This window comes from Alligator mississippiensis, chromosome 2, assembly GCF_030867095.1.
Source record: "Alligator mississippiensis isolate rAllMis1 chromosome 2, rAllMis1, whole genome shotgun sequence".
In the NCBI taxonomy this organism is placed as follows: Eukaryota; Metazoa; Chordata; order Crocodylia; family Alligatoridae; genus Alligator; species Alligator mississippiensis.
The window spans coordinates 6,130,443-6,659,571 of record NC_081825.1 but is presented as its reverse complement, the minus strand read 5'-3'; the positions used below and the strand labels follow the sequence as shown (position 1 = coordinate 6,659,571).

The following is a 529,129-nucleotide window of genomic DNA, read 5'->3' as shown; positions in this document are numbered from 1 at the left end:
GCCAGGCAGTGTTTGCCACCAACCCCTGTGGGCAGACAGCAGCAGCCAACACTGCCCGGCGCAGCACGCGGGGAACCAAAGACATTGGGACATTGGTCCCAAGATGGTGACCAGGGGGTGGGTCACCTGTCAAGGGGCAGGGCTACCCATGCGGCCCTCAACAGCTTGCCAAAACTGGGTAAGCAGCCCTCCGCTCAAAATAATTGCCCACCCCTGGTCTAAGGCCATAAGCAGGCATTGGTCTTTGGGTGAACCTGATATCTTTTATTAAAACCAACTTAATTAATTGAAAAAAACCCCAAAAGCTTGCCAAAAATTTTTTTCCAACGATATAAGTTGGTCTAATAAAAGATATAATGGTTCTCTGGCAGACAAGGTTCTTTGGGTAAATCTGATATCTTTTATTAGGTTGACTCAACTAGTTGGAAAAATTCTTCTTTGCAAGCTTTTGGGTATAAATACCCTTCGTCAGGCTAAGGAAGCACCTGCAGTTGGTGTGTAGCAGTTCTCTGATTCTTGGCAGGGGTCTTCAGGTGCTTTTGGCTCTTGAAGTAGTAAGCCACGTTGATACTACTCACACAAGCTAAACCTGCCAAAGAAATTCCAGTCCCAGACTCCTGCCTTTTCCCTAGCCAGTGACATGAGGATTCATTACGGAGGAGGATCTGAAATGAGAGCAGCAGGCGATGCTAATGGCTCTCTGGGCTCTACAAGTGTCCTCAGACCCACCGGTGAAGCATTGCCTGCATCTCATAGGAGAAGGAGAAGGTGAGACCCTAAGACCCAGGAGAGTGGAGACCCTAAGACCCAGGAGAGAGGAGATCCTAGGACCTTGGAGAGTGGAGACCCTAAGACCCACAACAGAGGAGACCCTAAGACACAGGAGAGGGGAGACCCTAAGATCCATGAGAAGGACGCCTCTAGCCTTCTGAGAGAAGCCAACAGCCCAAAAGGGCATTCACTGATGCTTAGGATCTCCTTCTGCCTTATTTCAATCAGGTTCATTTTCTTGTTTTGACTCTGTTCCACTTTGTCTAACTAAATATTCACTAGGGCAGAGAAAGACTGACCTTATAGGCTAGGGTGCCTGAATTTAACCTTGCCACTGGCTTATAGAAACATAGAAAAGCAGAGCTGGGAGGCAACTCCAAAGGTCACATCTAGTCCAACCCCTGCCTGAGGCAGGACCAGCCCTCTCCAAACCATCCTAGACAAATCCATTGTCCAACCTATTAGTAGAACTACAGTCAAACCCTACACAACAACAAGCCATAACACCCTAATTTTCCACAGGTAAAGTAGGGGGACCACGGCAGCTAAGGTCCTGCTGCTACGGTCCTGCCAATTCCTAATCAACCTTGGCCAGATTCCTATAACGGATGGGCTAAGTCCATTTCTTTCTTCCTTGCGCCCTCCAAAGTAGGGTGCATGGATGGAAAACTGTCCCCCCGTCCCACCCGCACACATGCAGCCCAGTTCTGCTCCAATCTGCTGGTGATGGGAACTACTGCCAGATACGTTTTTGATCATTGTCCCTCTTCTCTACCCTCCATCCGACAAGAAAGCACATCATCACTACGCTGGCAGGTAAGGTTCTTTGGGTAGATGTGATATCTTTTATTCAACGTGATAACACTGCACTGGTTAGGTAGATGTGATATCAGTGCACTGGCATTAACATCTGTCACAACAGAAAGCCACCAAAACGGCTGAGCTCCTGCTGTTTTACATTTACGGTTACCACTCACCTTAGCCTTTGCCTTATTTCCTCTTGCTGATATTCAGTGGTATTTATTTTAACGGTGTTCATATCAGCCACGTGCTACATAAAATTCTAGCATTGGTTAGAAATAAACACGAAAGGTGTTTGGAGGCATTGGGGTTGCTACAGACCAACTTCTTTTTCCCTTGTAAAGCAGCACATGACATTTTGGACAATTGGCTTAGACCCAAACACAGACCACAAGCAAGCAGTTAATGCAAAATGTGCGTGGGTCCTCACTCTCACTGTTTTCTGTGCCTCAGTCTTAAGGGTCAGATGACAGCGTGTCGCAAAAATAGAAGGGTTTTTAAACCTGAAAGCTTGGTAAAAATTTTTCCAACTATTTAAGTTGGTCTAATAAGAGATATCAAATTCACCCAAATAACTTTGTCGCAAAAGTGGGTGCATTCATGGGGTTTCATGGATATGAACAGGGGGAAATAGAATTGCATTTAGGTGTCTATGTCTGATAAAATGTCTAATGGGTGAAATATAATTTGACCCTTGGTATTGTTTCCAAAGAATCATTTTGCTAACCCTTTCCAGACCATCTTGCCTCGCTTGTCGTCCTGTCTCTCCTCTTCCCTCCCCCTTTTAGGAAGGCACAAACATCAATTGCTGTAAGAAAATGAGGGAAGTGTATCCCAGGCCCACTTAAAATACTAAAGAAGAGAAGAGATGGAGAAGAGAGAGGTTCAGTCCCGCTGCCGCCTTTTGAGACTAAGTCACCTCAACACGAAGAGCAAAAGCCACCTCCAAATTCGAGACATAAAGAGGAACCGAGGCGTGTACTTCCTTCCGCTCAAAGACCCCGACGCCTACACAAGTCTCATATGCTCGCTCTCAAGAAAATCCACGCATGCTTCACCGCTGCATGGTCCTCTTGAGACCTCCTCAAGGGAGCCAGCAAACCCAACCGAGGGAGGAGACCACTTCTGCTTTAACAGAAAGAGTAAGACTAGGGCAAGGAAGTCACCCCCTGCAGTTCCCCTGCAGCAGCTGTGTAGAGCCGGTGCTTTTTTCCAAGCCGTGACGTCAGGAGGATTTGTTTCAGGGACGGGAGTTGCTGTTTTTGAGACTTGGCGCGATCCGTGTCTTGCACAAAAACGTTGTTTCGTTGCATCTCAGCCTTGCCAAATCCCACCAATAGCAGAAGAGATGCCTACCCTACAGAAATGGGAGGGATACAGGACCTGACTCCCAACTATCCCACCGAAGACAAGAACTGCCAACCTGATATTTTTGCCCCTTCTTTTCCTTGGGTGTGTTGGCAATCTTGCCCTTCTGCAGGCTATGGCCCCTGAATTCACTTTATAACACCCTGGCCATTAAATAAGAAAGGAGGTTTACAAGCTGGGAAAGGAAAGAATTTGCTGCACATGCTACTCAGCAGGTTTTCCTGACCTAGATCTTATCCAATGTTAATCTACAAAATCTAGGCTAAGTATAAAATCTCTGTGCAGCTGACCTAACAGGGCATGCCGTTTGTTGTGCGGTTGCCTCAGCCCAGTCTTGCTTAGATTTTCCTTTTGCAAAAAGCTGGTTTTGCTGCAATTGGTTTTGTGAAAAAAAAAAAATCCCCATGGCACCTGCAGAACATTTTTTCATCTCAAATATTTGTTTCTGGAAACACAGGTGGGCTAAAATAAGAGAAGGCTCCTTTCCCCAGAGTCTTGAGTAGATCCATATTTTCTTCCCACTTGGGGAAAACCTAAACTTTTCACCCCAGGCCGGCAGCTTGCCAAGGAGCTTTATTAAAAATAGATGCACACATCCCACAATATTGAATGTATCAGAAGGAAACATGGGAACCCGAGAACTGTTATGATCAATGAACACTTAGGTATGCCGTGAGCAAAAGTCAGGACTTATCATTGCATGCTTGACTCTGAAGTGGTGCATTGATCTCTTAGGAAACCTATGCATCTTAGCACCTTTCCTGCAGTATTCAGTACAAAGCTCTTCAATAGCACTAGCTGTGCAAATGTGCCTGAGTGTTTCAAAGGCATTAAAATGTACTTTTGCCTGTGAGGAAGAGAACCCAGGACCCCCAACAGCCAGTCCTACGCTGTAACAAGATGATCTATGTGCCACTGAAATGCAGCTGACTCTAGATCAGACTGCACAAGGGTAACACACAAAAATCATGTCTATTTGAACCAGGAAAAGGTTATTGTTAAGCATTTCTGATGATAAATTTACCCAGTATGGACTCAGCTCAGAAAGGATGATGGTAGTAGTTCACCAAGATACAAGGCTTTGGAGGGTGAATTGCCTGGAGGGGTGGGTTGCTAATCTCCAGAGACCACAAGGGAGTTTGAGTGTAAAGGTGACAGGTAAGTGCTAGCAGAGGAGTGAAAGAAAGGAAATGCCAGCTTTCCATTAGTCCTGTCAAGGTGAATTAATTCATCTTATCTGCACACCAGTTCACCGTTCCTAAATTGTCCTAGGGTCACATTTATTCTTTCATTTTTTGCATAGATTCAAAGGATATAATATAATGTTATCACTAAAGTTAAAATGGCTGTCATTGCTTCTATTTTAGACTTCCAGTACTAGTATTATTCAACCAAGTCTAAGTGCCACGTTTCAGTTCTCCAGGAGCCCAGAGTGGGAGGGATTTTTTTTTTAGAAATTATTTTTAAAAATTCCATTCTGTTTATGTTTCTGGAGCACAACCAGCCATTTTCACATTATCAGAGCGTTGCTGAACTCCTGTGAAGTCAACTCATTTTAAAATGAAATCACACATGCTTATTAGCCTTGGTGTGGAGCGCACCATTTTATTTCTTTTTTTGTTTGTTTGTTAAAAAGGAAACATCAAAGCTAACCAGCATACAAACAGGGTTTGTCCCTGCAGCTTCAGATTTATGAGAGTCTTGTACGCCCATAACATTTCTAAAGCTTTTCTATGTTCCACGTGGTGTCTCGGGAGAATCAGCTGTGTTCGTTTCAAATGGAAAGCCTTTTGCACATCGAGAGGTTGAGGAAAGCTGAATGTGGCGTTATAAATAATACAAAAGGGGAAAAAAGCAAGAATCTAACAAATATTTCCATTTTTCACTTCCGGAGAGAAAATTAAACAATGAATTATGATGGCAACAAATGGATTCCTGTTTTAGTTGTTTAAGTTCTTAGAACTAAAGGGCCTTAATCGTTATGATAATTAGTGTGTTTTGAGAACAATGCTATTAGATGGCTTCTCGCCCTCCTTAAATTATTATACCCACTATAAAAAGTAGGCACAAAGGGAGGGAAAGTAACAAAGCAAATTCTTTCTTAGACCTAATACAGAAGTAACTGGGTAAATAGTGTGGCCGCACATCTACTGGTGCAAACTCATTTCTGCACTGTCAAACAAGCTGTCCTTGGATGTCGAAGAAATACGGGGTTAGGAGATGAGAGATTATCTTTAGATAATGTCAAACAAGCTGTCCTTGGATGTCAAAGAAATACGGGGTTAGGAGATGAGAGATGATCTTTAGATAATGTCAAACAAGCTGTCCTTGGATGTCAAAGAAATACGGGGTTAGGAGATGAGAGATTATCTATAGATAATGTCAAACAAGCTGTCCTTGGATGTCAAAGAAATACAGGGTTAGGAGATGAGAGATTATCTTTAGATAATGTCAAACAAGCTGTCCTTGGATGTCAAAGAAATACGGGGTTAGGAGATGAGAGATTATCTATAGATAATGTCAAACAAGCTGTCCTTGGATGTCAAAGAAATACAGGGTTAGGAGATGAGAGATTATCTTTAGATAATGTCAAACAAGCTGTCCTTGGATGTCAAAGAAATACGGGGTTAGGAGATGAGAGATTATCTATAGATAATGTCAAACAAGCTGTCCTTGGATGTCAAAGAAATACGGGGTTAGGAGATGAGAGATTATCTTTAGATAATGTCAAACAAGCTGTCCTTGGATGTTGAAGAAATACGGGGTTAGGAGATGAGAGATTATCTTTAGATAATGTCAAACAAGCTGTCCTTGGATGTCAAAGAAATACGGGGTTAGGAGATGAGAGAGTATCTATAGATAATGTCAAACAAGCTGTCCTTGGATGTCGAAGAAATACGGGGTTAGGAGATGAGAGATTATCTATAGATTATCTATAGATAATTATCAATGGATAATCTCTCATCTCCTAACCCTGTATTTCTTTGACGTCCAAGGACAGCTTGCTTGACATTGCAGAACTGAACGCACTGCAGTCGAAGCACAAACAGTTTGTGTGTGCAGGAAACCCATCTCAAAAATGACTTCGTTGCCCAAAATAATGACTTGATTTCCAGACCCACTCTTGATCCAAATCCAAAGTTTTGGGTAAAACGAATATAAAGTCCCATGTAAATAAGTCTTTTTTGAAACTGTTGTATGAGATCATAATTATAACCATTCCACAAGTTAAGAGTGTTATCGCTGTCGCCACCTTGAGCCTTTTCTAGTATGATCAGAGCTCTCAACTCTGTGGGCTTTGCTGAACAGTTGGGGCTAACTCAGCACCCTAATGTGGACGAGCCCCCCTTCCTCACTCAGAATTTATGAAGTGGTTGCTTTTAATCTTGGGTCTGGAGACAATCCAGTGAGTCTGTGTCAAGCAATGCGCAGAAGTGGCTATTCCAGGGGCCGGCTCCAGGCACAGCCAGAACTTAGCCGTCCACCTTGGATGCCTTGCCAATGACTTTCCAACGCTCCAGCAGAAACGTCCTGCTGAGACTTGACCTCCATTTTTGAAAATAGAAACCAGGATGCAACAGTATCTTCCAAAGGCTTGCATAGATGTTTCCAAAGCAATTCTAGGATTTATTCTCTTGTCCCATAATTTCTCTGATTCCTCAGAGGACAATTTCAATGTTACTGCTTTCAAGAACTGTGTGGCAAGGACCAAGGAGGGCAGCTTAGCTGTAGGGTAAAAGTCGTGCAAAACATCATTAGTCGTACTGCAACATTAGTATTAGCTTTAGGATGATCCAAGCAGCTCAAGGAGCAACGGTTCTGTTGGCTCCTGCAAACTTTCAGCATTTAGAGTAGAATTAAAGTATGCTCCATGTTGCTATAGTTTGGGCAGGGTTTTTTCTTCCTTCTATACAAAAATGTGTGAAATCAGGAGATCTCTCAAAACCTCAGCCTTCTCACAAACAGCACTGGTGACGCACTTTCCAACAGAGAGACACGTTGTCAGAGAATTCCCAATCAGTTCTAGTCTCGTGGTATTATTTCATCTCATTCCTTGGCATGAAATCCATCCTGCAGTTTCATTTGCTTACTGACTGCATGACCCGAAAGGTGAAAAGTTACTGCTTTTTAAGTCAGACACAGTTCTTTGGGTAAATCTGTTACCTTTTATTAGACCAACTCAAATAGTTGGAAAAATTCTTCTTTGCAAGTTTTCGGGTATAAATACCCTCTGTCAGGCTGAGGAACTCAGCATACCAAATGTGAGATTTGCCAGCATGGGGCTGTGCCCGATGAAGGACGTGGCATGACGTGGTTGCTGCATTGTCTCCTCTGGCATCACAAGGGGCTGGTGTAAAAGGAGTTCAGGTTTGAAACCTCTCCTTGCCCCACTGTGCTTCACCCAGAGATGACTCCTGCTCTGCTGCTTGCTGCCATTTGACCTCGAACAACTCTGGGATCGCTTCTGAGCCAGGCTGTGACACATTGAACGTTCATATGGTGCCACCAAAAACCTTTCCTAGATGCTCAGTACTGCATTGTGCATCTCAAGGTGCTCGAGGACCTGCTTTGACCTCCCACCTGAAATCTCTGGATGCATCTCAGACTATGGCATCCCACCTCAATGAGCTTCTTTGTGGTGGCTTGAGTGTAGATCCTTCTCTTTTTAGTATTGCTGCTCACCTTCATCCCTGTGTGCTCTAAGCAAGCCAGGAACCAGGGTCCTGTTTTGGGGCCTATGCATACTTCATCAATCCTAGAGAAAGCATTTCTTCTTTTCTAGTCCTCTCCTTCTCTGTAACTCAAGAGTCCCATCCAGCTGCTCTTCCCTACACTGGTTTCCTGTGTGGGACATCTGTCACAGGCCAGCTGGGCACTGTGAGGGTATTAGCCACTGGGCTCGTTCAAAACAACAGATAGATAGACATGGGTTTGCAACTTATCGATAGTCCCTCGATGCCAGGTATGTGTCAAGTGATTCCAGCGAAGTCAGGCATCCCCGATCGATGCTATCAGAGGGATTACCAGGGAAGATCCCTTGATCAGGATCCGATCCTCACTCACACTGGGAGTCCGGGGTCCGGGCATGAAACAGCAGTGACCGTTCTGTTCCCTCCTTCCCGCTGACCACCTGATGTACACACTTTTTATACCTAGTTTTATGCTAATATGTTGGCTTTAGAGCCACTCACAATGTTACCCTATAGCTGTTACCCTATGGGATTGAAAGGTGTTAAAAATGATCATAAAATCTTACTACCCGAACTCGGGTTTATCCAATAAGCAAATTATGATGCAGCACCTTTAGGTTTGAAATTGACATTGCTCCACCTAGGCCCCAGCCCCTTTTAGGTTTAGAATATGCTTTCTTGGGACATTTTCTCCTGGAATGTGTTGGGTGTGCCAAACAGTTGGATCCAGTTTTATCATCAAGGCTGAACCCTGAGCAAAAAACCATTAGGTCTCCTAATCTCACAACTACAGCTTTGCCTATGGGGCCCAGTCTGTTCCAAGAACAGTTCATTTATCATTTTGGTTAAACTTATGACAAACAAGTTACATTTGCAGTTTACAAACTTACAAGCTGGATCTGGTATTGGCAATGGGGGATGACATGGTAGGAGACCTACAGATCGGTAGCCATCTAGGGGACAGTGATCACCTAATAATAGAATTCTTTATAAAACGTCGAGGGGGTAAGGTAACTAGTAGGGTGAAAGTGCTAGACTTTAGGAAAGCTGATTTCAGTGAACTCAGACGATTAGTCAAGGACGCACTGCAGAGTAGGAGTTTTGAAGTGATGGAGCCCAAGAAGGGTGGCTGTGCCTTAAGGAAATGATCCTTCAGGCACAAAGCAAGACAATCCCGATGCGAGGAAAAAGAGGGAAAGGGGCCAGGAGGCTTCCTTGGCTGACCAGAGAAATCCAGGGTAGCCTAAAGTCCAAAAGGGAAGCACATAAAAAGTGGAAACAGGGAGAAATCACCAAAGACGAATATACCTCCTCTGCTCGTGCTTGTAGGGAGGCAGTTAGATGGGCCAAAGCTACTATGGAGCTGAGGATGGCATCCCAAGTAAAAGACAACAAGAAATTGTTTTTTAGATATATAGGGAGTAAAAGGAAGGCCCAGGGTGGAATAGGACCCCTGCTAAATGGGTAGAAACAATTGGTGACGGACAGGGGGGACAAGGCTGAACTCCTCAACGAGTTCTTTGCCTCAGTGTCCCTAAGCGAGGGGCACGACAAGTCTCTCACTGGGGTTGTAGAGAGGCAGCAGCAAGGCGCCAGACTGCCATGCGTAGACCCTGAGATGGTGCAGAGTCACTTGGAAGAACTGGATGCCTTTAAGTCGGCAGGCCCGGATGGGCTCCATCCCAGGGTGCTGAAGGCACTGGCCAACGTCATTGCAGAGCCACTGGTGGGAATATTTGAATGCTCGTGGCGCACGGGCCAAGTCCCGGAGGACTGGAAAAGGGCCAATGTGGTCCCCATTTTCAAGAAGAGGAGGAAGGAGGACCCGGGCAACTATAGGCCAGTCAGTCTCACCTCCATCCTTGGCAAAGTCTTTGAAAAAATTATCAAGGCTCACATATGCGAGAGCCCGGCAGGGCAAATTATGCTGAGGGGAAACCAGCACGGGTTCGTGGCAGGCAGATCGTGCCTGACCAATCTAGTCTCTTTTTATGACCAGGTTACGAAACACCTGGACGCAGGAGGAAGGGTGGATGTCGTATACTTAGACTTCAGGAAGGCCTTCGATACGGTATCCCACCCCATACTGGTGAACAAGTTAAGAGGCTGTGATGTGGATGACTGCACAGTCCAGTGGGTGGCGAATTGGCTAGAGGGTCGCACCCAGAGAGTTGTGGTGGATGGGTCGGTTTCAGCCTGGAAGAGTGTGGGCAGTGGGGTCCCGCAGGGCTCGGTCCTTGGACCGATACTCTTTAATGTCTTCATCAATGACTTGGACGAGGGAGTGAATTGTACTCTGTCCAAGTTTGCAGATGACACAAAGCTATGGGGAGAAGTGGACACGCCGGAGGGCAGGGAACAGCTGCAAGCAGACCTGGACAGGTTGGACAAGTGGGCAGAAAACAACAGGATGCAGTTCAACAAGGAGAAATGCAAAGTGCTGCACCTAGGGAGGAAAAATGTCCAGCACACCTACAGGCTAGGGAATGACCTGCTGGGTGGCACAGAGGTGGAAAGGGATCGTGGAGTCCTAGTGGACTCCAAGATGAACATGAGCCGGCAGTGTGACGAAGCCATCAGAAAAGCCAATGGCACTTTATCGTGCATCAGCAGATGCATGACGAATAGGTCCAAGGAGGTGATACTTCCCCTCTATCGGGCGCTGGTCAGACCGGAGTTGGAGTAGTGAGTGCAATTCTGGGCGCCGCACTTCAAGGGGGATGCAGATAACCTGGAGAGGGTCCAGAGAAGGGCCACTCGTATGGTCAAGGGCCTGCAGACCAAGCCCTACGAGGAGAGACTAGAGAAACTGGACCTTTTCAGCCTCCGCAAGAGAAGGTTGAGAGGCGACCTTGTGGCTGCCTTTAAGTTCATCACGGGGGCACAGAAGGGAATTGGTGAGTATTTATTCACCAAGGCGCCCGCGGGGGTTACAAGAAATAATGGCCACAAGCTAGCAGAGAGCAGATTTAGACTGGACATTAGGAAGAACTTCTTCACAGTTCGAGTGGCCAGGGTCTGGAACGGGCTCCCAAGGGAGGTGGTGCTCTCCCCTACCCGGGGTCGGACTCGATGATCTACTGAGGTCCCTTCTAACCCTAACATCTATGAATCTATGAATAAGCTTATATTAACTAATATTACCTGTTTAGGTAATATACCAAATGCCTCCAAGAAGCACATATTTATTGCTTATTAATCCCTCTGGTTCTGGCTGTTCCAGACATTCGTTTCTGTGAGATGTCTGTTGTTAGCTTAGCTATGACTTGAACAGATGGCAACAAACACTTTCTCTTAGTCTTTCTGTCGGTCTGTCTTAATCACCAGGGACTAAAACTTCCTACTGCTCGATTTCTTCAAAGGCTGAATGTGTAGATTAAGACCTCTTTGTTTGACCTTCCAAGCTCTTCCATTGCATCCCTTCCCTTACGGCATTAACACCAGCTTTAATTGCAGTCCAGAGAGTAGATTCTTGTTCATCTTTCAGCCCAGATTGCTGCTGCTCTTTCTGTATCTCCCTTGACTCTGATCATTTCCCTATCTCCCTTGCAGATCCCCATTTCTGGAAGACTACTGGAACATATCTGTACCTGGAGTTTTTCAGTCCCAATGTCTACAGTTTCACAAATCTTCCACCTCAATTTGCAGCCGTTTCTGAGATCCTGAGGCCTTGGCTATGGAGTTGTCTGGACTATAGAAAAAGATTTGCACAGAAGTTTTGCATTTTTTTCATCTACATTTTAATTAAGTTGAATTTTCCAACCATTTCTTTTCCTTCATAGTGAGGAAAGACTATATTGGGAAACAATAATCTATAATACCTCCGACTCTTCCAACGTCAACGGTTTCTTCTCCTCCTCCCTGCCCAGTTCAATGCTGCCCTTCTGTTTCCTCTTATACACTTTCTCCCCGCACGTTCCCACCTCCAACCTAGCTTCTATTGGCTTTCCTACCTGTCTAAAGTACTTTCAGTTTAACCGCCCTTTCCAGCGCCTCCTTCATGACTGTCCCCCATTCAGGGGGAAGAATTATTGTGAGTGATATCTTTTAATGGACCAACTGCATGGTTGGGATAGACATAGGCAAGCTTTCCTCAAGCCTCTGGGAGAGAAGCAGACACAGCAGAGCAAAGTAACAGATGACTTTGATTTCCTGGACCATCATGGCAATAGGAGCACTTCAGCACTACCAAAAAATGGAAGATAACCAGATTCACCTTTACGTCTGTCACACATTCAGCTTCCTCTTCTCTGACTCCAAGCTGCCCCCCTAAACCATGTTACTCCCCCCTTTAAATCTTTTTAAACTTATTTTTTATATACAGGGCACGATGCCATTCCCCCCGTAACAGATTGTGTTGGTGCAATACAAAGGCTATAATACAAAAAATAAAGAGCCAAATTCTCATGTGCATTAAGGACCCTTTATATGACTGTAAAGGGTCCTTACTGCACAGTATGGCAAGAGCTCCTCTCCCTGCTGAGTTCAGGGCTGCACTGGCCCTCTGCGTCAGGGGCCCAGGTTTAAATACCCTGGGCTCCTCCCCTTCCTGTCAGGTGATCCCCTGAGCAGCCATGGGTGTCCCCCCTCAGCCTCCAGGGCAGCTTAATGCTGCCAGTCTGGCTACTGTAGCAATGCCCTTGCTGCCTAACCAGGGCTCTTCCCTACCGTCCTATTGCTGAGCAGCTAACCCTGCAGTAGGCACTTGCAGCCTAGGGTCCCTAGTTGCCTACTCCCTTGTAGCTAGCCCATAATACACCATCTTCCCCATCTGGGGACATCACTGCTGCGGCTTCTTCCTTAAAGTACTGGGAGACTCTGGTTCTCTGTTACTGGGGGGGTGCATACTTTAGCAGGGGGGTGGCAAGGGCGTTCATACCACATGCAACCCAGTCCCACGATGACTATGTACGTTGCCCCAAACATCAAGATGCAAATGTGTCCCAGCTTAACCAGGGGGACAAGGGCTCTTTCAAGGTCCTGCCAGTGAAAGGACAGGAAGTGGCTGTTAAAATGCACTTGAGAGATCCACGGAAGAGACCACGGCTACAGAGGAAGGCAAAGTCCCTACAGTCTGGGCTGATCTGGGGTCAGATTACTTCCTGACCTCAAATGTGGCACTCGGTCTAATCCTGAGTGCAGGGAAAAGACCCTGTGACCAGGAACTTGCAGGTTTCTTAGTCCCAGTTGGGCTAATGGGTGCTAGCTGGTATCATCTGGTGCCCTGTGGAGTGTGAGGATCCATGCAGAGCATCACATCAAGAACAGGGGACAGATTTATTTAAAGCCATTAGTCAATGAACAAAAGTAGGTGGGCCAAAGCTAAGCAGTCCCTGGGGAAGGCCCAGACTACAGAAGCCAGAGGACAGGGTGGGGAGCTCCCCAATACCATACCTAGGCACTTGTACTGGAAAGCTTAGATAGGGAGGATCCTGCAAGGGGGGTTGGAGGTTGGACTAGGTGAGGTCCTTTCCAGCCCTACTTTTCTATGAATCTAATTCATTGTGACACCTCAGTGAGCATTCATTAAGGAGTCATCAGCTTCTGTTTTATTTTGGGATCAATAAAAATGAGAAGCATACAGTTTATTTTACAGTTTGCTTAGTGTGTTTTTCAGCCACTAGGAAATATCCTTCATGAATTAAATATATGATTAAAGGGATCAGCGGGGGGAAGGGGGGAAATGTCATATGGTATAAATGTCTGCCCTTTTAAAGGCTGTTTTCAATACTTGAAATCAAGACAAACAAAACCATTCATTTAAAAAACCAACAATAAACCCCTAAAACCCAGCCTTGGGAAATAAAACTACTAAAAGCTTCCTCATTTCCAATTATCTCTGTGAAATACACCAGCTTGGGAAAACACACAGGCTTAACTGACCATAAATCTTGGTGTGCTAATAAAACCTTTTCTCCCGACTCATAGCAGAGCTAAGCCTGGAGAGTGAAACCTTATCGCATGTTGCTTAATTGTAGTGGAAAATCTACACCAAAGTGTAAAGAGCTCAGGCAAACTGTATAAAGAAACTGTCGATTGCCACCCCACCAACCAATTATTATTAATCATTATAAGGGACAATCAGGAAATCATGGGACCCTGCTGTAAAGAGCTTAAAATCCAAGACACTGATCCTCCAAACAATGAAGGATATACATAACTTCCCATGTAAGTCTCACTATTCACTTCCTCATGTGTTGTCTAGGGAACCCAGGGAAAACAACTGCCTAATGATATGGCTAATCAGCAGTGGGGTTTACCTTTTGGGGTCCCAGGCAAAGATTCAGGCTCCGATTCTCTACTGGAGACCCGCTCTAAAGCATGACCATAATACAATGAGGGTCACGACTTACTCACGGCCCTGTGCAATTCTTCTGGCCTATCTCCGCCCCTGGGGTTAACATGGAGAGATTTATGGTGGCATCCGTTTGGTCATGTTGCATGTTGAAATAAGGATAGATGGTAGCAAATATGTAAGCCCAGAATGTAGGCTATGTCGCCAGACTCCAGAGACTCTTCATTATATTAGAAATGTGTGTAATACCTTGGCAATGGAGGAGCATAGAGGCCAGCATAACAAAGCTGGCACTACTGTGCACAGGGCACTCTGCAAGAGGTATGGACTACAAGTGAGGGAAAGTTATTTCTACCATAGGACAGACCCTGCTGTAGAGAATAAAAGTATAAAAACAAGGTATTTTTCAGTCATTCTTGTTGGTGAAGCGAATGGTAGAACAATGGTTTTCAACCTGTGGTCCGCAGACCCCTGGGACTCTACAGACTAGATCTAAAAGGTCCACAAAAGATGACTCTGGTCAACCAAAAGTGTATGAATATCCACACTTACAATTCAAAGGGGTCTGCACCTCCATTCAAAGTTTTTTAGGCATCTGCAAGTGAAAAAAAGGAGCTTCATCAGGCTAGAAGACCAGATATGGTGGTTAGAAAAAGGAGGAGGAAAAGCACTTCATTGCTGACTTTTCTTCTCCATTTGATGATGAGAATGCCCAAGTGAAAATGCAAGAGAAATGTTGCTGAACACAATCAACGAAGAAGATCTGCGGTATGATAAGTACAAACATAACCAATTGTTTGTGGTGCACTGGGTTTCATGACAAGAGTATCCAATAGTCACCTGGAAAGTGACTCTATTAAAGACCATGGGTGCCTAGAAAGCAACATAGATGCCTACTTCGTATACCTGGAGGAAGGTCATAATGCTGTACATTCCCAATGTCTTAGTCTAAATTAGACTTGCATTACCAATTGTGTTCCCCAAAGTCAACAGTGATGGAGGGAAAGAAAAAAAAGGAAAAACATATATAATTGTAGAAAGATAGAAGTTCCTGATATATGAGAGAACAACATGGGCAGAAACAATGATAAGGCCAGAAACCAGACTACTGAACAGTACCACTAAGAACATAGTGCTACTTGAGCGCTTGAATTCTTCTTGGACTCAACTTCGGGACACTGGCCTTGTGTCCTTGTTGTTGTGAGAAGTCATGCATGGTTAATGGCTTCTGTGGTAAAAAGGGCCACGTGCCCTTTTAAGGATTACTCATCTTTCATAGTTTCATAGTAGCTAGGGTCAGGAGGGACTTGAACAGATCATCTAGCCCGACCCCCTGCCACAGGCAGGAATGAATGCTGGGTTCACATGATCCCAGACAGGTGATCATCCAACCTCCTCTTGAATTTGGCCAAGGTAGGGGCGAAAGTTGTATTAACATTTTGCTAAAGAGATGGCACCTAGTCCCCATGCTAGAGATACTGGGAGCACATCTACACACAAGATGCTTAATGTGCGCTTAATGACTAATTCTACTGCGCATTAATGCATCATGGCAAAATTAGCCTTGCTAATACTGCACGCAGAATTAGTCTACTGCACATTAAGCAGCGTGAAGAGACCGTGTGCCAGGGCTACTGTGCAGTGCTACATATTCGAGGTACTAAACAATGCACAGTAATAACAGCACAGTAATGCACATGTAAACGTGCCCCCTGGTTCAGGGGAGAGATTGCCTCTGAATGAAAGGGCACTGTGTCTTCCTGAAGTCTGGGATGCTTCTGTAAGACCCTCCATCTAAGTCAGGGGTGGGCAAAATGCGATCTGCGGGCTGGATGCAGCCCGCCAGGTCATTCTACCTGGCCTGCGGGGCCTGTAAAAAATGTAGAAAATTAATATTTATTTGCCCCTAGCTGCCTGTCATGCGGCCCTTGATGGCTTGCCAAAACTCAGTAAGTGGCCCTCCACCCGACATAATTGCCCACCCCTGATCTAAGTAATAACTGCCTGTTTAGCTGATGAGATCTAGTATGAACACCCCGGGTGACTGGTGCCTCCTGAATCTGGTGGGGCACCCTGTGGACCACCGGCCAGAACACAGGTAAAGCTGCCTCCACCCTGCAGTGGGAGGTGTTGGGCCCAAACCTCAACCGCGGCTGCTGCAGGCACTACAAGAGGAGCCACGGCCTCTTCACCTGGCTCTGCAGGGCTGCGGTTTGCCGTCCTGAGCGGTGCCGAGTCTGGGGCCGATCTCAGGGGGGGCGCATGCCCCCGCCCCGTATCCCCTCTACCAGTCACCTGTGGTGAACACAGAGTAAAATAAGTCACATTTGCTTTAAATGTGATTTCTTTCAGTTAGCTACAGCCTTTTCTAACCTTTTTAAGACTGCAGCACAACTCATGAACACGAATAACTCCCTCTGGTTCAGGAAGAGATGGGAGCAGCATGTCATTAAGCCAGGTGAATTTGCTAGGAAGACAGCTGCCGGCAATTCTTGTCTTTAGCACCAGATGGTAAACCCCGACCTTCCGACCTCCATCCTCCATGTCACGGAGGATGATAATAAAACCATGCTAGGCACAAATGCGCTATTTCTTTTCATTGCTGCATGGAAGATTGTTCTGGCAGCCCGGGTGCTAACATGGGTTTCTTTCAGTCCCTTCAGGCAACCCAGCACATGGTGAGCTGTGCAGTCTCTTTTCCGGAGAACATTTCCTAGTGAGTGGATTCATTTTAGGCAGCTTTTCCCCTGGAAACATGCTAGTCTGGCTTTCTGGAAGTCATACACAGTACCTAATATCACCATTTGTATAGTTTAACTCATCTGGAAATACTATACACAAAATACTCTTTGGTAAATAACTGCTAAACAGTGGCCCGGATAATTCAGACAAACCCAGGTGCCGAACAATTACAGAAGAGCAAGTCTACCTGTGTCTTTCGTATTCATCCTATGCAAGAAAACCTCTTTTAAAATCACAGTCTCTTCTGTGAGGCGACCTACAAGTGTCCTTTAAAGGAAGGCCTCAGTGATTTATTAATAGTTATTATCATATCTTTTTCCTTGCACGTTGCCTCCTATTAAATTGAAACACAAAATAGACACTGTCTGTTTTTACCCCCTATTTAAATGCTCTGGTTCAAGCATGTTGTGTGCCAAGGTAATAGAAACTCCTTAAATGGATGCACTGACAGCGTATCATCTATCTCGCCAAGCTTTGTCTATATATTCCTTCCCTTAATGTCTAAGTCCAGAAGAAGTAAAATAAGATCTGCATGGAACAAGTCTAGTATAGGATTCGACCGTACTGAACTCAGTGCAAAACTGGAGGAGCGGTTTCTTCCTGAGGCAATTTCTTCTTTGGGATATTTTTAAGTCCAGCTCAAGCTTACAGATGCGGTGATGGCGCCACTGGAGAGAGCACAGTTTTGCAACAGCCACACAGGCCAGAAAATGAAATAACGTTACACTCCAGTGAAAACAAAGGGAAATGTGTATGCCCCGGCATGCCCGGGTTAAAATCCCACAGAGGGCCAATGACCTCAAACAGTCAAGAGGTCTTCAATAGCACTGGTATCATGTTTTAGCACCCAGATCACAACCCCCCTCATGCTAGTTAGAGACAGCTGCTGCTAGTTGTCCATCTAACCGATAAGCAACAGGGGAATGTTTGCAAAAGTATTGATTTCTTTAGAGGGTTTCTAGAGTCTTAGACTGTTTAGAGATGATTGCTAATTAGTTCGAGCTGCACAGGAAAAGCAACTAAACAGGAAAATGTGATGTACAAGCCTCCATGCTCACGGTACAGCACTTTATACATGGAAACCATTGTTATTGTTATTTGTATGACAGTAGAAGGCAGAATCAAGAGCCAAAAGCTCGTTGTGTTAGGTCTGTGATTCTCTGGGGTGCTATGAGATCCTTTTAAGGGTGCTGCCATGGGGTACTATGAGATCCTTTTAAGGGTGCTGCCATAGATTTCATAGATTTCATAGACATTAGGGCTGGAAGGGACCTTGGAAGACCATCGAGTCCAGCCCCCTGCCCCAGGGGCAGGAAGTCAGCAGGGGTCATAGGATCCCAGCAAGATAAACATCCAAATCTCTCTAGAAGGCATTCAAGGTAGGTGCTTGAACCACCTCCGGTGACAGGCTATTCCAGGCCTTGGGCGCTCGGAATAGACTAAGAATAGCCATAGGGTGCTATGAGATCTTTTTAAGGGTGCTGTGGGGTGCTATGAGATCCTTTCAAGGGTACCATGGGATGCTATGAGATCCTTTTAAGGGTGCTGTGGGGTGCTATGAGATCCTTCTAAGGGTGCCATGGGATGGTATGATATCCTTTTAAGGGTGCTGTGGGATGCCATGCAACATTAGCACTACAGGTTCCCCTCGCTTTATGCGGGTCCTGTATGTGCAAATTCGCTCTTATGCGATGACGCTTTTTATACCAAAAATTCGTTATATGCAAGGCAAATTCACTCCTATGCAATCGGTGTGGTGGAAGCCCACAGTCAGGTGCTTTGTGCAGTGCATTGTGGGAGTGATGCACATCAAAATATAGTCTCCTGTGTGGATCTGTGTTCCTTGCTTCTTGTCTGCAACACATATTTCTGTAGTTGCCATCCCCATTACGGTACCATTCACCACCACCCCGTGCTTGTGTGTACTGTCTGCTGTTGATAAGCACCAAAATTGTCTTCAAAAAGTGGTAGAAATGGGCCTGGGGGTCAGTACAGTCAAGGTCCTGGAACGTATCCCTATGTGTTACATTGTGAAGTGGGTTCCCTTCATGCAAATTTGAGTTATGCGCCGTTTTCCAGAAACACATGTACAGCATAAAGAGGGAGAAACTTGTATGAGATGTGCAAACACCAGCACATGATTCACAAAATCAACCCAGAGACTGAAATAGGAATCCATCCTGCTGAAAAAATTCTGATCTGCTGTGGCCTTTTTGAGTTCTTGGCAATCAAAGAGTTGCTCTCGTAAAAGAAAATGACCGAAAGGCGCTTAAGAGGGGGCATGCTAGCAGTCTGCAAATACTTGAAGGGCTGCCATGGAGAAGAGGGAAAACATGCTTCTCTCTGGTTGCAGAGAGCAGGATGTGGACTAATGGCTTGAAGTTGTACTCTCCATCACTGGAGGTTGGGCAAGCACTGGTCAGGGATGATCTAGGTGTAGCGATGCCTATGTTTTACTATAGGGATTTCCCAGGCTTCTGGGCTTTGCTGGTTGCCACTTGGTACCAGGGGGCATGGACCTCCTCCTGGGATCTCTTGAATGTAACTTCAAAATCTAAACAGAAGCAGGACATTGGCTGCCGTGGTCCCCCTGCTTTACCTGCAGCAGGTTCAGGTGTGAGGTCTTGTGACTGTGTCAACAGTTTTGCTAAGGGGTTAGACAATGGATCTGTGTAGGATGGCTTGCACAGGGCTGACGCTGTCTTAGGCACAGGGTTGGGCTAGATGTGACCTCTGGAAGTCCCTTCCAGCCCAATTTCTCTATGGTTCGGTGAAAGTGAAGAGCTGGCATTTTTCAAGGAGAGCCTTGAGTCTAAAAAGGTTGAGAACCACTGCGTTAGGTGTTATACAAAAAACTAACTAAAGGAGACAATCCCATTGCAATCACCTTTCATCTCGGCAGCACTGTACCTAGACTCCTGGTGGCCCTGGGTGCACTTTTAGTGTCAGGCCCTGCTTTGCCAGAGATAATATAATAATAATCGGACAATGGAGAAAAAAAACGAAATATTTTCAGGGCCCCTTTCTGTCCAGACCCCGGGCAGCCTCCTGGCTTGCCCATGCTTGTGTCCAGCCCTGCATCTAAGTAAGGCACAGGGTGCAATATGTGAAAATCCCCCTAGACAAAGAGGGTAAATGAGGGGTGTGAGGACTAGCACAGTATTTAGCAGGATGATATACATTTTAGCTGATTGCTTCTTGACATAAGCTTTCTTTGAGTCTTGCCCCCACCCCCTCTCCCCTACAGCGGTGCTGTCTGCACACATAACCCACCCTACGGTGCAGACTGACTGAGTCACTGCTTGTTAGGAAGGGAAACGTTGACAAAGGAAACTGGAGAAATCGATGTGCCTGACTGCTTATCAAAAGGGCCGAAGAGATTTAGGTCAATAAACAGTCAGGGTGAAAAGTCGCATCTTTGGTTTGTTTTGTAACGAGCGCAATTTTTGTTTCCCAAGGGATCTGATGGCCCGTTTCACCGATGCAATTGAAGAAGAATAGAGCAGGTTTATTTGGCAGCTGGGATACGGCCTGCTATGTGAGGTGGGGGTTTATTCCTTCTGCCATATGCCAGAGGCTCTCGGGGCTCTGCTCCTAGCAGCCCTGAGACTGGGCGCAGGTACATATAACCCTTGAGATGATTTAAACCTGACATGGACAGGTGTAAAAGCCTATTAAACCAGGTTACAGCCACCAGGAGTAGTTCCAAAGTGTACAGGGAAATTCAAGTACTATTCTGAATTGGTTCTGCGATATGGGTCTAGTCATGGGCAAAATGAGGCCCACGGGCTGGATGCGGCCTTTTATCTGGCCCATGGGGCCACTAAAAAATGTAGAAAATTAATATTTATCTGCCCCAGGCTGCCTGTCATGCAGCCCTCGATGGCTTCCCAAAACTCAGTAAGCGAAATAATTGACCGCCCCATGGTCTAGTTGGTCCTCCAGGCATCCCAAGCTGCATTGCTCCTCCTGCCTTCCACCCATTGTGGCAACTGGCCACTCTGGTATACAGCCAAACCTCTACTGCCTGCTTTCCCCCCCCTTATGTTCTCTCTCCCATTGACTCCCCTTTTTTTTTCTCTCACCCATTGACTCCTCAATCTACACCTTCACTGACTGCCTATCTGGTATGCACACCAGCCCAGCCTCTGACTTCTTTACTTCTCAGTCCACCCAGAAAGAGCACACACCAACTCCAGATACTTCCTTAGCCTGACGAAAGGTTTTTGAACCCGAAAGCTTGCTTAAAAATTGTTTTCCAACTATTTAAGTTGGTCTAATAAAAGATATCGGATTCACCCAAAGAACCTTGTCTGCCTGTGTCCTTAGACCAACATGGCTACACCCCCTTTTTGTTAGCACTTTTTATCAATGAACTCCTTACTACTTGGTCAATCCAAGCTTTGTTTCAAAAAACCAGCTGTGTCCTCACTTGCTACTCAGCCACAGCCCTTCAGCTTCCTCCTGGGAACTAAAAAATGTGGGTGCAAGCACTCTCCCTCCTCCTCTAGGTCATTCAAGCAGGCGTAGACTTTGGTCATTTGCAGGCTGTTGAAGTGTATTGAGCAAGATCAACTCAGAGGCCGCATCCAGATGAGTGCGGCCCTGTGGTATGTGGTGGGGAAGACCCGTCTGTGCTGCCACGCACCGCCCATGCAGGCAGTCCCTGCACTGCTATCTTGCAGCATGGGGGTGGGGGTGACCCCTGGAGATCCAGGGGTCAAAAAAACCTGTGCAGAAACAAAGTGGGAAGCAGCACATGAAGCCAGCGTGAGCCACCCAAAACCGGAGCCTGGCCCGCCAGAGCCATGGTCCGACTGTCGGCCAGACTCCCAGCGGCAGGAGCGATGCAGCTGTGGCGACCCCAGGTAAGGCTGCTGGGGCCAGCATGGTTTCTGGCCCCAGCCTCCCCTACCCCACCTGGGGTAACCTGCAGCACACCAGAGGGCACGTGGCACCGGCGTTCCCCGGGGACAACCAGCAGTGGCACAAGGTGTCTTGCTGCTAGTTGACCCCGGGGAATCAAACCTCCACTGTTGTCTGGACGCAGCCACAGATTTCAAATAGCAATCATTCCCGCCCCCGGTATTGGAGCCACAGCACTTGCCATCTATTTCCAATGCTCCTATCGTTACGTGCCTGCACCCACTGACTAGCTCGGAGGTAGCCAAACTGCAGCCCACGTGCAGCAACCAACACAGGCAGCCTCTGCAGCATGTTGGGGAGCGGCAGCACAGCAGCAGATAGGGAAGGAAGCAGAAAGCAGAGCAGCAGATCAGATAAGGAGCACAGAAATACAGGGCATGTCTATGCTGCGGTCAACCAGGACATGAAGCATGAGCAGACATATTTGGAGCTGAGCTATTGTCATTTCTGCACGGCACATTGTTGCAGCAGCGCAGAGCCTGGCACGAACCGGCTGCCCAAATATTTATTGGTTTAAAGACAGCTCATGCACATCAGCAAGACATTTGACTGCTGTGCGGCCATACCCAGGGAAGAGATGTTGCTCTAAAGAGTGCACAACCACGGATTAAACAAAAGGGGAAGCAGTGATGAAACGCCTGACCGAAGTCACAGGGCAGCTCAGGGGCAGAGGCAGGATTAGAAGAGAGAACCGGACTGGAATTAAATCAGGCTGCTCTTGAGGATAAAAGTCACAAGACTGAGCTGATTGGATCTAGATGAAGCCATTTAGATGACAAACTATTGGCAGGGGTGGAAGGGGGAGCAAAAGCTTTGCAGAAGCTAATGCATCTCTTTGCAAGCCCAGTCTCATGTCAATCCTGAGTTCTCCACTTTGAGCCACAAGTAAGGCTGCCTGATCACCACAAAGCACATGGGAGGAGAAGATTATTCTCCAGAATGAATGAGGAGCCATTAGCTGAAAAAATAAATAACGGCGACACGTCTCGCCTCCATTGTTCATTTTTATAACTGGAACTAATTTTGCCATCTTTCTGATGGGTGAGGAGATGATTGCTGCAGCTGCACTATTCAGGATACTCCAAAGAAACCCTTTTTTTTTCATTAATTCAGACAATGATTAGACACTTGGGGCAAATTTCTCCTTGTGTAACCCCGCTGATGCCAGCGTCCCTGCGTTAGGGATGGATTTCACCCTCACTATTGAAGGGATGCGCTCCAAGGGCTTTGTTCCACGGGAGACAAGGGAGGGGGGAAGAAAGCTTTTCTTTAAAAAAATAAGTAAATACAGAGCATGGAAATCTCATGTTTTCCTGTGAAAAACAGGACGTTTCAAATGGAAGCGGAGACAAAGAGAGAGGATCTATTCTTGCCATAGAGTCAGGAAACTGGCTTAAGTTGCTATATTAAAAATACCCGGGTATTCATTTAATGGACAATACTGTAGCCAGAGGAAGAAATAAGGCATGGCTCGTCTATCACAACAGAGGGCGAGCCTGGATTCACGTGGAAGATTTAAGGACAATGATTAGAAACTATTTTCAGACCGGCAGGAAGAGCAGATGAATCAGGAAATGATTTATGCAGAGGAGGGAACTGCATAAAAATAAGATCAGAAATAAGGAGTAGGAATTAAATTGCCCATGATAATCGGGGTGGTAACAACCGGGGAAATGCTCACAAAGGCCTTCATGTTCCTAGGCTCTGGGCTTTCTTTGACATTCATGCACAACTAGATCCACGTTTAAATTTCGCTGAGAAAAATGAAGCAGAAATAATAAAGCCAAACCCAGAAAACATCTGAGGTCTCGTGGTACACCATTAGGTTTAACGGGAGTTCATCCCCCTAACTGAAAACTAGAAATAGTTCAACCGAATGAGTCTTCGGGCTCAGACTGCAGCACTGGAGCGAAAGTCATATTTCCCTTTCTCCCCCTTGCATTTCTCAGCTAATATGCAGACTCACTGAATTGGAAATATTCAGCAAATGCACGTGTTGGGGTTCATAGATTCATACTGAACATCCCTCCACCACCGGGCTTATTAAGAGGTCAGTCGAAATGACAGGAGGAAACAGGGGGGCAGTTCTGTGCCTTCAGGATAAAGAGGCACCAAACAAAATCATGACGGCATCAGCAATGAAGAGGTCTTCTTTGAACTCGAATCGGCCTGTATGTCTACCATGTCTCCGTTGAATCCCGAGCTGTTCCCCATGAACTTGGCCTTGATCTTAGAGCGGCAGGAACAATGCTGTCCGGTTAGACAATGATTTACAGCCGGCCCCGAGAGCAGAAACAAAAAGGGGGATGACATACAATAGCAGCCTGGCGGCATCTTGCTTGCAAGCACGGCTCTTCCAGGAAAGATCGTTCTCGCGCAGCCCGTTAAACAGAGGCCTGCGATTCCTCTGACTGATTTCATTAAAAGGCCACAGATGCGGGAGCTGAGCTTTTATGGCAGGAATTAAACTGTGGTAGGGCATGGTCATCCGACTCTGCGTCCCCGTTGCAGCCGTGCAAAAGGTGGGGGAGGTCACTGGTATCGCGTGGTGATAATGGGGGCGAGGGACAACCCTGGGGGATCTTCACGGTTGCATTTGCAGAATTGGGGGCACCGTGTAGGCACGCTCTATGTTCCCTCTGCTTTAAATGGGGTCGGGATTTGTGACACAACACCCCGAGCGGTGGCTTACTCCTCTCTTGTGGAGGTGGCGGTGGCGGCAACGGCACTGTTTTTATCGAACAGGTTAGTAATTAGGGTGCTTTGCCTGGATTCATGATCCTCCACACCTCAAGGACCTCGAAGCCCACCTCATCCACTCCCCTAACTCCCAGGCTGACAGCAAGGCCGGGATGAAGGCTTCTCTTCACCTTTCCTGTTGAAGAGCTGCAAACAGGGCAAGATACAAGGGGCCAGAAAGAGAGTAAGCAAGTGGGAGTATGACTCCGTACCCAGCGGTGAAAGCAGTCCCTTGAGGACAGGGAAGAGCTGGGTTTCTGCCCCTCCCTGAGACAGACGTCTAGTCCTTGAAATCAAAGCAAGGTCACTGGACACCCCAAAGCCCAGGTACAATTGACCACACCACGATTGATGTACATGGGCACTGAATCATCTCTGACCTGGGAAGCCTAACCAGGAATAACACCGAGCAGAGTAGCTAGCCGTGGCAGACTGCAGTCAAGCAGGAGGCAGGCTGCAGATGCAGAGATGCACCGTATCAATGAACAGAACTGGAGGTGCATCAGCTTGCGCGAGCAAAGTTAGCTGAAAAAGTGAGCTCCTGCTCACGCAAGCTGATGCACCTTGGATTCAGGTGGCCTGTAACGCGCTATCTCTACCCGGCCTTCTGCAGGAATAATATTGGCCCGGTGTTATACTTAGGGGAAACAAGGATTGAATCTTATATTATTGGAAAGCAAAAGCCTTTTTTGAATGAATTCCTTGTCAAGTCACCTCTAGACCTCTCACAGATTCTGGTTTTCACTCCAAAAAAAACACAAACCCAACAAAATAAAAGGGAAAAATTTAGAGAAGGCTTTTAGGTCTGGGACAGACATTGCATAAACCGGTTTGACCTAAACCAGTTAAGTTGTCTGATACTACATTCAACCAGGTTTGTCTCAAACCAGTTTCAGCCATTTTCAAACTGGTTTGTGCGCACTGAACATCTGTTCTGTTCCAGGTTTAAACCAGTTTCTGATGACTTAAACCGGCTTATGTGTAATGTCTGTGCCTAGCCTTAAGGGTTTTATTTGAAACGGGAGGTCGCAGAGGAATGAACTGAATCTCTCCTGGTTGCAAAGAGAGGATTATGTTACTCCAAGGGGTGTTTTACAGCTGGCTGTTGTAGGATGGTATGTAAGAACAACAGGGAACGAACCAGGGGGGTGTCCCTGGCACACCATGCTCATTAATATTATCCCAGGTGCTCCTGGCACCTACTCATTAATATTATCCCAGTTCATGACTCATCCAATTATGTCTTCAACCTCAGTGTCCCAGTAATTCATCACTACTTTCCAATGTGCTTGGATTGGGGCCAGCTATGAATAATCTGCAGCTGGCGTACCTGGAGGGCTGTACTCTCAGAGTGGCTGGAAAGGAGTGGCTGAAATCATTCCAAGACCTGGGTCAGGTTTGTGATGATGTTGATAATGATGATGATATGCTGTGCACATGATAAGCTCCACGATAAGCTGTGCACACAAAGCACTATGTCTCTACCATGGGGATGTTTCCTGATCATCTGAAGACCAAGTGAAAGGACCTAATCTGGATTCTGGGAACTGAACCATGCAACGTGGAGAACGCGTGACTATCAAAGACCAGCATTTTTCCTGATGCATAGAAAATATTTTGCTCTGTATCCCAGGGCATTGCCCAGAAGATCCTGAAGCATTCCCCAGTGCAGCTGGGAAAGAATATTTCCCTCTCTACATAATAAAACCCGGCATTTCCTTGCTCATTCTTTATTTGCTATTACATAAAGTCTCCCATGACACTAAATCTAGCTGCAGACAGTATGCAAACAAGCCTGAAAGCGTTATCATTCTTGGTTGCCGTGTCCAGAGAGGCAATGCTATTGAAAGTAAATCTATCATTAGCTTCCTGTTTGACTGTCAGGTGTGGCGTTTAAATCAGGTTTCAAGACTGTGCATCCTTCCAAGAGGAAGGGACAAACAAAAATGAAGGCACCCCACTGCCTTTGGAAACACATGTGACGGTGGGTCTCCCGCTATATCGCTGGGAGCAACACGCTGTTCTGAAAACAAGGAAAGCAAAGAGATTTCCATACGAGCCGCATGATTTGATTACCTCAAGCAAGCCATTAAAAATGTGGCCGCTTGGGATCTACATCTATGCATGTGTATAGTTATAAACCACTCCAAATTTCTAGGAAGGTTAGCAGATTAAAACATTCATTCATTTCTTAGCTTTGCCCTGCTACCAAATAGGAAGACGCTAACCATTCAGGGGCTGTCAGCACTCAAAGAAATGCAGATTTCTCTGCTCGTGTTAATATTTCTATTCCTCTCCGTCAAATAGGGGTCTCGCTACACCAGCTTTGTGGCTCCGCTCTCGCTGCTGGCTGCTATCCAGCCGCTAATCTGAGACATGCCTTTGTTCTCTGGTCTACCTCCGTCCCCGACGCAGTGGATTTGGGGAAGAAATGATGACACTGAAAAGCTTTTCTCCTTTCCTACTCTACCCCAACTGCAGCATTGGTCCCAAACAATATCACCCTAACAAATCTTTGTTCCTTTCTTACCTAATTGGGAAACGACTGTGTCGGCTTCACACTAGGACAAAGCTTTCTCTGTGTGACAACGGTCACGTCCTTGGCTGACGTAAATAGGTGCGGTGCCCTGGGTGGATGGAGCGCTCTCATTTATACTAGTTGAAGATCTGAACCAGGAAACCTGCCATGATAGTATCAGGATCGGATTTTGAACAAGCATCAAAGCGTTGTAATTTCACAGCGTCGGGGAGAGCTGATTTATCTCCGGGTAGAGACAGAGCAATCTTCCCGCTCCGGACAGTTTACAGGGGAAGACCCCGATCTCACGAGTAGCTATTTTTGGGTGGATAAAGGTACCGAGGTGAACGCTTGGGCTCAGGATGGGGACCTAATTTCAGCTCCGGCAGAAAGAGCAGGTGGAACGAAAGGATCAGGAGGGGCAAGGAGAAACCTAAGCAGCTATTCAGTGTCATCATAAGAGTAAAGAAATGGGATGAAAAATAAAGGGCATTGCTGACACTCTCCTGGGCTTTGGGGTAGGAGCAGGTCAGGCTTTAGGTGGGGTATGAGGGCAAAATGTTTGCTCAGGGGAGGCATCTTGTGTGTGAGAGCGAGCCCATCTCACGCCTCCTGCATTTGCTGAGGCTGAAACCGAGCTGTGAGAGAGGCAAGATGCTGAGACATCTTGTTATTCTGCAGGCACAAGGAGGCAGCAAATACACAGTAAAGGTGCAAAGTCATTGAGGAAACACCGCGTCGCTGCTGCTAGTAGCATGCCGGACACAGACGCCGGGCCGGCCAGCCACCCACGGAGGGGGCACGCCGCAAGATGATATCATTGTTTCCTGGCTTTTCGGCTCAGTCTCCTCCAGGCTCCCATCTGCACTGTCCTAGAGCTGACACGTGGGAGGCAGAAGTGAGAAGAGCCAGGAGCAAATGCAGTGTCCCCCACGCTGTCCTGGTGCCGAAGCCTCCGGCTGCATTCACTTCTCCCTCCTCACCCCCTTCACCGCACTCTTTCCCCTGATAAAGCCACATTCATAAGGGTTCCCTCTTTCCATGATCCAAAATTGAAAGACATTTGCTGCAGCTGGAACAAAATCAGTCCCTGTGCAAACCACTCTCATGAGGCCTGTGCACCAGGCAAGACCTACGAGAGCCTGGTTTGAGGATCCAGAGGTAGCGAAAATGTCCCCGCTGCCTTGTGATGCCTCTGCTCGGAGGTGGAGCTCACTCCTGGTGCATAGATGAGCAAAGGCTGTGTAGGGGTTTTGGTTATTCTAGGCCATAGGTATGCTAAGATGTAGTACACCACAAAGGACCTTGAGAGTTAAAGTTTCTGGTGACTTAAACTGGTTTATGTGTAACTTCTGTCCCTAGCCTAGGTGCCGGAGCTTGGAAAGGGGGAGCTGCAGTCGGCAAGGAACGAGCTGCAGGTGTCTGGCCGTGGCCAGGAGACAAGTAAAGAGGGACATCTTGACAGAGGGAGAGAAAAGAGCTGACACGGAGTGGGGACATCTAGGTTACAAATACAGGGGTTGTGAGACTCGCCCTTTGGTAGTGACTTAGGGCATCCAAACTCCTTCGGCCCTAAGTCCCATCCTCCCTGGTCCTTCTGCATCGGGACCAGGGTCAAACAACGATGTGTGATCGTCCCCACCCTGTTCACCATCTACCTGATAGTCATCATCCACCTCATTCGGCATCAGTATCCAGCATCGACTGGACGGGAAGCTTTTCAATCTTGGGCGTTTCCAGGCAAAATCAAAACTCACCATTAAGGACATCCAGAACCTTCAGTTTGCAGATGATTGCTGCGTGATGGCTCACTCTGCACAGGATGTGCAAACGACCCTAGATCTCTTCAATGCTTCATATGAGAAACCCGAACGTTGCCAAGATGAAGTGTCTCCACCAACCCCCTCCCAGGCCGGCTGAACATCCCTCGCACTACCTGCGTAGATGGGGAAGCTCTGGAGTACGTGCAGCACTTTCCGTATCTCAGCAGCCACCTCTCTCAACGGGCTGCCATCTATGAAGAAGTCCAGCACTGGGTCAACTGAACAAGTGCCACCGTCTTCAAGCTGCAACAACATGTCTTCGAAAACAGATCTTCAGAAGTCGACGAAGGTCCTGGTTTATAAGGCTGTCGTGCTGACCACCCTCCTCTACTGCAGTGAAACCTCGACCATCTACCAATGGCACATTAAGACCCTCGAGAGATTTCACCAGCGGTGCTTGTGTCAAATCCTGGGGATCAAATGGGAAGACCGCTGGACCAGTGCGAGCATCCTCCATGAAGCTGTGTCCACCAGCATCGAAGCCTTGCTCCTGAAAAATCAACTCCGATGGATGGGCCATTGCGTCTGGATATCTGAGAACCACCTCCCTCACCAGATTTTCTTCTCCCATTGGCCAACGCTCAAAGGGCGGCTCAGCTCTCCGTTGGCCAACGCTCAAAGGGCGGCCAAAGGAAACGGTACTAAGACACGCTCAAGGTCGCTCTCAAGCATGAAGGCATTGACACCAATGGCTGGGAGGAGCAACCTGCTGACCGTTTGGCATGGTGCCACCTGGTCCATCAAGGCACGCAGCACTTTGAGGCCCAATGACTGGATACCGAGGCAGAATGGTGGTGTTGGAGGAAGGAGAAAGAGACCAACCCGGGGCTGCGAATCCCACTCCCCCGCACAACAACATGCCCTCATTGCCGAAGGATGTGTGCATCCAGAATCGGGCTCCCCAGTCACCTGAGGACCCATCAAGCCTGACTGGCATCATCCTCGACTTTGAGAGACCATTGATGATAAGGGGGTGTCTGTGCATCTAATGGGTCTCTTACCATTGTTTGGGCAGTTCTGCTGAGCTTGTGTTATGCAGACCCAGTAGCTACTGCCCTAAAAGACAATAAACCTCTCCGAGCTTTTGCAACCCAACACAAATTAGACTTATTCTTTCTGTGTCACTCCCGGGCTCCAGGAGGCTGGTTGCAGGCAGCTGCCTTTGAGAGTAGCCAACCCACGCAGCCTGAACACCAAGAGCGATAGCGGGCAGGGGCCTGGCTGGGAACCCTCCCAACCCCTGAGCACCCCAGAACAACAGGCTGCTGAGCAACTTGGTGCCTTTTAAAATACAAGCATGCTGCCATTTAATCCTGAAAAGATCCTGTCGGACACAGCAGGAAAAAAACCAACGGTCCAGAGCCCTTTAACAAAAGTACCTGTGAGACGTTACCAGAAGATCCAACCCAGAGACAGGAAAAGCTGGGAGAAAGCAACCTTTCCTTCTAAGGCGCATAGCCATAGTTTTCGATGCCCGATGTAGGAACCAACATTTGAAATAGTGCTAGTTAGACTGCAGAATTCACGATCCACTGGCAATTCTGATGTTTCATATTGGTTTTTATCCCAATGTGGAATAAAAAGCTGATGTTCTGAAATTTCCAGTGGAGCAAAAAAAACCAGGTCAAAAACACGGGTGATTCAGGACCGCTCAATGTTTTATTTCAAGTGTCAGAACATTTTGATAAGGCAAACTTTGTATACTATAATAAATGATGTATCGGCTACTGTATCTCTTTATTATTCACGTTCAAACGTTCATGTAACGCAACACAAACTGGAGCAAAATAAGAAATCAAAAAGAAATATTTTTCACGGTAAGAAAAACAAATAGATCAGCACTATGAAAAGGAGAAAACTGAAGAGATTTGCTCAGAATTTTTCCCCCATCAAATGCTTCGTTGAGATGGATATGTTCCTGCAAAAAGTTTCAGTGAACCTGTATTTTCCAATGGGAAAATGCACAGCTGCAAGCTGCCAGCTGCTCCCAGGTCTCGGCATCGGGGTGTGTCCAGAACGGTGCTGGAGCCAGGCCTGCTCTTCCCTCACCTTGCCTTTACACTGCAGGGAATGAAGGAAGTGGAGCAAAAGCGGCTAGCAGAGCCCTGAATGATCCGAGCCGAGTGATTCCCAAAGCTATTCTACAAAGCTACACTGAAGCAGGGGAGAGACTTTTCCAACACATAAATGCTGCAACTTGGATTTCCATTCCTCCTCTGGGACCAGCACAAACCCAGGATATCATGTCCGAACATCATCAGGTGAACAGCAAAACTTCCTCTCAAACGCGGTGCATAAATAGGGGAAGGACCTGACACTGATTTCTGTTCTAATCTCATCAAAATAGCATTAAAAAATGCTTTTAAGGTGTCTGATAACTGCTGGGAAATATGCTTTTTGCAGAAATACTCTTCTTAAATCATCCCTGACCAATGCTTATCCAGCTCCCTCTTAAAAAGTACCAATGACAGAGATCTACAGCATTTCCGGGCAGTCCATTTCAGAGAATAGTTTATTATATTTCTTCTTCTGGGTTCTGCTTTTTTACTTCCCGGGCTTTTTGACCATGTCATTTCAGCTTGGCTCCCTTAGCGGGGTAGCTCTAGGATGGCGGATCTCCATTTTGCCAATATAAAAAAACCAGGAGAGGTGAGTTGTGTTTTCAGTAAACGAATTCCCCCCCAAGGTTGGTTTAATGAGTAGCAGGAATGACTACATGAAGCTGGGGTAGGATAGTACCCTGTGATGGGTATTTTTCACCTACAGCTTGACCAGTCCTCATGTTGGAGTTGGAAGCATTTCATTCTTGGCCCCAACTTCAAAATAATGCTTGAACTATTCTTCTTGTGCTCCTCCAGGATGCCCTGTAGCATCATCAAGAGCCTGGCTGATTAGATCCTTACTTTCCCCCTTCATTTCTTCTTTATGCCCGTGTCACTCTATATCATTTCTCTGGCACACAGCAGCACAGGGTAGCCTGGAGTCTGGCAGCCAGCATTAGACAACTCAGAAATGTGCTAACTCTTTCAGAATCCCATCTATGTAATTTAACTTGTCAATGAAGGATAATATGAATTTCATTAACTATGGGCCCATCTACAAGTGCACTTTAATGCGCATTAGCTTATTTAATGCACCTTAAAGTGTCACTAAAAAAAGTGCTTTTCAGTTAATGCACATTAAAATAGGCTAATGCGCATTAAGCATCACTTAAAAAACATGGGCACTTTTACATGTAATCCAGAGGTGGGGGGCACTTTAATTAGTGCACTCTAATTAAAACACTGCTGCATCTCATGTAGCAGTGTCCCTGTGCTTAAAAATGGTGGCGGGGGCATTTGAACTAAAGCTCATTGAACAAGGTTTAGTTCAAGTGCCCTCACCAACATTTTTAAGCAAGTGTGGGGACACTGATACACGAGATGCAGGAGGCTGCCGGAGCGTGGTAATTGCCATGCTCCAGCAGACTCGATTCAACTCGAGCAGCCTCCACACTCATGTATCGGTGCCCCATGCTCTTTAGTATGCATTAAGACAGGCTAATGTGCATATTCCTAGTACCTCACAACGGAGGTGCTAGATTTAATGCGCATTAACTAAAGCACATAAGTGTACATGTAGACGTGCCCTTAATGAATGCTTTGGATCATCTGCAACCTAAACAGAAGCTGTGCTGAGAAAAAAATACCTCTAACTGGTTTGTTTTAATATATCAAATGGTATCTTTATTATGTCAGGGGAGAGGGAAAGCACTCGTGCCTACAGTAACATGTTCCTTTGAGAGGACGGCCCAGATGTTGGCCCGGTCCTTGACATCCAGAACAAAGTCATCCTTGTTTGGACTTGCCTTAGGTTTGATCCCTTGTATCCCTGTGCTTTGAACACAAGGAAACAGAAAGGCTAACTGGAGCCAAAAACTCAGCTATCAGTATACTAAGTGGTACAGCTAGTCAGAAATTTTCCTAAGAAGCAAAGTTTTGACTTGAAATGCCTGCTCTCTGAGCCTGAAATGTCCCTTTTTTGGAACATAGGTTCGATGAACCTTCACCCAAACCAGGGCAGGGTTCCAAGTGTCTGGATTCCTGGTGATTTTACCCCAAAAACCAGGGAGGCTGGAAGCTGAGGAATCCCTGGCCACAGGGAGATACCCAGAGCAGGTCTTCCAAAGAAGGGACCCAGCTGCTTAATGAGCCTGATAATCCTTATCCGTTTCACCGATGGTATTAGCAGTAAAACTGACATTTTCACGGAGCAGCAGCAGGGCACAGGGAGATTCTGCTTCATTACACATTTAAAAAAAGCTTTTTTGGGTCCAATTCAGGCTGAAACTGAAGTTCAAAAAATGCCTCAAATTCCTGTAAAACAAAGAAAAAACCCCTTTGGGTTGTTGCCAGCTCTAAGGAGCAGCGCTCTGCTGAGAGCCTGCTTTCACCAGGCTTTGGGGAGTTGGAGCAGTTGGGCTTCCAGCTGGACAGTGATTGAAAGGTTTGCAAACTTACCATTGCCAAGCAGATGCATCTGTCTCTATTGCAGGGACACGCAGCTTCAGCTGGGACACGAGGCGCCTAGGGCCATGTCACAGGTCCACCCAAGCCAAACAGCCCATTCTTTGGCATGGGTAAGGCACGCCAGCTCCTACAGCCAGCACCATGCAGCGAAGCAGTGTGTCACAACACACCCAGCCACCTTGGACTCTGCAGCCTGTATGAACAGGTGGCTGAAGTGAGGACATCCATCAGCAGGGCAGGGCTCGAACTCACACCTCTGCAGGCATAGCGAGCGGCCTTAACCTCTTTGCTAATAGAGAATACACTTTTGCTTAAAAGAGGGGCTGGGGAGGGCAGGGAATGTGCTTTTTAGAGCAAACAGAGTCATATTTGACCCCTGCAGCTACCGTGAGGTTTTGAGCCACAGGGATGCACAGCAGACTGACCTGGGAAGGTACCTAATGGGCTCTGGATTTGTTCCAGCGTTATCATTTCAGGGTCATCCAACTAGATATTTCCTTCCAAAAAAAAGCATGCCGTCTGTGCTCTGAGCTCTCTGGTGGCTGGGTACAGGATTTGTAAACCTGGCAGCAGCTTCTCCGGGCAGCTCCTAATGGGATGGGATGCAGCCATTGTTCCCCATAACCTGGGCAGATATCTAAGGTATCCCACTTGGGAACTCGTGGCCAGTTTAGGCTGAATATAGAGAGAGAGTCCAGTGGAGAGCAATGAAAATAGTTAGGGGGCTGGGGCCCATGACTTAATGAGGAGATGCTGAGGGAACTGGGCTGATTGAGTCTGCAGAAGAGAAGACCGAGGGGGATTGAATAGCAGCCTTCACCTCCCTCCAGGAGGGCTGCAAAGAGGATGGAGCTGGGCTGCTCTCAGTGGGGGCAGATGGCAGAACAAGGAGCAATGGGCTCAAGCTGCAGCAAGGGAAGTTGAGGTTGGATATCAGAAAAAACGTTCTCAGGAGGAAGGTCGTGAAGTACTGCACAAGGTTACCCAGAGAGGTGGTGGCATCTCCATCCTTGGAGGTTTTTAAGACCCAGCTCGACAAAGCCTTGGCTGGGATGATGTAGCTGGGGCTGGTCCTGCTTGGAGCAGGGGATGGACTAGATGTGACCTCCTGAGCTCCCTTCCACCCTCCTTGTCTGCGATTCTATAGGTTAAATAAAGCCTTCAGCATTTGGCCTTTCCTGAGTCTCTGGCCTCTTGACCTCACGTCTACCCTTCATTGCAAACAAGAAAAGAAGTCAGGTCTACGTAATTTAAGGTAAAACCCTCACGTTCTCTTCTTACTTCTGAAACAAAGAAACAGTGCTGTTTTAGCTGACTCAATCCTCTTCCCAAACGGACCCCACAGCCAAATGGAGGCACTTTGATTAATACACCGTGGGGTTGAATGCACCCGGAGGGAAGCCTTTACTTACATTACCATGTTCCTCTGTTATTCAGATCTCCACAGTAGCAGATATGCAGGTCTCACCATATTTGCCAGGTTCTCACCCTTTTCACAGATTCTTTCATTGACATATTTCCTGGGCCTACTGCACAGGTGGGGTAAAGAAAAGGGCATGCTTTGCATTCGTGCTCCAGAGTTTGCCTTAGGAGACTCGTTATTCCTTCCCATCATGGCACCTGAGGTTCATTTCCACTGTACGGCAGGCCCTTCACTTCTGCAAAGAGACGCCGACTCCCAGGTACGAGTGGGCGTTACAAAGAGGTACCAGCCTCTAGACACAGGCCTGAACCATGACACTCAGATCTGGATTTGGGACTAGAAAGTTTAGGAGAATTCATATCTGAAGTCTGAGCTGAGCTGCTGATTTCACACTGAAGGTTTGGGCTTCAAATCCTTCCAAAGCTTGGGATGGAGATGAAGTCCTGGGTCCATGACTGGTAACTATGAGAGTCTATGAGTATACTCATGGTGCCTGGGGCTCCTAGCTGAGAGGCTGCTGTATATGAAAGGAAATGGATCTGTCAATGCTCCCAAATCGACCTAATTATTTAGCTTCTGGTTCAGAGCTTAGGTGTGGAGACCAAACCAGGTGCAAATCTCACGGGCTGCTCCTGGATGATCAAAGCCCCCTCAGGTCGAAATCTCAACCCAGCACTCCAACCCAAAGTAGAAATATAGGGTCTGTTCTTCATTTTTCCTGTTGACTAGTAACATCTAAGGACTCCAGACAAGATTTGGGATCCCATTGTCCTAGGCGCTGTACAGAACAAAGCCTTTTTTGCTTTAGGGAGCTCATAAGCTAAGAGCTAGACATCACGTGGCAGGTGAAATAAATACGAGGGTGGTCAAGGCTCTGCTAGAGACAGATGGGAACACACACGCTGGCTGTGTCAGTAGCCTCATTATTTATGGTGAGTCTAATGAAAGCCAGGCATGATGATTTGAGACATCCTGGCAAGCCCTTCAGTCTGGGTTCTGAACGTAGCGGCAGGCTCGGGGCCAGGACCGGCATCCAAGTCTTGTTGCCCTCGTGAGTTTGGAAGAGCATCAGGTTTGAGGGTCTGGTTGTCCCGGTTCCTCTCTGGTTGACAAACACAGGCGAGCAACCTTGGGTGGTCTCTGTCTGGTGGGCCTCCCTTTATCCGACCACCAGCATGGACCGTGCATCATCAGTTGGTCTTTGAAGCTGGGCTGTGCATGTATCCACAAGTCTCAAGCAAACCGACAGCCTCTTTTGTACTTACCTGGGCATTAAATGAAAAAAACCCCCAGATATATTGATTGTCTGCTGGGCTTGTACAGGCACGGTGTAACCAGGGACCTGAAACCTGTTACTGAGACACAAGGGAGGAGGAAGGAGACTCCATCAGTGCACCTGGATCTGGGGCCAAAGCAGCCCACAGAAAGGGGAGGATCTCTGGCAGATGGCAGCCAGGAGAGGACTGTGAAGGACATTTGCAAAAGGAGCAGGGTTGAAGTGGCCGGTCCAGACAGAAGGAACCCGCACCAGGGAGCCGGGGGTCCTGGCATTTTACAAGGATGGAGCTGTAGCAATGCTACATGAAAGGATTAGAGACCCTGGGAGGGGAAAGACAGGTGATTGAGGGCAGGGTGGACTCCTGGGCATATAAGCACTGTCCTTGAGCCCAGATGGGCAGTCAGGCCCCTGTGGCTCCAGGGAAAGGAGCTCCCATGGGGAAGCTGACTGCAGGGAAGCAGCACCTAGGGAAACGAGGCTACCCAGAGACAGCTCTAGCCCTGGGAGTTTTAATACTGTGTGGGAAGCGAGCTTTGTGAATGCAGGATGCATGCATTTTAGTTGGGTTTATTCATGCTTGTTGCATGACCGGAGGACCGGATGTGGCTGCAAAGAGTGGTTTGGAGGGGTGCTGCAGGGGCACCCTGCATCCAGCCCTTCCAGGGTCGGGGACCAGTGGGCTGCGTGGGGCAGAAGCCCAAATGCCGTAGAAGGAGGAAGAGTTGGGAACCACCTTCCCTGGGGCCAAAGATGCCAGGGTGGGTTGCACTGAACCAAGAGCAGGGAAACCAGGGGGCTGAGACAGAGCACAAGACAGGACGGAGGGGTAGACGGGACAGACCAGATACCTGGAGTGGGCTGAGACTGAGAGAGCTGGGTCCAAATCTATGGGCCAAGGCTGGAAGCGTGCATCTAGCTTTAGCCCAGGGGGGCTGAGGCCTCTACAGGAGAACCAGATTGTGATGAGCAACACCTGCAAGGCACGGGCATGGCTGTCAGGGTGGAAGGAGGCCACAAATTTAGCCCTTAAAGCTCCTAGGTCCCGAGGAAATGAATCCTGGAAAAGAAGGAGGGAGGGCACCTAGGCTCACCCACCTCTGAAGGCAGCTTCCCCTCATTATTTTCATCACTAAGACATGGCAGGAAGGTAGCAGCAAGGTGAGACCCTGGGCAGCAGGAGCAAGACCCTGGCAGGATTGGGGCAGCCACTATGGGACACCACGGCAGCGCTCAGGCCCCAACCTGCCTAGAGCACCTTCCTCTTGCTGGCTCAGGTCGCCTCTGTAGCAGACCCCTGTAAGACCCCCATGTGTTTCCCTATTCCTGTCTTGCTAGCAATTAATGGACCATCCATCGCCCGGCTGTTGTGCTCACAAGTCCTGTGGCTGGAACCGTTTTCACCGATGAAAACAAGTCATTACGATTAAAAACAACCCATCGGTAACTCCTGATGCAATGAATCAGCCTTTAAAAACAGAGCTCTTTGTGCCCCCCACAGGCCAGCCCAGTAGGATTTAGTAGCCGGAGGTTTGAAATAATTGCTCGTTCACAATTGGATTTTAATGACATCCACACGCAGGCACTGTTTCATGTTTGACGAGGGTTTCCCTCCAAGGCATGAATCTGAGATGACTGCATTGCCCACGAAGGGCGATGCAAGGACCGGATTAGGCATTAGAATGGATTAGGTTCCTTCCTAGCTAGGAACAACCACAACCTTTTGTCCCATCATCGCACACTTTTAATGTATTTATATAAATGCACAGAGAGAGAGAGAGAAAGAGAGACTCTGGGAAAACACATTTAACAAGTTTCATACTCCTGCAGAATATTGTGGTTTTTCACAGCTTTGTTTTGTTTGTGTTTTATTTCAATTTTGTTCCATTTTAATCAAAGATACTTGACTCCTGGAAAAAACAGGGCTCGAAGGGACCTCAGGAGATCACGTCTAGTCCATCTTTCTGCTTGAGCCCTGTATAAATCCTCCCAGTCAAGTTTAAGTGTAAACTAGTCTTAAACACTTCCAAGGATGGAGAATTCACCACCTCTCCAGATAGCCTCCTCCAATGTTTAACCAGCCTTAAACCAGGAGTTTTGTTTGGGTCTGATGTTCCTATGTCCGTAGTTTTCCTACCCTTCTTTATGCAAAGTCAAGTCTATGTGACGATCTCAGGGGGGGCTTCAACTCAGGTTCAGCTCGTGAGGGTTTGGGTGGGATGTAGGCAGCTGGGCCCACGGTAGGCAGAAGGAGTGACCTGGGGGTCAGCAGGGAAGGGACACAGGTTACCAGAGCCAAGAGGGGAAGTCCAAGAGATGTAAGCCGAGGTCAGGAGCCAGCAAGCAGAGAACCAGCGCCGAGTCCCAAGGAAGATCTGAGGTCGGGGTCAAGGACGCCAAGCTGCGTGAAGATGCTGGGGAAACCAGAGAGCAGGGCCAGCGCCGAGAGCCAAGAGAGATCCAAGATCAGGGTCAGAGAAAGCCAAAGCTGAGACAGGAGCCAGGAAAACCAAAAAGCAGCAAACATGGAGCTTGCCAGAAGAGGCGAAGGCTGCAAATGTGCTTATAAGGGGTGAGTGGCATTTGCAGCAGCCCATCCAGCTGCAGAGATCTGGGGCAGTTGCATTAGCCAGAGATCAGCGGCAGGTGTGAGGATGCAGGTGCTTGGCCCTGACAGGGCTAGACTGTCCCAACTGAGGTCAATGTGCTGCTCTCAAAAGTTGGTCCTAGAGATTCAGACCAGTCAGCATGCACTTGTCCTTGCTCAGCAAATGCCCCTGTACCTCTTTCTATGGCTTCTGCTTGGGCTTTTTTTCTTTGGCTGGACTCCTGGGCTCCCCTTTGGGCTGCCCACATCCCTGTCCATTATGGTTGACCCCAGTTCATGGCTGGACTCTTGGTCTTAGCACTTAAGCCACCCCAGTGGGCCAGACCACTTACACACCAGCCCATCTAAAGTCACTTCCATCGGACAAATCCCATTGCAGAGGCAGAAGAACAGGAACAGGATGGCTTTTTTGAAAGTTAGAGGAATTGCAGCATGAGGACCCAGGTGCAGTGAGCTATGATGAAAAAATCGCTGGTATTACTGTAAAGCGGGGGGTCCCATGTATAATGCCTGCCTTTTAGCCATAGCAGGTTGTAAGATATTGAGCTTCAGTGTCCAAGCCTGAACAGAACAAACCCTGGTCTTCAGGGATAGTGATCTTCAGCTCTGAGTAGGTTTTACTATATATAGCTATAGATATAGATACATATACATATAAATATACATCTATCTATAGATAGATAGATAGATCTATATCAATCTATAGATAGATAGATAGATAGATAGATAGATAGATAGATAGATAGATAGATCTATATCAATCTATAGATAGATCGATAGATAGATAGATAGATAGATAGATAGATAGATAGATAGATAGATCTATATCAATCTATGGATAGATGGATAGATAGATATATCTATATCAATCGATAGATAGATAGATAGATAGATAGATAGATAGATAGATAGATAGATAGATAGATAGATAGATAGATATCAATCTATGGATGGATGGATAGATAGATATATCTATATCAATCTATGGATAGATGGATAGATAGATATATCTATATCAATCGATAGATAGATAGATAGATAGATAGATAGATAGATAGATAGATAGATAGATAGATAGATAGATCTCAATCTATGGATGGATGGATAGATAGATATATCTATATCAATCTATGGATGGATGGATGGATAGATGGATAGATGGATGGATGGATAGATGGATAGATATATTTATATCAATCTATGGATGGATAGATGGATAGATGGATACCTATTAGTGGTAGTGGTCTGAAACGTCTGTGTTGCGATACTAGAAGCACTCCTTGTGCAGATAGTCACTTAGTGCAGGCGAGGAGATGGACAGTGCACAATGAAAGCAATGTGTCCCCTGTCTCTGAGCTCCAGCGACTACTCAGTAATCAACAGCTTCCATACTATTGCCAACCCCATACGAATTTTGTCGTGCTTGATAAACAACAGGGAGGTTTAGCTTTCTAACATCCTTGCAGGAGAGAGATGTGTTGCAGGCTAGTCTAGAGGAAGCTGCTGGACCATGTATGCACCCATCTGGTGGCTGTGCATGGTGGCACCAACTGTTAAAGGGATGGAGGCAGTTGGCAGAGAGTCCTGGTGTGTCTACACCCACTTCTGTCAGCTGCTGGGTACCAGCCAAAGCCTTCTGTTGCTCATCAAGTTGGTGCTATTCTACTGGCAGAAAAAAAAGGAGCTCTCATCATCACCGTGTGGGATCCACGAGTCTAGACGCATCGGAAGAACCAGCAAAACTCTAGTGCAAAGCAGGTCTGGGTGGCACGTGATAAGGAGGGTGGTGGGTTTAGTGAAATAAAGGAAAGAGCAGTGACAAAGATACAAAGCTAAAAGCCTGGGGTCCTACAAAGAGAGGACTGGAAAGGCCCTCAGGAGGTTGATTCTGACCTCCGCTCCAGGCAGGATCACCCCGTCTGAACAACCACAGATAAACGTCTATGTAACCTCCACTTACAAACTACCAGTGATGGGAACTACCACCTCTCTAGTTAACCTGCCTATCACTGAACCATCCTCAGAGTGACCAAGTTCTTCCTAATAGCCAACCTACCTCTCCCTACTTGCAACCTACATCTCCCTACTTACATTACTACTTGTCCTGTCCTGTGTGAACACGGAGAGCAGTTGATCTCCATCCTCTTTATAATCAGCCCTTTTTATATGTGAGCGGCAGCGGAGTCTCCATCCCAGGAACAATTTTAGGAGCAAATGCTTGGATGAGATGGTTCGGACAGAGATGATCCTGCCTTGAGCAGGGGGCTGGACTAGATAACGTTCTGACGTTTCTTCCTGCCCTATTTTTTTCTATGATTTTTAAGTCTGCCCCAGGGTGCCTGTTTGGGACAGCTAATGATCCCAGGAGCTAATGTGAAAAGCACGTATTAAGGAGTTAGACAATTTATATGGCAGAGCACCTGACTCAGAAAGCCATTCCTTGATAGTGTTTTTGCTCTTGCAATGGGGTTGCTATTTCCCAGGGCAGACATCGGAGAAAGCCGGCATCCCGCATACATCTCACTCTGGGCCCTACAATTACACAAGACAATAAGACAACGTCATCATCATAAGCTTCACGCCTTCCATATGAATACAACAAGAAAAGTCCCTCTAGCTGTCTTACTAAAAAATGACCCCCGTGTCCTTTCAGCAGGAGGGATCCCAAGCACTTTCAAAATTAAATAACCCCAAAAGGCAGATTGCAGACACCAGTGTAGTGATCACTGGGTTCAATAAACACAGGCATACATGAATGAGAAGAACTAGAACAACACATTTTATTTGTGGAGCTGTAGGCAACCTCTGCAGGCCCTTTGTCTGGCTCTGGCAGGCTGGCTAGCCCAGCGATGCTCAACTAACATGTCGCAGCACCCTGGGGTGCCTTGAGATCCTTTCCAGGGTGCCAAACAATGTTAGCACTGTTAAGTGTATGACTCAGAAGAGATTTCAAATAGAAATCTGTAGTGTTAAAATATTCTGACCGGTAGTGGTCTTTCCGAGTTCTTTGCAATAAAATTGCTCCAGTATTTTTCTGGAGTCCCAAGATGAGTGAATACTAGGAGCTGGCATTTTCTGAGGGGTACCAAGAGCTGCCTTGAGTCTAAAAAGTTTGAGAACTGCTGGACCGGCTGCTTCCTAACCGAGGGACCATGTCCCAATTCCCATCTCCCTCAGTCTCCTGTTAGGGACCATCTCTGATTTACAACTTCTATCACTGCAACCAGTAGGTTAATATAGAGGCATTTTTAAAGTTGCACATAGCAACGTTATATAACATTTCTAAACAAAAATGAGAAATATGGTATCCAAATGTATCTATGACGGGAATTTTGATTAATATAAGCTACTTGGTTTTCCAATTCATCTATAAACATGCTACTAATACAGGGTGGCGAGGGATGGGTATATATTACACAGAGCAATCAGGACTCATAGTAGAGATTATATTTTTTATTAGGCCAACAAGGTTTTTGCAAAATAAATGTCTTTCATTGCAAGCTTTCAGGCACAAACACCCTTCATCGGGCATTGGAGAAAAGATTGTAAAAGTTCTCCTGGGTAGACATGAAAGTTCATATTTCCTAGGATTTCACAGAGGAGTCAATGGATGGAAAACTCCTCTGGGCAGGTGGTTTATAGCTGGTATTAAGCTGGTATTATACAGGGATTAATTTATAGAACATGAATAGGGTTTTTAATTATAGAGCTGCATTTATGAGGGAGAATGAGAGGGATTTCTCTTGTTGAAAGTCAGCTCTTGATTATACACAGAGCAAAGTCAAGTTGGTGGTTTTCAAAAGGTGAGTTAGAGCGAGGGAGAGCTACCTACCATGGGAATAGCCCTGAACGTTGCTGATGTACCTGTACAGTGCATGACGTGCAGAGCCATCTTACCCACGTCCTGGGTGACAAAGCATGCTAACGGCCCAATGACTGCATACTGCTCCCCGGCTCTTGGGGTCACTCAAACCCAGGACTGACTGTGAATATGGAGCATCCAGAGTGGATCAGTCACGTTGCCAGGTGCTCTTATCTTTCCTCCATGCATACAGACCTTTTCCTGGAAAAAAATGTCTGCTTTGGGTTTTTTTTAATGGTGAGAAGGTTCGGCTATTTAGCAATCCAAAAATACAAGATGACCGTACAAAGCCAGCAGATATGCATAGTAAATGCACATGATATATTGTATGCTCTGAGTGTGTTGTGCAAATTATTCAGGCTGTTAATACTATTGCAAGTCAAAGATAAGTGAAAGGAAAGGAGAGATCCTTTCATGTTTAAAAGTTCAGACACTGGTGATGGAGACCATGTTCACAAGAGTTACTTGGGATTTTGGTTCCTCAGGACATAGCTGCAGAACAATGGTAGCCTTAGGGTCATTGGGACCCTGGGCGAGAGAGTCATTTGGGGCCCCTTAGAGGCTTAATTTTGATGCCCTCTAAGCAAGTCAGATATTTTTTATTCCCATTGCACTTTGCCCTATCCATGAAGCTGCAATGAAAGTATCTTAATACAATATTGATAATGCAAATATTCAGTGTCATTAATATTTGTTTTCATAAACGTGGGGCTCCAAGCGGTTGTCCAGTTTGCCACTACTGTGCAGAATTAACTCCAGGTATAACTCAAGCTTTGCCCATAGCTTGAATCCCATCCTCATGCGATCACCCCTCAAGTGCAGTGGCACTTTTAAAATCTAGAAGTCCTGGAGACAGAAGCTACTCCCTATAGACAATAGCCCCAGAGGTGGATCTTCCCTAGATATGCAGGAACGAAAATAAAAAGTGATGCTGAGAGAATGTCAAATCAGTAATTCACAACTGAGGGGCTGGCAGGAGAACGAGGGCTTATCATGATAAGTCCTGAGCTGAGGGTCAATGAGCTACTGGAGAGTCATTAACAGGGGACCATTTGTCCTTCAATGTATTGCCATTCTTAGGTCAGAAAATAAAGTCTTGGACAATTTGTATTCCAGTAAGGACATGCTCCAGCTAAGCTACCCCCTGCCCGAAGCATCCATGATAAAACATGGAAGCCCTCTCTTTCCTCTATTCTCTTCATTCCCTGTACTACCTTGAAAGTTGCTTACTTTCCAAATGATTTATTGACCTTGTATCATACCAGGGAATCCCTGCATCTGCTATTGGAGCACCTCTCTTCCCCACATCTGCATCTGATAGCTATGGCATTCGCCGGGCTTTTTCAAAAGAAGCCACTCACCGGAGACCAGGCCGTGCCTGTACTATGAGCATGTAGGAACCTATTTCCCGCCTGACGATGCCTGAACAGGTGATCCTATTCAGCGTTCTGTTCGTGGTGACAAATTGCAGCTGAAGAAACTCCCTGAAATCACAGACATGTGTTTTTATTATTACACCCTGACGTGTTTCTTAGTGTAAAGCCAAAAATTAAATCCAAAGGTGGGTTTGCCCATCACAGACACCTAGAGGGAAAGTCTGGGGATCAAGCCAAGGTAATAGGATATCAGTGCTGCTATAAGAAATGGAACGCAGTGTTTAATGAGGATTTATCACCCGGCTGGATACTGGTCAGACTGAGCATAGCCCATCCCAGGCATCCCAGTGCTTCAGTAGAGCTATGGACAGCAGTTACACAGAAACCTGTATAAATGATCAGGAAACCAGTTCAAATCTGTACCACAACAGAAGTTGAGGGCACATAAACTGCTTTCAAAATGGCCCAAACCGATTTAAGATAAGCCTGGATGGAGGTAGTATCAGACTTAACTGATTCAGATTCAATCGGTTTATTGAACTTCTGTACCAGATCCGCTCCAGATTCAAGTTCACTCACAGTCCCCCAGCATCCCAGGATGCTTTACACCTCCCCCACAAACTCCCCCACCCACCACAGGCTGGGTGGGCTAGCCTTGGCCCAAGCTGTCTGCTCCAGCCCAGCAGGGAGGCATGCTCTAGCATCCCCTCAGCTTCTCGCCTGAGCCATTGCAGGCATGTGGCTACTTTCCTAGAATCAAAAGTGAACGTCTGTTCACTTGCTTATTGATTCAATCTATGCAGCGTTGACTAACCTGCAAAGATTAAATGAATTCAGCCTCAGGCTTTTTGACTGTCAGTACTTAGCCTAGATAGTAGGAAAGGACCCTTCCTATGAAGTGCTCCTCTTGGCCACCAGGAGGCGCAATCATGCTATCCAACAGAACTGAGAGCAGCAAACGAGGAAAACGAGGAATCAGCCTGACTACAGGAGCAGAGAGGAGAGGGCTGGGGGCAGGATACACACCTAGGGACCGAAGGGTCTGAAAACAGTTAGGACCACCAGACACAGTCCTTTCTAGCATGTGGCCTACACTGAAGACTCCTGAGCTTTAGGATTCCTCCGGTGGCTGTGAATCCCATTTGCAAATGGCATGGGTTTCATCCACCTCTATTACCTGGTGCCCCGAGAGGATAACAGTCTACTCGTGCTACCAGAGTCTCTACAATGGCAGAGATCAGTATCAAACTAACCTTCATACCTAAGTTAGTGCAGAATGGCCTAGATTTAGCTCAGTTTCGTTCCAAATGATAGATTTGTTTTTGTTTAAAAACACAGAATGTTACATATTTGATAAAGTGATAGAAAAGTAGGGCTGGAAGGGACCTCCAGAGGTCACAACCTGTCCAATCCCAGCCTGAGGCAGAATCGTCCCTATCCAGACCATCCCATACAATCCATAATCTAAACCCTACATAACATGACCATCAACCCTGACACAACACAGACCTAGCACCCGAACCTGCCAGAGATAAAGCAGGAGAATCACAGCAGCCAACTTTCTGCTTCTATAAAATATTGTCTATATATGCTCAAAGATCCCAGGTAGAGGGCCGTGCACCCAGCTGCCAAGGAGGGCAAAAATCCCTACAGTCCATAACAATCTGACCCCAAATGTGGTGGTCAGTCTGACCCTGAGTGGAGGGACAAGACCCTCTGGCCAGGAACTTCCAGCTTTGCTCGCAGCAGGAGTATTGGCACAGCCCAGTCAAAATCCCCAGCCTTAGCTGTAGCCAACACCTAATGCCTCTGGGAGGGCTTAAAAACACCCTGACACATAGAGCAGGGTGGCAGAAACAACTAGCTAAGCCCAGAAGAATGGGAAATTCCCATAGTAAAACATAAGCAGAGCTACACCTAGATCATCCCCAGCCAGTGGTTACCCAACCTTTGCTTGAACACTTCCAGTGATGGAGAGTCCACACCCTCCCTAGGCCTCTACTCCACTGCCTCCCTCTTCCAACAGTGAAGATGGTTTTAAAGAAATATAAGAGAAGGTCCAGGCGATACAGCCAATAGTTAGGGAATGCCAGGATTAAAGTTACCTGAATACACTGTGTATGATCCACCCCTTCAGAGCATCATTTGGAGTGGAAACTAAAGGGACTTTTCCTACGATTGCTCCTCCTGGGTCCTGCGCACAGAGGCTGTGTGAAGGTTGCCACAAGAGACTTGAAGTCTGGCTTGTCTTGACTTCTCGGTGCTTGGCTTTTCAACCTTAATGTTCTTCCAACTTATTTTTGTAGTCTGTTTTACCCCCGTACCTTTTATATTGACAAACCACATTCCTTTGAATATACGATGCCCTTGAATTTAAGATGCACCCAAATTTTCTGACCTCCCACTTGAAATAAATCAAGAAAAAAAGACCCACTTACAAAGATACAACTTCCATGGTGCATATACGAGCTTTTTACGTTTTTCACTCAAATTTAAGATGTTAGCCATTTTTAGAAGAAATTTTTTGTTTAAAAAAGTACATCCTATATTCAAAGGTCTATGGTATTTATGTGCACAGAGGTTGACAGTCACACAGCAGAGATTTTCTTTAAAGATGTTGGGTGCCCTTGGGAATATTAAGCTCTTTTAATTTTGGGTTGTGTACTTTTAACTGTGTAATCACAGGGCCCATAACAGTTCACTGGATGGACTGTTTATAAATCTGGAAATAAAAGAACAAGACAGACACCAGTGAGTAAATTATTACAGAGAAGGTGATTAACATGGTTTGGGCCTAAAACAAGAATGGAAGGACCCAAGATCATAAATTCAAGCATTGGATTAGGGAAAAAAAGAAAATGGAAGCCCAAGAACATTGTGGTGAGAAACCTTTAATGAAGACCTAAGTGAACAGGATTCAGCTGGGAAGAAGCAGAAGAATGAGCAAAGGACTACATTTTTTGAAGGCGTCAACTGCTTGCCTTATGCACCCCAAAGCCCAAAGAAGAAATGAGGTGAAAAGAAGGTTGCTCAGCAATGCTGCTAGCTCCCTACAGGAGGACATGGTCCAGGGAGTTGTTCTGGTGGTGTCACACCTCTGGGTTTGGTGTGTGTGAACTGTTATGGGCAGTCAGATTGTTTTGCTCCCATTGGGGAAGATATAACCTTTAAAGCTCATTCGAAATGCATGTGGTGGGTCCTTGCAAGTTCTATGCCACCTTGATAGAAGCAATGATCTCAAAGGCATGACTCTTGTCCCCCATTCAGCATGACAACAGGCTCATGTGGCTTCCCAAGGGAAAAGGAGTGAGCTCACACAAAGCTGGGAGGCAGTGGAAGGTAGCAGAGGCAGAGAGAAGGAAGTATGCAGTTGGTTCGATAAAAGGTATCACCAAACAAAAACCTTACTTCTTACATATTTCCCCGACCATCATGGCTACAGAAAACTCTAGCCCTGTGGCAGCATGGAGATAGCGAAGTTAATTCTCCATGAAATTTGAAGAGGAAACTAATTTAAAGTTAAAACAAGTTCTAAAGACAACTGAGGTTACTGAGTGATAATAAATCTGAGTGAAATCGCTATTACGACAGATCCAACTCTAGCTGTTTAAGATCATGGGGCTACTGTACACAGCACAGGTTTTAATCCTCATTAAATTAGATAGGTTTATAAAATTTAAACTTGTTTATTTTGGAGTGTCGCATCAGTGTTTGCGTGCACTCGATTTTTGAACAAATTAAGCCCAGTCTATGGCCATCACTGCAGGAGAGCGGGATGATCCAGCATTGCCCCCCTAGCCTAGGGCCCCCCACCCTGTACCCCATCCTTGTGCTTCAGGGAGCTGGAAACCTGCACAAGGAAAAAAAAGTGGAAACAGTTCAAAAGCAATTCGAGAAGGTGAACTACAAAAAAGTCACAGCCATCTGTAGACAAAGAGGCTCATTATACGTCTTTGAGTGCCTTTGTGTTTGCACACAATGAATCCATGGACATGATGCTTTAATTCCTGATGAGCGAAACTAAACTACATCCAAGGAGCTTTACTTTAATGCACAAGAAAGACTTCTAAAGCATCTGGAAATCCTGCATGTGCAAACCGACATGCAGTTGCAGTGGATGAAAGGGCAAAGGAACCCTTACCATCTATACGATGGTGGTGGTCCACTGGCTGGTACTGCATCTGAAAGGGACCTAGGGGTGACAATCGACCAGAAGTTGAATATGAGCCACCAGTGTGATGAAGTCGCCAACAGAACAAATAGGACTCTAGCATGCATCAGCAGATGTGTTGCCAACAGATCCAGAGAGGTGCTCCTCCCCTTCCATTTGGCATTGGTGGGGCCACAGCTGGAGTACTGCATCCATTTCTGGGCACTACACTTCAAGAAGGATGTGGACAAGCTCAAAAGGGTGCATAGAAGGACTACCTGTATGATCAAGGGCCTGGGGGACAGGCCCTGTGAGGAGAGACTTGGGATCTAGGACAGTTCAGCCTGAGCAAAAGAAGGCTGAGAGGTGACTTGATAGCCGTCTACAAGTGTGTCAAGGAAGAACACCAGGACCTAGGTGAACAGCTTTTCAGAAAAGCCCCTCCCCCTCTCCCCACCCCCCAGGAAGATGCAGACTAATGGACACAAGCTAGTTGAGGAAAAGTTTTGGCTGGATGTAAGGAAAAACTTCTTTTCTGTACAGGTAACTAGAATCTGGAACACGCTTCCAGCAGAGGTGTGCAGTCACCATCTCCAGCAGTCTTTAAGAGGAGGCTAGACAAATACCTCGTTGAGCTCGTTTGACTCCAATTACTTCAGATTTGATGATCTTTTAGGTCTCTTCCCGTCCTTCTTTCTATGATTCTATGAAAAAATATGGCATGTACAAGAACTGCTAAGCAAAAGAGCTGATATCTTTTATTGGGCCGACTAGATATTTGAAAACAATTTTTTTTTATTAATTAAAAAAATTTTTTTTTTTTTGGCAAATTTCTAGTTGATCTAATAAAAGTTATCACCTCTTCCACAAGTTTTGATTCCTTTTACCTCTAGACCAATACGGCTATAATCTGGATACCTGAGAACTGGATACCTGGCTCTCGGCTGCGGGGGCTGCCTGTCCCTTTTTCAGGCTCTGGGGCCTGGGAGCATGGCGACCTCCCCTTGCGGGGTCTGCTCCCTTTTGGGGTCTCTGGCGCGCCAGCTGGAGGAGCTCCAGGCCACAGTCCACAGACTGCGTGCCATCAGGGACTGCGAGCAGGAGATAGACTCCTACTGCCAGGCCCTTCTCCCCCGGGAGGCAGAGGGTAGACCACAGTCTCCCTCCACGCCAAAGGAGGACTCTGGGACCTCCTGCTGTGTCCAGCCAGGGGCATGGACCAAGGTGGTCAAGGGCCCTAAGGCCCGCCGCACCAAGGCCCCACCCCCGCCAGAACTGAGCAACAGGGACGCACCTCTTGCTGCCCCAGCAGAGCCTGCTGAGTTGCCGGCCCCCACAGGCAACATGGGCCCAACTGCAACTCCCGCCCCTGCTCTCCCCAAGACAAAACGTAAGGTGTTTGTTGTGGGAGACTCCCTCCTGAGGGGGATGGAGGGGCCAATCTGCCACCCTGACCCCTTAGCCCGGCAAGTCTGCTGCTTCCCAGGGGCCCGCATCCGGGACATTGCGGAGAGGATCCCCAAGCTCCTCAGACCCACAGACCGCTATCCCATGCTCCTTATTCATGTGGGCACCGAGGACACGGCTCGCAGCACTCCCAGCCGGGACATGAGGCGCTACAGGGATTTGGGAGCGGGGCTTAGGGGTCTGGGGGCACAGGTGGTGTTCTCGTCGATCCTCCCAGTCTCAGGCTATGGGCTGAGAAGGGACAGGAGGATCTATGTGGTCAACCAAAGACTGCGGCGCTGGTGTCGTCAGGAAGGCTTTGGCTTTCATGACCACAGCCCGCTCTCTGGCGAGAGGGGCAGCGAGCTGCTGGGAAGAGATGGTCTCCACCTCTCTCCCCTAGGGAGGAGGCTCTTCTCAGCCAGACTGGCTGACCTGCTCCACCGGGCTTTAAACTAAGTCCGCTGGGGGACGGGGGGACTACCGCCACTGCTGGCCCGCTGAACAATCCTTGCAAAGCCAGCGGATCACGGCACTCAAGGGAGCTCACCCCAGCCCCAGCCCTGGTAAAATCTGTGGGCAAGGAAGGAGCCCCCAGGGGGCGCTTGCCTGCCTGTACACAAATGCCAGGAGCTTGGGGAATAAGCAGGAGGAGCTCATCCTCCTGCTCAGTGCAAACAATTACGATGTCATAGGGATCACGGAGACCTGGTGGGACTCCACCCATGACTGGACCACGGGGATAGATGGCTATACCCTGTACAGGAGGGATCATATAGAGAAAAGGGGCGGGGTGTAGCTCTCTATGTTAAGGAAAGCTACACATCCCTGCAAGCCGATATTGGCGACCAGGGTGGACGGCTGGAGACCCTCTGGGTTAAAATCCGTGGGGAACACGGCACAGGGGACACAATGGTGGGAGTCTATTACAGACCTCCCACCCAAAGTCCTGAGCTAGACCAGGAGTTTGCCCGGGAACTGGCTGAGGCAGCTTGCTCCAGGACCATGGTTGTCATGGGTGACTCCAATTACCCAGACATCTCGTGGGAGGATCACTCAGCAAAATCTGAGCAGTCGCAGAGCTTCCTCTCGTGCGTGGATGACCTCTACCTGACTCAAGAAGTCTATGGGCCAACGAGAGGCAAAGCGCTGCTCGACCTGGTGCTGGCTACTGGGGAGGACCTAGTCGGCGACCTAGTGTTCGATGGGAAGCTGGGTGACAGCGACCACGAGCTGATCACCTTCACCATCCGCCGAAAAGCTGGCAAGTTGGTCAGCAACACGCAAGTCCTTGACTTCAGGAAAGCCGACTTTGACAAGCTCAGGAGGCTTGTCAGTGAGGCCCTAAGGGACTGTGACCGCAGGGAGAGGGGAGTTCAAGAAGAGTGGTTGCTCCTCAAGGGAGCGATCCTCAATGCCCAAACTAAGTCTATTCCATCTCGGAGGAAAGGCAGCAAGAGGGCACAGCAGCCCCCCTGGCTCTCCAGGGACCTAGCAGACCTCCTGAGGCTAAAAAGAAAGGCCTACAAAGGATGGAGGATGGGAGTCACCTCCAAGGAGGATTATTCTGCACTGGTCCGGTCCTGTAGGGAGCAGACCAGGAAAGCCAAGGCTGCAACTGAACTCCAGCTAGGTTTGAGCATCAAGGACAATAAAAAGTCCTTTTTCAGATATGTGGGGAGCCGGAGGAAAAGCAGGGGCAACGTTGGACCCCTGCTGAACCAGATGGGGCAACTGACAACTGACGCCCAGGAAAAAGCCAACCTATTAAATAGGTACTTTGCGTCGGTCTTTCATCAGCCCCATGGGACGCCCATGCCCGCTACAGGGCCGGGAAGTCCGGGTGAGGGTGATCCCCTGCCCTCCATTGATGCTGACTTCATGAAGGAACATCTTGAGAAGCTGGATACCTTCAAGTCAGCCGGCCCTGACAATCTTCACCCCAGGGTACTCGAGGAGCTGGCGAGCATCATAGCCCAGCCTCTAGCGCGGATCTTTGAAAACTCTTGGCGCTCTGGTGTAGTGCCCGAAGACTGGAAGAAGGCCAACGTGGTGCCTATCTTCAAGAAAGGGAGGAAAGTGGATCCGGCTAACTATAGGCCCATCAGCCTGGCCTCTATCCTGGGGAAGATCTTAGAAAAGTTTATTAAGGAGGCCATCCTTAATGGACTGGCCGACGCCAACATCTTAAGGGATAGCCAGCACGGGTTTGTTGCGGGTAGGTCTTGCTTGACCAATCTCATTTCCTTCTAGGACCAGGTGACCTATCACCTGGACAAGGGAGATGAGATTGATGTCATATATCTTGACTTCAAAAAAACCTTCGATCTGGTGTCCCATGATCGTCTCTTGGAGAAACTGGCCAATTGTCGCCTTGGGTCCCCCACGATCCACTGGCTGGAAAATTGGCTCCGGGGTCGGACCCAGAGGGTAGTAATTGATGGAAGTCACTCATCGTGGTGTCCCGTGACCAGTGGGGTCCCCCAGGGCTCTGTCCTTGGACCCATACTGTTCAACATCTTCATCAACGATGTGGACACTGGAGTCAGAAGCGGACTGGCCAAGTTCGCCGATGACACCAAACTTTGGGGCAAAGCATCCACGCCAGAAGACAGGCGGGTGATCCAGGCTGACCTGGACAGGCTCAACAAGTGGGCGGATGAAAATCTGATGGTGTTCAACCCCGATAAATGCAAGGTTCTCCACCTTGGGAAGAAAAACCCGCAGCATCCTTATAGGCTCGGCAGTGCTATGTTGGTTAGCACTATGGAAGAAAGAGACTTGGGGGTCATCATTGACCACAAGATGAACATGAGCCTGCAATGCGATGCTGCGGCTAGTAAAGCGACCAAAACGCTGGCTTGCATCCATAGATGCTTGTCAAGCAAATCCCGGGACGTCATTCTCCCCTTGTACTCGGCCTTAGTGAGGCCGCAGCTGGAGTACTGCGTCCAGTTTTGGGCTCCACAATTCAAAAAGGATGTGGAGAAGCTTGAGAGAGTCCAGAGAAGAGCCACGCGCATGATCAGAGGTCAGGGAAGCAGACCCTACGATGACAGGCTGAGAGCCCTGGGGCTCTTTAGCCTGGAAAAGCGCAGGCTCAGGGGTGATCTGATGGCCACCTACAAGTTTATCAGGGGTGACCACCAGTATCTGCGGGAACGTTTGTTCACCAGAGCGCCCCAAGGGATGACGAGGACGAATGGTCACAAACTACTACAAGATCGTTTCAGGCTGGACATAAGGAAGAATTTCTTTACTGTCCAAGCCCCCAAGGTCTGGAACAGCCTCCCGCCGAAGGTTGTTCAAGCGCCTTCATTGAACACCTTCAAGATGAAACTGGATGCTTATCTTGCTGGGATCCTATGACCCCAGCTGACGTCCTGCCCTTTGGGCGGGGGGCTGGACTCGATGATCTTCCGAGGTCCCTTCCAGCCCTAATGTCTATGAAATCTATGAAATCTATGAAACTACCAAAGGCATTTGGAGGCCTACAGGCAACATAGGATTTGAGCCAGTGTCTGAAGAACCCATGAGTGTGGATGTGATCTGCAAAACATTTTGACATTTCACACCCATGATTGATCATATTCATTAGGAGTAACGACTCAAGCAAGGTGCCCAGTGGAAGCTAGAGGTTGCTTGTGCATTGTAAAGTTAAACCTTATGCAGAACAGGAGCCTCATCAGCTACCCAGATTCTCAAAGTTTGCCCGAGTTAATAGGAGTTGCATCTATCTGAAACCTGTGTGATAATCCTGGGGAAGGGGGCAAGACAAATGATGCCTTAAAATCTGAACCAGTGCCCTCACTGGAGCCCAAAGCTAAAAGAAAGCCTGAATGAAGGGAAGGTTTTCAAGAAACAGAACCAAATGGGTTATGAGTGGCTCCTGGGCCAGGCTGCTAAGTGTTAGACTCTACCCTGGGGAAAACATTGGACAAGGTGTCATTCACTTGTAGAGGGACTGAACCTTAGCATTGCTAATGAAGTGAAACGAGGTGTATCTAGAAGTGACCACGATATCAGGAATGGACTTGCTGCCAGCTTTCTCCAGAGCAATCCAGAGATCCAGAGCATACAGCTGACAAGGATAAGGACAACCTGACCAGTGTAGGTGGGAACATGGGGTGAAAATGAAGAATAATAGCATGAGGCCATACGAGGCAGGCAGTGGCACTCTATGAATCATACGTTTTTGGGAATCGAAAGAGCAGGGATCCAGTCCTAGCTTCCCAATTCAGAAGCCAGTAGCTTTGCAGCTGGTTATGACGTGAGCTACAACTGGGAGTAGGTCTATCCAAGCCAGGGTATCACAACCTGCGATGGATAGACCCACATCACAACATTTGTCTTTGGAGCATCTTGTGTTACTCTGCACAATGCTATCTTTGATGGCCTCTCATTGCTGGCCCTGTGCTTGGACTCTCCACATTAACGTTATGATTCCTAAGCCAGTGCCCTACCTACTAAATCATCCCTCCTTCACATTTTCCATCATGCCACTATTATAGCTTTGTAGGATTGGCAGTGACCTTGAGGGTCCGGTGGGGGTTATGGGAAGAAACAGCACCTGACTTCCTACCCATCAGGTCCCTCCCCTCTTAATGTGGAGCATAAGTAGCACTCCTCTGCTGTGAACTGAATTTTGCCTTTAAAAAAATAAAAGGACATTCAAGCAGTATTCGGCCCAAGCAAAACCATCCTGCTCTGGAGGGATTTGCATCTCATGCTCCTATTGAGTGGGGAACAGATGTTTTGTGCAAGTGTCAAAGGCATATGGCTCTCGTCATCTGATCTAATAACAACCCCTACAGCAGCAAGTCATGCAATATAAATGGTGTGTTTCCTAGGAGTATGGGTAGGGGAAGGGGAATGAGACAGAAGGGACAAGAGCACACGGTTGTGAATCCATGCTCTTGTCTAGACTACCAAGCAATAGCTTTCCATTTTGCAAGTCAAAGTGTCTATGACGAAGGCCCCCGATTCAGCAGAGACAAGTGTGTAACAGCCTGCGTGTGCTGGGACTTCCCTGAAAGCAGCCAATAATGGCACATAAGCTGCATCTCCATCTTGCACACACAAATGGTCCCAAATGCAGTTGGTAGCAAAAACCGTGATTGAACTGAAGCCTCGGGAAAGTGCTTGGCTTGGAAATAAGCATAAAAAGGAATCATACCAGAATAAAGAAGTGCATAAACAGCCCCCTCAACCACCTGGGAACAACATGACAATCCTCAAAATGGGTAACGTGACTCATGAGAGTCCTACAATGATAAAAGCATCCTTTCCATGTCACTATAGAAGCTAGGATATAAGGGCTGTGCGGGTTGTTCAGTAGAAGGTCGCCCAAATATTTCTTCTGAGCAGCTGAATTACCCAAGAGAAGAGTAGGAAAGGGTTGCAGGGGTGTTCCTGTTCCCGGAAGCACTATGGCTCTTCCAAATGAATAGCTTCTAAAAGGGGAGAAGTCCCGTGCTACATTTGTAGGAAAGATACATCCAGGACGGCGATTTTGCAGCCACCCTTGGGATGGCATTGAAAACGCCTGGCACATAGCACATCTGGTTCTTTTACCTCCAGGTCAATTTGCCACCTCTTCAAAAAGTAAAGATGGTGAGACATCTCCTTTGCCTTGGTATTTTATTTTCTTTCCTCCTCCTTCCCAAGCACCCTGACTGAAATCAATAGGTGACTTCTTCATTGAAGTCCCTAGAAGTTGAAGAGAGACCTCAATGCTGGGACATTTCGAGTAGATACCAATAAGGCTTGTTGTCTCTGAGTCATACAAGAGAATGAGCGATCAGCTTTCTTTGTGAATACACAAAGATGGGATGTTGTATTGTATAATGAATCAGATCCTTGCCGATCTGCTCATTCCACAATAATCCCATTAATCCTCCAGAAAAATAAAACCATATGCGGTACAGTTCCCAATAACAGTTCTGTGGACATTACTAGGAAATCGCATCACTGGTGAAATCTACACTAATGTATCCCATTTTATGGACATTTATCATGACAGCCATCACCGTAACATCTGGAAGATTAAATTAGCGATTTAATACACTTCCACAAGTTTTTTAGATGACTAGATTGGTAGAATTATGAGTTGGGGAAATATCCCACAGACAAGTTGTAATGTTACATAAATGAAGACACTTAATTTTTCAATTTCCAGTTCTTTCTTTGTGTGTTTTCACTGGCTGGTATCTATAAAAAGACAATATTTTATTCTCCCACTAAGGAGAAAGTGGGAAACAGGAAGGGGAAAATAAAAAAAAAACCCAACCTAAGTCAAACAGCTTCCTGGTGCTAGTGAACTTGCACAAGAGTTGAATTTGGCCCAGTGGGCTTTAAATGAGCTCTTACTGTTTCTAAGGTACAAATTGCAGTTGGGTAGATAACGCTGATTGAAGAACAGCAGGAGCTGGCGACTTTGGGCTTCACAAAACCTCCCTTTTACATTTTAAAGTGGAAAAGGAATCATTTCACTTTGCTCTGGTAAAGCCACCCAGCAGCGGCCAGTTTGCTAATGAGAATCAAGCATGTCACTCTCTCATAACCCACAGCTGGTTTTTTTCCAAGATAGATGGACCCAGCAGCTCTGATGCCAGCAATAGCCAAAAACCCACATTATAAAAACACAGTTTAGAAGACTTCTCACCACGGTGTATCCCAGGACACATGTAGGGGCTCTATGTTAGAAGTGGCATTTTTAAAGGATTGCAAGAGGATCACACAAAGCTTCATTTGCAAAACAACCATAGATCAAATATCACCGGAGTGCTGAGAAATACCATCCCAGCCACTCACTTCTTGCAGTTCAGCTAATCTGTGCATATATATAAGCCAGAAGAGCTGCTTTGAAGCTGTTACAGTTTGTTGCATAGATGTATTTAGGCAATTAGAAAAGCTTTCGACATGCCTCTGTGACCCAATTCTTTTTGGTGAACCAAAATATCATTTACGAGTCAACCACCACTTGAAGCATTTCAAATCATTAAGCTTGGAGCAGAACGTGGAATAACCATTTGCATAAATCTATATTGAAAAGAAAGTTTTGAGCTTTTTAATATATATATATATATGCAGGGGGTCGGACTCGATGATCTATTGAGGTCCCTTCCGACCCTAACATCTATGAATCTATGACTCTATGACTAGAGAGAGAGAGAGAGATGGGTTAAACTAAGGGTTTTTCAGAACCAGGAAATGAAAGACCAGTTTTGTCTTTTATTTAGATGAGGGACAAAAACCATCTTTGGTTACGGCCGAGTACACAAGGATTCAGCACGGAGGAGCTTGCTGAAATGCAAGTGTGATTGTAACAGCATCGAGATATGGGGATAGAAATTATATCCATAACATTCAGACAACTCTAAGCATTGGGTTTGGCCAGTTCCCAAACTTAGGTAGAGGAGGAGGAAAATAGCCAGGGAGGCTTGCATTGTCATCATTAACCCAACCAAAAAACCCAGGAACCTGCTCCATCCAGCAGAGACCTGGGTGTTGGGCTAGTAGAAGACAGCAAACTGAGATGCAGGCCTTGGTAGATCCCGACATGCTACACATAGCCAGAAGGATCAGTCAGCCTGTCTGTATAGACTGAGCATGCAGACGTCCATCATGCTTCCATATCCCCAAACATCCCAACGTAACTGGAACACAGATGGCGGGGGACTGGCCCAGCTAGCCCTGCTGTGGACAGCTCTGAGATTCAAAAAACCTCCCTTGTTCAGAGAGCCAGGGCAAGGCTTATCCACTGCAATGCCTCCCAGGCTTCGACAAGAAAATATACAAATGCCACCACCGTGCCGACATATCTAGCTGTGACATACGGGGATTCAAATCTGCAGGCTTTTGTGATGAGACTAAAGGCCAGATTCTATTCCATCTAAGTAGACTTAGGCACCCACATATGATCTTATTTCATCCCTGTTCAAATCCCTGGAAAACATTTAACGATTCATACACAAGATGGGTGGGCCCCCCGCCTTGATGGTTTTTTGTGACTTAGTCTTATGGCTCAGAGACAGGCACCCTACACAAGTTGACACAGGGACTTGAGCAGGTTGGAAGAGAATCCCATGTGGATGTGTTCACATGTCACCTAGATGCCTATTACCTGGAATAGGTATGGGCCCCGAGCTCTTACAACGTTTTACTCAAGCCAGCCTGACAAAATCAGTACACCTAAAACCTAGCTTGGAAGTTGGCTAACTTAGCTACTGTGATTAGGGGGTTGGTTTTTCCTTTTTTTGCTGGCATTATGATGCCAACATAGAATCACAGAAAATGAGGGTTGGAAGGGACCTCAGGAGGTCACGTCTAGTCCAACCCACTGCTCCAAGTAGGACCAGATCCATAGTTTCATAGTAGGTAGGTTTGGAAGGGACCTGAGCAGATCATCAAGTCTGACCCTCTGCCACGATCCAACTACATCATTCCAGGCAAAGTTTTGTCTAGCCCAGTCTTAAAAACCTCCATGGATGGAGAGTCCACCACCTCTCTGGGTAACCTGTTCCAGTGCTTTACTGCCCTCCTAGTGAGACAATTCTTCCTACTATCCAACCTCAACTTCCCTTGCTGCAGCTTGAGCCCATTGCTCCTTGTCCTGTCATCTGCCCCCACTGAAGACAGTGCAGCTCCATCCTCTTTGCAGCCCCCCTGCAGGGAGGTGAAGGCTGCTATTCAATCCCCCTCGGTCTTCTCTTCTCCAGACTAAATCAGCCCAGTTCCCTCAGCCTCTCCTCACAAGCCATGTCCCCCAGCCCCCCAACCATTTTTGTTGCCCTGTGCTGGACTCTCTCCAATCTGTCCACATCCTTTCTGTAGTGAGACCCAAAATTAGACACAAGACTCCAGATGTGGCCTCACCAGTGCTGAATAGAGGAGAAAAATCACTTTCCTTGACCTGCTGGCAACGCTCCTATCAATGCAGCTCAGGATGCTGTGAGCCTTCTTGGCGCCAAGGGCACACTGTGGCCTCCTGTTCAGCTTATTGTTCCCTGTCACCCCCAGGTCCTTTTCTGCAGAGCTGCTGCCCAACCAGCCAGCCCCCAGCCTGTCCCAGTGTAGGGGATTGTTCCCTCCTAAGTGCAGGACTTTGCATTTGTCCTTATTGAACCTCATGAGATTTCTTTTGGCCTCATCTGCTAATTTGTCAAGGTCACTCTGAATCCTAGCCCAACCCTTCTGTCTATCTACTGCTTCTCCAGCTAGGTGTCATCTGCAAACTTGCTGAGGGTGCACTCCATCCCATCTTCCAGGTCACTAATGAAGACATTGAACAAAACTAGCCCCGGGACCAACCCCTGGGACATTCCACTTGATCCCAGCTGCCAACTAGATATTGAGCCATTTATTACAACTCTCTGAGCCCGATGCTTCAGCCAGTTTTCTATCCACCTTACAGTCCATTCATCCAGCCCGTAATTCCTTAGTTTGCTTGCGAGAATGTGGGAGACTGTATCAAAAGTCTTGCTAAAGTCAAGGTACATCATATCCACTTGTCTCCCCATATCCACAGATCCAGTCACCTCATCATAGAAGGCAATCAGGTTGGTCAGGCATGACTTGTCCTTGGTGAATCCATGCTGACTGTTCCTGATCACCTTCTTTTCTTCCAAGTGTTTACAAGTGGATTCACTGAGGATCTGCTTCATGATTTTTCCAGGGACTGAGGTGAGGCTATCTGGTCTGATCCTCCTTTTTTTTCTTTTTTAAATATGGACCCTATGTTTGCCCTTTTCCAAACACCCGGGACCTCTTGTGATCTCCCTGAGTTTTCAAGTGACTCTGCAATCACATCAGCCAACTCCCTCAGCACCCTCAGGTGCATCCCATCCTGCCCCATGGACTTTTTATGTCCCTAACCTGTTCTTTCACCACTGCTGGCTGCTCACCTCCTCCCCAAACTTTGCTGCCTGGTGCATAAAATGCAATAATAAAGCATGGTTCAGCTTATGGATGAAAAATGACTTTCTGGGAAAGAATTAACCTGGAAATCATGCCTCATCAACCTACTAGAGTTCTTTGAAAGTCTCAACAAGCAAGTAGATGAGGGTGATCCCATTGACAAGGGCTATCTGGACTTTCAAAAAGCCTTTGACAAGATCCCCCATCAGAGACTCTAAATGAATTTACATAGTCACAGGATTATGGGGAAGGTCCATTTGTGACTTAGAAAGTGACTTAAATATAGAAAACAAAATGTAAGTATAAATGGTCTGTTTTCAGAATGGAAAGAAGTAAACAGTGAGGTCCACCGGAGATCTGTGTTAAGGGCATGATAAGGGTTTACAAAATACTAACTGGTGAAGAGAAAGTCAATAGGGATTTATTACTGACAGTTTAGCCAGATTCAGAAAGGGATTGGACACATCTGTGGAGGAAAGGGGCATCAGTAGCTATTGAGTATGGGGGTGAGGGGCCCAGCCTGTGAATCAGAACTTCCTAGACCCTAAATGCTGGAGGCTGCAAGTGAGAGAGGAACAGGGGCTCGTGAGCTCTTTGCAATAGGGACGGTCAGCTTTGTTATGCATCCATACGGCCCCTCATCACAGTGCCCTGACCCCCAAGTGGGATTTCTTGTCTCTGCCATGATACCAACAGGAAAGATCCCAAGGTTGGTTTCAGCTTCTTGTGGCCTATTCATAGGGGACAGAGATGAATGCAGATTTGGGTGGGAAAAGTCCATGGTGTTGGGTGCACAGAAAGGGGTGTGGATCATTTGCCTTCTTCGTTGTCCAGATTACAGGAACCTTTTCTCTAGGCTCCCCAGTCAACCAGTCTGACCAGTCACGGTCATGTTATAGGCTTGGCCAGTTTCCCAGCAGCTGTTTGTCATCAGGTTCATGTGGGAACCAAGATACCTTCAGCACAGCCCCAGGGCCAGGAATCTGTCCCAGACTGTGCCAGGGACTAAGCCGCACCATTACAATAAGCTCCAGTTCTCTTGCTTACATGGCAAGGACATTTTATCGATAGCACAGAGGCACAGGAAGGGACGAGGGCTCCTGGGCCACTGAATCTATTCTCCTATGTTTGTAGGAAGTTGTTAAGCAAAGGAATCCCAGAAATCGCTGCTGTAAACCCTTACCCCCAGCTACAAGGTGCAGCATCCCAAAACACCCAATAACATGGCATAGGTAGGTCAGTTCACTTGCAGGCACCCATGATTGATCCATCTTATACTCAGCATAAGGATCTGGATATCATGCCAGGCCATGGGTGGCCAGATCTAGGGTTCATGCAGAGTCAAAAGAAGCAATGAAGATCCAAGGGGAGTTTGCAGAGTCTGAGTGTAGGGAAGCCAGCAGATCCATCTGGGAAACCAAGTCAGAAATCCAGAGGGTTGGGCAGAGCCCAGGGTCAGGTATTGGGGAGATCAAACCAGAGTCAACTCAGGGAGCCAAAGGGCTAGGTCAAACTCAGAGTCCATGGGCAAGCTGGGTCAGGTAACCAGAGAATCCATCAGAGAGCCAGCAAGGACACCAGCCAAGAGTGAGACAACCTAGATACAGGATTGAACCCTGTTACCCAGACATGTCATCTTCTGGGTCAGGGGTTTTATAGGAAGGGGTAAAGGGTCAGCTGACCCTGGCTGGCCACTCCAGTTGCAGGGAGTGGGTGGGTCGCTGAGCCCAGACATTGGGTTCTGACTACCTGTGTCCACCCAAATGCTCAACTGAGGAGGTGGCAGCTTGGACTAAGTGGCTGCACCAGGCAGACTGTGACCTTCAAAGCTATGGTGTGACGCTGGATGACCTTGGTGACAAAAGCAATGCAAGTATCTGGATGCTGTGCTTTAACATTCAAGTGGTATTATACTCTCATCCTACACTCCTTCCACCTTGTACAACCAACCAGCCCCATAGCTTGCCTTGTCCTTGCACATAATGGACTGCTCTATGCAGTTTAGGACAGAAGTTCCTTGGACTTTTTCCAAGATACAATAATGCCCCGGGAAAAGAACAAATAATCAGCTCTGCTTCATAATTTCCTTTGATGCCAACTCAACAGATTTGCTTGGCTCCAAGAGATCAATATCTGAATGTCAGGCAGCTTATTCCAGCCTATAGCTGGACGCCATGTCAGGCCTCATTCCTAAACAAATCATAACAATTGTTATTTATGTAGTGGCCAGCTGATAAATGCTATACAAGGGAAAGGGGTCTAGGTTGTAGCCGTGGTGGTCTAAGGACATAGGCAGACAAGGTTCTTTGGGTAAATCTGACATCTTTTATTAGACCAACTCAAATAGTTGGAAAAATTCTTCTTTGCAAACTTTCGGGTATAAATATCCTTCATCAGGCTGAACTGCAGGTGCTTCCTCAGCCTGACAAAGGGGATTTATACCCAAAAGCTTGCAAAGAAGAATTTTTCCAACTATTTGAGTTGATCTAATAAAAGATATCAGATTTATACAAGGCAAATTCACTTAGGGCAGCAAACCTTACTTGAATACTGGAGAGTTTAAATGACTACTACATGGAGCCTTCTACATGGATTTACTCCATTGCTTAGATTCAGGCTTTGATCCCAAATAAGACTCTGGTATGAAATCCTAGTTGCACTGAAGTAACCGAATTCAAGAGATTCAAGAGAGCTATCAGACAGCTTCTGGGACACCCAAATTCTCCCTTTCTGTCCTTCAAACTTGCTGCCTGGGTACTGGATAATGTTGGCTGATGTTGTTGTAGCAGTGGGTCTGACTCACAGCCCAGCAACCACAGCAACCAATGAGCAAGCATCATAAATATGGATGATAAATGGTACAAGCAAGAGAAAAACAACAGAGTTGGGAAGCCAAAGAGGCCAAGATGTAGAAGACAGGAAATTCTTGTCTCCACCATCGTAGGGTGAGGCTCAGAGCCCATGATCTTCATCGCTAGTCTTACGAAGGCAATAACTGCTCGCCCTGGGGGCCTGGGGCATGGATGAATGCCCAACTGGACTCCTCTAGCCGCTTAAAAAGATAATTTCACTTGAACTGAATGACATATATGTTGCAAGAGTGCATCTCAGGGCAAATTCTCAACAAATAAGGCAGATTTTTTCTGTGGAAATTTTTTCAGTGAATAGGAAATTTCCCCCTCCCCGCCCCCGGTCTGCTGCTAGAGATGGTATCATGTGATTCCTTGGGAGAAACAGAAGACATGCAGAGAAATACCAGAGGCACTTTGGGTATTTTCATTGCTTAATACGTCACCTGCACATATTATTAGGAGGTGATACTTAGCTCTTCAGTTGGAATGAGATTCACTCCTATACAAAGCCTAAACATTAGGTAAACCCTGCTTCAGTTAACCAGGGGGAATTTCAATTTAAAAGGGGAATTTGAGCATTTTAAACAACCTCAGCAGCTGAAATATAAATTAGACTAGAGGGACAGTGATGCCTTTTGTCCTGACAAGTCACAAGAAAAACTCACAGACACATATTTTCTACCAATTGCTAATAACTGTAGCTGGTCAGACTTTTTCCAGTAGAAAACCAATGTTGAAACTACTTTTGGCACAACCGTCGATACTGATATAAATCCATTCTTAAAAAAAAGAAAAGTTGAAACAAAGGGTTTTGATAATGTCCAAGCAGAATGTTTTAAAACATTTTTTTTTGGAACAGAAACATGGGCTTTTCATTTCAATATTGGGGGAAAAAAACCCAGAGTCAAAATCAAAATGAAATTTCAAAACTTTTTTTTTTAAATCATCTCATGGGAAATTTTGAAATTCTGATGAATTTTGGAATGAAAACAAATTTGAAAAATTGTGGAATTGCAACAAAATAAAAATCCCAATTCCTGGGGAGGCCTAGTTATTATATCTTGATTTATATAGTGGATTTCACCCCAAAAGCTCTTGGCATTTACCACGGAAATACAGTCCCTCCCCCTGCTAGGACAAAACACAGCAGCTTTTTAACAACTCGGGTAAAGTCCATGGTACCAAAAGGCAATTGGTCAAACATGAGCCCCAGTCCAGCCTGGTCCCTCCCATGAGCAGGGGCAGCGCTGGCCTCTTCCCCGTGGTGGGGCTGAGGTGGACAGAAAATTTGGGGGGCTGCACAGAGAAAGGCAGGACACAGGCCCCACGGCTGGGCCAGGAGCACCGCATCTCTGTGGGTCAAGGGCAGGAGTGAGGCAGGTTAGATGCATGGGATGGGCAGTGGTGGCCCAGGAAGGAGGTGTGGGGCTTGGACGGGGGCAGCGCTAGGAGGGGTGGCTATTGGGGGGGGGCGCTAAGGTGAATTTGGGGGTGGTTATAGCAGCCCTCCCCAATGCTGCTCCTGCCCATGAGGACACTGATGCAGAGTCAGGTGACCAGGAGGAACCTATGAGAACTGCTAGCCCCTGATACGGTGGGGACTATAAAATTCCTCCTACTTCCTACGGGACTAGTCCCAACTCCCGTGTGTGTGTCTGGATCTCTGCCTGCCCCTGCCTTGCTTGGACCTCATTGCTCTGATCTGCCATGATACCACCTCAACTCTCAGCCTGACCACTTGGACTGCAATGGATACCTGGTGTGACCCCAGCCTGCCTACAGGAACTCGTTAAATGACCACTCAGAACCCAGTCAGGGGGAAAAAATCCCAATTTGGGGGTTAAAAAAAGTAACCCAGAATCTACATTTTTCCATGATTAAACTGAAACGTCACTAATATATACATACATATACATACAGATAGATAGATAGATAGATAGATAGATAGATGTGTGTGTGTGTGTGTGTGTGTGTATACACACACATATCTATCTATCTATCTGTAGATATATATAGTGATGTTTCATTTTGATCACAGAAAAATGTGGACTTGGGGTTACTTTTTTTAAACCAAAAATTGGGGATTTTTTTGTTATCAGACACAACCGGGATCCCTGGTGATCACTTAAATATTAAGCATACTTTACCTGTGCTTGAATCGTTATTTGACGTTCTCCAGTGACTGCGACCTCTGTTTCACATCTTATCCAAAAAGACAGTTAACTCCCAGGAAGACAGTGCCCCTGGCGTCATGGCAGAGAGCAACTCAGCACCATGGATTGAATGACCTGAAGCACGTAGGTTTTCGCTGAAGGGCTCTGTTACAGCCATTTTGTGGGGGGCTGAAGCTGGCAACCCTTTTTGGCAACAACAGCTTGCAAAGAACATTTTTTCCAACCATTTAGTTGGTCTAATAAAAGATATCACGTTCACTCAAAGAACCTTGCTTAAAAGGCCGTCTCCTGGAATAGCAGGGAGGTGCATTTTCCCCATCCTCACGCAATGCCGTGCACCTGGTTAATGTGTAGACGTAGGATAGTGGGTGAAAGAAAAAGCCATTTCAGCACGCTCAATATTTACACACGTGCTGCAGAAGAGCAACCTGAACGTGTAAACAACCCCATGGCTACATGGATGTTTTTGAGGGGGAGAAACTGTGTAGAGAAACCCAAAAAAAGACATCGGACTCAAATTATCAAAAGTGTGTCTACGAGAAAGCGAGTCTCTGATCCATAAGCAGCAGAAAAGGTATCCATTTATCCTTCCCCCAAAACATTGTGATTGCAAGCACGAGCAAACAGTAACTATCAACGGCTCACAAAGTCCGTGCTTTCTGTGTGTTATTATTTGGGAATAAAAGATCCAAAGGGGAAGGCAGGGGATTGGGAGAACAGACCACTGTCATAGGCAGATCTGTGCTAACTACTGGTGCAAGGTGGCCCTTCATTTACAGCTCTGGCACTAAAGCCACCTCTCCAGGATGGAGATAGGAGAAGGTGCAGAAATCCAAATTCCTTCTCCCAGACTGAAGGACAGACAGGTTGGGACGCTCATCATTCACTCGACTGCTCTGTCCCCACCAGCTGTCGCACTAACAAGCAACATTTCATGTTGCATCCAAATTCTGAATAAAGAGCTCGCACCACCAGCCACTTTCCATGACTCGAGGGAGAGGGACCTACTCAAAATCCTTTCCACCTTGCCTCCCATGCTAATTCATTTTGGTCATAATCATCTAAAAGTCAGATTTCTCTTCTGTCATCAAGGGGTTTGCTTTTGCTCATTCATATTACCTGCAGGCGAGACAATGAAAGGACACAAGCTCTTGCCCGTTCTACTTGTTCCTAATCTACTTAGCCTGTTCGTCCTTGCAAATGGACCCAATGCTCTTGCAAATGGTTGGCTAATAGATCTAGCCTTCAGTGTGGTTTTTGAAGCCCAGCTTCTGGAAGCACATAATAATGTGAACTTCTCCCTTTTTTCTTTGCATGGAAGTTTCTAAGGGCCTAAAACATGTCTTGACAATTAATTTGCCATTGAGAGGCGGTACGTGAAGTCTCACTCTGAGACCAAGAGGTATGTTGACTGAAAAAGGTTCAGAACCGCTGGTCTAAGCTCTCCTGGGTGTAAAGCCTAAAACGGTGCCATCCACCTTTGCAGAGCAGCACAAATCATTAATGAAGAGATGAAACAGTGCGACCCGGTGATACTGCAATCCTGGCCAAAACAAGACCGCAGTCAGGGATGGACACGCTTACGCCGAAGCAGGATGCTCTAGAGAGCCCCAACCCACATAATATCTGTCCTGCTCGTGCCGGGCACACGAGGACTGGCTTCCACTCAAGTTGTAGCGCATCTTTGGTGACTACCTTCCTACCGGCTCGTGAGATCTCAAAGACAAAGATGTTGCCTCTTTCATTTTGCTTTGCATTCTGGTTTTCAAGCCGGTGCAATGCGCTCAGGTTAAAAACGGCAGCCACCTGCCTCATCTCCCCCACGTCAGGCATCAGGGGCGATATGAGAGAACAACGTGGCGCGTGCAGAGCCCCAGACTGACCAGATCAGCCCATAGCCTGATTGCAGTGTCTCTCTTTTCTTAGTAAAACAAAAGCAAATCCCAGACCTTCCCTGTGTGGACTAAGCAGCATCTCTTTTGCGCATACAAATGAAATTCCTTCATTCCCCTTCAACCCCCCTCTTTGTCCCCCCATCATTTTATTTTCTCTTGAGGAAGAAAGTGCAGTGAATACATTATTGAACTAGAAGTGTCTTATCACTGACTGCCTTAATGAAATGGGGGTTTTCTTTGGATATACTGCACGGTGCAGTTGGAGAGCCTATCACTTCACTAATCTCAGAGGCAGTCAAATTGGTCTGGGATACATGGAAAAAAAAAACGGAAGGAGGCTTTTGTCTTTTATTTCAAGGCAGGTCGATTCCCAGCTCATTCTGATTAATGGTTTCCAGCAATGCCAGCCTTATCTTTCCAAACTGTTTTGTACAGAGGATGTGAAAAGCAGGTAAAAAGTATTAAGACATAGCCTTGGTCTACAAATAGCATGTGTTTCACTTTAACAATTGAGGATAGGAATATGCTTTTATTTTTGAGCAGATGGAGCTATGTCAGTGTGGTCCTTGATGTGGAAGCTGGTAGATATACCAATATACAAGTGTCTTATGCCAAAACAGTGTAATTCCCTTTCCAAACAGTAACCAGCTGTATTGCTAATATAAAGCACATGTATGTGGGTAGGACAGGTTTCACTTGAGGTGGTTTTAGTGGTTTGACTATCCTAGTACGGCTAAAAGAGTACAAAGTGTGTGCAGAGGAGGCCTGTTAGGGGTCCAAATGAACAGACATTCAACACAAAGATCCTTGAGCACATCAGCCCCATAGAAACAAGGTTCAAGCAACATCTTATTGCATTTTGCATGCAGAAACTATATCCAAAGCAAGCAAACTCATGCAATGGGAAATGAGGAAAGCCCAAATGTATGGGCATGTGTGCAGGCATTATCTAATCCCTTCCTGCATTTGACCTGTGCCCTGAAGAAGGCAGGGATCTGGTGGAAAGTGTCATTAGGTTCAAACTGTTAGAGCAGGGAGGCAGTGGACTAGATGTCTAGGGACGTTGTGGAATCTCCATCACTGGAGGTGATTGAGAAGAGGTTGGACAGACACAGGTCAGGGATAGTCTCAGCATAGTGATGCCTATGTTCTCCTATTGGGATTTCCCAATCTTTTAGGCTTTGCTGGTTGCCCTCTTGCCCGCCTTGTGCGACATGGGTCAGGATGTTTTGAAGCCTTCTTTAGAAGCGTTGGGTGTTGGCTGCTGCCGAGGCTGGGGACTTTGACTGAGCTGCACCAGTGCTCCTGCTGGGTTGAAAACCTGGAGCTTCCTGGCTAGAGGGTCTTGCCTCTGCTCAAGATCAGACCAATCACCACATTTGGGGTCAGGAAGGAATTTAACCCCACGGCCAAACTGGTATGGAACATGGTGGGGGGGGGGGGGTTCCCTTCTTTTGTAGGGTGGGATATGACCTACTTCCTGGGATCTCTTGAGTGTATGTTAACAACCTTTCCAGCAGAAGGATCTACTGAGGTCCCTTCTGACCCTAAAAAATCTATGACATCTATGACAATGGTCACCATGGTCCCCCTGCTTTACTTCTGGCAGGTTTGGGTCTTATGTCTTGTGACCGTGTCAAGGTTGACGGGGGCAGATCCAGGGGGAGCGCAGTGCTGCATTCACACCCCCCTGTAATTCCTGCTGCTCCCAAAATTTGCAACCAATTGCCTGGCAGTGGTAGCAGCATTTCTAGTCAGGCAGTGCTGAGGGAGTCAACTGACTTCATGGTTCATTATTCATCCTTTCTAAAGACTTCATCCCACAGGTGTTAATGACCCTCTCCCCTTTTTTAATGGTCTTGAGATTCCACCAATCAAGCTATCCTCTGTCCTGCAATTCTGTTGCCTGTTAGCTGCTCCTGGTAACGAAGCTCCTATTTCACAACCCTGCAGACTGTTTTTAACTCCTTCCAATGAAGGTGTATTTGTTTTTGCTTCAATTCTACGGGTGATCATGTCATTCAGGTATGTCTCGACATGCACAGACACTGTAAAGCCAAGGTTGAACATTAGAAAAAGACTGAGCTCTGGTGCAAGCACTTCACTTTGCAACTTAAACACATTTCTCTTATGTAGTCACCTAGATTTTTTTCAAGTAGGTAAAAACATTAATCCTATTATGCTCCATTCAAACAACACCCATTTCCCAAGGGACCGGAGCACTGAGTCTTTGGTTATTGATGCCCAAAGGTCCATTGAGAAGAAATTGGCCAAGCCCGTCTTTGCCCTTTCCCGGGTAGTGGGGGGCACCGAGCTCATATGATGCGTGCTGAGGGAGCAATGGGACGTGTATTGGGTTTGTTGCAAAGGCCATCTCCCAAGCCATATCTCAGTGCTGCTGGCTCTGCTGTGGTGGCCGTATGGGTCCAGGTTTCATTCCTTTCCTGTGCTGGCCACATTTAATTGAGGAATATAAGTATCCGAAGAAAGACAGTGATTTCTAACTGCTTAGATGTCAACAAAATACAGACTGGGGAATGATTAACTAGCCTACGGTACTGCAGAAAAAGCCCTGGGCTTTATGGTGGATGGGAAGCCAAATATGAGCCAACAGTGTGCTTTTGTTGCAACAATAAAAAATAAATAAAGCCACCAGTGTAGTGGGCTGTATTAACAGGAGTGTCACTGGCTAATCAAGGGAAGTGATTCTTCCACTCTTTTATTCAGCACTGCTGAAACCTCACCTGGATTTCTGTTGCCAGTTTTTGGCCCCAGACTTCAAGAACGTGGGCAGGTTGGAAAGAATCCAGTGCAGGGCAACAAAAATGATCAGAGGCCTGGGAGATATGGCTTATGAGGAAAAGCTGAAAGAACTAGAAGAGCTACAGGGCTCCCAAAGCTGTGGCAATGAATGCTGCCACTGCTTCCCCACAGCCAAATTCCCAGATCCATGGGGAGCCACGCTGGCTGGATGACTGAGCTCTGCAGGCCAGATCCAGGCTGTGGGCTGTACTTTGAGCACCGCGGGCTAATGTGGTGAAGGCACATCAGTTCCTGGAGCCAACAGCACACAAGGAACAATGGGTTCAGTATCACATCCACCTGCCTTCGACTCGCTCACCTGAATGACCAGGTATTCTCACATAACTAGGTCAACTGGGGTCATCCTATAGCATGAGTCTCAAACAGGGCTCCCACCCATGCCCCTAGAGCCTTTGGAAGATGCCTTAGCTATGTTGCAACTACCTCCTCACTAGACAGGCAGTGATGATGAAAGAGGTCTATTGAAGAAGCCCTCTGAAGCCCTGCTTAGGATGTGAGACCCTGAAAGAAGGTTGCCTTGCCTGTGGGCTTCTTCAGGTGGGCTCTTGATCCCTGATGAGCTTCTCAGCCAGTCTGCACCAATGAAACAGTCTTTAAAGAAACTGAACAAGCAAACAAAACCCTCTTGTTCTGTCCCAGACACCAGGAGGGGGTCTCCTGGGGCTGCGGTCCTTGCTCAGCCAGCGGTTCAGCTCACCACCTGCCTCTGGCTCGCGACTACTCCCTCCATTTCCCCCCATCTGCTGCTCTCCTCTCTGGGTTTTTTAAGCTCCTAGTGAGCCACTCCCTGATCAAGAGCCTCCCCACATCTACACCTACTCAACAGGGCTGGCTGCCCCCTCTTAAGGAGACAGGCTGCCCTGTCTCCTCATTATGTCAGGTGTTGTACAAACAGAGTGTGGGTAAGAGCTATAGCCTAGGGAGACGAGTAGGAAGGAGAGGACTCACAGCTCATATTTTGCACAGGGGGGCACAGGGTGAATTCTAACTAAAATATCCATGGACTCCCCTGAATTTTTAAACAGCTCCCTGCTCCCTGTGGTGCTCCCTTTCAGCAGGTATCGTACCAAAGGAATGAGCTGCCTGGAACGTTTCCCAAAAATGTCAGCCAAACTTCTAGAGCAGGGGCGGGCAAACTTTGGCCCACAGGCCAGATCAAGCCCATGGGCCAGATCAGGCCCACGGTGGACTCCATTTCCCAGCAGCCCCTTCCCATGTCACTGTGGCTAGTTTCCATGGAGAACCCAGAGCAGTGGCACAGTGACAGTGCGGGACCAGGGTTTCCATGGAGACTGGCCCAACCGGTGTTGGCAGAACACGTGGGGCCCCACTGCTGCAACTCAATTACTTATTACAGAAAAGATTTTTTTTTCTTCATTCCAGGACATATTGTATGTGAGAAAATATGCTATTTTCCATTGGACGAAGAGCTCTTTGAACCCAAGGCAGCAATTATGAGGTCAAAGATGTCACAGGAAGAGGGAGAGGCAGCAAGTGTGTGAGTGTAATGGAGTCCAGCCTCAGGCACGGCTGTGATGCCCCTGGAGCCCCCTGAGCCCCCTGAGCCCTCATCCAACTTTGCTCTGTTTGAACAATCCCCACTTCCACTCGCCTGCCAGCCTTGATGTATTTATCTTTTAGAAAAAAGGGAAGCTGCCCCAGGCTTCCGCAAGCCTGGTCTCACACTCATGAACACAGGTGTCCATTAGGGCTGTGTGAAACAGCACCGTTCCATTTCGCCTTGAGTTTCAGTGGTTCAAGGGAACAGAGTTTCATCTTGAATTTCATTTTGAGTCGAAATAGCTGTTCCGTCCTGTTCTGTCGAAACAGAAAGGCTGTTTTGACACTGTTTTTGACACAGCTGGGCTGACTTCCCATCCCCAGTGCTAAATCAAGCCAGGGGCAGAGTCAGCCCAGCTGGGCTGATTTCCCGTGCCCCACACTACATCTGGGCTGCCTCCTACCCCCAGCTGGACTGACTTCCCATTCCCAGCCTCCGGTCAAAATGTTTTGACTTTCGAAACGTTTTGACCAGCCTCGTTTTTTTTCAAGGCTATTTCGACGACCTTTATTTCATTCTGATTTTGCTGTTTTCACCTCAAAATTGGTCGAAACAGTGTCGGAATGAAATGGCCGGCGAAATTTCGCGCAGCCCTAGTGTCCATGTTCATTGCCTTAAGGGTGAATGATGTGGGCTCCGTCCTCCACGTGCCCATGCCTCACAGATGTCACACATACTAATCAAATTGTAACCACCCCTCCAGGCTGCAGGGCCCTGGCTCTGTTCATCCTTACACCAGTCCCCCTCTGGGCACTCTGGCCCCCATGACCTCCAGCTGTGGCCCTCTTGGCCTTCGATCCTTCTCCTTAGACCCTGGCCCTGCTCCTGGGCCAGTTGAGACCCCTGGGCTCTCCAGCCCAACCAGTCTCCAGCTGTGTCCCTTCTTGGCCTCTGACCTTTCCTGGCCCTAAAGGCAACCTGACCCTACCTACTCCTCCGGCCCTCGGCTTTCTCTCTGAACCCTCTGGCCCCTCTCTCTCTGGGCCAGCCTGGACTTCCTTACCCCCACTTAGTCCCTTCCACAAACCACCAGACATTCCCCAGCCCTGAGGCTGCATGCTGGCTGCTCTGCCAGCTCTAAGGTTGCACTCCCAGTCCTAAGACATACTTGGGGAGAGCCAGAATCACTCTCACAGCAGCCTGCTCAGGCGCTCCTTCCCTGTCAGCTGCCTGGAAAAGACTGCCTCCCTACCTTGGCCCTGGGCTTATATACACCTCAAGCCCCACCCCCTTCTCTCCTCTTAAAGTGACATCCTGTCACAGTAAGCCATGAGGTTTTCTCATCTGTTTTTCCTTTGCTTCACTTAACTGTGTTCTCAGCCTGGTTGAGGCCATGGTTTGGATCTCCACCTGGAAAATGGGCATAACCGTGCTCCCTTTCAGCTGCCCTTTATTTTTAAGATCTTTGGGGCCTGATCTATCTTCTGCTATGTGTTTTATCCAACACCCAGCACACTGGGCCCCTAATCTATTAACAACTGGCCCCTAATATTAACAATAGACTCGTGCTTGTCCTGCCAGGAACATGGAAGCACTGAGAGGGATTATCATCATTCACCTGGCATGGAAAATCTTAGTGCAAACAGGCTTCGATTGATGATCTAATTGATGAGCTTTAAAAGCTGTCTTCTGCATTTGGCTGCCTACAGCTGCCTGGAATGGAAGCTCGAAGGCAGATGCCAGCCCAGCTCGAGCAGCACCAGCGTGCCTGCTTTGCAGCATGATTTTGCAGTCTGGGCGGATTGCTAATGATGGTATCTGTCACTGAAGCCTTGTTTATATTATTTAAAAGCCAAGTAGGCAGCTGTTCACAACGAGAGCCACCCCACGCATCACCAGCAAGATTGTTTCTCTTTAGATGCAGCTGTAACCAGAGCCAACCAGACCCACCCACTGCCTTTTCTCCAGTGCTACAGTATCTCTCCCTCCCAACTAGACAAATTATTGGGAAAAGCCCAGCTCTCTTCCACCCACCGCCCAGCAAAATGCGGCTTATTTCCATGCCAATGCTTTTTCTAATTTAGCAAAGGCGCTGGGGTTGGCCTCTCTGTTGGAACACCTCTCTGCGTCCCCTGATGAGTAATAACTTTGGCTGCAATTGTGCAAGCTTTTCCACCTCCTGGCCACCAAAACACTTTGTGATTCCCATTCATCTGTCCATCCCTGGTCAGCAAACACATGCTTCATTTCAGCAGGGAGCTTGATAGCACAATTGCTGGACTGAGGCCTAAGATCACAGCCCTAGCAATAAGCCAGGGCTCTGAAATGCTTTATGCCTCCATTGATTTCAGAAGTATTTGCTCTCCCGTTATATTGGTGGGAGAGAAAAATTTATCCTCAGGTGCCCCAAGCAAATTAATCTTACACAGTGTCCTGTGCAAATCACCAGGACACACATGATGGAGACCAGACATTAGCTCAGGAGAAGAAGGTTGAAAATGATGACTGTATTTAATAAAGGAAATGTCTGTGACTTGATAGGGAAATAGGGATGGATTGGACATGCAGAGTGGTGGAGAATTGGATGACTTCAATCCAAACACTAGGTTATGCCTTTTTCCTAGTAAGATGGTAGAGTTGCCTCAACTCACTCAGCTAGATCTCATATTCAGTCTTCATCAGGACAGCCCAAGAGAAGTGTAACAGGACACCTTTGTTTGACCCATCATTTCTATAATGCACAGGCCCTTTGGGAGACCAAAGTTCCTTTCTTCAGGGTTTAATTTAGACCATTATCAAGCATCTGAATGCAGGCGAGCAAAACATCCCCATGGTAACAAGCAGTGCCACGTATCATACATTAGTTAGTTTATCCCCCCTCACAAAGAGGACATTTACCACTAATATCCCCTGTTCATTTTGTTTGCACTGCCCAGACATGTAATATTTAAGGCCATGGTTTTTTCTTTGCTTGATGATTTGCTCTCACTGTGGGAGGAGGAGGTGTTGAAAGATACTGGCAGTAGAGAAGAAAACTGCCTGGGGAGGTCAAAGAGCTACCCCTGGAGAAGCCAAGAGGAATCAGCAGCAACAAGAGCTTTACTACATGTTATCTTGGAGGATACTAAACTGCTTCATGGCTGTATTCCAGCTCGGGAACACCAGGCTTGGTGTGATGGAGCAAAAGCAGTGATACTCAGAACGTATAGGACTGAATCCTCACCTTGGGCTACACTGGGGAAAGTCCACTGAAGTCAATGAACTACATTGTTTTATACTAGCTGAGGGTATGGCCTGTCCTCCTAGCCCTTCTACTTTCAGCAGTAAAAGATTTGCCCAAGAGGGAGAGCTGGCACTAAACTGTGTAGCAGAAAGCCCCCTTTTCCTCTTGCCTGAAGTTGCTCTCCCCTCCTTGGATATGTTTTTCCTCTTCTACCTTTTCTTCCTTCCTCTTTCTTTCACTTTAAGATAAGGAATTGTGTTTTAAAATTTGTATGTGTGCATTTTGTATCTCCCCTTGTATTTTGGTATTTTTATCTATTTGTGCGCCATGGCATTACTCTTGTAGCTTATATTTTATACTCCTCACCTTTCAACTTTCAACTATAAATGTGTTTAGTTTCAGAAGTAAACTATACATTGTAACAATGTTAACAAGGGCAGGAGTCAAACTGCCGCTTCCCTGTATCAGGCAGGCCTCTAAAAGAGCGAGTGAATCAGTGACTGAATGCGTAACACAGTAGCAGGCAGCAATTAACACCTAGGAAAACTGCAGATCAACAATGGAAGAAATCAATAGAAGACAATGTAGGCAACCAGGAAATCTCTAAACGTCACTGTTCAAGGGCTAGAAGTCCCAGTCTGAGTTAATCAACGCCGGGGACCAACTTTTGGGCTGAATATCTCCAGATCGGTTGCTCCCAGAGCCCTATTCAAAATTCATCAACGGACTCCCAAACCTGCACGTACATGCAGATGACCCCTGGGGCTGACAGATGCCATCTAGCAGCCACTGAGGAGGAAGTCCCACAAGGGTCAACGACCCCTGGATTGGGCAAACCTGAAAACTGGGGAGTCACGAAAGTCTGCCAAGGACAGATAAAAAAGCAGTGAAAAGTGACCCTCAGTGGCGCTTTCTTGATCTCCAACTTGACCAGCACCCGACCTGTCCAGCCAGAAGGACCAGCCAGTGACCCACTTCTGGAAAATAACACCACGCTGAAAGAAGCCTTGACGGCAGACTCCAGTGCCTGTGGGATAGGTATACCTGACTCTTGTAGCTAGCTACTCTGTGTGTGTGTGGGGGGGGGGGACCAGCCCCAAGGTTTATGATTTAACTTCATTACAGTGTTTCAATCTGCCTAATAAACCAGAATTTTAAGGATCCCGAGTTGGACATTTGTAGCCAACAACTGAGTGTAGGGGGATGCATTCCTCTTTCCTTCCGGTGGTTCATAAAGCTCTACTGCTGCATAAACCTAACCTCTTTGGCTAAGTACAGACAGTCAAAAAGCCCAAGGCTGAATCGACTCATTCTTTGCAGGTTAGTCTAAGCTGCAAAGATTAAACTGAGAAACAACTGGACACATATTTACCTTTGATTCAGGAAACGCAGCCTGCAGTGGCCCAGGCCAGAAGCTAGGAGGCACTAGAGCACAGCTTTCGACACTTCCTCTTCCTGCTGCCCCCAAGGTCTCTGGGATTTCCAGTCCAGCATCACAGCCACAGGACTCTGCAGGGGTGCTCATCACTTCCTCTTCTTGCTAGGAGGTGACTCTGGGCTTTGTAGTCCACAGTCGCAGCCAGCAGTAGCTTTTAGTAAGTTTAGCAGGGCAGGATAGCTCTGTACTCAGGGGGTTTAACTCAGGGAAAGGGGGTTTAACTCCCTCCCTGGCCCCTGACAGCATTTGCCTGGGGTCGGAGGGGGGACAGCCTCTGCTTCTTTCCCTCTACCCTCAACCCTTCTCTGCTGGACCAAACAGCACAGCTGGGCCCAAGGCTGGAAAGCATGCTGGGATGCTAGAGGGCTGTGATTTAACTTGAACCAGGAAAGGGTCTGGGACAGAAGTTTCATAAATGGTTCAACCCAAATCAGTTAAGTCTGATACTACATTCAGCCAAGTTTATCTTAAACCAGTTTCAGCCATTTTAAAACTGGTTTATATGCACTGAGCTTTTGTTCTGTTTCAGATTTAAACCAGTTTTTGATCACTTAAACTGGTTTATGTGCCACTTTTGTCCCTAGCCTTTAGGACTAATTCCTAAGGTGTTCTTGAATGGTTAATCCAGAATCACCAGTAATTTGGGACATGCAGCTTCTTGGAAAAAGCATGCAGTCACGGTACTGCAAGCCTCTGCTCATGTCCTCCTTCGTGAAAGTAGTCTCAGGGCCTGGACACATAGTACATGTATATCTGACTGTCCCAGCAGTGTGATCAAGAAGCAGACAGACAATATAAACCCCTACATCAGTGTGGTTCTGCCCAATCTGGTGCAGAATTATCCCTGAAAGGGGTTAATCTATGACCATGTAAATTATACCTGTGTAGAGGTTGTGTTGGCATCTTACTCCAGGGTAGCGTCAAGGCAAACAGGCTATTACTGTCTTCCCCTTCCACCCAACAGTGAAGCACAGGAACAGCAGCTTTTGGTCGGCTCCAGGTCCTTCTGTTATTTGCAGAGGTGCACCAAACTGGTGTAAATCACACCAGTGTGAATGTGGTGTGTGTCCAAACCTTCAGTGAGACGAACACGACTTCTTGTCAGCTTATGACAATAAGAGGGGTCCCAGAAAGAACTACTTTCTCTTCGGGCTAGACAAGGAGCTTAACTAGATTGAAGGAAATGGTAAAGGAGATGGAGCCCTGGCCCTTTGCTCCATCTCTGGACTCTGTGGACAGCTGAGGAGTGTGTGGGTCCTGCAGACCATGACTATCAAGCTGCTATTTGACACAGGCACAAGACCAAAGGGTTGCCATTCCCACAGAGTCTTGCTCAGGAAAGAAACCACCACACAACAAGACTAATTAGTGTGGCTGTTTTTCTCCTCAAATCGAACAAGTCCCTAAGTCTTTTAAGACGGAGAATGAACTTGGAAAACTGCATTTGTTGTCCTTGGGGTGGCAGCGAGCAATAAATGATGGCAAACTGATCACTGTTGCTACTGCACTGAGGGCTTTGGCTCATCGTAGCTGCTCATTGCATTTTTTTGTCCTTTCTTATGAAAGCCTTATCCTCTACTTCCCACCAAGAAGAATAGGATCAAGGGTGGGAGGGGAGAGGAAAGGAAAAAAATCAGTTATTTCCTATGTGTCCTGTCTGGCTTTTTCCATTATTCCTATCATTTCTGGCTTCTCTGAGCTGGAACTGTCTCCATCTCAAGTATTTATTGTTGCCTGTGTGTCATTTCCTTGGCTGATATACATGGGTGCAATGCTGTTGGCTTTGATGATGCATTTTAAGAGCAGATGGGACAACTGTGATCATCCAGTCTGACCTCCTACCGACCATGTGCCCTGCAACACCCCAGTGTCCATGCCTGCTCCATGGGCACATGTGCTAGGAAAACATCCCAAAATCTCTAGGGATGGAGCATCTACTCCCATTTCTGGTCAATTATTCTAGTACTGAATGAAACAAGGTTGGTTTACAAGAGGTGTGACTCTGGCCCTGTGTTCGAACTGGCTGTGGGTCAGTTGACGACCCTGGGCTGTTGTTGGGGTTTAAATTTATTGTCTTAAAAAGCTCTCCATGCTCCATGCATGCAGAACTCAAGGAAGGAATGAGTTAAGCCATGAATTATTCCCAGTTAACGAGGCAAGAGAAGACAAGGACTGAATAGGCCATTGACACTGAATTGGTCTCAACTTGGCCTATTCAGAAGATAGGTCTACTAACGTGTTGCAGGGGTGGGGGTAAAATGGGGTAGGACTCGACCACAGAGGAGCTGCTCCACAGTAACTGCCCATGCACACCCTCTTATGAATCCAAATGTTATAGGATGGATTAAACTTTGTCAAGACTGGCAGAGGTAACCACGACCCTTCAGTCAAAAATGATGCAAGAGCCAGTGAACCACATGTTTCTGCCAAAAATAAAGGCTGCTTAGGGATTTGAATACTCTGGCTGGAGGGGATTTGGCTGGGTCTTTTTTGGGCAGGGATCAGGTGGTGCCGAGGAAGGGACGTTTCGGTAGAACATCCGACTGAGATGAAATCTTGAACCAACCAAGGGAGAAGGGCAAGCTTAGTTTGGTGAGTAGGACAACTGTTTCGGGTTGCTCGAGTCCTCCATATCTTACAGCAGCGGGAATGTGCATCTCCTTGGAAATAAAAACTCATCAAAGAAAACAGACTCCACCACCAATTCCCCCTCCTAACTTGAATGACCTCCTAGGCCTTGCATTTTGACTCAGGTCAGACAGAGTGACTAAGAAAATAATGGTCTTTCTTAGCATGGAAATAGGTCAGTGCCTGCAGTGCAAGATGAATCTGCATTATTGCTGTTTCCACCACTCTGACAGCCCCGGGTCAGGGAAAGCTTTAACCGCATGTTTAAGCAGAGGCTTAAATGCCCTCCTGAACGAGGATGTTCTCAGAAATCAGGGCTGGAGCTAATTCATTCTTCGCTTTAAGGTTATTAATGTGGAATCTTTCATAAGCTCTAAATTCAATAAAAATACGTTGCCTTTCTTAATGGGAAACTTGTTACTCTTCTCAACAAGAGCTGACCCCACCTGAAGGATTTCACATCCTCCTTTGATCTGCACGCCTTGAGTAGGAATTTAACTGCCTTCCTCGTCCTTGAAGAGGAGCTATAGAAGAAGAGAGAATAGCTTCATACATCTGCCGGTAATAAAATATAAAGTCTTTATGAATATAACACATTATTAGTCCTGGTGCCTTCAGGCATTTTCTGTTCCTTTTGTGCTTTCAAAGCAATTAATCTAACAACTTCTCCTTGCTTTGAGAGCCAGTCTTACAACTTTTGAGGATGTGTGAAAATCATAGAAATTACAGATGGGGAAAAAAAAAACAACAACAGGGTGAGATCAGCCGGTCTCTCTGCCTGTGAGCATGGGGTCGTCCCCACGAGGGGATGTGTTTTCAGGGGATCCAGATAACAGGGCTTCATCTCCTTCCAAGGCAAACTGCACCGCTGCCCTGTGCATCTGGCAGGAAACATTTCATGCCCCTCAGACTAAGGTTTCACCAGCGTGTTTTTGTATCACCAGACTCCTAGCCTTACCCATCCCTCCCACGCGGGCCCTGCAATCTTTCTTCTCTTTAGCGCTTATATCTTGGATACAGTTTTCAGTTACCAAACCAAGGGAGAAAGCAAATCAGCTCCAATCAAACCAAATGTAAGATTTTGTTGGGTTTTTTCTCTCTCTCTCTCTCACCCGAACGAAAGACACAAGCATTCTGCTCAGTTCAACGCGGACGTTTCCATTCGACTGGCACCATATTTGGGGCACTTTTTCGAAAAGAGAAGGAAATAAAGAGCCAGATTGACGGTGGGGTCTGCCTTTTACACAACAGCGTAGTGTTTTGTGTGTGCCCACCTTGGGAAGCAGGACACTCGGTATCACTGTCCCAGGGGACTTTAAATCTACATCTCTCACTTCCCTGGAGAGCCCCCAACCTGCCAGGCTAGAAGCGGCTCTGGGATAGTTTGCTCTCAGCTGATATCAGTCCACTTTGCATGACCAATTAAATATTTGGTGTCTTAAGGGAGCAGTGTGGTGAGCAACTCGTGGTACGCCGCTTTTTTCGGAAAGCCGGCTTGTGTTTTGGGGTGCAACGATCTCTATTCTGTTCAAGATGATGCGCCCCATGGGTTTGTAGGTAGCGCAAAGCAATGAGCTGGGTCAGGAGCTCTTTGGCTCCTCGGGTGGTTTATTAGGTTTCAGAATAGCAATGATGTCAGCTTTTCTCCAAGTTTTTGGCAGCCTGTTACTTTCTAGACATTTATACCTGGATTCCTGAAGCCACGGTGGGTCTGAGTTGGGGCTGGCTTATCTGGTCCTCGCCAGTCTTACTCACTTTAATAGCTGTAATGAACTCATTGTCAGGGATGGGGGCGGTTAAATTAAGGTTGACATTGGGTGATTTAAGTTGATCTGAGTCAGGTGTTGAATCATGTCTGTGTGCTGCTTGCCTGGCGTACTGTGCTTGCTGTTATTGCACAGTATTTTCGTGGTGGAGTTTGCTGACACGGGGCAATGTCATTTTTTGGTGCCTTTGCCTGTGCCGCAGTTAATAATGCACCACCCGAAAGAACAAGCTGGCTTTTGGGGAAAAACTGATGTACCGCTGACCCGTTACATTATTTACATCTGACACAGGAAACAGATTTGAAATGAGGCAGAAAACAGGCGTGGTCTTGATCGATCTCACGGCCACCTCTGATATTGCATGGCACCAGGACCTCAAATAAAAACTGCGCCTTGTGAGGCCTGACCACAAGCTACATGCTTTCACCATGAACATGATCTCCAGCAGACCATTCAAACTCACTCGTAGCCAAGAAGAACAAAGTCGAGTATGAACCCCGAAGCATGGAGTCCCCCAAGGATCATCGATACTCTTCAACGTGCATACCTCAGACTTCCCACATAGCCCAAGGGACAGACGTGACAGAAGTGGAAAGGACACCGAGTGCTGACATGAAGCTCATTGCCGACCATCTCCACAAGTGGCACTTAAAATTGAGCATCAATAAATCAGCATCCTCACTCTTCCGCCTGGACAATCATCGAACCAAGAGCACGCTGAATATCAGAGTAGGCAATCGCATCCTTCCCCATAAGCATACCCCAACTTACCCAGGAGTCGCATTAGATCATTCCCTCACCTATAAACATCACATCCAGAAGGCCAGCAATAAATTTACTGCTTGCCAAAAAAAAAATTGAAAAATTCTCCCAGCTCTAATTAATTAAGAGAATTGGGCTGTGGAAGTAGCAGCCAGGTGCTGGATGACCCCAGACTCTGAATATTTTGAGGGCACAATTCAAGACCTTCCTCCCAGGCAGAGATTCTTCACCATAATGATGTGGGAGAGGGGTAAGAACAAGCAAGTACATCCCAAAGAGAGCTTTCTACAACTAGGAGATGGAGAAGGCTGAAAGGTTGCCTTGCAATCCACCATGCCCCACAGGTCCCTAGCCCTGGAAAGCACTTAAATGCTCTACTGATAGATACTGTTAAAAAACCTTGAATATTTGGGTGATGCATTTCTGTGCTGTGGGGAGAGAGAGAACAAATTCAGTTAATTTCTCGCATAACACACAAACTAAGACCAGCCACCATTGATAGACACTAGGAGGATGTGGAACAGCCCCGGTCAGAGGAACAACCACTCAATTATTTGGCAACGAGGCCTGAAAAACCTTCAAAAGCACATCTGAGAACATAAGAAGTGCCATTTACTGAGCCAGACCCTCGGTCCCTCTTGCCCAGTCTCCTGGTGCATAGAGCGGATGCTGAAAGGCAGGATTTCATCAGGGTTTTTTCCTCGGTTCCTCTCGCACTTGCAGCCTCCAGCATTTAAGGACCAGGAAGTTTTGATTCAAAGCCAGGCCCTCCACTCCTTTCCTCCAAACTTTTGTCTGGTCCCTTCTGGATTTGGCTAAACCATCACCTTCCACAACATTTATTCTTTACAAATAACATAAATAGTGACAATTACTCTCTTCCTTGTAGTGAAGGAAAAGACCAAAGCAGCAGGCAGCTGGTAAGGGAGAAAACACGATAGAGGAGATCTCACGTGTGAGTGGAATGACTCTTCAGAGCAAAAATCATCTCTGCTACCAGGACGCACCACATATTCACAGCGGAGCAACTCCGTGGGGCTATCATGCAACACAGGATGGGGAGAACAGAAAATGGTTGGTACCAGAGTCCACAGTGAATGGGGAATTTTTGATGGTGGCCTCAATAGTGGGGTGAGTACACTATTGATGGTAGAAAAAGGGTCTTCTGCATGTCTAGGCTGGATGCTTAATTGCAACCCCTTCACTAGCAGATCTTCTGCAGTGGTGGATGTGAATTCAGGGGTTTTCTCCGGGAGATGTCTACCCTAGAGTGGCGGCTGCTAAGTTGGCTGGGTTCTCCACCAGGTCCCGTCACAGCACTGCCTGCTCTCTCACCTCCAAAGACTAGTTTGCTTCCCCACTACAGGTTTCCTAGGCATCGCTGACAAGTAATTGAAGTGAAGTACCCAGATCGGGGCCATTCCACCAACTCTTCGTGTAAAGATAAAATCAGCAAAATTTGGCTGGCACCAGCCTATGTGATAAGGTGCAGCTGACACCAGTATCGGTGGCCTCAGCATACTTGGCTTATTAACCAACTGCCCCTAATCAGCTGCACAGGCCTGAATAAGACTTGAGCAAACATGAATCAGCATCTCCAGAGATAGCCAAGAAGAGCCCAGGGATGAGATAACAATTTGGTATTTGCAAAAGGATTAAGATAACGGTTTCTGACATCTGATTGGTTGAGTTTGGGGCACAGCTGAAGCGTGCGGAGCAAATGTGATCAAGGAAAGGGTATAAAAACCAAAGGATTGGGTGCCAACCTTGGATCTCTATGCAATACCTGCTGAACCAGCTGGAGGACCTCTGCTGACGGAGACTGCAAGCCTAGCCAGCTTTCTCTCGCAGCAGACAAGCCCGTCCCATAAGATTATGCTTTGCTACTAATTGTGTATTGTTAATGAATCAATACATCCCACACATTGGTTGGTATGACCTAAGAGTCCATTTGCAGCTTTTTCATCCGTTTAAAGTTTGCTAACATTAGTGTCGATCAGTGGGGGTTGGTTTTAGTTCCTGTGTTATGGTCCTTAGGGGAATGACCGTGTTGCCATATGCAAAGGACTTCCTTTTTTAAAAAGAAGCTCCAGTGGTGCAATGGGTTAGCACGTGGTACTTATAAGGCAGTACTGGCGAAGTGATGCCAAGGTTGTGAGTTCAAACCTCACCTGGAGCACTTGACCTTTTCCGACCCTAACATCTATGCCCCTGAGCTGGGCTCTGCCATTCGGGTGCGCTACAGCAAGGTTCCCCCAAAACTGCGTGGCTGCACGTGATTTAAAATTTTGCCGCGCACAAATGACCGCACTGGACGTAGCTGCCTTCAGCTGGTAAGTCTGTTGTGGTGGGTGGAGGGGGCAGGAAAGGGGTGCAGGGAGGAGGCAGATCAATTCCCCCACAGCCAGGGAGGGATTGGGGCTGGGACAAGCTGCCAGCGCCTTCTGCCCGGAGCAAGCCGCGCCTGCATCGCACCCCGCCTCCCCCGCCCCAGCTGGACAAGCAGCAGCAGGGCATAGGGCCCACTCCCAGTGCTGCAGTACCTGCATCCCGCATTCACCACCCCGCTCCCCCAGTCCCGCACCCTCCACTTTGCCCCAGCTGGGAAGCTTGTCCCAGCCCCAATCCCTCCCTCGCTGTGGGGGCGTTTATCCATGCCCCTTCCCTCCCCCCTCTGCCCACCACAACAGACTTACCAGCTGGAGGCAGCTGTGTTCAGCATCCTCAAGGATTGCTGCCTGTTTAATCTCCGAATTGGCGCTGTATCTTCAGATCCGATGCAGCCGAATCGAATCAGGACAGCGACTCGAATCACTGAATCGAATCACTGTCCCTCCAAATCGGCCGAATCTGAATCAAATACTTTGCTGCTTCACGCAAGGCCTTGTATCCAGGGCTTTCACTTGGGTCTCAACAGCCTCAGGGGAAGTAGCTCTAAAAAAAGAAATGGGGCCCTAGGTGACTGCTGCCACTTGTACAGACCTGGGTCCAAATCTCTGTGCTCTAGTTTCCTAGCCTATAAGACAACGACTTGCCTCACAAGGCTATTAACATTTGCTGACTGGTAGCACTTACCCACTTACAAAGAGCAAACTTCATTCAGGGATCACAGCCCCTCACCAAAGAGCAAACTTCATTCAGGGATCACGGCCCCTCACTACGGGTGCAAACCACACAGGATAATCTCATTATCAACAAACATCGGTTTCCACGGGGTCCAGCAGCCACCCTTGATCCCCATCCCTAGCACAGCAATGAGTAAGTTAGCTCCTGTTCAAAGCCCTGATGACATCCACCTCTGTGTTGAGTCGCTCAACAGCCTAGAAATCAAGCCTCTGCCCTTTCCGTTTCAATGGTTTCCAAAATTACACTTGTGTGGATTTAAATGATGTTTTGCAGACAGGCTGCACAGCATTGATTCATCTCTGCAAATAGCTTCCCTATTGATTGGTAGGTGCAGCTGTTTATTCAAATCCACATCAAACTCCCAAAGCATGAAGCGAGGAGGACAGGGGATGGGGGAGAAGAATAGCAGGACTTTGACTCGCTGACTCTACCGTGCTGCTTTAATACTTTTTGTTCATCTGCTCCAAGCTGCAAGCTGAAAAGGTTGGCTGTATCCATGCCTGGCTGCAGCAACCCCCCTGATCTATCACGGCAGGAGCAGCTGAAGCACCAACAGCCCAACACCAGCTGTACATCCCTGCATTAAAACAGAAGGAATGAGAAGAGAGGTGGGGGCAGACAGGGAAAGTCTGCAAGTCAGCAGTGAGTTTCAGGGGAACAAGCGCTAGCCGTGGGGAACGGCGATCCAGCTGCAGGAGAAGGGGGAACCCAAGTGGAGCGGGGAGCTGGAGAAAGGCAGGTAGCCTTGTGCATTGTATCTTGAGAAGGGAAGTGGAGGTGCTCCTGAAGACGGGCACTCCCAAAGCACAGGCGTGTATCCGGGGTAGGGAATTACTAAGCAGAACAACAATTTCCCTCAAGCGTAGGCAGCACACATAGCGAGAGCAGAATGCTAATGAGGTCAGGTCCTACGGGGGTTAAACTGCATCTGATTAAAGACAGCAAGTGATTAAAGACAGCATCGTCATGCATCCACACAAGGCGCGGAGGCAAAGCTGGAGTTCTCTGACTTTCGAGAACTTCGCTTGGCAGCTTTCGTGTCTCTGGAGTATAGACCCTTGCATGAAAATATCCTGAAAACAGTTCTGGGTGCTTCACTTTAAGGAAGGTGCGAGGAAATTGGAAAGAGGCCAGAGCAGAGCAACAAAAAATGGATCAGAAGCCTAGAAAATGGGACCGCTCAGGACAGTGTAGAAGAATGGAGATTTTTTTAGTCGAAGATGAGGAATCGGTTAATAGTCTCTAATACAAAGGAGGTGGCTGTAAAGAGGATGGTGAGTTGTTCTCAAGGGCAAGCAGCTATACTTGCAACAAGGGAGATTTAGACATGAAGAAAAACCTTTTAATGTAGAGAGAAGCTGCAGAAGGAGAGAGAAGAACGGTTCATCCAGCTCCAAGCCGCACGCACCTCGGACAGCTTGCGGCTCCTCACGGGGTTTTGGCCTTGATGGACATGAAACCTGGCTCTGAAATTCAACTATGACTTCAGAAAACACCTGTTTGTGACGGGTTAGTGTGCTAGGCTGGTGATTAGGCCCGGTTCCCGCAACTCTCAGACAGCTTCTTCCAGCCAAGAGGAAGCTCGGAGCTGGCCCTTTCGGTGCTCGAGCGCTGCTCATTACATTTATCATTTACTTTTCAAGCCCTGCTCTGTGCATATGAAGGATGCCCGGATATTTTACAGAGGAATTAGGTAACAAATCACCCTCTTGCCTCTGGAACAATTATCATACCCATGGGCAGGCTACTGTTTTACATGGTCTCTGAACAAGGGTCCCCTCCGCCAGCCCGTTGTGCGAGGGAATTGATTGCTGCTGACTCCGAGGGAAGAGTGCCTCCTAGCGCATCGTGCTCCCTTCAGCGACGACTGCACCAAACACATCCCACCCATTCAACTACAGCTCATAAGGACCTTTTCATATGGGTTCACAAAGCCCTTCTTGCTTTGCCTCCAGCCAGCATCCCCAGGGAGCCAAGGCATCAATGCAAACAATAATGAGCCTCTGTTCATAGCATGGCTGTGGTCACAAGTGTGACTGTGTGAAAAGGGTCCCTGCTTTCTCAGCGGATAGGCTCCTTGCATGTCTCCGAGTGACAGCTGGTGACTGAGGCATACAGGGATCTTTCTCCTGTCATCCTGGCCGTGACAATGGGGCTCTGGGGAAGCCAGCTCCGTTCAGCTGTCGTCAGTCAAGGCCTCGCTGCCAGATTTTGGATGGCCTGGGACGACGTATGGGCCAGGAAGAACAATTGGCACCATCCGGTCAGCGGTCTCCGGTATAAAATGTCATGTTAAAGTAGCCCTTTCTGATACCAACTCATACAACAAGCTACACGTACATCGTGCTGGGTCCCTTGCAGTATAGAAGGGTTGGTGTTGGGGGACTACAAGGGTGGGTCAGGGAGCCAGGGGTTTTATTGGGAACCCTGCAGTGAGACTGCCCAGGTGTGAAAGGTGCCTGGGAAGCTGCATGCGCTCGAATGAATCTCACTATTAAGGACCTAGTGGCTCTTTGCGCTCTCCGTGGGGGCAGATGACAGAAGGAGCAATGGGCTCAAGTTGCAACAAGGGAAGTCAAGGTTGGATATTAGGGAAAGAAATCTCACGAGGAGGGTGGTGAAGCAATGGAACAGGCTCCCCAGAGAGGCGGTGGACTCTCCATCCTTGGAGGTGTTGAAGACACAGCTCGACAAAGTCTTGGGTGGGATGATGTAGTTGGGGCTGGTCCTGCCTGGAGCAGGGGGGTTGGACTAGATGTGACCTCCTGAGGTCCCTTCCAACCCTCATTTTCTATGTTTCTATGACTTCCTCCAGTGATACCCATGAGAGTCTATTTCTACTGAGAACCGTCCCTGTGCCATCAAGACTCAGATCCAGCGCCGAGGTGGTACCTGCAGGGTGCTGAGTCTGTGGGCTTCTTGGGTAGCTAAAGACATGATGTTGCTAGTTACAGAGCGGGAGCATCATGGAGGCTAGGAGCTGAGAGAAAGTGGAAGGAGGTTATGAAGGTCTCAAACAGGAGGATTGCAGAAAGAAAGAGTGCAAGGAGTGGTCTCTCAGAGCGTGAAGCAGCATCCACCGTCTCTGGGCTTCTCTCTTCATCTAAAGCACTGGTGCTCAGAAATGACTTGATTAGTTTCCTAATTTTAGTATTATATGTTTGAATAGGATCATTTATGCCGTGAAATAGGCTCCCAAGGGAACCTCTGGCACAGGGTCATTAAAATGGGTTATAAAGAACTAGAGACAACATGAAAATATACCATAGGGAACAACCTCAGGTTGGCAGGGAATGATCTAATAACACCACAACAAAAGATCATTCACCAGGGAGCTCTTCTTTCAAGTCACAGAAAACTTTGAGAAATGCACCACTTCATAAACGCTGTAGGATACATCCAGTATTCTTTAGCAAGATCCCCACTCTCCCTTTGCTTTTATTTATAGTACAAGGACGATCTGAATGAAAGCCAACTTTATATTGCACAGTAGTTGTTCTGCTGCTGCAGAACATAGAGTTATTTTTCATTTACACCTTCATAAATGACCCAGAAGCTGGGCCAGAAGTCTGTGCTCCAAGCCAGGCCACTTTCTCGCCGTCACCCAAAGGTTCGGCCTGGCATTGAACTCCTCTTGCAATCATAAAGAGACAAAAAGAAACAAAGGGCAAAGAAAGAATGGTTTGTTCACAATTTGGTCTTCTCTGTGGGTCTCTGGTTTTCTTGAAACATTGTATAGTTGGAATATAAAATCTTTATTAGACATTAAGGTAATGCTATGGTGATGTTGTAGTTGTGATAGTCCAGGAAAGATACAAAAGGCAAAGGTTTTTGTGAGCGATCTCTTTATTGAGCTAATTGCATGGTTGGGAGGAACAAACATGAGCTTCTGGGTCCTGAGGAAGGGTACCATGGTACTCACAAGCTCATCTATGTCCTACTCAATCATAGGATCATAGAAAATGGGGGTGGAAGGCACCTCAGGAGGTCACATCTAGTCCAGCCCCCTGCTCCAAGCAGGACCAGCCCCAACTACATCATCCCAGCCAAGGCTTTGTCTACCTGGGTCTTAAAAACCTCCAAGGATGAAGATTGCCCCACCTCTCTGAGGATCCTGTTCCAGTGCTTTACTACTCTCCTAGTGAGAAAGTTTTTCCTAATAGCCAACCTCAACTTGCCTTGCTGCAGCTTGAGCCCATTGCTCCTTGTCCTGTCGTCTGTCCCCACTGAGACCAGCCCAGCTCCATCCTCTTTGCAGCCCCCCTGCAGGGAGGTGAAGGCTGCTATTCAATCCCCATCAGTTTTCTCTTCCCCAGACTAAATCAGACCAGTTCCCTCAGCCTCTCCTCACCAGTCCTGTCCCCCAGTCCCCTAACCATTTTCACTGCCCTTCGCTGGACTCTCTCCAATGTGTCCACATCCTTTCTGTACTGGGGGGCCCACAACTGGACACAGGGCTCCAGATGTGGCCTCCCCAGTACAAAATGGAGGGGTAGAATCTCTGCCCTTGATCTGCTGGCAACGCTCCTACTGATGCAGCCCAGGATGCCGTACGCCTTCTTGGCACCAAGGGCACACTGCTGGCTCATATCCTGTCTGCTGTCACCCCCAGGTGCTTTTCTGCAGAGCTGCTGCCTACCCAGCCAGCCCTGAGCCTGTCCCGGTGCATGGGATTGCTCCTTCCTAAGTGCAGGACTTTGCATTTAGTCTTACTGAATCTCATAAGAGGTCCTTGCAATTGGTCCAATACACAAGATCATCCACAACCATCCTTGCTTCTCATATTATAGATTTCATAGACATTAGGGCTGGAAGGGACCTCGGAAGATCATCGAGTCCAGCCCCCCGCCCAAAGGGCAGGAAGTCAGCTGGGGTCATAGGATCCCAGCAAGATAAGCATCCAGTTTCATCGTGAAGGTGTTCAATGAAGGCGCTTGAACCACCTCCGGCGGCAGGCTGTTCCAGACCTTGGGGGCTCGGACAGTAAAGAAATACTTCCTTATGTCCAGCCTGAAATGGCCTTGTAGTAGTTTATGACCATTCGACCTCGTCATCCTTTGGGGCGCTCTGGTGAACAAACGTTCCCCCAGATACTGGTGGTCACCCCTGATAAACTTGTAGGTGGCCATCAGATCACCCCTGAGCCTGCGCTTTTCCAGGCTAAAGAGCCCCAGGGCTCTCAGCCTGTCATCGTAGGGTCTGCTTCCCTGACCTCTGATCATGCGCGTGGCTCTTCTCTGCACTCTCTCAAGCTTCTCCACATCCTTTTTGAATTGTGGAGCCCAAAACTGGACGCAGTACTCCAGCTGCGGCCTCACTAAGGCCGAGTACAAGGGGAGAACGACGTCCTGGGATTTGCTTGAGAAGCATCTATGGATGCAAGCCAGCGTTTTGGTTGCTTTACTAGCCGCAGCATCGCATTGCAGGCTCATGTTCATCTTGTGGTCAATGATGACCCCCAAGTCTATTAAATATGAAATGTTGAACAGTTCAGAAAACACATAGAAAAGATATAATGTTCTGTTAGAGTACATAGGACATTCCTATCAAATGGTTTTCCCATCTGCTAGCTATACAGCCTTAAGTTCGTATCTGATGCTCAAGAGGAAAATACTGTGCAATTCAGTCACTCTTTGGGCAATGCTGGATTTGTGGGTGGGCAGGAAGTTGGGTTAATCTTGTCTGATCTCAATGGCTCAATTATGTGGAGCAAACTCTTGGCCTCGCTGAAGCTGAGTGCTTAGTGGAACTACTGCTTGTGCCTTGAGATAAATTTGCTAGCAGGGACGCTCATACATGAAAGGGACCATTTGGAAAAGGAAGCTTTGCAGCTGTCCATGCTCCAAGAGCCTCGACAGTGCTGCAGATGTGTTGCTCATTCAAATCATGTCAAATTACATGGGGGACTTGAAATCAGCACAAGTTTTTGTTCCTTGGTTGAGCTGATAAAAGCTTGCATACTTGGGGCATGACTCTGCAGGCAGGGAGGATGTCAGGCAGTAAAAATTCATAAGTGCATGTTTCTTCAAAGCACATCTGACTGCTGCTTCCAAATCCAGTGTGGTTTTCCCCGCTGGCCTGTCCCCTCTAGAGCCCTGTCATTTATTTATTAGCCTAACTGGCTGAGCACATGCTTTCCCTCCTCCTGAACAGTAAACAAAACCAGATGATTCACTGTGTGATAAGCAGTGCAGTGACACACTATGAAAAGTCCTGAGCTAGACCAGGAGTTTGCCCAGGAACTGGCTGAGGCAGCTTGCTCCAGGACCATGGTTGTCATGGGTGACTTCAATTACCCAGACATCTCGTGGGAGGATAGCTCAGCAAAATCTGAGCGGTCGCAGAGCTTCCTCTCGTGCATGGATGACCTCTACCTGACTCAAGAAGTCTATGGGCCAACGAGAGGCAAAGCGCTGCTCGACCTGGTGCTGGCTACTGGGGAGGACCTAGTCGGCGACCTAGTGATCGATGGGATGCTGGGTGACAGCGACCACGAGCTGATCACCTTCACCATCCGCCGAAAAGCTGGCAAGTCGGTCAGCAACACGCAAGTCCTTGACTTCAGGAAAGCCGAATTTGACAAGCTTAGGAGGCTTGTCAGCAAGGCCCTAAGGGACCGTGACCGCAGGGAGAGGGGAGTTCAAGAAGAGTGGTTGCTCCTCAAGGGAGCGATCCTCAATGCACAAACTAAGTCTATTCCATCTCGGAGGAAAGGCAGCAAGAGGGCACAGCAGCCCCCGTGGCTCTCCAGGGACCTAGCAGACCTCCTGAGGCTAAAAAGAAAGGCCTACAAAGGATGGAGGATGGGAGTCACCTCCAAAGAGGATTATTCTGCACTGGTCCGGTCCTGTAGGGAGCTGACCAGGAAAGCCAAGGCTGCAACTGAACTCCAGCTAGCTTTGAGCATCAAGGACAATAAAAAGTCCTTTTTCAGATATGTGGAGAGCCGGAGGAAAAGCAGGGGCAACGTTGGACCCCTGCTGAACCAGATGGGGCAACTGACAACTGACGCCCAGGAAAAAGCCAACCTATTAAACAGGTACTTTGCGTTGGTCTTTCATCAGCCCCACGGGACGCCCATGCCTGCTACTGGGCTGGGAAGTCCAGGTGAGGGTGATCCCCTGCCTTCCATTAATGCTGACTTTGTGAAGGAACATCTTGAGAAGCTGGATACCTTCAAGTCAGCCGGCCCTGACAATCTTCACCCCAGGGTACTCGAGGAGCTGGCGAGCATCATAGCCCAGCCTCTAGCGCGGATCTTTGAAAACTCTTGGCGCTCTGGTGTAATGCCCGAAGACTGGAAGAAGGCCAACGTGGTGCCTATCTTCAAGAAAGGGAGGAAAGTGGATCCGGCTAACTATAGGCCCATCAGCCTGACTTCTATCCCGGGGAAGATCTTAGAAAAGTTTATTAAGGAGGCCATCCTTAATGGACTGGCCGACGCCAACATCTTAAGGGATAGCCAGCACGGGTTTGTTGCGGGTAGGTCTTGCTTGACCAATCTCATTTCCTTCTACGACCAGGTGACCTATCACCTGGACAAGGGAGATGAGATTGATGTCATATAGCTTGACTTCAAAAAAGCCTTCGATCTGGTGTCCCATGATCGTCTCTTGGAGAAACTGGCCAATTGTCGCCTTGGGTCCCCCACGATCCACTGGCTGGAAAATTGGCTCCGGGGTCGGACCCAGAGGGTAGTAATTGATGGAAGTCACTCATCGTGGTGTCCTGTGACCAGTGGGGTCCCCCAGGGCTCTGTCCTTGGACCCATACTGTTCAACATCTTCATTAATGATGTGGACACTGGAGTCAGAAGCGGACTGGCCAAGTTCGCCGATGACACCAAACTTTGGGGCAAAGCATCCACACCAGAAGACAGGCGGGTGATCCAGGCTGACCTGGACAGGCTCAGCAAGTAGGTGGATGAGAATCTGATGGTGTTCAACGCTGATAAACGCAAGGTTCTCCACCTTGGGAAAAAAAACCCGCAGCATCCTTACAGGCTCGGCAGTGCTATGTTGGCTAGCACTATGGAAGAAAGAGACTTGGGGGTCATCATTGACCACAAGATGAACATGAGCCTGCAGTGCGATGCTGCGGCTAGTAAAGCGACCAAAACGCTGGCTTGCATCCATAGATGCTTCTCAAGCAAATCCCGGGACGTCATTCTCCCCTTGTACTCAGCCTCAGTGAGGCCGCAGCTGGAGTACTGTGTTCAGTTTTGGGCTCCACAATTCAAAAAGGATGTGGAGAAGCTTGAGAGAGTCCAGAGAAGAGCCACGCGCATGATCAGAGGTCAGGGAAGCAGACCCTACGATGACAGGCTGAGAGCCCTGGGGCTCTTTAGCCTGGAAAAGCGCAGGCTCAGGGTGATCTGATGGCCACCTACAAGTTTATCAGGGGTGACCACCAGTATCTGGGGGAACATTTGTTCACCAGAGCGCCCCAAGGGATGACGAGGTCGAATGGTCACAAACTACTACAAGATTGTTTCAGGCTGGACATAAGGAAGAATTTCTTTACTGTCCGAGCCCCCAAGGTCTGGAACAGCCTGCCGCCGGAGGTTGTTCAAGCGCCTTCATTGAACACCTTCAAGATGAAACTGGATGCTTATCTTGCTGGGATCCTATGACCCCAGCTGACGTCCTGCCCTTTGGGCGGGGGGCTGGACTCGATGATCTTCCGAGGTCCCTTCCAGCCCTAATGCCTATGAAACTATGAAACTATGAAAAACAGGATACCATGATGCTGCTGTTGCAAGAAGGCATAAAGAAAAGTCTTGTGCTAAAGATCAGGCCTGGGGATAAAGGACTTTCCTTCCATTCCCAAGCCCTTCATAAGCTTGACACATGAAGTTACTATAGAGCAGGGGTGTCAAAGATATGGCCCGCAGGCCCGTTGTAGCCCAAGGAGCTCCTGGAGAGCTGAGGCTTGCTGCCAAATTTCCAGCTATAGAGCTGCATTGTTGACACCAGATGAGAAGGGAGATGCGAGGTTAAGACCTGTATTAGCAGCTCCATTGCTGCTCAGGGACAGGGAGGATGCTGCTGGGTAAGTTTGACAGCTGTGCTATGGACCATTTATGCATGTTCTTTACTATAAAAACTAAGCAGCCTTTCACCTCTCGGTCACCATCTGGGGAAAGATAATCATGCATTTGTAGCAGTTTCCAAAGGCGCGCAGGCGAAATTGCTGCTACTCAGGATCTCGCAGCTAGGCTGTCAGTGTTACGTGTGCTAAAACTCGTCGTGATTGAAGCAAGTCAAATCCCTCCCGACCCTGGACAAAGTGGCTGCTTCCCCTTGTGACACAACTACCTTTGCCTACGCCCTCAGAACACACTGCAGATAGGTTGTGACCTGACCATGAGGCATTACTGTCCAATGGCTGTGGGCCACGTGTTATGGGTTCGGTGGTCTCAGTCCGCTTGCCTAAGGGACAAGTATCCGTGTGAGCAAAGCCGCATTAATTTCCTGGCTGCTTTGGCCAGGTCATCTAAAGACTGAAGGGGAAGGAGGAGATTGCATTCCCTTTCTACCCCGACAGCTCAGTGTAAACGCACACTGCAGGGGCAGTGTGTGGGGTCATGGGCAGATCCAGGATTTTGTAGAGGGGTGTGGGAGCAGTGACCAGTACTGCAGCAGTGGCTGCACTCCTGCTCCCAGGGGTGGGAAGGGCAGACCCTTTAAAGCCCCTGAATTAGGTAAGATCCTGAGTAGCACCCCACCCCAGCGCCCTCTCCCTTACCCTCAGTGTTTCTTTCCCTCCTATTCATGCCCTCCTCCACCGGCCACTGCCACTGTTCTTGCTCCATCCAGCTCCCCAAGGGCAGGGGAGCACCGGAGCTGCTCCTGCCTTGCTCCAGCTCAGTGGGTTTCTCCTCCCTTACCCTACTCCTGGGCTGGTGGGGAATGGGCACTGGGCAGGGAGGAGAGGATGTGAGCATGGAGGGGAAGGGATGAGGAAGAATCCTTGCCTGATTTAGGGACTTAAAACAAGTCCCTAGCTGCTGCTCCCATGACTTGGTTTTAAAGTTGGGTATGGCCACACCACAGCCTCCCTTCACTACATCTGTCCCTGTATGACGTAAACTACTTAAAGAAAGGGTCCTGGTCTGTGGATAAATGAAGCTATTCATCTGCCAGGCCTGTTACCTTTCAATGGAATAACCTCATTTCCATGCTGAATACCCCTTTGGAGCCCCGTTACTGCAGCTCTGAGCTGTTTTAAGAGGTGAGAGAAGAGAACGCTGAGTGAAGATTTAATAACAGCCTTCAACTCCCTGCAGGAGGGTGGCAAAGAGGATGGAGCTGGACTGTTGACAGTGGGGGCAGATGGCAGAACAAGGAGCAATGGGCTCAAGCTGCAGCAAGGGAGGTTGGATATTTGGACAAACTCTCTCATGAGGTGGGTAGTAAGACACTGGAACCCAGAGAGATTGTGGACTTTCCATCACTGGAGGTTTTTAAGACCTGGCTAGACAAAGCCTTGAGCATAAAGATATAGGTCGAGCTGGTCCTGCTTGGAGCAGGGGGTTGGACTAGATTTGACCTCCTGAGGTCCCTTCCTAGTTTCCTACGTTTCTATGAACCTACAAAATAGTCACTGCAATGAACGCCTCCTACATCTTTTGGCCCAGCATGGAGATGCTTTGTCCAGTCAGGACCAGGTTATTTCTGAGGGTAGGTGTCTACAGCCATTCTTTGAAAGAACTGTGCAAAGCTTGGTACTTCCAGCACAGGCCCAGTGGCCTAATGGATAAGGCATCAGCCTCCGGAGCTGGGGATTGTGGGTTCAAGTCCCACCTGGGTTGTTTATGATGTTCATTTTCAGAGAACAGGCCAGGGGCTGTAAGACTGGAAGCAGCAACACCGAGACCAAGAGAGGGAACTCATGTGAGAGAGAAGGAAGACTGCACAGCAGTACCAAGGGAGTAGCACGAAGCCAGCAGCACCTACTCAGGGTCTGGGTAGAGACTGCAGTGTTGTGAGTCATTCCTTTAGGATGTGTGCTTCTGGACAGTTTGAGTTAGTAATAACTCCCATCCTGCTGCAGTCCCAGTTTAGGCTGGTAGTTCTGCAGGCTACTGTAGAACAAGTTTGAGTGACTCTCACCCAAGTCAGATGGCCTACAGGAGAGAAATCCTTCCCCTTGCAGCAATAATTCCTCCTAACACTACAAAGCTCCCTGTCAGCAAGTGCGATGGGTCCTGTATCTTTCTGAAAGCTGCTGCCTACTTCTTTATACTCGCCTGCCATGCCTGGATGGAAACAAATGAAGCTAAGCTGAATGATGGAACCCAAAGGGAAATAGTGTTCTCTCAAGAGGGGATATGTCCCCTTCACACCCTTCGCAGGGCTCCTACACCTTGCCCTTACCACACCTGCCAGGTTGGACCTATGACCTTCTGAGTGTATTGGAGTCTCTTGACTTGTGACTCCCCCAATCATTCTACGCTTGGTTAGGCCTTTCCATGTCATGAATCCCTCAGGGCTCAATTACTATGAATTTACCATGCTTTAATTTCTATGTATGTCCTCGACCAAAACAAAAAGGGGTCCGTGTTTACGGCTGCCCGTCATGAGAGTCCAGCAACAACCACTTGGCTGCTGGGCATCCTTGAATGAGCAATTTTTTATCCATTGACTCAGTCCCCCTTTTAAGTATTATCAATTTAGTTTCAACCATCTTCAGCTGTATCAAATCTGTACCTTCCCTGGTGGCATGCTTTTGGCCGGCACCACCATTACCAGCCTGCCAGCTCAGTACTCGGTTTCCCAAAGAAACTTCACAGCCACGCTCCGCATGCAGATGCTTGCCCCTGTGTCCTCAGCCCAAAACCAATGGGCTGTATGGCCAACTCTTCTCTGCTGGTTACCCTTTACCGGCTTGCTTCAGTCATCCAATCTTCACCCTAGGTTGGGACTCAGGTTCAGTGTCCCCAGTCTTCTTTTGTGCCTCCACACAGACGTGCACTAATCTCCTCCAGGAGACTGTGTACTCCCTTCTTCGGGGTGTTATGGACCTCATCCCTCTTACTTTTAAATCCACCATGTCTCCTCAAGTCCTATATGCTCCAGCTCCCCAGTCACATGGTTGCTGGTAGCTGGGATCCCCCTTGTCTCTGGTGTTAGGGTTGGCTCCAAGCTGTACCCAGGTGAGCCTGCCAGCAATTGCAGAAGCCCAGAGTGACTCCCAGGTGAGTAAAGCAGAGATTCCGATTGTACACGGGGTCCTGCTCATAACAGGGGCCGGGAAGTGGCTCCCTGTTACACTGCCACTTGGGCAAAGAATTAGAGAAACACAAGAGGCCGGACCCTGACCTTGTGTCGTTCACCCAGAATACCTTATGCAGCTCCCCTTGGATATTAGGAAAAATGTACCACCATTTGTACTGGCAGAGTGCAAGGGACTGGGGCATAGGTGATCTGGCCTAATGGTTGGGGCACTGAGGGAAAACAGGGCCTGGGCTGGGTCAATGGGCAGAAACCGTGTACCAAAACCAAAAGGAAATCCAGAAGCAGAGTCCACAACACAGTCCAGGGTCAGGATCAGGGTAGGGGGATCAGATGCTGAGTACCAGCCAGAGGGGCAGTCCACAGGGCAAAGTCCAAAACCAGAGCCAAAACAGGGTGAGAAGCCAGGAAACAGATCCACAGGGAAATCCAAAGCTGAAGTCCAGAAAAAAGTGAAAAACCAGGCTTAGGACACAGGAGCTTTTCACAGCAGAACTGGCCCCAGTTGGTGCTAAATAGGTGGTGCTCCCAGAAGCCAGTCAGGATGCTTGAGGCTCCTAAACTGCAGCAGAGTTCATTAGCTGGGGCTTGTTGCAGGTGTGGCTACTGTTGTATCTGGCCCAGGCTGGTCTGCCTGCTCAATGTCCCCAACAAAGGGAATACACTGTCTCTGACCCCAAACCTGCCAGCCTTTGGTTTCTACTGCCAGGAATGCCAAGTCCCAAACATGAATCATGCCACCCTTTACACTGCCTGACACTCATCTACTGCCCCAAACACATATTTTCCAACACACAGGGTGATGCCTATTAACCCCTCATCTACTCCCTGGCTGAAAAGTCTGAGTTCCCAGGGCTGAGCCCCTGCCAGGCTGAAAGACTAGGTCAAAAATGGGGGAACACCTCATAGAGTTGGGCAATTCTTTGTCCTGGGAGGCTACTTAAAGAGGTTTGGCGAGCTGCTGCAGGCTGGAGTCACAGAGGTGGAGAGCTGACCGGCCTGGCCCAGCATGGTGGTGGGGTGGAGCAGGATGGGAATTGATCCTATCCAGCCCTGGGCCTGTCCACCCTGCACCCACTTCCAGGGGCACCAGACAGAGTGTGCGGGTGGGGTCTCAATAGAGACCATCCAAGACCTCTCGTGGGCGGGGTGTGCTTGCCCAGGAGGATGGGATGGGGCCACGGGCAGACAGGGAGTGGGATAGGTGGGTGGGACCAGGATTGGCCACCACCCCTGTAGTTTTCACCCTGCTGTGCCTTTACACACACAGGGTCATCTATGTCATGAGTTTTGCCTGTCAGCAGCTTGAGGAGCAGTTCCTCCCAAACCCCTGCACCTGTCTCCTTGAAACTTGGGAGGCTTTGTGGCCTCAGCAGGGGCTACCATCCCTGCAGTTTTGACCCCTCTGTGGCTTAACATAAACACGTGACATGAGCTTTGCTCTCCAGAGTTTGGGGCGCAGTAACCTGGGGAAGCAATAAGAATGCATCTTTTTTCATAATAATAATAACAAGAATCATAATGTGTCTTTATTAACCTGTTGTCAGCTTCAGCTACTTTCAAGGGACGTATGCTAAGTTGCAGAAAGTGTAGCTAAAGCAGACCACAAAGCCTGTTTCAGAGTGAACTTTTGCAGATGTTACAGCTGGCCTAGTCAGCAAAATAAAAGAAACAGCACGTGGTAAGGAGCATTCCCAGATGTTGAGGGAAAGAAATAAAAAGCTCTGTTCCAGAATTGTACTTTTCACAGGGACATGAACCCCAGCTAATGGGCATCTTCCAAGTCAACAGAAAAAAAACTAGTTCCATCCAGCTCCCAAAGTTTCAGTGTAACAAGGATATTTGAACAGTTCCTATCAGCATATTTATTTACATAAACCACATATCCATATTGGGTGTAAATAGGGGGAATTCTGGGGAAGGCTGAAAATAAATTCAAGACTTCAGACTAATAACAGGAACTTTTATCACACAGCCTGTAATTCACTGTGGAAATCGCTGCCGCCAGATGTGGGGGCAGCCGACAGTTTAGCCAGATTTGAGAAGGGATCGGAGGGGTGCAGTTCACAGCCATATTGGTCTCCAGGCAAAAGGAAGCAGAACGCATGGCGTATCTTTTATTAGGACAACTAGATATTTGCAAAAATATGCCTTTGTTTGCAAGGAATTGGACAGACTCTTGGAGGAAAGGAGCATCAGTAGCTATTGAGCAGGGAATTTAGGGACACGGCCTCTGAATCAGAGCTTCCTAGACCTTAATTCTGGAGGCTGCAAGGGGGAGAGGAAGAGTTTGGGGGGGAAAGCTCTGATCATTCCCAGTTCACTCTCCCTTCAGCATCCATCTCTGCCCCGTGTGACACAGGAGACTGGGCAACAGGGACCTAGGGTCTGACCCAGTAAATGGCACTTCTTATGCTCTTTGGATAACCTACTTCCAACCTGCATGCTACAGGTAGCTAGATAAGGCATAGAGACAAGCGCTTCTTCATATGCTTTATGTGTAATCAATAAGAAGGCTGGATTATAGATCTGTTTCTTGTCCTTTTTTCTGACTTGGGTGGTAGAAATAGATTAATTGCTAAGAGGGAATAGAGGATTATTGTGAAATATTATTGTATTTGGATTTAGTGTACAAAAAGGGCAGCCACTAAGACAACTGTCACTGAATCCTGTGCCTCAGTTGCAAAGAAGTCCTGCTTGTAGATGGGCTGTAGTGTTGTCTTTCAGAAGACCGAACGGTACCAGGGGTTTTGGTAATACCAAGGAGATTCACTGTCACAAGGAGGGGAGGGCCAAAAACCAAACCCACTGCAACTGCAGGGAGGGCAAACCACACCATTCCCCATCTGGACATCCACCACAGAGGCTCAGTAGCACCCTTTGGTGCTGGCAATACCTTGCAGCTTTCTTGGGTGTACTATGCTGGAACCACACGGACTACCTGGATGGAGAAGCTTTAATACCCCTTCATCAGTGCCAGGGGACCTAGAGTAACCTACAAAGGAATAAGATCCTGTACAGTTGAGTCAGTAGGATAATTCCTGCCTATTTAAAATAGGAATTGATCGACACCAGCAAATGCAACACAGTCTCTGTCCCGCTAGCAATCGCAGACAGAAAGCTCCACCACCACGGCATGATCAGATGGGGAAGTAGCCACTATCTCCAATAGGACCAAGGCACAGAAAGTGCATGAGATCCCACCAGTCCCCAGTGATCCATGTGAAAGATCCCACAACACTGTCCCAAGGGCAAGGCGAAGAGCCGGACCTGAGAGGGAACTAACCCCCCTCTCTTTTGATTGGTCCATTTTCAATCTGGGGCAGAGCCCCAGAACAGCCCGAAGCCTCCTTATCAGAAGGGAGCAGCAAAGCGGCCACGTCCCCCAGCCCCGCCGCAAGGGATTATGGCAAGTGGTGCATGGGTCAGTGCACGAAGGGTCCAAGAGGGACCAAGACCCTGGGAGATGCATGAGGAGGCTCGGGTCTCCAACCCCGGGCACAAGGCTAGACAGGCAGTGCACAGCTGGTGCACAGAGGGTCCAGGAGCAGACCAAGACCCTGGCACCACACAAAGCGGCTCAGGTCTCCAACCCCTGGCACAAGGCTGGACAGTGGCAAAGAAGGGCCATCGGTGCACAGGACGGTGCACAGGGCCTAGAGAGGGCCGTGGCCGGAGAGAGAGCCATGAGCAGCTGGGGACTTCCCCGCTGAGGGAGGAAATGCCTCGCCCAGGAGAACCAGCTCAGCTTCATCGGCCCGGAAAGTTGTGAGTTGCCCTGGGAAGGGGGATGCCCCCGCCAGCTGGGGCTAGCAGCCGGAGGGAAAGCCCCAAAGGGAAAGGGCTCCCGGGGGTCTTGAGGGCTATTCAAGCTGAGTAGTGGGGAGCCTGAAGGGCTTTGGGGATCTTTGCCCTCTCCTTATCTTTGGGGCATTGCCTATGCCCCAGGACAAGGAGGGCTCTTCTTTTATCCTTTTAGAGATCGAGCTTTTTCATCTGATGTGTCTGCCCCTTGTATTTTGTGAACCCCACGCCTCATATTTTATGAGCTCTGCACCCTGTGCTTTGTAAACTTTACACCTCATTAGAGTATACGGTTGAATGACTTTTTAATGAAACTCTTGCTTTGACCTCTTTTGATTTCTCACCTGTATATAGAAAGTTTGTATTGCCCTGGATATAAACTGTTTCACTCTTATGTGTCACTATGTTCACACTATCACTTTTAGATCTTATGAAATCTGTATATAACACGTGTCCTGGCCTCGCACTATAGGGGGAAGGGAGGGAAACAGCGTGCCACGGGCAGTTTCACCCCACAGCGCACCTGCCCTGCTAACAGTCCCTTCATTTGGAGGGGGGAGTACAACACCGGGTACCCCCCAGGTTACATTTACATGAGCAAGCCCCAAATCTGGAGAAGCAGTGAGTCGTTTTAGCTCTTATTGAGGTTAGCAAGCCTGATTTCGCGGTCGTGGAAGTCAGTGGCATAACCGGTGCTGACTCTTGACACAGAATCCGTCCCATGAGTTATAGGTAGGATTCAGGCTGGGGTAGGACACAACAGGACAGACGGGATTAAGATTAATCAAATATTAATGAGATTTCAAAGAGCTGGCAATTCTGCTCTGCCGAGGGAAGGAAAGGGCTGACAGAAAGCATTGTACCGCACGCACCCTTTGATCGCTCCAAGGAGCAGAAGAGTTTGCGTCTCCTTGAGGACCCCCTCCCCGTTTTGCCCATCCACAAAAGGGAAAGTCTCTGGTCGGTACAACCCATTCTTCCAGGCCAGCGAGGAGGGGCTATTTTCATGGCTGATTAGCTTTTAAAGCAGAGACCAATTCAGATGTTGTAATAAGGCAGATCTGTTGTGCAGCCTTGACATAACCGGCAGACAGAGAGCGAATTTCATAGCGCAGGAAGAGCCACGGTGCCAAGAATAGATCCAGCTGGCGAGGAGGGGAGCAAGATTTCAAAATCAGATTCAAGGCCTTGAAATGCCTGGCTCATTTCCTTGGGGCTGTTTAGATGTGACGCAGCGACGTTCAGGCCGCGAAGCCCAGGCTGGACTAGTTGCCGATGAGGGGTCGGCTTGGGAGGGTGAAAGCCAGGGCACAGACCATGTGAAGCAGCAGCAGTTGCCCAGCTGTGCGTACTATCTCTCTCCCCTGGGTGGTCCTGCCTCGACCTACTGACGGGAAAACAATACAGTGTAGGCTGGATCCCTACCCCACTTGCCTTGCGTAGCTGCAGGTAAAGCTGGACGGGGCTTCACTTCATGGGCAAAAAGTTTTCCCAGACACTGGGGAGGGGAGGGAGCGGGAGTGATTACCTTCTGCAGGGTGTTTCCGACTGCAAACCCATTGTTCCCAGTCATTCGTGCATTTGATTTATGAGTGCTACATGTAAATCCCCCTGCATCTAGCCGATGCAAAGTGGAACAGCTTGGACTTGCCTACAGCTGGCGTCAGTCTGGGGAAAGTTAGTTGCAGGATGAACTAGGATGGAGGCTGGGCTGCGGGCGGCACTGAGTTTGGCTGGCCAGGGATAGGAAATGCCTTGGTGTTCGGGCTGCGGTATATGCATGGTATGGTAATCCCCAACAGCAGTAACAGCCCAGAGGGCTAGTGACGGTCAGCCCAAGCTGGAGAAGATTTCAGGCCGCTCTTGCTTGCTTTAAGTGGCTAGGTTGAAAACAGACAACTCAGGATGAAGACGCAGGTGGTGTACGTGTGCGCGTGTGTACAGGTGAGAGAGTGCACGTGCATCCGCTGAGCATCACCTCTGCAGCTCCTCCCTGCTCACACCTCTATGGCGAAAACCAAATGTCTGATTTTGAAAAGGTATCATCCATCCGGTTTAGGGATCCTAGATATTTGATAAGGTTGTGGTGGTCTAAACAGTGTGGTCTTGCTGGACTGAAGACGTGCCTGATCCCAACTGAGTTTGCAAGCTTGGAGGGGAAACACATGAGAATCCGAGGAACTGCCGAGAAGAGAGACAAGGACTTGTGGTTGAAAAGTGGCAAAGAGAAGATCATAGGAAGGATTTCCCACTCATGTACTTTATTCCACCTCATTGTCCCATTCCTCCTTTGGGTGCTCACGGTACAGAAAGTGATGTGCTGGATCCATACCAGGTGAAGAGCTGTTAACGTGCACACAGCTATTTGATGGGGAGGACAAAGAGGGGGTGAGGATGGAGGAAGAGGATACTCATCCAGAGGGGCAGGGTGCTGCTTTGTGCCTAAGATGTGATAACAGAATTGGTGAGACCGTGTTCATAGTCTGAATACAGTGAAGAAGGGTGTGTGAGCCCAAAAGCTTGCAAAGAAGGATCCTTTTTTTTGCGATTTCTTAGTTGATCTAATAAAAGGCATCATCTCTGAACCAAGAGTTTTGCATTTCTTTTTGTTTCTGACCAACACGGCTTCCAAATACATCCCTGAAACAAGGAAGACGCTGAATTTTAGCCAATTTTGGAATGATAAACTTCATTGCTAAACAACAAAGAAAGATTTCTGCACCTCCCTGCCTTTCAGCTCGCTGACACCACCAGGGAAGAAATCCTGCCCTGTCTGCAACAAGCAAGTCTCACAGAGAAACTCATGAACCCAGAGGAACAGACATCCACCTGCAGCTTCCTCTGTGCAAAATGAAGTTTATTTTCTACCTAAGGGGGCTTTTACCATCTTTAATTTTCCCTCAGCCTGAAGAACGGTGTGTGTGCCCAAAAGCTTGCAAAGAAAGATCATTTTCTGCAATTTCGTCGTTGGTCTAATAAAAGGGATCATCTCTGAACCAAGAGTTTTAGAGTTTTGCATTTCTGTCTGAACAGACACATTTAACAAAAAAGAGGTCTGCCCAGGTATGAGTACCAAAGAGAATATGGTTCCACATAGACAAGCTCTTAATTGCTGTTAAGAAATGCAAAACTTTAGAGCTCTTGGTTCAGGATGATACCTTTTATTAGACCAACTAAGAAATGATACCTTTTATTAAACCAAGTTAGAAATTGCAAAAAAAAAAATAGTATCTTTTTCTGCAAGCTTTCCGACACACGCGCCCTTCTTCAGGCTCAGGGAAAATTAAAAGTAGTAAATGGCTGTTCAGTAACTTTGGCAAAGCTCACAGTTCTGGCAAGTCTGGCTCTAGTCTGCAAAACCAGTTCGGCGAGAAACAGCCAAGGACTCAAACCACAGAAGAAAAAAGGACCTTACCAGAGTCTAAATGAGGACAAACATCCTTACCTTTAGGCCTATAGGGAAACCATGGTTAGGAGAACTGGAGAGAGAAGACCTTACAACACAAGAGACCACGGCAGGGGGTGTTTGGAAAGGGAAGGCATCCCCCACCGGCAGATAGCAGGGCTCTAAGATAGACAGGTGCGCTCAGTTGTTATTTTAAAATCCTCTCTCCAATGAGTCATGCCTATTGCTAAAACAAAAGATCCTCATCTGGTTTGGCTTGTTCTGTCTCACCATCGTGTTCTGCTAATCAGGCTCCCAGAGGCCCAAACCTCAGACATCCAGGATAAGAGCAGCCGATACACAAGGTTGGGTAGTGCTAAGTGTCACCTAATGTTGTGAGGGTCACAGAAATGTCCCCCGCCCCACAAGTAAATTAGAAGCAAGAAGCCCATAGAGCAGGTGCCGGCAAAGAGAGACCCGCAAAGGGGACAGCGGTGCAACCCCGTAGCTGCCACAGAAGGATCGTGCTTGCACTTTCTGCTAGACACATAGCGGTGCCGTTTTCCAGTAGGAAGCACAGGTTTGGGGGCTTCCTTGTTGCTTTCAGGTGTGCTGACAGCAGCTGTGACCTTGTCTCCTCGGCTGCAGCTGGCAGGGATAAAGCAAAAACCTTGGTTTTCATCCAATTTGCTGGATTTCAATTTGCTTTCAGGCTAAAACCAATGTTTTCCAAGATTTCCAAAAAAACAGGGTCCCCCAAACCTTGCTGTTCCTTTCGGTGTCATGGCTAATAGCACAGAGACTTTGTCAGCCCTGGAATAGATGCAGCAGAGGCGTCTGCCCTGGTCTCGGGACCCCGCAGCATCCTTCTGCTATCCTTACCCTAGAGATGACTCACCCATTAGGCCGGACCACAGTGCGGGACCAGCAGCATCCCAGGCCCCCTAAAAGACCTACAAGGCACGGTTTTCTCGGGGCCTGACCTCGGATTCACTAACAAAATGTTTCAGGCTCAATGCACCAGCACTTTGTTTCATCGCAGAGTTTCCAACTCGGTCTACCGCTCACACGTTTGAAGGCTCTGCCTGCAGAGAGGGCAGTGAAGACAGGGGAGCTGTGGGCATCATCCGATGGAAACAAGCTGCAGGTGTTGAGGTGACCAGATACGCGTTTTGGCAATACAATGTGATTGGGCATTAGCTTAGTTTTCATGTTGGCAGGTGCATCCAGCAACTTCTTGGGGCAAACAAGTGGTTGTGACAGTCTTACCTCAAGCCAGGTGAATCCTCCAAAAGAGTCACTGGAGTATTTGATTGGTGTCTCAGGTAGGATACTCACCTGAGCACGGGCTACAGGATCATGGAAAATGAGGGTGGAAGGGAGCTCAGGAGGTCACATCTAGTCCAACCCCTGCTCCAAGCAGCACCAGCCCCAACTACAGCATCCCAGACAAGGCTTTGTCTACCCGGGTCTTAACAACCTCCAAGGATGGAGACTGCACCACCTCTCTGGGGAGCCTAGTCCAGTGCTTCACCACCCTCCTTGTGAAAAAGTTTTTCCTAATCTCCAACCTCAACTTCCCTTGCTGCAGCTTGAGCCCATTGCTCCTTGTCCTGCCATCTGCTCCCACTGAGACCAGTCCAGCTGCATCCTCTTTGCAGCCCCCCTGCAGGGAGGTGAAGGCTGCTATTCAACCCCCCTCGGTCTTCTCTTCTCCAGACTAAATCAGCCCAGTTCCCTCTGCCTCTCCTCACCAGTCAAATCTCCCATTTCTCCCTTAACCCCAATTCCTTGACACCTAGGAAACATTGGTTAGGTGGCTTTGGTTGCTTATTAGATGTAGCCTAAATTGTCCCAACCATTTTAGCTGTCGTAGTTTGCTGACAAACTATGCAATATGCAATGTTTTCCATACTCCTTGTGTGTGTGCTGAGGGAACAGGAAAACATACTTAGAAGGGGTGTGATGGCATATTACAATAGAAAAAAACATAGCCAGGAACAAATAAAACAGCCTCAGCAACAATTACAATTCATCAGAAAAGGAGACTATGGGCTACCCAAATTTTATAAGATAAAGCCTATGGGTGATCAAATAAAGCAACAGCCATACGATACAAAAACTTGACATATGCATATATATATATATCTATATATATATATAGATATATATATATATATAGATATATAAATGTCCTGCCCCTACTCTGACATTGTTCTAGGTATTCACATTAGGCAGCGTCATTTGCTGTTTAAGCAATAACAATTAAGCTCCAAGGCATTTCCTGGAGATAACCTTCTGGTGGGGAAGCCTTCTTGTTTCAACTGCTCATTAATCCCACAGTGAATATCCTGCTTTAAGGCCATTATTGAGGCTACTTTATGATCATTGCTGAGACTCTGAGATGATCATTTAATGGCAGGTTGTTATTTTTCACTACTTCATTGGCGCAGGGGGCTTGTTGGAAGCCACTGAAGTGAGGATGGCATAACGGTGCCTGCTCTTAACCCCTGTTGCCTCTCATTCATCACTCGCAAACTGTCGCCTTTGAAGCTTTTCATGAGCCACTTGGAGGAGGAATTTTTAGAAAACTGCACCACCAAACTTGCCCTATACCTGTGTTACAGAGATGATTTTTTCATCATCTGGACTGAACACCCAGACTCATTTGTTGACTTCTACCAGATGTTCAACAACTCCCACCTTTCCGTCAAATCCTCTCTGGGATATTTCTACGCTATATCAACTTTCTATGATCTACATCCAGGATGGCACCCTGTGAATCACTAGATACCGAACCCCATGGACCCTCACACTTGTATCCTCTAAGTTAATAATCTTCCCCAAAAAGCTGTCGTCTATAGTTAGGCCCTCAAATAGCATTGCATCTGCTCCACCTCACCAAGTTGAGAACCACCTTTATCCAGCAAGAATAGTCCAGGAGAAAAAATGATCTTATCTTTCAAAGAACCACCCAAATACCTGTAGTTATCTACTACAGTATAAGAAGAAAGCCCCCAGGGTGACCGCACACCCTTGGTTGTCACCATCCCACACTTCAACTGATAGGAAGGATCGTCAGACAATTACAGACTTATTTGCAAAGGACCAGACCTCGAGAGAAATATTCTCAGCTCTTTGTCTTCCCTGCTTGCTTCTGGTTTTCAGACAACCCCTTAACCTCGCTTCACTCATCAGAAGCAAACTAACTCCCTGCTGACCAACACCACCCTGCTGTAACGGTGAATGTAAAACCCGGCAGCTCATCTTGCCATCCACCACAATCAACATCCTCGTAATCAAAGCAGCAGAATCCATGGATCCTATACATCTAATACCAAATTCTGGGGATCTCAGCCACAGCGCTAAATTCCCTTGTGAAACAATGTGGGCGATGCTAGACAAAAGCCCTGCACCAAATTAAATACATAATTAAACAGAGACGTTAGAACGCAGGTAAGAGAATTTTTTTCTGTTAAAAAAAATGCTCCTTTTGTGTCCTCAATGTCCTCATGCTCAAGGAAAATTAAAAAACACCTTAAAATATGACCCCGGGAACAAAAATCCAGCCGCTTACTGGATGCAAAGAACCAGGCACTTGGCAGACATGAGTTCATTATAGTCCCGCTAGTCTCTCCGCCCTCCACGGGTGACAATAACCCTCTTGAATGATCTTGCTCTTCCATGTATCCCGTCCTACTGCGTTTCTCTTGCTTGTGAGCTACCCGATGATGTCTCTTACATCCCGTTTTTATTTAGGTGTGGAGTTTTACACCGGCCTTTGTTCTAGCTGCTACGTAGCTCAAGACGTGCCGGGTTTTTTCTCACGGGCCTGAGGAAGGATCCTAGGAGGGTGGGAAAGCAGGACTGGAACGGACCTCGAAAGGTCAAGACTGGCCCCCTGCTCAAGGCAGGATCATCCCTGACTAAACGGTCCTAGCCATGTGTCTGTCCAACCTGCTCTTGACAGGTGTTTCCAAGGATGGAGATCCCACAATTTCTCTAGGCAGCCTGGTGCAATGCTTGACCACCCTTTATAGGGAAATTGCTGCCTAACCTCCAGGCTGCAGCTGGAGGCCATTGCTCTTGGCTCCTACAACCACACAAAAAAGCCCATCTCCATCCTCCCTATACTCACTCTTCAGGTATTTGAAGACTGTTATCCAATCTCCCTTCATTTCTCTCTTCTCCAGGGTAGATAACCTTAGCTCTTTCAGTCCTTCCTCATAAGACTTGTCTCCCAGGTCCTGATCATTTTTATTGTAAAGCACCAGACGCCAAACTGTCCGCGTCCTTCTTGAAGGGTACAGTAGTTCCCAACACTTTGCCTATGTATAATTACATTTATACAGTTGGTGCAATAAAAAAAAGCATCACCCACAAAAATCCTTGCCTATCACGTATTTGCCGGACTATGTGGCTACATCATCATCCCGACGCGACCTTCCAAGCTAATTTAAAAGATTCTGTTTCTGCCCAAATGTGAATGATAACAGGTGTCAGGTATTTGCAGATGAAAAAGATGGGCCAAGAGCAGACAAATCGTTTGAAATCTGAGAATAAGTGCAGGAATTCAGAAACACCGTAAAGAACGGCTGTCTAAAGATACATGGCAGAAAATGGAAGAAAAATGGAAAAATCAAACCAATACCAAATCAAGCCAGAAAAGGCATACAGAAGCAATAACTTCAGGAGGACTAGATGGCAGAGAATAAAGAGCTTATAAAGCATGTCAGGAAAGACAAATGCGGTTTTATAGCCCAAATGGCAAGAGTTGCCCAGAATACAAACAACACAAAAGGCATACAACATCATTAAACAGGAAAAAACCCAAATACTAGTGGACCAATCCAGGATAATAAAGGCAACTTTAATAGCAAAGGCATTGGAACAATTACATTTGTGGAGAGAGAAGGCAAAAACCAGGGGAGAGTGACGGACAACCCAAAACGGAAGATGTTGAGCTATTAGGACAGAATAAATGGAAAGGCACTAGGTTCATACAGCATGCCAGTGGGAATCCCTGAGGCACGCTGGATGAGCACTGCAGATATTTCAGAGCACCTTCGGTAAAAGATTTGGGAAGAAGTAAAACTATGATCTCAATGGGGAAATGCTCATACAGCGAAGCTGCCAAAGGAGGCGGCAATCAGCGTAGAAGCTGTCCTTCTGCAATAAAACTCTTACGTGTATTGTTCATAGCAGGCTACAGACATCAGGAAGCAAAAAGAAGCAAGGGCAGGAAGGATTTGGACAGGTAAAATGATGTATCAATTAAATAGCAACCCCATCGTAGTGGAGTCAACTAAACTGCCACTCGACGCAAATTTCATGGGCTTCCAAAAAAGGCTTTGATGTGGAGTAAGAGTCCTTCGGCAGCTCTGCACCAATAAGGGATCTCTCAGAAATGTGCGTGGCTCCTTCAGAGCTCCTGCCCAAGTCGGATATGTTAAATACCGTATAAGAGCAAACTGACTAAACCAAGTCATGGAACCGCAGGCATTAAGCAAGGGTTTATCTGGAGGAATCCAGGTAATGTTAGGAAACTGGGATGTGGGCGGTCTCGCCTAAAGGTTAGACACCCAAAGCACAGGTGCAGCCCAGTTCAGTGCCCCAGGAAGCTGGGGAACAGAGATGTCTGGCACTGGAGCTGGATTTGGGGGCCATAGCTGAAGTCAAAATCAGACTGGGGTTAGAAGCCATAGCTAGAGACAGGGTAAATTGAGGATCAATCCGGATCAGGAGCCAAAGATGAAACCAGCATCAAGAGCCAAGAACTGGAACCGGGGAAAGCCAAGGGTCCTACCAGAATGGGAAGCTGGACTCAGAGCCAGCTCAGCAAGGAAGCGCATGGAAAGTCAAGAGCAAAAACTTTCACCTTGGTCCAGATAAGGATACTGTGGGCTGGCTTTTAAGAGTGGGAGTGGGTCGGGCCCATTGCCTGTGCCTTCAGGGGACCAGCTGCCTGGATTGCCTCGCTGCTAGGACCTGGGTACAGCTCTGCCCTGGTGCTTGTTCAGGGGATGACCTGCCCTGATCTCCTGACTGGTTCTGGACTCCACTGTTCTGGTCTGGCGTCATTACAGGTAATGGATTGGGATAATGAGAATTGCCACAGGACAATTCAGGGTGACGGAGTGGACACCCACATTAGAGGACCTTTTTTATTTGCAGGTGGCACCTGCCTCCTACCCCACATCCTCAAAGTCCTGCAGGCCAAAGCCAATTCCCTATGGACAGGTAGTGGCCTTGCCTCACTAGGGAGGTATCCTGGGCTCCAGACCTTGCTGCCAGGCTTATTTCTGCTTTTTTTTGCACCCATGTTTAACAGGGTCCCACTCCGGGGGTGGCCATGAAGCCTCATCCAACTTTGTTCTCTTTGGGCAATCTCCCCTACCCATGCGCCTGCCATGCCTTGATGTAATGCTCACTTAAAGAAAAGGGAGGCTGCCCCAGGGCTCCCCAAGCCTGGTCTCACACTTGTGGACACTGCCTTAAAGGCTAATTATCCTCCCCAGTACCCATGTCCCTGCCCCACAGGTGTCACACATACCAAACAGATCATAACCTAGGGGCTCCTGGCTCTGTCTCTCCTAACAACAGCTCCTCTCTGGGCTATGGGCACTCCACCCCCTCGGTCTCCAGCCGTAGCTCTCCTGGCCTTAGGTCCTTCTCCTTAGACCCTGGCCCTGCTCCTGGGCCAGTTGAGACCCCTGGTCTCTCCAGCCCCACCAGTTTCTGGCTGTGGCTCTTCTTGTCCTTCAGCCCTTCCTGAGCCCTGGCCTTGCTCCTAAGCCAGTGAGACCTATGGGCACCCTGGTCCTACCTGATCCCTGGACCCTCTAGCCCTCTGCTTTCTTCCCCTAGTCCCTTGCACAAACCGCCAGGGCTGCTTACCCCAGCTCAGATGTTAGCCAGGAGCCCTGCTGCCCAGGAGCTCCTCTCTCATGGCTCTCAGGACTAGACTGCCTGTTCAGTTCCAGCTCTGGGCTTCTGTCCTGATAACCCAGCCCTTTAGGTCCTGCAGCGGCAGGGGGCACAACTCCACACCTCTGCTACCCCTGTTGTTGCTGGGTGGGAAGGGGTGCCTTGCCATGGTGGCACAGCCAGCACAGGGCCTCCAGGAGCAGGGCAGCAGGGTGGGGAGTCCTGAGCCTGCATCTGCTCCCACCCCTGCACACAAATCTGGGGGGGGGGCATGTACCCCCCCCAGCCCCTGGATGAGCTGCCCACAGCTCTGTCCCACTCCCCACCCCAGCCCCAGGCAGCACCCTGGCTGGGCAGTGCTCTCAGCCCCTGCCGCACTCCCTCCCTCACCATGGGGGCCTTGATTTGCCCCCCTCCCATCCCCACAAATGCCCCATCCCTCCCATAGATATACCTGTAGGGAGCTCTCTCCATGGTGCCCAGTTGTATCCCCAGACACATGCACATGTGCAGGCGTGCATATGCATGTGGCACCCCCTGCGTCCCACTCCTGGAAGCCTCTTGCAGGCTGGAACACTTCCTGCCTGCAAGGGGAACCCCACCATTTCCCGATCCCCGCAGGATGCTGTGAATCTGAGACAAATGAGTCATGCAGCCCGGGACTGGGGCTTGTGGTTCCTATTGTGGGACTGCCTTGTCCAATTAGGGATGGGTGGTCACCCTACAGGGGCACCCAGCCTCCTGCTACACCATGACTTTCTAAAGGGACAGGCGTAAACAAGGATGGGGGCAGGGACCAAAAGCCAGGGCTCTCCTTTACCGGGGAGCACCATAATCAATAGGCTACAGAGTCAGGGTGCCTCTTGCTTGTTCTCCTTCTGGCCCCATAATGCTTGCCTTCTTGGCTGTCTACTAGCTCAGCTACAACAGAGCCAGTCCCCTCACCTACTCAATTCTGTAGGCCAGTGGTTAGGATACTCTACTGGGAAGAGTGGGTTCAAATCCTCTGAGGCTGAGTAGGACAGAAAATCCCTGTCTCCCACTTGCAGGCAACTGCCCTAACTGCAATAGCATTCAGCAAAAGACAGTTGGGACCCCCCCCCAGACACTGTCAATAACTTAACTCTGAAACAAGGACTTGAAGATACCCCAAGAAGTGGAACTCAGCATTGTGAACTGAGATACCTGCTGGGCAGCTTGAGAGGGGCAGGAGTCCAGGAACACCCTGGCACTTCGGTATTTCACATTGGTTACCTCTGTGCACATCTGGGCTTTCTGAGTTACCCTTTGAAGACCCTTTCAACTTCCTATTTGCTCTGCAAAGCACCTGGGCACCCAAACCTGAGTCATTCTTAGGTGTCTCTGAACATTAGCAGATTGAGGGTTCTGTAAAGGGGGATGCAGATAGCGTGCTGCATCCACATCATATATAACACTACATGCATTTTTCTCCAGGTACAGTAAAAAGATGCTATAAGCTTTAATAACATGCTAGAGCTCTAGGGATATACTATTCAGTTCAAGATCAAAGCAAAAATAAATATAACTTCATTGGAATGTGCATTCATTTGCTATATCATATATTGCGTATAAAGGCACACATTTTATCTGTTGCTGTCTGGCAGAAGCTACAACCATTGAGGCAGTGAACATCTGGACTCGGTCTCGGTTGGGCCTTTGGATTCTGTCTCAGTGGTCTAAAGCGGGGATTGTAGGTCTATGGCAGCCTCCACTCCTCCATATTTGTGCCTACGTGTATGTGTTGAAGGTCTTGGTGTGATGGTTGCAGGACCCTGTGGATTCATCAGGCACCTGACTAGACCTCTTCTGAGTATGCCATGATCCAGGGGATCAACACTTGCCTACTACTACAGGAAGCTGGGCAAAAAATAATCCAAAAATGTTGTTTCTTTAGTCTCATTGTTGTTAGAATTAAAGGTAAGGCTATTTCAGATACATAAAACAAAATCTGGGCTTCTTGAGCAGTTTAGTGCATCCAGCGCTTCAGGGAAGGTTTTTCCACACCTGAGCTGATGTTCCTCAAGACCGTCAAAAAAAGGAAGGAGGGTTGTTAACATCTTTGGAGTGAACAGTTTAGAAGGAATCGCGTAGATTATAATGAGCTGCGATGTCAAGTGGCTTCCTTACTACTGCCTGAATAGAAATGCTCCTGCTGCTGCCAGGCAGTTGATTTTAAACTTTGGGTGGGTCAGGAATCAAAGTGGGGTGCAACTGCACCACTGCAGCCCACCTTGGATCCACCCCTGTCTCTGAAGTCTCTCTGGTGACTGCCTACAGATCCCATGTGCTCAACAGGTCACTATGAATTGTCCTTGTTGAGCAAGCTCTCCAAAAGCAGGGCAGTGCTTCAGTTGGAGCACATACTAAGATACCCTGAGTTCTGGCCCAAGCATCTAGCATTTGTGATATTGGTGCCTGGTTTGATGTAGACACAGGAGAGGAAGGAGTTCGGGCGGTGGTCTTGCTTTTATAAAGGGATGTGGGTGAGATTCCAGTTCTGCAGAGAAATGAATTTTACCAGCACCAACTCCGAACAGCCTCTCGCTCCAGATAGTTGCATGCTGCTCAAAAAAAAATATGCTTGACGGATCTGCTGTCGTTGAATTTGAGCCATTTTCCTAATGCCGGTGGCGGGTCGCGATTCTCAGCACTCCATTGCCAGAGAGATCTAAAAATACCAGCCAGGAGCTTGCTCACGGACTCCAAGAAGGTGCCTCTACCTGATGTTGTTTATAAAGCACTCAGCGCTGTGCCATGAAGCCACCTCAAGGGAACGTGCCCTCGCTGGAGATCTCTGTTTTGCAACAGCAGAGCTGGGGTGGCAAAATTGCTCACGCTGTGGCCACAGAGGAGGTCTTTTTTGTAAACCATCTGGAACGGCTCAGCATCGATGGGTCCCTGCTGTCTTCAAAACAGCACGTTCTTCTGGAAAGACACTTCCCATGACTCACCAGCTCAACTGCTACTAAAATATTTACCATCGTATTTCACTCCCAAGCCCCACATTGTCACAGCTCACTCGCTGACATGCTCAAGTCCCTGTAGGACTCCCCTACCTCCTCTGCAAACATTACAAATGCACCCTTTGGAGCAGAGCCCACGCTTTTCCTTTGACTGCAACCCCGTTTGGATCCACCCCCCGTGGTTCATCTCACGCTGCTTTCAATCTAACCAGCCCCTCGTACAGAAACTCCGGCAAAGAGACGTTCAAAGCAAAGGAGTGAAACAGAAACCCTTTTTGTACTCCTTGAAAAAATGGTACAACAGATTATATACTTTAATATTGCAAAGTTCTTCTTTAGATGATAATGAGACAATATTTCCTCAGGGAGACCTAAGGGGTTTTGTAGCAGTATGCTTTTGGAGCCAAGTCCTATGCACAAAGCTCACGTTGCAGTGGAAAAGCCACCCGGAGCATACCAGAGAGCAGTGCTCTCACGGCAGCACTTCGGAGAGCAGGGGTTGCATCCGGATGAGCAGGGCTATGCGCTTGCAGCAGTGCAAATAGTAGCGGCACAAATTTGTGCCACTACTTTGCACCACTGTGCATGCCCCTGCACGTGCGCTTTGTTGAGGAACAAATCGTCCCACTTCAGGCAAATTGCCTGTGGCCAGCTCCTCCCAGGGCTTCATGTACTGCGGGAGGTGGGGAGCTGGCCAGGACAGAGCTGGCAGGCAGGCCCCGTGCTGAGGCACCCCATACCCCAGCCAGCTGGGGAGCGGTACATGGGAACAGGGGAAGGGGCAGCCCTGGGCTGGCTGCTCCCCCATCTCAGCGCGGGGACCTCGGTGCGGGGTGCGTCAGTGCGGGGGCTCCACAGCATGCAGAGACAGGGCTGCTTGCTCCCTTGTCTCTGCGTTTGTCCAGGCACACACTACCTTTGTGTGCTTTGCCCCACTTTTTTACTGGGGCTTTCTTTTTGCTAACGGTGCAAATTAGCAGCACGGCGCATGGTTTAATGTACAAGGTGTGCAGTTTGTGGCACTACAAACTTCACATGCCTGCACGGGAGGTGAAGGGCATGGTGGTGTTTGGTGGGTAGAGAACATGCCTACAGGCACTGTATGGGAGCAAATGTGAAACGTGATAGCTGGTGATATCAAGGAAGTCAGACTGGAAGATCGAATGGCTTTTAAACACCATCTACCTAGGCTCAGGAGGCCTCTATCCCACACAAAGGCAGAGCACTAGGGTCACAGCTGCTTCCATTTTCCCACCATGTACCTTGCAATCGCTGCTGAGACAATGCTGGGGTCAGGAACATCATTCCTCAAGCCTGTGTCTATCAGCTGATTGAATGGCCTGTCCCATTGGACTGCGAGCTGCTTTCCCAATTGGGGCCTGTCCTAGAGAAAGGACCAAAGCTGGGTATGAAACAAGGGACTTTCCAGCAGTAATTAGATCAATTCCATAAGCAATGGCTAATTTACATCTGGGGCAAGGAGCAGCGCAACACAGCACAGCCCTGGGAAGAAGACGCTCCTGACTGTTAACTCTGCCTCCACGGCACTGACGTTGTATAGGGCCTGATAACGAATGGGTGTGAGCTGGTAGACAGAAGTCAATGGAGTTATGCTGGCTTATCTGGTCTTTACTCCTGCTCCTGCACCCTGTAAAATGGAGATAATCTTTCACTACCTGGTCATTAAGGATCATAATGTCTCTGCATCTGACGCTATGCTGGAGCTCAATCGCAGTCAGCTATAAATACTGTGTTTTGGATCAGAAATGTTGCCTTGCCTTTTTCTGTTCAGATATCCCCCAGATAATGTTGTCAATAGCTATATGGCTGACCTGTTTGCAAAAGAAAGTATACGCTTTGTTTGCTCTCAGTGTAACAGCCGCTCGAGCATTTCATACTTTCCAGGGGAGTTCAGCCAAGCTCTAATAAAATAGCTATTACACTACTATAATTATCTTGGCTTTTATGATACATAATATTACGTTTTACAAAATGATTTCCTGTGTGCATTTTATTCGTGCTGACTGGGCTCGAGCTGTGTTTGCTGAACTAGCTTCCAATGTGGTTTTAAAGTCCAATTCTGCTAACTGGTTTTGCCAGTTGTACTGGGTGGGACCAAAACTGATGGACAGAGTTTAGAAAGGAGACACTCCCACATTTCACATTTCAACACCCGATGGTCCCCACCCCTGCCAAAGCTCCCATTTTGAAAAGTTATAAGCTTGGCTTTCAGCTCATTAAGCATTGAAGTCAACATGCTTACTCACTTGCAACAAGTACTTCTCTAGAATTTGTTCAGACCAACTTAGCCTGAAGTGTTTTAAAATCATCCTTTCAATCGGTTCTGCGTGCTGTAGACGGAGGATTTGGTTTAAATCAAATGAATAACAGAATTTAGTATAGGTCCATTATTAATTTGATTGAAAACAATACAGTTTCATCCAGGGGGGGAAAATCAACTGGTCCTGTTGCTATCCATCACTGACTGCCACAGTCCTCTTTATTGTACCAGTTTTGTTCAAAAAAGTAGTAGTGTTATTCTAGCTAATGGTGTTAGTCCACAGGGATCTGGGGCAGAAATTTCATCAACCCATTTGACTAAAATCAGTTAGGTCTGATCCTACATTCAACCAGGTTTAACTTAAACCAGTTTCTGCCATTTTGAACTGAACTTCTGTTCTGTTCATGGCGAAACCAGTCCCTGATTACTTAAACCTGCCTATTCTGTCCCTAGCCTGGAAAACTGGTGTGTGGTCCTCCCTAAAAATCATTTCAAAGAGCTGTGACCTAGTGCTCTCAAGTACATGAAGCCTTACCTGGTATTTATTATCAACAGGTGTTCAGAGAGAGGGACACCCAAGAAGCCATGACAGCGCACAGCTAGTGTTATTAATCCCAGGAAGGAAGTATACTACATATTCTCGTGTGTCTTTTACCAGCATCTTATCCATTAAGTCTCTACATAGATATGAATAGAGAGCACTTGTTTAACCATGTCAAACTCTTGCTTGCCTGTGCCTGAGAGACCAAAAGGGTGATGGGGGGCAGGGACTTAAGGTGCAGAACTATTAATACAATAATCAATTTTCATTCCAAAGAAACAATGTATGTAATTAAGGGGAATGATAAAGGGAACACGAATCCTTAATTGTTTCACTAGGTTACAGCTTGGCAAGACTGCCATTTGAATCATCACACAGCACTGTCTGTATAGAAACAGGGAGGTCAACCGGCAGGAAGCCAAGGGAGCGGGAGTTGTGAGACTACAGCCCATGGACAACACAAGGTGTTTCTTGTGGGTCAGGCTGGGTCCTCAGCAAGTCTCTCTCTTCTGCAAGGTTTTCACCAGCAAGCCTCCTCACCAGGAACAGTAGGAGAGAGGCTGAATGTGCAGGATGTATTTATAAACCGATTCGGCTTATAAATGAGCCGCCGCAAAACAGAGCCGAGGTCCGCTGGTGGGACAACATGGGTACGGTAACCACCTACAGGCCGTGTCCAGCACAACTGGCTTCATTCTCTATTAAGAGCCCGGAGGATGTTGTACAGACATATCCTTGGACGCTCAAGCCTGAGCCTGTGCTACCAACGGAGTGTCTCACCTTATTTTAACCCAAGCTACCTAGATGTAAAGTAGTTTTGGTTTGTCTCCATGTGAGGCAGTCACAGCTCCTATTTGCAGCATAAAACAGGATGCAATAAAACCACCGATGAACTTGGACTCTCCTGAAAGTCCCTCATCAAGTAACAGAGATGTGTTATGCCGATTCCTCTGCCAAGGCCTTAGGAAAGTCTTGCTAGCAAGATGCAATCTTGCTTTAAAAACAATTCCTGGAGGATTATCCTGATTCCTTTTCTTCTTTCAGGGAATGCCAAGCATAAACATAACAGTATTCCCTTTTACTAGACTGCAAATGAGACATAAACACCCAGATTGCAGTGGGTCCAGTCAATAGATCTGAATGGCTGTCATTATCCTTCTACCCATTTCTTTTGTGTAGGGGGGAGGTGGTGAAGGGCAGGGTGTTACTATACAACCTTAGATCGTAGGATCATAGAAAATGAGGGTTAGAAGGGACCTCAGGAGGTCTCAGCTAGTCCAACCCCCTGCTCCAAGCAGCACTATCTCCAATTACATCATCCCAACCAGGGCTTTGTCGAGCTGGGCCTTAAAACTAACCTTGGAATTAACATTATTTTTGGTTGATAATTAGGGATCCTGGTTTTCTCTGATCAACAAAAAAATCCCCAATTTTCAGGTTAAAAAAAGTAACCTGAAATCCACATTTTCCTGGGATTAAAATGAAACACCACTAATACATACATACATATCTATCTCTATATCTTTGTCTATATCTATGTCTATATGTATATCTACAGATCAAAATGAAATACCACTATCTATATCTATATCTATATCTATATCTATATCTCTATCTATATCTATGTCTATATCTAGATCTCTAGACATAGATATAGCTATACATATAGATATAGATATAGATAGTGGTATTTCATTTTGATCATGGAAAAATGTAGATGGGGGGGGTAAAAAAATCCCCAATTGTTGGGTTATCAGAGAAAACCAGGATCCCTGCTGATAACCTCCCACTCATTTACTGTAGTTGTGATTCTGGATTGTTTTTGTCAAAAATGATATGGTGTAGAAACTGTGGGCTTGCCAGAAAGATATACTAAAATTGACAACGAATATATAAGGAAGTGCTGCTCAGAGACAGTCTTTTTTAAAATTTTTTTGGAATACCAGCTTTATAAATGCTTCCTGTTCAGTCTGTGGTAATGCTCAGAAAACATTCATCAGGCTCAGCTCACAGAGATGTTGCTAAATACTGAGACGTGCAAGCTACTTCCTGCATGTGCTTTAACACCCATAAGACATTTAAACTCAGAAGCAAGGCTGGTTCAGCAGGTAGAAGTAGCAGGTAGTGGTTGGAGCACAGGACTGCCATGACTTCAGGCTTTCATTCACATCCCTGCCCCTGACCAACTGTGTCAAGTCTGGAATATAAATTGACATTTTTTTTAACCGTGTTTGATAATTTTGTTCTATTTCAGATTTTCTTAGGAACCCAACTTGTGCCTGTTAGGGCTGATCCTCAAAGGACTTCAGCTCCCTCCTGGAGTGAAATGGAGATGTCTAGGCTTCGCACCTCTGCAAATCTGGCTCTGGGTGGCTCAAGATGAGCGCCCACAGGCTGAGGCCTTCAGAGCTAGTGGATGCTTTGCAAAAGTTAGGTTTTGACATCAACCTCAATGTGGAAATCAAGCCAGCTGCATGCTGTCAGGGTTTGTGTTAATGAATTTCTCCAGACTTTGTATCCTGCCAAGTAAGTAGAGATAGGCTGGGTCTCTACTTAGATGGTAAGCCTATAAGAAAAATGTAGGTGATAGAGGAAGTCATGTGGGTGACTCAGTTCCTGGCATGCTGAGTTAGAAGAATTGATCCATCGGACCAGCGTGCTGCTTACAGCTGTTTCTGGGGAAAACACTTCTGAATAAGATATAAAAACAAGGTCCTACCAATTAATTATTTAAAAGCCTCTCATTTTTGATATAGGAATAGGTCTGTGTCATGAAAATCTAATTTGGGGTTATAATATTCTGTCTCCCTACAAACTCTGTGTTGCAGTTTTGAGCAAGTGTTGTATTCTTCACTTGCTGACTTCACTTGTGTGGTGCGGATAAGCTCTTGTTACCACTTTCATCCTGCCTGGCGGTGACATTTCAATGGTGAACCCAAGATGTTTGAACATCCTACTGAAGAGAAGATGCTTTATTATTTTTCAGTTGTTCACAGTGACTCTGTCTGCAAAGGTTGGTGTCATTGATTCCCCAGACCAGTCTTTTCCTTTTCATTACACATGCATTTCTCACAGAGAATAATATCTAAGATTTTTTGGCAATTGTGCTTGCAGCTAAGGGAAGGAAAAAGTTGACCAAGACTTGTAGCAACATCTTGGGTTATGAATATGTTTCCCATTAAAACAGGCCTGTGTGTTGTCAAACATCTTTATTCCAAGGGTAGATATATAGAAAACAGAGAGATTTTGAGCTTGCTTCTTTCTGGTTTACCCTCAAGCAATTCCATCGACTTCAGTGGCACATCCAACCCCTGACTTTTTCAAGTCAGCGGAAGGACTGATATTCAAGTGAACAGAATGAGTATCAGGATATTATATACTGAAACAGAGCCAGAAGTGGAGTAATATTGAGCACTTTGTAGGAAATATGAACTTCTCGGGGGAAAAATAAAGTCTTTTCAAAAGACTGAAAAAATTGTGTAGGGAGTTCACATGGTGCATAATAATTCAACTAAAGGTCTACATGAATTTGTGGTATGTGAATAATTCAAATAAATAGTCTTTTGGGATTAGGCTGGGCCTAAAACTGCAGAAGTCCCATTCAAATGCAAAATCCCCCAAAGTCTGTGGCAGTGGCTGGTGGGGGAGAGGTGACTGGGATCTTGGTTTTATTGATTTCCATAAAGGTCCATAAGGTCTCCATAAAGGCCCTGATTTTTTGTTTGTGAGAAGGGTGTGAGAATATTGTTAACACTGTCCTAGCACTGAAGAGGACCTGGCATCCATGAGGGCCAAGGAGACAGTGTCCCGCGCCCAATGTGCTTAAAGTTTAAGGGTGGGATTTTACTAACCCTGTGTGTGAAAGTGCCTCCTGATGTGAATATGAACCCAACATGACATGTGAAAGCAGTGATTCCCAAGGGATGTGCCATGCGAGTGCTGGAAGCGTGCCCCCAAAAATGGGCTGGATGGGGCTCTGGCTGCAACAGCCTCGCATGAAGGGATCCGACCCTGGCTGGGCCAACATTGTGCTCAGGATTGGGCACATGGACTGGATCCAGCTCTGGGACTGTTGAGTGAAGTGTGCCACCAATTTTAATCCAGAAAAAGTGTGCCCCAGGTACCAAAAGTTTGGGAAACGCTGAGTGAGAGTGAACAAGCGAGTCAGAATTAAGCCCTAAATTAAGCCCCTGACTATCCTCATTACTTGTCCCATCAAGATGGATCTAACAGAGACTGCTGTTTGGGCAGCAGTGTCTTGTTCCTGCCCTTTGCTCCAGACTAGAAAGGGTGGGTTGGACTAGTGACTTCTGCTGATGGGTCAGCAGGCTATCTTGCAAGAGGTTCAACAGTCCTTCAGCCATATGATAATACCTGGGCCACAAAACAGTCATCTAGACCTTGACAGGGAGGTGAAGGCAGGGAGGTTTCCTACAGCTGTGCCAAGGACATGGGAGCTGGAGGAACTAGTACAGCAGGATATCCTTTTCCTGGCCCCGACGATACGAAGGTCCCTTTAACAAAAAGGGTGGGACTCTGGCGCTGCAATGTGCCGAGGCATTTGGGAGTGAGAGCGAGGATAAAACTCCTTGAGGCTGAATGGAAAAGCAGGCTTCAAGGGTAGGTCAGAAGAGACAGAAAAGGCATGCCCAAACCCTCTCCCAGCAAGTACACCATGCTAGGTACAGTGAAAACCTTTATTGCTACAGTGGGTTCACTTGGGGAAGGATAGAGCAGTATCAAAGAATAACCTTAGAGCAAACAGTGTGGCTAGGTAGCCTTTGATCACACATCTTCTTTATATCCAGAAGTTTACTCACAAGTACTATCCAGAGGCTGATCGAGGTGTCCTCCAGGGGCTGGCAGGCCATGGTGTGTCCATGAGTTTCAAGAGAGATCCCCATCTCTCTGCCTGGTGAGTTACTGGCACGGTCCCCGATACGGCTCTCCCCCTTCCAGGAAGAAGGGGCTCTTAAAAACCTGTCATGACCTCATGGCTAAGTTCCCACCAGGAGCAGCCCCATTGGCTGCTGACCAGTGCTTTCAGATGACCTAAGACTGACCAGGTGAGAGAGCTAGTCTCTTGACCTGCAAGAGCAGGAAACTTGAGACAAAGGGAGCAGGTTCCCCCTTCCTCGGGACTGTCTCCGACTCAAGGCACAACTCAGGGTTACATGAAACACATGTGGGGAGGGCTGCCTGACCACCCACCGCAGGGACCACGGCAACCAATTGACAGACAGGTGATAAAACAATGGCAAGGAAAAACGGGAAGAGACTAAGATGGTGTTTTGCCACACGTTCATTAATGCGCAGTAGTTACTGCACATTTAGTTTAGTACTTGCTTAATGAAGTAATAATTAAGTGCATAGTAACTATAGTTACTGCACAGTAGCACCAGTGCATGGTTTTTTTGTGATGCTTACTGTGAAGTAGCTTAATACTCCTGTGCAGTAGAGTATTAGCACGGTTTTTACCCGGCACAGTGTTATTCGGCTACTGCGCATTAAGCATCTTGTGTAGATGCACCCACAGACCAGGAGCCAGCTTCACTAAGCATTTCCAGTGCCTGCTCTTCTCCTTGATATCCATCACGACTTTGCCATGAGAAGTGAAATCATAGCCCTATTAATACCAATGAGAGCTAAGTTAATGGGACAAGAATTTCATCCCAAAGTCTATTCCTTAATGACAATCTCTAGCTATCCTGACGTTGTGCATCTGAAGAGGACAGCTAATTTCCAGGCACCTTGAAAAAAAACAGGTAACATTTAATTGCATATCTAGGGACAGCATATTGGTTCAGGAGGGCTTTACAATAAGGGTGTGAAAGTGCGGTTCCTCATGACAATAGGTTTATCACTGGCAATACTTGCTCATTGCAGGGTCTCATTTTACTCCAGTGTTGGGGAAATGCCTTTTTCTTATGTAGTTACTGATTTAAAGGACTGTATAAAGATACCTGAGGATAACTATCGTACTGTTCTAATGCCGGTTGTGTGTCCTGATATCATGGGCTTCCTCCTTCCTAAATGTAATGCTCAATTGCGTGTGGTTTTTAAAAGCACCATTTTCCTACTGCATCTGCTGCTGAGAAAGTGAGTTTTAAACACTCAGACGTGTCTATTATTAAATCTTTCTCCTTTTCAGGATAAAAATAGATCAGTAAAAAGCCTCTAGTCTTTTGCTAATCCCTTCCACTCCGTGCTATCGATGGGTGTAGGTAAACTGTTTGCCGACACCTGTCTGAAATTACAGGCTTTCATTTTATTGGACATTCCTGCCATATGAAAATTAAATAGACCAATCTGTTAAATCAGCACAAATGGCCGTTAAAAAAAAATCCTCCCTGATGAGATTGTATATAAAAAACACTAGCAGCTCACATGCTCCGGTGCAGAGCTGGATCACCAACTGCAGCCAGGAAGGAATTGCTTCTTATGGTACCTTACTGTGCAGGTAGAGCGCTTTCATGGATGTGACAAACCTCTCTGAAACATCTGTGATAAGTCGCTGACCCACAAAGGTTACTGTCTTTGATGGATGGCTGGTTTGTCTTGCTGTGGCAACTCCTTTTTTCCTATTTCTGAATGGGAAGTGAAACTGTAGGGCAGAACTAATCCTTTTTACTCTTGCTGTTCAACTTAAGACTTTCAAAATTGTATTGATTAAAAAAAAACACAACAGCCTATTTTATTCTTGCAAGCGAAGATTTAACCATTCCTGTTACTTGTTTTTACACACTCCTTTCTCCTTTCATATAAGAATGATTTTCATTGTAAGCAAAACGCTGGGGTAATAAATTGAGCAGTGTTTTAGGAGGAGTGGGGGTGAAGACCTAGAGTCATAGAAAATGAGGGTTGGAAGGGAGCTCAGGAGGTCACATCTAGTCCAACCCCCTGCTCCAAGCAGGACCAGCCCCAACTCCATCATCCCAGCCAAGGCTTTGTTGAGCCAGGTCTTAAAAACCTCCAAAGATGGTGAGTCTACAAACTCTCTAGGTAACCTGTTCCAGTGTTTTACAAGCCTCCTCGTGAGAAAGTTTCCGTAATATCCAACCTCAACTTTCCTTGCTGCAACTTGAGCCCTTTGCTCCTTGTCCTGTCATCTGCCCCCACTAAGAAAAGATCAGCTCCATCCTCTTTGCAGCCCCCCTGCAGGGAGTTGAAGACTGCTATTCAATACCCCTCGGTCTTCCCTTCTGCAGACTCAATCAGCCCATTTCCCCCAGCCTCTCCTTACAAGTCACATGCCCCAGCTCTAATAATTTCCATTGCTCTCCGCTGGACTCTCTCCAATGTGTCCACATTGTTTCTGTAGCGGGGGCCCACAGCTGGACACAGGACTCCAGATGTGACCTCCCCAGTGCTGAATAGAGGGGAAGGATCACTGCCCTCCATCTGCTGGCAGCGCTCCTACCAATGCAGCCCAGGATGCTGTTAGACTTCTTGGCAACAAGTGCACACTGCTGGCTTATATTCAGCTTATTGTCCACTGTCCCCCCAGGTCCTTTTCTGCAGAGCTGCTGACCACCCAGTCAGTCCCCAGCATGTACCAGTCCATGGGATTGTTCCGTCTTAAGTGCAGGACTTTATTGAACTTCATGACATTTCTTTTGGCTCTTTTTGGACTTCACAACTATTTCCTTAGTTGTGACGGTTGTATTTTATTTCATTCTTCTATTGCATTTACTTTGTATTCTCTTTCACAACATCCATGCATTTTGGCAGGAGTGAGGGGGCAGGTGTGGCAGAAATAATAGTACTACTAACTAGAATGATTGGAGGCAAACCCAAACAGACTTGGAGAGCCAGAGCAGAGTATGAAAACAGGATCACTACAGCAGATGCTAACCCCAAGCCGGAGCTGGCAATATCTCTCTGAGATTTGCAGAACAGACGCTGCGCTGGAGAAATTCCTACTGGGAGGAATTTCTCCCAGCAGATCCTGGCAGCCTCTGGGTCAGTTATTCAGAGCAGAACCCAAGTAAAAACATCATGCATTGGCAGACTCTCCTGGGGACACACTGAGAAGTCTCTGAGTCAGAGCAGCTTTTGCTTGCAGCAACATGAATGCTGGAGGTAGGAAATGTAGAGAACCAAAACAGCCAGGCAGAGGGCTCATTGACAGTGGCCTGTGTGTCTAGGAATAGGAGCAATAGGCAGAGGTCAATCCAGAGTGGGGGAGCAGTGGCACATTTGCACCCCTCTTTCTGACCATGCTGCAGAAGCAGAAGCTTTGGACTTTTTAGTGCCCTCTGGTACATCCCCTCCACTGCTGTTGCTATCCCTACTGACCTCCCAGCCCAAAAGCCCCTCTCGCCCTACTCTAGCCAAGCTGTGTGGGGGCCAGGCTCAGTGGCAGCAGTGGTAGACAGGTTCCCTCTCCTTGCCTGGTCCTCCAGGGTGTTCCCCTTCAGATCAGGAAAAGTTTAGGGAAGAGGAACCTGAACACCACTAGTGTCTCTGGTGCCGCTGTCCCTGGCAGAGCCCAGCTCCCTGTGCAGCCTGGCTGGAGCAACGAAAGGGCAGTATGGGACTTGGGGAATGGGAATGGGAGGGGAGATGCCACTGAACAGAGAAAGGAAGGGAGAGGGTGCTAAGACAGATGGATGGGGATTCTTACCTGATTTGGGGACTTTAAAAATGCCTGGGTGCTGCTCTTGCAGCGGGGTTTGCCCACCCTGGTGGGCTGAGGTGGAAGCTGGGAGCAGTCCTCCCCTATACAAAACCCTGGATCTGCCCATGGGCACACAAACATCCTGCCATATCTCCACTCCTACGAAATGTAGAAAGGTTGGTGAAGAAGTTTTAACTGTGTGAGGTCTCTAATTGTTTTCCCTTTGGATACCAGGACATCTGAATACGGCACTTTTCAAGTTAGTCCCAAATTTCACTCTGCTGATAAGGTCTATAACTCTCTTCAGGTCTTAAACATGGAAAGCCAGTTAGTTAATAGCCATGATTTTGTAAGATGCATGTTTTGTAACCACTTAGTTACATATGTTTACACTGATTTTCTGGGCTGCTTTTTTCATAGAAATAGTTTTCATTATCTTCAGTACCTGATTGAGGAGCCACAAGAAGGGACCTGACTCAGCTTAAATGAGAAAGATGCTTTTGTTTTTTTCAGTTCTACATAAAAACAGTCTATTTGAATTAAATATTGCAATGGGTTGACTATTTTCTTTTTCTTATAGGTTGTGTAGCAGGGAACCAGAGGGCTCCTGTTGCTTTAAGGGGATGCTACAGCAGGCTAAACTGGCTGTGTGGTGGCTAGCAGCTAGGAAGCAGGCTAACTGCCAGAAGGCTAGCTGCCAAAAAAGTAGACAGGCCCAAAACAACAGGACAGGGGCTATGCCTGGGGGGGCAACTACCCCCGGAGCTAGCTGCAAGCACTTAGCTGCCCAGGGGGCAGTTATCTAGGCTGCCCGGGAGCAAAGAACTGCAAGCAGCTTGGCTAAGCCACCAAAGAGAAGAGCAGGCTAGCCATCAGGCCAAAATGCAAACCCTTGTAGGTGGCTGGAAAGCCACCTGGCAGAAAGGAGCAGGGCTTGGGAGTCATATAAGGCCAATGCCTAAGGACAGTCAGGCAATCTGGCCTTACAAGCAGCAGGGAGAGGAGCTGGGGAGCAGGACAACTGCAAAAAGGCTTGCAAAAAGACCTGCAAAAAGACCATCACCCAGGTGGGCCCTGAGATGCAGGTATAGAGCTCCGCGAGGCTTGTAGCCTGCAGGGAGGTTATTGTCTCAGCACAGGGAATTTTTGGTACCCAGTTTGTGGGCTTGTAATTATGGACTGATTCAATACTGGAGGACTAAATAGTGGCTGGAGGGGAGGACAGGAGGTCATGCAGGGGTGTTTGGAGATGCTCCACATTTTCAGCCCTAGCAGGGGCAGGTTGCAGCTGAGAGGACCAGGGCCTGAGCCCAACAGAGTGAGATGGGCCAAGGGCCAGACAAGCCTGAGACTCAGAAGCTGGGCCAGAGGAAGTGGGTCTAGCCTGGCAGTCTGCAGCAAAGAGTAACCAGTTGACTAAAGTCAAGGGGGAATGAAGCCTGTACAAGCTGGTGCATGATTTTTGAATAACATCTGCAAGACATGGGCATGCTGTAGGGGTGGAAGGAGGCCACAAATAGCCATTAAGGCAACAAGTGCCCTGGGGTGAGGAAGGAGGCCATAAATAGCTGCTAAGGCAGTGAGTGTCCTGGGGGGTGGATGGGGACAGGAGGACCCCACTTAGTGCTTGAGGGGCAGGACTGGGATCAGCTGGGTCTAGGAGGGACCTGCTGGCTGACAAACAGACCAGGGCTCACTTTGGGACCCTGGGGCTGCCTCCCTTTTTACAATAAAATAACTCCATCAAGGTTTGGCAGGAGAGAGAAAAGGGAGGGTACCCAAGGAGAGCATGAGCTGTGTGGCTACCAAGGGGCGTCACAGCTGCCCCTGGGACCTGGTCCTGTCACAGTTGTCATAGAAATCTATGCACCGCTGCACTTCACTCATTTTTCAAATCTTGCCAAAAGGCTTTTTATAAAGTGTAAAATAAAAAAAAAAAAACCCAACAGACAGACAGATAACAACATACTCATTTAATCCTCATCTTTGCAAAATGTAGCTTCCTATATTTTAAAATAATAAATTGATCCCGAGTGTAAAGTCGCTGCTCCCAGACACACAGACATAGATCCACTGGGAGCAAATCTGACCTAGTAACTTCAGTGAAGTTTAGCAATTTAAGTGCTTCACATGCTTTTCCAGACCCCAAAATTTAGGTTTTCCTAATTTCTAACACACACAAATGATTATTTCAGCTCTGTTCTCCCTGTTGCAGTAACAACCTGGTAGAAAAGGGTTAGTTGCCACTCTTGTTTAACTCAGATTGATCACAACTTGGGAGATACTAGTAAAAAGTGCTGCTCTGCTTGTTTCTTTCTTTGTCCTATGCTGTTCTGGCCATGAGCAGTGATGAAGCATCTCATTTGCAATGGGATTCACAAATACCAAATGCACCTCTTGGTTTGAGTCCTGCTTACATGGGCAGGCAGCATAATTCAAGTTCCCATCCCACGAACAGATTTTTTGGAAGTCTCCTGTGATCTTGCATGCTGTATTCACAGAGACAGAGCTCTGAAGTTTCACATTATAGTTTCCTAGTAGCTAGGGTCAGGAGGGACCTGAACAGGTCATCTAGTTTGACCCCCTGCCACAGGCAGGAATAAATGCTGGGTTCACAAGACCCCAGACAGGTGATCATCCAACCTCCTCTTGAATATGCCCAAGGTAGGGGCGATGACCACCACCCTGGGAAGCTGGTTCCAGATTTTGGCCACCCTAACATTGTCAGTGCTGATCTAACACTTTGCTTTGCCCCTTAGTCAAAAGAGGTGATGAGTTTAACTATTGGTACAAATGCACATTTCTTCTATCTTGCATTTCCTTCCACACCTGTTGACTCCTTATTTACCTGTCCCCGAATCAAGGCCAGACACAGGCACGGGCAAATCAAGTGGCCACCTGGGGCCTGGACAGAAAGGGAGCCCGAAAATGGTAATTTTTATTATTATTATCATTATTCATAGATGTTAGGGGCTGGAAGGGACTAGAAGATCATCGGGTCCAGTCCCCTGCACTAGGCAGGAAAAGACAACTGGGGTCAAGTGACCCCAGCGAGGTGACTGTCCAGTCTCCTTTTGGAGACTTCCAGGGTAGATGACTGCACCAGCACTGGAGGGAGCTTATTTTACAGTCTGGACACCCTGACTGTGAAGGAGTTTTTCCTCGAATTGAGCCTGAAGCGGCCTTCCCAGAGTTTGTATCCATTGGTCCCGGTCTTCCCCAGGGGTGCCCTGGTGCACAGCTGTTCACCAAGTTCTTGATGTATTCCCCTGACATAGCGGTAAGCCGCTATCAGGTCCTCTCGCAGCCTGCTCTTCTTTAGGCTAAAGAGGCCCAAGTCCCTGAGCCTTTCCTCGCAATCCCTGATCATACGGGTGGCTCTTCTTTGGACCCTCTCAAGTTTTTCCGCGCCCTTATTGAAGTGCAGCACCCAGAACTGGATGCACTACTCCAGCTGTGGTCTCACCAATGCTGAGTACAATGGGAGTATCACATCCTTAGTTTTACACGAGATGCATTGGTTGATGCACGCCAGCGTGGTGTCTGCCCTGCTGACCACCACCTCACACTGATGGCTTATGTCCATGTGATGGTCAACCATTACCCCTAGGTCCCTTTTGGCCGTGGTGCAGGTGAAATTGCCTGTAGGTATGTTGAGGGTTGTTTGCGCCCAGATGGAGCACCTTATACTAGGAAGTGTTGAACTTCATCTGGTTCTGGTCCACCCAACTGTCCAGCCTGTCCAGGTCTACCTCTATCTGCAACCCATCTTCTGGCATGACCACATTGTCTCATAACGTGGTATCATCCACGAACTTGGCCAGCGAGCTTTTCACTCCCACATCTAAATCATTGATAAAGATGTTAAAAAGCACCGATCCAAGCACGGACCCCTGAGGGACACCACTGGCCACTTTGTGCCAGGACGACACAGATGTGTTCATGAGGACTCCCTGGGTCCTACCATGCAGCCGGTTTCCCACCCACTGAACTGTTGAGCAGTGAAGCCCACAATCTTCCAGTTTTCCCACAAGAATATCATGGGATACTAGATCAAAGGCTTTTTGGAAGCCTAAGTATATAACGTCGACTTCGTCTCCCACGTCCAAGTGGTGAAAGACCTGTTTGTAGAAGATGAGATTGGTAAAACAAGACCTACCCACAACGACGTCACGCTGGCAGTCGCTCAGCATCTTACCCTCCACGAGCGTATCGCACATAGATTCTCTAGCGAGCTTTTCCAGGAGTTTCCCTGGGACGGAGGTTAGGCTGATATAGTTGCCCGGGTGCTCCCTCTTTTCCCTTTCTTGAAGATGGGCACAACATTGGCCCTCTTCCAGTCCTCAGGGATCCCCCCTGTGCGTCTCAATTTCTGAAACGGTTTTGCCAGGGGCTCCGCCATGACCTCGGCCAGCTCCTTCAGCACTCTTGGGTGAAGTCCATCCAGTCCCACTGACTTATAAATGTCTAGCTTTTCTAGGTGGTATTGCCCCTGCTCAGCATCCACCGTGGGAAGGCTATCATTCCCACCATGCCCCCCGTGATCCGGATCTCGCTTGACTTTCTCTGGCGTAGGGGGCCTGATACTAAAAGTTCGCCCGGGGCTGCTCCGAATTGTGGTCTGCGAGCTGGCAGGAATATCTCGGTTGTACGTCTACCGCGCTCGCTGCAGCGGGAGACTCTTCTTCCCGTGGGTCTAGGAAGGCAAGGCTCTTTGGGCAGATGCAATACTTTGTACTGGACAGAATCAAGGTGCGGGGCCCGTTGCAATACAAAAGGTTGGGGGACGTGACCGAGGACAGCGTGGAGCACAGCAGGCACCTGCCCGGCCTCGCTGCGCGGACACCCCCGCGCCAGCAGGGGCGGAGTCCTCCCACGCCTCCTCTCTATGCTCCTCCCGCGGCAGGACGGGCCGCGCTCCCTGCCCTTCTGCCCGCCCCGCCGCGCTCTATGGCGGGCGCGTGGCGTCACCTGCCGCGAGGCGCGTCCTCGCCGGCCGCCGTAGCGAGCGCGGCGCGTCTCTCCCGGCCACCGTCCGTCCGCGCCTCCTCCCGGCGCAGCGCACTCGGCTCCTCGGCGGGATGGCGCGGGGCGGCGCGGGCCGGCGGCGGCCGCCGCTGCTGCTTCTCCTCGTCCTCCTCCTCGTCCTGATGCTGCCGCTGCCCGGCGCCGCGGCGGCCGAGGCCAAGGAGTGCGACAAGCCGTGCGCCAATGGCGGGCGCTGCCAGCCGGCCAGCGGCCAGTGCGAGTGCCAGCCCGGCTGGGTCGGGGACCAGTGTCAGCACTGCGGGGGCCGCTTCAGGTCGGCGGGGCCCGGGGGGCGGGGCGAGGGGGAGGGGGCGGGGCTCTAGGGGTGGGGGCAGGGTCCTGTGGGGGGCTGTAGGGGTACACACACGGTACTCGGGGGGGGCTGTAGGGGTGGGGGCAGGGTACTGGGGGCGCTATAGGGCTGGAGGCAGGGTTGGGGGGGCTATAGGGGTTGGGGCAGGGTACTAGGGGGCTATAGGGGTGCAGATAAGGTGCTACAGTGGGCTATAGGGGTGTGGGCAGGGCTGTGGAGGGCTTATAGGGGTGGGGGCAGGGTACTAAGCGGGGTGCTGGGGCTGGGGGGCCAGCACTAGGACTTGGGGCTGGGGACTGTAAGGTTGGGGATAAGGCTGTGGGGAGAGCGGGGTGGGGACAGGGCCCCGGGGGGGCTCGAGTCCTAGGGGCAGTGCTTTGGGGGGGTGGGGCTGGGGGCACGGGGCTGTGGAGACCAGGCACTGGATGGTCTCCAGGGTGGTGGAGCAGGGCTGTGAGGGGCGTTGGCAGTGGGCTGGATGGGGGTGGGAGCTGGGGGCAGGATTGTGGGGCGAGTGGGGTTGGGGGCGGGGCTGCTGGGACAGGCCTCTGGTGGGATGATGGGGGTGTGGGGACAGGGCTCGGGGGTCAGGGTTGGGGGTGTGGGGCGGCGGAGGAATGCCCTGGGGCAGCGGGGGAGAGGGCTCTGGAAGTGCTGTAGGGCTGGGGAGCAGGTCTCTGCAGGGCTGTGAGGGCAGGGCCCTGTAGGACTGCGGGATCAGGGCTCTGGGGGGTGCAGGAGCTGGGGAACAGGTTTCTGGAGGCATCGTAGGGCTGTGGGGACTGTAGGGCTGGGCTGGGTGGGGTGTAGTGCTGGGGATCAGGGGTCTGGAGGGGCTGCAGGGCTGGGGGCATGGTGCTCATGGGGTGTAGCTCTGGAGGGTGCAGGGAGTGCCTTCGGTGGGCAGGACACTGGGGGCACGGGCAGTAGCTTGGAGAGGTGTGGGCTGGGGGACCAGGCCGAGCAGGGGCCTGTGGGTGTGTGTGTAAGGGGCTTTGGTCTAGGCAGGGCCAGCCCTGGGGGCCGTGGGGTACAGGACCTGGCCAAGGAAGGGAGAAGGGTGTGGGGGAGCGGGCATTTCTGATCCGGGGAGAAGGGGGCAGCTGGGGGTGCCTGAGTCAAGGGGCTGGGCAGAGAGGAGAGGTGGGGGCAGGGTTTGGGGGAGCTCGTCTCAGCTGTGGCTGCTCTGGAAGCAGGTATCTCTGGCAGAACGGCCAAAGGGTGGCGTGCGACGTGGCTCTGGTTCGTTGCCATCTGGAGCGCGGGGGCCAGCCTGGAAGGGTATAGGTCAGTCCAGGAATGGGTTCAGCTCTCCTCCTTGGGAAAGGGAGGTGTGAACACAGGGACTGATGTTTCCGAGATGATGCTTCCCCTGCTTGCGAGCCTGTCCTGCAAAGCGGCCCTCTGCCCTGGCTCTGGGGTGGAGAGAAAGTTGGAGACGTGGGTAGATGTAGGAGCAGTTCCCACTGCTCTGGTGGCCGGAGGAATCTGCCTCTTATCTAGGAAGCCCCCGATGCGTGGGAGCTCCCAGTGGTGGCCTGGCTGTGTGGGGTCCTCGCCAGGCACACGGCTCTGGGCCATCCCAGCTCTTGAATTCAGGAGCTCGCTTCTTGAACTTGTTATTCAGTCCGTATCGCAAGTTTGATGTTGTTTCGTATCCTCTAGATGATGAGAGTCCCGTCTCCTCCTGAAATAGTCCCTTGCCTGTGAGGTTGGTTGTTTGTATGCGCACCGCTTTAGCATATCGGGTTGTTTCAATTGAAAAGGAGTAGCTTTGAATGAAGGCAGAGGCTCCTTTGTGTTTCACGACTAATATAGATGAGTAACAAAAGAAATGGCATATACGTGCTTCTAACTGCCTTATCTGTTCTCTCCACTTGGGACTGTTTTGATAATGCTGCTTGTTTTTTTCCTCCACATATAATTCTACTGTTAAACTCACTTGAAAAATGTGATTGAAAGTATAATGCACAGATTCTGGCTTGGTAGCAAAACAGCATTATTTATTTATTTATTTTTTAACTGAAAGTTCTGGTAAATTCCACAAACTCAGCTCTAGGAGAAAAGTGCAAATGGCGTTTTTGGTGATTTCACGAAGCTTCGTCACGACTTGGGTACTGCTTAATTTAAGTCTGGCCTCCTGTCCTGAATGTTACCGGAGCTTTTCTCTTTCCTTGCCCAGAGCTCTGAGTGTTTTGGTGTAATATCATTAAGCTTCGTAGGCTAAGATGGGGAGGATGAAGGTAACTGAGAAGGAGATGCTTTTATAACCATGCAGTGTATTCTGCTTGTACCTGTGATTCTCTGAGGATGTTTTACTGTGTTAAATGCTCTTTTTTCTCTCTAGTTGCCATGAATAGTGTATATGCACTCTGGTGGGCTCTGGAGCACTGCTGAGGCTCACAGTTTGCTGGTATGCGTGCTTTGTGGACATCAGACCCTGGAAAGTAGGCAGCATAATTGCACTGGGGGCCCTGAACGCGTGCCTGAGGCAGGGAGTCCGTATAGCTCTGGGCATGCACTGGGCACCCAGTAGCCCAACTTGTCGGACTTGGTGTTAGTGGGCAGGGTGAGCTGCTTCTGAGCAGTACTCCCTGTCTCGGTGCAGATACGCTCTATGTAGCCACGACTCCTTTATGTTTGTGTGCATCACATGGCTTGCCACCTATTAAGTTCTGGTTCACTGACCTACTAAACTCTCTAATGGATCTTATTATGTTGTCCACTGTGTTTGTTACGTGCTGCTGTATTGAAGATTGGGATGTCTTGGCTTTACGTTATAAGTGTCTGAGATGATAATTCTATCCTGTTCAAGTCCTTAGTCTTCATCACTGTCACATCTGAGCACCCTTCTGTGGTGCTCGAAGCAATGTGGCTAACAACTCTTGTGTGATTTATTTTTCTTTTTTTCCTCCCCCCGTCTCTTTCTCTCTCTTCCTGTTTCAGAGAACATTGTGCCGAATAGTGCCTTATTATAGTATTTTGAAATGTATTTTCTGCTCCATTTTGGCTAGGCAGGGTGAGGCTGGAAAGGAGCATCTTGCATTTTGTTAGGTCTGAGGTGATTCCTAGGATATGTCTCTGCCAGTGGTTCTCAAGCTTGTTAGACTCCAGGCCTCCCTCGTTGCACTAAAGGCACCCCTTGGAAAATGCCAGCTCTTAGCTTTCGCTGTTTTTTTTTAATAGGGAAAAATCGTAGAACAGTTTTTCTGTTGCAAAGACCACAACAGGGCAGAACGTTTTTAACAATGTGAATTCCTTCTTGAAGTCTCTGGGTTTCTTGTGAATCACGTTTGTACACTTGACAGCGCTAATGCAGCACCCTTTAAAGGAACTCAAAGGACCTCGGTGTCTGTGGCACCCTGAATGAGAACCACTGGCATACGTAGTGCAAGGACGCACCGTGAAGAGAGAAACAAATAAGTGCTGTGCATGCTAGCTCCTGAAGGGATCGCAGCCTAGCTCAGGGATGGGCAAAATACAGTCCATGGGCCACATCTGGCCTGCTAAGGGATTTTGTGTGGCCTGTGGCAGGTCCCTTGGTCCTGCCTGGCCCAGGTGCAGGGGCCGGTCCTGCTGCCCCTGGGTACGTGGTGGGGCAGGGGTGGCACACGTTGGTTGGACTCAACTTCCTGGCAGCCCCCATGGAGGTGACGCACTTTGCTGCTGCCTGGTCACCCCAGCCCATCCACCTGCCCCACACCCATCACTGGGGGCATCGCCCAGAGTGGTCGAGCAGCTGGGATCTCCATGGATACTGGTCTGGGACCCTCACAGGCAGGGCGTGCTTGGCCAGACGGATGGGATGGTGCCGAGCGGCATCCAGGAGCGGGACGGGGGCAGCACCAGGGCTGGGGTTGCGGGACGGTGACAGCGCAGTGCCGAGGCTTGGGGCAGAGCTGTGGTCTGCTCTCTGCACATCCCTGCCTGCAGGTGCTGCTCCCCGCCCACCCTGCTGAGTGCACTTTGCCTGCAGAGTCCTAGGCAGGACTCCACGGAGACCCTGCCTACCTGCTCCCTCCGGTGGTGGGTGCAGGGCTGAAAAGCTGGGGCCGGATAGGATCAATTCCCACCCCCCACCAGCAACAGCTTACTAAAACTCCTTAAGTGGCCTTCCAGCCCCAAAAGCTGCTCACCCCAGCCTAGTTGTTTTCGAGACCCAATTAGACCAGATGGGCCTGTTGGTGCAGTGCTGCTTCTGGCCTGGCATGTGCAGCAAGAGCAGAGGCCAAGTTTGATGTGCTTGGGATCGTTCTATTGCTCAGGAAACTCCAACTAGCACAGAAAGCTATAGCCGGTTTCCTAAGGATTGGTGGCTTAGTGCCCAGCTATACTGCATTGTTGTAGTCCAGACTGGATGGGATGGGTCAGCATCTTCCCGGATGGGCCGGTGTCTTCTAGGTAACTAGAGAGAGCAATGTTTGTTTGGTAGTTGTTTTGCAGTGTGAATGTGTTTTGGATTCATAAAGTCTGGGCCTGACTTTTGAAACTTTAGTTAAATTCAAGTTAGATCTTTGTGTATGCATATGGATGTAGAACTATATTTTTTCATCTGCAATTAAACACTGAACATTTCTTGAAAACTGCATGGCATGTATAGGCATCGCTTCATCAGTCACTGAAATATATTTATTTCAGAGGTGGAAGGTTGAAACTTTTAACAGTGCTTGGCAGCACAATATGATCGTTGAAAGAAAATTTAAGATTACAGTGTATTTTTATTAACCTAATTGTAGTGGTTATGCACTACTAGCTGAATTTTATTAAGGAATATATAGAGTAATATAATATACTTAGCCAAGGAATTGTCTGCACAAAGCTAGGATCTATCTGCTTGGAGAATGTAAGTAAATCAATAGAGGAATGAGGTTTTAGCTAGCAACCTAGTATCATCATTTTCATTCTTAAAATAAATTGGAAATTTTGGAAAACCTGAAACAAGCAAATACTTTCAGTAACTAAAATATGTTGTTGGCATTAAAACCCCCCCAGAACTTTTGGCAACTTAAGGGGGTTCACTAGATTTCGAGTTAAAAACAGATTCAGCTTAATTTACGCATAATTTCCATGTAGTTTCTTGTTTGTATAATCAAATTTTATGCTCTAAAAAATCTTTTTCTCCTAGTTCTACAGGAAGGACTCAGCAGAACAATTAAACAAAGCATAGACAATGATCAGGAAATGCTGCAGCTAGGCATATATTAAATACTAGTGCAGTGAGACCTGACTGGGAGAGAATTGCATGAGGATGGGAAAAAGTTCTGGCTTTGACACATTTCCTTCTTAGACAGGTTTCACTGTAATTGCATGAAGTAAAATGAGTAAATGAAACATTTTCCTCTCTAATGGACATTAGACATTGCTTTCAACTAGAGACTGTGCTAGATTTTCCAAGGTTTTTTTTTTCCCCTCCTGCTTTCTATCCAAGAGAGAGGCAGACAAAGTCCTAGCTGCCACTTCTTCCTTAATTCATGCATCATCTTCACCCATGCTCTGGGAGACTGCCCTTACCATTCTGTGATTTTACTTGGATCACATATTTATATGCAGGGCTGATCAGTGACATTGTGGAATTCTTAAGTTTTCATAGAATCATAGAAATTGAGGGCTGGAAGGGAGCTCACATCTAGTCCAGCCCGTGGTCAAAGCAGGACCAGCCCTAAGTAGATCATCGCAGACGAGGCTTTGTCGAGCCAGGCCTTAAAAACCTCCAAGGATGGAGACTCCACAACCTCTCTGGGTAACCTGTTCCAGTGCTTCACCACCCTTGGAGGCCCAACGACTCGAGAAGGAGGCTAACCCAGGGGTGCGAATCCCACTCCCTCTGTGCAGCAACATGCCCCCACTGCCGAAGAACGTGCGCATCCAGAATCGGGCTCCTCAATCAGCTGGGGACCCATCAAGCCTGACGGACATCATCTTCAACTTCAAGTGACCGCTGCTGCTGAATACCCTCCTAGTAAAAAAAAAACAAAAAAAAAAAACAAACCAAAAAAAAAAAAGTTTTTCCTAATATCCAACCTCAACTTGCCTTGCTGCAGCTTGAGCCCATTGCTCCTTGTCCTGCCATCTGCCCCCACTGAGAACAGCCCAGCTCTATCCTCTTTGCAGCCCCCCTGCAGGGAGTTGAAGGCTCCTATTAAATCCCCCCTCGGTCTTCTCTCCTCCAGACAAAATAAGCTTAGTGTTCACTGTAACCTGTACGTCCTTTTCTGCGGAGCTGCTGCCCAGCTAGTCTGTCCCCCCCCCCCCCCGCCTGTCCCGGTGCATGGGATCTTTCCATCCTAAGCGCAGGACTTTACACTTGTCCTTGATGAACCTCATGAGAAACCCTTTGACTGAATCCTTCAGTTTGCCGTGGTCTCTGTGAATTGTAGTCCTACCCTCCCGTGTATCAACTACTCCCCCCAGCTCGGTGTCATGCAAACTTGCTGAGGGTGCGCTCTATGCCATCTTCCAGGTCGCTGATGAAGGTATTGAACTAAATCGGCTCCAGGATTGACCCCTGGGGCACTCCACTTGATACCGGCTGCCAACTAGACATCAAGCCATTGATTACTACTCTCTGAGCCCAGTGCTTCAGCCAGTTTTCTATCCACCTTACAGCCCATTCATCCAGCCTGTACTTCCTTAGCTTGCCTTCAAAAAAGTTGTGGGAGACCATTATAAAAGCCTTGCTAAAGGTGCAAGGTGCATCACATTCACTTGTTTCTTTGCATCCACAGAGCCAGTCATTTCGCCATAGAAGGCGGCAGTCAGGTTGGTCAGGCATGTCTTGCCCTTGGTGAATCCATGCTGACTGTTCCTAATCACCTTCTCCTCCTCCAAGTGCTTAAAAATGGATTCCTTAAGGACCTGCTCCATGATCTTTCCAGGGGCTGAGGTGAGGCTGACTGGTCTGCAGTTCCCTGGACCCTCCTTCTTTTTCGTAAAGATGGGCATTATATTTGCCCTTTTCCAATCATCTGGGACCTCTCCTGATTGCTATGAGTTTTCAAAGATGATGGCCAATGGATCTGCAATCGCATCCGCCAACTCCCTCAACACCCTCGGACGCATTGCATCTGGCCCCATAGACTTGTACACATCCAGCTTTTCTAAGTAGTCCCTAACCTGTTCTTTTGCTACCGTTAGCAGCTCACCTCCTCCTCAAACTAATGCAACTGGCAGCACAGTCTGGGAGCTGTCCTTGCCTGTGAAGACTGAGGCAAGGACAAAAAAAGGCATTGTGCACTTCAGACTTTTCTGCATTTATCTGTCTTTAAGTTGCCTCTGAGTTTACTCAGGCTGTTTCTAGGTTATGGCTTGCTTCCTCGCTAGCCTTCTAGCTTGTACTGAATGACCAGCACAGGTTATTTGTAGGGCTGACAAACTATTAAAAAAATGAATTACAATTAATTGCGAGATTGAAGAAAAATAGTCGCAATTTTTGCATGAATCACGCAAGTTAACTGCGATTAATTGACAGCCTTGGTTTATTTGGCTTGTTTTTTAAAGGTTGCATTAAACCTCCCTTTCCCCTCTGCTTAAACTGGCCATCTTATGACAAACAGACAATGGCTGAAAAGTGGAAAGACAGCGCAACTGAATATGGGTTTCTCTTCTGTCCAGTTTCTGAACTGCTCATTACCTGAGTTATCGAATGCTGGTTGACTCTGCCGAATACTGACTGCCCCCAACAGCTTTCTACTTGCTCGTTGTTTTCTTGGACAAACGGCACAAGTGGAAGATGGTTCCTGTGTTTCTGCCAAATTGGAGACGACGCTGCTGCCTACCAGGCTGTTCGGAAAAGTTTTTCTCATCTCTTGGGGGCTTGAAGTTGCTTCCATGTTTTCTGCCTTATGTACAAATGGCTACTTATAGCATGAAACAACCTCCTGAGTGAGTCTGGAGGTGCTGCTTGCCCTTACTCTGGATCTGTCCATACCCCAGTTGCCTCATTTTGAGAAGCTAAATGAGCCTCTGTCTATGTGGGAGTCCTTAACCATTTTGGGTAGCTTACTGTTGGCCTAAATGACCTCCACAGAAATATCCCCAAACTGCTGAAGTAAATGCTGCCTTCAGTTGAGTTCAAGAAGAACATGATCAGTAGTGCTGCTTCCCTGCTTCCTCCTGAAGTTAAATAACATGGGGAATGCACATGGGGGGAAAAAATCACCTTTGCTTGTCCTCCTAAGCTTTACAAATGATGAGTAGTGAAGGGAAAAACAATGAACTTACTGCACACAACACATTTGTCTATGGATAATTGCTCTGAAATATTGTATACTTGGACAATGACAGGTAAATCTCAGGCGAAGGCAGTGCTCTTTAATTTTCCTTTCTTATAATAGCCTGCACTTGTGAAACTTTATAGGTGTTTAGTCTGGGGATGGAGGAACAAATCATCGCAAGTTCAGTCCGAGAGGAAGGAATGAATTGACTTGAGCCATACTTTGTTCTCATATAGCAGGACAGGAGGATTTGATGATTTGCAGTCGCTGAAAGCTATACTGCTTCTCCAGACAGGAACTTTAAATTGAATTAAATTTATATTAGCTATTTGAGTGACTGCACGACTATCAGTGATGCTTTGTTTCCATTTCCTGCTCCTTTCTCCTTACCGTTTTTTCCAGGCTAACTTGCATTTAATTGTCTTACAGTATGTTAAAAAAGTCCACTGCTGTTTCCTCATCCACATGTCTCCCCATCTTTTTGCTTTAAAAAGTATGTTTCTTTCTACTTGTATACACCTGTCGTTGGCATCTGTCCCTTGGCGTCCACAAGGTGAGTTTGGGGTCCTTCCCCACGCACAAAACCCTCCAAGTTTGTTACTTCCTAGTGTGACTTTGCCAGCCTGTCCTTTTATTTCTAACAAATAAAAAAAATCACTTGCTGTTTAAGCTTCTTAGGGCAGCCTCTCTCTAAGCTTTGTATTTTTGTAGTGTGAAGCATACCGTTGGTTGCAAAGATATCGATACTTCAACACCTGGAAAATGTCTTTATTTTTTAATTCAATCAGTTTTTAGTTTGTACCTGTCCAATTAAAAATCTCTAACTTTTATAACTCTGTAGTTTCCAAGCTTATGCTCAATATAGAAATTTCCAGTGCTCCATTAACATTAATTTTGTTAAATTATGTTAGGCAGTTGGACTAGATGACCCTTGCAGTCCCTTCCAAGCTGATGGCTCTCTGATTGTAAGTACGTTGCTTGTAAAAGTGACACCCTAAATGTGGCACAATCACAATAAAGTTTTGTAATTATTGTCTCATTGATTTCCATAAGAAAAGTCTTGTATCTTCTAGGGATGTGGTAGTCCAGGGGTGTCAGACTCATTTGGCTCTGTGAGCTGGGTCCATACTATGGGGGTTTTTACAGGCTCTTTGACACCACCGTTAAGAACAAAGAAAAGTCCTGCATGATCTGGACTACAGAAGCCAATCAGGATTCTTTTTTTACCTATTTCATGTCATGAAAATGCTGTCACAGGTCTGGTTATGATGGGAGTTTGCACAGGTGTCTGCCTAGATGTCTGGAGGCGGGTTAGTTGTCTCTGCAGCTGAGGACAAAAATTGACTTGCAGAAAATGCTGGTGCTACTTGAGATGGAAAGTATCCAACTCTACAGTGGCTGTGGCTAATTGTGCAGGGCTGGTTGTAAAGTTAAAAGAAAACCTTGCAGTTTGAGCAGTCTCATTATGAAAATTGGATACAACACAGAATCTTGGAGCATTTGGTATTTTTAGAGCACAACCATGCTTAGAGAAAGCAGATGCAATGCGCAGGTCTAATTAAATTGAAGATGGCTTGTAGGATAGGTGACATGAAAAGTACAAACTGGTTGCCTTTTTTTTGCCTGCAAAACTCCTTGGCAGTGAGGTTGGCTTGAAATTTCTGCCTCACTTGAAGCCCTGGGGTAGGGTTTGTTCTGTAACTTGTGGGTCAGTGGTTCCCTAAATATCACCACATTTCCCAAATGATCTGTGATTATTCCATTTAGGGCTTTAAAGTCCATATGCCCTGTTGGGCTCATTTGAAAACGAGCATGCTAATTGAGGGACCTAAGTTAGTCTTCAATAAAAATAAAAGGACATTTTAATTAGCATCTCCATCCTTGAAGGCTTTGAAGCCCCAGCTAGAAGAAGCCTTGGCTGGGATGATGCAGCAGAGCTGGTCCTGCTTGGAGCAGGGGGTTGGACTAGATGTGACCTCCTGAGGTCCCTTCCTGCCCTCGTTTGCTATGGTTTCTAAGATATATACTCAGTTACCAAATTACCTGTTTGTTTTAAATGCTGTCTCAGTGAATGGCATATAGCAGCAGGGGTGAGCGAAGGGAGAGAAGCTAACAGTGAATTGAATTGTGCATGACAGATGCCTCCGAGACACACATGCTTGATACATCATTATTGTACAAACAGGATTTGAGATATGAGATGGTTGGTTCGGGGAAAACTGTGGCAGGGTTGGCAACAGGCACTGGGATTCTTACCCATCCCCATAGCTCTGTGTGAAGCTGTATGGAGGGAGGTATGTCTCTAAACTATATGTTTCCAGATTTATTAATTTTTTTTCCAGGGGTTTGTTTTGCTTGAGTCTATTTTCTGGTTGGTAGCAGCTTCTGTTTTTGGTAACTAACTTCCCCCATCCTGAAAGGGAGCAAGGTGATACTAAGACAGCCGAACAGCTGAAGGAAGTGTTTTGCTGGTGTCAGAACTTGAAACAGAGTTTAGTGCAGAGAGTCATTTATCCTTAAGTGCACTTAAGTGGGGGGAAGAAAATGAGTGGTATTTTTTTTTTTTTTGGTAAATTATTTTTTTTTAAAGCTTATACATCAAACGAGTTCTCCTTTGTCAAGGTTTTCCTATTGCTGTGCAATTATTTGCCCACAAGAATAAATTAAATTTCAGATCTCGCAATGAAACCATGCAGGTGGCTTGCTTCAGTAATCGTGCTTTCAAGACCATTTAAACATTCTAGTAGTTGCCTTACCTTTTCTGGCTTATAATCAGTTACTGTTATGAAAAATTGCTTGGTGGTTTTTGGTTATTAGTGCTGTCTAGTCTATAAATTAAGCTGACCATATCTGTTGAATGGTTCTTATTTTTTCAGTCTGTTTGCTTGCATGCTGCTTTACTTCCAGTGGCCTTTCATTGAGTGACTATTAGTATTTAAGCAGTTTTGTTCAGTGCTATGTCATGCATATTGCTGTATGGGGTGTTCTGAAACAAGTTTTATAATGGAAGTTTTTCATTGTATAAAAACTCTTTGTGAAGTCAGTGTTTATGGAGGTGAAGCCATAGCATGCTTGGGTAGAGCCATGCATGTGTGACTCATGGATGAAGCAAGCTTTCCACGATGGCTCCGGGTCAAAGCTCTGGTCCTGCTTATGCCGTGACTGCTTTGTATTCCCAATTATGTTGAGAATGTCACATTCATTTTATGGTTAACTCTCTACTAGATCGGTCTTCAAGGACTCAGCATATTAAATGTTTACCTTGACCTTGTGCACTATGATTTTGTGTGCACTATGAAATGCTTTTCACTCACTTGGGCCAGGGATCGGTTGGATCTGGCTCATGAACTTGGGCTTTAGCAGCGTATGGCTGCAGGTGCTCTCCTAGTGCCGCCTGCGGGCAGGTTGTGCCAGCTACCTGGCTACCTCTGACCTGGGGGGGGGGGGGGGGTCATTCTGCACCCAGAGCTGGAAAAGCTTTTCTGTCCTGGCACACGTTGCGTTCATGGTGCAATTGAACATGTCAGGTGCGCCATAAATAGCAATGTGCCACATGGTCATTAAGTTTATGGCACCTTAAAATGGCAACTCAACCACAAAGGTATTCCACAAAATACATGGGGCATCTTTGTGGCTCCCTTGTATGGCATCACAGCCGAAGGTGGGGCATTTCTTCTCATCCTGATACCAACAGGCAGTTGATTTGGCTTGTTTGGGATCTGGCTGGGGGTTGCCCTGGCCCTGATGCTGACAGCCACTGATTTTTCAGCATTGGGATATGTCTCGTTGGGACCTGGCAGGTTTGCTGCCTTGCCCTGTCACCCTCTTGATGGTGAACACTCCCTGCAAACCTCCTGGGCTTGCTGGGTCCTGGCAGGTTTACTGCTTGGTCCTACAGCCCCTTCAGGACAAAGCAACAAATCTGCCAGGTCCTAGCAAGGTGTAGGGGTTTGATGGGACCCAGCACGTCAAAATGCCTATAGTTGTCCCCAGGCATTGCTGGGTCTGGAACCACCCAGAGCTTGGCGGTGATCTGGTGCTGACAATGACCTGTCTGCTTGTGTCTTCCCCTACATCTGGACCTGAACCCAGACCTGTCCAGGGCCAGTGCTGATGATCAGCTGATTGTTGGCACTGTCAAGGGACAGGCCTGTGTCCCCGAGCTACCCCCATCCTGGTCCCTGGGATCAGAGAGGGGTAGATCTGTGCCCAGGATGGAGCCAGCCCCTGTTGGAGCCACAGGACTGGGGTGAGGGCAGCTCTTCAGTGGCATGAGTGGGATCGGAGGAGTTTATGCTCCATCCCAAATGTTACGCTTCTTGCCATGCGTGTCTGGCATGCCGGGAGATGCAGTGTCTGGAATAGGGCATAAAATTTGTCTGATCCCCAGTCACATCATTGTTTTAATACCTGTCCAGGGGCCTTTGTCCTAAGCAAGATGGAAATAGTTCAATATCGTCTGCATTGACTTTTTATATTAAAAATGCAAGAAAATATTAAGGTAAAGGTGCCTAGGCGCCTTGCCGTCAAAGACTTCTTTTTATTTTTACAGTGTAGTGAAAGTATGGACGGACATTAAAGTTATTTGGTCCAGTGGCTGGAAAGTCCTGAATTTTTAAATGGTAGGTGAAGAAAGAATTATTCTTAAAGCTACTGTAGGTTTAAAAACCCTGCAGGGGATCATGTTGGGACTAGGGACCAACATATTTTATAGTCAGCAATTTTTAAATTCTTAAAACACGAAAGGAAGTGTTTTATGGTATAGAAAATGTTTTGCAGTTTTTAACCATATTTATTTATAGCTGGTTTTTGCTTGCCTGATGGCCTTTGAGTGCATTTTTGTTAACTGGTTGATTCACTGCATTCAAATACATGTCTCACAGCAGAAGGAGATCTTTAAATTTGGAACAGTCATTGTTTGCTTCTCCAAAGTTCAGGCTGCAGCAATTTTTTAAGTCGCGATTCTTCATTTTGGGCACAGAAATAGTCTTTAAGTACTCCCTGATTTTTGTTGTTTTGATGCATATCATTTTGAGGAGGCATACACATTGTTCAAAGTAACCACATTTTTACAAAGCCAGTACTGTACAGGAGGGAATGAAAAAAATCTTCGATATCCGATTGGCAGTCCTTACTTCCATGGGATTTTTTGAAATGTTTTCATCGAGTTCACATTGTAAATTCATGTAAAACAGTTCCATAAAACTTCTGCGTTGTGGAAGAACAAATTACTAAAAATGAAGTCGCTCGTGGTATGTCATTAATCTTATTAAGCTAAACTTTAAAGAGCCTTTGAAAGACCAATAGTATGTTGGCTTAGGTTACACCCCAGCTATAACTCAGTTAAATGCATTTAAACTTCAAATTTGTATCTGTGCAGTTTCAGTTTATTAATAGTTATGGAATTAGGTTATGACAGAAGAGGGCACATCTTGTTATAGTCCCATGTTCTGTGTGTTTATAGTTGTAACTTTGCATGATGCTTTAAAGTATAAGAATAGATGCTTCTAAAATGTTTTTAGCCTTGAAACTGGAAGACACTAAGAAGGGGATCGAGGTTAATATGCTATGGAGAATAAAAAGTATATGCTTTTTTAAATTAAGTAGAAACCTGCAGTAGGTTGGCTCTTGTGCATGCTTTGCTGTTGTCCCAGAGTTGCACATCTGTTGATTGTTGGCACTGTCAAGGGACAGGCCTGGATCCCCGAGCTACCCCCATCCTGGTCCCTGGGATCGGATTAGGGCGGAGGGGGTAAGCTCTGTGTCCAGGACAGAGCCAGCCCCTGTTGCAGCCACAAGACTGGGTTGAGGGCAGCTCCATGGTGGCATGGCTGGGATTATGCTCCATCCCAAACACTATGCTTCCTGCCATGCGTCTGGCGTGACGGGAGATGTAACGTCTGTCTTGGTTGAGAAAATCATGGTTGTCAGGTAACTAGACTTAACCCTATTTTTTAAAATAAGGGCCCAAGTCTTGAACTTTCATTAGATGTTGGGAAGTGTGGGGATGGTATCCTTATAATGGTCTTTTTTGGGGAGTGGGGTGGAGGTGGCCACATTTGGCCAAATTTGGAGTTTTTTGCAGTGCTTTGAAATTCAGTCAGTGGCAATAATTTATTTGGGTGAAGAGAAATGTGTGGTTCATTCTTGCTTAATTCTAATTGGGGACAAGTAATAAAGTGGTGTATGCCGGAAGTGGAAGGTGGTATGCTTTGCCTTGGGTAATTTCTTACTATTAAAGCTCTAAACATTTTGTGCCCCTTTTAAATATGGGGGATTCCTCCTAACAGAAAGGAGAGATGATGTCCTAGTTAGTTCATTGACGCATTTTTCACTTCTCTTTAGTTTTGCTCACATTTATAAAGATTATAAATGATACGCAAGGTTATCTTGTCCTTTAGATTCATCGTGTGCTGTTTTGTGAGGTTGGCTACCCTAATAGACAAGCCTGAAAAAAGGAAACGCATGCATCTGATTGTAAAGATGAGAGAAAAACACTGTCTGGGCACGCTGTCGCGTTTCCATGATGTAGATTTCCACACTTGCAATAATTTGTAATACTGAAAAGCTCTGCTGTGATATTTGTGTAGCAGCTGGAAGGTTAAAAACCGCAAGGTGCCTATTTTGTATTGCAGCTGGTCCCCCAAAGTTAATGGCCGCTGCAGGAAAGTTACTATTTAATACAGTAAAAGCACAAGAAAATGAATAGATCCAGTTGCTACTTCGTGGGTACTGTGCAAGGTCTTTTTAACTAAGGGCGAATTCTAATTATTGGTGTGGTCTCTAATGTTGGTTTAAGCTGAATGCCCATTGATTTCTCCATCTGTTTGCTAGTATTTGTGGAGTGAGATTGTTACGTTTCTAAGGCAACATCTTGCTAACTAACCCACTCCTTTTTTTTTCATCCTTTAATAAATTTTAGGGGTTTTTTTTTTTTATTGCATTTTTGAACTTGAGGAAACTACCAAAATCGATTAGGAACATTTTCAATGTACATGAACCAAAATATCACCGGGAGAGGATTGTGGTGTCCAGAGCATATTACGCGGTAGCTTAAACCTCTTGCTTCAGTTCTGAAATCTCTTGATGTGGCAATGGCATGATACGCCTTTTTGGTGAATTTTTATTTTATTTTGAACAAGATCTTTTCTCCTTTGCATGAACTGGAGGTTAATAAGGAAATTAGTAGAAACCAATGTAGTATTCCAGTAGTTGACCACAAAAATACTCTCATTTACAGAACTTCTGTTTTGTCTTAGGTTTACAAAGCTGTCTATAAATTTAGTCATGAAGACCTTCAAGAGCCTGTGAAGTAGGCTGGTACTGTAACCGTGTAGCTGGGTCACAAATTGGGAGACTTCCAATTTGCTTTTCTCAGTAAAGGCTCAGTAAGTAGCCAAGTCCTGCTCTCAAAAATTGGTGACCACATTTGCAAATTTGGAAAGGGTCATGAAAACATGAAGCTCTGATTTTGGTATGGAAATATGTAACTTGAAGGTCTGTCTTACCTGTTAATGAAATGGTGGAAAAGTAGCCATTTTTGTAGGATACCTAGAAAGTATGGATGGACAGGGCTTTATCAAGTCATTTAGTCTATCCTCTGGTCCAAAGGCAGAATTGGTTATGCCTAACCTGACAGCTTTGTCTAACCTGCTCTCAAAACCTCCGATCACGGAGACTCCTGGAGACTCTTGTAGTCCTTATCCTTTCTAACAGGATTTTTTTCCCTTCAGATCTCACCTCCTTATTGTACTGTAGTACTTAAATTTCTTGTTCTATCCCCCGAGGACAAGGAGAACAGCTTAAAACCTTTCCCTTTGCAACGTAACTTTATTTTTTGTCTAACACATTTTGACACTTCTTGCATTTCCCTTTGGTCTTCTCTTTTTATAGACGAAATCCTAGTCCTTTCCAGCTTTTTTTAATAGGCGGTGTTTTGTAGATCTTCAGTTTTTCTTGTTCTGTGGTATCTCTCCAAATGATGCCTATCAAAGCATGGTGTCCAAAGCTGGCACAATGCTCCAGCTGGGGCCTTGGCATTGCTGACTTGTGTGGAGTGTTTACTTGGATCGTAAGGTATGGACAGATAAGCATTTGCCATGCCTCAAGCGCTTGGCACTTAAGAAATGAGGAGACAGACAGTACATAGTGATGAAGCATTACAAATCAGTTTAAACTATATAAAAAAAATAACCTTGGATGAAACAGGACCTGCTTTGAGCACTTAAAGTAGGTTCATCAGTGTGATAGGGCATTGCTTGGCTTGCTGGTACCCCATAGTCTTTGCCTTTTTCTTCGATGCCTCCTATCTCATCCAGCTGAGGAGGCCCCTCTGACTTGCTCCCAACTCAGCTGACTTGGGGTCTCAGGCCCTTCCTTATAGGCGTCTTTGCTGTTGTAAAGCTAGGTGTGGAGGCAGACAGCTATTTTCTGGACCATCACCCTAGGAACTTGGCTTTCGTGCAGCACACTTGAGCACCCACTCAAGCACCGTGCCATACCACTTGCCCTGGAAAAATGTCTGCATGTGTGGAGTCTTTTAACCAGCTGGAGATGATCAGAGGTCCTGGACTGTCTCTGCCTCTGCAGCAAGGAGAACCCCTAAGGATCCTTTTCCTATTTGGCACCTGTGAGCAGGGGACGTAGCAGCCATAGGACCCAGATGGCTCAAATTAGCATCAATCTTCCTGTCCTTCCAGCCAGCCATAGTCCCATATGCCACTCTGTTGTCATCCCATAAGGACAGCCTGCAGCCTACTCTCCTAACCACCCTGCCTTCGTCCTCTCTGCTCAGATATGGCCTGTGCCGGGTACCAGCTGCCTGGAGGGAATGCTTGCATGGCTAGAGGCTGACACTACGGACGAGTAATGGGGAACTTGAATGATGGCAGCTTTATTTGCATTGCACACTCAAAATGCCTAGAGTGACCCTGGGTTTGCTTTGGGCAAGACCCAGTGTATGACGGGACCCTCAAGTGTCTACTGGCAGATCCCTTGTATCAGTTAGGGATAAGTTTCATGAAAGGGGGGCCTGGCTCTTTCTTCTGGGACTGGGGAGACATAAGTAGGCTGCAAGGCATCCGGGCACTTTGGGTGTGAGGTGTGACCATCTTTGGGGACATAAACCCTATTGTGGTTTCCTGTAGCATGAGGGATGGGTCCTGGCTCTGCCATTCAGGTCAACTGGGTGCACCTTTTCCATCCAGCCTCTTCATGTGCACTGTCCAAGTTTGCAGATGACACAAAACTGGGGAGAAGTGGACACGCCGGAGGGCAGGGAACAGCTACAAGCAGACCTGGACAGGTTGGACAAGTGGGCAGAAAACAACAGGATGCAGTTCAACAAGGAGAAATGCAAAGTGCTGCACCTAGGGAGGAAAAATGTCCAGCACAGCTACAGCCTAGGGAATGACCTGCTGGGTGGCACAGAGGTGGAAAGGGATCTTGGAGTCCTAGTGGACTCCAAGATGAACATGAGTCGGCAGTGTGACGAAGCCATCAGAAAAGCCAATGGCACTTTATCGTGCATCAGCAGGTGCATGACGAATAGGTCCAAGGAGGTGATACTTCCCCTCTATCGGGCGCTGGTCAGACCGCAGTTGGAGTACTGCGTGCAATTCTGGGCGCCACACTTCAAGAGGGATGCGGATAACCTGGAGAGGGTCCAGAGAAGGGCCACTTGTATGGTTAAGGGCTTGCAGACCAAGCCCTACGAGGAGAGACTGGGGCACCTGGACCTTTTCAGCCTCCGCAAGAGAAGGTTGAGAGGCGACCTTGTGGCTGCCTATAAGTTCATCACGGGGGCACAGAAGGGAATTGGTGAGGATTTATTCACCAAGGCGCCCCCGGGGGTTACAAGAAACAATGGCCACAAGCTAGCAGAGAGCAGATTTAGATTGGACATTAGGAAGAACTTCTTCACAGTTCGAGTGGCCAAGGTCTGGAACGGGCTCCCGAGGGAGGTGGTGCTCTCCCCTACCCTGGGGGTCTTCAAGAGGAGATTGGATAGGCATCTAGCTGGGGTCATCTAGACCCAGCACTCTTTCCTGCTTATGCAGGGGGTCGGACTCGATGATCTATTGAGGTCCCTTCTGACCCTAACATCTATGAATCTATGGGGGGCTGAAAAGAGGGGAAGGTGTCTTTTTTTTGGTGGGGGGGAAGGTGAACCATGGAGAACACCCTGGAAACCATTAGGAGGCAGTTGTCTAGGGGCTGGTGATTGTCATTATGTTATGCTCCGTGCGAGGATCCATGCAAGCTGTCCCGCTCCCCTGTTGCTGGGCTGAGACGGCCACATGTCTGCAGTGCCTACAGAAGCTGGCACCAGCCCTGGCTGGGATTTTCCATTTCCATCTCGGGCAGTGCTGCTTGTCCCTTCCCCCACGGTGCCCAAGTCCCTGCCTGCCCTTCTCCAGCGTTCCCTTTGCCTCCTCCCCGACAGCCTGAGCATGGGGTAGAAAGGCCCTGCCCACACTTTGCTACTTGCCCCCTTTGGCCCTGCCCCAGGGCACCTGCCTGGCTCAGTCCATGGGAGCCCGTGTCCCTGATGCCATTCGCATACCTGAATGTGTTAACACAAGCAGCATGCTCCTTTCTCGACCTATGGAAGTGTGGCTGAGCCATCCCAGCCCTCTGCGCCTTTGGTCTCGTGGTTCCTGCCAAACAGCTCGTGTGTCTCACCTCTAGGAGATCCCCCCTCTCTCCGATTGTAGCTTGAGGACCCCTTTGTCTTCCCTCTGAAAAGCCGTGGGAGCATGGGGCACGGCATCCAGGGTGAAAACACGTGGGCCTTTGGGCAAAAGTATGTATTTACCAGTGCAGATAAGTGGAAGCAAAGCAGATCCTTTGAACGAGGGGAAAGTGCTCTCTGATAAGCTGGAGAACAAACTTGTGGATTTCCCCGCCTCCCGCCCTCTGGCATTATGCTTTCCTTGCTTTCCAGAAGCGTTACCTGTAGCATAAATCACAAGCAACCCAAGAGGAGGAGCAGCTCTCTCCCCTCCTGATCCCGATCTCTGACTGCCATAGCACTCAGGGTGCGGGGAGTGGAGCAGAGCACAGCTTTGTTTTATAGCACAGGCCTCAGGCCAGTGGTCAGTCCCTTCAGTCACCGAGCCCTTGCTGCTGCGCTTTCAGATGTTGCAAGGAAAGTGTGTAGGCTATATACTTTTTCACAGACGGCCTCTTTTCTACCTTGGAAAACTACTACAGTAGAATCTCCCTTACTTACCTTTGGCCTCGTTTCTCCCCTCCCTTCCCTTCTCTACCCTTTGGTTTTCCTACCTTCCACCTATTTACAATCTCACTGACATCCTGGCACACTGTTAGCATCTCATTCCCTGGACTGTCAAAACAGCAGAGTCTCCTTATGTCTGAAGAAGGGTGATTGCTCCCAGAAGCTTGCAAAGAACTCTTTCCCAACTACTCAGCTGGCCTAATAAAAGATATCACATCTACCCAAAGAGCCTTGCCTGCCTTTTTGCAGTAGATGCACCGAGGGTCTTTGAGAAGCCAAATCATACCTTTGCTCCGACCTTAAATCGCAATTTTATCTTTTTACCCTGGTGCCCCTGTCCTTCCAGGAGGTGAGGCAGCACTGTTTCCTGAAGCAGCAGGACAGAAAAGTAGGAGGATGTTCAGGAGACACTGCATATAACAGGTCCTACCTGGTACTTAGGAGACAGGTGAGGGTTACAGCTTTGGAGATGAAGTTGGCCTGTAAAATTAGGGAGACTGTTGAGAGCATCAGGGTGCAGTGGCTGACCGTGGACCCACCCATCTCTTGGGCCCACAACTTTTCCTTGGTCAGCTGTGTACATCAGGGTCATCCTCTATGCCTGGGGTGACAAACGGATTGGAGTTGCCAAATAGGAGCCCAAGAAGCTATTGTAGTTTAGCATCTTAAGAGCCTCCCCAAGTATGAATTGCAGAATCATAGGAAATGAGGGTTGGAAGGGAGCTCAGGAAGCTTAAAGCAGGACCAGCCCCAACTACATCATCCCAGCCAAGGCGTTGTCTAGCTGGGTCTTAAAAACCTCCAAAGATGGAGAGTTCACAGCCTCTCTGGGTAACCTGTTCCAGTGTTTCACTATCCTCCTGATGAGACAGCTTTTTCAAATACCTAACACAACCTTCCCTTGCTGCAGCTTGAGCCCATTGCTGCTTGTTCTGTCGTCTGCCACCACGGAGAACAGTCCAGCTCCATCCTCTTTGGAGCCACCTTTCAGAGAGGCTCCCAAGACAGAATGCAAAACCTTTTTGGGAAGTTCATCAGTTAACATCAAGTCGAGCAACTTTGACGGTGGCTCCATGTCTGTCTGGCAGTCCAGGGTCGGCATCAACAGACATGGCTGCTTTCACAGGTGCTGCTGTTGAGGGCTCAGGGATACAGGTCAAGATAGCAGCTCAAATCATATCAAGCCTGAGGAGGAAGAAGAACACAGAGGAAGAGGTCTTAGATCTAGTGGCCTCCTTAGAGAGGAGAGGAGTGGCACATGAGGACCTTCTTGAGGAGAGGGATCTCCCAGGCCAGGTGCTTAATTGTCTTTCAGGCACAGACCGGTGTTGAGGTCGCTGCACGGAGAGGCAAAATGGTCTCATGGATGTGGTACTGGAGAACCTTCATGTTGACAGACCATCTCAGGTGGTCCATGACACCCTATAGTATGATGGGAGTATGCCTTGCAGTTGATGTACTCTGAGCCATGGTGGGAATGTAGGTGCCATTGATGCCCCCAATTCTGGTTGAATACCCGATGCAAACAAATCCAGCGCTGTTGGGAAAGCGTAGTGCACCTCGTGGACACCTGGTCAACTGTGGACTTGCCCTACTTGGATGGCTGGGGACAGCCTAGAGGCTTTTGGGGGTCATTGGCTACCAGATGGCAATTGCCCCCTGCTTTTTCAGTCATGGGCACGTCCTTGTTGATGGCTTGCCTCTAAAGTGACAGGGCCAGCTTGATGCAGGTGGGCCTACTTCTGCTGCCACTGCTTGTCCTCCCATGTGCTTGGGACTATGCTGCCACCAGTTACTGCTAATGTCTCTGCCCCAGAAAGGATGGCTCCAGGGAAGACTGTCTTCTGCAGTGTCCCTTGGTTCTTTTATTTACCTCCTCCCGGATGTGCAGAGCACATGGCACAGCTCAAGGAGGTGTTTCAAGTACCAGGGTCATCATGCTTCCGGCTGCCTTGCTGCAGCGCACTAGCTAGAGAAGGAAGCAGGATGTGGCCAAGTAGGCAAGACTGCTGTGAACGGGAGAGCAGAGTCAGCACATTGCAGCACTGCTGTGTGTGCAGGGCAAGGAGACAGTCAGGGGCCCGTTTTGCTGCACTGGTGATGCATGTGAAACTAGCAGTGGCACGAAGCATCAAGTGGAAGTCGGAGATCCATCAGGCTGCGCTGTTAACACTTGACTTGGGGGTGACATGTTGGGGTGACCATGGCTGGGAGGCATGGTGGCAGGCCTGCTCGCCAGTCCCATAGCTGCGGCGTGCTGTAGCTTGTTATTAAGCAGTTTAGTTGGAGGAAGTTGTATGCTGGTAGAGCACTGAAGCTCTTTACATTAGCCTGGGGGTTGAAGCAGTTCCTGTGGGCACCCTCCCGTGACCTTATGTACAATACCTTTGTGTATACATCCCAATATGGGATGATGACTACGGGGGTTTTTTTGAGCGTCAGTATGAAATGACTGACTCATGGAGGGTTTGTGATAACCCCTGGGTTGTTTTTCTGCAGCGCGGTTGCCTCACCAGTTGTTCCCCAGTTGGTATTTGTACAGTTGATTTATTCCTCGACACAGTACTTTGCACTCACCCAGTTTTGTTCTGTTGTTTTCGGATCCTTTCTCCAATTTGTCAAGGTCGTTTAGCATTCGAACCCGTTCTCCAAAGCGCTTGCCATCTCTCCCAGCTTGGCACCGTCTGCAGGCTTAAAATTGCGCTCTCTGCAATCACCCCAGTGGTTAATGAAGATACTGAGTAGTGACCTGAGTCAGACCCTTGCTAAACCACGCTTGTGACCATTGCAAGCAGCTGGTGAGCCTGCTGTGTTGCAGGCTTTGCTCCCTAAAGAGCTCTTTGGGCAGTCCTTTACGTACAGAAACAATCTTTGTACCAAGCAAACAATACAGCAGCTCTTCTCCCAGTAGTAGTAGGGACCGTTGGTTCTGGCCCAGTATAATTGTTTGGTTTCTTCCTGGTAGCAAGCAAGAGTTTTAGGTTCCAGTATATCTCAGATTTCATAGACATTAGGGCTGGAAGGGACCTCATGAAATCATTGGGTCCAGTCCCCTGCCCAAAGGACAAGAAAGTCAGCTGGGGTCAGATGATTGCAGCAAGGTGAGCATTCAGGTGTTTCTTGAACGAATCCAGAGTAGGCGCTTGCACCATTTGTGGGGGGAGTCTCTTCCAGACTCTGGGTACTCAGATGGTAAAGTTTTTCTTTATGTCCAGTCCAAAAGGAAAATTTTTTATCTCAACTTCAATTTCCTGCCTGCCAACTGCTTCTTCTCCCAGTTTGCTGCCCTCTGCTTTCTCTGAGGTTTTAAGCTACTAGTGGGATACTCAGACCCACATTGCATCGATGTCCATAGCTGGGTTTCTTCAACAAGGCTTTCTGCTCCCTCTCAAAGGGCCAAACTACCCTATTCCAGCAGCCTTCCAAGTTTTGAGAGTGAGTCATTAATTAACTATTCTTTGAGTGCAGCCCTATGCATAAGGAGGGAGGGGTTACTAATGAATACGATGCATGTTAACCTAGTAAGGCTTTTGTAAAGGTCTCGCACAACACTTATATGCAAGTTAATGGTATATGTTCCAAATTCAACTAGAACAAGGTAGGTCAAAAGTACGATACTTAAGAGGAACAATCAACTTTGCAGCTGGCAAGGCAGCAGTTCTGCATAAAAGGATCACAGGGTTATAGTAGATCATAAAGTGAATCTGAGTCAACAGTTTTTACTGCTGTAAAAATGATAGTGGGAAGTCTGAACAGACGTATTGCACTGGAGTTGCAGGAAACGGTTCTTCCACTCGGCCTTCGCTGGAGTACCGTCCCCCAATTCGAACACCGGCCTTCACAAAAGATATGGACAAGCTAGAAAGTCCAGAGGAGGACAATAAAATGAGTAGAGGTCTAGAAGATGTGACACAAAAGGTTGGAGGAACTTGTATTTGATGCCTCTTACCAAATCATCCTTCATCCTCCTCTTCTGTAGGCTAAACAGGTTGTTACAAGAGAGGATGGCGATTAGCTCTGTCGGCCGGGGCCAAGATGAAAAGTAATGGGTTTAAGTTGCAGCAGATTCAGATTACACGTTAAGAAAAATTTCCTAATTCCAAGTGTGGTTAAGCAGCACTGGCACAGGGATTAGATAGTCTCTGTTATTGAAAGATTTTTATGTGGAAGTTGGACAAATGTATCTAGAAGGGCTCAGAGAGGGATGAAACTGCCTTGAGCAGGGGGTTGGACTAGTTGTGACTTCCCAAGGGCCCTGCCAGTCTAATTCTCTAAGATGCTATGTTTTGGAGAAAAACCTTCTCAGAACTGGTCCAGATTAGGTTCTACAAAGTTGTATGACACCCATGCTGGATTTCAAGAGAAACTGCAAATGCCAAACTAATGGAAGTATTGCTGTGCTGTTGAGGGACGGGCTGCCTCAAATCTGAAAATGAACCGTCACCTTGACAGCATAGGAATATATCTGCAGTACATAGTAAAAATTTTGCATGTGTAGGGTAACACTGCTAGGGTTGTGTGCTGTTAATATTTGGCATTGGTTGAGAAGAAAGGATTAAGCTGGTTTTATGTTGGTTTGCTTCCCCCGCCTTGGCAGGGAGCAAAATGTAATGGTGTTTTCCTTGCTTTGTAGGTTTATTTAACTTCATGTAGCGCTTGCCCCAGTAGGCATTAGTTACTGAAGCAAAAATTCAAGGTTATTTCGGTGACTTCCAAGACAAATGGAAACAGCACGATACAATACGTCTTTTGTTATACTTGCAAATATTGCTTCCACCCCTCTCCAGTCTCTCTCCCTCTTCTTTCTCCAGCTGCAGATGTTGTGATCTGCATCTCTGTCTCCATTCCCGTGGCCCCTTTGAGGTTCATGGAAGTGGGACTTCCTTCTTCAGAATTTTTCCTAATTCTCGACTATACAGATCAAGTGCTTTGTACTGAACTCCAAAAAAATAACATTTCTGGTCCTGAATAATCTCTCATCACTGTAATGTCTGTGGAAGAGGGCGGATTGAGTGTTGGTGAAGCAGCTGTGTAATGTTTGGGTCTTGGAAATGTCTGCTAATAATAAGTGTCTCTCCCTGAACTTCATTTAAAATAGTTGTAGCCCGAGTGACATTGCTTAAATAATGATCCTTTACAATAACAGTAACTTGCTGATAGAATTTATCATTGTTGTAATGTATTATTTCACCCATTTTAGGGCTGGGCCTTGATGGTTGCGAGGAGGGGAACAGATTAGGGACAGATGCTAAAGGTCCAGCTTCGGTTACTGGAAAGCTGAGACTAACTCATCTTGATGTCCAAGCAACCTTTCTTTAACTGTAAGACTGTACTTTGATAGGACTAAAACTAAAATTTGCACCAGAACTGGCTCAGTATGGGCCAGTATTTCAGTAACTAGTGAATTATGTGAATGCAGTTTTGGTTTAGTAGACCAGCAGGGGATTCGTTAAATAAAGGTAGTTCTAGTATCTAAGTAATTCAGCTGCTCAGTGCAGAATTCAATTTTCTGTTCTGTAGCAATATATAAAATCCTAAAAGTTCTTGCCTGACGTAGTAAAACCACTTCCACAGGTTTCTAGTTAACTGGTATTGCTGGTAAGTCAGAGAGCAGGGTAGATTTGCACCTTATAGACTAACTCAGCTATGAAGTGCAAATCTACTTTGCCTTCTGCCTGGTTTCAGAGTAACACTGCTAACTATCTCATTGCCTGTAAGTGCCCTGATTATTCCACATATTACGACAATGCACAGTATGCCTGCTGCTCTATATCAATATTAAACTGCACCCAGTAGAAAAAAGAGACTCTCTAAAAATGATCAAACCTCCATGTTTTATTTTATTTTTTTTTAATTATTTTGAATCTTGTTTGTCCAGCTGACAAGCAAAACCATGTGAATGTTACAGCCCATACTAAAGATAAGCCATGGATCTGAAAATCTTGTAGTCTACATTACCATTAAAAATCTCTCTTTTGGAGCTTAAAGTTTGTAGGTAAGGCCAGATAAAAGTGTATGCTGCAGGAGTTGAGCTCACCAGTAGTAATGGTAGCAGGCCTGCGCCAGTAAATTTAATGGATGATTGGGCATGGGTAAGACAGACACTTGGGGATCAGGCATTTGTTTCTTTGCTTACCTTTACTGAAGCATCTTAAAACAGTGGTGATCGGTCTTCCAGATCTGTGGGCCAGATGAATGGCACAGGGTTGGTTCTCAGGCCAGATTGGACCCCACACTGCTTCCAGTTCGCCTTGCACACCTGGATTGTGCCCCCCCTACATGCTGGGATTGGGCTTTGGGGTCCTGGGCTGCCTGATCTAGTGTGTAGGGCTACACTATCCAGCCTGCAGGACTCCCCACAGACCTGGAAATTCAGCAGTAGGGGAGCGGAGCCCTTCAGGCTGGATGACTTGGTGTCGGGAGCTGCATCTGGCCCAGGGGTGGGCAAAATCCAGCCTGTGGGCTGAGTCCAGCCTGCCAGGGGATTGTCTGGCCTGCAGCAGATCGCTTGGCCCCCACCTGGCCCAGGCCTGGGGGGCAGCTTGGGCTGTGGCATGTATCCTGCCCACCCCTGTGAGTGCAGTGGGGTAGAGGTGGCATGGTGGCTAGACTCTGTTTCCTGGCAGCCCCCACAGTGGTGGCTCCTTCCAGCTGCCACCACCAGATCCGGCCCCACTGCCCAGGCACCCTGGCCCATCTGCCCTGCGCCCACCACTGTGGGGACTGGATGGAGCAAGCAGGTAGGCAGGCACAGTCTCTATGGACAATGGCAGGGTGCACTCGACCAGGTGGATGGGATGGGGCTGTCAGTGAGCAGGGAGCATCCAGGAGCAGAGCAGGTGTGTGGTGCTGGGGCCCAGATTGCAGGGTGGGGACAGTGTGGGGCCAGAGCCTGGGGCTCAGCTGCGATCCGTTCCCCACCTGCCCCTGCTTACAAAATTGGTGCTTGTCGCAGGGATGTGCAGGGAGTGGATCATGTCTGCGCCCCAGGCCCAGCCCCGCACTATCACTGTCCTGTGATCCTGGCCCCACCTGCCCATCCCACTCCTGGATGCTGCTCCCTGCCCATCTGTAGCCCCATCCCATCCATCCAGCTGAGGATGCTCTGCCCAGGGGGGTCCCAGCTGGCCTGAGTGGAGACTCTGCCTGCTCAGTCCTGCAATCCCTGATAGTGGTTGCAGGGTGGATGGGCCTGGGCTAAATGAGATCACTTGCATCTCCTTCCCCCTGGCCCACAACAGCTCAAAATAATGCCTAAAGTGGCCCTCCATCCAAAAGAATTGCCCACCCCAATATAGCACATAGGTTAGGAGCTGAGCACTCCTGTCCTAAAAGAATAAGTCAGGTAGCGGGGAAGAACGCAGCACGATTCTTCTTCAAAATGATTTTAAATTCAAGAGCGAAGAGTTTTTCATGGCTAGTTTCTGAATTGGACTAATCTCTAATTGATCTAGTACAGCAGGTAGATATATTGCAGCCTCTCTGGATTGATGCTGGGGTGTTATGCGACTTAATTCTGCAGCTGATCGGTGGATCTCATATGCTACTTCTCAATCCGGCAGTAACAAACGCTGTTCCATTGCACGGGGTTTGCCTTGCTAAGCTGCTTGTTAGGCTGTTGACGCTGATCATAAAGACAGGAAAGGAGAACATATTTATAAGCTTGCCATTTCCTTGTATTGCAGCTTGTCAATAAAGTTCAAGAGTCCCTGTCATAAAATTTACAAGGATTGTTTTTACATGGACTGCCAACTTTGAGAAGCGCTAGATATTGAGCAAAAACGTGCATATTTTCCAGTCAAAGGGATCAGTACATGCTTGCCCTGCTTCATTATATTTTCTGCTACTTTAATCATGTTTTTACACGTCAGAACCTAGCTACAGTAGAAACACCCACCAGGCTTTTGTCATCTGGTGCAACCCCCTGCATGAATGTGGGAACCATACCCTGAAGTCCTCCCTGACCAGTATTTCCCAGCCTCCTTTTGGAAACCCCCAGTGAAGGATATTCCCCCACTTCTCTGAGCAGCTGTTTCCACTGTCTTGCTGTTACAACAGAAAGGCTTTTCCCAGTTTTACAGTGCTGCGTATTTAGCCAGCACTGACAAGTGTTGCATTAGCAGCCGCCCAACTGATTACCTCCTCTTATTTTCAAGGTTCCTAATAGCTAGCTTTGAGACTGCTATTAAAACCCTGAATAAGAGGGGGAGAGCCCAAGCCTGAAACTGTGACTAGCTCCTGTCACTTTCCAGGTTTCTAATAGCAGTCCTTTGACAGCTGCTTTCATTTCACTGTTTGTGGCCCAGAAAAGGGGAGTTCAGTTAATTTAATTGCAAAGTTGTTATGCAGTTAACCAAAGTACTGTTAAGTTACACAGTCGATAGCGGAGCTGCAAGACGCTATGTGCTTCGGCTATTTCTGCCTGTTGGTTAAATGCGTAGGACTGGAGGCTGTAAGCAATAAGGAACGAATTGGGATGGCAACATGCAAAACCAGTTATGCACTTAAGGGTATGCAGAGAAGTGGAGTATGCTGTGCTTTGCTTTCAATTTTCGGTAACGAAAATGAACAAGGGGGCAAAGGCGTGAAGGTATGGAAAGAGCCACATCTGTGCTGGAAACAAAAATCAAAGAGCTTCAATTGCTCAAGTTTGGGAAATTTCTGTCCCGGGATTCTTAAATAGTGGCTTTTGAAATCTTGTATCTGGGAGCGAGGATATTTTAATAAGTCTGTTACATTAGGGGTTTGTCTGAAGAACGGTGACTGCACCCAAAAGCTTGCCAAGAACTTCTTTCCAACATCTCAGTTGGTCTAATAAAAGAGATCGCATCTACTCAAAGATCCTTGCCTACCTATTTCCTTAGACCAACACGGCTACAACCAACAACCCAGCTTACATTAGGGGTGGTGATTATCCAGTATCGTATCCATTACAGAAGAATGTGTGGAGAGAAGATGATTAGACAGCGACTGCTCCCATTCATCTGACTTTAATAGTAAGCAAATAATATGAACAAAAATTAAACTAAAGGAGAATTAAAGGCATAGAAGTAAATGGGATTAAATGCCATGTGGATTTAATAATGCTGGATCTGGTCAGACTAACCTAATATCTTTCTCTCATCTAATGAGTGAGGTTTTTCTTGTATAGATAAGGAAAATGTATTTTATCTTCCTGGACTTCAGTAAAGCATTTATGGTGCTACAAAGGGAATTACTGGTGAAGCCGGAGGATTTGGGGATTAGTATAGGAACTTTGAAGTGGGTAAGGAACTTCTTTCTTACGATAACATAAAAAGCAAAGTTAACAGTTTATGTCCAAATCTTGTCATCCACTTTGGCGTGCGTTAACACATTAACATGGAATGAGTCCAGACAATTTTCTAGATAAGGATATTAGGACCGTAGTTAAACAGATGTTCTATGGTGAGGAATTAGCGATGGGAGATTGAGTTATGTTGAAACGGGAAGAAGCATTGACCTGGAGTGTAGATGTCAGCTAACGAATTTTGCCAGTGATACTTAAGTTGGGAATTGTCAGTCCAGAGAAAGATCAGAATATTGTGTGGTAAGGATCAGATGACCTAGAGCAGAGGTCAGCAACCTTTTAGGAGCAAAGGCCCAAATTTAGCACAGTTGGCTCCAGCGGCAGACTACTGCTTGGGACTTGGTGGTCACCACTGCACTTGCCAGCAGTATCCTGGCTTTGCGGACCAGGTGGAATTGTGTGGTGCACCAGATCCAGGCTGCTGATCCCTGACCTAAAGGACTATAATGGGAAGAAATTCAGGTGCCAAGTCTATGCCCGCAAGGGTCGATAACAAGGTGGTGCTCTCAGTGGAGGGTTCATCAGTTGGAAATGGCAGAGGAGGAAGACCTGGTTGGATTAGTTGCAGGATGACTGATCTTTGGAAACTTTCAAATGCAGGTTAGACAGACACTTGGCTGGGATGGTTTAGTTATGCCTTGAGCTGGGGGGGTTGAACTGGATAACCCTGAGAGGTTCTTTCCAGCCCTACTTTCCCATAATTCCTATGAAGGGACTTTATGGTATGGTTGCTTGGCCATAATAATTGAGCTGAAGCTCTTTGGTGCCCAGTTGATGGCCCAAGAGGTCCCTTTGACTCCTCTGTTTCTGCCTTGATTGGTTGTCTGTTATGAGTGACGTTTTCGCAGCCTGACAAAGGGTGTTTGGACCCAAAAGCTTGCAAAGAAGAATTTTTCCAACTATTTCAGCTGGTCTAATAGAAGATATTGGATTTACCCAAAGAACCTTGTCTGAGTAGATGCAATACATTTAACAAAGAAATCCAGCTATAGTTGACTTTCTGGTGGGAAGTTGACAGAGAGCATTTTCAGGTTCTTCCTCAGACTATCTTGAAGCTGGGTAATGGATCAGAGCATCGGAAGTTGTAGTTACGTGCCAAAACTAACTGGTAGCTTAATATTAAATGCTGAATTGAAGCTTTTGGGAAATTAGCCATTTGGATTTAAGGAATGAAATGTCTCTAGCTAGAGCAGCAGAACACTAATAACTTCACCAGCATTGAGTACACTTATGCTATTGCAGGAAAGGCCAGCCCAGATTCAGACTAGATAACTATAGATTTTATAATCCATAATTTCCTTCCAGGTAAAGAAAGGAGCAAAGTTAGAGGAAACCTGCTCCACTGTAAACTACTTTGCATTTGAAAGAAAAACTTGCTCTGTTGCAGGGGTGCTCGGCCTCTGGCCCACAGGCCAAATGTGACCAGTGGAGCCAACCCACAGGGCTCCCCATGGATTGGGAAATTTGGCAGCAGGGGAGCAGTTGCAATTAATACAGCCACCCTCCAAATTCCCGAACCCTAAGCCCCCTGTGGTAGGTGGAAGCCTGGCAATGCTCGTTCCCCTCTGTGAAGCTGGATCCGGGCTAGGCCCTGTCCTCTCCCCCCTCCTGCAGCTGGATCGGGGCTAGGCCCTGTCCTCTCCCCTCTCCTGCAGCTGGATCGGGGCTAGGCCCTGTCCTCTCCCCTCTCCTGCAGCTGGATCGGGGCTAGGCCCTGTCCTCTCCCCTCTCCTGCAGCTGGATCGGGGCTAGGCCCTGTCCTCTCCCCTCTCCTGCAGCTGGATCCGGGCTAGGCCCTGTCCTCTCCCCTCTCCTGCAGCTGGATCGGGGCTAGGCCCTGTCCTCTCCCCTCTCCTGCAGCTGGATCGGGGCTAGGCCCTGTCCTCTCCCCTCTCCTGCAGCTGGATCGGGGCTAGGCCCTGTCCTCTCCCCTCTCCTGCAGCTGGATCGGGGCTAGGCCCTGTCCTCTCCCCTCTCCTGCAGCTGGATCGGGGCTAGGCCGTATCCTCTCCCCTCTCCTGCAGCTGGATCAGGGCTAGGCCGTATCCTCTCCCCCCTCCTGCAGCTGGATCGGGGCTAGGCCCTGTCCTCTCCCCTCTCCTGCAGCTGGATCCGGGCTAGGCCCTGTCCTCTCCCCTCTCCTGCAGCTGGATCAGGGCTAGGCCCTGTCCTCTCCCCCCTCCTGCAGCTGGATCAGGGCTAGGCCGTATCCTCTCCCCCCTCCTGCAGCTGGATCGGGGCTAGGCCCTGTCCTCTTCCCTCTTCTGCAGCTGGATCAGGGCTAGGCCGTATCCTCTCCCCCCTCCTGCAGCTGGATCAGGGCTAGGCCCTGTCCTCTCCCCCCTCCTGCAGCTGGATCAGGGCTAGGCCCTGTCCTCTCCCCCCTCCTGCAGCTGGATCAGGGCTAGGCCCTGTCCTCTCCCCCCTCCTGCAGCTGGATCAGGGCTAGGCCGTATCCTCTCCCCCCTCCTGCAGCTGGATCGGGGCTAGGCCCTGTCCTTTCCCCTCTCCTGCAGCTGGATCCGGGCTAGGCCCTGTCCTTTCCCCTCTCCTGCAGCTGGATCTGGGCTAGGCCCTGTCCTCTCCCCTCTCCTGCAGCTGGATCTGATCTGGGCCACACATCCCTGCTGGGCTGGATTGAGGCTGGTCCCCCTCCCCTGTGCTTCCCACACAGCCAGAGGGATCCTGCCACAGTTGTCCAGGGTGCTAGATCAGGACCACTGGATGGATCCGGCTTGCACTGCTCATTTGGCCTGCTAGCCAAAAAAAGTTGAGCAGCACTAGTCTATTGGTATGGAAGCTTCTTTGTGTTTAACATTTGAGGTTTCTTGAATTGTCACAGATTCACAGATGTTTAGGGCTGCAAGGGACCTTGTGAGATCAGCGGGTCCAGCCGCCCTGCTCTGGGCAGGAAAGACTGCGGGGGTAAAATCACTTCAGCAAGGTGTGTCCCCAGGCTCCTTTTGAAGATCCCCAGGGTAGGTACGTGCACCACCCCTGCTGGGAATCTATTCCAGAGTCTGGCCACACGAACCATGAAGAATTTTTTCCTTATATCCAGTCGGAAACCTCATTCTAGGAGTTGGACTGTTGCTCCTGGTTATCTCCTGGGGTGCTTGGGTGAATACTTGTTCGCCTAGCCCCTGATGCTCTCCTCTGATACACTTGTAAGCTGCCACCAAATCCCCCCCCAAAGTCTTCTCTTTTTTTAGGCCGAACAGTCTCATATCTCTCAGCCTTTCCTTGTATGGCTTGCCCTTCAGGCCTCTAATCATACGAGTGGCTCTTCTCTGGACTCTTGCACATGAGAGCATCCTTCCTGAAGTGCAGCGCCCGGAACTGGGCGCAGTGCTCCAGCTGCAGCCTGACCAATGAGTAGAGCAGGAGAATAATATCCTTATTTTTGCTTGAGATGCATCAGTTGATGCATGCCAGTGTATTGTTTGCTCTGCTAACTAGCCAGTTTCTTCACTGAGTCACATCATTAGAAACATGTATAAGTTGTCTTGTTTAACTCTTAGGGGAGCAGCTTTCATACCTAATCGGAGCATAATTATACCATTTTTTTTTTTTTAGGGGCGTGTCTTTGCAGGACTTACTTAAAATCCAAGTCAGCTTGGGCTCTTTTTAATCCTTGTTACTTAATCGCTTATACACATCACATCAGAATAGAGACTAGATGTGCTGTAAAACATCTAAAGTAAAATTGGACCTGTAGTGAAATGATGTAAAATATCTTTTGGGGGAAACGCTTGTGTATGTGTGGTGCTCCCCATAAACAACCGATCTACACGGTATTTTGTAAAATATGGAGATAAGCTCTAAAGAATTGTTACTGAAATAAGGCCCCTGAGAAGATGTTCATTTAAAGGTGTGATGGGATCTGATCCCCAATCCCAGCAATTGGGCCTCGTGCCTTGCATGCGTGGCAGGAAGTGCTGTTGTGGCATCGGGAATTGTCCATCAGTGGGCTGGGACTGCCCTGGGGTGTCTGCCAGCCAACAATCAGCTGATCGGGACAGTCCCGGGGTTCAAGCTCCAGGGTTGCCCCCATCTGCTGTCAGCTGGTCGAGACCACTTTAGGGCTTGGGATGCCACGTGGTCAGTTACGGTGCCATGTTCATCCTTTGAATTTGAACGTGACCTCTACATCACCGTCTGGTCTGATTTCTGTGAGCACGTGAGCGACTGATCAGGCCAATTTGTGCTTTGAGCTGTCTGTGGCACACTGGGCAAGAGGCTTCGCTTTGGGTTGCTGGATCAGCAGCGGATGTGCTGCTGTTTGCACTCCTGCTGTGCCGCAGCAGCTCTCCTCCACTTGGAGACTGCAGCTCCAGTATGGACAAGGCTTCGCCAGGTGGAGCGATCGCGAGCGAGATCTTCCCAAGACTTCTGGTCAATGTTGAAACGTTTCAGGGATGACTTGAGGGAGTCCTTGAACGTTTCTTCTGGCCTCCCTGAGAGCGCTTTCCATCCTTTAGCTCACTGTAGAAGATCTTTGGAAGTTGCTCATCTGACATCCTGGTGACATGGCCTGCCCATCTCATCTGTGATTTCATCAACAGTGTGGATGCTTGGCATGCCTGCCTGTGTGAGCACCTCAGTGTCTGGGACCTTGTCCTGCCATCGTGTCCTCCTCCGTTTCCTCAGACAGCCCATGTGAAACTGGTTCAGCTCCATAGTATGGTGTCTGTACACCGTCTGATACAGCAGGATTGGCAGCACAATGGCTCTGTAGATCTTCAGTTTTGTTTGATGACTGATGCCTCTGTGCTCCCACACATTTGCACATAGTCTGCTGAAGGCCACGCTTGCTTTCGCAGTTCTGGCATTGGTTTCACCATCAGTGTGAACTGCATGTGACGGTGTACTGCTGAGACAGGTGAACTTGCCTACTGCCTGGAGGGTTTTGGCCATTCATTGTTGTGGTCGGCTGTATGTAGGGCTTGGCTGGTGCATCACTTCTGTTGTCTTAGTGTTTGTGAGACCAAAGCTGTCACAAGCTGAAAAGAAGTGGCCATACCAACCAGCCACAAAGATATTCCCCCTGTATTTATTTATTTTTTTTAGTAATATCTTTGTGATTTTTATGGGGCCATAAATTCTATGATGTAGCATGGGACGTTGAGGTTAGATATTAGGAAAAAACTTGCTCACTAGGAGTGTAGTAAAGCACTGGGAACAGGCTACTCAAAGATGTGTGGCATCTCCATCCTTGGAGGTGTTTAAGACCTAGGTAGACTTTGCCTGGGATGCTGTAGTTGGGGCTGGTGCTGCTTGGAGCAGGGGGTTGGACTAGATGTGACCTCCTGAGCTCCCTTCAACCCTCATTTTCTATGATTCTGTGAATGTGTGGCCAGTTGCTAGTTCTGCCGTGATTGACAACTTAATTGTGCCAGAAACATAATGTGCGCTGGGGACTTATTCATCTGTGGACTTATTAGCATAGTTATTGTGATTGATGCTATGTATGTTGATTAGCCATGTTTCATGTCAGTGGCTGTTTCTTATAGCCCCTTTCTCTCACTGATGTATTATTATTGTGCTGCATGAGTGCTAAATATTAACCAGTTTTCAGAATAATGAGGGTGTATTTTGTCAAGCCATGTAATTAATGATGGTCTTGTGATTTAAAGAATCGGAAGAGCTATTCATTTTGACACCCATGTAGCTCTGGGTTGTAATTTGGATGAGCCAGCGATGCAGTGCAACATCCAGTAAGTCACTTAACCACCTTGTGTTTCAATTAACTTGCATGTAAAAGTTACTGAAATCAGGACCTTATTACATACATTACGTAGTGAAATTGCAGTGTATGGGCCTTGTCTCATTTGATTTCTATTCCAGTCCTCCTTCAGGACGGATAAAAACCATGAATAAAAATGCATTATTTTTAACTGTAAATAGTGTAAAAAATACAGTTGTACCTAAACTAGACATTACTTGTTGCTGATTAGTAGAATTTCAGGTTTTGCTTAGTTTTTTCTTTTTTTCCTTATACTTTCAACAGCAATAAGCATTTTAACAGACACAGCTCCAGGGCTTGACTTTCATCCTTTGTGTTAGAAAACACAAACTTTGAACACAAAATGGATAAACAGTATGTGTGTTATTTGCAATTAACACTCATTTGATATGTTGAAGTTCATTAAGTTGCTTTGACTTGACTATACTCTTTCATCTATATTTGAAGCCAGTAGGCTTTTTAAGTCTAAGTCACCTGGGTGCATTAGAAAAGTCTCACCCTGCAGCTTGGCTTATGAGACTCCCTCTAGGCTCAGCGGCTTGTGTTTTCTGGTTGGGGTATAAAGCCAATGCACGTGCATTAGAAGGTTAGATTGTGGGCACTATGTAACTCCAGTCCTTTGAAGTCTTTACTGGCTCCCAGTAGCTAGCTGGGCTTAATTCGGGTTGTTAGTTTTGACATATAAAGCTCTGAACAGCCTGGGACCTACATACCTATGGGACTGCCTTCCCCGTTATGCCCCATCATGATCCCCATGGTCAGCTGAGAGAAACCTCCTGCAAGTACCATCCAATGCCAAACCTGCTTGGCAAAGATGCATCGGAGGTTGTTCTCAGTTGTCGTTCCTTAACTGTGAAACTCCCTGTCTCTTGAGGCCCACCGGAGCTGGAGCCTGGACATCTTTTGGAATCGCTGCAAGACCCTTTCTATTTGGGCAGGCATTCAGCAACCAGAGCTAGGTTAGGCTGAGTTGTTGTTTAATGAGCCTCTGCTTTCTTCTTTTTAATTCCAGTTCTGTTTCTCTTGCTGTAAGCTGCCCTGAGCCTTTGGGCAGGGCAGCACGCAAGTCAAATAAAAACTTCTTAGTGGAATATTTACTGGGTCTCCTGTCACCCAGAGGTTTAGTCTTTGAGGCTACAGATCTTTATGCACGCTTCCTTAACTTTAACACGTGGATAGTCACTGTCCACATGAGCAAAGTTTAGCTTACACAATTGAGGCCTTAATTTTAAATGTTGTTTTGCTTATAGCAGTTTTGCAAAACTGAAATATAGCACCCTCTCAGTAGGGACCTTTAAGGGAAGCACATGCACACGCACAATACATGAGCTTTAATAGTCTGGATCATTCACTTTAAATCATTTTGAGCTATTGTCATTTTAAAATAAACCACAACACCAGCAATCAAATGTTGGTGGGTTGTTTTTTTTTTTCAGTTGTACTCTTTTTCTTTGGTCCATTAGTAAAAATGAGTTTGGTAATTTTTAATGCATGTATGTGCAGTGTGAAATAACTACCGGTAGTATTTATGTAGTGCTTCAAGTCATCAAAATCATAAATCCATTTTTTCTTTTACAGAGGATTTGTTTGGTAAATATTCCTGCTTTTACAGGGGTGGAAGCTTGTAGCAGGACCATGCCGTAGGGGTGGCGGTGAAACCCCTTGGTGGGCATGTAGCTGCTGCCTCCTCATCCCAGCTTTTTGAAGGACTAGCCCTCTTCCTTTCCTGCCATGCCTTGATGGCCTGATTATGATGTTAAGGGAAGCTTCCCCTGGGTCCCAGAGTGAGCTCGTGTACTTTGTCTGGCTACTACCTCTTGTACCCTGCTGACTCCAGTCTTGCTTCTTGGGAATTGACGGCCCTTTGGCCCTATTGCTGCCTCTGGGTGCCAGTTGCCTTAGGAGGCCACAAATGAAGCGCCTGTCTCTGTAGCTGTGCCCATGCCTTGCACCTGTCTCCAGATTTTTTTCATTCTGGTTTGAATGGGCTTCAGCGCTCTCGGCCTTGGCCCACTAGTTACTCAAGCTGTGGACTCCTAAGCCTGGGCCCACTTGCACTGGCCTTGGTCCTCAGTCCCAGCTTCATCGTGAACTTGTGCACTCTGGGCGCTGCTCCTTCATCTTATGTGCTCTGGGTGCCAGGCCCAGGCTAGGCTGCTTGATGCTGAGTGCCCTACCAAGCATGCCTCTACACTCCCCTTTAGCCACAACCCTCTGGTATCAAGCTCAAAACGGGACTCAAACACAATCAAGCTGCTTCAAACCAAAAAGTCTCCTTCGCTCAGGGTTAACATTGCTTGCAGGCCATACTGTCCTTGGAACCCTTTCGTACCAGCTCCCCTTGGCTTGGGTGCCTGCCTGTCTTGTCTCCAGCATCCCTTCTCTCCTGGGAGCTCCTCTCCCTGCCATGAGCAGGGGCAGATTGCCTGCTTGGGCCTCAGGCACTGGGTTTATATACCCCAAAGCCCCATCTCTTCCTGTCCCGTGGCTCCCCCACCACACACAGGGGTATCCACCTGGGGCTGGTGGCCAGCGTGCAGTCCTCTGCTGCAGCAGCCAGCTGCTCTCCCCTTTTCAAGTGACGTGAGCCTTGGCCCCTAGGACAGAGCTGAACCAGGTGGATGAATGAGTTGCCCAGTGTTATCCAACTAATCAGAGTCAGGACCAGAATTAATGTGTCAAGGTTGTTCACAAGGTGACTCATGTCTGTATGCAAAACTGAATGCTGACATAACCTTGTGACATGGTGAAAATGTCCCGTCTTTACTTCACAAAGCAGGAATTCACGGAGGAAAGCACTCGGGTTCTGACATGGAGGACTGGAATATCGTAGCTCGCAGACCGCCCTCCAACTAACCCACAAAGCAGCAAATGAATTAACTATGGCATTTGTCAACCTCCATCTCTGTGAATCGCTTTAATGATTTTAATGCCAGCCAGCATTAACACATGGTGTAGTCTCTCTGATCTAGGTATTAAGGTTGTTAATCCAGACAGTAACTAGACTCCTTTGGGCTATGGCTTCAGAAGAAATAGGGAGCCGTGTTTCTCAAATTGGTGAGATCTTGATGTACGGGCGACTGGTCCGTTCCTCGCAGATGTGAAGAGGAAGAGTTTGTCCAGAGTAGTCGGAGCTCTTGGTAGAGGCGATATCTTTTATCAGACCAGCTAAATAATTGATTTTTTTTTTTTTTTTTAATTCGCTAGCTTATTTTTTATTTGCAAGCTCTGGTTTTGTCCAGAGATGCTTTGCCAAAACTTCTTGTCCCACCACTGCGCTGTAAAAGTGGCTTCCCTCCATCAAGCAGTGGATCCTGTTTCAGGGATCTCGCATGCGTGTGGTTCATAAAGTACTTTGGGCGTTTTATGGGAAGCATTCAATGCCATTAGAAGCAGGTGTCTAAAGAAAGGATATTTAATAAATGACCCAATTTTCAAGAGGGCTGAGTGCCTGCTCCCTTCCATTAACAGTCAGGTCTGGCGTTTCCTGTCTTTTGAATCGCCTGCTCTTTTTGCCCTTCATCTAGCAAAGCTTTTGTTGTGTAATTTGTTATGTAATGAGGCTGGTGATGACATTTGCTTTAAATTGCATAACGTTGCTTCTGGTCCTCGGGGCACTCATTGTGTTATCCATTAATGATCTTTTGAAACCGGTGGAACATTTGGATGTACTGTGTACCTGGTACAGCTAGTGGTTTATTTGTCGTCTTTGCAGGGCAGGCGGGGTGGGGTGGGCTTTTTCCAGCTGTAACATTCATAGATTCATAGATGTTAGGGTCGGAAGGGACCTCAATAGATCATTGAGTCCGACCCCCTGCATAAGCAGGAAAGAGTGCTGGGTCTAGATGACCCCAGCTAGATGCTCATCTAACCTCCACTTGAAGACCCCCAGGGTAGGGGAGAGCACCACCTCCCTTGGGAGCCCGTTCCAGACCTTGGCCACTCGAACTGTGAAGAAGTTCTTCCTAATGTCCAGTCTAAATCTGCTCTCTGCTAGCTTGTGGCCATTGTTTCTTGTAACCCCCGGGGGCGCCTTGGTGAATAAATACTCACCAATTCCCTTCTGTGCCCCCGTGATGAACTTATAGGCAGCCACAAGGTCGCCTCTCAGCCTTCTCTTGCGGAGGCTGAAAAGGTCCAGTTTCTCTAGTCTCTCCTCGTAGGGCTTGGTCTGCAGGCCCTTAACCATACGAGTGGCCCTTCTCTGGACCCTCTCCAGGTTATCCGCATCCCTCTTGAAGTGTGGCGCCCAGAATTGCACGCAGTACTCCAACTGCGGTCTGACCAGCACCCGATAGAGGGGAAGTATCACCTCCCTGGACCTATTCGTCATGCATCTGCTGATGCACGATAAAGTGCCATTAGCTTTTCTGATGGCTTCATCACACTGCCAGCTCATGTTCATCTTGGAGTCCACTAGGACTCCACGATCCCTTTCCACTTCCGTGCCCCCCAGCAGGTCATTCCCTAGGCTGTAGGTGTGCTGGACATTTTTCCTCCCTAGGTGCAGCACTTTGCATTTCTCCTTGTTGAACTGCATCCTGTTGTTTTCTGCCCACTTGTCCAACCTATCCAGGTCTGCCTGCAGCTGTTCAACTAGTTTAAGTTAGGTGGTTAACTTGGCTTGATTTCTTAGCTGGCATTTTGATGTTGTTGGTTCATGACGGATACCCCAAGTCTTCTAGTAATGGAAATGTACGTTCAGTCTGGTTTCTGAAGCCATATCTTTGATGCTAGGTATTCGGAGAACCTGGCGTGCAGCTTCGCGTTGCCCTCTGAAGTAGGAGTTGTAGTGGGAGAAAGTTTTGACTAGAAGCCAGTAGGCCGATGTTGCCAGCCTGGGGCCATTAAACAAAGCCCCAATGCTTGAGTCTAGTTCCATGCCCGTTTCTTGGAAGCAGATCTTATTCAATCAGCAAACACTCAAAATAATACAGGATGTTTAGCACAAGGATTTTCCTGTGTCCTAGAAGAGGTAGGAACACGTCTGACTTCCAGCTTCCCTCTGAGCTGTCTTTCCTACCTCTTATGGAGAGCCTTTGTTCAGATCTTTCCTTGACCCAGAGTTTGTTCATTTGCTGCCCCTCCAGAGAGGTTCCTGCCTCCTTTCTGGTTTTTCTCTCTATCACATGATTAACCCTAAGCTCTGCAGCTACAGCTCCCAAGTTTTAAAGGGCCTTAAACCCTAACAGTCACAGCGCATGTCCCAGTAACCTCCGGACATCAAGCTTTAGCAGAGTAATTAAGAAAATGAAAACGTTGGGTTTTTTTGCGAGGAAGGTTGGGGTGGGGGGGGGAGATGCAGAAAGCAGGGCTGGACCATACTTTCATTTTCACTTCTGCAAAATAGCGATATTATCTCCCTTGGGAAGTGGTCTAAAGGTCTTTGGTTTGAAGGCTCTTTAAAGCTCTCTTCTTGCAAGAGAGCAGGTCATGTAAGGCTTATAAAGTTGGGAGATGGAAAAACTAGCCCATTACTTATACAGTGTGATTCCAGGCGTCTTACACTGCGAGGCCGATCTGATTTATGTTGAAATTGGAAAAAGCACCAACTCAAACGGATGCTAATTTATTTCAGCAATATGTGGATACCTGCCAGTAGAAACCTATACAGGGTTGCTAACACCTTTAATTCTGATTTATGCAATACATGTGTCAAAGATGGAATTTGTTTTTATTGCCTTTGCTCTTTGGGCTTATAAAGCAACAGCAATCAATAAGGAGTTGTGGGCAGACGCTAGATGCCTCTGGCAGGTGATTTAAAATGCAATAAAGAAGTTGTCCTGATGGCACTGTGCTGTTCTAGCTGCTCAGCTTTGGTGCTTTGTAAGTGCTCAGACTTCTTTTCCTTCCTTGTAATAATCTATGGTTTTCTGTGTAAGATCATGAATAACTATGCTGCACACAAAATATGTCCTTTAAAAAAAAAATAAAAAACAACACCCTTAATATTACTTAAATGCCTTGTGCATTCCTTTGAAAGTCAGCAGATATAGCGATTAGGGCTTCAAAGTGACATTTTCAGAGGAACACTGCCTGGCTTCTTATATCCAAGCCTATGCTGATTGCCGTGGTGATGCTAAGGTTCCCAGCCTTTTTAGACTCAAGGCATCCCTTGGGAAATGCCAGAATTTAGTGTTCGCTCCTTTTTTTGGACTATAGAAAACTACTAGAACAATTTTTTCGGCTGCCAAAACCTCAGAGAGCATAACAGGGCTGAAATGCTTTCAGCACTGGATTCCTATTTGAAGTCTCTTGGGTTGATCTTGCAAATTGTGCTTGCACACCCGACAGTGCTAATGTTGTGTGGCACCCTTGAAGGGATCGCAAGGCACCCTGGCTGAGAATCGCAGATCCACACTGCAACAGGAGTATGTCATGACTGGCATGTTCCTGAGTACGGCCTGCCTGCTCGCTCTTGCTTGCAAACTCTGGCCCTGGACGTACGCCAGCAGAGGCTGCGCTGGGGTGTCCCTCCGTGACCACTCTTGAGACGGCTGCATCTATTGTGCTGTGGAGCAGCTGCTGGCGCGGATCCCAGAGCCATCCCGCTGACACGGTCTGGTGGGAATGATTGGGTGGAGTGTGCTGGGAAATGTACCCCACGGGGTCATGCCGCAACATGGCTGGCATGTCCCAGGTAATGAAGCAAGAAGATCCTCACCCATGTCGAGCTCTTCGGATCATCTTAAACTGCACTCAAACCCGTAGGCAGCGCAGACAATGGAGCACTGTCTGAATATACTTGTAGAGAGGCCCTGTGCTGATAAGGCCAGTTGCTGTTTTCTGCTCCTAGACACTTCACATAAGTTTCCCCAAGGATCTTCTGACAGAGAAATAAGATGAGGTTTTTTTTTTATTTTTTTAATTTAATTTTATATCATTTTAATTTTGAACAACTATAAAGCATTGGTAATGTGTTTGATTATTGAGCTCCCAGAGGCCCTCACTGTAGGATGTAGTGAGTTGCTAGCTTTATTTTACTTTATCATTACCCCACTTGATGATTTGAAATGCTGTGTTGCAGTGTCTGCAGTGATAATTGATTGAGCTGGAAGAAACAGATAAATTGAGAGGAATAGTATCAGGAGAGGTCTCTTGGATCCTCTCCTCCCACCTTTGAAAAAATACTTGAAGTGTATGAGGTGGTTGTATGGGGGGGGGGAGGAAATGGCACCTGAAGAGATCAGTGCCCCCACCCTGGTTCGGGCAGTCTGCCCTGCTCTTGCCTGCCATACCTTTGATGTAAACTAAATAGATGTGGAGTGAGAGGCTGGCCCATTTTGTGGCTCTTATGCCTTGGGCCTAAATGCATGTCTCCACACCCCCTATACCATATTCCAAGCCTTGCAGATGGTATCCAATTCCAGTACTTGCCCGACCCCTTACTGGGTCACATTTGGCCTATCGCACTTGCACACTGACCCCTCGCTGGGTTTGTCATACACACCCTTTGACCCCTGACTTAGCCACACACTTTCATTTTAGGTCATACTTGTGCATTAGGTCTCAGGCCCCATTCAGTGGACCGTGACCCTGGCCCCTCTCTGGTCCCACTCTCAGACCTCAGGCCTCACTCAATGGACCTTGGCTTCTCCCTGGGCCTCTCCTGCAGCCCAGTGCTTTTCTGTCGGGGTGTGCTCCCCTAGCTTTTCCCCTCCATGGGGTCACCCACAAGGCAGTGAGGGCTGAGGCTTTCTGGTGCCCCATCCTCACCTTTCACTGGGGAGGCACAGGTGTGATATTTTGTAGGGGCAGCCCCACCACCCCATCCAACCCCAGCAAGGTGCAGTTTCACATCTGACCCAGGGCCATGCAGACCCTCCTGTCCTGCCCTCCTCCCATGTTCTCCTTCAGAGTACCCCTCCTCTTATCTGGGGGTCCTTCCACCAACTCTGCCTCTTATTCTGCTGTGTACCTGGCTCCTTACATCTCCGCCTTCAGGTGGTCCTACTGACCCCCTTCATACGGGCTCAGGTGGCCTCGACTTCTACCTCTTGTCGGTGGACCCTCACCCAAGGGATGTTCGCCTGCCAAGGCCTGGCCCCACTGTATGGCCAGCTGGGGTGCCAGGGCCCTCCGCAGCCCTCGCCTGCCCCTCACTGTGGGCACCTTCACACTTCAACCACTCCTGGGTCCTGTCCCCAGCTTGTGCCAGTCAAGGTGGAGAAAACTTTCCTGGCCACGTGCCCGCCGACACGTCCAGCCAGGCCTTTCTCCCCGGCTGATCTCGATGGCAGGCACAACCGGTGCACTGCCACAGCGGTGGTCTTAATTCAGATTGTCAGTAAAATCTTTTTGTCTTCATGCCATCTGGATGAGCTGCTTGCCAGTCAGAATTTCATATGCTCTTGATACTTTAAAAGAAACAAAATAAGAGAGAAAGTCTTTGTGTTTTTTTCAGATGGGTCAAATTGAAAATGCCGGGCCCAGAAAGTCATACGCAACCTACCGTTGAAAGAGGTGGTTTGTCTTGCGGTGCTCTGACGTGTAGAAGTTCCTGAACGCTTTATTTCCCCTCTGTAAATTAATTAGGAATGTGCGGAACTTTTATTTTCTCAAAATTGTCAAGAAGAGCTGCTTTGAAGTCCTCTTGGAGGAGATGGGGAAAAGTCCTTGTGGCACATTGAGAACGGGGAGCAATAATATTGCAGCCAAGTCTCCCCTTGTTCTTCGCTATCTGAGCAAAGGCCGGTTCTGCAGAAGTCTGTGCGCCTCGCTGGCATGTCGCACTTCAAGGGACACTGTCAGTTGGATTTGTTTCACATGCCAGGCTCATTTTTACAAGTGCCTTTATTTATTTTTTTCGCGGAGGTCTCTTTGCTCTCTTGATGAAGGAAGGACATCAAACTTGTGTGCATGTACTTCTCCACCGCAGGCAGAACTGTAGACTAACTATGGGCCGTGACCTTCGCTGCACAGCTTGAGCTATTTCACAAACACTACGAGCTGCTTAAAAACTTAACCACCCCCCTCCGTTAATGCATTTTTGGATGCTGAGGGTGGTATGGTGGATGTGCATCCTTAAAGTTGCACTGACAGCAACTCCCTTTCTGCTTTATGTATGAATAAAGGGTGTTTCCCCCTCAGATTTGCAGGACTTGCTCCGAGGGTAGAATAAATTGCCTGAAGTTTTTGCATGTAAAATGTACAATTTGTTTGCATTACAGGCCGTTAAAAATTGCTCTCTTTCTGGACTCTTTCCAAGAGAGTCTGCCCCTTGCTTGGAATCCTCCTAGCAAAGTCCCGAGTTGTGTTCGATGAAAATGAAGTTGTCCTTGAATTTGCCAAAAGCAGATGCGTTATTTATATTTATTGTGCAGAAGAGTGTCTCTTTCCTTAAGCCATATTGCCGGTAGGGCGTTTCAGCTGAAGTCCCTTGCTGTAAGTGGAGCGTATATTCACAGGCAGCATATTCTCGGTGTTGGTCCTAGGACTTTGAAGTTTTCTGTCCCCTCTCTCTGATCACTCGGTTGAATTAACATACCCCAGAGTCCGTTGCTGTTTTTCCATCTTGAGAGCTTGGCAAGTCTTAGATTTATATTATCCTACGAAAAGCCTTGGAGAAATTTTGGATGGCAGGCTGTGGAAGCTGCACTATCGTTTAAACTTTCTGTGCCAGGCATGCAAAGTTTTTTCAAAGCGGGGAGGTAAGATTATCTGTCTGGCTCTATTTGGAGATTAACTTCTTGATCCTGAACTTGATTCTGCTCCTTGTTGCCTCTGGATTTAGGACCTAGATGCCTAGTTTGCAGCCTGCACATTTAAACGGATGGGAAGCAAAATCCCAAGAAACTTCCTCTGATACAAGATTGCTCAGTCTTGTAAGCCAACAAATGCATTTCCTTGTAACCACTAATAAGATTAAGCAATGCTGTCAGCAGTTGACAAAATGCATTTGGGAAGGCAACACTTATCCAGAGCTCAAGTTCTCCAGTTTGTCATTTTTTTTCAGAAGAATTTTGATGTTAAAAAAAAAAATTCCAGTAGTGAACAAAATCATGTGTTGAATGAAATGTTCACGTACACGTGATTTTGTGTTCGTATCATTAAATGCATTTAAGATGTAGGAGCCAACTTTGTGTTGCGGTGCATTTTTTTTCAGGTCTCTGGCATACGTGCACCAGGGTTTATAGTACTGAACTGAAAGCGTTAGTGTGAGGTAGATGTACTTGGTTTGAGTCCCATGCTGGTGGTAAGTTAATGTTTGAAGAAGCTTAGTGCATTGGGCCTGAATGCTACCTTAACTAATATCTGTGCATTTAGTGTTTTCAGTATTTTTGGAAAATAAGAGTAAGCCAACCAGAGCATAGTCCCACAGAGGTATCTAAATACGTAAACTCCTATAGTTTTAAATGGGAAAGCAATTGGAGGTTAGGTGTTTAAAGGTGTATTTGTGCATCTGGCCCTAAACTAACAGGGTTTTTTTTTAATACTGGCATATATAATATTGAATAATTAGTATGACAGATATAATTTAATGCATTATTAAAATTATTGATATATTGGTAGCACCAAAAAAAGTAAAAGACTAGTAAGATCTCTTAACCATAAGAATGCAAATGCTGAATGATATGTGAATGTAGTCATGTTTAAATTTGGATAATATCTTCTGTCTATTTAATGTGGGGCTTTGTTCTGTTTAACGAAGAAGGCATTCGGTTCCTCAGGGGTGCTTAATACATACATTTGGCCTGACCAGCAAGTCTTGCCAGATATGAAAGAGTATATAATATTTAACTCCCATTATTTCTGCTTAATTTGTCTGAAATAATATTTATGCTAAAGCTGGTTAGTTGAGGAAGATCCTGGTTTTTAATGGAAGGCCAGAAATCAGTCTCTGTTCTTGCCATCATAGTGTGGGTTATTAGGAATTTATCAGAGCAGGTGGTGGGGGAGGAAAAACAGCTGATTTTGAATTCAGAAATTTTGATTAAACCAAATCAAGGCCGAGATCCGCGATGCTTCACTTCGGTGAACGCAGTGCTGGGTAAAACGTAAGTGTGCAAATAAATGGACTTCTTACAGCCGAGTGCAATCTGAAATTCAAGTAGGTAAGTCTTTGTTCCCAGTTTCCTCTCCTTGTTTGGCCCCTTGCCAGTCCAGTTAAATGCAGGTCATGGAGATGTCACCTTATCTCCAGCAGCATCTCTAGGTGTTGGAAGATCCTGGATGACTAGAAAACCATCTGGAAACCGGGATAGGATTGACCGCAGTGTACTCCATATACATACTGTATTTTTTTGCACCTTGTTTTTGGAAAGGCAGAATAAAGATTCCCCCCTGGGCAAGTTATGGCCTCATGGAGCTGAGACAGAGCCTAATCTTCAGCTCATTCACCCTCCCTTTCTGGTTTGCCCAAAAGCAGCTAAATTGTCATCAGCCCTTGGCTGCTCAGCCAAAAGCTGAAATTATAGCTGCTGAGGACTGAACTTTGCGGATGAATCTAGGAGTTTAAAGAGCTATAAATAGTCTGCAGGGTTGTGAAAAAGGAGAAGACAGACTAGGATGTGCCAGAAGAGACAGCAAAATTGCTGAAGAAAGGACAGCTTGATTAGTGGAACTTCAAGACCATTAAAAAGGAGACAGGGTTGTTAACACCCGTGGAGTGAAGAGCAGTTGCTAGAAACTGGGTAGATTATAATGAGGCATTAAGTTAATGGACTCCCTCAGCATTCGCTGAATAGAAATGCTGCTGCTGTTGCTGCTGGGCAGTTGAATTTTAAACTTTGGATGAATTACATATTAACCTGAACTGTCCCTATCTGTTTTGCAACAAATTGTACTCTGTTCAACTGAGCTGGAAAATAGTAAAAGAAAGACCTGCAAAGGGCTGTATTAAGCTGCTGGCAGATGCTCATTTAGTTGCATGATTAGGATCTGATGAATTTTATCCTGGATCCCAGAAATCGTGTGACCTGCCATGCCGGACGTGTATGGGGGAACGTGATTTTTGGGCTGTGGGATAAAATTCCTTAAATCCCATCGCACATGCAAGAACCTTTCAGGTCGTGATATGCTGCACAGCGGGCTTGATCCTGCACCGTAGGGACCCTGGGCTCTACCTGTGCTGGCAAGTTGAAAGCCCTGCCATCACAACCCTCTGTAGGGCTTCATGCTGAGGTTTAAAACTTGTGGGAGCTCATTAATTCCCTGTGCCCCGGCAACTTAAATGCCTTGCCGTGCAGCTCAATGCCAGGCTGTACAGCAAGACTTAGCATGCCACGCTTTCAAATCAAAGCACCATACAAAACAGTCACAAAGAGATTCCACGTTAAATGATCCCGATCCCATTCTAATGAGTAGCACTGTATATGCTCAGTATTCATTTCATCTCTGCCTCCCGTTGTAGAGCCAAATAGTTCACATGCACCATTTGTTCTTTGCTTTACGACTCCTGAAGAATGAGAGGACATTGCTGCAAGCATGGTTGTATGAATTTAAAGCATAGTCGTAGAGCTTCTGGAGGAATATGGTTTTCTTAGTTGGCTTTTTCAAGTGCAAAGTCATACTGGTGAGGAGTAACCGTGCTGCCTCTCGTGGAGAAATTGCAGTCATTTTAGCGCTCCTAGCCTCTTGAGAGCTTAGCGTGAGTTGGGGTGCGAGTGCATCTGCCAAAGAAGATATTAACCAGCTAGTATTTTTGTCTGGATGCTGTTTTATAATTAAAAGTTATCTCAGAGTTTCTTCAGACCTTGTTTGCTGACGTTTAATTTTCAAAGGTTACACTGGTAATCTTGTGTTGGAGTGGGAAGGAAGCTTTGGGTAGCATCGCTCTACTTTCTGTGGATCAGAGAGCTTTTGCAAATACTCCTATGGGATTCAGCTGTTGCATCAAATCAATATAAAGAAAGAGGAGTGGGCCAACTTGCCTGAGGGTATGAACACACACACAAACGAAAGTGCTTCAGTTGCTTTTGAAGAGTTTCAAAAGGCCAGGTGGACACATGCAGAAGCCCCTAGAAATGTTGTAAAAGGACATGAAACACTCCAAAGTGGTACCTCTTGTATATGCAGTGCTGTTCCCATGCTCCTCCCTGCCCAGCCATGAGGTCTGAGTCCTGGGACAATGCTGGGCATTAACTCTCTTCCTTCCCAGGGGGTTTGGGAGCCCCCACTTCCTTCCCCAGCCCCACCTCTCCAACCTGGCCTCCATCCCCGTAAGGGCCGGGGGAGAGGAGGGAAGCTGGCATCGGAGAAGGCTGCAGCCGCCCGAAATGTAAACAGAAACTGGCAAAGTGGGAGGTGTGTCCCCTGTTGAAATGCTTTTTCCATGCTACATTTCCAAGGGTATTTTCCTTGGAAAGTTTTCAGTTGTTACTTTGGTTCACACCCCAAGATGTCCATTGAAATTGGTCTGGAGATAGTGACTCGATTTTTCAGGGACTCTCTGGTTTATCACCCTGGCATCGTAATCTGGTGGGGACTAACGCCTTTATCTTTGGTCCCATCTGAATGTGGAAAGCCCCATGTTAGCTTGTTACTTTTAATGCTCTGCACTCAAGGTGTAAAATTGGTCCTCTTCCAGATGAGGGGGAACCTTCACACCTACGGGCTTTTTATTCCTAAGCTATGGGACTCTTAGACTTGGGGATGGATTACAATGTAGGGGGGAAAGGGGAACACGACTGCCTTGGCAAGCCTTCACTCCATAGGTCGCCCGACCTGAATTAAAACCCGATGGATTTCTGGCCTGAACTTTTCCGCAGGTTTTACTTCCCAGCTATCAGTTGCTGTCCTCGATCGTGGGACTGGGAATCAGCTCCCAGCTTGAAACTAGAAGAAAATGGGGCTGGGAGAGGAGGGGGTTGCTGCTTCTGATTCAGGTTGGTTTTGCCTAAGCAAGAGGGTGTCAAACATGTCTTGTGGGTCACTGGATTGAGCTCATGTGCCAACCCTGGTGTTGCCCGTTGCATGTGACCTACATGCTGGGTTACGTGCCATGCACCTTGCATGCAGCACGGGGCTGGCATGGGGCATGCACTGCATGCAACGCCCTGCTGGACCAGCTATGTGCACTGGCTCTGGGGCCTGTCCAGATTGGGTCATGCCAGGGCGAAGGAGCCACATAGCACAGTGTGGCTAGGGTGCTGACTGCATGTGGCATCTGGACTAACCTCGGATCCAGCCCGCGCACCATGGGCAGCACTTGCTCCATGCTGGCTCCTCATGCGCACACAGCAAGCCCCAGGACCCTGGGTGTTTCACATGGGCTGGAATGGTCTCGTCCAGGGACCCTCATTCAGTGCTGGATGCGCTTGACACCCCTGACCTAAGCAATTACTTTCCAGGTGCCCGTATTGCAATGTTGAGATCCATTTCCATAGTCTTGGGAAGGAGGGGGATGACCAGGAGGAGCTTAACGTGCATTGGGGAGTTGGATGGCTGAGTGCCTTATTCATTCTTTGCTGCAAATTGTTGTCTTAGTTGAATGTATGCATGGCCGTGGAGCAGGTTCGGGTGCTTCTTTGCTCCCAGGGGCTGCTCATAAGCTTCCAAAGTACTTCTGGTTCTTCCCATCCTGCCAGGTTGAGTATATATTGGGAAATCGGACCCCCATCCATCACACAGTGCACATGTACAATTAGGTGACCAGACCAGTCATATTATCTGCATTTAAATTTAAAAAGAATAACTCAAGCAGTTTTGTTGAGCTGGGGGAGACTATTGATGCGACTATAAATTCTGAACATGTGTGGCTTTAAAAATTATAATTATGATGCCATATTTACAAGGTACACAGGTGCAGTATACTGTAATTTAAGCACTTTCACATGTATTTAAGATACATTTTTGGATAATGGTATGTTTCTAATTTTGGGAAACTGCTGAAATATCAGTAGGCAAACCTTGCTTGCTGTTTGCAACCGAGTCTGAATTACAATTAACTCTCAAGCAGAATGGAGGCAGAAATAATGAGCAAGAGGGAAGCGACTGCCAGACGCACTGATTGAAACTGGGAGATTCACGGGTGGCAAACATTATGTTGAAGCCATCGAAAGCAAGTCTTTAACATAATGTGTCTATCACCGCCTGATCTATTTGGGGCTTAAATCTTAGCAGATGCAGGGCTAGAGTCTGATCAAAATGAAGTGTCGCGCTGGTTTAAACATATGACTTCAAACTAGTTTAATAAAAATGAGTTTGGAAAATGCACAGCTAGAGGAAAATGGTTGGGAACGGGGGAATAGGAATGCAGGATGAAGGCCAAACAAAGCAATATCCTGTTTTGGGGTCCTTGCTGTTTCACTGGTAATGATGGAGCGTTTTCTTAAATATCTTGGTCGCGATGTCCCAGGGATCCACACTTGTCACAAAGGTCTGTGAAGCAAAGGCCTGCCAGCCTTTCTCTGAAGCAGTCTGCTAGGGCTTCCTAGTTCATACAACTTTTTAGGGACTCCTAAAGAGCCCGATCGGTTGGATATCTCATCCCATAATTGAAGCTAGACCTGCTGTCCTACCGTTTTTTGTTCATTAATATCCGGTTCCCTTCCCTTGTTTACCAGTTCTAGTCTTCATATAGTCTGTGTTGTACGAAGAAACCCTCTTGTTTGAACCAATTCAAATTTTGGCCGACTCACTTTATCTATGTTCACTTTTATAGGTGACTCCAGGTGCCAGTTAATGCGTGTGTAAGTGGAGGATCACTAGTGCAATTCCACAGGGGTTGGTTTTAGGCCTAACGTTATTTAATAGTTTCATCAATAATCTAGTAGAAAAACAAAATCGCTGCCAATAACACTTCTGGACGAGATACAAATTGATGGAATGGATAATCATGCTGAGTGCAGTCAAACGGTGCAATCTTGATTGCTTGATAGGTTGGACCTGTTCAAATAAAACCTTTTATTTTATACAGCCAAAAGCAACATCATGCATCTAGCAACAAGGAATGGTGCAGGCCTAGAGTAGGGGCCTGTATTTAGGGGAGAGTGACAGTGTCTTAGTGGAGCAACCCTTCATCATGAGCTTTGAATGCACTGTGGTGGCAAAAAAAGGCAAGTGTGGCATTTGGAAATGTAAAAAGTAGTGAGTATGAGCTCTGAGTTGCTTTTTACATTCAGATACTGCATTGGTGAAACCATGACTCGAACATGGTACACAGCTCTGGGAGGGGATTGCAGAGAGCTGCAGAAATTATCTAATCTGGTTGAAATGGCCAAATATGAGGCCTTTTTTTCCTCCCAGCACTGTTCTGAACTAATTCTAGAGCACAAAGATGGGATCCATCAAGGGCAGAAGGAAGGGAGGTTGCTGTCAGGAAGATGTGAGCTGGGTGATGGCTTTAGTTGAGTGGGCAGAAAGGAGAGCCTAGGCCTTCAAGATATAGTGCACTTTAGTTGTCACTTGGTGTTTTAAAGAAAGGGCTGAGTTGAAGCTGGGATTAGGAGCGACTAGGAGGATGCTGGTATGATCTAGCGAGAGTTTTAAGGCAGGGATGTCAAAGACGCATGTCATCTGGCCTTCGGGGCTCTTGAAGGGAGTGGGGCAAGCGGGAGTCCAGTATCATGGTGGGGATTTGTATAGGAGGCGGCAGGGTGAGCAACGGCTGTGTTAATCCCTGCAGGTCCCTGATTAATTGCAGTTAATGTTGCCACCTTTCGCCTCCCCAACAGGCAGATCTGGATCCGGCCCACGGGCTGAATCTGGCCCTGAGAACAAAATGAGTTTGGCACCCCTAGATGAAGAGTGCTTTAGTTGGCAAAAGCCAAGGGAGGAGAAGAAGAGCAGAGTAGCTTGCAAGTGTTGATAGGCCAAGGAGGATGTGGATTGAGGTACCTGCTCTCAGTTTTGGTCAGAAAGGAGAGGGTGACCTGGATGAACTGGTTTGGCGGAGGGTCGGTGTGATGGGTGGTTAAGGAGCAAGATCCTGGGACAGGACCGGTGGCCAGTTTGGAAGGAAGCTTTGTTTTAAAATGTTTGTTCATAAGCTCAGGCCAGAAGAGGCCATTAAATCATCTAGCCTGATCTTTGGTATAACACAGACCGTTTTGAGTTTTTTTGGGGGGGAAGAAGGGTTGAAGAAAGCTTGGAAATACTAAGGACATCTCTTGCTGCTGTGATTTAGATATGGGAGGCTGTAGTCATGCTTCTTTTCCTTACGTGCTTTCTCTAGCTGTCCGCTCGGTTTTGCTGGCATATCTTCCATCTCCGTCTTTGTCCACAAATCTTAGCTGGGAAGTTACTTTCCCTATTTTGTATATATTTCCTGCTTGAGGGCAGGGCTGCTCTTTGCTTTGAAGAAACCACATTTCTAGCATCAAATTAATTTTGTCAGTCACTTGATTTTTGTGAAACAGAATTGGTCTTTATTACTGCCAAAGTGCATCAAAGGGAAAAACAACATGAAAATGAGAATTGCTAAATCTAGAACAAAATACTCAACCTCACTTTGGCCCCTTTATCCTCATGACCTGGGTGGAGCAGGCTAAAGGGCCCAAATGGCTTTAGGAGACAACCACACACAAGTCTTTCAGTGACCTCTCCTGAACTTTAAATGAGGGAGGTTGGGAAGCATTAAGGCTGAGATGCTAGGTGCCGTTTGTGGCTGCGGTAACATAGACAATCCTGAGTTTTGCGGGAAGCTCTGGAAAGATTCAGGAGGTTGCTTTATAACCCAGAAAATGTTATTGTTACCCATGCAAATGTATGCAAAGACGTGGTTTCATGACTGCATGCTTACCTCTTTCTTCCTGTTTTATTTTTGGCAACAGCTTTTTGTCTGCGGTTTTAAATAAAGGACCTACTTAAATCCTACTCTAAATGTGCGTTGTCTTTAACTCCAACCATTGGTATGCTCTGTGGGGAAAATAAGCAAAGCTGTATGCCGGGGGTGTCAGAGATACGACCCATGCAACCTCATTATATGGCCCCATTCATCTGGCCCCTGGAGTGGTCCCGGGCCAGTCATCTGGCTTGCCTGGCTAGATGAGTTTGATACCCCTGTGATGCACTGTTAGGCTATGCCATTTGGACTGGTGGTGGGATACAAAATCTTTCAGGGTTAGGTCACCAGTTCAAATTCAGCTAAAATGATGGGTATTAAATGACTTCTATGGGATGGATGTGTGGTCTCATTTCAGGCCTGGTAGATAGGCATCCACATCAGAACCGGCCTCCCTGGTGACTGCATCTTAGGACCATAGAGATGGAAGTATATACCCTAGCTTTATCTAGGCTTTTATTCTGTAAAGCATCTACTGCTTTTCCGTTTTTGGAGACGGGCATATTTGCTACATGGTGACGGTGGGCCCAGGAACTGCACCCCTCATCACCCAGTGGTTAGAGTGGGGGCACTAAATATAAAACTAAATTCTTGGATCGAAGGGTGACGAAACAGGAAGAGAAGTACAGGTCAGAGGTTTAAAAACTTGAGTGTCAAGGGATGCTGGGGTAAATGGGCCATTCATCTGACCAGTGTGGTCCTTCTTATGTTCTTATGCTGCCTTTGGTGTAGGTCTGATGGTGAGTAAAAAGAAGGAAGGGTGGAGATTTGCATCATTTCTCCAGTGCCACTTCTGTAGGTAGAAGGCAAGTATTTTCTGTGGCTTGTCACTGATATCTAGTTCACTTGAAACGCTGCTGTGCTTCGGAAACAGATGATTCAAATTACGTGGTAATTCTATTGTCATAATGTCAGTTTAATCTGTTGGCTTTCTGCCTTGCATGCATTGTTAGTGAGAGCTACTCGAGACTTGAAATAATTGTGTTGAAATCTTTTCATGTAGTATTAGTCTGGCTGCTGTCTGTGTAACTCGAGGAATTCCATCAATACGTTAATCTGTGTTTCCGAAACATACCCTTCTCGTATTAATAATGTTGGATCCAAGATGTCATGGTTTTTGCTTTATGCTTTTCATTCAGTTTTGCCCAACTTATTTGATTGGTTAGTTTAGTGAGTTTTTTTTTTGTTAACCATTGCCCTTTGTTTGGGTTGCTGGAACCAGTTGGGACTATCTAAATATAGGAAAAAAAAATGTAAATGAAAACATTTCTTATTTTAAGTTTTTAGCATCATTTTTTTTCAGCAAAATCTGTTGGCCTGTTACCTCTTTGCAATATCTCGCCTTGCCTTTCAGTTGTCAAACATCGAAGTGCACAGCGTTTAGGGCTCGATTCCTTTTCAGATATAGATTTAATAGACATTAGAGGTTGGAAGGGACCTCATGAGATTGAGTCCAGCCCACCTGCCAGAAGCAGGAAGTCTGCAGGGAACAGATGATCCCAGTAAGATAAGCATCCAAACGCCTTTTCAACGAGTCCAGAATAGGTGCTTGCATCACCTCTGGGGCGAGTCTGTTCCAGACCTTGGACTCTTGGACGGTAAAGAAGTTTTTCCTTATGTTGAGTCTGAATCGGCCTTCTAGAAATTTGTGGGCAATAGACCTAGTTATCCTTTGGGGAGCCCGGGTGAACAGCTGTTCTCCCAGATCCTGATGCACCCCCCTTATATACTTATAGGCAGCCACCATGTTCCCCCCCGAGCCTTCTCTTCTCTAGGCTGAAGAGTCCCATGTCCCTCAGCCTCTTCTCATATGTCTTGCTCTCTTGGCCTTTGATCATGCGGGTGGCTCTCCTCTGGACTCTCTCGAGCTTATCCACATCCCTCCTGAAGTGGGGGGCCCAAAACTGGACACACTACTCCAGCTGCGGCCTCACTAAGGCTGAGTAGAGTGGGGAGGATGATGTCCCTGGTTCTGCTTGAGATCCATCCGTAGATGCATGCCAGAGTTTGATTTGCTTTGTTGGCCATGGTATCGCGTTGGGGACTCATGTTCATTCTGTGGTTGATCAAGACGCTCCCCCCCCCCAAGTCCTTTTAGGTCGTGGTGGTATCAAGCTTAGCACCACCGAGCCTATAAGTATGATGCTTGTTTTTTCTCCCAAGGTGGGGTACCCTGCATTTATCTATGTTGAATGCCATCACGTTTTGGTCTGCCCACTTTGCAAGTGTGTCCAGGTTGGCCTGTATCCCCAGCCTGTCCTCCAGTGTGACCGCCTTCCCCCATGGTTTAGTGTTGTCCACGAACTCTGCCAGTCTGCACCTGATGCCGAAATCCAGGTCATTAATGAAGATATTGAAGAGTATTGGCCCGAGTACTGAGCCCTGAGGGACTCCACTGGTAACTTTGTGCCACGTTGATTTGTTCCCATCAACTAGTACACTTTGGGTCCGACCCCGGAGCCAGTTCCCGAGCTATCGGACCTTGAGATGGTCGAGACCACAGTTCCCCAGCTTAGTCATGAGCACATCATGGGAGACCAAGTCAAAGGCCTTCTTGAAGTCCAGATAAATGACATCAACCTCATCTCGTGTATCTATACAACTATATCCAGCTTTTCAGATGTATATAAAAGAAGCAGTTCTGTTGTTTTAAAAATGCTTATCACCCACCTCACATTAAAAAAATATTAGATTCTTAAGTGTCAAAGTCCAGTTAAAAGTCTATCGCACTTAGGCTTCCCAGTCATTTAGCTGCTTTTGAAAATTTTGCACCAGTACTATTAAAATTTTGCCATCTGGTAGTGCTTGAACCAGTTGCTTAGATGTCTTAGGTGTTTGATTTTTAAAGCCGGAGGGAATGCTTGCAGAATTTTTCCATCCTGGACACTTTCCAAAACCATTTTGAAGCTCTGTAGGTGTTGAGCATCTCCTCTCACCTACATCGTGTGTACTCCTCTTCCCTTGGTTACCTGTGATCCTTACAGTTTGGAAGCTGGTTGCCTTGGTCAATATAGAAGCTAAACGCAACTTCCTCTGGTTAAAGCCTAAAAAAGCTAATAGTATTTGCTGTAGAGCTCTACTCATTTAGGATGAAATGATCAGACCTGAAACCATTCTAAATTGTGGACTATGCACAGTTAACTAGTAGGTAAGAAAATGGGGCTACACAAAATACCGATATCAGTGGGCGGGACAGTATGAGAGGTATTGACAGATGGTAACGTAGGATCCTGCTGAACTTTGCACCTCGTACCATGTCGGTGAAGAGATCTTGGGTGATAACGATTGAAGTGGCGTGTTGTCCGGTGCCTGTGTGCAGCCATCTGGATGCCACCGTATATCATACGACATCTTTCTCTACTCAAGTTTAAGTCCTGCTTGGCTAGCATGCTGCACAGTTCCTTACCAAACTTAGCATATGTTCACATTTTGATCCTGTTTAAATAGAACTGAATAAATCCTGGTTTAGAGCAGCCTTTCTCAACCCATGGGTCATGACCCAAAAGCGGGTCCCAAGAATATATGGAAGGGTTGTGAACAAACTTGAAAAATGGATCAACAAACTTTTAAAAAACGGGTCCTCCTTTAAAGAAGGAAAAGGTGGGAAACTGTTGGTTTTCCCTTTCAGGCCGGCAGAGTTGCAGCCTGCAAGGGGCTGCTTGGGGTCCCCCGTGCCCGACACACTTGGGGGTAGCGGGACGGGGGTGAGGGGTGGCACTGGGTTGGGACTGGCCATCGATGTTTGTGAGCGGGTCCTGGTACAAAAAGGGTTTGCAGCCACTGGTTTAGAGTATGACTTGACTCGAGTATTGTACTTAAACGTGTTAGATTTGTGTAGTGAAGACAGGACCCGTGTTGGAAGTGAGCGGGGATTTTGGAGTGTGTTTTGTTTTGGCTTTTTTTGCTCGTCTTAGGAGCCTTTTACAACCTGTTTTTTTTCCCATTGAATTTAAAGATAAAGCTTTAACGCAGCTGTAGCTTCCTGGTTGGACTGAACATTTCTCCTTGTTCCTAGAGTAAGTGTGCACGTACCGCATGTGCGGTGTTTTAATAGCAGGCTGCAATAAAAGCACCAATTTAGTTTCAGCTTTTTTGTTGTGTTTTGCTCTGAGAAGGGTTGAAAATACTCTTGGAAATGCTTGTTAATATGGGCGAGTACTTTGTGATTCATGACGTATGTTTTAAAGGTTAGGGAGGAATGCAGATCATTTACAGATGTGTGGACTAATTGCATTGCGTCAAGCTGTTCCTAGTCTTTTTAGGGGGAAAAAAAAATGCATTTTTGGTTTTATGCTGTTTGCAAATTCTGTCAGTGCTGAAGCATTTCGGATTTCCCTAGATCTGACATGGCTGGGGCTGGAGTACACATTGCCCGTGATACTGTTTTTGTGGCGAATGTTACGGTAATTATTTCCAGAGGAAGCTGTTGACAGTGAACCTTGGGTAAAGCGCTCAGATTGCATAAGGTTGTTTTTTAGTTCGTGAGGCTTATTTGAGCTTCCAAAGTCTGTTTACTATCAAATGCAGGCAAAAGGGTCGTCCGAGTTGAAACGCCAGAGCACTTTGTAGTTCAAAAGGTGCAAACGTTGGCCCTTTTTTCTAAGCCTTCCAACAGCAGTGCCTAAAATGAGACCCGAGTCCGTATTTCTTTAAAAAAGGAAATAACCGGTCTGATTTCACCACGGCCGAGGATTGAAAACCATTCTGTTGAAGATTCATAGATGTAAGATGTGGGCGTGCAGCATGCCTCTGAAAATAGGTCGTTATTTCGGTGGCCTAGATGTAGAACTGATGCCGGGTTTCAAGCAGCCCAGTTGAACAACCCTGCTTTAGGTGTATAAAGTTGGCAAGTATAAAGCACAGGCCCATGTGGAACATAGGCGTTTGTTTCATGATGGATTTGGAAATCTCTTGCTTTGTAGACTAAGGAGCAACCCCCCCAAAAGAACTTGTAAGCAATCAATAAAAGAGAGCCTCCTCTTGGCTTTTTCCTCTCTCTACTTTGTACAATACAAAAATAAGGTTTTGAAACGAGCCATTTTGAAACGAAGAACTAAAAGACTTTGTTCAGAAAAATGTTGACGTTGGGACTTCTAACGTTAATGAAACTTCCCTTTTTTTGGTCTCCAGAACAGTTTTTTGGGGGTTGAGATCAGCATAATTTTGTGAAATGCTTTTATTTAGCTGGAACTGTGTTCTCTGATGGCACGAGGCCCGTCCAAGTGTTTCCAGTGCACTCTAGTGAAATTCCCTCTCTGGAATTTAGACGCTCCTCGGAAATGGAGTATATACTCCAGTGGCATATCTTGTGGCTGTGCTGTTGCCAGAAAATGTTATTTGAACATTTTGAATAGCATTTAAAATGCTTTTGATGCCAGAAATCTCTTGTAAAAGTTTCCGTTGGCTTCTGGTTCAGGTCTGCTTCTTTTTAATGTGAGCCGGGAACATTAAAATGACTTGCTCTTGCTTTATGTGCATCAGTCATATTGTGCCACAGTTGTTTTGACTTGGAGGGTCTTAATCTCTCCTTCTTCCCTAAAATTTCATGGCACTCTTTGTTTTTTTTCAGGGTGTGTGCAACTCCACATTGAAAAGATGTTGCGCAGTGTAAATCAGCATTTAAAGAGAGAAAAAGGGGCAAAGAATTATAACTTGGTGTCGGTTCATTCTGCGCTAGTAAGCGTGGTAGATCTGCCAGCTCAAACCCAGCCTTTTCTTTCTTTAGTGGCCCAAGGCTGAGGACTTTTCATGTTATGCGAGTCCTAAGTGTCAATGGTGTTTCAGCCTATTTGGCCCCATGGAAAGTAATGGGAGAGAGAGATTATAGCTACAGTCTGCATCTTGGTACAAGTAGGAGATAACTAGCTGATGGTCTCTTTTAAAGCATACATATAAGATGAACTAACGTTGCTGTTGTCTGGATGACAGTTGACATTTGGTAGGGTGGGTGTCTTCTCAAGGAAAATGAGCTTTGCCTTGATGAGAGTAACAATTAACCCAAGTAGTAATCAATACGTCCACTTTTCTGGGAATGGGAAGGCATTCGTTTGTAGTTCTAGCACTGCTTAGTTTCTGCTAGTTACCAGGAGTCCAGACTTCCTGTGTGAGCCTGCCGTGCATCAGCGTGTCACGATGATGATAATTAGTTGCCTAGTCTAATATCTCAATAAGTAATTTGAGGAAATGATTTCATTTAGCTGTAACTGCATTTTCTGACAAGAGGTCATCAATTAAAATAACCGCGCTCAATTCAAATATCAGGCTCCTTTGAAGATGGTTTTAAAATGTAGTTTTGACTTACCTTATATTGTCTTGATTAATGTTAGTTCAAGCCATCATGTTCCTATTGCAGATTCACATGCAGTTTTCTTTTTAGTAAGCACTGGAACAAGCTACCCAAAGAGGTTGTGGACCTCCATCCTTGGAGGTTTTGAAGACCCAGATAGACAAAGCTTTGGCAAGGATGATGTAGTTGGGGTTGGTCCAGCTTTGAACAGGGGGTTGCACTAGATGTGACCTCCTGAGATCCCTTCCAGTAGGCCTATGTAAATAGGGAAGTATTTAGTTCAGGTTCGGCCAATTCGGATGCCAGTGATATGATTTGGTGATTTGCATAACTGTCCCCGTTCAATTTGGCTGACTCGGAATTGGAGATTCGGTGCCGATTTGGATCGGCTGTGCCTGCCTCTCCCTGGGTGGGGGGAGCCACGGGAGAAGTCCCCATGGCTGCCGTGCTGGGCCTCACCCCCTGCAATCACTGGCTCTGGCAGTGGTGATTGGGGGCTTGTGACAGAGCCCCTCCCCATGCAGTAGGGGGCAGTGGGGATGACCCCCATCACTTGGCACTCATGCGGCAGCTGTCGCATCGTGTCGGTACAGCATGGCCTGGCAGGACACCGTGCGCTATCTGGGAGCTGGGGCGACTCCAGCAGTCATCTGGAGCTTGGCACCGCTTAGCCCCAGTGGGCCCAGCTCCTAGACAGCGTGTGGCGCCCTGCTGAACCGCGCTGCCCTGCAGGTGCCAGGTTGCTTCCCCCACTGCCCTGTGCTGCATGGGGGATGCGGGCTCTACCATGAGCCTTGATTGCTGCTGCCAGAGCTGGTGAGTGCAGGGCTTTTTTTTTTGCTTTTTTTTTTTTAAGTGCTGGGTGGGAATGGGGCTGGGCAGGGCAGCCATAGGGGCTTCTCCTGCGGCTCCTCCTGCCCAGGGAGAGTCGGGCACAGCCAGAGTAGCTGCGGGAGAACCTGCAGCTGCCTGGCTGATCCGAATCTCCCCAATTTTTTTCTGAATCGATTTGGAGGCTTCAGATTAGATTCGGACCTTTTAATGGGTCTCCCAATTAGATTTGGAGATTCGGCTGCTGAATCGGGCCAAATCTCCGAATCGAGTTGGCGACCAAAGCTTCACAAAGCCTTCATTGTCTCTGACTCTGAACATCATCCTCACCTATCTGAAAATACCTAGCGCTTGTACATAGTACGAATGCCTGCAAAATGTTTTGCAAATATTCATGAATTTTTTTTTCCCTTTTTCTCTAGCGCGCCTCTTTCTTGTCTCTCAGTTCTGTATAATAATCAGCAGTTGCCTGAATATTGCACTTCAGTGTTTGTTGAATGTCTAGGGGGTGAATAGTGCCTACCACTAATTCAGCTGTTACCCTGTTGTTACCCGAGTGAACCTAGAGTCCTTTTTCTTCTCCTGCTACTGTCAGGCTGTTTTTCCCTTGGAGACAGTTGTGGTGGGAAGAGGTCGTTGGTATAGTTGAGTTACTCAGCTGCTCTTCCAGCAGCAGGACCCAGTATAGTCTCCTCTGGGTCCTGTAACATTCGCTTTGAATCTCGTAAGCTCCAGGGAATCCAGGTGCATAGAGAACACAATGGCGTAAATGCCGGAAGAGCTTGGCATGTAAGGGAAGGTGAACGAAGCTGGCTTGGTGTATGCTGGAAGGCATACCCGATCCTCCTTCCAGTCGAGTACACGCGGGAAGATTTGGTTGGAATTTTTTCACTTTTATTTCCTGCAGAAAGCTCCGATTTCCACAGTTCCTGAAATAACAGGACTCCTCATTACTTAAAGCAGGAGGCAGAGTATCACGTGTTGTTTCAAGATGAGTGAGGTAAAGGCAGGAGCTGGAAAGAGGCAAAGTCAGGGCACTCGAGATGTGCACCTTCTCTGTGTAAAGGCATTTCCGCCAGCCCGGAGGTATCCAACTCGGTCGGACTTGGCAAGCAGACTGCATGTGGCATGTGGGGCAGGTGCATGAGCTAGAACAGGCCTACGGATTGGCTCTGTGCTCATTATGCTTGCTCAGATGTGCATGAGTCTGGCATATGTGGCCGCTCCGAGACCAGGCAGCCCCACAGGCTGGATGATGGGGCTCTGTATGCTGGAGTCAGCCGATCTGACGCCCCTGCTTTAATCTGAGGACATCTAGCCTGCTTTTGCTAGATGTATTGCTTAATCTTTCTGGGGTTTTGGTTGTAGCCGTGTTGGTCTCCAGACATAGGCAGGCAAGGTTCTTTGGGTAGATGTGATCTCTTTTTATTAGACAAACTGAGTTGCAAAAAACCCAACTTTTTTCCAGCTACTCAGTTGCTTAGTCTTAACCTATGAGGTTATACTTGGGTACCTGCTTTTGCATTTGGATTTCTCTCCTGCCTTTCTTTAAGACTGGATTTTATGTCCTTAACATTTGCATTTGTGTTGCTCATAGTACACTATTATTGTGCCAGCTGCAAAAGCCCCACAGGCCTGGGTCTTAACTATTGGTTTGAATGTTGGTTTGGAGGTAGTTAACTTCTAGGAAGCAGGGGGGGGGCACATGGAGGAACTGTACAGTTGAATCAAGCTTATTATCTCAGCCCACAACAGTATACTGATTACTGACTGGAGCATCTTCTTACTCCCTGGTTCCTATCTAAGTCATGGGTTTATTTTTATGCAATCACTTCAAGTGCTGGGTTTTGTGCATCTGAAAAAGCATCTGAAATCACCTGTTTGGGATGTGCTTCGTCATGGTGATGAAGGGTAATCTTCGACTGTCCAAGGAGGCAGAGTTGTGCAGTCGCAAGCTAACGTGGCGAACAGGGATGATTACCCTGGGCATGTATCCTCAGTCTTCAAAGGAGAAATGTGATATCACTGACCCTGGTTCTGGAAAGGATGGGTTATTTTCTTAAATGGTGCGAAACGCGGGAAATCATAACAGAGCGAATTAGAAGAAACTTAGAGTTCCCCTTGAGACGTCTCTTCGGAAAATAATTCTTTTCCTGTCCTGAAAGTGGTGTTTTTTGGGAGCAGTTTTGCAGTTTGTGTGAACAAATCATGTTCTTGCTATACCTGCCTTCAGTTATCTAGTTAAATAGGCTTTCTGAATCTCTGCTCTGAGAAGGAGATGGAGAACTGCTGCACTGACTTCCCTGGCATAGCATAAGAGTAGGCTGGCTACTGGGAAAAGACAGACCAAGAGTACAGTACCAGAATCCTAATTACCTGACCCATTTTATGTTGCATTTATTTACTTGCTTGCTTTTGTAATAGCCTTTCAATACATGAAAACAGAATTGCTGGGCATTTTAATTCTGGTTATATTTTTTAAAGCTAAGTCTTTTTTTATTTTTGACTGTAATATTTAATTATATTGGAAACCTACATTTGTAATTTTTTTTAATTGCAGGTTAACAGGACCTTCTGGGTATGTAACAGATGGGCCTGGAAATTACAAATACAAAACAAAATGCACGTGGCTTATTGAAGGGAGGTAAGTAGCCACATCTTCATTTCCCGGGGCTTTGTTTGCAGTAATTTCTTTTACCTGCTATACAGTTAAATGAATATTTTGTTTTTGACATTTTGTTTTGCTCATCTTTTATGAAATTTTATAGGGGAAAAACACTCGTACAAGAAACTGTTTCTTTTCCCTTCTGAATCCAAGTTTCCGAAGTTTGCTTTATAAAACTTGCTTCTTGTTAAGTCTGCACACCTGATTCAAACTCCTTTGGATCTGTGTAAAAATGTCTTAAATAATACAGTTGCAAATCCTCCAGATATCCTGGTTTCAGGTATTTTGCTTAACTGCCTTGGTAACTTTTTCATAATGCTATAAGTAGAGAGATCAAACTTAAAAAAAAAAAAATCTTCTGTACATGAAAATTCAATTTTTATAGAAATATTGAACTTTTGTTGCGCTTCAAATGTATATTTACTCATTAGACCATAATGACTTCAGAGGAACAGGTGACCTTTTCCCAAAAGTCTTCTGAACTGTGAAAGACCCTCAACTTTCTTTCCTTTTTATTATTGCAATGATCTGTTGGTTACAGTAGTTGTTTTCCAGTAATTTTTAGGAATGGCACTTCTAATGTGTATCCTCTGACTGTCATCTGATTCATGGCATAATGGTCACAAGTTTTGTTGGACTTCTTTTTGTGTGTGCGCTGGCACCAGTTACAAAACCAGTCTTTCCCTCTCTCTTTCAAATTGTGAATGGTCAGCTATGATGCACGAAGCAGCTTGGTTTTAAATGAGATTGCTGCTCCAAATCTGTAAAGAAAAGCTGAATTGGTCAGATTCTGAATAAGGAGCAGCTCCTCTTTCACTCATGTTCCCTCTTTTCTGGGGCTTTCAAAATAAGTGATCTTAGAGGGACTTCTTTGCTGATAAAAGGAGTCTCTAAAAAGCACAAATCTCAAAAGAAGACCAGCCCAATATCCATATGCTCATTAACTTTGGCCTTGCTGGGATGCAGCCTTGCAAACCAGTGTCCTCTACAGCCACCACCACCTGGGCTCAGACTGCTGAAGATTGTCAACAAAGGGATACTTTACACTTTTCTAGTCGCTTCTTACCATCCTGTATTGTTCCTCTTCAAGGGGCCTGTTGTTGAAAGTAGTAGTAAAATGCCATCTACAACTTGGCCTGTTAAGGGAAGTGACTTCATGGTTCAGGGTCAGGGTTTTACCTTCATTATTTGTTTGTCACAAAGAAAAGGGATGGGCTGTCTGCATCGTTATCTCAACAAATGCATCCTTCTTTGTAAGTTCAAGGCAAGGACCCTGACTCTGGCCTGCGCTGTCACCACTGCAAGATCCTGGCCCCAGAGCAGCTCCCCACCCTGCCCATGCCACTCTCTACGGACACCTTGGGAGTGCGGATGTGCCGCGGCCGCAGGCTGTCATGGCCCTGCTGCTCCCAGGTCTCCGTGGAGGGCAGGGGCTGCTGGAAAATGGAGTCTGCCATGGGCCTGATTTTGTCCACCCCTGTTCTAGGTGCTGATAATTGAACACCTACGTATTACGTCAGCAACAGACAGAGCCAATATTATCTCTGCTTTGGGAGGAAGCCGTTTTGCTCCCAAATTTGTGAATTATGAATCGGATCATATCAGTGGCTCTGCACCTTCCTGTCCTTCAGAACGCCATGGTGAATTAACCCAGCAAGCAGTTCTCAGACAATTTTGCGTGATTAGGCAAAGTTGCACTCTGACAGACCATCTTTTGCAAGTGAAGTTTTCCAGAGGGAGTCCAGTTAATCCAAGGAGTAGCATCACCATCATAGATGTTTTGTCTGATTCCCCAGAGACAGGGCTCTGAGGAAACAGTGGCAAAGATGTAGGACTGGCTCTGATAGTCCCAGCATGGGCCAGGTGCTTGGAGCTGATGTGTCTTCTAAAGGCGCAGACAGAAATGTAGCTCCCGGGTCTAACTCATGGTGCTTCACAGAAAGCACCACGAGTCAGGCCGATCCTCCTGACCCAACAAGTATTAGCTGTTGGGGCAGAACGGTGGGTGATCAGACTCCAAATTGGGGCTGTTTCAGGGAGAGAAGCTGCATCTCTGCCTAGCCCTGCTCCCGGCATGCACAGACGGAAGTTAATGAAGGTACTCCAGTTTGGAGTGCCTTTATATGAACCCTCATATAATTGGGCCCTTTTAAAGTGCTCTGTAGCCATGTGCCTGTGTTTGGTCGTGGCTGTAGAACACTTCCAGGGGCCAGATTTGGCAAAAATTGTCACTTCTGTCTGCACCTTAAGTGCAGCCTCCAGTCTTGCAGAATAACTTCCATATCCTACAGTCACTCCCAGCAGTATTGCTTTGACGGCCCTGGATGCTGGCTGGCTCGTGTCCACAGAACAAAAACCCTTAGGCTGAAGTTCAGAGTGTTCTGTTCCAGAGCAAGAAAGCCCCAGCTTGGCTGACTTACAAACTTAGTGGAAGATTTCTATTTGAGTTTCTACCATCAAGTCTCTCCTTGATACTCGTTTCAGCAATAGAGGAGTGCTTATTAGCCTTTAGTCTGTACAGATTCACATGATGGTAATTTCTCTGCTTTGCTTTCCTATCCAGGGCTACACACGTGATCCAGTGGGCTTTCAGATTCCTAACATGATTTGCATGCTTTTTCCTTTGTTTTGGAGGGCCTGTATCTCTTGGAACAGCAATATCCTTTAGCAGGGCTTAAGAGTCTCCCTAGTGAGCCTTTGGCAGCCCATTCCCTGTACTCGCTGTAACTTTAGAGTGCTTTATTTGGTGTGTGTTGCATTGTAGTGGATGGGGAGCTTCAGCTCCTCATAGCCTTGTCTTCCTTATACAAAGTTGCACAAGGGCAGGGTTGCTTTTTGGGCCTCCTTGAAGTTTCTTCCTCAAGCTGTTCAAGTTGCATGGAAACACAATCTATTCCATTCCCCATTTTCTCCCCCCAAGAAGATGATGCAGTCAGTCCCAGGGGAAGCTAAATTTCATGCACTTGATGTAGCAAGAACGTTGTCCTTTCATGTTGGCTGGTGGAATCGTTCAGGAACATGCACAGGTTGCATTGGCTTTTGTAGAGAAGGTTAGTGTCTGGCATTATCTTCACAGATAATCTAAGTTTCCACCTGTATAAGACCTTGTGAGTTAGCCAGGTTAGATTTGCCTGGCCATATTAGAGCTCTCTCGGCCCCTGTAGTAATAAGAGGTCTGCATGTCTGAAATCACTAAGGCATCTATTTGGAGCTCGGTTCACATCCCTAGTGAGTACTGTTCTTTTTGGGAGAAGCTTTTTAAATCTGCGGTGTGTTTTGGTTAGGCTGTCTTGCATCCTATGTTTAAGTCTTACCCACCTCCAAGCAGAGAATTGCATATTGGTCATCCAGAGTGAAATGTGTGCGAGTAATCAACTGAATGACAAGCGACTTACTGTGTAGTAATTTGCAGTCCTTTGAGATCTTGTCCACATGAATTCCATGCCCACTTTCCTTCCCATTTCTTGACCAAAGTATCTGGTATTGACAAAGAAATGGACAGTTATGTCGCTGTTACCTTTTAGACCTTCAACGGGGGTAGCAGGGAGGCAGGTAGTATAGTCGTGCCTGCAGAAGACATTACTAGCCAAAAAAGAATCCACTGTCTGATGCCTGAGGTGCATTTGTCCACGTATCTTGAACAAATACAGAAACTAAGTTGTTCTGAGAGTTGAACTGCACATCACGGCAGCTTGCAAGTGCAGTCAGTTATGTATTGTTTGAATTGTAACTTCATTTCCCCCTTCTTTCCCTCTAGGCCAAACACAATCCTAAGGCTTCGGTTTAATCACTTTGCAACTGAGTGCAGTTGGGACCATTTGTACGTGTATGATGGAGACTCAATTTATGCACCGTTACTTGCAGCCTTTAGGTAAGTTCCACAGCATGCAGTATGAAACTTGTATATTATGCCTGCAGCTTTGATTTCAGGTTTAAAAATCTGTTCTAGTAACCAAAGTATATGGCACAGTGCGTATTTTGTGGATGGTAAGGGTACCGTTTCTTAAACCATAGTTGAGCAACAGTAAAAATTATGACTTTTTTTTGCTGCCTGTGTTCAGTTATTCATGTACTTGAGTAAACACACATCCATGATTTTTTTATATGCAAAAATATCCTTTGCTAAAAACATTGGAGCCTTTTTTATGGAGGGTATTTAGTATGCCAGTCCTATCTGCCTGTAGGAGATGGGGTTACTTGTGGTAGACAACTGTATAGATCCAAGTTGTGCCCCTATAGATGGAACTAGCAACTGCTGCTATGACGCATTCCTTGCAAGCCAACTGGTATCCTCAGACTTGCATAATTTAACAATGTTTTTAAAGAATAAAATGTTAAGCTTGTTCCTGCCAGCTATCTAGGAAGAGATGTTTTTGTTTGCTTCTCTTGGAAGATGTTCAGAGAGCACAGTGATGGGGTGATCATTTAAAAACCTGTGCAGATGAAATGAGATTCTCCCAGGGCACGTACCATGCTAGTTGTTATTCAAGTCATCCGGGTGGCTAGTGCAAAAGGTTAATAATTTACATTCCCAATAAAGTCCTAAAACTGACGTGCTGACGTAAAGGTCTGTTTGTTTGTAGCAATAGGCAACATTGCTCTCACTTCCTTCACTTTGAATTGCTGTATTTCATGGTGTACAAGTCGAGTTTTGAAGCCCAATTTTTAACTCTTAAAATTCATCCTCGACTTATACATACACCATACCAATACTTTTGACCTCCACCCCAGCGCTGGCCTGGCTTGGCCCTGGCCAAATCCCAGCCTGGCCCCGAGCTGACCTTTTTCACCTACCAACAGCATCCCTGTTGCTGGAGGCCACGGGGCCTGGGCCCAGCTCGAGCACGGCCTGGGGGCCTTGCCATCACTATGGAGGTGTTGCTTGGCTGGACACGGAGCCTGGCCCCATGGGCCAAGCTGCATTGCTCGCAGGGCATGACAGCTGAGCAATGACCCCGTTCATGTCCCCTGTGAGCAGCACTGGGCTCATTGCTCGGCTGGTGCGGCCCAGGCAGCACTGCTTACAGGGGATGGGGCCAGACTCAGTGCCCAGATGAGCAACATCTCCATAGTGAACTCGCAGGGGATGGGGCCATTCCAGCTGAGTGCTGAGCCTGGTGCCACTTGCAGGGGATGGGGCCAGGTTTAGCACTCAACTGTCATGGCCCAGGCAGTGCCGCTCACAGGGAATGAGGCTGGGCTGGGTGCTCAGCTGGCGTGGCCCCATCCCTTGCAAACAACACTGCTTGGGCTGTGCCAGCTGAGTGCCAAGCCTGGCTCCATCCCCTGCAAGCAATGCTGCAGCATGTGTCCACCTCCTGGGTGCCTGGCCCACAGTGAGGGCATACAGGGGCTTGTATAAGTCGACCCCATAATTCTGATCCAAATAATGAGGTCAACTTATACACTGGATCAACAAAGATCCTAAATTTTTGGATCCAAAAAATGGGGTCAACTTATGCACTGAGTCAGCCTGTACACCATGAGATATGGTACATGATTTCCAGCTTGGGTGCGAATGGGTAATGACCCGTTGGACTTGCATCCTCCGTGATCATCTGGTTGGCCAACTGTATCCAGAACTAGTTACAGCTGAACTTACCCAGTTCCTCAATTCAGTTTTAAAATACTGTTTCAAAAGTGCTTTGCACTTTCTGTGAGTGCCTTTCTACTCTGTATGGGGCGAAGAAAATGAGTATAGAGGTATAGACCACAGGTATGAAAAAATGATGCTTAAAAAGGATCTCGGCTTACCAAAGAGAATTTTAATTTTTGTGGGGATGGAGGCTGTACATTTATTCTTTTACTGAAAGCAGGCATATTGAAATATAGCTTTTTTGAACTTCCTGTAAACTATTGTGAACTTAAGCAGGAATTGCAATTACATTGTCTTTCTCATTTTATTTATTGGAAAACTTTACAGAATTAAGAGACTAAAGTAACTTGCCTAAAAGCACACAGTGAGCTGATATGTGAGTTGAGGAAAAAATGCCATCATGACTTCTAATAGTTTGCTCTAATCAAGCTAATTCTTAGTATGCTGTTGTAACAGCAGTATGAACCTGATCTGTGCCTGCAGTGCTCATATCCTTTCCAAAAAACGTTGGGCTTTTAAATTGAGGGTATAGATAGTTCACAGCATTAACATTTTGTGATTCATACTTCAAAACTGTGTTGTAAATCACCAAGAAGTCTGCGCCTGAGGAAAAAAAAAGAGTATGAGCTTAATACAGCAGCACTTTCAAGGGAACGGAAGTTATATATCCAATTATTTTTTTGATTGCTGCTTTAGTCGGTATTTGAATTACACTCTTCATTAGTACAGGACGGTTTTGTTCAGTAAACAGACTTCAAGAAATAACAGATGCATCTAATTTTGATGGAGGGAGAGTAAAGGCATCTGTTGAGAATTTTTTTTTTCACTAAGTGCTGCTGAAACACTTGTTGAAGTCCTCAATCTTGACTGCTTTTGCTCTTTCCCTCTCCTCTCCAGCCTTCACTGTCTGTGTCTTCCACGAACACATTTTACTTTTTACTGTGCTGTCCTGTAAAACCTTTCTAAACATATGTGCAAAGCTTACTTACCCCCTTCTCTTCAAGGCCCTTATGTGTTGTGATGTCTAGAGTAAACGGCTTTCTGATAACATCTGGATAGTTGCCAGTAGGAGTTGCACCAGAAAATGAACAGAATTCATTAGGGAACCATTATTTATTTTGGAAGACAATCTGAAGACCTGAGTCACCCTGGAGCAGGCACATTTCATGCACTTCACAGACCTTATCTCCAAAGAAAATAGGCGAAATACAAGAAGTAGGGGTAATAAATGCACATAATGAGAATGAAGGAGTAACGGAAGGAAAATGTGAGCTTAGGTACTTCTAATGGACAGATTTCAGGTCTCTGTTCGCTTGCCTTGAACCTTTCAAATGGGGTGCATGTTTAGTCTATGTTGATATTAGTCAACTGATCTTTTATATCACGTTGACCAGGGTCAGTTTCTTTTAATACTTTTATGACGCCTCTCTAGAGTTTGAGATAAAAGCTCTGGACACTGGACAAAGGAGATGAGGTTGATGTCATATACTTGGATTTCAAAAAAGCCTTTGACTTGGTCTCCCATGATGTTCTCATAGTAAAATTGGGGGACTGCGGCCTTGACAACCTTACATGGCTGGGGATCTGGCTCCATGGTCGGACCCACAGAGTGACAGTCAATGGAACCGAGTCAACGTGGCGCACGGTGACCGGTGGTGTCCCCCAGGGATCGGTACTTGGACCAGTACTCTTTAATATATTCATAATTGATCTGCATTTGGGTGTCAGAAGCAGGCTGGCTAAGTTTGCAGATGACACCAAATTATGGGGAAGTGTGGTGACACTAGAGGATAGACTGGGGATTCAGGCTGACTTGGGCAGGCTCATAAGGTGGGTGGGTCAAAACCTGATGACATTCAACATGGAGAAATGCAAGGTGCTGCACCTTGGGAGAAAGAACCCACATCATACTTATAGGCTCAGCAATGCTATGGTCACTAGCGCCACGACTGAAAGAGACTTGGGGGTCATGATTGATCACAGGCCGAACATGAGCCACCAGCGTGATGCTGCAGCCAGCAAAGCAAACAAAGCCCTGGCTTGCATCTACTGATGCATCTCAAGACCCAAGAAGTCATCCTTCTGCTTTATTCAGCCTTGGTGAGGCCACAGCTGGAGTACCGCATACAGTTCTGGGCTCCACACTTTAGAAGGGATGTGGAGAAGCTTGAGAGAGTGCAGAGGAGAGCCATGCACACCATCAGAGAGCAGGAGAACAGGCCTTAAGAGGAGAGGCTGAGGGACATGGGACTCTTCAGCCTGGAGAAGAGAAGGCTCAGGGGGGACTTGGTGGCTGCCTATAAGTACATTAAGGGGTGTGCATCAGGAACTGGGAGAACATCTGGTCACCAGGGCACCCCAAGGGAAGGCAAGATCTGATGGTCACAAACTGCTGGACGACCGTTTTAAACTGGACATAAGGAAAAACTGGAAAAGGACTGGAAAAGGGCCAATGTGGTCCCCATTTTCAAGAAGGGGAGGAAGGAGGACCCGGGCAACTATAGGCCAGTCAGTCTCACCTCCATCCTTGGCAAAATCTTTGAAAAAAATTATCAAGGCTCACACTTGTGAGAGCCCGGCAGGACAAATTATGCTGAGGGGAAATCAGCACTGGTTCGTGGCGGGCAGATCCTGCCTGACTAATCTAGTCTCTTTTTATGACCAGGTTACACAATGCCCGGACACAGGAGGAGGGGTGGATGTCGTATACTTAGACTTCAGGAAGGCCTTCGATACGGTATCCCACCCCATACTGGTAAACAAGTTAAGAGGCTGTGACTTGGATGACTACACAGTCCGGTGGGTGGCGAATTGGCTGGAGGGTCGCACCCAAAGAGTCGTGGTGGATGGGTCGGTCTCGACCTGGAAGGGTATGGGCAGTGGGGTCCTGCAGGGCTCGGTCCTTGGACCGATACTCTTCAATGTCTTCATCAGTGACTTGGACAAGGGAGTGAAGTGTACTCTGTCCAAGTTTGCGGATGACACAAAGCTATGGGGAGAAGTGGACACGCCGGAGGGCAGGGAACAGCTGCAGGCAGACCTGGATAGGCTGGACAAGTGGGCAGAAAACAACAGGATGCAGTTCAACAAGGAGAAATGCAAAGTGCTGCACCTAGGGAGGAAAAATGTCCAGCACACCTACAGCCTAGGGAATGACCTGCTGGGTGGCACAGAGGTGGAAAGGGATCTTGCAGTCCTAGCGGACTCCAAGATGAACATGAGCCGGCAGTGTGACGAAGCCATCAGAAAAGCCAATGGCACTTTATCGTGCATCAGCAGATGCATGACAAATAGATCCAAGGAAGTGATAATTCCCCTGTATCGGGCGCTGGTCAGACCGCAGTTGGAGTACTGCGTGCAATTCTGGGCGCCACACTTCAAGAGAGATGCGGATAACCTGGAGAGGGTCCAGAGAAGGGCCACTCTTATGGTTAAGGGCCTGCAGACCAAGCCCTACGAGGAGAGACTAGAGAAACTGGACCTTTTCAGCCTCCGCAAGAGAAGGTTGAGAGGTGACCTTGTGGCTGCCTATAAGTTCATCACGGGGGCACAGAAGGGAATTGGTGAGGATTTATTCACCAAGGCGCCCCCGGGGGTTACAAGAAATAATGGCCACAAGCTAGCAGAGAGCAGATTTAGACTGGACATCAGGAAGAACTTTTTCACAGTTCGAGTGGCCAAGGTCTGGAATGGGCTTCCAAGGGAGGTGGTGCTCTCCCCTACCCTGGGGGTCTTCAAGTGGAGGTTAGATGAATATCTAGCTCGGGTCATTTGAACCCAGCACTCTTTCCTGCCTATGCAGGGGTTCGGACTCAATGATCTGTTGAGGTCCCTTCCAACCCTAACATCTTTAAAAAAAAAAAAAACTTCTTTACTGTCCGAGTCTCCAGAGTCTGGAACAGACTCTCCCCAGAAGTGGTGCAAGCACCTACTCTGGATACGTTTAAGAAACACCTGGATGCTCACCTTGCTGGGGTCATCTAACCCCAGATGACTTTTCTGTCCTTTGGGCAAGGGGGCTGGGCCTGATGATCTCACAAGGTCCCTTCCAGCCCTAATGTCTATGTAATCAATGGCACAACTGTATTTCAGGAAGCCTTAGGGGTAACTATTTGGGGACATTTTTCCCTCTTCTGTTTTACAGCTTTATTACCTGCTGTCTTGAATAGAGGTTCAGTTAAACTGCTTATTGCAATGTACTTGACTAGAACTTGTTGTCATGCTTTTACTTTTGTTCTCAACTATGTTAGTTAACTGGTCTGGTTGCATATACAGTCACAGTTGCTCACCAATGCATCAAAATGTTTAGTCTCAGTTTGCCTGGGAGTTTGCCTGACTCCAGAAGCTCGATGATGTCTCTTCTCCTGCTCATTCTACACAGAAGACATGACATATGGCCTAGAATATATGACTTGGGGACTCTGCTGTCCTCCATAACACCTAATAAGGATAGCAAATACCATGGTCTGTATTCTGCTTGTGAACTAATTGAAGCACCAATCTCTGGCTTATTTGTCTGCTTTTATATGACATTCTTGCCAGAAATAGGTCTCTTGACTAACTTTTACATATTTTACTGATGGCTGGCAGTACAAAATCTTACCAGAATGCCCATACATAAATCAGTCCAAATTCAGTATTTTGATGGAGCTGGACAAGGATAAAATAGTGCTTTAAAAAAGGCCACATATCTTACTTCGAAGTATTGGAGCCCACATCCAGTGGATTCTCTTCCTCCAAGAATGGATTTTGCTCATTTGCTGTAGAAACGATGGTTTTATCCAGTATTCTACAGAGTATATTTCAACTGAATTCCTGAATTGGAAATGGAGTATACGTGAATAACTCAAAAGGTCTTCATTTTTAGTAGAACTATAGGGTTGGAAGCCACCCGCAAAGTCATGTAATCCAGCCTGCTGCAGAGATTCAGCATTTACTGTTGGTAATCTGTCCCTGACAGATACCTACCCTGTCTCTTCATATAGTTTCTAGAGTCCAAAAGCCTTCTGAGAAAAGGAGGAAGAACTACGATTAATACTTAAGGTATGTGGACATTTAACGTGAGCCTGGATTGCAAGAAAATACAACGATGCAGTTGCAGCATACTTCAAGCATTACCAAGTCAAATACCTAAGAGAAATGTATTATATTACATGAATGTTTATATCTGTTCACAAGGTTCCTTGGGTGAATTTGATATCTTTTATTAGACCAACCCAAATAGTTGGAGAATAGTTATTAAGCAGGCTTTCGAGTTCAAAAACCCTTCGTCAGGCTAAGGAAATTTCAGCAGTTGGTATATCTGTTCACCACACTTGTCGTCTTATTAAAAAATAATTGGACCGGACTATAAAAAGGGTGTCTGTTAGAAAAAATACAGGTGCGTCTTCAAAGTTAAGTGGATTGAGGATTATAAATGAAGAGGTTTGGAGCAGATCTCTGGTTCTTTTAAAGCCAGGGCTCTGAATTGCAGTGTACTCATTAGACACAAGAATGTGATATGTTGTGTCTGGAGCTTAAGTCTTTGGTGCCACATTTCACTCGTATTTAATTGCTAGCAATAGAAAATGTGCGAAGAAGATGCATTTTGGCAGCCTGGAGTTAATGCAAGGCATCTGTATGGATAACTTGTTTCATACAGTATCGTCACCATCCTAGAGATTTAAAGAGTTGATCCAGCGCCGAACCGAGTGGCCAGACCGTGGCACATACATGAGTCCTGTTGACTTGCAGGGACTCTTTGGGCATGGGGGCCATTTCTTTTTTTTATTGCTGTTGCTGTAGTGTTGGGCTCTACATTATTAGGACTTGGGTAAATGGCTCGAAGAAGGACTTGGCTTGGTGGTATTGTCATTGCTTGTGATTTTCACAAGCGTCATGATTCTTGTGGGCCTTTTACTTTAAAACCCAGCTCCCAAAGTTGTGTCGTTACATCAGAGGCTCAGCTTTAAGTTAAAGAATAATTTTCTTACAAAGCTTCCGGTTTTGGAATTGTTTGTTTTGTCTCATGTAATCTTTGAACTTTTGAGTTTGGCATTACTGAGGCAGGTTTAAGTTAAGGTGACATTAAGGCTCTCTTGCTGTGTGCCTGCCTGGTGTCACCCAGATATTTTACGGTGAAGTGTCAGGAAAGATTGGACGCACAATCCAGTATAGCCGGTTGAGGAGCAAATGTGTGTGTGTAGCCTTTCTATCACTGTGCTTTCACCTTAATCCTTTTGCTTCTCTTGCTTGTCCTTTGTATCTCTTCCCCTCTCCCCTTCCTTTGTTCTTATTTTTTTTTCTGTCTTGCTTTGTGTGCCGGCAGCAGCGGAGCTTATTAGACTGTTCATCTTTGACATGCAGGCAGGTATCTTCTCAAGAGAGCACATTTTTGATGTATTTGCTGTGATGCTTACATACTAAATGAAGGTGAGGGACTAGGGAACAGAGATCACACAGGAAACAAAGACTAGTTTAAAATGATCAGTACAGGAGGGAGAGAACCTAGAGGAAGAAGGTTGGAGGACATAAAAGGGAGCGAGGGGAGCTGAATTTTGCTTTTGATGGTGCCATGGACTACAAATCCCTGCATTACTATCTGTACCTATAAAAAGGGATATTTTTAGGGTAAATAGAATAAGACGGGATCTGTAATATCCTGTCCCCAGTGCTGCCCTTGGTTCAGAGTTGACCCGCGTGTCCCAGGCAGTGCGGGACAGCCCAGCTCTGTGCTCAGGGCCTGGGACATGCACCACACGTAGTGCCCGGGGCAGGTGTCATGTGCAGCATAGCATCTGGACTGGCCAGAGTAAACGCCATGTGCAATGGGTCCAGTATGTGGAGGATGGGGAGCAGGGTGGGTCTGTGGGCTCAGTCGGGCCCACAGGACCATCCATGCACCCGTTCATCCAGCCCGTGGACTGGCCGTGCACCACTCACCTGCGGCCAGATGAAGTGCATGCCTCCGGAGTAAGGTACATGTGGCGAGCTCCAGCCCTTAGTATGTTTTATTGGAGAGCTCAGCTGAATAAGGATATTTGCTTAGCTAACCAAGCTTTTTAGCAGCTTGGTGCATGTGAAGTGCTTGGAGATGCTCGGAAAGGACAGAGGAGATGCTAAACTCTAAAAGAAGTCGGCCACGAGCAAAATTAAAGCTTCAGTTCTGGACCGTAGATCAAAGGCGCTTATCGTACAGATGATTTTCATTGCACTTCCCTTGTGGCAGATGACTCGGGATTTGACTTTCACAGTTTAACTGGCCTACGTTTTAAAGGCAGCTACGTCGACGGATCCTCATTTACAAGCTTTCGAGGTTTGGCTTGTGTGTTAGTAACACTGCTAGCTTTTATGTTGTATTTTAGTCCATAGTTATGGTGCTGTCCTGCAGCTTCAGCAAGGAAGAGCTTTGTGCGTCATCTACAGGTTTTTTCTTTCTCTTTTGAGGGCTCTCAAAAAAATGTTGTCCAGCTCCAACTCGGGGAATTTTAAACAGCGAGTGCCTGTCATACCATCTCGTGCTCTGTATTTGCTCCAGTTTTTCTCAAGTTTACAAGGCTTAGCTGGAATAATTTGTCCTCTTCTGCCTTTTCAACACACACAGTCACTAGAAGGTTATCTGGCTTAATTGTGTGCCCCCATCCATCCCCCAGCAGCAGTTGGTGATCTGGCTGCAAATGCAGATTCATAAACCTCTCTTGGGGATTTTGGTAAGAAAAATGGTCACTTGCTGACATCAGGACAGCCTGTTTTTTCTGCGATTCTCTTCTCCTTTGCTTGAAGCTCGTGACCCATTACCAGCACACATGGAAAGTCCTGTATGCCAGTAACCTTCAAAGAAAATGAAGATAAATAGTTTGAAAGACATGACCATCTGCGAGCACCATGGGAAGTGAGGAATAACAGCACGTACGGTGCCACAGGTGTGCGGAGTAGTAGAGAGGGACATGGGACCGAAGGGGGCTTCTGGACCATTCAGTCTTGTCCCCTGAAAACATGCCAAAGACGCACACATTTATCAGTCTATTTGTTAATCAGTTAGGGGACAAGAAACATTTTGGAAAGTTGACCCAGAAAATCTGTCCTCTGTGGTTGGAGACTTCCTCATTATATCTGGCATATATCCATTCATGGCGAGCATTTTACCTGCTTGTACTTGGGGCTAGCCTTTAATTTAAATTGTTCTTCTCTCTCCCTTGTCTTTACCCCAAGCTGTTTTTATAGAGAGGAATTGTATTCTTTTGTTTTAGCTGGGCTAAATAAGCCGAGATCCTTTGCTCTCCTTTCCAAAACCAATTTGAAACACTGCCCCTCCAAAGCATGAAAGATGCCTGTTTCGTCTTGGGCAGATGCGGTTCTTGGAGTAAATGTGATATCTCTTATTAGACCAACAGAATAGTTGGAAAAAATGTTCTTTGCAAGCTTTTGGGCACAAACACCCTTCTGCAGGCACAGGGAAGTTTTCAATAACTTTATCTCTCTTGCTAAATCCTTCCTTATTTCTTCCTATTCATTCTCTTCTCTTCTACCCCTTTCTCCTCTCTTATTACTGCACTTTTCTTGCCTATCCATCCTTACCGTCCTTGACTCTTTCCAGCACTGTTCTGGTTGTGAGGCAATACCAATAGCACATGGCAGAAGAATAAGAGAAGCAGCAAACAGCATCCCCTCCCATCCATGAACTACAATTTTCTCCACCCTGAACTGCATTCGGATATACTTTTTCATAAGGAAGAGACATGCTGTTCCAGTGTGAATGTTATAGTAAGGAGCTGTTTTCTCCCTGCCCTGTCCAAAAAACCCAAAAAACTATTTATTAGATTCATTAGGTTCCTTGCAGTTACATCAATGAATAGTACTTCAAGCTTCAGATTCTTGGTCTCAACCCTGAAAATAGAACTCAAAACTTTCTAATGCATTAATAAACTAAGGAAAATAGCAGTTCAGTTGATGCTATTTTCTAACATCTCGGGTATCTGGGGCAAAACATTTCATCTGGCTTTTGCAAAAATTTCTTGTAAGAAACTCTGTCTGTGGACATAACAGCATGTGTGCCATCTAGTCAGTGGGCGAGAGGAGGCTGCTTTTGTGGCATGCTATGCAGTGAACATGTAATTTTTATACCCCTTGGTAGTGATACAAAAGAGGCTGTCATGTTTAACAGAATTGCCATATTATGGCCAAAATATATGCATGTAAAAAAAAGCATGGCAAAAGCTACATAACTTCTACAGTGAATATTTTCAGAAATGGAAAGTAAGGGCATGCTGTGACCCTGGCCTGTTAGAACAGGTAACTTTTTAATATTAAAGCTAAATAATATTCTTTAATATTACAGTTAATTAAAAAAAAAAAAGTACTGTTGTGAGCACTGAGATTGTATGGATATAATTGGGATTATGTTACTTTGATCTAAGGACAGGTTCCTTTTTCAGCCTTGTCTTTTTGTCACTCTTGCTGTTGGATACGTAGGCGTTGCAGGATAAGAAGCCAAGCCTGTTGGCTATTTTTACAAGAAGCCTGCGGAGTGGTTGATTTGTCCTGGGGTGCATACCTGAATACAGAACAGCTGCATATGGCCTCCCCTTAAAACCATTCTCTCCATCAATCATAGTCTTGAGGGGAGAATGAATCCTTTATAACTTAAATTGGATCCAGCTACTGATCAAATCTCTCTGGAAGGAGGAGGGAGACCCAGGGGCAGAGTTCTTCTCATAGAAATGGAAAGTTTCGCTGTTAAATAAACCCATCTTATTGGTCAATTTTGACATTAAAGACAACTCTTCATTAAATAAAGATTTGCATTTAGATTGGCAAAATTTCAGCCTACCAAATAAGTGTCTTAGGTTGGTCTTTGCCAGAAGGAAGGGAAGGCCATCACCTTCTATAGACTAACTGCGGACTGCTCAACCCCTGCCCTGTAGGCAAGATCCAGCCCATGGAGCCATGTTACCCAACTTGCAGGGGTCTCCAAAGGTCTGGAAATTTGGCAGTGGGGATTTGTGGCAGTGTTAACTCCCGCTTCTCTGATGTCAAATTGCCAGACCCATGGGGAGCCCCTGGACTGGATAACAGGGCCCTGCACACCGGATTCAGCCAGCGGGTTTGGGCACCACTGGACTAACTTGTTCAGAGAGGCATGAACTTTTGTAGGCTACTGCCTACTTCATTATTGGCAGAGGTGTTGTGAAGTGTTAACAGGTTTCCTTCTTATTGTCAAACTTAGACGAAGAAATGCTTCACTTCACATAGCAAAGATCACTTGAATTGAGCGGCATCTTGGGCAGTGATTCTCGACCAGGGTGCTTTGAGATCCTTTCAAGGATGCTGTAGGGTGCCGCATCATGTTAGCACTGTTAAGTGTGCAAACGTGCTGCAGGAGATGCACCCAGAAATTTCAAAGAGGAATTGTTGGGTCAAAAACACTCTTCCCTGTTGTGGTTTTTCTGAATTCTTTGCAACAGAAGAATCGCTCTATAATTTTTCCGTAGTCCAAACAAAAAAAAAAGGGAAACTAAGGGCATTTTTAGACGCACTTCCGGCGCGGCACTGGGCACTTTAATTAGCGAGCCGTGCTAATGAAAAACACCCGTGTGTCGCGTGCATCGGTGTCGCTATGCATCCCTACACTGAAAAAGAGGTGGCGGGGTGCTTTGAAGTAAAGCGTATCGGACACATTTTATCTCGAAGCGCACCGTCACCATTTTATCAGTGCAGATGCACGTGACGCACGAGGCTGCTGGGGCATGCAGTTTCCAGGCTCCAGCTGACTCAATTAATCGACTCTGGTCTGATGCTCTGGATTTCCAGTGTGTTGGAGCAGGTGCACGTGTGTAGGAACCCTAAGAGCTGGCATTTTTTGATGGGTGTATTGAATCTATCCAGGGGCTCTTCAAGACTATCTCAATCTTTCTGCAGTCTAGAAAGATTGAGAACTGCTCATCTAAGCAGTCAGATTTTCAAAATAGCATAATTTGAGGTCAGAGAAAATGTAGGTTGGAGTTGAGGAAGAACTTTTCTGACTGTGAGGGTGGTCAAGCACTGGAACAGGCTGTCCAGAGAGCTTCTGCAATGTCCATCCTTGGAAATTTTCAAGAGCAGGTTGGACAGACACTGGGCTGGGATGGTTCAGTCTGGGATGCTCAGCCCTTTGCTTCAGGCAGAAACTACATGACTTCCCAGTATCCCTCCTAACCCATTTCTTTGAAAAACGGGATTTATAGGCTCATAGGAACTTAACTTAATGGTCCAAGCATTTTTGTTTTAAAGTGTAAACAACCTTCTGTTTTTGGAAACACGTTCTATGTAGCCAAATGGGAGCATGATTGAGTGTGCGGGGGGGGGGAAGAAATCTTTTAATATAGAAAAATTGTCTCTGAAGGCAGATTTTGGTTTACTCAAGCCAAGTCCATGCTTATGTATGTATTTATGTAGTGCATGTATAGTCTGGCAAGTATACGTGTGAACATGCAAAAAAAAAAAATCCTTATTGCTCAGTGGGCTGTTTCATAGATTTCATAGACATTAGGGCTGGAAGGGACCTCGGAAGATCATCGAGTCCAGCCCCCCGCCCAAAGGGCAGGAAGTCAGCTGGGGTCATAGGATCCCAGCAAGATAAGCATCCAGTTTCATCTTGAAGGTGTTCAATGAAGGTGCTTGAACCACCTCCGGCGGCAGGCTGTTCCAGACCTTGGGGGCTCGGACAGTAAAGAAATTCTTCCTTATGTCCAGCCTGAAACGGTCTTGTAGTAGTTTGTGACCATTCGTCCTCGTCATCCCTTGGGGCGCTCTGGTGAACAAACGTTCCCCCAGATACTGGTGGTCACCCCGATAAACTTGTAGGTGGCCATCAGATCGCCCCTGAGCCTGCGCTTTTCCAGGCTAAAGAGCCCCAGGGCTCTCAGCCTGTCATCATAGGGTCTGCTTCCCTGACCTCTGATCATGCACGTGGCTCTCCTCTGCACTCTCTCAAGCTTCTCCACATCCTTTTTGAATTGTGGAGCCCAAAACTGGACACAGTACTCCAGCTGCGGCCTCACTAAGGCCGAGTACAGGGGGAGAATGACGTCCCGGGATTTGCTTGAGAAGCATCTATGGATGCAAGCCAGCGTTTTGGTCACTTTACTAGCCGCAGCATCGCATTGCAGGCTCATGTTCATCTTGTGGTCAATGATGACCCCCAAGTCTCTTTCTTCCATAGTGCTAGCCAACATAGCACTGCCGAGCCTATAAGGATGCTGCGGGGTTTTTTTTCCCAAGGTGGAGAACCTTGCATTTATCGGCGTTGAACACCATCAGATTCTCATCCGCCCACTTGCTGAGCCTGTCCAGGTCAGCCTGGATCACCCGCCTGTCTTCTGGCGTGGATGCTTTGCCCCAAAGTTTGGTGTCATCGGCGAACTTGGCCAGTCCGCTTCTGACTCCAGTGTCCACATCGTTAATGAAGATGTTGAACAGTATGGGTCCAAGGACAGAGCCCTGGGGGACCCCACTGGTCACAGGACACCACGATGAGTGACTTCCATCAATTACTACCCTCTGGGTCCGACCCCGGAGCCAATTTTCCAGCCAGTGGATCGTGGGGGACCCAAGGAGACAATTGGCCAGTTTCTCCAAGAGGCGATCATGGGACACCAGATTGAAGGCTTTTTTGAAGTCAAGATATATGACATCAATCTCATCTCCCTTGTCCAGGTGATAGGTCACCTGGTCGTAGAAGGAAATGAGATTGGTCAAGCAAGACCTACCCGCAACAAACCCGTGCTGGCTATCCCTTAAGATGTTGGCGTCGGCCAGTCCATTAAGGATGGCCTCCTTAATAAACTTTTCTAAGATCTTCCCCGAGATAGAAGTCAGGCTGATGGGCCTATAGTTAGCCGGATCCACTTTCCTCCCTTTCAAATTTTCCCTTTTTGTTTTTTCCCCCCTACATAGTTTTCAATCTGTATTAAGGTAGTTAAAGATGGAAAAATTTAATAATGCTTTTATGTAAGCAGAGCTTTAATGAAGTCCCAGATTAAATTGTGTATTTATCTCACAATATATTAAATTATTTGCTTTACTGAATTACCTCGTTTTTAAAGAATCGGATGTCATCTTAGTGCCTGTTTCATGTAGCTTCACGTGTCTTTGAGAATACACAGTTATTGGAAGAGAGAGTGTATATTATTTTCTCTTCCTCACAGTGTTTTAAGGTGGTGTGGTGCTCAACCTTCCTACCCCGAGGGCCAGATGAATGGTGTGGGGTCGGTCCGTGGGCGTGATCCTGCGTGCTGGTCCAGCCCCACATACCGGATCTGGCCTTGGAGTGGCTCTGTCCACCGGTGCTATCTGGCATGCGAGGCCACGTCATCCGGCCTGTACGGCTCCCTATAGGATGTTTCTGGAGGCTGCAGCAATTAATGCTGCCACCACCCCTCCACTTCCAAATTTTCAGACCCTTGGGGAGCACTGGGCTGGAGATTGAGCATCACTGTTTTAAGGGTTTTTTTTTCGTTGACAAAAGACTAAATCTTCTCATATTGTTACAGGAACTCTTTAATGATGTAAATGAGTAATATATAAATGATGGTTGAAATCAGGGGTAGGCAGTTATTCGTCACTTAGCAAGTTTGGTGAACTATTGAAGGCTAGGATGGGTGGACAGGGAGATGTCAGTTGAAACTATCTGGCCCACTGACCACTTCTGACAAGGGAGGGCTGTGCCCCACGCTGATCCGCCCTGCTGCGGCTGGGGCTGGACCGTGCAGCGCATGGACCCCAACTCCCATCTCCACCATCTACTCCCCCCACCTGTCCAACTTTCCATTGGCGTTGCATGGTCCTGACACTGTGGCCACTGGTAGCCAAGCCTGCACGGGATGGGGAGCAGTGCAGCGCGCCAAGTAGCTGTCCCACCTGCACGCCACGACGAGCCCCTGCTGCTGCACCAGGAAAGTTGGGGGCGGCTGGCATGGGCTCACCCCCTAGTTGCATCGCAGCGTCAGCGGCGCGTTGCAGCAGTTAGGTGGGTGGGATTGCTACTCAGTGCGCTGCATCACGCCCCGTCTTGTGCAGACGTGGGTGCCCACGGCCACGATGTCAGGACTGTGCAGCTACAGCACCAACAGGAAGCTGAGCGGCCGGGGGGAAGAGGAGTCTGCGTGGCCTGGCCCAGCCCCACCTGCGGCAGAGCGCAGTGGCACTCTGCGAGATGCAGCCTTCCCTCCCCAGGCTCCTGGTGAAGGCTTGCATGCCAAATAAGATCAGTTGGCGAGTCGGGTACAGACTGCAGGCCATATTTTACCCACCCCTGGGCAAGATCATCTTGTTTGTTTCCTCAATTTCAGTTGTTTTACACATACCCCTGAAATGTGTATATAATAAATGCACCATATTGAGGAGCCCAGAACTGTACATGATTAATGTGAAACACTGTCTTTCTCTTTCAGCGGTCTTATTGTTCCTGAGAAGGATGGCAATGAAACTGTCCCAGAAGTTGTAGCCACTTCTGGCTATGTCTTGCTGCACTTCTTTAGTGATGCTGCCTATAATTTGACAGGTTTTAATATCACATACAAGTAAGTACTGCATCTTCCAGACTCCTTTTAGGAAATTTAAATGCTGCATATGGAGAGACCAGCCTCAGTTTCTCGGTAGATGCAGCAGCCTTTGTAACATGTAACATTTTAATAAGGAATTTGATTTTGATTTTATTATATCATTACCTCTGCATTGCAATTTAGAGAGAGCAAATATTCTGATGCGAGCTTTTCTTTAAAGAGCTTTTTAGTATTTTAGGTTAAAGAATAGCTTACTTGGATAAAATGGGAAACCATGACACGAACTAACACTCCCAATTTCTGTAATTTGCCTTTGTTCTGTGGCTGGCATTATTTTCAGAGGCTCATTGTAAGCCTGGGTAAATGCAGCATGAGTAATACAGTGACTTTTCTGAGCAAATGTTAAATTTGTTTGATCATAACCAGTCAACCAAAATTGATCCCATATACGCCTAATGGGATAAGTATATATCCTCTTGCCTTTTCTCCTTCCCACACCACTACAGAAGAACAAGCTTTTTCTTTCCACTATGAGGACTAAGCATATTATAGCGATGCCCCTAAAATGTGCCTTGTCTCACAGCTGTTTTATTTTTTCAGGCCTTTTACATTTCAGTTTGATAGTAGATTACCAAGCTGTTCCTCTAGATTAGAAACACTTCACTTTTTGTGTACGATTTAAACCAAGTTTTAGCTATTGGTTCTGTCTAGGCGTTTGCTACTTCGTCTTTTATACACAATGCTGGATGTTTAAAAAAAAGAAAAAAGCTGGAGACTCTTCCCTAATGAGTTAACTATTTACAGAATGTTACTTTTAAAGTCTTGAGTAAAAGACCCCAAGATGTACCGAGCAGCGCAGGTGTGCGTTGGCCTCGCAGTTAATTGAATTTCTTGCATTTGTGGGCATAGGAGCCTCAGAATTTTATTGCAGATAAGATGTAGATTTTAAAAGTGGTTCAGTAGGATTATTTCCTCTTTCAGAAGCAGGAGTTTTTAATTCTTTGTAACCTTTAACATTTGGTTTACTGAAGAAATTCAGTAGTGAGTAACTGCTTGTGTAATCCATGGGAAAAGACTCCTGTGTAATCTTGTAAGTGGATACACATGTTAAATGCCTTTTGCTGCCTAGTTGGCTTCTGTGCAATCTGCCTACATTAGGCTGGGCTTTTTTGAAAAGAGAAAAATATAATTCCAAAGGGAACGCTACTAATTCAAAAAGTTGTAGCTGGCACCAGTCTATATCTCTGTACGCACTCGTGATTTTTGCTGGACTTCCTCGGACATTTTTTTTTCTTTTGGACACCTCTTCCCTTAGCTATGATTGCTCATGTTCGGTGCCTAAAACTCGCTTCCTAATTTGTATTTAGGCACCTAACTATGTGGCCTGACACCTGACGGTGCTGAGAATCCTGCAGCTCCCGTTGACTTGAGTGGCTCTTGGCATCCTCAAAAATCAAGCCCGCATTTATTTAGCAGCCTGACTTTTAAACATCTAGTTTTAAAAATGTCGGTTGCTCTGTTACCAGAAGCCAGGACACCATCTCCTGGCAGCTGCCAGTATTGCACTTCGACAGTGCCCTGAAGAATTTGGGACTCGTGTTACCTGTCCTTCAGAGAAAATAGACAGGAAGTTGGTGTATTACATTGTTGTTTTCAGTTTCCTCTAAGCCGACATGTTCTTTCGTTTCAAGAGGTCGGCATACAATTTTGTTTGGAGTTTTCTGCAACTTTGAGTTTTGGATGATAGTCTCTCCCCTAACATGTCCTTAGCACTGCGATTCTCAGCCAGGGTGCCGGGGTGTCCTGAGGTCTTGCTAGATCCTTTGAAGGGTGCCCCAAGGTGTGAGGAGATAAGTAGATAAGCACAGGCTTAGGCTTGTCCTTGCCTGAATGAGCCCCCACTGCCCAGCCCCTCTGCAAGGAGGTAAGTACGGTCATATATACATTAATTTTTTTAATTGGGTGCCACTCAATTTGCAGGTGTTATGGAGTGTGTATTTCTTTTTTTTTCATTTTTTTTTTTTTTTGCAAATATCTAGTTGATCTAATAAAAGATATCACCTCTGCCACGAGTTTTGATTCCTTTTGCCTCTAGACCAATACAGCCTGGATACCTGGATCTTTTTATTTTCCCAAACTAGCTTGGATTGTAGCGAGCTCTGGGCATTGCTACTGGAGCCTGAATTCAAAGCGGAGCTGAAGTTTGCTCTGATAGGACTGTAATGAAGAGTGAGCGCCTTTGGTTTGATTCAGTCTTGGTGCTTTTGTTTTCACCTGTGGCAGGACAACAGGGGTATTATGTGGTGATTCAAATGGCTGAGCACAGTGTCAAGTATCCATGATTTGATAAAGAGTGAGGCTTCTGAATTTGAATTTGTGACAGAGATGTGATGTGGCTTTGTGCCGTAGGACCATTTCTGCCACTGTTCATTCCAGTTCAGTGCCTTGTACACCGTGATTCAGAGAGGCACGTGGCTGGGATTTTAGTTTGTATTTGATAAGGTGTTCATTTGGAAAGTGAGTTTGTGGCTAGGTCTTGTGCATAAATCACACAGACCCCACAAAGCCTTCACGGTAGTGGATGACATTTTTAACTGTGGTGGAGGTTTAGAGGAACTCATTTTCATTTTAACCAGGGGTGATTTGATTTAAATCAAATTGATTTAAGTCATGTTTTAAATCATTGGTCAGGGAGCTACCTTGATTTAATCCTTGTTTTCTACAAAAAGTGCGTTCTTGTTTGATATTCTTTATTCATTTAACTTCTTGAAACTTTGCACTTTTGGAGAGAGTGCACACAAACTTGCAGACAGTGCACACAAACTTGAGACAGACAAGAGGGCTGATGGGTAGGTAATCAGTAGGGCTGTGTGAAATTTCGGCAGCCGTTTCATTTTGGATGCGTTTCGGTGCCCGAAACACCGAATCCGAAACGAAACAGAAGGCTCCGAAATATCTCCGAAATGAAATGAAATAATTTGAAACATTTGGGAATATTTCGGAGGTGGGCTTGCGGGGAAACAGAAACTCGGAAGTGGCAAGGGGGAAAGGACTGCTCTGATATTGACACCTGTAGCTGGCCAGTGACAGCGATCTGTCCCTGAGGTCTCTTCCAATCCCAGTGCTCTGGGGGAGGGATGGCAGCCTGCTGTCATCCCACATGCAGATCTGGGGGCCTGTGCCCCCTGGGAAGAGTCTGGCACAGCCTTGCAGCCCTCCTTTTAAAGGGCCAGGCAGGGGATGGGGCCGGGCAGGGCAGCCATGGGGGCTTCTCCCGCAGCTCCCCCTGCCCAGGGGGAGGCAGACACAGCTGGAGGAGCTGCGAGAGAACCTGCAGCCACCTAGTGATCTGAAACACCAAAACAAATCACTGTCCCTCGGAAACAGCCAAATCCAAAATGGAAACGAAACATTGCCGTTTTGCACAGCCCTAGTAATCAGGTCTGTTATCACTCATCTCCATATACTGTACTGCTGTTTCATAGTTTCGTAGTTGGTTGGTTCGGAAGGGACCCAATTAGATCATGAAGTCCGAACCCCTGCCATGGGCAGGAAAGGATGCTGGGGTCAAACAACCCTGGCTAGGTGATTATCCAGCCTCCTTTTGAAGACCCCCAGGGTAGGAGGGAGCACCACTTCCCTTGGAAGTTGGTTCCAGATCCTAGCCGCCCTGACAGTGAAGTAGCGTCTCCTGATGTCTAGCCTGAATTTACTCTCCATCAACTTATGGCCGTTATTCCTTGTTACTCCCTGTAGTGCTCGGGGGAACAGGGAGTCCCCCAATGCCTGCTGGTCCCCCCTGACTAGTTCGTAAATTGCCACCAGATCCCCCTTCAGCCTTCTCTTGCTGAGGCTGAACAGGTTCAGGTCCCGTTGCCTCTCCTCGTAGGGTCTGCCCTGCTGCCCCCTGATCATGCGAGTGGCCTCCTCTGGACCCTCTCCATGCTGTCCACATCCCTTCTGAAGTGCGGCGCCCAGAACTGGACGCACTACTCCACCTGTGGCCTGACCAGTGTCGCATAGAAGGGGAGGATCACCTCCTTGGACCTGCTCAAGATGCACCTGTGGATGCACGACAAGGTGCGGTTGGCCTTCCTGACCGCGTCCCCACACTGTTGGCCCATGTTCATCTTGGAATCAATGGTGACTCCAAGATCCTTTTCTGCTTCTGCACTGACGAGAAGGGAGTTCCCCAGCCTGTAGGTGTGCTGCTGGTTCTTCCCCCCCAGGTGCAGCACCTTGCACTTGTCAGTGTAGAAACCCATCCTGTTCTCATCTGCCCACCCCTGTAATCTGTCTAGATCTAGTTGCAGCCTGTCCCTCTCCTCCAGCATGCCTACCTCTCCCCACAACTTAGTGTCATCTGCAGATTTAAACAGGGTGCTTTTCACCCCCTCATCCAAGTCGCTGATGAAGATGTTGAACAGTGCGGGCCCAAGGGCTGAGCCCTGCGGGACCCCACTGCCCACATCCCTCCAGGTTGAATAGGACCCGTCCACCACCACTCTCTGTGTGCGGCCCTCCAGCCAGTTAGTGACCCATTTGACTGTGTAGGTGTCGATGCCACAGTCCCCTAGTTTTTTAACGAGAATGGGGTGAGAGACAACATCGAAGTCTTTCTGGACTTCAGGAAGGCCTATGTCCACCACAACACCTGTGTCCAAGGCTTTTGTGACCTGGTCATAGAAGGCCACCAGGTTGGTCTGACAGGACCTGCCTCTAATAAACCCGTGTTGGTTGCCCTTGAGCATGATCCCACCTCACAGATGTGCTCCTGGATAATTTTCTCAAAGAGCTTCCCTAGGACCAAGGTAACATTAATGGGCCTATAGTTTCCTGGATCCTCCTTCCTCCCTTTTTTGAAAATGGGAACCACATTGACCCTTTTCCAGTCCTCCGGCACTATACCAGAGCACCACGAGTGCTCGTAAAGCCGTGCCAGGGGTCCTGCAATGACCTCTGCTCATTCCCTCAGCACTCTGGAGTGGAGATCGTCAGGACCTAATGGTGAATCCCAGCAGGCGATGATCGCTGTCGCCCAGGTGGTCGAGCACCTGTAGACCCCTCATCATCTGTGGCCAGGACCAGGTCCAACAAGGCATCTCCCCTGGTGGGGCTGTGCACCTCCTTGGTTAGATGGAGGTCCTGTATCTCGGCTAGGAACCTATGTGAGTGGTCAGACCTGGCTGACTGCTCTTCCCAGCAGATGTCCGGATAGTTTAGGTCACCCATGATGGGCCACGTCCCTTGACTTGACTACCTTCACGAGCTGACCTGAGAATTCCCGGTCCAGCTCTTCCCCCTGGTCGGGTGGCCTGTAGTAAACCCCCACCATTAAGTCTCTTTCCCCCTGACCCCCTTGTATTCGGACTCAGAGCATTTCAGTCTGCCCCTCCTCTGCCCCTGTGCTACTCATTGAGGATGTGCATTTCTCCTTGCCGTAGAGCGCCACACCCCCGCCTTTCCTCCCTGTCCTGTCCGTCCTGTACAGCTTATCGCCCTTAATGTTCACTGCCCAGTTGTGCATTGGGTCCCGTCAAGTTTCAATGAGCTCCACTATGTCCACTGTTAACAAGGACGTTATCTCTGGAGACACAAATCCACAGTTTGAGAACTGAAACTAAGCACAGAGATGTTTAAAGGGACCTTCTAGACTGGGGTGGGCAAAATGCGGCCCGCAGGCTGGATGTGGCCCACCAGGCCATTCTGTCCAACCCACGGGGCCCCTAAAAAATGTAGAAAATTAGTATTTATCTGCCCCTGGCTGCCTGTCATGCGACCCTTGATGGCTTGCCAAAACTCAGTTAAGCGGCCCTCTGCCCAAAATAATTGCCCACCCCTTTTCTAGACTGAGCACCGAGTCCCATTGGGTAGAGTGGTTTTCTTTAATCTTTACTAGTATATAGAGGAGCCTTTGGGAACCCTGGGCTTCTAATATAGATCATGGCCTGTTGTGACCTAGTTATAAAACTTTTCTAAAAAGGTTACATGAATATATTGTCTCATATAGTATGTAATTAGAAGTTATAATCTCTAGTCCATGATGATCTCTTTGAGCTTTAAAATATCTTATATTAAAACTGTCTTTATAGAGGTTTATTCTTTGTTTAAAAAAAAAATCTTAAAAAATCAAAACATACAATTTAATCAAAAAACGATTTAAATAAAAAAAATCCAATTTTTAATTAAAAAAATCATTGATTGTTATCCATCCTGATTTTAATAACCAAAATACATTTGGTTTTTAAAAACATTGCTGTAGGCGTAACTAGTTAAGCAAAGCAGATCTGTAAATTGTAAATCGGGGACCGGCAGATAAGCAAAACTTTCAAGTACGGTGCAGTAATATTCCTAAAAGAATCAACCCCCCCCACTGTCCCCTAACTTGTCTGTCATGTGCATATCAATTATTGGGGGAGTCCTAGCAAAGTACCATTTGTTTGCTGAATTCTGCAGAGCTGCTGCATCGCTCGCATTTTCTCAGCAGTTCATGTAGGTTAGGACTGAAGGTGCAGATCAGTTAGAAGAGCTGTAGGAAAGGCAATTGCTTAACAGATGTTTCTTAGAGTACGAAACATGAAAGGACCCATAACTTTAGATCCTAGGATCTTAACACAGTTTTATAACATGGTGAACAGTCAGTTCAGCAGCTGTATTAATTTTGTTTCCCAGCTCCCTTACCTTTGTCCAATAAAAGGCAGTATCTGGTAGTTAGTCGAACCGCTGACTGTGATTCTTCCCCCCGTGTTTGCAGTTTCAACGCGTGCCCCAACGACTGTTCTGGCCGAGGAGAGTGCAGGCTCAACAACGGCAGCAATGCTGTTGAATGTGAATGTTCGGAGCATTGGAAAGGAGAGGCTTGTGATATTCCTTACTGCCTGGATGAATGCGGATATCCTGAGAGAGGTCACTGCAACTTGAATGGGACCAGAGCGTGTTCATGTTATTCAGACTGGCAAGGTAAGTGTCTTGATAAAGATGGAGAAGCTTTTGTTACGGGAATACCTTTCTCCATTTGACTTCTGTGGTTAGATGGAAGCACCTGCTAGTAAGCTGAAAATTGCATTACATGGCAGACATTTGCCTGTTACAAATATTTTCCTTCTTCTGTATTCCCAAATAGACTTTTCTTGATTTCATAGATTTCATAGACATTCGGGCTAGAAGGGACCCTGGAGGATCGAGTCCCAGGGGCAGGAAGTCAGCAGGGATCATAGGACCCCAGCAAGATAAACATCCAAATGTGCCTTGAGGGCATTCAAAGTGGGTGCTTGAACAGCCTCCAGTGGCAGTCTATTCCAGTCCTTGGGGGCTCGGACAGTGAAAAAATTCTTCCTTATGTCCAGCCTGAATCGGTCACGGCGGAATTTGTGACCGTTCGATCTTGTCATCCCTTGGGACGCCCTGGTGAAGAGACGTTCCCCCAGATCCTGATGAGTACCTCTGAAAACTTATAGGCAGCTACCAGGTCACCCCTGAGCCTGCACTTTTCCAGGCTGAAGAGTCCCATGGCTCTCAGCCTCTCATCATATGGGCTGTTTTCCTGACCTCTGATCATGCGTGTGGCTCTCCTCTGCACTCTCTCTAGCTTCTCCACATCCTTCTTGAATTGTGGAACCCAAAACTGGATGCAGTACTCCAGCTGCGGCCTCACCAAGGCCGAGTACAAGGGGAGAATGACGTCCCGGGATTTGTTTGAGAAGCATCTATGGATGCAAGCCCGCGTTTTGGTCGCTTTACTAGCTGCAGCGCCACACAGAAGGCTCATGTTCATCTTGTGGTCAATCATGACCCCCACGTCCCTTTTGTCTGTAGTGCGAGCCAGCGTAGCACTGCCGAGCCTATACGCATGCTGCAGGTTTTTCCACCCAATGCGGAGAACCTTGCATTTTTAGGTGTTGAACACCATCAGGGTTTCGTCCACCCATTTCATGAGCCTATCGAGGTCAGTTTGGATCGCCCTCCTGTCCTCAGGTGTGGATGCTTTACCCCAGAGTTTGGTGTTGTCGGCAAACTTGGCCAGCCCGCTTCTGACACCAATGTCCACATCATTGATGAAGATGTTAAACAGTATAGGCCCTAGGACAGAGCCTTGAGGGACCCCACTGGTCACAGCGCACCATGATGATTTACTTGCGTCAACCACCACCCTCAGGGTCCGACCACGGAGCCAATTCCCCAACGAGCGGATCGTGGTGAGGTCGAGGCCACAGTTAGCCAGATTTGCCAAGAGGTGATCATGGGATACCAGATTGAAGACTTTTTTAAAGTCAAGAAATACAACATCAATCTCTTCTCCCTTGTCCAGGTGATAGGTCACCTGGTCATAAAAGGAAATAGGATTGGTCAAGCAAGACCTACCTGCAACAAGCCCATGCTGGGTATCCCTCAGGATATTGCTGTCAGCTAGTCTGTTAAGGATGGCTTCTTTGATAATCTTTTCCAAGACCTTCCCCAGGATAGAGGCCAGGCTGATGGGCCTGTAGTTTTCTGGATCCACTTTCTTCCCTTCCTTGAAGATGGGTACCGCGTTGGCCTTCTTCCAGTTTTTGGGCACTTCACCAGAGCACCAGAAGTTCTCAAATATCTGTCCCAGGGGCTGAGCTATGATGCTCGCCAGGTCCTTGAGTACCCTGGGGTGTAAACCATCAGGGCCGGCTGACTTGAAGGTATCCAGCCTCTCAAGGTGTTCCTTCACGAGGTCAGCTTCGATGCAGGAGTCTCCCTCACCTGGGCCTCCCTGACCCACAGTGATGGAAAACCTTGGAGCTGGTCTTGTGCTATGATACTTTAGCACGTACATTTTTTTTCATAAGTAATGGAAGGGCACCGGGGATAACAAATCTACCTGTGAGAATGTCTTCTGGCATATTTTATGACACTAAACATTTAGGCTTGAGGCATGGACATGAACATTTTAGTAGATCACTAGTTGAATACTGACATCAAGGAAAGATTGGTATTTACTGAATCCCCGGTATCAGAAATACTGTTTCCCTTATTCTGTTTATGGCACTCGAGATCTGAGAAAATTGGTCCAATGTAACGTAAGTTGTCACTTGCATAATGATTCCTAACCACGCTTTTATTAAGATTTTTTTTTTCTCACAAACAGGTCCTGGCTGTGCAGTTCCTGTACCAGCAAATCAGTCATTTTGGACCCGTGAGGAATACACTAATCCAAAGCTTCCTAGAGCATCTCACAAAACAGTAATCCATGACAATATAATGTGGATTGTGGGAGGCTATGTGTTCAATCATTCTGGATCTCAGATGGTTTCAGCGTGAGTATAAACACCACCTCTCAACCTGCGTCGTCTTTTTGCTGATTTTAAGATATCTGCAGATTTCAGGAATTATTTTTAGGAAAGATCATTCTACAAAACTGTCCCCACAACTAAACCAAGTACTTAAAACATGAGCTTGCAAATGCATGTTTTGTAGGAGTGGAGAAGGGTGCTTATTTTGGAAAACCTTTTGAGGGGATCCTGACACTCAGTAAACTTACTGTGAGCATTGTGGCCCACACTCCCTGATCCCACTGTCTCACTCTCCACATATTCCTGTGTAAGCCCAATGAGTTCTGCCCCCCCCGCTTCAACATAAATGGTTCTGCATCCTCTCAGAAGCCATCTGTACAAACTCATTTTCTAATATGGCAGTTTCCCCTTTTTAAACTGCACGACTTGAGCTTATGGCTGTTTTAATGCAGTTGTACTGACACCTGAATGGTTGCTTGAGATGCATTTAAAAAAACAGAAAGCATGTGAATCGGCGGATGGGCCACCAGATTGGATTCTGATGGACCTCATCTCAGCACCATCCAGTTCATAACGCTGCCATTCGCTCCCTGTAGGACTTGAAATCACTTGCATTTGACACCCTCATTTCCCGATACAGAAAATGAGGATGATGAGATGTGCGCACTCTTCAAAGCAATGTAAGATTGCTCTGTGCTTACACAGTTGTTATACAAAACACCCTAATATTCACTATAGAAAGCTTTCAAACTATCTTTTCAAAGGGGGTAATGTTACAGACTAACAGTTATATAGGCAAACCGCTAAATTTTGCCTTAGGATACACAGAAGCAGCTTCCATTAACCTCAGTCAGTCATGCATTCTGAACACAGGGCAGTATTTGCTCCATTACTACTGATTTCTAATTTTCAGGGACATTGAAAATTCACATACTTGCAGAGCAACTGCAGCTTATAGTCGCTGGTTAACTTTTTTTCTGTCTCATCTGTTACTTGTATATAAATAAAAGCCATTAGGCTTCATTAAAGCCCCTCCTGAAGTTGATTCATTTAACGCCAGGGCAAGCTTGTTGAGTTCCCAAGGCTGAAATCACTGCATGTTTTTTGGGGGAGGGGAGAGGTTGCTTTCATTTTATCTTCTGTGCCAGCTTGGATCTAGAGAGACTTTTTATGGCTGAGTGATGAAAGCATAATTAAAAAGTGCACGTGTGCTATAAATGATAACAGTTTCCTTTTTAAGACTCTGGAATTTGCCGTGAGCTGTTGTCTAAGGTTTTTCTGCCCCATGGGGTAAAATCTCAGGAAGTATAGATTTGTCATAGATCCACTGTTAGCGTATCAACTCCTTGGTTTTTTGTAAAGAAGTATGTGGAATACAAAGTACGATAAAGCAATAAACTTATCAAAGCTAGATTGTAGGTCAGGCTATTTTATTCATAATTTGTGGGGGGAAGGGGTCTGTACACCCATGTGTATAACACAGTCTCCCAGGACTTTTAAGATCCTTACATACTGAATCTACATTTTTTATGAATATCTTTTCATCTCGGAAAGAATGGGTAATAGCTTTGTTGGGCTGAATATATATTAATTTTCAAATTCTCATTCTGCAGGTATAACCTTGTTACTGAGGAGTGGCTTTCCCTGAGCAATGCTGTAAATGCTGTGGAGATCAGATACGGTCATTCGTTGGCATTGCATGAGGTAGATGCATTTATTAGCGTTAATTAGAACTTTGTTACATATTCCCCGCCCCGTCCTATATATACCCAGCTTTAGAGAAAGTATTGCTGCTTCAAATGCTTCTGTATGTCTGTCCCAATAAGCTCTAGATGAGCATCCCACTGAGTGCTGCTGCCTGAGAATGCTAGCTCACTCCTCTCAGGGGTCATCCTCCTTTCCCACCCACTGCTGTGGGCTATCGTTGCATTTTAGTGTAGATGCAGTAAATAGGCCAGAGGTCTGATAGGAAGACTCTCAATGGTTAAAAATCTGGCATGTTTTTGTGATAGGCAGGTTGGCTACACAGATGAACGAAAGTTTCTGAACACCCGCTCAGCTTGTGTGTCCAAATCGAGCTCTACACTCGATTTGTTTTTTTCCCCCTAAACCTGGCTCCTGAGAAGGGGGATTGAGCACTCTTCTCCCCCGCCCCCCCCTATTCTTCAGACGTAGGCAGGGCACTTGGATAAAACAGAGTCCGTTATGGTTTCTCCTTGCTGCTAATTGCTTCTGCAGTCGAGAGCCAAGGGCTGGATCAATTAGACGGGCCTTGATAAAGTGGCGTTCGGGTTTCATTGGCAAGCTTAATGCCCTAGGTCAGGTCAAGGCTTGAACTGCCTGGCAGCATCCAGACGAGGGGGGAATTTGGTTTCCCAGGAACAAAAAGCAGTGGCATGCCTTGTGCTGCTGCTGCTTGTCCCCAGGGAATGCCCATGCCCTGTGTGCTCTGGTGCGTGGCAGGTTACCCCAGGTGGGGTAGGGAAGGCTGGGGCCGGTGACTGTGCTGGCCCCAGAAGCCTTATCTAGGGGCTGGGGAAGCTGCATCCGCGATACTCCTGCAACTGGAAGACTGGGCAGTAGCTGGAATGTGGCTTCAGCAGACTAGGCTCCAGTTTTGGGTGGCACGTGTTGCAGTCACTTGTGCTGTCCCACTTTTATTTATTTATTTATTTATTTTTTTTACCTTGCAGCACCGGGGGGTTATTTTGATCCCAAGAGATCCCAAGTTCACCTCTCCCACCCCTTCCTCCTGCCCCAACCTGCAAGGTAACAGCGTGGGAAACGCATGAATGTGCAGTGCATGGCGCCGCGGACAGGTCTGCGGTGCCACATACCGCACATCCGCGCTCGTCTGGACACAGCCCCTGAGTCTGGTGTCTTTAAGAAGTGTTCCCCTTGCAAAAATGTGTAGAGCAGGTATTTCAGGGTCAGGGCACAAAACCGTGCTCCTTGGTAGTGATAGGGTCAGATGCTTGTTTCATAAGAGCCGTGTTTTGTTCCTTATTCAAACAGATGCTGAATCGAGCACTTGCTTCTAATGTATTAAGTCTGAGCAGTCCAACTTGGGCTGCACCAGGGCCAGCCATGGGCCCGCCAGGCCACACACTGCACACTTTCAAGGAAAGGCTGGATAAGTATTGGATGGGGTGGGAACATAGAATAGCACATCCTACATTCTTGCAGGGGATTGCACTAGACGGACCTGGATATCCATCGCAACCAACTAGTTCTGTGCACCCCAACAATGGAATATATATGGAAAATGCATCTCAAAGAACCAGGGTTATTTGTAAGCTGTGCAGCTTTTCTTTATGCGAGTGGCATGAGCGCTCCAGCAGAAAGTCAGAAGTTCCTATTTTTGGTATGTGTACTGGACAGGTGTTGTCAGTAGCATGCAAAATGGGAATGAATGCGTTACACCTAACGAACGCATCCAGTCGTCATTTGTAAGTGACTAATTTAATAGGAAGGCAGTCCTCGACTTGCAACATTTCGCACTTACAACATCCATAAACTGACACCCTGTTTCAACTTTGTGACATCAGTTTCAACTTTACAACGCTTGATCTGATGGGACGCCACGCCAGCGAACAAGTTCGCTGTGTCACCCATCTCCCTGGAGAACATCTGTCCAAACTTGCTTGGACACTTTCTTTAAGAAAGCAGCCAAGACTCCAAAACAACCTGCAGCCAAGACTCCCGAGAAGACTCCAGCCAAGAACCCTTCAGAAAGTCCAACTGAGAGCCCTTCAAAAAGTCCAGCAAAGTCACCTGAAAGAAGTCCTTCCAAATCAATACGATTGCTATTTACAATATAAATACATTCATGTGGCTATATAGCTATATTACTCATCTATAATTGATTGAGTACACAATTCTGGGGTATTTTTGATGAAACTAGGGTATCAGGCCTTGGTTCAGGAACCAATCCCCCATTTATAACATTGCTGCTTACGAGAAAATTGGTTGCGAGTTGCAACGTTTCGACTTAAGACGCGGTTTTCAGGGACCACTTGTGTCGTAAGTCCGAGGACTGCCTGTACTTGTCATCTTGTAAAGATATCCTACGTGTTTTACACATTTGGGGATCTTTACTTGCTTGGTGACTGATTTCTTTATTTTTCTTATGAGGGGTTTACTGCGGGGAGTGTACCTCTTCCCCTTCCTCAATGCTAGTACTTTAAGCTTCAAAGTACAGAAAGACAGCCTGGAAGAGATGGACAGGTATTGCTTTTTAGTAGTTCAGCAGTAAAAGTACTGTAGTGCTAGTCAGGGTGAAGGGTCAGGACCAATTGAATAGTTTTATTCATCTGAAGGTGGTTTCTCTTTTTCCTGTATCTTCGTTAATTTTGATTTGAAATCACTGAAGTGTTCTGCTATTCCACAAATGCTTAGGGTTTTTTTCTCATTTAATGCGTGCATTACAATTAGCAGGAGTTTTTAGCATACATCTACTGTGCGTCGATGAGGAAAATGCGTTCTGTATCACAATGTGGTGGGTGTTTTTTTGGGAGTAGTTATATGTTCTTTTGATATTAATGGTAACTTAAGAGCCAGAAGGTCTTAACTTTTTTTTTTTTTAAATCAATTTCTTCCAGAACAAAATGTATATGTATGGAGGAAAAATGGATGGAACAGGGAATGTGACCAATCAGCTCTTGGTGTTCCATATTTACAATCAGTCCTGGGTTCAAGCGGTCCCCAAAGCAAAGGAACAGTACGCAGTCGTTGGGCACTCAGCCCACATTGTCACGCTGGAAGGGGGCAAGGCGGTTATGCTCGTCATCTTCGGGCACTGCCCGCTGTATGGGTACATCAGCAACGTTCAGGAATATGATATTGGTAGGTATGGTCTTTCTTACTCTTCAGACTGAACAGTGAAATCGAAAATGTTGACAGGAGTCCATACACAAACAGCGGGATGAATTTAGTCTTTAATTTGAACACGTATTGTTTTTAGAACTTGAATCTAATATCTAGTATTTGTAACAATAAAATGTTGGAGCATCTGTAAAGAAATGCCGTGCTCTTGGTACTCTCTACATACTGGATCCAGGGCTGCTCTGACCTCTGAGACCATGCAAAACGCTTGTGAAGCAACCTAAATACGTTGTCTTGTGATGTCCTACTCTTTTCATCAAAAGGGGCCCAAAACTTTCCAGTGTCCAAGCAGTGCAAGGCATCCTGATATGTGGAGGCCTCTATTTATCCCTTCTTTTATTGTGAGCGGTAATGATTTGGAGAGGCCAACAGACACGGTTCATTCTTCAGAGACGTCTTATTTTTATAGATTTCTCACATGGAAAAATGCCTCGGGCAGCTGGACTGAAGTTCAGCACTAGAGACCGCTCCTTCAGAAAATTCAGTTATTGGAGCTCAGAAATGACATTTTAGCTCTTAATGATACCCCTGTCCATGACTTCCTGCAGACTCCTACTGTCCTTTTCTTTAATTACTTCCTTGCATGTCCGTCAAAGTCGCTTCTCCCCCTAGCCACTTATTTTGAAAAGCCAGGGAGAGATGTCATTCAACGCCTGCTTCCGTCGCGACGTAATTGGTGAGAGGTTGATTCGGGTAAGGCAGTCGTCTGTCAGGCTCCATTATTTTGGTGCAGGCTTTCCAGAAACCCTGCCACCCCACACGTTGAGGGACCAGGGCCGTTAACTAGATCATGGGTCTCAAATGACAGCAAAGAAACCACGCAGGCTATCAGGCTTGCTTTCTTTTGAAAAGAAAATATCAAGTGGCTTCTCCAGCCTTTCACCTTTGCTGTACCCAACTTTCAGGAAGATTGTTCAGTCTGCTGTTTTGATATAGTTGACGTGCGACTGATAATTTTAGGGCTTTATTTCTCATGCGCTTGGGTTAGTTTCAAGGTTTAATGAATGACCATTGGAGGAAATGATCACTGGATAATTAAAAGAATTTAACAGCACAGTAGCTCAGTAACTAAATTACCCATTGAGGAGGCTTTTTTTTTTTTTTTTTTTTTTTGGAGTAGCAGCTCAGCCTTCTTCTAAAGAGAGGGAAAGGGATTGATGGGAGATGCAGGGGTTTGAGTTGTGGGAAGGCCTGTTTGTTTTCACAGCTGAATCTACTGCCCTGTGTTAAATGCAGCTCAATTGGATGTGCAGTGTCGCTCACAAGGTCCTTTCACTCCTTAGCCACGAATACTTGGAGCGTTTTACAGACCAGCGGAGCTTTGGTGCAAGGAGGGTACGGCCACAGCAGCGTTTACGATCCAAATACCAGATCTATCTACATCCATGGAGGCTACAAGGCATTCACCGCCAACAAGTACAGGCTCGCAGACGATTTATACAAGTATGACGTCGATACGCGCATGTGGTAAGTCTCTCTTCGCCTTGTGGCTTTCGTATGGCGAGAATGAGAGTATTGACCTTTGAGACAGTATTATCTTAAGCTCAGAGTAGTGTACACATTTACCTTTGGCTTTCACGTTCCCCTGCAAATGGGGAATTGCTGTTTTTTTATGATTAAGTATATGAAGTTGCCAAGAATCCTTTTTAATGTATGAATTTCATATATTCATTTTTCCCTCTGTCAGTCAGTACAAAGTAGTCATCTGAGAGAATTGTTTATAACGAGAGTGATGATGTGTCCTGTAGGAAAGATTGAAGAGTTTCCACTATAATTGTTCTCAACTGGCTCCATAATTGAGACCTTCACCTCTTGAGCTGAAACTTTCTGTTTGGAGAGTTAGAGTAGCGTTTGTGGTCGAGTTGAGTGGCTGAGGGAAATGCATTTTCTACATTGCATAGTTTGAAATTGTGATATATATTTTTTTAAGGCAGCTAAAAAGGGGTTAACCAGTTTACATGCTCTCTTTCAGTGATGCTCAATCTTTTGGTCCTGTGGGCTGGCTGAGTGGCATGGGGCTAGTCCATAGGCAGGATTGAACCCGTGCTGCCCCCACCCACCCCACGTGCCCAAATCAGGCTCTGCACCCCCTGATTGGGTCCTGTGCCACCTCCTCCTGGCCTTGCATGCCAGGCTGGGGCCTGTGTCACCCCTGCTCATCCCTGCGCACCCGGCACAGGCACACATTGCCCTGTGTGACTTGATTTCCAGGGACCTGGAAATTTGGCACAGGGGAGCAGCAATTAATACAGCCTCTGCTCCCCTGCTACCAATTTTTTGGACCTAGGGGGAGCTCTGTGGGCCACATGATGTGGTTCTATGGGCTGTATCTATCCTATGGGTTGAGAGGGGTCAAACCCCCTAATCTGGTTGGCTGGCAAACTTACAGCAGTAACTCTCATTCAGGATGCCATGTTACTGTTTGGTGTGCAAGCACCTGTACAGGCTTCACAAAATAAACCCAGAGATTTCAGCTAAGAATCCAGTGTCAAAAACACGCTGAGCTGTTCTTTCTGAGCTTTTTTGCAACTGAAAAATTGCTCTAAAAGTTAAGAACTGGCATTTTCCAGACTGCGGGGTCCCTAGAGGCCTGGAAACTCAGCACCGGGGAGCAACAATTAATGCTGCCATTGCTCTTCCACCACCAAATTTGAGTCAAACAAGGGGTTCCTTAAACTGATCAAGGTATTCCAACTTTTACTGCTCCTGGCCTTTTAGGAGCAGAGCAGCACTCAAAAGATCCTTCTTGGCTGGGATCCTGAAGCATAGTAGCACTCGCCTTTCCATTCCAGCTTCGGGCTGGTGAACACTGCTCTGTGTTTACTTGCAAAAACTTGATTTAAAGGAAGGAACAAATCTTTCCTTCTAAGTGAACTGTATTCAGAAGGTTTAAGTTTTAGCAATGTCCCAGCCACAAATGCAATTGGTTCTTGGCAGCTTTGACACAACGCCGTGCAACCAGGGTATGCATATTCAATCCGATTTGCTTCCTGCCAACAAGCTTTGGGGGGAAATTCTAGCTGGGGCGTTCGCGCACCATGCATCACACTGATTCATGCAAGGATGGGGCTGTTATGCCTAATGCTGTCCATAATTTGACCACAGAGGGACAGTGTTCAATTTTTCATGCATTAAACCATTGGGTTGTATTACTGGTCCTGTAGCTTCTGTCTAAATAGTTTACTTGGCCTGAGAGACTGACAGCATCCAAGTTAAATGGCTCCTCTAGATTAGTTTTAAGATTTTTATACCAACCAAAGCAAATTGTCCCAGGCAGTCTCCCTTTGCTGTTGGAGCCAGTCATGCTCTCACCCTTGTTGTTTTATGAAACGTAGAAGTAGCTGAGGGCACCTCCTTCACGTGGACCAGGTGCTTCAGTGGAATTACATGGGATACATTTGTCCCATGAATGGGATGGGTGAAATTATAGGGGGAAGACAGCAGATTGGAGACATGCCAGTGCATATTTTATTTTAAAGTAATTAAAATAGATTGCCACTACATCCATCTTAGAAATTGCTTTGTCTTTGTCAGGCTGTAGTCACTTTCTTAAGAGAGTGTTTTTTTTCTTCATTTCCAAAGGACAATTCTTAAAGACAGTAGATTTTTTCGCTATTTGCACACCGCTGTGATAATGAGCGGAACCATGCTGGTGTTTGGAGGAAATACACACAACGACACATCGATGAGCCATGGTGCAAAGTGCTTTTCTTCAGATTTTATGGCGTATGATATTGGTAAGTCCCTGCAAAAAAAATTTCTTATGGAGATTCAAAGAGAAAGCCGCCTTCGCAAAGACTCGTTTACATATTGCTTGTGTTGTATCAAATGCGACTAAGCATACTTCAGAAGAGTGCTTAAGCAGGAGAGAGAGATGACTTTTACTCTACATTACAAAGCAAATGAGCTGGATACTGGTAGCGCAGTGATTTGTAGACAAATACAATGGCAGTTGTGCGGTCAATAGCTTGCGTACAACCACAGACATTAAAAACCCATTTTTGAGCATAAGGGAGATATAGTTTTACCATCTCATCCAGAAGACTCGCTGGGTATTTTTAAATGCTCTCTGCATCTGTGATTTAACAGTATGCTGTGACGGATACAAACGCTGGATGCTGGTAGGAGCTTAACACACAGACAGCGTATTCCAGTTAGTTAAACTTCTGGCTGAAAGCAAGGTCTTCCGAGTACGTATCCTGCTGTGATGATTTGTCATCTTTATTAGTTAATGTGTACACTTCGTAAGTAGAAACGTCTCAGTAAGTGCTATTGCTTAATCAAGCCAAATGACCAGGTTTTATTTCAAAGGGGCAGACTTTGGTGACTTCAGCCAGCCAGAAGAGGGCAGCATGCATCTGCGAATGTGTAGTCCAGAGTCTGCTGAATAAAAAAAAGAAAGAAAAGGTGCATAAACACCCAGAAAATTTCTGTTTCAGGAGAACGTTTCCCTCTTAACCTTTAGTATTAATGCGCAAAATAGTCTTTATCTACTAAAATTCCTTGAACAAAGAGACCCCACCAACTTCCCTGAAACAGTTACGTTGAACTTGAAATGTTGATGGAATGATTATCCATACCGATTTTACTCGTAGCTTGTCTATTTATATATGATCTCATACTCATTTGAACAGCAATGTCTGTTTGGACCCCGCCTGTGTCCCACATACCGTCTTGCTCTCTAAAAGGTATTATGAAGACCATTGTGTACAAAATCCAAGCACAGTTTCTTTTCCCTTTTGTGAACAAGAGACAAAACCCTGTAGTATGTGTGCTCCTTATCAAGAACTAGTTCTGATATAAATATTAAAGCTGTAAGAGCTTTGTAGTTAGGCTTGCTTTGCATTTGGCTGTTTTTATGTTAGGTCAGAGTAATAATAATAAGTTTACTTTTTTAAGCCTGGGGTTATTGTTGATTCAGAGCCCTTCCACTCCTGCACAGGGTTCTCACGTTTTGTCAATTCATCTCTGTACTCACAGAAAGGACGCAATGTAAGTTGCCTGCTTTTATAATCTTCCTTTTAGGCCAGTGAGTGGCATGTTTTCTGGTAGCAATGCCTTGGTGGAAGGGCATGCAATAGTTAAGGTCACGATACATCCTGGTTTGGTTGGGACAGTCTTAGATTTCGTAGTCCGATCCATGCTAGTTGGTGAAAATTAAAACAGAAGTCCCAAAATCACAGGGGTAACGTGGAGCGCTGTCTGGCAGGGAGGTGGAGCACCATGGTATGTCAGGTGGGCAGGTCGTGCCTGCCTCTGCCTGCACTAGCACACTGACTTGGAAGGAGGGAAGAAAAGGGGGCAGGCAAGGTCCTGGATTTCCTTAAATAATATGGTCACTGCAAGAGGTCGCAAACACACTGGGGCAGCCGCGACACCTCCTAGTGGAACTGCGGCTCCTGTCCAGCTTATACTCTATGGCCTCTCCCTCTAGTTTGCTTGCCTGCCATGCCTTGATCTTACTGTTAAAGAATGATTAAGGGAGAATACCAACAGGCTTCAGAGTGAGCCTCAATCCTCATAGTTTCTCTCCTGACTTGACCAGGCCCCTGTAGGGCACCGGTGGTCCGAGAGGCAAATTGCGTGGCTCCTTTTCTTCCCCTACACCATGCCCCAAGCCTTGTGTGTGTTACAATAACGCTGTTCCCTCTGTTGTGGCCTCAGCCTTCACAGCCTCCAGGCACTAATGGGACTTCCAGAACCACTCCTTACAGTCCCAGCCAAGCCACCGGAGTAAACACTAACAAAACTATAAGCCCCTAGGCTATAACAGAAACACAACAACAGCTGAAATAGCTCTCTCTGCCCTTTTAAGAGGGCAAACTTTTTTCAGCTCCATCCAGGGTTATTCCCTAACCTATACACCCGGCCCTCTTGGACCTTGTAGTGGGCACCCCGACCCTCTGAAGTTAACAAAACCAAGGCCACTTCTCTGTTAAAAGCCCACTCTTTCTTAACCCAGGAAACCTGCCTCAATTCCCAGGTCTCCAGAGCCATCCAGTATAAACCAGTTTCCTTCAGTATAACACTGCTGCCCTATAGTCAAGAGCTCCTTGCATGGTGGCTGGGGAGCGCTTACCTGCCTGGTGCAGGCTCTAGGATTATAGCTCCAGCCGGAGCCCTTCCAGTCAGGTGAACGTCTCATTATTCCCCTCCGCCACCTGCAAGCAGCCTCTTAGGTAAGCAACCTGCATCTCCAAGTGCCCTGTTACAGTCTCCTTAGCTATAATGCATTCTTCTACCTCAAAGGCAGTCTTCAAAGGATGCAGAAGACCAGCGAAACATGTTCAAAGCTCTTCCTTGTATAATGTTTCACACAAGATGCAGCCAGGCTGTCTGGAAAGGTGCTGGCCCATGTACCAATTAGTCAGGGGGAGTTATCCAACTTTTTGCATCACTCTTGGAATACTCTGCATCAGCCACACCAGCGATGATCCTAGGGCAATGTTTCCCAAACTTTTGAAACCTGGGGCACACTGGATTAGAGTTGGCAAGACATTTCACTCTTACATATATAATATGCCTTTCTGGGGGGGCAGTGTTTGCATGCCACACATGAGTGGCCCTGCATTATGCACATGTGGGCATGCATACGCAGCGTATATATGAGGGGCACAGTATATACCACAGTATGCAAGACTTACGTAGTAGCGCTCAACGTTTTGGCCCTATAGGCTGGATAATTGGTGCCTGATCCTGCTGTGGGGCCAGCACAACTGGGGCCTGATCCAACTGCATGGAGCTTGGAAATTTGCTCCATGCAAGGGAGCAATAGCAGTGTTAATTTGCCACCTCTCCTCTACTGCCAAATTTCCAGCCTCATAGGGCTGGAAACTAATCCTGATGAAATACCATTTTTCTTGGCACACTTCTGTCACACTCGTGGCATGCTTTTTGGGAATTGCTGTTTTAGGGAGAGCCTGCCAACAGGACCTCTCCATGGACCAGAGCTTGTCCTCATGCTCCCAAACAACAGGGACGGAAGCCTTCCTCCAAGACAAACTTCCAGCGGTCTTAGGGTTTGGGTCCCTTTCCAAATCCTTGCTTCTGAAGCCAACGCTGATATCTGCTTCTGAAGAGGACAGCTGCCACCAGCATTAAAGAAGCCTACATTAATTTGCTACCGATCACCTTGGATACCTAGCACAATGTCCCCATAGTATTTGGGATCGGACACTATTACCCTGCTGAAATATTCAGCTCAACCTGTCTTGGGACTGCTAGACCCTCAGTTGGAGATCGAAGAATCTCACTTCACTGCTTAAAACATGTTCACTTACTTACCAGTACTTGCGTGCCAGCAAATGGCTCAGTTGCTTCAGGCATGTGATCTGCCAGCCATCACCTGCAGTGCTTGGACTATCTGGACTATCCCTCAGCTTGATTCAGACGTGGTCAAGAATGACATGGATGATGAATATCTCCGAGCAGGGACATGTCTTCTCCAGCTGTGGTGTAAGGAAGGGCTCAATGTTCTCGAACACATTTTTACCTCTAGGCCAGGGAGCCCTTCCTAGCGTGGGACCTCAGCTTGGTGGGGATGGGATCGTCTGTTTGAACTTCTAGCGAAGATGGTCTCTGACTTTCCTATTGATTGGAAAACCGCCTCTCCCCTTGTTCCCCCTTCCTCCTCCTTCTCCTCCTCCTCCTCCAACAACTTTCATCCCAGAGTTGACCCCATGCTTCCCTCCGTGTCCAAGTCAGGTGTAAACTCTGATAAGGTACTTCTGAAGTCCTAGCAGAGCGCGAGATGTGATACCCCTACCTCGTCTGAAATGGTAGGGCATGGGTGCAGCTCCATTTGGACTTAAGGAAGTTTTTCACCTTTTCAGTTATTTTCCAAAGTCCATGTAGTCATTTGCATACACCCATCAATGACGTGATGATTTTCATCACTCCAAAATAAAAAAGAAAACAAATCTGCCCTATTTGCTCTATTAAAAGCTCAGTTCTCATGCCAAATTTGGTGTTGTGTATTTTCATAGCATGTAGATTCCATTTAATTTGATATCTTTAACAGAATCTGTATGTTGTAAACGTAAGGTTGGCTTAACTTTATAAGTCTGGATGGAAGAAATTCTTTGTAGTTTTAATATCATTAGTTTTTCTTTTTGTTTTTTAAGTTTCTTCCAGTGCTTGATCTTCTGTTGAGGATGGGAAAGGAGCTTAGAAAGCAAAACATTCCAAGACTTCTGACAAACTAGAAAAATATATTTCTTGGCTTAATAAACTCACAATTTGCAGAAATTGAAAAAAGAATGCGAATTGTGGTCCCATTTTACTGAAGTCATCTTAAAAAATAAAAATAAAAAAATGAACTGTGCGTCTATCCTTGTGAGTAGCGTTGCAGTAAGTTTAATTTCCGCAACTTCAAGTAAACCGTTTTTTGTTTTTTTTTAAATTGCAAAGCAACAATTTGCTAGATTATTAAAGTCACCTAATAAAGCTCCATAGATTTCATTTCCAAACACCATCTATTTTAAAAAACCCTTGAGAGGACTATTGTGGTATCATGTCTCTTATCCTACTGTTCCTCAAATAAAATTGGTAAAGAATTACTAGGATTGTCTCTGTGTATATCTCCTCTGTGTAGCCTATTTAATATTGCTTTAAAGCTGTGGGTTTGTTTTTTGGAGATCTCAGCCCGTGACACACCATAGCTTGCTCTTGTATTGAGAGCTTGTCGATACGCCAGCGCTGTTTAGATCTTTTTCTTTTGTAGCAGATTCACTTTTTTCCCCCCATTAATTGCATAGAATTGCTTACAACTACCTCTGGAACACCGACGTCTCGCATGTTCCCTTTTACTTTGCTAAGGTAAAGTGGGATAAATTGGACTGACTTACTCTGCTTTTTTTCCCCTTTGATTGCACAGTGGGTTTTGTTTCTTCATAACGCCTAAAGGAAGAAATTACCTGAGAAGCCAAACTGACAAAAATGAAGCGGCACTCATAAATGCTATGCTATTAGACAACGACGGAATAATCATGCTCTGTACTTATAAAACAAACCAACCAAGAATCCTTAAGCTATAATACGTTAAAAAATATTTCAAAGTATGAAGTACCCTTGCCAAAAAAAAAAACAAAAAAAAGGATGGAAGAAACTTTTCACTCTTCCAACTGATAGTTTCAAATGGATATATTAGTGTTTGCTTTTGCCTTGACATGCTGTATAGTGGGTGTCACTGAACGGTCTTTTAAAGAGCTGTCACGTTTCATTCTAGTGGTGGCTGCGTTTTGGGGTTGGTAAAACGGTTCCTGCAGTGTTGTTAATGGGCTTTGGGATCTTTCAGGAAGAAATGTGCTATGTAAATGTCAGTCGTTAATTATGCCGGAGGAATTTTTCTGAAACGAGCTTTCCTTAATCCTAGCTTGTGATCGCTGGTCAATCCTTCCTCGTCCTGATCTCCATCACGATGTCAACAGATTTGGCCATTCAGCCGTCCTACACAACGGGTAAGAGTGCAAACCCTTTGCATGTGCATGGTGCACTTCAGTGAACCCGAGTCCGGACACATGTATGTATGAAAGGTCATTTCTCTGTGACCTTGGCTCTGGTCACGGCTTCAACTTCTACCTCCGAGTCCCAAATCTAATGCTCACCTATGACCTGCTCGCTCGCGCTTTCTCCAGCTTGTTTTTATTTTTAGCTGCATCTGGCATCTCCTTCTCTTTGACTAAACTGGACTGTCACCATCTAATCTCTGCAACTTAATCACTCTAAAATTGAATTTCTCACATTCCCTTATAATCCCTCTCCTCTTTCCTATTTCCATTGACAGTTCTATCATCTTTATCTCCAAAATTGTATGCTCACTGTGCTCTCTCTTTTCCCGAGACTTCCATCCACATCTGCGTTATCCCATCTTGCTTATTGTAGCTTCTGTTTCTGACCTCTTTTCTCCCTCCCAGCTACAAAATGTACACTGCTAAGGTGCACGTGTACCTGGACTCCATGCCATTGTTTTCGTTACACTTACTTTCATTTTAACGTTTTGAGTTCAATGCAATTTTTCCTTATTGCCTTCAGGTCTGTGGAAGTGAGCTTGAGCCTACTTTAGTTTTAAGTGAAAATTCCAAAAAGTCTCTGTTTTTTGGATCTCTAGCCTTCTCTGCTGGTATTTTTTCTTAAACCCTCATATGTTATTTAAGTCACAGATGTAAGCCAGCATCTAGCGTTTTCTGACTTTCAATAGAGTTGCATTTTCGAACTGTTTTCTGCGTTTTCAAAAAACCTCACTACGTCAGCATCATTGTTTGTTAAACACAACCTCAAAGGATCCACTTTTAAGGGGCTTAAGCCTGCACTTGCATGCTTTCCTGAATTGGGAGCAAGGTAGGATAAAAGAAATGGACTTTCCCCAACCAAAGTATCCACTGAGTTCTGTTAGTTTCCTTATCCTTACTGGTTTTTATTAAATCATTACATTTAATGTTAGACATCATATGGAATATATATCGCACATCAAATATTATAATTAAAAATCTTGAAAACATAATTGAATACTGGGATAAACACCTGAATATACAATCTAATTTTATTGGTACCAATGAGATGTGTTATTAGTGATGTGCCTAAAACACAGACACATCCCTGCCTTAAGGAACCCCAAAAAATGTTCCATTTCAGCTGACAGACTGACTCTTTGAATGTTCAGATGCCAAGGAGCACAGAATAATTATTTTTGTCGTGTCACTGTAGCTCCCACGTTTGTATTGTTGTGAGGCACTCAAGCCCTGCTTCAGTAGCAGAATATAACCTTTCCTGCTTCACAACTTTTCTTGGTTGGGAGGCAGGAGGGGTTTATCTCCGATTCTAGAAAGAGGATGATGTGATGCTGGTTGACTTGCAAGCCATGGATTGAGATTCACCGAACTAAAGGAAATCTGAGTTGTCACTTTCTTTTTAACACGTTCTTTAACCAAAAGTTGTTTTTTTTAACTTAGATTTATGCACATGTCCATATACTCTAGGTGTCCTGTATCGTTACCAAGGACAAGGTCTAAGCTGCAGCTGTATATGGCTTATAAAGAGACTTGAAGGCTTACATGTAGCATATACGTCTCTCCTTTTTGTTTAGCACTATGTATATATACGGAGGTTTCAATAGCCTTCTCCTGAGTGACATCTTGAGGTTCACACCAGAAAGCTGTGAAGCTTATGACAGTAGGACATCCTGCTCAAGAGCAGGCCCTGGAGTCAGGTGTGTCTGGAATACCAACTCTTCTCAGTGTGTCCCATGGGAAATGGCAACTATCGCGCAACAACAGAAGGTTTTTGAAGACTGCCCTCCCAAGCTAGGTAGGCATTACCTGTTTTTCCTTTCCAAAGTGCTTGTTTGAAATTCCCTTCCTTTTTCTTTTGTCTAAAACAGCCAAAGTTGGGGTCTGTGGGCCAGGGCTCTGTATATTCTGTATAACCGCCTAATCTATGCGTGTACTGCGGACTGTGCCGAAACTCTTCACTTAATTTTCAAAACTGTATTTTCTGCTTGGAAATATTCAGCATTTCACGATTGGCATAAGCAAACAAGTAGAAATGCAGGACCTGGTCCTCGAAGAAAGACTTTTTAATGTGTTCAGCAAGTAAAAGGCAAAGTTGAAGTCAAAAGCAAACTGCTTTAACTGTGCAGAAGATGCAGTTATAGACTGTTAATCTAGAGCTTTCGGTGGCTTAGACTTTGTTCTAATAAAAAAGGGGAACTGTTCAATTTAACTGGGTACAATAAAACCAGACACCCCAGGTAGCAAGGTCTGCTCAGCATTATGGGAAAAGAGGCAAAGTTAAAAGCTTAGCTTTTCTCCTTTAAATCTTTATTAGGTTCTTTTCTGTTGGGCCCAGGTCCTTTCGAAAGAGTTTGTATTTACCATACTCTCAGTCCTCACAGTTATCTGGCCAACAGGATTGAAGTTGGGATAATTGCTCCATAGGAAGTCACTCAAGGGGCCACCAGGTCTGCGGCAAGCACTGTTATGGGAAAAGGGGGGAGAGGGTGGCGGTGGTGGGAAGGGTCCTGGTCTTTTTTGTATCTTAGAGGTAACAGGAGATCTGCCTTTTACAGCTGAAGACATCAGCTGATAGTCACTTTAATTTATTTCAGTGTAGGTCAGGGCCTGTAGATACCCTTCATTGGGCAAAGTTATACCCATCATATTTAGGGACCTGCTTCAATTGTGGTTTCATGGAATTTGCGAAAAACGGCGATCTCCACGATCGCTACGAAAAATGGCATTGGCTGCCATTTCCCAGGAAATCATCCAGAAAAAAAGACTTAATCAAAATAAAATGCTGGTTTCCCAATGGGAGCCCATGGTCCTCCTTGCGTCTGGGCCCTGGCATCGGCTGGTGGGGGGCACGAAGGACAGCAACCGAGATGGCGGTTGCCCCCTTGTGCCTCTCTGCCAATCGGCACCAAGGGGTGGGGCCACACAAGGGGCAGCCCATAGTTAAGATGGTGGCCGTACCTTCTTCCTTCATTCCCCTGGGGCCTCTCTGCCAATCAATGTGGAGGGGCAAGGCCTCTCCGCCAGTCAGCGCCAAGGGGTGGGGCCACTGTGAAATAACTGCAAAATATGCTCTTTGGGCTGTGACCAAGCTGCAAAAATTGCGTTCTCTTACCATGAGTTAAGTAGGTCCCTAATCATATTTAATTACGGGACCCTCGTATGAAGCTTTCCAACTCTGAGCTAGCAAGCACTTTATCCTACATCTCTGCCAGCTCCAAGTTTGGCTTTTTCTGAAACACGCTTTGTACTAGATAACATCCTTTCATTATTTTAAAGCCACTGATTTAGGGGGACATTAGTTTGATGAGCTCTTAATGTGCAATAAACTTTTCTATAGGCAGAGGAGATAATAGGGAAGAAAGATGAATTAGAAGCGGTGAAGTCTGTGGGAAAATATCCCAAGTTATGAAGAGCCAGGCCGTCAGAAAAAAATGGATCTGCAGTGGCTCATCCTCATCCCCCGTTTGAAGTCTGCTCTATCGTTTGCGTGTTCATTGATTTGTGTTCGTATGTAGCTGCGATTGCCCATGCAACTGGGGGGTTTTGTGCCTTTAATTGCACGTGCATTTTTGTGGCAGTCAAATCCCAAAAAGATTCGACAGCAGAAATAAATGGAATAACTCAGATGACTCGGAAGTAAGAATCCAGTGTTGTTGATGACTAGTTGGTAACAGGAAATCTATAGATACGGTTGCTGGTTGTATCGTGTGCTCTGTGTAAGCACGTTCTTAAAACTCTGTGCGGAAATGCCTGTTTTTGATCATGCAGGGTTTTTTTCTTTAATATTTGTAGACCACGAAAAATGTGATCAGAATACAGACTGCTATAGCTGCACGGCCAACACAAACAACTGTCAGTGGTGCAATGACCAGTGCATCTCGGGGCATAGCAACTGCACAGAAGACCAGGTAAAGGCATTTTCAGCTTCACCCTGAAACATTAATTTGGCTCCGAAGCTTCAAAATTTAGGGAAGTCCTTCTCAGTGTCACAGTTTCTTTTGTTTGTGTACCAGTTCTCCACTAAAATCTAATTTTTCTTACTTTCTCTCTTCTGGCGGGGGTAGGGCTTTTTGTGGGACCCTGGATCATATTGTGCTTCTACTTCCTAAGTAGCGCATGTGTTAAAGAGACCAGGAGGAAGTGAGGAAGTGCAAGGATTGGTAACATCATATGAACATTGAGGATTCCAGTAATAGTTTGAGAGAGAAAAAGCAAGTCCACTTGTCACGTCCTCATAAGTCAGGTGGCAGGATTGAGTCTGAGGGACTTGAGCACAGAGGGGGAAGTACTGGGTGAGCAGGGTATTCTAAACAAGTAATTCGTCCCAGTCAATTTGCAGTCTTTTTTTAACCTCTAGTAAACCTCAGCACTTGATAGACTTAATCATTTGCCTTTTCTATGGAAGATCTTGGTGATTCTGGAGAGGTGGTGGAAAATCCAGCCTTGGAGGTTTTCAAAACCTGGCTAGACAAAGCCTTGGTTGGGATGATGTAGTTGGGGCTGGTCCTGCTTTGAGCAGGGGGTTGGACTAGATGTGACCTCCTTAGCTCCCATCCAACCCTCGCTTTCTATGAGTCTGTGCTTCTTGTGTGCATTATGTAGCTTTGTAAGAGAAAAGCTTAACCATGCTGTCTTTCAGGTTCCCATTACTGCCTATGACAACTGCCCCAAGGATAACCCCTCCTATTACTGCAACAAAAAGACAAGTTGTAAAAGCTGTGCGATGGACCAGAACTGTCAGTGGGAGCCCCGCAATCAAGAGTGTATAGCTTTACCTGGTACGTATGCTCAGCAGCGGCATCTCTTGTACACATACATTGCTTTTGCACCTCAAAATCGACAGCAACTCCTGCAGATGAGGATGAAGTATGGCAATACCACTGATGTAATGCACTTAGGCTTCTGTCAGGCTTTTTGTCTTGGTTGTGCACAACATTCAGATTTGAAAAGCTAGAACACCACAAAATAAACATGGCCTACGGTAACCGCTTGCTAAATTATAATTGCGAAAGGGGCGTCGTCATCTTGCTGGGATGTTTCTAGCAGGAGCTCCAAAGAGAATTGGTCCTTGGCCTTACCTTACTTACAACTTTTGCCTGTGAGCATTAAGGAAAAACTTCACTGATTTAATGTTTTGCATGTGGCGCAAAGCCTGAGGAGGGGAAAATAACAAAGCGAATAGGAATCTGGAGTAGGAAAGTTTCATCTTACCTTTTCTTTGGCCTGTGAGAGGCTGACACTGGAATACAATATCCAGCTCTAACATCTTCCTTCTAGGAAGTATGCTGGAAGTTTGGGGAGGTTTCAGAGTAGAGACCCAAGTATGACTGGATTATTGGACACTACATTGCAGTGTAAGAAACTCGGGGAGTTCAGTCCACTTAGTGGATGGTTTTGGGGGTGAGGGTGGTAGTAACCTGTGAGTTACTCTTGCTGTCATGGGTGAAATGACTGTACATTAATTATCAGTGAAACACTTCTACTTGTGTTTTCCTTTCTCTCTCTCTCATTAGAAAGAAGGATTTCTATTTTATGTTAAAATCAGTTCCAAATTTAGTTGGGGTTCAGTAACCAAAAGGGTCAGTTGTCCCATGTGAGAATGATCTTGTTCACCCATTTGGTGTCAAGGGTATGCTGTAAAATAGCGTTATCAGTTTTCTTACATAGATGTCTGTCTGCTTTGTGAGACAATAGATTTGTGTTGGGTGAGGCATCCGCTCGTTGAACATCTGTAGAGCCCATTTCTTGAACGGCCGTCTCTTCTGCTCTTATCACAGCTGACGTTTTGTATTTAACTAATCTAAATGCAGTGCAGAGGTCTTCCTGCATGTAGGGCTTTTCTTTCTTCAAACGCCTTTATTCCATGCTTAATAGACTCTTTCCAAGTGATTCGATGCTTAGCAGTTTTCTTCCAGTTGTTTGGCTCCGTGTTCATTGCCTTTGTATTTTTCTTGCAAGTTGTCGTAGCACTTTCTTAACAGCTATGTTTGCTCCCATAGCTAGATGAAGTAAAGCAATCAGTAGACAGTCTAAAATCAATTAATATTTTATTACTTGGCTATGACAACAGTCTTTTTTTTTTCTCTCGTCGCCTGTATTGTTAAATTTGATTTTATTATGAGCCTTGTGATATTTTGGCACTTCTATTTAAAGCCCAAATTCTTGGGTGCGTGAGACTATGAGAGTCTTAGATTTCATTTAAAGAAGAGAGTTCCTGGCCTTTATAATTGTGGGAGGAGGCTCAACTATGATTTGGGTCAGACCTAAAGGTTTCAAAACCAGAAGGCAGGCAAAAGAACACAAATAGGAGTAGTACTTTTTTTCTCATTTTAAAGACTATCAAATGATTTGAGTACTCTGACTCAGACTTTAAACCCTTTGAATTGGCAGTGCTCCATCCAATCCCTTTTCCTTTTTTTGGCTGGGAGAGTGCGGAGGCACAAACCTTGTATTGAAATGTTAATGCTTTAATTTCCTTGGAAACTGATGCATGTTGCTTCGTTATAAATTAGAGGTGAATTTTAGACTTATAGAATATGAGGGTTGGGAGAGGGACCTCAGGAGGTCACTTCTAGTCCAACCCCCTGCCCCAGGCAGGACCAGGCCCAACTCCATCATCCCAGCCGAGGCTTTGTCTAGCTGGGTCTTCAACACCTCCACGGATGGAGAGTCCACAATCTATTTGGGTAACGTTTGTCAGTGTTTTACGATCCTCCTTGTGAGAAAATTCTTCCTAATATCTAGCCTAAACTTCCCTTGCTGCAGCATATTGAACTAAAAGCTAGAGGTAGTTCCCATCATTTCCAATAATACCCTCTTCCGTCCATAATTTTGCTCCTAACAAGCTGCTCCTTTCCCTGAAGCCTTTCTTGATGCATACTTTGCAGCATGGCATGTAGGCAAGCAAACCCAAGCTCTTTTGGAGCGGCGGTATCAGTTCGACACTGACGGCCCCTTGCGGATGGAGCCTTCATTACCTCACCTGCAGGTGTTCTCTTTACCTGGGCAGCTCATGTTTTCTATCTCTTGTTTTGTCACTTTTCCCTAGAAAATATCTGTGGAGCAAACTGGCATTTGGTGGGCAATTCCTGTTTGAAAATCACTAACACCAAAGAGAACTATGACCATGCCAAACTGGCCTGCAGGACTCATAATGCTCTCCTGGCTTCTCTCACCACCCAGAAGAAGGTAGAATTTGTTCTAAAGGAGCTGGTGAAGATGCAGTCTTCGGTGAGTCCTACTTCTTAGTATCCTCCGAGTAATTAGTGCTCTGACTGGGGAAGAATGCTTGCTTATAGGATGGCGTGCTTTGTACCAAAATAGACATGCCTCTTAATTCAAAGGGCCCGGGTTTTCTTTTGAAAACGAACATATCCCATAGCAGCTTTTGAAGTGTGTTAGCTGAAGAAAATGTAAATGGGAGAGATAAATATAAACGCACGTGGTGCCTCCCAGCTATTGCTTGGTATAAAAAAGCCTTATGCATCTTTCCGATGCTGATACATGACTGCGACATGAAGGTGAGTGGTTCTTGCGTGCCCTGTACACAACCCCCTATGAATGAAGAGTCCTTTGGGGCACTGTTTACATTTTCATGTAAAGCATTTAAATTATTCTTTCTATTGGGAAAAGTAGCTGTTTTTTCTAAATGTCATCTTCTTACTTGGCAAACCTTCTTGGTGTATTCACATTAAAGCAAATACACGTTAAAGTGTGGACCTCATTGCCGCGAGTGTTTGTGGCAGCTGACTGTTTCAGGTTCAGAAAGGGGTCGTACCGATTCTGGAAGGAAAGGTGCACCAGTAGCTATTGAACGTGGGAGTTTGGGATACAGTCGGAATCAGGCTTCCTAGAGCTTAAATGCTGGAAGCTGCAAGTGGGAGAGGAACAGAGAGTCAGTACTCTCCTTTTCAGCATCTGCTGTCAGCCAATACTACTATGAAACTGAGACACAGGATACTGGGCGGGATGGACCAGTAAATGGCAGTTCTTATGCTATTAGTGACAAAAACATGTTGTCTTTGCTAATTGTACTGGACCAGCATACTTAAAGGAGAGTGAGTTGGCATTTCTTCCTTCTCTATCTGCTACACTGATGCAAAGACATTAAAAGAAGGTTGCTCAGGTGGTGCTAAGGCAAATTGAATGGCCCCACACGGGTGAATCAAGAACCCCACAAAGCTTTCAGAATCATTGCTACCAATGAATCAAAACTCATGGAAGAGGTGATACCTTGTATTAGACCAACTAGATGTTTGCAAACAAATTATTTTATATATTTGCAAGCTTTTGAGCCCACGCACCTTTCATCAGGCAGAAGAGGGAGCAGAGATTGTAAATTTCTCCTAGGGTAGAAATGAAACTTCGTATTTCACAGGAGAGCTGAAGGTGTGGTAAAATCTTCTGTTTGAAATAGTTTGTTTTGTCCAGGTTAGCCACAGACAACAGTTGCAAAAATCCTTTTACCGCGAAGTTGCTGAACTTTCATTTTTACCTAGGAGAACTTTTTACATTCTTTGCTCTCGTCTATGCCTGATGAAGGGTAAGCATGCCTGAAAGCTTGCAAATAAATAATTTGTTTGCAAGTAGCTAGTTGATCTAATAAAAAAATATCACCTCTTCCACAAGTCTTTCATTCCTTCTGCCTCTAGTCCAGTACGGCTACGACCCGCAACGGAAGCAAGCACAAAGAAAACTCCTAGTTCTGAGGCCGCTCTGTTCAGAGCTAGCAGTCACGAAAATGTGTTTATTTGTAAACTGAAAACATTTGCTATAGGGAAAAATTCCACATTTATATGTGTACAAATGTGGAACATAATACTATTGTTATGGATTCTTCAGAGCAGAAACGTACTTAAAAATGCTGAAGGGAAATGTTATATTAGTGTATTGAAACCGGAGCGTTTACTTTCTATTTTTCCTTCCATTCCCATTGTGATGTTAAAATGAAACAGCTCAACAATCACAGGCATTAGGGTGTGCTTCATTTTATCGACACAATGTAAGGTGTCTTTCATACAAGATTACATATTAAAAGGAATCTTTTGTAAGGCACTGGAGAAAAATAGAAGATGATATTAAAAATAGGTAGTTTTAAAACTTGCAAGGCCTTTGGATACCCTAGTGGTTAAGTACAGTATACATGCCTAGATCAACTTGATCCCCACTATCGTAAGTTCTCTAAGAGCATCTGAATATATAAACGTGGGTCGTTCCCTCATAACGAACTGTTAAGGGAAATGGTCGTAAAACTTAAACAGGCTTTAACATTTTTTTTTTTTTTTTAAAGAGTCATTTGGTTTGAGTTTTTATTATGCATTGTATTCCACCAGTTTTTGTAATTTCCAAAAAATACCTTGGTAAGAAGCCAGGCTACATATCCTGTGCACTCTGACTTGCAGCAGCGAGCCGCTTTGACGCTGGCACTGACCTTTGGCGGATGAGCCTGCGCTTGCCAATAAACCGTGGAGCAGCTGCAACGTATCTGTTCTTGTACACTTCGTCTGAAAATATGCAACTTCCTTTTTTTTTCCTGGCCATGCCGTTTGCACACACTGCTTCATTAGTTGTACGTTTAAATTAAACATACATAACATTTTTTTTGAAGTTGGTAGATTGCTTGCTGAGGGCTACTGATAAGAGTGTTATACTACCAAGGCTTTACTTGGAGAGCTACATCACCAACAGGCCTTCATGGAGGTGCATCTTATACCAGCAAAAAGAGAGCTCCTTAAAAATACCAGGGCTCTTCTGGTGCTATAAGTTGCACCTATAGGGGGTAAGGGTTGCCAGTATAGCTCTTTCTGTTAAATATTTGATTGCTCTTTTCTCTGACCTTTCAGTTGAGAGAGATGCCAGGAATTTTCTATAGTGTGACTGCTTGCTTTGTTTACTGTATTTACTTGAATTAAAGATGAGCCCGCCCGCCACCCCCATTGAGCAAAGCAGGGGATGGGAGGAAGGGAAGCCCCTTACCTTGAATTGGGGTATAAAGTGGAGGGTGGGGGATAGGTGGCTGCTGCAGCTGCTACTTTGGGTCAGGTCTAGAGAGAGAGCTTCAGCAGTGGTCTACCCCCCCATAGTCTCGTCCCCCTCCCACCGGCTGCTTAGTGTTAGGCACGTTTCCAGCTCCATTTCCTCCTGGGCACAGAGCACATGCAAGCTCCAGCCCCTGCCCGGTCACAGAGCAGCAGCAGAGGCTGTGGAGAGCAGGCGGGGGGCAGAGACTATGGGGGTAAGGAGCCATGTGGAGCAGGTGGGGGGCAGAGGCTGCAGTGGGTGCAGGTGGCAGGGGCAAAGGCACCACCAGGCAGGGGCAGGCTGTAGGTGGTACAAGGGGTGGGAAGACAAGTGTTGGGGGCTGCCTGTTCTGCTGATTCTGCTTTTCCCACTGCAGTGGTGCAGGGAGGGGGGGTGTATTTAAGCCGACCCTCCAATAATTGGATTGTACACAAGGAAATTTATACATTTTCCATGTATAGAATCTAATTATTGGGGGGGAGGGAGGTGGTTCTTAAATTCAGAGTCATCTTGGATTTGTGTAAACGTGGTAGAGAATTGGCCGCTAATTGCATCTATGACCATTCCCTTCATCTTAACAAATTGTCCCCCTGGAAAACTTCTGGTTCTGTTTCTAGCCATTTGCTGCATCTTCAAAACCCCTGCGCGGCAGAGCAAGTTGTACTGTTAATTCAGAGCTGGTCAGGTGGGATGTGTTCAATCTGTTCTTGCTCTTCTCTAGTGGTTGGAAATAGCTGAAAAAATTCTCTGTTGATTGGCTTTTAGATTAAACCCATTACATCCTGTGTTGATTGGGAGAGGAGGGAGGGGTGTTTTTAAATAAATAATGTGTGCCTTGAAAGCGTCTATTTTCCATTTGATGTACGACATAACTCCGTATCAGGGAGAGAGGAGTGTGCACTTATCAATACTTGCACCACAAAACCTGGCTGGGTTGTTTATGTACAGTACATAACAATGTATTTTTTTTTTTCCCCCAAACCTTGCTTTTCAGCCGCGTGATATAGTAAAACTGTGGCATGCTGACTCACGTCTCTCATTTTCTTTATTTCTAGCCCAAAACCCTGACCCCGTGGGTTGGGCTGAGGAAAATCAATGTGTCGTATTGGTGCTGGGAAGACATGTCTCCCTTTACAGACACCCTGCTCGGATGGCTCCCGGGAGAACCAAGTGATGCTGGATTTTGTGGATATTTAGCTGAGCCTTATCAGCACGGACTGAAGGCAGCAACTTGCATCAACCAAGTTAATGGCAGCGTCTGTGAACGGCCCGGTAACTATGCTGTTGACTTGTGTGTTTTGTAGGAAATCGGTGAAGTGGTATATTTTGTGTTACTTCAAGTAAAATAAGACCTCTAAGGTTTTGTATTTTATTTTCATAGAATCATAGACAAGGAGGGTTGGATGGGACCTGAAGAGGTCACCTAGTCCAACCCCCTGCTCCAAGCAGGACCAGCCCCAACTACATCATCCCAGCCAAGACTTTGTCTAGCTGGGTCTTAAACACCTCCAAGGGTGGAGACTCCATCACCTCTTTGGGTAGCCTTTTCCAGTGCTTTACTATACTCCTTATGAGAAAATTTTGGATCATTACCTTATGTAGCAGCCAAGCAGACCATTTTCAAGCATCTTGTTCCAGTGCTGTGTACTGGAATAGGGCATTTAAAAGCAGTTGTCCTATGAAACTCTTAAAATATAGCACACCTTAGATATTTGAAAGTTTAATTATTTTTCTCCTAGTTGCATACCTATTTGTGGCATTTAGGTTAATTGTGGTATGAAGCAGTCATTCCTTTAAAAAAAAAATAAAAAAAAAAATTAAGCTGTTCTCCAACTGAATGCATTTTTTTATGTACTCTAGCTAGAGGAGAATTTTTTTTCAAGGTTTGAAGTTAATTGGGTGTGACACTTCAGAGAGATGAGAATTTTGCAAAAAGAGGCTATTTGCTTTTAGAAGAGTCCTAGCTTTGTTGCAACTGCGTATCTTAAAAATGGCTTGGTCTATTAACTCTCCATTATGGCTAATTATTCTGCATAACCATTAGTGCCTTATATTTTTAGAGAAGCTGGCTGATTACGTAACATGACCAGTGTAATTGCTGTTTGGTGCGAGTTCAGGATACAGTCAGAAATAGGGATATTTTGTGAATCTAAACTCTGAATGTCTTTGTTTTTCTGATTTAAACTGATTCAGAACATTTTAAACTAGCTTAAACTTAAAGTGTGGCATTTTAGTCTATTAATGGTCAGTGTCCGTTGCTGTCTAATGGATTAAGCAGGGGACAAAGTTAGTATTTTCTTTCTAACTGATTTTTTTTTTCCCTCTAGAATTGGTCAAGTCACTTAAACCATTTTCTGCTGGTAAAATCCACATTAAGCTTTGCAAAACTAAATAGCTTATTCTTATGTGTCTGTCCTAAGACAGAAAGACCCAAATCGGTAATAACTTTAGTATGGTTTCCTTTGGGTTTTTTTTAAATACATTTGCACTCATAAGAGAACAGACATGCAGTTAGTTACTGAAAAGGGAGGTTTCTTTTCATTGCATCTGTCTTAAAATTTCTCCAGTTTGATAGTTTAGAAAGAGTTCAACAGGTTTTTGGTTTGGCTCGTTGCCAGGTGGGTTCACCCCTTTTGTTTCTGTTGCATAATGGTTAAGGTCCTATAACGTACTATTTTTTTAAGACTTAGTTTTCCCGTGGTGTTTCTTATACCCAGCTAACCACAGTGCCAAGCAGTGTCGCACACCGTGTGCCTTGAGGACAACGTGTGGAGAGTGCACAAGTACCAACTCTGAGTGCATGTGGTGCAGCAACATGAAGCAGTGTGTGGACTCGAATGCTTACGTGGCTTCCTTCCCTTATGGCCAGTGCATGGAGTGGTACACTACGAACAGTTGTCTACGTAAGTAATTCTTTCTGCCTTTGGGAAGGTTTTATAACAGCTTTCATTTTGGCTAACAGAGCTGTCACCACATCCCAAGCAAGTGCGTGATGCTCTCCATCATCGGCCCCTGACCTGAAGAGCCTCGATACAGGTGTCCAGCTCCTGCAACCTGCTCGGTGCTTTGTGGAAAGTGTTGAGCAAGGGAGAGGAGCTCCACAAATAGTGTAATCGAAAACTGTTTCTTTTTTCTCTCTTGGGAAAAACATGAAGCCATCTTTTCTTTCTTTTTCTGAATTTCTATTAGTCTGAAATATCGCTGGACACACTCAGGATTATTTTGGGTGCTTCATATTATTAGTTTCCCATTTCAGTTTGAATGGAAATACAACTGCTGTAAAACTTGAATGCAAAGCCATTTGGATATCACTTAATTCTTGTTGCGCTTATTGGGAGATGATAAGCAAGTTGTAGCATTGTGTAGCAGCTTGATGCAAATAGGGGAACGAGCAAAGCAGTTGATTAGAGAATGGTGTGGCTAGTGGATGTAATGTCATTAAATATTGAAAAGGGAAATTAGAGGGCTTGCTTTTGCCAGGACCTGGAAATTTTAGGACTGAACATCTCAGAATATAGTTAGATGCATAGCTGGTTAGTTCATCTTACTTTTTCATTTTTAAAGTATTTATGTTTGAAGGTGGTTGCTTTTCTTTCTGTGATATGTTAATATGAAAACTGTTGATCGGTACTGTGAAACAATTTTGTTTTTAGTGATCATCAGACATTAGTTTATGAATTTATTTTTCTCTGCCTGCCAACGTGGGAGGAAGTAAAAGGAGATGAGTGATTTAATGGACTGAAGTAATGGAAAACTCATTTTCCTTCTAAAGTAAGAATGCAAATGTTGCCATATCTTAATTAATAAGAGAGATCATGCTCCTTGGAGAGTACAGAAAATCTGTTTCTTCGAGTGGTGCAGATCAAGTTTGAGATTTATTGATTGAATCTGGATTGAAGTAGAAGAGCAAAACTGAGGTTGATCCTACAGACAGAACAGTTCTTGTCATTTCTGAAACAGGGCTTCTTTACGCTGCTTCTCCTCCATCTGGGAGGACTGCTGTGACTACTCCCTGCTCGCTCATTCTTACTCAGCACAGTCTGTATCCCAGAGACGGGGCAGGCAGTCCCAAACGTGTGCCAGTAAACACAGAGAGCGTGTTCAGATGAGTGCGGTATGTGGTGCCGCAAACATGCTTGCAATGCCACATACTGCACAGTCCAGTGTTCTCCGTGCTGCAAGGGTGCACTGCCCGAGCGCGCACTCCACCATTTTTTTTTCCTGCAGGTTTTTTGACCCCTGGATATCCAGGGGTCAAAAAACCACAAGGAAGAAAACACAACAGTGCAGCACATGCTGCTGGAAAGTGGCACTGTGTCACCCAGAGCCACGCTCTGCTTCCAGCCAGGCTCCATGCAGCAGAATTGCTGTGGCTGCAGTCCTGGGATGTCCCCAGGTAAGGCTGCTGGGGTTAGCACAGTGCTGGCCCCAGCCTCCCCCACCCCACCCGGGGCAATTTGCCATGCACCAAAGCATGCATGGCACAGGTGTTCCCCGGGGACAGGTAACTGCGGTGCAAGATGCACCACTGCTAGTTGTCCTTGGGGAACCAAATGCTCACACACATCTGGATGCACCCAGAGAGTCCAAGGGCAGCTCCTGGCATACCCTTGGGGTTGCACTAAAATGGTGCTTCTGGGATTTGGATAGGAGCGAGGGCAGACCATACTTCGCAGCTGTGCCCCGCAGTCCAGCATGGTGGTATGAAAATGTGTCCATAGTCACAATTGACAGCAAGGAATTGAGGCATAGCTGAAGTGGATATGGTATTTTTAACCCAATTCAGCACACAATTGTGCTTGAGAACTGAATGATAAAATACGGCCTTAAAGTTTCTGTAGCTGCCTTGTGCTGCACATGGGTCCCACGATGTGGCACTGTAGAAATCGTTTGTTCGGAGAACAAGTCACTTTGGTAACCCTTATGTTCTCTTTTGGCTTCTTTGTGGTGTAGGAGCATTAAAGGTTTATCTGTGGAGTCTAAAATTGGTAATTTGTTAATCCAGTTAAATTGTTTCTTACCTTCATTTGGGGACCGTTGATTTAATTTTTACTTTATTGTGAATAAGACTGGGATAGTTCAGACAGTTGATTTAAAAACATCACCTACATTTTAGTGTACATTGGTTAATGGTGAGAAGAGGGCACTGGGAGGTTTTTTGGTTTTTTATTTTTATTTTTTTTTCCCCCTGCCTATAATATAATTTGCTTTTAACTGGTTGAATGATTTAACTTCTCTATCTCATTTTGCTTTTGGGATAAGATGATAATAGGCCTGTCTAGGCTTACTGGTTTTTATTAAAAGAAAGCTTTCTTTTGAGATTCTTGTATAAAATATGTTAAGAGAAATGAAAAATATTTTATTCTCAAATTCCAGCTTACATTTAAAACTATTAATATTTATGTCCCACTAAAGATCAGTCTCCAGGTCAGCAAATGGTACGTGAAGAGTCCTGTTCCCAGTGTTGTCTCACACTATGACTTGTTTTACAATTTGACATTTGTTTTCCTAGCTGAAAACTGCTCCGGTTACTGCACGTGCGGCCACTGTTTGGAACAACCCGGCTGCGGCTGGTGCACGGATCCTAGTAATACAGGAAAGGGGAAGTGCATAGAAGGCTCTTACAGAGGTCCAGTAAAGATGCTGTCGTCATCCATGTCGAGACCCATCCTTAATGTCAGCATGTGTCCAGCAGAGAATCATTATAACTGGTCCTTCATTCAGTGTCCAGGTAACTGAGCCAAGCGTGCTTTAATTGTTCAAACTGTTCAGAGTTTGTAAAACTTAGCCTTGAGATAAAAGATTTCTTTTAAACAATTTTTAGAATTTGCGTTTATTCTCAATGTAAGCAGAGGGACATGCATTTTCTTTCGAAATTATGTCCTGGAGTCCACAATTTGTCTACAGAATATGGCTGTGTGTTTAGTGCTTTAAGTATGATTAAATATGAGGAGTTAATTGAGTCAAAAGGAAAGGTACTTCTGATTGTCTGGATATTCAAGTGACTAGTGTTAAGGGTCCTCAGCAATGCATTCGATCTGAATTTGGTAGAAGGGAGCCTAGAGAAATGCAGGCTGCCTGCCTCCCCGGAAGCCTCACCCTGTAGTTCCCTTCAGTCCAGTCACTGCTGTATCTGTACGGCTTGTTGTTCAGTTTATTTTATGCAACCTTAACATTTGAAACAGTCATCTCTGTGCTCAGTTCTCGTCTCTGAGCAGAGTACAAGAACCAGGGTCTCTTTCCAAATGTGGAAGTTGCATGCGATAGTTGCAGTCGTAACTCGACTATGCTGCCTATCCAGAATGCAGCTTGGACTGTAAGCAGCACCACGTTTAAGCACAAATGTGACTTGTCCTGTCCCCCACCTCCTTTTTTTTCCTAGCTTGCCAGTGCAATGGGCACAGTAAATGTATAAATGAAAGCATCTGTGAAAAGTGTGAGAACCTGACTACCGGCAAACACTGCGAGACCTGCATATCTGGCTATTACGGAGATCCAACTAACGGAGGAACGTGCCAATGTGAGTAACATCTTCAATCTTTATTCCTTCAGACCTTTGGGTTATTATGCCATCGCTTATCATCATAGTAACTGAGTGCAAATTAGATCTCTTCAGGGCATCTTCGCTAATACATTAATTGCATAAAAAATATAGTTTAAAAGAATGGTAAGATTGCAGAATGAAGCACTCAAAAGACAACCTTTTTGAAGTCTCTTTGGGCCTATGCATTATGTGGTAGTCTTTCATACGAGTTGTAGCAGAGCAGTGCATTGGATGAGGTAGGAGACCTATTGGAAGGAAAAATAATATGTAATCATGTCATTTTAAAAACTTTGCCAAAAGGACATGGGGTGATGTCTGCAGTGACGCACAGTTGTGATTAGTGAAGTTGATATGGATTGGGGGTGACCAGGATATTCCCACGGGCTCGGCTTGGGTCTTCCCAGGTATGGAAGTTTAGGTATCAGGATGAATAGCCACAGCTTTAATTGCTGCACATCCTGGAGCCCTGATAATTAACATAGCCACCTCTTGTCCTGCCACTACATTTCTAGGCTTTTGGGACACCCTGCAGGCCACGTGGACCAGGCCTACAGACTGACCCCATATGCTGGATCTGGCCTGCAGACCTGCCCTGTACCATGTGGGCCCAACAAATTTGGCACCACTGTGTGAAATGATTATAATGAATGTTTTCAAGCCTAAAATTCATGCATGACCCATTCTGGTCATCTGAGAATTACAAGATCCTGTTTCAGAAGGAACAGCCCTCAGATCGCAGATTAAACCTATTCCAGATTGAACCGCTCACATTCAGTATTTAATTGTTCCCCTTGCTGCAGCTGGACAAATCACGAGTTATTGGACTTATGCATTATTGAAATATGGTCGTGTTTCCAGGCAGGGGTGGCTAGATGACAGAAGCGAGATTAAACTATCCCCATTGGAATTATAATTTAAAATTGTAAAATGCTTGGGGGTCCTTCAGGATAAAGAGGGTTTTCCCCCCCCCCCTTACAACAATATAAGATGCAGTAAATCAAAGCTTGCATTTCAGTAAAGAAATCTTGCCCCATGGATTTATTTGGTGATGCTGTAAAATAAAATGAATCTGAGTGCCCTCAGTTTGTGTAGTTTAATGCACTGTTATGCCAATTACATCTGTTTGAATTATTAAGTTGGACTGTCTCTGTGCTCAAGAGCTGTAATCGCGGACCAGGAGCCATCTGTGTTAGGTGCTAGACAGACACAGAACAAAACGATAGTCCTTGCTGCAAAGATTTAATAATTTAAGACAAGAGACAACAGATGTGGATAGAGCAAGAGGAGCATGAAGAGGCAATGAAACAGCACTGCACCAAATGCAGAGGCAACGAGGATAGTCAGGCAACAGGGGTAATTGGGGCATGGATAGTCTAAATAGGCTAGGACTTCTCACATTAAAAAAAAAAATGATGGAGGGTGTGGGGTATGATACAGGTCTATAAAATAGCAAATAATGTGGAGAAAGTAAACAGGGATTTGCCATAAATTCTCACAATAATAAAACTAGGGGCATAGGAAGTAGATTTTAAAACAAGCATAGTGTATTATTAACTTGTGGAACTTATCACCACTAGGTATTGTACAGGCTGATAATTTAACCAGCTTCAAAAAAGGATTGGACAGATTCATTCAGGACAGGTCTGTTGGAGGGTATTTAAACATGACAATAGAGCTACATCCTTCAAATTTGGAGGCAGAGAACAGAAAAGTCTGGGTAGATCCTGCATAAATACTCTTCCCCTCAGCATCCATTCTCGGTCACTGTGAGAGACAGGAAGCTGAGCTGGATGGATGTGTGGTCTGGCCCAATATGTCTTTTCTTACATAGCAGTATTGCCAGCCTACCAGCAGCCAAACTGCTCTCATTTTTGTAGGTATTGCAGCAAAGGAGATTCATAGATTGTAAGGCTGGAAGGGACCTTGGAAGATCATCGGTTCTTCCTCCCCTAACCCTCCTCCCCCCAAAGAGCTGTAAAGAGGTGTTAGAAGAAGAGAAGTGAAGAGGATTTTTTGCAATCTTTTTTTTTACAGGGACCTCTTCCCAGAGGTGAGGGTCAGAACAGGAAGGGGAAAAAGGTTTTGAAAATCTAAGGGCCATTGAGGTTGGCACCGTGGACTAATTGGAGGCAGGAGTTGATCTGTCAGCACTAAATGAGACAGGTAGGCTCAGGGTAAAGACAAGCAACTAACATTTGTTTTAATTGAGTTTGGAGAGCAGAAGGGTGACATGATACGGCAGGGACGGGCAATTTTTTCGGGCGGAGGGCTGCTTACCCAGTTTTGGCAAGCTGTCGAGGGCTACATGGGTAGCCCTGCCCCTTGACCGGTGCCCTGCCCCCTGGTCACCATCTTGGGACCAATGTCCCAATGTCTTGGGACCAATGTCCCAGGGCCAGCACTGGTGGGGTCCAGAGCGGGTTGCAGGCTGGCAGGGATCTGTGGAGCCGGGCTGGGCTGCACCAGCAGGAAGAAAGGGGAGCTGGCCCAGCTCCATAGAGCCCTTGCTGGTCAGGACCCTGTACTCCTGCCGCCCTGCTCTGGGCCCTGCTGGTGCTGGCCCTGGGACACCGGTGCCCACCCCGTGCACCCGCTCACTCCCAATGCCCCCCAGCCCTGTGGTACAGGCGGGGGGCAGCATGCAGCCCTGACCCCCTGCTCTGAGGCAGGAAAGGAGCTGGTGCAGAGTGCGGGGGAAAGTGGCCCCTCCCCTGCCCTGTGGCCCACGCTCCCTGCTGCAGCCGCTTGTAACCAGCGTGGGGCTGTCCTGAGCAGGCACAGGCAGCCCCAGGTGGGCAGCGAGTGGCTAAGGTGCAGGGCACTGGCCACAGGGTAGGCGAGGGGCTTGTATCCCGCCCCCGCTGCCAGCCTGGGCGTTGTACTGGCTCCGGGCTTGCCTGTCGGGGCTGCACACAGCGGCAGCAGCTGTGGTCCCCCCGCTTGCTGTGCTGGGCAGTGCTTGCCACCACAGTCGTTGTGCTACATGAGCTCCGAGCAGGCAGCAGCAGCCAACACCGCCTGGCATGGCAAGTGGGGGGGGTCTCAACTGATGCTGCCGTGTGCAGCCCTGATGGGCGAGCTGGTACAGGGCCCAGGCTGGCAGTGGGGGTGGGTTACAAGCTGGTGCTGAGCACAGGAAAAACGACCCTGCCCGGTGCCCCATGCTACAGCTGCTCACACCCCGTGTGGGGCTGCCTGTGCCTGCTTAAGACAGCCCCACGCGGGCTGCGAGCGGCTGCAGCGCAGAGTGTTGGGCATGGGGTTGGGGAGGGGCCGCTTTTCCCCAGGTTCCTTCCCTGCCTGGGTCCTCCCCCCCCCGCCTGAGTTTCCAGCACCGTGCAGCCACGTGGTCCCAGGCCAGAAGCCCCTGCTTAGGCTTCTTGCTGGCGGGTGGGTCCGAGTGGTCCTTGCTGTTGCAGGAGCTCTCCCCTGGGTCCTACCGCTTCCCCGGGGTCATTTTTGATGGGAACTAAAGACAGATAAATATTTATTTTCTAAATTTTTTAGGGGCCCCATGAGCCAGCTAGAATGGCCTTGCGGGCCGGATATGGCCCATGGGCTGTATTTTGCCCACCCCTGTGATATGGTCTTCTCAGCAGTAGTCTGATGGCTGTGAACTGAACAAAGTTGCCAAAGTTGCTTGGGCAAAATTCCCTTGGCTATGGCAAGCGTATTCTTAAGATGTGAGAAGATGAGAGCCTGCTTAAGAGTTTTATCTGTATGGGTGGATAGGAGAGGCTCTTGAGAGGTTAAGGCTCAAAACAGTCTCCTAGGCTGAGTCTTATCCATCCTACGCAGGGTCACTTCAGGTCTAGTAGTTATGAATGGTCTGTGTTCTAGGTTGAAGTATTGCACTTATTGTATTGTTAGAATTTCACCCAGAATAAGTTCCTTTCCATTTGCAAGCTCAGTTTGTCTTTGCCCATTTGTTTACACAAGCTTCTGAAAGTTTAACAAAATTTATTCACAATCTTGGGGAAAAGATGCATAGGAAACTTGCTCAGTATCACTGGGATAGCTTTTAACATTTTTAGTCAGGGGGGTTGGATCACTTTTTAATTTGCAATTAATTTAGCATGATTTACTATAAAGGCAGAAAAATGGTTGGCCAGTCCAGATTGTGGGATCAGAACCCAATTGCTGCCTTTGTGCTTGTCTGTGCAGGGGGAGCCCAGGGTTGTGATCCCAGGCTCTCCTTGCCTGGCGGGTTGAAAGCCAAGTGCCCGCAGTTCCAGGGTCAGGAGTGACAATCCGTTGATTGCAGGCTCAGACCCCGGGGCCGCACTGGGGTCTCAAACAGGCTCCGGTGTGCTCCTGGGGCTGAGGCTGACAATTGGCTGGTTGTGAGCCCCACCTCTAGACCTGCCACATGTTCAATTTAAGGTGCTATACAGATCATCCCTAAAAATATTCTGTGTTATATGTGGAGTTTTATGCCTGTCTTACCATTTTATGACACTGTAAATTGGGGGCACATGTAGCACCCTTGTCATTTATGCTGCAATTTAACACTTTAATTGTGGGGTAGGTACATTGTGTAGAAGGCGTCTTAGTTTTCACACGGTGGTTTGTAACACATTGTTGGGACCATTGAGGGTTAAGACACAGCTGGACTTGGAAGCAGTTGTTTGTATACCTAGCCATTGCTGAATAATTAAGACTGCATGGTAAGATTAATTGGATTTGGAGGAGTGCAACTTAATCAGTTAGTCCTGAAAGCATGGGTTTGATTCCACCCAAAACAGATCATATTAATATTGGAGTGGTTTCAGGGACCACTCACCCCAGTTTTGTTAGGGTGAGAGAGAAGACCTCTTTCCTGCAAGCTAGGCTCCTGGTAGCTCAGTGATGGAGATGAATATTGTTCTCTATAAGCTTTGAATTTTACTATTGTTGGCATTTGAGTCGAGGGGAGGTAACAAGTGATTCAGGGGATGTGAGGTTCTTCCCTTCCGCTGCTATCAGGATAAGTTACCTTCACCAGCAGGATTGTTTTAAGTTCAAAAAAAGCCATGGCTACTTCACCGGAAGACTTTTATATCCCTTCGTTAGCTCACTGCACCTTGCAATATCAGGTGCGTAGTAACCGTGTGCTAGCTAATTCACTCCTCAGCAGATGCTTTTAACGTTTGTTCTCTTTTGAACGGTGTTAATAACCGAGAGGGGGAAATGCAACACATCAAAATGGTAAAAATAGCTGTGAGGTGCTTTTTCTAGTTCATTCAGTAGTTTTGCATTTTCTGATAAAACCTTTGCATAGAAATATGTTTGTGTGAGATAAGAGAGCTATTTGGAAGAAAATGGAAGGTACCTTTATCCCCCAAATCAGAGTGCTTCTATGGCAATGAGTCTAATCTTCTCCATGGAGCACTTGCTGGTGGTCCCCAGGGAGGCGGCTGATGACTTCAGTGCTGCCTTCTCTCTTCAGGCAGCTCAGTTGTATTGAAAGAGAGCAAAAAATACTTTGCCTAGTATTAACTTTTCTATGCAAGCAATTGTAGTTGCTGCTGGGATGCTGTGTTGTTACAAATGAGAGGGGGGGATGTGTCCTGACTACGTAAGAGTAGAGGTTAAACTCTCTCAACAACATAGTCCACAGTAGGGAAGAACCTGAGGAGCCTGGTACATGAATGCTATAATCCAGGGGCCTTAAATTTGTTTGGGTCCCCAGGCCTGTGTGAACTGTGAGGCTCCTTACGGGCTGTATTGGGACCCACTCTGACACTAGGGCAAGAGGCAACAAAGAGCCACAGGGGTTGCTTGCTTGCCTGCCACTGAAACGTGTCCCCAGAAGGGCTCCGTAATGGGGAATCCCAACCTTTTAACTGCAGTCAGAAAGGGAACAGGACTTTTGTAGAGGCAGCCCCAACAGGACCTCCAGCCTGGAGGCCTGGGTTTAGGAAGGCTGCAAGGCAAGAGCAGCCCAAGAACTCATTGGACTGAGTAGGAACTGTTAGGGACATCTCCGCGGGGAGCAATCAACTGACTGCAAGGGGCAGGGCTTGACTGCTTATAGGCCCAGCCTCTATGCTGGGGCAGGCAGTCCAGGCCTGCAGACTGCTGGGGAAGGAGCTGGGAGGCAGAGCTGGGTGCCAAGAGAAAGGAGGTACCCTGGGGCTGGAGGAATGGAGGCTACTCCTTATGAAGGTGGCGGTGGTTATGGCCCTGAGAGGGTTGAGTTTGAGTTGGAACCAGACAATTACCCCTTTGTGTGTTGGTTTTCTTATTTTTAGTTAAGTTTGTGACCAGAGGACATGGTTGTGGCTGGAGTAGAGATCTGGAGGCCATGGAGCATGATGCCAGGAGTACTACGTGCTTGCGAGACCCACTTTAGTCAGAGGCGTTAAGGCCTGGGGCCCAGGAACTCAGAGTCCAAGGCAGTGGACCTGGGCGGAGGGGGCTCAGCTAGATAAAAAGGGTAGAGGCTGAGAAAGCTGAAGGTTGGACAAGGGTTTGGAGGCCTTAGGGTCTCAGTCTGGGATCAATAGCCCCCTTACAAGGGGTAATTGGGAATCATCTGCAAGGCATGGCCATGACTCTGGGGGCCACTGGAGGTCACATTTTTAACTCCTAGGTGTCACAACCCAAAGTTGTGATTTGTTGTTTGTGTGTGCTTCAGCAACACTAAATTATGTTCCTGTTAAAATTACGGTTTCCTTGCACGGTAGAGTTCTCTGCTGCGGGAGAGAACTCCGGTGCAACGGGGGATTTCCTGCCAATTTGCAGCTTCTTTGCATGGTGCATTTCTTTTGCATCTCGGAGATGCACGGTGCAAAGGAGTTCCTGCCATTTGTATTTAGATTCGCGCCACATTATTGGCTGGTTCTAAATGTAGGCACACATGGCGGCTAGCTATTTGCTTGCTAGCCGTACAAAAGGCTTGGGTAGTTTCCGCCCAAGTCGGAGAGAGAGGAAAACTGGAGAACTTAACGAACCCCAGGAGGAGGAGACTTCGCGCTGTGTGAAGATCTCTAAGTGATGTGGACCCTTGCGGACCCAACGCGCCTCTCTTAAGCAGGCAACAGAGGTCTAAACAGCCTCTGGCCTCTCCCCGTCGCCGAGCGCAATCCTAGACGTATCCCTATCCTATATACCCAATTTTCGAACTCACGGAGTCTTAACAGCTCCGGGGGCCTGGGAACTGAACCCAGTTTTTGAACCCACGGAGTCTTAATAGCTCCGGGGGACCTGGGAACCGAACAAAACCCACGGAGATTCAGCCACTCCGTGAGGAAAGAATTGCTGAACCCGTGGAGCCTAAACCACTCCGGGGCCAAAGAACCGAGTTTGTCAGAGTTCTCCAACGAGGACTCAAGCAGAGCTGCACCTGGAAAACTGTCCAGCCTACACCACGACCATCTTGGGTGTAAGTAAATAATCTTTTCAATCAACCACTACGCCTCCGTAATGAAGTATAGCTCGCGCGTACCTAACCGCCCTGCGGTTTTCTCTAGCCCCGCGTGCCCGGGCTGCTGGCCACAGCCCGCGTGCGCAAAGACGGGTCCGGCTCACCCCCGGCCCACACACTAGGGTGATTAAAACCTTCTTCAAGTATACATGTGGCGTGAGGATGGAGAAGTAAAAGGAACCAAGTAGTAGGCCACCCTAGCCCCTATGGACAACCTCCCTTTTGAATTTCAAACATCAAGACATGGCAGGCAAGAGATAGATGGAGGAGGCCGGGGAACACAGGCAGGCCAGCCTGGCCACCGACCTCCAGGGAGGGCAGAATACCCCAGGAGGCTGTGGAAGCAGAGCCACTTGTCAGTTCTAGGAAGTATTTTTATTTCTGTGTTGTTTGTTTTTTTTTTTTTCTTTTTATTACTTCAGCTTAGCAGTTTCTCAAAAGGAGCCATCTACTAGCGGTTTCCAAAATCCACTTGTTCGTTTACATCAGAGGTGTCAAACTTACTGGCCAGATGTGGCCCATAGAGCCATATGTCACAACCCTCCTTGTGGTGTGCGGGTTGGACCCCTTGCTGCATGCACTTCAACACAACGTGGGGGCAGTCTGGGGTGCTGCCTGCAGTCTGCACCCTGGGCCCCCCCATGCCACATGCAGCATTGGGTCCAGCCTGCGCACAGCTGGCAGCGTACACCCCATGTCGCCCCCAGGGGCTGGCCCGTGCTCAGTGCGGTGGCACAGGCAGCACCTGGCGCTGCGACTGCTCCACAGGGGGTTGGTCCAAGTCCGGGCCACAGACCAGCTCAGGGATGCTCCTCCAGCACACAGGGCCAGGTGAGTTTTACACCCCTGATTTCCACTTTGTTAAACTGATGTTTAATAAACCTATGCAGACTTCTTAGTTTTTGTTCACATTTTTTAGGCCTTTAATAAACAGTCTTAACTGTTCCCAGGCTCCTGGTAAAAATTATGCACAAAGAAACTTAAGCTGTTATTTATAAAATCTTATCTAAATGTCCCGGGGTTTAAACAGTGATTTTAAAAAATGCAATGAAGCACCAATTGCTAAGCTGCATTATTCAAGCTTCAAAGAACAGTTGCATATCTTTTTGTTTTGGTGTGTTGCTAATGTATGTCAGTCATTTGACGTTTTTAAATTAAATACAAAGTTCCTCCTCATTCTTACCTAGTCTCATGTCAGACCTGGGCTAGAGTGCATTTTGTATCTGTCTTGATTTAAGTTGGGTAAAGACATTTGGGGTAGCTGCTGATGGAAATTTAGAATGCCATTAGTGAGAGATGTGCTTCATAGAGCGTAGTTGTTTCTGTGACATCTTGATTCATGTTGTTTCCTGTTTCATCACCGGGCCTTTGTGTTTTCTTCTTGTTTTCTTTTGAAACTACTGTCCCCTAGCTAGTTACCTGTATTCAGTCCTGTTCCCGAGCACAACTTCCACAACCACATGTGGCAACTGGAGCAGGTGGACAACAGAGTATTTGTACAGCGAGGTCCAAAGTGGACAAAGGCACATCCAAATACGCACCAACTCTTGAGCCAAGCTGTAGGCTACCCAAGGATGTATTCATGCAGGCCAGGTTAAAGTTTGTTTTAGGTGATAGAGGTCACCTGTGGGGAACTGGAAGAGAAGGGACATGGGGTGCAGGGAGCCAAGCTGGAGGAGGGTTGAGGGACGTGGGATCGGACTGCAGGTAGAAGTTTTAGCTGTAGGAGTTCGACTACTTACCTTAGGTGCCTGTACACAAATGCACGGACCCTGGGAAACAAGCAGGAAGAACTGGAAGACCTTGTCTCCCCAAATCCACATTTCTCTGTGATTTTAAATGCAACTCCATCAATATTTATCTATATATTAGTGGCATTTCATTTTAATCATGGAAAAATGTGGATTTGAGGTTACTTTTTTAAAACAAGAACGGGGGATTTTTTTAAATAGGAGAAAATCCTATGTGACAAAGAGAACCTGTTTTGCGTGCGCCATTACTACTCCATTATGAATCGAGATCCATTTTTTTTCTTCAAAGCATTTGTCTTTTTTCCCCTCCATTTACAGCAAAAGCTGTTGGCTGCATAAGGAGCTGAGATCAGCTTGCTAAAATCATAAGGGTGAACACGGATTTATTACTTTTTTTTATTTCTTTTCTTCCACGCGTTTGTCAAGAGTTTGAATGCAATACGTGTTTGTGAAAACAAAGCTGTTGTGCACCTTGCAACAATTTTTGTCCTTCTCAAGGTTTCGTTCTTTTGTGATACCTAGTAGTACAGTCCTTCGTGGTGTCAGCTAGCAAAAGGAGGGCAATTGAGAGGGCCACTCGTTATTCCCACCCGCCCAAGGCCAGAAGGGAACCGTTATGTTCATGTGGTCTGAACTAATTCATAACAGAAGCCCCATCGAAGAACAGAAACCTCATCCAAGAACTTCTGCCCACAGCAAAATGCTTAATGTGAAAAAAATCATGGGGGAAAGTTTTCCCCCCAAGTATTGCTGAGACCTCTCAGCATCATAAATACACTATTGGACAGGCATAAATTTTTGCTGTGTGATTTATTTTCAGAGTTTACTATTAACATCTTTCACTTTCATGACCAAATGTAAAACTATCCCTCTCCCTTTTGCTTTATCCCGAATAATTCATTATTCTTTCCTTTCCTTAACAGCTTGCAAGTGTAATGGGCATGCCTCCATCTGCAATACAAAATCAGGGAAATGTTTCTGTACTACGAAAGGGATTAAAGGCGACGAGTGTCAACTGTGAGTTGCGCTTTCCTATTATTTTGCTGTTTCGTGGTTAGATATAAAATGAAACGCAGCCTTTACATTTTGGAATAATTATGTATTATGGTTTTACACATATCTTAAAGCTGATGGTTTACTAACTTCATCAGCAGTCCAGTCAGTTGTAGGCGTCTTATATTAAAATAGCATTGAGCAAAATGGTTTTGTTGACAGATTTTTAATGAGTTTAAAAACAAAGAATATAGTCCAGATGCCAAAGGGTCAAAAATAACATATTTCTTCTCAGCCTGCATACCACTATTCATACCCTAAGCTCCTGTTTTCCTCAATGAAGTAGTTAATTGTCAGTATTGTTGCATTCTGTTTAAAGCGAGTGAGTCAGTAGAGCCTGAATAACTAGGAAATTAGATCGGAAAAGGTTTTGGAACATTCTGTGCCTTTAAAGGAGCACTTCCAGGTCAACAAAGCAAACAAATTTACATGTGGAAAGTGCCCATACAACCTATTAGAAGCCATTTCCAGTAAAATGTTAATGGAAATAATTTCAGTGCAGTGTTTATTTTTGAAAGGTTACTCGTATGAGCAAAGGTTAACAGGTATGGCAGTAAACGCAAATGGAGACTGCTATATATTTGGCTGGAGTGCTCTAATGCGGTATGTTTGTGCACACTTATTAAAGTAATTTTAAGTAAATGCAAAGGTTAATTTCTGGTGGTTTCATTCTGCTGCAGATCAAATTTCATGGGTCTTCCAAATGTTCATAATTATTTTTCAGTAGCTGTTTAGATGTGTATCTTTTATTTTTAATTTTATATGGATAAGGGTTCAAGATTTGTCCTATGATTTTTCTACTGCATAGTGATATAAGCTAGAGAAGGAAAAACTAAGAATGAAAACAAACGCTTTTTTTTTTTTAAACTTCTTTTCAGGTGTGAGGTAGAAAATCGTTACCAGGGAAATCCACTGAAAGGAACGTGTTACTGTAAGTACCTCTGCTTTTCTTTGTCTGATATAGTAAGAGAGCTGCGACTTAGCCTTTTATATCAAATAGCCTCTCTACTCAGTGTAGCATCTCATTACACGCAGACAAGCTGGGGCTAGAGCTGGCTGGATTTTTGTTCTTGAAAACTGAAACACTTCCAAAAATATTTACTTGGGCCAAATTAAGAGTAGTCACAGTTTCAGTTTTAGAACAATATTTTGGGGGGTTTTTGTCTTCAAATTTGTCTTCAAATGATAATGTTTTTATTAAAATGCATGTAAAGAATATTTAAAAAGTTAACACCGAAATGAAACATTTTCTTCAAATACTTGTTCAGTGGGAAATTCCAGATTTTTTTTGGTTCCATTTTTGGAATAGAAAAAACTCAGAATCTCTGAATTTTCTGTAAAAGGAAAAATGCACTCAACACTCACGTTGTGCCAAGAGGTAGGAACTGTTGGCCTCGTTGCAACAGATGTACACTGCTGCCAGGAGGTGTGGGGGGGGAGATGGCTGTACAAAATGTAGAGTAGTCCAGGACCAGGATGATAAGGTCCGGGAAGACCCGGATCAGGATGTGGAACAAGCCCATGGTACAGGATGGCTTAAGATGCTCAGAAATACTGAGTATGTAACATGTCATTTGTTTTGACCACTGTATAAAAGGAGAATTGAAAATTATGGGGACTTTGTACTGATGCCAGTGCCTTGTCACAAGCATACATGTGTTAACACCTTCACAAGTGTGTCAGCACTGTGCCTTGTACACAATATACCTGGCCATGCTTTGCCACCGAACCAAGTCTGTGGTCATTCTCTTAAGGCAAGATTGGTGATGGGATCTTCTGGCTGCAACATGTTGCCGGTACTGCAGTCCCTGAGACTTCAGCACTGACAGCACAGCAATAACATCTGGTGATGACAGGAGCATAGGATTGGAAGGCTCCTGGGCCATAAACACTAACCCCCTGCTTTGGCAAATGATCGTTAATCAAAAGACTCCCCAAAACTGCCACTCCCAACGTTCACCAGCTCCAAGGAACAGTATGTGAAACCTTAAGAACAGCCCCAAAACATACCACATGCAAAAGCTGGGAAGACGAGATTTACTTCCAGTGCCCTGCCACTGCAACAACAGGGAAAGTAGTTGGTTAATGTATGCTGAGAATGTCCTAGGAAGAGGACTGCGTTTCACACTGCAAGGGAAAGTTAAAAAAACAACAAAAAACAAACCCTTTGCAGTTAATGCAAGTTGGTTATAGAGTTAAAATTCCTTCCTGATCCCAAATTTGACAGTCAGTGCGACTCTGAGCAGAAGAGCAAGACCCAGGAACCTCTGGATTTTCTAGTAATGGCAAGACCGCCTGCACACTGAAGAAAGATACTGCCATGCCAACTCTCAGATTAGTCTAGCAGGTATTTTTATTTTGAACCTTAGCAATCATACCCTTTAAATACATATATGACCAAACACTGCTCCACAGCTCAAATGTGTGTATATGTGTTTGATAAGGGGGAAAAAAAAATCCCACGTTATATAACAATATAGGGTTCAGACAAGGTTTTAAGCAACTGTAGAAGTTAGCCTGCTGTTTTTTAGCAAGTTGGAAACCCACTTGGACAGCTAAACAGCAGTATTCACAGTTTCTAAAGTTAATCTTTATATAGTCATCAGCCAGCACACTGATTATGACAGGAACGTAGGGATAAAGAAAACTATGCAGTTATGAGGAGCCTTCTTGAAAAGAACAGTGGTAATACTGGAGACTAATGGGCAGGGATCTTTACTAACTACAAGCCTTATCAGCATCTTGAACAGCAGTCCTAATTTCATAATTTTGGCAATTAGTTCTTTAAGTATTTGGGTCGTTTCAGTGCCCAAGAGAGACTAGTAAAGTGAATTAGATTTATTTGGTGCTGGCATAGTGGGTGGAAAAGACAGTGATATAGGTATCATGACCTCGACCCCTTGTAAAAGAGCATACTTACTGATTTGGTCTGAACGCTCCTCTTTGTAAACAGGGGAGCGCAGTGAAAATGTGGTGGTTTATCAGCCTTTCTCTATAAGGGTATAGGGGTTGGGGTTTTTTTTTTATTATCATGGAATGCTTGCTAGCTAATACCTATCCAATATCTGAGCACCCAGAAAAAAGGTGTATATCGTTGCATTTAATGCTACTTACAATACCTGTGCACAGCTCCAGGAGGCCAACCAAAACACAGTGAAGTGTTGTAATGCTAATAATGTTAGCTGAAGAGCAGTGTTTCTGACGCCCAGAGCAGTCAACCATAAATGGCCTAATTCCAGTCGCATGTTACCCTTTAAACAGAGGTGACATCTGTTCAACGTGACACCCCAGAGCAGTGAAAGGCATACCTGACAGTTGGGTTGGTCCTGGCAGTATGAGGGCTGCCAAACTAGCACTCAGTAAATATATATGTCCACAGGATTCATAGTTCTCATTAATTAAATGTGCTGTGAACACATTTTCAAAGAGGAGAGCGTACAGAACATATTATTCCCGTGAGCCGATACACTCTAATAATTGCCACATGGACATAGCCATTTCAGCACATGTTAACTAAACTTCCGGCTTGTCGATTTGGGGATGTGAGTGTGATGTAAGCTCCACTTTGAAAGAGTGAAGCTTCCTCTTGGTGGGCTCTAGGAATGAAGACACGTAACACAGTGACACCAGTGTGAGTGTGGGGCAGCTGCACAGTGTGAAGCCCTATACTGATTTAAGTCATCCTGCTATGGGGCAAAGGGCACCCCTTATACTTCAGTGTAATGTCATATGTCTGTATTTGCTCAATGCAAGTAGACTATTATCAGCACCTTTACCACCTGTGGCCAAGGCACTGCCACCTTAGAAGAGCTGATCGTCTATTTGCTGTGGACACCAGTGTTGCGTACGTAGGTGTACAAATGTACTAACTTCTCCATGCCGACTACACTGCTCCGGGAGACCTGGAGGAAAAGCAAGCAGGAGGGGGCAGCAGGGGAGGTGCTCTCACACTTCATGAGAAATTGGGACAATCATCTTCAGGTGTGCGTACATGAATGCACGGAGCCGGGGAAACAAGCAGGAAGAATTGGAAGTCCCTCACAGTCATGGAGCAATGATCTGATTGGAATAACAGAGACTTGGTGGGAGCTCACGTGTCTGGAGCACGGTCATGGGAGGGTACAAACTGTTCAGGAAGGGCAGGCAGGGGAGAAGAGCAGGAGGAGTTGCACTTCGTGTAAAAGAGCTGTATGATTGCTCAGAGCTCCAGTATGAAGCTGGAGACAGGGCTGTTGAAAGTCTCTGGGTTAGGGTTGAAGGGGAGAGCAACAAGGGTGATGTGGGGGTGGGGGGGGGTCTGCTATAGACCACCAGTCCAGGAGGAAGCGGTGGATGAGACTTCAAACAGCTAGCAGGCCTCGGTTGTCATGGAGGACTTCAGTCGCCCTGACGTCTGCTGGGAGGGCAGTACAGCAGTGCATAGGCAATCCCGGAAGTTTTTGGAGTGTGTTGGGGACAACTTGTTGTAAGTGCTGGAGCGGCCAACTAAGGGCCATGCTCGTCTTGCCCTGCTGCTCACGAACAGGGCAGAATTGGTAGGGAACGTAGTAGTGGATCGCAACTTGGGCAGCAGTGACCGCGAGATGGTTGAGTTCAGTATCCTGAGGGAAGGAAGGATGGAGAGCAGAAGAGTAAGGACCCCGGACTTTAGAAAAGCAGACTTCCACTCGCTCAGGGAACTCATGGGCAGGATCCCCTGGGAAGCCAGCCTGGGAGGGAGAGGAGTCCAGGAGAACTGGCTGTACTTGAAAGAAGTCCTACTTGGGAGTACAGGCACAAACTATCCCGATGCGCAGGAAGACTAGCAAGTATGGAAAAAGACCCGCTTGCTTAGCAGAGGACTCTTCAGTAAACTGTCACAAAAAGGAAGCTTGTAAGAAGTAGAAAGTTGGACAAATAAATAGGGAGGAGTATCACAGCTGCAGGGATGAAGTCAGGAAGGCCAAAGCACAATAGCAGTTGCAGCTATAAGAGCTGTGAAGGGGAACAAGAAGGGTTTCTACAAGTATGTTGGTAGCAAGAGGAGGATCAGGAAAAGTGTGGGTCCCTTAATGAATGGGGGAGGTAGCCTTGTGACGGAGGATGCAGAAAATGCTGAAATGCTGAATGCCGTCTTCACGTCAGTCTTCATGGACACGGTCAGCTCCTAGACTACTGCACCGGGCAGCACAGCTTAGGGAGGAGGTGAGCAGCCCTCAGTAGTAAAAGAACAGATTAGGGACTATTCAGAAAAGTGTATAAGTCCATGGGTCCAGATTGGATGCACCGGTGGGTGCTGAGGAAACTGGCTGATGTGATTGCAGAGCCACTGGCCATCATCTATAAAAACTCAAGGCGATCAGGAGAGGTCCCAGAGGACTGGGCAAACATAGTGCCCATATTTCAGAAAGGGAAAAAGGAGGAACAAGGGAACTACAGACCTGTCAGCCTCACCCCAGTCCCTGGAAAAATCATGGAGGAGATACTCAAGGAACCCATGGATTCATCAAGGGCAAGTCATGACTCATGCCTAACCACCCTGATTGCCTTCTATGGTGAGATGACTGGTGCTGTGGATGCGGGGAGACCGGTGGATGTTGTGTACCTTGATTTTAGCAAGGCTTTTGATGGTGTCTCCCACAAGATTCTCCCAGGCAAGCTAAGGAAGTACAGGCTGGATGAACGGTGTGTAAGGTGGATAGAAAACTGGCTGCAGCATCGGGCTCAGAGCAGTAATCAATGGCTTGATGTCTAGCTGACAGCCGGTCTCAAGTAGAGTGCCCCAGGGGTTGTTCCTTGGGCCAATTGGGTAGCAGCTGTACAGAAAAGGACCTGGGGGTGACAGGGGACAAGAAGTTGGATATGAGCCAGCAGTGTGCCCTTGGTGCCAAGAAGGCTACTGGCATCCTGGGCTGCATTGGTAGGAGCGCTGCCAGCAGATGGAGGGCAGTGATTCTTCCCCTCTATTCAGCACTGGGGAGGCCACATCTGGAGTCCTGTGTCCAGTTTTGGGCCCCCACAACACAAAGGATGTGGACACATTGGAGAGAGTCCTGCAGAGGGCCACGGAAATGTTTGTGGGGCTGGGGGACAGGATTTGTGAGGAGAAACAGAGGGAACTGGGCTGATTTAGTCTGGAGAAGAGAAGACCAAGGGGGATTGAATAGCAGCCTTTACCTCTCGGGTTCAAAAGAAGATGAAGCTGGACTGTTCTCAGTGATAGATGACAGGACAAGGAGCAATGGGCTCAAGCTGCAGCAAGGAAAGTTGAGGTTGGATATTAGGAAAAACTTTCTCACTTGGAGGGTAGTAAAGCACTGGGACAGGCTCCCCAGAGAGGTGGTGGAGTCTCCATCCTTGGAAGTGTTTAAGACCTGGCTAGACAAAGCCTTGGCTGGGATGATGCAGGTGGGGTTGGTCCTGCTTGGAGCAGGGGTTGGACTAGATGTTACCTCCTGAGCTCCCTTCCAGCCCTCATTTTCTCTGATTCTATATAGGAAAGCCTTAACTCCGTGATGTTAAAGTGCATTAGACCCTCAAAGTGCATTTTCCCTCAAAAGATTAGTGGTCATAGTAGCTTAATCCTTTAATTTATATAAACTCCTTTAGTTTAAGAATGAAAGCTAACATTGATTAATTTGTGTGTTTTCTCTCTCTAAATTTAAATCTAAATCAATCAATAAATAGTGTGTGTGTGTATATATCCTGTACATCCTACTATTCAAATCAGTATTTTGGAGGAAGGGACAAAGAAAAAAATACATATATTCTTTGCCACTTCCTCCAAAACATTAATTTGAATAGAGTAGGGTGTACCGTATTACCTTCCAGGAGTGAGTGCAGGGTTTCTAAGATTTCTGATGTTCTCTCTCTGAATGGGTCGGGTCGGGTCATAGCACTGTATTAAGTTAAGCTACTTCCTTTTTTTCTAAGCGTATGAGAAGCAGTCAGTAGATTTCTAGAAGTGATTTCTAGAAGTTAGTTTTATTTCAGAACATTTCCTCATATCTTTTGCATGCGTTCTTTGCAGATACCCTTCTTATTGACTACCAGTTCACCTTCAGCCTTTCCCAAGAGGATGATCGCTATTATACAGCAATCAATTTTGTAGCAACGCCTGAAGAGGTGAGTAATTTCTTTTCCTTCTGACCCTCATTTTCTTTCAAATATTTTGCTATCTCCTAACACTGAAGAACATGACTGCATCCAGTTCTTTAAGGGCACAGAGCTGTGTTGGTACGTGGGTATATAGCTTTTCACAGCCTAGGCAGAAACTTCTGAATGTGCCTTTTGCTCTTACATGTCTCTGCAGAACCAAAAAGATGTTAGGGGAGTTGCAGTGTGGGCCTGTAGTTCAGCTCCTTTCAGTTTCTATTTTGTTGAATCCCTCCAGCTTTCGCTTATTGATTATTGTCCAGCTTCTTTGTCGTGTGTTGTTTTGATCTAACATTGCACAGCAAATATAGAATTATGCCACTGCACAGTTGCTTGGTTTGTTTTCCCTTTTCTCCATGTGAAAAGCATCTGCTCTTGGAATGGGAATATGTGCATGGCCAGGTAAGCATCCAGCCTGAATTGCTGGGTGATGTGAAGATATCTGCAGTAGCCTCCTGTCCACGGTGACTCCTCTGCCACCAAGGACACCGAGCTTCTAAGAGCCCACTGTCTGCTCCTCTTCTACTCCAGAAGCGGAGAGGGAGAGAGTGCAGTATCCAGTCACTTTGGAGGAAGCAGCAATGAGAATTAAGACTTTGGATTCTGAAAAATTTCAGATCCTATAGGGCTAGAAATCTTCTGCTGTCCAAGCTCTGTAGTAAATGAATGTTATCCTTCTTATCTTTGGAAAGACCATTAAAAAGAATCAAGACTGTGCAGTTGCTTAATTTTGTCTCCCAAGTGCTTTGCAACATTGAACTGTAAGATGCCGGAGAAGTGGCAGTTGTATGGACAGAGCCGGCTACAAGAGGGTTTGATCTGTGACTGGGGCTTTGGCACTTTTGCAGTGCCAATAATAACAGGAGGATCCTTGTTAGCAAGAAGGCCACTAATGATTTTGGTAAAGACAAAATTGCCCCTTTTAGTACTTCATATTCCTCACTACCAAAAAAAAAAAAAAAAAAAAGCCATCAGGAGGGCAAGTCAAATCAGTACTGTCCTGTCGGCTGAGTATAAAATTTTCTTCCATGTCACGAGGTTTCGTTCCTGCCAGGCAGGCATTAGGAAAAAAAAATAGAGCAAAAGGAGCAGAGTGAGAGGAAGGTTTGAAGGGGCATCAAAAATGCTTTTGTGGGAAGAACAGTGAAGGGAGGGATCCCACTGGAAAAAATACAGCATCTGGATGAGTGCACACTTCTCTGAAGAAGGAAAGGTTGAATTTAATAAAATGAACAAAACAGGATTCCTTGTGGGATTTGGAGAAAGAAGCAATGGAGGATTTCTGTAAAACTCTCAGTTTAGACGCAGGGGGAATGCATTTGAAAGGAGCAAGCAAACAAATAAAATCCCAATCCTTTGACAGTCCGATCGATGTCTTTATACGCGGCTCCCTAATCCAGTCATTCCCACATCGTTTTTTTTAAGATACCAGGAAAAGACCCCCAAATAAACGAGATCTGGAGTTTCACTCACATAAGCATTCCCTTTATGAAGAGTGATTCAAAATAAAATGAACAGCTCTGTCCTATTTAATGCATAATGAATCTGGAAAACAAATGTCTGGAATGATTTTTGAGTTCTTTTGATGTAAGTGAGGAGTCTATTAAATATGGTGTGAAATTCATGTAGTTCTGAGACGTATTGTGAGCATTGCTTTCAAAACAGAGCAGCTTTAATGCCATTGCATCTGCTAAATGTTCTCTCCTGTTTTTTTGCTTTTATTTTTTTTAATTAGCAAAACAGAGACCTGGATATGTTTATCAATGCATCTAAAAACTTCAACCTCAACATTACTTGGTCAACAAGTTTTGCAGGTAAAAGCCAAAGTATTTCCAAATATTTATGTAAATATATGATTGATGAATGTGAACTAGTTTGTTTGATGTCTTTTTGAAACCAATACAATGTTGTGGTGCACAGATTTAGTTGAGAAATTCTTTTTTTATTCATTATGTTTTAGAAGTCAGGATTTGAAGAAGAAATAAAGTTAAAAAAGGCATTGTTTTTCCTCTCCAATTTGCACATCCTCCCAACCTGACGATGTGTTGGAGGTGGTTGACAAGCTAATTTTTTTTTAATGCAATTTTTTTGTGCGTGATTGTGCTGATGAAATAAAACTCCAAATTGCAATTAGATGAGCAGTTGACTTTTCTTGTCATTGTAATAGTGAATTGCCTTAATCTATAACTAAGACTAATTGGCCACTTGTGAATATCACTGAGGATTTGTACTGAAAAATGTTTTTACTGTTTCTCTTTTAAATTCTTAAAACAGCTGGCACCCAAGCTGGAGAGGAGATTCCAGTGATTTCAAAGACCAATATAAAGGAATACAAGGACAGCTTCTCTAACGAGAAGTTCGATTTTCGCAACAACCCAAACATCACTTTCTTTGTTTATGTCAGCAACTTCACGTGGCCGATAAAAATACAGGTAAGATCTCCTAATAATCAATAGTTATGTGAATCCAGCCCTGTTGGGAGCAGGACGGAGCTGTGGGTGGCTTGTCTGGGGGGGCAGGAAGTGGGGGGAAGCTCCCTACTGCTATGTGCACCCCTGGGGGAGGCATGGAGGGCATGTGCCTCCCAGATTTGTGCACAATGTGAAGGTGGGCTGCTTGCTGCAGGCCTGGGGCCAGGGGCTGCACTGGCCTCTTCCCAGAAAGGGGCTGGGCCAGGGCTGTGCTTGGGGTGGGCGGCAGCAGTGCTGTGAGAGGTGGCTATGGGGAATTTTGGGGTGGCTGTAATCCACCCCATAACCCCTCTTCCCCCCCATCAGCGCTGCTGCCTCCTGCCCCGCCCTGAGCACAGCGCTGACCCAGCCCCCTCGCTAGGAAGAGGTTGGCGCAGCCCCTGGCCCTAAGCCCGCAGCAGACAGTCTGCCTCTGCCCCGCACTCAAATCTGGGGGGGCACATGCTCCCCATGCCTATCTTGGGGGTGCACGCAGTGGCAGGGAGCCACCCACCCTCCCCACCTGCCCACACCCCCCAGGCTCTGCCCTGCTTCCTGCCCAGTTGAGCAGCGCCTACCCCAGCCCCACTTCCTCCCTTACCATGGGGGCCTTGATCTGTGCCCCTCATGGCCCTTCTTCCCCCCACAGACTTACTTGTTGGACACTGCTCTCCACGTTGCCAGGCTGCATGTCAGCTGTTGCATCGGTATCGGCCAATATGACTGGTTAATAACTGGCCATTGGCATTTGCCAAAAAAATCTTCATCGGTGCACCCCTGCCTTATATAATGGAGTGTAGCGGAGGACAAGCAAAAGGTTTTTTGTTCTCTTTCCTTGGCCAAGTTGTTGTAGCTGCGGCTAGCAGTAAGTGGTACCCCCATCTTCTCGATTTTGTCCCAGTCCTTTGGGTCTAAGAATGTCTGAAGAAATCTTTTGCCATAAAAAATAATAAATAGAGCTCTCACTTGTTTCAGGGAGGTGCACAGTTTTGATTGTCATAATTAAGACTATAAGATGTGCCACACTTAATCAGGCCACTGGTCCCTCTAGCCGTGTATCCTGCCTTTGGCTGTAGCAAGTAGTAGATTCCATAGAGGGGGAGAGTGTTATTTAAAAAATTCTAATTAATCAAATCAAGAGCGAGACCTTATAAAGGAGGATAAGGCAAAATGCCGCGTTTATTGATTTAAAGTTGCAGAGACCTAAGTTTGCACACACCACTCATACAAACATACACACATCACCATGAACATACACATACACAAAACAACCACTCCATCCACCAGCAGCAGCTATTTAGTATTGGCACTGGGTGGCGGGCCCAGGCCTATTGAGGGAGACGAAGGTCGGAGCGGGGTGAGCAGACGCGCCTGTGCTCCGGTGAAGATTAGCAGAGAGCGAGAGTTCACCCAACTTGGCATTTTTGGATCCCTCTTATTTAGGGATCGCAACTCTTTCCATTCAGCATATTGGAGTTTTTCCATCCTCAGTCTCTGTTTAGATGTTGTTCCTCATCCATCGTCGTTATCTCAACTTGAGGTCATGTTGGTCATAAAAGCTGGTATCTCAGCCTTGAAGCGTCCTCCTGTAGCCCAAATGGCAGGATGTACAGCATTCCTTTCCTCATTATCTTCCTTGCACTTGGTCCCAAGCGGGTTCTTCAGCCATCCATTAATTAGTTTACTGTCCGGTGCAAGCTAAGTGAGGGATAGGTGGAGGATGCTTCATCACTAGAAGAAGGATAAGTGGAGGATCCCTCCATCCATCTAGGTGGAAGAGTGTGCATCTGGAATCAGAGAACCAGCTTAAACTGTTTTTATATTTACTTCAATTGAAGCCAATGCCAATTCATCGTTTTTGTTCCGTCTGCCCAACCTGAACTCAAACTAAACTCAAATTCAGCCATTTTTACATCCATATTTTTTAAAAGAACCTATTGTGATCTTATTTCAAAAAAATAAAACAGGACCATTTAAATAATGAATAGATGTGACTGATACCAGAAAGGCCTTCCTAGTATATTGAGGAGATAACGAGGACAAGAGGAGGTAGGCTCACGAGTACAGAAGCAGAGGGGAAGTTTAGGCCATGCACCTCAAGTGAGGTTGCAGGGGCCCCAAAGATGGACAGAGCATCTCCTGAGAGCGACTCCTGTAATGGCTTCCCACCCATTTTTCCCTATTAAAGGGGTCTCTATCATGCCATCCACCCCCCAGTTTGTGGAGAAACCCCTCCCTCCAGTTGTTCCACTTGAGGCAATGGCAGAGTCCATGTCCCAAACAGACTTCCCCACTGAAGTCAGATGCAGAGTCCGATCCCAACCTCCACATCCCCTGTAGTTTTTTATATATACATATATATTCACCTTGATCCTAGATATCATTTTCTGCTGACAGAAGAGGATAAAGTCCACGCCAGATTTCACTTAGCTAAAATGTGGACAAAAATGGAAATTCGTTTGTCGGATGTCAAAAGCAATGATGTCGTAGAATCAAAGTCAGACGTATCTGAACTTGAAAGATCGGATTATGAATGGGAACTTCATTTTAAAGCTCAAGAAATATTCAAAAAGGAAGAGAGATCTGGATGAAGGCAAAGATCAGCCAAGGACTGGGCCAGCTCTTGATTAATTTGCTGATTTGCCATGTCTCAGTAAAAAAGCACTAAGCTACTGGGAAGGTCATAAAACTGTTGTGGGAGAGCTGTATCCACTGGTAAAAAATTTTGCTGGCAGTTCCAGCAACATGAGTTGTTCCAATATATCCTTTCACCCCCGTGCTCCAGATTAACAGAGCATATATTAAAACATGTTATTTTAGGTTTCTCAGATGCATTGTGTGTTTAAAAACAAGTATCATTTGACCCAGTGATCTTCCAAGATCCCTTCCAGCCTTAGTCTCTCAAACTTTGAGACTTTTTGGCATTTAGGGAGAGAGAAGACTACAGCCCATCCATAATTAGGCATCTGTCTCAAGTTTAGACACAGAATTAAGGTAGTTTCAATATCCTTGATGATTGCCCTTCCTGATGGTCCCCTAGTAGGTAGGGGACCGCCACTCAAGTCAAATAAATGACATTTTTCACTGTGGGACCAAATGTTGGTTGTGACCGTATGTCTTCACTTGGTTTTTTGGGGGTAAAGAACAAAACCACCATCATTTTGACGCTGCCCAGTGTTGCATGCTTGCGACAGCAAGTCTGTATTGTCCTGGGTTCTGCATTCTCCATTTCCTGTCTTTACCTCCTTCTGGGATACTCTTTTCTCCCTTTCCCTGTCCAATCAGGTGGGTTGATGATGTCCATGTCAGGTCAGGCATTTGTGAGATCAGCTTTGAACAGAGATAGTTTGTAAAGCTACCGTCATGCTTGTTAAACATGTGAAGCACTTCTCTCTCTTTTTTTTTTCCCTTGTCGAGACAATATTTCTCAAGCAGTAAAGCAACCTAAGCTGGTATATTAGAAACCAGTATTTTGTAGTATAAATTAGTTGAGAACAAATTATGTTTTATTCTGACTTTGATACCATTTGCAGAATTGAAAATTGAATTCCATATTGTAAACCTGGTTAAAAAGAATCTTAATTTCTATATTTCAGGTTAGTTTGCAAGACTGGCTGTTGTTAACATCTCCTCCCCTCCTTGTAAACTAAGTGATTTTAATGTGGAGTCAGTGAAGCAGAACATATTGCACCTCACTTTTCCCTTTTAGCTCTTTTGAGATTATAGCTATGCTTCTCTGTATGAGGCATAGTCCCATGGGATAATTCTCATTTGAATTTTTCAGTCCCTGTGCTTCTCAAGTGGGGAATGATAGCAACTCAAAAAGAAATGCTTTTTTTTTTTTAAATTAGCAACTATATACCGACTGACTGTGATACGGGCAGAAAACTAAGCTGTTGCCGTCATTGTTACCCTGAATTATTTATCTTTGTTTCTCTTGATGCATAATAGCTTGTTTTGAACTCTAGGTATGGGAGGATCTCCTGAGCCATCAAATCTGGTCCCCTGGTATTGCAGGTGACCATGCTATATGCTGTCATTCAAAAACAGAACAAAGCATACCTTAAATCTAGCCTCACGACTCCCATTGAACCACGAATCCAGAACTTCACTGCTCTGATAGTTAGAAGCCTTGTTTTTAAATAGTAACGTGAGTATACTTATGCTCAGTTGACATTAGGGCTGTGCGAAGCTTTGGTCCCTGATTCGATCTGGTGGAGATTCAGCCCGATTCAGTGGCTGAATCTCCAAATCAGATCAGAGGACCCTTTAATCTCTCCGAATCAAATTGGAACCCTCTGAATTGACTCCGAGAGATTTGGAAAGATTCGGATATAGACACAGCTTTAAAGGGTTTTTCTACATACCTCTAGGTAGCAGGTGGCTCATGAATGCTGTGATGCTGGGGCACATGGAGAGTCCCCAGAAGCACTTCCGGGTTCACCTCCGAGCACATGGAGGGCCCCCTCCCCACTCCTGTGGGACGCTTCATCCATCCCAGCATCGCAGCATCCACAAGCCGTGCCGGTACCTCGAGGCATGTAGAAAAAACTTCTAAAGCTGTGTCTATGTCTGAATCGCTAATTCTCCCAATCAGCGTCGAAATTTCAGATTTGGATTTGGTCGAATCGAATCAGGGGCAGTGATCTGAATCAACGAATCGAATCACTGTCCCCGATTTGGGCCGAATCCGAATTGAATAGGGCCCACTTTGCACACTTCTAGTTGACAACCATTTGGCTTTGGATCAGCATATTTTAGTTTTTATGGGGTCTTTCCCCATGCTAGCGTTTCTCCTCAAGTCCTCCCCCCCGCCCCCGTTATATTTTTAGAGAGTGAAGCATATGACCTAAACTAAATCAATCATGTTCTGTGATAGGTCTTTCATTTTGATGATCCTATCGTTCTCTTCACCTGCTCCAGTTAGAATCAGTCGTTCCTGACCCCAACTGTGGGCGACACATCTGTACGTGGTATTCCCGATGAAATCTCACCAGAGCCTTGTACAACGGCACTACTACTTTGATATCTCTATTGGAAGTGCCCAAACTAATTCATGGCAGAACAGAATTTTTTTTTTTGTGGTCACACGTCTCAACCGTCCTGTGTTCAACTATTATATCCGGCTCTGTCTCCTCCTCTGTTTTTTGACCGATGAACTCCAGGTTTTAATGGAAATTCTTGCCCTCAGCCCATGAGTTTGTACTCCATACTATTAAATTTCATACCATTGTGAGCACTTCAGTCTTCAAGGTTAATCTTCACAGTCTTCCTTTTCTGGCATTCTGCTGCTCCTCAGCGTTGACTGCCTCCCAACTTTGTGTCATCAGTTAGTTTTTTTTGGCATGCTCCTACTCCCTGTGCATAGGTTATTAAAGGAAAGCTGTCCTCAAACAAATCTTTGAGGAACTCTAATAATAATAATAATAGTGATAATATTAATGATAATATTACTCCAGTCTGATATTTTCCTTTCGCACAACCCACGTGTATCTCCCAGTTTCTTACTCACTTCAGGATTCTTGTACTGATCCCAATCTTTTGCAGTTGAACATAACGATCCCACGTATGGCATTTTATTAAATGCTTTTGAAGTCCTTGGATCCTCACTGCCAGGTATTTGCATTTTCACAGACCTCCACTTTGCATATTGGCTTCTGTCCCAACCAGGAGAGCACAAAACGCCAAACGACTCTCCTTATGCCTAAAGAAGGGTGTTTGTGCCCGAAAGCTTGTGAAGAACAGTTTTTCCAACTATTTAGTTGGTCTAATAAAAGATAGCTTATTTACCCAAAGGACCTTGTCTGCTGTTGAAGTCCGGGCAGATTAAACCAATAGTTTCTTGGATTTAAAAGCTGATTTCTAAATCAAGGTAGATGCTGGGTTTTGTGTGACATGACCTACTTTTGGTAAACCCATGTTGTAGTTAATTATACTTGCCTTTTACATCAGTGCCTAATTATCATTTACTTAATAAATTTGTTTTTTAAAGCTTAGCATGCTATAACAAGCCAGTCTAATGTGTCTGTAGGAGTCCAGATAATTTTTTTTTCTCCTGAAGATATTTCTTTCTTCCCCAGTCGCACAATATCATCCACAACCGTATCGATTGGTTGAAAAAATTCTCTTAGACCAACAAGTCACATGCTTGTTCACTGGTTTTGGCACGAGGATTATCTGATCTCCCAACTTGAACACTTCGAGTCTTTGAATTTGCTTCTGCTTTGTAGTCATTTTCCAGTTTCGTGCTGCCTTTGCATCTTTGTTTTTCATGGTTATTCGATTGGAAATCGAGGCATTATTTCAGTGCTTGGGTCTCATACTATGGGCTATCTGTAATCTACACCAGGGCTGTTCAACTCATGGCCCGTGGGTCGCATGTGGCCTGTGAAGTGTTACCTTCACGCGGGCTCTCGCCCAGATGCCATTCCCCTCACTGCTTCCTCTCCTTTGGCTTCTGTTTCCTGCCCCCATCCTTGGGGGTATGACTGTATTGCCTGAAGTGGAGCCCACACAGCCAATGTGGCATGCACCCCGTGGCTGCACAGCCCTGATCTGCCCTTTCGTCACATGTTGCAGCTTCCTTATTTTTACTTCTGTGGTTGAACCTTTTGTTGCTTATTTTAACAACCTTTTCCAGTCCCAGCTCGGCTTGACTTTTGGCAATTTGTGTTATACCAGCAAGGAATCCTGTGTCTTAGAGGATCAGACCCTTTCTGTTCCTAGTTTCATAGTAGTTAAGGGCCAGGTGCTGCTGGGGGGAATAGGACCCTTCCTATTTGCTGCTGATCTCCGCTAACGAGTTTGTAAGCAGCCACCAAATCCCCCCTCAGCCTCTGTTTGCTGAGGCTGAACAGGTTCAGGTCCCTCAGCCTCTCCTCGTAGGGCCTGCCCTGTTGCCTTCCAGCCAAGCGGGTGGCCTCCTCTGAACCCTCTCAAGGCTGGCCACATCCCTCTTAAAGTGCGGTGCCCAGAACTGGATGCAGTACTCCAATTGAGGCCGGACCAATGTCGCATAGAGGGGGAGTATCTCTTCTCTGGACCTTCTTGAGATGCACCTTTGGATGCACGACAAGGTGCGGTTGGCTTTGTTGGCTGTGGTTTGGCATTGGCGGCTCATGTTCATCTTGGAGTCAATAATGACTCCAAGATCCCTTTCCGCCTCTGTGCTCTCAAAGGGGGAGCTCCCCAGCTTGTATGTATGCTGTGGACTCCTTCTCCCCAGGTGCAGCACCCTGCATTTCTCTACATTGAACCCCATCCTATTACCATCCGCCCACTTCTGTAGTCAGTCTAAAACTTCCATCTAGGACAGTGATTCTCATCCACAGCGATGTAGCACCCTAGGGTGCCACACGGTGTTAGCGCTAAGTGTTGAGATACGGTACACAAGAAAAACCTGGAGATTTCAAATAGGAATGCAGTGTTAAAACCATTCTGACCCATTGTGATCTTCTCTGCTCTTGGCAACAGGAAAAATTGCTCTGTTATTTTTCTGTTGTCAAAAAACCAAGTGAAAACTAAGAGCTGGCATTTTCCAAAGGGTGCCTTGAGTCAAAAAGAAAGTTTTGAGAACCACTGATCTCGGGTATATGTTGGTTCTTCTCGCCCTTTAGAGCTGACTATTTATCTAGTTATGTCCTAGTAAGGGGTTCTCCCTTTTATTAGACGCAAGTTTCAGATAGTTTTACACTTTACCTCTTCTTTTGTGCCGCCGCAAACAGGGAGGCAGAATACAAGGAGTCCCTTCCAACCACTTTCCCTTCATTTCTTAGTTTAAAGCTCTCAGCAGCCATGCCCATCTAGGTCCAAGATGCTTAGTACCCTGGTACTTGGACAGGGTCAGTCCATCAGAGTTTTCTTTCTGTGAATACCTCTGAATGGTTGAACTTCCCTTCCTCCACAGAAATGATCCTGGATCTACTTGTTGGTCTTGACTGTTTGGTCATGTACCCTACTTGTCTTGAGGATCTAGAAGGTAGACCCCTTTATTCAGCAAGTATTGCCTCTTTCCTCTTCCCCATCCAGATTCCAAATCCCGTTTTGAACTCTACCACTGTCTCCAGATTCATCTTTAGATCATCTCTTCCACGGATGCCAAAATATTTTGTTTAATTCTACCAGAAAGACTCGCCACCATGAACCTAAGGCGCCATCTTTATGCTTGTATATTTGACTTTTCCGTACTACTCCTGGGACCTTCCCCAGTTGGTGCATTTAAGTCCACATCCGTGTTGCATGGCTCGATGTGCATTATACGTTCACACCAATAGCACTGTTGTATTGTTCAGTTTGGGGCAGCATGCTTCAGGAAACATATGATGACATTGGAAGGAGTCCAATGTTGAGTTGAATGGAGATCATCAAAAAACATGATGCATTGAGGAATGGTTGGAAGAGCTAGGATTGCGTAGCCTGAGGAAGAGCAGGTTGGCGTTCGAGTCTTCAGCTAGAGAGTGCTCTTTATCAAGAGGAAACACAGGAGATAGGGCAAAAAGCAATGGGCCTGAAGTGCAACAAGGGAGATTTAGGTTGAATTTTATAAAGCACTTTTTAATTGACAGTGGGTCAGCACTAGAACAGATTAGGTAGAGAGGTGGTAGAGTCTCCATCTCTGCAAAGGTTTTAGGGTTGGCTGGATAGATATGTGGCTGGGCTAATTTGACAAGGATGTTTCTGCGTGGAGCAGGGGTTCGGAGTAGGTAACTTCCTACAGGTCTCTTCCAGGCCCCTGCTTTCTCTCCGATTCTCTTATTTTGCTTAGTTTTCCACATTTTTTTTTTTCAAGTTGTTCCCTGCTTCATCCTGAGGAAATTCCAATCATTGCCAGGGCTTTTGCAAAAATGTTTATGGTTTCTTCTTCATTTTACCCTGTGTTTGCTTTCCACCTAATTCGAATTTTTAAGTCCTTTGGGGATACTAGCCCCATCCTCATTTCTCGGCGAAAACTACGTGCTGTATTGTGAACGAGGTGGTTTTCTTCTTTTCAGAAGATTGCCCCCTGTAGCTTTCTTCCTTGCAGCAACACGTTGCATTCTTCAAACTTCCTGTGACTATTTCAAACGTGTTGATTTCCGTTGGAAACTGCGGCACTGCTCGGCTTTTAAAATGGTGATGAACTCACGTAAACGGTGATAATTGCAAATCATGGCTCATGCGATATACGTTAAGAAAGATTCATTATCGTATGTCACTTCTCTGCAACTTAACAGGTTTTCATTGTTTTTCTTTCCATATTCAGCGATGTGCATTACTCAGCCTGGCATTTTTTTTTTACTGTTTTTAGTTTTGAATAGCATGATGAACATTTCTAGTACACAATTTTTTTTATGTATATACTAGCAGCTTATTCTCAACCCTTTTTTTTTTTTTTCTTGCTCTGCATAATTAAATTCTATCTAGTAGTTAGTTTGGTGGGGGCGGGGAGGCTGTAGAAATTCGTAGAACATATTACTGCTTAACTTTTTCAAAGGATGGTTTTTCTAAAGGTCCTTGATTCAAATCTGCCTGGCTCTCCTACCTTCTTTCCTTGCCTTTGGAAGCTGGAATCAGAGCATATAAATGCTCTTTTGTGCTAGAGATAGCTGTGCTCTTGCCAGTGCTGAGTTCTGGCTTTTATTTCTTATTGCTCCACCTCTCTCCAAAACCACTTCAGTTAGGTCTTTAAAGTATATTGGTTTAGGGTGTTCTTTCCCTTGCTACTTTCAGAAAATAATTATTCTGAACCTTTTGAGAATTAAAGCTGCAATATGTAGAGGGTCCTTTTTTTCTTAAAAAAAAAAAAAAAACCAACAGAACAGAAATCTGTTTTTCAAATCTGTCGGAATAGCTTCCGTTTTTAAAAGCCACGTTGTGGAGTTCATTTAAAAAACTTAGTTTGCCAAGTTTCCCTTGCCAGCCCAGGTAAGTTCTTGTTGAAAATTACTTTAGTTTTCTTTTCTCTTTGCAGAATGGCTCTTCAGTGTTTGCAGGCTCAGCCTGGTTTAACCATTTTGGGTTTATGAGCACTGTATAAAAAAACCCGTGCTGCTCACCCTTTTGCTTTCAGTCCGTTTTTGGTTTTGATTGCATCCTATGAAATGAGCCTTACCAGTAGCAAACCTGAGAACGTACCTGAAAAAAGAACAGTGCTTCTGTCGTGGTACTTTCTCTCTGAAGTGGTCATGTGTAAGTGCTATGGGTCTGATTATTTGACTTGTAATGGTAGTCTGTTGTGCCAGTTTGTAAAGTTAGCTCACTATTTAGATGGGAATTCATTCCTTGGATAAGAAAAGTAATGTTGTTTCAGAAATTCTGCATAGGAATTTGAACGGGAGATTTACCCAAAGGCTTCCAGTTCCTAGTTTTCTGCTCACCTCTCACATTTATAAAACTAAAAAGTAGTGTGTGACAAATAGCTATTAGACTTTTAAGCCGGCTTTTGATATTTGTGCATGTGTAACAGTGGCTTTAAAATGATGTGCGCTTATTTTGACCAGAATCCAGTAATCAGTAATAGGGCAAACTTGTAGGTGTTAGCAAGCTAATATGAAACTATTGCAGTAGTTTTGAGTTTTCTAATGAGCTTGCCTGGCTGTCCTGAAACTTTATTTTACAAACCTACTGTTCCCAGTGTTTTATATCATTCCAATAAATATTCTGGCTCATTTAATTCTAGATTTGTGTTTTCTTTTTTCTTTTTCTTTTTTAAGAATGCAGCTTCTCTATAAAATGTTGATAGTTACTACTTACCTGCGTATAAAGAAACCCAGGAGCCATTTAGAAAAGTTAGGTGCAACTGGATCACTGAGTGGCAATAGGTCCATCTTTTTTCTGTGTTGGATGTAGTCTTGAATGAGTGCAAATGTTATCAATTAAACGTGTCAAGGAGGAAGGGAGGGATGGGGAATTTTAGCTTCTTGCAAGCAAAATATGTTTGCAGAATTTCACCCTGTATTTAATACATGTCCTTTGCTTGAAAACCTTCATCCCAACCCCAGCAGACCTCACAAGAGTGTTTCTACCTTGGAGAACTCAGAACAACAGCAGACCCTCCCAATGACTGAAGAGGGGTGCTTGTGCCCAAAAGCTTGAAATAGTGTTTTCACAGTATTTAGTTGGTCTAATAAAAGATATCACATCTACCCGAAGAACCTTGCCTGCTTATATTAACAGTGGCGTCACTGCACAATACCCCGGTGTAATAATACGTTGGAGTAGATATTTTGGCTTCTGCAGGACCTGAAATATGAAGTGTAATGTCTGGCAAAGCTTGAGCTCATTCAGTTTGCTGACTTCCACTCATTTAATAATAGTCGGTGGATTGAGGGGAATGGGATGGAAGGGAAATTTTTCTACTGTTGACAGCAGCTTTTCCCCAACCTGTCAAGTTTTTTCATGTGGAGTTTCAAGATCTTCTCCATTTCTCCAGTAAATTGAGTTCACAAGCGGGAGTCCATGTGGTCCGTTCCATAGCGTTGACCCTTCCCAGTTGGAGGGTTAATGCAGTATGGATATTTAATTTGAGCACATTGTCACACAACTTTGGGGGCTCCAAGAAGATGAGCATCCCTAATTACTTGCGATTATTCCAGGGGTTTCAAAGGTGCTTCTCACTGCCATCCCAGTGGTTTGTGAGTCTGTTTAATTTACCAGATCACTTATCAATTTCACCAAATACATTTGTGAATGCACAGCAACAAGGTGGTGATTATCTGCCTTGTTAAATTGCTACCTGGTTTCTATGATTAAAGGCTGCGTGTTCAAGCACAGAGACTGTAATGAATGACAGACCTGAAATTGAGGCCAGCTTGTATACTGCCATCATAAAGACCCATTTCGCTTTCCTCAGGACTGTCTTTTGATTGACCATCTTAATGGGGGTCCCTAATCTATTTATATAATGTATACACCTAAGTTACGTAGCACATAGGCTGCTTTTCGTACCGAAAAAATGCTCTGAGTAGTATATAACATGGGTGATGACATTTGAATAGGCACGGTGAAACTGGGTGGGAGTAATATCATACTTCATTATAATTGTAGTTTCTTATAAATAGCTTCTGTTGCTACCTGGCCTTCTGTGTCACCTTTGCTATCTTATCGCTGATATACTTTTTTGTCAAGATGATTGCATCTCATCTAAGCTTTGCTGCCAGTTGTATCTCGGTTCTTCCAGTTGGCATAAACTAATGTGAAATCTCCGTCAACCTTGAGAATATGGAAATATAATGCTACTTTGAAAAGCAGCCACAGAAAATTACATCACCTTATGCTACAGATCTTCCTTTGTGTACTGAATCATCTACTCATTTTTAGTGAACTGTTACTTTTTTTTTTCAGTGAGTCATTACTGCTTTAACCTTTCCGAGCCAAAGTAGGTAAGAGGGAAGTAACTGTTTTCTATTTATTCCTGTGCAACAACAGAATTAAGTACCAGTTGGTAAATGCACACCTGTGCAGTCCCATTGGAAAACAATGTTTCATGAGTTCTGCTGAGGGTCTCATTTGGCCTGTTGTCTGTGTGCAGGAACACAGGATGACTTCCAAACCCACCTTGAGCTCGCAAAACCAGCAGTTAGTAAAAACCACCTCCTTCTAAGCTTGAATACATTTCATTGTGGCATCATGAAAAGACAGCACGCAAGGAATCCCATGGTGCCATTGTCAATTGTATTTTGGGGCTGAACTTGAAGCTAAATTAAGGTACTTGTAAAGAATGGCCCTCCTATCGAGTACAGCAGGCACTTCTGGTATACTGAATTCTGCTGTTTAGGAGAGAAATATTAACCAATATTTCACAAATTGCTATGAATTATATTACTTTAAAGTTTTAAAATCCTCAGGCAACCTAAGGAGTGTTCCAGATCTTTAACCTAACAGGGCTCTGGGCACTACTTAAATGCTTACTCATTAAACTCTTGTTTTAATTAAGATTAAAGGGGGGTGCGCAGGGCATGATAGCAGTTTTCAAATAGTTGAAAGGCTGACAAAGGGGAAGAGAACAATCGTTTCCCTTTACTCCGCAGAGCAGGACACAAAAGCAACGAGTTTTCAACTGCAGCAAAGATTATTGTAGGCCAAATCTCAGAGGACCTTTCCTCGCTGTCAGTAGAACAAGTTGCCCGAGGAGGTTGCAGAATCTCTTTCCTTGAAAGTGTCCCAGAAGAGCCTGGCTAAGTATTGTTCTGGGATAATACAATAACAGCATGCCCTGCATCAGTTCGGGGGGGGTTGCACCACATGATGCTGGAGGTCTGAGGTCCCCTCTAACCTGATTCTCCGATTCCATAAAAAATAAATTTAACTATTTTTAAAGCTACTTGGATCTTTACATTGCTGTTTCACTAATCATGGTGGCCCCTGGTTTCCCGGGCGCATTAGTGTGGGTTGGCATACTAATCTCAAATGAGGTGTCGTTTGATGTGCTTTTCAGTGTTTAATGTGGTTTAGGGAGCAGTTGTGAGGTTGCAGAGTTAAACAAGTGGAACTTCATTTCAGCCAAGCAACTTAGGAGTGCAGTTACCTACAGACAGGTGATAACGTGATACAAGAATAGAACTTGGGAGATATATAGATATATATATCTCATGCTTCTAACTCTGCTCTTTTTATTTTAAGGTTTTCTCTTTCCATAAGGTTTTACACAAGCTACACCCAAAGTGCCCTGGCTGTTGTACTTTACTGTTGTTTCTCCAGAATAGGTCTACACTGCACAGGTACATAGAGAACTGAGTTTGGTTTATAGCTGCTTGAATTTGTATAGTAGTAGTAGTGTGGCATCCTGACCTGGCTAATATACACCGTTGATTAGCCATGCATCCCCAGGAGTTTTACAGCCTAACTAAAAGGCTTGTTTGGTAATGTACCAACAGGGTTGATTTTGAAAGGAAATAGTGCCTGATTAAAAGGAATGGGAGATGACCAAAGTCCACATTAAATAGCCTGAATCCCAGTCTAAAAGACATTGGAGCTATCCTGAGGGCCAGACCTGGCCCATATCAACTTACTTAAATTCCTGTTTGCTTTCATCTTGCAATTACCTGAGGATACAGTTGAGCAAGCGTGAACTGCCATTGGTAGTAAACGAAAAGGAAAAGTCTTGCATAATCCTAGCCCAAGGAAGGTAGAAGTATAGACCAATGTGGGAAGTTATCATTTTGATGAAAGCGTTTCTTGTAGGCTTAAAAGCACGCTAAGTAAGGCCTTCTTGGTAGCTTCCTACAACCCTCTGCGTGTCGTACTATGTATCGGGAATTGGAACTCATAGTAGAGGTGATACTTTTTATTAGACCAACTAGTAGGGCTGTGCAAAGCTTTGGTCACTGATTTGATTTGGAGGAGATTCGGCCCCATTTGGTGGTCAAATTTCCGAATCTGAATCGAATCAGGAGACCCATTAATCTCTCCAAACTGAATCAGAAGTCTCCAGATCGATTTGGAGAGATTCGACGATTCAGGCATAGACGTAGCTTTATATGTTTTTTCTATGTACCTTGAGGTACCAGGCACGGTTCGTGAACTTAGAGATGGTGGGACAAATAGAGTATCCCAAGGGAGCGTGGGGGGTCCCCCGCATGCTCGGCAGCAGACCTGGAAGCGGACCAGAAGTGCTTCCTCTTGGGGCCAATCACTGAGCCAGGAGGGCGTGGATGGGGAGGGGTCCAGTTCTGGGTCTGCTGCCTGCGCAGGGGATCCCCCCCTCCTCCCCACGTTCCTGGGAGGCGCTCCATCCTCCCCACCATCTCAGCATTCACGAGCTGTGCTGGTACCTCGAGGTACGTAGAAAAAAACATACAATGCTGTGTTGATGGTCAGATTGCCAGTTCTTCATATCAGAATTGAATCTTCGGATTCAGATTCGGCCGAATCGAATCGGGACAGCGATCTGAATCAGTGAATCGAATACTGCCTGCTTCTTACACCCCTACCAACTAGATGTTGGCAAAAAAATTCTTTATTTGCAAGCTTTTGGGCACAGGCACCCTTCTTCAGGCATAGGACAAAAGTTCTTCTAGGAGAACTTTTACAATCTTCTCTCCTTTGCCTGAAGACGGGTGCCCCTGCCCGAAAGCTTGCAAATAAAGAAAATTTTTTGCAAATATCTAGTTGGTCTAATAAAAAATACCCACCTGTACCATAAGTTCTGATTCCTTTTGCCTCCAGACCAATACAGCTACAACCTGGAGACCTGTACTATGTAACGTATCTTTAGTTAGGGATGGATGCAGGTGATTAAATAAAATGATTCTCAGATATCTGGGACCCTTCCTTTACATGCTCTTCCCTACCAGCCTCTGACAGCACTAGACTATTGAAGTCATTTGCTAATGATGCTGCATGATGTCTCTCTTTTCTTTTGGTTAGGTATAATTGCAGGTCCCTACAAGCCACTCATATCGCATCTTTTCCCTGACCACGGTGGGGTACTTGCTTTAAACCTAACAATGAAACATAAATCAATTTTTTTTTAATCTGATGAAATTTGCTGTTCAATGTAATTACTTTGGAAGACATGCAATTACATGCTGATTTCCAGAACAAGCAGACTGACATCTCCTGTTGGGGATGGGGAGGTTTGAAACAGAGCAGTTAAATGATACTGTAAAGCATGAAACAGCTGCTTCCTTTCCAGTTTCTCCTGCCTTCTTATTCTTGGCATCAATTGGTGACATTTTTCTTCCTTTGTAGAAGTTGTTCCCTTACATGTTAGGAAGCAGAGACTTATATCCTTGAAAATTAGGATTTCGTTTAGAAGACAGTCCACCATTTTCTGGAGGGGTTACAGCTTTAGGACTTGTCACACAAGGTAATGATTTTCCATTGATAGGGAACGTTAGCCTGAAGAGCTGCCTTTTTCAAGGTTGCTGAAGTTTTATTCCAATACAGTACTGTCGCATGCCTTTCTCTCTTTAATCCTTGTATTGTGTTTGGGGCTTTTTTCCTCCTCCTGTGCCTCAGGCTGCTCTTGGGTTGACTCGGAAGCCATTGCATTTAAATATGACTTTATGGTGTTAAAACAGTGTTGTATGATATAAATCTGTTCTGGCTTGAGGAGGAATATCGTGCCTCTCAAATAATTGGTATAGGATGCCCCTGTAATTAAGGAATTTTCAGGGTGCTTTGACTCTGGAGAGCTGATTTTCTTTGAAGCCATAAGAGGGAAACCTAGATGTGTGATATACTGTTCTTTAGATAATTCTTCTTTTCATATCACCAATCATATTTAGATGGTTTCACAGCCCTGAGCAGGTGTCGTATCTTTTCATTTTCCAGGTGTGTTATAATACAGTCACGTGGCATTGTAAATCTATTCCAGTATTGCCAGCTAGCAATACAAGGAAGGAAAACAAGCCACAGGATAATGAGGAGAGGGGGCCCAGGTTTTTATTGATGGCTAGAAGCAATTATCTGGAGAGCAGGCTTTCCATTTGGCATACAGCGAGAAGGTGCGCGGTGGTTGTCTCAAAAAGCAGCACCTCTTCGGTTGTAAAACCTGGAACTTGGATATGTGTCGCGTAGTAGAGAATTGCACCAAAAAAGGGAGTTACATTTATTTAGATTCCCCAAAGCAAGACAGTGTCCTGTCTTAAGTTAAGATGGGAAGTGAAGGGGATTCTGTGCCATGACTTGAAGTGGTATATAATAGAAAGGTATCTTTAAGTGGTGTGGAACCTGCTTGCTTAAGAGACTTGCGAATTTGTCACTTTTGCCATCAGAAGGAGGTGCTTAAGTTAGGGCTGTCCCCACATGCTAGTGGCATGGCCTTGCGGGTTGGTTTCACGTGGGGTGGGATGGGGTGGTTTTACACTCTTCATTGCTTGTATTATGTTTGAATTGCGGGATATTCTCCCATCTACACTTTTTTACCATACCGAAAATCAGTTTCTTTCTCCTGTGGCATCCACCTCGCGCTAAGAGGGATGAAACTGGTTTCTTCCAGGACGGCTGACTTGCTATAGACGGCTTTAAACTAGGTGTATCGGGAGACGATACACCTAGTGGAATCTGTCCTTCCTGCTTGGCTGTCCCCCCAGGAATGCAAGCTGGGGGACAGCCAAGCAGGAAGGACATAGAGAGGCGGATCAGGGAGGTGTCAAGAGGTTGGAATGATGTCGGGGCGGCGGGGAACTGGGTGTTACCAGTGGGGGACTTAAGTGTCTATACACAAATGCTAGGAGTATGGGGAATAAGCAGGAGGAATTGGCTCTCCTGCTAGCAAATGGGGAATATGATCTCATTGGAAGAATGGAGACCTGGTGGGACGCCAGGCGTGTCTGGGCTGTATGCATAGAGGACTACAGGCTGGGTACAGAAGGGGTTGGGCGGGAAAAAGGGAGGAGGTGTAGCTCTCGATGTGAAGGAGTAGTATGCCTCCTTGGAGACCTAAATTGGTTTGAGAGAAGGGTGACTCAAGACTCTCTGGGTCAAGATCTGGGGGTGGGGGGATGAGGAGAAGGGAACTTGATGATAAGTGTCTACTACAGACCACCACACCAGGAGGAGGAGCTGGATCTGGAATTTCCCAGAGAACTGATGGAGGCTGCACGTTCAAGGGACATGGTTGTCATGAGTGACCTCAATTACCCTGACATCTGCTGGGAGGAGCACTCGGCCAGATATCGCCGATCATGTAGGTTTTTGACCTGTATGGAAGAACTTTATTTAGTGCAGGAAGTGAATGGGCCAACCAGGGGGAAGACTTTGTTGGATTTGGTTCTAGCCAAAGGGGACGACCTGATGGGAGATCTGAGAATTGAGCGTAATCTGGGAGACAGTGATCACGAGATGAAAGAATTCACTATACGTTGTAGGGCGGGGAAATTCGCCAGTATGGCAGAGGTGCTTGACTTCAGGAAGGCTGACTTGAATGAATTTAGGAAAATAGTGAGAGAAGCCCTATGGGGAGAGGGACTGGAGGAGAAGGGAGTTCAGGAAAGATGGTCGTTCCTTAAAGGAGCGATTTTTTTTTTTTTCTTTTTTTTTTTCCAGGGTGCAGAAAAGGTCCATTCCTGTATGCAGGAAAGGTGGTAGAGAGGCCAGGAAGCCCTCTTGGCTTACCAGAGGAGTCAAGGAGTGCTTAAAAAAGAAAAAGGAGGCTTACAGACAGTGGAAACAAGGGGTAGTCACCAAGGAGGAATAGTATAGCCCATATTTGTTGGGAGAGGATAAGGAAGGTAAGGGCAGTGACCAAGATCGGGCCGGTGACCGAAATCAATAAGAAGTCCCTCTTTAGGTATATGGGGAGCAGGAGGAAGATCAAGGGAAATGTAGGGCCCCTGCAGAATGGGATGGGACAGCTGATAACAGACAGTCAGGAGAAAGCTGAACTCTTCAATGAATACTTTGCATCAGTGTTCCTGCATGCAAATAGTGGTCGCCCACCTGGTTGGATACTGGATGGAGGCGGGGGCCAAAGGGGTGGCTACCGCCAACCAGTGCTCAGTGTTGAACTGTTGAGGGACCATTGGGAGCAACTGAATGTCTTTAGGTTGCTAGGACTGGATGGACTGCACCGAGAGTGTTGAGGGAATTGGCTGGAGTCATTGAGGGACCATTAACCAAAGTATTTGAAGACTTGTGGTGCTCAGGAGATGTCCTGGAAGACTGGAAGAGGGCCAATGTGGTGCCAATCTTTAAGACGGAGAGGAGGGAGAAACTGGGAAACTATAGGCCAGTCAATGTGACCTTGATACTTGGTAAAATTTTTGAAAAAAATTATCAAGAAGTCCATTTGTGAGACTGGCAGGAGGTATGATGCTGAAGGGTAGCCAACATGGTTTCATTGCAGGCAGCTCGTGTCTGACCAACCTCATCTCCTTCTGTGATTAAGTAACGAACTGATTAGATGTGGGAGATACGGTTGATGTCATATACCTGGACTTTTAAAAAGGCCTTTGATATGGTCTCCCACGATACTCTTTAAAAAAAAAACAACAACTGGGGATTGTGGGCTGGCAGAGTTGGGAACTGGCTAAGGGGTTGAACCCAGAGAGTGTCGGTGGATGGGTCTGTATTGTCTTGGCGAGAGGTGGCCAGTGATGTGCCGCAGGATTTGGTTCTTGGTCCCATGCTGTTCAACATCTTTATCTGTGGTTTGGAAGAGGGTGTGGAAAGCACGCTAGCCAAATGTGTGAATGATACTAAGTCATGGGAAAAAGTGGTCACGCTAGGGAGTAGGATTGGATCCAAGCAGACCTGGACAAGCTGGAAAGGTGGGTGGAGTGGAAGCAGATGCATAAGTTCAATGAGGATAAATGCAGAGTGCTTTGTCTGGGAAGAAGTAACCGGTGACATTAATATAGGTTAAGAGGCGATGTCCTGACCAGCACGATGGCTGAAAGGGACCTCTGGTTATGGTTGATCACAGGATGAACACGAGCTACCAGTGCGACGCTGTAGTCAACAGAGCTAATAGCACACTGGGATGTATTCGCTGATTCTTTGTGAGCAGGGCTAAGGAAGTGATATAACTTCTTTACTCAGCACTGGTGAGACCCCAGCTGGAGGACTGTGTCCAGTTCTGGGCGCCGCACTTCAAAAAAAGACGTGGAGAATCTTTCAAGGGTCCAGAAAAGAGCCACAAGAATGATTAATGTCCTGGGGGACAAACCTGATGAGGAAAGGCTAAGGGGTCTGGGACTGCTCAGCCTGGGGAAGAGAAGACAGGGGAGACTTGGTGACCGTGTATAAGTATGTCAGGGGTGAATATTGGGAACTAGGAGGAAAACTGTTCACTAGGGCGCCCAGAGGAGGAGAAGGAGCAATGGCCATAAACAGTTATAGGATGGTTTCAGGTTGGATGTAAGGAAGAACTTCTTTATGGTAAGGGGGACCAGAGTCTGAACTAGACTTCCCATGGAGGTGGTGCAGTCCCCAACATTGGAAGTCTTCAAGAGGAGACTGGACAGACCCCTTGCTGGGATCATTTGATCTCGGCAGTATTCCTGCCCGGAGCAAGGGGGTTGGACTCGATGATCTTTCGAGGTCCCTTCCAGCCCTTCATTTCTGTGATTCTTTGCATTCTGCCCATCCGGGAGTGTTTTAGCTGCTAGGAGCCTAGGAGAAGTGTTTTTTTATCAGAGTCCCAAGGCATGTTATGTTTCTTGCCTTTGAACATGGATCCTGGAGGAGGGGATAAAAACAGGATTTTTAAACTGTAAGAGTTCGGACTTGTGGTGGTCTGGCATTTGCCAAGTTGCTGTTCCAGCTGCTTTCTCTATGGTGTCCGGTAAATATTTTGAGACGGGGATGTACGTCTCTTGAAACCGGACATAGGTTAACTTTCTGGGTAAGCCTGGCTAGTTCGTCCCGGTCGCAAATGAAGGAAAGGAATACCATAAAGTAGAGGAAAGGAATACCATAAAGTAGAGTTTGGAGTTTAAAGAAGCTTTCTAGCCAGATTCCCTCCTTGGGAATCCATATCAATCAGATACTTGATGCTCTTCTGAAGAGCAGTAGTATTTCCTCCTCTGTATTGAACATTTCTTGGTCCACTAAATAGATTTCACAAATTAAGGTTTATAGGACAGGAGGAACATTTCCCAAGGGCATGTTCCAAGCGACTCCCTTGTGTTACACCTAAAAACTGGTTAATGCCGATTTTCCTTGAAATGGGGCTTTCCATTGTTTTGAATCTAGATTTAGAAATAAGATTCAAGCTTTGTAGGACCAGCAACATTAACACGTTCTTCCCTTAGACCCACGGCATTCAGAGATTTCATAGGGATGTAGGTTGTAGATGTAGGGTGTATGTAGAGATTTCATAGACGTTAGGGCCGGAAGGGACCTTGGAAGATCGTCGGGTCCAGCCCTCTGCCCCAGGGGCAGGAAGGCAGCAGGGTCAAGAGATCCCAGCAAGATAGGCATCCAGCTGTTCCTTAAGAGTCCAGAGTAGGTGCTTGCACCACCTCTGGGGGGAGTCTATTCCAGGCCTTGGGGGCTCGGACAGTAAAGAAGTTCTTCCTTATGTCCAGCCTAAAACGGTCTTCCAGCAGTTTGTGACCTTTGGACCTTGGTATTTCTTGGGGTGCTCTGCTGACCAGGCGTTCCCCCCCCCAGTTCCTGATGCACACCCCTGATGTACTTATAGGCTGCCACCAAGTCACCCCTGAGCGTGCTCTTCTGCAGGCTGAAGAGTCCCATGGCTCTCAGCCTCTCTTCATAAGGCCTCTTCTCCTGCCCTCTGATCATGCACATGGCTCTCTGGACTCTTTGAAGCTCCTCCACGTCCTTTCTGAATTGTGGAGCCCAGAACTGGATGCAGTACTCCAGCTGCGGCCTCACCAAGGCCGAGTACAGCGGGAGAATGCCATCCTGGGTCTTGCTTGAAATGCATTGGTAGATGCAAACCAGAATATTATTCGCTTTCCCAGCTGCGGTATCACATTGGTGGTTCATGTTCATCTTGTGATCAATCACGACCCCTAAGTCTCTTTTGGCTGTGGTGCTAGTGAGTGGTAGCATTGCCGAGCCTATAAGTGTGATACAAGTTATTTTTCCCTAGGTGGAGCACCGTGAAATCCCTAAAAAAGCATGACATGGAAGCATTACCAGCAGGAATGGAAGGGCGATCATTAGGTCTAATTTAATAGACCAACTATGTAATAGGAAGTTCTGCATGACACAGTTTAAAACACATTCTGTACGATCCGATTCCTCAATAATTGATAGGAGGGGAAGGGTCCGCTAATTTATTGATAGCTAGAGCATTATGGGCTCATTTGTGAGATCTTGATTATTTTCCTTTCTGAAAAGATGTAATTTGCTTCCATCTCGACTCTCCTGTTGCATGCAACTAAATACTGACCCACGTGCAAACAAAAGTGTAGAGTAGGATATGCAGTCTGGCAAAAAGAAGGGTAAAAGATGAGCTGTCAGGTGTTAGCTGCTTAATGAGTTGGGTCTTTGCTAACAGCTAGGTGTGCCTTAAGATACTGTTATACGCTGCTGCAATAATCTTGTGCAGGTTTCTTTCCAAAGCACATGCTGCTTAGCTCTTTTACAAATACACTAGCAATATGCTACTCCTAAATAGCCAACCCTGTAACTCGTGTGGATGTGCTGCAAAAAAAGAGTTCAGAGGGCCAAATTTAATTTTCAGGCTTCCAGCCATTTACTACATACACGGGGAGTAAAAGGGTGATTTTTAAAAAATGCTGGAATATGCCTTCACACTGTCCCTTTAATCAGAGTGGAAACTCCAGGTTCTCTTATCTTTTCTTTCCTAGAAATAAGTGGGTTGTTTAGGAACAGCTTGGATACGGCTGCTTCCTGTTGTAAGAAGGACACCACGTGAGACTTGAAACGATGTGGAGCACTGGTATTGTCTAATAATGCAAGGCGGGCTGTCGCTCGGAAAGATGTTGGCAGTGTTGGGTTTTCTGTAAGACGCTGTTAGTGTAGATAATTTTATGCACGGCACTTTGCAAACGTTAATATCCTTGGCCAGCGCAACCCTTTAACGGGTCTTTGTTATTTATCCCATGGGATCTACAAAGATTGTTCTTGGGTCCCTGGAGAGAGAGAGATCCTTCCTATCATCTGCCGCTGCAAGGTTGGTCCTTACTGGGCATCTTCTTGGTGTTTTGTCTCGTTAGGAATAATACAAGCAATGTGGATTTCACCAACTTTTTCTTTTGCCAACTGTTCCACAGCCTGAAAAAGTGACTAACGACTACCCCGGTTCTTTGGGCTCTTATACTGTTAGCTCTTCGGGCTTGATGTCCTGCCCCGCTCTTCCCCAATTGGCATGTGAAGTCCTGTGCACACATGGTGTTATCCTGTCAAGCTTGTCTTCAGGATTTTGTGGATGGAGAGACTGTGTGTCTAGCAGCTGCTCTGTCTTGCAAAGCGTTATAGCTCTTAAACCCTCTGCGAATGGTCGATGCATTCGCAAACCCAATATGTCCTGGTCTGAATTAACTTTAAAGTCCTTGTCAGCATGTAGCCAGTTAATTTGAGTCTTTACCAACATGTTCAAACAGTTATATTTTCTAGCAAAGGCAAATGCTGAGCCTTGGCTGCTGGGACGAGCGGGGCGTTTTGCATAATAGCTAAGTGTGTGCGCGTGTATAATACAATTAGTTGTCATTTTTTGTGGCTGAACAGCACTCCCTGTATAAGCTGCCAAGCGTCTGACATAACTGTTCGTTTTTATTTAATTATAAGTCAAATTATATTTAAAATAATAAACCGTAAATGCTCTTTCCTTGGGAGAAATTCTTGGGGTCCAGATGTGTTGGCGTCAGCTGTAAGGCCCACCTGCTAGAAAGCTTCTCCAAATTTTTTTTTTTTAAAGTCATCCCTTTCTTTCCTTTGTGACAGGGACAAAATAGCCAGACCGTTACCCAGAAAGGTAATTTCTGTTCTGTTTGCAGTTGAAATTTGTCTCCTGCAGCTAGACTCCATTAGCAGTACCCATTTCATTTGCAAGAAGCTTGCCAACTGCCAGACTTTCAGGCTAAAGCATTAGGGTAGTATTCCTGCTGCCAAGCTCAAGATAACTCAAAACAGCTTTGCAGTCTTAAACGCATCTGAGGTCTAGTGGAAGGGCTGATATTTCGCAGGGTTTTCAGGAAGTCTCCTAGCTTGAAGTCGTCTGCTTTTCAGCCTCGCAATGGAAAATATGAATTTTATTTTTTTTAAGCTAAGTAGTTGATTCCTTTCAGTTTCTGATGAATTCTGCACACTAGGAGATTCCTAACCTAGATTTTGAAAACAGAGTGAGAGATTGACTTTCGCAATTTTTTTTTCTAACCCGTCATAACATTTTTTAAATCTAAAATTAATAATAATAAAAAAAAACCCAACCAACATGAAACATTGCTTTTAGAATGTGCCAAAAAGAAGCCGTCAGCGCTTAAATGGTAGAAGCAAAACGTTGAACGTACCACAATGCCTGAAAGAGAGAGCAGAACTCAGCTGATTTTTATTTAGCTTTAAAGCAGCCTACGAGCTTGGACACAAATGGATGAAAAGGGTGGGTAGTAAGGACAGCAGATCATCCCACTGTAAGAAACTAGGTAAGTAAAAACAAGAACCATTTTTAAGGCTGATTTGCTTTGGGTTGGAAAACCTTGCCAACATCTCTTGGTTATGCTTTTTTTCCCCTTTCTTCTTCCCCTTGCCTCCCCCCCCCACCCCCCTTTTTTAAAATTGAAATACAATTTCTGTCTGCCAGGGAATAAGCAGATTACCTTCACAGTAGATGAATTTGGAACAAGCAAAAGTAAAATGCTTGGGCTACTAGAAGGAACAAGCTCTGAAAAATATCTCAACTTGTTTTGTAGCTTTGTACCCAAAAGCATTGAAGCAACATTACCATATTTTCTCACATACAATACATCCCAGCTAAAATTTGGCTTTTGGGCAGGCAGAATGGAAAATAAAAGGGTTTTCCAGGGTTATGGCTCTGTAGAGCAAGGACAGAGTCTAACCTTCATCTGACTCATCCTCCCTTTTCCCTCTTTACTAAAAGTTGAAACCTGAGGTGCTGTTGAATGTCTCCATGGGTAGATCTATGCTTTTGAAATGACCCTAGAGAGTCTCCAAAGCTGGGAAAGAGGAGGAGATCATCCAGGAGCAGCTAGCGGACAGCCAAAATTACCTTAAGAGAGGTTTGCTTAATTAGTGGACAATCAAAAGTATTAAAGAAGGTGAAATGCTTGTTTACTCCTGTGGAGTAAAGAGCAATAAGTCATTAAGTCAATTGACTCCTTCGGCTGCCTGAATAGTAGTGCCACGGCTGCTGCAGTGTTGAGCAGGAGTCTAAGCAGGGCGCTTCTAGTCTGGGTAGAAAATCAGGTTCCTTACTGAAGAAATCCACCTCAGTTTTAGTAGGAGAAAGATGTGTGAGGTATGCAAGTAAAATGCAGAAGCTTTAATTGAATTTCCCTTTCTATAGTTGGAAGAGGGAAGCAGCGAGTCCGATGGTTGCATTAGCTTAATTCTAGGAGTCCTTATTTTCTTGCGATTATAACTTCCCAAATTTTCCAATTGGGCTGGAATCGTCTGTGCTTTCATGGGCAGAGTCATTTTGCGTTAACGTTTCAACAAAACCGGGTCAGGGTAGGGGAGAATTGGAAGCATTCCTCGTGGCCATCAAGGTGTCTGGTGTGCTTCCATGATTTAGGGGCGACAGTATAGCAACGGATCCTGTAGCTAGAAACTTGCTTTTTTCATAGATTCATAGATGTTAGGGTCGGAAGGGACCTCAATAGATCATCGAGTCCGACCCCTGCATAGGCAGGAAAGAGTGCTGGGTCTAGATGACCCCAGCTAGATGCATATCCAACCTTCTCTTGAAGACCCCCAGGGTAGGGGAGAGCACCACCTCCCTTGGGAGCCCGTTCCAGACCTTGGCCACTCGAACTGTGAAGAAGTTCTTCCTAATGTCCAGTCTAAATCTGCTCTCTGCTAGCTTGTGGCCATTATTTCTTGTAACCCCCGGGGGCGCCTTGGTGAATAAATACTCACCAATTCCCTTCTGTGCCCCCGTGATGAACTTATAGGCAGCCACAAGGTCACCTCTCACCGTTCTCTTGCGGAGGCTGAAAAGGTCCAGTTTCTCTAGTCTCTCCTCCTAGGGCTTGGTCTGCAGGCCCTTGACCATACGAGTTGCCCTTCTCTGGACCCTCTCCAGGTTATCCGCATCCTTCTTGAAGTGCGGCGCCCAGAATTGCATGCAGTACTCCAACTGCGGTCTGACCAGCGCCCGATAGAGGGGAAGTATCACCTCCTTGGACCTATTTATCATGCATCTGCTGATGCACGATAAAGTGCCATTGGCTTTCCTGATGGCTTCGTCACACTGCCGGCTCATGTTCATCTTGGAGTCCACTAGGACTCCACGATCCCTTTCCACTTCTGTGCCACCCAGCAGGTCATTCCCTAGGCTGTAGGTGTGCTGGACATTTTTCCTCCCTAGGTGCAGCACTTTGCATTTCTCCTTGTTGAACTGCATCCTGTTGTTTTCTGCCCACTTGTCCAACCTGTCCAGGTCTGCCTGCAGCTGTTCCCTGCCCTCCGGCGTGTCCACTTCTCCCCATAGCTTTGTGTCATCTGCATACTTGGACAGAGTACATTTGACTCCCTCGTCCAAGTCGCTGATGAAGACATTAAAGAGTATCGGTCCAAGGACCGAGCCCTGCGGGACCCCACTGCCCACACCCTTCCAGGTCGAGACCGACCCATCCACCACGACTCTCTGGGTGCGACCCTCCAGCCAATTCGCCACCCACCAGACTGTGCAGTCATCCACATCACAGCCTCTTAGCTTGTTCACCAGTATGGGGTGGGATACCGTATCGAAGGCCTTCCTGAAGTCTAAGTATACGACATCCACCCCTCCTCCTGTGTCCAGGCGTTTCGTAACCTGGTCATAGAAAGAGACTAGATTGGTCAGACATGATCTGCCTGCCACGAACCCGTGCTGGTTTCCCCTCAGCATAATTTGTCCTGCCGGGCTCTCGCAAATGTGAGCCTTGATAATTTTTTCAAAGACTTTGCCAAGGATGGAGGTGAGACTGACTGGCCTATAGTTGCCCGGGTCCTCCTTCCTCCCTGTTTTGAAAATGGGGACCACGTTAGCCCTTTTCCAGTCCTCCAGGACTTGGCCCGTGCGCCACGAGCGTTCAAATATTCCCGCCAGTGGCTCTGCAATGATGTCGGCCAGTGCCTTCAGCACCCTCGGATGGAGCTCATCCGGGCCTGCCGACTTAAAGGCATCCAGTTCTTCCAAGTGACTCTGCACCATCTCAGGATCTACGCATGGAAGTCTGGCGCCTTGCTGCTGCCTCTCTACAACCCCAGTGAGACTTGTCGTGCCCCTCGCTTAGGAACACTGAGGCAAAGAACTCATTGAGGAGTTCAGCCTTGTCCCCCCTATCTGTCACCAATTGTTTCTGCCCATTTAGCAGGGGTCCTATTCCTCCCTGGGCCTTCCTTTTACTCCCAATATATCTAAAAAACAATTTCTTGTTGTCTTTTACTTGGGTTGCCATCCTCAGCTCCATGGTAGCTTTGGCCCGCCTAACTGCCTCCCTACAAGCACAAACAGAGGAGGTATATTCATCTTTGGTGATCTCACCCTGTTTCCACTTTTTATGTGCTCCCCTTTTGGCCCTTAGGCTGCCCTGGATTTCTCTGGTCAGCCATGGAAGCCTCCTGGCCCCTTTCCCTTTTTTGCCTCGCTCGGGGATCGTCTTGCTTTGTGCCCGAAGGATCGTTTCCTTTAGGCACAGCCACCCTTCTTGGGCTCCCATCACTTCAAAACTCCTACTCTGCAGTGCGTCCTTGACTAATCGCCTGAGTTCATTGAGATCAGCTTTCCTAAAGTCTAGCACTTTCACCCTACTAGTTACCTTACCCACTCGATGTCTTATGATGTATTCTATTATTAGGTGATCACTGTCCCCCAGATGGCTACCGATCTGGAGGTCCCCTATCATGTCATGCCCTGTTGCCAATACCAGATCCAGTATGGCATTCCCCCTAGTGGGACCATGCACCTCCTGTGTCAGGTGGAGGTCCTGTACACAGGTTAGAAACCTGCGTGAGCGGTGGGACTTTGCCGTCTGCATCTCCCAGCAGATGTCCGGGTAGTTTAGGTCCCCCATGACTACCGCCTCTTTAGCTTTTATGGTTTCCGAGAGTTGCCTCAGGAGCCCCGCATCTATTTCTTCCCCTTGGTGTGGGGGTCTGTAGCAGACCTCTACCACCAAATCCCTTTCTCCTTGCCCCCCATGTAGCCTAACCCACAATCCTTCTACTTCCTCAACCTTGGATTCTGTCTTGATGAGGGTTGATGTATATTGCTCACTGACATAGAGCGCAACCCCCCCCCCCCTTTCTTCCCTGACCTGTCCTTTCTGTACAATCTACAGCCCTCAATATGTACCGCCCAGTCATGGGATGAATCCCACCAGGTTTCCCTTAACCCCACTAAGTCATAGGTGTTTAGTGCAAGCAGGAGCGCTAGTTCATCCTGCTTGTTCCCCATGCTCCTAGCATTAGTATATAGGCACTTGAGCCCTGCGAGTGGTGCCCTTGCCGCCCCCCGCTCCGAGTCCCAAGGGGCCCATTGTTTCTTACCTTCTTGTTTCTTACCTGTGCTGTATTGCTGGCCTCCCCATGGCTTTCAGGTTCCTAATGCTCTCTTTCTTCAGGCTGGGCTGTCCTTGTGGGTGCCACATGGTTTGGAGCTTCCATAAAAATATAACTCAGAAATAGCTGGGGGGGAAGTGGCCCAAAATGTCATTTGCACGTCCTCAGTTGAGCTTGCTTCTGAGGTCTCTGGGCAGCATCATGTGTACGCTGATTGAGCTCCTAGACCTTAGAGTAAGGCTTACCTTAGAGTGGCAGTAAGCATGCCTGGGGTTAGTCGGTATAGTGCTAGAGCTGCGTTCAAGGCTTGCCCAGCAAGCAGCTGCAAAATACTGTGACCCTAGAGGAAGAGCTGAGAGCTAGAAAACCACAAATTCTAGTCTCTGCTCTTTACTGAACAAGGAGCAATGGTCTTGAGTTGCAGCAAGGGAAGTGTAGGTTAGATATTGGGATGAACCTTCTCGGGAGGAGGATAGTAAAGCCCTGGAACAGGTTATCCAGGGAGGCTGTAGACTCTCCATTCTTGGAGGTGTTGAAGACCCAGCAGACAAAACTTTGGCTGGGATGATGTAGTTGGGGCTGGTCCTGCTTGGAGCAGGGGGTTGGACTAGATGTGACCTCCGGAGGTGCCTTCCAGCCCTCCTTGTCTGTGATTCTCCTGCCTGGCAGCGATTCTGTCTGCTGCAGAACACTTCAGTGTTGAATAAAGTGTCATAGCCTTATCCCAGTCGCTTGTATTTACTACTGTATCTCCTAAGGAGTGTAAGCAAATGGGGTCTTACTGTGCTTTATTCTCTTATGCAGAAGCATGACGACCACATGCTCCTGCTTTGCAATACCCATGCCTCAGACCGTGCCAGGACAGGAGGTGTAGTGAAAGAGGCAGGGAGTTGGGTTCTCTTGGTCCTAAAGCATTGAGCTAGGATTCAAAAAATTGATGCCTGGCTCCGCCGCAGACTTCCAGCATTGACACGTGCCAGTCTTTTGTCAGAAAACATCTACATGAGGGGCCGGAGTTAAGATTGCCGCTCCAATTAGGAGCCCTTTCATGACGTTGCTTGCTAGCGCACTTTAATTGAAGCATGCATCAGTCTTCCACACCTGGGTGTTTGTTGACTGGAGATGGTCTGCTAGATCTGCGTGATTGGTTTCTGATGCATAGCACTGGGGGACTAGATTTGAAGTACTATTTTTAATTTTAAGAAAACTACACCCGGTCTGGGCTCTGCACAGCAATCTGAAAGCTCACATGGGGAGACAAAAGTGGATATAATTGGCATTTCTAAGCCAACTGCTGACTGCAGCCAATTAGCTGAGAAGTGACAATTTGTGACTGCTGTAGTAAGGCAGCACAGAATTAGAATGGATATCAGTTTTCATCTCTGTTGAACGTCGGAGCTAAGCTGGATTTTTTTTATATGTTTGCACAATATTTAATGGTGACACCCTAAAGTTATGTGGCTTTAGCTAGTATTAAGGCAGGTGGGAAATAAGTTACTCCTCTCTTGCGTTGATCTCCCATGCTGGAGCAGCATGGCCCTCTCAGTAGTAGGTCCGGAAATGAAATTTTAACGGAAGTTTTATTTTTCCCTTTGTACCCGGCAGGAAGTAAGTCTGGCTGTTTGAACCGCTTGTGTTTAGAGATTTTGCAACTCAAGTTAGTTATTCCCCCCCCCCCCCAAAAAACAAATGGATAAAACTGTGCTGCAAATGGAGCAAGCAGTTGAAAATAAATGTGATTCAGAGGTTCAGATAAATAATGGTTAATTCCTTTAATATAAGACAGATCTGAATAATTATTAGATGAGTGCTTTGCAACCTCTTTCAACTCAAGACCCCTCCCCTCCCTGCTCCCCCCCCCTTCGTTAAATGCCGGCTTTTAGCTTTCACGTATTTTTTGACTATGAGAAAGTAATAGAGTCATTCTTTATTAGGGAATTAGAGTAATTCTTTTTTGCGAGGAACTCAAAAAGATCACAACAAGGCGTAATGTGTTTTGATGCTTTGGTTTCTTTCTTGAAATCTCTGCGTTTTATCTTGCGAATCGCATGTAGGTGTTTGCAAGCCTGCCGAGGCTAATGTTGCACCGGTACCCCATGGCACCTCATACCCCGTGGCACCCTGTGGTTGACGGTCACTGCATTGGATCAACAAGGCCTGGTCCCAAGGAGACTCTGCTTGCCATGACCTGCCCTTGCTGTTCCTCTGGGTACCAGACCAGTCAGTGATCTGTGCAGCTTCTCATTGCAGTACTCAGTTAATTAATTAATTTCTATTCCCTGTGTGCAGATCCAGTGGCATTGCAGCCATCCCCTTGTGCTTGATTAGCACTCCCCATAAATCCTCTATGTAAGTAGCTTTGTTACACTTCCTGGGATCCAGTCTTAATCCCCACCCCACCATGACACCTGCAACACCACCCCAAAAACTTAGCATGCTCAGGCTGACCTTTGTTGAGGCCATTGTTTCTCTAAGTAGCTAGGTTTTGTTTCTTTGTTTGCTTGTACGCTATTATCTGCCTGTATTCATCACTAGTTTTTCTTCTTACATTTAGATTGTAAGCTCTTTGGGCAAGGATGCATTTGTTCTGTTTGTACGTATGCCCTACAGTCCAGCCTGCAGCTCCTAGGAGCTGTGGCAGTATAGATGAAGATATAATTGGTGGTCGCATTACACCTGCTTTGTCTCCAGGCTTCTGGCTCCTGCTTCCCCTACTGTTTTTGCAATTTATTTAATGATTACTCAGTGAATACACAGCCTCAGAAGCAAGGACTTACTCCCTTTTCGCTAGGTTACAGAGTCAGTATCCCTCTTGCTTGTTCTCCCTTTGGCCCTGGGGCTCCTGCTATTGCCATCTCCCCGATGGCCTAGCTTCAACCAGAATGGTGGATACTGCTCCCAGACTAGACCAGCCCATAGTCCATTGCTTAGTAAGTGGGAGCCGTGGGTTTGAGTCCCTTTCGGCTTAAGGGTACCAAAACCCAGCTCTCCCCCTTCCTACATACGTGTTATAACCATTAGGCTCTTGTGCAAAAGGTGCATGGTATCACCACCATCTTTCTTCTCAAGTATCTAGGTGCTGAACACTGCTGTCAGGTCCGGATTAGGCATGTTCTGAGCGCACCTGCTGGATTGGACACATCAGACGACTTGCATGCATGAATGCCTGGTTTCTGAATCCCAGGACGTAGATGCCTAGACATTCGGCTTAGCCCAATTTGTAGTGCTTCTGCCATACCAGTAGCCATGCCAACCACCTGAGTTGGTTTTGACTAGAAGACATGGGTTAGGCAAGGTTACTTTCAGGTTTACATACCTAAATTCTACATTAGTCCTGTTTTAGGCACTTGAATTGTTCGGTGAGCTCCAGCTGAACCTCTTGGCTTGAGCAGCATACACAGCTGACTTCCACGTGGCGTGCTTTTCACAGGAGCATGGGGGATGAGTGAATCGACCTCGTGCACAAGAGAGTAGAAAGCCCTTCTCTACTGATTTAGCAGAGCTTTTGAGAGGCTGCAAGCCCCTCATTTTCAGGAAGACAGCAGTAAAAGCTAGGTGCACTTTCAACCTCTTACTACATCAGGGTATCATTCTCCCCCTCCCCCTCTTGTGTTCGCCCCCCCCCCCCCCCCCCCCCCCCCGATCAACATTAGCTGAAGAGGAAGAACAGCATTGCTTGATTTCATCACCGGGCACTGTAAGGCCGCGTCTAGATGAGCACAGTTGTGCAGTACGTTGACCCGCTTGTGGTGCCACACAGCACATGCAGGCAGTCCCTACGCTGCTACATTGCAACATGGGAGGGTGTGCCTTAAAAAAGCGGGGCGGTGCACACGGCAGCAGTGCATACTGCTCAAAACTGGAGCCTGGCCAGCGGGAGCCATGTACCGGCTACCGACCAGACTCCCAGCTGCAGGAGTGTCACGACTGCAGCTCCCCAGGGCCCCAGGTAAGTTTGCTCGCCTGAGCCTCCCCTACCCCACCCGGGGTAATGTGCCGTGCACAATCGTGCGCGTGGCACGAGCATTCCCCAGGGACAAGTAGCAGCAGCCCAAGGTGTGCCGCTGCCACTTGTCCCCGGAAAACAAATGGCCACGCTTATCTGAACTCAGCCTAAAGAGCCAAAATCAATGCTCGTGATGTCTTTGGAGCGGCTCAAGAATACTTAAAACTGTTTTGTTTTCGGCTGATAGGCAGATAGAAATGTAGGCGCTTCCCATTCTGGCCCTGGCTTCACGTTACTGTTGTCTGTTCTCCAAGGTCAAGTTGAATTCGTGCCTCTAGCTTTAAAAAATAAAACAAAAAGGCTGACAAGAGGTGGTGAGGAGGAAATAAACTGAAGGATGTACATAAATGTCATATGCAGCTTATTTGGCCATTTGGATGCTTCTTGTTTTAAAACCCTCGGAGCTTCCAACCTTTTCATCTTCCGTGCTGCCTTTTTGCTTGTTTCTCGGTTTGGGCATTTGGCTGATGGTTAAATGAAAAGCAAAGCAGCCTGAAGTTGCTGCTTGGACTTTGGCTTTTCTTTTTTTTCCCCTAAAACACTGTGTCACCCTATCCGGTTATAGAGCGGGCAGCATGGAGCGCTCTCACAATTAACACGTGGGGTGGCACTTCTAGAAGACAGACTTTCTTTGCAAATTCAAACGGTTTCCTCCAGCATAAGAAACTCGAGCACGCTGTGTCCTGTCAGCGTGTGTGCTCCGGTTCAGTTGTTCTGCTTGAATATGTTAACTTTTTCCATTTATAGATGCTTCTTTAAAAGGGCCTCTTGTGCAAAATATCATGGCTAGCCTCATTTGCTTTCAGCCGGAATCGGAGCAGACTATGGGAAGAACGGCTCTCGAGATGCACAAAGACAGACGTTTGGCATGTTTGTAGTTACTGGAGGAGAAAAAGTTGGGGAAAACAATAGGATTCCTGTGCTGTGGATGAATGTGCAGGGCTCTAAACGCCAAAAAAATGCGATACAGCCCATTAAAATTAAATTTGTTAAAAACTTTAGCAGTACAAACCTCTTAAATATATTTGCATGCTAGGAAGTTCCAAAAGAATTATTAATGTAAGTAATTAATACATATTCCCTTCCCTATTGCCTGTAACATCAAACAGCGATTAGTTTGTAATGAGATAAAATATAATTTCTCTTCCAACGTATCCTGCATTAATTGTCTCACAATGATTTGTGGGTAATTGTATTCATCAAAAGTATAGAAGAACATTACTTAAATGTTTCATATTCTGTTTCACTTAATTAGCAAATTACTCTGAGCATGGTTTTTCATGAAATTGTTAAATTCCATATTGCTTAGCCCAACTGCCGACTCCAGCACTTTTGATGAACGTATATAATATAACTTGCATTGCTCAAAATAAGGATGTAAGCACATTAAACAAATACGGCCATGATAGCGTTTACAAAGTTCAGCTGAACTATTTGCAGTGTAAAAAAGTGAACTGATGGAGAGAAAACCGAACCAGTATTCACTGAAGGATATTCTGCTCAGTTTATTCCCGTGCTGTACTCTTTGGGTAAGCTAACCTGGATGTCAGCACGAAATTAAAGCACCGTGCTGCTAGGTTCGGTAAAATTGGTATAATTTAAAAGCTATGAAAAACACTCTGTGACCGCGAAACTAAAAAAACAATTTGGAAGTTGGAAATGCAAACAATAACTTTAATTACAGGAGCATCTGTTGAGTTCAGAATCGCCTTTCCAGAGAGAGACTCCTTTGTCATGCCCTGGTTTTCTTTATGTTCTCTTTAGAGGCTCACTTAATCATTTCAAAGCCACTTTTAATTTCTGTTCTGATTTACTAGTAGGGGTAATTGCTCATCACTTTCAATCTTATGTTACCATATCCTGCTGTAACCAAATATTAAAACAAAGCTAAACTCTTCAGCACGTATTCGCAGGTCAGTAAATCGGACTTTTTGGCTTTCACCTGTGGGGCAGTCAGTCCTGTGCGACACTGCAAATCATATGGTGGTTCAAAACGCTACAGTAGTAGAGTGAGAGCTGTGCGAATTCAAGAAAAATGCAAGGAGTGTCATTAGTTTGATATCTCTTTTTTTTTTTTTATTGGAAAAACTTCCTAGTTGGGTGAGATTACAGTGCTTTTAGGCACAAAGTCCCCTTCCTCTGGGGAAAAAAGAAGGCACTGCCTGAACTAAATACCAGGCCGAACAAATACTTTTGTTATCCTTATTATGCTAATCAAAACTGATCTTTTAAAAAAGAAAAGTGGGCAGAAAACTTGTAGAGCAAAGAGAAGTCATTAGGAATATTTGCACATAGAAAATACTGTGGGCATGCACGCTTGCTTTCAGCTATCTTTACTGCATGTAAACGCCGATGCTAACTCTGCAATACTGAAGTCGTGCAGGGAATTTTCTGGTTTCGTTGCTCTTAGTGATTTGATGACACAAAGGTATTTTCTAGGCAGATAGGGTGCCAAGTAGTTTTTGTGAAGGACATTTCTTATACCTAGGGTGACCATATGTCCTGGTTGGGCCAGGATAGTCCTGGATTTTGGAGGCCGGTCAGTGAAAATGAAAATGAGTGGCATGGAATAGGAAGCCCTAGCAGACAGCAAAATTGCCCTAATAGGTTACCTTGATTAGTGGAATGACCATTAAAAAGGGGAGATGGTTGTTAACACCAATGCAGTAAAGAACAATGGGTCATTAACGGGCCTGAATATTAATACCAGAGCTGTGCCCCACTGTCCTGCCCCCGCTTCTGCCTGCACCGGGGGTAGGGGCACTCGTGTCCTGGGTTTCACATTGTCCCATAAGGCCATCCTGCTTATACGGGCCCGGTCATGGTTCCATAGCTCAGGTTGAGTCCTGTTTTGTACTTTAAACATTGAATCATAGAAAATGAGGGTTGGGAGGGAGCTCAGGAGGTCACATCTAGTCCAAACCCCTGCTCCAAGCAGGACCAGCCCCAGCTACATCATCTCAGCCAAGGCTTCGTCTAGCCCTGTCTTGAAAACCTCCAAGGATGGAGATTTCACAGCAGGAAACAGGACTTCAGCCCCTTGTGTATGAAAAAATAAAATATCCCCTCCCAAAGATTACAGCACTTAATCCTTCAGTACAGAATTAATTTTCCTAGAATGTAAAAGTAAATCTTTTAATTGATTTGGCTGAAAATTAATTGAAAACCCAGATCCTTTAAGGAATTTAGCATGCGTCAGACATTTCTTTATCCTGCATGGCTTTAATAATGGTATAATGCAGACACTTCAAGACTTCCATAGAGTTAAAATTAATTAAACCATAGTCATAGACTGTATTTGAGGAAATTAGGTTTTAATTAAGTGAAGTCCTCATCGGTTGATGATAAGTTTGGAGATTGGGTCAAGTCAACAGCACAAAGCGATTGCAACGTGAAGTGCAGAAACTATCCTGGGCTTTTTTTTTTTTATTACCACCCCTTTTATAATACACAATGCTTTTCTTTTCCTTGTTAACTGGAAAGCTCAAACTCTTGGCTAGTGCTCTGAAACTAAGTGAAAAATGAGATGTAAAGAGCAAAAAAGAATTACAATGGTGCCGTGCCGACTCTTCCTCTTACATGCAGACGACACGCAAGCATACAAGGTGCAGCTTTGAGATCTGTTCGGACAAACTACCAGTACAGCAAAAAGGATGCTATTGTCTACTCCAAAGATGTGTCTGGTTTAAGAGCGTTTAATTGCATTTGTAAACCTGGGTCTCTGGCCAATCATATTGGGTATGATACAGTAGATATTTGAAGCAAACATAATGGGAGAAGGAAAGGGCAAAAAAAAGGTTGCGTGTACAAACGCCCAATGTGTTCAGAGGTGGGGAGGGATCGTGGACTCCTTTTCTGAACATTTGAAATGAGTGATACTGGAAAAAGGTGAAAACTTGATCTTGCCGTTACTTGTACGTGTGGTTTAACAGGAAGACGGACTCATGCCAGAAGCCCTGCAGCTGAAAGGCTTTTCTGTATAAACTGCAGGTTTCCGTTCAGTGTTGAAACAAGTTCAGGGTTTTTCACGAAGGAGTTAAATTCCTGGTCTGGTGCTGAGGTTGGTGGTCAGAGGAAATAGGAGGTACCTGGAAAGAACTTGTAACTCCGAATGCAGTAGAAGTTGCCTTTCTGTTGGCGTGCTTTCCCAGTGCTTTGTTGTTTCTAACCAGCCTCTCTGTAATCTCTCCTTTTGCCTCCCACCACTTCCCAGTTTCCTGTTCTCTTCCCTCTGTGTTTTGTCCAAAAAAAATTGGGTTGTTTTCCACTTTTCTTTTCAGTTTGAGTGGAGTGCAGGAAAGTGAGTTAAGATGAATGCCATAGTTGTTTTTACAGTATCTATTATCTTCTGTATTTCATGCCTTTTTGCTGCTCTGGGCGTAAGTCACTTACTCAAGAAGATCTTAATGTGAAAGTATTTTTTGAATAAGGGCATGCAATTCTGTTTGCTTTTGGGACTTTGTTTTTATGGCACTTTGCTGCAGTAATAAGTCTGCAGCAAGTTCAAGTATTCCGCTTTAGCTCTTTGCTTGCAGGTTTTCATAGTAACGGCAGTTATTTCAGATTTTTCTCCCCTCCAAAGATGGTTAGCATATCCTCTGCCTTATTTATGAAAATGATCTATTCCTGGAATAAAACCGGAGGAGGCAAAGTGTTTGTTTTGGTTTTAAAAAATGTTGGATGAATCACTCATACCTTAATCTGAGGTCATAGTCTATTTTCTAGTCTCCAGAATAGTTCAGCGCATGTTTGAAATGATCAAAAACCCATGATACAAACATGTTAATTGAAGAAAAGACAGCAGCATGTATTTGTAATCTTCTGATTCCAGCAACAGTGTGGAAGGATGGTTCCAAATATAAATTCACTGCCACTAAAGTAACAGGAAACTATTTTGTTTTTCTTTTGCAGATTGCTTTCTCACAGCACAGCAACTTTATGGACCTGGTACAGTTCTTTGTGACCTTTTTCAGGTATTTTTCATTTAAGGCAATTAAATAGTTGTACTGTAGCAAATAGAAAATTCTATGTTGACGTGTACAATTTTTTTTATTTGGAGAAATCAGCTGTACGTCGGTGCTGATGTCCACCATTGCACTCGTGTGTGCGTTCGTGCATGTGTGCGTGCACACGCATTTGTGTGATGGCGTGTTGGGTATTTGTGTAATGGACAAGTTGCCTTTTAGACCAGTGCTACATGTATGCCACACAAGTAAAATAGGACCAGAGAAACTGTGGGTGTTCAAATGTTGTCGGATATAAGAAGTAAGCTGAAGTGCTGATCCTGCAAAGTTAAGCATGTGCCTTCTTGAAAAACCTGAACACTTTGGTGTAAATTTTTAAGCGTGCGTCTGTTCCAGTTCAAGTGCGTACATACCATATTTACTCAATTCCAAGATGAAGGTCCCCCCTTCCCCCCCAAATATATCGGGGAGAAAAAAGCATCTCATCTTGGAATTGAGTACCAGGCAGTAGCGGGGCAAGTGGTTGTTGCATCTCCAGCTCCCATAGCCTCAACCCCCTGCCTCTCTTCAACCCTGCCTAATTTCTCCCCCCCAGCCTCGGGCCTCCCCGTCGTCCCCCAGTCCCCAGGCTGGAGTAGAGCTTGGGCAAGGGTAAGTTGGGGGAGGGTGATGGGGGCGGGGGGGTGAAGGCAAGCCTGTGTTGGGATCGGAGATGGGGAAGGGGGTGTGAGGGCCTGAGGCTAGGGGGAGGAGACAGATGCCAGGGGGTAGGCAGCAGGAGGAAAGGTGTTAGGGGGGGCAGGGGTCGAACTTGTTGACCCCCACCCCCACACTACTTGCCCCCCTCCTGCCTGCCCCCTTGCCACTGCTTTCCCTGCTCCAGCAGCACGGGGACTACTATTTTGAGACACCCCCTCCCCCCCCCCCCCCCCAATAATTACGTTCTTGACATGGAAAATTACACTAATTTATAAATTTTCCATGTATCGAATCTAATTACTGGAGAGTGGTCTTAAATTCAGGGTTGTCTTGGATTCAAGCAAACATGGCGATTCTCTCTAAGATCTAGGCCCAGTGGATCTTGATTGTTCCTGAACTGCCTCTTCTCCCACAGTGAGTTGGGCAGTTCTTAGTATCAAATACGTTCGTAACGGCTGAAGAATGGAATCGGCAGAAGCAATGTGTAATATAAGAAAGGTTTCCCCTTCCTCCTTCTGTGTGTTCCTAACAAGAGTGATGTAACCTCACATGTGGACTCTCTGTGGTGGGAAATATCAATAGCTCACAGCCATGAGAATGGCATACTTTTACTTGCAAGCTCTCCAGGTGCTTTATGACTGCTAAGGCTCACAACTCCCTGAAAAGATAAGTATGTGTTATACCCATTTTACAAGCGAGTAAGCAGGCAACAGAGAGTGTCTTGCATGATTATTCAAACCAACTCGGTGGCAAAATAGATAGTAAAATAGTTCCGAAGGGGCATTTCTTGAAGATGATTGGTATCGGATTTACCACTGGTTTTTTTTCGTGTTGCAGACTACATCAGATATTCAGTGCCTGATGGACTCTCTTCATGATCCATTTGCTCTCGTTTACATTGACTGGGGGTAACTTCTTGGGCCTGTTGAAGTCGACTGGCGTTCTGCCTCTGAACTTGATGATAAGGCATCTGTCCTATCTATATAACTGTAATTTCTTCTGTAGAAAAATAATTCTAGGGAAAGATCTGGATCATTCATCGTCTCTTAATGAACTTTAGTTCTTAAGCCAAGTTTTGTACAACTCCTCCTCTGCCTTTCTGCACAATACCAGTACCAGCCAATGCTTAGCAGACCATCAGCGGTCCACAGACCCGAGTTCAGGATCTCCAGGCCTAAATGATGTAGTAAAGTGGTCAGGGATGTGTGTGTTAGCCATGTTGGTCTGAGACAAAAAGAAATGCAAACCTCTAGCACTCTTGGTTCAGACGTGATGCCTTTTATTAGACCAACTAAGAAATTGCAAAAAACCCTATCTTTTTCTGCAAGCTTTTGGGCACATATAGTAAAGTGCTGGTACTCTTCAGATGCTGTCATATAGTCACAGGAACAGTCTTTAAAAAAAAAAAAAAAAAAAAAAAGAAGTCTTTGAAAAAAGGCTCTTGGGTCTTTTAAAGTCTTCGATCTCTTGAGTGTATTTTAACAACTGATTCTTGTCCTTGCAAAGGCAGGATATTGATAGCGCCCTTGTTCCCCCTGCTTTAACTGTGGCAAGTTAAAGGGTGCTTTTGATTTATGCCTGGTGGTTATGTGGGGGGGCTTTTCCCACTATTTTTAAGGACGTTAGACAAATACTTGTCTAGGATGGAGTAGACAGGTGACCCTGCCTTCAGCACAGGGTTGGACTAGATGAAGTAGGCATCTGGCTGGGGTCATCTCACCCCAGCGCTCTTTCCTGCCCAGGCAGGAGGTCGGACTCGAGCTTTTGAGGTCCCTTCTGACCCTAACATCTATGAATATATGAAGTCCTTTCCAGCCCTGCTTTTCTATGCTTAAATACTGGCAAGAAATAGAATTAAAAAAATAAAATAAAGGAGTTAGATGACTTGGAGGGGGGGAGTTGCAGGAATATTTTTCTCTCGGTCTTCTGAAAACCGAACATAGTAATGCTGTTGCATATCATAATAACGTAGCATGCCGAGGGAATAAGCACATCTGCATTCAAAACAGTGCTGTTTATAAATGTTTTTCAACCAGCATTAAAAATTCTCTACTTCCAGCATGGTGGTGACTGCTAAACTCCTTGCATAATATTTTATTTTACAGTCACTGCAAGAAGCTAAATAACGTGCTGTATTAAAATAGTAAGAGTCATATTGGCTGTTTAAAGACGAGCTGCACCGAGGCCTGTTTGAGGTGCTAGGAGGGAACGCGAGTCATGGCTCCGGACTTCAGGCTGGGGCCAGGTTCCACTATAAATAAATGCTATTTTTAAGTCCTTGTCAGTTTGTTTAGCAGATTAGGACTGACCTGAAAACGTCTGCTCTGACTTCAAGGCAAAAAAGAGATTTTTTTTTTTTTTCCTGTGAAGTCTGAAGAAATCAGTAAAACTTTTTTTTTTGCTTTTGAACTGCAAGTCATTTTAAAAGTTGATTTAAAACCGGTGGGGAAGCAGGATGGACAGACAGCAAACTTCAGGTTGCCATTCCTGTTTAGTACCTCTCCTTTGATTGCCACTGAAATTAGCCTTCTTTCTTTTAACCCTTCAGGATTTCTAGGGAGTTTATTTCTTCTTGAACATAATAGGCTGTATTCCTGCCATTACTTTGATATCATTTTACCCCAATCTGTATCTCATCCAACTGCCCCTCTAGTCTGCTGGCAGTGGAAGCCAGGCTGTCTGTTTTGTGCACAGCTATTTTCATAGCTTTTTCCAGGCCCCCAAGTTGCCATCCTTTTTTTTGTTTGAGTTTTTTGGGGTTTTTTGGGTCCAGTCCTGCCAACCAACTCTCTTCGTGGTCTGTGACAAGACACGAGGCCTGCTCTCTCCCCTTGCCTTTTCTGTTGCTGCATAGGCTCATCATGGCAGGAATTGTTGCTTATGTGTACCCTCAGGGCCAAGAATACAGGAGCCCTAGCCTGGCTTGGCCCACCGGGTACTACTGCCGTACCAATCGTAAATTCAGTTAATAATGCCAAAAAAAAAATGCTGGGCTTTCAAATGCATCCTGCTTCCCATGTCTACCTTGCTTAGATCTCAAGCCCTTCAGAAAAGGGGTTTTTTCTTCTGCATGTTGTGAAGCATGTTGACTGTGTTCTGCAACTGCTGCCAAAAACTCGCTTTTAATTAAACAATGTTATGAATATTTTTTTTTCTGTATCTTTCTCATTTTCATATGCCTGTTAGCAGGCCTGGTGTTAAAACTCTAGGGGAATGTAACAAACTTTATTACTCTGTCTTTTAATATCTTTTGAAGTCTGTCCCAATAAGGCAGGTTTGATTTAGTGTTTCAAACTTCTGCTTAGTCTCTGCACTCGACGGTTACCCTACCCTTAAACAATGTTTAACATCCACTCTGTGTTTTGTGGTATGTCGGTGTGTGCTCAGCGTCTCATAGCTCCCTGTCTGTGACTGTAGGACGAAGATGCATGGTAAGAAACAAAAATCCTTGGATGTTTCTGTGGTCCCTGGGATACAGGAGGACACGTACTTTGCAGAACTTGGGTCTGCTCAGCTTACGTAAGAACATGGTGAACTCCAGAGTCATAAAGCTTCCTGGGCAACATCACATGTTGATGGGGAGCTGGGAGGACAGTACAACATGAAACCCATGGAGGACAGTGTGAGCTAGTGCTCCCCAGTGGATAAACTCTGCTGAAGTTCCAGATTTAATTCCCTTTTTATTTAACCACCAAGCCACGCTCCTTCAATAGTTTACGGGGTCCGTGGTGCAGCGTGGCTGAGAACACGAAGTTCCCGTCGACATCGGTTGGAGTCAGGCTGTTCAGCACCTTTGAAAATCAGGTCCCAGTTTTCTGCTTAACATTACTTTATTATTCCATGCGGTTGCTTTTTATTTTAAGCTGCAGAAAATGTCACCGGATAAAGGTTGAGTAAAATGGCTAAGTTACTGGGTCATTAATATTTCATTATAATTGGAACGGCAGGAGAAATGATATTCTAACCACTGTTAACCTTTGTAAAACTAAATGAATTGCAAGGAAACCGTCTTCCTCCCTTCTCCTTCTTCTCTTAGTGTAAGTCATTTTAATTTCCTCTGCACATCTCTGGCTGTTTTTTTTCCACAGACAAAGTTTGAGCTACTTGAGGCTTTTTTATGCACTGCATTTAAAAGCATGTCTACATTTTTTTTCCCCCTAAATCTATTCTCTTTGATTCCCACTTCCAGAGTAAATTACTTTCTAACAGTATACAGAGGTGTTATAAATAGCCTTCAGGCCCTTCTGGTCTTATACCAGCTCCTTTCTTGATCTTGTTTCTTCCTATCCCTTACTTGCACAGAATCACAGACAACGAGGGCTGGAAGGGACCTCAGGAGGTGACATCTAGTCCAACCCCCTGCTCCAAGCAGGACCAGCCCCAAGTACGTCATCCCAGCCAAGGCTTTGTCTAGCCCAGTTTTTAAAACCCCCAAAGACGGAGAGTCCACAACCTTTCTGGGTAACCGTTCCAGTGCGTTCCTACCCTCCTGGTGAGAGAGTTTTTTCCTGATAAGTAACCTAAACTTCCCTTGCTGCAGCTTGAGCCCATTGCTCCTTGTCCTGTCATCTTCTCCCACTGAGAACAGCCCAGCTCCATCCTCTTTGCAACCCCCTGCAGGGAGGTGAAGGCTGCAATTCAGTCCCCCTTGGTCTTCTCTTCTGCAGACTCAGTCAACCCAGTTCCCTCAGCCTCTCCTCAAGTCATGTTCCCAGCCCCCCGACCATTTTTGTTGCCCTCCACTGGACTGTCCCCAACGTGTCCACATCCTTTCTGTAGTGGGGGCCACAGCTGGACACAGAACTCCAGATGTGGCCTCCCCAGTGCTGAATAGAGAAGAATCACTTCCCTCCATCAGCTGGCAACACTCCTACTGATGCAGCCCAGGATGCCGGTAGCCTTCTTGGCAACACGGGCACACTGCTGGCTCCTGTCCAGCTTCTTGTCCCCTGTCACCCCCAGGTCCTTTTCTGCAGAGCTGCTGCCCAGCCCGTCACTCCCAGCCTGTCCCGGTGTAGGGGATTGTTCCCTCCTAAGTGCAGGACTTTGCACTTGTCCTTGTTGAACCTCATGAGATTCTTTTTGGTCCAGTCCTCCAAAATGTGTATTGCACTGTGACTCCTCACCCTACCCTCCAGCCTATCTACTACTCCCCCAACTTGGTGTCATCTGCAGACTTGCTGAGGGTGCACTCTGCCATCTTCCTCAATTAATGAAGATATTGAACAAAACCGGCCTCTGGGGCACTCCACCTGAGACCTGCTGCCAACTAGACATTGAGCCATTTATTACAACTTTCTGAACCTGATGCATGAGCCAATTTTCTATCCACCTTACAGTCCATTCATCTAGCCCATACTTCCGTAGCTTGCCTACAAGACTGTTGTTTCAAAAGCCTTGCTAGAATTAAGGTATTCCATGTCTGCTGGTCTCCCCGCGTCCACAGAGCCAGTCATCGCATCGTAGAAGGCAATCAGGTTGGTCAGGCAAGACTTACCCTTGGTGAACCCATGCTGACTGTTCCTGATCACCTTCTTCTCCTCCAAGTGCTTACAAATGGATTCCTTGAGGACCTGCTCCATGTTTTTTCCAGGGACTTGGGCGAAGCTGTAAAGATGGACACCTTTCCAGTTGTCTGGGACCTTTCCCAATTTGCAAAGATGATGGGCAGCAGCTCTGCGGTCACATCGGCCAACTGCCTCCGCACCCTCGAGAGCATCTTCTTTTTCTCCCATTTTCTCTTGCCGCATTGGTCGGTCTTTGCACAGCTTGCTTGGCGATTTGTGACATTGGCCCACATACATAAAATAAACCCCACTTTTTAGCTTTTAAGTGTTGTCTCCTTTTTTCCATATTCCTCCATAAGACCACTGCTGATTGCCGGAAGATTTAGTGTCAGTTTTCCCCAGTCCTGACATATCCTTTGCTTTCGTGAACAGCCGTTTTTTGTCATTTCACGCGCTGAGAGATCAGAAGCAGAGAGAGCATTTTTATCTTTGTAAAGCTTCATATACATTTATATTGCTGTGTAAATGATGATCTGCGTACGATGTTGAGTGTTTCGCTTTAGGGGACTGACTGATTTGACTTTTCCAGGAATGAGCATTAGGGGGAGCTGTATGTATGCACAGGAATATGCCCTGCTTTAGTCTTTTAGATCTCCTGGGGTCTTGCAGTAGGTGTTTTCTTTACTATTCTTTGCTTATTCAACGACTTATTTCTCTAACACCCATCACTGTAATGTTTCTTTAATCCACTCTCAAATGCTGTTTCTGAGAAACAGCAGCATTTGGTCCATCTGGGCATTATTTGTAGCAGCATAAATACCAGCAGCAAGTCAGACTCTGAAAATATTGATTTAAAAAAAAAAAAAGAAATGATGCAGCCAAAGCTCCCTGGAACCAGTTCAAAAGACTGGTGTGGAAACAAACGTGCGTCTTCCTCCCAGGATCACATCTCTTCTGTCCAGTCACTGTCAAAACACATAGCAGGTACATTTTGCTCCCTCCAGTTCGTTGCTTCTCAGACTTTTTGGACTTAAGGCACCCTCATTGGACTTGAGACACCCCACCATAACTTATATATATGTATATGTGTGTATATATAATATGACAGTGCTTACCTCCTTGCAGAGGGGCTGGGCAGTTGGAGTGGGGCATCAGCCAGGCAGGGGCAGTCCTGAGTCTGCATTTATCTGTGCATCTTCTCATGCCTCTTTTATGTCCTCACACCTTTCCATACCTTTCAGAGGATCTGGTAGCCCCCGATTGAGAATCTCTGCTTTAGTTCTTTCCCCCTCTGAGTGCCCAAACCACCGAGGGTGCTGTTACAGGTTACCTTAAACCTTTTTAAATCTGTGGAATAATGGGTGTGTTAAAACTAGAACAGTTTTAGAGCCGTCACAGGTTAGGCTTAATGCCATCTCTGATGGCTGTGACTTGGGGCTTAACAACAGCAACAGTATGGACCCCGAGGAAGCACGTGTTCCTGGACATTATGCTCTTGCCATGCTCAGTGCTAGGCAGCCCTTTCCCTTCCTCCCCTCAAGAACATGGGAGGCTGGGGAGGGAGCCATGCCACCCTCCCACCTGCCACCACCATTTTCCTGACTAAGGGAGACCCACCTGGATATGGAGCAAAGGCAGAGAGGAGGGGCGTATGCCTGGCCTCTGGTCCAGAGGCTTAGATATGCTCTCTTAGGGGTCCTTAGACCTGGCAGCATGGTGCCATGTGGACTGGAGTCATGGCCACTGGGGGCGGGTGGGGGCGTTGGCTTGGGGCCAGTATTACCCCTCTGGGCAGTCGAGCTTGGGAAGGTCTTCATAGACTTCATAGGTATTAGGGCTGGAAGGGACCCCGGAGGATCGAGTCCAGCCCCCTGCCCCAGGGGTAGGAAGTCAGCAGGGGTCATAGGATCCCAGCAAGATAAACATCCAAATGTGTCTTGAAGGTGTTCAAAGTAGGTGCTTGAACCACCTTTGGTGACAGTCTATTCCAGACCTTGGGGGCTCGGACAGTAAAGAAGTTCTTCCTTATGTCCAGCCTGAAACGATCTTGTAGTAGTTTGTGACCATTCGACCTCGTCATCCCTTGGGGCGCTCTGGTGAACAGACGTTCCCCCAGATCCTGGTGAGCACCCTTGATAAACTTATACGTGGCCACCGGATCACCCCTGAGCCTGCACTTTTCCAGGCTGAAGAGCCCCGTAGGTCTCAGCCTGTCGTCATAAGGCCTGTTCTCCTGACCTCTGATCATGCGCGTGGCTCTCCTCTGCACTTTCTCCACATCCTTTTTGAATTGTGGAGCCCAAAACTGGACGCAGTACTCCAGCTGCGGCCACACCAAGGCTGAGTACAACGGGAGAACGATGTCCCGGGATTTGCTTGAGAAGCATCTATGGATGCAAGCCAGCGTTTTGCTCACTTTACTAGCTGCAGCATCACATTGAAGGCTCATGTTCATCTTGTGGTCAATCATAACCCCCAAGTCCCTTTTTGTCCGTAGTGCTAGCCAGCGTGGCACTGCCGAGCCTATAAGCATGCTGTGGGTTTTTCATCCCAAGGTGGAGGACCTTGCATTTTTCAGCATTAAACACCATCAGGTTCTCATCCACCCATTTCCTGAGCCTGTCCAGGTCAGCCTAGATCACCCTCCTGTCCTCAGGTGTGGACGTTTTACCCCAAAGTTTGGTGTCGGTGGCGAACTTGGCCAGCCTGCTTCTGACACCAATGTCCAAATCACTGATGAAGATGTTGAATAGTGTTGGCCCAAGGACAGAGCCTTGAGGGACTCCTACTGAATCTGAGAACTGGTTCAGCAGTAGAACTGGTGAGCAGTATTGTGGGGTGTTGCAGTGGATGACAAACTCATCGTGGGTTGACAGCGTGATACTGTCACAAAACAAGCAAATGCAGTTTGGGGTGCATTAACAGAAGCATTGTATACAAGGCAAAGCAAATGTACCTTTCTACTTGGTGCTGGATAGGTCTCATCTGAAACATTCTGTCTAGTTTTGGACACTGCATTATAAAGGAGAGAGAAATTGGAGGAAGGCCAGGGGCAAGCGATGAAGATGACAACGGGGTTGGAATACAAGCCATCGAAGGACAGGTTGAATTAATTAGAATGGGTAGTTTGGAAGAAGGGAGGTTAGGGAAGGTGGCAGGATAATATTTTTCAAATATTTGAAAGGCTGCCATAAAGAAGATGAAGGAGCATTGTCCCCCCTTGCCACAGAGGGCAGGGCCCTTGGCAATGGATTTAAATTGCAGCAAAGCAGATTTTGATCAAATCTCAGGAAGTGCTCCCCTCACTATGAAATAAGTAGGAAAACAGCAAGCTGCCCGGGCGGTGTGGTGGCATCTCTTTCATTGGGTGTTTTCCAGCAGAGGCTGGATGCGCATCTGTCTTGGATAGTATTGGAATAGCACATCCTGCACTTGTGTAAGGGGTTGTAGTCAACCATCCCTGACATCAGCTTCACAACCTCACCAGTACAGACCTCTTTAATCTTTCCCTCCTCCTTCCGTTCTCCATCACCATGAACAAAAGCCATCTTCTCTGTCACTCAGTCCTATAACTTGAATTGGTCTTCGACCACTCCATCCTTGCATCCAGGCTGCGTCCAAACCTTTCAGATTCATGCTAAGACGAACAGCTTTTCTTCTCCTCCGCACAGCTAAAACGTTCTTCACTGCCGCCTTCCTGCTATGTCTGTGCGCGCACATGGATGGGCACACCCAGCTCGGCCGCCTTAGAAATGGAAAAGAGGAATAGCTGGTATGCAGCAGCTCACCCTAACTAGTCCAGCTGCTACAGCCTCTTCCCCTCTGCCCTGATGCGTGCGTTCTTGAATCCGCCTTACATCTGTCACCTGCAAAGCTTGCTGTCCCGCTTCGCAAGATTACCAGTATCTCATCTGATTGAACCGCGTTGCTTCGTTTCCTTAAATATGGATGAGCTGCTGCATGCCAAGTGTTACTCTTTTCCATTCCTAAGGTGGCAGAGCTGCGTGTGCATTCACAGGTGCGTGCTTGGACAAATGAATTCAGGCATTGCCTGAAAGTATGAGACTGGCTTTTGTAGATGTCTAGGTAGCAGCAATATTTTCCCAACTAGGTAGGTGGGGAAGAATGCTAACCAAGGTCTGGAAGTAGGACAAAGAGGGACACTGGCACAATAGGGCCTGCGGGACCCTGAATGGACCTTGCGTCCACTTCAAACGTGCCCCCAAGGCTGGTAGTAAAATGAGAGGCTTTCTTCTGCTTGCTTCTTGTATGGGCTGCCTTGGGAGCAGCTCACATCTGAGCATTTCGGCTATGAGGATCGGAAGGAAAGGCCGAACTCTCAGATAACAGATGACTGGCTCTACTCTGGCTTGTATCCCCGTGACATCCAGCTCTCCTGTGGAAGTGTTTGCAACCTTAGCTGACAAACCTTTCCGCCCTCAGCTGCGTAATTCGTTTTTTGGGTGGTGGCTTCGTAGATCTAAGAACAAAAAAGGGTACTTTACCCCTCAGAAAATCAGCAGGAAAACCCTGTTGTCAACTCGGTTCTTATAATCAATCTCATGACATTTCTTTTCCCTTGCAGTTTTTAGGCCTACCTGATGATAAGGCTTCCATTAAAAAAAAATAATGGAGCTTCACAATTGCGGAGAACACCTGGCAAGTTTGAACTTGTAGCTCTAAAATCAGTTGACAATTACAGTGGGGTTTGGGGGTTTTTTGTTGTGTACAATGCATTTCCTCCCAAAAGAGGTCTAAAATTAAGGTCGCCTTTTACACCAAGGCTACATCATGGAAAAGAAGCTGAAATCATTGTCAAAATGCCTAGAAGGCTGTCAAATTTTTGTGATCTATTTCCCCCTGCACCCACAGGTCTATCATTTGGGGGCATAACTGATGTGTCTTATACATAGGTGTGCCTTCTGCATTGGAAAGTACGGTAAAAACTTTTTGAGTGGGATCTGGCTCATTCATGCGGCTTAGGATTGGCTGTATTGGCAAAGCAGACCTACAGAAGGGGACGAGAAAGATTGGGTGGGGGAAAGCACAGGAAGAACTGGTAGCAGTAGCTGTGCCCAAAAAAGGTTATATCTGCCAGTCCATCCCAGATTGTGACACTGCCCTTCTTGGAGTTGGGCTGCCGCAACACAACTCTTCCATTCAGAATAGCTGATAATTTTGAATGCCTCTCGAAATGCTCCAACAAGAAGAAATCAATTGTTGGCCACTTTGACTCTTCCCTGATAAAGGGTCCAGAAATAGCACCACTGGGTCAAACGCTTGTAAATCTATTTCAGGAATAAAAAGCAGGTTTGCTGCCTAGCCTGGATTTTGCAGGATCGTTCTCCTTTTCCCTGCACTTTGCAGGTAGGTTTAACTACTCGTCCCCAAACTTAAAGTGCTTGGAACGTTTTATGAGTGAGGCTGAAGGGGATGAAAAAGTTTCCTCCCCAAAGTGTTTTTCATTCAATCCTCCGCCAGAGACTGATCAAATTAAAGAGTGTACCAGACTGTAGCTCTGTTATAATGACAGCTATTCAAAATGAAGTGGGTGTGGGTTTATTAAACCCTTCTTCTGTCTGCTATTAGGAGAGCTCTTTAATCTGTAGATCAGGTCCTTCCTTTGCTATTGTCATCAGGTACCAGTTCAGCAAATGCCAGCTGTGCCATGCCAGTGCATGTATTGCTAAAAAAGCTATTCAGATGACGTTTTGCCTACAGCAGAGCATTTAGGCTTTATGTATTTGCTCTGTGAATTTGAGATTTTTAATGCATTGAATAGTTGTGACTTATAACTTTCTGGCACACAAAAAGTTACTTTTATATAGCCCTTCAATAGTTTCCACTTCAGCATAATTTGAGATGTTTTTCTAGTAATCATCCTGGTGCTTTCAGACATGAGAAAATGAGTCTTGCACAGTCATATGTTTTAGTTCCAAAGATGCAGTGTATTTGGGGATTTAAAACTGCCGTTTTCAGTAGCCGATCTAATATTGGTGAATATGGCAGGATGGGTTTCATAATTTGGGTCCTAATGCTGGATTTCCTGCTCTCATTGCTGCGATGCCTCTTAGAGGAATGTGTGCGTGAAGTTTTCCAGTCGTGTTAAAATGAGAACTTACCAGCTAGCAAAACTTGTAACTTGATTTCTTTTTTGAGCAGAAGGAAAATGTTTCTTTCGGAAAGGAAGTTAGCAAGGAGGGTGGTGAGGCAGGTCTTGTGTTTGGGGGAAATATTATAGAGGATATACTAAGAACGGTAGGCTTTTAATTAAATGGAACTATTGGAGTCCAGCTGAGCCATAAGCTGCTTTGGAGCGGTCCATTATGCTTATGTCTATAAACAGCTAACACCTTTTTCATAAAATATCTTTGTAATACGTATGAATCATTTATTAACCCTGTGTAAACTATCAATGCACCTTCGATTTATTAAGCAGGGCTGTCCTACCCGCAGCCCAAAGGCTGCATCTGGCCTACAAGGGCTCCCCATCTCTCCTCTGGCTTCTACTTTCTGCCCCTGTTCTCCATAAGCTGAACCACACATCTGTCATTAGCTGGATGTTCCTGTTCAGATGAAAACTTTCCAGCCCTGCCAAGCAACTGCACTAAACCTAGCATTAAGCATTGCTTTGGCAAACAGTGATGAGCAGCACCATTCAGATATCATATTTTTAGTGTCTGTATTAGTGGTGAAAGAGGGGAGGGGAAAGTCTCTGGTCCCAAGAGCATAGGTTCACACATCCAGTTGTGCAACTGGAGGATTGAAGACACAGCCTGTCTGAATACGTGGCAGAAGAGTGAAGAAGATCAGCCGTGTTGGTCTAAGTTCCACCATTTTTATTGGACCCCCTTTCTTTTTTCTCAGCTGGGATCATTATCATGTGTAGTGTAGTGAGCGTTCGGGTTTCCCCGAGAAAGAAGAGAGGAGACTGCCTACCATGCCCTTCAGTAAATGTTTTGACATTCATGCTGGCAAAGATAACGAGAGCCTTAGGACAAAAAATTGGCACTTAAAAATGTCACTGTTCCATCGTTCGCTTCTGCCTGTTCACAGCCGCTACGTGGTAGAAGTGAACATCCATCTGGACAAAGCCTGATCTTGTCTGGGGGAGGAGAAATACAGGTAACACAGAGCGTCTGTTCTTACACGCCACTAAATACAGCAGTCCTTTCTTGTTGGAAAGAAAGGGAAGACTTGCGTTATAAAATCCTGGATCAGTGGCTGTGTTTGGATGCATTCTTTTGTCCTGATGGCGATTCACAGCTAAATCTAAATGTCTGATTGGGTGAAGGCCAAAGGCATGTTGCTTCTGAACAGGCAAGATATCAAACAATAAAAAGGAAGGATCTTACAAAAAAAACCAACTTCAGATCATTATGGCGATTTTACAATGGACAAAAAGTATGAACATCAACTTTGAGCATTTGGGAATAAGCGTGATGGGTATTTTGTAAGCCCACTTGTATTAGGAAGCCGGTATTGTCCAAGATTAACACAAGATGCTTATTTCTGCCTGCCAGCTCACATAGGGCGCCTGTACACGTGCATTGAGTCTGCTGGAGCATGGTAATGTCCGCGCTCCAGCGTCACGTATATCAGAGTCCCTGTACTGAAAAATGGCAGCGGGGGCACTTTTCAGCGCAGGGATGCTAATACATGTGACACTCCAAGTGCTTTAATTAAAGTGGCTCTTGGAGCCGCTCTAATTAAAGCACCCCCCGCATCCCAGAGCACATTTATAAATGCCCATATTTCTCTGTTAACTTATCAAATTAATTTCTTCTTCTTGTCTGGAAATCGATAAAGGTTGAGTGGCCCTTTGGTACTTATGTATGCTGCTATCCTTTTGACTTAATAGGATCATGATAGAGCCATTATCCTAGAGTTAGATCTGAAAAATCATTACTTCTTACCTGCGTACCGTACAGCGTGTTCAGTTCTTCAGCTTTCATTGCTCTGCTCCCCATCCCCTGCAGTGGTTGTCACTTTTAGGTTGTGAGTTAATGACAAATATTTGGGGGCAGCAGTCACTGGAAGTATGTGGGACCTCTTACCCCATCTTTTTTCTTTCTTACGCCATCCTTTTTCACTCAAGAACATCCCCTGCCTTGCTTCCTTCATCCCAGGATAGATTCCTTGTCCCGTTTATGTATTTCTGCTATTATTGCATCTGGGGCCAATCATGGACCAGAACCTCAATGTACTAAATACTGTATCAAGGACGGTACCCTTCCCCAAAAGCCCACAATATAAGCATTGGACTAGAGACAACAAATGGACCGCGCGGATGGATTTAGAAGTCTCAGGGAGAAGAGGGAAACTGGGGGATAACGCAAGTCGTGGGACAAGCTGCATTCGAGGAGCTTAACTGTTATCAAGATTTTTTTTTTCTTAATTGTAAATGTAATTTTAAAGGAGGGGTTGTGCATGTGTTTATGGGGTGTTCCCCTAGACGGTGAGAGGCAGAACAGAAAGTCCCCCAGGGGTTTTCGACTTATCCCTGCACCCTGACTGCATGCTGTACCATGCTCCCCACCCTTACTCTCCTACCCCAACAACCTTGCTTCCCCATCCCAGCATGGACCAGAAAAAAAAGCCAGCTTTCCAGTCTAGCAGTATAATAGGCAGTTGATGGGAGAGCAGCAGCAACAACAGCTCATGGCTAGTGGGGAGGAGTGTACAAGGCCCCGAAAGAAAGCTTCCTGAAAGGTGCGGCGCTCCTCGGACACCACGTGACGCTGCTGTGCTCTGTCTGTCCTTCAGCACTGCCTCCAGCTTCTTTCCGACCGGGGGTCTTCAATCCTCTCCAGCTGCTTAGAGTTTTTATGGAGAGGTATTTCTAACCCAAATATTTACTGACAGTAAAATTGTGGACAGATGGCAACCTTGGTTGGAGGAGCACTGTAGAAAGCAAAAGCATGTTCAATGAGTTTAGACATGGAGAAGAGAGGAAATGGGGCTATCTATGATTGGTAAGTCAAGCAGGGCCAAGGGTGTGCTTTCTGAGAGGGGCTAAAGCTCACTTCTGTTGTGATGAAAAATTGCCAGGGAAGAGTGAGAGGTCAAGGAGAAGTATCGGGGTATGGATGAGATGCAGGGAGCAAGGAAGTGGAAAGATGGGGTCGAGTCAGTGAGGCCAAAGGAGTAGAGTGGAGAAGGCGCTTGTCTTTGGGAGACATGGGAGAGGGAAAGAAATGCAAAGAGAGGAAGTAGGCCAGGATATAGTTGGGTATTTTTCTCTGGGAAGAAGGCTGTGCAATTCTCTCAAAGCACCCATGAGTTGCAGAGACCCTCAGCCTTTCCTGACCTCCATCCTGGGAGCCACAAACAGCAAAAACCATGTGTTTTTTTTTATCAGCTAACCTGTCTATGCCATGTGCTAAATTTAGCTGCCCAAGGGAACCTTGTGGAAATTCATCAGCGAACCCAAAGAGACCAGTGTGATCTTCAGGCCTGACTCCCCATGTAACACAGGCCATAATTCAGTGTATTAGACAGGAAGAAGGATAATGTGGTTGTTTCCCCCTGCTTCAGTCTCCCTGCAGAACTTCCCGAATGTGGCTGTGCTCCAGGGTTGCCATGTCCGCTGGGGGCAGCCACGGGCCGGGCCTGTGTCTTTGAGAGGCATGGTCTGAAATACATGCTTATGTGTCTTGGAAGTGGCAACCTCTGCTCCTGGTTTGAGCTTCTCGCGCACAAATGCTGACAGCATGTTCTCAGCACTTCAAAATTCAAAGACCTCCTGGGTCCTGCATCAAAGCTGTGGCCAAACTACAGAGAAGACGCAGGTTGGCAAAAGCAATGCACTGAAATGAGATACCATATTTTCTCACATACGATATGCCACTGGGTATAATGCATACCTTATTATTGAAAACCAGCGTGAAGGAAGAAAGGTCTTTACTTGCCTGTGAGTAACTGAGAGCTGCTGGGGGACAGAGCCTGCTCATTCTGCTCAGCACCATGCAGATTTCACCTTCGCTGGCAGAAGCCGCTCTTACCGCATTTCTTGCATGTAACGTGCACTCAGATTTCCAGCAGCTGAAAGGTAGAGTGCAGGTTGTGTGCAAGAAAATGCAGTATTTGATGCTTGCTGGTGTGCCCTTGAATGCCCCATGCCAGCTCCTAAGGGGGAGATCTGTCAAGGTTCATGCAGCACGCTCTGGGGTGCCTGAGAAGAGAGGTTATTTGAACAGGAAGACGTGTAGACGGAAATATGGACGCAGCAAGGTGCCAAGGACATGAGCAGCCATTAGAGTCCTCGAAGGGGAATGTAGGACAACTGAACAGACCTATGAAAAACAGTTTTTCTGAGCTGGTTGTTCACGCGCAGGGACCTACTTAAATCGCACTTTTGCAATTTTGGCAGAAAGTGCAAAAAGCAGCAGTTTCCACAATCTCTGCAAAAAATGGCGTTTGCTGCAATTTCCTGAGGAATTTACCTGGAAAAAAAACTTTCTAAAAATAAAATGCTGACTCCCCAGCCTCACAGCCCACTGTGGTGGTAGGGGGGAGGCACTGGCTGGCTGAGCGGTATGAAGGGGAGCAGTCAAGATAGCAGCCTCCCCCTCATCCCATTGCAAAATGCCCATGAAAATGGCTCTGCACATCGTGAGTGGGCTGCAGAAAATGCTGTGTCTTATCCCGATTTAGGTAGGTCCCTATTCAGGAGGCTGCTGGCTGCCAGAGTGCTGGGGCATGTGAATACTGCCGTTGCAGCATTCGCATGTAGCTGCTTATGCCACCAATGTGGCTCAGTGCCAGAATTTAGCCTGAAGTAAAATGTTAATTTAAAAGCAAATAAAAGTGTCTTTTTGCATTATGTTTCAAGGCCGTGTGAGCTGCATCTTTAAAAAGTGAGCATCAGGTATTCTGGCTTGTATTACACTCATCACTGTCAGCAAGGTCAGCTTCCATCCTGGCTGTACTTTTGCTTCGTGTGGTTTTTCATATCTTCCCTCCTCTCTATTAAAGCTTGTCCATTGTTATTCTGCTGGGTCTTAAATTCACTAGAAGCTAAAAAAAAGGAAAAGTAAAGCCATGTCTGGACTGCTAGCTTACTGTGCCCAGTAGCGGTACCCTATAACAAGCCATGCAGCCTTGTGTCTGCTGCTTTCTGGACTAGAAGCAATGTAGCTGCGCCTGTACGGTGCCAGGGGTTGGGTCCTTGGCACTGATTTAGCCGGCCCACAGTGCTGTACGGGTGCATCTAAACATCGTCCAGTCTGGGAAGAAGCGCACACAGAGCTGCGTTGTACGTTCAAAGACACCACTGCTGGCTTTGCAGTCAGGGCGAGGCCTTAGATGTCATTGCCTGTAATGCTGGGATACTCAGTGTTTGTTTGAAAACGAATCCCCAAAATCATAACATTTAATTTTCCGAAATGTTGGCTCTGAAAAGCAAAAAGAAAAAGCAGTAATTTTGGCTGTGATAGATTGCTGAGTAATATTTTTTTTTTCCTTTTGAGGTAGCCTCTCCTCTGAGCACTTGTTAAAGGTTGCTTTACAGCATATTCAGTCTGATTCATTTTTGCCATCAAAAAATTTAAACTGTCAGTAGGGTTCCAGAAGCTTATTCCCAGATGACTCATTTAACTATATCATGGGACATAAGCTCCTTTTTTGTGTTTCCAGTTTATTCCTTGGTAAAATGGGTATACTACTCACTAGGTCTCACGAGAATTAATGTTTGCGGAGCACTTTTCTCTGCTGCGGCATCCTTCATCGAGGGACTTCAAAAGGCTATGCAAGATATTGTCTAGCATTTATTTTGTTAGAGCTTTCAAATGTATCATCATACATGATGAATAAGGACAGTAAAGTCTTTGTTTTTTTTCTCCTCCGCAGTTGTTTCCTGTCTTTGCTCCTCGTGGCTGCTGTGGTTTGGAAGATTAAACAGAGTTGCTGGGCATCACGACGGAGAGAGGTCATAATTCTAGAAATGAATGCTGTTTTCCAAAAGCGCTGTTGTTTCTTGCATGCACTTAAGCGTATACATACTGCATTCTCCTTTGGTTAAAGATAAGGTCTAAAAATCTATAAATACTTCAGTTCACAACAGTTTATAAGAAATACTTTGATTGGCACAGCGATTCTCAGCAAGGGTGCCGCAGTGCGCTGAAATCCCGCCCAGGGTGTCCCAAGCTGCTAAGCAATGTCAACGCTGTTAGGTGTGCAAACATGATGCACAAGATTTCAAATAGGAATCCAGAGTATTAAAAATATTCTGGCCTGGTGTGATGTTTACAGGTTCCTTGCAACGGAAAAACTGCTCTATTTTCTTTTCCGTAGTCAAAGAACAAGTCAAAACTTAGAAATAGTGTTTTCTGAGGGTGCCAAAACCTGGTGAGGGGCGTGGGCATTTTTGTCTCCTATCTTGTCATCTTGATGTTGAAGTTTTACTCATGACCCAGATTTGTGGCGACAATACTACATTGTCATAACTCTTAAGTACAGACCTTCAAAAGTGTACAGCAGCGTAGGCAGGAAAGCTGCCGTTACAGCCCAGCGTCTTTTCTGAAGCTGCCTTGGTTCCCACTTCAAACTGCCCTCCACAATGACAACCACTCATTTCATCGGGGTTGCTGGTTGTAGCCGCGTTGGTCTAAGGAAAGAGGCAGACAAGGTTCTTTGGGTAGGTATCATATCTACCCAAAGAAACTTGTTTACAGTGAAATGAGTAGACTTATAGGGCTGTATCAGTAGTTTGAAGACTACGGTGTTTCAAGAGCATTGTAACCAAGAGAAAAAGGGGACTCAGGAAATGCACAGAGAAGTGCACACTGCTCAAGTCAGCCAAAATAGCTCAACTTTGCATATCCCTCCCTGAGAGATGCCAGCCTCCTCTCTTACCCATAGACATGCCAGCCTTGTCTGCTAACATGTGGATGCCTGGCCAATTCTGGCAGGTGCTGGGAATCTTCTAGCAGCTGAATTAGGACTGCTGAGGATATCATCTCTCTCTCTCACTCACACCCACACACACTCAGTGATATGAATCATAGGTAAGTCAGCCTGGAAGGGACCTCTGGAGGTCATCTAGTCCAGTGTTTCTCAACCAGTGGGATGTGATGGTCATGTAGGTGGAACTTTTAATGTCCTTAAAAATTTCCATTAATGATTAATATAATACTAAAATTCACGTAAACAAAAAAATGCACTTCTTGGGAAAAGTGGGGTTTTGTTTTTATCGTGGTGGAGCCAGAGTTTTTTGACTAAATGGCTGGTGGGATGCAAGGTGCAAAAGATTGAGAACCGCTGATCTAGTCCAACCCCTGGCTGAGGCAGGATCATCCCTATCCAAGCCACCTTGTATGAATAGCTCCTTAAAGTCAAGTCTCTGCTGTTGCTGCTTTTATTGCAAATATGCAGTTCCACTAAGCTGTATTTTGATCTAAAAGTAGAATACTGGGGGGGTCAACCTAAGACCTGACACTGCAAAATGTTACCATGTCTTATTGCTTATATGCTGCAGTATAACTATAGCTATGAAGCATGGATCTCCATCTGAAATGCAGGGGTTTTTTGGGTTGCATTCCTGATCTTTCTATCAATGTCCTATGCACCTTTGTGCAACCTCACTCTGCTTCTGTTTCCTCATCCACAAAATAAGATGAGTTGCACTTTATCTCTTAGACACATTAGGGCTGAACTTAGTAACGCTTAAAAAGCAGATGAGGGGGGCTGGGAGGGAGGTGCTATAGGAGTGCAAAGTGTAAATGTTGCGGTGGTGGCAGAGTTGCGAGGGACCTGGTGTGGGAGTATAGAAGGCATTGTAGGAACGAAGACATCCGAGAGTCGGTCCTGGGTTCTGATCTTGGCTCCGGCGCTCACCTGCTGTGGGTCCCGGAGCAGCTAATTTCCTTTGTCTGCCCAAGTTCCTATTCGTAATGTGGGGATAACACGTAGTTCCCTCAAGGGTATTTGGAGGATTAATTTTTACAGTCCTTTGAAGATCTAAAGTTCTGTGTAAGTGCTTATGTCCCTGCCTATCTTCAAGAATCCACATTCGGTTTTATTTTACTCTAAAGTAATGTAAATAATGTAGAATTGCTAGATGCGAGGATGTCCTTTCTAATTATAATGCAGCCAGCTGTTAGATCAGATAACTTTTTTTCTCATTCCTCTTCTGTCATACGCTCAATATTCTCTCTCGTTACTAGTGAATTAATATTCATAATGTCATTTAAGCTTTTCAAACACATTAACACTACTTGGCTATATCATTGCAGTCTTTGAGAATTTACCTGGTCTTCTGAAGCTGCTAGGATTTAGCACTAATGGCCGTTTTTTCCCCTCTCACCATCTAGACAAGGAGGAGAGCTAAAATTCAGCTTCAAGTTGCCTGTTGATTTCTTGGTTAAATGTTAATTAAGGCTTATACTGAATATAGGCTGAAAAATGCCATGTTTTTTGCCTGGAGCTAAGTCGAAATATTTAATGGTAGTTTAAAAGGAAAATGTCACCAGCGTGTCCCCCTTTAGGCATGGGGACATCTCTAAGTCCCAGATCGAATGGAGAGGTAGCTTGGCATTAGCATATTTTTACTCTACTCCGTTCAGTTTGCAAATGTTGTCACAAATTGAAGGACAGCTTGTCAAAATTTTCTGTTTCAGAAAGGTTCTTCTCTGCCTTTCTTGTGTCACTTCTTTTTCTTCCTCCACTGAAGCCCTTGTCATGAAGTTGTCATTTCCCAGGAACTTCATTTTTATCCACACGAGAACTGGAGAGTAAAGTGCACGTGATCCTCAGGTGAAAGGCACTCTCCCAGTTCAAAGCAAAGGGTAGCTTGTTGCCTGGTGTGTATACACTCTTATTATGTAGGTATCTGGTAATGCAGCGTGCTGCACCGGAGTTCATTTGAAACAAATTGGGGATTTTGGTCCTCATCCTATTCACTATTATCAGAATGCTTTATGGATTGGTTTTGGTGTCAGATACCCTGAATTCTTACTGTCCCTCCGATGTGTCTGCTGTTCTATTAGCTATTTATCATTCAGATCCAGCCATCTCCAGACTGAATAGGACAAAGATAAAAATTCAGGTCAGTGACTCCATTTCCTTTTTGTGTAGTAGCGTTTTAAGTCTTAGACATTTGAGAGAGCATCCCAAGAAACTTTGTAGGAAGGCTTCAGGATGATTGTCAGGTGCAAATTAACTATGAAAATAAAGTAAGCTGTATACATTTGGAGGCCCCTTGCAGCTTATAATGGTTTTAGTTTTCCCCCAGAGATGCTCTGAAAACATATACTTGATAAAGGGACCTCCTGGGCCATTATCAAGTCCAGGGCCCTGCTTTTTGCAGTCACTCAGGTGCGGTATGGGGGGTCCACCATCTGATTTTAGATTTTTCCTTTGCCAGGTCTTTTTATTCCTTTGTAGTATGATGCAGAAAACCTTAGCTGATCCTGGGAACAGGGTGAGAAAACTTTGGAGGTCCTAAGACTAGACAGTGACTGCTGTCTCCTGTACTGTGTATCACCAGGAATCTCTGATAGATGGAGGAGGAGGAAACGGGAGCAACAGTAGCAGGTTGAAGCCTGTTTTAATGAGAGAGAAAGTACAACGCTGCAGTCACAACAGAGAGATTAGCGGTCAATCTGCGGCCGCTTGTGGCACAGGCAGCTTGTGTGTGTGGCTCGTGGCAGGATGGGGAGGGAGCAGGGAACATGGTGGCAGATCGGGCCGGGAGCAGAAAGCCGAACAGGAGATTAGGCAGAGGAGAAAGGGATTGGAGAGGCACTCGAGAAGAGTGTGGGGCTTACTTTATGGCAGTGGCATTGCAAGACAAGTTGGTGCCATGGGCCAGTGCAAGAAACCATTTCCAGACCCTGCGGACCTTGAAGACTACCAGCCAGCCTAAAATCTTCCATTTTCGGGCAAGGTACTGAAGAAACCTGTCCAATTCCCAATGCTGCTACTGCCTTAATCCTCCTGCAGTTGGAGCTCTGACCTCATCACAGGGCAAAACTGGCAGTAGTTTTAATGGAAAACACCTGTGTTCATCTGTTCAAATCTTGCTGCAGCATTTCCTTCTCTGAAGAGGGCATGGTGCTGTCTTCTCTAAAAATACCGTCACAGGTTCACAGGAAAGTTGTGAAGTGGGTCCACCTCCATCCTCTTCCTAGATGCTCCCAGCAACTGGCAGCTGCTACTTGTGTCTCCTGAGAGCTTGCCTATGGAGTCACGCAGAGCTAATCGTGCTTCCCATGTTTTATAAAGAGCATCGTATGCAGTTGAGATGCTGCAGTCTCATACAGGCAATGTACAGGTGATACCCCAACTAAACTTCAGTTTTACTTCCAGTGCAAATATTGCTAGTGCCTGACTAACAGGCACTGACTGTCTGTGTATCAGTAAAAACACCTGGATGAAAAGCAGATGGCTGAAGCTGAACTTCAGGCATGATACTAGGGAAGAAGAAAAAAGGAAGCTCTGAAAACCCAGCAATCTCTAGTAAATTCAGACCATTCTGGCTTGAAGCAGACAGTTGGGGAGAAGTAATAGCACTGTAGCTAGCCTGCCAGGCAAGCTAGAAGGGATAGGGAGGATTTATTGCAGAAATATGTACAAAATGCATTTGCATAACCTTCTATTGAGAAAACACTGCACTGCAAATTCATAATCTGTCCCAAGATATCCTAAGACTTTTGAAGATCGGGGAAAAATTAAAAGGAAGAAAATACACAAGGACAGCCTGTCTCTCTTCCTCTGTGGCCAGCTGTACACACACATCAGTGCTGACTTTCATTACCTTTATGAAACTAAAAGGTATCTTTGGGATGTGAAAATAGAGCGCAGAGATTGTAATTTTTCCTTCCAAGCCTAGTAAGTTTTTCCGCATTTGGCAAGAGCGCGGTTCTGACGGATAAAACCTGACTTGAAGGGAAAATGGGAACCTTGCATGCAGTTATGTATCTTCTGCTATACGAAGCTGGGAAAAGAAAAGGTAGAGTAGTAAATTATGCGCTTGCTTTCTCTCCACTGAGCGCCATAACTATTTTGGACACCTTAAAGAGGGGAGCGGAGATAGATAGGTGGCTTTCCTAGGAAGCTTAAATGGAAATGAAAGACGGTAGGATCTTGGGCCTATGAAACCATTAGTTTTGGGGAAGTGACATATGAAGAGGCATCAAGGTGGCAATAGAGGAATAATACACAAAATGTGATGGTAACATTTATAAATTAAACTGTCCATCTGCTGTCTTGAATCTTTGTCCTCGCATTCCCTTCTTGCTCATCTTCAGCCTGGCTTCTGCTCCCCTCCCACCTCCGCAGTCTGCAGCCCGCTGTGAAACAGCTCTTGCAGAGATTTCCAGTGACCTATTTCCTGGCTAAACTCAGGGGCATTTCTTCATCCTCATTCCTCTTTGATGCTGGTAGCGTATCTCTCTTGAATTTCCACTCTCTCCGCGCATTCATGACTCCAGCCTCTCTTGCTGCCTAACTTACAAATTTCTCCTTCAAGTATCTTCTATTACGGGGGGTCGTTCAGGCCTCTGCCCTGAGCCACATCCTCTTCCTGAGCCAGGCTGGATCATCTCTCATTAATGCATATATTTGCCGTCCTTTGGAGTTACAGAAAAGTCAGTTTGGCCGGGTCCTCAGGAGGGCACATCTAGTCCAACTCTGCTCAAGGCAGGATAGGTCCCACTCGGCCACCGCAAACAAGCCTCTCTCGTTCTTAAAAATTTCCGAAGACGGTGATTTCACAACCTCTTTCGGTAACCTGCTCCAGTGCTTGATCCCCCTCGTGATGAGAGAGTTTTTCCTAATATCCAACCTCAACTTCCCTTGCTGCAGTTATGACCTTTGCTCTTTGTCCTGTGGCCGCAGAGAATAGTCTATCCCCAACCTCTGCACAGCTGCCCTTCAACCATCTCCTTCCATCCAGTCTATAATCCTGGCTTATTTTTGCAGTAGCTCTTTGTGGACATCCAGCCATTGGCTTAAAGTAAACGTTTCCCAACATGAGTTTCTGCTGCTCCCCTGAAGCGCTCTCCCCTTTCTGTCACTAGCTATGAGCAAGATTTCCAACAGTCCTGTCTTAGCGTCACTAATTCTCCATTGTTCAAGTCTGGCATCTTAACTAAACCTTTGTCTCGCTTCCTCCCCTTTGATCCCTGTGTCCAGCCAGGTCTAAAAATTGCCCATTTTTTTTTTTGCCCAGCATTTTCAAGACTCAGCCTTTCTTTTCTGCTCATACAACCAAAATGTGTCCATGCCATGACCATCCTGAGGTTTGAATCTTGCAGGAATCCCCTCCTCCCTCACCTCGGTGCCTACAGCCTCCCTTGCAGATTTGTTCCTAATGAAGGTGCCCAGATCATCTTCCATTGCTTTGGCTGTCACCCTTCACTTGCTCCCCACATCAAATGCAAACACCTTGCCTTCTGCTTCCAAAGTCCTCCACTATCCCCAGCTGCCCTGTTACCTCACCACAAGGTCTGCTTCTAATTTCACTGTACCAACAGTGTCTTGATTAGCTTCTCCAGCAAGCACTTTCTTCCGTGCCTTTTGCAGGCTTGGGCAAGTTGTTTTTTGCAATCGCTGCTGCTGCTGAGAATTGGCAAATTGTGCAAACCATGTATTTTGTCACCTGGTGATTTGCCCTCCTGCTGGTCTCATCCAGCTCTTATTCCTCGTCTTTCAGATTCTTAAAGTCTGTAGAGCAGCATTTGTCATTTGCTGGGCATTTGTATGAGGTTTAGTTAATGGATTTACAAATGTGATCCAATTGACTAGCTCCAAAGAGTGATTAAATAGGGAATCCAGGTTGTAGCTGTATTGGTCTAAAGGAAAAAGCAATCAGGACTCGTGGTAGAGGTGTGATATCTTTTATTAGCCCAAGTGGATTTTGTGTACAAAAAAAATTCTTTAACTTTTTGCAAAAAAAAAAGTTAGATTTTTGTTTTAATGCAAAATATCTACTTGGTCTAATAAAAGATATCACCTCTACCACGAGTCCTGATTGCTTAAATAGGGAATCTTCATCTAGCGTTAGTAATATTTCTAGTAAGGTCTTGCAGGGATCTGTTCTTGACTCAAGTATTTAATACCTATCAGCACTACCAGCAGCAAATAAAAAAATCATTGTTGATATAGTCTGCAGTCAGCACAAAAATTGATTGAGTGGGATTAATAAGGACAGATCAATTCTATGCAGGGACCCAGGGTAAGTGTTAACACACCGGGTGAATAAGTTTTAATAGTGTCAGAGGTGAGGTCATGCACCCAGGAAAATTGAATGCAAGTCACAAGATGGGGAGGTACCATCCTTTAGGGCAATAACTCAAAGGGAGTCTGAGATCTCGGTGAATAACCCATCGCATGCAAACTCCCAGTGCAGCGAGGTGCCTAAGAAAACCAAAGCAATTCTTCGAATAAAGAGCAGGCATTCAGGAGATATAGTACCTCTGTATCAAGTGTTAATGATGACATTACTTGAATAAAGCATCCATATGCCCTTACGGATCAAATGACAAATTTGGCAAAGGTTTAGAGAAGTGCTGAAAGAGTTATTTGACCTGTAGATACAAATTGGTAAACTAAAGAAGATCAGTCTTCTTTCATTTATCCAAGAAAAAGGTTAATGTGAGGTTTGATCACAATACTCTGGTACATCCACGGGGAACAGAGCTGCTCGTACCGTAGAGCTCTTTTTCCTTATAGTAGCCAAAGGAATAACTGCATCCCGGGGCTGGAAGCTGAAGCTAAGCAAGTTCAAGCTAAAACTAAAATGCAGAGTTGTAACAGCAAAGGTAATGAGCCATGAAAAGTCTGTCTGGGGTAGGGGGAAAGGAGGGATCCTCTGTCCTTTGGGGTCTTAAAACAGGATTTAGTCAGCCTGACTTGTTATGCTCTTGCTTTGGGAATTGCATGGTGAGGCGCTTTGCAGGAGGTCTATGCCATGCAGGAGCACTTCTACAAATAAGGTATTTGTAGAAGTGCTCATGGTGTAAATGTCTGTTGGTAGGGGACACACTTGGTTCTGCTCCTCTGGGCTTTTCAGGACTCACTGCTATCAGCATCTGTTGGCCTGGCAATACGCCGACTCCATCCTTCTCTTCCTGTCTGCCCATCATCTTGCTGTTGTTCTTCATCCCCAGTAGCCACCTGCTAAAATTAAGTCCTTCCGCACCTCATCTTCCCATCTTCTCTATTGTTTTCCAGTTCCCCTATTGACTTTAATGTGCATCTTCAGCTTTCCATACAGTATCCTGCCCTTGTGCATTCCCTTCACATGTCCAAGCCGCATCAGCCCTTCTTTTAACTTGGGTCTTTCCGCTCTCCCAATTTAATGCATGGCATATACAATTATTCCCAGTCTTTCCCCAGCCACCCAATAATTGCCCTTCCGCTCATTTTACAGCTTGCAACTGCCTGAAATAGCTTCTCCAAAACCGGGACCCATACAATGCAACTGTAATATGTAATAAATCCTTTATATTGCTCACTTCACTTTCCTAGGTACGTTTCTGTCCCATACCAGACCTTTAACACTTCATCTCCAGTCCCCAGTCCTTCTATTACTTGCAATCATTGAGCCACGATACTTAAGTCCATCAGCTACCTTTAAATCTTCTCCTCTTAACATACCTTTTCCATCTCCGGGGGGACCTTTTTCTTGCTTCAGCCTTTTTATCTCTCAGTCTGAATTCTTCTGTACTCAAGCTCCATCCATCCATTAGGAAAGGATTGTACTTCTCCTGTATTTATATCCCAGGTGATCATATGGTTAGCAAACATAGCTGCCATGGGGAACCCACATCTGCCGTGGTTCATTTTAGGGGGATGCTCTTTCTTTACACACAAAGATCCCATCAAGTTGGGCTACCTACTGTTGTGTTTAGTCTCTATCAGTAGCCAATATAAGCTAGGTTCATCTTTGCCATTTATATGCTTGTATGCAACATGGCATTTGGTATAAAATGCATTTGTTGTTGGGTTTTTTTTATATTTTAGCAGGCTGACCCAATCAGCAAATTTATTATACAGTCAGCTCCAGTGATAAAAAAGGCTTCTCACTGTGGTTGAGTCTATACCAGAGGGATCTCTGTTAGCATATTTATCAGACAGATAGCAAACAAAACTCTGGGATTGCCAAAAAAGAAAAAATCATTATATGAATCAGAAAGGAATTTATTTATTTATTAGATTTATATGCCACCGTGTCAAAAGGCGGCTCAGGGCTCAGCATGCAATAAAGCCCACAAGGTATGACACAAAAACAGATTCCCCAGGCAACCCCCCAAAACCTTAAAAACCCCACTCCCATGCAGTCGAAGGACCCAACCGTTACAAGTGCATTACTGCCATTGCACAGTCAACATGCTTCAAACCGAGTGATGTGGCTTCCAACTTCCCTCTGGATTACGTGTTAAATGTCTTACTGTATGCTCAGTGTCTCCTGCTGGAGCAGAAAACCTCTCCACTCTTATTTTACAGCACACTCAAAATGATGGGACTCGACATACAGCCTTGCTTCAAACCAGTCCCTGTTTCCATACTTCGCTTGCACATAGCATTCGTTGGCTTCGGTGCGTTCTCTTCATCCTGCCTTCGTGGACGTTTACTCTTGTGTAATGTTTCCAGCTTCTTTTCTTTCTACCTCTCATCCAACTCTCAAAAGCTTTCTCAGTATCTGTGAAGGCGAGGACAAGATCTGTGAAGACTTTTCAGAAACCCATTAGGGAGTCTGTATTCAGTTGTGGTCACTGTCTCGAGAAGTGTAAAATGAAATGAAGAAATGTCCTCGCAAAAACAGTTGATATGAAGAATGCTTCTAGCTCCAGAGGAGATCAAGAGCCAGTTGCACATGCAAACATCGCAGTCGGTTGTGTGCCTGATTTTAGCTCATCCACAATTCAGATTGCAAGTGGTCTAGTGTAGCTCTCCAGTTGTACTTCCCACGCGTCTCAATTGCATACACCATGATGGCCACCGTATAGACAAATTTAAGCTTGCACTTGCACCCTTTTGCACGTGTGGTGTTGAGGCAGTTCAGATTGGTACATAAATGGAGAGTACTTGCCTGAGAGCATTAATCAAGAGGTCTGAGCCGCCTCTCATTAATACCGCAAGACAAGTTGCCACCAAATGTTTTCGGTGGTGATGATGGTTTGGCACTGGGAAGAAGAGCACAGCTTTGCTTTTTGTACTCAGCCGGTTGCACTCTCAGAGTAACGTTTCGTTTTCTTTGGCAGTAGAGATCAGCAGCGCAAGTGTTTTTTCTGTCACTCATTTTCCAGATGGACAAATTAACCAGTACAAAAAGCTATATAGTCAATCAAAGGTGCCACTTGCCATTGTGTTATTGTCTGTTATTAGCATATACTCTGCTTTGCATGGATTGTGCACCTTTCTTCCTTTTTAGAAATGATATCTTAGTCTGTTTATTAAAGGTCAGCCTTTGTGTTGCCCTCCTATTGGGCATGATTATGATAAATAACTCATTTAATCCCGGACTGATTAAGATAAATACATACTGTCATTTCAGTAAGTTCCCAGCAGCTTTCCTTCTTAGATTTGCTTTAATTCAAAGTGTGGAAATGCCTGTTGAGAAGCATTTGGATGTTAATTCCCTCTTTTCTCTTTTTTTAACATAGCCTGCAAAGTCAATTACAAAACTAATTAGCTAACATTAATACACACATTGCTCCAGGGACTTACAAACTTAATTTTCAGAGATGATGGAACTGTCTGAGAGAAGTATTTATTTGTTGACTTCGCATAGTACCTGACACAATTGTAGGTAAATAGCATTGTTCATTTATTTCTGAAAGCACAGGGCTCATCTTTATGAAGCGCATGCAAGTAAACTATCGCTATAAAACCATAGATATAAAGTATAGACTCTAATATGCATCTGTGCATTTATCTGTCTCCTTTTTACAGGGTTAGAATCAATACAGGATTATAAAATATAGACTACAACGGGTTCCCAGTGCAACCAGGTGGTAATAATGTAGATGCTTTGGTGCTCTATTCAAAAACTGGCTGTCACAGGTCTGGCAAGCCAAGTTGGGTGAGAGCTTCGAAGCCGGCATGAAAGATAGATGAGGACAGATTTTCAGAGTTAAGCATGCAGCATGGACAAGAACCAATTTTAGACCAATTCCAGTACTTTGTACGCACAAAAGTACTGGATTATAGACCATAAAGACTGCCAGCTCTGATTGGATTCAACCACGGTTGCAATCAGACCCCAGTATAGTTTATGCATTTGTGGGCCTACATTGTATGTGCACCTACGTATCCATCCATGTGCACAAAGACATTTAAATATTTGGTGTAACTGATCTCTATTATTAATTGTAATAAAAATATCAGTAATATCTATTGCTTATGGGAGTAGGTCTTAGGGAAAGGTGGAAGAGGACTTGGTATTTTTAAGGAGAGCAGTATAGTTTAATAGGACCAAAGGTATTTTATCAAAAAGACCACAGTCGGGTAGAAGGAAATATCTTTGTTCTTTTCCAGATTTCTTCTCATTTAACCCCAAGCAGTAGGGGATCTAAAAAGTGGCCAATGGCCTACTTGTTGGATGGTCAAATGACTTGTAGCATATTGTTTAATAGGAACTCTCCCTTTAAGGAGAAGCAGGTAGTACCAAACGTCGGACCCTATCTGAAACCACATCTCTTTGTGTAAATGTGCTAAAGAAATGCTTACGTTGGGTTCGATGCTACTGTCTATTTGGAAATTTTAATCAAGAAGAAACTGGGTTTCAACGCTTCATACAAAGGAAAACTCCCTTTGAAGCCTCTGTGCAACTGTAACAGTTTATTAAATTCCCTCCATTGGATAGATTCAGCCAGTTGATGCATATTTGAAATGATTAAGGAGTACAGAGCTGATGAGGCAAGTTTCCTTAAATTGTGGGTTGGCATCAAGTATTCCAGTGCAGCCTTGTACATTGGGTTATGCAGGAGGGGAGAGAAAGAAACCACAAGAATACCTGAGAGAGCACTTCTCTGCTTGGCTAGGTGGTGTTACTGCCAATTCACCTGAAAAGCAAGTAAAATAAGATGGACAATATTTAGTAAACCAGACAGCCCAATGTAGGTGGAAGAGGTTGCAATAAATAACAATGATCTGAGTTTGCAAGATTCACCCCCAATCCTGATAATGATCAACATCCCTGCAGACAGAAGATGTAGAATCAGCTGAGAGCAGGGGGAAAATATTGAGTGTTAGGACTAGCTAATGAGAGACCCTGAGGACTTGCCTGGCTTTATGTATGAATTCAATCCCAAGCTCATGAAATTGAATATTAAAAAGAAACATATTTTGTAGTAAAAAGGAAGTATGGAGCTTCTGTGCAGAAAATGCAAAAGAGTACGATGACAAGGATAGCAGAGGAAATCACATTGTCTGATACCGGGGACACGGAGAGGACACTTAAAGCAGCAAAGCTGCTAGAAAGATCCTTTGCAAGGTCAATAAAATCTTGTCTTAATCTTTCTTTGAGCAGAGACATTTGGGCAGTTTCCCCCCTTCCTGTCCTGGAGCAAGGTGGGTTTCTTGTCACCTGTAAGGACGGATGTGGTCACGTGGCTCTCGTTCCTCGAATGTTCGTGTTGCATCGTGTGTCACCCCCCTTTTTGACATGTCTGTTCACCAGGGATCCTGGTTCTCCCGACCAAAAAATGAATCCCCAATTTTTGGATTAAATAAGTAACCCCAAGTCCACATTTTTCCATGGTTAAAATGAAACACCACTAATAGATAGATAGATAGATATGTAAATAATTCTTTAGTCTGATAAAAAAAAAAAAATGTGGATTTTTGGTTACTTTTTTAGTGATTTAAAATGAAACACCGCTAGATATAGCTATAGAGATCTATATCAATATATCAATTGATGTAGTAGTGTTTCATTTTAATTGCAGAAAAATGTGGATTTGGGGTTACTTTTTTAATCTGAAAATTGGGGATTTTTTTTTATTATCAGAGAAAAACTAGGATCCCTGCTGTTCACTGATCCTGCAGAGTCTCACCAACGTAACCCCTCTGTTTCCCACAAACCTCTCCTCTTAGTCTTCTTCTCCCCTCATTGCCCTACTGCATCAGTCTGAGGTTTTGAAGCAGAGATCATCATTTTCTGTTTTAGTCAGTGCCTGTGTCACTGGGACATAAGTAGAAGAAATAAAACCAAATTGCAGTTTTGCACGCGAGAGTGATACGGGGTCAAGTTATAATATTTTATCCTTGGTTTACTAAAGACGTAGGACTAGGAGAGAGGCTGGTCTCTGTTATCAGAGAGAACCATATCCTGGCATCCTGTATAAACTGGCCACGTTGCATCTTAAAACTCGACGGTGTGCCCTTGCTTCTTCATTAGAAGACTGTTCCAAACTCTTACTCTTCCAGTGATTTGAAACTTTCTTTTAACCTCTGGCCTAAAATCAGCGTGATCTTTTCCCGCTTTCCCTAGTTATTTATCCTCCATTCATTTAGAGATCAATCATACTTCTCAACCTTTGTTTTACTAGGCCAGCAGTTTTCAACCTTTTTAAACTTCAAGGCACCACTTGGAAATGCCAGCTTAGTTTTCACTTGATTTTTTTTTTTAAATTACAAAACCCTACCAAAACCGTGTTTCTGTTGCAAAGAACTCAGAAAGACCAAAACAGGCCAGGATGTTTTGTCTGCAGAGCCCCAGCCTGGCTGGTTGCTGGCAGTGAGTGCACACGCTCCTGGGGCAGGTGATGGGGAAGCTGCAAAGGCCTTGCTCCTTGTAATGACAGCGCAGCCCCAGCCCCTTTCCTGCTGTCTGCCCCAAGGCACATGTGCACCCACCACTGGCAGTGAGCTGGACCGGGGCTCTGCAAACCCTGGTGCAGCTGGTTGCAGCGTCCTGGCTGCCTGCCACAGCCAGGCTGGACTCTAGGCAGGCTCCTACCACCTGCCGTGGAGCCCGGGCTGCTTGCAGCAGGCAGTGGGGAGGCTGCAAGCAGCTGCACCAGTCTGCAGAGCCCTGGTCCGACTTGTTGCCAGCAGTGGGTGCATACACTCATCTGGGTGGACGGCAGGAAGGGGCCTGGGCTGCCACAACAAGGATCAGGCCCTGCGCGGCTCCCTGTCCCTACCCATCCACCCCCGGCACGCCAGCATCTTCCAAGTAGAGGTTGCAGGTGTTCTTGGCATTCTGCGCAAAAACATTGCTGACCTCTACTCCTATGGCATGTTCCTTGTCGAAAAACGACCAAAACTATATCGAGTTACTTGACCACCAACCCCTTTTTGCAATCCTATGTTGTATTTCATCCCATTTTCTATTCCCGTCTGTGGTCTTAATGAATCTTTTCTTCCAGATCTGTTCTAAAGACTTGCATGATACTGAGGGTCGGACTTACAGACCAGGAGAGGCCCCTGCTTACAATAGGATAGGAGAGGCCCCATCCTATTTGATATTCTCCAGTGGTGTGGTATCCGTCTGGCTTTGACAGATTTCTTAAAAAAATTATAATAATAATAATGACATTCTTACTAAAGCTGCAATTTCACCAGCTGCTTCTTTCTAAAATTGGGATGAAGGTTACTTTATTCTCTCTGCCCCCACCCAACCTTAAGTATGTGAAGCTCTTTGCATTTTGTTTTCACGTTGGGTATGGCAATTTTCCATTTCCTTGGGTTCATTCTTGTCAAAAGTCCTGCCTTCGCTCTCCTATTCTTCATTTTCATACTTACTGAAAACTGAGGCAAAGTGTTCATTTGAAAAATCTTTATGTAAGTTTTTACCGTGCTATTTTGTCTAGCTGTTTTTAACCAGGATTTATAGGGAGCTATTGAGATCCAAAATGCTGCCACATTCCTGAAGAATTGACATCCTTCTCAAAAAGCTATCACCATCTCCGGACTGAAAAGTAGAATAACTGTATTATCATAAAACAAATAAAGAACGGGGTGGAGGGGCATTTAGATTGGCAACGGGATGGTGAAACAAACTGCTGGCTGCTTTATTACTCTGAATACGATGTTTAGGCCTTTCCTGTCTCAGAATGGAGCTCGGGCTATTTTAGTAAATCAACTCAATACCTTAGGTAGCTTTTTCTCTTTCCTATGGAGTAATCTGCTATTACAAGACAAATGAAGCATTTCTCCAGTTTTTGTGCTTTCCATGTAGATCAGTAACACAGCAGTATTTACTTGGGGTTGTCAACCAATTTATATTATAGATGTGAAGCTTTAAAAATGTTATGCAGTGGTTTTTAAGGAGCGTTTGGTCTGCAGCACTTGCTTCAATCTACTCCTGTAAGTGCATCTTCTGTTTTCTATCTTGGCTCCATCTGATGAGCACCCCAAGTTGTCTTCCTTGCTCCTTGCCATCTTTTCGACACCCCCTGTTCAGTTTTGGGGAGGGGGTGCTGCTTTCATGCCACCTGCTTTCTGATCTCTGTAACTTGTGATGCTCAAAGGGGGTTTCGTTGTAGTTACTCAAAGCAAAATGCAAACCAGTGGAATTCAAACTTTACATACATGTTTCTTAATTTTTTAAATTGTAGTTACTGAAGTTTGGAGTACTGGTCACTCTGATACATACAGTACAGCGTGAAATCGTATTATGGGCTTACAGAACATTTTGCTTGGAAGTAGCCTAAGAAGTGATTAAACACTTCCAAGCAGTTTCCATCACTCACTTGTTTCACAAAGACTTTACTAGAAAGAGATTAAGGTCAGTGGTTTGACATCCCACAACGCAAATAATTAAAAACAAGCAAATAGCAAGTGTCTGGCCCATAATCGACTGCCCACCCAGCATGTTTTGGCTGACAGATTTTGTCTCTTTGCTAGAATCCTGTTCCTGGCTCGTCTCGAAGCAGTACAGCATATGCACAACTTCTCCCTTGCAGCAAAACACAAAACCTTAATTAAAAAACCAGCATTAATAGATAATTCAGCAAGGCTGTATGCGTACAGAGAAAGCATCAGAAATGGACACTCTGGGATGTATTTTCTGCTATTCCTAAACCAATGATAGCGCATGTCCAGGAGGGTATGAAAGGGAATAGTTCATTTTAGATGTACCTTGTTCATGTGGGCTAAGCACAGACAGTGAAAAAGCCAGAGGCTGAAATGATTCAATCTCTACAGGTTAGTCTAAGCCGTGTAGATTGAAGTGATACGCAGGAATCCTGGTTTTCTCTGTTTAAAAACCACAACTTTTCTAAATTTTTTACGAAAACAAAACCCATGCAAATGATCTGATTTAAAAACCCCAGCTCCATGATTAAAATAAAATGTCACTATATATAGGTACCAATTGAACACACGGTTTTATTGACATATTTGCAATTTTAAAGCAATTTGGAAGCCTACCAGCGCCTCAATCACTATAATAAAATACATTCCAAATACCTATACATTTTGGTATTTGATTTGGGGATTTTTATCATGGAAAATCAGAGCTGCCCCTGTCCCCTTAGCTCACCAGGAGGCAGGTCCAAGCTCCACACCCACAGCCCCCTGCTGCCCGAGCCCTACCAGAGGGGGGTCCCAGCTGCCAGGGCCATGGGGCCAGGGACCTGGGTCTGCAGCACCCTGCCCCCCGCAGCAGCACCTGAGCCCCGGCTGCCACCCATGGGAGGCAGCAGCTGCTGCGGCAGAGTACAGAGCCTGACTCCCCCTCCCTTACGGGCGGCACGGCTGGAGCAGAGCCCGTGGGGGGCGAGCGCAGGCTGCCCACTGTGGCCTCGGGCTCCCTGCTCTGCTACCCTCCTGCCAGGACCTCTGCAACCCAGTGGGTGGGATCCGGCCGGGCAGGGAAGCTCCTTGCCGCTGCAAGCCCTGCGCCACCCTGACAAAGTGCCACCTGCCCGCGTGGCAGCAGTGACGGGCACAACTTGATGCTGCCACTCCCGCTGCTGCCAGATGGGCAGGGGGTGCCTCGCCAGGGCGGTGCGGAGCTCGCAGCAGCAAGTAGCTTCCCCACCCAGCCCCGTTCTGCTCTGCCAGGTTAGGTTCCACCTGCTGGTCTGCAGAGGCCCCAGGAGGAGGGCAACCCACCTCTGCCTCACTCGCAGATTTGTGGGGGGGGCATGTGCCCCCTTGTTCCTCCCAGGAGTGCACACAGTGGATGGGGAGCCAGCCCCTCCCCTGGACCCTGGACAAGCTGCCCATGGCCCCGACCCACTCTCCACCTAGGCCCTGCTTCTGCATATTAAGGCCCAAGTCCCATGTACTGCCCTGGCTGGGCAGCAGCCCCATCCTTGCCTAACTCCCTCCCTCTGGGGGCTTCAGTTCGCTCCCATCAGATTTAGCTGCAGGAGCTGATCTGCAGACTGCCTGGCGGCCATGTGCACGTACTGCACATGGCACCCCCTGCCGGATCGCCATCCTCCTGCTCCCCACAGCCCCTTGCAGACTGGATCTCTGCCCGCCTGCAGAGAGTTCTTGGCAAAAGTGGAAAATCTGTGCATTTCTCTGTTAAAATGAAAAATTTGGGGGGGGGTAAAAGGGAAAATGGACATTTTTCCATGGGAAGCTGAAAACCTGGATCCCTGCTGCTAAGCAAGTGAGCAGACACTCGCTTTTGATTCTGGAAAGACAGCCACATGCCTGCAGTGGCCTGGCCGGGGACACTAGAGCGTGTCTCCCTGCTGGGTGGGGCAGACAGCTTGGGCCAAAGCTAGCCTGCCCACCCTCCATGAGGGGCGGCAGGGGTTGCAGGAGTGGTGCAAAGCATGCTGGGATACTGGGGGACTGTGAGTTAACTTGAATCTGGAGGGGATCTGGGACAGAAGTTGAATAAACGGGTTTAACCACATCAGTTAAGTCTGATACAACACCCATGCAGGTTTATTATAACCAGTTTGTCATTTTAAAAGCAGTTTATGCGCACTGATCTTCTGCTGCGTTACAGATTTGAACCAGTTTCTGATCGCTAATACTGGGTTACGTGTCATTCCTGTCCCTAGCCGTGCTGAAGCATCTACCACTACTGCTGTTGGAGACTGGGCTAGATGAACTATTGGTCTTGCACAGTCTAGCACATCTCTTCTTTTGTGTAGAGAGCATTGCATGCATTAGAAAAGTTGATCTCCTTAGAAGCCATGTTGCTAAACCCAGCCCATGAAACTTCCTTCTAAGCACTAACAATTTTCAGTTCATTCTTCTTTTTGGACATCTTTATCAGGACAGCTTGTTCTCTGATTTTTGCAGCCATTAGACAACACACTTTATGATAGCTGAAGGGGACAATTAAAGGAAAGACAACCCAACAATCTGTTTCACACTTGCTTTAGCTTGCAATCTGCTGAGAGTATTCTGCATATGCCCAAATTACTGGAGGTTTAGTACATCAGCGTACGGTCCCTTTTCACCTCCGAGTACACATTGCAGGTGGACAGAAAATCCTATGGATTTATCTTTTTAATTTGTTTCTGGCTCTCTGTCTATAGACAGATATTTGATTTCTTTTGGAGATCAAACCTGGCTTTGCTGTTTTCTTTTTTCTGTTGTGTTGGTGAAAGGTCTTGAATTCTGCTGGACTGAAAATCCTCGAAACCTGACGGTAGGGGTCTAGAGAAGATGGTCTTTGCCATACTTTTCCTCCTGAAATGTTTCATCTGTTGGGTGGAGAGAGAGCATCTTTAAATCTCCTATTCAGATCTCTGTGCCTCCGCTCGGTGATTCTCAGCTGCGATGCCGTGGCACCCTGGGGTGCTTTGAGATCTTTTTAGGGGCATGGACACACAATATCTGCACCGTTAAGTGTGCAATCACCTACAGGTGATGCACAAGAAAAGCCCAGGGATTTCAAATGGAAATCCATAGTGTCAAAAACCTCCTGACCTGTTGTGGTCTTCCTAGTTCTTTGCAACAGAAGAATTGCTCTGTTATTTCTGTAGTCGAGAAATAAGTGAAAACTAAGAACTGGCATTTTCCAAAGGAGTCCAATGCAGTTGACAACCTCTGCCTTAGCTGATGCTGCTTAAAATGATGCAAAAACAGTTGTTTTTTTTATGAGAAACGACAACATGAACGTTTCAGGAAAAGTGAAATATGTTTAAACAGCAAAGATTTTTGGCCACTACAAACCTTGTCAAGATTCAAACCTGAAAATGTGTATCCTATTACAAATCCCCAAAGATAGTCTTTTCCTTCCAGCTTCATGTCTGTGTGTGGGCTGACATGGTAACGGAGGAAAAGGGAGAGGTAGAGAGCAAGTACGTGCTTGAGATTTGTTGGTAAGAGGAGTTGAGCAGACAACAGCTGAACAAAAAGGAGGGACAGAAGGAGGTTCGAGAAAAAGGAAAGCCAGAATTTGTGGCTTTAAAGAGCTGCGTGTTAAATCCCTTTTCCTTGCCTGTTCTATCCCCTTCTGCCGCCATGCGTCTGTGCTTCATTTTTTTTTTTCTCTTAAGCTGTCGGCAGCAAGAACACGGCATGTTTCATTTCTAAATTGCCAAGTACATCTTGAATCTTGCATCTAACACTTGAGATTTTTGACCTGATAAAGTCTCCCAATTTAAAGGGGAGGATGGGACACAGGGAAGAGGACATTGTATTCGATCAGCAGTTTCTGCAACTCTTCAAGTCTAGCGTTTGAGTACAGGATGCATTTCAAATTGCCACAGTTATAGAAAGCTTGCTTAGAGTAGTTAAATGGTCCTACCACATGCCCAAAGTCCTGTACCGTGTTCAAACCGGAGGGATTTCAGCAACATGCTGCAACCAAGCTGTTGATGGCTCTCTTTGTTTCCAGGGGGTCACATCCCTGCTCCATTATTAATCAGGAAGCTTGTCGTACAATTCCTGTTGCTTCTGATAGTTACAGTTTGATGTCCGCATCCCATTGCCAACATTGAATTTGCTGCTACTGTTAGGACCTTTTAGCCACTGAAGCTGGAAAAAAGGGACCTTCTTCCCTGCTGCTATGCACAAGCTGAACTGCTTCACTCTGCTATATAGAGGGCACCATCTCTATGTCTGAGACGCTTAAAATCTTACCGAGAGGCTTTTACTTGGAGGATTTCTAAAAACTTGCCTAGGAATTTGACCCGGTGTTTTCTATTTGAGTATGGTGCATCGCTATGCTTGTAGTTCGCTGCATTTAGACTCTGCGTGACCACGCAGCATTTAGCTGCTGCTGTGCTCTTACGGCAAGTGCAGTGGCAACTGCCCGACTTGTATATGCAGAGTATCTCAGGGTCTTTCTTAGCTCAGGGGCAGCCAGCCTACGTGTGGTACCGGCCGCCTCTGCAGCACGTGCATATTGGGGAGGAGACGGGCAGGGAGCAGAATAGCAGATTGTGCAGGGGACACAGGGCAGGAGGCAGAAATCAGAGCAGCAGATCAGGCAGGGAGTATATATGGTAGGAGGCAGAAAGCAAGTAGCAGCTCAGGCAGGCCGGGGGATTGGAATGGCTCTCGGTGAGGGCACAGGGCTAATTTGCGGCAAAAAATAGGTTGGCCCCACTGTCTTAGCACGATGAGACGTCTGACAGCGATGCTGGTGGTGTTATTTAGAAGTTGTTCCTGTCCGGTGGCATTGAATCATCTTAAGCCCAGTTAAAGTCCCAAGAATTTCCCTTGCAAATCGAAGGCGCGCCTGTTTGTGTTCGGTGAAGTGCATCGGACACTTTTTGTGTTTTCCTTTTCTGTTGGAGCAACGTAGTAATATTTCTCTGTTTTTTCACTTAGCAACTACTCCGTGAGATGCAGCAGATGGCTAGTCGCCCCTTTGCCTCCATCAATGTTGCCTTAGAAACAGATGAGGAACCGCCCGATCTCATTGGAGGAAGCATAAAGGTGAGAGTTCACGCTTGTAGGGTGGTCCTACCTGTAATTAATCTTCAAAGATGCATGTTCTGTACCGTGGATACAAGCAGTAATGGAAATCAGCTAGTCATGGGTAACCTGTAAGAAACTAAGAGCACTTGAAAGCCATCAGGTCTTGTTTTGACTTAATTTTATGCCTGCGGTTAATGTCTTTTTTGGGGGGCTACATTGGTTTAAATAAAATTACACCTTTTTCGAATTTTTATGCCTTGTAATCAAGAAAGATACAGTTTAACAAAGCAGAACAGTTGGCTGGAAATAGCTGCAGGTGCTGCAGATAGAAGCCATTCTTGTGAGGTCCCTCAAAAGAAACAGAAGAGTAATTGTCTCTGTATTCTGTGAAGATATAAATGTATTTTTTTCATGCAAATAAATGTTCAAAATGATATCATGCATGCAAAATGGGAAGGAGGAGAGATTCACAAAGTGCCTCCCTGTAATCCTGAATACTCTTCGATGCTCCATCTATATAAAAATGCAGGTTTGAAAAGCAGCTGAAGGCGAGAGAGAGAATTATGATAGGGCTTGGCTTTGGTCAGCTTCTGATGGCAGACCCATAACTAGAAAGCACAACTAAGATGCCCCAGATATACATTTTATATCTGTCTGCTGTTACACTTACATACACCTATTTGGAGCTTTATTTCATAGCAGCCTGGCTTCACAACCCAGGCACAAAACCGTTTCGCTTGACTTTGCATGATTTAAAAAATATATCATTTCTCCTCCCCCTTAAAGTATATGCAGCCACATTGAAACGTATGCAAAACATATATTAACGTTAAAGCCCAAACTTGAGCGTCAGGAAATTCAAGATGCCTGTGCAACCATTGCCACCATTAAAGATGCCTGGACAACCTTGGGTCTTCCCCTCCGCTGCCTATACAGTCAGCTGTTATTCTTTCAGGGAAGTCTTGCCTCATTGAGTGCATGTGATAGACAGCTCTCCATAAATGCTGCAGCTGTCCAGTAAGATCTTTCCTGTTTCCATGTTCAGCGTATGAATACCTGTTTCTATATAGTGCTTATCACCCGGTATCCAAAAGCCCCGTAAACTTGCCATCATACCTCTCAGGTTAGGGAAGTATTGCCCTTCTCTTTTAACAGGCGACTTGGGGGATAGAGAGGGTTGGTAAAAGCATCCATCAATTATGAACAACTCGGTGATTTAAGCCGTGGTGGCCAGACTCCTCAGAGGTCCTAATACATTTCTGGTCCCCGTTGACTGTGTTATCAGTGCTCGGTACTTCTGTGTATCCGTCCCCAGCTCTGTCCAGTACATTAAACGAGTAACAGCAGGGGGGTGGCACCATGTGGTGGCAAGAATTGGGGGAGTGATATAGTGCAAGAATCAGTTTGTCAGTCAAACTAGGGCCTAAACTCCAGGCAAGTTTGATGTCCTCTTTAAATTCTGGGCAAAAGGTACTTATTGGAAGTAATTCGCTCCTAATGGCTGTATAAAATGTTGTTTGAGGTATGAAGAGAAGTCTTTGTAAAGGGAGCATTTTTTTTGACTGGACTGGTTACCCAGTAGCATAACTGGGAAGGGAGGGGGGCAAGTGGGGCTCTAGGAGTCTTTGCAGTGGCAGGTGGGGGAGTGAACAGAGCACCGGCCCCCGGAGACCCCTAAACACATACTGCTACAGGAGGAGCCGGAGCAGGTAAGATTTTGCTCCCTTTTCAGTGATCAGCGTAATTCCCCCCACCCCACACCCCTTCTCTGTCGCAGGTGCTGAAAGATCTTGCTCTTCCTCTTCCTGTGCCCCTACAGGAGGTCCCTTTTACAGTAAAGGCTGTATATTTGAAAGCCACTCGGAGGAAGCTTGCATTTCTGGGGTCCACACCGGTGAATACATTAATTGACTTCAGCCTGCGAAGCTGCTGATCCAGCACTTCTGCGTATAGTCAAGTATTAAGGAAAATGCCGTGGCAGTATTATTGCTCAAGTGATGCAACACTATTGCCTTTGTTTTCATAGGTGCTTCATAAAATATATCACAAACCACACATTCACCTGCAGCCTTGCTTAGATTGTATGCCTTAGTGTTTTCCTTTTAAGCTTGTTAGTCCCGGGAAGTAAATTGACAGGCTGCTGACTTTCCTGTAGGTCCTTTCTTTAAGGCAGGAATAATATTTGAAGGGATGAGGCTGCTGCTGTGAGAACGATGCCTACATTCATCATTAGTATGAAAAAGACAGTCCTTGTTCACTTCAAAACGGGGGTAAAAAGTTCTGGCTGGTATGAATTATTTAAATTCTTCTCTAGCTTTTCATAGGATCCATGATTTAAACTAAATTGACATTACTAAGGGGGGAAAAACACCCAGCTTGGCACTCGGTATTGGAACGGAAAACACAGGTGGTAGACTGTTGGATGCTATATGAAACCAGCCTTTCTTCAGGCATTTCCCCATCCTCTTCTTTCCATTACTTAACCTAATTTTTTCTAGAAAAAATCTAGTAGAAAACACTGCTCCTGAGGGATTAGCCTGGAGCAAAACAAGGCTCATGGTGTCCCCCACCCTTCTCCCCCCAACCCCAACTTCACAACAGGTCGAAGTGCGATTGATTATCATCTATTCATTGTTTTTTTCTTCAGTATTGGACAACTCCTCTCTCAATAACATCACGGTCAGGACTTCATTCATCTCCTTCCTAAGCTTGGTACTAGGTTCCTTCCTTTCCCTGGGCTACCTTCTCTTTACCCATCATCTACTTCATCTGATTTGTCAAGCATAGCAGTCCCTGATCTCCTTACAAGTCTCAGGAGTTGATGGTGAGGTCAACTTTTCAAGTACGGAGAGTAAGAGGCTAGAGAAGGATTCTCATCTTGCCCGTCTCCTGTTGACCGCAGGCAAGAGAAAACCACATCTCTGACATGCATAAAGAAACGCAAAACGCTAAAACTCTTGGTTCAGAGATGATACCTTTTATTAGACCAACTAAAAATTATCTTTTTTTCTTTGTGATTTCTTAGTTGGCCTAATACAGGGTATCATCTCTAAAGCAAGAGTTTTAGAGCTTTGCATTTCTTTTTGTGTCTGAACAACAGGGCTACCAAATACATCCCTGGCATAAAAATATACATCCATACAGCACATCCCGGAATAAGACCCATGCCTTTTTTATGAAGGCAAAATAGAGTAGAAAAATCTTTCCTTGCCATAAGTAGCAGCAGCAAAGTAAATGAGTCTGCTCACTGCTCTGCTCCCTATGGATCATGCGGTACTTTTGTTTTTGCCTGACAGAAGCTTAAATGGGAGAAACTGCTTTTAACATATTTCCTTACTTATAATGCCCACCCCAATTTCCAGCAGCTGTTTTTGGAGGAAAAAGTGCTAATTTGTATGCTAGAAAATTGGGGGGGCGGTTAAATTGCCTACTGTTTTCCTGTTAGCAGAGGAAGACTTGAGAACAAAAATACTAGGCAAGTGATGGGACCATAAGTGGTTATCCAGTCACCTTTACCATCCTACCACCTTTGTTGAGCCTTCATTTTGCTTGTCCTTCCTTTAACAAGCTTGGCACAAAAAATCCCGGTTTCTTAGTGCTAACTGCAAGCACACTGTACCCCACAAATAAATTCATTATTAACCCAAATCCTTTGATTCATCCGTGTGTGGGGGGCAAGGGGGCGGGAATCAAAGAGAAGTGCAACAAGGGGTGGTTTGTCTGCAAGAGGCTCATTTCCTTTTCCATTGTGCATGGCCAACTGGCAGCGTATGTCAAGCCAGTTCCATTCGAAGTTAATATTTTCCAGCTGGACAGTATTAGAATCGTGTTTTCAATTAGTATTTTTCCTGGGGTACATAATAGTAGGAGAGTGATTTACCTGCAGGGAAAGTATTCCTATGGCAGTGTGCAGCTAGGCAACAGGTAATTTCCCTCCCTTCAGAAACCTGCTAGATCACAATTCTCTTCTAAGATTTGATTGGCTCTGACAAAATTCACTGATTTTTTTTTTTGGCCACAACTGTTTGAATGCTCTGCTGAATGATACAACTTTTTTATAAGCGTATTTGAAGACTTAGAAGAGAACAGAAGCAGGAACAGCCAGCGTGAATTCACCAAGAGCAAGCCATGCCTGGCTGACTTGATTTTCTTCTATGATAAGGTGACAGATTCTCGTTAAGGGAAGAGCAGCAGATGTGATGCACCTTGATTATTGGCAAGGCTTTTGACACGGCTTCCCACTGCAGTCTCTTTAGTAAGCCAAGGATATACGTTGACAAAAGATAGGTACATAACTCATTGGTAAAGCAACAGATGTGATGCACCTTGATTATTTGCAGTGGGAGACCATGTCAAAAGCCTCGCCATCTCACTCATAAGCTAAGGACATACGTCGACAAAAGTAAATACATAACTGGTTGGTAGAGCAAACAGATGCTGTGTACCTTGATTATTGGCAAGGCTTTTGACATGGTCTCCCACTGCAATCTCATTCATAAGCTACATAGATATAGGATGGATACATAATTGGTTGCATTATCGTGCTCAACAAGTAGTCATCAGTGGCTCTCTAACTTTTTGAAAGGAGGTATCAAGTGGGATTCCCCAGGGGTCTGTCCTCAGTGTGATATTTTCATTAATGATTTGGGCAATGGGATTGAGTGCACGCTTAGTAAATATACAGGTGACACCAAGTTGGGTGGAGTTGCAGACGCTCTGGGCTAGGATCCAGAACGACCTGGCTAGAATAGAGAAATGGTCCAGAACCAGCCAGGTGAAGTCCAACAAGAACAAATGCAGTCCTGCACTTGGGATAGACTAATTGCATGCAGAAATGCGAGCTGGGGAATCCGTGGCAGCACTACAGAAAAGGACCTGGGGGTTACAGTGGACCATAAGCCGACTGAGCCCACAGTGTGCATTTGTCGCTGTATTTTATTTAACTGACAATGTACTGGATTGTTTTAACTGGAGTGTCTCTTATGAATCTATACAAGTGATTTTTCCACTCTACTCAGCACTGGCCAAGCTTCACCTGGGGCTACTGTATTCAGTTTTGGGCCCCGCACTTCAAGAAAGGTATGGACAAAGAGGAATGAGTCCAGTGGCAGAAATGAATAGAGGCTTGGGAAGCATAACTTCTGTGGAAAAGCTGAAAAAACTAGGATTACTTAATTTTGAGATGGGAAGACTGGGAGAGGGTGGATAAGTCTTCAGATACCTGAAGTGCAGTTATAAAGCAGAAGGAGATGAGCTTTTCTCTGTGGACATCGGGAACATGACTAGGAGCAATGGCCCCAAGCTTCAGCAGCGGAAATTGAGGTTGATGATTAGGAAGAGCTTTTTGAGGGTGGTGAAGCATTCGAACAGGCACCTAGAGAAGCTGTGCAATCTCCATCCCTGGAAGTTTTCAAGAGCAGGTTAGACAGACATCTGAATTGGGTGTCTGGTTAGGGTTTAGTTAGGGATGATGCTGTCCTAAGCAGCAGGCTGGACTAGATGACTTTGTGGGATCCATTCCTATGATACTAGAAGGCTAATGCCATACTGGGCTGCAGTGGTAGGAGCATTGCCAGCAGATTGAGGGAAGCGATTCTTCTCTATCCAGCACTGGTGAGGACACATCTGGAGTCCTGTGTCCAGTTTCAGGCCCCCCGCTACAGAAAAGAAGTGGACAGGTTGGAGAGAGTCCAGTGGAGGGCAGTGAAAATGGTTTGGGGGCTCAGGGTCATGACTTGTGAGGAGAGACTGAGGGAACTGGGCTGATTTACTCAGCAGAAGAGAAGACCGAGGGGGATTGAATAGCAGCCTTCACCTCCCTGCAGCGGGGCTGCAAAGAGGATGGAGCTGGGCTGGTCTCAGTGAGGGCAGGTGACAGGACAAGGAGCAATGGGCCCAAGCTGCAGCAAGGGAAGTTGAGGTTGGATATTAGGAAAAACTCTCACTTGGGGGGTAGTAAAGCACTGGAACAAGCTCCCCAGAGCAGCTGTGAACACCTCCCCAGAGCAGTTTTTAACACCTGGGTAGGCAAAGCCTTGTCTGGGATGATGGAGTTGGGGCCGGTCCTGCATGGAGCAGGGGGTTGGACTAGATGTGACCTCCTGAGGTCCCTTCCAGCCCTCATGCCTGTGATCCTGTGTTTAAGACTAATGGTCACTAGACCCCCATGCAGATGTCTCAGACCAAGTAACTACAAGTCAGACTCTTGTTCAAATCGTTCTCATTAAGGAACTCCCTTGCCAGCTCATCAGCAGCAGTCTTTAAAATACATTTTTCAAGTAGAAGTTCTGGAGGGTTTCTTTGTGTTGATTGGCTTTGAGTTTTTAGGTATCTTTGTGGGTTAGAACATGCAACGAATTGCCATAGGCAGTAATTTATATATATGAAGTATAGTACAGTGAAAATTATCTTGAGTAAAAACACCCAAGGGATCAACAAAAAGCAGTTGCCTGGTAAAAATGCATCTTTAAGCGGTCAAACGAATTGTGCTGGAAACCTGGAGAGCGGCTGTCAAGTGATTGTGCAAGACGGGAATGGCTATGAGGGGTGGTCTGCACTGCAGCCTTCCCTGTGCTATGTCAAGCTCTCCAGACTAAGAATCCAGCACTGATAAAACCTTATCCCCGTCTGCAAACTGGAGGCTATTCACGACTGAGAGCTGCCTGAATGGACCAAAAGAGAAATGTTTTGTCAGGAAAACAGTTTGCGGCTTTCTTAGGAACGCCCTACTCCTTTGAAGTGTGGACATGCATGTAATTCCACTGCGTTAACATTCGAGGAGTCAAAATTAGTCTCGCTTGCAAATTCTTAATTGTCCCATTATGAAGCATCCAATCCCCACAGTTGCTTACTGTGTTTAAAGGAGCAGAAAAAGTGATACATGCTTGGCCTGCCAATCTGACGATTAACTTGTATCGGCCTGGATAAAAATACTGTTGGGTTGGATGAAAAGCTTCCTGACGGTTCTGCCTGTGACGCTGCAGAGAAAAAATGACGGTGCCTGGATGGAGAGCGGAAGTGGGGCACTGCTGTCATCTGCGTTCGGTCCATTTGTATTTAACATTTCTTGGGATTCATATTAAACGTGTAAGAAGTTATAAGCACCAGCAAGAGCAGGAGAGAAGCTAGCTGGCCAGGCAGCTAGCACTAAAGATCATGAAGCAGGCCTTTGAAAGACCTCAGAAGGAGGAAAACCCATTTAAAATGCAGAATCACTTGTACAGCCATGGTGTGAATTCCTGCAGAATTGTGCGTTCCTCTCTCTCTGAGCACTGCAGCGTTAGAAATGAATGCAATGCAAGGAGTTCACCGAAGAGCAACAGATAACCAGAGCAGGGGCTGGCAGGCAACGCTCCAGCCCTCCCTGCTCTGGCGAGGGCTGCTGTCCTCCTGCCATCCTGATGCAGCCTCCGCTTGCCGTTCAGTGCCAAAAAGCATGGTCAGAGCTGGCTGCCTCCATTTGCATTTGCACTGACTGGCTTTCTCGCATGCCTGCTGGCTTCTGGCTGCTTTTCTCTTCCATCCAGACCAACTGCAGGCACTTTCTCAGCCTGGCGAAGGGTGTTTGTATCTGAAAGCTTGCAAAGAAGAATTTTTCCAACCCTTTTAGTTGGTCTAATAAAAGACATCGGATTTACCCAAAAAACCCTGTCTGCCTATGCGCTTACACCAACACGGCTACAACCTACACCTTCGCTCCTGGTCAGAGCCGATACACATGGCACCATGTTCTCAGTTCCCCACCTGGTAGGTAAGATCCAAGCTCTTTGTAGGCTGGATTCGGCCCATGAGCATTGCTGGCCCCTGAACTAAAGGAGTGATTTTGTGGGTGTATGTCTACGCTGCAGTCACTGCGCTCTCTGCAGCTTGTCCAGGTAGTTTAGAGCTAGCTTTAAGCTATCTTGTTAGAAGTCCTGCTAGCAATCTGCCTGTGCCGCTCAGTGTAGACTCGCCACCCCAGTATTTATTTAGCTTTGAAATTCTGTGCCGCTTTACCTGCAATACCCAAGGCAGCTAGATTAAGAGCTCGCTGCCTAGCATGTCTCCGTGAGCTGCGGCAAATGCAGTGCAGGCATACTCGAAGTCTGCGGTAGCCAGTCTGCAGCACAAGTGGCGCGGTGCACTCATGCGGCGCAGTAGCAGATAGGGCAGGGAGCAGAAAGCAGAGCAGCAGATCAGGCAGCAGGATGGGATCAGAGTGGCACTCTGAGAGGGTGAGGGGTTTAATGTATGGGACTCATGCTAAAAAGGTTGCCCACCTCCTCTCTAAGTAGTATGTACTGTAGACTTTGTCTGATCAGGGGTTGAGAGGGATAGAATTGGCTGTAGAAACTTGAAGGGCGTTCATCAAGGGTGGAGAAGAGAGGGATGATTGATACTTCATCAGAGGGATGTTACCTGGAGGAATGGGAATAATTGGAGAGGAAAAATACATGGTACAAGAGAAATCTTCAGATCTATTCAACTGCAGACCAGTCTTCCTGGCAGCACAATTCAACTTCCACCACTAGCACCGTTTGGAAATAGTCCCACGTTGTTCTTGCATGTACTGCGGAGGAGGCAAGTCTGCCTATAGCTTCTTCCTGTTGGGTTTCTTGAACTTATTTGTAGGAATTAGGGCACTAGCCACTTTGGGAGATTGGATATGGGTCTAGCTGAACCTCTGACTTAATCCAGGATGGAAATTTCTATACTCTTATTACAGAGGATGGTTTGTTCCTAGATGTCATGGCTAGAACTATTATGATCCAATTTAACATGCATAACAGAGGCCATTTGCACTTCATTTCCAAAGCATGCTGTAGCTAGTCTCTGATTCTAACATTATTTCTCAGGTTGGGGTTTTTGCGCTTTTTCTTCACCATCTATAGTATTCCTGCTTGCACATTAGCTCAAACCATTCAACAGGTTGCCCGCTGGTGGGTAGCTACCCAATTTTGAAAATGGGCGATGCTAGCATTGGAACAAGATGTCCCTTCGGGACATGCAGTCTGCATATGCAAACAGGTGTTAGGATAGCTACTGTGACATCGCGGTGAAGATGAGCACGAGAACAAAAAGAGACGATCCATTTTGATCTTTAAATTACTTTGAGTGTTGCTTTCCTGTGTTCTCTCCCTTTCTAATTCATGGTACCCTTTGAACACCTACAATGTTAATACAGATTTGCTGGTGGGAAGAAAGTAGAGCATGCGGGCAGCTCAGGTGTGCAAAACTGATTAGCTCCACTAGAAACTGATGTATTCTAGCGGCGATTTGTACTGTGAAGGCAACAAAAGATAAACTCTTCCCTTAATGAATTATTTCTACTTAACGACTGGTGTGTAAATCTTAAGTTTCTGCTGTAAAATAAGCTGTTTCGGGAGAGGGGGTTTTTTGTTTGCTTTTAATTTGGATTTGGCATAAATACTTGGTGGTAACATAATACAAGATGTGTTGGTCCTCACCAAATGCCAGCAACAGTTGTCTTTCCTGTCCCACGTACGTTTTGGTGTTGTGTAAGAGGGTAAAAGAGGGTGTTTTGGGACACGGGTGTAGGATGGAGAGATGTCACTTATGTGATTGTGGTGACGGGGGGGGCAGACTTGATGACCCAGCTGGCTTCTTCCAGTCCTGCGTTCAAATAGCATTGAGGTAAGCGTGCACCTGATAGACTAACTACATCAGAGTTGGTCTATACGGAGCAAATCTCCACTGCCTTTTCTCTGACTTCAGACTAACACAGCTGACTCTGTCTCTCTGTTCATCAGTAGAATAAAAGCAACATTTCACTTGTTCCATTTCTCTGCATCAGCAAGAGCCACGTATTTATAAATAGGCTTGAAAAGCTAGCAACGTTTGCAGCTCTGCTGCCCCATGATGTGGCTGGAATTACCTATACCTTCATTTTTAGCAGATAAAAAAAAATAGCTCTAGAGAGAGAGCATCCTGTAACCTTTTCAGTGAAAGAGATTTTTAAAACTCTCCTTTCCCTCTGGTGCAAATGAATACATTCTCTGATTGACAGTCTAATAATACCAACGGCTCCTGAAAAGTATCTTAGAGGACCGATTTGCATTCCTTCGTGCCAGGGAGTTGTTTTAAGTATCTTGTGTTTGAGATCTTCGTCTGACCTCTGTGTTTCATCCTTTTAACATGCACCTTGTATTATAAAAAGCAGCCAAGTGTTGAAAGTAACAAAATAATGGCCCTCTGGCACAGGAAATCAAGATGGATTTCCAACATTTGCCGTATGCTACTGGTCAAACTGTACTGTGTGGTCTTGTTTTACACTGCCCCTAAGGTAACTAACGGTGGGGCGGGAATCAAAAGGAGCGCTAGCGTTAGCTTAGATGAGTGAAAATAGTGAGACGTGGCCACAAGGTTTTGTAACTTAAAGCTGACTGGGGTTCAAAAGAGAACCATACTTATTTGCAAGTCTTTTTCTTCACCTAGATTTGCACCCCCGGCTTGTTAGACGTCTAACTTGATCCTGCTTCTGTTAAAATTGGGTGGTTGTGTGTTGAGTATAGTTGGCTCTCGCCCCTGTGACTTACATTGATATGCTTGCTACAGGGGTGTAGGTTGTAGCCGCGTTGGTCTAAGGACACAGGCAGACACAGTTCTTTGGGTAAATCTGATATCTTTTATTAGATCAACCCAAATAGTTGGCAAAATTCTTCTTTGCAAGGTTTTGGGTATAAATACCCTTCGTCAGGCTGAGGAAGCATATTTCTAACCAACTGCAGGTGCTTCCTCAGCCTGACAAAGGGTATTTATACCCAAAACCTTGCAAAGAAGAATTTTGCCAACTATTTGGGTTGATCTAATAAAAGATATCAGATTTACCCAAAGAACTGTGTCTTCTGATATGCTTGTGACATTTTGGGGTATTTACTACGAGCTGTTGGTTAATAAGTTTACTCTTGCCCATATCTGGAGCTATTCACTGTGCTAGTAGTTAGCCCAGAAAGACTGCATGTCTTTTAAAAAAATTATTTTGTTAAACTCTCTGGATACAGAAACACCGTATTGAGACTTTTTTGAACTCAAGGAAAAGGATTGATTTACTCTAGCCTGGCTAATTTCTTGCGATGACCAAGATTTCAAAGATAAATTTGGAGTCTTAACCTAGATTCATGCATGGCAAATAATTACAAGAAGCTAATTCATCTCTATCCGAGAACACGCACAAATTCCTGAGGATGCGATATTTTTTTTAAACGTGATGTTGTATTTTTATGGGAAATTGCTTATAGCTTACATTACAAACCCTTGACCAGTTTTTAATCGTCAATTAAAAAATCTTTGCAAATCTCATCTGATTCTTTCTGCACTTCGAAGCCACTTGAAGAGACCTCAGTCTCCCAGCCATAGGAGTTTGCTTCCATTTCATTGACTGTGAAGCACGTATCCTTACTGGAAATTGAAAGCATGTAAGGGTTATTTAAGACTCTATTGAGCCACAGAAAGATCTTGTTGATAAAAATTGCATTTGACCTACAGTATTTTTAATACATTTGGAAAGCAATTGCCTTGGCCTGTCAATGTTGCACGGTAACTGAATTAAAAACTCCAATATGCTTGTAATTTGCGACGGAAATGAAATAAAATTGATGTTCAGTGCCAGGCGCAGAATATTTATTATTCTACCATCGTTAATTTTATGTGCTACATAGCACTTACTTTCAGAACCTTTTGTATGTAAACCGTCTACATAGAAATAATAGGATGAAATATCAAAAAGAAATCTTTAAACATTGCACAGTGCTGCCCGATTGTGACAAGCATTGAGATGCAAAATAGTCTCCCAAGGGAGCTGGAGGAGACAAAACACCTGGGTCACCTGGAATTGATCTAGACAAAGCCCTGGACACTGTGCTGTTGGCGTGGGAGGACTGTTGCTGTGTGAGGTGGCTTATGTAGGTGACTTAATAGGTCTCTTAACATGTTTAACTTCTGTAAATGCACGTGCTCCATACACATGAAATACCTACCAGAATTCATAAAACAATGTAAATCACTCAGCTTGGGTTAATCACCTCTGGACGCGTCTACCCTTGATGCTACGGGTGTCTACACGTGACCAGCAGCTACGTCGTAGCGGTGCTTACAGCGTGCCGCTATGGCAAAGTAGATGCTAAAAACCACACGCCACGCATACGGCGCAGTACGGGTGGATACTGCACCATGCTTTAGTACTTCCAAGATGCAGTGCTAATGCACAGAGCAGTAACAACTTCGCCATAGGGCGACACGTAGAAAACCCAGATAGATTTCCCACTCTTTGCAAAAAGCCAGTGGAGCCATTTATATATTGAGCATTTAGCAAAGTACCATTAGCTTTCAATTTGCAGTGTGAAGAAAAAAAAGAAAGAAAAGGCATTCTTTCTAAATATTACCCATAGCAAAGCCGAGTGCCCCTTCTGCACAAGAATAAGGGAAATAAGGCCTGCATAATTATCTGAAACAGCAGGTCAACCCCCACTTATAAGAGCTGAGGACACGTCTCCTGGCCTAACGTGGAAGTCACCTTTTGGCTGCCTCAACTCCGAGCATCTTGTTACTCAGAAAAAAAAAAATAGTGCTTCTGTTGATAGTAGCTGTATCGTTTTGTCTGTATTACTTTTTTAATTCAAAGAGAAAAAGTATTAGTGAAAGGTGCCTGTCCTAGACCCTGAAATTCTCCGCTCGCATTTCAGAATGGCACCAGCAGCTCATTGCAAACTTCTCCGAGCCTGAGCCTTCCTCGTTCGTAATGGAAAGGGGATTTATTTCTTTGCCATCCACTTCCTGTTGCCTCTGAGATTTGCCAACTAGGGTGTTGGCTGCGGTTGTGCCTGGGGCATTCACTGGATGAAGAGGCCATCAAAAGGCAGAGATGCTAAGGTGGATTTCATTTCAACCTGTGTATCCTATTAACTGTCATCCTTGATCACTCATCCTAAGGGTTAGACCCTGTACAGTCTCAAAATGTACCCATCCGACCATGTCGATCCCAGAAGCAACACCGGTGCCGAGTTAAGAGTCTGAGGGCTGTGCTTGATTTGCATACATTTGCATAATAGAAGCTTTATCATCCCATTAGGCTGTGGAATTGCTGAGATATTTCAGTGATGAATTCATCAAAACCTCCCTGTAGAGATTGCTTTATGGTACTGAAAGGTGTTGGAAGCTTGGATTCCTGTTCTTTTGAAAGGAAAATAGCAGCCAGAACACAATTATTTGCCACCACAAAAGGAGCTATGGCTCTGGTCATGGTGTCCATGCTGTGCCTGCCTCCTTTTGATGTGGAACAAGGGCTTTGACCTCCAGCATGAGCCCTTCAGTAGCCTCGCTGCCAATGCTCGTTTTGTAACAGCAGTCTCCTGCGTGGAGAAGAGCCTGGAGGGGATGTTCTGGCCAGAGACAGGCAGGATTTGAAGCTTTTGTTGTACCGGGGATGCCTGGAAAGCGGCTTGGCTTCGTTTTATGGAAGACAGAAAGCTGAGCAAGTAGGTGCTTTGTTCACCGGGAGGGAGGGGGAACGCATGGACTCCTTGCGGAGGAGCACAGTCCCTACCATGGAAATAATAGTATGAAGAGCTCAGGGCTCTTTCTACATCATCTGCTCGCTTGCTGTCTTGCGAACGGCGTCAGATATCACCCTCCAGATCGATGGGCCGCTCTCCGGTATCGTCGCTCAGTGCAGGACTCCATCAGCCTCGTCTGGGCGTTGCAACTTGCACTGTTTGTCGGGCATTGCGTCCACGCAGGGGGCTGTCCAAGATGTTCACATTGCCAAGTGTTGTTTTGAAGTGTCTGTATCCAGATCTTGGGCTCTTCAGCTTGACCCACACTTGTCTGTCGAGGTCGTGCCCGATGGAGGACTCGTTTGGTGTTGGTCTAAAATGCTGTAGGAATAGGTCTGACCTTTCTCTGCAGTCGCTACATTGCCACCCACAGGTTTGGTTTATCATGCCCAGTCTCTTCTGAGAGCTTGTGGGCTTCATGTACAAATAGTGTATGACTTTTAAACCGCTACCTGTTTGGGTCTTCAGTTAACAGTTGATGGAGCAGGTGATTTTCATCATCTCTTGCCTCTATTGCCAGTGATGACGTTAGGCTCTGTTGGTTTTTTTCATATATCATTCGGTCTAAAGTATGAGAGTACAGGGAGTAATCTGTCTGTGTGTAAGTTGTGCAACCTGTTATGAGTCTCGGCGCACTGTTAAGTACAACGTCAAGCTTTTAGCGTGAAAACTTCTGGACCATACGGGGGCACAGTCTTCTCCTGGTGCGTACACCATTGCAAGTGCCGTGGCTCTGAGCACTTGGAAGTTGGCACCCCATGTTGTGCTGGCTAAACATCTTAAGACAGCTACCCACGCAGTGACTTGACTGCTGACCTTCTAGATGTGATATTTATAGGTGAGGGAATGCTCTGATGCAACTCCTAGGTAGGTTGGGGTATGCTCATGGGAAAGGATGCGGTTGTCTAGTCAATGTGCTCTTGGCTCAAGGATTGTCCAGGTGGAAGAGTGACAATACTGATTTATTGATGCTCAACTTTAAGTGTCATTTGTGGAGATGGTTAGCAATGAGGTCCGTGTTAGTACTGTCTCTCTTCCATTTCTGTCATGTCTGCTCCTTGGGCTTCTGTGGCGACATCGTCAGCCTACATGTGTTTCTTAGATGTACTTGGGAAGCCTGAAGTATCTACATTGGAAAGTATTGGTGTCAACGTTGACCGTTGTGGGGGACTCTCTTCTTCAGAGTCTGTGCTCTTTTCTTTTTTCCCCCCTCCTTGAATGGTAGAGAGTTTGAATGATCTGCTGGAGATTGTATTCATGATGGAAGTGCCCTTTACCTACCTTTCCATGGCGTATCCTGGAAGTACCTGTCTAGTGAAACTAAAACTCACTACCAAGACTATCAGGTCTTCTGCTTATGGGTTGTTTGTGTTGGTGTAGGACCTAGAGCTCTCAATTTAAGTTTGGGGACATGCTGTGCAGGATGGTCCTGCCCCTGTTGAGAACCTCCTGGCTTCAGTGCTGCAGCCCATGGGAACTAGGACTTTCTACCTGCGTAGGATATGTCGAGATGTAAGTGATATGATGATGCCAAGGTCTGCGGTGATGCCAGCTGTACCTCTACAGACTGTTGGCTAGATCCAAAGTCAAAATACTCAGGAAACTGCATTTGAATCATTCACCAGCTTGTTTGCACATGTGTACAACATATTGCCTGGAGATTGGGTGCCATATGTGTAATAAGAGGGCAAAGCATGCCCTTTGCTACAGGTTGACCCGTTGCTCGTGTCCAATTAAATGTCCTCATCACTTGACGCATGAATTATATCATCAAACGAGAAGAGCTGCTGATGAGAGTCAGTTCACAAAGCAGGTGTTTGAGAAGGAGCTGTCAAAAATAAATTCATGGGGCTTTATTCTGTCTTGTGTGCCATCTTTGTTGTTGCTAATGACAAGCTGTCTCAGCAAAACAGTCTATGATGATAGGCAGTGCCAGGCACTTAGTTTTCATACAGGCTTGGGGATCGATCTTGCATTTTATTCTGCGCACGTCTTCCAAATAAAACAGAAAAGAGGCAACAGATTTGACTACCTCATTGTACCAATTGTATGTCCATGAATCACTTTGTCAACCACAGACGTGAAGACATCTTGATGGCAAACTGTTGACAGTTGTTTAATAACACACAGTGGGCCTGAAGACTTTAGCAAGGGAAGTGGAAAAATACCCGGACAAAATAACCTTGTTGTGGACTTTTAGGGAAACAGAATGTAAATACTTAACTGAGAAATTAGCCAGGACTCTGAAACGGGCACAGAATTTGCATTGCAAAAGGGTAGGGTCTCTTTCTATAGCTGATGCCAAAAAGAGCATGTTCAGCAGTTCAACCCCACCTCACTATGTTGAGCTCAGAACTGGGGAGATCTATTTGAGAGGCGTAGCAATACGGAGAGAAAGATCAGAATATTACACAGGGTAAATCAGGTGACCTTGAGAACTGGAGTAGTGGAAACGAGGTGAAATTTAACCACAGAAAGTGCAAGGTCATGTCTTTAGGAACAAATAATTAGAGTGTCTGCCATGAGCTAGGGACTCACCAGTTAAAAACAGTAGAGTAAGAAGACGTCGTCATTGTGCTAAGAAATCCCAGGGGAAACTGAGGCAACACAGAGGTGGTGTGGCTCTCAGTCAGACTTTGCTTGGCATTTGGCAGACCCTCAGCGTTAAGCTGTAAGGTTTGGAGTGCAGGCCCAATGGCATGAAAGCTGTAGGACTGCACAACGTCTGGGTTGTTAGTGGTAGTAACACCGGGAAAAGTTCTTGTTTAGTTGGTCTGATAAAAGATATCGCGTCTACCCAAAGAACCTTATGGCCTGGGACAGAAGTTCCTTAAACTGGTTGGACCTGAATCAGTTAAATCTGATACTACATTCAACTAGGTTTATTTTAAACCAGTTCCAGACATTTTGAAATTGGTTTATGTGCACTGAGCTTCTGTTTTGTTACAGGTTTAAACCAGTTTGCGATCACTTAAACCGGTTTATGTGTAACTTCTGTCCCTAGCCTATCTGCCTATGTCCTTAGACCAACACCGCTACAACCAACAGCCTTGAAAAGTTTTCAGTTCAGATAGCTAGGAGCATCTTTAGTCTTCCTGGTGCGGACCAGGTACCGACAATTGGCATGACATGAATGCTGATCCATGGCCAACGAGGGGTGGCTGTGAAAAGGGTAAATGGAATAGAAGGTGGATTCAGACTGGAACACGTGCAGCGAATGCCTGATAGGATGAGCAGAGAAATGGAGAGCTTACACAAGGAGACTCGAGAAGCTGAGGGGGTATGCCTGGTGTCCATAAATACGCCGGGTGGGGGGGATACCCTCCAGGGAGGGAGAAGAACTCTTTGAGTGAAAGGACAATGATGGCGCAAGGACAAATGCATATAAACCAGCCAAACAAGGTCCTTTGGGTAGATGTGCTTCTTTTATTAGACCAACTAAAACGTTGGAAAATTGTTCTTTGCAAGCTTTCGGGCACAAACACCCTTCTTCTCTATGCCTGGAGAATGTTGTTTGTGCCTGAAAGCTTGCAAAGAACAGGTTTTTTCCAACGTTTTAGTTGGTCTAATAAAAGAGATCACATCTACCCAAAGAACCTTGTCTGTCTGATGTCCGTACACCAACACAGCTACAACCAACAACCCTATAAAGCAGCCAGGAATAAATCCAGCTGGGAAGTAAGGAGATGGCTTCTAATAATCTGAGCAGCAAGGATCCAAAGCAACTATTTAAGCAGGAATAGCGGGGGAAACGCAGCTGGTTTGAAGATGGGCTCCATTCAGCTGAGAAGCATTGATGGCAGGCTATGGTTGCCTGCGGAAAAGAGGAACAGGACTGAACAGACCTGGGAAGTCCCTTCTAACGCTTTGTCTGATGATCTGTTTGCATTGACAGGAGAGAGAGAGAGCTTGCTGTTGAATCGCCTCGCCTGCCCATCACATATTGCATTGCTTTTATTTCAACAGAGCGCCTTTGGGCAGGGGGCTGGACTCGATGATCTTCCAAGGTCCCTTCCAGCCCTAATGTCTATGAAACCAGGAGGGAGTAGGGTAGCAAAGGGCTTTTATAAGCCAGTAATGATGAAAAGAGAATAAATTAAACTTAAATTATAAAACCAATTAGTTTTATATCACTGCAGCATCATCTCGTTCACCCTGTTTCTTTCTTGCATGCCGTCTGGTTCCCTTGGGTCCTTGCCAGTTGCTGTTGCAGAAGCTCGGGGTGAGATGAAGCCGGGGTGATGCTGCAGCGCTACATTTCATCCCACCAATTCGGCAACATTTTTATGCGGTGGAAGGTGGATAAAAATCTGCATTTGGGTCATTTTGGAAATGAAAATAAACTTTTTGCACAGGAAGCCCGCGTGTGGTGCACTGCTTCAGTTCCTCGTACACTCTCCATTACCTCTAGTAATTGAATTGCCGGTAGAATATAGCACAAATGCGTGTTCCCTTGCTTTGTGGGGGAAAATATCATTTTGGGCATGAGCCTTTTGTTGGGAAGGGCAAAGGGTAAAGACGTGCAGTCATAAACAAAGCAGCCTGCATTTTAAACTGTTATGAGGAAAAATATGAATTTGTCTACGTTGCACCTGCTAATAAATCATTGTAATCATATATGAGATAAAGGCAGTTTTTAAGTTGGGTTTTGCCAGCTGTTGTATCTTTTTTTTTTTCCCCCCATTTTTCTTCCTTAGTAGGCACTAGCAGTGTAATTGCCTTGTTTGATTCCTGCTCCCTTTTCAGTTTCTTGGGTTATATTTGAATCTGTGTTGAGCTTTTTAAATACAGTATTACAATTTTATGCCGTATGAAATAAGCAATAATTATTTCATTAGTATTGAGGAATCGGCTAGGTGCTGCGTGTTCATAATCAACAGGAAACTAAAAACCGCAAAGCAGAACGAATTAAACAAAAGCCCTCTGTGGCGATTTGCTGATATGAAACAAAATTGCAGCTCTTAGGCTGATATAGCATTGACACGTGCCCTTAACGTACTGCTCTGTAGTCCCGTATTAAACGGAAAGCGTGCGCCTGATTGCCCACAGAATCCAGGCTTCACTCAGGTAACGGCGGGTTTTAATTTTTGTGCCGTGCTGCTGCTTTTAAAAGGCAAACGAGCATGTCACTTTTTTAATTAGCTCATCCGTTCACTGCATACCCCATTGAAATTAGCTGCTGATCCTTTCAAATAAAAAGTTTGATATTAAGAATCAGTGCACGTCGGGGGAAGTTTCCAAAGGCACGCAAGGTCACTTGAATACCCAGTTCCCGCTGCCTGCCTGTCCTTTGTGCCTTGGGGAGATCTCCCCCTTTGCAGTTATCAATTCACGTTTTCTCTCAGCCTCTCAAAGCACTTCGCGCAGCCCTTCAAAGCTTCTGAAGAGGCTAAAGGCAATTGCACGGCAAGAGAGAGAGAGCGCTAGAGAGGCAACAGCTCAGCTCACACGAGGCAAGGGTAATACCAGGGATACACCCACCCATCCGCCTCTGAGCATCCAGTCTTGTGATATGCTTTCAAATTGTAGAGCAAGCCATAACCAAATGCACCTAGCAAATCATTTTTCACTTAGGCAAACAGTGACTCTCCAGAAGAACTGTACAGAGAAAGCTGCACGTTGCTACTAAAGTGCCACTGTTGATTTGAGTGCATTTTTTTGGATCTTTTCAAAGGAAAATAACATACAAAACCTGTTGAGAGCATGGGGGAGACCATAGACGGAATGAGAGGAAAAAAGAACAGTTATGGGGGGTCTTTTTTTTTCCCTCAACTTCCTTCCCAGCACTAGACACTTAGTGCACCTGTACACACCATGGGGTTTAAGCCTTATTAAATTAAATAGGTTTACACCATTTAAACTTATTTTGGAGCATCGCATCAGAGTTCGCATGCACTTGGTTTTCAAACAAATTAAACCCGGTCCCCAGGCAGCACCGCAGGAGAATGGCACAAAGATATAAAGGAGCGAGAGGGCGTCATATTGAGTTAAGCTGTTCAAATAGAAGTGGAACCGTCCCATAAACGATAGTGGTCTGACCCATCTGAGATTGCCAATCTGTTCCAAAGAGGAAATGTAATCCTGATGTTAGCCTTTTTGTGATTAAACCAAAGAGGACGAAGAAACTTTGTGCAATACTTGATTTTTTTTTTGCTCAGTAGTTGGATTTCATTCAGTAAATGTGCATGTGATCATGAATGTGGCTATGATTATTAAGACGTGCCAGTGACCGTTTTTGCCAGCTACATGCTGGGCATTTGCCAAGCAAAGGAAGCACCGCATGTCCGAAAACTGAGATGGAGCAGAGGAAAAAGGATGTGACAGTGAAGTAACAGGGGCTTTTCCCTTTTTCTTTTTGTTTGCTACAGACTGTTCCCAAGCCCATCGCACTGGAGCCTTGCTTTGGTAACAAAGCAGCAGTTCTCTCCGTATTCGTTAGGTTGCCTCGAGGCCTAGGAGGTATACCACCGCCTGGACAGTCAGGTGAGCAATAGTCTTGTGCTTTGATGTCTAACTAAGGTTATGGGGCTGGCAAGCTATAGCCCATGGGCCGGATTGGGTTTTGGTACCATTGCATCTGAGCTGCACAGATGGAGGGCTTTGGCAGCATTCAAACCTCAGGAGAAACCATGGCAGCAGGTAGGTCCTATCACTGGCCTGCCTCAGACCTAAGCCATGTCATTCCTGCCCACTGCTACAAAAACAAATAAAATAGAAGATGTTGTAGGCCATTGGTTGGGCATTTATGCTCTTCCCATTGCCATGATGTTGGTGCATCTCACAGATCTATTCAGGAACACACATACAAGTCTCTTTCAGTGGAAATAGCTTTTATGAAGAAGATCATCTAGCAAGATCATCCACGCCAGGTAGACATACCCAAACTGGCTCACTTGACCACTGCTAGCTAATGACCTAAATACATGCATAGCTTCTCAGGCAGATTTGGGAGCCCTTCTACCGTGGCTACATGACATAATTGGGCCCCTGCCAAACCATAAGCTGCATATCCCAGGCAGTTTCTCCTACCGTATTGTCTCGCTTACAACATGTCCCCAAATACGCACTTTGTTTTTAGAAGGCGGAACAATGGGAAAATATTTTTCTTTGAAAATATTGCTAAATATGGTATTTCCCCCAAGGAAAATACAGGCAGCTGCAGGGGGGAGCAAAACACAGTGGCTGTTCTGTTTAACCCCTTAGCTCCTGGTTGTTGCAGATGCTATTGACTGAGCCAAACTCCCTGGCCCCTCTTCTTTGTGCTGGGGAGACAGCCAGCGTTTTCAGCACAAGCTTCTGGTAGGGGAAAAGAGAAAACGTCCACATCAGGTAGGGAGGGAGCCTCGCACATTCAGTTTGCTGCCTCCTCATGGCACATCCAGCATTACTTTCTCTTTCCCCTGGCAGATCCTTGTGCTGCAGAAGTTGCTGTTACCATATTTTTTTGCTTGTATAATGCACCACCCAGTTCCAGCAGCTGCCTCGCATTACATATATCACGCCACCAACTGGTTAATCGCGCAAAAAGTTTAGACCAGCCACACGTGCGAATAATTTTCGTACAATTAACTGGTTAGTCGCACAATACATTTAGGCAGGCCACACATGCAGTGTAATTCTCATACTGTAAAAGTGTACATCCAGCTAGAAAAAGAGCCAACCAGCTACAAAGTTGGTTCTTGATATTGTATAACAGCTTTATAGCTGGTTTCTACCCAGCTTTGATTTGAACCTGTAGTGGGACCCTTAGTGAAAGGTGTGCTACATGCAATAAAATAAGGTAGAAGCAAAAACGCTAGGCCTGCCCTCTGACTGCGTCCATGCGTGTGTGGACATTTGGTTCCCCGAGGACAACTAGCGGCAGCGCACCTTGTGCCATCCCTTGTTGTGAAGCAAGCACGCGACAGGCAATCTTAGGTGAAAGTGTAGAGCAACCCATGACAGTATCTTCCTTTGTTTTTCCCCTTCCAGCACACGTTAGTGCTTTTAGGAAATCACTGTTCTCCCGTGTGATGACTTGCTCTGAATAAAAGCAGTTTCCGTGAACATCAGGGCTTTTATATCCATTAATACCACATTTTATATTTTTGCCTTTGGTGGTGAGAAGGAAGCAATCACACTGAATAAAACACATGCTGTTTAAAAGCAGCTTCCTTCTGAATACGTGCACCCTGCCAGTCAAATGCTTCTTACCTCTGAAGGAGACGTTGCTTTCTGGGGGGGGACACTTTCTGCCCCTGCAGCCAGAGCCTTGTGCTTCTCTAACCATGACCTTTACTCTTTTAGGTCTTGCGGTAGCCAGTGCTCTGGTGGACATTTCACAGCAAATGCCAATTGCCTACAAAGAGAAATCAGGAGCAGTACGAAATCGGAAACAGCAACTCCCCGCACAGCCAGGAACCTGTATTTGATGCATGGACATCAGAAACTGCTATCTAGGGTTTTAAAAAACAAAACACAACAACACCAAGTGGAAGTGGAAGAGGAGAAGCAGCAGCAGCGGGAGAGAGATTTTACTGTTGTGATACGAGAGACTAGAAGCACTTGGGAAAACGCAACTTCCTTGGACCCAACCTTTTTGTTTCTCACCCACATCGATAGTTGGCTTTGTTCGACGACCGCTCCACTTAAGTTTTATTGACCCCATGGCTCCTGATTTGCTCCTCTTGTTTCAGGTTCAAGCAGAATTTAATTTTATTGCAGGTTCAGCAATATCATCTCGCCGCCATTGACGGTTAGTGTAAATACGACAGCAGTACAAAACGAACGACACTCAGGTTTATACATGGAAAGTGCTTTGCCGTACATGTATTTATCGAACTGTACAAAAAAACCCCAACAAACCGATGCGGTGTTTACAGGTGTCAGCCCTCAGCACGTGAGCACGATGTTAAACTTCAAAGCATCTTCACCATTGGTTTTGCATTTAAAATGGAGTGATTGGACTGATCTCTGTTTATTCCCATATTGTTTAGGTGGAGCTCTGCAAGTCATGCTTTTTCTCTGTAGCTGTTTATAGTTTGTATAGCCTCGAGGTTGGAAAGAACAAGGGTAGTGGAAAGACCAAGTCTTGTACATCGAAAGCTAGGGCTTTCAAATGCAGTCTTTGCAGAAGCTAAATGTTGTTCTCAAAGGAAGCTGGTGTTTACAAAGTCTTAACCCAGTCCATTCAGACACGCACGCGTGCGCCCACACACACAAGTGCCTAGACTAAACAGATCTAGGAAATGAGGGGATTAGTACACACAAGCTCAGCATAATTGCGTTCCTTTGTTCCTACGCAGAATCGGGCACCGGAGGCAGTTTGTGCCCTGTGTAAGAGATCTTTGCGGTCAGAGGAGATGTTTCCCAACCAGGCAGCAGAGTCTGGAAGGCAAAGTCGAATCGAGTCCCACCGTCTCCTGGAAATGCTGAGGTTTCCGCTCGTTGTTGCACATGGAGGTGGTGTGTACTTTGCATCTGCTACACAACCATTACTTGATGCTACCTTTAGTGTCCCTCCTGTGTCCTTTTTGGTTTCCTGTGCTCTTCTAGAGGAGGACCAGACTCTACCAGGAACCTCAAGCACTACCGTTCATCAAAGGAACATGTATCGCCTCTTTAAAGAATGGGTGTAAAGAGCAGCACGCTTAGGCCCTGCTAGTTTCAAGCCTGAGAGACAGCTTTATTAATGAGCACCTCTATTTGGCTTGTGTTTGAATGTTCAAGCTAGGACCTCCCATCAACCTTCAGGTCCTTGACTTGAGCGTAGGGGAAAGAACGACTGATCAGTGAAGGAGAGAGCTTGATGTATGATGAAAATACACCATTAAGAGCTGCATGTCTTCATGCTTGATCTTCAAAATGGTGATAATAAGGTTATTAGATTTGAAATTTGAACCTACCTACTAGCTGGAATCTAGTGTAAGAATAAGTCCAGATCCCCCTCCATGTCCCCCGTGGCTTTTCAAACGAGACCCACCCAGGAACGAACAGCGGTGGCGTGACCGCATGACCTCTCGGAGCCAACAGTGTGATGTGAATGCTGACACAATCGAGGTGCCAAACAAGATGTAGCTACTCCGTAATCGTGGCACGGTTGAGTTTCATTCAGGCCACCAGGTTGGAGGTTGTTTTGGAGGCTGGTGCCGGGGGGGAGACTTTGTTATTTTTTATTAAAGGAAAAACAGCAAATTGGATAGCATGAAAACTGCCAAGCAACTACTGAATGCTGTTTGCCATTAAGGCCTGTTTCCCATGATAAAAATGAAGCAACTACATCCCCCCCGCCCCCCCTTCCACAACCCTTTTGTGTTTTTTGCAATCTACAGCCTACCCATCTTAAAAAAAAAAAAAAATCCATTAAGGAAAATCTCACGTGTGATGTGTGGCACTGCCTCTTGGAACAAGCAGTGGTGGTAAAGTTCATTTTTAAAACCATTAGTCTATAATCCTGCAAACGAAAACTGGAATGCATCTTCCAACGCAAGCAGCAGAACGGTGGAAAATTTCATATTGAAAATGCATCTATTTTTTGCCCCCCTTAATCGGTTTCCAAAACTGCAAACTAAATGTCCCGGGGAAGGGGGGGACTCTGAAGTGAAGGTTTTTAGTCGATTTAAACATTAGATGATGCACAGATTACCTCAGCCAGATTCTTCTCCTGAAACGATCTTGTTAGGTCTCCCGTGTGTAGAGCTAACCTGGATTAGATCACGCCAGAGAAATAACACGAGACGAAAATGTCTCCCCTTGCCAGCCCCCAGGTGGAAGGCACGTGTAGTGTCCAGAAAACCCGCGTCTTACCTTGCTTTGAAATAAGAATTAAAAAAAACACTACGTACAATTTTGGAAAGCGCCTGACTTTGGACTGAAGTCCATTTGATTTGGGACAACACAAATGCATGCACTTTCAAAGATACTGCCTGTTTTCCTGAATGGGGATGGCTTTCTAAATGCAGATCATTCACTGTAATTAATTTTTACATTAAAAAGAAATTCAAAGCTCTTTCTGTTCCCGCAGAGAGCGTCTGACACACTAAGATTGTTCTTCCTTAATTGCTTAGAAATAAAATGAACCCACATCCCTCGTCACAAAGGAGCGCAGAGTCCAGGTGCTTAAAAATAGGGAAGACGCGCAGTGGAGATCAAAAGCTTATTTTTTACAGAGCCAAAACCTGTAAATAAATGAGTGACACTTTTTTTTTCTTATATACAAAATTAAAAAATAAAACAAAAAGATGTTTTAGGGTACAGCCCGGCTGTATCTTATTTCCATGCCGATGACACAAAAAGAGAATACACATATCTCTGCTGTGAAAAGTTGCCTCCCAGCTTAAATGAAAAATATTAAGGGTGGATTGGATGAAGCGAGCAAAGCTAATTGCTGGTATTTCCTCACTAGGCCAGTGTCAAACATGAATGATTCGCACTTCTATTTCTTAGGGGCGGGGGGACAATATATACCCTTATTTCACAGGAGAATCTGTAAATAAATGAAAAATAACACACAGATTTTGCACTTGTACATAAACTATACAGCAGTGTGCAGGACGTTGAGCGCTTTGAAGTGTACATAAAACAGAAAAAAAAATATTTAATGTATTTTTGATGCATTTTAAAAGATGTCTGAGTTTTGTCTTAATAACTTCTTCATAAAATGAGTGTTAGATAACTTTCCAGAGCTTTAAAAAGTCATCCAATTAAATTCCTGAGATCTTGCAATATAAAGCAGAGAGGCATAACTTGACACTTTTATGTATTTAAATGCATTTCACTTAAGTGAGATAAGCAAAATTGCTTGAAATATGGCTCTTCCATTTTCAAAAAACCACGCAGACTTTGAAACAGGTAATAAATATACTTAAAGCGGCCGTTTCGTACGAGATTAAGTCAGTGGTGCTGTTCGAGCCCCCGTCATTAAGAAGATGGTGCCAGCAATTCCATTCGAAATCGCCGCTTTCAAGCGTGTATAACTGGTTGAAATTCAGCACGCGAGCTCTGAGCCCAAGCATCAGTTTTATTCTTGGAAACTAGTTTTGAACGGGGAACGTTGCAGCTCTCTCGGTTCTGAACAGCGCGTTGGTGCCGCTCGCTTTCTAAAATAATAATTAGAGCCTCGTTTTGCTCACTAATGTCCTTTTTTTTTTTCCCCTCATTTTTTATCTGGATGTTTTCTTTCACGTCTATGATAGGCAAACACTACAGTCATTTTGCTTAGCAACTTGTATAGGGGCAAGGGTGATGGGTATGTCTTTTTAGAGCCGTCGGAGTCTTTAGGGGCAGAAGTGCACCGTCTTAAACGCCGACTTTGTGCGATGGGATGGCGGCGCCCGTGATGGACCCGAGTTCTGGACACGTAGCGTCCCAAAACAGGAGGCCGTTGTACAGTCAAAGAGCGATGAGAGCAAAAGGCGCTTTTTGCCAGACAGCCACTTCCTTAAAGCTGGCGTACATACCAAGCGCGCCTGGATGGGTTGCGTACATCGTTTTCTTTCTGGTCAGTGCGAACCAGCCAAAAAGTTATAAAATGCTTTTTAAAAGGGCCGTTCATTGAGGCCCATCCTCAATTAGCTTTAACGAGCCTCTTGTGAAATGCACGCTCGGCCACGAGACGGGAAGCAAGCCTCAAGATCTCCCCACGAACCAACACAAGCCCACTACATCTCGAAGGCAGGGCCAATTCTCGGTCTTGAACAGACAGGAACGCTAGCTTTTTTTTTTCTTTTTCCTTTTTCACAGAAGCCAAAGTTAAGGATTCAGGGTCAATAGTCTCTGAATCGGCTGACTTTTTGGCTGGAGAACCCTTAAAAATATTTTAGGCTACAGCAATGAATGCGCCGGCGCCTTGCCCGAAGGAAACAACAGCTGCTACGTGCCAGGGCGACACGTCAATGAAGCCGTCTGAGTTTACAAGCTAACGGTCATTGGGAAATTTTGTTTTTCTTTTTTTCAGAGGAAATCTTGTGGGGAACGCTACCGTTTTTCTTACAGGACGCTCCTCCGCGAAGCTGCAAGAGCCGATTCCGCGAAGAAACGTGCATGTTTTAAATGCAGAAGTGCCACTTAAGTCTTTGTTTAAAGATGTTCACACGAGTTTGGGGGGGTGGGAGGAAACGGGACGGGAGGTTAAAGAGATGCTCTTACTTTGCTGACACACTGTAGATAATTTTAGTCGACACCTCGCATTCTGCTGTAATTGCTTTCAACGCAATACGTTGCCTACGCGCTAGTGTCATGCCTACGGTGACGCACAACACTGGGTTTTTTCCTGCTTCGGGATCAGGACTGTTTTTCCCAATTTACCGTGTCTTTCTAAAACTGTACAAACTACCTTTGGGTGTCTTCCAGGTACTGAAGTCCTTTAGATATTTCTCCCCTGTCCGCCTGCCCCACAGCCCTCTCCATGGGGGAAAAAAACCAGTGCTGTGTGGAGAGGATCGTAAAATACATTGGTCTATTTAAAAAAGAGGAAAATAGGTTTTATATTCCTCTGAAATCCGTGCATAATAAATGTTCTTTACACTAGGATCCTCAAACTAATTTTGTCTCTGGCATTTTTTTATTTTTTTTTTGGTTTTGTTCTGTAATTATTTACAATTCTTGTGTTCAGACTTGAGCTTAGTTTGTTAATATGTATAATTTAGCATTTCTTGCATTCATATGTAAATACTGAGTAAGTATTGTAAACTATTTCATGGCTGGGGATTGTGGGTGTTATACATACACACATTTAGGACTGCAGTTTTTTGGTATAATTTTTTGTATTGTAAAATAACAGCTAATTTAAGCAGGAACAAGAGAATTATTGGGAGGTCTGTGCATTTTAAACCCAAATGTGAAGTACGTTTATGTAAATAAAGTAAATAATGCAAAATTTTCCTCTGAAATAAAAAGTTAGATGATCTGGTTAAAAAAAGAAAAAGGCTTTCCTTTTTTTTTTTTTTTGTCCCCTCCCCCCGATTCCAGCTGTTTCTGTTCCAGTTAAACTGAATCACAAAGCGGGGCACGGTGGCATTCGCCAGGAGATGCTGGACTTGCGAGCAGAGAGTAGCACCAGTTCCTCTGGGTCCGTACACGGCGAGTGGTTTCAGTGCTCCATTTTCACTCCGAATAGGTGATGCAACTACTTTATTCCAGCCTTTCCTCGTGTCTGGAGCAAATGAACAGCAAGCCGCCATTCACCGTCCTCCCTGCGGTTTCTGCAGACTTGGCAGACTCTCCAGCTGAATCGTGTCCGTCTAGATCCTGGCCACCTAGGTCCTCCTGTACTTTCTGCAGACTTAGACTCTCCAGCTGGAAGAAGACCTCTGGGAAGGGCGGAAACCTTTGGACATTTCCCTCAACTGAAGTTCACGGAGCGGCAGGAAGGGCTGCTGAGTGGGGAGGCCCTGAAGATTTGGCAGGTAAGAGCAAACCTCTTTCAGATGGAGTCCAGAGCCATCTTAGGAGGACAAGGCCCGCTGTTCGCTGCTGCAGATCTCTTCTACCTGGTGCTCCGTGTCCTACAGAAACCTTGGTATAACTTATCTGCTGCTCCCGAGTAGCAGCTCAGCAGTAGCCTGGAGTGGGATATAGATGGACATGATGCTGTTCTGAGCGGTGTTGCCTCTTGCCTGGACCTTCATGGAGGAGGACGGTACATCAAACTAGCCCATGCCCTGATCCACTGTAAATTGTCCAAGAAAGACTAGAAAGAGGGGAGCATTGTTTTGTGGGTAGCTCCCCACTGCAATTCCAATTCTGGTGCAACGAGCTCCTTCCAACACACAAAAAGCTAATGGACCGGGTTATGGCCTCATGTTCCTGTTTTATTTGGATCATTATTTCTTATTGCCTTCCCCAAACTCCACCGGTTTTCTGAACGTTACTGCAGTTGCATGCACGTCCTCTGCTTTAGTAGGATTGAAGTAGTGTAGCCATGATGGTCGAGGAAAGATGCGAGAGGCAAGGGGTTTTATTAGGCCATCTACATAGGAGGGATGTTGGACTAGCTTTTGGAGGAAGGGCACACTGCAGCCAAAAACTTGTCCAACGGCTCTCTCAACAATACAGTAGGTCCAGTAAAAGGTATCGCCACAAAACCCTTGCTTCTCCCATCCATCCTCTGCTTTTGCATTATAAGACCTCATTGATGAGTTGGAAAGGATTGGGATTGTCGAAGATGCCAGCAATTTGCATCATCCTCGGTCAGGTGATCGGCTTGTTACTTCACAATTTTTTTCCCCTTGGATTTAGGGGTTAAAAGGATTAAGAAAATATGAAAACTTCAGTCCTTACCCTGCTAACTCTGGTCACTATTTTTCTCTGGCTGCTTTCAAGCAAATCAGAAATTCCTGGAGATCAATAGATTGTGTGATCACCCTGGTCGCCTTTAAAGGGCCAGCTCAACTAAAGAGTCTACGAACACATCGATCTTTGGAGACTGCTGGCATGGCATGCATGCATGTGTGAGAGCCAGGGAGCCAAGAGTGGGGATGACCTTCCCATCGCCTAACCCTCAGGAACCGGGGAACACGGTCGGCATGGATGTCTAAACCGTTGATTTCTGCAGAGACAGAATCCGTCGTTCTCCATTTATTTTTATGTCGCTCGTCAACTTTGAAATTAAGCGCAGTTGCAATGAAGCAGAGTCGAACCTGGCATTTATGAGCCATGAAGGTTTCAATCAGCACTGTCTCTCAAGAGCGTTTGCGGTAGTTCATCCCGGAGTATTAAAGTTTGAGGCTTGGAGTTCAGTTGCGATGGAAATCGCTGCAGAATGGAGGTGTAGGCACCAATCCTAAAACATAACCAGGACTTGAGTAAAGCTAATATATATTCAAAAGAGAGTGTTTAATGTTCATTCTACCCACCGGTTAAATTTAGGAGGATCGGGGAATATTTCATTCCACATCTCCTATTTCCCTGCCATTGGTGGCAGGAAGGAGATGCAGGGAACAGACTCCTGGCAGATTTTTGTGGGCTCCTCAGAAGTCAGCATGGCTCATCTTCCTTGTCACGTATCATTTGTTAAGGTGGTAGGGGGAGCGATGTCAAATAGATTCGCTTCTCCTGTTCGGCTTCTCTGTCCACAACATTTAAATGTAAAATATCTAAAGAAGGAACAGAGTCAAATTTGATACTTAAAAAAAAAAAAAAGGAGCAATACCCCACAATGTGGTTGAATTAAAACAAGTATTATTCATCGTTACCCTAACGGATCTCTTTTTTTTCTTCCAGTTCTTTGGGTTACACATTGCTGATGTGAATGATGATCTTGGTAAAATCATCATTCAATGCAGTTACAGTGTGAATATTTGCCTTTCTGCATGAATGAGACGAGGGGAGGGAACGAACATACGAAAACAAGGCTAAAGAGAATAGCCATTATCTTGTATTGTTTTGGTAACATTGATTTGGGGGTGGGCAAGTGTTTTTTGCATTGCTCTACCCTTGTGTTTTTGCAGGAGCTGCATAGGAATAAAGAAAGGGGGCGGTTATGGAAGCAATACCTTACAGTCTCTGAGGTATGAATTAAGGCGGGTGGAGAATCCTGGACCAGGATAGAGACCCACGCGTGCAAAGCGCTAGAAAAATAAGCAAATGATTTGAAAACTGAAGGTGTCGGAGGCCCTGCTATTCCAACTATATTATGTGCAGGTGAGGGACAGTCTGGGCTGATCCCCGATGCTGGAATCCTAGTCACCTGAAGGACCCCCGTTGACTTCCCTAAGGGCAGCGGCAATACTCTGCACGCATTGGGAGGTTTCTCGCCGTTTCTCCTCTGTGGATGATGCGAATGCCCTGCAGCGGACTCCAGAGGAGTCCGTTGTAGGAACTGAAGCTGTGGGTGGGGGGACGCTGTGTATAGGTCCCAAGTCAGTTCACATACAGTGTTAATGTGCTTTAATGCCTATGCATGTAGATGCCGGCCTATTCCCACTTACTGCACAATAAGTTAAAGCCAGTGTAAATGCATGTGTAGACATGCCCACAGAGTTCACCACATGTTGCCTGCAAAACCAGGGCCTGAGGTTTGCTCTCACACCCATTGCTGTTGAGCAGGGGTAACTCTGCAGCTGTCAGTAAAGTAACTGCTGATTCTCACGGGTGGGAGGGAAGGGAAGGCAATGGGGAGGTGTGGATCACGGCCACTGGTAGTGGGAACTGAAATTTGAACCACTGGATTTCTTTTGATTAACAAACTTCTGCTTCCATCCTTTCCACAACCCGCTTACCATTTGGTCAAGACTTGAATCCGTGTGTCACCCCAGACCTGACAGGAGCATCCAGCAGCCTGGCCGGCAGTATTCCCGCTGGCAGGTACCCCGCGATCTCTGCTCTTGACAGAAAGCACTGTGATTTCTCTCTCTGTCAAGAAGCGCTTTGAACGGTTTTCATGCCAGAGCTAATTCTGCAGCACTGCCCCGTGGCTACCACCCGCCATCTCCGCGCTGGGGGAGCAGAGACAGCGTTTTAATAAGCCAAGCGAGATGCATCCCCCCCATATCAACACGTTAGGACTATTTGCATTGCAGTTGCTGATGGGACATTGCTGCTTCCACTTCAGACGACTTATAGGTTTTAAATCTCAGCTGCATGCCTGGGCTTGTGCTGCGTCTGCAGCTACAGCCTGGCACAGATTGCTTGGTCCTCTTTTTCCCTTGACATCTGTCTCATCCCCATCAGAGTCAGTTGTCCCCTGGCCTTGAAGGTAATGTGATCCAGTAGCTAGGAGCCAGTTGTCTGGGGAATGACAAGAGCCAGGATGCTATCCCTGTCTCTGCCACTGACTTGCTGTGTGACCTGAGCAAGTCACTTCACCTCTTCCGTGCTCCTCCTTCCTTCTCTGTCCTGTCTATCAGGTTAAGACTTTGGGGGTCCATTGCTGCCTCCTTGTTGTCTGTCTGTACAGCATCCAGCACGTTGAAGCCCTCAGCTAGGAAATGATTCAAATGCCAAGCATTGGCCACAGCGTCCTTTTGTCTAGAAGATATCCTGGAATTTAAGATGCACCCAAATATTCTGATTCGAGAGGAAAATAGCAAATAAAGATGTGTACAAGGCTACCATCTCTGTGATGAACATAGGCGCATATTCCTCATATTTAAGATGCAGTTTCTAGAAGCAACTTTTATTTTTAATGCCTGCCTTCTGTTTGAAGGAAGAGGGAGGGCCGCGCTCTCCAGGTCTCATCGCTTCTGCTCTGCCTTTTCTGTCTATAGAGCGAACATAAGACATCTTGTACCTGCCTGTGCTCTGGGAGGGTTACACCAGCATATCCCGAGGGCTGGACAGAACGATGCACTATAACTAGCCACGGGTTTTCCTCTGCTTTGGTGAACAGGTTTAGCACCCCTCGGCTCTCACCGGGGTTTATAGGACTGCCAGGTGATGGGCCAGAGCAGGGCTAAGCTGCACGGGGCAGTCAGCAGCCTCCTGTCTGGGCAGGGGGCTCGACACCAGCTGTTGTGGGGCTGTACCAGTGCGACCCATGGAGATGGGGTCTGGTATTTGAGCAGGGTTAACTGGGTCTGGTATTTGAGCAGGCTGATCCCATGCAACTGGCTCTGTCATTAGAGGAAAAGCCATCAATGAGCGGTTCAGCCCTGAGCATATTAGCCATCATGACCTCCATCCTGTAGATAGACTGGTGCCACTTCCCTTCCCCTCCTTTGTGCCAAGCAGTGGTCCCAGCTGCCTGCAGGGACACAAGGATGTTCAGACCCCTGGTATATTTAGGCTGCTTCCTCCCGGCCCTGGGAGACGGTGCCCAGCATATTCCTAGTTGGGAGGATGGATGAGAGGCAGCATGGTGCTCCTCCGCGGGACCTCTTGCTCGTGCCTGGTCTCTGAAAATGCATTGCACCTTTGCCAGGTTGTAGCCATACTGGTCTAGAAACAAAAGAAATCAGGACTTGTGGTAGAGGTGACATCTTAAAGCTTGCGATTGAAGAAATTTTTTTTTTGCAAAAATCTAGTTGGTCTAATAAAAGATATCATCTCTACCATAAGTCCTGATTCCTCCTGCACCTTTGTGGCACGCAGCATAAAGGAGAGCAGGCCAGACCCCTTCCTGGGCCAGTACTGTTGAGTTCAAGGGGGCAGCGGTGGGATGAAGCTGGCTCTGGTGTTGGAAGCGTTGGAGCGCTCTCAAGGACGGGCCCGGAGAGACTCGGATTTGCATTGCAGCGGAGACACCAGGAGGCCTCCCTCTGTGCCTCAGAGCAATGGGGATAATGGCACTGCAGGGCATAAACCCCATTTGTGACCCCTCCATGCCCTCTGCTGAGGAGGGCTATGTAAGACCGTAGCTGGGACTGAGACGTGCTCCACTGTGGTTGCATCGCACAGTGCATCTCTTGTCCGCAGCAGCGCGCCTGGACCAGTAGCACCAGGAGCAGGCTGCCTTGCAAGACGGCAGTGCTGGAAAGGACTGGCCTTGACAGCATTGATGAAGGGATGTGGCGTCTTTGAGCTCAGCATCCCTGTTCCAGCCAGGCAGGCATGGCCAGAAGTGTGACAATCCCCCGCGCTCGCCCCCGGGCGCCGTGCCTCTTAGAAACGAACACGGGGCTTCCACTGCAGCAAGGAAGCGTCTGAAGCACGGTCTGGCGTTGCACCATTAGCTCCCAGCATGCGCCACGTTTCAAGCTGTGTCTGATGAGTAAAACACAGCACAAGCTTACCTGCATCCTTAAGGCAGTTTCACTGAAATGCATCCCGCTGTTGCAAGCATCTGCTCGGCTCTGGAGGCAGAAGCACCCAGTGCAGCGCCAATTAGTCATTCGTTGCCTTTGAGGCCAACGTGACCATTGTGATCACCTCCCCTGATGTCCATAGATGTCCCCAGCATTCGTTTCTGCATCACGTTAAGATGGAGATATTGTTTAGAGATCCACCTAGTCTTGATGGATAGGTTTCCAAGGATGGGCAGCCCACCTCAACCCTCAGGACTTTGTTCCAGGTGGTTAATTACCCTCGCTGGTGAAAGATTCATGTGCTCCTAGTCTGAACTCATCGTGCTTCAGCTGCCAGGCAAGGCCAAGCAAGACTCCACCACGGCTTCTCAGAGAACTGAGTCCCTTGCTAATGCATGTATTATCCCTGCTTTATAAGTCGGGGCATGAGACGGGATAAATGAAGCAACCTGCCCAAGAAGTCTAGGGCAGAAGTGGGACTAGATCCCCCATCCGACGCCAGTGTGCTTGCGACCTCGAAAGGTTGTTTCCTATCCCGTGTGCCCTTGAAGCAATAAGGCAGCGATGCTGGATGGTGCTGGTGACCTGTTGAGAACGAGCCAGTTTTAATCACCACTTCACTTATTTGATATCAACCGCGGCTTGAATGAGGCGAGATGAAGGTAAACCCCGACGCTGGTCCGCGGCCAGGGAGCACAATGAGTCGCTAATTCGGTACTTTCCTGCCCACCGCCGCCACCACCCGTGAGACTCTGTTTCCCGAGGAGAGCTAAGCAGCGACAACAACAGCGGTTGAGGTTTCTGCTCACCCGTGGTTATAAACATCTGTCCTTCCCTGCTGAAACCTTTCTGTGCAGATAAAAGTAACATCAGCTTTGATTGCACGCTTCACTCCGTCGCCCGTTTCAGCACTTGCAGCTGCAAGGGTTTCTAGGTTGCAATGCAGATATAATGGAACAAGCTCCACTTCCGTTCAGTCCTGCTGGGTGTGCTGATGGGAGCTGCGAAGGGCCTCAGCAGGATGGGGCTCTCAGTCCCCAAGCCACCTACTTAACACATTTTCCCTGAGCTTTTTGTCTCATACAGTCTCACTGTGGCCTCGAACCCATCTTCAGGGGAAGGGGTGGAATGAGGCAGACCATCCCCACCACGTCTGTCCCCGCTGTCCGCACTGGAGTAGCTGATGGGGCTTCTTCAGGCTCGGTGATGGTTGCATCATGGTACCGGTAGTGCAGGCAATGCTTCTGCCTGCAATGGGATAATCCCAGCTGCGTGGGACTGTGGACGTTGGCCCAGATGACACAGCTGGGACTATTCAGTAGAGGATTACCGGAGCCACCTGCAGCACAGGAGCCTGAAGTCTACGGCTCGAAAAGTGTAATTTGGAGCCCCGCTCTGGCACGGTACCAAAAGTCACCCAGCTGTCAATGGGGAGAGTCAAAGGCACTTGGGTATAATGCTGGCTGTAATCTCGTGCGTGCCGTTGGCTGCAGAAGCTGGCGTGCCTTGAGCTATCCTAATGGCTGGTAGACTCTGGAGGGCTTCTCCCATTGCATTGAGGAGCCCCCCATGCCATTGCGATACCTATGTGCTGCAATCCTTCCCTGCTCGGCTGCATGGCCATTGCCTATCGTACCAAACATCCCGGCCGCTGAATCACTGCGGCATTTAACTGTGTCGTGAATCTGGTGCCCTCAAAGGAAACCTTTGGAGACCTGCAAAACCTTGACCTTCAGAGGCAATCGGTTTTGACCACATGTATTTATCCAGTGAGTGATTTTGGTCCCAGATTCTGCAGTAGCAGCCTGGAAATATGCAGACTGGCCATAATGAAAGGGTGGGTGTCCCCTTAAACTCTCTGTACCCATAAAGGGCCGTTCATCAAAGAGCACAAAGGTGCTTCAGAATAAACGAAGTCGGTATTTGAGGGAACTTCTGAATATTGCATTATATCCCCCAAAGCCTCTCGGTGGGGCTGAGCCAATGCTCCTAGACCTGAAATCACAAGCTGCTTCTGTTCCAGGTAAGAGACCACAGCCCCCTCCAGTACGATGGGGAAGTGCATCATTCACTTAACTACGTAACACAACGCTAGTCCCAGTGTGTTGCTTATCACTAACAGTGCAAGCAACCTCACTCATCTGCATATCTGATAAGTGATAAACCGCTTAAGTGCCAAACTCTCAGCCCCCCTGTCTGTATCCTGATGTAATTGACTAATGAAACCAGCGAGGAGCTGTCAATTTCAAGGCAGCTATTGGAGGCGCAGGTTTTTCTTGGAAAACAAGGTTAGGAGCCTAAAGAGGTATGAAAAGCCCACCCCAGGCTGTGCTCTAATTAACTGGTTCCAGTTAACAAGCATGGTTTACACTGAGATTGCATACCTCTATTTCGGTCCGGAGGCTCTTCGTGTATATGCAATATAATAAATCTGTCTGCTATTGGCAGACTCGTGTCTCTGACGTAAAGCAGTTGTTCTCAAGTGTTTTAGATTCGAGGCACCCCTGGGTAGACTTAAGGCACCCACAGAAAATGCTAGCTCTTCGTTGTCACTTGCTTTTTTACTACAAAATAAATAAATAGAGCTATTCTTTTTTTACAAAAAACTCAAAGGCCACAGCCAAGCAGTGTTTTTGACCCATTGCATTCCTCTTTATCTTGTGCATCATGTTTGTGGACCTAATAGTGCTAACATTGCATGGAGCCCTGCTGCATCTTGAAAGGACAAGACGCCCTGGGGTGGTCCCGCATCCTGCAATAGAGGAAGACAGAGACCCATTTGGCATGTGGGTTACAAGTGAAACCGAATGGGACACAGAGGCCTCCTGATTCCTGTCAAACTCACTGTAAGATTAAGATGGAAGTCACTCATCGTGGTGTCCTGTGACCAGTGGGGTCCCCCAGGGCTCTGTCCTTGGACCCATACTGTTCAACTTCTTCATTAATGATGTGGACACTGGAGTCAGAAGCGGACTGGCCAAGTTCGCCGATGACACCAAACTTTGGGGCAAAGCATCCACGCCAGAAGACAGGCGGGTGATCCAGGCTGACCTGGACAGGCTCAGCAAGTGGGTGGATGAGAATCTGATGGTGTTCAACGCCGATAAATGCAAGGTTCTCCACCTTGGGGAAAAAAAACCCGCAGCATCCTTATAGGCTCGGCAGTGCTATGTTGGCTAGCACTATGGAAGAAAGAGACTTGGGGGTCATCGTTGACCACAAGATGAACATGTGCCTGCAGTGCGATGCTGCGGCTAGTAAAGCGACCAAAACGCTGGCTTGCATCCATAGATGCTTCTCAAGCAAATCCAGGGACGTCATTCTCCCCCTGTACTCGGCCTTAGTGAGGCCGCAGCTGGAGTACTGCGTCCAGTTTTGGGCTCCACAATTCAAAAAGGATGTGGAGAAGCTTGAGAGAGTCCAGAGAAGAGCCACGCGCATGATCAGAGGTCAGGGAAGCAGACCCTACGATGACAGGCTGAGAGCCCTGGGGCTCTTCAGCCTGGAAAAGCGCAGGCTCAGGGGTGATCTGATGGCCACCTACAAGTTTATCAGGGGTGACCACCAGTATCTGGGGGAACGTTTGTTCACCAGAGCGCCCCAAGGGATGACGAGGACGAATGGTCACAAACTCCTGCAAGACCATTTCAGGCTGGACATAAGGAAGAATTTCTTTACTGTCCGAGCCCCCAAGGTCTGGAACAGCCTGCCACCGGAGGTTGTTCAAGCGCCTTCATTGAACACCTTCAAGATGAAACTGGATGCTTATCTTGCTGGGATCCTATGACCCCAGCTGACTTCCTGCCCTTTGGGCGGGGGGCTGGACTCGATGATCTTCCGAGGTCCCTTCCAGCCCTAATGTCTATGAAACCTATGAAATCTATGAATTATTTCCCCCCCTATCTCAGACTGTAGCATGCAGCATTGGGCCAACAACGGGCTTTACAGACCCAGGTAATTGCCAGAAATTAGATGCACGTCCCATCTCCCATCATCTGCTGGCTAGGGCTGGGGAGCTGTCTGTGTGTCGCGAGCCATGAGGAAGCCTTCATGCAATGCCAGAGACTTCTCTTTCCTCTCCACAAAGACACGTGGGGAGTTGCCCACTTCCCTCTGTTGTTCCCTTTCACAAGAAACTTAAGAAGAAAACAGATATGTATTTCCACAAAAATGTCCAGGGTTACAGCTGCGTGGCCCGCTGAGCTAATCCAAGTCGCTAGGAACCGTTTGGAGGTGAAGTGTCAGCTATAAACTCTTTGGGGAGAGATAATTAGCTGGGTAGACACAGCATGATGAATGAGCCTTTTGTGATACCTGTCAACACCCGGCCCTTCGGTTTCCTTCCTGCAGCCCCGACAGGCTGACCCAGGCTCTCTACGCCGGGAGCGAGCTGCAGAGGCTCCCCCCGGCGCACAGTCCAGGCTCCAAGCACCCCTCCGCGATGGGGAAAGTTGACTCCAATCATTCCCAGTAATCTCTTACCCCAAGGACAGGCCAAACCAAACCCTGTTCTCACGCACGGCCACTCCAGCTGATTTGCAAAACGAATATAAATACTTGCTGAACCGAGCTGCCGAGATGTACAAGGGTCTCGCCACCTCCTACTTCAGGGAATCCGAATGACTCTGCTCCGTGCCATGGTCCCCGTACCGTTTCCTTTTGCAAAGGTGCCTGTGTTTTTGGGGAGTGGGAGTGCTTGGCCAACTGCTCTGATTTGCTGTGCAAAGACACCCTGGAGCACACAGGGAATCCAGGGGGTCGGGGTTGGAGATGCTGCTGTAATGAAGAGAACTGGGGACCCCCAGGAAATCCCAAGTGCTTTTGTTTCAGAAATATTAGTGCTTATGGTTGAAGGACTTTGGCTTTATAGCAGGCACCATTGATAACTTAAGAGCCTTGCACCCTAAAAACCTTGTAGGCTCTTAGCCTATAAACCAAGTTGGAGGCCTTGGACCCCGCAAGCTTCAGAGCCAAGAGGTTGGTAGGTCTGGAAGCCATGGCTTGAGCTGGGGCTTTTCGTGCTTCTCAACTCTGAAGCCTTGCAAGATCCACGGGCATCCAAACCCTCATTGCTAAAGGATGAGAGCTCCAGGTTGACCCAGGACTTCATAGCATCCTGGCTTCCAGCTCTTCAGCAGGCACGTGGGAAGCCCTGATCACCCTCGAGGTTTCCAGGCCCTTGGCTTTGTAGCACAGAGCCAGGCAGCTCCAGGACCCCCATCTGCATCTGAGCCCTGGTTGGGAGGGGAGAAGGCAGTCTGGGACCTGGGCAGGGGACTGCCAACGCCTGCACACCTTGACACCAGGAGCCTCAACCTGCCCAGAGACCTGCCCGTGGTTCCTTGAGGAGCCCTTGAATACTCTGGGTTTGGCAAACTGGCTTTTTCCAAGGACAAAACATTCCCAACCGGTTCTCTGGGTACGTGACCACCCATCGCAATGCACCGCCGTCAGGGGCACCCACGTGACCTCTGTCACGGGACACGTTGGGCATATCCGAGGTCCAAAAAGTCGAGACTAGAGGCCGTTGGAGGATGCATGAGGAAGGCAGCAGCCTGCGACAACGGGGATGCAGGGCACAGGGACCGGGTGGAGGCAAGTCTGGTTGCAACAGAGGACCTGTGGCATTGCTGGTTGGGGGATGATGGGAAGGTTTCCACTGAGGTCGTGGAGCAGACTTTGCCCTGGGTGCAGCCTTTGGGCTGTCGGGGTGTGTGTGTGTGTGTGTGTGTGTGTGTGTGTGTGTGTGTGTGTGTGTGTGTTGCAGTCGTGCAACACCTGCCCAGGGTGGTTGGTGCTATTTGTTTGTGGCAGCCCCACGTGAGGAACCTGACTTCCCTGAAGCAGAAACGGGTTCCCCGTCTAACCTACCCTGATCCAGGACCTGGAGAGCCTACAGGCTGCGGTGCTGATGAGGAGTGGTGCCACAGGAAACCTTGCACGACTTCCCAGTTGGCCGTGCCCATGGAGGGGCTTCGCAGCCTGGAAGTGCTAGGAGCCCTGTCCAGAAAGCCCAGAGCTGAGGATGCCCTTGGGGCAGCAAGGGCTTGGCTGTGGGGAGCATACACGGAGTCCACTGGGGGCACGGCCTGTGCAAACCGAATTCCTATGGGATCCTATTGCTCCTCGTCTCAGACTGAAAGTTTTACAGCCTCACCTGGACCTGCTGATGTTTGCACGAGCTAATTTGCACAGGACCACGGACGCTGGGCACATGCTTTGGACCCCTCGGAGCCTTCTCTTTTGCCTAGTCCCTGTTCTCGGGCTCAGACGTGGCCTCCGAGGGACTCGTAAATCCTGTGGGAAGTGGCTCATGGGGGCATCTTCAGGCCTGAGCTGGTAATTAGACAATGCTTCCTGGAGTCGTAGGCTCATAGGGTTGGAAGGGACCTCATAAGCCATCTGGCCCAACCCCCCGCACAGATGCGGGACATGCTATCCCAAAACTATTGCTTATCCAATGAAGCCACTGGCCTTTGTGTATAGTTTCCACATCCCTCTTCAAATGTGGAGCCCAGAGCCACACGCACGACTCCAGGTGAGGTCTGACCAGCACCGAGTGGGGTGGGATTGTCACCGCCTGTGTCTTCCACCGAACGCTCCTGTCGACGCAGGTCAAAATCCCGTTTGTGTCTGATGCGAGTGTATCTCGCAGCTGACTCACGTGGAGTCGGTGATCCACCGAACCCCCAAATCCCTTTCAGCAACGCTACTGCCCAGCCAAGTATCTTCCACTCCCTACGTGCACATTTAGTTATCCTTCCCAACGTGCCGCAGCCTACGGTCGTCAGCACTGAACGTCCTTCTTCTGCAATCCATCAACATCTTTCCCTGGTCGTCTTTCCCCACTTGAAACCTCCTGATGGGGATCTGTTTCTAATAACCTTGTCCTTACGGTTATTAAGCTAATTGCATACCCACCTTATACTGATGTTTTCTCTAGTTTACTGTTGCTGCATTGGTCCTCCAATAGAGTAGGAACTAAACCTTAACAACCCGGTGACTTCCAGGCATTAAAGCAACTAAAGCGGGCTTGGTGAGCTACTATTAGGAATGGGAAATTTAGGAAAATCCTGCTGGAAGGTAATATGTAATATGGATACCTTTAAGAAATGCTTGGATGTTTATCTTGCTGGGGCAGGGGGCTGGACCCGATGATCTCACGAGGTCCCTTCCAGCCCTAATGTCTATGAAAGCTATGTCATTTGTTTTGACCACTGTACAGAAGGCGAATTAGAAATGATGGGACCTTTGCATTGGCCTAGGAGAGTCTATGTGGTGTTGTGTCAATACTTTGTCCCGGGCATATGTGCATTTCCACCTTATCTATCCGGTCACAAGTGTATTAGGGACATGCTTTGAGGACAATAAACCTGGACTTTGCCACCAAACTGAGCCTGTGGTCATTCTTTAAGACGTGATTGGTGTGGGGATCATCCTCGCTACGACTTTTTGCCAGCACTGCAGCCTCCGAGACTTCAGCATTGGCAAACCAGCGGTAACCCCCAAGGAGGACTGCAATGACAACATGGGACATCTACTCTTCCCTCTGTTGTACTGCTTTGTTACTGGAAACCAGTTTTAAACCTCTTAAAAACCAGTTTTTCTGCCCCTATTTTATGGAGAAGCATAAAAAGCAAGCTGAACCATCAGTGGTGCCCAGTTTGCAGTGAGGAGGGTTCATCTCAGCGCCCTGGCTATATGCCGAGGTTAGTAATGCCGGTCTGCCCCACGGATAGCCAGGATTTGTACGAGGGCTTGTGGAGGGTCAGATATGTTTTCAGAGTGGGTTGAGCCTTAAGAAACACCGTCACATGAAACATTTCCCCTCTCCATCAGGGTCCCCCCGATCTGATCTCGGCGGGGACACCCTGCAAAAGGCTGCCATGCAACTCATGAAGGCGGTCGTTGTGGCTCAGTGGTTCAGACGATGGACTTGAAACCCATCAGTCTCCTTGTACAAAGCTGAATGCACAGAGCACCTGAAAACTTCCCGTATCGCTTCCCAGGAAGCCAGCCCACAAAGTTGCAATGGCCTTTCCTCCTTTCATCACCTAGGAATGGATCGCTAACCGCTTCAGTTCAGGGACCGGTTTGGTTTGTTGCTTGAGCACTTATTAGACCTGCTCGTCTACCCAAAAAACCCGGCATCCTTAGCTCCCCTAAACGTTAATTTTTTAGATCTTTCCAACTACAACCAAAGGGGTCAAGGGAGTCATTTCAGATGGGACCCTCTACCTGAGCTAGCGGCCAGTTGAAATAAGTGGGATCGCAGGATCAGGAAAATGCATGTGTGCTTTATTCATGTATATGTTTGAATACTGATGCTTACAGAAGTTTAGTTTAAGTACAGGTTATATCCCAATAGTATAGGCAAACATCAGCCATTCATTCCCCGTCCCTATGCACACACACACGCGTGTGCCACCTCTTAGCGTCACCCTGCCGTCGATGGTTTTATTGCGGCAACGAGAGCTTCTTGCGGCAGCATCTCTCTCGCCGCTTTGAATTGTTCGAGAGAGGGTGCGATTGGTGTCCGCCATTTCCAGAGGTGCACACATTGCCAGGAGCTCTCAAATTGCTCAGGAAATGGCACATCGGAAAATACCGTCCAGTGGCTGCACAGCATCCTGCATTTTAAAAAGTACTTTTCTTTGTGCTTGTGAAAGTCAAAGGGGCAAGGGAGCAACAAGTAAAAATAGTTTCCACCCTCTCCGGAGCCCTTGACCCGTGTATGATGCCGGCAGCTGTTTTGAATCTGTTGGTTCGTGGGGAGATGAGCAATACAGCAACGTGTTGGCGGGGCTGAGACTCTCTGCATGTTGGTGGGAAATGTTTGTGCAAATGTCACCCTGTTTGTCTGCCGCGCACCAGGGCTGGTTAAAAAATAAAAGTCAACATTTGTCATTTTTCGCTGAGTTCAAAAATCTGGTGGAAGGAAGATGAAACTTTCTTGGAAAGCGTCATCTTGCTTTTGTCTCTCGTGGTAGTTGCTTTGCATGATAACTAATATCGTCTCTCACCCCACCCCACTGCTCGGGGCTCCCTGCTCCTTCTGTGTAACGATCCCTTTGTGAGAGCCTGATCCATTTTGCGCCAGTGCGAGAGCGGTGAAAATCTGGCCCTGCTTCTCGTGGCTTGAGATACGGGGCGTTTACATTCAGAGAGCAGAGCGGTGGACAAGAAAAGGTTATAAATCAGGTTATTCTGCCTAGCAGTTGAGTTGAAGCTTTGTGCTAACACGGCATCCAAAATGTTTCTTCAGCCTGGCTGCTGCTTCAAGTCTACGAGGGGTTTTTTAGACTTTTAAAATTTGGTAACATAAAATAATAACCTAGAGCTGTGGGGTAGTTACAAGGATCCTCACGAAATTGCTTCTCATTCCATCCGCTACTACCTACAAAATACTCCAGCTTTCCCTAATTGCAGTCATGCATCAAATACCACCGGTCCCCCGTCCAGCTCCTTCATTCCTGTCGTTGGGCAGCCCATATAATGCTGGAAGCCATCATTTGTGAGGGTTTGAGGAAGGGAAGAAAACCAGAGGGGCACTTTCTGACTCGGCTGAAGTGTGTTGGAGAACTTCCCAGGAGGACGCAGTTGGGCCAAAGGCAGCATATTTTGCTTCAACAAAAGTAGGGAACTTTTGGCTCATGCCAACACCTGCTGGGGCTAAGACATGACTCATTGGACCTTGTGAGCTTGTTTGAAAAGACCTGGCTTTGAAGTAACAGCTGCCCAGTGTCCATTTGCAATTTTTTTGGAGTATGGGAAGGCTCTTTGTGCACCTCATCCGCTCGACAAGGTGTTGAGGAGGTCTACAGAGCAGCTGGATCTGGGTCCTCAACCTCAACTAGGCCAGTGGTCCCTCACCTTGGCTGAGTAGCTAACCTGCAAAGAACCTAGCGAACAAAATTCTCTGAACCTGGGTTTTTATGGGATGCTGATGCTGGGGGACGGGGGCTGTGAATTTTCTGACAACCTTGGGTAGAAAAGTCCACTTATTCAGAATATAGCAATTAGTGAGGGACGTGGCAAGGTAGCACTTCAGCCTCTCCAGCAATATGTACTTGGCAGCGGGGCAAATGCTTATAAGAGGGCTGCCTTTTAATGAAAATTATAACCCAGTACACAACCCAGGGGCCTATCTCAGAGTCAGACAGAGCAACAGGCAGAGACCTTTATGGGAGGAAACAGCCATTGCTTTTTCAAGGTAAGGAATGGCAGCGTCCTTTGTAGACGGCTCACAAGGCAGGGATTCATTTGGGAGAGATGGGTCCCCACGCTAGGATATCACATAGTCAAGCATGCAAACCCTCTATCCGCTGCGTCCTGGGTGACTTGCTGCTTGGCCTGGCACAGATATCCGTCATTGGGCTCAATGCACTTTGAGAGGGCTCGCAGAAACCAAGATGCTCTCAAATCTTCTGGCAAACCACTGCATGCTGGTTACCCTCATTGCTGAGGAAACGCCCCGGAAAACTCCCCGAGTGGTCTCTGGTGTTGGTAGACTGGCTGCTTCTGGGACCCAAACCCTGATTTTATGGTGGTGTCTGAGTCTTCAGTAATCTCACGGTCTTGGATTATCAGGTGCTAAGTCCCAAGGGGCCCATGGGAGTGGGGATCCCAGTAGGGCTTTGGCCAAGCAGGCTGGACACCAGGACTTCACTGTACAGCAGGCATCCATGAATCATGCCTTAGATGGATCAAGTGCTGGGGAATGCTTCTGTCTGATTGCAATTGTCCTTTAAAACTGGACAACTGGACACAGCAATCTGTTTATGTTGGAGGATGGGAGAAAAGGGCAGCGTATTTATTAATGCAAAGTTTTGGCTGGTTTCAGATCATGGGGTTCTGGATAGACCTGTCAGTGGGTATGAAACATATTTGCTAGGTAAAACCTCCACATTAGGCTTTCCTAGGCCTCTGGATGCTGGCAGCTGGCAGGGGAGAGTGGCACAAGACAGCTCAATCCAGGCCCTGTACGAATACTCTTCCCTTGCTCATCTCTGCCCATAGCCAGCACCCAGAAGGTGCAATAAATTGAAGAAGGTACAATAAATCCTGCCGTAGGCAAGTTCAGGAAAATTTCCTCTTGACCTCCAATATTTCAGAGCATGATTTAGGCTCTGAAGGGAAACGGCTAACTTTTACCTAATGGCACGATGTATATTTAGTTAATTAACTCTTTAACGAGGGGATTTGAGGGTCACCCCTGTCTATGATATATTTAGCACGTGCATATTTTCATGTCAGCTGGGTTTTTGAGTAGCCCAGTGTTTTTGAGGGTATTTTTTTAGGTGGTTCCTGGTATCAGTTGAACCTTTTTAGCCCATCTCTTTTTTCTGTGACTAAGGAAATTCCAAGAGAGCATCTCGTGCGTCTCCAAAAAACATTTGCGCAGAGCCTGCGAGTAGGAGTCATGGTCCACAACATCAATTCCTGCCCTACGGGCTCAGATGTAGAAAGAGCTCATAAAAAACTAGCTGTGGAGGGGGAAAGCATTATAGTCTTACTGCATACTTGGATGTGACCAAAAAAACTACCCCGACTACCAGTGAGGGACGTCAGGGGCCGACAACGGGGTGCTAATATGAAGAGCCGAAGCCAGCGGGAAATGGAAAGCAACATGCGTGCTTCTTCCTGAAGACCATTAATATGTGAATGCGGTTGCTGACAAGAACGGGGCCCGCTGCAGCCTGGAGTGACATGCCGACGACATGATATGGTTTCACACATTTAGAAAAAAAACCACAGACAGTTTCTGTGGGTAGCACAGCTCTCGTTCTTCCCTCCGAAGTGTCCACCTGTATCCTTGATGAGCAAAGCCAACTTCTTTGTAGATAACACAAGGTGATTTCCTCTGTTTGAACCAGCTGTGGATCTGTTGCAGCTTAGGTCACTCTGTAGAAAGGTTTTGAAGAATTGTGCCCGGTTGAGAGACATCCCCCATCCACCCCTGGCAACCTGCCTGGCCAGCCAAAACGTCCATACAATGTTCTGGATAGGTCATCCATCAGGTGTCTGCTGCCCAGTTTGGATGTGCCCGTTTCCTCTGGATTCCTCGTTCCTCTTGTTGGGATTTTCCAAGTGAGTTGTCCATGGCCTTGAACCCACCTGAACATGCTACAGAGAGCTGGAGAGACAGGAGCTGAACCAAGAAGTGGAAAGGAGAGGAAGGAGCTGGTGAGACGACTTCGGTCCTTATAAAATAAAAGAGATTGGAGGGGCGAGGAGGGGATTTCCACCTGCCCCCATGCCCTCCCCCGAGAGTCATTTTGCTTAAAGAATCAGACAGGAACAGAGTCACTGCCAGGCGTGCGTTCGCTCTGTTTCACATGAAAAGCAGAAATGGCGTGGCGATCCCCAGGGAAACCCACATCCGCCAGGCCCCCGCGGCACGGTTGGGGTCTGCTGAGCTGGAGGTCGCGGATGTTCGCCGAGTGGTTTCCCGCTGGAGCTTCTCATTACCAGACACCTGCAAAGAGAAAAGAAGGGATGACGATGGTGAACCTGCCTTCACATTCCCTCCTCCTGGAAAGGGAAAGAGGAGCGGGGTGCCTCATTTGGCTGGGCCTTTAGGCACGTTGCGTTCAACTGCATCTTGAGACAAAGGGAGGCGCAAAACCTCCTTGCTCCCAGAGCAATGGTGCCCAGGGAGGTTGCAGGATCTCCTTCCTTGGAGGTTTGGAGGCAGAGGCTGGAATGACACATGTCTGGGATGGTTGAGGACATGGCAAAGCCATCTGTGCAGGAGGTGGAGTAGATCAGGGGTGGCCAACCCACAGCAGGCAAGCCAGGCATGGTACAGTGCAGCATAAGGCAGAATGGAGAGGGGACAGATAGGGCAGTAGTAGATAGGGAAGGGAGCAGAAAGCAGAGTGACCAGTTGGGCAGGGAAAAGGGACCAGAGTGGCATTCGGGGAGGCTGCAGGGCTAATTTGTGGCAGCCCTGCCAAAAAGGTTGGCCCCTACCAGACTGAATGACCCTGGGACTCTGATGCCGAATGGACTCTATGAACCGAAGCCTTCCAGAAATCACTGGTCCTGATTCTGATCTCAATCCAACTCAGCTGAAGGCAGCAGTAGCTTTTGATCCATACCATGATGCAAAGGGAACTGGCTCACTTAGTGTGGTCCTGTGACCCAGGGGATGAGGCGCCAGAGAGGGGCTCTGGAAGCCTGGCTTCTATTGCCAGCCTTGTCACTGATCTTGGCCGATCACTTCCCCACCTTGATAGTACCCTTGTCCCCCTGCTTTGCTTGTGGCAGGTTAGTGTCTTCCTCGTATCTTTGGGCACGTGCCTTGTGACTGTTTTAAGAACAGTTTGGACAAGCACATGCACGGGACGGATGGGACAGAGGCATCTTGCTTTGAGCAGGGGTCTGGGCTGCGTGGTTTCTCTAGGTCCCTTCCAGCCCTACTCTTCTATGATGCTACGTGCACTTCAGTTTCTGCACCTGCGGAGTCGGGACAACAATGCCGAGCTTTCTAAGGTGCTCTGAGATCTCTGGTTCAAGGAACAAGGTATCTGTGTTGCTTTTTAAGCAAGAATCACATCCCGGGACTACCGTAAGCAGGCAAATCTACTGGGGTGAACAGCCTCCAACAACGATCAGAGGTCAGATACCATAATTGTCTCCCCTCTACGTCAAATCTTAGGATGCTACAAAGCTAAATAGCTTACCTGACACTCCGGTCCCTGCCCTAGCATGACCATGTAGTCAAGGAGCGAGGTTGCACTGCAGTACAGAAATGGATGGTATGTCTACACTGCTACGGTTGGGTGCTCAGTCATGGTGGGTAACAGGATTAAGCTCCGCCCAGTACTCAGCTTGCCCTTGCTGCCTGTTCACCCAGGCTCCCAGGCCAGTTTGGTAGCCTGCACTGAACCCTGTGCTGCCAGGCCCACTCTGTTATTGGCACCTGAGCTAGCTCGGGTACGTCTACACAGCCTCTAATCCCCCTGCTGACCTGGACTGCAATGCATCTGGGCTTGGCTCCTGGTTCTGCCACGGATTCTCTCTGCAACTTCTGGCAAGTCCCTCGGGGCCAGACTTGCAGAGGGATTTAGGTACCTAATTCCCCCTGGTGTTACTGAGAGTGAGGTACCTAAATATTTATGCAATCTGGCTCTTGTTCTTTCAGCGTGCAAGGGTGAAATGAAAACCAAGCTACCATCAGGGGGAGCATTGAGAGGATAAACTCATGAATGCCTGGATGGGCTCCAACAACAGGAGGAAGGGAGAGAGTTGGATCTGTGCTTTGGGACCTGTTTTGGAGGCTTGCTGACTGGTGAACCTCACGGCCTTTCTTTAGAAGCTCTTCATGGTTTGGAGCCCCTCCAGAGCGATCCATCCAGCTCCAGCCCACACCACTGGGCTGGATACCTCCTGGGGATTGCTTGTTGTAGTAAAGCCAGTGATAACCGGAGGACAATATTCCTGGAGTATCTCCAAGCCCCTGAGGGAAGCTGGGAGTGCAGACGGGGCCCAGCTGCCTTAATGAAAGACTGCAATTCCAGCTGGGTGGAGGAAGCTTTGGGCTTGTGTTTATTTTGTTCACCCCAATAGCTTTGATCCAAGTGCTATCCTCTAGCTTATGCACTACATGCTTAACCCCAGGCACAGGCAAGTTTGCTTTTCCCTGGGAACATGAGCCAGGGCTGCAAAGTCGATGCCTCCCACAACTAGCAGAGGATGCGATCGGTTGTTGTTCCAAGGCGAACGCCTTTTTCGGGAGCCGTCAGTGCAGGGCGAGGCCCGCAATGTAGCTTGGAGGCCAAAAGCCACCCATGGAGGTCTTCAGACTGGGTCCCTTTGGCTAAAGGCAGCTGCTGGCGAATGCAAGAAACAAGCTATTTCTAGATGTTTCTGGACCTCAACCAGGGTGCAACCTTGCCAAGCAGCATTAGGTGCGCCAGACCACTGCAATGAACGGGACTGCTTGGTTTGCTCGTCCTCGTGCACTGCGGTGGTTTGGTGGACCAGGCTGGACGGCAATGCAATTTAAGGCGTGTTGTTGGCACTCTGCAGTTGTGCCAAAGGCTTCCCTTCTCCACCAAGCTCGGTGTTTCTCAAGCTTTTTGAATGCAAGGGCTCCCCTCGGAAAATGCCAGCTCTTAGTTCTCGCCCGTATTTTAACTACAGAAAAATACCAGAGTGATTCTCCTGTAATGAAGACCTCGGCAGCCCACAATGTTCTTACTACTAGTTTCAATCTCTGGGTTTATTTTTGAATCATGTTTGTGCACCTGGCAGCTCTTAACGTTGCTTGGACGTGTTGCACCGCGAGCTGGAAATGGGCATCGGGACATTCACTCTGAGCAGCGAATGGGTGGTGGATGTGATGTGGCCTGCATCATTGGCTCATAGAAAATGAGGGTTGGAGGGGACCTCATGAGGTCTCCAAGCAAGACCAACATCGCTCCCTTGCATGTCCTTAGAGGGTTCAGGGTGGGGGGCTTGGATTTGACGTTGGCTCCCAGGTGCAACTCCCAAGGTCCTGGTCAGTTGTGGGGGGTGTTCGCTGCTCGCCCTTGTTTGCGTGTAGAAAGGACCCGATCAACACCGAGCCACAGAAGTGTTTGGAGGCAGAGGAGGTGCCTTCTTACTACCTTGCAAAGCAACACAGGTTGGAAACCAACTTTGAAAGCTCTGCACGATGGCTCCCCCGGGCCTGAAACACAGCCAAGCAATACCAGCTGGCCCAGTCCGAACCCCAGAAGACAGCACTGGACCCAGTTAACTTGGAGCATCTGCTACCCAGAGTCCAGAAAAAAATCAGTGTCCTTTTGTATTTGTATAATTATGCAATATTTTTATGACTGTAAAATATGATAAATCAGGGTTATTCTTATTCATCTAATGATAAATTAAGGTTAACCATGTTATATGGCAGTAAGAAGCTGGGTTATGGCTCTTTATTCAAAGACAATTTCATAGGAGGATGTTGTTATGGCACCTCATGCCTTTCTACTGAGGATGTGTAATAATAAGATAAATGATATTGCTATATCCTTTATATAAATGATATATATATCTCAAATATATAATGATCTGTATTTGAGGCTGGACCTGATGATCTCACAGGGTCCCTTCCAGGCCTAATGTCTATGAAATCTGTAATGTCTATGAAACTATATTATAATAATTTGCTTGTGTCTAGCACCTTTCAGTTGAGGACATCAGAGCGTTTAGTGAATATTAACTCAGCCTCACAACTGTGTGTCAGTTCTGTTTTATATGTGAGGAAACTGAGGCATAGGGCAATTAAATGTTTTGATAGAAATCATAATGCAGTCAGGCTGGAAGGGAGGTGACCTAGTCCAACCCCTGCCCGAGGCAGGATCAGCCCCGTCCAAACCATCCCAGACAAATGCATGGCCTAACCTCGTAGCAAAACTACCATCAACCTTGACGCAAAACAAGACGTAACACCCGAACCTGCCACAGGTAAGGCAGGGGATCCAGGATGGCCAACATCCTGCTGCTGCAAAGGTTGTTAATGTACACTTGAGTGATCTCAGGTAGAGGACCACACCTCTACCCAAGAGCAAGCCAGCAAGAGGGCCAAGAATAGGACCCAGGAGTCCTGACTCCCCTCTGTAGGGAGTGCTCCTATTGCATCCCCTTACTATAGGGCTGCAGGTGCTCTGGGCGCCGTATGTAATGGCTGGGGACAGATTCCCCATCACAAGGAACAAGAGGAGGAGACAATAATGCAATGAGGGGCGGTCAGGAGCTAGGGCGGTGTGGCTTGAGGGTTACTGCTGGGTTTGTTGAAAGATCTCATAAAGGTGCGCGTGTGAAAAGGGACGTGGGGTCAGCAGATGGGTTGTAGAGGACAGGGACATGGGGCTAAGCAGAGGAGATGGGGAAGGGGGATGAGCCAGGGTGCAGTCCCATCCTTCCCCATGTCGGCAAGCCCCTCGGCCGCATCCTTACCTTGGTAGGCTGCAGCTGCTCGAAGATGTTCTCTCGGAGGGTGGCCCCGGCCCTGTTGGCGTTCCTCTCCTGCTTGTACATCTGTGTCGTCGGGGGCACGGACGGGGCCAGGCCCGCACTCAGGTATGTCCCATTGCCAAAGGCCAGGATGGCATTTTCTTTGCAAGAGAGACGGAAGAAGCACGATCAGGGCCATGTCCCCAAGGGGAGCGTTACCCCCCGGGGGCCCGGCTTCCTTTTAACCCAAAGTTCTGCTCAAGTTGTACCAGAGTTGGGTCTGTCAAGCGAGGTAGGGCGGTTTGATATCTATGCTCAGATAAGGCAGGGTCCCTCCCTGCCACTAATGTCCCAACCATCAGGGTAGGGTCAGATCCCCAGAGGTGGCCGAGTCCTGGCCGTACAGCTTCATGGGCCAGCCATTTCTCTGCCCTGTGCCTCACCTGCAAATCTGGGTTTCTTGGGAGGGGGGTCACAAGGCCAGGTGAGGTCCAGGCCGTAAAGGCTGAGCCCTTTCTGCCCCAGAATGGCCTGGTCCTGCATCAGCAGCAGAGCAAGGAAATCTGGGAGCTACTCCCACTGCCCCATGGTCTTTGAGAGCCAAGTCTGTGGGTGCGCTGACTCCTAGAGTCATGGGGGAAGTCTGGATTCCCCTCTGCCCTTTCCCCCTGAAGCAAAATGTGCCCATTCAGCTCTATGTGAGTGTGCAAAATGCACCCGTGCAGCTCTCCGTGAGTGTGCAAAATGCATCATGCACGCAAAATGCACCCACCCAGCTCTATACAAGTGTGCAAACATGCACGTGTCCATGCAAAATGCACCCGCTCTGCTCTATGTGAGTGTGCGAAATGCACCCGTGCGTGCAAAATGCACTTGTTGAACTCTTTCTGGGTGTGCAAAATGCACCCATGCATGCAAAATCCACCCGCCTAGCTCTACATAATCGTGAAAAATGCACGTGTGCATGCAAAATGCACCTGCTCAGCATTATGTGAGTGTGCAAAATGCACTCGTGCGTGCAAAATGCACCCGCTCAGCTCTACGTGAGTGTGCAAAATGCACCCGTGCATGCCAAATGCACCCGCTCAACTCTACATGAGTGATGCTACACTACATGAGTGATGCCAGGTCTCTGGCCACCCAAGTCCAGCATGCCAGTGTTGTAGATGGCCCCCAAGGGAGCGATGGGGCTGGTATCCCCACCTCAAGCTGCATTGGCTGTTAGGAGTCTCAAACCCCAGACACCTTAACCACAGTGGCAATCTGACCTCCTCAGGGAGAGAAGCACAGCCCTGCACGCTCTCTGCCTGGAGCCCTGGGAAAGAGTGGAAGGCCCCACCGAGCACTGCAGCATGCACCCTTCAGGGCTCTGCATCCTCAATCCCCAGGGCATGATGGGTGCTGCTGAGGCTTTGCACAAAGGTAGGTCCTTCAGGGGCACGCTCAGCCTGGCAGCCCCTTCTCAATTCCAGCCTGGTCATGGCTGTGGCTGGGAAATGCCGGGAAGACACCAGGCAGGCATCACAAGGGGCTTGTTGCTTGCAGAGCAAGGATTGAACTCAGGCTCCTTGTGGTGTCATGGCCTGGCAGCGGCATGATGCATGGGACACCTGCCCTGGGGGTGCCAAAATTGCATCCCCACCATAGGAGCCTTAGCTAGGGCAGGCGCAGCCCCATGGTGCAGGTTACCCAGAGACTGTGCCTGGTGCCTGGTTCCCACTCCTGGGCAGGGGTGGCAAAGACCTGGGCGAGAGGTGACTCCCTGCTCAGACCATACGGGATGCAGGGCTGCTCGGCTTCCACGGCTTGGCAGTGCCCGTTGTAGGCCCCGGGGAGCGCAGAAGTTTCCTGGTGCAGAAATGTCCCCTTGCCAGGATCTCCCAGGGGTGACGGGGCCAGGGTCTCCACCCGCCCTCGCTGGCAGCTGCTGGATGGCTCGCATGGCGGCTCATGGCATTGATGAATTTGGACATCCACGACTCCTGTCACCTCTTCTGGGGCTCAGAGCCTGTTTGCAGAGCTCATGCTGCCTAGTCCTACATGTCACCTTCTCCTTTCGCAGAGGCCCCAGGCAGGTATTTTATGTGGTCGTACAGCAGGCAGAGCTCGGGCCAAGGAGGGGACAAGCCCACTGTGCTTCACTTGGCATTCATAGGGCTAACTTGCAAGTCGCCTCGCCTGAGCCAGAGGCACGGGGCTGGGAGTCAGCAGAGCCAGGGGTCCAATCCCTGCACTGACACTGCCCTGCTCAATGGTCTCGGGTGAGTCACTTCGTTTCCATCCCCCACTTCCCTTTCCACCCTTGGGCCCATCTGTTCAGCCTGTGAGATCTTCAAGGCAGGGCTTGTCCCCTGCTATGGGCCAGAGCAGCAGGTCCCCGATCTTTGCCCCAGGTGCTATTGCAATACTAAGCAGGGTCAAATGCTGGCCTGCCCAGCCTGGGCGTCTCACGGCTGCCCCCTTTCTACCCTGGGGCTGCTGTAATTTCACTGGGAGGGATAATGGGATTGTCTGGCTGGTATCACGTGCAACATCTCTGGCTCTGGAAGGGGCAGGATGGACAGGCAAAGCTAGTCCCACCTGGCAGGGGCAAGCGGTGGTTGCACTGGGTCCTTTGCAGACACGTTCCCCAGTGCTGGGGTGAGGGGTCCCAAAGTCCCCCCCACCAGCCATACAGAGGAGCTGCCCTCGCAGCGGGGACTTACGGAGACAGAGGTTGTTGGTGAAGAGGTGCAGGAAGCTCTCGCACTCTTCCTGCCGGTTCCCGCTGGCGTTGCAGGTGCACCAGGGCGCGATGCTGGAGGTCGAGTTGTCGATGTAGTTGGGCGTGATGGGGCTGCCTGCCAGGGAGGAGGGAGTGGGGTCACTGCTCTCAGCCCCCAGCCCATCTCCTTGGGACCTAGCAGGGCCCCTCGCCTAGAACGGACCAGGAGAGCCAATGCAACGTGGCTGCAGTTAGCTCTTTCACGGCTTGGTCGTTCACCCACCAGGAAGTGCCATCATGGTGGTCCCATCTTTCCACATTAACAACATGCTGCTCAGTGGATGCACCCAGCACCACCTCTCACTGCCTTTCCTGGCAGAGCCAGCATGGCAGAGCAAGCTGGATTCTTGTCTCATGCATCTTCACGACCAGGCACTGCACTGCCCGGGACAGGGCAAGAGGCAGCAGGGAGGTGGGCTTGCTCGTGAGCTCCCCGGGGCTGGCAGGGCCAAAGGGCGCAGCCTCCTACCTATGATTCCTGTGTACGCCAGCAGACACGCAGCGTAGTTCTCCTTTCGGCAGCCAGTGGCAGACTGCGGGGACGGCTGGCAATTAAACTGGAACTCTGCATATCGGGACCTGCATGAGACAGACAGCAAAAAAAGCATCACTGGTACTTGGCCGGCTGCATTCACGGCATTCGGATAGCAGCAGACCCACTCGTGAGCTTATTCATGCACGTATGCATTCTTCCCTGGAACAGCTCCTGACTTAGGCACGCTCTTGCCCCCAGCAGATCAAGGCAGGTTTTTAGTATGATTATTCTCTGAGTCATTCAGCGGTGCTGTTACGTGCAAATGTACAACCGTAGCAGGCAGTCTTGAGGAATTACTGTATTTTCTTCTTAATTTTGTGACGCTCATTCTTTAGCAAGGGGCTGTTGCAAGTAGCAAGGAAATTTGTTCTTTGCTCAACCGAGTCCGTTCCTGGGGGCAGAATTGCCACCCAGTGGATGAAGCAATCAGGGCTCATGGTAGAGGTGATAGATTTTTGCAAAAAAAGTCTTTAATTTTTGCAAAAATCTAGTGGATCTAATAAAAGATATCGCCTCTACCACAAGTTCTGATTGCTTTTGCCACTGGACCAATGCAGCTACAACCTGGATACCTCCCAGTAGATGAGGCATTGGTTTTTAGAGCGTAGATTGCAGAATGACGAGATCGCTTGAATGCTGTTTGTGTCCACCTCTGTTCAAGGACTGGTGCCTCGGGTATACGGTAAATCTCTTACACTGAGAAAATACCTTAAACTTCATATAGTCAATTATTGCTTTAATGGGCCTCCAATCAGCAAGGCCCCCAAATCCGCAATTTGCTTGGAAGAAGGCCAGCAGTATTAATGGAAAAGCAACAATCTGTGATGTTTCTCTCACCCACACAGCGCAGCCATATGCTGCCAGTCTAGATAACACCTGTTTTAGATTAAAGGGAACAACAAAAGCAAGGGAGAACAAATGCAACGTTCTTATTTCACGGAGCGTGGATGTCTCTTCTGCAACATGTGGTACCCATCACAGACAACTGAGGCCCTGGTCCAGAACTGGGGCTCGTGGTTGCTATGGTGATAATGATGATGATAATGCAGAACGGCTTCCAAGAAGAGTGCAGAGTAATGCGTGCAGACTAAGAGCTATGTGTGTCACAGAAGGACAACACAAAATCAACAGGGTCCCCATATGAACTCCAAAGTCCATGCTCATCTCCACGCTGATGGCAGATTTATAACCATCTATAACTATAATTAGTTGCTGGTTTTATGGGCATGCCTGATGCTAAAAGCAAGGCTCGGAGGCCCCTTTGCCTGTAAAAGCGGTCTCTGCTGCAGGCCATTTGCAAGCCAGGGTCTTGTATGCTTGGTTGATTGGATGCGTGTGTTGTGGTACCAGCAAGCCTGCTTTCAACAGGATCTGTAAGGAGAAGAGGATCCTGTCCCACCCTGGAAGGAATCAGGGGAGGGGGGCTAGGGGTCTAAGTCCATGCCCTCCTAACATGCCCTATTCAAGAGCCACAAAGCTGCTGGGATGTCTCCGTTCCTTACATGTCTCTATTTTGGCTTTCTGAAAATGCTCAGAAGAAGTCTATGGAGGTATCTACCTTCACTTATGCTGCTTTGATCCTAATATGTCTCAGGAAGTGTCTAAATTCTGTTCACATCCGCAGGATTTAGTCACAGAAAAAGCATGTGTAGCAACTGTTTGGTGCTGAGAAGAGGATGACAGGGGCCCTTCTACCACTTAGCCCAGAGGTATTTAACCTGCTGCCTATGGGACCATCTTATCTGGCCCACGGAGCTCCTCATGGGTCTGGAAATCTAGCCACATGGCTATTTCTGGCATGCAAGGTTGGGCCATCACGCTGGACTGTACCCACGAAGTGGCCGGCAACACTGTTCTAACCAAATGGCTACAGCCATTTGGGGAATGGGAGACTCAGGTTCTTGGCATTGGTCCTGCAGTGTGGGTTTGAACCCATATCTACATCCTGGTAAAGTGTCCTGTCCACCAGGCCATGGGGTAGGCAGGGCTAAGAGGGCTTCTGTGCCCCTGACCTCAAAGCTGGCTCAATGAGCAACCAAAAGCAGATGTGTTATGGGGCCAGGGGGCTGGACATGATGATCTTGCGAGGTCCCTTCCAGCCCTATGGCTAGGAAGTCTATGAAATCTCCATGCTGCTTTGGATAGCATTGTGATCACTGTGTTCAATAAACGCAGGCCTATATGAATGAGAAGAACTAACAGCAGTGAACTTTATTGTGGAGCAGTAGGCAACCTTTGCAATCCCTTAGTTTGTCTCTAACAGCTATTACCTGAGGGACCATCTCCCGACTCCCAACACTTTTAAACTAGCAAGCATCTCTAAATGATGACGTTTATCATTACAGACAGGATACTTTTATCCTCAGAGATAGCCCCACCCCCCCTGTACTCTCAAACACCTTCAGCATGGAGGCTGCCTCCCATTAGAGAGCGTCCCACTTTGCAGCTCGCCTTCCTGTTGCAGATCGGAAGTGCTCAGACCGCCTTAAAGCGCCAGTTGGGAAGACCCCACAATACAGCCATGTTCTCCAGCATGCTCCTTGCTGGAGCCCTGTTGCTTGCAGGGTGGTTCCTCACAATCGGTAATGTATCTGTCCTCCCAACGCCATGCAGAGGCAGAGCAGGGCCAGTATCCCTGTTTGACAGGCAACTACCCTTCAGCTCCCTGCAGTTACTCACACTTTAGGGAAAAACAGATGTCAGCTTCCTGCCCCCGAACTTGAACCAAGAAATCCTACAGGTATACAAGCCCATTGTCCCGCTTCGAGTACCTGTGAAATATCCAATATAATACTTCTCCCAGAGCAAGAGCAGCTACTTTTACTTAATTGCCATTCATTTCAGGGACTAGATACATGTATAAAGTGCTATGCCCCTTCCAGGGCTTGACTTGGCTCATACAATCATAGAAAATGAGGGTTGGAAGGGACCATAGGAAGTCACATCTAGTCCAACCCCCCTGCTCCAAGCAGGACCAGCCCCAACTACATCATCCCAGCCAAGGCTTTGTCTACCTGGGTCTTCAACACCTCTAAGGATGGAGACTCCACCACCTCTCTGGGGAGCCTGTTCCAGTGCTTCACCACCCTCCTAGTGAGAAAGTTTTCCCTAATATCCAACCTCAACTTCCCTTGCTGCAGCTTGAGCCCATTGCTCCTTGTCCTGCCATCTGCCCCCACTGAGAACAGCCCAGCTCCATCCTCTTTGCAGCCCCCCTGCAGGGAGGTGAAGGCTGCTATTCAATCCCCCCTCAATCTTTTCTTCTGCAGACTAAATCAGCCCCGTTCCCTCCGCCTGTCCTCACAAGTCAGGTGCCCCAGCCCCCAACCATTTTCATTGTCCTCCACGGGGCTCTCTCTAATTTGTTCGGCATCCTTTCTGTGGAGGGGAGCCCAAAACCAGACATAGTTTGGGGCCTAATACACAGTGAGACAGTATGATCCAATTTACAAGTTGCTTCCTGCAGCATCCAGCACTAGGCTGAGCCACTGAGACTGAGCCAGACAACACATGAGAGCTGTGGTCCCTGCAGCAGCTGAGAGGCAGGCCTGGCCTAGGCTAAATGGTTATTGTAGGGGATGTAGGGACAACTCCCTGCTCTGCCACTGACTTGATATGACCTTGAGCAAATCATTCACGTGGATCCTCAAAGGTCATTAGAAGGGGTAAAAACAGATGTTGCATTTGAATTGGTTCTGATTGGTAGCAGCACAGCCAGAAGATCTAGTGATTCTTCCCCTCTATTGGGTACTCAGGAGACCACATCTGGAGTACTGCCACGAGTGAGCTGAATGAGGACTTTTTTTCAAGAACTTTCATTTTTTGCAAAAATCTAATAAAAAAAAAATCTTAAAAAAAATTTTTTAAAAATGTTTTGCAAAAATCTAGTTGGTCTAATCAAAGATATCACCTCTACCACGAGTCCTGATTGCTTTTGCTGCTAGACCAATGCAGCTACAACCTGGATACCTGAAGCAACAGTAAGGCAGGAGTGTATCATTCGGGACCTGTGAACATTTGCTCATCCTGCTTTCAAAGTGCTGATGAGTAGCACAGACTCGGTTCAGTCTCTCTACAAAGGTATCACCAGTAACAGCCCCTGGCTGCCGGCACTCTTCATTTGGCATAGCTACAATCCCAGTTTGATTATTTTCTATTAAGTCACGAATGATAGCATGGTTGAAACATTCAACGTGAGTCCATTCAATCCCCTTTTGTATGTATTCTTCCTGTTCTTCTTGAAGGGTGAGGTCAGTAAAGAGCTTTTGCAGCTTCTCATTACAGTATTTAATACTGAATTGCTCAACGCTGTTTTCCTCAAAAATTTCAAAGCCATCGATGTCCAACGTGAGTGCCCAGGGTCTGGAATAGACTCCCCCCAGAGTGGGTACAATCACATACTCTGGATATCTTTGAAAAACATCTGGAGGAGTCTATTCGTGGCTGCACAGAGATCTGTGTTGGCTGTGAAACCTGCCTGAGAGGCAGGGTAAATAATATTCAGGCTGCTCCTGTGGCTGTTAGTAGCCCAGGTGAGCAGTGAGATGTGTGCAAAACAGCGTATGCATTCCCTTAGGTGGTAACTGAGGCATGTATCACTCATTAAGTCCCCCCAAACCCCCTGCTTCCAAAGTACACATTTTCCTATGTCCACCTTGGCCTGACCGTCTCTTCCATCACCATCCAGATGGCTTTCCTTTGGCCCCACCCTACCACTCTGCTCATCGCTTCACAGCCCATCCTAAAAGAAATCCTCACCAAGTGCACAGCATTGCAGGGTTTGGGGTTGTAGCCTCTGTGGGTGCAGGCAAGCTTCTTTGGGTAGATGTGATCTCTTTTATTAGACCAACTGGGTAGTTGGGAAAAAAAACGTTCTTTGCAAGCTTTCGGGCCCAAGTGCCCTTCCAAAAGCTTGCAAAGAACTTTTTTCCAACTGCTCCGTTGGTCTAATAAAAGATAGCACATCTACCCAAAGGAGCTTGCTTGCCGATGGCCATAACATGGTGAGAGCTGACAACGTGCCAGCAGCACCTGAACAGCCATCAGCGCACAAGACGTGGTCTCTGAAGACGTGCTCCACACCATGAAGAAGCACGGGGTGCCCTGCACCTCTCCGTGCGCTCGCAAATGTACCCACCGCGGCAGCCCAGACCAGGACCTGCGGAGGGCATCTTGGAGCAGGGCTAAAGAAGCTGGCACCCCTCACATTTGCTGTGAATGGGCAGTTTCCTTGGTGGATTTGAACTGGGACTTCTGTAGGGAAGAGGCCAAAGTGATGAATAAAGAAACTCCCCACTCTAAAGGCATCGGTGGCTACAGAATAAGTTTTGCTTCAGAGAAAATCCCTCTCGTGCTCATACACGTGCACACACAGCCCTGCCTCAGGCAGTCACTCCCTGTTCCTCAAGTCAGCATCAGCAAGGACCATTCATGGGCAACTGCTTTGATTCCCCTTAGCAGGTGGCCCTGTGAACAGGTGACTGGAGACACAGTCATCTCCTGACACAGATGATCAGCCAAAGGGCATTTCTTGAGGGTGGGGGAGCAGGAAGAAACCTGCTTTTACTGCATTTATGGAGCATTGTGACTGACATTAAGGGCTGACTACCACATCCCTCACTGATGCTGTTTGGAGGAAAGAGGGGCCTGGATATCTATGAGGGCTGTGAGTGGTTTCGGATTGGGCGTTTCGGAGGGACGGTGATTCATTTTGGTGTTTTGAATCACTGTCCCGTTTCATTTTGACCAAAACTGTTTCGGAGCTGTTTCAAAATTTCAACCGTGTTTCAGCCTTAGGCTATAATGGGAATCACAAAACTGTCTGTAACTTCGTCATTTCTTGACTGATTTGGATGAAATTTGCCGAGACGGTAGCCCCTTCTAAGGCCATGAAGCCTGCCAAGTTTCAAGGAGACAGATGCAGGATAGATCTGGGGACTGCTCCCCCCAGGAGGAGTCTGACACAGCTCCGCAGCCCTCCCAGGGGCGCAGGCCCACAGATCTGCATGCGGGATGACAACAGGCTGCCACTGCTGGTTTGGGCCAGCGCCAGCACTGGGTTCTTCCTGGTGCTTGGCGCAGGTTGCTCCGGGCAGACTTGGGTGCTGGTGCTGGTGCTGGCCCCAGCTGGCAGCATGCTGTCATCCCCATGCTCTGCATCTGGTGAGTGCAGAGCTTTTTTTAAAAAAAAGCCCCACACTCACCAGCTCTGGCAACAGTGATTGGGGCCTCTGAGGGCTAGTGGCAGAGCCCCACCTTTGCAGTGAGGGGCAGCAGGAATAGCACCCCCCCCACACCTGGCATCTGCATGGCAGCTGCACTATTGTGCAGGTACAGCATGGCTCAGCAGGTGCTGCATGCGAGCTGGGGCAGCTCCACGTGTCAGCTGGTGCTCCCAGTTCGATTCCCCAGCTCTCTGATCATTCCCCCAGGTCTTCCCGGGGGGCATGGCTCCAGATCTGTGTGAGGTTTCAGCAGGCTGCTACTGCCAGTTGGGGAAATAGCCTAGAGCCATTGCCATCCCCAGCTGGTAGCAGCAGCCTGCTGTTATCCCACATCATCTCGGGGTCCATGCCCCACAGGAAGAGCTGGTGGCAGAATTGGGATCTCAGAAATTGAACCAGGACCCGGAGGAATGTTCAGGGACCTGAACATGCCCTTGGTTCAATTCCCCAGCTCCCGGGTTGATTCCCCAGTACTGGGATTGGAAGGGACCTCAGGGACAGATGGTTGTCACTGGCCACCAGCTACAGATATCAATATCAAAGTAGTCCTTCCTCCTGTCCTCCTCCTCCCTTTTCCCTGTAAGCCCGCCTCTGAAATGTTTTGGAAACATCCAAATCATTTCAGAAAATTTCTGATATGTTTTGGATGGCCTGTTTCATTTCAGAGCTGTTTCAGAGCTCTGCATTTCACTTTGGATTTGGTGTTTTGACCGTTAAAACATTCGAGTCCAAAACAAAACAGCTACCGAAATTTCACACAACCCTAAAATCTATGCCTGCAACCCTGCATTGGTAGAAGCGTTGCCAGCAGATCGAGGGCAGTGATTCTTCCCCTCTATTCAGCACTGGGGAGGCCACAACTGGAGTCCTATGGCCAGTTTTGGGCTCCCCGCTACAGAAAGGATGCGGACAAGTTGGAGAGAGTCCAGCAGAGGGCAACAAAAATGGTTGGCGGCTGGGGGACAGGACTCCTGGGGAGTGGCTGAGGGAAATGGGATGATTTAGTCTGGAGAAGAGGAAACTGAGGGGGATTGAATAGCAGCCTTCACCTCCCTGCAGTGGGGCTGCAAAGAGGATGGAGCTGGGCTGTGCTCAGTGGGGGCAGACAACAGGACAAGGAGCAATGGGCTCAAGTTGCAGCAAGGGAAGTTGAGGTTGGATATTAGGAAAAACTTTATCAAGTGAAGGGTAGGAAAACACTGGAACAGGCTCCCCAGAGGTGGTGCAGTCTCCATCCTTGGAGGTGTTTCCCATCCGGGTAGACAAAGCCTTGTCTGGGGTATTGTAGCTGGGGCTGGTCCTGCTTTGAGGAGGGGATTGGACTAGATGTGACCTCTGAGGGCCCTTCCAGCCCTTATTTTTGATGATCCTAACCCAGTGCTCCTGTGCTCTGGCTGACTTCCTTAGGGACCCCTCCTTTTCCAGTACTGGGTGTTGTGTGGACCCTGCATCTCAGAGGCAGAGCAGACCCTGGTTTCCAATGTATCTCCTACTTCTTATCCTTCTTACAGGGAGCAGCTCATGGTAAGACATTGGGAGAACTGGGTGCTGCTCCCTGGTTCCCCGTGTGACCTCAGATAAAGGCTTGAGCTCTTTGTGCTCAGTTCACCCCTGCACAGTAAAACGCCGATTCCCATTAAAGTTTCCCAAGCCCCTAGCACTGACCCTAGTCAGTGCCCTAAATAGTGTTTGCAAATTGCTCTGGCCAATAGATGCTGTTAATAAGCCCTCCTGTTTGTTTTCTCACCTACTTTTCCAGCCCATAATCGAAGCCTAAGGAAACCTAGGAGGTTGCCCCAAGAACCTGCAGCTGGCACCTCCCAGGCTGCCCCTAGACAGCTCTTTGCTGTATCCACTGCACCACGGGGCCTGGTCCACAGCCCACTGGGGGCAATAGGCAGGCACCCTTCAGGCACCCCTGGGTTGGATTAGGCCCATCAAGGGGTGAAGTCTGCCTGCATCCCATGGGGTCACACGAGTGTTACCTGCAGACGTAGTTTTCCCGGCAAGCATCCAGAGGGGCCAGACAGTTGGGCTTCTCCTTGGCCTCGTAGGAGCAGGCAGGGACAATGGTTTGGCGCCGGCGCTCAGCACAAGCCGTGTCCTCGCAGGGGCAGAAGAGCAGCTCGTGGGTGTACTCGGGGGGCACGCGGTCGAAGAACTTGCGCAGGGCCTTGTGGCACTTGGAGCGGTTGCAGGTGTCGGCCCGGGCCGCGCGCCGGATGCAGAAGGAGACGTACTCCGTCCGCAGCCGCTGGCACATCTCGTCCACGTTGCAGGCTTTGGCGGCGTCCAGGCAGCGGTTCACCTGGGTCACCTCGTTCTCCGAACCTGCAGCACCAGGAGACACCGAGGAGGCAGAGCATCACTTCATGGCAGGGCTGGCCCTGGCCGGACTGCCCGAACGGAGGGGCTGGGATTGGTGCTGGGGTTCAGAAGTGATCCCATGTGAAGCCATGAGGAAACCAGCTAACTTCTAAGTGTCCCTCCCCAGCCATTTGGAGAAGGGATGGAGGGAGAGTTTCTAGGCACTGCCTAGGTCTGTTGGCTACCTTCTCCTTAGGACTCACTGGGTCCTCCTGACCTGCTAGGACCTTCTTCCTCTGGCCTCCTTCCCAGGTTTCCTCCTGCTTGCTCAGCCCTGCCTAAGGGTGCAATATTTCCTGGCAATACCAGGAATATTCCTGCAATGTCAGCAGGATTATGCACCAGAAACAGCTGTAGGAGCCCTGCAAGGATGTGGCTACCACGTGCACCAGCATGCTCTGCCCACCTGCCCCTGCCAAACACAGCAACATGGTGGCCAGTTTCTTGGACCTTCTTCTAAAGTGTCTTGGGCTGGTCGCAGATGGAGGGAGGTACTTGCAGGTTGGATCTAGCCTGCTTGCTCCACACAATAGCTAGAGAGATGGGGAAAGTGAGCAGGGGGCCTGCGGCACCTCTGAACCAGTGTGGGTTTCTACCCTAGATGGGTGGAAGAGGGTTGCACTGAGGGGGTTGTATAAGGGGGTGGGAGCTTGCTTGTCTCATGAATGATCAGTTAGGCCCAACTTTCCAGCCCTTCAGGCCAGATGAATGGCGTGAGGTTGGTCTGTAGGTTGGATCCTGTGAGGGGTTGTCCATGGCTGCGATCTAGTATGCCAGCCTAAATCTGCATCCCTGGATCCAGCTGTGCGCTGGGGTGAGTCGGTGCACAAGGCCATGCTATCCGGCTCCCTACAGGCCTGGAAATTTGGCAGCAGGGAAGCGGCAATTAGCATTGCCATTGCTCCTCACCATCACGTTTCCAGACACTTGGGGATCCCCCTGGGTCGGATGACATGGCTTCACCTCTGGATCAGGGGTTGAGCACCCCTGAATGAGACTATTGACAGGAAACAGGCCACAAAAAAAAACAAGTTTATGGTGGTGCATTTCCTCCAAATGCCAGCAGTGGCCTGCTGGTAAACCAGCCTCCTAAGGTGGGAAGAGACCACTCCCGGAGGTCTGGAGCCTCGTTACCTGCCGAATCCAAGCCCCTCACAGCAACCCCCAAGGTATTTATCCTCACTGAAACCCCATGAGGCCAAGCAGTGCTGTCACCCCTACATCATACAGAAAATGGAAACTCAGATCATCAAAGGTTTTTACAAGCCTAATTTCCTCAGTCCAGGCCACTGAAGATCAGGGTTTGGTGACTTGTCTGAGGTCTGTGACAAAGCAGGGAGTCTCTCTGAAAGCCCAGTCTATTGCTCCAACCACTGGGCCATCCTTCCCCTCTTGCAAGGTAAGGTATCCAGGTTGTAGCCATATTGGTCTAGAAGCAACCAGGGCTCATGGTAAAGGTGATATCCTTTATTAGACCAACTAGATTTTTGCAAAAAAAATAAAAAATTTGCAAAAAAAGCCAAAACAAAAACTCGATTCTTGCAACAACCAAAAAAAAATAATTGCAAAAAACAAAACAAAAACAAAAACTAGATTCCCTCCCCCCCCCCACAATTTTTTTTTTTTTGGCAAAAATCTAGCTGGCCTAATAAAAGATATCACCTCTATCATGAGTCCTGATGGCTTTTGCAGACTGTAAAGTACTCATCACCAAAGCCAGTTGCTGTGTGAGGCATTAAGCATCTAAATCAGGATCTGATGCAGCCATGGGATGGGGAAGAGAGGTGAGGAGAGGAAGATGGGAGTGAGTCACAGAGGTTCATACACAGTTTGGAGGCTTCAGAGGCAAGGACCAGAGGGATGAATGGATCCAAAACAAGCCCCGCGCAGGGCCCTTAGCATGAGCTGGCACAGTGGGGGTGAGGCTGGAGATGGGGTCCAAGGAAGATGGAGCAGTGCCTACGCAGACCGATTCGGGAGGCCTCTCTCACTTGCAGGGAGATATGGGGAAAACGAGTGGAGGGAGCTGCTCGAGGCACACAGCCAGGGTCCTATGTGACAGGAGAGGGTCAAAACCAGGAGAGTTTGGCCCCAAGAAGGAGGGTTACAGCCTGAGCCCACGTCTATCCTTTATCCCTTCCTTCAAGAACAAGGCGGGGAAGTCACAGGCAGGTCAAGCCATTAAAATATTTCCCTACCCAGCGTGAAGCAAGAGGGCAGAGGGTCAAACAGCAGGGCCTGGATAGGAAAGAGGATAAGCCACAACAATATCTGTAGATAAACACGGTTGGCTCAGCCCAATCTGCAGGGTATAAAATTACCCCCAGGGAGGAATTGCCCCTCAAGGTGCCTGATGGGTTAGTGTGAGGCTTCAGCATTGGGGGCAGACGACTGGACGTGACAAGCCGGCGTCTGGATTCCCCACGGTGCATTCACCTCTTCCACAGGCGAGACGTTCCCGGGTTTCCCACGTACAGCTCGCTGAGGCACAGCTTGAATTACGCCGGGTGACCAGCTCCAGTCGTGGCACAGCACCTGGCCGGCATCCCTCCGTGCAAGCTCCATCACGTTACAGCCATATGAGCCTACCGCTACCCCACGCCTTGAGTTCTGGCTCCATGCTTCATTAGGCTCTGCTGCAACACCGTGATAACAGAGTGCTACCTTGGACATCCCCTAATCCCAATTGCTAGAGGACTACGAGGCTCCTGGGTTTCTACAGACTCCGGTTTTGTTGCATCTCCTATCTGCAGTCTCTCACGGTCCTTCTGCCAGCATGGAGCAAGATGGAGGCCTCCCATGTGGAAGCTGGGAAAACAGCCAGCTCCTTACCCTGAAGCCCATGGGCAACAGCCAGCTAGTATCATAAGGGAGCGGAGAAAGTCTAGGCTACTTCTTCACCCCACTAAGAGGACAGCCAAGGGAACTGGGAAAGGTCAGATGGAGAAATCATGACATCATAGAGAAGTAGGGCTAGGAGGGACCTCAAGAGGTCATCTAATCCAACCCCTGCCTCAGGCAGGCAAGATCGTGTGTCCCGTATGGGGATTGCAAGGCAGAGTCAGCGATGGTTTTCACAGAGGAGGCAGGGAGCGGGGACCAGATTGAGTGAGCGGGTCCAGAAAAGGTGCTGACTCCAGGCAGGGCTCGGACCTGAGCCCCCTTGGTTTCTACCTGGATTTCAAAGAGATGATCAATGGTGGTGGATGGCGATCTGAGCCATCGCCACTGAGAACTGAGCCTTTAAAGAGGTCGATGAATGATGAGCAACACACTGCGAGAGTCTCTGCAGGCCAGTGTGCACAAACCTTGCTTGTGGCATAGCGGCTGTGCTTCAAGGTGGTTCGGGGCCTTTTTCACTCAATACCACGAGCGCAGTGGATGAGGGCTGAAAATGCTGCACCTGTATGATTGCAGAGGAGCTGTTGTGCAGAAAGGGGTGGGAGAGCTTCTCTGTGAAAGTATCATGACGCCCCTTTATAAATCCACGGTCCACACCTTGCATGTTGTGCCCAGTTCTGGTCCCCACACCTCAAAAAGGAGATAGAAGAACTAGACATGGTCCAGAGAAAGGCAACAAGGATGATTTAATGGTGTGGAGGTCATGGGTGATGCATAGGGGATGCATGTGCACCCCCTGAGATTGGCCGTGCACCCCCTGGAAGTGCCAGCCATGAAAACGGAAGTGCCGGTGGAAGTGCACTTCCGGTTTTGCCGCTGGCTCGATAATCGCACCCCACCATCGGTGATCTGGTGCCCCCCAGGCTCAGCAGGCACCAGTCGCCCATGATGGAGGGGCTTCCACATGAGGAGAGACTAAGGAGGCCAGGCCTATTCAGTTTAGAAAAGAGATGCCTGTGGGGGGGGACGTGATAAGTGTTTACCAAATACTAAGTGGTGAAGAGCAAGTCAGTAGGGATTTATTATTGGCCACCTCTCACAAGGCAAGAACTAGGGGGTCACAAAAATGAAACTAGTAGGTAGGAAGTTGAAAACGAACAGAAAACAGTTCTTTTTCACACCGTGTAGAATTGAAGTGTGGAGCTTGTTGCCACCAAATGTGGGGGAAGCTGAGCATTTCGCCCGATACCAAAAGGGATTGGACGCATTCTTGGAGGAAAAGGGCGTTGGTAGCTATTGATCACGGGAGGTAGGGATACAGCCTCGGACTCTGAACTTCCTAGACCAGTGGTTTTCAACCTGTGGTCCACAGGCCTCGGACTTTGTCTAAGGGGTCTGAGAAAGATGACTACGATCGATCCAAAGGATGTGAATACCCACACTCACAATTCAAAGGGGTCTGCGCCTCCATTGGCATTTTTTTAGGGGCCTGAAGATGAAAGAAGGTTGAAAACCCCTATCCTAGGCCTCAAATGCTGGAGGCTGCAAGTGAGAGAGGACCAGTGGGGAAAACACCCCTGGTCAGACCCCTTCCTGCATCCGCTCTGTGCCCCTGTGTGAGACAGGAGACTGGGCAAGGTGGACCTATGGTCTGACCCAGGACATGGCACTTCTTATCTTCTTCTAAGCTGGGTGGAGATCTCAAGACACCAGCACTGTAAAGCACAGCAGAGGGTGGCTTTGTAGCAGCGGTCTCTGGAGGAAATGGCAGGCTGTGGGCACCATCTCAGATGAGCACAGAGTTCAGCAAAGGAAAAGTTAGAGCTCATCTGATGCCTCCGAAGCTTCGAGAACATCACTGGCAGGAAACGGAGTCAACGGGCCATTTGCACCTTGCTTCTTCAAGGTCGCAGCTCCACCAGCTTCAATGATTGCTCTCGATTGACTTCTTTTTACAAAAGAGCAGATTCATAGTCCTGGACATCTCCGAGATTAACCCTCTGGCAGAGCCAGGTGGTCACTCCAGGAAAGCACCCAAAAGCTAGTGCCCAGGCCATGAAGGAAAACCCTTCCAAAACCAAGCCCGTGGTTTCTTGATGTGGTTTTACAATGGAAGAAAGAGACCCTAGGAAACCAAACGTAAATGAGTGAAGAATGCCCTGGAAACAAGTGAAAAGGAAAGCATATCCACATCTTCCTGATTTTGCTCTTCAGCTGCTTCAAGCAGGGAGTTAATGATACCTCTTGCCTACAAAATCCCTGTTAGGAGAGGTTGGGTGTTTCCACAAAAATGTCATTAGTCTCCATGTCTGATGGAAAAGAAGAAGGTGAGGATCCTTTTGGCTTGAAAGAGAAAGAATTTGAAAGCATCAAGTTTTTCATCTCTTTTAACATAAGTCCCATAGACCAAAGCAAATGGAGAGGCATTTTACCAAGGAGAGCAGCTATATGCTGAGAAGGAGAAAAAAAAATCTAAGTATCATGCTAAATTTTGGATGAAATGCCAAGACAACCCATAACTTTGATGGGAAAATGAAGCCAACCAACCATCTTTGAGAAATTTGTGAAGATGGTGCTGATTTTGCTGAAAATTTCAAGGCGGACCTAAAAAGCAAAATTCTGTTTTCTCTGATATTACAGAATATTCCCCGGTGTCAGCCAGGCTCGTTCAGTTGTTTTTACAGACAGCGTTGCCTTTTTTTCCTTTTTGATCTCCACAGCTTAACTTGAAAAGGAAGTTTGACTTTGAGAGGCTGGGATGAGATCATTTTTTGATGGATAAAACTTTTGCTGTGCCTGCCGCGGCTGTTCTTAAAAACACCACGACGACTATTGTTGGAGCATCACTTTACTTGGGGAAGCTGCGGCTCAGATGTAGCAAACAGCCCGTCGAAATGGGTGCATTACTCATTCAGTTTATGAATCACTTTGAATACCCGAGCTCTCTCCTCCACCCACGCGTCAACGAAGAACGTGTTTTTTAAAAGTGCTACTACAATTAAAATGGATGGAAATAATTCTGCCATACATTTTTCATGACCGTTATCCATTATTTATGGGAAAAGCTGGTTAAAAGTAGCAGTAGCGATGACTCTGTATGGTGATACTGGGGTGATATACATTCCTGTGGATTTTATGGCTGGTTTTGGGGTAGCACTGGGGGCTCGTCTACATGGCAGGGGCAGCGAGTCTGACATTCGCATGAACAAAAACGCAAAACCCAAGACAGGCTTCCCACCACGTCTGCCACGTGAATGTGGGTCTGAACTGTTCATTACAGGGACACATCATCAGTGCCCTATGCAAGCTCACTAGTTTCATCCCAACTTAAATAACTGGCAGGGAACCGAGTGGGTATGAAAGCCCCTGTTTGCAGTTTTGCATAGTCTGCAGATCCCCCGTGACTTATAATAGATGGGGCAAACCAAGCTGTGAGCCCGCAAACACTTACCTGTGTGAGTAGTGCCAGGCTACTCACCCACAGAAAGTTAATTGAAGTGTTTGCAACAGCAAGACCTCCTCAATATTCATTAGTTAATTAATATTAATGACCACTGATTAATATTAATAATTGGCACTGCAGTGGCGGAGCAGATGGGCATTTTGCTTTGCAACCAAGGTTCAAGCCTGGCTCTAGACTGGCACTGAAGGGTGCCACCCCTGCCAGCCTGCATCAATCCAGCTGTCAATGGGTACCTGGTTGTACAGGCTGGGGTGGCAAAGGCTGCTGCATGTAATGCTCACTACATCATCCCCTCATGTACCCCTGACTGCAGAGACTGGTTTAAGGCTAGCCTGGGCTGACCCAAAGGCCAACCCTTTCATACTGCTATGAAGAAGAAGGAAAGCACCTTTTCTCTCTTGCTGCAGAGAGTAAGACACAGATCCACGGCTTGAAGGTGCAGCAAAGTCCATTTAGATTGGGTATCAGGGAAAACGTCACCATTTGAACAGCAAGGCAGCGGGATGGACACGTAGGGAAGGTGTGGACTCTCCATCACTGGAGATGCTCAAGAAGACGATGGATGGGGGTGACCTAGGCATAGCAATGCCTCCCCTCTCCCCCATGCTTCTGGGCTTTGCTGGTTGCTGCATGGGAGTGGGAGGGAATTTCCCCTCCCCTGTCCCTCCTCCCTGCAGCTACGTGTGTCAGCATTTGTTTAAAGGGCAGTGGGTGTTAGCTGCAGCCACGGCTGGGCATTTGGACCAGGCCGTGCCAATGCTACTGCTGGGACGTAAATCCACAGCTTCCTGGCTAGCGTGTCTTGCCCCTTGCTCAGGATCAGACCAATTGCCATATTTGGGGTCAGGAAGAAATTTTACCCCATGGTCAGATGGGTAAGGAGTGTGGGGGTTTTGCCTTCCTCGGTAGCAGGGGCCGTGGGCTCCCTTCCTTGGATCACTTGAATGTATTTTAACAACCTTTGTTGTTCATGTATTTTAACAACCTTGTTCAGACACATTCAATCTCTTGAATGTATTTTAACCTGGCAGGATGTTGCCCATTTTGGTTTCACTGCTTTCCTTGTGGCAGGTTTGGGTGTTTTGACGTGTGGGTGTGCTGGGTTCCCAACTGCATTGCAAGGACAGGATCCTGCAGTGCCTTGACCAGACTCTGAATTTGCACCAAGTTCTGCACGCAACCAGCAGCCTTTGAGGCAACTCCTTGTGATCCCTATCCCAGGTGCTCAGCCATCCCTGAAGGACACAGGCCTCCCCTAACAAATACCGGGGCTGTTCGGCATCCTGGCAGGAATCAATGGACATCCCAAAGGGAAAGAGGACACCTGGCAACTTTATCGGCACATCCATCACTCCTGGTCCCCCCCCACTCCGTGCTCTGCTTGATAGGCAGCAATCACACAGCACATAAATCCCTACCCTGGGGGAGGGCAGCACATGTGATGCATTAAGTGTCTCCAGAGCAGGCAGTTTTATAATAAAAAGCAGGCGGGCTGAGATGAAAGGCTATTCTTTCACTTCTTAGTGTGCAAGACCCCCACGTTGCTGCAGAAGGGCTCTTGGGGTCTGCTCTTGTCATGCTAGCTTGCCCTGCAGCACGCTGGCAAATCACTGTTAATGGTGATTAATGATATAGGGTCTAAGGTTTGAGTCTCGCTGGGTGTGACGTGACCCCTGACACCAGCAGGGAAGTGGACGTGAGACATTCCCATCCTAAATCGCTGTGTGCTTTGGGAGCGAGAGCAGAGAGTGAAGTCAAACCTTGTTCTGGCCAAGGTGTGAGGTTTCTCAACTTCCTTCCGAGGTAACCAGCCCCTGTGACTCTGCGTGCTCTTGAATGACTATTAATGCTGTACTGGGATCTGTCACTAGTATGAGGTGGCTGTGCTGGGGAATCGGGTGGACGTTTCACTTTAAGGCACTCAACTCAACCTTTGTTTGCAGTGCCACAAACCGCATGGCCATGGTTATCTGGATGCACCCTTTGGGTTTATTTGGGCATCCTGTTTACACAGCTACAGTGCATACATTGTGTGGGCTGCTGGAGCACCCTTGGCAGGAGCTCAAAGCACCCCAGGGTGCTGCAACACCCCGGTTGAGAATCACTGCTCTAAGAGCATCACCGTCAGCCAGTCCACCTAGGGAACATTAGAAGAAGTCATCCAGCCCAGCATGGCGGGGGGTCCTTACGGAGAGTGCCAGAGGGAGCAGCTCTAGCTTGCTCTCCTGGAGGTGGCTCGGATGCAGAAAGACCAAGGGGAGCTGGGTGGGCAAGGAGGATGTATATGGGTTCTGCATTGTCGCTTCAGAGGCAAGACTTGTGCAGAAGTGTGGGATTAGGGCTGCTTGCTGATTTAAAGTCCTCTTTCTCTGAGCCTTTGTTCCAGCTGCTAACTCAGGCAGCTGCTCACTATATCATCACTCACCAGTTCCCAGAAGGAAGCCACCCAGTGGGCACGTCTACACATGCGCATTTCTGCGGAGTACCTGAAATCGCTGCACAGTATGCGTGCGCGTCTACATGTGCACGCCCATACTCTGCAGTAGATATGGTGGCTTATGCTGACTTGAGTGTAAATTTGATACCTGCATCATGCTAGATATCAATGTCAGAGCAGTCCTTCCCCGCTCTTCCTCCTCCCTCTCCTTAGTCTCTGTTTAGCTGCAAGCAAGCCCGGCTTTGAAACTTGAAACATTTCAAAAGTTTCAAAATATTTCGAGTGCTCTCATTTTGTTTCGAAGCTGTTTCGAAGCCTTTCGTTTCATTTTGATTTCGCTGTTTCAAGCTCGAAATGCGTTGAAGCAGCTTCGAAACGAAACACCCGGCACAATTTCACACAGCCCTACTGTGCAGTAATGCTGTGTGTGTGTGGACTGACTTGGGACTAACTTTAGTCAGTCCACACACAGCATTAATGCGCTTTAACACCCACGTGTGTAGATGCCGGCCTATTCCTGCTCACTGTGCAGTAATTTACTCCGCAGTAAATTTAAGCCGGTGTAAATGCACATGTAGACGTGTCCAGTCAGTCCTGCAGGGAGATAGCGGGGAATGTGCGGGGTAAGATACCTCCGTTCCCATCCAGGTGAAGGAATTAGGACCCTCCATCCCCAAACCAGTCAAGGCAAGCGGCTGAGAGCCGTGGTGGCTGCTCTCCGGAAGAACAGATGGAGAACAAAACGCAGCCAAGCCTATAACCACGACAGGCTTTCTTTACACCCATCAGCCAAAGTGCATCTGCACTGTCAGAGCTGGGGCTATTTAATCACATTCCCTTCATCAGATTTATGCCCAATGAGTTAAATCATGCATGGGACAACCGCGTGAATGAAGAAAACCCAGGTGCGGGGCATGGAAGACCCACGTTCTATGGAAACGCACCTGCCTCTTTGCAGCATACCTCTATTTATATCATAAAACGCACCCATGGTTTGCTGGCAGTCCCTTTTCCATGGCCATTTAAGCAGTTTGTGCTTCTGGGCACCGGGAATTAGTGAGCGTCCCCGTTCACCCCCCTCTCTGCGGGCCTGCATTGCTCTCCATACGCTTGTGATTCTTGCAGCTTGGCATTAAGACAATGATTATAATTAAATCAGCCATTTGCCTGCGAGGGTTAGGAAGGAATTTTTTACTCGAATGCACAATTGACTGGATGTGTTATTACTTTTTTTTTCATTCAGCCTTCCTCGGAGATTGGTTGGAGCTGACAGCAGGACACGGGACGGCGCGGACCGGTGGTCTGAGGTAGGATGAGGACTATTCTCACATGAAGGCTGGTATGTCTTACTCACTGCTCTCTGGATTTGAGGTTGGGAAGGGATTTCTCCCAGGGGACCTGTGGTGGTTGTCACCTGTGCGGTATGGTTCATTTGCTGAGAGCCTCTGGGTCTCTCTCACTTCATCCTCCCCATTATAGGGCTTTGGTACCACCTCCGCCTTTCTTCTCTACCCAAGACAAACTAGGGGATAGTTTACACCTAAACTAGTTACTGTTATAAGTAACTTTATGCTACCTATAACAAACTAGAGGTTTTGGACATAATATGTGAAACATAACAGCCTGTGCTATCCCAGAGGTCAGATTATATGGACTAATGGTGCCTCGCTGGCCCTGAACTTTCAGGGAATTGCTGTTATGACCATGTGGCCATATGGGACCTTCCCTCTGAGACCCTGAGTGTGCTGTGTCCTCATTGCTTCCAGGAGGTACATCCATACATCATTATTCCCATTTTGCAGACAAGCCAAATGAGGCACGAAGAGGAGAAGTGTGGAGCAGAGCTGGAGATAAAAACCCACGGAGCAGCGGGTGAGACTGAAGGAGCACGTGTGTAATTACTGTAGGCAGCACGGGCTGCGTTCGCCCAGGAGCAATCTCAGCAGGGATCCTCTGCTTCAGGATGGTGTCTCTCCTCTATGATAGGACCCATGTTGCCTGACTCACAGCCCTGGGTGTCATCCTCTAGGACAGCCTTCCCCTGCCTAGTAAGCACCATAACTTCTCCATTCATGGTTACCCCAGCTCCTGAAACACCCTTTGCACAACTCAAGTCTGGTCCTAGGTCAGGGGTGGGCAAAGTCTGGCTCGCAGGCAGGTGGTGTCCTCCTAGATGTGTCCTGGTGTCCCCCTTAGTGTCATCATGCTATCCTCTCCACTCTCGCTAGTTAGGGCATGGGCACGAAACACCCATGGGCAAAGATGGGACGTGCCTTAACACCTGCCCCCCGTATCAAGCTCTCATCATGGAGCCACAGGCACCTTCCCAGCACTGCCGATGCAGCGGTGAGCCATGCCTCGAGGTGTGAAGGCTGGAAGTGGAGCAGGCCGAGATGAAGCTGAATGCATTTGTCCTTCCCACCCATCCCACACCCATCCCTGGACCATGCTCCCACACACATACCTGCAGTGATGGACGCCAGCCGAACGTAGTCAAAGCCTCGCACGAACGGCTCGTACGGCGAACTCTCCAACACATTCATTCCTACAACGGGAGGGAGAGAAGTTTAGCTGGAAGTGGGGAAGATCATCCTCGCCCCCAAGACGCATCCTGGGCTGCACATGTCCCAGCAGAGCCATCATCTGCTTGTCCATGATGCATCCAAGATGCCTCATCAGGGCATGTTCATAGATAGAGGCCATTTTCCCTAGAGAAATACTGGGTACCTATAATGCCAACTGGCAGCTCTACTCTACCAAATCCTGGTGTGCGGCCCCAAAGAGGAAGCTGGATATTAAACCCCGAAAAATGTTCTACAATTTAGGGTGCGTGAGATCACAGACGAAAGGACCAGCCAGTCCTCTCTGCTGGATCTGTCAGCAATGAAGCCTGATTTAATAGGAGCTCTTGCCTGTGAACAGAGCCCACGTCCTTTGGCAACAGGAACAGTTGTCTTTCCACCCAGACACGCTCCTCTCTAGACAGCCCTTCCTTGGCCTATGCCGGTTATGTCCATCTCACTGGGGCGCATGAATATACCGTCATATTTATTAACCTTGCATCTTCTCCCATTGCAGGCTGCCTGTTTTTTGGTAGCTGAGTATTGAGCTAATGACAGACAGCCCTGCAGAAGCCTCCCTGTATGGATTTCAAGGATGTTGGAAAGCTCATTTTATTCAATCAGCGTTCCTCTTTCCTCCATGCCAAGGACTATAACGCTCCATCCCGGTTCCTGATACCACAGGATATTATTGAGGCAAACAGCTCAGTAAGTTTTCCATGCAAAAAAAACCCCCAAGCGCCGGGGGAGCAGACATTTATATGGTTAAGGACAGCAGTCACGGCAGCGCTCGCTGGGATAAAAGGGCGATCAAGCTTGATGCTTCGGGGCATGTGCCGATTGCCAGCTGTGGTCAGGAAGAAATTGCTCCCATGATACGCAGCCTTTTGCATGTATTGCAGGTGCATTGCCATACCCTCGTCTGAAATACCTGGCGTTGCCACTGATTGCAGGGGGGGCCACAATAGGTCGCAGCGTAGCATTTTTACATTCGGATGATGCAGCTCCGTCTCAGGTTGTGTTTGAATTGTGTCCCTCCCAGGTGTTCGGGTGTCTAAACACAGACTTGCTCGACAGGAGCGGAGTAAATACTGTGCTTTGTAAAGTCCCCAGGGGCACGCGTCCACGATTGATTTGTATAAAGGCTTCGAGGAAGCTTTTACGGCCTCCAGGGCACTTGTGAATGAGAGATGAGCCTGCGGTAGTCCCTTTCAGGCTGGCTCCTTTCTCAGTCAATTAGACATTAGTGAGCACGGTTAACTATAGAAGTGTCACAAAAGATGCGTCCCAAAGGAAATGAGAGCAGGGAAATCAAAGGCTTGGGAGGATGCAAATGATGGGAGAGCAAAGTGGTGGCTCGGAGGAGCAAGGCCACACTTGCAAACCTCTTTCTAGACCTGGCTCCTCTGTGTGTCTCAGACTTGACCTGCAGCCTCCTGCTCTTCCTGGCCCTGAGCAGCTCTGCCCGACCCTGCTCTGCATCCCTCCACCTGGGGCATCCATACAGCTCTGCCAATGCCCTGCAGCCCCTGCTATGCCAGTCCTGCAGCGCCTGAGCTTTGCACAGCATCTTATACCTGATCCACGGTCCTGTAGATATTCCTGCTCTGGTCCCCAGCACAGCCCTGCTGATGCACACCAATCCCCCTGTCCTGGGGACCCAGACACCTGGGTCTGCATCTCTCTTTCCAGCATTTCTCCAGTTTAGCTGTATTTTGGGTTCCTGTGTTGCTGCTACTGCTCTCCTGCTCTACAAAAGACCAACGTGGGTCAAACTGGCTTCCTTCCTCTGGCACTTCAGCCCTCGGCACCCAAGACTGGAGATACTTTGCAGCTTCATGTCTTCAGGAAGCCAGGAAAGGACCAGCTAGGCTGCCACCAGCTCCCCTGCATCCAGCTGATGGATGGGACATGCGGTGCATTTGTTAGCACAGCTAAGATGCAAAGCTTGCCTTCAAGTTGCCTGTACTCCCCCTGTCTTGGTCTTGGGAGTCCAAGGTGACCTGCAGGACTCAAAGTTGTGACCCACGGAGATCGCTGGGGGTCTGAGGAACGGGATCTGGGTTGCAAATTTCTTTGTTAAAACCTTACTTTGGGGATTTCATTGTAAGTAAACTCAACCAATGACCCATCAAGGAAAAAGTCTGCTCCTGTGTAGTGCTGAGGTCCCTTATTTCCCTAAATGGCTTCATGTTAATACCAGAACCCCGCAGCATCACATCCTAGGAGGTGACCTCATGGTCCAGGGGAATTGCCCCCGTACTTCTTACAGCTGATTGGTCTGGATGGCACCCTCCCCATCCACTTTGCTATGCTTGGTCCCTGAGATCTTGCCCCCTTACCCAGCCCCACATTAGGATTTTATTCACCTTTCTTCCTCCTACAGCTGGAAGCTTCCATTTTATTCCCAGGTTAATTTTAATGGTGCATAAAATACTCGCAGCTCTGACAGGGGAGAGTTATCACCACCCAGGCCCCCCTTTATGCTGACTCTTAAAACTATAAAATCATAATTTATTAAATAATAGCATAGTGTAGGAATTAAATCTGGTCTGAGACAGCGTGAACCCTAATCTTCCCTAAGCCCGTGGACACGGCCCGCCAGGAAGCAACAGCAGCGTGGCTTATCATCCATCGCATCCTCTTATTGTTTTCAAGGCAGCCTTTGAAAATACAAAGTATTTAAAGAATTGGTTGAACTCATTTTTATTTCAAAAACAAAACTGCCTTTCCCCAGCTCAGGGTCTCGAGAGCAATCACAAAGGTGATCAGCGCCACCGGTGAGGTCAAAGACCAGGCCTACGTATTAACAGCAGCATTACAAGGGGGGCTGCAAAGAGGATGGAGCTGGGCTGATCTCAATGGGGCAGATGACAGAAGGAGCAATGGGCTCAAGCTGCAGCAAGGCAAGTTGAGGGTGGATATTAGGACAGACTTTATCATATGGAGAGTAGTAAAACACTGGAACAGGTTATCCAGCGATGTGGTGAAGTCTCTATTCTTGGAGGTTTTTAAGCCCTGGCTAGACAAAGCCTTGGTCGGGATGATGTAGTCAGGGCTGGTCCTGCTTGGTGCAGGGGGTTGGACTAGATGTGACCTCCTGAGGTCCCTTCCAACCCGAATTTTTTATGAATCTATAACCTGACTGTGGACCAGCTCCCAGTGATCCCCCCCTCCAAACTGGAATAAGCCAGTGAAGATAAACTTAGAGATCCTGCAAGACCTCAGTCCCTTGAAAGTGGCTGCTGGAGATGATCATGGAGCATCTTCATTGGCATATGGCAAGACTAGGAGCATGCAAGCAGGGCTTACCAACCTGGTGTAGACATGCCAAAGAAGCCTGCCCAAATTTAGAGGGCCCATGGGGCTAGCATGCCAGCTTCTGTCCCCGACACCACATGAGGAAGTGATGTGGCTGTTGTCACATCTGCTTATGGTTCCCCGTCCAAAAAAGCAGGTACCCATGCATGGCTTGGTCTGCCTGTGGCCTTTTTGGCACAATGGCTCTTGAGGTGTGGTGAGAAATCTTCGCTGCAGCCCCGAGGCTGCAATGCTCACTTATGTCCATCCATGGGTGGGGACAGCAAAGCACAGACCGAAATAAAGGGATTTGCTAAAGGTTACAGGGAGGAACGGTGGCACAGGCAAGAAAAGAGCAGCTTATGTAGTGAGTATAGGACAGCCATTAGGAAGGCCAAGGCGGGGGTGGAGCTCAGGCTAGCGACCAGGATGAAGGACAACAAAAAGTCCTTCTCCAAATACATCAGGAGTAAGAAGCGGGCACCGGGTAACGTAGGGCTTCTGTCAGACTCACATGGTAATCTTGTGGCTACGCTAGACGAGAAAGCTGAAATCTAACAAGTTCTTTGCCTCTGTTTTCTTGGACAGGGACCAGGACAGCTCTCCCACCGCAGGTATCTTGAGGATAGCACTGCCAGGCCTCGGGTCTGCGCAGAAGTAGTTAGGGATCTTCTGGAAGGGCTGGATGTTTTTAAATCTGCGGCCCAGATGCCCTCCACCCACGGGTGTTGAGAGAGCTGGCGGAGGTCATTGCTGTGCCCTTGGCCCAGCTGTATGAGCAATCGTGGTCCACAGGCCAGGTGCCCGGAGATTGGAAACTAGCTAATGTGGTCCCCATCTATAAGAAAGGGAGAAAGGAGGACCCAGGAAACTATAGGCCCATAAGCCTCACATCGGTCTTGGAGAAAATCCTTGAAAAAATTATCAAGGAGCACATCTATGGGGGCCGGCAGGGGAGATCATGCCCAGGGGCAATCAGCATGGGTTCATCAAAGGCACGTCCTGCCAGACCAACTTGATGGCCTTTTATGACTAGGTAACTAAACCCTTGGATGATGGTGTCGCTATGGACGCAGTCTTTCTGGACTTTAAGAAGGCCTTTGACACTGTCTCTCATGCCACTCCAATTAATAAATTGAGGGATTGCGGCATTGATGCCTGCACAGTTGAATGGGTCAAAAATTGGCTGATGGGGCGCACCCAGAGAGTAGTGGAGCATGGGTCATACTCGACCTGGCAGGATGTGAGCAGTGGGGACCCCAGGGCTCGGTCCTCGGGCCTACACTGCTTAACATCTTCATCAGCGACTTGGACAAGGGGGTGGAAAACACGTTGTCCAAGTTTGCCGATGACACCAAGATGTGGGGTGAGGTAGACACGCTTGAAGGGAGAGAGAGGCTGCAACTAGATTTAGACAGACTACAACAGTGGGCAGACGAGAATAGGATGGGGTTCAACGCAGACAAATGCAGGGTGCTGCACCTGGGGAGAAGGGATCCACAGCACACATACAGGCTGGGGAGCTCCCCTCTTGAGAGCACAGAGGCGAAAAGGGATCTTGGAGTCATTATTGACTCCAAGATGAACATAAGCTACCAATGCCAGACCGCAGCCAGCAAGGCCAGCCAGACCTTGTCATGCATCCAAAGATGCATCTCTAGCCGGTCCAGAGATATGATCCTCCCCCTCTATGAGACTTTAGTCAGGCAACAGTTGGAGTACTGTGTCCAGTACTGGGCACCGCACTTCAAAAGGGATGTGGCCAGCCTGGAGAGGGCTCAGAGAAGGGCCACCCGCTTGGCAAGAGGGCAGCAGGACAGGCCCTACGAGGAGAGACTGAGGGACCTGAACCTAGATTCATAGATTCATAGATGCTAGGGTCGGAAGGGACCTCAATAGATCATCGAGTCCGACCCCCTGCATAGGCAGGAAAGAGTGCTGGGTCTAGATGACCCCAGCTAGATACTCGTCTAACCTCCTCTTGAAGACCCCCAGGGTAGGGGAGAGCACCACCTCCCTTGGGAGCCCGTTCCAGACCTTGGCCACTCGAACTGTGAAGAAGTTCTTCCTAATGTCCAGTCTAAATCTGCTCTCTGCTAGCTTGTGGCCATTGTTTCTTGTAACCCCCGGGGGCGCCTTGGTGAATAAATCCTCACCAATTCCCTTCTGTGCCCCCGTGATGAACTTATAGGCAGCCACAAGGTCGCCTCTCAACCTTCTCTTGCGGAGGCTGAAAAGGTCCAGTTTCTCTAGTCTCTCCTCGTAGGGCTTGGTCTGCAGGCCCTTGACCATACGAGTTGCCCTTCTCTGGACCCTCTCCAGGTTATCCGCATCCTTCTTGAAGTGTGGCGCCCAGAATTGCACGCAGTACTCCAACTGCGGTCTGACCAGCGCCCGATAGAGGGGAAGTATCACCTCCTTGGATCTGTTCATCATGCATCTGCTGATGCACGATAATGTGCCATTGGCTTTTCTGATGGCTTCGTCACACTGCCGGCTCATGTTCATCTTGGAGTCCGCTAGGACTCCAAGATCCCTTTCCACCTCTGTGCCACCCAGCAGGTCATTCCCTAGGCTGTAGGTGTGCTGGACATTTTTCCTCCCTAGGTGCAGCACTTTGCATTTCTCCTTGTTGAACTGCATCCTGTTGTTTTCTGCCCACTTGTCCAACCTGTCCAGGTCTGCCTGCAGCTGTTCCCTGCCCTCCGGTGTGTCCACTTCTCCCCATAGCTTTGTGTCATCTGCAGACTTGGACAGAGTACATTTCACTCCCTCATCCAAGTCGCTGATGAAGACATTAAAGAGTATCGGTCCAAGGACTGAGCCCTGCGGGACCCCACTGCCCACACCCTTCCAGGTCGAGACCAACCCATCCACCACGACTCTTTGGGTGCGACCCTCTAGCCAATTCACCACCCACCGGACTGTGCAGTCATCCACATCACAGCCTCTTAACTTGTTCACCAGTATGGGGTGGGATACCGTATCGAAGGCCTTCCTGAAGTCTAAGTATACGACATCCACCCCTCCTCCTGTGTCCAGGCGTTTTGTAACCTGGTCATACAAAGAGACTAGATTGGTCAGGCACGATCTACCCGCCACAAACCCGTGCTGGTTTCCCCTCAGCATAATTTGTCCTGCCGGGCTCTCACAAATGTGAGCCTTGATAATTTTTTCAAAGACTTTACCAAGGATGGAGCTGAGACTGACTGGCCTATAGTTGCCCGGGTCCTCCTTCCTCCCCTTTTTGAAAATGGGGACCACATTGGCCCTTTTCCAGTCCTCTGGGACTTGGCCTGTTCAGCCTCAGCAAGAGGAGGCTGAGGGGGGACCTGGTGGCTGCCTACAAACTTGTTAGGGGAGATCAGGAGCAAATAGGAAGGGTCCTATTCCCCCCAGCACCACCTGGGGTGACGAGGAACAATGGCCAGACGCTGCTGGAGAATAGGTTCAGGTTCGAGATTAGGAGACAATATTTCACTGTCAGGGTAGCTAGGATCTGGAACCAACTTCCTGGGGAAGTGGTCGTCGTTCCTACCTTGGGTAAATTCAAAAAGAGGTTGGATGAACACCTGTCTGGGGTCATGTGATCCCAGCGTGTGCTCCAACCAGTGGCGGGGGGTCAGACTAGATGATCTATTCAGGTCCCTTCTGACCCCTAACTACTATGAAACTATGAAGACTCACACGGGAAGGATATTTATGATAACAGAGCAATGTTTAATATAGCAGGCAGAGGCACGATGAGCTCCTGCCTTGAAAAGCTGAAGCTGGAGAAATGCAGGCTGGAGACAAATTGCACTTTTTGGTCATTACCCATCGGAAAGGATTACTGAGGGATATTGCGGCTGCTGTGTCATTGGGGGGCTTTGTTCAAGATTGCGGGTGTTTTTCCAAAAGAATAAAATATTGCTTCTGCTCTCCCAAACCTTATCTGCTGGATACAGGAATGAATGGGAGATGGTCTCTGCCTTGCCTTTTGCAGGCAGTCAGGGTAGGGGATCAAAATGGTCCCTTCTGGACCTAACCTGTGACCTGCAGTTTCTGCACTCCCTGCTCTCTGCTTTATTCACTGAATAACTCCTCTACTTTGGCTCTTTTTCTCCCCTTTCTTCCCCCTCCTCCCCTCCATTGCCAGAAGCACAAACGCAGCTTTGCTGTGCTACTGTATAAGCTGCAGTCTGCCCCCCCGCTCTGCTACTGATTCTCGCTGTAGCCTTTGGCAAGTCCCTTAATAACATTTCTGCCTTCTGTCCCTCAGCTGGAGGGAGGGTGAGGATGAAGATGAGATTATTTGCCAGCCTGATCCCAAGTGTCTTCTCCAGTGAGCTCCCAGCTGAGCCGTTACAATGCAGACTATACGCTACTTGGAGCAGGGACCGTCTATACCAAAGGCTGGGGCTGGGTTCTCTACTATGAGTGCTATCATAATACTAATAGAGGGACATGCAGGATTGGACCAAAACTATTGGGGATGCAGTAGTCGGGGTGATCTACCTGAAGAACAGCTTTGAGGGCTTGCCCCAGGTTCACCCTGTCCAAAAAAGCATGTACCCAGGCCTGCTTGCAGCTATTATGATTCACCTTTGCTAAAAACCCTCCTGGAGTTAATTAGCAATGAGACTGAGTGGCTCCAGGATGCGTGACGGGCTTCCAAACCCTTCACAACTGGGCCATTGCTTCAAATCCATGCCAGTCAGAGAAGCCTGCTGGGAGGACAGGGTTGATGGTCTCCATCCAGATGTTGGCAGGCCCCTGTGTCCACCCAGAATGAGCACCCGGCCAGCATTGACTGGAAACCATGTGGACTTCTCAGAAGAGAGGCCAAAGTTTGGGCATGACCTGTCTGCAAGGTGGGGGAAGCCTGTTTTGTTGCTAGAGAGCCGGGGAGCTGGTGGATCCCACCATCACTGAGATCCTTTCTAAGAACAGAAGGGGAAACTCCTTCCCCTTGTGCCGCGGGGCTGACTGACCTTCCATCAGGGTGTGGTGGATGCTCCAGTAGACACTCAGACAGTGCTTCTCCTTCTTCATGCCCCGCTTGCACTTGCAGCCGTACAGCTGGCTGGACAGGAGGGCCGTCACCGTGCTGCGGCACTGGTTCTTGGCATCCGGACCCAGTTTGTTGGCACCGTTGCCCGCGATGCATTGCCGGAGGGTCCGAAACTTGGAGCTGCAGCTGGGGTCGTTGGTGCAGGACTCCCCAGCTTGCAGGCAATCCCTGCCGGAGCTGACGGCTTCCATCATGCCTTCTGCAAGAGAACCAAAGAGCGTGTCACGGCAGTGAATTCCCACCCCCTGAGAGCAAGGCAATGCAGCCGCGTCTCCTCCTTTCCAGACCCTAAAGCAAACCGTCCGTTCCCTAAATATCTGAAAGAGCTAGGGTTATCTAACCTGGAGAAGAGGAGACTGCGAGGTGATGTCATAACAGCCTTCAGATACCTAAAGGGTGATTGTAGAGAGGATGGAGTTGGGCCATTCTCTGGAGGGGTCAGGACTAGGAGCAATGGCCTCAGCTGCAGCAGGGAAAATTTAGGCTGGAGATTAGACTCATAGAGAATCAGAGAAAATGAGGGTGGAAGGGACCTCGAGAGGTCACATCTAGTCCAACCCCCGCTCCAGGCAGGACCAGCCCCAACTACATCATCCCAGCCAGGGCTTTGTCTAGCTGGGTCTTCAACGCCTCCAAGGATGGAGACTCTACCACCTCTCTGGGTAGCTTGTTCCAGTGCTTTACTACCCTCGTCCTGAGAAAGTTTTTCCTAGTATCCAACCTCAACTTCCCTTGCTGCAGCTTGAGCCCATTGCTCCTTCTCCTGCCACCTGCCCCCACTGAGAACAGCCCAGCTCCATCCTCTTTGCAGCCCCCCTGCAGGGAGGTGAAGGCTGCTATTCAATCCCCTCGGTCTTCTCTTCTGCAGACTAAGTAAGCCCAGGTCCCTCGGCCTCTCCTCACAAGCCATATGTGCAAGTCCCCAAACCATTTTCACTAGTCTCGGCTGGACTCCCTCCAGTGTGTCCACATCCTTTCTGCAGTGGGGGGCCCACAGCTGGACACAGGACTCCAGATGTGGCCTCCCCAGTGCTGAATAGAGAAGAATCACTACCCTCGATCTGCTGGCAACGCTCCTACCAATGCAACCCATTAGGAGCAACTTTCTGATTATGGGTCAAACGTTGGCTGCCTAGAGAAACTGTGTAAACTCCAATCCTTGGAAATGTTCAAGAGTAGGTTGGACAGACACGTGGCTGGGATGGTTTGGTCAGGGCTGACCCTGCCCTGAGCAGGGGGCTGCACTAGATGACTTTTGTGAGGTCTCTCCCAACCCAGCTTTCCTATGATCCTAAATATATATGTCCTGTGGACTGGCATCCCCAAATGTCTCTCAAGTCCTTTACAAAGGACCAGCCCAGCCCAGCAGTCCTTGCTCAGACAAATCTCCCATTGGGAAAACTGCCTGAATCCAAACAGCACAATTAGGACTTAACGATACAGCATCGGCACTCACCGACAAGCTCCCTTTGCTAGAGAGCACCAGATCGTCTGCTTAGCCCCAGGGCTGTGAACCAGGGTGAGTGTCTTCCAAGGGTGCCACATAACGCTAGCAAGGTTAGGTTACAAACATGATTCACAAGGTAAACCCAGAGAAACAGTGTTAAAAACATTCAAACCTCCATAGTCTTTCTGAGTCCTTTGCACCAGAAGAACAGCTCTATTATTTTTCTGTAGTCAAAAAAGAGTGAAAACAAAGAGCTGGCATTTTCTGAGGGGGGCCACGAGTCTATCCAGGGGTGCCTGGAGTCTAAAAAGGTTGAGAGCTGTTGGCTTAATCACACAGGAGCACTACTTAACCCTTAGGGATGTGAGGTTAAAAATGGGGGTAGGAGACAGACCGCTAATGGGGCTGCTGATTATTGCCCACGTCTATAAGCTGTGCCCTACCTTCTCCCTCCTAGCAGCTTGACCCACCCGCCTCTTGCTTCTTACTAGGATGCCAGCCTAGGACAGTTCAGACAAGGATAGTTTTTGATGATGGTACTCATACCTGGCTGGGCCAGCTGCAACTGGTGGGATGGGGCAAAATCATGGAAAAAGTAAGGCTGGAAGGGTCTTCAGGAGGTCATCGAGTTCAACCTCCTGCTCAAGACGGGATCATCCCAGTCTACACCAGCTCTAGATGTATGTTTGTTTAAACCACACTCATGGCTTTCCAAAGATGAAGATGCCACAACCCCCAAGGTCTCTTCCAGGGCTAAGCCACCCTCGGGAAGGAGGTTCTTTGCAATGGCCACCACTCATTGCAAGTTAAGCCCATTCCTGTTTCTCCCGTGCCTTGGGCATAAAGAGAGCCATTGATGGCCATGCTTCTTACAACAACCCTTCTTGAGTTGGAAGACTGTTATCCAATCCCTCCCACCATCGCCTCTTCTCCAGACTAAATAATCCCAGCTCTTCCAACCATGCCTTGTGAATCAGGTTTTGTAGACCCCCACTAAGCATTTGTGTTGCTTTCTGCTGGACTCTGGATCAGGTCCTCAACCCCGGCCCTACCCACCAGCCTGATCCAGCACACGGGGCTATGTCATGTGTCGGAAGAGCTTGGAAATGTGTTGCTGGAGGGGTCGTGGTACTATTAATTGCCATCATCCCCCCACTACCAAAATCTGGCATCTGTGGAGAGTTGTGCGGGCCAGATGACCCAGCTCCATAGACTCGATCTGACCTGCGGGCTGGCATTCGAACACCACTGGATTAAACCATAGTTGATTTATGGGGACACATGCACCCTCCTAAGACTCTCATTGCACCCCTGAGATTACCTGGCCTAGAAAAGGGTGCTCCATCTCACTTCCTTCTTTCTCCCCTCCTAGGACCCAGACAACCTGCCCGCATCAATCGTCATGCGCAGAACTGAGGACTGAGAAGCCAAGCGTCCTTCTCCAATGTATGGCTTTGAAGTCAAAGGCACTTTATAGCAGCTAATCACCTGGCTATAGAGTAAATGACCTTGTGACCACAGACCATAAGATGATCCAAAGAGGCTCAGCACCCTGCCAGTAAACTAAGTGGACAAACAGACTGTATTATTCTTCCTTATGCCAGGGGAATAGCGGTACATAGACCAGCCTCTGGCTTTTTTGCTATTCATTCCCTCCAGGAAGAGCGCACACCAACTGCAGATGCTTCCTCAGCCTGACAAAGGGTATTTGTACCCAAAAGCTTGCAAAGAAGAATTTTTCCAACAATTTGAGTTGGGCGAATAAAAGATACCGGATTTACCCAACAAACCTTGTCTGCTAAAAACCTGATACATGTAATAGCAGGCAGGGGGGGAAAAATCCCTCCGGCCCCATGCAGCAAGTAGCAAAGCTTGGTAAATAAATACCCATGGAAGAAAATAGGCCTAGGTCTTCCTTGGCCAATGGCTCTCCCATCTCTTCTTGAACACCTCCAATGATAGTGTCTCTGTAACTTCCCTAGGTATCTATTTTACTGCCTTACCGCTCTAACACTTTTCCTGATATCCAATCTAAACCGGCCTTGTTGCAACTTCAAGCCATGGGTCTGCGGCCAATTCTCTGCAGCAAGAGAGAAAAGGTGTTTTCCATCGTCTTTATGGCACTCCTTCAAGTATTTGAAGACTGCTGTCACGTCCCTTCTGCAAGACGAACGTGACCAGCTCCTTCAACCTCTCCCCGTATGACTTGCCTTCCAAGCCCTCTATCATTTTTGTTGCTCGCCTCTGGACCCGCACATGCAGCACCGCGGGCAGGTGGCGGGGAGAAGCAGTGACAGCTAGGGTCAAGAGCTGGCCTAGCTCAGACCTGAGCAGGCCATTCCAGTCCACGGCCAGAAATACATGGATGAATATTGTTTTGTTAAAACACTGGATAAAACTTTTGTCTCCAGTTTCAGTTCAGAGATGTTGATTTATTCAAGAGCCTGGGCTGGATTAGATCAGCCCCCAAAAATATGCATAGAAAAAGTCTTTTTTTTCCATGCGTGAAATACTCCCTTTAGGCCATCTTAACTTTAAGACCTGTCGAGCTGGTTTTCCGCCAACGCAACCTGCTTCTTAAATCTCAGTGAGCTGCGTAAAACAGGCCAAGGCGGGCGTTCCCGTATCCAGCCGCTGCTGAGTTGCCCATGCAAACACATGTCTGTGAACACATGGATCCAGGACCAAAGAACAGCACAGCAGATTTTGGGTACATTTTCTTAGAAGCATCGCCCCAACCAGCTATTACAAAATGTGCAAAATTTCCACCTGGAAGGACTTAATTTGTCAGTGCAAGGTGAGCAACTGGAAAAGTGGCTTCGGGTGGAAGTTGCAACCAAAGATGTACTCTTGACCATCCCCCCCACGCCCCGTGGCTGGATTGAAAAGCAGACAACCTGTCTAAATGTGGAGGCATCCCACGATCCTCCAACGTGAAGGAAATCCAGGCCCATTGAAAAAATTGCCTACAAAATAGAAAATCAGCATGTTCTGGCTTCATGGAACAGAGCGCAGGGACAATATTTACAGCAATATAACCCCTCCCCATATTCAAGGCTTTATGACCGAGGTGCCTGGAGCAACTTTAACTGGAACATTACAAATGACCCATTCCATCATGACGTCGTTTAAAAAGCCAAGCGTTCGAGGGATTTTTATTGTTCGCCGTGTCTTTGCACCTGAGACATCATTGCATTGCTCTGTTCCCTGGCGTGGCCCCGAGAGAGTCGTTTTATGTGACATTAAGAAAGCATCTCTCGGGGAGGGAGGAAAAAACTGTACCTTACAGAAGAAATGGGGCTTCCTACTGTGCTTGGGAGCAGGAGGGATGAGATGTAAATCAGACCTTTCCTGCCATGGATGAGTCGGTTTATGGGCTTTCTCCATTCACCACTTTATTTGGGAGCTCTCTCAACACCATGCAGCTTTCGCGTTGCACGTGTGACCGCCTAGAAGCAAATTCACGTCGCTAACAGTTGGGAGCTGGGCTTGCTTTCTTTTTAGCCGCTGCTTTTGCTAGAGAAGAACTTCTAGCTCCCTTCTAGCTTTTTTTTTTTTTTAATTAAAAAATGTTTTAAAGGCCTTTTTGCCTGATGGATGATCCTCTTTGCTCTGCTGCCGGTTTCACATGGTTTTCGGAGGGCAGATGGGGCCAGAAATGTATTTTCACACCCTGCGTTCTGGCTGTATAGCACGCCTCTTGCTGATCTCGCTTAGCTCAGTGTAACAGATGTACAACTGCACCCGTGCGAAGGAAATCAGGATCTTCCCTCTGCATTACTATTAATATTTAGTAGGTTCATCATGCCTTTTACTCAGGAGGCCTCCAAGTGTTAAAAAAACCATGCCTGGCTTCAACACAGTGCAAGATATTTCATCCAGCTCCTACATGCAGCTGTGGCTGGGGTGAAACACTGAGGTGGGGGGTATGGTGTATTTCCCAGACTTCTGGGCTTTGCCGGCCACCACATATTGCTGGGAAGGAATTGTTTTCCTGTCTTGTCCCTATGTGTGTCAGGGTTTTTTTTTCACCTTTGCCAGAAGCATTGGGTGTTGGCTGCAACCAAGGCAGGGGATGGCGACTGGGCTGTGCCAGTGCTCCTGCTGGGACTTAAACCCAGAGGTTCCCGACTCGAGGGTCTTGCCCTTCCTCGCAGTGTCAGACTGATGCCACATTTCGGGTCAAGAGGAATTTCACTTTATCGTCAGACTGGCAGAGACTTTGGGTTTTTTTTTTCCATCCTTAGCCATGGGGTGGAGACATGGCCTTCTTCTTTGGCTCCCCTGAGCATATTTTAATAACGTTTGCAGCAGCGGGACATTGGTCACCACGGTCCCCTTCCTTTACTTGTGGCAGGTTCGGGTGCTATGTCTTGTGTTGTGCCAGGGTTGACTATGTAGTTTTGCTAAGAGGTTAGAAAATAGATTTGTATAGGTTTGGATGGGCTGATCCTGCCTCAGGCAGGGGTTGGACTAGATGGAGGTCCCTTCCAGCCCTACGTCTCTATGCTTTTATGGGCAGTAGTTTGCAAGGTGATGCAGCATTGCCAGCTCTCATGATTGCTGGCATTGGTCTTAAAGTTTATGCTTTGGGAATGTGAAAAACTTATACATACATACATACATACATATATATATAAAATATATATATATATTTATATTATATAATATATAAGATATATATACTTTTATATTTATGGCAGACAAGGTTCATTGCGTATTTATATATAAGATGCCTACTTTATATATATACATATATATATATATATATATATATAGTAGGTATCTTAAATATTTATATATAAGTATGTATCTTATATATTTTATATATAAGATACCTACTTTATATATATATATATATATATATATATATATATATAAAGTAGGTATCTTATATATAAATAAGATACATACATACATACATACACACACACACACACACACATATATATATATATATATATATATATATATATATATAAAGTAGGTATCTTATATATAAATAAGATACATACATACATACATACACACACACACATTATATATATATAAAGTAGGTATCTTATATATAAATAAGATACATACATACATACATACACACACACACACACACATATATATATATATATATAAAGTAGGTATCTTATATATAAATAAGATACATACATACATACATACACACACACACACACACATATATATATATATATAAAGTAGGTATCTTATATATAAATAAGATACATACATACATACATACACACACACACACACACACATATATATATATATATAAGGAAAGAGCTAAGTTTTTCACATTCCCGAAGTGTAGACTTTAAGAGCAACGCCAACAATCATGAGAGTTGGCAACACCGGTGATGGTAAAGGGGCTCCAACTGAAGAATCAGGTGAAGTTTTCCAACCCGGGATATGAGTAGGGCACAGGGAAACTTCCTTTTCCCAATTCTGGTACAACATCCCCCTGGTGTATCTTTGGGTTTTAAATGTTTTAGTGTGCCACTTTCCACAGAAAACGTTGGTTGAGGTTCATCTAGTCTATTTAAGTGGCATCTATTTGACGTCATACACTTGGAAGGTCAGGATCCAACACCTTCCGTGTGCCTCTGACTCAGGCTTGGCCCCAACGATAGCCAGAGGGAAGGCTGTTTTCCTGAGACATTATTCACTCTTGAGAAAAAGTTACTGCCTTGGAGCTGTACAGCTCATTGGCAATCACCACCGCCGTCCTACACCAAGTGGCAGGAGCTGTTTATTATCCTGACCATTGGCTGGAAAGGCTTTTACTTAATTTTTTCTGCATTGTTGAGAGATGCCAGAGTGCACAAGTGACTGCAGTCATCCAGTGCTCAGACACCCACTCTAGCCAGTCTGACCTGCGTGGGACCAGCAGCACCTGAGAGCCTCTAGCTTCATCCCATCCTACCCCATCTCCCGCTCCTTCTGGGCTCTTTGTAATAGGAGGCAGCTGGTCCCTAAATAGCAAGGGCTTACCCTATTAACAAGATTCATGGAAAGGCCAACAGCCAGCTGTTAGCTGGACCTGGTGTTCAGACATTAGCGCTTGGTGTGAAATTACCGTATTTTCTCACATACCACTCACCCAGGAATAAGATAAACCTTATTTTTTAAATGAAGAGGAGAAAAAGATCTTTCTTTGAAAATATGAATCAGGATGGTATTCTCACATGCAGCTGCAGTAGGGGGGAGGGAACAAACCTGTGGTTGCTTTAATCCCTAGTTGTGGTGCTCTCCCAGCTTGAGAAGGGGGACCAGGCAGTTCTACCATAAAGGAGGTAAAGACAGCCCAATTGCAGCATCTCAGGGGCCCATTAAATTAGCTGGCATGTGGCTTTGCCTAACTTTGCTGGCAATGCCAAGCATTATGCCTTCTAAGCTGACTTCCTGCCCTTGGGGCAGGGGGCTGGACTCAATGATCCTCTGAGGTCCCTTCTAGCCCTGATGTCTATGAAGTCTATTAAATCTATAAATGACACCAGGGAGCCCCCCCTGCAACCCCCGGCTACCCACTAGCTAGGTCTCAAGGCGCGGACAAGTCCAGGAGTGGGGTTTGGGGTATTATTTTCTTTTTGTTTCGTTTTATTTTATACCTCAATGACTGACTTCCTTCATTTCATCACTCAACCCCCCACTCCCATTTCCTTTCCACCTCCCATTTCGTTACCCATCCCCATCCCATTAACTCTCTGCCCCCCAGCTTCATGTTCCTGACCCCCCTCAACCCTCATACCCCTCCACCTACAGCAGGGATAGAAGCCTGTTCTGGCTCTCTAGGTGCACCTAACAATTATATCTAGGGGCCTGCTTAACTCCAGCAAGACAAAGCCATTTTTGTGGCTTGGTTGCAGCACAAAGATCTGATTTTGTGGGCATTTTCTGGTGCCCCCACCCCTTGCCACTGGCTGGCAGATAAGTAATATGTCTCTAGCAGACAGTAACTCAAAAACATGTGATCTATGGTTGGCTGCAGTGATTGTCACATTGTCTTTATTTTGCAGTAAGCACTGGGACAGTCTAAAACAGCGTATTATATGAATAATACTCTCTTTTTTTAGCTTGATTTCATGGGAAAATTCAGCCAGTCCAATATTTCCTGGCGATTGCAGACAACGCAGTTTTTCGCTGTTTCCGTGAAAACCGTGAAACCGCAGATTAAGTAGACCAATCGTTATAGCTTCTAGTCTGGGCCGTGCTCATCAGTCCTCTAGTGGCAAGTCACCACTATGCAGGACGGGGGCAGTCAGAGAAGGTTTTTAGCCCTAAGGTGTGACTGCTCCACACTTGAGCGAGCACCAGGCACGGCTGGGGAACTCAGACTGGTGGAGCAGGTGGAGCCGAGGGGGTTGCAGCCAGCTGGGAGCTGGGTGGGGAGGGTTGCAGCCGGTTGGGCACTCTGACCGGTAATGGGGAGGCTGCAAACCCCCCGCTCTTGGCCAGCTGAACCCCCTCACCCACCCACTCCTGTGGGATTCTCCACCCACCCCACCAGTCTGAGTTCACCAGGTGAGCACTAACCCAGATGAACACTTGAGCAGCTCAAAGTGCAGCGTGTAACAAGGCCCTCAGCCCTTTCTCTGCAGTCCAGTGCTAATTCCACCCTTGCCGGTAGAATAGCAATAATACTACAACGAGCTGGTTGGTGTGCGCGCGGATCAGCATGAGCTCAGCATTGTGCCGTAGTCTCCACAAGGTGAAGACAGCTGGAAATTTGCTGTTATTGTAAAGGATCTGGCCAAGAGGCTTTGGCTTCTACCTCCACCAGTGCGAGGCAGCTCAGTGAGCTTGCGTTCTCCAGCACAGTGCCAACCCTGCATGGGAAAGCAGCGGCACGTTTGCTATCACTCTAACTAGTTGCAGGTGTTGAGAGTGCTGAACCAAAGCACAGATGGGTTGGCCTGACTCGGAGGGGAGGGCTGAGGAGCCTGCCATCCTGCTAAATCAGGAATGAAACACCCCAGCTGCCTCCAGTGCCATGAGCAGCACAGCGGAGCAGCTGCTTCTACCCTGCCCGTGCCCTGCCTATACCTGCCTGTTTCCTACTGTTATCCACAGCCTGGGTTGTGTTAAGTATGGTCTAAACAGGAACTATGGATTCTTGACCCATTACCTCGACTAGCTTTTGTTCCTATGGGTTTACTGCTGGTTTGTTTGCCTCTCCTAGCATTGCTCTCCACGCAACCCCTTGTCTTTTGTATTCTAATTTCTCCCTCCTTCCTCTACTCTGCTTTACGCACATACATACAGTCACATCCTCTGATGAAGTGAGCTTCAGCTCATGAAAGCTTGTACTATGCATCACTTGGGTGATTTCAAAGTAGTCTGGACATAGGAACAGAGGAATAGTAGGGAACAGAGAGACATAGTTAGCTGTGTTAGTCTGAAGTCAAGTAGAAGGCAGGGTAGATTTGTATCTTGTATACTAACTAAAGGCAATATCTATCTATCTATCTATCTATCTATCTATCTATCTATCTATCTATCTATCTATCTATCTATCTATCTATCTATCACCTTTGGTTAGTCTATAAGGTGCATATGTACCCTGCCTCCTATTTGACTTCAGACCTACACGACTATTAGGGCTGTTCGACCAGCATTTCAATGTTTCGACCGAACAGTGTTCTGTTTCAAATTTTGCTTCAAGTCGAAACAGCTGTTCTGTTTCGTTGCATTGAAACGTTGACGTTTCACCTATAGGATATAATAGGGAAGGTCAAAACAGTCTATAACTTTGTTATTTCTAGCCTAATTTGGATGAAACTTGCAGGAACGGTAGCCGCTTCTGAGGGCACGAAGTCTGCCAGGTTTCAAGAAGATAGGTGCAGGCGGTCAGAGAAACTGCACCCCAAGGTCTTGAAAGCAAAACTCATGTCACGTGTATGTGTTAAGCCACAGTGGGGTGAAAACTGCAGGGATGCTAGCCCCTGCAGAGGCCACAAAGCCTCCCAAGTTTCATGGAGACAGGTGCAGGGGTTTGGGGGGAACTGCACCTCAAGCTGCGGACAAGCAAAACTCGTGATATGGGTGACCCTGTGTGTGTTAAGGTGTAGCAGGGTGACAGCTGCAGGGATGGTGGCCCCTGCTGAGGCCATGATGCCTGCCAGCTGTTGAGGAGATCGGTGCAGGGGGGTTCTGGGGCTCTGCACCTCTGGCTGCTGACAGACAAAACTCATGACATGGTTGCTTGTGCAACTGCTGCTTCTCATCAGGCAGCAGGACTGAAGATCCCCCATCACTTGCCACCACAGACCTGGGGGTAATAATTGACCACAGTATGAACATGAGCCGGCAGTGCGATGCTGTAGCCAGCAGGGCCAACAATACGCTGGCATTCATCAATTGATTCATCACAAACTCCTGGAAGATCGTTTCAGGTTCATTTCAGGCTCAACATTTGGAAAAACTACTTCACAACTAGGGTGTCCAGACTGTGACCATTACTCCCAGTTTTCCCCAAGGTGCCCTGGTGAACAGTTGTTCACCAAGCCCTAGATGTACGCTTCTGATGTAGCGCTAAGCTGCTGCCAAGTCCCCTCTTCTCTTTTTCAGGCTGAAGAGTCCCGGGTATATATGTTCGTATATATGTATGTGTGTGTGTATACATGTGCATTTAAAGGGATACATATTCATGTGTGTATGTGTGTGTGTAGAGAGAGAGAGTGAGCGAGTGCCTTTGGTTAGTCTATAAGGTGCAACTCTACCCTGCCTTCTACTTGACTTCAGACTAACAGGGCTAACTAATCACAATGTCTCTGTGTTTCCTACTATTCCTCCATTTCTGTATCCAGGCCACTTTGAAATCACCCAAGCAATAGAGTTTCCACCAATCGCCTCTGAGAGACTCTTATTATCCGCTAGACATCATTCCCACTTCCATGAAGCAATCGTGCTGGGTTGAAAGTATCCCTCACTTAGCACATGCTGGGTAGCTTCTGCTGCCCAGCGCTCTCTGCTTGATTTGGCTGATGGTTTGGCTGACTTAGGTCAGGGTAGCTAATATAAGAGGGCCCCAACTGGCAGTGGTTAATATATCTCTGTGGAATTGGGTAGTTACATGCACTGTGTGCAAATAATGAACCCATGCAATGCAGCCCATGCCACTCCTGCTCACAGCTCTGCCTTAGGAGGGCTATTTTTGCTTGGAATAATTAGGCCAGAATAGATCAAATAATGAGGTTCTCAGAAAAATGGCCAGGCAGTTGGAGAAGCAGGAGCTGGCCCAACACAGTACACTGCTGGGATGTGGAGACCACCGACCGTGCTAGCCCCTGCTGCCCTCGTTTCCTGCCACTCCCCTCTCTCTGCCAGCCTTGCCTTGCCTCATACTTAGGTTGGAAGCTGTCTGGATTGGGAACGCCTTTCCTCTTCTGGGTTTGTACAGTATGTGACACCAAGGAGTCATAGTCAAGGACCAGGTCTCCAGGGAGGCTTGAAAGAACAACTATAACCCGTGCTAACACTGTCCTCTTCCTTTGAGTGGATGGTCCGTGTAGGAAATCCTTCATTTCTACTAGTTTCCTAGAAATTTAAGGTCAGGAAGGATCAGCAAAGCATCCAGTCTGGCTTCTCATCTATTAAAGACTTCAGATTTACCCAAATATTTTATATGAAGTTCAGCAACTTTAGTTCAGACCAAACCATTAAGGTTTATTGAGAGGAGGAGATACCAAGGTGCCTGAGCTCTCTGTCTTGCCAGGCAGTTCATTACAAGGTAGGGTCGATTTGCATCTTATAGACTAACTAAATAAGATATATACATATATAGAGAGAGAGAAAGCACAAGCTTTCATGAACCCAAGTTGACTTCATGAGATGCAGTTAAATATGCAATATATGCCCTACCAGCTAACAAAAGTCCTCCTTTAGCTCGACTGGCAGAGTCCCAGGCTTTGGGATTCTCGTTAGGAAGATGCCTGTTGGCATCAAGAGACTTTTTATCAGGCTTTTACAGCAGAAGGGTCTATGTTTATTCCCAGCTGATGATAAGTGGTAGTGGCTGCACGGGTACTCTGCAGTACTAAGTAGGGCAGTGCCAAGAAGAACCACACATACAGGAATGGGATGTGTCTCAAGCCATACTGCAGCGAGGTCTGACCCATGCTTTATGAGGCTTTCAGTGTTTGCATTTGGCACAAAAGAGATCCATAGCCCTGGAGGACAGTCTGAGATGCAAAGGAGTCCAGGAGGTGCTGAGGGGGTAGGAGATCGGATGCAGAGGGATCTGCTGAGGTTAAGAAGATAATTACTAGCTTGCACATAAGAGGCATCATCTATACATCATGAAAACCTAGGATTGGAAAGGACCTCAAGGCTCATCTCATCCGAGCCCGCTGCCCGGCTGCAGGATTTGCTGTTCCCACCCCATCCCAGACAGACCCCAGCCTAGCCTCCACCAGCAATCCTCTAAGGACAGGGATTTCCACAGCTTCCTTAGGCAGCTTGCTCCATTGCCTTGTCTTCATTACAACAGGAAGCTTCGCTTGAGATTTCTTCTCCCTTGCCGCAGTTGAAGACCACCGCCACACACGTTGCTCTCTGTAGCAAAACAGAACGATGTCTCTCCCTCTTTCAAAGATTTGGTGACAGCTCTCATGACCCATACCTAGTTCATCTCCTTTTCCTCAAACTATCATTTCTGTCTTAGAGCTGGGGAAACAAAACACCCTGAGTGCTGAAAGGATGTTGTCAAAACAGGACCAGGACCTGGTCCAGGCCTCAGGGGGAAGTCATAGGTCAATGCAACATTTACTGAGCCATGGACAAAGCCTTTTGCAGGTTGGATAACCTGAGAGAGAACTAAAAGCAGCAGCTGTAGCAGCATCCCTCTACCTAACTGGTAGCACAGTGGAAGAACAAGCCCCCAGTCCTGAATCCATTGCACCTCTTTCTCAGCAGCTGTATGATCCCTGACATTTCCTCCTGTCCATACAAATCAGACCGGACCCTGCTTAGCTCCTGCCCTGGAAGTCAAGAGCAATCCCTTGGTCTATATGGGACAAGCTCAACGCTGAACCCACGCAGGTTCTCAAAAATGCTCCCCTCCAACTTTACTTTCACACGTGATGTAGGGTGGTAACAACACTATCGGGAGTTACCCCTCTTTCCTAAATGGAGGTCTGCTTTGTTTTGCCAGCACAGCGTGAGAAAAGTTCCCGCGGTCTGGCTATGCAATGCATCCCATCTGGACAGCCATGCCATGGATCCTGCTCAGAGGCGTAGCTCGCTATTTCGGCATCGTGGGCAGAGCTGGGGGTGGAGGACAGGGATGTACCAAGCATAGGTGAACCAGGGTAGTGTAGGAGAACCGGGGTGGTGTCCATGGCTCAGCTTGGAAGGGGGCTAAAGTCCCCTTATCAGCCCTACTCTCCAGCAGCTATGGGGCTAGCCCTCTCTGAGTCGCTGCTGAATTGTACGTGGAATGACACTGCAAAAGCATTAATTTGGTGGCTTCTGTGAGAGTTAACCCAACTGCTGGGTTGGCCAAGCAGACGCTTCCCCCCTGAAGCAGCAGCATCTCCCATGGGAGAGAAGGTGGGGGCTGAAAAGGGGATTCCTGCCCCAGCTCTTCACACCTGGAGCCTCCAAATCCCTGGAATCAGAAATCATGGTAGAGGGGCTAGCTTTTATTAGACCAACTTTTGCAAAAAAATTTTCCAAACCCCTGGCACCTTTTTGGTACCACCTGTCTCCATTCCAGCACCCGCTTTAATCAGTGCCTGGGGCTCACACCCTGCTCACCCACCCCTAATTACACTGATGCTTCTCCTGGTTTAGCTAACATCATTCGGGGAGGTGGGGTAGGTAAGCCAGTGGGCTTCTGTCTCCATACACTGCATCTGCAGACATGTTGGTGGTAGCAGTGGCTTCCTAGTGTAGACAGGCTTAAGAGAGACACCAAAATTCAGCCCACCGCATTCATCGTCCCCCATCCCCATCAGCTCCACAGGGGGTACAGGTCACGATCCCTTTTTCCATTCATCAGCAATTGAATCGTCCCATAGTCAAGTAGTGTCAAGGCCATTACTTTGCCCCTGGAAAGGTTTCCAACAGAGACAGGATCTCATCCGTCCCATACAAACCTTTTGTCTAACCTCTTAGCAACATGACGTGGTCAACCGAGACGCAACCACAAGAATTAACACCCTAATCTCCCACAGGTAAAGCAGGGGGGCAACAGGCAACAGCAGTCAATGTCCTGGTGCTGTGAGGGATGATAAAAATATGCTTGAGAGATATAAGGAAAGAAGGCCTTGCGTCTTGCTACAGGGGAAGCATCCCCCACTCCCCCCGCAGTGCGCACATCTACACGTGCGCATTTACTGCACAGTAACCAAGAGGACTGTGCAGTACAGGAGCACATCTACACATGCACACCCATACCGCGCAATAAATATAGCGACTTACACTGACTTGGGCGTATATTTGATACCTGAATCATGCAGGCATCAAATTGACACCTGATTAGTTACTGCGTAGTAATGCATGTGCAGATGCCTTACTGCGCAGTAACACTATGTGTGTGGACTTACCTGGGACTATAGCCCCAAGTCAGTCCACACACAGCGTTAATGCATTTTTATGCCTGCATATGTAGTTGCCGGCTTATTTCTGCTTACTGTGCAGTAACTTTAAGCCGGCATAAATGCACGTGTAGATACGCCCAGTCTGACCACGGGGTAAAATTCATTCCTGACCCCAAATATGGCGGTCAGTCTGACCCTGAGTGGAGGGGCAAGACCCTTTAGCCAGGAACCTCCATATTTAAGTCCTGGCAGGAGCACTGGCCCTGCCCGGTCACAATCCCCAGCCTTGGCTGCAGCTATCACCCAATGTCTCTGAGGAAGGCTTAAAAACACCCTGACACATCTAGCAGAAAGTGGGAGAAGGGGCACTCAGTAAAGCCCAGGCACCTCAGAAATGCCCATAGTAGTATATAGGCATAGCTATGCCTAGATCACCCCTGACCAGGGGCCGTTTGACCTCTTCTTGAACAGCTCGAGTGACAGAGAGTCTACAACTAAGAGGTCTATCCCCCCATCTCACTGGTCTAACAGTGAAGAAACTTTTCCTGGATCCAGCTATCCTGTACTGATAAGTACATTAAAGATGAGGAGTCTATGTGAAAGGGTCCTCTGAGTACTTAGGACACAGACCTACCTAATCTCCTCCAACAACCTCAGCCCTAACAGGTCGCAGGACCAACCACCACTAGGAGAGAGGAGTAGGACCGACGCAGAACAGCTTCCCTCGTCTCATAGCTGGCATCCAAAGATGGGCAAGATGAACGGAGACAGACCTCCCAGGCGGTGCTCTCAGGCGACTGCTTTGCAAGCCTACTTATGGTTGATATTTTAAGCATCTCTGGAGTATCCAAACACTTCATCTGAACGCCGACATAGACACACAAGTCATTATCGTCTCCATTGACTCCATAAGAGAGGGCTCTCAAGTGGCTCTCGGCTTTAATGAGCAAGCTGCAGGGGAATCAAAAAGCTGCCCTGCACGGCGCCCAGCCTTTCTTTCTCCCTCTTGCAAGTCCTTGAGCAGTATGGAGTGTGCCGACCTGCTCGAGCGCCAGGATGAACGCAGCATCCCAGGTGCTCGCCTGCTGTAGCTGTACGAGAGTTGGCTAGAAAATAGAGATCTGTTCCCACAGTGGGGAAAGACATGGGGTCTTGGAAAAGGTTTGGGGAGAACGGAAAGGGAACATCTTCGGCTTTGCCCATCTCTCCTCCTTTCTCCAAGCCAGGAATGAAGGTGACCGACGTTGAGGTGGGCTGCTCCAGGCCGAGCCCCCAGGGTCTCTGCTCCATGCCCCTGCAATCACTCCCGAGAGCGCCCGGAGGACCCTTGTGCCTTTGGCTTTCTCTCCACAAACAGCAACTAAAACTGACAAAAGCCTCTCAGGAGGCAGCCAGGAAACTACTGTTTTGACTTTTTTTTCTGATGGAAAAATATAGCATTCAATACAGCACTGGCAGTATCCACCCCGGCCACTGCCTGTGGCAGGTTAGGGTGGTAGGCCTGTGTTGTGTCAGGGTTGATGGTAGTCTTACGTAGGGTTTAGATGATGGTTTGTATGGGATGGTTTGGATAGGGGTGGCCTGGCTCAGGCAGGGGGCTGAACTAGGTGACCTCCAGCCTGATCTCTCTGTGACTCTAAATGAAGGCCCAGATCCATTCCACCTATTAGATGCCTACGAGGGATTTAGGAGCCTAAGTGCAATTTTATTCCATAGGCCAGATCTACGTGGGGAGTAGGGGTGCAGTGATGCAGTTGTACCCTCCATCAGCTATGTGTTGCATGGGCTGCGAGGTCTCTGACCCACTGCATTCAAGAATCAAGCAGGTGAATGCTCCTGCCACTCATCCCCCCTCTTCCCCTACAACTGCATTCAGCGTGGGCCATGGGAGGGAGCTGACGATGGGCTCCAGAGCAATAAGGGCAGTGGTGGCTGGGTGAGGAAGAGAGGTGGCCCATGAGCCACCAGTTGACCAGCTCTGCCTTAGACTGTAGAGTAGTCTAAACAGATTATTTCTGTCTACAAACAACATTTCCTAGGCCTCCTGAGCATGCAAATAAGCACATGCTGAAACTTAGAGAGGTCGGTAATCCAATGGAAGTCAAAGTGTGCTGTTGGATTGTGGCCTTATTCTTCTCATTGTTTCCACCGTCATGATGATGGCAGAAAAATCTGCATTTAAAGGTTCCCAACCAAGAGGGGCCACTAGGGTGGATACTACAGGCACACAGAAGGTGCCCACTCCAAATCTACGTTAAAATCAGAGAGTCCGTGCAAAAAGGTGTCAGCGAGATAGTCATAAATGAAGACACGATTACTGGCAGCAAGGATGCAGAGAGGATGCAAGCTGCTCCAGAGGTGATTATTGCTTGTCTTATATCAGCAACGTGCTGACATAGATCTTCCCCACGTGAATTAAAGATAAACTGCAGCTCTTGGAAATGCACTAGCTAGACATCCTGACTCTAGAGGCAAGCCTGTTATATTAGTACTCACAACTGCAATAGCCACCGTACTCAAAAGGAGACAGTGATAAACCTACCATCCTCAGTCATTGCTAGGGCATTATGGGTATATCAATATCTCTTGATACTGGCCAGGTAACAGAGGGACTGGCAGAGGAGCTCCCAAGGGGTGGATCCTGCAGTCTTTGAAACCCTGGAGTTGGGGAGAGCATGATCAAGCCCATCTGAAAAGGCAAAAATTTCCCAGCCTTGTTGCTCCCACGGTCAGGGACAAGGTATTGGGTCGGAGGGAGGGACGGACGGACAGAAAGAGATGGGTAGTTCCTATGTTCAGCAATGGAGGGCTATAATGACATGCTTGGCTGATGACATCTACGCTGCACTGTTGTCCCCCCAGCATTGACACCCTTCCCAAGCCCGTTCCCAGCATGCTCAGCCCATAACCAGTCCTTCAGAAAGGTGATGTCTAAGGCAGTCTTCTCCATCTGCTATTCCATAATCCTGGTCAGGGGTTTGGAGGGGGGATGGACCCCCAATCAAATGCCACAGTGAGCAGCGGTGAAGCAGTCTTCATGTCCCCTCTGCCCTGAAGGCAGCTCTGCTTCTCACAGCTCCTTTCCTTTAAAGGCTGTAAAAACTAGAGCTGACATCTTGATGGAGTTCGATGGAGCAAGGATTTCACAGGGTCATAGGAAAATCGGGCTGGTAGGGCCCTCAGGAAGGCATTTCGTCTAGCCCCTGCTCCAGGCAGGACCTGTTTGTATCAGCCTGGCCAAGTGTCTAAAAACATCCTTGGATGGAGATCCCACCGCCTCTCTAGGTCATCTGCTCCAATGATCAACCATATAAGAGAGAAAATTCTTCCATATATCCAACCTTCATTTCCTTTGTGGCAAATTAAGGCCATTACTCCTTCCTTGCCCTGTCCCCTGTAGTGACAGAGAAGAGTTGATCGCTACCCTCCATATAACCATCCTTCACGTATTTGAAGACTGTTATCAACTCCCCCCTCAGTCTTCTCGTCTCCAGACTAAACAATCCCTGTTCTTGCAACCTTTCCTTACAAGTCACGTTTCCCAGGCCTCTAATCATTTTTCCCCCAAACTGGGTTTTTTTTCCAGAAGAGATGAACCCGATGAGTTTTCCATTTCCACTCTGAGACGCCCTGCAAATCATTGCACACAACGATCCATAGATTCAGGTGGGCAAGGACCTTTCCATTATCTTCTCTATGACACAGGCCAATTGCACCCAGTTACACCCCACAATTGAGCTTTTTAACTTCTGTGTGACTAAAGCACATCCTCCAGAGAAGCATCCACCCCATTTTGATGTGAAGGCATCCATTTATCACTTTCCCTGATAGCTTGTTTCATTAGTTAACGACACCAATGCTAAGAGCAATTCTCGTTCCTCCACTGCAAAGAGGCCGTATGTTTTTATACTGGTTCAACCTAGCTGTCAGACTAGCAGGGAACCCAGTGCCATAAGTCCCCGTGGAAAGACCAGAACATCTTGCTTCTGCTACTAATCCATTGCACTAACTTGAATGGAACAGATCAGGGGAGTAATTGGACTATTTTGATTCCAGCTCCAAGTGTCAGTCCTGGCAAGGATGGCCGAATCGTTCATCTTTCCAGGTCCTGCTATGGAAGGTATCATCAGGTGGTGGTCTTACACGAGACTGACATAGGATTATTGCAAAACCCACTGGGTGCATCTACACATGCTATTAGGATGGAGTAATAAACTCTGGCACACATCATGCTGGAGTTTGTTGCTCCCGGGCTCTGCATCTTCACGTGTGCCCAGGACGGCAGCATGTTAAGCTGGGTCAGAGCGGCCCTAGCTGGCAGGGAACCTGGGGGATCAGTCTGCCAACCCAGGGTGGCTCTGCCCCAGCTCAATGTGCTGTGGAGGGGCTGGCTGGGATGCTCCATAAGGATACTCCAGTGTGGGGCTAACCAGCAAGCAGTCCCTGCATCGAAGCACCATCATGCCCAGCCAGCCCCATCCGCATCTACACGTGCGTTGTTGAGTAGTAAATAATACCGCTGCAGGATACTGCTTGCATTTACAAGTACTAACCTACGGTGGCATTTATTGGTTTACTGCAACCTAATAGGATCACGCATGCAGACACGGAGACTTTACTGCGGAGCTAATTAGGCAACTCCACAGTAAATGTCTCGTGTAGACGCACCCGCTATAACTATTATGTGTGTATGAGTGTGTGATCCCCACTTTGACTCTGGTTGAAGTGGAGTTATGGTTGAAATGGTTTCACTACATGTAATGGTTAAAAGTCCTGAGCAGCCACCCCACTCCCGTTTTGAAGCCACTCCCCTTTTGTCCACACCCCTCGTCTTCCAAGCGAGTTTTCCATGCGTGAGAGCAAGTGAAGATCAGCTGAGTTACTTATTATGGGCAAGCTTCAGGGTTGGACCAGAGGGGCCTCAAGCAGCAGAAGACTTTACTTTCTGCCTTGGGCGCTGATTAGAGTCAGCTCTTGAGTCAGGCTTGTTTTTTGAGGCCCACACTGCTCCTGGGCCGGGATTCTTGGGAGAAGGCACTGCCCTCCATGCTGTTTGACCACTTCGGTTCCAGGACTGGTGTAAATGTGGGGATATCTTGATTTACACTCAAAATATGCCCAGTCACTGATTTCTCTCCCATTGGGAACCAAGCTGCAGGGTCTCAGACATCAACTGCTGCTTGAGAGAGGACCAGCATGGGACTTTGGTGTAAAAAGAAGGGGTAACAGTTATAGAGAACTGGATTTCAGCGTAGCTATGCTTGGGGTTTGAGTGAGTTACAACCCAAATCTTGCCGTATTCTTCATAAAACTTGCTTTCCTGAAATCCCTACCCCGAGCCACTCCCGTACAGAGCACTCACATTCCTGGCTGGAAGGTCGGCATCCTCATTGAAATGAGGCTGTGCTTATGAAATGCAAGAAGTGGCATGGGATCCAGGCTGCTATAGGAACTTAATTATATTAATTATAGGGGTGATTATCTTTGAGAACTCCCGAAGGCTAGGTCAGGCCCCAGACGTCTGGAGAAGGACAAATATTGTGTCTCTCTTTAAAAAGGGGCAGTCAAAGAAAAACCAGGGGAATTAAAAACCAGTCAATTTAATGCTGATACCTGGCAAGATACTAGAACAAATTATTAACCAATCCATGTTTAAGTATCTAGAGTATACTGAAGCGATAAGGAGCAGCTGACATGGATTTGTCAAGAACATATCGCATCCCACCAATCTAATTTCCTTCCTTGACAGTATAAGTGGCCTAATAGATAAGGAGGCAACCACAGATCTGATATGTTTTGACTTTTGTTAGTCATTTGACATGGTCCCTCGTGATATTCTGATATGGGAACTAGAGAAACACCGTCTAGCTGATTTACTAGAAAACGGATGTACAAAAACATGCTCAAGGACTAGAAGTCAAAGGCTGGCTATTAAACAGGAATGGTCTATCAAGGGGGTGATGAAGGGGGGGGCTCTCTGGTTCCAACACTATTCCCCGCTTTTATTTCCCTGACGGAGAGAGAATATAATTATAAAATCGGGAGGTGACCCAAAGCTGCGAGGGGGTTGCAAGCACTTGGGAGGAGAGGATTAGAAGTCGAAATAATCTCTATGTAACGAAGAAGAAACGGTTTGAGATGAAACTTAGCAGAGGCAAGTGCAAAGGAAGGAGAAATCATATGCATAACAAGAGAAAGAGGACTGAATGGCTGTGTTGGCAGCAGAGCCGCGGAAATGAATCTGGGGGTTATAATGGATCACTGACTGAGTGAGAGTCAACAATGCAAGGCTGTTACAAAATAGGTAACTCTCATTCTGGGATGTATTAACAAGAGGGCTGCGTGTTCAACACGGAAGGTAATTATTCCACTCTTTTTGGCCCTAGGGAGGCCTCAGCTGGGATGCTACATCCCGATTTTGGCACCATACATAAGGAAACATGTTGTCAAATTGAAAGAGAGCAGAGGAGAACGGCAAGAATAATAAGATACCGTGACCTGCGAGGAAAGGTCACAGGGACTGAATTGATTTAGTCAAGAGAAGAAAACAGTGATGGAAGATGGGGTAATGGAATTTCAATATGTATAAGGTTTTCCACGAGATGGTGATCAATTGTTTTTTTCTGGACATTGGGTAGGAGGGTAAAAGGAGAAGTTGGCTTTGCAGCAAAGGAAATTTAAGTTAGATATTAGGGAAAATATTCATGCTAGATAAGCATTAGCAAGGGTCTCAGAGGAGGCTGTAGAACGAATCCCTATAATTTTGTGAAGGGTTTTAAAAACAGGTTAGACCAACGTCTGCCAGGTGCATTTGAGTGTGTGTTGAAGTAGAGGGTTGCATTAGATGACCTCTCATGCAACCTCCCAGGCCTACTTTTCTATGATTTTATGAATTTGTAATTCATGAAGGTGTTTAGGGGGTTGTTTGTGCATCTCTGTTTGTTTAAATATATATATGGGAGTGTTAAAGTGAAGTTGCAGCCACGATGGTCCAGGACTTCTGTGAGAGGGAAGGATTTCTTGGGGTGATACCTTTTACCAGACATACTGCATAGCTGGGGTAGAGTTCGATCAACTTTCAAATGCAAGACGTTCTTCACCCAAGAATGCCTCCCAGCCTTTAAAATCTAGAAGAATTAATCCTCATCTCATCTCACACTACTATACATCAGAAGTCACTTTCCTAAACTCAACAGCATCACACCACTGTCAGACCAAAGCAAGGGAGCAGCAAATCAAGGCCCCAGTACTGCATGAATCCCACACCCATGCCAGAATAGCTCTGGTGAAGATGTTGGACTTGAGGTTCCCCAACTACACTGGTGTAAATCAGGAGTAACTCCACTAACATTGATAGAGTTAAAAAGGTGTAAGCCCAGTGCCAAAGAAGAGGGAGGCTCAATAGAGCCACTCTTACGAGTAACACCACGAGGATTTGCCTTTCTCCGCACAATTGCTGACGTGCTCTGAAGCTCCAGCCCTTACAAATAAGCTCCTTGCTGCTATTATGCCTTGTTGAAGAGACCCTAGAAAAAGCTGAAGGACCCAGGGGACAGCTATGATATCCATAAACAGCCTGACTAGTCTTTCATGTCTCAGATATCAATAGAGACATCTTCCTCTTCCCCCTTGAAATGCAGGCCAGGATTTGGACAAGGTACAAGGGATGAGACGTGGGGGAGGAGACTTATTGGGCACCTAGGCGATCTCTGGTAGCTATTCATGTGCTCAATCTTACCCCATGGTAAGCTAAACTGCAGTAAGTTTCCCCTCCCATTCAGAGCTAAGGTATTATGGTTTAGCTTCTCCTTCCCATAGGGTAAGAGAAGGCAGACAGGTAGTTACTGGGCACGTCTACATGTTCATGAATGCACTTGAGATACTGCACGTTTAGTTTAGTACTGCCTTAATAAAGTACTAACTGAATGCGCAGTAACTAGAGCGACTGCACGGTAGCACCGGTGTACTTTTTTTAGTGACACTTACTGCACATTAGCCTAATAATACCGTGCAGTTGGCTATTAGCATGTTTTGTGCTGTGAGGCACTACAGCCCAGTGTTATTAAGCTAATGTGCAGTAAATGTCTTGTGTAAATGTGCCCACTGTGGAGCAAAAGTAAATCCCTACCTCCTTTTAACTTGCTGTGATGTGTTTGGTTTGCCACCTTGGATCTCCCTCCCAGCAAACTACCCGCATCTCCCACAGAGCCTCCTGTTTGCTCATCTTCTGCCCATTACTCTTGCATTTGTGGTTGCCCAGAGGGCCAACGTCAACTGGAGGGGTGGCAAGTGCTCTCACATAGCCTGTTTCGTGGCCTAGCAGTTAGGGTATTCTCCTGTGAAGTGAGAGATGTGGAGCTGTGTTCACGCAGAACATGTCAAGGAGGTTTCCCACTTCCCGTGTGAGTGCTCTAGCCGCTAGGTATTGTGCAAAGAGTGGGCCCCACCACCCTGTTCGGAAGTGACTGTGGTGGGTGCTTTGTGCTGCAGCCCACACCGTGTGAGGCACCTGGTGTCTAGGTGCTTTGGACCCTGAGATGATGGAGGTGGCTCATCATAGCTCCAGGGATGGGTGGGTCTTCAGACACCCCAGTGCCCTATCTCCTATGGTCTAGCTCTAGGCACTTCCCTGCTTGGCACCTAGGAGCTATGGGTGGCACTTGCAAGATGCCTCTCACTCTCCACTTCATGAGGATCCCTGGCTTGTTGAGTCCCCCTTCTGGGGTCAGGCCCTTGCTTTCTAGATGTGCTGAAGCCTAAATGGATATACCAATGAGAACAATTTGGATCTGGGCCGCCTTCTTTCATAGCCCCAGTTCCTCCTTGGAGACAGAAGCGCTATCCTACTTCAGGTCTCATGAATCACCCTGATACTTCAGGGATTGGGGCTAGCTCGCTATACGGTAGCTAGCTCCAAAGTGGGAATCTTCACCACCCAGAGAGACAACAAAGTGGCTTTTCCTCTGTTGTCCATTCTAGGGTCCATTTTCTCTGGGCCAAAAAGCACAGGGAAGGGTCATGGCAGGCGATCCAAAATGAGGGAGGCAGAGTAGGGAGAGCATAGGGAGGGAATCTGGGATGAACTGCTCAAGGAGGGAGATCAGGTGTTGGAGAGTGATAGAGGGAAGACTTGGATGGGATGAGTTTGGATAGGTAATCTGGAATGGGGACTAGCCAGATGAGGAGTGTGAGGGGGTGAAGCCTGGATTAGCTTTGCAAAGAGATCAAGAAGGAGAGAAAGAGGCTGGACCCAATGATCTGTCAGGTCCTTCCCAGGCCTTAACAACTATGAAGCTATGAAACATAAGATGGGAAACTGGAGGGGGCAGGAACAGGCCAAAGAGGGAGAGAGGTTTGGAGGACCAGACCACTACACAGCACTTTTCTCCAGAGCCTGGGGTGGAACCGGCAACCCCTGAGATTCAGCACTTTTCGACGGCCTAGCAAACATCTGAAATCCACCTGTAACATTTGGGTCTCACTTGGGCCTCATTTCCCTAGCAGCAAGTCTGCATAGAGGATAATAGCTTGGTATTGCTACCAGCCACTCTGTTACCTGGAAGAGCCTGCTGAGGACACACAGGTGGGAAGGTTTTTGGTTCTATCCAGTCGAATTTCTGGGGTTTTAACATGACATTAAAACACTGCCGAGCATCAAAGGTTAGAAATAATGACAGCCTTAAAGCTGTCTCCTTAGACACAACACTTTCAGAGCAAAGTTAATAAGTACTATGGATCTCGATGCCCCAAGCACCCCAAAGGGGTCCTCATCAGTGTTGTCACATCCAGGTGTCACTGCAGTATAAATAAGAGCAGAGCTTTGGGTTCAAAGTCTACCTTTGGCAGGGATATAAACCATGAACAAAGCAACAAACCTTCATACTAGTGGGTGTAACATCAAGATTTAATATCTCCCAGGATAGCCTTTTCGCTCAGAGCTTTCCCCAAGTGCCACTCCGATCCCCTCCCCGCTTCCTGATCTACTGCTCTGCTTTCTGCCCCATGCCTTGGGCTTCCTGCCTAATCTGCTGCTCTGCTTTCCGCTTCCCATCCTGTGTACTGCTGCACCGTCTGACCTGCCACATGTCACACACAGAAGCTGCCCACGCCACTTGTTGGCCACCGCTGGGCTAGTGTAGATGGGGCTACAAATACATCTTGCAAGTACTTCTCATCAACAAAAACAGATTTCATCCATTTATTATCATTATTCATATCATTGCTATTAATAATCTGATGATGTATAAGTAATTAATTAACCATAACATAGTAATAACAATAATAACTAATATTTAACCCTTCGTGCTGAACTCCTGCCAGCATTTCTCCTTTTTCCATGTTCCTGGCTCAACTCAAATTCCCCAAGTCTAACTTGTTTTAAGCAATGCTCTTGAAAACAAAAGCATAATCCAAGATAACTGGATCCATATACCAGTCTGTAATTCAGCTGAATGCTCTATTACTCCCAAGTCGCCCAAACCCACCCAAGAACAACAGCAGAATCCTGAAATGTAATTACAGGCTTTGATTGGATTGGGTACACGTGTAATTATTTATAACATGCATTACATGATTATTCATTGGTTTAATATTAGAATAAAAAGGTCACCGAGTTGAAAACATGTTTTGAATTCTAAATGGCTGGTTGTAGGGGTGGGGAAAGTGATAATACAAGAGCAAAGCATAAGGGGAATTGATTATGGAGGTTTACCGGGAACACGTGTACTATTAAAACCCCCCCATTGTACATCAGTGAATTTCAGACCTTTAGATCGACAGGGCCTTAAAGGTAAATTACATTTTCTATCATATAATCAATTGGGGTTAATGGGGCCCTCGTAGCTGCCCTTTCTTTCTTTCTCTTCTGATTTCAATTGGCCATTTCTGCAGAAGTTGAACATTTAATCAGACACTAAGTAGCATGAAGTTTGAATTGAACTCTGGCCGTCTGAAGCACAAGAAGTAATAAGATTCAATCATGGGCAGCTTCTCCCTAATAACCTGTTCAGGTTTCCATCTAATTACAAGCCTCCTTGAATGGCGTTTGTCGCATTCATTTCAATGGACCAGGTTTTTTGGGTTTTTTATGTTCGCATTCGGTGCTGAAGCTGGCCTAAGCGGCAATGCTGGAATCAATATGGATTTGCACTGGTCACAGACTGGAAAAACCCTTCCAGGGTCACACAACTAGGAATGAGGAGGGCTATTTGATCCCAATCCAGAAGTATTTCTGCTGCTCGGGGCCTGATTCTCTTCTGTTCTTCCCTCCATAAAATCAGTGAAAAGTCAGGCTAGCAGGGTCCTCAGGAGGGCATCTAACCCTACGTGGCTAATGCTAACGTGCCAGGATGGATGCACCTTGAGAGGAAACTAAGAGACAAGGAAAGGGTCTCGTGTTAACAAGGCATATTCCATCTCCATGGTGCTTTACAGACACGGATTAGTTCAGGGGTCTCCATCCTCCAGGGCCATTGCGGCATCCCATATTGATGCCGTCCAAGGTCTGTCCTTATCTTAGGTTGCTGTAGGACCACTGCCAGCAAGGTTTTCCAGAGGCAGGCTAGAACGGCCCAGCTTGGGTCCAAGGCAGGATCCAGCTGCTTGGCTGCAGCCTGGCATGGGAAAGCTCCTTATTGCCCAGCACGCACCTAGTCACCTGGCCGTGATGCAGGAAGAACCTGCTCTAGGCCCAGGATTGCATGGCATGAAGCATGCTTTCTAGGTGGCAGGCAGGCATTGCATGTGGTGGGGGTCCTGGACTGGCTGCACCTTGTGCAATGCAGGTCCCAGGACACACAGCACCCATTCCTCCCTGTCCCAGACCAGCTGGGGCTGGTCCCAGAGTGGCCACCGCCTTTAGCATGGATCCTGGAGTACGCTGCCTGTGCAATGTGCATCTCCGATCCTATGTGCAAGGGATGGTCCAGCAGCGTGTGAGTCAGCTCAGACCCAGGTCCTGGACAAGGATGCTGTGTGTGACCCACAAGTTGTATCTTTAACACCCCTGGTCCAGGGAATATGAGAGAAGCAAGATTTATTTGGTTGTATCATTTACATAACCAACACTATAGTTGGGAGAGATAGCAGACAAGTTTTCAGTCACTAAATGCTTTTCCTTGGAGAAGTAGATACACCCTAAGCTAAATGCCAGGTAGAACAATGACTTTTAATGAGAGGTACCTGTGTTAACCCCATCCTGCCAGGGAAAAGCTGGCACTCAGAAAAAGGGAGAGGGCAGTAATGTGAGCAGGAAAAGGACGTTATCAGAAGTAGCTGCAGCCCGGGGAAAGGGCAGTCAGATTAGATAAACCTACTCGTGTAAAAGGAGGAGGCCGTTCCAAAGGGAGGAAGGATCTTATTACCCGTGCAACGCAGACAGGTGAGCTGCTGTTACCAGCCAGATCCTGCAAGCAGCTGCAGTTGTCAATGCGAGGAAAAAACTGTTCAAGGGAAGTTTCTCCCACAGCCTGGGCACGGGGCTTGCCTGCACACACTGCTCACCTGTAGCCTCTTGTTCCTGTTCGATACACTTATGTGGCAGGAAGCCACGGAAAGTTCAGCAGGCCGCACATCAATCCTGCTGGGGCTGGGGATTTCTCATCTCTCTTCCCCCTCCTTTTTACATGAATTCCCCTCTCATTATTATTAATTCACAGTCTAGGGCTCAGCTGCACAGTCCCCATCCAATAAACGCCAAGTAAGCGACAGTGAGTGCACCTACACGTGCACAGTTATTGCGCAGTAATTTAGGTTACTGCACAGTAACGAAAAATTACTGCACAGCATGCGCATGGCTATACCTGCGCACCCATACTGTGCAGTAACTATGGTGACTTATGCTGACTTTTGGGTGTAAATTTGCTACCTGCACAATGCAGGTAGCAAATTTACACCTGAATAGTTACTGTGCAGTAAGGCATGTGTAGACACCTTACTGTGCAGTAACCCTGTGTGTGCAGACTAACTTGAAACTAACTTTAGTCCCAAGTCAGCCCACACACAGCCTTACTGAGCTGTCATGACTGCATGTGTGGCCACCAACATAAAAACTGCTTACTGCACAGTAACTTGCTGCACAGTAAATACTCCCAGTCTGTACCCCAGAGAGCTTACAGTGTAAAGAGCATAGAGAAATTATGTTCTCTGTATCTCGTCTTGGGTTAGGGGGGTGAAGCTGAGGGTGGGGGGACTTGGACCGGTGTGAAAAGCCAAAAGGACCAGCTGCCAGGGGCAGAAGGGGCCAAGGGACGAGGCCAGGGGTTCTGTAAGCAGCAGGTATGTTCACATCATGACCCGGTGTAGAAAGCAGGATTGATGAGTCCTAATATCCCGCTGATGTCAGCAAATAGCTGATTAGCTCCCTTAGCATGGCTCACCTTACGGTGACCGAGGCAGAGACCCTTTGGAAGGAACAGCATGTGATTCATAGCTTTTAAGGCCAGAAGAGACTGCTGGATCATCTCAACTGACTTCCTCACCTAACACAGGCCATAGAGTTTCACCCATTTACCATGGTAATGACCCCTAGCATTTCTGTTTGACTAAAGCATATCTCCCAAAAAGACATCCCCTCTCAATGCAAAGGCAGCAAGAGAAAGGAGAGCTGCAACTTCCCAAGGTAGTTTGTTCCAGTTGTTAATCACCCTCACTGTAAAAATTCAAGCCTCATTTCCAGTTTGAATTTGTCTGCCTTTCACTTCCAGCCGTGGGTTCTCATTATGACTTTTCCTTCTAGATTAAAAGTCTGTTAAGTACCTGGAAATGTCTCCCGATGATGGTACTTTGGCACCATAATCCAGGTGCCAATTTATCTTCTCCTTGAGACGTTAAACAGTTCAGGCTATTTTCCCGTGTCTCACAGCGTGGCGTTTTCTCCAGCCTTCCAGTTATTTCTGGTGATTGTTTCTCTGCTCTCTCCCACTTACCAAATCCATGTTAGGCTCCCATCAAGTCCCATCCCCTGTGCTCTAAGGGAATAATTCACTGAAGGCATGAATCCCCAATATCACCACTTCAAATCTGCCTCCACTACTACAGACAACACTCCCAGGAGCACCCTGCAACAAGCTACAGGTAAAAGCAGGGGAGATGAGGGCACTGCCAATAGCCTGGCACCAAAATGACAGGGAAGGACTTGTTAATAGATGCTCAGAAGATCTAAGGGAAAGACCCTGCCTACACTAGAGAGGAAGGCAAAACCTGACTTCAGGGAAGAAAATCCTTCCTGACCCCAAATGTGTTGATTGGTGTTACCCAGAGAAGAAGTGCAAGACAAGTCCTACAGCCAAGAACCTCTTGGGTTGACTAGTAGTGGTAGGAGCATCAGTGCTCCTCTATCAAAATCCCAGGCTTTAGCTGTGCCCAGTGTCCCAGTGCCTCAGGGACAGGTGACCTGTCCTCTCACCCAAGCTAGTAGCATTCAGGAAGGGGAAAAATATTGCTTCACGGCTCCAACGACCAGCCAGCAAAAGCCCTGAGGCATGTTTTTAAAGCACAGATGCAAGAACTGCATGAAGTATTCTAGCATTGGTCTCTGCCAGGACACATATAGAGGTGAAATAACCTTCCCAGCCTCAGTCACAACCTTGTTTAGACCTCCAGGGATCTCATGAGTCCTTTATGTGACGCCATCCCACTGAAAACGCGTGTCGAGCTGCTCCGACCTATGACCTCCAACTCCTTTTCAGTCACAGCTTTCCCAGATACAGCCCCTCTCCCTGTCTGCAGGTATGGCTTAGCTCACCAATCAATCCAGGACACTCTGTATGATTGTCCTGCTCTCATTATTTACCACCCCACCAATCTCTGTGGACAACTTAGCAATAATATCGATCATCAGAGTCGAGGTTGCTACTTCGACAAGACAATAAATATACACGCAGGGGCCAAATTAAGAATGAGCTGGCCATATTATAGCTGATGTTTCCTATCTTGTTGATGCGTGACTGTGCAACCTTAATATGCATTCAGTGTACTTTCCAGGAAAAAATTTACATAGATAAAAAACTCAAATATTTATCCAAGCTCAAGTGGCCCGTTGGTCTTGCATGGTTATGACTGCAGCCAAGTGAGCGATGTGCCCAGCCTCACAGCCTTTGATTCTCCAGGACAAATGATGTGGTGTTCATTTACAGCTGGGGGCTGCCTTCGATCTGTTGGCAAAGTAAGGCTTAAACACAGCCACTATGCCCCTTATGCATATGCATACTGAAAACGGCATTGAAAGCATGCTAGTACCAAACCATCCTCTGTATGCACTTATATATATATGTATATACTAGCCAATTGCCCATCACGAATGGCAGATTTCAAAGAAGCATTTACATGGCCAGCCCCAAAGGGTGGCCCTGCCCCTGCCCATTTTGTTGCCCCTCACTGTCAAGCCACAGCCCCCACAGCCCTGTTGCTGCCCCTCACTCCAGCCTGCCAGTGTCCCTAACTCACCAAACTGCAGTACCCTGCCCCCCTGGGCCCTGATGACTTAAAACAATCCCCTGTTTTTAAGTCCCCTGGCCATGGCCCCTCTCCTCTTCTCATCCTTCCCACTCTCTTCCCACGCAGCAGCTCCTGCCCGTGCAGTCCCCGGAGCACAGGCACCAGCACCTGCGCTGCCACCCGGCCACGGAGCTCCCCACTGTCCCCTGCCCCTTTCTCCCACTGGAGAATGGGCCACCCTTCCCTCCCCGTGCCTTGTTGCAGCCCCAGCCCCGCTCCCCCGAAATGTCTAGGATTTTCCTGTGCTCCAGGGATGGGAGCAGGGGGAGGCAATCGGAGGCAACAGGCAGCACCGCATGGGTCTGCATCTCCGCAGCTGCAGGCAGGTCCATGTGTGCTCCCCGCTGCCTCCAATCGCCCTCCCCCTGCTCCCACCCCTGGAGCAAAGGGAAATCCCAGACAACCTGCCTAGATGGCAATCAGAGGGCTGAAAAAGAGCGGGGACACGTCTGGGGAAACCCAGACATATGGGAACCCTATTTCTCATACGCGCACTTGAGCAAAAGGGTTACGGATGGACAGACAGGCAGATTAAGCCCTTTATTATATTAGATTTAAGTTTAACTTGGCAGTGTCTTTTCAAAGTAATATAGACTTCAGTGCCCCGAACCTCTTAGAAGGAAAACTGTCATGGGTTTTCTGATTATAGAATCTTAAAAAATTAGGGTTGGAAGGGCCCTCAGAAGGCCATTTCATCCAACCCTTTGCTCAAAGCAGGACCAGCCCCAACTACATCATCCCAACCAGAGATTTGTTGATCTGGGACATAAAAACCTCCAAGGATGGAGACTCCACAGCCTCTCTGGGTAACCTGTTGCAGTCCTTCACCACCCTCCTAGTTTCATAGATGTTAGGGGTTGGAAGGGACCATACTGAGAAAATTCTTCCTAATATCCAACCTCAACTTCCCTTGCTGCAACTTGTGCCCATTGCTCCTTGTCCTGTCATCTGCCCCCACTGAGAACAGCCCAGCTCTATCCTCTTTGCAGCCCCCCTGCAGGGAAGTGAAGGCTGCTATTCAATCCCCCTCAGTCTTCTCTTCTGCAGACTCAATCAGCCCATTTCCCTCAGCCTCTCCTCACCAGTCATGTCCCCCAGCCCTTCAACCATTTTCACTGCCCTCCGCTGGAATCTCTCCAACTTGTCCACATCTTTTCAGCCAGAAGCACAAGTGCGTTCACTGAACACCGCAGCTGTCATGCCCTTCACAGTCTAAATAGCATAAATGGATTTGCTGCAGCTATCAAAAAATATGTCTCACAAGAGGCCCCAGAGTGCATGGGTTTCAACTCAACAATGGGCAAGACATGTCAAAGTGGGCAGTAAGAATCACAAGTCCACGGGGATGGTGTGTCAGACCGAGTCCCAGGAGAGCTGGGGTCATTTCCAGCTTCTGCTACAGCTGGATAACATTGGGTAAGCCATTGCACTTTTCTGGGCCTTGATTTCCCCACCTGTGAAATGGGGTTCAGCATACTGACCTCCCTTGTACGGCACTTGGAGGTCTACTGATGTAGGAGCTAGGTATGACTTGCATTAAATCCTACTGACTTCAGTAGGGGTCAAGGGCATTGCATACACTGCAGGAGAGACTGTGCATACTGCACGGATAGGTCTAGAGATAAAATTGAGATGAAAGTGATAGAGAGATAGATACAAAGATGGTTGTTCAGGACTCAGTCCCAAAAGACAGGGGTAATAAGACCATCCAGTTGCATTGGCCAATGGGTGTAAAAATTACAAATATACTTACGATTCTAAAAAATCTCATTTTCCAAAGTGACTCAGGACCTCAGTGGGCACGTCTACACAAGACGCTTCCTGCGTGGTAGCTTAATAACACTGTGCAGTAGTGTGCCAGTCAGAAACTGTGCTAATAAGCTACTGCACAGTGTTATTAGGCGACAGTGCAGTAACCACCACAAAAAACTGTACGCCAGTGCTACTGTGCAATAACTGTAGTTACTGTGCATTTAGTTAGTACTTCATTAAACAAGTACTAAACTAAATGCACAGTAACTACTGTGCATTAATGAACATGTAGATGTGCACAGTGTCCCTCTGCTCCTAAGTCCCTTAGGCTTTTTGGAGAGCACCACCCACGTTCTACATGTTTTCAGGGATCACCTGAGGGAGGTAAGGGATGAACTTCCCCTCAGTCCATTGTTGACTAGCTGCCCACTTCTACTTTTCTTCCAGTTCCTCTGAAGCAAATGTTTACCCCGTGGACTTATCCAGTCTCCAACCCTGCAGTATCTGAGCACCTAACCATCTTTCATGTGGTTATATTCCTACTACCCTACGACACAGGTCATTGGAGTGGCCTCCATTATACCAATGGGGGACTGGAGCACAGAGACACCAAACAGCTTGCTTTGCTCACCCAGAAGAGGTATAACAGAGCAGTGCACCATATGCATGGACTGCGCCCCCCACTCAGCTCCCTCACAACACCATGCTGCAGGCTCCCCTGATACCATGGGCTGCACCACCCTGTCCCCTGTTATCCAAGGAGGGAGTGAGATCTGAGACCCCATCTGCTTCAGCAGCCAGCATAAGGGGAGCAGCAATGGGGTAGGAGCCTGAGGGCCACATATTAACCCCTTGCAGGTTGCTTGCAGTCCATGGGCTGCCACTTGGACAGCTCTCTTTTAGATAATACTGCTTACAGTTGGTCTCCTGTGAGGTCCTCATGACAAAATTAAGGAACTGAGGCCTTGACAGCCTTAAAGTTCGATGGCTGGGCAACTGGCTCCATGGTCAGACCCACAGAGTGATAGTCAATGGAACCGAGTCAACATGGTGCACGGTGACCAGTGGCATCCCCCAGGGCTCAGTACTCAGACCAATACTCTTTAACATCTTCATAAATGACCTGGACTTGGGTGTCAGAAGCAGACTGGCTAACTTTGCAGATGACACCAAATTCTGGGAAGTGCAGTCATGTTAGAGGATAGGCTGGGGATTCAGGCTGACTTGGACAGGCTTGCAAAGTGGGCAGATCAAAACCTGATGACTTTCAACATGGAGAAATGCAAGGTGCTCCACCTTGGGAAAAAGAACCCACATCATACTTATAGGCTCGGCAGTGCTACACTCACTAGTGTTACAACCGAAAGAAACTTTGGGGTCATGATTGACCACAAGATGAATATGAGCTGCTAATGCAATGCCTCAGCTGGCAAAGCAAATAAAACCCTGGCTTGCATCTACTGATGCATCTCAAGCAAGACCCAAGAAGTCATCCCCCTGCTTTATTTGGCCTTGGTGAGGCCGCAGCTGGAGTACTGAATCCAATTCTGGGCTCCACATTTTAGAAAGGATGTGGAAAAGCTTGTGGGAGTGCAGAGGAGAGCCACGCGCATGATCAGAGGGCAAGAAAACAGGCCCTATGAGGACAGGCTGAGAGCCATGGGGCTCTTCAGCTTGGAGAAGCGAAGGCTCGGGGGGGACTTGGTGGCAGCCTATAAGTATATCAGGGGTGTGCATCAGGATCTGGGTGGACACCTATTAACCAGGACACCCCAAGGGAATGGTCACAAACTGCTGGAAGACCATTTTAGACTGAACATAAGGAAAAACGTCTTTACTGTCCAAGTCTCCAGAGTCTGGAATAGACTCCCCGCAGAAGTGGTACGAGCACCTACTCTGGATATGTTCAAGAAGCATTTGGATGATTATCTTGCTGGGGTCATCTGACCTCAGCTGATGTCCTGCCCCTGGGGCAGGGGGCTGGACCCAATGATCTCATGAGGTCCCTTCCAGCCCTAATGTCTATGAAATCTGTGAAATCTATGACTCCTTGTCTGAGCTGGCATGGCAGTTCCTGCAGAACAATAGAGATGTCAGGCTAGAAGTGACTTCAAGAGAGTATAGTGTCAAGGCTCTTGCCCTGAGGCAGGATCACATACTACATATATTTCCTAAATGATGCCTATTTTTCATCGAGGACTTGATGACACCATTATACAGATCCTATGTAGGCCTTGTTTGAAGTTTCACCAAGAGGGAAGTTCCACGTTACATTTAGAGCTTAATAAAACTGTGAAATTATTAAACATTGATCAAGTTAGAACGGGCTGTGAGCACATGCACATTAAGGGTTAATGCCATTTCCTACCTGCACAGCTCTGATTGGCCACTAGAGGGCTGGGGAGCAGGGGTGTGGCTAGGAGCCAGGACACCTGAGCTCTATCCCTGCTCTGGGTGGGGTGGAGGGGCTGAAAGCAGTGCATCCTGGGATTTTGGAGGACTGCAAATTGCTCATTTTTTCTTTGTGGAGTGGACTGAAATTACATTGATATGAACGAGGTACCACAGCCCAAAGTTAACCCTCCCCTGAAGTGGTGTAACTCTGAGGTGCTCAGAGGGCACTTAGCATGAGTTAACAAGCTTTACCATGCGGGCCCTCGCATTTTAAATGTCTTCGTGTGGTCTATGTGTCACGAGGCACTTCACCCTGAGAAAAGAAATCTCCATCTCCTTGGGAATTCAGCCATTATCAGTGCCCCAAAATAAGAAGAAAGCTTGCTAAGAAGAATTTTTCCAACTATTTGAGTTACTCTAATACAAGATATCAGATTTACCCAAAGAAATCTTGTCTGCCAAAAATAAGAAGTTTATCCCTGTCAGTACATTTCTTGGAGAATTGCAGAGATTGCCTGGCCATTAGATTATTGATTTTTAAACTGCTCTTTTTACTTGAGCTTTTAACATACTTGATTCTGAAAACCAAACTCTCTGGCGTTTAGTGGCCTTAGGAACCACGCATTTCACCTGCTGAGGGCCAGGACCCAACTCCTTTCCCGTATCAAACCATACTAGGCGGACAGTACTTTTAGGTCACTGTTGTGGGCTCAAACATTTTTTTGACACGGGTCTTCAAGTTTTGTTCAACCTCCCTATGGCTTATTTTTGTTGAAATGCCGTTCAATACTGACAGGCCGTTGAGACTGGCTTCACAAGGGTGAGCCCAGATGCTCAGAAATAGGCACTCAGCTAGTGCCAATCACCAACACGGAGCTCTGTCGGTATACATCAATTCTGGATTTCCGAGTCTAACTTTCCTTTAACCCAGTAGGCTCTGAGGCATGTAACATGGAGTGAATCAAGAGCCACAGGAACTGCTGAGGGAAAGTAAGAAATGCAAACACCTGAGAGAGGCCTGAGATATACTGTATTCTCTTGTATGCCACATACCCAAAGTAAGACATGGACCTTACTTTTCTGAAAGAAGAATGTGGAGAAAAAGATCATTTCAGAGCCATGGCCAACTGCACACAGTGGCTCAATGGCTGCTTTAGGCCTAAGCTACAGAGTTAACCCTCCTCCAGCAGCTAAGGATTTGGGAACAAGCTTTTAACAGCTCATCCAAAAGCTACTGCCAATCCCTTAGTGGCTGTGGAGGGTTAACACTAGCTCTGTCCCTGCCCCTTGCTTGCAGACAGAAATGGCAGCTGGTTTGGCAGCCATTAAAGCACAGTGTCTTCATGCTTCTATTCCTCCACGCTTCTTTTGCAGTGAAGAAAAATCAGTTTCCCTGCTTACGACATGCACCCAATTTTGAAGGGCTGGTTGGTTTCTTTCTGGTAAAAAGGTGCATCTTTGTGAGTCAATACAGTTCGAGTCAATGTAAGGACAAGGGTTTAATCACAAGTGGGTACATCTACATGTGTCATTAACACGGCTGAATAAACTCTGGTGCAGTTTGTGCTGGAGTTTACTGCTCCTGGGTGCAGCATTTACATTTGCACATGGGATTGCAGCACGTTGAGCCAAGAGAGCACAGCCCTGGCTGGTAGTGGGCCCGGGTGTCAGTTGGCTGGGGCACAAGGGTGCTGGGGCGAGACGGCAGGCAGCCACCGCAGTAAAGCACCCTCATGGTCCACCAGACCTGGTCACCATCTACATGTGTGCTGCGGTGCACTAAAGGACTCCACTATGGGATAGTACTTATGTCAGGCAATACTATCCTAAGCGCAGTTAATTAGTTTACTGCAGCCTAATAGCACCACATGTGTAGATGGGGAGGCTTTAATGTAGAGCTAAGTAGTTAACTCTGCAGTAACATGCACATGTAGATGCTCCCAATGGATGATGATGATGACAACAATAATAATAGTAATAATAGTAATAATAATAATAATAATAATAATTATTATTATCATTGTTAGTATTATTAGTATTATTATTATTAATCTCCAGATTACAAAGGAGGACCAAACATTAAGAGACATGCCCCAAATCACACAAGGAATCGGGATTTAAACCCAGGAGTTTAGTTTACAAGTTTTTGTGGGAAAGAACATCTCTGTTATCTTTTTTGGCATGTTTTGCTTCTATTATTATTATTGTTGTCCCACCTTGCCCATCATTTTTTCCATTATCAGACTTCCCCACTGTCTTGCATATCTGGGCTGTGTTTTATTTGAGGCAAAGTCTGTTTCTCTCTGTCTTTGTACCGAGTCTCTTACAGCGAGCTCCTGACCTTAGTTTTGTTTCGAGGACCCACTGGAGTTAAAATAATAACAGAAGATTGATTGCAGGGGGTAAAGGTTATTTTATGGCATATAAGAGAATGAAAACATCATCCTAAAAGGCACTACATGAGATTTTCATAAGTGCTGCTAATATGACATAGTTGAAGATGTCTCATTTTCCAAAGTGACTTAGGCACTTGAGATTCGAATCTCATTTACGTTCAGTGAAGTGGGGGAAAACTTTCCCAAGTGCCTAAGGGGCTTAAGACATGGATTTGCAAAAGTGCGGAGAATCATAGATCACAGAGTTGGTCAAGCTCTCAAGGGTCATTTGGTCCAGCCCTGTAGCAGCCTAGCTGCCTAACTCCTATAGAAAACACTGGGAAGTGGGTGTCAACAGACCCTGGAGGATCTCGGTTTCAGTAGCTTCCCCCCTTGTTTCCATACATGAGAGCCACACTAAGATTCAATGATATTGTGTCTCCTAAGTTCCTCAATCACTGTTGAAAAGGGGGCTCCTAAGTCTCTTAAGGTGCTTTTGGAAATGGCATGCATTATACCAAAAGGTTCTGTTTCTTGGGTTCAAATGAAAAAAAGCCCAACAACACGGAAAATAAGTGGCACAAAAAGCATATGCTGTGCACTGTTTCTCTTGTAATTAAGGTATTGCATGCACGGTGTGTGCACCAGGGGCTGGACAATATTGCCCTCTAGTGGCTGACCTGGAGACAAAATAAGAGACCAGCCATTGGTCATAGAGAACCCATCTTTCCTTTCGCACATGGGAGAAGTGCTATGTCACGTGTTTAGCACATGTGACAAGTGCTATTGATAAAAAAATCCACATCTTTTAAACAAAAGAGCAAGGTTCGAGTCCAGCTTCCCAGGTGGGAGCACAAAACAAAACAGAGACCCCCCCAGTAGCCACTGGCTGTAGCAGCCATAAGAGCAACCCTATGTTTGTAGCAGTTCTAGCAGATGCGTTAATGATCCCAAATTCATAGACTCATAGAAAAATGAGGGTTGAAGGGACCTCAGGAGGTCACATCTAGTCCACCCCTCTGCTCCAAGCAGGACCAGCCCCAACTACATCATCCCAGCCAAGACGATATTTCCTTTTGTTGCCTTTTACCCTATTGCTGAGCCTGGTGTTACTTGAACCCAGTTCATTTTTACGAAACTAGGGCCAAGGACTTGGGTCTTTTCTCCCAGTTCATATTTATGAACCTAGGGCCAAGGACTTAGGTCTTTTCCACCAGGAACAAAATGTATTTACCATAGTGGTGCAAAAGAGCCAAAGAAAACGGGGGGCACCTCTTGTGCTCGCCAGGAGGTGACTGACCCAGTTCTGAGCAGGCCTGCACCTAGCAGAGTTCATTTGAGTCGCGAAAAGGGTTTATTTAATTTTTCCTCTCCAAACTTATTTAGTCTGCAGAAGAGAAGACCGAGGGGGATTGGATAGCAGCCTTCACCTCCCTGCAGGGGGGCTGCAAAGAGGATGGAGCTGGGCTGTTCTCAGTGGGGGCAGATGGCAGGACAAGGAGCAATGGGCTCAAGATTCAGCAAGTGAAGTGAGGTTGGATATTAGGAAAAATTTTCTCATGAGAAGGGTAGTAAAGTGCTGGAACAGGTTACCCAGAGAGGTGGTAGCATCTCCATCCTTGTAGGTGTTTAAGACCCAGCTCGACAAAGCCTTGGCTGGGATTCATAGATTCATAGATTCATAGACGTTAGGGTCGGAAGGGACCTCAATAGATCATCGAGTCCGACCCCCTGCATAAGCAGGAAAGAGTGCTGAGTCTAGATGACCCCAGCTAGATACTCGTCTAACCTCCTCTTGAAGACCCCCAGGGGAGGGGAAAGCACCACCTCCCTTGGGAGCCCGTTCCAGACCTTGGCCACTCGAACTGTGAAGAAGTTCTTCCTAATGTCCCGTCTAAATCTGCTCTCTGCTAGCTTGTGGCCATTGTTTCTTGTAACCCCCGGGGGCGCCTTGGTGAATAAAACCTCACCAATTCCCTTCTGTGCCCCCGTGATGAACTTATAGGCAGCCACAAGGTCGCCTCTCAACCTTCTCTTGCGGAGGCTGAAAAGGTCCAGGTTCTCTAGTCTCTCCTCGTAGGGCTTGGTCTGCAGGCCCTTGACCATACGAGTGGCCCTTCTCTGGACCCTCTCCAGGTTATCCGCATCCCTCTTGAAGTGTGGCGCCCAGAATTGCACGCAGTACTCCAACTGTGGTCTGACCAGCACCCGATAGAGGGGAAGTATCACCTCCCTGGACCTATTCGTCGTGCATCTGCTGATGCACGATAAAGTGCCATTGGCTTTTCTGATGGCTTCGTCACACTGCCGGCTCATGTTCATCTTGGAGTCCACTAGGACTCCACGATCCCTTTCCACCTCTGTGCCACCCAGCAGGTCATTCCCTAGGCTGTAGGTGTGCTGGACATTTTTCCTCCCTAGGTGCAGCACTTTGCATTTCTCCTTGTTGAACTGCATCCTGTTGTTTTCTGCCCACTTGTGCAACCTATCCAGGTCTGCCTGCAGCTGTTCCCTGCCCTCCGGCGTGTCCACTTCTCCCCATAGCTTTGTGTCATCTGCAAACTTGGACAGAGTACATTTGACTCCCTCATCCAAGTCGCTGATGAAGACATTAAAGAGTATCGGTCCAAGGACTGAACCCTGCGGGACTCCACTGCCCACACCCTTCCAGGTCGAGACCGACCCATCCACCACGACTCTTTGGGTGCGACCCTCCAGCCAATTGGCCACCTACCGGACTGTGCAGTCATCCACATCACAGCCTCTTAACTTGTTCACCAGTATGGGGTGGGATACCGTATCGAAGGCCTTCCTGAAGTCTAAGTATACGACATCCACCCCTCCTCCTGTGTCCAGGCGTTTCGTAACCTGGTCATAGAAAGAGACTAGGTTGGTCAGGCATGATCTGCCCGCCATGAACCCGTGCTGGTTTCCCCTCAGCATAATTTGCCCTGCCGGGCTCTCACATATGTGAGCCTTGATAATTTTTTCAAAGACTTTGCCAAGGATGGAGGTGAGACTGACCGGCCTATAGTTGCCGGGGTCCTCCTTCCTCCCCTTTTTGAAAATGGGGACCACGTTGGCCCTTTTCCAGTCCTCTGGGACTTGGCCCGTGTGTCACGAGCGTTCGAATATTCCCGCCAGTGGCTCTGCAATGATGTCGGCCAGTGCCTTCAGCACCCTCGGATGGAGCCCATCCGGGCCTGCCGACTTAAAGGCATCCAGTTCTTCTAAATGACTCTGCACCATCTCAGGGTCTACGCATGGCAGTCTGGCGCCTTGCCGCTGCCTCTCTACAACCCCAGTGAGAGACTTGTCGTGCCCCTCGCTTAGGAACACTGAGGCAAAGAACTCGTTGAGGAGTTCAGCCTTGTCCCCCCTATCTGTCACCAATTGTTTCTGCCCATTTAGCAGGGGTCCTATTCCTCCCTGGGCCTTCCTTTTACTCCCAATATATCTAAAAAACAATGTATGATGATGCAGTTGGGGCTGGTCCTGCTTGGAGCAGGGGGTTGGACTAGATGTGACCTCCTGAGGTCCCTTCCACCCTCATTTTGTATGACTCTAAGGGGCCATGTAATGGATGGACACATCAATTGACTACATCAAGGGATTCTCAGCTCGGGTGGCATGGCTGCCCCTTTGAAGGCCAAGAGGTGGGAGGAGATAAGCAAATAAGCACAGGCTCACGCCATCCATTCAGAGCCACCAGTCACCAGTTCATGATTTGATGCCAATAGAAGAACAAGCCATGGTTTCATGGATGTTAAGACTGGAAGGGACCTATTAGATCATCAAGCCTAACTCCCTGCCTTGGGCAGGAATGAGTGCTGGGGTCAGATGACCCTAGCTCCAATCTCCTTTTAAACACCTCCATCATTAAACCCCCCCAAAAAGGCAAAACAAAACAACAGACATCTACCCTCCTCCCCGAGACAACCAAACCCTGAGAAAAGAGGGGCAGTATCGCTAACCCCAAGTGTTCAGGAATCACAAGAGTGGCTTAAACATTTAAAAACAAAGACATCATTTTGGGGGTCTTTTCATAGAATTACAGACTCCTCCAGCTGGAAGGGACCTCAGGAGTTTTCTGCAGTCCAACCTTTTGCAGAAGGCACCGTTCCTAAAATCTTTGCGTTTCTGCTACGCTGGGGTCATGCTAGCAGCATTTTATCTCCAACCACGAGGGCTAGAAGCTTTTTGTAAAATGAAAATCGAGATCTTCCAGAAACAACAGGACTCCCGATGCTGGGGATTGAGGAAAAACAGCAACCTTTGCCAGACTCCTGATAAAATGACAAGGGTTGGAAATGCTAAGGGGAACTGGCCTGACTTCCGAGTGTACTTCTCGCTGTGTTTTAAGGAGGCAAAATTGTCACATTGGACCTTCTGAGTAGGGGGAGGGAGGAAGTTGATGAAAAATCAGATGCCCCCAAAACCCCAAATACTTTCTTTCTGCAGGGCTGAGTATATATTTTTTTCCTTTGGGGCCCAAAAATGGGCAGACAAGACACATAGATGTGTCTAGACCAAGGTTGCGATTGAGATCTCCCAAAAGCTAGATATTTCTTTTATAGAAACAGATCTAGATATTTCCCCCACAAGTTTCTGGAATATTTAAATGATCATTTTTTTAGTTTTTGTCAAATTTCTCCAAAGAGAAATTGCCCATTTTCCCAACCAAGAATCCTCCTTTGCCTTGGCTTCCTACATGGGTTTTCTTTTTATTTTGGGAGAATTTTCTAGCCATCACATGAATGCCTCCCTTGCCGCTACTCATCCATCTCCAGTACTTGTCTCACTGTATTGTTCTAGTGTCTATGGTATCTCTTTGGAACAAAATGTGTCTATATAACTATAGGATCTAGCTATTGCAACTTCAGCATCTATTAATGCTCAGCTCCTTGACATCTTTGCCAGTGTTTATTTTAGCCTGTGCTTTGGCAGGCAGCGCTTGTCTTGAGCATCACTTGCTCGGTAGGCTGCCGAGTGCCAGATTGGAAATGCTACAAGGGCTTCCGTTAGGTGAGGAATGTCTTGAGGCCAATATAAACTGCGTCATATTTTATTGGAGACAGGGCTAATAGGGAAACTTTGAACCAAGCGTCCCTAATCACTCACTGTGTTTAGATCTTAATCCAAACTAGACCCAGGATCCTTGAGTGCTCTATAAACACAATCGGTTCTTATAGCCCTGGATAGGACGTATTATTTTACCCACTTTATACACAGGGAATCCAGGGCACTGAAAAGTGAAGTTATGCAAAGTCAAACAGCAAGTCGGTGCCAAGGGAAGGGAAGAAACTCAGGAATTGCAGCTTTCAGTCTCGCTCTTCGGAAAAAAGAGATTAGGGTTAGGTTGGGGTTAGCTAGCATGGGTTAGCGACCCCGAACCTTTTCCCTAGTGTAGATGCAGCTTCAGCTTAACACTTCTTACTCTTGTCACCTAACTAGACAACTTTGACCCTCAAAATAAATCCTTCTCTAGGCCCGTGCAATCCTTAACCACTTCAAATCACGCCTTCTTTTCAGCTTGAAAATTAAAGCTACTCCATAACTGGTCTAACTCCTCCTTGAGAGCTCAGACAGGAGCCCAGATAAAGTTATGCACCTAGACACAAAGAGATGTTCCCACATTTTCAGGAGCTGGCAGTGGAAGCTTGTCCAAAGCCAAATCTCATGTCCAGGCCCAGCCCTGATTGCACAAATTTAGCAAATGCACTTTTAATCTCATTAATGCTGTTTGAAGGGAGCGGTGGATGAATCACCCAATGTGAATGGAACAGTTTAGGGAATTCAGGCATTTTCATTAGACGAACTTCTACAGAGCCCAGTATTAGCATGGAATTAACCCATTAATTCTATTGATTTCGATGAATATCTTGCATTTTGTTGTTGCTTCGGTCCCAAAGGATCCACAAGCTCTTTACAGCCATATATAGGAATCAACTGTTTAATCAACAGCGTACAACACATCTATGCAACTGCTTGTGTCACAAAGTGAAGAGGAAAATTGCATCTAATTGAAACTACAGGGGGAATTTCAGGAGGCAGGATATAATTACAGCAACTGGAATGTGGCCAGGCTGCTACAGCGAATACTCCATCGGTTTTGCAAAGTGTCAGGAGTGTTTGTAAGCAGGAGACAGCAAGACCGCAGAGTCCTATTTCATCTGAAAAACAACTTTCTTCCCTAACCTCTACATGGGAGCATTGGCACAGGGTACGCGCTGGGGACAGAACTTCATTTGCTGAAATGCAGAAGGTTGTTTCCAAAAGAGCTCCTATCTACTGACCCGTCCATCTGTGTGCTGTTGTTCCAGCCAGGGCACGTTACAAGTATACTGGCATTATAGCTGCAAATAGCTTCAGACAGGATTACAAGCCTTCACTTGGAAAAGGCATGGTAAGTTATGGTAGGCAGAGTCATATATGCACATCATATTTTCTGCCACGCTTCCTTGCTGTCTATATCCATCTATTCATTTGCACGGGAGATGTTGACATCATGGCAAACATTGCAGAGAAATAGGAACTTTATTATGTGCATGTACACTGCCCTGAAAGATGTGGTAGGTCCTAGGGTGTTCTTTCGACTGCTGCATACGACTCCACGTTGGAGAGAGATCTCAGACAACCTCTCAAGCTAGAAGCTGTGCTGAAAAGCCCAATATAGGCACCTACGCAGACCCGAAGTGAAGGTGCGAAAATAAATATCCCTAACGATTATACAATGCTTGAATGCTACAATGATGGAAGCCATGTAAAGAGTTGAAAGAATAAAAGTGATAGGCAGACAGGCAGACAGACAGAGGGACATATAGATAGACAGATTAGATTGATAGGTAGATAAATAGATGGACGGATGGATCCATACATAGGTAGATAGACACATGGACAGAAAGGTGGATGAGAAACCTGTTTTTTTTTCTTTCTTTCTTGCAAAGCCCAAGAATTTGGACCAGGTCTGTGTTCATATTAAGAAAGAGTCTCATGACTCCACAGTTGAAAGGCAGGGTAGAGATACACCCTATAGACTAACTACATCACAGATGCATCAGCTTTTGTGTAGTGATATCCCATGCAATGGAAGGGAGGGAGAGGCACCAGTTTGGGGACATAAGCATGCTAGGAGAAGCACAGATAGATAGATAGATAGATAGATAGATAGATAGATAGATAGATAGATAGATAGATAGGAGAGAAAAAGAAAGGCAGGCATGGGAAGGTGAAAGGATGAAGAGGCATGCAGACATGCAGACAGACAGATCTCTATCCACACAGGGCGGAGAAGCCAGACCAGAAACAACTATATTGGGAAGCAGTTGTCAGGTTTGCCTGACTCAAATTCCATAATAATCTCATCAGCCTGTTGCTCTGGAGCTCGTGCCCAGACGAACGGAGAATGCCCCTGCCTTTACAGTAAAAACATATCCGAGTCGCTTCTTCAGCCGAGCCATCTCCTTACAACCCAAGCTGAAGAAGCACACTTCCAGGGCAGCCTGACGGGGGAGCGAGACCTGCGGCAGGCTGCAGATACTGTTACTATATCCCGACGAATTTATTATGATGCTTCCTTGCTAATATATCCTCCCTCCTACCAAATCTATTTGTAAACGACCCACCTTATTCCCCTGTAATGAGCAGTAACTCATTTCAGCAGCACACCAAACCCTGCCTCTCACATCCCAGCATAATTATTAATCAACCCTGGTGAAGGATTCAGTCATTTGCTGGTATTTTACTCACAATTAGAACTATGAATGTGCTCCATTAGCTTCGTAATATCCTTTATGCTTGGCTTGGCATTTGGGGAACTATTTTATTACATCTGACACTCTGGGAAATGGGGCTGGCATAGTTAGCATCAGTAATGGTGTTTCTGACCCCAATTTCACAAAAGCAGGATGGTGTCTGAGTGTTATCTATTCAGGTGTTAGTTTTGTTCACACTGTCTCACTTTGAGAGTGTTTGGCAACAGGAGCTGTGTTCACACTTCCTTCCAATGGCCTTTTTAATGGCGTATTTCTCTTTCAAGGTGATCTGTAGAGCCATGGAAAAGACAGGTATTATGGATGAGAGTTGAATTTTTCAATAAAGAGAGGTTGGGCTATTGGTGGCAAGTCAGATCAATATATGGGGCTTGGAGTCATGAGCTCTCCAACATTTCAGGGGATGTAGGTTGTAGCCGTGTTGATCTAAGGATGTAGGCAGACACGGTTCTTCGGGTAAATCCGTTATATTTTATTAGACCAACTCAAAGAGTTGGAAAAATTTTTCTTTGCAAGCTTTCGGGCACAAACACGCTTCTTCAGTCTGACCAAGGGTGCCTGTGCCCAAAAGCTTGCTAAGAATTTATCCAACTATTTGAGTTGGTCTAATAAAAGATATCGGATTTACCCAAAGAACCGTGTCTGCCTATGAGCTTTCCCATGCTCTCGTCCCATCTTGGGCAAGTCCCTCCGTCTCACTTCACCTGCTTCTTGCACACCAAATGTTGCTAATCTTGCGCGGCACTCTTAAAAGGACCTCACAGCACCCCAGGAGACCACTGGGTTGAGATGTGTCTTCTCCTACACACGACTGACTAATGCTTCATTTGCTCTCCCAGGGATCTTTCCCCCGAACGGTTGTGCACAGCACAGCAAAAGTGTCTCAAACCTGATTTTTGTTCCTGCCTCTCACTGGAGATTTTGCACTTGGTTTCTACCACAGTTGAGTGGCCTGCTCTCAAAAGAGACCAGTTGGGCCCTGGGATATTGCGTTCAAACACAGAGCACTCAAGGACCAGGCTGTGATGGGAGAACTATCCAGAGAGATTTCATAGACATTCGGACTGGAAGGGACCCTGGAGGATCATTGAGTCCTGCCCCTTGCCCGAATGGCAGTAAGTCAGCAGGGATCATAGGATCCCAGCAAGATAAACATCCAAATGTCTCTTGAAGGTGTTCAAAGTGGGTGCTTGAACCTCCTCCGGCGGCAGTCTATTCCAAACCATGGGGGCTCGGACAGTGAAGAAGTTCTTCCTTATGTCCAGCCTGAAATGGTCTTGGAGTTTGTGACCATTCGATCTTGTCATCCCTTGGGGCGCTCTGGTGAACAGATGTTCCCCCAGATCCTGGTGAGCAACCCTGACAAACTTACAGGCGGCCACCAGGTCCCCCCTGAGCCTGCGCTTTTCCAGGCTGAAGTGTCCCATGGCTCTCAGTCTGTCGTCATAAGGTCTGTTCTTCTGACCTCTGATCATGCGTGTGGCTCGTCTCTGCACTCTCTCAAGCTTCTCCACATCCTTTTTGAATTGTGGAGCCCAGAACTGGACGCAGTACTCCAGCTGCGGCCTCACCAAGGCCGAGTACAGGGGGAGAATGACGTCCCGGGATTTGCTTGAGAAGCATCTATGGATGCAAGCCAGCGTTTTGCTCACTATACTAGCCACAGCATCACATTGCAGGCTCATGTTCGTCTTGTGGTCAATCCTGACCTCCAAGTCCCTTTCATCTGTAGTGCTAGCCAGTGTAGCACTGCCGAGACTATACGCATGCTGCAGGTTTTTCCTCCCAAGGTGGAGAACCTTGCATTTTTCGGTGTTGAACACCATCAGGTTCTCGTCCGTTCATTTCATGAGCCTGTCAAGATCTGCCTGGATCGCCGTCCTGTCCTCAGGTGTGGATGCTTTACCCCAGAGTTTGGTGCCGTTGGCAAATTTGGCCAGCCCGCTTCTGACACAGTGGTCATTGATGTAGATGCTAAAAAGTTAGGGCGCTAGGACTGAGCCTTGGGGGACCCCACTGGTCACAGCGCACCACGACGATTGACTTCCATCAACCACCACCCTCTGGGTCCTGCCATGAAGCCAATTCCCCCGCCAGCGGATCATGGTGAGGTCAAGGTGAGGTGTTGGACTCTCCATCCTTTGAGGTTTCAAAAACTCAGCTAGACACAGCCTTGGCTGGGATGATGTAGCTGGGGCTGGTCCTGCTTTGGGCAGGGGGTCTGACTGGATGTGCCCTCCTGAGCTCCCTCCCAGCCTCCGCTGTCTGTGATTCTATGAACTCACATCGACTCGCTTGTTAGGCTGCACTTCTGGGTGACTGATCTGGTGATTTCTGGACCCAAAACCTTTGCTACCCGAACCAAAAGAGCCAGCTCTATTAACACAGTCACCTAGATGTATTTTGGTGCCTGGGGCACAGATGCTGGAGAGCTGGGAGGTGGAGAGACAGAGCCAAGAGCTAGGCAGTCTAATGGTGCATGGGCTGCTGCGATGGTGCGGGCTCCCTCTAAATCCTCAAGCTGGTTCCTCACTCGCCCACGTCTAGTTACACTACTGCAGTCACCCCTAGTGCAGGCTGGAAAGCCCCTATCTCTGTCCCACCAAACCATTCAAGCTCTTATGGGTTTTTTCCCCCCTCTCTCCAGTCCAGATGCTAAGCTAGCATTTTGCAACGATTGCTTAACTTGGAAGCCCCAACCAGCAAATTGTTTTGGGTCACCCAGAGCATTTTATTTGGAAACGTCTGATGTTGTGCCAAATGTTTCGTTTCCCTTTGGCCCCCTTTCAAGTTGCGTGTGCGTTTCAAAAGACAAAGTTATTTAAAAGGCTGACAACTTTGGGCTGTGCCAATGCTCCTGCTGGGAGCAAAGCCAGAGGTTCCTGGCTAGAGGGTCCTGCCTGTCCGCTCAGGGTCAGACCGATCGCCAAGTTTGGGGTCAGGAAGGATTTTTTACCCCATGATCAGATTGGTATGCCCTTCTTCTGTAGTGGGGGGCATGGCCCTTTACCTTGGACCTCTTGAGCATCTATTGACCACATTTCATAGAAGCAAGACTTTGGCTGCCATGGTTCCCCTGCTTTCCCTGTGGCAGGTTTGGATGTTAAGCCTGTTATGTCAGGGTTGACGACAGTCTTATGTAGAGTTTAGAGTAGGGTTTGTCTGGGATGGTTTGATTAGAGCTGATCTGCCTCCAGCAGCGGGTTGGATTCGATGACGTCTGGAAGTCCCTTCCAGCCCCACTTCTCTATGACTGTGCTTCTATGATACAAGCAAGCAAGCAAGAATCCAAAAAATGCCAAACTAGGGTATTTTGACATTGCATTTTTTTTCCTGCAAAACCCAACTTCACTGCAAAAAGGTGCTGCTTGGGGTGGGGGGAGATCCCTTCATTTGTCCAGAAAGGCACTTTATGATGGAAAAGTGTTTCCAGGAAAATGTTCCATCCCACTCTATTCATCAGTCTCCATTAGCAAGCAGCAAATGCAGCTTGAAGGGCCTTAACACCCCAGAGCACCACTCCACCTGGAGCTGGTTAGGTCTCAGCTGGAGCACCGGGACCAGTTCTGGGCAGTGCATTTTAGGGAGGATATAAAGGGAAAGCAGAGGGCTCAGAGGAGAGCAAACAGGACGATCAAGGGCTTGAAGGCAGGGGTTGGAGGAAAGGCTGAAAGAACCAGGTGTGTTCCCTTTGGAGAAAAGGAGCTTGACCAGGGACGTGAGAGCAGCTTTCAAGTGTTTGAAAGGCTGCTACAAAGAAATGGGAGAGACATTGTTCTCTCTTGCATCAAATTGCATTGTATGTGACAATGGGCTCAAACTCACAGCAAAACAGATTTAGATCAAACCTCAGTCGAAACTTAACTTCTTATTATCGGAGCAGCGGGGCAATGGGACAAGCTTCTTAGGGAGGCTGTGGACTCTCCTTCTCAAAGGCTGGAGGGCAGCTGCCTAGGGTGGGTTAGGAACAGTGCAGCCGACATCTGAGCACGGCGGTTGAAGTAGATGACCAGTGGGTTCACCGGTGATTTTATACATCCCCCACTACAAGCAGGGAGGGGGCAGAGCGCTGCGCGGCACGTTACATAGGCATTTTACCAAGGAAGCATTTCACTGGGAAATACTGCTCTGCTGAAACTGAAGCTAGCCATGAAAATGTCACGCCTGACACATGTCCCTGGTCAAGTCACTTGAGGGGGGAAAAATAAAGTGAAATTTGTGAAATTGTTCTGTTCGCACATTTTCGAACCCAACTTCTGGGAGATTTTTTTTGGCCGAAACATGGTAGTTTATTTTACATACACACGCACACACACTTGAACATGCACACACACAAATGCACACATGGGTGCACACGCATGCATATGCGTACATACGTGCATACACCTATATGCACACATGCATGCACGTGCACACACATGCACACACTCACACCTGTGCATACACACATATGCACACGCATGTGCACATGAATGCAAATGCACACATGTGCACACACATGCACATGCATGCACACACGAGCGCAACACACACACGTGCATACACACATATGTGCACACACACACACGCATATGCATGCAAACACACGCACACATGCACATACACGTTTTTAAATAGGTTGAAGGTGGAACAAAATGACCCAGTTTGCTACATTTTCAGACTTTTCCTTTCACACAAATGTTCAAGGTTTTGAAGCTTTGCCCCAGGTTTTGGAGGACAAGCATCCTGGGATTTCAAAATCCCTCCCAGGAGAGCTGTTTCCTCCCCAGCTCCACGGCCCCCCTAACCCTACCACTCTGCAGGGACCAACCGCTTGAGACAAGGAGGAAGCTCTGTCCTTCAGAGCCAGCCCTCTGCATTGAGGCTGACCTCCAGGCCTGTCAGAGGGTAGAGAATGGCTTACCTCTTCCTCAGTACCTGGACTGACACCCGCACGGACCACTCCCACAGCTAGCCCCTGCTCACAACCATCAGCCACCACCCATCGTGGCTGGATATAAAGGGCCTGATCCTCTCGCTTACAATAAGAGCATCAAAGATCCAACCCGTGGGCCTGATCCAGGTCATGGAGCCCCATTGTCCAGCCCCCAGTGCTGCTGCCCCAGGGTCTTGAGTTGACCCACACGCTGCATACAGCATGCGTTGGACTGGCGCTGTGTACAGGACCTGGGACTCATGCTGCACGTGGCATCTGCCCTGGTCTGGTCTGGGACCTGCAGTGCATATGGGGCCCGTTCCAGCAGGTCTAGGATGGATGCGGGTGCTGGACTGGATCTGACATCTGTGAGCCCAACCCAGACCATGGGGTCAGCCCCACACCATTCATCCGGTCCCACCACTCATGCAGATGAGTTTGACCCTCCTCCTCACACTGATACAAGTCACGCATAAGGCCGTCAAAGTCAATGGAGCGACATGTGCGTGAAACTAGGGTAAAAAGAAAATGAGCCCCAGGGGTGCCCCAATTCCTCGTTCTGAATGACCGGACCCATCCACTAGCCCCTTGGCTTATTCTTCAGCCTCTTTCAGCACCAGGCTTGCAGTAAGGGAGTGGTGCTCTTCGAAGCCAACACTTCCACACACTTTGGGAGAAGAGGAGATGCTATTTGTAGTAGACAGGGCAGATGTTTGCCATCTGAGTGCATGGTGAGCTGGGCCTTTCCAGTTGGCACCCTCTCCAGCCGGTTCAGATGCCCCCAGCTCAGGTGCGGTGGACACTGAAAGACCAGTGATTTTCTCTCCTCCGCCTGCCTGGCTGTGGTATATTCCTGGCTGTGCTCTATTCCTTCCTGGCAGCTTACACCTGCCTTTCAGCTCGGCTCAATGAATCCAGCACAGCATAAAAACACACTCTGGGATGACTCTGTGCCACGTCTGCCCCTGGCATGTCTTTGCCCCACTAACGCTTCCCATCCTTTGATGATTCTCCTGGAGACCTTCCTAACACTCCCCTTTGAAAGTGTCAGCCTGCAGAGGATAGAGGCTCTCTTGACAAATGATTCGCTTTGCCTTGCACGCAGGGTCCAAACGACTGAGCCCAGCTGTTGCTTCGTGTGCAAAAAGAGGTGGATGTGTTTCAACGTCGGCCCCCCAACCGGTGCAATTAAGATTGCACCCATTCATAGCCTGCATGCACTTGCTTGACATCACTGTGATCCTGTTGGCCTCCAAGGGGTTAATCCTGATTAACCTGTGAGAGAAGAATCAGGCCCTAACATAGCTCTTCCCATTATGCATCTATATCCATATGGATCGTGCCGACATAGACATAAGTTTGTACAGCCCAATGCACCAAGGGAGAAAACCAGGTGCTAGCTAATAATTGCAGCTGTTATTAGTATTACCAGCATCTCCTGGAGTGGCCGGCTAAGATCAAGGCCCCATTATGCTACAGAAGCAGAGAGAGAAACAAAAGCTGACCTGTGCAGCTGGCTTAAATAGACAAGTGACTTTGCGCAAGGTCACACACCAGGGAGTTGGGAACAGCCCCCTCGCCTCTAAATTGACTTGCTACAGCTATGCAGAGGCAAAGTAAGGAAGCCTAACCAAGTGTCCGGGCTCCCAAGCAGAAGCTCTGCCCACAGGGCTGCCCCATTTTGCACGGAGCCTCTAGGACCGTGATCCTCAACCAGGGTGCCTTGAGATCCTTTCAAGGGTGCCACATTAGCACTGTTAGGTGTGCAAACACAATGCACAGGGTAAATCCAGGGATTTCAAACAGAAATCCATAGTTGTGCTCTTTGCAACAGACACCCCCCACCCCCCGTCCCCACCCCCAAATGTCTCTATTATTTTTCTGCAGCCAAAAAAGGGCTGAAAACTATGGTTAAGAGCTCAGTTATCCAGGTTGTAGCTATATTGGTCTCGAGGCAAAAGGAATCAAAACTCGTGGCAGATAAATACAATAATTTGTGTGCAAATATCTCGTTGGTCTAATAAAAGTTATCACCTCTTCCACGAGTTTTGATTCCTGAAGCTGGCATTTTCTGAAAGGGCCACGAATGTATCCAGAGCTACCTGGAGTCGAAACAGGTTGAGAAAAACTGCTCCATCACCACATTTGGGCTCAGGAGGGAGTAGTACCCCGCGGCCAGAGCAGCATGGGCTGTGGGAAGGGTTAGGAGGAGGAAAGGGAGGCATGTCCCTCTTCCTTTGTTCTCTTGAATGTATTTAATACACTTTTCAGTGGTGAAACCCTGGCAGCCTTCATCCCTCTGCATTACCTGCGGCAGGTTCATATGCCCTGGCATTTGGGGGCACCGTGCCTTGTAGCTGCGGGGCAGGGTGGTTCGTGTAATTTTAGGGATAGGTTATGCGATGGTTTGGAGAGGGTTGGACTAGCGGTGACCTCAGGGGGTCCCTTCCAGCCCTGCTTTCTGTGCTTCTGCACCCTTCCTGGGCCTGACGGTCCAACACAAAGGCCCGCAGGAGGTCACGGCACCAGGAACAACCCTACCGACACCGCCAGTTGTCTTCCAACACTCCCGTGACCAAAAAGGCCAAACGATACATCCAGCAGCCTCCAAGCTGGGATTTTCCAGCTGGGATTTTGGCTGCCTTGGTTCTTTGAGCTCTTGGGAAAAGCAGGATGGATTGCGTGGGGAGGCGGGGAGGAGAAAGGCAATTAGCCTCCCTCTGCCAGTCCAGCTGCGACCCCTCCTGCAGATTGGCTCGGGTGAAATTTCATAAGCGGCGCCCGCGGAGAGGGCTGCGTGCCGTGCCGCCTATGTGGCCGACGTCTTGTGAAGTTTAAGCATCCGCACCCTCCCCTCCCACGCCCCCGCACCTCCTCCTCCTCCCGGCTGGAACAACAACGCTGCAAGACTTGGCTCAGAAAATTAAATCTTATCTCAGCAAACCACTCCAGCCCGACACACCTAGGTTTCCATCGCTGTCATCTGGCTTAAATAAAGGCAGCCTTTCCCTTCCAGAGCCGGAAGGATGGAGCCCCAGATTAAAAGGAACTTCTTGCTGCCAGCGATATTACCTTCCCTTGCCCTTTGAGACGGGGGTTTTGTGGGGGGGTGCGTGTGTGTGTGTCTCTTGCATTTTTTATTGAACGCCAGGCTGAATGGCTGCATCAAATTGAACTCCCCAGCTGAGAGCACAGATGCTCAGCTGCGCATACCTCGGGGAGAGTGGGTAATTTCCATTTGGGCCACTTATTATGCGGGGGGGGATCTTTTATCCCGGTGGGAAGGCAGATAGGAGGGGAAACGCTTTCTGAGGGGTTGCGTATCTTCTTAAAGGGACACGGCCACGCTGACAGTACGGAGCAGAGCTTCGGCTGAGGGTGTGACTGGGGAATCTGGCCACACACACACATGCACAAGCACACAGACACTCTCACATTTGCACACACTCATATACACACATACGCAGGCACAGATACATGGACACATGCACGGACACATATACACACACACATAGGCAGACACAAATACACTGGCATGCACACACTCTCATACAGACACACACGCACAGATACACAGACATGTATACACACACATAGGCAGACATATACTCATACATGGACACACGCACACATAGGCAGAAACAAAGACAGACACACACACAGGCACACACTCATACAGACACATAGACACATATAGGCAGACACAACACACACACACATACAGACACACATGCATAGATACACAGACATGCATACGCACAGACAGGCAGACACACACTCACACATGGACACACACACCTAGACAGGAAGACAGACACACAGGCACACAATCATACAGACCCATAGACACACATATAGGCAGACATAACACACACACACACACATACAGACACGTGGAGACACTCATAGACAGGCACATACAGACACACACACTTGCACAGACACAAGCATTGACACACACACAGACTCACACACACTCAGACACATGCATAGACATAGACACACATGCACAGACACAGACACACATGCACAGATACACGCACACACAGGCAGACGCACACCCACACACATTTTGCAAAGAAAGATTCCCTTTTACTGCGTTGTTTTGATCTCTTTCATCATGATGATGATGATGATGATGATTTTGCTTGCTTTTCTCCCAGCATTGACAGTGGAAACAAATTAGTCCAGTTTGCCCTGCACGTTGGCTCCTCATAAGCTCCACATCCCACTACACTGGTGCAAAGGTTTTGAACTGGCTCTTCGCGCCAGCATGAGTTGCACACCATCCAAGCCGGGTATTACTTATGATAATCACTTGTGTTTCTAGCCAATTTTTCTTTCCCGTTCACAGGCTTCTCTTCGTTTAACTCTCCTCCTTCCTCACTCTGCTCCCTCTCAACTGTACGTCAACCCTGGGATCCAGTTAAAACCTAGGGCTTAATCCGGAAAGCATGTCCTAGGGTGTGTATTTAGCTCCTGATCCTACAAGCTGCTGTGTCCTCACTGAACCCCACGGCACGGAGAATCGTTGGAGGATTAGGGCCATACGACATTATTACTAACTAGTCATCCCTAATGGAGCGAGCCAGCCATGCCAGCATTGCATTTCCAAGATCGAGGCCCTCTGGTGATGGATGAGTTGGAAGAAAAGAACTGCATTTTTCCTGGTCTTTTACAAAACACCTGACATGATTTCCAATGCCATAAAAGTAAACGGCAATAAATAACAGTAACTTGCTAACCCACGGTTGGGATCTCACCGGCGCAGAGGTATATTTCCTTAAACAAGAAGAGTAAAGTCTGGCTCCGCTGGGATGCAAATGAAAAATCCAGGCAAATATTTTTAGAGCCATTTGTAAAAGCTCGTTTTTCCTTTCCTGAAAATTGGGGCAGGATCTCCCTGCACACGCTTGCTGGGCCAGGCGCTCTGGGATCTGACTCCACTGAGATCCCTGAGCTCGCTCTGGTCTCGCAGCAGCTGGGGACATTAGCAAAAGGAAGCACCAGCAGTGAGCAGGGAGCCTTCCCGGGATCACCACGGCAAACCACGCCAGAAAGGCCAGGAGCTGATGGCTGAGCGTCCCAGGTTTGACTTTCCTCCATGCCGATTGAAGGGCTGAGGGTCTCAGAAGAGCCGGCATTAGCAATCCCATGTGGGAGAAGACAACGTTCACTCTCAGCCCTGATCAAAGGCCCTCCTGCTCCTCCGATGCAACTAAAAAGGCCATTTTTAAAGACCGACTCCACTGTCGATGGAGGGCTCCCTCCTGTGAATGTTGCCATTGACTCTGTGGCTCCGCTCTGAGCCCTGGTATTGAATTTCCTGTTCCCTTAAGAAGGAGGATTATGTTAGCTTCACCTCGGGCCTGCTGCCTTTACAGAATACACTCCAGGCATGAGCTTTCCCGAAAAGCATCACTAATAATCCCTGGCTTCCCCTTAGCCTGCAGGCAACGGGGGCTCAATACATCCTTGCAGACATTTCCAACCTTGAGCCGCTTTGGGCCTTTCTCTATTGGTCACACACCAATTTCCACACCCAACTTTGGGTTTCAAGGCTCCTTTGCTTGTGATAAGAGGCTCTGCTGGAGTGAAGCCTTCTTTTGCCAAAGCGTCTCCCTTCATGCATCATCAGTGATGGTAGCCCTGGGAACAATGTTTCCTTGGTGGCTGTGCTTTGTAATTAAAGAATAATTATAAAGGCAACCCAGTGCTTATAGAGAGTGATTGACTGAGGTCCTTGGAGACTGCATTTCTCCACTGATGCACAGAGCAGGACGAGCTTCCCCCATGACCAGATGTGACAGGGGGCCGTCTCGTGGCCAGTTCAATCATTGGACTGCTCACCTCTCCAGGTCTGCCTGCCCACCTAATTCACCTGCCATGCCTTTGATGTAACCAAGTTAAATAGTTGTTCCTAGGTGAGAGGCTGCCCATTTAATACCTGATGCCAAAGACATAATACATGTCTCCGTACCACCCCTACACCATGTCCCGTGCCTCGTCGATGGCATCACTATATGGCTCCAGCCCCACACTGGGGTTCAGACCCCAACCTGGATCCCTCCTATTCAGGCAGTTTAACCTCCACCATCATCCTAGGCTGCAAGCTCCCTAGACCCCTTTCCTTCTCACAGTGGCCCCCTCTGGGACCTTAGGCTTCACAGGCCCTGGCCTTGCCTCTAGATCAGTTGGACTCTAGCTTCTGCCTGTCCCTCATGGTGGGCATCCTTGCCCTTTGACCCTCATGGCCCTGGCCCCAGCATGGGCCAGTTGAGGTTCTCTGGCTAGATTTTTGAGCAACTAGCCCTCTCTCCCATGTAGGTCTGCCTTCTCGGGCCCCTCCAAACACTGTTCACACCCTGTGAGCTTGTGGAGCACATAGTTACTCTGGACCCCTCCTGGCCCCACTGTTCTGCCCTCGCCTGGCCTCTACTCTGGCCAGCCTATTTGTAATCCTTCAGGACCCCCACGGGCCCTACTCTGTGCAGCCTCCAGCTTCCACTCCACCCTCTCACTGGGGCCACTGTACTTTTATGTCGGGGTGTGCTGCCCCCCCCCCCACGGGGTCACCCACAAGGCAGCGGGGGCTGAGGCTTTCCGGCGCCCCATACTCACCTTTCACTGGGGAGGCACAGGTATGGCATTTCCTGCAGACTGCCCTGCCACCGGTAGCCCCTTCTGCTCCCCAGTTGCAACTCCTGGCCCTGCTCCCTGGGCCTGGTCTTATACCCTGGCTACATAACCCTACACCAATCAGGCAAGCTCCTGAGTACCATGTGACCATCTGATTGAGTCTGCTTCCACCTGCAGGCTGCTCCTCTGCCTGCTCAAGCCAGGCAGAACCTGTGCCTGCCATGCCAGGGAACTGCAGAAATAGCTCAGTCCTGAACACCTGAATGAGAGGAAATTCAGGATCCAGTGCCCATTCTGTCCTTGGCTTCTGTAATGAAAATGCATCTAAGGACTGCAGAAGGGGTAGTGATTTCAATAAAAGTGGACTTCTGTCTGGTAAGCTCAGCATGGAAACCAATAATTTGCTCTACTTTGAATACATCGATCAGAAGGGAGCACCACTGACCAGGCTTTGAGTGATAAGCAAGAGGTGAGTGGCGTGCTTTCCTTTATATTACACTCATTCCCTTCCTTTATATTACATTACTTTTCCTTTACACCAGAGAGCTGGCATCTCTTGGGCACTATGGTCCTCAAAGCAAGGACAAACCATCACTAATGCAGTGTGCGGGCATGAAGATCCTAATTTAAAGGACTGGAAAACAGCAGTGGATGAGCGGGCAAAGGAAAGCGCATTAGATGTGTGCACAGCGTGCTCACTGCTTGTGGTGGAGAGGATAGGCTATAACTGCCAGACCCACGCAATGGCTGGAAGGGTGATAACTGTGGCGTTGTGTTCAAAACCTCAGCTTCACCCAGAGGACTGTGGGAACCTGGTGCAAGTTTGTGCCCGTCAGCTCTATTTCATTGCTTGCTTTTTACTTCTTGTGAAGCCATCTGGCTCCTGGCATGAGTGTGATTGATGTTGCCATTATTGGCAATGTTACTTGGTTCTGAGGTGTCAGGCTGCTCAGACAATGAGGGAAGGTGTTAGATATTTTTTCCATGCCCGAAAGCAGCCCTGTTTTTCTTTTTCTTTTATTCTTTTTCAGCTGCAGTGACCTTTCATTTGGAAGGAGGAAACAAAAGAGGAAAGGACAAAAGTTGGCGTTTCAAAGAGCGAGTGTAGCGTTTGCATGTGTGTGTGGGAGGGGAGGGGGGTCTTCTCTGAAGCAATCTGCTCCAAACTAAACACTAAATGTCTTTCTGCAACATCTGGCTGGAAAACAGGAGTATTCCCGTTGCCAAACGCTGCTGCAGTGTCTCACTGGAGTCAAAGTCTTTGTGCCTCCTCCTCTCTTGGCTGGGTCTGGGTATCCGGATGGATCACAGCCCCCGTGACTGAACATACTTCCCAGTGTTGGAGAGTGAAAGCAGTGCATTATGGGAGCCACCATAGTTTTGCAAGGGAGTCTGGAGCATAGAAGAGAATGGCCATTGAGTTGCAATCCCAACAAGGCACTATGGCGGCATCTCCAAATCTATTTTGAGTTTCAGTCTGCTCAGTTTTTCAGTGAAAAAGGAAAAACTTCCCACAAAATGCAGCTCCTCTTTGAGAAAAGAAATTCTTTTAATAGAAATGCCATTTTTCTTTCAGAAATATTTTTCACCAACCCCAATGCCTGTCTGCCTTGGCAAAGAGCATCGCCTTTGGAGCAGTAAAACATGAGCTACGGAGAAAACAGTATAGCATGAGATAGCTCCATACACCACAAAGAGGAGTCTGGCAGTGTATTCAGAGCAAATGCTGTCCTCATATGCCAATGGAGGGGAAACGAATGGAGGACAATATTGGGGATATGCAGGTAATGAATCCAGCTGGCAGGACAGTGTGCTAGTCTGATCTTAACTGAGGAAGGATTCATTCAAACCCAGCCCATGGCTGTCCATGAAATTAGTTAATTCATAATAAGTCAGGGCCCAGCTATGCTGATTCCAGTCCCATGACCCAGCTGCTAGTGGTCAGGGAATTAGGCTGAGGCATCCCTCAGGAAGAGAGCTCCATCCACACTGGCCTGTATAAGCTTGGATTGCTGTCCTGGACTAGGACTGATGCACAGATTGGACCTTGGCTTCTACTCTAGTAGACACTGGTCTAATTTGATCCACTTGGATGGACTACCTATGCCATGGTCAACCCTAACCCCTTCAGCCCCGTTGCTAGTGGTGTGGTGTCCATATCTCAAAGGTCACTTTTTCAAGGGACACACCAAGTTGATTCCTACTGAGACCCTCAGCAAAGGAATCAAGGGCATGAGGGCAGGATTATTGTTTCTCCCCTAGACCCAGTCCCTGCAGTTAATGTTTAGCTACATGGGTGGGACACTATGGAGGAGAATCACAAGGCTGCTCACGAAGTGGGCATCTCACAAGTCTTATCTTCCCCATCTCATACGTGCCCAAGTCATTTAGAAACTTGACAGTATGACCTGCATGGGGCAAAATCTCAGCCAACATAAGCTTTATTGTAGTCAGTGGTGTCACAGCTCCAGATGGTGCAAGTCAGTGCAGGGCCGATTTACAGAGCCAGGTCCCCATCAGAAGTCATCCAGAGCATCTCCATCACAGTTGGAATCATAGAATCAAGGAAAATGAGGGTTGGGAGGGAGCTCAGGAGGTCACATCTAGTCCAACCCCCTGCTCAAAGCAGGATCAGTCCCAAATACATCATCCTAGCCAAGGCTTTGTCTAGCCCAGTCTTAAACACCTCCAAGAATGGAGACTTCACAACCTCTCTGCTTTACTACCTTCCTCATGAGAAAGTTTTTCCTAATATCCAATCTCAACCTTCTTTGCTGCAACTTGAGCCCATTGCTCCTTGTCCTGCCATCTGCCCCCACTGGAACTAGTCCAGCTCCATCCTCTTTGCAGCCCCCCTGCAGGGAGGTGAAGGCTGCTATTCAATCCCCCTCAGTCTTCTCTTCTGCAGACTAAATAAGCCCAGTTCCCTCAGCCTCTCCTCACAAGTCATATGCCCCAGCCCCCCAACCATCTTCATTGCTACCAAGCTCAGAAAGTTCAATCGCTACCTGGTGTACATGGTCGGAGATCCATTGTAAACAACAGATCAAATCCACAGCTGGTGTAGGTACCGTATTGCTGAAGTCAGTGGGCTGCATCCCCAAATGGGATAATTCAGCAAATAATGGGCCAGATCCCCAGAGCAGGCGATCCAGTGTAGCTCTGTTGGCTTCATGGGATCCCTAGTAACTTACCCCAGCGATGAATTAAGCCTGTTTTCTTCTATGTGCAATGTGTGGGGAACGTTTAACACACTGCGGACACTACTGGAATATCAATGATGAACAATTACAACAGCAGGAATAAAATAAAATGACAGCAAGCTGGCTACTAGGATGAGGAGATCACTATACAGGGGGCGTGTCTACACGTTCATTAATGCGCATTTAGTTTGCGCATGTTCATTACTGCGCAGTTACTTTAGTACCTCTAATAAGAGCTACTCACTGAATGCGCAGTAACTAGAGTTTTTTAGTGGTTTTTTAGTGAGGCTTACTGTGCATTAGCCTAATAACACTGAGCAGTAGGCTATTAGCATGGTTAATAACCGCTAGGCTACTGCACAGTATTAAGCTAATGTGCAGTAAGCATCTCGTGTAGACATGCCCAGGGTCTAAGACAGGGAGTTATGAAGTTAGCGTATAAATATCTTTAAAGGTAAGTACAAAACAAGGCAAGGGAGTACTCACACACCCAGACAACAGGACACAAGCAGCATCCTCACACCAAAGAAGGGAAAGATTTTGGCTGGGCATTAGGGCAAAGGTCTTCCCAGAGCAGGGATTTCACCCATTGCAGAGGCCCTGCAAATGCCCTAGTCAACATGTAAGTCTCACTGAAGCCACTCAGGCCCTAAGATTAGTGCTGACTCTCTACAGACCTCTTCAACCGCAGCAGAAACCGAGATTCCCCAAGGGAGACGGGTCCATACACTGTTAGACCTGGGATGAAAGACCCAATCTAAGGTGGAAAGTCAATATTGCCGGCCCCAAGTATTCAAAAATCTTGAGTTGCTCCCAACCCCAAATCATGAGATTTTAAAACCTAATGAATGTTGGGCTTCCTTTATTTGCCTTCTGTTTTTCTACCCCTCTGAGGCTTTCCTAGTTTTCCCACCTTCAATATTGACTTCAAAAAAATGAAGACTGACATGCTCATCTAATCCCCAGGCTCCAGGAGATGAGGCTTTAAAAATATCAGCTGTTATGAGAGGCAATGATTCTTCTGGGTAATATCATTTATTGGGCCAGCTGTGTAGAGAAGCTCATGGATACCAAGTAGCCTTCCTCTGATCTGAGAAGAAAAGCAGACGCGGCTTGAGCTAAATAGCAGATAGAACAAAGGCCTGTGCAAAATGCCCTATGCAAATAAAACCAGGAAAAGAGATCAAAGAAATGGAGTAGTAAGGATAACTTGGTAAGTGGAAAAGGAAGAAAATTCAAGAGAGGTGTTAGCGCCTGTTGAGTGCAATGAGATTAATGGGGTCAAGTAGAGCCAGAACATCACCTCAACACTACCACCAGCTCTTTTGAGGCTCACAACAACCCTGGGATGGATGGGAAAGCTGGGTTGGATGGAAGCAGAGGGAAGATGTCAAGAGCTACGTAGTCTTTCCTGAACCTTTGACCTACAAGGATGGGTCTATCTCAGTGTTGAAGATACCGAGATAAATAACAGTCCATGTTAACAATGAATGATCCTCAAAAGACAAAGGCAATCAGGGTCAATGTTATTTTAATTAATAGCTGGCTGGACCTGACGTGGCAATGGGATACTTTAAATGTCCAAAAGTGCAACCAAAACCATCTTGGTGAGGACTATAACATCTTGGTGAGGGCTAAGCATCAGTCAGCAGGAGTGTGAGAGGAAGGAGAAAATAATTATTGCTAAACTTCACTAGCTCTAAACCAAATCATATTCACCTTCTGATGAGGATGAGGTCTACCGGCTTTGATTTAACCCTAATCAGCTTGGTTCTTTCTACACACCACACCAATAACTGTGCAATACTGCAAAGCAGGGACTAATCCCTTTCTCCTCTACTTGTTATAACAGGGCAAAAAAGAGAAGACTTCTTGGATGAATCACTTCAAAATTTCAGTGCGTTTCATTCTAAAGGAGTCAAAATGGGCCACTTTTTAAATTTCTTTAAAAAACTAATACATCTTGGATTGATAACATTCTGGATCAAGAAATATTACTGAAATAGCTGTGCCTTTTTGTTGATTATCAAAACCCAAGACGAAAGAAAATTCATAACTATTCTGAGTATATAGACTGTAGCCATATTGGTCTAGAAGCAAAAGGAATCAGAACTTGTGGCGGAGGGGATCTCGTTTATTAAACCAACTTGATTTTTGCAAACAAATGTCTTTGATTGCAAGCTTTTGGGCACAAGCACCCTTCATCAGGCATCGGAGAAAAAATTGTAAAAGTTCTCCTAGGTAGAAATAATATTTCTATTATTCTGATATTTATAATATAATATAATACAATATAATCTTCCTGCCCCTGGGGCAGGGGGCTGGACTCGATCATCTTCGGAGGTCCCTTCCAGCCCTAACGTCTATGAAATCTATAATATAATATAATATAATATAATCTTCCTGCCCCTGGGGCAGGGGGCTGGATTCGATGATCTTTGGAGGTCCCTTCCAGCCCTAATGTCTATGAAATCAATAATATAATATAATATAATATAATATAATATAATATAATTATAACTATATAATATAATAATATAATATAAATATATAAATTATATATGAATATATAATAATATAATATAATGTATAACTTTATAATATAATATAATATAATATAATATAATATAATATAATATAATATAATCTTCCTGCCCCTGGGGCAGGGGGCTGGACTCAATGATCTTTGGAGGTCCCTTCCAGCCCTAACGTCTATGAAATCATATAATATAATATAATATAATATAATATAATATAATATATATCTATAAATATACACTATAATAACATAATGTAAATTATAATATAATATAATTTATAACTTAATAAATAATATAATGTAATATAATATTCTGATATTATATTCTGCTACTATATTGATATTTTTTGCTAAAGCAATAATAAAAATGTAACCATCTGTTCTGAGGAAATGAAAAAAAATTACCCATAAACTTACCAAAAGAAAAGTGCATTTTAAAGAGTGCCTTTTCCAGTAAAACGCCATTTTTTAAGTTTTGACCAGCTTCAGGTTTGGTGCTAGTTTCTTCCTTTTCTGCCCTTATGTGCTCTCAAGAAAGAGCAGTGCAAGGAAGAAAAGGTATAACTTATTTCCCCCCCTCTCCCGCCGTCTGTGTTTGGGATGTGACCTTGGGTCTGCTATCTTTTATCAGTTCAGCCCAGCTAAACTTTCCAGCAAGGACTGACTTCCTGTTTGAACCACCCCGTATAAATGAAGAGCAGCCCCGGCGTTCTGCTGCAGTAACCGTGAGCTGAATTATATCACCAGGGAGCTAATCCCCGACAGCCGATTTACCACTTTTATCTTCTCGGAATTATTCCCTGCTTTGAATTTTGTTTTCAACATTAAATTGAGTTAGAAAAATTGAGACTTTGTAGCCAGAAAAAGAGCCCAGTGTGTTTGCAAACTTTAGTATTCAGGCAGAGTACCGGACGCTGGGTGATATGCTTCACTGATAGAGTTAATGAAACAGCCTCAAAAGGCTGCCATATTTTTATTAATGCTTTTTTTTTTTTAAAGAAAATTAATTTCAGGCTGGTTAAAGGTGCCAGACTGACAGCCCTGGAGAAAACACATTTATTTACCCACAGAACAGGAGCAGAGTCAAATCCTGCCTGACCAGATTCAGTTTTAAGATGGGGAGACTGCTGGTTATTCCCCTGATTTAATTGGAAATCTTCCACTTTTGGTGTCTCTAACTCACAGGGTGAGAAGGGAATTTTGTCTTCTGGTTTATTAAGTGCTGATCTAGTTTGCCGGAGAGGAAGGTGGTTAGGGTGTGGGCATCTCCCCATAAAGAGACCATGGCACATGAACATCCAAAGCACAGACGGCAATGCTATTTTGGTCCTCTTCAAACTGACGTGGGATTTGAACTTGTGAACTAAAGGTGCAAAAGATCAGTCTTCACACTTTTTCTTCCCTGGTGATGAACCTATTTTAAAGGGCCAGCATATTAAATTGCACAGGAATATGAACAATACTGTGTATATGGGTAGTTAGGCTTTGCCTATAGTGGCATGCTCCAGGAGAATTAATCTGAATTATTTTTTTTTCTAAATGCATTAGTTTAACTGCATTAAACCCTGATGTGGACACTCTTATTCAGAATTAAAGCAGCCCTAATTTGATTTAGCTTCCTTGACTCTGTGTAATGAAGTGAGTGAAGCAAGCTAAATCGAATTACGGCTGCTTTAGTTCTGAATAACAGTGCCTAGCAGGGGTTTCATGTGTTTTCACCAAACCTCTTAAAAATCATACCTTTTGCTAAAGTTTGGATCTGCTTTCTTGAGTTTGCCTGGGCAGATGAGCCCTCAACCCAAGGATGCTGTTTAGACAGGCAACCTCTTTCCCCAAAATCACTGGGACTAGATGTGTGGTCTCTTGGCCAGGGCACTGGACTAGGGTACCAGGCAGCCATTTCTTCCCATTTCATATTTGTTCTGTTGGGTGTAAATTTATTTATTTTTTAAGTTTGTGTCTCAGGCCAAATCAGCCAAATCAGTTCCAAAGTCTACCATCGGCAAGTCTCCTCTCTCCCAGACTCGTCAGCCTGGGGCTTCAGATACTCCCAAATCCTATGTGCAGGCCCAAGCCTGGAGGCCTTGGGGCTCAGATGGCCCCGACTTTACTTGCCTCTAGCCAAAGGTCGAAGGAGCAAGCTAGAGGGAAATCCCGAGAGCAATCCCCCGTCACCATCAAGCGTGTAGCCAAGAGCCTCCCATTGGGAGGCTTTAATGGACTCTTGCAGGGAGGTCCGGCTGCAGTACAAGGGACAGGTCTCCACCCTCAACTACACCAAGTCATTCAAGACGGAGAAGAAGGGGATCTCCTCTGCCAGGTTAGTAAAATCCCCTGGGCCGAAACTATCATCATGGTATCTCCCATGCCAAGTAAAGATAAATTCCCTGAGTGTTAAGCATGGCTCTTACTGTGCATTTATGCTACATCCAGCCCAATGGGATTGACCCAACTGGAGGTCCGTCTCAGTGCTACTGTCACGTACATCATCATGACGAACCCTTGCGCTCAGGGGAACTCGTGCAAATTCTCACTTGCATAAGCAAGGGTAGCAAAGGCTGGTGTTGAAAGACATTTCTCAGCTCGATGCATACCTTTCCCATCACTTCTTCGCTGCACATCCTGAATGTCTGATTTCCCGCATAAAATCTACTCAATCTCTGAACAGCTGTCACAGATCAAGCTTGGATAATACCCTAAGAATCAACATTAAGTTAAATGACTAGCAGTTGTTTGGAAATGAATCTCACCTGCAGGGTGCTTTGCATCCTAATGGAGTCATCCCCTCCTCTCCTTTCTGTCCGTCTAGGGTCTAATAAAGTACATGGGTCTAATAAAGTACATGGGGATCCTTTAGGATTGAAAATGCCTAATGCATGAGGTTTGAGTGTCCACAGCCTGATTTCTCCTTGGAAATATAAATTTCACCGAGATATCATCCAAGGTTGGATTAAAGGCTGACTTATTCTACAGCATACGCAGTCCCTGAACCACCCCCATGGTCACACAGCTATGTTTCACACACCAGGCCAAAAGGGACAAAGACAAAAGAAGAATGAAAGAAAACGAAGAAGAAAGGAGAAAAAGATGAATGGAAAACTCTACAGGCTGGGTTATTTTTGGCCGCCAATTGGCTCTAATAAAGTTTGACTCCATTAATTAATTGAGATGTGCCTTGGAGTGTGGCTGCCACCTCTGGAAGTTGGCCAGGAAAAATCTCATTTTCTCTGCAAATGTACTGATGGCGCCAGTGCTCTTGGGCTCGTGGTGACACTTGTTAGAGAAATAAACAAACTCACATGGTGCTTGACAGAACCGGGCCCAGGAGCCAGCTCGCGTGGTCGACCAGGGAACGTAGAGCGCCGGGTTTGCAAATGGGCTACTCTGGGATTTTGATCCCATCTTGTCCCCACTCACCACTTGCTAAACAAAAGAATCGGGACATGTTTCAAAGAGGCTCGTTTTGTCTGTATGGGGGAAATCTGTAGGTTCAGAGGGAGGATGAGTTGTTTGTAGGGGCAAATAGGTGTGTCTGAGCATGTGCATGGACATAGGTGGGTGTGTATATATGGGGATGAAAATGTGTGTGGTGGGTTCCATGTATATGATGATGGTGGTATGTCCGTGCCCTTATCCCTGGTGGAGGAAATGCTACCAAAAAGTGAATTTCATAGCAGGATGGATTGGGCTCTCCAGCGTTGGTTGGCAACCAGTCTAAGAGTGGAGCCCCGAAAGACAGATGGATTGGAGGTTTTCATACCGGCAGCTCCTGCAGCCAAGCTGGCTTCAAATGTACTGGATTCTGCCTTTCCTATGGGATCAAGCAGCTAGGCCAAAAGGGTGACAGCGATATATGGGCAACTCAAGCATCTCCATATCAACTGCCCAGGCCATTGCAGCCAAAACTGAATGGAGAGGAAACGCCATCTTTGTTATTGGCATGGGCACAGCATGGAAGGGGGCAGTCACAGGTTATAAGCTGAACTCATTTGGCATGACCGAAGCAAACAACCTGTCAGTACAGTAGCCGCTAATGCCATGTGCACCTGTGAGCACTGTGGCAGGACCCGTAAGTCTAACACTGGTCTCTACAGACACAAGAGAAAATGCACTGCTAGTCATATCCACTGTCACTCACTGATGAACGGATGCCATAGGTATAGCCATATGTTTGCATGTTCTTGGACAGGACAAGTACTCCAGTGCCATGTACATATTAGCAAAAAGTACGGTTATAATTCTCAAAAGCACCTAAGGGAGTTAGGAACAGCACTTCCCCTAGATCCCCGCCAGTGTAGGGTCTGCAATACCCTGAGAGCCAAATTGGATGTTTTATAATGAATGGAGATGGTCTAAGCCTCAGCAGGTCTGCCCTCCTTGTCAGCAGGCTGAGATCACCATGTGTTTGTATTTAATGACAAGGGGCGCCTGTACACACCACGGGTTTTAATCCCCGTTAAATTAAATAGGTTTATAAAATTTAAACTTGTTTATTTTGGAGCATCGCATCTGTGTTTACACGCACTAGGTTTACAAACAAATTAAGCCAGGTCCCTGGCTGGCGATGCAGGAGAGCGGGACAGTCCAGCAATCCCTGCACCACCACCCTGGCCCAGGGCCCCCAACCCACCCTGTGCCCATGTCCTGCCACACAACTGTAGAAGTAGGGAGCATACAAACCACACAAGAAAAAAAAAAGCAGAAGCAATTCGAAAGTGGAAGCAATTCGAAGGGGTGAACTACAAAAAATTCACAGCGCCGTCAGGTGGACAAAAAGGCTCATTACATGCCTTTGAGTACCTTCCTGTTTTCATGCAATGAATCCATGGATGCGACGCTTTAATTCCCAGTGAGCCAAATGACCCATGTCTGAGGAGTTTTAGTTTAATGCACAAGAAAGACTTTTAAAGGGTTGGGAAATCCCGCTCATGCAAACAGACGTGCAGTTGCAGTGCATGAAAGGGCAAACATCATGGTGTGTACATGAGCCCCATAACTCCTGTTTCAGCCTATTGTGTGCTGTCACCATCTCACTCCAGGCCCTCGGTCTACCAAAGGGTTCAACCGCCAAACCCGGGACACTGAGAACTGTGGTTCCTGGAGTTTCCAAGTGAAAATAAGTAGAAAAATAAACTTTTAAACAGTCACTATAGGCATCCAAGCTTCATAAAGAGTATAAATGGACCTCAGTATCCTCAGTCCAGTGAGGTGGGTGGATAGCCTGATTCCCTGAGGTCCCTTCCAGCCTGCCATGTCTATGGTTCTACGAAGCACTGCTTTTCTCTTTGAACCCGATGCAAAAACACTAGTAAGGTGACTTTGTTCCCTTTGTCCCCATGGCCAATTTGGACTCCAGCAGCCTGAGGCACACGGCTCTCCCACTGATGTCAGGAGGAGTTATGCACGTGGAGGGGACACAGAATATAGGCTCCAACACATGAAGCTGAAAACAAAACATCAGCTACAGGACGGGTTAAGTAGAAACCCAATATTGACAGCACGAGCATGAAGTGTCCGATGAAGAGAGAGGCCACTTCTCTCTTGACAGCCCCCTGAGCTACTTTGCTGCTTTCAGGCCACCTCTGTCTTTCCAAAAGTGATGCTCAGTGAGAGACAAGAGCTCTCTTCATGGCACTTGTGTTTCTTCTAGGAGACACAACTCCTCTGGTTTGGAAAGAAGAGACTGTTGTTATGGAGCAGGCAGACCTAAAACTTTGCTACCAGCTCCGGTAGCATAAATGGGATCTTTTGTCAGGTTTTAACAAGGGATTTGACAGTACTATGTAAGTGGCTTTTTGCGGGTGGCCGTTTGGACCAGGCAAGGGGTCTGGCAGTGGAAACATTCATGAAGCAGCTGGTTAGAAAGAAATGGCCCCTTCCTCCCAACAGAAAATTTCAACACAAAGTTATTGGGTCAGTTTTTTTCCCATAGAAATGTTGGCTTTCATCAAAGTCCAAAAGATTTCAGCTGAGAATCCAAACACTTTCTGAAAGGCCACCCCGCGGACTTGAGGGAGGTGTCACCTGGGTGTCCCAGGTTTCCATGTGGTCATCTCGGTCAAGACCTCCTGGTACGACATGGCCTGGGTGGTACCGTGGTCTCTCCTCCTGGCATAAAGAGATGCTACACCATCAGGAGACCCTTGCCATAGTGCATCACGGGGGATGTAATCCCAGACAACGGCCACATCCCACAGACCGGGGGTCAGCCACCTATGGCCCACAGAGGCCAGGCCAGACCCATGAACCTGCGTACTGCCACAATGATATCTGCAAACAGACCATTCCTGAAACCTCTCGACCACACCAGCCAGGCAGGAATTACAATAATAAGGCCAGGAAAAGGAAAATCCAAGCATAAGGCAGTACCCTGCACGGCTCGATCCCTAACGGTGAGGGACAGAGGCACTCAGGAGGACCTTCATCTGTCACACGGGGCTGCCTATTAGTAAAGCCTCTTGAAATGACCCACCAGCAGAACAGAGCCAAGGTGGAGGAGGGCACAGGTATGGGGCCAGTGTTCATTTTCCTGCCTTGATTGATCTCCATGCCATCAGCAGGATTACTAGTGTCTAGTGGAGGGCAATGAAAATGGTTGGGGGGCTGGAGGACAGGACTGGTGAGGAGCAGCTGGGTTGATTGAGTCTGCAGAAGTGAAGACTGAGGGGGATTGGATAGCAGCCTTCACCTCCCTGCAGGGGGGCTGCAAAGAGGATGGAGCTGGGCTGTCCTCAGTGAGGGAAAATGACAGAAGGAGCAATGGACTCAAGCTGCAGCAAGGGAAGTTGAGGCTGGATATTAGGAAAAACTTTATCATGTGGAGGGTAGTAAAGCACTGAAACCAGCTACCCAGAGAGGTGGTGGACTCTCCATCCTTGGAGGTGTTTAAGACCCAGCTCGACAAAGCCTTGGCTGGGATGATGGAGTTGGGGCTGGTCCTGCTTGGAGCAGGGGGTTGGACTAGATGTGACCTCCTGAGGTCCCTCCCACCCTCATTTTCTATGTTTCTATGATTGGAAATAGCACAGCACTTTCCTTGCAGGGCCTGCTCTTATTTTCAATACACTAAAAGGGAATCTGGTTTACCTACTTGTCACAGTGAGAGAAAAAATCCCAGGCAATTCTCTGACAACTGCTGATTTCATCCTGGACTAACGAGAGGAAGTCAGGCCAAGGTGTCCTCCAACCACAATATGAAGGCCCAGCTTCACTTCTCAGCAAGCCGCTCCCTGCAGACGTCTCTTTTTCCTTCCTTAGTTATTTAATGCTCAAGCACCCCAGAGAGTGCAAGCCTCCTCCTATGCACACAGTCCCGCCCGCAAAGGACTCGCAGTCTAAACTGCGTAGTGAAGAATTGAGAGGAGACATGATGAAGAACCAAAGGAGGTTGGCAGTATCGACATCAAGCAGCTAACAAATAAGGTCCATGCATGTCTTGATGCTGCAATGAGGAGTTTAGAGGAGGCCAGGAAGGAAGCTTGAGCAAATGCGGAGAAGGTATCACTATGCATAGGCGATGGCATGGAAGATGGACTAGATCAAGTTGACTTGACCCGACCAAGATTGACTAGATCAGGTCTGGTCACTACCATAAAAGCAACAGATAAACTCTTGCGAGTGGATGATGCAGCTCAGAAACTGGGCAGAGCGGAAGAAGAGCTGGCATCTACTCAGGAAAAGAGCATGGTCCCTCCAGGAAAAACGTGAATGTTTGCTGGTGACAAGGTTGCGTGGATCCATCTGCCTCTGGTTTACAAGCACAAGCCCAATGAGGGACAATTATTTCCATGTGATAGTGCAGTCTCGCTATCATAAAATGAGCAGTAAGGGTCTGCTAGGTCAATGTCTATGCCCCATTCACAAAAAATCACTATGCCTAGCAGCCTGAGACGAGACACCCAGAAGTGCCCAAGCCTCAGAAATCAACAGACCCTCGGGAACGGGGAGGAGGACAGAGATGAGCAACCTCATCTCATCAGAGGCTCCCAATTTTCTCCATCCCATTTTCTTCCCGCAGAAGATCCCGCTTCAGTCAGATCAAACCCTTATGTGTAAACACGTCGACATCAATGAAATTTCACTTCCGGAAAAATATATCAAAACAAAACATTTTAATAATGTCAAAGTGCTCTGTTTTGACGTGTTCGGGACGGCTGGAATTGCTGATGGTTGGCTTAGAAATGACATCTGTTTTGAAATGTGTGTATTCAAATTGCAAAAAAAATACAATAAAAAAAAAAAAAGATGCATGTGAAAATGTAAGACTTGGATTTTCCATGGACTCGGAGACAATTTGGGGGGGAATTATTGGTATAGGCAGAAATCAAATCTGGGATCTTCTTTGGATTTGGAACAAATACAGAGGTGGAAATGTTTCACGGGTGTTGGTTGTAGCCGTGTTGGTCTCAGGACAAGGGCAGGCAAGGTTGTTGGGGCAAATCTGATCTCTTTTATTAGAGCAACTCAAATAGTTGGAAGAATAGTTGAGTTGGTCTAATAACAAATATCGGGTTTACCCCAAGAGCTGCCTGAGGCTGAAATGTTGGCATTGCACTCAAGAGGAAAAATCCAGTTCCTAGCCCCTATCTCTGGGAGACCAGAAGCAGCTGCCAATGCTTTACTTTTCTGAGACCAAGCCGTTCCCGGTGAAATTCTTCCATCCCTTCCCCAAATGCCTCTAGCTCTGGCAAGCTGACATCTTTCAAGAGCGCTAAACACACTAAAAATAAATAAGGTGACTTGGACGGAGTTGTTCCTTCATCACAGCGCTGAAGTGACCTTGTTAGCTTTGCTCCTCGATGAGGAGGGAATTCCTCTGAGCCTCTGGCGTTTCTTAATGAGCTTTCTGCTTTCTTTCCCCTTGCCGCTTCACTTGGCAGTTGGGACTGGGAAAGGCCTTTTCTGGGGGATATGAAACGGGGAACACGCTACATGAACTCAGTGACATGGGAATACGGTCTGGACCACAAGCTGGAGTGACGGGGAATCTTTCTGTACGAGATTAGGTGTGGATTTAAGCCTTCCACGGTGGTTTCTGCAGCAACGACCAAGAGGAAAAAACTGTCCAACTCTAGGCTCCTTAGGACACGCATAAATATAATGCAGATTTCCAGCCTGATGCTGAAGCCAGACCACGGCTTTCAGCATCTAAGAGCCCCACTCCATGAATGCAATGAATGCAGGAAACTAAGTCAGAAAGGTGAGAGAGGAAACCTGCAGGGGCCGAGGAGGTAACTACCAAAGGGGCCGGGGGACTTCAAAACTCTCAAAGAGAAACACGAGCTTCTGTTTTTGGGCTGGCTGAGGCTGTTTGCATGATGGTGTAATACAAGGGTGGGCAAAAGATGGCTTGCAGGCTGGATGTGACCCCACTAAGGGATTTTGCCCTGCCCACGGTGGGTCCTGCCCAGCCCGGGTGCAGGGGGCAACCCAGGCTGTGGTGCATGCACCCCGGGGTGTGCAGCAGGGCTGGGGTCGCGGGTGGGCAGGGAGCAGGATGGATGGGCAAGGCTGGGGTCATGAACACGCAAGCCTGTGTGAAGCTATGTCCAAGTGCAGCATGCCTCTGTGTGTGAGCGTGAGCGTGGGTATCAGTGAGCGTGTGCATCAGTGTTATCCACCCGTGAGTGTGTTCCTTTATATGTTGGTGGCTGCAGGTGGGAGAAGAGGTATGTTGAGGCCATCAGGTTTAATTACAAGATAGGAGGGGAGGGGAAACTGGCCCTGTGTGTGTTTGTGTATTTGTGTGCACGCGCGTGTGTCACGCCTATGAGCCTATGTCTGTTCCAACAGGCCTATGTGCATGCACTGGCAGGGGAGCACACAAATGTCTGCTTCTTTACAGATGTGTGTGTGCCTGGGCACAAACAGAAAAGTGTGCATGGATATAAGCGTGCTACTGCGTGCATATGTAAATGCCTGCATGGATAAACACGCTCTGCTTGTGTTTGTGGCTCTGTTCCAGCGACGAGTCTTTTTTTTTTTTTACATTTAAGATACTCTTGCATTAACTATGTAAATTAAAGGATGACTGGAATGGCAGACAAAAGGAAGCCCGAAAAAAGAAAGGGGGAGATTGATTATATGCATATTTTAAGTGCTTTATGTCTATGAATGTTTATTTGAAAAAAATAAGATCGAGAGAGGGAAGCGCTGACAATACGCATAAAAATAATACATGGAAATATTTCTGTTTTTTATTAAATTATAGATTAAAGAAGAAAACGTGGGGAATATAGATACATACATCTCTTTGTGTGGGCTTTATATAACAATCAACATAAAACAACGTGAAAGTACCTGACAGCTTAAATAAAGATGGGAGCTTCTGTTCCTATCTCACGCATTAATCTTCTGTGATCCAGACAGTGTAAAGAGGCATAAAAGGCTCTGATAATAACAGCTTTTCCGCACACCAACTCCAAACGATAGGCAGATTTTATACTCGGTTACTCCACATAATGTCAACATTTTTACAAAACAAAAGCAGCACGAAGGAACCCTTTTCTCATCCTTTATCTCCAATGCCTCGCTCCATCCCATGCAAAGCCTTATGTATTGATGCACCGAGGTCCAGTGCAATCAGTGGGGATCTTGCCATGATGGAGGGTGGCCTCTCATACCCTGCGGGGCAGGCCCAAATGCTCTGGACAACAGGAGCATGTGAGATGCAGGCGGCATTAGCTGCGCCTGGATGTTGAAGGTGGAGGATACCTGATTGTTGCTTTAGACCAGGGGTGGGCAAAATGCAGCCTGTGGGCTGGATGCAGCACACCAAACCATTGCATCTGGCCTGTGAAGCCCCTAAAAAATTTAGAAAATTAATATGTACCTACCCCTGGCTGCCTGTCATGTGTCCCTTGATGGCTTGCCAAGACTCAGTAAGCAGCCCTCCACCTGAAATAATTGCCCGCCCCTGCTTTAGACTGTGCTGACATGGTGGCGACTGCAGCCAATGCATATCGACCCATTCATGTTGCAGCCGTAACCCTTGCCACCTTGACAGGGAAGGTGACTGAAGCCCGGAAATAAAGACACCTTTGCCATGCCTTAGACCCACGCAGTGGCCAGCGCATGATTCCTCCCTACTCTCCAATATTTTGTTCAACCCAGTTTCATTAGCGCTTCCACCCCTTAAGAGATCCATGAATTGTCTAATAAGCTAAACTCCTAGACGGTTGTTCCCGAAGTCCAGCCTATGAACTTTGTGTCCCCTTTAAATCTCATTAGCTGTTTCCATTCCCTTAATGGCACTGGCTGGTATTTCTGGTAGTGAGAGAAGTGGCCCAGACACATTATTTCATGAGCCGGATGAGAGGAGTACGCTCGCTGGCTTCACTCTGCAAGACAAGGACGTCTGCAAGAGATGACTTGCATCCTTCTCTCCTGACAAGGGCATCCCTGTGTCTGGAAGCTGCAATAAGCCTGGGAGCGAGGTCCCAAATTGCGACCTGAGACATGACCTGGGTTGGTATCACTTTGCCCTGGGAGATCTCCAGGCCCTTATGCAAGCATTGCTAGAGCAGTCTCACAGCATCTGAGGCCGAGTGACTTGCCCCAGGCAGCATTAGTAGCGGACCTGAGAACAGAAACATATTTCTTCTGATCTGCAGGGCTGCATCTTCTCCCCAAGCCTCACCTTCTTCCTGGGACTCACTCACCTGCTCTTTAAACACCATGAAAGGAGCCCTCCCCTTGTTGAAGTCACGGGGAATAATTTTGGAGCATCTTATTCAACTTTTACACGTATGCGAGCTCCATTGATTGCAGACCCCCTCCCCTTGACATCTCTCCAACATGCACTTTCCAGCTTAAATGTTCCTACCCTCACTTTTATCCCCGCACTCAGGACCATCTCGGCAGTTCCTCTTCCGCAGCCTTCCTAAACTTTCAGACACCTCTGTCTTTTCTTTAGCAGGCATTCAGAAGAGCTCTCTGGACCCAATTTGTGGCGAGAGGACCCCACATCCTCACTGGATTAGCCTCAGCATCTTTGGAGATCCCTGGGAGTTTTTGCCATGGGTTTAGGAACTAGGGGGGCAGACCCTGTCACCTTTTGCTACTCAGCTGGGATCAGAAATAACAGCAGACCATGCATCTGCAGCCATCCCCATAAAGTTCACTTTGCAGGCTTTAAACTCTTATTACCCTCTACAGGCATAATGCATTTTACTGGTTGTTTTATGACACAGGGGAGAAGCTGCTGGCAGCTGCCTGTAGAGACAGAAAGGCATTTTGGCTTCTGCTTTCCAAATCTCCGGGAATATATCCCCATTTCATGATGTGCAAGACAAAGGGGACAACTGCTGTTTTGCACCCTTCTTCTTAGAAGGGTTGTGGGGGGCTGCGAGCGATGGATTCGAATGCCCGCCCTTCTCCCGTTATGAAACCCTGCCAGGAGGAAAGGCAGAAGGTGCGACTGGGGCTGGGAGGTGGTGGCCGGTGGCGGAGATCGGGAAGCACGGAGGTCGTGGCTGAGGAAGAGAGATGGTGGGAGCCTGAGGTCATATTGGGGATGGGAAGGATGCAGGTGTCTAGAATTGGGACCATGTCAAGATGTAGTATCAGGCACCAAAAATGATCTCTTGGTCGCTACACCCATCGTTTTCTTGCTCTGCCTGCACACTTCCGAGCGCCTGCTGGGATGCATCTCACGGGGCTTCGCTTGCAAGAGCCCGGTTCAGCAAGAATCCCTGGATCTCCTGAAAAATGCTCTTAAAAAAATCAGGCTGGTTCGGGAATGCTGGGATGTTTGCCCATGATGCTCTGCCTTTGTTAATATGGGGAGCTCAGACACGTCACAAATGCCTGTATGCCAGGGTGGGCCAAATGCAGCCCACCAGGTCATTCTATCCAGCCTGCGGGGCGCCTAAAAATGTAGAAAATTACTATTTATCTGCCCCTGGCTGCCTGTCATGCAGCCCTCGATGGCTTGCCAAAACTCAGTAAGCGGCCCTCCGCCCGAAATAATTGCCCGCCCCTGTTGCACGTGAATGTATGATGGAAGTAATCCCTCCCAACTCTGCCGGATACAACATTTCACTGACGGACAGCTGCCTTCCCCCCGGCTCCGTACTTCATTTGTTTGCATGGGTAAAAACGGTCCCCTTACAACCAGCCCCAACTTCCCCGTCCTCTGCTTCATGCCGTTGAGCTTTTTTCCTCTCTTCCCCTGTTCTGAGAGTGTGACTAATCCTCTTCCTCCCATGGCACTGTTACCTTGAAGGTATTTATAGACTGTGATCATGTTCTCCCCTGTGTCTTCTTCCCTTATCTGCTCTCTGTAAAGTGAGCTCCCTCGGCCTCTTCTCGCATGTCTTATCTTCCACGAGGTCACGCTCCCAGTGACTCCGCACTAAGAAAGGCTTAGGCTCAGCTCCCACAGGCTTGGGGTGGGGGGAGAAGAGCCCCTTTCAAAGCTACTAGCTGGGCTCTGCAAGGGAAGTGTTGCATGCATGGTCTGTGTAAGGGTATCCAGCAGATGCGTGCCTCTTTTGACTCACGTGCACGGGGAAAATAACCTGCTCTAAATCAGAGAGTACATTTTTACAGTTCCCACATCTCTGTTATCGTTTCACCTTCTCGGATGAGTGCATTAAGAAGAAAGATGGATAGATGGAAAAGGAAAGAAAATGAAGCATCAGAGGATTGTGCGTAGGCATTGGGAGTGGTCTGGGAAGGAAAGGGTGTCTTCTCTAAGTGATCCTCAGCTAGGTTTATCAAGTTGAGGGGTATCTAATAACAATCCCCAAATCAGGCCCGTATGCAGCTAGCTAGGAAAGATCTGCCGTAAACATTTTTAGACAGAAACCTGCACTTTGTGCAAAATTTAGATCTTTCCTGGGAAAATGTCAAGTTTGTCAAATCACTGCAATCTTCCAATGGAGCACAATTCTGCTTTGGTTCTCCCAAATTGCCTTTTTTTTTTTTTTTCAAATTCCTCCTTGCAAAAAGAAATATATATATATATATTTTCCCCCTCCCTTTTACTTTGATTTGGGACACAGGGTTTATTTAAAATATGTCTTTTCCCTTGCAGTTTTCAAGCCAGCTGTACCGTCACCCTCCAACACATCTCCTGGCTATTCCAACATGACGGTGGTGTATCCACAGGGCTCGAAGTCTGCAGGTCAACAGGACAAGCCCCTAGTGCTGGAGCTAAGAAGAATCACCTTTAGCTTTTAATAGCAACTAATAATATAATAATATTAGCATATAATAGCTTTCAAGAGAGATCGATCAGCTGCCAGAATCGAAGCCAGAAGATCTCAGCCCCTATTTGGGTATCAAAATGAGTGGTTTGAGAGTCAAATGAGCCTGGGATATTGGAGGCATGCTGGGGGATGCTGGCATTCCGAGTCCCGAGGTCTAGGCTATAGTGTTGCAGCTCTGGTTTCCAACCACACACATAGGCTGCTTCGTGACCATGCTCTCTGTTGACAGCTCCTGCCAAGTGATGCAAAACGGCGAGCGAGGCCTCACAAGACATTCAGGTGCCTGCCTCCCTTGGAAAATCCCAGGCTTCAACTTTAGGCCTCTGCCACCCCTCCCTGATGCCTGGGCAGTCCCACTGGCTTCAACAGCAAGCCCCTTCTGCCCTCTCCATTGCTCTGACTGTGAAGGGAAAACTTTTTCCCAGGACGCCATCCGAATTTTTCCTCCCAACTATTGCTCTTTGCCCTTGCTTCTTCCAAGGCTGCGATTAATCCCTTCTCAACACCTTGACGGTATTAATAGGCTGTGGTCATGACACCCCGCAGTGTTCTCTGTTTCTGGATTGAATTTCAGCAAGAAACTTTGCCCCCTTGCTCTCCATCCACAAAGAGACGCTGGCTTGACAGGCAGCCCAAGGTTCACGGCGTGTTTGTCAAGCCGGGGTTGGGGGAGACCTGTTGCAACTAAGCCTAAAAAAGACTTTGAGCTGGGTCATTAATGAAGGAAGGCAGCACCCAAACGGAGGGAATTAAGGGGGGAAAGCAAAAAAAAAGAAATCAGATGAAGCTGTCTTCCAATCTAGCATCAAACCTTCCGGTATAATTCAGCTAACCTTTGTAACGCAGCGCGCAAATCTTGCTTGACGCCAAGCAAACACTGATGCAAAATTAAACCCATCCGGTCCTTTAAGTAAGTGGGTCAGAAAAGCCAAGATTCAAGCCATGTCCTGTCTAATAATTTACCACGTTGGTTTGCTTTTCTCTCCATTAGGAGACAGCAAATGTATCATTTGAACGGGCAGCCCTTATTACAGAGGACCCAAGTGCCCGTCACTTGTCATTTTTCCGTGTTTGATGGGGAATCTTTTAATGACGTCTACAGCTGAGTACGCCGAGGCTCAAAGGAAACAGCAACTCCAGCTGGAACAACGACGGGGCAGCGTGTACGCATCAGTCAGCTCTTCCCAGGTCAGCGTTGACAGAGTCAAATTTGGCCATGGCTATTGCTAGCGATGTTGTTAATGAACAGCCTTCCCCAGTGGTTGTCACACCAATAACGATGCGTATTAGGAGGTGACGGTAACAACAGGGTGTTAACGAATGGATTAACCCCTAGAAACCGAACGATCAGCCCAGACCGGAGACCCTGCAGAGTTCTGCATCCAAAACATAGTCGCCGGGTTGAAAGGTTGAGCTTATTATTCCACCTTTATTGAATGTGTCTATGACTATGTATTCACCTTGGGCTTAATTCTCAGTATTCACGGTGAGTCCAGCGCTGCGCAGCCCAGGGGGGTGAATTGCAAAGAAAAGACCCTGCCTACCTTGTCCCCATGGACCTAATTACCCCTCATGGACTTTATTGACTCTGTCCCTACAGCTCTCTTGTGAGCCACGGAGAATGGTCTTATTCTGCAGGCAGAGAAATGAGCCGACCCGCCCACGGCCAGACCTGGGAACCACATCTCTTGCACCTCGATACGTGGCCCTCATCTCAAGCCCATATTTAAGCCCGCTCTCTAGTAACTTAATCAGGCATCTAAGGATGGGTGGAGGTGAACAGTCATAGCAAATGATCCTGGAAAAGTCAGCCAAGGAAGCACAGAAGAAGGTATCTCGTGCCCATGGCTCAATGGACAATGCAATGCAGAGCAGCGGCAAGCCACGTGGTCCACAGGGCTCCCAAAGAGATAGCACCTGGGTGCATGGTCTCAGCAGCAGGGACAAAGCCAGGTTAGCTAGAGCCAGAAAGAGAGGCCTAGAAGGAGGGCCACGTGGTCCACCAAAGCACAGCCCATACTTCAGGACAGTCCCTGTGGTCTGCAGAAGGCAGCTGGAGCAATCCTGGCTTCGGTCTGGCCACAGTGTGCACTTCACTGCAGGCTGTCCCCATTGCAGACTGAGAGGGGACAACCCAGGGGACCAGAGAGACGCGAGGTGTTTGAGCAAAGCAGCATCTGCCTTAGGTCCTGCTCTGGAGGCTGCCATGCTAGACTCCTTATGGACAATCCCAGAAGCAGAGCAAAATCATCCAAGAGTGAGAGTCCAAAAGCTGAGGTCCCTGACCAGTACCCTGGATACCAGCATGGACCAGCCCTTAGAAATCCTTCCTCTTTCCCGGATACCTATGGCCAAACAGGATATACATGTGCAGAGATTTGCTGCTCTGCCTTTGGGATTGATGAGCAAGAAAGCGTCTCATGGCTAGTTCGGACATGGTTATTTTTATGCTGGTAGCTAGGATGGATCAAATCTCAAAATGATCAGCCCCATATGGCAATATCGCCATTTCCAGAAAAAGATTCAGACAATTCTTCCTCCCTGAAAGTTTTGTTCTCCGTTACCTTGATATTTGAGGTGAGCAGGGACTTTTACCCCATGATCAGATTGGTGTTGTCTGTGGGGGTTTTGCCTTCCTCTATAGCAGGGAGTGTGGCCCTCCACTTGGGATCTCTTATATTAACAACCTTTTGTGGGCTGCCGTGGGACCCCTGCTTCGCCCGTGGGAGGTTAGGGCATTAGATCGGTGTTGTGTCAGGGTCGAGGGTCGTTTTACAAAGGGTTTCCATTATGGATCGTAGGATGATTTGGATAGGGATGAGCCTGCCTCAGCAGGCTGACCTTTGGAGGTCCCGTCTAGCCCAACTTCTCTCTGATTTCTAAGATCTTTTCCCGATCTGCAATTCTGCTCCTACTGCTATAAACCCAAATGCAAAAAAGGGAAGGGGGGCAGGAGTAAAAGGAATATTTTGCTTAGGAAAGAAATGTCGCCTTTTTTATTAAATGAAACATTACAAAATTGATTTTTTTTTGTCTTACCTACATCATTTTCCACTGGGAAACGTCACTCAAAATTGATACCGTTTTGTGAGCTGTTTCACCCAAACATCACTTTCCGACGGGAAAAGAAGAATTTGGATGCAGTCTAAGAACAGGGCTTTGCAACCCGACCAAAACTGGACCTTTTGGGCTGGATATTAAACAACCAAAGAGTCAGTCTCTGGTCCCAAAAACATCCAGCTTCAATAGCTATGGGGCGAGAGAGAAATCAGGAGAGCTGACAACCGAACTGCCGGACCGTGCTGCCAGCTAGCCGCGGTCGCCTACATCTATGGCTTGCTGCTCCCGGATTTTAAAACCACAGGGGTTAAACTCTATTTTGGTGGAATAAAACTGAAACAAATGGATTGAGGGGGGTGGAAAAAAAAAATCCCTCCAGCAGGCAATCTCCAGCAAGTAGCTCTCACCGTAAGCGAAATTCTACTCCGGCGAATGAATAATGGTGACTCTTGCTTTGAATTACATGCTTGGCCTTTTGTCTTCTTTGGAAAAGGAACAAGCAAGGAGAGCGAAACCCTTTGGGGTCTGCACACCCCAAATCCCAGCCTCGGAGCATCTGGACAGCTTTAAAATCTTGTTGCCCGAACTGAGTGGATTCAATCAATACGCAGCTGGGAGCAGCGGTATGGGAAAGATAAAACACTGCACCATGCTTAGAGACAGCACATTAAAGGACCCCTCTGTGTTCGCCCCACTTCAATAACCCGGACGCATAAATGATATACCAGCTGTGTGCAATCGAGCCTCAAAGTATCCTCCGACTCATGTGTCTGCGGTTAGGGTAGTGAGTGATACCGTACAACCCTGTCAAAACACTCACCCAGCACAGGTACAGCGAAGGGGAGAAATGTTCTTCCAGTTGGTTTCAATAAATCACAAACACAAGGCAACTATTTTATAGTGTCTTTCATGCAAAATGCATCCCGGAGGGAGGAATTTTACTGTTCCAGGGTTATGTACCTAACAAATAATCACGGAGGGACAAGAGAGTCAAGAGCTATCCACAGAGAGAGGGGAAAAAAGAAATGCTTGCAGAGGTTAGCTGCAAAGAGATGGGGCGCAGGCTTGGCGGTAAGTGCTTCTGGGCCAGGGTTGGGAAAGGGAACAGCCAGCCTGCACTTGAAAGAAACATTTACGGTTGCCTTAATGAAGGTGCCAGGGGGCAAATCCTCAGCTGATGAAGCTGCCATAGTGCCAGCGGAGCTGCAATATAATTATGCCAGAGAGGCAATACATTCGTGCCAGCTGGGGTTCCCGTCTTTCCAAGCAGACCTTGGCATCTGCAACTGGGCTGGTGGATTATTTAACAGGGGAGGAACAGGAGCTTTCTCTGACAAAAGAGCCATGGGCAATGCTGCTTCTGGCCCATACGGTGAAATCTCATCCTAGCCATGAAAACTTGGCCGCTTTGGCCTCTTTCACACCTGGTCTTAGGATACACCTTTGTCCTAAGGCCTATGTGGCCGGCGATCTGTGACCACAGTTCATTATGCTAATGATACCTTATTTCCTTACATGCAACATACTTCCCCCCGACCCCCTAAAAAGCTGCTGGAAATTGCAGTGTGCATTGTATGTGATAAATACGGTAAGAGCAGTTTCTGCTGGTTACTAAGCAGAAGGTAAAGTAAAACCTGCACACAACTTGCAGGGAGCTCCCTCGCTACCGCTTGGCAGCTACTTACTACACGGAAAACCCCTTTTTCCCTTCATTCTGCCTTTCAAAACCAAAGGTGCACCTTTTATGCCCAGAACGTACGGTAATTGTTTCATCCTTTCCTTGTATTCCCTGTACCCATCTGTTTATGCATGCATGGTGCCCCTCGTCGTAGGCTCAAACTCTCAGCCCTTCAAGGTGGAGACCCCCTTGAAGGTGGGGTGGGGGGTTATGCAGGGGTACAAGTATTATTGTGGCTTGGGGCAGCTATTGGTTGCTCCAGAGGCAAGTATGCATCTAGCGAGAGACCATGGCATCGAGTGCATGATGGATGGGGACTCGGTCGACTTCGGTTCCAGTAGCCTGGGTGCAAGGGGAAAATTATCACCGCTGAAAAGTGCAGACCCCTTTATGAGCTGCCATGAGACCTCGTGATGAAAGGAGCTGGGAGCTCTCCTGATGTGGATCCCTGACAAGTGAGACCCTTTGCTTCGATCACGTTGGCCCTTTTCTGACTCCGTCCCCTCTACCCTGGCCAATGGTCCTACCGCCGACATGCTCTGTGCTGTCTCAGGATGATACTCATTGCTTCCCTGCACCCCCCTGTCCCCATCGGACGTCTCTTGTCGTACACTGCAGGGTGTCTGGGGCGAGGAGCTATCTCTTTGTTCTGCATTTGTACAGCACCTAGCACAGTGAGATCCCAGCCCCTATGTGCAAGAGAAATACAGCAATATTCAGTGATAATAAAAGATAACTTCCGACATGTCTTGTTGGCAATTTAAGGGCATCTCACCCACGATTCAGCCCCGATCTTTCCTCCCCAATTTCTGTTCCTTCCTTACTCCATCATGGCTGGCATCACGTCTGCTCTGCCCATCACTGAGGTCTCCAATTCAAGCCTTGCCTTGCCCTTTGTGCTTGTAACAGTTGCATCTGGATCCTCTTAATGCTATCTCCAGTCCTTGCTACGACTTTACACAGCCAGACTCTCAACCATGCCCATGCTGTCTCGCACCTCGACAACTGCCACCTCCTGGCACGTCCCGACAAGTCGCACTCCTGTAGACCCTCTCTCCCGCCTGGCCTCACTGAAGTCAGTCCCTTTCCCACCACCTATCTCAGTGTGGACAGACAGCATACTTACTCTGTAGGTCTGTAGTATACAACTTTACTGCAGAGTGAAAGCAGAACAGAGGCCTGGCATGCAGTCTGAGCACATCATAAATCAGACCACATAACAAATCACTCAAACCCAGGATAAAATTACCTTTTCAAATGCATGTAGGAGTGCTGTTAAGTGGGCAAATGACTGCGTGGAATCATAGAAGTGGGGCTGGAAGGGACCTCCAGAAATCACATCAAGTCCAACTCCCTGCCCGAGGCAGGATCAGCCCTGGCCAAACCATCCTATACAACTCATAATCTAAACTCTACCTGAGATTACGGTGGGTGTGTCTGTTCCCCTCGTCAATTAAAAACCTGGATTAGCCTTTCACTCAATCCAAACCGACTGCATTGCCACTAGGTGGCGCTGGAATCGGTTTGGATCGAGCAAATTGCTAATCTGGGCTAAATGGGTTAGCTATTCGGGCTAAGCGCTTAGCCATTTGCAACGGCTAAGCAATGCAGAGCATGGTGCTGCAACAGCAGCTATTGCTGGCAGCCAGCCTGGGAGACGTGTGTCCTCTCCTTGATCCTGAATAACATTTATTCTGGACTACTTGCTCCATGGTAATCCTTCCATGTTTTTCTGTGACTCAAACACCCTGTTATGGGTCACATTTTTCCATCAAGTTCATTTTTGAGGCCCCAAATCTGACCTTGTCCTATACCGTGCGGCCTGAACTCTGCCATTGATGCCGACATCAATGTCTCTGCCCGCTTGCCAATCTAGACCACCCCTCACTCATCGATCACTGCCTTTGCATTGATCCCCTAAGGCCACTAACTCTTTCCTCAAATCTTGCTTCTGCCTTAAAGTGTATATGAAACCCGCCAGCAACGATGATGAGAGAGCAATAAAATATGTACAATTTGACGTGTGCGCTGGCATATTTGGTGGGAGGTGGGGAGGAAACCTATTAAAACACTTCATGTGATGGCTTAAAACCCACGTAGAAGTACGCGCCAGATGTTAAACTGATGCTCCAGTTGATTTTAGCCACAAGGAAGTATTTATATAAAACCTCATGCCTCTCTGTTTAATGAGGAATCTATTGAACCTCATGGAAGTCAATTGAAATATTTCCCTCTGCTTCAATGGGCTTTGGGTCAGGTCCCAAGTTTCCAAGAATATCTTTGTCCTTTCCCCCAGGCCACACACCCAGATCTCCCACTGCATTCATGGGCTCCTCAGGCCATGCCATGCTCCCAAATGTAGGGTCAGGAAGCAGAAAACGTAGGACAGAGGGTAAGCCTGGAGACCCAGGCAGCAGCAGCAGGAGTAAGGGGATGGAGTGACAGCTGGGCAGAAGTTCACATCTCCCAATTGTACAATTTCCCCATCAGGATATGAGAATTTAGGAAATATGGAGCAAAAAAAGGCATCAAACCATACAATCATAGACAATGAGGATTGGGAGTTCAATTCTTTGCTATGGTCCTCATCTGTTAATAGGAGGCAATGGTAATTCTGCTCCTAACTAGACTACTGAGACACTACACTGCTGTATTTCTCACATACAATGCACACCTTTTTCCAAAAAAATCAGATGCTGGAAATTGGAGGATGTATTATACATAAGGAAATACGGTAAGATGAGTGTCGGCACTTAACAGGCAAAAGCAAAAGTAGAATCTGTGCACGATCCACAGAGCAAGGAGCAGTCTCCGCTCCCTCGCTGCCGCTACTTAATGACTTTCTCCAAGGAAAGATTCATCTGCCTTTCAAAAACAAGGGGCGCGTCTCCTTCTGAGGCATGCTGTATGTGAGCAAATACGGTGCTTAGGTCTGTGTGGAAAAGGCCTGTCGGGTTGTACAACGGGGTTGGGGTATACGGGCTTAGAGACACAACCGTGACGTGGGCCGTAATTGCAACGATGGCATTTCACACGCAAATGCCAGGGGTGAACGCAATGCAATTGCCAGACGGGGCTCCAAGTCTGCCAGGGGCTTGGGGGTCAGGGGTGCAACCAGGACGTGGGCAACCAGGGCTTGACCCGTGTGGGTTGCAGCCCCAGGGATCAGAAACAGGCAAGGGCAGGGAAGTGAGAGTCCAGACTAGAGCCAGAAGTCAGGGGTGTCAAGAGCAGGCAGGTAGGGAAGCCGAAGTCTATAAGGGTCTGGGATATAGGCAGTCAGCCTGGGTACAGCAAAAGGCCAAGGCGGGTCAGGAATAATGGGCAGGGATCCAGACTGGCATCACTAGCCAAGGCGTGTGGAGCAGGCAGCTGGAGGTGTGTGGGACCAAGAGGTGGGCAATCGCCAAGCTAAGCCACAAGTCAGGAGCCGACTGTCAGAGGATAGGGGGGTGGAGGAGAAAAAATCACAGAAAATGAGGGTGGGAAGGGACCTCTGGAGGTTGCATCTAGTCCAACCCCCTGCTCCAAGCAGGACCAGCCCCAACTCCATCATCCCAGCCAAGGCTTTGTCTAGCCAGGTCTTAAAAACCACCAAGGATGGAGATGCCACCGCCTGTCTGGGTAGCCTGTTCTAGTGTTTTACTACCCTCCTCATGAGAAAATTCTTCCTAATATCTAACCTCAACGTCCCTTGCTGCAGCTTGAGCCCATTGCTCCTTCTGTCACCTGCCCCCACTGAGACCAGCCCAGCTCCATCCTCTTTGCAGCCCCCCTGCAGGGAGGTGAAGGCTGCTATTCAATCCCTCTCGGTCTTCTCTTCTCTAGGCTAAATCAGCCCGGTTCTCTCAGTCTTTTCTCATAAGTCATGTCCCCCAGCCCCACAACCATGCAGCAAAGGACCCTAGGACCACATGAGATCTGGGCTGGAGCCCAGAACCAGGAACAGGATGAAGCCAGGGAACAGGACCAGGGCACTGAAAACCAGTAAGAGGATGCAAGAAGCCCAGGGCTAAATAGAAAAGTACCTATCTTGGTAAATAGCCCGATGGGATCTGGAAAATCTGCGACTTAAAAAGCAAAGAGCCACACCAGACAAGCAGCACAGGCAGCTAGGGGGAGTTAGGCCACTGGAAACCAGTTCAGCTCAGCTAACCAGGGCCAGCTGATGGCAACCTGACTAGTCTGCTCCTCTGGCCCCTGACCCTGGGGACCACAGGAGTGGGAGGCATCGGTAGGATCACCAGGTCCTAAACTATCACGTTTTCTGTTCCCTTGATAACTTGCCACAGCTCTAAATCCTTGCCAGGGCAGGTGCCAGAGAAATAGATGCTGTGACCAGGGACGGCTGGAAGAAGATAGCCATTATAGTCATCCATGCATTGACAGAAATGGACTTTTTCTTGTCCCATTCCCAATTTTCAATGCCATGCTTCGTTATTTGGAAAAGAACTGGGAATAAAAAAAAAAAAAGATTTGTTTCAGTGGGAAAGTTTCCCACTCCCGTTCCCTTTTTGCAAGAAGGAGGAGAAATAAATATGTCTTTTGCCACAAAGGCAAAATCTGTGGAAGGAAAAGTAGAATTTTTTTCACCCAGAGACAGAACATTTCAACCACAGTGAAAAAAAAAAAAATCTATTGCAAGAACTCGTGGATTGGCAGAAAAAGCCACTTCTGACCCAAAAGAAAGCACTAATTATTAGTGGCTAGTTAAAGGAGTGTAACTCTGAGGCCATGTTTTCTTGATAAGAGTTAAAATCAACCACAGTTGCCTTGACTTTGGTGCCCCTCAAGAAGCAGCATGATGGATTTTAGCTTTCATTTGAGAACATATTTCCGCAGAGCTACATTCCCTGAAGTTATAGCTCGTATATCGTGCTTTTTCTTTGAGAAGCGTGGATTTTTGTGGGCGATATCTTTTATTGGGCCAACAGCAGGGTGGGGGGCGAAGTTAGACATGCTTTCCAATGCAAGATATTCATCATTGTTCAGAAGAATGCCTTGCACTTGAAAACTTGTCCAACTGTGTCCCCGTCATGCCGTTGGGTTAATAAAAGATATCGCCCACAAAAATCCAGGCCTCTCACCTAACTCCGGGACCGTCACGGCTACAATTTCGCTCCAGCACTACCAGAGAAAAAACTCTCTCTTTGATCAGAAATGGCTTTTCTGCCAGTCTAAGGGTCCCGTGTGTCTTCCTTGCCAGTTCTTTGACCTCTTCTGATTCAGTCCCTCCCATCTTAAATATTTCCTTGATGAGGGTTGACATCTCCCACAGTTGCCTAGACCCGTGGTTTTCAACCTGTGGCCCGTGGACCCCTGGAAGGCCACAGACTGTGTCTAAGGGGTCTGCAAAGGATGACTAGGATCAATCAAAAGTATGCGAATACCCACACTTACAATTCAAAGGGATCTGCACTTTTCTTCCAAATTTCCAAAGGGGTCCATGTGAAATGTTTTAGGGGTCCACGAATGAAAATAGGTTGAAAACCCCTTGCCTAGACTTTGATGTCTTTATAGAAGCAAACCTATCAGGTGGGATAACGTGTGAAGGGAAGTCCGCTAAGTTGAACGTTTTATGTCTCGTCCCCGTGTCTCAGGCATAGAGGGCCTACACGTTCATTAACGTGCTGTTGTTGCTGTGCATTAAGGTTAGCACTTGTATAACCAAGTAGTAAATTGATATGCAGTAACTGGTGCTACTGTCTTTAATGACAGTAATGCTACTGTCTTTCACTGGTGCTAGCTACTGCACAGTAGCCAAATATGAATGCATATTGGCATGGGTTTTGCCCTGCACAAGGTTATTAGGCTACTGCGCAGTTTGTGTGTAGTGTAGACGCACCCAGAGAGATGTAAATACGTTTTGCATCTCAATAAGCAAGCATTGCATTGCACATGTCGGAGCCGAGAAACACGCTCACTTCTGCAGCTTCTCTCCCGTGCGCGCTCGCTCCCTCTCTCGCACACGCACACAAGCATGCACCAGGAGATCTGCGAGCTTTCTCTGGGATCTGAGTTCCAGCAACAGGTATGAACTGGTCAGAGAAGTGCCTGTCTCGAGTTTGATTGTTGCGGGGATTAATCTGGAGGAAACATGTGCTACAAATTACGCTAACGACTGAGCACAATAAAACTTGCCAGGTAAACACTCCACTGGGCAGCAGATGGTTTTCCTCCCAGCTGCTACTTCACAGTCCCACCACAGTATCGCATGAATGGATGGGACTGGTAAGAGGCTGGCTCTAGGTCTTGGCATGATGTAGGCTCTCCTGTGGAAAGGAACTCCGATCAGCACTCCTTCCCCAAAACTTGGCTCCTTTTCCACGTGTTTCATCATTGTCATGCCATTGGTACTTATTTTCATCACCAGGGCATTACCAGTGCAGCAGTGCTATTATAGCTATACGTGCATTTACACATAGCTATTGTAGCTATAGCTATTGTAGCTATATGTGCATTTCCACATAGCTATTATAGCTATATGTGCTATTGTAGCTATATGTGCATTTCCACATAGCTATTATAGCTATATGTACTATTATAGCTATATGTACATTTACACATGGCTATTATAGCTATAGCTATATGTGCTTTTATAGCTATATGTGCATTTCCACATAGCTATTATAGAATATTTGGTTTTGCTATCTAAATATGTGGTTACAATGAATGATATTCTGCTCTTCCCTAGCACCTATCAGCCCAGGATCTGGAAGCCTTTAAATATTCATACAGTCAGCCTCACAACATCTCTATTATACCCATTAAAGAGCTGGGGAAACCGAGGCATGGGGAGATGAAACGAATTGCCCGTGGTCATGATGTGAGTTGGATGAGGAGTGCAGCCTGGAACCCATCAATCTTGATTCCTCATCCCGTGCTCTGAAAATAATCCAGCAAAGACAATTTCTCAGCCTGCTGTTTCTTGCCCGGAGCCATGTAACTTGACAGATCCGCAGCCACGTACATGAATAGCATCCCGGCGTGATCCGTATTGCTTTCCCCCAACACAGAGAAGCTGTAAATTATCCGAGCAATTGCCGGTTACAATTGGAAAGCCTGTCTTTGCTCCCAATGCGGGGACAGTGCCGAACACCACGGAGCCCGGAGCCCTGACGGGTGCTGTCTCCAGACGAAAAACAGCAAGGAGATAAACAGTTTGCAAGTCGAACAAAAAACCCGTCCCTGGCTGTCATGTTGACAATCCTCCTACGGTTCCCCCACGGGGAACGATGCTGACCTCTGACCTAGCCGGGGGCAAATGTCAGTTCAAAGGGGAAAGGGTCCTTTTGTTCCTTTTCTGGAGGGGGGCTTCTCTTTCCTCACTTCAGGGGCAAATGCCAAGGTATGAAAAGTAGCTGAGAGCAGCTCAGGTTGCAGCTCTGACCCGAGGCCACGGACTTTCACCCCCCAGGTCCCTTATTCAGCTGGAGGTGGCTCCGTCTGATCATTTTGTACAAACCCTTTTTCATCAGTCCAGTTTTCCTTCAAATACAATCGTATCTGTGTTTAAGATAGAGCTGGATCAGGGTAGGAGAGGGAAGGTGGGTGGCCCAGGAGAGCAGGGCACCAGCCTACCTAGTCCCTCTCAGCTCTGTGCTCCTTCTGCTCTCAGAGCTAAGATTAAACTTCCAAGGAGGCTGGTTCGAGATCCAGTGCTATTATGATACCATGTTTGTATATATGCGCATATATATATATCTATATATATATATATGAAAATATGTACACATGTATACATATATATGTACACATGTCTATATGTATTTTTATGTGTATGTGCATATATGGAGACAAGATTCTTTGGGTAAATAGGATATCTTTTATTAGACCAACTAAATAGCTGGGAAAATTGCTCTTTATAAGCTTTCAAGCACAAACATCCTTCTCCAGGCATAGGGAGAGTCTGCTGGTATTTGTGCGCCCTACAGAGGGATGCACGCTGCATGATGTCCCAATGCACCATTGCATTGCCCTCGCACTGAAGATCTATTGCTAGTTCATCTTATAAATGCACACGCCATGCATCGCATCAAACCTGTCATGCTTGCCCTGTTCTGAGTTTCTCTAACTGCTCGTACGGCTCCCATCAGTAGCTCAGTGCTGCTACAGGTGCCACCGAAACGCTGCTGACACTGAAAACCAGGCTGAAAGCAGTGGTCTTGTGGGATAATAATGAATAGTCGAAGGATTGCTCTTTTAAAAATCTTTTGGGCTCCAGAAGGAGGCACCTCACACACACTTTGATCTGAAAATCACAACAGGGAGATAAAGCTGGGGGTGATCCAGCTCCTTCCCCGGGACTGTGTGGGATCCCCCTGCACCATCTATCCGCCGGTGCTTTGTCCCATCTCCTTTTAAATAATACCTTGAGCCATGGGGCTCTCTGCCCTGCTCCTCTGAAACTTAATGACACATGACACAAGTAGAACGAGCGCTTCCTTGCTGGCACATCCAGGGCTGCGCGCTCTGCTTCTCCATTTTATTGCCACACGTACGCGACACCCTTAAACAGGAGGCAACCTCGGAAGAAGTGCAATGCGCCGAGCCGCGAAAGGGAGAGAGAAACCCAGGCATCGAATGACTGACATCTTTAAGAGAGTTTTTATCAGCCTCCTACCTGCATCCCTGCCGGTTCCCCTTGTTAACCGTGGAGCGCATCTTATATAAAAGGGTGTTTTCAGTAGCACCCATATTGCCTCTCCTAAGGTGGACGAGGAGCACTTTTCCTCCCGGATTGATTCAAAGCAGCATGGTTTGTGGCAGCAGCAGGAGTTAACAGCAGGGCTGCCTACTCGGACTGGGTGCGCTGCATACTCTGCCCTGAGACTCGCTGAATCTGCTTTGCGAGACCACGCCAAGGCAGCAACAACAACAAAAAAGCAGGGGGAACAGAGCCCTAACCCACCCCCCATCCGACAGGCCCGCGACCACGCTAACTTCCCCGGTGTGGGCACCTCGGAGAGAGCTCCCCGGATAGCCAAGCCATGCCTGAGGCAGGCAAACCTGCATCATCTTTGCCATCCCCCACCCAGCTACAATCCCACAGGGCAAAAGCAGCAGGTCCAGATGAGCCGCTCCGCGCAGTGGGGCAGTACCAGACTGCCCGGGTGGGGGGCAAGGGGAGAAGGAGGTCCGGCTCCTGCTCCGTCCCATTTTCTGGGATCTTTCCTAGTAGTTTGGGGCTAGTCAAGCCCTCGCTAGGAGGGTCGCTGTCAGTCCTCCTGCTGCGAGGAGCGGGTGGGGGGTCTAGGGGGGGCAAAAAGCACCCCCGTCCCGACAAGAGCCTCCGCTGCCCGTCCGTGCCCGCAAGGAGCTGCGCGCCCCAGCCCTCCCCCGCCACCCGCCCTCCTGTCCCGAGCCCCGCTCACCCCAGAGGAGCAGCGCAGCCAGGCACAGGGCGCCCCTCATCCTAGCAGCTGGGCGCGGCGCGGCGCGGCTCGGCGGCGGCGGCTGCTCCGCGGGCTCCCCGCATCCCGGGCTCCCCGCGCACGTCGGCTCGGCTCGGCTCGGCTCGGCTCGGGCTGGCTCTCGCTCGCTGGCTGCCTGGCTCAGCCGGCCATGGCTGCGGGCGCCCCGGCTGCTCCGCCCGCTCGCAGCGGCGTCTGGCAGCGGCGGCGAGCGCTGCAGCGCAGCCCAGCCCCGCGCGTCCCGCCGCCGGCTTTGTCCGCCCCTCCCGGGAGACCCCCCGCCGGGCCCCGGCCCCGCGTCTCCACTCCCACCCGCCTGCCGCGTGCCGCCCCCGCCACCGGCACAGCCCAGCCCCGCTGGCCCTGGGCGGGTGCACCGCTCTTCAACCCCGGGAGGAGACTCCGCGCTCGCACCTTGGGTTTGCAAGGGAGGTGCAACCCCAGCCACATGCCACGTCCCTCTGGAGACCCCCGTCTTCATAGGAGGAGACCTCCAGGGCTGGACCTTGGGTTTGCAAGGGATGGTTAGGGGTCTAGTGCAACCCCAGCCACATGCCACTTCCCTCCGGAGAGCCCCATCTTCATAGAAGGAGACCTCCAGGGCTGGACCTTGGGTTTGCAAAGGATGGTTAGGGTCTAGTGCAACCATAGCCACATGCCATATCCCTCTGGAGACCCCCATCTTCATAGGAGGAGACCTCCAGGGCTGGACCTTGGGTTTGCAAGGGATGGTTAGGGGTCTAGTGCAACCCCAGCCACATGCCACGTCCCTCCGGAGACCCCCGTCTTCATAGGAGGAGACCTCCAGGGTTGCACCTTGGATCTAGTGCAAACCCAGCCTGAGGCACGGTCAACCCCCCACATGCCATGTCCCTCTGGACCCCTGTCTTCATAGGAGGAGACCTCCAGGGCTGGACCTTGGGTTTGCAAGGGATGGTTAGGGGTCTAATGCAACCCCAGCCACATGCCACGTCCCTCCGGAGAGCCCCATCTTCATAGAAGGAGACCTCCAGGGCTGGACCTTGGATTTGCAAGGGATGGTTAGGGGTCTAGTGCAACCCCAGCCACATGCCATGTCCCTCTGGAGACCCCCATCTTCATAGAAGGAGACCTCCAGGGTTGCACCTTGGGTTTGCAAAGGATGGTTAGGGGTCTAGTGCAACCCCAGCCACATGCCATATCCCTCTGGAGACCCCCATCTTCATAGAAGGAGACCTCCACAGTTGCACCTTGGGTTTGCAAAGGATGGTTAGGGGTCTAGTGCAACCCCAGCCACATGCCATGTTCCTCTGGAGACCCCCATCTCCAAAGATGGAGACCTCCAGCGCTGGACCTGGGGTTTGGAAAGGATGGTTAGGCGTCTAGTGCAACCCCAGCCACATGCCACGTCCCTCTGGAGACCCCCATCTTCATAGAAGGAGACCTCCAGGGTTGCACCTTGGGTTTGCAAGGGATGGTTGGGGGTCTAGTGCAACCCCAGCCTGAGGCACAGTCAGCCCCCCCCATACCATGTCCCTCTGGAGACCCCCATCTCCCTCAAAGAAGACCTCCAGGGCTGGACCTTGGGTTTGCAAGGGATGGTTGGGGGTCTAGTGCAACCCCAGCCATATGCCACGTCCCTCTGGAGACCCCCATCTTCATAGAAGAAGACCTCCAGGGCTGGACCTTGGGTTTGCAAGGGATGGTCGGGGGTCTGGTGCAACCCCAGCCTGAGGCAGGATCAGCCCCCACATGCCATGCCCTTCCAGAGACTCCCATCTCCATAGAAGCGCGGCTGGAAGTGACTTCTAGAGTTGGACTTTAGGACTGGAAGGGATGTCACGGGGTCTAGGGCAGGATCAGCCCTATCCAACCCATCCCATACAACCATAATCTAAACTCTAGGTAAAACAACCATCAGCCCTGGGATAACACAGACCTCACACCCCAACATGACACAAGTAAAGCAGGGGGTCCACAGCAGCCAGCGTCCCACTTCTAGGAAATGTCAATATACACTGGAGCGGTTGCAGGTAGAGTCCGTGCCCCACCACGACAGAGGAAGGAAACTCTCCCCCGGCCTGCACCAATCTGACCATGGGGTAAAATTCCTCCTATCCCCCAAATCCGGCAATTGGCCTGTCCCTGAGTGCAGGGGCAAGACCCTTCAGCCAGGTCCCTGCAGGAGATGGAGACCAGCAGGAGCCCAGTCAAAATCCCCAGCCAACCCCCAGTGCCTCGGAGGAAGGCATAAACCATGTTGCCTCATGACACCCACAAGACCTGATCTCCACAGCTCTTGGGCAAATGCCCTCTATCTTCCATCTCCCCCATGACTGGCTGTCTCCAATGTTATGTTCTCCACCAGTTCCCATCTCTGTAATGTGTAGGTACCACCTACTCCCAACCCTCCCCATCTCCTTAACCCCTATTGCATGTCCTACAAGAGCCCCCTTTGCCTTTCATCCCTGAGAGCCTCTCCCCATCCCCTTCACGATCCCTACGACCCTTGCATACCAAGAAAGAGCCCACCGGTGCCCTTTTAAGCATGCTGTGTTGTCCTGGCCATTTGGGGCTCCTAAAAATGAGAGGGTGTCATTCACCCTCACGCCCCATTTCTGGAGGGAGTAGCTGACACAGGAGGAAGTGAAGCGACTTGTTCAAATTCACCCAGAAAGTCAACAGCAGACACCCCCGCTTCCCAATCTGATGCCCTTTTGCCAGTCTTTTCTTTTCTAACAAGACCTGCCCTTTTTTTTATATATATATATATATATTTTTTTTCCTATTCATTCTTTTTAACCTCTAAAAAAGTCTTGCTTGGGTTTTTTTTTTCTCTGAAATGTTGGAAAGGAGAGGAACTGGAGTGGGAGCGTTCTTGGACCTCAACTCACGGCTCCGACGAAAACACTGAACTTTTGCAAGGAGACGTTTTCTCCCGTGTGTGTGGCAGGTGTTTGAGTTAAATAACAAATAACATAAAACACCAACATCCGGTCTGAATAATCATCTCCTCTACTTGGCACTGCTCAGGGACCCATTTTCTTGCCATTTTTGATGTCAGCATTCCAGGAGAACCAGGGGAGCCCATCGCCGCTGCTTTTCATGTGCAAAATAGATAGGAAAATCATTTGAATCCTGCTTTCTAGTTCTTTTATATAACTGACAAAGCAAAAGAAAAGAAATACCTTTCTCTTTTTTCCCCCTTGGCGATACATCTTAAATATAGCAGACCTCCCAATCTTCTCCCTAAGTTTTGCACCAGGGAATAGATATATATATATATATGTGTGTGTGCGTGTATCTATATATTCAATTTTGGGCTGCCCTGTAGGATACGTCAGGCAGCTAATCAGGACAGCACCCTGGGGTCTGTACGACTGCAGGGAAGCAGTGTCTTTCGCACAGCTCTTGACTGACGGACTTTGATGGAGTCCTTCTCTAATGGGCAGCATGCAGAGCTCAGCTCTCCACTCCCTTACCCCCCTGCAAACCCGGCAGCTCTTCCGAGGTTGGCAGGTCACACCTGCCCCATAGTGCAGCTGGAGCAGCAAAAGGGCACTGCCCCTCAAACCTGCTGCCAAGGGTCTTAGACAAGGCCAGGAGATGAACGGGGGCCACAGCCCTGCACTGGGGGTGTGGAGAGGGGCCAGGCTTGTAATGCATTTGGGGTTAGGTTTTGTTCGGTCCAGAGCAGAAGCAAGGAGGATCTAGAGCTCTTGCTAGCGAGCGACAACTTTGACCTATTGGGAGTAACTGAACCCTGGTGGGACTCTTCTCATGACTGGGTGGTGGGAATAGAGGACTATAGGTTGTATAGGAGAGAGAGAGTAGGGAAAAAAGGTGGGGGAGTTGCTCTCCCTGTCAAAGAACAGTACACATCTTCCCTAATCAAATTAGGGTCAGAGGGTGGTCAAGCAGAGACGGTGTGGGTTAGGATCCAAGGGTGAAAGGGATCTGGTGGTGGGGGTCTACTGCAGGCTATGGCACCAAGATGACAAACTAGACGGGGAATTTTCCAAGCAGCTCGAAGAGGCTGTGAGGTCTAGAGATGCGGTAGTCCTGGGGGACCTTAACTATCCAGACATATGCTGGGAGGAGCAGTCAGCTCGATCTAACCGCTCTCGCAGGTTCTGTGTTCAGGACCTCCACCTAACCCAGGAGGTCAGGTGTCCCCCCGGGGGCAACTCCTTGCTCGACTTGGTGTTGGCCGCAGGGGATGACCTGGTGGGGGACCTGCGGATGCAAGGGGGACAGCGATCACCGAATGAATAAATGCACTATCCAGCGAAGGGCAGGCATTATACCCAGCAGGGCGCGGGTGCTGAACTTTAAAAAAGCTGACTTTAATAGACTCGGGGGATTGGTTAGCAGGGTGCTACGAGCTAAGAACTTGGATGCGTTGAGGGTCCAGGATGGGTGGATATTCCTCAAGGAAACCATCCTTTGGGCTCAGAGTGAGTCAATGCCATGGCAGAGGAAAGGGGTCAAGGGGGCCAGGAAGCCCCTTTGGCTAACCAGGGGCATCCAAGATACCTTAAGGGCAAAAAGAAGAAGCGTATGGGAAGTGGAAGCAAGGGGTAGCTAGCAAAGAGGAGTATACGTTTTTGGACTGCACGTGCAGGGAGTCGGTCAGGAAGGCCAAGGCAACTAAAACTCAGGCTAGCGTCTGGGATTAAGGACAATAAAAAGTCCTTCTTTAGGTACATTGGGAACAAAAAGAGGGTGCAGGGTTTAATAGGACCCATACAGGACAGGCAGCAGGGCTTAGTGATGGATAGCATGGACAAGGCAGAGATCTCCAATGAGTTTTTTGCCTGTCTTCTTAAACGGAAATCTAGACGAACCCTCAACATACATCACGGCCACCAACAAAGGGAACATCAGCCAACCAGCGGTCAGTGCCGACATGGTAAAAAGACACTTGGAGGGACTGGACGTGTTCAAATCACCAGGGCTGGAGGGACTGCATCCACGGGTAATGAAACAATTAGCAGGCGTCATAGCTGGCCCACTGGCAAGGATATATGGGTGCTCATGGTGCTCGGGTCAGGCCCCGGGGGATTGGAAGAGGACTAACATTGTCCCAATCTTTAAGAAGGGGAGCAAGGAGGACCCAGGGAGCTATAGACCAGTCAGCCTTACCTCTATCCCTGGGAAAATCCTAGAAAAAATGATCAAGGAGCACATCTGTGGGAGCCCGCTGGCTAATGTGATGCAGAGGGGTAACCACCATGGGTTTGCAGCGGGCAGGTCCTGCCTGACTAACCTAGTTCCCTTTTACAACAAGGCCACCAATTGTTTAGATGCAGGAGTCGAGGTGGATGTCATCTATCCGGACTTCAAGAAGGCCTTTGACATGGTATCCCATACGGGCAGAGAGCAACAGGTGGCAATTCAATAAGGACAAGTGCAAGGTGCTGCATCTAGGGAGGAAGAACGGCCATCAGACCTACAGGCTGGGGGGCGACTTTCTCAACACCCCTGAGGCAGAAAGAGATCTTGGAGTCACTGTTGACTCCAGGATGGACATGAGTCGCCGATGTGATGAAGCAGTCGGCAGAGCCAGTCGCACCTTGTCGTGCATCCGTAGGTGCTTCGCAAACAGGGCCAGGGAGGTGATTCTCCCTCTCTACGCGGCACTGGTCCGGCCGCAGCTGGAGTACTGTGTCCAGTTCTGGGCGCTGCAGTTCAAGCGGGATGCGGACAACCTGGAGAGGGTCCAAAGAAGGCCCACTCACCTGATTAGAGGCCTGCAGGACAGGCCCTACGAGGAAAGGCTAAGGGACCTGAACCTCTTCAGCCTTTCCAGAAGAAGGCCGAGAGAGGCAGCAGCTTGGGTGGGATTCTCTCTTGCATTGCACCTGGTTCAACCTGTACCTTCAAATACAGATGGAGTAAACCCCTCTGTGCTGCCTGGGCCCTGTTTCGTACCCTCCTTGAATTGATGTCCATGGGTATTGAGAAGACAAGTCTATCATAATCCCCCCCTCCCCACACGCACACACACAGGTGTCCTTTTCGAAGGGAGTTTACTTCCAGAGATTAACAGGGCTGGTTACGTACATCCCGAAGGGCTGGAGAGAAAGCCACGGCACCACAGCAGCACTTCTTCCTTCTTTTTCAGACTAAATCACACGGCAAACATCCAGCATGGGACAAGATGGGTCCCAAGAGCCAGGCATTTCCTGTCCTTCCCATAGCAAAATGCTCAGAGGGGGTTAAACCGGTGGGAAAGCCACCCAGAAGAAACACGCTGCTAATGCTGCTAAGTGAGAAGAATCCCTGGTCCCTGCAGGGCTGGTTGAATGGGGATTATAACCTGCATTAATCACCACCAGCGCTCCAGGTTGATCGCTGTAAAAATCAGTTTACTTCTTTGCTCTCGTCTAACAAGGCAAGTGAAACAATGTCCTGCTCAATCACGCCTACGAAGAAGACCCTGCTTCCCTGTGATGCTCTTGCAAAAATATCAATCAACAGCAACCCCCCTACAAAAAATAGCAGGGGGCTGGGTACCTGCGGCAGGTAGCGAGTCGTCTACTCTGCGCCGCGTGGCTAGGCCCTACCAGTTTCGGACACCGCGCTTCAAGAGGTGGACACACTCGGAAGAGTCCAGAGGAGTGCAAGAAAAGTGATCAGAGATCTAGAAAACATGACGCCAGGATTGGCTGGCAGCACGGGGATTAGGTAGTTTAGAGCAAAGAAAGCAGAGGGGATGCAAGAAGCCTTCAAATACAAAAAGGGGTTTTGGAAAGAGGATCGTGGTTAGTCCATGCCCCGTCCCCCAGGAGAAACATTGAATGGAAAGTACACGATCTCTTTAGAGATCCGGCCTAAATCTCTAACGATGTGAGATTTAGGCTGGATAGCAAGAAACGCTTTCTAATCGGGACAGGTTGCGGGATTTCCCTCATTTGGAAATACCCAAACGTTTGTCTGGGATGGTTTGGAGCAAAGGGATGCTCTCGTGAAGTCTTTTCCAATCCTCGTTTTCTGTCATTCAGGAAAAACCGTTCCTGACCAGAGATGCCCTTTGGGCCCCAGACATCAGAGTGACAGGGCTCCAAATGTCTGATGAAAGGAGGAATTGTTCAGAGTGGTCTGTGAGGGATGGGATGCAAAATGAGTGCCTGTTATTATTATTTGTCTTGCAGTAGCGCCCGGGAATCTCAATGGGAATGGTGTCCCCTTTCAGGCTGGATGCTGCACATGCGCATGGAAGAGGCCAATCCACCACCAAAAGAATTTGCCACCTCAATTTGCAAATTTGCAATCCTCATCAGACAAAAGGCAGTTTTACCAGCGCCATTTAACACTAGAGATACTAAGAGATTAAGTGACTTGCCCAGCACCACACAAGATGTCGGTAGCACAATCAGGAATTGAACTAAGTTCACCAGCGCATCCACATGAGCTGCCCTTCTTCCCGATAGCAGTAGGACCTCACCAAGAAAGATGGGGGTGGCCCTTTGGCTTGTGATAAAAAGTCCTCCATGAATGGGGAGCCCTAGGGATGGAGAGCTCTTCAGTCTGGGACGTTTTTGCCCAAAGTACTCAAAACAACCATATACAATACACCGATGACTGCATCATCTTTGGGGACACCGAGGAAAATCTCCAGACTTTGCTGGATATCAAAATCCAGGTCTACAGTGCAGCCATCATTGCCGTCCTCCTCTACAGATGCAAAACACGGGCGGCTTATTATTGTCATCTCAAGTGCCTGGAGAGGTATCACCAGCAAAACCTCTGGATAATCCTCCATGTCGGAATGGGAAGATCGCTGCACAAACACCAGCATGCTTGCTGAAGATAATGGTACCAGCACTGAACTGGTGATCCTCAAGTGCCAACTTCACCGGACTGGACAATGTATGCATGGACGTCTCCCAAAAGAAGTGCTCTGCTCCCAGCTTAGTCACCATCTGATATCTTATGGTGGCCAGAGGAAACACTACACAGACTCAATGAAGGCATACATCAAGGAGAGAGATGCTGACATCAAGAGCTAGGAGGAGCCGACACCAATGCTGCAGCAACCTCAACCAAGCGCAGCTCATTTCAAGGTAAAGGGTCTTTCCCTCGAAGCAGAGAAGACAGCAGAGGAAGGAAAAGGAGAGAAATCCCAGCCGGCAACCTACTGTCCCCGGCAGAAAGACCTGCAACTTCTGTGGGTTGATCTTTGGCTCAAGAATAGGACTCTTATGTCATCTCAAGTCCATCAATGAGCCGTGATAAAACTCATCCTCAAATTGAAGGTGATAGAGCTCGTCCTTGCACTGAAGGAGTGTTGCTGATGATGATAGAGATGCTATAGGAGACTGGCCTGCACTGGCTAAAGGACTAGGGCACCGATACAGAGAACAGATGAGATAAGATGTCTCTTTGCACACAAAATGCATACATTGGAAAAGGGAAGGGCTGGTGCGCGAATCCATGGGACCTGCTGGGAGAGATGCAGGGCTGGAACAGACAGCCGATTTAAAAAAATCCACATAAAAATTAGCTGGCAGATGGTGGAAACCCTTAACCCAGGGTAAAGTCACCCAATTTGGTAGAGAATTGCTCCTGAAAGACTCAAGAGGAAAACTCTACCTGTGTAAATTATACTGGTTTTCCATCTGTCCCCATCTAATCTGGGGCAGCTGTTTGCTAAAGACCAGTTCTCCCACCACCAAATTGCAAAGTGAGACAGAGACCATGGGGTAGCTTTATGTCTGTGCCCAATCCTAATGTTATTTATATTGTATATAAAATCAATGGAAAATATACTAGGGTATGTGGGTTCATATGCTCATGCCTACGAAGAGAGGATGAGCTGCCACAGCTCTCAGTAGTATAGGAAGCTGAGGACCGATGCACAGATCAGCGACAATGAGGTATGATAAGGATTTTTGTGGTGAGTGGTAACTTTTACTGGACCAGCTGCATGGCTGGGATAGTTTCAGACAAGCTTTCAAATGTAGGGTCCGAGGCAAAAGCAGCCACCACTAGAGCTACAAACCCTCTGCAAGGCTGTGAAATAGGAGGAGAGAGACATCTCTCCAACACATCACCCAGTGGCTGAGTGTTCGAGTCACTTCTCGATCTAACTTTTGGAGATGTTCAGACATTTTTGAAAATGTTTACTTGTTGAGAGAAATCTAAGAAAGAAACAGAAACTTTTTGAGCAGAAAAAAAATCCATTTTTGGACAGGCTACCATTGCTACTTTCTGTGAAAGGATGAGATATTCATCTATACTAAGCACTAGCTCTTGCTCTTGACTTCCTTTGGCATTAAAG

The 529,129-nt window shown here is 47.0% G+C and overlaps 2 protein-coding genes and 2 non-coding genes across 7 annotated transcripts; 3 read left to right on the top strand and 1 right to left on the bottom strand.

Moving 5' to 3' along the window:
* Window positions 1-82,389: 82,389 nt before the first annotated feature.
* On the top strand, window positions 82,390-82,482 carry TRNAI-UAU (transfer RNA isoleucine (anticodon UAU)). The gene is given in 2 exon segments: window positions 82,390-82,427; window positions 82,447-82,482. It is a non-coding gene; the product is annotated as a tRNA-Ile (tRNA).
* An 11,687-nt stretch (window positions 82,483-94,169) lies between these two features.
* TRNAR-CCG (transfer RNA arginine (anticodon CCG)) lies at window positions 94,170-94,242 on the top strand. The gene has a single exon. It is a non-coding gene; the product is annotated as a tRNA-Arg (tRNA).
* Window positions 94,243-129,220: 34,978 nt separating this feature from the next.
* On the top strand, window positions 129,221-375,163 carry ATRN (attractin). 3 transcript variants are annotated; one of them, XM_014597094.3, is made up of 29 exons: window positions 129,222-129,509; window positions 191,477-191,560; window positions 195,339-195,452; window positions 211,586-211,714; window positions 218,451-218,656; window positions 220,812-220,980; window positions 222,570-222,660; window positions 225,558-225,801; window positions 227,124-227,307; window positions 229,423-229,577; window positions 235,214-235,298; window positions 236,924-237,144; window positions 239,142-239,257; window positions 239,989-240,127; window positions 242,398-242,579; window positions 246,425-246,641; window positions 248,087-248,272; window positions 250,882-251,100; window positions 251,752-251,889; window positions 261,996-262,089; window positions 263,004-263,056; window positions 269,135-269,229; window positions 270,995-271,073; window positions 271,534-271,691; window positions 308,710-308,771; window positions 326,819-326,897; window positions 347,621-347,728; window positions 367,629-367,743; window positions 369,547-375,163. In XM_014597094.3, exons 1-29 carry the CDS (start codon window positions 129,289-129,291, stop codon window positions 369,669-369,671), a joined length of 4,068 nt encoding a protein of 1,355 aa, XP_014452580.1. In that variant the 5' UTR covers window positions 129,222-129,288; the 3' UTR covers window positions 369,672-375,163. The 3 variants fall into 3 exon arrangements, with proteins under 3 accessions (XP_019351167.1, XP_019351169.1, XP_014452580.1); XM_019495622.2 differs by lacking the exons at window positions 326,819-326,897; window positions 347,621-347,728; window positions 367,629-367,743; window positions 369,547-375,163 and adding an exon at window positions 310,299-315,291 and having other exon boundaries at window positions 129,221-129,509; XM_019495624.2 differs by lacking the exons at window positions 308,710-308,771; window positions 326,819-326,897; window positions 347,621-347,728; window positions 367,629-367,743; window positions 369,547-375,163 and adding an exon at window positions 274,087-282,365 and having other exon boundaries at window positions 129,221-129,509.
* Window positions 375,164-389,198: 14,035 nt separating this feature from the next.
* GFRA4 (GDNF family receptor alpha 4) lies at window positions 389,199-520,117 on the bottom strand. 2 transcript variants are annotated; one of them, XM_019495661.2, is made up of 8 exons: window positions 519,826-520,117; window positions 429,331-429,609; window positions 420,961-421,041; window positions 409,374-409,719; window positions 401,099-401,208; window positions 400,571-400,705; window positions 397,869-398,026; window positions 389,199-393,399 (listed from the first exon to the last, which is right to left on the bottom strand). In XM_019495661.2, the coding sequence occupies exons 1-8, from the start codon at window positions 519,863-519,865 to the stop codon at window positions 393,256-393,258; spliced, it is 1,293 nt and encodes a 430-aa protein (XP_019351206.1). In that variant the 5' UTR covers window positions 519,866-520,117; the 3' UTR covers window positions 389,199-393,255. The 2 variants fall into 2 exon arrangements, with proteins under 2 accessions (XP_019351206.1, XP_019351207.1); XM_019495662.2 differs by lacking the exon at window positions 519,826-520,117 and adding an exon at window positions 491,918-492,064.
* Between the last annotated feature and the right edge of the window lie 9,012 nt (window positions 520,118-529,129).

Excerpts from the sequence above, each read along its gene's own strand:
- GFRA4 (XM_019495661.2), bottom strand. The coding sequence starts at position 519,865 with ATGAGGGGCGCCCTGTGCCTGGCTGCGCTGCTCCTCTGGG. Across the intron at positions 421,042-429,330 it reads CCACCACACCCTGATGGAAG|GAATGAATGTGTTGGAGAGT; the intron begins GTCAGTCAGCCC and ends CTCCCGTTGTAG. Across the intron at positions 393,400-397,868 it reads AGCAGCTGCAGCCTACCAAG|GTGTCTGGTAATGAGAAGCT; the intron begins GTAAGGATGCGG and ends TTCTCTTTGCAG.
- ATRN (XM_014597094.3), top strand. The coding sequence starts at position 129,289 with ATGGCGCGGGGCGGCGCGGGCCGGCGGCGGCCGCCGCTGCTGCTTCTC. Across the intron at positions 218,657-220,811 it reads ATGTTATTCAGACTGGCAAG|GTCCTGGCTGTGCAGTTCCT; the intron begins GTAAGTGTCTTG and ends TCTCACAAACAG. Across the intron at positions 237,145-239,141 it reads AGACTGCCCTCCCAAGCTAG|ACCACGAAAAATGTGATCAG; the intron begins GTAGGCATTACC and ends TAATATTTGTAG.